We start from the raw sequence: 576,716 nt of genomic DNA, 5'->3' as shown, positions 1-576,716 counted from the left end.
TTATCCTACCTTTTTGGCTTGGTTTCTTCCCAAATTCCTACTATAGTTCATTCTATTTATGTAATACTTATTGTATGATGATTATGGACCTAATTAACAAGTTACTTCCCCATAATAAAGTTTAAGTTAAGTTCGTCTCCAAAGTAGGAACCTTTGGTGACCAAAAGTTTGTCCTTTATTTTTCGCTTGGATTCTTGCCAAATTCCTACTATAGTTCATTCTATTTAAGTAATACTAATTGTGTGATGTTTATGGACCTAATTAACAAGTTACTTTCCGATAATAAAGTTTAACTTAAGTTCGTCTCCAAAGGAGGAACCTTTGGTGACCAAAAGTTTATCCTTCCTTTTTCGCTTGGTTTCTTCCCAAATTCCTACTATAGTTCATTCTATTTACGTAATACTCATTGTATGATGATTATTGACCTAATTAACAAGTTACTTTCCCAAAATAAAGTTTAAGTTAAGTTCGTCTCCAAAGGAGGAACCTTTGGTGACCAAAATTTTATCCATCCTTTTTCGCTTGGTTTCTTGCCAAATTCCTACTATAGTTCATTCTATTTATGTGATACTAATTGTATGATGATTATTGACCTAATTAACAAGTTAGTTCCCGATAATAAAGTTTAACTTAAGTTCGTCTCCAAAGTAGGAACCTTTGGTGACCAAAATTTTATCCTACCTTTTTGGCTTGGTTTCTTCCCAAATTCCTACTATAGTTCATTCTCTTTATGTAATACTCGTTGTATGATGATTATGGACCTAATTAACAAGTTACTTCCCCATAATAAAGTTTAACATAAGTTCGTCTCCAAAGGAGGAACCTTTGGTGACCAAAATTTTATCCTACCTTTTTGGCTTGGTTTCTTCCCAAATTCCTACTATAGTTCATTCTATTTATGTAATACTAATTGTATGATGATTATTGACCTAATTAACAAGTTACTTCCCGATAATAAAGTTTAACTTAAGTTCGTCTCCAAAGTAGGAACCTTTGGTGACCAAAATTTTATCCTACCTTTTTGGCTTGGTTTCTTCCCAAATTCCTACTATAGTTCATTCTATTTATGTAATACTCATTGTATGATGATTATGGACCTAATTAACAAGTTACTTCCCCATAATAAAGTTTAACGTAAGTTCGTCTCCAAAGGAGGAACCTTTGGTGACCAAAATTTTATCTTACCTTTTTGGCTTGGTTTCTTCCCAAATTCCTACTATAGTTCATTCTATTTATGTAATACTCATTGTATGATTATTATGGACCTAATTAACAAGTTACTTCCCCATAATAAAGTTTAAGTTAAGTTCGTCTCCAAAGGAGGAACCTTTGGTGACCAAAAGTTTATTCTTCCTTTTTCACTTGGATTCTTGCCAAATTCCTACTATAGTTCATTCTATTTATGTAATACTAATTGTATGATGATTATGGACCTAATTAACAAGTTACTTCCCGATAATAAAGTTTAACTTAAGTTCGTCTCCAAAGTAGGAACCTTTGGTGACCAAAATTTTATCCTACCTTTTTGGCTTGGATTCTTCCCAAATTCATACTATAGTTCATTCTATTTATGTAATACTAATTGTGTGATGATTATGGACCGAATTAAAAGGTTACTTCCCCATAATAAAGTTTAACGTAAGTTCGTCTCCAAAGGAGGAACCTTTGGTGACCAAAATTTTATCCTACCTTTTTGGCTTGGTTTCTTTCCAAATTCCTACTATAGTTCATTCTATTTATGTAATACTCATTGTATGATGATTATGGACCTAATTAACAAGTTACTTCCCCATAATAAAGTTTAAGTTAAGTTTGTCTCCAAAGGAGGAACCTTTGGTGACCAAAATTTTATCCTTCCTTTTTCGCTTGGTTTCTAGCCAAATTCCTACTATAGTTCCTTCTATTTATGTAATACTCATTGTGTGATGATTATGGACCTAATTAACAAGTTACTTCCCCATAATAAAGTTAAAGTTAAGTCTCCTTTGGAGACCAAAAGTTTATCCTTTATTTTTCCCTTGGATTCTTGCCAAATTCCTACCATAGTTCATTCTATTTAAGTAATACTAATTGTGTGATGTTTATGGACCTAATTAACAAGTTACTTCCCCATAATAAAGTTTAACGTAAGTTCGTCTCCAAAGGAGGAACCTTTGGTGACCAAAATTTTATCCTACCTTTTTGGCTTGGTTTCTTCCCAAATTCCTACTATAGTTCATTCTATTTATGTAATACTCACTGTATGATGATTATGGACCTAATTAACAAGTTACTTCCCCATAATAAAGTTTAAGTTAAGTTCGTCTCCAAAGGAGGAACCTTTGGTGACCAAAAGTTTGTCCTTTATTTTTCGCTTGGATTCTTGCCAAATTCCTACTATAGTTCATTCTATTTAAGTAATACTAATTGTGTGATGTTTATGGACCTAATTAACAAGTTACTTTCCGATAATAAAGTTTAACTTAAGTTCGTCTCCAAAGGAGGAACCTTTGGTGACCAAAAGTTTATCCTTCCTTTTTCGCTTGGATTCTTCCCAAATTCCTACTATAGTTCATTCTATTTACGTAATACTCATTGTATGATGATTATTGACCTAATTAACAAGTTACTTTCCCAAAATAAAGTTTAAGTTAAGTTCGTCTCCAAAGGAGGAACCTTTGGTGACCAAAATTTTATCCATCCTTTTTCGCTTGGTTTCTTGCCAAATTCCTACTATAGTTCATTCTATTTATGTAATACTAATTGTATGATGATTATTGACCTAATTAATAAGTTAGTTCCCGATAATAAAGTTTAACTTAAGTTCGTCTCCAAAGTAGGAACCTTTGGTGACCAAAATTTTATCCTACCTTTTTGGCTTGGTTTCTTCCCAAATTCCTACTATAGTTCATTCTCTTTATGTAATACTCATTGTATGATGATTATGGACCTAATTAACAAGTTACTTCCCCATAATAAAGTTTAAGTTAAGTTTGTCTCCAAAGGAGGAACCTTTGGTGACCAAAATTTTATCCTTCCTTTTTCGCTTGGTTTCTAGCCAAATTCCTACTATAGTTCCTTCTATTTATGTAATACTCATTGTGTGATGATTATGGACCTAATTAACAAGTTACTTCCCCATAATAAAGTTAAAGTTAAGTCTCCTTTGGAGACCAAAAGTTTATCCTTTATTTTTCCCTTGGATTCTTGCCAAATTCCTACCATAGTTCATTCTATTTAAGTAATACTAATTGTGTGATGTTTATGGACCTAATTAACAAGTTACTTCCCCATAATAAAGTTTAACGTAAGTTCGTCTCCAAAGGAGGAACCTTTGGTGACCAAAATTTTATCCTACCTTTTTGGCTTGGTTTCTTCCCAAATTCCTACTATAGTTCATTCTATTTATGTAATACTCACTGTATGATGATTATGGACCTAATTAACAAGTTACTTCCCCATAATAAAGTTTAAGTTAAGTTCGTCTCCAAAGGAGGAACCTTTGGTGACCAAAAGTTTGTCCTTTATTTTTCGCTTGGATTCTTGCCAAATTCCTACTATAGTTCATTCTATTTAAGTAATACTAATTGTGTGATGTTTATGGACCTAATTAACAAGTTACTTTCCGATAATAAAGTTTAACTTAAGTTCGTCTCCAAAGGAGGAACCTTTGGTGACCAAAAGTTTATCCTTCCTTTTTCGCTTGGATTCTTCCCAAATTCCTACTATAGTTCATTCTATTTACGTAATACTCATTGTATGATGATTATTGACCTAATTAACAAGTTACTTTCCCAAAATAAAGTTTAAGTTAAGTTCGTCTCCAAAGGAGGAACCTTTGGTGACCAAAATTTTATCCATCCTTTTTCGCTTGGTTTCTTGCCAAATTCCTACTATAGTTCATTCTATTTATGTAATACTAATTGTATGATGATTATTGACCTAATTAACAAGTTAGTTCCCGATAATAAAGTTTAACTTAAGTTCGTCTCCAAAGTAGGAACCTTTGGTGACCAAAATTTTATCCTACCTTTTTGGCTTGGTTTCTTCCCAAATTCCTACTATAGTTCATTCTCTTTATGTAATACTCATTGTATGATGATTATGGACCTAATTAACAAGTTACTTCCCCATAATAAAGTTTAACATAAGTTCGTCTCCAAAGGAGGAACCTTTGGTGACCAAAATTTTATCCTACCTTTTTGGCTAGGTTTCTTCCCAAATTCCTACTATAGTTCATTCTATTTATGTAATACTAATTGTATGATGATTATTGACCTAATTAACAAGTTACTTCCCGATAATAAAGTTTAACTTAAGTTCGTCTCCAAAGTAGGAACCTTTGGTGACCAAAATTTTATCCTACCTTTTTGGCTTGGTTTCTTCCCAAATTCCTACTATAGTTCATTCTATTTATGTAATACTCATTGTATGATGATTATGGACCTAATTAACAAGTCACTTCCCCATAATAAAGTTTAACGTAAGTTCGTCTCCAAAGGAGGAACCTTTGGTGACCAAAATTTTATCCTACCTTTTTGGCTTGGTTTCTTCCCAAATTCCTACTATAGTTCATTCTATTTATGTAATACTCATTGTATGATGATTATGGACCTAATTAACAAGTTACTTCCCCATAATAAAGTTTAAGTTAAGTTCGTCTCCAAAGGAGGAACCTTTGGTGACCAAAAGTTTGTCCTTTATTTTTCGCTTGGATTCTTGCCAAATTCCTACTATAGTTCATTCTATTTAAGTAATACTAATTGTGTGATGTTTATGGACCTAATTAACAAGTTACTTTCCGATAATAAAGTTTAACTTAAGTTCGTCTCCAAAGGAGGAACCTTTGGTGACCAAAAGTTTATCCTTCCTTTTTCGCTTGGATTCTTCCCAAATTCCTACTATAGTTCATTCTATTTACGTAATACTCATTGTATGATGATTATTGACCTAATTAACAAGTTACTTTCCCAAAATAAAGTTTAAGTTAAGTTCGTCTCCAAAGGAGGAACCTTTGGTGACCAAAATTTTATCCATCCTTTTTCGCTTGGTTTCTTGCCAAATTCCTACTATAGTTCATTCTATTTAAGTAATACTAATTGTATGATGATTATTGACCTAATTAACAAGTTAGTTCCCGATAATAAAGTTTAACTTAAGTTCGTCAACAAAGTAGGAACCTTTGGTGACCAAAATTTTATCCTACCTTTTTGGCTTGGTTTCTTTCCAAATTCCTACTATAGTTCATTCTCTTTATGTAATACTCGTTGTATGATGATTATGGACCTAATTTACAAGTTACTTCCCCATAATAAAGTTTAACATAAGTTCGTCTCCAAAGGAGGAACCTTTGGTAACCAAACTTTTATCCTACCTTTTTGGCTTGGTTTCTTCCCAAATTCCTACTATAGTTCATTCTATTTATGTAATACTAATTGTATGATGATTATTGACCTAATTAACAAGTTACTTCCCGATAATAAAGTTTAACTTAAGTTCGTCTCCAAAGTAGGAACCTTTGGTGACCAAAATTTTATCCTACCTTTTTGGCTTGGTTTCTTCCCAAATTCCTACTATAGTTCATTCTATTTATGTAATACTCATTGTATGATGATTATGGACCTAATTAACAAGTTACTTCCCCATAATAAAGTTTAACGTAAGTTCGTCTCCAAAGGAGGAACCTTTGGTGACCAAAATTTTATCCTACCTTTTTGGCTTGGTTTCTTCCCAAATTCCTACTATAGTTCATTCTATTTATGTAATACTCATTGTATGATTATTATGGACCTAATTAACAAGTTACTTCCCCATAATAAAGTTTAAGTTAAGTTCGTCTCCAAAGGAGGAACCTTTGGTGACCAAAAGTTTATCCTTCCTTTTTCACTTGGATTCTTGCCAAATTCCTACTATAGTTCATTCTATTTATGTAATACTAATTGTATGATGATTATGGACCGAATTAAAAGGTTACTTCCCCATAATAAAGTTTAACGTAAGTTCGTCTCCAAAGGAGGAACCTTTGGTGACCAAAATTTTATCCTACCTTTTTGGCTTGGTTTCTTCCCAAATTCCTACTATAGTTCATTCTATTTATGTAATACTCATTGTATGATGATTATGGACCTAATTAACAAGTTACTTCCCGATAATAAAGTTTAACTTAAGTTCGTCTCCAAAGTAGGAACCTTTGGTGACCAAAATTTTATCCTACCTTTTTGGCTTGGATTCTTCCCAAATTCATACTATAGTTCATTCTATTTATGTAATACTAATTGTATGATGATTATGGACCGAATTAAAAGGTTACTTCCCCATAATAAAGTTTAACGTAAGTTCGTCTCCAAAGGAGGAACCTTTGGTGACCAAAATTTTATCCTACCTTTTTGGTTTGGTTTCTTCCCAAATTCCTACTATAGTTCATTCTATTTATGTAATACTCATTGTATGATGATTATGGACCTAATTAACAAGTTACTTCCCCATAATAAAGTTTAAGTTAAGTTTGTCTCCAAAGGAGGAACCTTTGGTGACCAAAATTTTATCCTTCCTTTTTCGCTTGGTTTCTAGCCAAATTCCTACTATAGTTCCTTCTATTTATGTAATACTCATTGTGTGATGATTATGGACCTAATTAACAAGTTACTTCCCCATAATAAAGTTTAAGTTAAGTCTCCTTTGGAGACCAAAAGTTTATCCTTTATTTTTCCCTTGGATTCTTGCCAGATTCCTACCATAGTTCATTCTATTTAAGTAATACTAATTGTGTGATGTTTATGGACCTAATTAACAAGTTACTTCCCCATAATAAAGTTTAACGTAAGTTCGTCTCCAAAGGAGGAACCTTTGGTGACCAAAATTTTATCCTACCTTTTTGGCTTGGTTTCTTCCCAAATTCCTACTATAGTTCATTCTATTTATGTAATACTCACTGTATGATGATTATGGACCTAATTAACAAGTTACTTCCCCATAATAAAGTTTAAGTTAAGTTCGTCTCCAAAGGAGGAACCTTTGGTGACCAAAAGTTTGTCCTTTATTTTTCGCTTGGATTCTTGCCAAATTCCTACTATAGTTCATTCTATTTAAGTAATACTAATTGTGTGATGTTTATGGACCTAATTAACAAGTTACTTTCCGATAATAAAGTTTAACTTAAGTTCGTCTCCAAAGGAGGAACCTTTGGTGACCAAAAGTTTATCCTTCCTTTTTCGCTTGGATTCTTCCCAAATTCCTACTATAGTTCATTCTATTTACGTAATACTCATTGTATGATGATTATTGACCTAATTAACAAGTTACTTTCCCAAAATAAAGTTTAAGTTAAGTTCGTCTCCAAAGGAGGAACCTTTGGTAACCAAAATTTTATCCATCCTTTTTCGCTTGGTTTCTTGCCAAATTCCTACTATAGTTCATTCTATTTATGTAATACTAATTGTATGATGATTATTGACCTAATTAACAAGTTAGTTCCCGATAATAAAGTTTAACTTAAGTTCGTCTCCAAAGTAGGAACCTTTGGTGACCAAAATTTTATCCTACCTTTTTGGCTTGGTTTCTTCCCGAATTCCTACTATAGTTCATTCTCTTTATGTAATACTCATTGTATGATGATTATGGACCTAATTAACAAGTTACTTCCCCATAATAAAGTTTAACATAAGTTCGTCTCCAAAGGAGGAACCTTTGGTGACCAAAATTTTATCCTACCTTTTTGGCTAGGTTTCTTCCCAAATTCCTACTATAGTTCATTCTATTTATGTAATACTAATTGTATGATGATTATTGATCTAATTAACAAGTTACTTCCCGATAATAAAGTTTAACTTAAGTTCGTCTCCAAAGTAGGAACCTTTGGTGACCAAAATTTTATCCTACCTTTTTGGCTTGGTTTCTTCCCAAATTCCTACTATAGTTCATTCTATTTATGTAATACTCATTGTATGATGATTATGGACCTAATTAACAAGTTACTTCCCCATAATAAAGTTTAACGTAAGTTCGTCTCCAAAGGAGGAACCTTTGGTGACCAAAATTTTATCCTACCTTTTTGGCTTGGTTTCTTCCCAAATTCCTACTATAGTTCATTCTATTTATGTAATACTCATTGTATGATGATTATGGACCTAATTAACAAGTTACTTCCCCATAATAAAGTTTAAGTTAAGTTCGTCTCCAAAGGAGGAACCTTTGGTGACCAAAAGTTTGTCCTTTATTTTTCGCTTGGATTCTTGCCAAATTCCTACTATAGTTCATTCTATTTAAGTAATACTAATTGTGTGATGTTTATGGACCTAATTAACAAGTTACTTTCCGATAATAAAGTTTAACTTAAGTTCGTCTCCAAAGGAGGAACCTTTGGTGACCAAAAGTTTATCCTTCCTTTTTCGCTTGGATTCTTCCCAAATTCCTACTATAGTTCATTCTATTTACGTAATACTCATTGTATGATGATTATTGACCTAATTAACAAGTTACTTTCCCAAAATAAAGTTTAAGTTAAGTTCGTCTCCAAAGGAGGAACCTTTGGTGACCAAAATTTTATCCATCCTTTTTCGCTTGGTTTCTTGCCAAATTCCAACTATAGTTCATTCTATTTATGTGATACTAATTGTATGATGATTATGGACCTAATTAACAAGTTACTTCCCGATAATAAAGTTTAACTTAAGTTCGTCTCCAAAGTAGGAACCTTTGGTGACCAAAATTTTATCCTACCTTTTTGGCTTGGATTCTTCCCAAATTCATACTATAGTTCATTCTATTTATGTAATACTAATTGTATGATGATTATGGACCGAATTAAAAGGTTACTTCCCCATAATAAAGTTTAACGTAAGTTCGTCTCCAAAGGAGGAACCTTTGGTGACCAAAATTTTATCCTACCTTTTTGGTTTGGTTTCTTCCCAAATTCCTACTATAGTTCATTCTATTTATGTAATACTCATTGTATGATGATTATGGACCTAATTAACAAGTTACTTCCCCATAATAAAGTTTAAGTTAAGTTTGTCTCCAAAGGAGGAACCTTTGGTGACCAAAATTTTATCCTTCCTTTTTCGCTTGGTTTCTAGCCAAATTCCTACTATAGTTCCTTCTATTTATGTAATACTCATTGTGTGATGATTATGGACCTAATTAACAAGTTACTTCCCCATAATAAAGTTTAAGTTAAGTCTCCTTTGGAGACCAAAAGTTTATCCTTTATTTTTCCCTTGGATTCTTGCCAGATTCCTACCATAGTTCATTCTATTTAAGTAATACTAATTGTGTGATGTTTATGGACCTAATTAACAAGTTACTTCCCCATAATAAAGTTTAACGTAAGTTCGTCTCCAAAGGAGGAACCTTTGGTGACCAAAATTTTATCCTACCTTTTTGGCTTGGTTTCTTCCCAAATTCCTACTATAGTTCATTCTATTTATGTAATACTCACTGTATGATGATTATGGACCTAATTAACAAGTTACTTCCACATAATAAAGTTTAAGTTAAGTTCGTCTCCAAAGGAGGAACCTTTGGTGACCAAAAGTTTGTCCTTTATTTTTCGCTTGGATTCTTGCCAAATTCCTACTATAGTTCATTCTATTTAAGTAATACTAATTGTGTGATGTTTATGGACCTAATTAACAAGTTACTTTCCGATAATAAAGTTTAACTTAAGTTCGTCTCCAAAGGAGGAACCTTTGGTGACCAAAAGTTTATCCTTCCTTTTTCGCTTGGATTCTTCCCAAATTCCTACTATAGTTCATTCTATTTACGTAATACTCATTGTATGATGATTATTGACCTAATTAACAAGTTACTTTCCCAAAATAAAGTTTAAGTTAAGTTCGTCTCCAAAGGAGGAACCTTTGGTAACCAAAATTTTATCCATCCTTTTTCGCTTGGTTTCTTGCCAAATTCCTACTATAGTTCATTCTATTTATGTAATACTAATTGTATGATGATTATTGACCTAATTAACAAGTTAGTTCCCGATAATAAAGTTTAACTTAAGTTCGTCTCCAAAGTAGGAACCTTTGGTGACCAAAATTTTATCCTACCTTTTTGGCTTGGTTTCTTCCCGAATTCCTACTATAGTTCATTCTCTTTATGTAATACTCATTGTATGATGATTATGGACCTAATTAACAAGTTACTTCCCCATAATAAAGTTTAACATAAGTTCGTCTCCAAAGGAGGAACCTTTGGTGACCAAAATTTTATCCTACCTTTTTGGCTAGGTTTCTTCCCAAATTCCTACTATAGTTCATTCTATTTATGTAATACTAATTGTATGATGATTATTGATCTAATTAACAAGTTACTTCCCGATAATAAAGTTTAACTTAAGTTCGTCTCCAAAGTAGGAACCTTTGGTGACCAAAATTTTATCCTACCTTTTTGGCTTGGTTTCTTCCCAAATTCCTACTATAGTTCATTCTATTTATGTAATACTCATTGTATGATGATTATGGACCTAATTAACAAGTTACTTCCCCATAATAAAGTTTAACGTAAGTTCGTCTCCAAAGGAGGAACCTTTGGTGACCAAAATTTTATCCTACCTTTTTGGCTTGGTTTCTTCCCAAATTCCTACTATAGTTCATTCTATTTATGTAATACTCATTGTATGATGATTATGGACCTAATTAACAAGTTACTTCCCCATAATAAAGTTTAAGTTAAGTTCGTCTCCAAAGGAGGAACCTTTGGTGACCAAAAGTTTGTCCTTTATTTTTCGCTTGGATTCTTGCCAAATTCCTACTATAGTTCATTCTATTTAAGTAATACTAATTGTGTGATGTTTATGGACCTAATTAACAAGTTACTTTCCGATAATAAAGTTTAACTTAAGTTCGTCTCCAAAGGAGGAACCTTTGGTGACCAAAAGTTTATCCTTCCTTTTTCGCTTGGATTCTTCCCAAATTCCTACTATAGTTCATTCTATTTACGTAATACTCATTGTATGATGATTATTGACCTAATTAACAAGTTACTTTCCCAAAATAAAGTTTAAGTTAAGTTCGTCTCCAAAGGAGGAACCTTTGGTGACCAAAATTTTATCCATCCTTTTTCGCTTGGTTTCTTGCCAAATTCCAACTATAGTTCATTCTATTTATGTGATACTAATTGTATGATGATTATGGACCTAATTAACAAGTTACTTCCCGATAATAAAGTTTAACTTAAGTTCGTCTCCAAAGTAGGAACCTTTGGTGACCAAAATTTTATCCTACCTTTTTGGCTTGGATTCTTCCCAAATTCATACTATAGTTCATTCTATTTATGTAATACTAATTGTATGATGATTATGGACCGAATTAAAAGGTTACTTCCCCATAATAAAGTTTAACGTAAGTTCGTCTCCAAAGGAGGAACCTTTGGTGACCAAAATTTTATCCTACCTTTTTGGTTTGGTTTCTTCCCAAATTCCTACTATAGTTCATTCTATTTATGTAATACTCATTGTATGATGATTATGGACCTAATTAACAAGTTACTTCCCCATAATAAAGTTTAAGTTAAGTTTGTCTCCAAAGGAGGAACCTTTGGTGACCAAAATTTTATCCTTCCTTTTTCGCTTGGTTTCTAGCCAAATTCCTACTATAGTTCCTTCTATTTATGTAATACTCATTGTGTGATGATTATGGACCTAATTAACAAGTTACTTCCCCATAATAAAGTTTAAGTTAAGTCTCCTTTGGAGACCAAAAGTTTATCCTTTATTTTTCCCTTGGATTCTTGCCAGATTCCTACCATAGTTCATTCTATTTAAGTAATACTAATTGTGTGATGTTTATGGACCTAATTAACAAGTTACTTCCCCATAATAAAGTTTAACGTAAGTTCGTCTCCAAAGGAGGAACCTTTGGTGACCAAAATTTTATCCTACCTTTTTGGCTTGGTTTCTTCCCAAATTCCTACTATAGTTCATTCTATTTATGTAATACTCACTGTATGATGATTATGGACCTAATTAACAAGTTACTTCCCCATAATAAAGTTTAAGTTAAGTTCGTCTCCAAAGGAGGAACCTTTGGTGACCAAAAGTTTGTCCTTTATTTTTCGCTTGGATTCTTGCCAAATTCCTACTATAGTTCATTCTATTTAAGTAATACTAATTGTGTGATGTTTATGGACCTAATTAACAAGTTACTTTCCGATAATAAAGTTTAACTTAAGTTCGTCTCCAAAGGAGGAACCTTTGGTGACCAAAAGTTTATCCTTCCTTTTTCGCTTGGATTCTTCCCAAATTCCTACTATAGTTCATTCTATTTACGTAATACTCATTGTATGATGATTATTGACCTAATTAACAAGTTACTTTCCCAAAATAAAGTTTAAGTTAAGTTCGTCTCCAAAGGAGGAACCTTTGGTAACCAAAATTTTATCCATCCTTTTTCGCTTGGTTTCTTGCCAAATTCCTACTATAGTTCATTCTATTTATGTAATACTAATTGTATGATGATTATTGACCTAATTAACAAGTTAGTTCCCGATAATAAAGTTTAACTTAAGTTCGTCTCCAAAGTAGGAACCTTTGGTGACCAAAATTTTATCCTACCTTTTTGGCTTGGTTTCTTCCCGAATTCCTACTATAGTTCATTCTCTTTATGTAATACTCATTGTATGATGATTATGGACCTAATTAACAAGTTACTTCCCCATAATAAAGTTTAACATAAGTTCGTCTCCAAAGGAGGAACCTTTGGTGACCAAAATTTTATCCTACCTTTTTGGCTAGGTTTCTTCCCAAATTCCTACTATAGTTCATTCTATTTATGTAATACTAATTGTATGATGATTATTGATCTAATTAACAAGTTACTTCCCGATAATAAAGTTTAACTTAAGTTCGTCTCCAAAGTAGGAACCTTTGGTGACCAAAATTTTATCCTACCTTTTTGGCTTGGTTTCTTCCCAAATTCCTACTATAGTTCATTCTATTTATGTAATACTCATTGTATGATGATTATGGACCTAATTAACAAGTTACTTCCCCATAATAAAGTTTAACGTAAGTTCGTCTCCAAAGGAGGAACCTTTGGTGACCAAAATTTTATCCTACCTTTTTGGCTTGGTTTCTTCCCAAATTCCTACTATAGTTCATTCTATTTATGTAATACTCATTGTATGATGATTATGGACCTAATTAACAAGTTACTTCCCCATAATAAAGTTTAAGTTAAGTTCGTCTCCAAAGGAGGAACCTTTGGTGACCAAAAGTTTGTCCTTTATTTTTCGCTTGGATTCTTGCCAAATTCCTACTATAGTTCATTCTATTTAAGTAATACTAATTGTGTGATGTTTATGGACCTAATTAACAAGTTACTTTCCGATAATAAAGTTTAACTTAAGTTCGTCTCCAAAGGAGGAACCTTTGGTGACCAAAAGTTTATCCTTCCTTTTTCGCTTGGATTCTTCCCAAATTCCTACTATAGTTCATTCTATTTACGTAATACTCATTGTATGATGATTATTGACCTAATTAACAAGTTACTTTCCCAAAATAAAGTTTAAGTTAAGTTCGTCTCCAAAGGAGGAACCTTTGGTGACCAAAATTTTATCCATCCTTTTTCGCTTGGTTTCTTGCCAAATTCCAACTATAGTTCATTCTATTTATGTGATACTAATTGTATGATGATTATTGACCTAATTAACAAGTTAGTTCCCGATAATAAAGTTTAACTTAAGTTCGTCAACAAAGTAGGAACCTTTGGTGACCAAAATTTTATCCTACCTTTTTGGCTTGGTTTCTTCCCAAATTCCTACTATAGTTCATTCTCTTTATGTAATACTCGTTGTATGATGATTATGGACCTAATTAACAAGTTACTTCCCCATAATAAAGTTTAACATAAGTTCGTCTCCAAAGGAGGAACCTTTGGTGACCAAAATTTTATCCTACCTTTTTGGCTTGGTTTCTTCCCAAATTCCTACTATAGTTCATTCTATTTATGTAATACTCATTGTATGATGATTATGGACCTAATTAACAAGTTACTTCCCCATAATAAAGTTTAAGTTAAGTTTGTCTCCAAAGGAGGAACCTTTGGTGACCAAAATTTTATCCTTCCTTTTTCGCTTGGTTTCTAGCCAAATTCCTACTATAGTTCCTTCTATTTATGTAATACTCATTGTGTGATGATTATGGACCTAATTAACAAGTTACTTCCCCATAATAAAGTTTAAGTTAAGTCTCCTTTGGAGACCAAAAGTTTATCCTTTATTTTTCCCTTGGATTCTTGCCAAATTCCTACCATAGTTCATTCTATTTAAGTAATACTAATTGTGTGATGCTTATGGACCTAATTAACAAGTTACTTCCCCATAATAAAGTTTAACGTAAGTTCGTCTCCAAAGGAGGAATCTTTGGTGACCAAAATTTTATCCTACCTTTTTGGCTTGGTTTCTTCCCAAATTCCTACTATAGTTCATTCTATTTATGTAATACTCACTGTATGATGATTATGGACCTAATTAACAAGTTACTTCCCCATAATAAAGTTTAAGTTAAGTTCGTCTCCAAAGGAGGAACCTTTGGTGACCAAAAGTTTGTCCTTTATTTTTCGCTTGGATTCTTGCCAAATTCCTACTATAGTTCATTCTATTTAAGTAATACTAATTGTGTGATGTTTATGGACCTAATTAACAAGTTACTTTCCGATAATAAAGTTTAACTTAAGTTCGTCTCCAAAGGAGGAACCTTTGGTGACCAAAAGTTTATCCTTCCTTTTTCGCTTGGATTCTTCCCAAATTCCTACTATAGTTCATTCTATTTACGTAATACTCATTGTATGATGATTATTGACCTAATTAACAAGTTACTTTCCCAAAATAAAGTTTAAGTTAAGTTCGTCTCCAAAGGAGGAACCTTTGGTAACCAAAATTTTATCCATCCTTTTTCGCTTGGTTTCTTGCCAAATTCCTACTATAGTTCATTCTATTTATGTAATACTAATTGTATGATGATTATCGACCTAATTAACAAGTTAGTTCCCGATAATAAAGTTTAACTTAAGTTCGTCTCCAAAGTAGGAACCTTTGGTGACCAAAATTTTATCCTACCTTTTTGGCTTGGTTTCTTCCCAAATTCCTACTATAGTTCATTCTCTTTATGTAATACTCATTGTATGATGATTATGGACCTAATTAACAAGTTACTTCCCCATAATAAAGTTTAACATAAGTTCGTCTCCAAAGGAGGAACCTTTGGTGACCAAAATTTTATCCTACCTTTTTGGCTAGGTTTCTTCCCAAATTCCTACTATAGTTCATTCTATTTATGTAATACTAATTGTATGATGATTATTGACCTAATTAACAAGTTACTTCCCGATAATAAAGTTTAACTTAAGTTCGTCTCCAAAGTAGGAACCTTTGGTGACCAAAATTTTATCCTACCTTTTTGGCTTGGTTTCTTCCCAAATTCCTACTATAGTTCATTCTATTTATGTAATACTCATTGTATGATGATTATGGACCTAATTAACAAGTTACTTCCCCATAATAAAGTTTAACGTAAGTTCGTCTCCAAAGGAGGAACCTTTGGTGACCAAAATTTTATCCTACCTTTTTGGCTTGGTTTCTTCCCAAATTCCTACTATAGTTCATTCTATTTATGTAATACTCATTGTATGATGATTATGGACCTAATTAACAAGTTACTTCCCCATAATAAAGTTTAAGTTAAGTTCGTCTCCAAAGGAGGAACCTTTGGTGACCAAAATTTTATCCTTCCTTTTTCGCTTGGTTTCTAGCCAAATTCCTACTATAGTTCCTTCTATTTATGTAATACTCATTGTGTGATGATTATGGACCTAATTAACAAGTTACTTCCCCATAATAAAGTTTAAGTTAAGTTCGTCTCCAAAGGAGGAACCTTTGGTGACCAAAAGTTTGTCCTTTATTTTTCGCTTGGATTCTTGCCAAATTCCTACTATAGTTCATTCTATTTAAGTAATACTAATTGTGTGATGTTTATGGACCTAATTAACAAGTTACTTTCCGATAATAAAGTTTAACTTAAGTTCGTCTCCAAAGGAGGAACCTTTGGTGACCAAAAGTTTATCCTTCCTTTTTCGCTTGGATTCTTCCCAAATTCCTACTATAGTTCATTCTATTTACGTAATACTCATTGTATGATGATTATGGACCTAATTAACAACTTACTTTCCCAAAATAAAGTTTAAGTTAAGTTCGTCTCCAAAGGAGGAACCTTTGGTGACCAAAATTTTATCCATCCTTTTTCGCTTGGTTTCTTGCCAAATTCCTACTATAGTTCATTCTATTTATGTGATACTAATTGTATGATGATTATTGACCTAATTAACAAGTTAGTTCCCGATAATAAAGTTTAACTTAAGTTCGTCAACAAAGTAGGAACCTTTGGTGACCAAAATTTTATCCTACCTTTTTGGCTTGGTTTCTTCCCAAATTCCTACTATAGTTCATTCTCTTTATGTAATACTCGTTGTATGATGATTATGGACCTAATTAACAAGTTACTTCCCCATAATAAAGTTTAACATAAGTTCGTCTCCAAAGGAGGAACCTTTGGTGACCAAAATTTTATCCTACCTTTTTGGCTTGGTTTCTTCCCAAATTCCTACTATAGTTCATTCTATTTATGTAATACTCACTGTATGATGATTATGGACCTAATTAACAAGTTACTTCCCCATAATAAAGTTTAAGTTAAGTTCGTCTCCAAAGGAGGAACCTTTGGTGACCAAAAGTTTGTCCTTTATTTTTCGCTTGGATTCTTGCCAAATTCCTACTATAGTTCATTCTGTTTAAGTAATACTAATTGTGTGATGTTTATGGACCTAATTAACAAGTTACTTTCCGATAATAAAGTTTAACTTAAGTTCGTCTCCAAAGGAGGAACCTTTGGTGACCAAAAGTTTATCCTTCCTTTTTCGCTTGGATTCTTCCCAAATTCCTACTATAGTTCATTCTATTTATGTAATACTAATTGTATGATGATTATTGACCTAATTAACAAGTTACTTTCCCAAAATAAAGTTTAAGTTAAGTTCGTCTCCAAAGGAGGAACCTTTGGTAACCAAAATTTTATCCATCCTTTTTCGCTTGGTTTCTTGCCAAATTCCTACTATAGTTCATTCTATTTATGTAATACTAATTGTATGATGATTATTGACCTAATTAACAAGTTAGTTCCCGATAATAAAGTTTAACTTAAGTTCGTCTCCAAAGTAGGAACCTTTGGTGACCAAAATTTTATCCTACCTTTTTGGCTTGGTTTCTTCCCAAATTCCTACTATAGTTCATTCTCTTTATGTAATACTCATTGTATGATGATTATGGACCTAATTAACAAGTTACTTCCCCATAATAAAGTTTAACATAAGTTCGTCTCCAAAGGAGGAACCTTTGGTGACCAAAATTTTATCCTACCTTTTTGGCTAGGTTTCTTCCCAAATTCCTACTATAGTTCATTCTATTTATGTAATACTAATTGTATGATGATTATTGACCTAATTAACAAGTTACTTCCCGATAATAAAGTTTAACTTAAGTTCGTCTCCAAAGTAGGAACCTTTGGTGACCAAAATTTTATCCTACCTTTTTGGCTTGGTTTCTTCCCAAATTCCTACTATAGTTCATTCTATTTATGTAATACTCATTGTATGATGATTATGGACCTAATTAACAAGTTACTTCCCCATAATAAAGTTTAACGTAAGTTCGTCTCCAAAGGAGGAACCTTTGGTGACCAAAATTTTATCCTACCTTTTTGGCTTGGTTTCTTCCCAAATTCCTACTATAGTTCATTCTATTTATGTAATACTCATTGTATGATGATTATGGACCTAATTAACAAGTTACTTCCCCATAATAAAGTTTAACATAAGTTCGTCTCCAAAGGAGGAACCTTTGGTGACCAAAATTTTATCCTACCTTTTTGGCTAGGTTTCTTCCCAAATTCCTACTATAGTTCATTCTATTTATGTAATACTAATTGTATGATGATTATTGACCTAATTAACAAGTTACTTCCCGATAATAAAGTTTAACTTAAGTTCGTCTCCAAAGTAGGAACCTTTGGTGACCAAAATTTTATCCTACCTTTTTGGCTTGGTTTCTTCCCAAATTCTTACTATAGTTCATTCTATTTATGTAATACTCATTGTATGATGATTATGGACCTAATTAACAAGTTACTTCCCCATAATAAAGTTTAACGTAAGTTCGTCTCCAAAGGAGGAACCTTTGGTGACCAAAATTTTATCCTACCTTTTTGGCTTGGTTTCTTCCCAAATTCCTACTATAGTTCATTCTATTTATGTAATACTCATTGTATGATGATTATGGACCTAATTAACAAGTTACTTCCCCATAATAAAGTTTAACTTAAGTTCGTCTCCAAAGTAGGAACCTTTGGTGACCAAAATTTTATCCTACCTTTTTGGCTAGGTTTCTTCCCAAATTCCTACTATAGTTCATTCTATTTATGTAATACTAATTGTATGATGATTATTGACCTAATTAACAAGTTACTTCCCGATAATAAAGTTTAACTTAAGTTCGTCTCCAAAGTAGGAACCTTTGGTGACCAAAATTTTATCCTACCTTTTTGGCTTGGTTTCTTCCCAAATTCCTACTATAGTTCATTCTATTTATGTAATACTCATTGTATGATGATTATGGACCTAATTAACAAGTTACTTCCCCATAATAAAGTTTAAGTTAAGTTCGTCTCCAAAGGAGGAACCTTTGGTGACCAAAATTTTATCCTTCCTTTTTCGCTTGGTTTCTAGCCAAATTCCTACTATAGTTCCTTCTATTTATGTAATACTCATTGTGTGATGATTATGGACCTAATTAACAAGTTACTTCCCCATAATAAAGTTTAAGTTAAGTTCGTCTCCAAAGGAGGAACCTTTGGTGACCAAAAGTTTGTCCTTTATTTTTCGCTTGGATTCTTGCCAAATTCCTACTATAGTTCATTCTATTTAAGTAATACTAATTGTGTGATGTTTATGGACCTAATTAACAAGTTACTTTCTGATAATAAAGTTTAACTTAAGTTCGTCTCCAAAGGAGGAACCTTTGGTGACCAAAAGTTTATCCTTCCTTTTTCGCTTGGATTCTTCCCAAATTCCTACTATAGTTCATTCTATTTACGTAATACTCATTGTATGATGATTATGGACCTAATTAACAACTTACTTTCCCAAAATAAAGTTTAAGTTAAGTTCGTCTCCAAAGGAGGAACCTTTGGTGACCAAAATTTTATCCATCCTTTTTCGCTTGGTTTCTTGCCAAATTCCTACTATAGTTCATTCTATTTATGTGATACTAATTGTATGATGATTATTGACCTAATTAACAAGTTAGTTCCCGATAATAAAGTTTAACTTAAGTTCGTCAACAAAGTAGGAACCTTTGGTGACCAAAATTTTATCCTACCTTTTTGGCTTGGTTTCTTCCCAAATTCCTACTATAGTTCATTCTCTTTATGTAATACTCGTTGTATGATGATTATGGACCTAATTAACAAGTTACTTCCCCATAATAAAGTTTAACATAAGTTCGTCTCCAAAGGAGGAACCTTTGGTGACCAAAATTTTATCCTACCTTTTTGGCTTGGTTTCTTCCCAAATTCCTACTATAGTTCATTCTATTTATGTAATACTCACTGTATGATGATTATGGACCTAATTAACAAGTTACTTCCCCATAATAAAGTTTAAGTTAAGTTCGTCTCCAAAGGAGGAACCTTTGGTGACCAAAAGTTTGTCCTTTATTTTTCGCTTGGATTCTTGCCAAATTCCTACTATAGTTCATTCTGTTTAAGTAATACTAATTGTGTGATGTTTATGGACCTAATTAACAAGTTACTTTCCGATAATAAAGTTTAACTTAAGTTCGTCTCCAAAGGAGGAACCTTTGGTGACCAAAAGTTTATCCTTCCTTTTTCGCTTGGATTCTTCCCAAATTCCTACTATAGTTCATTCTATTTATGTAATACTAATTGTATGATGATTATTGACCTAATTAACAAGTTACTTTCCCAAAATAAAGTTTAAGTTAAGTTCGTCTCCAAAGGAGGAACCTTTGGTAACCAAAATTTTATCCATCCTTTTTCGCTTGGTTTCTTGCCAAATTCCTACTATAGTTCATTCTATTTATGTAATACTAATTGTATGATGATTATTGACCTAATTAACAAGTTAGTTCCCGATAATAAAGTTTAACTTAAGTTCGTCTCCAAAGTAGGAACCTTTGGTGACCAAAATTTTATCCTACCTTTTTGGCTTGGTTTCTTCCCAAATTCCTACTATAGTTCATTCTCTTTATGTAATACTCATTGTATGATGATTATGGACCTAATTAACAAGTTACTTCCCCATAATAAAGTTTAACATAAGTTCGTCTCCAAAGGAGGAACCTTTGGTGACCAAAATTTTATCCTACCTTTTTGGCTAGGTTTCTTCCCAAATTCCTACTATAGTTCATTCTATTTATGTAATACTAATTGTATGATGATTATTGACCTAATTAACAAGTTACTTCCCGATAATAAAGTTTAACTTAAGTTCGTCTCCAAAGTAGGAACCTTTGGTGACCAAAATTTTATCCTACCTTTTTGGCTTGGTTTCTTCCCAAATTCCTACTATAGTTCATTCTATTTATGTAATACTCATTGTATGATGATTATGGACCTAATTAACAAGTTACTTCCCCATAATAAAGTTTAACGTAAGTTCGTCTCCAAAGGAGGAACCTTTGGTGACCAAAATTTTATCCTACCTTTTTGGCTTGGTTTCTTCCCAAATTCCTACTATAGTTCATTCTATTTATGTAATACTCATTGTATGATGATTATGGACCTAATTAACAAGTTACTTCCCCATAATAAAGTTTAACATAAGTTCGTCTCCAAAGGAGGAACCTTTGGTGACCAAAATTTTATCCTACCTTTTTGGCTAGGTTTCTTCCCAAATTCCTACTATAGTTCATTCTATTTATGTAATACTAATTGTATGATGATTATTGACCTAATTAACAAGTTACTTCCCGATAATAAAGTTTAACTTAAGTTCGTCTCCAAAGTAGGAACCTTTGGTGACCAAAATTTTATCCTACCTTTTTGGCTTGGTTTCTTCCCAAATTCTTACTATAGTTCATTCTATTTATGTAATACTCATTGTATGATGATTATGGACCTAATTAACAAGTTACTTCCCCATAATAAAGTTTAACGTAAGTTCGTCTCCAAAGGAGGAACCTTTGGTGACCAAAATTTTATCCTACCTTTTTGGCTTGGTTTCTTCCCAAATTCCTACTATAGTTCATTCTATTTATGTAATACTCATTGTATGATGATTATGGACCTAATTAACAAGTTACTTCCCCATAATAAAGTTTAACGTAAGTTCGTCTCCAAAGGAGGAACCTTTGGTGACCAAAATTTTATCCTACCTTTTTGGCTTGGTTTCTTCCCAAATTCCTACTATAGTTCATTCTATTTATGTAATACTCATTGTATGATGATTATGGACCTAATTAACAAGTTACTTCCCCATAATAAAGTTTAACATAAGTTCGTCTCCAAAGGAGGAACCTTTGGTGACCAAAATTTTATCCTACCTTTTTGGCTAGGTTTCTTCCCAAATTCCTACTATAGTTCATTCTATTTATGTGATACTAATTGTATGATGATTATTGACCTAATTAACAAGTTAGTTCCCGATAATAAAGTTTAACTTAAGTTCGTCTCCAAAGTAGGAACCTTTGGTGACCAAAATTTTATCCTACCTTTTTGGCTTGGTTTCTTCCCAAATTCCTACTATAGTTCATTCTCTTTATGTAATACTCGTTGTATGATGATTATGGACCTAATTAACAAGTTACTTCCCCATAATAATGTTTAACATAAGTTCGTCTCCAAAGGAGGAACCTTTGGTGACCAAAATTTTATCCTACCTTTTTGGCTTGGTTTCTTCCCAAATTCCTACTATAGTTCATTCTATTTATGTAATACTAATTGTATGATGATTATTGACCTAATTAACAAGTTACTTCCCGATAATAAAGTTTAACTTAAGTTCGTCTCCAAAGTAGGAACCTTTGGTGACCAAAATTTTATCCTACCTTTTTGGCTTGGTTTCTTCCCAAATTCCTACTATAGTTCATTCTATTTATGTAATACTCATTGTATGATGATTATGGACCTAATTAACAAGTTACTTCCCCATAATAAAGTTTAACGTAAGTTCGTCTCCAAAGGAGGAACCTTTGGTGACCAAAATTTTATCCTACCTTTTTGGCTTGGTTTCTTCCCAAATTCCTACTATAGTTCATTCTATTTATGTAATACTCATTGTATGATGATTATGGACCTAATTAACAAGTTACTTCCCCATAATAAAGTTTAAGTTAAGTTCGTCTCCAAAGGAGGAACCTTTGGTGACCAAAATTTTATCCTTCCTTTTTCGCTTGGTTTCTAGCCAAATTCCTACTATAGTTCCTTCTATTTATGTAATACTCATTGTGTGATGATTATGGACCTAATTAACAAGTTACTTCCCCATAATAAAGTTTAAGTTAAGTTCGTCTCCAAAGGAGGAACCTTTGGTGACCAAAAGTTTGTCCTTTATTTTTCGCTTGGATTCTTGCCAAATTCCTACTATAGTTCATTCTATTTAAGTAATACTAATTGTGTGATGTTTATGGACCTAATTAACAAGTTACTTTCCGATAATAAAGTTTAACTTAAGTTCGTCTCCAAAGGAGGAACCTTTGGTGACCAAAAGTTTATCCTTCCTTTTTCGCTTGGATTCTTCCCAAATTCCTACTATAGTTCATTCTATTTACGTAATACTCATTGTATGATGATTATGGACCTAATTAACAACTTACTTTCCCAAAATAAAGTTTAAGTTAAGTTCGTCTCCAAAGGAGGAACCTTTGGTGACCAAAATTTTATCCATCCTTTTTCGCTTGGTTTCTTGCCAAATTCCTACTATAGTTCATTCTATTTATGTGATACTAATTGTATGATGATTATTGACCTAATTAACAAGTTAGTTCCCGATAATAAAGTTTAACTTAAGTTCGTCAACAAAGTAGGAACCTTTGGTGACCAAAATTTTATCCTACCTTTTTGGCTTGGTTTCTTCCCAAATTCCTACTATAGTTCATTCTCTTTATGTAATACTCGTTGTATGATGATTATGGACCTAATTAACAAGTTACTTCCCCATAATAAAGTTTAACATAAGTTCGTCTCCAAAGGAGGAACCTTTGGTGACCAAAATTTTATCCTACCTTTTTGGCTTGGTTTCTTCCCAAATTCCTACTATAGTTCATTCTATTTATGTAATACTCACTGTATGATGATTATGGACCTAATTAACAAGTTACTTCCCCATAATAAAGTTTAAGTTAAGTTCGTCTCCAAAGGAGGAACCTTTGGTGACCAAAAGTTTGTCCTTTATTTTTCGCTTGGATTCTTGCCAAATTCCTACTATAGTTCATTCTGTTTAAGTAATACTAATTGTGTGATGTTTATGGACCTAATTAACAAGTTACTTTCCGATAATAAAGTTTAACTTAAGTTCGTCTCCAAAGGAGGAACCTTTGGTGACCAAAAGTTTATCCTTCCTTTTTCGCTTGGATTCTTCCCAAATTCCTACTATAGTTCATTCTATTTATGTAATACTAATTGTATGATGATTATTGACCTAATTAACAAGTTACTTTCCCAAAATAAAGTTTAAGTTAAGTTCGTCTCCAAAGGAGGAACCTTTGGTAACCAAAATTTTATCCATCCTTTTTCGCTTGGTTTCTTGCCAAATTCCTACTATAGTTCATTCTATTTATGTAATACTAATTGTATGATGATTATTGACCTAATTAACAAGTTAGTTCCCGATAATAAAGTTTAACTTAAGTTCGTCTCCAAAGTAGGAACCTTTGGTGACCAAAATTTTATCCTACCTTTTTGGCTTGGTTTCTTCCCAAATTCCTACTATAGTTCATTCTCTTTATGTAATACTAATTGTATGATGATTATGGACCTAATTAACAAGTTACTTCCCCATAATAAAGTTTAACATAAGTTCGTCTCCAAAGGAGGAACCTTTGGTGACCAAAATTTTATCCTACCTTTTTGGCTAGGTTTCTTCCCAAATTCCTACTATAGTTCATTCTATTTATGTAATACTAATTGTATGATGATTATTGACCTAATTAACAAGTTACTTCCCGATAATAAAGTTTAACTTAAGTTCGTCTCCAAAGTAGGAACCTTTGGTGACCAAAATTTTATCCTACCTTTTTGGCTTGGTTTCTTCCCAAATTCCTACTATAGTTCATTCTATTTATGTAATACTCATTGTATGATGATTATGGACCTAATTAACAAGTTACTTCCCCATAATAAAGTTTAACGTAAGTTCGTCTCCAAAGGAGGAACCTTTGGTGACCAAAATTTTATCCTACCTTTTTGGCTTGGTTTCTTCCCAAATTCCTACTATAGTTCATTCTATTTATGTAATACTCATTGTATGATGATTATGGACCTAATTAACAAGTTACTTCCCCATAATAAAGTTTAACATAAGTTCGTCTCCAAAGGAGGAACCTTTGGTGACCAAAATTTTATCCTACCTTTTTGGCTAGGTTTCTTCCCAAATTCCTACTATAGTTCATTCTATTTATGTAATACTAATTGTATGATGATTATTGACCTAATTAACAAGTTACTTCCCGATAATAAAGTTTAACTTAAGTTCGTCTCCAAAGTAGGAACCTTTGGTGACCAAAATTTTATCCTACCTTTTTGGCTTGGTTTCTTCCCAAATTCTTACTATAGTTCATACTATTTATGTAATACTCATTGTATGATGATTATGGACCTAATTAACAAGTTACTTCCCCATAATAAAGTTTAACGTAAGTTCGTCTCCAAAGGAGGAACCTTTGGTGACCAAAATTTTATCCTACCTTTTTGGCTTGGTTTCTTCCCAAATTCCTACTATAGTTCATTCTATTTATGTAATACTCATTGTATGATGATTATGGACCTAATTAACAAGTTACTTCCCCATAATAAAGTTTAAGTTAAGTTCGTCTCCAAAGGAGGAACCTTTGGTGACCAAAAGTTTGTCCTTTATTTTTCGCTTGGATTCTTGCCAAATTCCTACTATAGTTCATTCTATTTAAGTAATACTAATTGTGTGATGTTTATGGACCTAATTAACAAGTTACTTTCCGATAATAAAGTTTAACTTAAGTTCGTCTCCAAAGGAGGAACCTTTGGTGACCAAAAGTTTATCCTTCCTTTTTCGCTTGGATTCTTCCCAAATTCCTACTATAGTTCATTCTATTTACGTAATACTCATTGTATGATGATTATTGACCTAATTAACAAGTTACTTTCCCATAATAAAGTTTAAGTTAAGTTCGTCTCCAAAGGAGGAACCTTTGGTGACCAAAAGTTTGTCCTTTATTTTTCGCTTGGATTCTTGCCAAATTCCTACTATAGTTCATTCTATTTAAGTAATACTAATTGTGTGATGTTTATGGACCTAATTAACAAGTTACTTTCCGATAATAAAGTTTAACTTAAGTTCGTCTCCAAAGGAGGAACCTTTGGTGACCAAAATTTTATCCTACCTTTTTGGCTTGGTTTCTTCCCAAATTCCTACTATAGTTCATTCTCTTTATGTAATACTCATTGTATGATGATTATGGACCTAATTAACAAGTTACTTCCCCATAATAAAGTTTAACATAAGTTCGTCTCCAAAGGAGGAACCTTTGGTGACCAAAATTTTATCCTACCTTTTTGGCTAGGTTTCTTCCCAAATTCCTACTATAGTTCATTCTATTTATGTAATACTAATTGTATGATGATTATTGACCTAATTAACAAGTTACTTCCCGATAATAAAGTTTAACTTAAGTTCGTCTCCAAAGTAGGAACCTTTGGTGACCAAAATTTTATCCTACCTTTTTGGCTTGGTTTCTTCCCAAATTCCTACTATAGTTCATTCTATTTATGTAATACTCATTGTATGATGATTATGGACCTAATTAACAAGTTACTTCCCCATAATAAAGTTTAACGTAAGTTCGTCTCCAAAGGAGGAACCTTTGGTGACCAAAATTTTATCCTACCTTTTTGGCTTGGTTTCTTCCCAAATTCCTACTATAGTTCATTCTATTTATGTAATACTCATTGTATGATGATTATGGACCTAATTAACAAGTTACTTCCCCATAATAAAGTTTAACATAAGTTCGTCTCCAAAGGAGGAACCTTTGGTGACCAAAATTTTATCCTACCTTTTTGGCTAGGTTTCTTCCCAAATTCCTACTATAGTTCATTCTATTTATGTAATACTAATTGTATGATGATTATTGACCTAATTAACAAGTTACTTCCCGATAATAAAGTTTAACTTAAGTTCGTCTCCAAAGTAGGAACCTTTGGTGACCAAAATTTTATCCTACCTTTTTGGCTTGGTTTCTTCCCAAATTCCTACTATAGTTCATTCTATTTATGTAATACTCATTGTATGATGATTATGGACCTAATTAACAAGTTACTTCCCCATAATAAAGTTTAACGTAAGTTCGTCTCCAAAGGAGGAACCTTTGGTGACCAAAATTTTATCCTACCTTTTTGGCTTGGTCTCTTCCCAAATTCCTACTATAGTTCATTCTATTTATGTAATACTCATTGTATGATGATTATGGACCTAATTAACAAGTTACTTCCCCATAATAAAGTTTAAGTTAAGTTCGTCTCCAAAGGAGGAACCTTTGGTGACCAAAAGTTTGTCCTTTATTTTTCGCTTGGATTCTTGCCAAATTCCTACTATAGTTCATTCTATTTAAGTAATACTAATTGTGTGATGTTTATGGACCTAATTAACAAGTTACTTTCCGATAATAAAGTTTAACTTAAGTTCGTCTCCAAAGGAGGAACCTTTGGTGACCAAAAGTTTATCCTTCCTTTTTCGCTTGGATTCTTCCCAAATTCCTACTATAGTTCATTCTATTTATGTGATACTAATTGTATGATGATTATTGACCTAATTAACAAGTTAGTTCCCGATAATAAAGTTTAACTTAAGTTCGTCAACAAAGTAGGAACCTTTGGTGACCAAAATTTTATCCTACCTTTTTGGCTTGGTTTCTTCCCAAATTCCTACTATAGTTCATTCTCTTTATGTAATACTCGTTGTATGATGATTATGGACCTAATTAACAAGTTACTTCCCCATAATAAAGTTTAACATAAGTTCGTCTCCAAAGGAGGAACCTTTGGTGACCAAAATTTTATCCTACCTTTTTGGCTTGGTTTCTTCCCAAATTCCTACTATAGTTCATTCTATTTATGTAATACTCACTGTATGATGATTATGGACCTAATTAACAAGTTACTTCCCCATAATAAAGTTTAAGTTAAGTTCGTCTCCAAAGGAGGAACCTTTGGTGACCAAAAGTTTGTCCTTTATTTTTCGCTTGGATTCTTGCCAAATTCCTACTATAGTTCATTCTATTTAAGTAATACTAATTGTGTGATGTTTATGGACCTAATTAACAAGTTACTTTCCGATAATAAAGTTTAACTTAAGTTCGTCTCCAAAGGAGGAACCTTTGGTGACCAAAAGTTTATCCTTCCTTTTTCGCTTGGATTCTTCCCAAATTCCTACTATAGTTCATTCTATTTACGTAATACTCATTGTATGATGATTATTGACCTAATTAACAAGTTACTTTCCCAAAATAAAGTTTAAGTTAAGTTCGTCTCCAAAGGAGGAACCTTTGGTAACCAAAATTTTATCCATCCTTTTTCGCTTGGTTTCTTGCCAAATTCCTACTATAGTTCATTCTATTTATGTAATACTAATTGTATGATGATTATTGACCTAATTAACAAGTTAGTTCCCGATAATAAAGTTTAACTTAAGTTCGTCTCCAAAGTAGGAACCTTTGGTGACCAAAATTTTATCCTACCTTTTTGGCTTGGTTTCTTCCCAAATTCCTACTATAGTTCATTCTCTTTATGTAATACTCATTGTATGATGATTATGGACCTAATTAACAAGTTACTTCCCCATAATAAAGTTTAACATAAGTTCGTCTCCAAAGGAGGAACCTTTGGTGACCAAAATTTTATCCTACCTTTTTGGCTAGGTTTCTTCCCAAATTCCTACTATAGTTCATTCTATTTATGTAATACTAATTGTATGATGATTATTGACCTAATTAACAAGTTACTTCCCGATAATAAAGTTTAACTTAAGTTCGTCTCCAAAGTAGGAACCTTTGGTGACCAAAATTTTATCCTACCTTTTTGGCTTGGTTTCTTCCCAAATTCCTACTATAGTTCATTCTATTTATGTAATACTCATTGTATGATGATTATGGACCTAATTAACAAGTTACTTCCCCATAATAAAGTTTAACGTAAGTTCGTCTCCAAAGGAGGAACCTTTGGTGACCAAAATTTTATCCTACCTTTTTGGCTTGGTTTCTTCCCAAATTCCTACTATAGTTCATTCTATTTATGTAATACTCATTGTATGATGATTATGGACCTAATTAACAAGTTACTTCCCCATAATAAAGTTTAAGTTAAGTTCGTCTCCAAAGGAGGAACCTTTGGTGACCAAAAGTTTGTCCTTTATTTTTCGCTTGGATTCTTGCCAAATTCCTACTATAGTTCATTCTATTTAAGTAATACTAATTGTGTGATGTTTATGGACGTAATTAACAAGTTACTTTCCGATAATAAAGTTTAACTTAAGTTCGTCTCCAAAGGAGGAACCTTTGGTGACCAAAAGTTTATCCTTCCTTTTTCGCTTGGATTCTTCCCAAATTCCTACTATAGTTCATTCTATTTACGTAATACTCATTGTATGATGATTATTGACCTAATTAACAAGTTACTTTCCCAAAATAAAGTTTAAGTTAAGTTCGTCTCCAAAGGAGGAACCTTTGGTGACCAAAATTTTATCCATCCTTTTTCGCTTGGTTTCTTGCCAAATTCCTACTATAGTTCATTCTATTTATGTGATACTAATTGTATGATGATTATGGACCTAATTAACAAGTTACTTCCCCATAATAAAGTTTAACATAAGTTCGTCTCCAAAGGAGGAACCTTTGGTGACCAAAATTTTATCCTACCTTTTTGGCTAGGTTTCTTCCCAAATTCCTACTATAGTTCATTCTATTTATGTAATACTAATTGTATGATGATTATTGACCTAATTAACAAGTTACTTCCCGATAATAAAGTTTAACTTAAGTTCGTCTCCAAAGTAGGAACCTTTGGTGACCAAAATTTTATCCTACCTTTTTGGCTTGGTTTCTTCCCAAATTCCTACTATAGTTCATTCTATTTATGTAATACTCATTGTATGATGATTATGGACCTAATTAACAAGTTACTTCCCCATAATAAAGTTTAACGTAAGTTCGTCTCCAAAGGAGGAACCTTTGGTGACCAAAATTTTATCCTACCTTTTTGGCTTGGTTTCTTCCCAAATTCCTACTATAGTTCATTCTATTTATGTAATACTCATTGTATGATGATTATGGACCTAATTAACAAGTTACTTCCCCATAATAAAGTTTAAGTTAAGTTCGTCTCCAAAGGAGGAACCTTTGGTGACCAAAAGTTTGTCCTTTATTTTTCGCTTGGATTCTTGCCAAATTCCTACTATAGTTCATTCTATTTAAGTAATACTAATTGTGTGATGTTTATGGACCTAATTAACAAGTTACTTTCCGATAATAAAGTTTAACTTAAGTTCGTCTCCAAAGGAGGAACCTTTGGTGACCAAAAGTTTATCCTTCCTTTTTCGCTTGGATTCTTCCCAAATTCCTACTATAGTTCATTCTATTTACGTAATACTCATTGTATGATGATTATTGACCTAATTAACAAGTTACTTTCCCAATATAAAGTTTAAGTTAAGTTCGTCTCCAAAGGAGGAACCTTTGGTGACCAAAATTTTATCCATCCTTTTTCGCTTGGTTTCTTGCCAAATTCCTACTATAGTTCATTCTATTTATGTGATACTAATTGTATGATGATTATTGACCTAATTAACAAGTTAGTTCCCGATAATAAAGTTTAACTTAAGTTCGTCTCCAAAGTAGGAACCTTTGGTGACCAAAATTTTATCCTACCTTTTTGGCTTGGTTTCTTCCCAAATTCCTACTATAGTTCATTCTCTTTATGTAATACTCGTTGTATGATGATTATGGACCTAATTAACAAGTTACTTCCCCATAATAATGTTTAACATAAGTTCGTCTCCAAAGGAGGAACCTTTGGTGACCAAAATTTTATCCTACCTTTTTGGCTTGGTTTCTTCCCAAATTCCTACTATAGTTCATTCTATTTATGTAATACTCATTGTATGATGATTATGGACCTAATTAACAAGTTACTTCCCCATAATAAAGTTTAACGTAAGTTCGTCTCCAAAGGAGGAACCTTTGGTGACCAAAATTTTATCCTACCTTTTTGGCTTGGTTTCTTCCCAAATTCCTACTATAGTTCATTCTATTTATGTAATACTCATTGTATGATGATTATGGACCTAATTAACAAGTTACTTCCCCATAATAAAGTTTAAGTTAAGTTCGTCTCCAAAGGAGGAACCTTTGGTGACCAAAAGTTTGTCCTTTATTTTTCGCTTGGATTCTTGCCAAATTCCTACTATAGTTCATTCTATTTAAGTAATACTAATTGTGTGATGTTTATGGACCTAATTAACAAGTTACTTTCCGATAATAAAGTTTAACTTAAGTTCGTCTCCAAAGGAGGAACCTTTGGTGACCAAAAGTTTATCCTTCCTTTTTCGCTTGGATTCTTCCCAAATTCCTACTATAGTTCATTCTATTTACGTAATACTCATTGTATGATGATTATTGACCTAATTAACAAGTTACTTTCCCAATATAAAGTTTAAGTTAAGTTCGTCTCCAAAGGAGGAACCTTTGGTGACCAAAATTTTATCCATCCTTTTTCGCTTGGTTTCTTGCCAAATTCCTACTATAGTTCATTCTATTTATGTGATACTAATTGTATGATGATTATTGACCTAATTAACAAGTTAGTTCCCGATAATAAAGTTTAACTTAAGTTCGTCTCCAAAGTAGGAACCTTTGGTGACCAAAATTTTATCCTACCTTTTTGGCTTGGTTTCTTCCCAAATTCCTACTATAGTTCATTCTCTTTATGTAATACTCGTTGTATGATGATTATGGACCTAATTAACAAGTTACTTCCCGATAATAAAGTTTAACTTAAGTTCGTCTCCAAAGTAGGAACCTTTGGTGACCAAAATTTTATCCTACCTTTTTGGCTTGGTTTCTTCCCAAATTCCTACTATAGTTCATTCTATTTATGTAATACTCATTGTATGATGATTATGGACCTAATTAACAAGTTACTTCCCCATAATAAAGTTTAACGTAAGTTCGTCTCCAAAGGAGGAACCTTTGGTGACCAAAATTTTATCCTACCTTTTTGGCTTGGTTTCTTCCCAAATTCCTACTATAGTTCATTCTATTTATGTAATACTCATTGTATGATGATTATGGACCTAATTAACAAGTTACTTCCCCATAATAAAGTTTAAGTTAAGTTCGTCTCCAAAGGAGGAACCTTTGGTGACCAAAAGTTTGTCCTTTATTTTTCGCTTGGATTCTTGCCAAATTCCTACTATAGTTCATTCTATTTAAGTAATACTAATTGTGTGATGTTTATGGACCTAATTAACAAGTTACTTTCCGATAATAAAGTTTAACTTAAGTTCGTCTCCAAAGGAGGAACCTTTGGTGACCAAAAGTTTATCCTTCCTTTTTCGCTTGGATTCTTCCCAAATTCCTACTATAGTTCATTCTATTTACGTAATACTCATTGTATGATGATTATTGACCTAATTAACAAGTTACTTTCCCAATATAAAGTTTAAGTTAAGTTCGTCTCCAAAGGAGGAACCTTTGGTGACCAAAATTTTATCCATCCTTTTTCGCTTGGTTTCTTGCCAAATTCCTACTATAGTTCATTCTATTTATGTGATACTAATTGTATGATGATTATTGACCTAATTAACAAGTTAGTTCCCGATAATAAAGTTTAACTTAAGTTCGTCTCCAAAGTAGGAACCTTTGGTGACCAAAATTTTATCCTACCTTTTTGGCTTGGTTTCTTCCCAAATTCCTACTATAGTTCATTCTCTTTATGTAATACTCGTTGTATGATGATTATGGACCTAATTAACAAGTTACTTCCCCATAATAATGTTTAACATAAGTTCGTCTCCAAAGGAGGAACCTTTGGTGACCAAAATTTTATCCTACCTTTTTGGCTTGGTTTCTTCCCAAATTCCTACTATAGTTCATTCTATTTATGTAATACTCATTGTATGATGATTATGGACCTAATTAACAAGTTACTTCCCCATAATAAAGTTTAACGTAAGTTCGTCTCCAAAGGAGGAACCTTTGGTGACCAAAATTTTATCCTACCTTTTTGGCTTGGTTTCTTCCCAAATTCCTACTATAGTTCATTCTATTTATGTAATACTCATTGTATGATGATTATGGACCTAATTAACAAGTTACTTCCCCATAATAAAGTTTAAGTTAAGTTCGTCTCCAAAGGAGGAACCTTTGGTGACCAAAAGTTTGTCCTTTATTTTTCGCTTGGATTCTTGCCAAATTCCTACTATAGTTCATTCTATTTAAGTAATACTAATTGTGTGATGTTTATGGACCTAATTAACAAGTTACTTTCCGATAATAAAGTTTAACTTAAGTTCGTCTCCAAAGGAGGAACCTTTGGTGACCAAAAGTTTATCCTTCCTTTTTCGCTTGGATTCTTCCCAAATTCCTACTATAGTTCATTCTATTTACGTAATACTCATTGTATGATGATTATTGACCTAATTAACAAGTTACTTTCCCAATATAAAGTTTAAGTTAAGTTCGTCTCCAAAGGAGGAACCTTTGGTGACCAAAATTTTATCCATCCTTTTTCGCTTGGTTTCTTGCCAAATTCCTACTATAGTTCATTCTATTTATGTGATACTAATTGTATGATGATTATTGACCTAATTAACAAGTTAGTTCCCGATAATAAAGTTTAACTTAAGTTCGTCTCCAAAGTAGGAACCTTTGGTGACCAAAATTTTATCCTACCTTTTTGGCTTGGTTTCTTCCCAAATTCCTACTATAGTTCATTCTCTTTATGTAATACTCGTTGTATGATGATTATGGACCTAATTAACAAGTTACTTCCCCATAATAATGTTTAACATAAGTTCGTCTCCAAAGGAGGAACCTTTGGTGACCAAAATTTTATCCTACCTTTTTGGCTTGGTTTCTTCCCAAATTCCTACTATAGTTCATTCTATTTATGTAATACTCATTGTATGATGATTATGGACCTAATTAACAAGTTACTTCCCCATAATAAAGTTTAACGTAAGTTCGTCTCCAAAGGAGGAACCTTTGGTGACCAAAATTTTATCCTACCTTTTTGGCTTGGTTTCTTCCCAAATTCCTACTATAGTTCATTCTATTTATGTAATACTCATTGTATGATGATTATGGACCTAATTAACAAGTTACTTCCCCATAATAAAGTTTAAGTTAAGTTCGTCTCCAAAGGAGGAACCTTTGGTGACCAAAAGTTTGTCCTTTATTTTTCGCTTGGATTCTTGCCAAATTCCTACTATAGTTCATTCTATTTAAGTAATACTAATTGTGTGATGTTTATGGACCTAATTAACAAGTTACTTTCCGATAATAAAGTTTAACTTAAGTTCGTCTCCAAAGGAGGAACCTTTGGTGACCAAAAGTTTATCCTTCCTTTTTCGCTTGGATTCTTCCCAAATTCCTACTATAGTTCATTCTATTTACGTAATACTCATTGTATGATGATTATTGACCTAATTAACAAGTTACTTTCCCAAAATAAAGTTTAAGTTAAGTTCGTCTCCAAAGGAGGAACCTTTGGTGACCAAAATTTTATCCATCCTTTTTCGCTTGGTTTCTTGCCAAATTCCTACTATAGTTCATTCTATTTATGTGATACTAATTGTATGATGATTATGGACCTAATTAACAAGTTACTTCCCCATAATAAAGTTTAACATAAGTTCGTCTCCAAAGGAGGAACCTTTGGTGACCAAAATTTTATCCTACCTTTTTGGCTAGGTTTCTTCCCAAATTCCTACTATAGTTCATTCTATTTATGTAATACTAATTGTATGATGATTATTGACCTAATTAACAAGTTACTTCCCGATAATAAAGTTTAACTTAAGTTCGTCTCCAAAGTAGGAACCTTTGGTGACCAAAATTTTATCCTACCTTTTTGGCTTGGTTTCTTCCCAAATTCCTACTATAGTTCATTCTATTTATGTAATACTCATTGTATGATGATTATGGACCTAATTAACAAGTTACTTCCCCATAATAAAGTTTAACGTAAGTTCGTCTCCAAAGGAGGAACCTTTGGTGACCAAAATTTTATCCTACCTTTTTGGCTTGGTTTCTTCCCAAATTCCTACTATAGTTCATTCTATTTATGTAATACTCATTGTATGATGATTATGGACCTAATTAACAAGTTACTTCCCCATAATAAAGTTTAAGTTAAGTTCGTCTCCAAAGGAGGAACCTTTGGTGACCAAAAGTTTGTCCTTTATTTTTCGCTTGGATTCTTGCCAAATTCCTACTATAGTTCATTCTATTTAAGTAATACTAATTGTGTGATGTTTATGGACCTAATTAACAAGTTACTTTCCGATAATAAAGTTTAACTTAAGTTCGTCTCCAAAGGAGGAACCTTTGGTGACCAAAAGTTTATCCTTCCTTTTTCGCTTGGATTCTTCCCAAATTCCTACTATAGTTCATTCTATTTACGTAATACTCATTGTATGATGATTATTGACCTAATTAACAAGTTACTTTCCCAAAATAAAGTTTAAGTTAAGTTCGTCTCCAAAGGAGGAACCTTTGGTGACCAAAATTTTATCCATCCTTTTTCGCTTGGTTTCTTGCCAAATTCCTACTATAGTTCATTCTATTTATGTGATACTAATTGTATGATGATTATTGACCTAATTAACAAGTTAGTTCCCGATAATAAAGTTTAACTTAAGTTCGTCTCCAAAGTAGGAACCTTTGGTGACCAAAATTTTATCCTACCTTTTTGGCTTGGTTTCTTCCCAAATTCCTACTATAGTTCATTCTCTTTACGTAATACTCATTGTATGATGATTATTGACCTAATTAACAAGTTACTTTCCCAATATAAAGTTTAAGTTAAGTTCGTCTCCAAAGGAGGAACCTTTGGTGACCAAAATTTTATCCATCCTTTTTCGCTTGGTTTCTTGCCAAATTCCTACTATAGTTCATTCTATTTATGTGATACTAATTGTATGATGATTATTGACCTAATTAACAAGTTAGTTCCCGATAATAAAGTTTAACTTAAGTTCGTCTCCAAAGGAGGAACCTTTGGTGACCAAAATTTTATCCTACCTTTTTGGCTTGGTTTCTTCCCAAATTCCTACTATAGTTCATTCTATTTATGTAATACTCATTGTATGATGATTATTGACCTAATTAACAAGTTAGTTCCCGATAATAAAGTTTAACTTAAGTTCGTCTCCAAAGTAGGAACCTTTGGTGACCAAAATTTTATCCTACCTTTTTGGCTTGGTTTCTTCCCAAATTCCTACTATAGTTCATTCTCTTTATGTAATACTCGTTGTATGATGATTATGGACCTAATTAACAAGTTACTTCCCCATAATAATGTTTAACATAAGTTCGTCTCCAAAGGAGGAACCTTTGGTGACCAAAATTTTATCCTACCTTTTTGGCTTGGTTTCTTCCCAAATTCCTACTATAGTTCATTCTATTTATGTAATACTAATTGTATGATGATTATTGACCTAATTAACAAGTTACTTCCCGATAATAAAGTTTAACTTAAGTTCGTCTCCAAAGTAGGAACCTTTGGTGACCAAAATTTTATCCTACCTTTTTGGCTTGGTTTCTTCCCAAATTCCTACTATAGTTCATTCTATTTATGTAATACTCATTGTATGATGATTATGGACCTAATTAACAAGTTACTTCCCCATAATAAAGTTTAACGTAAGTTCGTCTCCAAAGGAGGAACCTTTGGTGGCCAAAATTTTATCCTACCTTTTTGGCTTGGTTTCTTCCCAAATTCCTACTATAGTTCATTCTATTTATGTAATACTCATTGTATGATTATTATGGACCTAATTAACAAGTTACTTCCCCATAATAAAGTTTAAGTTAAGTTCCTCTCCAAAGGAGGAACCTTTGGTGACCAAAAGTTTATCCTTCCTTTTTCACTTGGATTCTTGCCAAATTCCTACTATAGTTCATTCTATTTATGTAATACTAATTGTATGATGATTATGGACCTAATTAACAAGTTACTTCCCGATAATAAAGTTTAACTTAAGTTCGTCTCCAAAGTAGGAACCTTTGGTGACCAAAATTTTATCCTACCTTTTTGGCTTGGATTCTTCCCAAATTCATACTATAGTTCATTCTATTTATGTAATACTAATTGTATGATGATTATGGACCGAATTAAAAGGTTACTTCCCCATAATAAAGTTTAACGTAAGTTCGTCTCCAAAAGGAACCTTTGGTGACCAAAATTTTATCCTACCTTTTTGGCTTGGTTTCTTCCCAAATTCCTACTATAGTTCATTCTATTTATGTAATACTCATTGTATGATGATTATGGACCTAATTAACAAGTTACTTCCCCATAATAAAGTTTAAGTTAAGTTCGTCTCCAAAGGAGGAATCTTTGGTGACCAAAATTTTATCCTTCCTTTTTCGCTTGGTTTCTAGCCAAATTACTACTATAGTTCCTTCTATTTATGTAATACTCATTGTGTGATGATTATGGACCTAATTAACAAGTTACTTCCCCATAATAAAGTTTAACTTAAGTTCGTCTCCAAAGTAGGAACCTTTGGTGACCAAAATTTTATCCTACCTTTTTGGCTTGGTTTCTTCCCAAATTCCTACTATAGTTCATTCTCTTTATGTAATACTCGTTGTATGATGATTATGGACCTAATTAACAAGTTACTTCCCCATAATAATGTTTAACATAAGTTCGTCTCCAAAGGAGGAACCTTTGGTGACCAAAATTTTATCCTACCTTTTTGGCTTGGTTTCTTCCCAAATTCCTACTATAGTTCATTCTATTTATGTAATACTCATTGTATGATGATTATGGACCTAATTAACAAGTTACTTCCCCATAATAAAGTTTAACGTAAGTTCGTCTCCAAAGGAGGAACCTTTGGTGACCAAAATTTTATCCTACCTTTTTGGCTTGGTTTCTTCCCAAATTCCTACTATAGTTCATTCTATTTATGTAATACTCATTGTATGATGATTATGGACCTAATTAACAAGTTACTTCCCCATAATAAAGTTTAAGTTAAGTTCGTCTCCAAAGGAGGAACCTTTGGTGACCAAAAGTTTGTCCTTTATTTTTCGCTTGGATTCTTGCCAAATTCCTACTATAGTTCATTCTATTTAAGTAATACTAATTGTGTGATGTTTATGGACCTAATTAACAAGTTACTTTCCGATAATAAAGTTTAACTTAAGTTCGTCTCCAAAGGAGGAACCTTTGGTGACCAAAAGTTTATCCTTCCTTTTTCGCTTGGATTCTTCCCAAATTCCTACTATAGTTCATTCTATTTACGTAATACTCATTGTATGATGATTATTGACCTAATTAACAAGTTACTTTCCCAAAATAAAGTTTAAGTTAAGTTCGTCTCCAAAGGAGGAACCTTTGGTGACCAAAATTTTATCCATCCTTTTTCGCTTGGTTTCTTGCCAAATTCCTACTATAGTTCATTCTATTTATGTGATACTAATTGTATGATGATTATGGACCTAATTAACAAGTTACTTCCCCATAATAAAGTTTAACATAAGTTCGTCTCCAAAGGAGGAACCTTTGGTGACCAAAATTTTATCCTACCTTTTTGGCTAGGTTTCTTCCCAAATTCCTACTATAGTTCATTCTATTTATGTAATACTAATTGTATGATGATTATTGACCTAATTAACAAGTTACTTCCCGATAATAAAGTTTAACTTAAGTTCGTCTCCAAAGTAGGAACCTTTGGTGACCAAAATTTTATCCTACCTTTTTGGCTTGGTTTCTTCCCAAATTCCTACTATAGTTCATTCTATTTATGTAATACTCATTGTATGATGATTATGGACCTAATTAACAAGTTACTTCCCCATAATAAAGTTTAACGTAAGTTCGTCTCCAAAGGAGGAACCTTTGGTGACCAAAATTTTATCCTACCTTTTTGGCTTGGTTTCTTCCCAAATTCCTACTATAGTTCATTCTATTTATGTAATACTCATTGTATGATGATTATGGACCTAATTAACAAGTTACTTCCCCATAATAAAGTTTAAGTTAAGTTCGTCTCCAAAGGAGGAACCTTTGGTGACCAAAAGTTTGTCCTTTATTTTTCGCTTGGATTCTTGCCAAATTCCTACTATAGTTCATTCTATTTAAGTAATACTAATTGTGTGATGTTTATGGACCTAATTAACAAGTTACTTTCCGATAATAAAGTTTAACTTAAGTTCGTCTCCAAAGGAGGAACCTTTGGTGACCAAAAGTTTATCCTTCCTTTTTCGCTTGGATTCTTCCCAAATTCCTACTATAGTTCATTCTATTTACGTAATACTCATTGTATGATGATTATTGACCTAATTAACAAGTTACTTTCCCAAAATAAAGTTTAAGTTAAGTTCGTCTCCAAAGGAGGAACCTTTGGTGACCAAAATTTTATCCATCCTTTTTCGCTTGGTTTCTTGCCAAATTCCTACTATAGTTCATTCTATTTATGTGATACTAATTGTATGATGATTATTGACCTAATTAACAAGTTAGTTCCCGATAATAAAGTTTAACTTAAGTTCGTCTCCAAAGTAGGAACCTTTGGTGACCAAAATTTTATCCTACCTTTTTGGCTTGGTTTCTTCCCAAATTCCTACTATAGTTCATTCTCTTTACGTAATACTCATTGTATGATGATTATTGACCTAATTAACAAGTTACTTTCCCAATATAAAGTTTAAGTTAAGTTCGTCTCCAAAGGAGGAACCTTTGGTGACCAAAATTTTATCCATCCTTTTTCGCTTGGTTTCTTGCCAAATTCCTACTATAGTTCATTCTATTTATGTGATACTAATTGTATGATGATTATTGACCTAATTAACAAGTTAGTTCCCGATAATAAAGTTTAACTTAAGTTCGTCTCCAAAGGAGGAACCTTTGGTGACCAAAATTTTATCCTACCTTTTTGGCTTGGTTTCTTCCCAAATTCCTACTATAGTTCATTCTATTTATGTAATACTCATTGTATGATGATTATTGACCTAATTAACAAGTTAGTTCCCGATAATAAAGTTTAACTTAAGTTCGTCTCCAAAGTAGGAACCTTTGGTGACCAAAATTTTATCCTACCTTTTTGGCTTGGTTTCTTCCCAAATTCCTACTATAGTTCATTCTCTTTATGTAATACTCGTTGTATGATGATTATGGACCTAATTAACAAGTTACTTCCCCATAATAATGTTTAACATAAGTTCGTCTCCAAAGGAGGAACCTTTGGTGACCAAAATTTTATCCTACCTTTTTGGCTTGGTTTCTTCCCAAATTCCTACTATAGTTCATTCTATTTATGTAATACTAATTGTATGATGATTATTGACCTAATTAACAAGTTACTTCCCGATAATAAAGTTTAACTTAAGTTCGTCTCCAAAGTAGGAACCTTTGGTGACCAAAATTTTATCCTACCTTTTTGGCTTGGTTTCTTCCCAAATTCCTACTATAGTTCATTCTATTTATGTAATACTCATTGTATGATGATTATGGACCTAATTAACAAGTTACTTCCCCATAATAAAGTTTAACGTAAGTTCGTCTCCAAAGGAGGAACCTTTGGTGGCCAAAATTTTATCCTACCTTTTTGGCTTGGTTTCTTCCCAAATTCCTACTATAGTTCATTCTATTTATGTAATACTCATTGTATGATTATTATGGACCTAATTAACAAGTTACTTCCCCATAATAAAGTTTAAGTTAAGTTCCTCTCCAAAGGAGGAACCTTTGGTGACCAAAAGTTTATCCTTCCTTTTTCACTTGGATTCTTGCCAAATTCCTACTATAGTTCATTCTATTTATGTAATACTAATTGTATGATGATTATGGACCTAATTAACAAGTTACTTCCCGATAATAAAGTTTAACTTAAGTTCGTCTCCAAAGTAGGAACCTTTGGTGACCAAAATTTTATCCTACCTTTTTGGCTTGGATTCTTCCCAAATTCATACTATAGTTCATTCTATTTATGTAATACTAATTGTATGATGATTATGGACCGAATTAAAAGGTTACTTCCCCATAATAAAGTTTAACGTAAGTTCGTCTCCAAAAGGAACCTTTGGTGACCAAAATTTTATCCTACCTTTTTGGCTTGGTTTCTTCCCAAATTCCTACTATAGTTCATTCTATTTATGTAATACTCATTGTATGATGATTATGGACCTAATTAACAAGTTACTTCCCCATAATAAAGTTTAAGTTAAGTTCGTCTCCAAAGGAGGAATCTTTGGTGACCAAAATTTTATCCTTCCTTTTTCGCTTGGTTTCTAGCCAAATTACTACTATAGTTCCTTCTATTTATGTAATACTCATTGTGTGATGATTATGGACCTAATTAACAAGTTACTTCCCCATAATAAAGTTTAAGTTAAGTTCGTCTCCAAAGGAGGAACCTTTGGTGACCAAAAGTTTAACCTTTATTTTTCCCTTGGATTCTTGCCAAATTCCTACCATAGTTCATTCTATTTAAGTAATACTAATTGTGTGATGTTTATGGACCTAATTAACAAGTTACTTCCCCATAATAAAGTTTAACGTAAGTTCGTCTCCAAAGGAGGAACCTTTGGTGACCAAAATTTTATCCTACCTTTTTGGCTTGGTTTCTTCCCAAATTCCTACTATAGTTCATTCTATTTATGTAATACTCACTGTATGATGATTATGGACCTAATTAACAAGTTACTTCCCCATAATAAAGTTTAAGTTAAGTTCGTCTCCAAAGGAGGAACCTTTGGTGACCAAAAGTTTGTCCTTTATTTTTCGCTTGGATTCTTGCCAAATTCCTACTATAGTTCATTCTATTTAAGTAATACTAATTGTGTGATGTTTATGGACCTAATTAACAAGTTACTTTCCGATAATAAAGTTTAACTTAAGTTCGTCTCCAAAGGAGGAACCTTTGGTGACCAAAAGTTTATCCTTCCTTTTTCGCTTGGATTCTTCCCAAATTCCTACTATAGTTCATTCTATTTACGTAATACTCATTGTATGATGATTATTGACCTAATTAACAAGTTACTTTCCCAATATAAAGTTTAAGTTAAGTTCGTCTCCAAAGGAGGAACCTTTGGTGACCAAAATTTTATCCATCCTTTTTCGCTTGGTTTCTTGCCAAATTCCTACTATAGTTCATTCTATTTATGTGATACTAATTGTATGATGATTATTGACCTAATTAACAAGTTAGTTCCCGATAATAAAGTTTAACTTAAGTTCGTCTCCAAAGTAGGAACCTTTGGTGACCAAAATTTTATCCTACCTTTTTGGCTTGGTTTCTTCCCAAATTCCTACTATAGTTCATTCTCTTTATGTAATACTCGTTGTATGATGATTATGGACCTAATTAACAAGTTACTTCCCCATAATAATGTTTAACATAAGTTCGTCTCCAAAGGAGGAACCTTTGGTGACCAAAATTTTATCCATCCTTTTTCGCTTGGTTTCTTCCCAAATTCCTACTATAGTTCATTCTATTTATGTGATACTAATTGTATGATGATTATTGACCTAATTAACAAGTTAGTTCCCGATAATAAAGTTTAACTTAAGTTCGTCTCCAAAGTAGGAACCTTTGGTGACCAAAATTTTATCCTACCTTTTTGGCTTGGTTTCTTCCCAAATTCCTACTATAGTTCATTCTCTTTACGTAATACTCATTGTATGATGATTATTGACCTAATTAACAAGTTACTTTCCCAATATAAAGTTTAAGTTAAGTTCGTCTCCAAAGGAGGAACCTTTGGTGACCAAAATTTTATCCATCCTTTTTCGCTTGGTTTCTTGCCAAATTCCTACTATAGTTCATTCTATTTATGTGATACTAATTGTATGATGATTATTGACCTAATTAACAAGTTAGTTCCCGATAATAAAGTTTAACTTAAGTTCGTCTCCAAAGGAGGAACCTTTGGTGACCAAAATTTTATCCTACCTTTTTGGCTTGGTTTCTTCCCAAATTCCTACTATAGTTCATTCTATTTATGTAATACTCATTGTATGATGATTATTGACCTAATTAACAAGTTAGTTCCCGATAATAAAGTTTAACTTAAGTTCGTCTCCAAAGTAGGAACCTTTGGTGACCAAAATTTTATCCTACCTTTTTGGCTTGGTTTCTTCCCAAATTCCTACTATAGTTCATTCTCTTTATGTAATACTCGTTGTATGATGATTATGGACCTAATTAACAAGTTACTTCCCCATAATAATGTTTAACATAAGTTCGTCTCCAAAGGAGGAACCTTTGGTGACCAAAATTTTATCCTACCTTTTTGGCTTGGTTTCTTCCCAAATTCCTACTATAGTTCATTCTATTTATGTAATACTAATTGTATGATGATTATTGACCTAATTAACAAGTTACTTCCCGATAATAAAGTTTAACTTAAGTTCGTCTCCAAAGTAGGAACCTTTGGTGACCAAAATTTTATCCTACCTTTTTGGCTTGGTTTCTTCCCAAATTCCTACTATAGTTCATTCTATTTATGTAATACTCATTGTATGATGATTATGGACCTAATTAACAAGTTACTTCCCCATAATAAAGTTTAACGTAAGTTCGTCTCCAAAGGAGGAACCTTTGGTGGCCAAAATTTTATCCTACCTTTTTGGCTTGGTTTCTTCCCAAATTCCTACTATAGTTCATTCTATTTATGTAATACTCATTGTATGATTATTATGGACCTAATTAACAAGTTACTTCCCCATAATAAAGTTTAAGTTAAGTTCCTCTCCAAAGGAGGAACCTTTGGTGACCAAAAGTTTATCCTTTCTTTTTCACTTGGATTCTTGCCAAATTCCTACTATAGTTCATTCTATTTATGTAATACTAATTGTATGATGATTATGGACCTAATTAACAAGTTACTTCCCGATAATAAAGTTTAACTTAAGTTCGTCTCCAAAGTAGGAACCTTTGGTGACCAAAATTTTATCCTACCTTTTTGGCTTGGATTCTTCCCAAATTCATACTATAGTTCATTCTATTTATGTAATACTAATTGTATGATGATTATGGACCGAATTAAAAGGTTACTTCCCCATAATAAAGTTTAACGTAAGTTCGTCTCCAAAAGGAACCTTTGGTGACCAAAATTTTATCCTACCTTTTTGGCTTGGTTTCTTCCCAAATTCCTACTATAGTTCATTCTATTTATGTAATACTCATTGTATGATGATTATGGACCTAATTAACAAGTTACTTCCCCATAATAAAGTTTAAGTTAAGTTCGTCTCCAAAGGAGGAATCTTTGGTGACCAAAATTTTATCCTTCCTTTTTCGCTTGGTTTCTAGCCAAATTACTACTATAGTTCCTTCTATTTATGTAATACTCATTGTGTGATGATTATGGACCTAATTAACAAGTTACTTCCCCATAATAAAGTTTAAGTTAAGTTCGTCTCCAAAGGAGGAACCTTTGGTGACCAAAAGTTTAACCTTTATTTTTCCCTTGGATTCTTGCCAAATTCCTACCATAGTTCATTCTATTTAAGTAATACTAATTGTGTGATGTTTATGGACCTAATTAACAAGTTACTTCCCCATAATAAAGTTTAACGTAAGTTCGTCTCCAAAGGAGGAACCTTTGGTGACCAAAATTTTATCCTACCTTTTTGGCTTGGTTTCTTCCCAAATTCCTACTATAGTTCATTCTATTTATGTAATACTCACTGTATGATGATTATGGACCTAATTAACAAGTTACTTCCCCATAATAAAGTTTAAGTTAAGTTCGTCTCCAAAGGAGGAACCTTTGGTGACCAAAAGTTTGTCCTTTATTTTTCGCTTGGATTCTTGCCAAATTCCTACTATAGTTCATTCTATTTAAGTAATACTAATTGTGTGATGTTTATGGACCTAATTAACAAGTTACTTTCCGATAATAAAGTTTAACTTAAGTTCGTCTCCAAAGGAGGAACCTTTGGTGACCAAAAGTTTATCCTTCCTTTTTCGCTTGGATTCTTCCCAAATTCCTACTATAGTTCATTCTATTTACGTAATACTCATTGTATGATGATTATTGACCTAATTAACAAGTTACTTTCCCAATATAAAGTTTAAGTTAAGTTCGTCTCCAAAGGAGGAACCTTTGGTGACCAAAATTTTATCCATCCTTTTTCGCTTGGTTTCTTGCCAAATTCCTACTATAGTTCATTCTATTTATGTGATACTAATTGTATGATGATTATTGACCTAATTAACAAGTTAGTTCCCGATAATAAAGTTTAACTTAAGTTCGTCTCCAAAGTAGGAACCTTTGGTGACCAAAATTTTATCCTACCTTTTTGGCTTGGTTTCTTCCCAAATTCCTACTATAGTTCATTCTCTTTATGTAATACTCGTTGTATGATGATTATGGACCTAATTAACAAGTTACTTCCCCATAATAATGTTTAACATAAGTTCGTCTCCAAAGGAGGAACCTTTGGTGACCAAAATTTTATCCTACCTTTTTGGCTTGGTTTCTTCCCAAATTCCTACTATAGTTCATTCTATTTATGTAATACTAATTGTATGATGATTATTGACCTAATTAACAAGTTACTTCCCGATAATAAAGTTTAACTTAAGTTCGTCTCCAAAGTAGGAACCTTTGGTGACCAAAATTTTATCCTACCTTTTTGGCTTGGTTTCTTCCCAAATTCCTACTATAGTTCATTCTATTTATGTAATACTCATTGTATGATGATTATGGACCTAATTAACAAGTTACTTCCCCATAATAAAGTTTAACGTAAGTTCGTCTCCAAAGGAGGAACCTTTGGTGACCAAAATTTTATCCTACCTTTTTGGCTTGGTTTCTTCCCAAATTCCTACTATAGTTCATTCTATTTATGTAATACTCATTGTATGATGATTATGGACCTAATTAACAAGTTACTTCCCCATAATAAAGTTTAAGTTAAGTTCGTCTCCAAAGGAGGAACCTTTGGTGACCAAAAGTTTGTCCTTTATTTTTCGCTTGGATTCTTGCCAAATTCCTACTATAGTTCATTCTATTTAAGTAATACTAATTGTGTGATGTTTATGGACCTAATTAACAAGTTACTTTCCGATAATAAAGTTTAACTTAAGTTCGTCTCCAAAGGAGGAACCTTTGGTGACCAAAAGTTTATCCTTCCTTTTTCGCTTGGATTCTTCCCAAATTCCTACTATAGTTCATTCTATTTACGTAATACTCATTGTATGATGATTATTGACCTAATTAACAAGTTACTTTCCCAAAATAAAGTTTAAGTTAAGTTCGTCTCCAAAGGAGGAACCTTTGGTGACCAAAATTTTATCCATCCTTTTTCGCTTGGTTTCTTGCCAAATTCCTACTATAGTTCATTCTATTTATGTGATACTAATTGTATGATGATTATGGACCTAATTAACAAGTTACTTCCCCATAATAAAGTTTAACATAAGTTCGTCTCCAAAGGAGGAACCTTTGGTGACCAAAATTTTATCCTACCTTTTTGGCTAGGTTTCTTCCCAAATTCCTACTATAGTTCATTCTATTTATGTAATACTAATTGTATGATGATTATTGACCTAATTAACAAGTTACTTCCCGATAATAAAGTTTAACTTAAGTTCGTCTCCAAAGTAGGAACCTTTGGTGACCAAAATTTTATCCTACCTTTTTGGCTTGGTTTCTTCCCAAATTCCTACTATAGTTCATTCTATTTATGTAATACTCATTGTATGATGATTATGGACCTAATTAACAAGTTACTTCCCCATAATAAAGTTTAACGTAAGTTCGTCTCCAAAGGAGGAACCTTTGGTGACCAAAATTTTATCCTACCTTTTTGGCTTGGTTTCTTCCCAAATTCCTACTATAGTTCATTCTATTTATGTAATACTCATTGTATGATTATTATGGACCTAATTAACAAGTTACTTCACCATAATAAAGTTTAAGTTAAGTTCGTCTCCAAAGGAGGAACCTTTGGTGACCAAAAGTTTATCCTTCCTTTTTCACTTGGATTCTTGCCAAATTCCTACTATAGTTCATTCTATTTATGTAATACTAATTGTATGATGATTATGGACCTAATTAACAAGTTACTTTCCGATAATAAAGTTTAACTTAAGTTCGTCTCCAAAGGAGGAACCTTTGGTGACCAAAAGTTTATCCTTCCTTTTTCGCTTGGATTCTTCCCAAATTCCTACTATAGTTCATTCTATTTACGTAATACTCATTGTATGATGATTATTGACCTAATTAACAAGTTACTTTCCCAAAATAAAGTTTAAGTTAAGTTCGTCTCCAAAGGAGGAACCTTTGGTGACCAAAATTTTATCCATCCTTTTTCGCTTGGTTTCTTGCCAAATTCCTACTATAGTTCATTCTATTTATGTGATACTAATTGTATGATGATTATTGACCTAATTAACAAGTTAGTTCCCGATAATAAAGTTTAACTTAAGTTCGTCTCCAAAGTAGGAACCTTTGGTGACCAAAATTTTATCCCACCTTTTTGGCTTGGTTTCTTCCCAAATTCCTACTATAGTTCATTCTCTTTATGTAATACTCGTTGTATGATGATTATGGACCTAATTAACAAGTTACTTCCCCATAATAATGTTTAACATAAGTTCGTCTCCAAAGGAGGAACCTTTGGTGACCAAAATTTTATCCTACCTTTTTGGCTTGGTTTCTTCCCAAATTCCTACTATAGTTCATTCTATTTATGTAATACTAATTGTATGATGATTATTGACCTAATTAACAAGTTACTTCCTGATAATAAAGTTTAACTTAAGTTCGTCTCCAAAGTAGGAACCTTTGGTGACCAAAATTTTATCCTACCTTTTTGGCTTGGTTTCTTCCCAAATTCCTACTATAGTTCATTCTATTTATGTAATACTCATTGTATGATGATTATGGACCTAATTAACAAGTTACTTCCCCATAATAAAGTTTAACGTAAGTTCGTCTCCAAAGGAGGAACCTTTGGTGACCAAAATTTTATCCTACCTTTTTGGCTTGGTTTCTTCCCAAATTCCTACTATAGTTCATTCTATTTATGTAATACTCATTGTATGATTATTATGGACCTAATTAACAAGTTACTTCACCATAATAAAGTTTAAGTTAAGTTCGTCTCCAAAGGAGGAACCTTTGGTGACCAAAAGTTTATCCTTCCTTTTTCACTTGGATTCTTGCCAAATTCCTACTATAGTTCATTCTATTTATGTAATACTAATTGTATGATGATTATGGACCTAATTAACAAGTTACTTCCCGATAATAAAGTTTAACTTAAGTTCGTCTCCAAAGTAGGAACCTTTGGTGACCAAAATTTTATCCTACCTTTTTGGCTTGGATTCTACCCAAATTCATACTATAGTTCATTCTATTTATGTAATACTAATTGTATGATGATTATGGACCGAATTAAAAGGTTACTTCCCCATAATAAAGTTTAACGTAAGTTCGTCTCCAAAGGAGGAACCTTTGGTGACCAAAATTTTATCCTACCTTTTTGGCTTGGTTTCTTCCCAAATTCCTACTATAGTTCATTCTATTTATGTAATACTCATTGTATGATGATTATGGACCTAATTAACAAGTTACTTCCCCATAATAAAGTTTAAGTTAAGTTCGTCTCCAAAGGAGGAATCTTTGATGACCAAAATTTTATCCTTCCTTTTTCGCTTGGTTTCTAGCCAAATTCCTACTATAGTTCCTTCTATTTATGTAATACTCATTGTGTGATGATTATGGACCTAATTAACAAGTTACTTCCCCATAATAAAGTTTAAGTTAAGTTCGTCTCCAAAGGAGGAACCTTTGGTGACCAAAAGTTTAACCTTTATTTTTCCCTTGGATTCTTGCCAAATTCCTACCATAGTTCATTCTATTTAAGTAATACTAATTGTGTGATGTTTATGGACCTAATTAACAAGTTACTTCCCCATAATAAAGTTTAACGTAAGTTCGTCTCCAAAGGAGGAACCTTTGGTGACCAAAATTTTATCCTACCTTTTTGGCTTGGTTTCTTCCCAAATTCCTACTATAGTTTATTCTATTTATGTAATACTCACTGTATGATGATTATGGACCTAATTAACAAGTTACTTCCCCATAATAAAGTTTAAGTTAAGTTCGTCTCCAAAGGAGGAACCTTTGGTGACCAAAAGTTTGTCCTTTATTTTTCGCTTGGATTCTTGCCAAATTCCTACTATAGTTCATTCTATTTAAGTAATACTAATTGTGTGATGTTTATGGACCTAATTAACAAGTTACTTTCCGATAATAAAGTTTAACTTAAGTTCGTCTCCAAAGGAGGAACCTTTGGTGACCAAAAGTTTATCCTTCCTTTTTCGCTTGGATTCTTCCCAAATTCCTACTATAGTTCATTCTATTTACGTAATACTCATTGTATGATGATTATTGACCTAATTAACAAGTTACTTTCCCAATATAAAGTTTAAGTTAAGTTCGTCTCCAAAGGAGGAACCTTTGGTGACCAAAATTTTATCCATCCTTTTTCGCTTGGTTTCTTGCCAAATTCCTACTATAGTTCATTCTATTTATGTGATACTAATTGTATGATGATTATTGACCTAATTAACAAGTTAGTTCCCGATAATAAAGTTTAACTTAAGTTCGTCTCCAAAGTAGGAACCTTTGGTGACCAAAATTTTATCCTACCTTTTTGGCTTGGTTTCTTCCCAAATTCCTACTATAGTTCATTCTCTTTATGTAATACTCGTTGTATGATGATTATGGACCTAATTAACAAGTTACTTCCCCATAATAATGTTTAACATAAGTTCGTCTCCAAAGGAGGAACCTTTGGTGACCAAAATTTTATCCTACCTTTTTGGCTTGGTTTCTTCCCAAATTCCTACTATAGTTCATTCTATTTATGTAATACTAATTGTATGATGATTATTGACCTAATTAACAAGTTACTTCCCGATAATAAAGTTTAACTTAAGTTCGTCTCCAAAGTAGGAACCTTTGGTGACCAAAATTTTATCCTACCTTTTTGGCTTGGTTTCTTCCCAAATTCCTACTATAGTTCATTCTATTTATGTAATACTCATTGTATGATGATTATGGACCTAATTAACAAGTTACTTCCCCATAATAAAGTTTAACGTAAGTTCGTCTCCAAAGGAGGAACCTTTGGTGACCAAAATTTTATCCTACCTTTTTGGCTTGGTTTCTTCCCAAATTCCTACTATAGTTCATTCTATTTATGTAATACTCATTGTATGATTATTATGGACCTAATTAACAAGTTACTTCCCCATAATAAAGTTTAAGTTAAGTTCGTCTCCAAAGGAGGAACCTTTGGTGACCAAAAGTTTATCCTTCCTTTTTCACTTGGATTCTTGCCAAATTCCTACTATAGTTCATTCTATTTATGTAATACTAATTGTATGATGATTATGGACCTAATTAACAAGTTACTTCCCGATAATAAAGTTTAACTTAAGTTCGTCTCCAAAGTAGGAACCTTTGGTGACCAAAATTTTATCCTACCTTTTTGGCTTGGATTCTTCCCAAATTCATACTATAGTTCATTCTATTTATGTAATACTAATTGTATGATGATTATGGGCCGAATTAAAAGGTTACTTCCCCATAATAAAGTTTAACGTAAGTTCGTCTCCAAAAGGAACCTTTGGTGACCAAAATTTTATCCTACCTTTTTGGCTTGGTTTCTTCCCAAATTCCTACTATAGTTCATTCTATTTATGTAATACTCATTGTATGATGATTATGGACCTAATTAACAAGTTACTTCCCCATAATAAAGTTTAAGTTAAGTTCGTCTCCAAAGGAGGAATCTTTGGTGACCAAAATTTTATCCTTCCTTTTTCGCTTGGTTTCTAGCCAAATTCCTACTATAGTTCCTTCTATTTATGTAATACTCATTGTGTGATGATTATGGACCTAATTAACAAGTTACTTCCCCATAATAAAGTTTAAGTTAAGTTCGTCTCCAAAGGAGGAACCTTTGGTGACCAAAAGTTTAACCTTTATTTTTCCCTTGGATTCTTGCCAAATTCCTACCATAGTTCATTCTATTTAAGTAATACTAATTGTGTGATGTTTATGGACCTAATTAACAAGTTACTTCCCCATAATAAAGTTTAACGTAAGTTCGTCTCCAAAGGAGGAACCTTTGGTGACCAAAATTTTATCCTACCTTTTTGGCTTGGTTTCTTCCCAAATTCCTACTATAGTTCATTCTATTTATGTAATACTCACTGTATGATGATTATGGACCTAATTAACAAGTTACTTCCCCATAATAAAGTTTAAGTTAAGTTCGTCTCCAAAGGAGGAACCTTTGGTGACCAAAAGTTTGTCCTTTATTTTTCGCTTGGATTCTTGCCAAATTCCTACTATAGTTCATTCTATTTAAGTAATACTAATTGTGTGATGTTTATGGACCTAATTAACAAGTTACTTTCCGATAATAAAGTTTAACTTAAGTTCGTCTCCAAAGGAGGAACCTTTGGTGACCAAAAGTTTATCCTTCCTTTTTCGCTTGGATTCTTCCCAAATTCCTACTATAGTTCATTCTATTTACGTAATACTCATTGTATGATGATTATTGACCTAATTAACAAGTTACTTTCCCAATTTAAAGTTTAAGTTAAGTTCGTCTCCAAAGGAGGAACCTTTGGTGACCAAAATTTTATCCATCCTTTTTCGCTTGGTTTCTTGCCAAATTCCTACTATAGTTCATTCTATTTATGTGATACTAATTGTATGATGATTATTGACCTAATTAACAAGTTAGTTCCCGATAATAAAGTTTAACTTAAGTTCGTCTCCAAAGTAGGAACCTTTGGTGACCAAAATTTTATCCTACCTTTTTGGCTTGGTTTCTTCCCAAATTCCTACTATAGTTCATTCTCTTTATGTAATACTCGTTGTATGATGATTATGGACCTAATTAACAAGTTACTTCCCCATAATAATGTTTAACATAAGTTCGTCTCCAAAGGAGGAACCTTTGGTGACCAAAATTTTATCCTACCTTTTTGGCTTGGTTTCTTCCCAAATTCCTACTATAGTTCATTCTATTTATGTAATACTAATTGTATGATGATTATTGACCTAATTAACAAGTTACTTCCCGATAATAAAGTTTAACTTAAGTTCGTCTCCAAAGTAGGAACCTTTGGTGACCAAAATTTTATCTTACCTTTTTGGCTTGGTTTCTTCCCAAATTCCTACTATAGTTCATTCTATTTATGTAATACTCATTGTATGATGATTATGGACCTAATTAACAAGTTACTTCCCCATAATAAAGTTTAACGTAAGTTCGTCTCCAAAGGAGGAACCTTTGGTGACCAAAATTTTATCCTACCTTTTTGGCTTGGTTTCTTCCCAAATTCCTACTATAGTTCATTCTATTTATGTAATACTCATTGTATGATTATTATGGACCTAATTAACAAGTTACTTCCCCATAATAAAGTTTAAGTTAAGTTCGTCTCCAAAGGAGGAACCTTTGGTGACCAAAAGTTTATCCTTCCTTTTTCACTTGGATTCTTGCCAAATTCCTACTATAGTTCATTCTATTTATGTAATACTAATTGTATGATGATTATGGACCTAATTAACAAGTTACTTCCCGATAATAAAGTTTAACTTAAGTTCGTCTCCAAAGTAGGAACCTTTGGTGACCAAAATTTTATCCTACCTTTTTGGCTTGGATTCTTTCCAAATTCATACTATAGTTCATTCTATTTATGTAATACTAATTGTATGATGATTATGGACCGAATTAAAAGGTTACTTCCCCATAATAAAGTTTAACGTAAGTTCGTCTCCAAAGGAGGAACCTTTGGTGACCAAAATTTTATCCTACCTTTTTGGCTTGGTTTCTTCCCAAATTCCTACTATAGTTCATTCTATTTATGTAATACTCATTGTATGATGATTATGGACCTAATTAACAAGTTACTTCCCCATAATAAAGTTTAAGTTAAGTTCGTCTCCAAAGTAGGAATCTTTGGTGACCAAAATTTTATCCTTCCTTTTTCGCTTGGTTTCTAGCCAAATTCCTACTATAGTTCCTTCTATTTATGTAATACTCATTGTGTGATGATTATGGACCTAATTAACAAGTTACTTCCCCATAATAAAGTTTAAGTTAAGTTCGTCTCCAAAGGAGGAACCTTTGGTGACCAAAAGTTTAACCTTTATTTTTCCCTTGGATTCTTGCCAAATTCCTACCATAGTTCATTCTATTTAAGTAATACTAATTGTGTGATGTTTATGGACCTAATTAACAAGTTACTTCCCCATAATAAAGTTTAACGTAAGTTCGTCTCCATAGGAGGAACCTTTGGTGACCAAAATTTTATCCTACCTTTTTGGCTTGGTTTCTTCCCAAATTCCTACTATAGTTCATTCTATTTATGTAATACTCACTGTATGATGATTATGGACCTAATTAACAAGTTACTTCCCCATAATAAAGTTTAAGTTAAGTTCGTCTCCAAAGGAGGAACCTTTGGTGACCAAAAGTTTATCCTTCCTTTTTCACTTGGATTCTTGCCAAATTCCTACTATAGTTCATTCTATTTATGTAATACTAATTGTATGATGATTATGGACCTAATTAACAAGTTACTTCCCGATAATAAAGTTTAACTTAAGTTCGTCTCCAAAGTAGGAACCTTTGGTGACCAAAATTTTATCCTACCTTTTTGGCTTGGATTCTTCCCAAATTCATACTATAGTTCATTCTATTTATGTAATACTAATTGTATGATGATTATGGGCCGAATTAAAAGGTTACTTCCCCATAATAAAGTTTAACGTAAGTTCGTCTCCAAAAGGAACCTTTGGTGACCAAAATTTTATCCTACCTTTTTGGCTTGGTTTCTTCCCAAATTCCTACTATAGTTCATTCTATTTATGTAATACTCATTGTATGATGATTATGGACCTAATTAACAAGTTACTTCCCCATAATAAAGTTTAAGTTAAGTTCGTCTCCAAAGGAGGAATCTTTGGTGACCAAAATTTTATCCTTCCTTTTTCGCTTGGTTTCTAGCCAAATTCCTACTATAGTTCCTTCTATTTATGTAATACTCATTGTGTGATGATTATGGACCTAATTAACAAGTTACTTCCCCATAATAAAGTTTAAGTTAAGTTCGTCTCCAAAGGAGGAACCTTTGGTGACCAAAAGTTTAACCTTTATTTTTCCCTTGGATTCTTGCCAAATTCCTACCATAGTTCATTCTATTTAAGTAATACTAATTGTGTGATGTTTATGGACCTAATTAACAAGTTACTTCCCCATAATAAAGTTTAACGTAAGTTCGTCTCCAAAGGAGGAACCTTTGGTGACCAAAATTTTATCCTACCTTTTTGGCTTGGTTTCTTCCCAAATTCCTACTATAGTTCATTCTATTTATGTAATACTCACTGTATGATGATTATGGACCTAATTAACAAGTTACTTCCCCATAATAAAGTTTAAGTTAAGTTCGTCTCCAAAGGAGGAACCTTTGGTGACCAAAAGTTTGTCCTTTATTTTTCGCTTGGATTCTTGCCAAATTCCTACTATAGTTCATTCTATTTAAGTAATACTAATTGTGTGATGTTTATGGACCTAATTAACAAGTTACTTTCCGATAATAAAGTTTAACTTAAGTTCGTCTCCAAAGGAGGAACCTTTGGTGACCAAAAGTTTATCCTTCCTTTTTCGCTTGGATTCTTCCCAAATTCCTACTATAGTTCATTCTATTTACGTAATACTCATTGTATGATGATTATTGACCTAATTAACAAGTTACTTTCCCAATTTAAAGTTTAAGTTAAGTTCGTCTCCAAAGGAGGAACCTTTGGTGACCAAAATTTTATCCATCCTTTTTCGCTTGGTTTCTTGCCAAATTCCTACTATAGTTCATTCTATTTATGTGATACTAATTGTATGATGATTATTGACCTAATTAACAAGTTAGTTCCCGATAATAAAGTTTAACTTAAGTTCGTCTCCAAAGTAGGAACCTTTGGTGACCAAAATTTTATCCTACCTTTTTGGCTTGGTTTCTTCCCAAATTCCTACTATAGTTCATTCTCTTTATGTAATACTCGTTGTATGATGATTATGGACCTAATTAACAAGTTACTTCCCCATAATAATGTTTAACATAAGTTCGTCTCCAAAGGAGGAACCTTTGGTGACCAAAATTTTATCCTACCTTTTTGGCTTGGTTTCTTCCCAAATTCCTACTATAGTTCATTCTATTTATGTAATACTAATTGTATGATGATTATTGACCTAATTAACAAGTTACTTCCCGATAATAAAGTTTAACTTAAGTTCGTCTCCAAAGTAGGAACCTTTGGTGACCAAAATTTTATCTTACCTTTTTGGCTTGGTTTCTTCCCAAATTCCTACTATAGTTCATTCTATTTATGTAATACTCATTGTATGATGATTATGGACCTAATTAACAAGTTACTTCCCCATAATAAAGTTTAACGTAAGTTCGTCTCCAAAGGAGGAACCTTTGGTGACCAAAATTTTATCCTACCTTTTTGGCTTGGTTTCTTCCCAAATTCCTACTATAGTTCATTCTATTTATGTAATACTCATTGTATGATTATTATGGACCTAATTAACAAGTTACTTCCCCATAATAAAGTTTAAGTTAAGTTCGTCTCCAAAGGAGGAACCTTTGGTGACCAAAAGTTTATCCTTCCTTTTTCACTTGGATTCTTGCCAAATTCCTACTATAGTTCATTCTATTTATGTAATACTAATTGTATGATGATTATGGACCTAATTAACAAGTTACTTCCCGATAATAAAGTTTAACTTAAGTTCGTCTCCAAAGTAGGAACCTTTGGTGACCAAAATTTTATCCTACCTTTTTGGCTTGGATTCTTTCCAAATTCATACTATAGTTCATTCTATTTATGTAATACTAATTGTATGATGATTATGGACCGAATTAAAAGGTTACTTCCCCATAATAAAGTTTAACGTAAGTTCGTCTCCAAAGGAGGAACCTTTGGTGACCAAAATTTTATCCTACCTTTTTGGCTTGGTTTCTTCCCAAATTCCTACTATAGTTCATTCTATTTATGTAATACTCATTGTATGATGATTATGGACCTAATTAACAAGTTACTTCCCCATAATAAAGTTTAAGTTAAGTTCGTCTCCAAAGTAGGAATCTTTGGTGACCAAAATTTTATCCTTCCTTTTTCGCTTGGTTTCTAGCCAAATTCCTACTATAGTTCCTTCTATTTATGTAATACTCATTGTGTGATGATTATGGACCTAATTAACAAGTTACTTCCCCATAATAAAGTTTAAGTTAAGTTCGTCTCCAAAGGAGGAACCTTTGGTGACCAAAAGTTTAACCTTTATTTTTCCCTTGGATTCTTGCCAAATTCCTACCATAGTTCATTCTATTTAAGTAATACTAATTGTGTGATGTTTATGGACCTAATTAACAAGTTACTTCCCCATAATAAAGTTTAACGTAAGTTCGTCTCCATAGGAGGAACCTTTGGTGACCAAAATTTTATCCTACCTTTTTGGCTTGGTTTCTTCCCAAATTCCTACTATAGTTCATTCTATTTATGTAATACTCACTGTATGATGATTATGGACCTAATTAACAAGTTACTTCCCCATAATAAAGTTTAAGTTAAGTTCGTCTCCAAAGGAGGAACCTTTGGTGACCAAAAGTTTGTCCTTTATTTTTCGCTTGGATTCTTGCCAAATTCCTACTATAGTTCATTCTATTTAAGTAATACTAATTGTGTGATGTTTATGGACCTAATTAACAAGTTACTTTCCGATAATAAAGTTTAACTTAAGTTCGTCTCCAAAGGAGGAACCTTTGGTGACCAAAAGTTTATCCTTCCTTTTTTGCTTGGATTCTTCCCAAATTCCTACTATAGTTCATTCTATTTACGTAATACTCATTGTATGATGATTATTGACCTAATTAACAAGTTACTTTCCCAATATAAAGTTTAAGTTAAGTTCGTCTCCAAAGGAGGAACCTTTGGTGACCAAAATTTTATCCATCCTTTTTCGCTTGGTTTCTTGCCAAATTCCTACTATAGTTCATTCTATTTATGTGATACTAATTGTATGATGATTATTGACCTAATTAACAAGTTAGTTCCCGATAATAAAGTTTAACTTAAGTTCGTCTCCAAAGTAGGAACCTTTGGTAACCAAAATTTTATCCTACCTTTTTGGCTTGGTTTCTTCCCAAATTCCTACTATAGTTCATTCTCTTTATGTAATACTCGTTGTATGATGATTATGGACCTAATTAACAAGTTACTTCCCCATAATAATGTTTAACATAAGTTCGTCTCCAAAGTAGGAACCTTTGGTGACCAAAATTTTATCCTACCTTTTTGGCTTGGATTCTTTCCAAATTCATACTATAGTTCATTCTATTTATGTAATACTAATTGTATGATGATTATGGACCGAATTAAAAGGTTACTTCCCCATAATAAAGTTTAACGTAAGTTCGTCTCCAAAGGAGGAACCTTTGGTGACCAAAATTTTATCCTACCTTTTTGGCTTGGTTTCTTCCCAAATTCCTACTATAGTTCATTCTATTTATGTAATACTCATTGTATGATGATTATGGACCTAATTAACAAGTTACTTCCCCATAATAAAGTTTAAGTTAAGTTCGTCTCCAAAGTAGGAATCTTTGGTGACCAAAATTTTATCCTTCCTTTTTCGCTTGGTTTCTAGCCAAATTCCTACTATAGTTCCTTCTATTTATGTAATACTCATTGTGTGATGATTATGGACCTAATTAACAAGTTACTTCCCCATAATAAAGTTTAAGTTAAGTTCGTCTCCAAAGGAGGAACCTTTGGTGACCAAAAGTTTAACCTTTATTTTTCCCTTGGATTCTTGCCAAATTCCTACCATAGTTCATTCTATTTAAGTAATACTAATTGTGTGATGTTTATGGACCTAATTAACAAGTTACTTCCCCATAATAAAGTTTAACGTAAGTTCGTCTCCATAGGAGGAACCTTTGGTGACCAAAATTTTATCCTACCTTTTTGGCTTGGTTTCTTCCCAAATTCCTACTATAGTTCATTCTATTTATGTAATACTCACTGTATGATGATTATGGACCTAATTAACAAGTTACTTCCCCATAATAAAGTTTAAGTTAAGTTCGTCTCCAAAGGAGGAACCTTTGGTGACCAAAAGTTTGTCCTTTATTTTTCGCTTGGATTCTTGCCAAATTCCTACTATAGTTCATTCTATTTAAGTAATACTAATTGTGTGATGTTTATGGACCTAATTAACAAGTTACTTTCCGATAATAAAGTTTAACTTAAGTTCGTCTCCAAAGGAGGAACCTTTGGTGACCAAAAGTTTATCCTTCCTTTTTTGCTTGGATTCTTCCCAAATTCCTACTATAGTTCATTCTATTTACGTAATACTCATTGTATGATGATTATTGACCTAATTAACAAGTTACTTTCCCAATATAAAGTTTAAGTTAAGTTCGTCTCCAAAGGAGGAACCTTTGGTGACCAAAATTTTATCCATCCTTTTTCGCTTGGTTTCTTGCCAAATTCCTACTATAGTTCATTCTATTTATGTGATACTAATTGTATGATGATTATTGACCTAATTAACAAGTTAGTTCCCGATAATAAAGTTTAACTTAAGTTCGTCTCCAAAGTAGGAACCTTTGGTAACCAAAATTTTATCCTACCTTTTTGGCTTGGTTTCTTCCCAAATTCCTACTATAGTTCATTCTCTTTATGTAATACTCGTTGTATGATGATTATGGACCTAATTAACAAGTTACTTCCCCATAATAATGTTTAACATAAGTTCGTCTCCAAAGGAGGAACCTTTGGTGACCAAAATTTTATCCTACCTTTTTGGCTTGGTTTCTTCCCAAATTCCTACTATAGTTCATTCTATTTATGTAATACTAATTGTATGATGATTATTGACCTAATTAACAAGTTACTTCCTGATAATAAAGTTTAACTTAAGTTCGTCTCCAAAGTAGGAACCTTTGGTGACCAAAATTTTATCCTACCTTTTTGGCTTGGTTTCTTCCCAAATTCCTACTATAGTTCATTCTATTTATGTAATACTCATTGTATGATGATTATGGACCTAATTAACAAGTTACTTCCCCATAATAAAGTTTAACGTAAGTTCGTCTCCAAAGGAGGAACCTTTGGTGACCAAAATTTTATCCTACCTTTTTGGCTTGGTTTCTTCCCAAATTCCTACTATAGTTCATTCTATTTATGTAATACTCATTGTATGATTATTATGGACCTAATTAACAAGTTACTTCCCCATAATAAAGTTTAAGTTAAGTTCGTCTCCAAAGGAGGAACCTTTGGTGACCAAAAGTTTATCCTTCCTTTTTCACTTGGATTCTTGCCAAATTCCTACTATAGTTCATTCTATTTATGTAATACTAATTGTATGATGATTATGGACCTAATTAACAAGTTACTTCCCGATAATAAAGTTTAACTTAAGTTCGTCTCCAAAGTAGGAACCTTTGGTGACCAAAATTTTATCCTACCTTTTTGGCTTGGATTCTTCCCAAATTCATACTATAGTTCATTCTATTTATGTAATACTAATTGTATGATGATTATGGACCGAATTAAAAGGTTACTTCCCCATAATAAAGTTTAACGTAAGTTCGTCTCCAAAGGAGGAACCTTTGGTGACCAAAATTTTATCCTACCTTTTTGGCTTGGTTTCTTCCCAAATTCCTACTATAGTTCATTCTATTTATGTAATACTAATTGTATGATGATTATTGACCTAATTAACAAGTTACTTCCCGATAATAAAGTTTAACTTAAGTTCGTCTCCAAAGTAGGAACCTTTGGTGACCAAAATTTTATCTTACCTTTTTGGCTTGGTTTCTTCCCAAATTCCTACTATAGTTCATTCTATTTATGTAATACTCATTGTATGATGATTATGGACCTAATTAACAAGTTACTTCCCCATAATAAAGTTTAACGTAAGTTCGTCTCCAAAGGAGGAACCTTTGGTGACCAAAATTTTATCCTACCTTTTTGGCTTGGTTTCTTCCCAAATTCCTACTATAGTTCATTCTATTTATGTAATACTCATTGTATGATTATTATGGACCTAATTAACAAGTTACTTCCCCATAATAAAGTTTAAGTTAAGTTCGTCTCCAAAGGAGGAACCTTTGGTGACCAAAAGTTTATCCTTCCTTTTTCACTTGGATTCTTGCCAAATTCCTACTATAGTTCATTCTATTTATGTAATACTAATTGTATGATGATTATGGACCTAATTAACAAGTTACTTCCCGATAATAAAGTTTAACTTAAGTTCGTCTCCAAAGTAGGAACCTTTGGTGACCAAAATTTTATCCTACCTTTTTGGCTTGGATTCTTTCCAAATTCATACTATAGTTCATTCTATTTATGTAATACTAATTGTATGATGATTATGGACCGAATTAAAAGGTTACTTCCCCATAATAAAGTTTAACGTAAGTTCGTCTCCAAAGGAGGAACCTTTGGTGACCAAAATTTTATCCTACCTTTTTGGCTTGGTTTCTTCCCAAATTCCTACTATAGTTCATTCTATTTATGTAATACTCATTGTATGATGATTATGGACCTAATTAACAAGTTACTTCCCCATAATAAAGTTTAAGTTAAGTTCGTCTCCAAAGTAGGAATCTTTGGTGACCAAAATTTTATCCTTCCTTTTTCGCTTGGTTTCTAGCCAAATTCCTACTATAGTTCCTTCTATTTATGTAATACTCATTGTGTGATGATTATGGACCTAATTAACAAGTTACTTCCCCATAATAAAGTTTAAGTTAAGTTCGTCTCCAAAGGAGGAACCTTTGGTGACCAAAAGTTTAACCTTTATTTTTCCCTTGGATTCTTGCCAAATTCCTACCATAGTTCATTCTATTTAAGTAATACTAATTGTGTGATGTTTATGGACCTAATTAACAAGTTACTTCCCCATAATAAAGTTTAACGTAAGTTCGTCTCCATAGGAGGAACCTTTGGTGACCAAAATTTTATCCTACCTTTTTGGCTTGGTTTCTTCCCAAATTCCTACTATAGTTCATTCTATTTATGTAATACTCACTGTATGATGATTATGGACCTAATTAACAAGTTACTTCCCCATAATAAAGTTTAAGTTAAGTTCGTCTCCAAAGGAGGAACCTTTGGTGACCAAAAGTTTGTCCTTTATTTTTCGCTTGGATTCTTGCCAAATTCCTACTATAGTTCATTCTATTTAAGTAATACTAATTGTGTGATGTTTATGGACCTAATTAACAAGTTACTTTCCGATAATAAAGTTTAACTTAAGTTCGTCTCCAAAGGAGGAACCTTTGGTGACCAAAAGTTTATCCTTCCTTTTTTGCTTGGATTCTTCCCAAATTCCTACTATAGTTCATTCTATTTACGTAATACTCATTGTATGATGATTATTGACCTAATTAACAAGTTACTTTCCCAATATAAAGTTTAAGTTAAGTTCGTCTCCAAAGGAGGAACCTTTGGTGACCAAAATTTTATCCATCCTTTTTCGCTTGGTTTCTTGCCAAATTCCTACTATAGTTCATTCTATTTATGTGATACTAATTGTATGATGATTATTGACCTAATTAACAAGTTAGTTCCCGATAATAAAGTTTAACTTAAGTTCGTCTCCAAAGTAGGAACCTTTGGTAACCAAAATTTTATCCTACCTTTTTGGCTTGGTTTCTTCCCAAATTCCTACTATAGTTCATTCTCTTTATGTAATACTCGTTGTATGATGATTATGGACCTAATTAACAAGTTACTTCCCCATAATAATGTTTAACATAAGTTCGTCTCCAAAGGAGGAACCTTTGGTGACCAAAATTTTATCCTACCTTTTTGGCTTGGTTTCTTCCCAAATTCCTACTATAGTTCATTCTATTTATGTAATACTAATTGTATGATGATTATTGACCTAATTAACAAGTTACTTCCCGATAATAAAGTTTAACTTAAGTTCGTCTCCAAAGTAGGAACCTTTGGTGACCAAAATTTTATCCTACCTTTTTGGCTTGGTTTCTTCCCAAATTCCTACTATAGTTCATTCTATTTATGTAATACTCATTGTATGATGATTATGGACCTAATTAACAAGTTACTTCCCCATAATAAAGTTTAACGTAAGTTCGTCTCCAAAGGAGGAACCTTTGGTGACCAAAATTTTATCCTACCTTTTTGGCTTGGTTTCTTCCCAAATTCCTACTATAGTTCATTCTATTTATGTAATACTCATTGTATGATTATTATGGACCTAATTAACAAGTTACTTCCCCATAATAAAGTTTAAGTTAAGTTCGTCTCCAAAGGAGGAACCTTTGGTGACCAAAAGTTTATCCTTCCTTTTTCACTTGGATTCTTGCCAAATTCCTACTATAGTTCATTCTATTTATGTAATACTAATTGTATGATGATTATGGACCTAATTAACAAGTTACTTCCCGATAATAAAGTTTAACTTAAGTTCGTCTCCAAAGTAGGAACCTTTGGTGACCAAAATTTTATCCTACCTTTTTGGCTTGGATTCTTCCCAAATTCATACTATAGTTCATTCTATTTATGTAATACTAATTGTATGATGATTATGGACCGAATTAAAAGGTTACTTCCCCATAATAAAGTTTAACGTAAGTTCGTCTCCAAAGGAGGAACCTTTGGTGACCAAAATTTTATCCTACCTTTTTGGCTTGGTTTCTTCCCAAATTCCTACTATAGTTCATTCTATTTATGTAATACTCATTGTATGATGATTATGGACCTAATTAACAAGTTACTTCCCCATAATAAAGTTTAAGTTAAGTTCGTCTCCAAAGGAGGAACCTTTGGTGACCAAAATTTTATCCTTCCTTTTTCGCTTGGTTTCTAGCCAAATTCCTACTATAGTTCCTTCTATTTATGTAATACTCATTGTGTGATGATTATGGACCTAATTAACAAGTTACTTCCCCATAATAAAGTTTAAGTTAAGTTCGTCTCCAAAGGAGGAACCTTTGGTGACCAAAAGTTTAACCTTTATTTTTCCCTTGGATTCTTGCCAAATTCCTACCATAGTTCATTCTATTTAAGTAATACTAATTGTGTGATGTTTATGGACCTAATTAACAAGTTACTTCCCCATAATAAAGTTTAACGTAAGTTCGTCTCCAAAGGAGGAACCTTTGGTGACCAAAATTTTATCCTACCTTTTTGGCTTGGTTTCTTCCCAAATTCCTACTATAGTTCATTCTATTTATGTAATACTCACTGTATGATGATTATGGACCTAATTAACAAGTTACTTCCCCATAATAAAGTTTAAGTTAAGTTCGTCTCCAAAGGAGGAACCTTTGGTGACCAAAAGTTTGTCCTTTATTTTTCGCTTGGATTCTTGCCAAATTCCTACTATAGTTCATTCTATTTAAGTAATACTAATTGTGTGATGTTTATGGACCTAATTAACAAGTTACTTTCCGATAATAAAGTTTAACTTAAGTTCGTCTCCAAAGGAGGAACCTTTGGTGACCAAAAGTTTATCCTTCCTTTTTCGCTTGGATTCTTCCCAAATTCCTACTATAGTTCATTCTATTTACGTAATACTCATTGTATGATGATTATTGACCTAATTAACAAGTTACTTTCCCAATATAAAGTTTAAGTTAAGTTCGTCTCCAAAGGAGGAACCTTTGGTGACCAAAATTTTATCCATCCTTTTTCGCTTGGTTTCTTGCCAAATTCCTACTATAGTTCATTCTATTTATGTGATACTAATTGTATGATGATTATTGACCTAATTAACAAGTTAGTTCCCGATAATAAAGTTTAACTTAAGTTCGTCTCCAAAGTAGGAACCTTTGGTGACCAAAATTTTATCCTACCTTTTTGGCTTGGTTTCTTCCCAAATTCCTACTATAGTTCATTCTCTTTATGTAATACTCGTTGTATGATGATTATGGACCTAATTAACAAGTTACTTCCCCATAATAATGTTTAACATAAGTTCGTCTCCAAAGGAGGAACCTTTGGTGACCAAAATTTTATCCTACCTTTTTGGCTTGGTTTCTTCCCAAATTCCTACTATAGTTCATTCTATTTATGTAATACTAATTGTATGATGATTATTGACCTAATTAACAAGTTACTTCCCGATAATAAAGTTTAACTTAAGTTCGTCTCCAAAGTAGGAACCTTTGGTGACCAAAATTTTATCCTACCTTTTTGGCTTGGTTTCTTCCCAAATTCCTACTATAGTTCATTCTATTTATGTAATACTCATTGTATGATGATTATGGACCTAATTAACAAGTTACTTCCCCATAATAAAGTTTAACGTAAGTTCGTCTCCAAAGGAGGAACCTTTGGTGACCAAAATTTTATCCTACCTTTTTGGCTTGGTTTCTTCCCAAATTCCTACTATAGTTCATTCTATTTATGTAATACTCATTGTATGATTATTATGGACCTAATTAACAAGTTACTTCCCCATAATAAAGTTTAAGTTAAGTTCGTCTCCAAAGGAGGAACCTTTGGTGACCAAAATTTTATCCTTCCTTTTTCGCTTGGTTTCTAGCCAAATTCCTACTATAGTTCCTTCTATTTATGTAATACTCATTGTGTGATGATTATGGACCTAATTAACAAGTTACTTCCCCATAATAAAGTTTAAGTTAAGTTCGTCTCCAAAGGAGGAACCTTTGGTGACCAAAAGTTTAACCTTTATTTTTCCCTTGGATTCTTGCCAAATTCCTACCATAGTTCATTCTATTTAAGTAATACTAATTGTGTGATGTTTATGGACCTAATTAACAAGTTACTTCCCCATAATAAAGTTTAACGTAAGTTCGTCTCCAAAGGAGGAACCTTTGGTGACCAAAATTTTATCCTACCTTTTTGGCTTGGTTTCTTCCCAAATTCCTACTATAGTTCATTCTATTTATGTAATACTCACTGTATGATGATTATGGACCTAATTAACAAGTTACTTCCCCATAATAAAGTTTAAGTTAAGTTCGTCTCCAAAGGAGGAACCTTTGGTGACCAAAAGTTTGTCCTTTATTTTTCGCTTGGATTCTTGCCAAATTCCTACTATAGTTCATTCTATTTAAGTAATACTAATTGTGTGATGTTTATGGACCTAATTAACAAGTTACTTTCCGATAATAAAGTTTAACTTAAGTTCGTCTCCAAAGGAGGAACCTTTGGTGACCAAAAGTTTATCCTTCCTTTTTCGCTTGGATTCTTCCCAAATTCCTACTATAGTTCATTCTATTTACGTAATACTCATTGTATGATGATTATTGACCTAATTAACAAGTTACTTTCCCAATATAAAGTTTAAGTTAAGTTCGTCTCCAAAGGAGGAACCTTTGGTGACCAAAATTTTATCCATCCTTTTTCGCTTGGTTTCTTGCCAAATTCCTACTATAGTTCATTCTATTTATGTGATACTAATTGTATGATGATTATTGACCTAATTAACAAGTTAGTTCCCGATAATAAAGTTTAACTTAAGTTCGTCTCCAAAGTAGGAACCTTTGGTGACCAAAATTTTATCCTACCTTTTTGGCTTGGTTTCTTCCCAAATTCCTACTATAGTTCATTCTCTTTATGTAATACTCGTTGTATGATGATTATGGACCTAATTAACAAGTTACTTCCCCATAATAATGTTTAACATAAGTTCGTCTCCAAAGGAGGAACCTTTGGTGACCAAAATTTTATCCTACCTTTTTGGCTTGGTTTCTTCCCAAATTCCTACTATAGTTCATTCTATTTATGTAATACTAATTGTATGATGATTATTGACCTAATTAACAAGTTACTTCCCGATAATAAAGTTTAACTTAAGTTCGTCTCCAAAGTAGGAACCTTTGGTGACCAAAATTTTATCCTACCTTTTTGGCTTGGTTTCTTTCCAAATTCCTACTATAGTTCATTCTATTTATGTAATACTCATTGTATGATGATTATAGACCTAATTAACAAGTTACTTCCCCATAATAAAGTTTAACGTAAGTTCGTCTCCAAAGGAGGAACCTTTGGTGACCAAAATTTTATCCTACCTTTTTGGCTTGGTTTCTTCCCAAATTCCTACTATAGTTCATTCTATTTATGTAATACTCATTGTATGATTATTATGGACCTAATTAACAAGTTACTTCCCCATAATAAAGTTTAAGTTAAGTTCGTCTCCAAAGGAGGAACCTTTGGTGACCAAAAGTTTATCCTTCCTTTTTCACTTGGATTCTTGCCAAATTCCTACTATAGTTCATTCTATTTATGTAATACTAATTGTATGATGATTATGGACCTAATTAACAAGTTACTTCCCGATAATAAAGTTTAACTTAAGTTCGTCTCCAAAGTAGGAACCTTTGGTGACCAAAATTTTATCCTACCTTTTTGGCTTGGATTCTTCCCAAATTCATACTATAGTTCATTCTATTTATGTAATACTAATTGTATGATGATTATGGACCGAATTAAAAGGTTACTTCCCCATAATAAAGTTTAACGTAAGTTCGTCTCCAAAGGAGGAACCTTTGGTGACCAAAATTTTATCCTACCTTTTTGGCTTGGTTTCTTCCCAAATTCCTACTATAGTTCATTCTATTTATGTAATACTCATTGTATGATGATTATGGACCTAATTAACAAGTTACTTCCCCATAATAAAGTTTAAGTTAAGTTCGTCTCCAAAGGAGGAACCTTTGGTGACCAAAATTTTATCCTTCCTTTTTCGCTTGGTTTCTAGCCAAATTCCTACTATAGTTCCTTCTATTTATGTAATACTCATTGTGTGATGATTATGGACCTAATTAACAAGTTACTTCCCCATAATAAAGTTTAAGTTAAGTTCGTCTCCAAAGGAGGAACCTTTGGTGACCAAAAGTTTAACCTTTATTTTTCCCTTGGATTCTTGCCAAATTCCTACCATAGTTCATTCTATTTAAGTAATACTAATTGTGTGATGTTTACGGACCTAATTAACAAGTTACTTCCCCATAATAAAGTTTAACGTAAGTTCGTCTCCAAAGGAGGAACCTTTGGTGACCAAAATTTTATCCTACCTTTTTGGCTTGGTTTCTTCCCAAATTCCTACTATAGTTCATTCTATTTATGTAATACTCACTGTATGATGATTATGGACCTAATTAACAAGTTACTTCCCCATAATAAAGTTTAAGTTAAGTTCGTCTCCAAAGGAGGAACCTTTGGTGACCAAAAGTTTGTCCTTTATTTTTCGCTTGGATTCTTTCCAAATTCCTACTATAGTTCATTCTATTTAAGTAATACTAATTGTGTGATGTTTATGGACCTAATTAACAAGTTACTTTCCGATAATAAAGTTTAACTTAAGTTCGTCTCCAAAGGAGGAACCTTTGGTGACCAAAAGTTTATCCTTCCTTTTTCGCTTGGATTCTTCCCAAATTCCTACTATAGTTCATTCTATTTACGTAATACTCATTGTATGATGATTATTGACCTAATTAACAAGTTGCTTTCCCAAAATAAAGTTTAAGTTAAGTTCGTCTCCAAAGGAGGAACCTTTGGTGACCAAAATTTTATCCATCCTTTTTCGCTTGGTTTCTTGCCAAATTCCTACTATAGTTCATTCTATTTATGTGATACTAATTGTATGATGATTATTGACCTAATTAACAAGTTAGTTCCCGATAATAAAGTTTAACTTAAGTTCGTCTCCAAAGTAGGAACCTTTGGTGACCAAAATTTTATCCTACCTTTTTGGCTTGGTTTCTTCCCAAATTCCTACTATAGTTCATTCTCTTTATGTAATACTCGTTGTATGATGATTATGGACCTAATTAACAAGTTACTTCCCCATAATAAAGTTTAAGATAAGTTCGTCTCCAAAGGAGGAACCTTTGGTGACCAAAATTTTATCCTACCTTTTTGGCTTGGTTTCTTCCCAAATTCCTACTATAGTTCATTCTATTTATGTAATACTAATTGTATGATGATTATCGACCTAATTAACAAGTTACTTCCCGATAATAAAGCTTAACTTAAGTTCGTCTCCAAAGTAGGAACCTTTGGTGACCAAAATTTTATCCTACCTTTTTGGCTTGGTTTCTTCCCAAATTCCTACTATAGTTCATTCTATTTATGTAATACTCATTGTATGATGATTATGGACCTAATTAATAAGTTACTTCCCCATAATAAAGTTTAACGTAAGTTCGTCTCCAAAGGAGGAACCTTTGGTGACCAAAATTTTATCCTACCTTTTTCGCTTGGTTTCTTCCCAAATTCCTACTATAGTTCATTCTATTTATGTAATACTCATTGTATGATTATTATGGACCTAATTAACAAGTTACTTCCCCATAATAAAGTTTAAGTTAAGTTCGTCTCCAAAGGAGGAACCTTTGGTGACCAAAAGTTTATCCTTCCTTTTTCACTTGGATTCTTGCCAAATTCCTACTATAGTTCATTCTATTTATGTAATACTAATTGTATGATGATTATGGACCTAATTAACAAGTTACTTCCCGATAATAAAGTTTAACTTAAGTTCGTCTCCAAAGTAGGAACCTTTGGTGACCAAAATTTTATCCTACCTTTTTGGCTTGGATTCTTCCCAAATTCATACTATAGTTCATTCTATTTATGTAATACTAATTGTATGATGATTATGGACCGAATTAAAAGGTTACTTCCCCATAATAAAGTTTAACGTAAGTTCGTCTCCAAAGGAGGAACCTTTGGTGACCAAAATTTTATCCTACCTTTTTGGCTTGGTTTCTTCCCAAATTCCTACTATAGTTCATTCTATTTATGTAATACTCACTGTATGATGATTATGGACCTAATTAACAAGTTACTTCCCCATAATAAAGTTTAAGTTAAGTTCGTCTCCAAAGGAGGAACCTTTGGTGACCAAAAGTTTGTCCTTTATTTTTCGCTTGGATTCTTGCCAAATTCCTACTATAGTTCATTCTATTTAAGTAATACTAATTGTGTGATGTTTATGGACCTAATTAACAAGTTACTTTCCGATAATAAAGTTTAACTTAAGTTCGTCTCCAAAGGAGGAACCTTTGGTGACCAAAAGTTTATCCTTCCTTTTTCGCTTGGATTCTTCCCAAATTCCTACTATAGTTCATTCTATTTACGTAATACTCATTGTATGATGATTATTGACCTAATTAACAAGTTACTTTCCCAAAATAAAGTTTAAGTTCGTCTCCAAAGGAGGAACCTTTGGTGACCAAAATTTTATCCTACCTTTTTGGCTTGGTTTCTTCCCAAATTCCTACTATAGTTCATTCTATTTATGTAATACTCATTGTATGATGATTATGGACCTAATTAACAAGTTACTTCCCCATAATAAAGTTTAAGTTAAGTTCGTCTCCAAAGGAGGAACCTTTGGTGACCAAAATTTTATCCTTCCTTTTTCGCTTGGTTTCTAGCCAAATTCCTACTATAGTTCCTTCTATTTATGTAATACTCATTGTGTGATGATTATGGACCTAATTAACAAGTTACTTCCCCATAATAAAGTTTAAGTTAAGTTCGTCTCCAAAGGAGGAACCTTTGGTGACCAAAAGTTTAACCTTTATTTTTCCCTTGGATTCTTGCCAAATTCCTACCATAGTTCATTCTATTTAAGTAATACTAATTGTGTGATGTTTACGGACCTAATTAACAAGTTACTTCCCCATAATAAAGTTTAACGTAAGTTCGTCTCCAAAGGAGGAACCTTTGGTGACCAAAATTTTATCCTACCTTTTTGGCTTGGTTTCTTCCCAAATTCCTACTATAGTTCATTCTATTTATGTAATACTCACTGTATGATGATTATGGACCTAATTAACAAGTTACTTCCCCATAATAAAGTTTAAGTTAAGTTCGTCTCCAAAGGAGGAACCTTTGGTGACCAAAAGTTTGTCCTTTATTTTTCGCTTGGATTCTTTCCAAATTCCTACTATAGTTCATTCTATTTAAGTAATACTAATTGTGTGATGTTTATGGACCTAATTAACAAGTTACTTTCCGATAATAAAGTTTAACTTAAGTTCGTCTCCAAAGGAGGAACCTTTGGTGACCAAAAGTTTATCCTTCCTTTTTCGCTTGGATTCTTCCCAAATTCCTACTATAGTTCATTCTATTTACGTAATACTCATTGTATGATGATTATTGACCTAATTAACAAGTTGCTTTCCCAAAATAAAGTTTAAGTTAAGTTCGTCTCCAAAGGAGGAACCTTTGGTGACCAAAATTTTATCCATCCTTTTTCGCTTGGTTTCTTGCCAAATTCCTACTATAGTTCATTCTATTTATGTGATACTAATTGTATGATGATTATTGACCTAATTAACAAGTTAGTTCCCGATAATAAAGTTTAACTTAAGTTCGTCTCCAAAGTAGGAACCTTTGGTGACCAAAATTTTATCCTACCTTTTTGGCTTGGTTTCTTCCCAAATTCCTACTATAGTTCATTCTCTTTATGTAATACTCGTTGTATGATGATTATGGACCTAATTAACAAGTTACTTCCCCATAATAAAGTTTAAGATAAGTTCGTCTCCAAAGGAGGAACCTTTGGTGACCAAAATTTTATCCTACCTTTTTGGCTTGGTTTCTTCCCAAATTCCTACTATAGTTCATTCTATTTATGTAATACTAATTGTATGATGATTATCGACCTAATTAACAAGTTACTTCCCGATAATAAAGCTTAACTTAAGTTCGTCTCCAAAGTAGGAACCTTTGGTGACCAAAATTTTATCCTACCTTTTTGGCTTGGTTTCTTCCCAAATTCCTACTATAGTTCATTCTATTTATGTAATACTCATTGTATGATGATTATGGACCTAATTAATAAGTTACTTCCCCATAATAAAGTTTAACGTAAGTTCGTCTCCAAAGGAGGAACCTTTGGTGACCAAAATTTTATCCTACCTTTTTCGCTTGGTTTCTTCCCAAATTCCTACTATAGTTCATTCTATTTATGTAATACTCATTGTATGATTATTATGGACCTAATTAACAAGTTACTTCCCCATAATAAAGTTTAAGTTAAGTTCGTCTCCAAAGGAGGAACCTTTGGTGACCAAAAGTTTATCCTTCCTTTTTCACTTGGATTCTTGCCAAATTCCTACTATAGTTCATTCTATTTATGTAATACTAATTGTATGATGATTATGGACCTAATTAACAAGTTACTTCCCGATAATAAAGTTTAACTTAAGTTCGTCTCCAAAGTAGGAACCTTTGGTGACCAAAATTTTATCCTACCTTTTTGGCTTGGATTCTTCCCAAATTCATACTATAGTTCATTCTATTTATGTAATACTAATTGTATGATGATTATGGACCGAATTAAAAGGTTACTTCCCCATAATAAAGTTTAACGTAAGTTCGTCTCCAAAGGAGGAACCTTTGGTGACCAAAATTTTATCCTACCTTTTTGGCTTGGTTTCTTCCCAAATTCCTACTATAGTTCATTCTATTTATGTAATACTCACTGTATGATGATTATGGACCTAATTAACAAGTTACTTCCCCATAATAAAGTTTAAGTTAAGTTCGTCTCCAAAGGAGGAACCTTTGGTGACCAAAAGTTTGTCCTTTATTTTTCGCTTGGATTCTTGCCAAATTCCTACTATAGTTCATTCTATTTAAGTAATACTAATTGTGTGATGTTTATGGACCTAATTAACAAGTTACTTTCCGATAATAAAGTTTAACTTAAGTTCGTCTCCAAAGGAGGAACCTTTGGTGACCAAAAGTTTATCCTTCCTTTTTCGCTTGGATTCTTCCCAAATTCCTACTATAGTTCATTCTATTTACGTAATACTCATTGTATGATGATTATTGACCTAATTAACAAGTTACTTTCCCAAAATAAAGTTTAAGTTCGTCTCCAAAGGAGGAACCTTTGGTGACCAAAATTTTATCCTACCTTTTTGGCTTGGTTTCTTCCCAAATTCCTACTATAGTTCATTCTATTTATGTAATACTCATTGTATGATGATTATGGACCTAATTAACAAGTTACTTCCCCATAATAAAGTTTAAGTTAAGTTCGTCTCCAAAGGAGGAACCTTTGGTGACCAAAATTTTATCCTTCCTTTTTCGCTTGGTTTCTAGCCAAATTCCTACTATAGTTCCTTCTATTTATGTAATACTCATTGTGTGATGATTATGGACCTAATTAACAAGTTACTTCCCCATAATAAAGTTTAAGTTAAGTTCGTCTCCAAAGGAGGAACCTTTGGTGACCAAAAGTTTAACCTTTATTTTTCCCTTGGATTCTTGCCAAATTCCTACCATAGTTCATTCTATTTAAGTAATACTAATTGTGTGATGTTTATGGACCTAATTAACAAGTTACTTCCCCATAATAAAGTTTAACGTAAGTTCGTCTCCAAAGGAGGAACCTTTGGTGACCAAAATTTTATCCTACCTTTTTGGCTTGGTTTCTTCCCAAATTCCTACTATAGTTCATTCTATTTATGTAATACTCACTGTATGATGATTATGGACCTAATTAACAAGTTACTTCCCCATAATAAAGTTTAAGTTAAGTTCGTCTCCAAAGGAGGAACCTTTGGTGACCAAAAGTTTGTCCTTTATTTTTCGCTTGGATTCTTTCCAAATTCCTACTATAGTTCATTCTATTTAAGTAATACTAATTGTGTGATGTTTATGGACCTAATTAACAAGTTACTTTCCGATAATAAAGTTTAACTTAAGTTCGTCTCCAAAGGAGGAACCTTTGGTGACCAAAAGTTTATCCTTCCTTTTTCGCTTGGATTCTTCCCAAATTCCTACTATAGTTCATTCTATTTACGTAATACTCATTGTATGATGATTATTGACCTAATTAACAAGTTACTTTCCCAAAATAAAGTTTAAGTTAAGTTCGTCTCCAAAGGAGGAACCTTTGGTGACCAAAATTTTATCCATCCTTTTTCGCTTGGTTTCTTGCCAAATTCCTACTATAGTTCATTCTATTTATGTGATACTAATTGTATGATGATTATTGACCTAATTAACAAGTTAGTTCCCGATAATAAAGTTTAACTTAAGTTCGTCTCCAAAGTAGGAACCTTTGGTGACCAAAATTTTATCCTACCTTTTTGGCTTGGTTTCTTCCCAAATTCCTACTATAGTTCATTCTCTTTATGTAATACTCGTTGTATGATGATTATGGACCTAATTAACAAGTTACTTCCCCATAATAAAGTTTAAGATAAGTTCGTCTCCAAAGGAGGAACCTTTGGTGACCAAAATTTTATCCTACCTTTTTGGCTTGGTTTCTTCCCAAATTCCTACTATAGTTCATTCTATTTATGTAATACTAATTGTATGATGATTATCGACCTAATTAACAAGTTACTTCCCGATAATAAAGTTTAACTTAAGTTCGTCTCCAAAGTAGGAACCTTTGGTGACCAAAATTTTATCCTACCTTTTTGGCTTGGTTTCTTCCCAAATTCCTACTATAGTTCATTCTATTTATGTAATACTCATTGTATGATGATTATGGACCTAATTAATAAGTTACTTCCCCATAATAAAGTTTAACGTAAGTTCGTCTCCAAAGGAGGAACCTTTGGTGACCAAAATTTTATCCTACCTTTTTCGCTTGGTTTCTTCCCAAATTCCTACTATAGTTCATTCTATTTATGTAATACTCATTGTATGATTATTATGGACCTAATTAACAAGTTACTTCCCCATAATAAAGTTTAAGTTAAGTTCGTCTCCAAAGGAGGAACCTTTGGTGACCAAAAGTTTATCCTTCCTTTTTCACTTGGATTCTTGCCAAATTCCTACTATAGTTCATTCTATTTATGTAATACTAATTGTATGATGATTATGGACCTAATTAACAAGTTACTTCCCGATAATAAAGTTTAACTTAAGTTCGTCTCCAAAGTAGGAACCTTTGGTGACCAAAATTTTATCCTACCTTTTTGGCTTGGATTCTTCCCAAATTCATACTATAGTTCATTCTATTTATGTAATACTAATTGTATGATGATTATGGACCGAATTAAAAGGTTACTTCCCCATAATAAAGTTTAACGTAAGTTCGTCTCCAAAGGAGGAACCTTTGGTGACCAAAATTTTATCCTACCTTTTTGGCTTGGTTTCTTCCCAAATTCCTACTATAGTTCATTCTATTTATGTAATACTCACTGTATGATGATTATGGACCTAATTAACAAGTTACTTCCCCATAATAAAGTTTAAGTTAAGTTCGTCTCCAAAGGAGGAACCTTTGGTGACCAAAAGTTTGTCCTTTATTTTTCGCTTGGATTCTTGCCAAATTCCTACTATAGTTCATTCTATTTAAGTAATACTAATTGTGTGATGTTTATGGACCTAATTAACAAGTTACTTTCCGATAATAAAGTTTAACTTAAGTTCGTCTCCAAAGGAGGAACCTTTGGTGACCAAAAGTTTATCCTTCCTTTTTCGCTTGGATTCTTCCCAAATTCCTACTATAGTTCATTCTATTTACGTAATACTCATTGTATGATGATTATTGACCTAATTAACAAGTTACTTTCCCAAAATAAAGTTTAAGTTCGTCTCCAAAGGAGGAACCTTTGGTGACCAAAATTTTATCCTACCTTTTTGGCTTGGTTTCTTCCCAAATTCCTACTATAGTTCATTCTATTTATGTAATACTCATTGTATGATGATTATGGACCTAATTAACAAGTTACTTCCCCATAATAAAGTTTAAGTTAAGTTCGTCTCCAAAGGAGGAACCTTTGGTGACCAAAATTTTATCCTTCCTTTTTCGCTTGGTTTCTAGCCAAATTCCTACTATAGTTCCTTCTATTTATGTAATACTCATTGTGTGATGATTATGGACCTAATTAACAAGTTACTTCCCCATAATAAAGTTTAAGTTAAGTTCGTCTCCAAAGGAGGAACCTTTGGTGACCAAAAGTTTAACCTTTATTTTTCCCTTGGATTCTTGCCAAATTCCTACCATAGTTCATTCTATTTAAGTAATACTAATTGTGTGATGTTTATGGACCTAATTAACAAGTTACTTCCCCATAATAAAGTTTAACGTAAGTTCGTCTCCAAAGGAGGAACCTTTGGTGACCAAAATTTTATCCTACCTTTTTGGCTTGGTTTCTTCCCAAATTCCTACTATAGTTCATTCTATTTATGTAATACTCACTGTATGATGATTATGGACCTAATTAACAAGTTACTTCCCCATAATAAAGTTTAAGTTAAGTTCGTCTCCAAAGGAGGAACCTTTGGTGACCAAAAGTTTGTCCTTTATTTTTCGCTTGGATTCTTGCCAAATTCCTACTATAGTTCATTCTATTTAAGTAATACTAATTGTGTGATGTTTACGGACCTAATTAACAAGTTACTTTCCGATAATAAAGTTTAACTTAAGTTCGTCTCCAAAGGAGGAACCTTTGGTGACCAAAAGTTTATCCTTCCTTTTTCGCTTGGATTCTTCCCAAATTCCTACTATAGTTCATTCTATTTACGTAATACTCATTGTATGATGATTATTGACCTAATTAACAAGTTACTTTCCCAAAATAAAGTTTAAGTTCGTCTCCAAAGGAGGAACCTTTGGTGACCAAAATTTTATCCTACCTTTTTGGCTTGGTTTCTTCCCAAATTCCTACTATAGTTCATTCTATTTATGTAATACTCATTGTATGATGATTATGGACCTAATTAACAAGTTACTTCCCCATAATAAAGTTTAAGTTAAGTTCGTCTCCAAAGGAGGAACCTTTGGTGACCAAAATTTTATCCTTCCTTTTTCGCTTGGTTTCTAGCCAAATTCCTACTATAGTTCCTTCTATTTATGTAATACTCATTGTGTGATGATTATGGACCTAATTAACAAGTTACTTCCCCATAATAAAGTTTAAGTTAAGTTCGTCTCCAAAGGAGGAACCTTTGGTGACCAAAAGTTTAACCTTTATTTTTCCCTTGGATTCTTGCCAAATTCCTACCATAGTTCATTCTATTTAAGTAATACTAATTGTGTGATGTTTATGGACCTAATTAACAAGTTACTTCCCCATAATAAAGTTTAACGTAAGTTCGTCTCCAAAGGAGGAACCTTTGGTGACCAAAATTTTATCCTACCTTTTTGGCTTGGTTTCTTCCCAAATTCCTACTATAGTTCATTCTATTTATGTAATACTCACTGTATGATGATTATGGACCTAATTAACAAGTTACTTCCCCATAATAAAGTTTAAGTTAAGTTCGTCTCCAAAGGAGGAACCTTTGGTGACCAAAAGTTTGTCCTTTATTTTTCGCTTGGATTCTTTCCAAATTCCTACTATAGTTCATTCTATTTAAGTAATACTAATTGTGTGATGTTTATGGACCTAATTAACAAGTTACTTTCCGATAATAAAGTTTAACTTAAGTTCGTCTCCAAAGGAGGAACCTTTGGTGACCAAAAGTTTATCCTTCCTTTTTCGCTTGGATTCTTCCCAAATTCCTACTATAGTTCATTCTATTTACGTAATACTCATTGTATGATGATTATTGACCTAATTAACAAGTTACTTTCCCAAAATAAAGTTTAAGTTAAGTTCGTCTCCAAAGGAGGAACCTTTGGTGACCAAAATTTTATCCATCCTTTTTCGCTTGGTTTCTTGCCAAATTCCTACTATAGTTCATTCTATTTATGTGATACTAATTGTATGATGATTATTGACCTAATTAACAAGTTAGTTCCCGATAATAAAGTTTAACTTAAGTTCGTCTCCAAAGTAGGAACCTTTGGTGACCAAAATTTTATCCTACCTTTTTGGCTTGGTTTCTTCCCAAATTCCTACTATAGTTCATTCTCTTTATGTAATACTCGTTGTATGATGATTATGGACCTAATTAACAAGTTACTTCCCCATAATAAAGTTTAAGATAAGTTCGTCTCCAAAGGAGGAACCTTTGGTGACCAAAATCTTATCCTACCTTTTTGGCTTGGTTTCTTCCCAAATTCCTACTATAGTTCATTCTATTTATGTAATACTAATTGTATGATGATTATCGACCTAATTAACAAGTTACTTCCCGATAATAAAGTTTAACTTAAGTTCGTCTCCAAAGTAGGAACCTTTGGTGACCAAAATTTTATCCTACCTTTTTGGCTTGGTTTCTTCCCAAATTCCTACTATAGTTCATTCTATTTATGTAATACTCATTGTATGATGATTATGGACCTAATTAATAAGTTACTTCCCCATAATAAAGTTTAACGTAAGTTCGTCTCTAAAGGAGGAACCTTTAGTGACCAAAATTTTATCCTACCTTTTTCGCTTGGTTTCTTCCCAAATTCCTACTATAGTTCATTCTATTTATGTAATACTCATTGTATGATTATTATGGACCTAATTAACAAGTTACTTCCCCATAATAAAGTTTAAGTTAAGTTCGTCTCCAAAGGAGGAACCTTTGGTGACCAAAAGTTTATCCTTCCTTTTTCACTTGGATTCTTGCCAAATTCCTACTATAGTTCATTCTATTTATGTAATACTAATTGTATGATGATTATGGACCTAATTAACAAGTTACTTCCCGATAATAAAGTTTAACTTAAGTTCGTCTCCAAAGTAGGAACCTTTGGTGACCAAAATTTTATCCTACCTTTTTGGCTTGGATTCTTCCCAAATTCATACTATAGTTCATTCTATTTATGTAATACTAATTGTATGATGATTATGGACCGAATTAAAAGGTTACTTCCCCATAATAAAGTTTAACGTAAGTTCGTCTCCAAAGGAGGAACCTTTGGTGACCAAAATTTTATCCTACCTTTTTGGCTTGGTTTCTTCCCAAATTCCTACTATAGTTCATTCTATATATGTAATACTAATTGTATGATGATTATCGACCTAATTAACAAGTTACTTCCCGATAATAAAGTTTAACTTAAGTTCGTCTCCAAAGGAGGAACCTTTGGTGACCAAAAGTTTATCCTTCCTTTTTCGCTTGGATTCTTCCCAAATTCCTACTATAGTTCATTCTATTTACGTAATACTCATTGTATGATGATTATTGACCTAATTAACAAGTTACTTTCCCAAAATAAAGTTTAAGTTAAGTTCGTCTCCAAAGGAGGAACCTTTGGTGACCAAAATTTTATCCTACCTTTTTCGCTTGGTTTCTTCCCAAATTCCTACTATAGTTCATTCTATTTATGTAATACTCATTGTATGATTATTATGGACCTAATTAACAAGTTACTTCCCCATAATAAAGTTTAAGTTAAGTTCGTCTCCAAAGGAGGAACCTTTGGTGACCAAAAGTTTATCCTTCCTTTTTCACTTGGATTCTTGCCAAATTCCTACTATAGTTCATTCTATTTATGTAATACTAATTGTATGATGATTATGGACCTAATTAACAAGTTACTTCCCGATAATAAAGTTTAACTTAAGTTCGTCTCCAAAGTAGGAACCTTTGGTGACCAAAATTTTATCCTACCTTTTTGGCTTGGATTCTTCCCAAATTCATACTATAGTTCATTCTATTTATGTAATACTAATTGTATGATGATTATGGACCGAATTAAAAGGTTACTTCCCCATAATAAAGTTTAACGTAAGTTCGTCTCCAAAGGAGGAACCTTTGGTGACCAAAATTTTATCCTACCTTTTTGGCTTGGTTTCTTCCCAAATTCCTACTATAGTTCATTCTATTTATGTAATACTCACTGTATGATGATTATGGACCTAATTAACAAGTTACTTCCCCATAATAAAGTTTAAGTTAAGTTCGTCTCCAAAGGAGGAACCTTTGGTGACCAAAAGTTTGTCCTTTATTTTTCGCTTGGATTCTTGCCAAATTCCTACTATAGTTCATTCTATTTAAGTAATACTAATTGTGTGATGTTTATGGACCTAATTAACAAGTTACTTTCCGATAATAAAGTTTAACTTAAGTTCGTCTCCAAAGGAGGAACCTTTGGTGACCAAAAGTTTATCCTTCCTTTTTCGCTTGGATTCTTCCCAAATTCCTACTATAGTTCATTCTATTTATGTAATACTCATTGTATGATGATTATTGACCTAATTAACAAGTTACTTTCCCAAAATAAAGTTTAAGTTAAGTTCGTCTCCAAAGGAGGAACCTTTGGTGACCAAAATTTTATCCTACCTTTTTGGCTTGGTTTCTTCCCAAATTCCTACTATAGTTCATTCTATTTATGTAATACTCATTGTATGATGATTATGGACCTAATTAACAAGTTACTTCCCCATAATAAAGTTTAAGTTAAGTTCGTCTCCAAAGGAGGAACCTTTGGTGACCAAAATTTTATCCTTCCTTTTTCGCTTGGTTTCTAGCCAAATTCCTACTATAGTTCCTTCTATTTATGTAATACTCATTGTGTGATGATTATGGACCTAATTAACAAGTTACTTCCCCATAATAAAGTTTAAGTTAAGTTCGTCTCCAAAGGAGGAACCTTTGGTGACCAAAAGTTTAACCTTTATTTTTCCCTTGGATTCTTGCCAAATTCCTACCATAGTTCATTCTATTTAAGTAATACTAATTGTGTGATGTTTATGGACCTAATTAACAAGTTACTTCCCCATAATAAAGTTTAACGTAAGTTCGTCTCCAAAGGAGGAACCTTTGGTGACCAAAATTTTATCCTACCTTTTTGGCTTGGTTTCTTCCCAAATTCCTACTATAGTTCATTCTATTTATGTAATACTCACTGTATGATGATTATGGACCTAATTAACAAGTTACTTCCCCATAATAAAGTTTAAGTTAAGTTCGTCTCCAAAGGAGGAACCTTTGGTGACCAAAAGTTTGTCCTTTATTTTTCGCTTGGATTCTTTCCAAATTCCTACTATAGTTCATTCTATTTAAGTAATACTAATTGTGTGATGTTTATGGACCTAATTAACAAGTTACTTTCCGATAATAAAGTTTAACTTAAGTTCGTCTCCAAAGGAGGAACCTTTGGTGACCAAAAGTTTATCCTTCCTTTTTCGCTTGGATTCTTCCCAAATTCCTACTATAGTTCATTCTATTTACGTAATACTCATTGTATGATGATTATTGACCTAATTAACAAGTTACTTTCCCAAAATAAAGTTTAAGTTAAGTTCGTCTCCAAAGGAGGAACCTTTGGTGACCAAAATTTTATCCTACCTTTTTGGCTTGGTTTCTTCCCAAATCCTACTATAGTTCATTCTATTTATGTAATACTCATTGTATGATGATTATGGACCTAATTAACAAGTTACTTCCCCATAATAAAGTTTAAGTTAAGTTCGTCTCCAAAGGAGGAACCTTTGGTGACCAAAATTTTATCCTTCCTTTTTCGCTTGGTTTCTAGCCAAATTCCTACTATAGTTCCTTCTATTTATGTAATACTCATTGTGTGATGATTATGGACCTAATTAACAAGTTACTTCCCCATAATAAAGTTTAAGTTAAGTTCGTCTCCAAAGGAGGAACCTTTGGTGACCAAAAGTTTAACCTTTATTTTTCCCTTGGATTCTTGCCAAATTCCTACCATAGTTCATTCTATTTAAGTAATACTAATTGTGTGATGTTTATGGACCTAATTAACAAGTTACTTCCCCATAATAAAGTTTAACGTAAGTTCGTCTCCAAAGGAGGAACCTTTGGTGACCAAAATTTTATCCTACCTTTTTGGCTTGGTTTCTTCCCAAATTCCTACTATAGTTCATTCTATTTATGTAATACTCACTGTATGATGATTATGGACCTAATTAACAAGTTACTTCCCCATAATAAAGTTTAAGTTAAGTTCGTCTCCAAAGGAGGAACCTTTGGTGACCAAAAGTTTGTCCTTTATTTTTCGCTTGGATTCTTTCCAAATTCCTACTATAGTTCATTCTATTTAAGTAATACTAATTGTGTGATGTTTATGGACCTAATTAACAAGTTACTTTCCGATAATAAAGTTTAACTTAAGTTCGTCTCCAAAGGAGGAACCTTTGGTGACCAAAAGTTTATCCTTCCTTTTTCGCTTGGATTCTTCCCAAATTCCTACTATAGTTCATTCTATTTACGTAATACTCATTGTATGATGATTATTGACCTAATTAACAAGTTACTTTCCCAAAATAAAGTTTAAGTTAAGTTCGTCTCCAAAGGAGGAACCTTTGGTGACCAAAATTTTATCCATCCTTTTTCGCTTGGTTTCTTGCCAAATTCCTACTATAGTTCATTCTATTTATGTGATACTAATTGTATGATGATTATTGACCTAATTAACAAGTTAGTTCCCGATAATAAAGTTTAACTTAAGTTCGTCTCCAAAGTAGGAACCTTTGGTGACCAAAATTTTATCCTACCTTTTTGGCTTGGTTTCTTCCCAAATTCCTACTATAGTTCATTCTCTTTATGTAATACTCGTTGTATGATGATTATGGACCTAATTAACAAGTTACTTCCCCATAATAAAGTTTAAGATAAGTTCGTCTCCAAAGGAGGAACCTTTGGTGACCAAAATTTTATCCTACCTTTTTGGCTTGGTTTCTTCCCAAATTCCAACTATAGTTCATTCTATTTGTGTAATACTAATTGTATGATGATTATCGACCTTATTAACAAGTTACTTCCCGATAATAAAGTTTAACTTAAGTTCGTCTCCAAAGTAGGAACCTTTGGTGACCAAAATTTTATCCTACCTTTTTGGCTTGGTTTCTTCCCAAATTCCTACTATAGTTCATTCTATTTATGTAATACTCATTGTATGATGATTATGGACCTAATTAATAAGTTACTTCCCCATAATAAAGTTTAACGTAAGTTCGTCTCCAAAGGAGGAACCTTTGGTGACCAAAATTTTATCCTACCTTTTTGGCTTGGTTTCTTCCCAAATTCCTACTATAGTTCATTCTATTTATGTAATACTCATTGTATGATTATTATGGACCTAATTAACAAGTTACTTCCCCATAATAAAGTTTAAGTTAAGTTCGTCTCCAAAGGAGGAACCTTTGGTGACCAAAAGTTTATCCTTCCTTTTTCACTTGGATTCTTGCCAAATTCCTACTATAGTTCATTCTATTTATGTAATACTAATTGTATGATGATTATGGACCTAATTAACAAGTTACTTCCCGATAATAAAGTTTAACTTAAGTTCGTCTCCAAAGTAGGAACCTTTGGTGACCAAAATTTTATCCTACCTTTTTGGCTTGGATTCTTCCCAAATTCATACTATAGTTCATTCTATTTATGTAATACTAATTGTATGATGATTATGGACCGAATTAAAAGGTTACTTCCCCATAATAAAGTTTAACGTAAGTTCGTCTCCAAAGGAGGAACCTTTGGTGACCAAAATTTTATCCTACCTTTTTGGCTTGGTTTCTTCCCAAATTCCTACTATAGTTCATTCTATTTATGTAATACTCACTGTATGATGATTATGGACCTAATTAACAAGTTACTTCCCCATAATAAAGTTTAAGTTAAGTTCGTCTCCAAAGGAGGAACCTTTGGTGACCAAAAGTTTGTCCTTTATTTTTCGCTTGGATTCTTGCCAAATTCCTACTATAGTTCATTCTATTTATGTAATACTAATTGTGTGATGTTTATGGACCTAATTAACAAGTTACTTTCCGATAATAAAGTTTAACTTAAGTTCGTCTCCAAAGGAGGAACCTTTGGTGACCAAAAGTTTATCCTTCCTTTTTCGCTTGGATTCTTCCCAAATTCCTACTATAGTTCATTATATTTACGTAATACTCATTGTATGATGATTATTGACCTAATTAGCAAGTTACTTTCCCAAAATAAAGTTTAAGTTAAGTTCGTCTCCAAAGGAGGAACCTTTGGTGACCAAAATTTTATCCATCGTTTTTCGCTTGGTTTCTTGCCAAATTCCTACTATAGTTCATTCTATTTATGTGATACTAATTGTATGATGATTATTGACCTAATTAACAAGTTAGTTCCCGATAATAAAGTTTAACTTAAGTTCGTCTCCAAAGTAGGAACGTTTGGTGACCAAAATTTTATCCTACCTTTTTGGCTTGGTTTCTTCCCAAATTCCTACTATAGTTCATTCTCTTTATGTAATACTCGTTGTATGATGATTATGGACCTAATTAACAAGTTACTTCCCCATAATAAAGTTTAACATAAGTTCGTCTCCAAAGGAGGAACCTTTGGTGACCAAAATTTTATCCTACCTTTTTGGCTTGGTTTCTTCCCAAATTCCTACTATAGTTCATTCTATTTATGTAATACTAATTGTATGATGATTATTGACCTAATTAACAAGTTACTTCCCGATAATAAAGTTTAACTTAAGTTCGTCTCCAAAGTAGGAACCTTTGGTGACCAAAATTTTATCCTACCTTTTTGGCTTGGTTTCTTCCCAAATTCCTACTATAGTTCATTGCTATTTATGTAATACTCATTGTATGATGATTATGGACCTAATTAACAAGTTACTTCCCCATAATAAAGTTTAACGTAAGTTCGTCTCCAAAGGAGGAACCTTTGGTGACCAAAATTTTATCCTACCTTTTTGGCTTGGTTTCTTCCCAAATTCCTACTATAGTTCATTCTATTTATGTAATACTCATTGTATGATTATTATGGACCTAATTAACAAGTTACTTCCCCATAATAAAGTTTAACGTAAGTTCGTCTCCAAAGGAGGAACCTTTGGTGACCAAAATTTTATCCTTCCTTTTTCACTTGGATTCTTGCCAAATTCCTACTATAGTTCATTCTATTTATGTAATACTAATTGTATGATGATTATGGACCTAATTAACAAGTTACTTCCCCATAATAAAGTTTAAGTTAAGTTCGTCTCCAAAGGAGGAACCTTTGGTGACCAAAAGTTTATCCTTTATTTTTCCCTTGGATTCTTGCCAAATTCCTACCATAGTTCATTCTATTTAAGTAATACTAATTGTGTGATGTTTATGGACCTAATTAACAAGTTACTTCCCCATAATAAAGTTTAACGTAAGTTCGTCTCCAAAGAAGGAACCTTTGGTGACCAAAATTTTATCCTACCTTTTTGGCTTGGTTTCTTCCCAAATTCCTACTATAGTTCATTCTATTTATGTAATACTCACTGTATGATGATTATGGACCTAATTAACAAGTTACTTCCCCATAATAAAGTTTAAGTTAAGTTCGTCTCCAAAGGAGGAACCTTTGGTGACCAAAAGTTTGTCCTTTATTTTTCGCTTGGATTCTTGCCAAATTTCTACTATAGTTCATTCTATTTAAGTAATACTAATTGTGTGATGTTTATGGACCTAATTAACAAGTTACTTTCCGATAATAAAGTTTAACTTAAGTTCGTCTCCAAAGGAGGAACCTTTGGTGACCAAAAGTTTATCCTTCCTTTTTCGCTTGGATTCTTCCCAAATTCCTACTATAGTTCATTCTATTTACGTAATACTCATTGTATGATGATTATTGACATAATTAACAAGTTACTTTCCCAAAATAAAGTTTAAGTTAAGTTCGTCTCCAAAGGAGGAACCTTTGGTGACCAAAATTTTATCCATCCTTTTTCGCTTGGTTTCTTGCCAAATTCCTACTATAGTTCATTCTATTTATGTAATACTAATTGTATGATGATTATTGACCTAATTAACAAGTTAGTTCCCGATAATAAAGTTTAACTTAAGTTCGTCTCCAAAGTAGGAACCTTTGGTGACCAAAATTTTATCCTACCTTTTTGGCTTGGTTTCTTCCCAAATTCCTACTATAGTTCATTCTCTTTATGTAATACTCATTGTATGATGATTATGGACCTAATTAACAAGTTACTTCCCCATAATAAAGTTTAACATAAGTTCGTCTCCAAAGGAGGAACCTTTGGTGACCAAAATTTTATCCTACCTTTTTGGCTAGGTTTCTTCCCAAATTCCTACTATAGTTCATTCTATTTATGTAATACTAATTGTATGATGATTATTGACCTAATTAACAAGTTACTTCCCGATAATAAAGTTTAACTTAAGTTCGTCTCCAAAGTAGGAACCTTTGGTGACCAAAATTTTCTCCTACCTTTTTGGCTTGGTTTCTTCCCAAATTCCTACTATAGTTCATTCTATTTATGTAATACTCATTGTATGATGATTATGGACCTAATTAACAAGTTACTTCCCCATAATAAAGTTTAACGTAAGTTCGTCTCCAAAGGAGGAACCTTTGGTGACCAAAATTTTATCCTACCTTTTTGGCTTGGTTTCTTCCCAAATTCCTACTATAGTTCATTCTATTTATGTAATACTCATTGTATGATGATTATGGACCTAATTAACAAGTTACTTCCCCATAATAAAGTTTAAGTTAAGTTCGTCTCCAAAGGAGGAACCTTTGGTGACCAAAAGTTTGTCCTTTATTTTTCGCTTGGATTCTTGCCAAATTCCTACTATAGTTCATTCTATTTATGTAATACTAATTGTGTGATGTTTATGGACCTAATTAACAAGTTACTTTCCGATAATAAAGTTTAACTTAAGTTCGTCTCCAAAGGAGGAACCTTTGGTGACCAAAAGTTTATCCTTCCTTTTTCGCTTGGATTCTTCCCAAATTCCTACTATAGTTCATTATATTTACGTAATACTCATTGTATGATGATTATTGACCTAATTAACAAGTTACTTTCCCAAAATAAAGTTTAAGTTAAGTTCGTCTCCAAAGGAGGAACCTTTGGTGACCAAAATTTTATCCATCGTTTTTCGCTTGGTTTCTTGCCAAATTCCTACTATAGTTCATTCTATTTATGTGATACTAATTGTATGATGATTATTGACCTAATTAACAAGTTAGTTCCCGATAATAAAGTTTAACTTAAGTTCGTCTCCAAAGTAGGAACGTTTGGTGACCAAAATTTTATCCTACCTTTTTGGCTTGGTTTCTTCCCAAATTCCAACTGTTGTTCATTCTCTTTATGTAATACTCGTTGTATGATGATTATGGACCTAATTAACAGGTTACTTCCCCATAATAAAGTTTAACATAAGTTCGTCTCCAAAGGAGGAACCTTTGGTGACCAAAATTTTATCCTACCTTTTTGGCTTGGTTTCTTCCCAAATTCCTACTATAGTTCATTCTATTTATGTAATACTAATTGTATGATGATTATTGACCTAATTAACAAGTTACTTCCCGATAATAAAGTTTAACTTAAGTTCGTCTCCAAAGTAGGAACCTTTGGTGACCAAAATTTTATCCTACCTTTTTGGCTTGGTTTCTTCCCAAATTCCTACTATAGTTCATTGCTATTTATGTAATACTCATTGTATGATGATTATGGACCTAATTAACAAGTTACTTCCCCATAATAAAGTTTAACGTAAGTTCGTCTCCAAAGGAGGAACCTTTGGTGACCAAAATTTTATCCTACCTTTTTGGCTTGGTTTCTTCCCAAATTCCTACTATAGTTCATTCTATTTATGTAATACTCATTGTATGATGATTATGGACCTAATTAACAAGTTACTTCCCCATAATAAAGTTTAACGTAAGTTCGTCTCCAAAGGAGGAACCTTTGGTGACCAAAATTTTATCCTACCTTTTTGGCTTGGTTTCTTCCCAAATTCCTACTATAGTTCATTCTATTTATGTAATACTCATTGTATGATGATTATGGACCTAATTAACAAGTTACTTCCCCATAATAAAGTTTAAGTTAAGTTCGTCTCCAAAGGAGGAACATTTGGTGACCAAAAGTTTGTCCTTTATTTTTCGCTTGGATTCTTGCCAAATTCCTACTATAGTTCATTCTATTTAAGTAATACTAATTGTGTGATGTTTATGGACCTAATTAACAAGTTACTTTCCGATAATAAAGTTTAACTTAAGTTCGTCTCCAAAGGAGGAACCTTTGGTGACCAAAAGTTTATCCTTCCTTTTTCGCTTGGATTCTTCCCAAATTCCTACTATAGTTCATTATATTTACGTAATACTCATTGTATGATGATTATTGACCTAATTAACAAGTTACTTTCCCAAAATAAAGTTTAAGTTAAGTTCGTCTCCAAAGGAGGAACCTTTGGTGACCAAAATTTTATCCATCGTTTTTCGCTTGGTTTCTTGCCAAATTCCTACTATAGTTCATTCTATTTATGTGATACTAATTGTATGATGATTATTGACCTAATTAACAAGTTAGTTCCCGATAATAAAGTTTAACTTAAGTTCGTCTCCAAAGTAGGAACCTTTGGTGACCAAAATTTTATCCTACCTTTTTGGCTTGGTTTCTTCCCAAATTCCTACTATAGTTCATTCTCTTTATGTAATACTCGTTGTATGATGATTATGGACCTAATTAACAAGTTACTTCCCCATAATAAAGTTTAACATAAGTTCGTCTCCAAAGGAGGAACCTTTGGTGACCAAAATTTTATCCTACCTTTTTGGCTTGGTTTCTTCCCAAATTCCTACTATAGTTCATTCTATTTATGTAATACTAATTGTATGATGATTATTGACCTAATTAACAAGTTACTTCCCGATAATAAAGTTTAACTTAAGTTCGTCTCCAAAGTAGGAACCTTTGGTGACCAAAATTTTATCCTACCTTTTTGGCTTGGTTTCTTCCCAAATTCCTACTATAGTTCATTGCTATTTATGTAATACTCATTGTATGATGATTATGGACCTAATTAACAAGTTACTTCCCCATAATAAAGTTTAACGTAAGTTCGTCTCCAAAGGAGGAACCTTTGGTGACCAAAATTTTATCCTACCTTTTTGGCTTGGTTTCTTCCCAAATTCCTACTATAGTTCATTCTATTTATGTAATACTCATTGTATGATGATTATGGACCTAATTAACAAGTTACTTCCCCATAATAAAGTTTAACGTAAGTTCGTCTCCAAAGGAGGAACCTTTGGTGACCAAAATTTTATCCTACCTTTTTGGCTTGGTTTCTTCCCAAATTCCTACTATAGTTCATTCTATTTATGTAATACTCATTGTATGATGATTATGGACCTAATTAACAAGTTACTTCCCCATAATAAATTTTAAGTTAAGTTCGTCTCCAAAGGAGGAACATTTGGTGACCAAAAGTTTGTCCTTTATTTTTCGCTTGGATTCTTGCCAAATTCCTACTATAGTTCATTCTATTTAAGTAATACTAATTGTGTGATGTTTATGGACCTAATTAACAAGTTACTTTCCGATAATAAAGTTTAACTTAAGTTCGTCTCCAAAGGAGGAACCTTTGGTGACCAAAAGTTTATCCTTCCTTTTTCGCTTGGATTCTTCCCAAATTCCTACTATAGTTCATTATATTTACGTAATACTCATTGTATGATGATTATTGACCTAATTAACAAGTTACTTTCCCAAAATAAAGTTTAAGTTAAGTTCGTCTCCAAAGGAGGAACCTTTGGTGACCAAAATTTTATCCATCGTTTTTCGCTTGGTTTCTTGCCAAATTCCTACTATAGTTCATTCTATTTATGTGATACTAATTGTATGATGATTATTGACCTAATTAACAAGTTAGTTCCCGATAATAAAGTTTAACTTAAGTTCGTCTCCAAAGTAGGAACCTTTGGTGACCAAAATTTTATCCTACCTTTTTGGCTTGGTTTCTTCCCAAATTCCTACTATAGTTCATTCTCTTTATGTAATACTCGTTGTATGATGATTATGGACCTAATTAACAAGTTACTTCCCCATAATAAAGTTTAACATAAGTTCGTCTCCAAAGGAGGAACCTTTGGTGACCAAAATTTTATCCATCGTTTTTCGCTTGGTTTCTTGCCAAATTCCTACTATAGTTCATTCTATTTATGTGATACTAATTGTATGATGATTATTGACCTAATTAACAAGTTAGTTCCCGATAATAAAGTTTAACTTAAGTTCGTCTCCAAAGTAGGAACCTTTGGTGACCAAAATTTTATCCTACCTTTTTGGCTTGGTTTCTTCCCAAATTCCTACTATAGTTCATTCTCTTTATGTAATACTCGTTGTATGATGATTATGGACCTAATTAACAAGTTACTTCCCCATAATAAAGTTTAACATAAGTTCGTCTCCAAAGGAGGAACCTTTGGTGACCAAAATTTTATCCTACCTTTTTGGCTTGGTTTCTTCCCAAATTCCTACTATAGTTCATTCTATTTATGTAATACTAATTGTATGATGATTATTGACCTAATTAACAAGTTACTTCCCGATAATAAAGTTTAACTTAAGTTCGTCTCCAAAGTAGGAACCTTTGGTGACCAAAATTTTATCCTACCTTTTTGGCTTGGTTTCTTCCCAAATTCCTACTATAGTTCATTCTATTTATGTAATACTCATTGTATGATGATTATGGACCTAATTAACATGTTACTTCCCCATAATAAAGTTTAACGTAAGTTCGTCTCCAAAGGAGGAACCTTTGGTGACCAAAATTTTATCCTACCTTTTTGGCTTGGTTTCTTCCCAAATTCCTACTATAGTTCATTCTATTTATGTAATACTCATTGTATGATTATTATGGACCTAATTAACAAGTTACTTCCCCATAATAAAGTTTAAGTTAAGTTCGTCTCCAAAGGAGGAACCTTTGGTGACCAAAAGTTTATCCTTCCTTTTTCACTTGGATTGTTGCCAAATTCCTACTATAGTTCATTCTATTTATGTAATACTAATTGTATGATGATTATGGACCTAATTAACAAGTTACTTCCCGATAATAAAGTTTAACTTAAGTTCGTCTCCAAAGTAGGAACCTTTGGTGACCAAAATTTTATCCTACCTTTTTGGCTTGGATTCTTCCCAAATTCATACTATAGTTCATTCTATTTATGTAATACTAATTGTATGATGATTATGGACCGAATTAAAAGGTTACTTCCCCATAATAAAGTTTAACGTAAGTTCGTCTCCAAAGGAGGAACCTTTGGTGACCAAAATTTTATCCTACCTTTTTGGCTTGGTTTCTTCCCAAATTCCTACTATAGTTCATTCTATTTATATAATACTAATTGTATGATGATTATTGACCTAATTAACAAGTTACTTCCCGATAATAAAGTTTAACTTAAGTTCGTCTCCAAAGTAGGAACCTTTGGTGACCAAAATTTTATCCTACCTTTTTGGCTTGGTTTCTTCCCAAATTCCTACTATAGTTCATTGCTATTTATGTAATACTCATTGTATGATGATTATGGACCTAGTTAACAAGTTACTTCCCCATAATAAAGTTTAACGTAAGTTCGTCTCCAAAGGAGGAACCTTTGGTGACCAAAATTTTATCCTACCTTTTTGGCTTGGTTTCTTCCCAAATTCCTACTATAGTTCATTCTATTTATGTAATACTCATTGTATGATGATTATGGACCTAATTAACAAGTTACTTCCCCATAATAAAGTTTAACGTAAGTTCGTCTCCAAAGGAGGAACCTTTGGTGACCAAAATTTTATCCTACCTTTTTGGCTTGGTTTCTTCCCAAATTCCTACTATAGTTCATTCTATTTATGTAATACTCATTGTATGATGATTATGGACCTAATTAACAAGTTACTTCCCCATAATAAAGTTTAAGTTAAGTTCGTCTCCAAAGGAGGAACATTTGGTGACCAAAAGTTTGTCCTTTATTTTTCGCTTGGATTCTTGCCAAATTCCTACTATAGTTCATTCTATTTAAGTAATACTAATTGTGTGATGTTTATGGACCTAATTAACAAGTTACTTTCCGATAATAAAGTTTAACTTAAGTTCGTCTCCAAAGGAGGAACCTTTGGTGACCAAAAGTTTATCCTTCCTTTTTCGCTTGGATTCTTCCCAAATTCCTACTATAGTTCATTATATTTACGTAATACTCATTGTATGATGATTATTGACCTAATTAACAAGTTACTTTCCCAAAATAAAGTTTAAGTTAAGTTCGTCTCCAAAGGAGGAACCTTTGGTGACCAAAATTTTATCCATCGTTTTTCGCTTGGTTTCTTGCCAAACTCCTACTATAGTTCATTCTATTTATGTGATACTAATTGTATGATGATTATTGACCTAATTAACAAGTTAGTTCCCGATAATAAATTTTAACTTAAGTTCGTCTCCAAAGTAGGAACCTTTGGTGACCAAAATTTTATCCTACCTTTTTGGCTTGGTTTCTTCCCAAATTCCTACTATAGTTCATTCTCTTTATGTAATACTCGTTGTATGATGATTATGGACCTAATTAACAAGTTACTTCCCCATAATAAAGTTTAACATAAGTTCGTCTCCAAAGGAGGAACCTTTGGTGACCAAAATTTTATCCTACCTTTTTGGCTTGGTTTCTTCCCAAATTCCTACTATAGTTCATTCTATTTATGTAATACTAATTGTATGATGATTATTGACCTAATTAACAAGTTACTTCCCGATAATAAAGTTTAACTTAAGTTCGTCTCCAAAGTAGGAACCTTTGGTGACCAAAATTTTATCCTACCTTTTTGGCTTGGTTTCTTCCCAAATTCCTACTATAGTTCATTGCTATTTATGTAATACTCATTGTATGATGATTATGGACCTAATTAACAAGTTACTTCCCCATAATAAAGTTTAACGTAAGTTCGTCTCCAAAGGAGGAACCTTTGGTGACCAAAATTTTATCCTACCTTTTTGGCTTGGTTTCTTCCCAAATTCCTACTATAGTTCATTCTATTTATGTAATACTCATTGTATGATTATTATGGACCTAATTAACAAGTTACTTCCCCATAATAAAGTTTAAGTTAAGTTCGTCTCCAAAGGAGGAACCTTTGGTGACCAAAAGTTTATCCTTCCTTTTTCACTTGGATTCTTGCCAAATTCCTACTATAGTTCATTCTATTTATGTAATACTAATTGTATGATGATTATGGACCTAATTAACAAGTTACTTCCCGATAATAAAGTTTAACTTAAGTTCGTCTCCAAAGTAGGAACCTTTGGTGACCAAAATTTTATCCTACCTTTTTGGCTTGGATTCTTCCCAAATTCCTACTATAGTTCATTATATTTACGTAATACTCATTGTATGATGATTATTGACCTAATTAACAAGTTACTTTCCCAAAATAAAGTTTAAGTTAAGTTCGTCTCCAAAGGAGGAACCTTTGGTGACCAAAATTTTATCCATCGTTTTTCGCTTGGTTTCTTGCCAAACTCCTACTATAGTTCATTCTATTTATGTGATACTAATTGTATGATGATTATTGACCTAATTAACAAGTTAGTTCCCGATAATAAATTTTAACTTAAGTTCGTCTCCAAAGTAGGAACCTTTGGTGACCAAAATTTTATCCTACCTTTTTGGCTTGGTTTCTTCCCAAATTCCTACTATAGTTCATTCTCTTTATGTAATACTCGTTGTATGATGATTATGGACCTAATTAACAAGTTACTTCCCCATAATAAAGTTTAACATAAGTTCGTCTCCAAAGGAGGAACCTTTGGTGACCAAAATTTTATCCTACCTTTTTGGCTTGGTTTCTTCCCAAATTCCTACTATAGTTCATTCTATTTATGTAATACTAATTGTATGATGATTATTGACCTAATTAACAAGTTACTTCCCGATAATAAAGTTTAACTTAAGTTCGTCTCCAAAGTAGGAACCTTTGGTGACCAAAATTTTATCCTACCTTTTTGGCTTGGTTTCTTCCCAAATTCCTACTATAGTTCATTGCTATTTATGTAATACTCATTGTATGATGATTATGGACCTAATTAACAAGTTACTTCCCCATAATAAAGTTTAACGTAAGTTCGTCTCCAAAGGAGGAACCTTTGGTGACCAAAATTTTATCCTACCTTTTTGGCTTGGTTTCTTCCCAAATTCCTACTATAGTTCATTCTATTTATGTAATACTCATTGTATGATTATTATGGACCTAATTAACAAGTTACTTCCCCATAATAAAGTTTAAGTTAAGTTCGTCTCCAAAGGAGGAACCTTTGGTGACCAAAAGTTTATCCTTCCTTTTTCACTTGGATTCTTGCCAAATTCCTACTATAGTTCATTCTATTTATGTAATACTAATTGTATGATGATTATGGACCTAATTAACAAGTTACTTCCCGATAATAAAGTTTAACTTAAGTTCGTCTCCAAAGTAGGAACCTTTGGTGACCAAAATTTTATCCTACCTTTTTGGCTTGGATTCTTCCCAAATTCATACTATAGTTCATTCTATTTATGTAATACTAATTGTATGATGATTATGGACCAAATTAAAAGGTTACTTCCCCATAATAAAGTTTAACGTAAGTTCGTCTCCAAAGGAGGAACCTTTGGTGACCTAAATTTTATCCTACCTTTTTGGCTTGGTTTCTTCCCAAATTCCTACTATAGTTCATTCTATTTATGTAATACTCATTGTATGATGATTATGGACCTAATTAACAAGTTACTTCCCCATAATAAAGTTTAAGTTAAGTTCGTCTCCAAAGGAGGAACCTTTGGTGACCAAAATTTTATCCTTCCTTTTTCGCTTGGTTTCTAGCCAAATTCCTACTATAGTTCCTTCTATTTATGTAATACTCATTGTGTGATGATTATGGACCTAATTAACAAGTTACTTCCCCATAATAAAGTTTAAGTTAAGTTCGTCTCCAATGGAGGAACCTTTGGTGACCAAAAGTTTATCCTTTATTTTTCCCTTGGATTCTTGCCAAATTCCTACCATAGTTCATTCTATTTAAGTAATACTAATTGTGTGATGTTTATGGACCTAATTAACAAGTTACTTCCCCATAATAAAGTTTAACGTAAGTTCGTCTCCAAAGGAGGAACCTTTGGTGACCAAAATTTTATCCTACCTTTTTGGCTTGGTTTCTTCCCAAATTCCTACTATAGTTCATTCTATTTATGTAATACTCACTGTATGATGATTATGGACCTAATTAACAAGTTACTTCCCCATAATAAAGTTTAAGTTAAGTTCGTCTCCAAAGGAGGAACCTTTGGTGACCAAAAGTTTGTCCTTTATTTTTCGCTTGGATTCTTGCCAAATTCCTACTATAGTTCATTCTATTTAAGTAATACTAATTGTGTGATGTTTATGGACCTAATTAACAAGTTACTTTCCGATAATAAAGTTTAACTTAAGTTCGTCTCCAAAGGAGGAACCTTTGGTGACCAAAAGTTTATCCTTCCTTTTTCGCTTGGATTCTTCCCAAATTCCTACTATAGTTCATTCTATTTACGTAATACTCATTGTATGATGATTATTGACCTAATTAACAAGTTACTTTCCCAAAATAAAGTTTAAGTTAAGTTCGTCTCCAAAGGAGGAACCTTTGGTGACCAAAATTTTATCCATCCTTTTTCGCTTGGTTTCTTGCCAAATTCCTACTATAGTTCATTCTATTTATGTAATACTAATTGTATGATGATTATTGACCTAATTAACAAGTTACTTCCCGATAATAAAGTTTAACTTAAGTTCGTCTCCAAAGTAGGAACCTTTGGTGACCAAAATTTTATCCTACCTTTTTGGCTTGGTTTCTTCCCAAATTCCTACTATAGTTCATTCTATTTATGTAATACTCATTGTATGATGATTATGGACCTAATTAACAAGTTACTTCCCCATAATAAAGTTTAACGTAAGTTCGTCTCCAAAGGAGGAACCTTTGGTGACCAAAATTTTATCCTACCTTTTTGGCTAGGTTTCTTCCCAAATTCCTACTATAGTTCATTCTATTTATGTAATACTAATTGTATGATGATTATTGACCTAATTAACAAGTTACTTCCCGATAATAAAGTTTAACTTAAGTTCGTCTCCAAAGTAGGAACCTTTGGTGACCAAAATTTTCTCCTACCTTTTTGGCTTGGTTTCTTCCCAAATTCCTACTATAGTTCATTCTATTTATGTAATACTCATTGTATGATGATTATGGACTTAATTAACAAGTTACTTCCCCATAATAAAGTTTAACGTAAGTTCGTCTCCAAAGGAGGAACCTTTGGTGACCAAAATTTTATCCTACCTTTTTGGCTTGGTTTCTTCCCAAATTCCTACTATAGTTCATTCTATTTATGTAATACTCATTGTATGATGATTATGGACCTAATTAACAAGTTACTTCCCCATAATAAAGTTTAAGTTAAGTTCGTCTCCAAAGGAGGAACCTTTGGTGACCAAAAGTTTGTCCTTTATTTTTCGCTTGGATTCTTGCCAAATTCCTACTATAGTTCATTCTATTTAAGTAATACTAATTGTGTGATGTTTATGGACCTAATTAACAAGTTACTTTCCGATAATAAAGTTTAACTTAAGTTCGTCTCCAAAGGAGGAACCTTTGGTGACCAAAAGTTTATCCTTCCTTTTTCGCTTGGATTCTTCCCAAATTCCTACTATAGTTCATTATATTTACGTAATACTCATTGTATGATGATTATTGACCTAATTAACAAGTTACTTTCCCAAAATAAAGTTTAAGTTAAGTTCGTCTCCAAAGGAGGAACCTTTGGTGACCAAAATTTTATCCATCGTTTTTCGCTTGGTTTCTTGCCAAATTCCTACTATAGTTCATTCTATTTATGTGATACTAATTGTATGATGATTATTGACCTAATTAACAAGTTAGTTCCCGATAATAAAGTTTAACTTAAGTTCGTCTCGAAAGTAGGAACCTTTGGTGACCAAAATTTTATCCTACCTTTTTGGCTTGGTTTCTTCCCAAATTCCTACTATAGTTCATTCTCTTTATGTAATACTCGTTGTATGATGATTATGGACCTAATTAACAAGTTACTTCCCCATAATAAAGTTTAACATAAGTTCGTCTCCAAAGGAGGAACCTTTGGTGACCAAAATTTTATCCTACCTTTTTGGCCTGGTTTCTTCCCAAATTCCTACTATAGTTCATTCTATTTATGTAATACTAATTGTATGATGATTATTGACCTAATTAACAAGTTACTTCCCGATAATAAAGTTTAACTTAAGTTCGTCTCCAAAGTAGGAACCTTTGGTGACCAAAATTTTATCCTACTTTTTTGGCTTGGTTTCTTCCCAAATTCCTACTATAGTTCATTCTATTTATGTAATACTCATTGTATGATGATTATGGACCTAATTAACAAGTTACTTCCCCATAATAAAGTTTAACGTAAGTTCGTCTCCAAAGGAGGAACCTTTGGTGACCAAAATTTTATCCTACCTTTTTGGCTTGGTTTCTTCCCAAATTCCTACTATAGTTCATTCTATTTATGTAATACTCATTGTATGATTATTATGGACCTAATTAACAAGTTACTTCCCCATAATAAAGTTTAAGTTAAGTTCATCTCCAAAGGAGGAACCTTTGGTGACCAAAAGTTTATCCTTCCTTTTTCACTTGGATTCTTGCCAAATTCCTACTATAGTTCATTCTATTTATGTAATACTAATTGTATGATGATTATGGACCTAATTAACAAGTTACTTCCCGATAATAAAGTTTAACTTAAGTTCGTCTCCAAAGTAGGAACCTTTGGTGACCAAAATTTTATCCTACCTTTTTGGCTTGGATTCTTCCCAAATTCATACTATAGTTCATTCTATTTATGTAATACTAATTGTATGATGATTATGGACCGAATTAAAAGGTTACTTCCCCATAATAAAGTTTAACGTAAGTTCGTCTCCAAAGGAGGAACCTTTGGTGACCAAAATTTTATCCTACCTTTTTGGCTTGGTTTCTTCCCAAATTCCTACTATAGTTCATTCTATTTATGTAATACTCATTGTATGATGATTATGGACCTAATTAACAAGTTACTTCCCCATAATAAAGTTTAAGTTAAGTTCGTCTCCAAAGGAGGAACCTTTGGTGACCAAAATTTTATCCTTCCTTTTTCGCTTGGTTTCTAGCCAAATTCCTACTATAGTTCCTTCTATTTATGTAATACTCATTGTGTGATGATTATGGACCTAATTAACAAGTTACTTCCCCATAATAAAGTTTAAGTTAAGTTCGTCTCCAAAGGAGGAACCTTTGGTGACCAAAAGTTTATCCTTTATTTTTCCCTTGGATTCTTGCCAAATTCCTACCATAGTTCATTCTATTTAAGTAATACTAATTGTGTGATGTTTATGGACCTAATTAACAAGTTACTTCCCCATAATAAAGTTTAACGTAAGTTCGTCTCCAAAGGAGGAACCTTTGGTGACCAAAATTTTATCCTACCTTTTTGGCTTGGTTTCTTCCCAAATTCCTACTATAGTTCATTCTATTTATGTAATACTCACTGTATGATGATTATGGACCTAATTAACAAGTTACTTCCCCATAATAATGTTTAAGTTAAGTTCGTCTCCAAAGGAGGAACCTTTGGTGACCAAAAGTTTGTCCTTTATTTTTCGCTTGGATTCTTGCCAAATTCCTACTATAGTTCATTCTATTTAAGTAATACTAATTGTGTGATGTTTATGGACCTAATTAACAAGTTACTTTCCGATAATAAAGTTTAACTTAAGTTCGTCTCCAAAGGAGGAACCTTTGGTGACCAAAAGTTTGTCCTTTATTTTTCACTTGGATTCTTGCCAAATTCCTACTATAGTTCATTCTATTTAAGTAATACTAATTGTGTGATGTTTATGGACCTAATTAACAAGTTACTTTCCGATAATAAAGTTTAACTTAAGTTCGTCTCCAAAGGAGGAACCTTTGGTGACCAAAAGTTTATCCTTCCTTTTTCGCTTGGATTCTTCCCAAATTCCTACTATAGTTCATTCTATTTACGTAATACTCATTGTATGATGATTATTGACCTAATTAACAAGTTACTTTCCCAAAATAAAGTTTAAGTTAAGTTCGTCTCCAAAGGAGGAACCTTTGGTGACCAAAATTTTATCCATCCTTTTTCGCTTGGTTTCTTGCCAAATTCCTACTATAGTTCATTCTATTTATGTAATACTAATTGTATGATGATTATTGACCTAATTAACAAGTTACTTCCCGATAATAAAGTTTAACTTAAGTTCGTCTCCAAAGTAGGAACCTTTGGTGACCAAAATTTTATCCTACCTTTTTGGCTTGGTTTCTTCCCAAATTCCTACTATAGTTCATTCTATTTATGTAATACTCATTGTATGATGATTATGGACCTAATTAACAAGTTACTTCCCCATAATAAAGTTTAACGTAAGTTCGTCTCCAAAGGAGGAACCTTTGGTGACCAAAATTTTATCCTACCTTTTTGGCTAGGTTTCTTCCCAAATTCCTACTATAGTTCATTCTATTTATGTAATACTAATTGTATGATGATTATTGACCTAATTAACAAGTTACTTCCCGATAATAAAGTTTAACTTAAGTTCGTCTCCAAAGTAGGAACCTTTGGTGACCAAAATTTTCTCCTACCTTTTTGGCTTGGTTTCTTCCCAAATTCCTACTATAGTTCATTCTATTTATGTAATACTCATTGTATGATGATTATGGACCTAATTAACAAGTTACTTCCCCATAATAAAGTTTAACGTAAGTTCGTCTCCAAAGGAGGAACCTTTGGTGACCAAAATTTTATCCTACCTTTTTGGCTTGGTTTCTTCCCAAATTCCTACTATAGTTCATTCTATTTATGTAATACTCATTGTATGATGATTATGGACCTAATTAACAAGTTACTTCCCCATAATAAAGTTTAAGTTAAGTTCGTCTCCAAAGGAGGAACCTTTGGTGACCAAAAGTTTGTCCTTTATTTTTCGCTTGGATTCTTGCCAAATTCCTACTATAGTTCATTCTATTTAAGTAATACTAATTGTGTGATGTTTATGGACCTAATTAACAAGTTACTTTCCGATAATAAAGTTTAACTTAAGTTCGTCTCCAAAGGAGGAACCTTTGGTGACCAAAAGTTTATCCTTCCTTTTTCGCTTGGATTCTTCCCAAATTCCTACTATAGTTCATTATATTTACGTAATACTCATTGTATGATGATTATTGACCTAATTAACAAGTTACTTTCCCAAAATAAAGTTTAAGTTAAGTTCGTCTCCAAAGGAGGAACCTTTGGTGACCAAAATTTTATCCATCGTTTTTCGCTTGGTTTCTTGCCAAATTCCTACTATAGTTCATTCTATTTATGTGATACTAATTGTATGATGATTATTGACCTAATTAACAAGTTAGTTCCCGATAATAAAGTTTAACTTAAGTTCGTCTCGAAAGTAGGAACCTTTGGTGACCAAAATTTTATCCTACCTTTTTGGCTTGGTTTCTTCCCAAATTCCTACTATAGTTCATTCTCTTTATGTAATACTCGTTGTATGATGATTATGGACCTAATTAACAAGTTACTTCCCCATAATAAAGTTTAACATAAGTTCGTCTCCAAAGGAGGAACCTTTGGTGACCAAAATTTTATCCTACCTTTTTGGCTTGGTTTCTTCCCAAATTCCTACTATAGTTCATTCTCTTTATGTAATACTCGTTGTATGATGATTATGGACCTAATTAACAAGTTACTTCCCCATAATAAAGTTTAACGTAAGTTCGTCTCCAAAGGAGGAACCTTTGGTGACCAAAATTTTATCCTACCTTTTTGGCTTGGTTTCTTCCCAAATTCTTACTATAGTTCATTCTATTTATGTAATACTCATTGTATGATTATTATGGACCTAATTAACAAGTTACTTCCCCATAATAAAGTTTAAGTTAAGTTCGTCTCCAAAGGAGGAACCTTTGGTGACCAAAAGTTTATCCTTCCTTTTTCACTTGGATTCTTGCCAAATTCCTACTATAGTTCATTCTATTTATGTAATACTAATTGTATGATGATTATGGACCTAATTAACAAGTTACTTCCCGATAATAAAGTTTAACTTAAGTTCGTCTCCAAAGTAGGAACCTTTGGTGATCAAAATTTTATCCTACCTTTTTGGCTTGGATTCTTCCCAAATTCATACTATAGTTCATTCTATTTATGTAATACTAATTGTATGATGATTATGGACCGAATTAAAAGGTTACTTCCCCATAATAAAGTTTAACGTAAGTTCGTCTCCAAAGGAGGAACCTTTGGTGACCAAAATTTTATCCTACCTTTTTGGCTTGGTTTCTTCCCAAATTCCTACTATAGTTCATTCTATTTATGTAATACTCATTGTATGATGATTATGGACCTAATTAACAAGTTACTTCCCCATAATAAAGTTTAAGTTAAGTTCGTCTCCAAAGGAGGAACCTTTGGTGACCAAAATTTTATCCTTCCTTTTTCGCTTGGTTTCTAGCCAAATTCCTACTATAGTTCCTTCTATTTATGTAATACTCATTGTGTGATGATTATGGACCTAATTAACAAGTTACTTCCCCATAATAAAGTTTAAGTTAAGTTCGTCTCCAAAGGAGGAACCTTTGGTGACCAAAAGTTTATCCTTTATTTTTCCCTTGGATTCTTGCCAAATTCCTACCATAGTTCATTCTATTTAAGTAATACTAATTGTGTGATGTTTATGGACCTAATTAACAAGTTACTTCCCCATAATAAAGTTTAACGTAAGTTCGTCTCCAAAGGAGGAACCTTTGGTGAGCAAAATTTTATCCTACCTTTTTGGCTTGGTTTCTTCCCAAATTCCTACTATAGTTCATTCTATTTATGTAATACTCACTGTATGATGATTATGGACCTAATTAACAAGTTACTTCCCCATAATAATGTTTAAGTTAAGTTCGTCTCCAAAGGAGGAACCTTTGGTGACCAAAAGTTTGTCCTTTATTTTTCGCTTGGATTCTTGCCAAATTCCTACTATAGTTCATTCTATTTAAGTAATACTAATTGTGTGATGTTTATGGACCTAATTAACAAGTTACTTTCCGATAATAAAGTTTAACTTAAGTTCGTCTCCAAAGGAGGAACCTTTGGTGACCAAAAGTTTATCCTTCCTTTTTCGCTTGGATTCTTCCCAAATTCCTACTATAGTTCATTCTATTTACGTAATACTCATTGTATGATGATTATTGACCTAATTAACAAGTTACTTTCCCAAAATAAAGTTTAAGTTAAGTTCGTCTCCAAAGGAGGAACCTTTGGTGACCAAAATTTTATCCATCCTTTTTCGCTTGGTTTCTTGCCAAATTCCTACTATAGTTCATTCTATTTATGTAATACTAATTGTATGATGATTATTGACCTAATTAACAAGTTACTTCCCGATAATAAAGTTTAACTTAAGTTCGTCTCCAAAGTAGGAACCTTTGGTGACCAAAATTTTATCCTACCTTTTTGGCTTGGTTTCTTCCCAAATTCCTACTATAGTTCATTCTATTTATGTAATACTCATTGTATGATGATTATGGACCTAATTAACAAGTTACTTCCCCATTATAAAGTTTAACGTAAGTTCGTCTCCAAAGGAGGAACCTTTGGTGACCAAAATTTTATCCTACCTTTTTGGCTTGGTTTCTTCCCAAATTCCTACTATAGTTCATTCTATTTATGTAATACTCATTGTATGATGATTATGGACCTAATTAACAAGTTACTTTCCCATAATAAAGTTTAAGTTAAGTTCGTCTCGAAAGGAGGAACCTTTGGTGACCAAAAGTTTGTCCTTTATTTTTCGCTTGGATTCTTGCCAAATTCCTACTATAGTTCATTCTATTTAAGTAATACTAATTGTGTGATGTTTATGGACCTAATTAACAAGTTACTTTCCGATAATAAAGTTTAACTTAAGTTCGTCTCCAAAGGAGGAACCTTTGGTGACCAAAAGTTTATCCTTCCTTTTTCGCTTGGATTCTTCCCAAATTCCTACTATAGTTCATTCTATTTACGTAATACTCATTGTATGATGATTATTGACCTAATTAACAAGTTACTTTCCCAAAATAAAGTTTAAGTTAAGTTCGTCTCCAAAGGAGGAACCTTTGGTGACCAAAATTTTATCCATCCTTTTTCGCTTGGTTTCTTGCCAAATTCCTACTATAGTTCATTCTATTTATGTGATACTAATTGTATGATGATTATTGACCTAATTAACAAGTTAGTTCCCGATAATAAAGTTTAACTTAAGTTCGTCTCCAAAGTAGGAACCTTTGGTGACCAAAATTTTATCCTACCTTTTTGGCTTGGTTTCTTCCCAAATTCCTACTATAGTTCATTCTCTTTATTAAATACTCGTTGTATGATGATTATGGACCTAATTAACAAGTTACTTCCCCATAATAAAGTTTAACATAAGTTCGTCTCCAAAGGAGGAACCTTTGGTGACCAAAATTTTATCCTACCTTTTTGGCTTGGTTTCTTCCAAAATTCCTACTATAGTTCATTCTATTTATGTAATACTAATTGTATGATGATTATTGTCCTAATTAACAAGTTACTTCCCGATAATAAAGTTTAACTTAAGTTCGTCTCCAAAGTAGGAACCTTTGGTGACCAAAATTTTATCCTACCTTTTTGGCTTGGTTTCTTCCCAAATTCCTACTATAGTTCATTCTATTTATGTAATACTCATTGTATGATGATTATGGACCTAATTAACAAGTTACTTCCCCATAATAAAGTTTAACGTAAGTTCGTCTCCAAAGGAGGAACCTTTGGTGACCAAAATTTTATCCTACCTTTTTGGCTTGGTTTCTTCCCAAATTCCTACTATAGTTCATTCTATTTATGTAATACTCATTGTATGATGATTATGGACCTAATTAACAAGTTACTTCCCCATAATAAAGTTTAAGTTAAGTTCGTCTCCAAAGGAGGAACCTTTGGTGACCAAAAGTTTGTCCTTTATTTTTCGCTTGGATTCTTGCCAAATTCCTACTATAGTTCATTCTATTTAAGTAATACTAATTGTGTGATGTTTATGGACCTAATTAACAAGTTACTTTCCGATAATAAAGTTTAACTTAAGTTCGTCTCCAAAGGAGGAACCTTTGGTGACCAAAAGTTTATCCTTCCTTTTTCGCTTGGATTCTTCCCAAATTCCTACTATAGTTCATTATATTTACGTAATACTCATTGTATGATGATTATTGACCTAATTAACAAGTTACTTTCCCAAAATAAAGTTTAAGTTAAGTTCGTCTCCAAAGGAGGAACCTTTGGTGACCAAAATTTTATCCATCGTTTTTCGCTTGGTTTCTTGCCAAATTCCTACTATAGTTCATTCTATTTATGTGATACTAATTGTATGATGATTATTGACCTAATTAACAAGTTAGTTCCCGATAATAAAGTTTAACTTAAGTTCGTCTCGAAAGTAGGAACCTTTGGTGACCAAAATTTTATCCTACCTTTTTGGCTTGGTTTCTTCCCAAATTCCTACTATAGTTCATTCTCTTTATGTAATACTCGTTGTATGATGATTATGGACCTAATTAACAAGTTACTTCCCCATAATAAAGTTTAACATAAGTTCGTCTCCAAAGGAGGAACCTTTGGTGACCAAAATTTTATCCTACCTTTTTGGCTTGGTTTCTTCCCAAATTCCTACTATAGTTCATTCTCTTTATGTAATACTCGTTGTATGATGATTATGGACCTAATTAACAAGTTACTTCCCCATAATAAAGTTTAACGTAAGTTCGTCTCCAAAGGAGGAACCTTTGGTGACCAAAATTTTATCCTACCTTTTTGGCTTGGTTTCTTCCCAAATTCCTACTATAGTTCATTCTATTTATGTAATACTCATTGTATGATTATTATGGACCTAATTAACAAGTTACTTCCCCATAATAAAGTTTAAGTTAAGTTCGTCTCCAAAGGAGGAACCTTTGGTGACCAAAAGTTTATCCTTCCTTTTTCACTTGGATTCTTGCCAAATTCCTACTATAGTTCATTCTATTTATGTAATACTAATTGTATGATGATTATGGACCTAATTAACAAGTTACTTCCCGATAATAAAGTTTAACTTAAGTTCGTCTCCAAAGTAGGAACCTTTGGTGATCAAAATTTTATCCTACCTTTTTGGCTTGGATTCTTCCCAAATTCATACTATAGTTCATTCTATTTATGTAATACTAATTGTATGATGATTATGGACCGAATTAAAAGGTTACTTCCCCATAATAAAGTTTAACGTAAGTTCGTCTCCAAAGGAGGAACCTTTGGTGACCAAAATTTTATCCTACCTTTTTGGCTTGGTTTCTTCCCAAATTCCTACTATAGTTCATTCTATTTATGTAATACTCATTGTATGATGATTATGGACCTAATTAACAAGTTACTTCCCCATAATAAAGTTTAAGTTAAGTTCGTCTCCAAAGGAGGAACCTTTGGTGACCAAAATTTTATCCTTCCTTTTTCGCTTGGTTTCTAGCCAAATTCCTACTATAGTTCCTTCTATTTATGTAATACTCATTGTGTGATGATTATGGACCTAATTAACAAGTTACTTCCCCATAATAAAGTTTAAGTTAAGTTCGTCTCCAAAGGAGGAACCTTTGGTGACCAAAAGTTTATCCTTTATTTTTCCCTTGGATTCTTGCCAAATTCCTACCATAGTTCATTCTATTTAAGTAATACTAATTGTGTGATGTTTATGGACCTAATTAACAAGTTACTTCCCCATAATAAAGTTTAACGTAAGTTCGTCTCCAAAGGAGGAACCTTTGGTGAGCAAAATTTTATCCTACCTTTTTGGCTTGGTTTCTTCCCAAATTCCTACTATAGTTCATTCTATTTATGTAATACTCACTGTATGATGATTATGGACCTAATTAACAAGTTACTTCCCCATAATAATGTTTAAGTTAAGTTCGTCTCCAAAGGAGGAACCTTTGGTGACCAAAAGTTTGTCCTTTATTTTTCGCTTGGATTCTTGCCAAATTCCTACTATAGTTCATTCTATTTAAGTAATACTAATTGTGTGATGTTTATGGACCTAATTAACAAGTTACTTTCCGATAATAAAGTTTAACTTAAGTTCGTCTCCAAAGGAGGAACCTTTGGTGACCAAAAGTTTATCCTTCCTTTTTCGCTTGGATTCTTCCCAAATTCCTACTATAGTTCATTCTATTTACGTAATACTCATTGTATGATGATTATTGACCTAATTAACAAGTTACTTTCCCAAAATAAAGTTTAAGTTAAGTTCGTCTCCAAAGGAGGAACCTTTGGTGACCAAAATTTTATCCATCCTTTTTCGCTTGGTTTCTTGCCAAATTCCTACTATAGTTCATTCTATTTATGTAATACTAATTGTATGATGATTATTGACCTAATTAACAAGTTACTTCCCGATAATAAAGTTTAACTTAAGTTCGTCTCCAAAGTAGGAACCTTTGGTGACCAAAATTTTATCCTACCTTTTTGGCTTGGTTTCTTCCCAAATTCCTACTATAGTTCATTCTATTTATGTAATACTCATTGTATGATGATTATGGACCTAATTAACAAGTTACTTCCCCATTATAAAGTTTAACGTAAGTTCGTCTCCAAAGGAGGAACCTTTGGTGACCAAAATTTTATCCTACCTTTTTGGCTTGGTTTCTTCCCAAATTCCTACTATAGTTCATTCTATTTATGTAATACTCATTGTATGATGATTATGGACCTAATTAACAAGTTACTTTCCCATAATAAAGTTTAAGTTAAGTTCGTCTCGAAAGGAGGAACCTTTGGTGACCAAAAGTTTGTCCTTTATTTTTCGCTTGGATTCTTGCCAAATTCCTACTATAGTTCATTCTATTTAAGTAATACTAATTGTGTGATGTTTATGGACCTAATTAACAAGTTACTTTCCGATAATAAAGTTTAACTTAAGTTCGTCTCCAAAGGAGGAACCTTTGGTGACCAAAAGTTTATCCTTCCTTTTTCGCTTGGATTCTTCCCAAATTCCTACTATAGTTCATTCTATTTACGTAATACTCATTGTATGATGATTATTGACCTAATTAACAAGTTACTTTCCCAAAATAAAGTTTAAGTTAAGTTCGTCTCCAAAGGAGGAACCTTTGGTGACCAAAATTTTATCCATCCTTTTTCGCTTGGTTTCTTGCCAAATTCCTACTATAGTTCATTCTATTTATGTGATACTAATTGTATGATGATTATTGACCTAATTAACAAGTTAGTTCCCGATAATAAAGTTTAACTTAAGTTCGTCTCCAAAGTAGGAACCTTTGGTGACCAAAATTTTATCCTACCTTTTTGGCTTGGTTTCTTCCCAAATTCCTACTATAGTTCATTCTCTTTATTAAATACTCGTTGTATGATGATTATGGACCTAATTAACAAGTTACTTCCCCATAATAAAGTTTAACATAAGTTCGTCTCCAAAGGAGGAACCTTTGGTGACCAAAATTTTATCCTACCTTTTTGGCTTGGTTTCTTCCAAAATTCCTACTATAGTTCATTCTATTTATGTAATACTAATTGTATGATGATTATTGTCCTAATTAACAAGTTACTTCCCGATAATAAAGTTTAACTTAAGTTCGTCTCCAAAGTAGGAACCTTTGGTGACCAAAATTTTATCCTACCTTTTTGGCTTGGTTTCTTCCCAAATTCCTACTATAGTTCATTCTATTTATGTAATACTCATTGTATGATGATTATGGACCTAATTAACAAGTTACTTCCCCATAATAAAGTTTAACGTAAGTTCGTCTCCAAAGGAGGAACCTTTGGTGACCAAAATTTTATCCTACCTTTTTGGCTTGGTTTCTTCCCAAATTCCTACTATAGTTCATTCTATTTATGTAATACTCATTGTATGATTATTATGGACCTAATTAACAAGTTACTTCCCCATAATAAAGTTTAAGTTAAGTTCGTCTCCAAAGGAGGAACCTTTGGTGACCAAAAGTTTATCCTTCCTTTTTCACTTGGATTCTTGCCAAATTCCTACTATAGTTCATTCTATTTATGTAATACTCATTGTATGATGATTATGGACCTAATTAACAAGTTACTTCCCCATAATAAAGTTTAAGTTAAGTTCGTCTCCAAAGGAGGAACCTTTGGTGACCAAAATTTTATCCTTCCTTTTTCGCTTGGTTTCTTGCCAAATTCCTACTATAGTTCCTTCTATTTATGTAATACTCATTGTGTGATGATTATGGACCTAATTAACAAGTTACTTCCCCATAATAAAGTTTAAGTTAAGTTCGTCTCCAAAGGAGGAACCTTTGGTGACCATAAGTTTATCCTTTATTTTTCCCTTGGATTCTTGCCAAATTCCTACCATAGTTCATTCTATTTAAGTAATACTAATTGTGTGATGTTTATGGACCTAATTAACAAGTTACTTCCCCATAATAAAGTTTAACGTAAGTTCGTCTCCAAAGGAGGAACCTTTGGTGACCAAAATTTTATCCTACCTTTTTGTCTTGGTTTCTTCCCAAATTCCTACTATAGTTCATTCTATTTATGTAATACTCACTGTATGATGATTATGGACCTAATTAACAAGTTACTTCCCCATAATAAAGTTTAAGTTAAGTTCGTCTCCAAAGGAGGAACCTTTGGTGACCAAAAGTTTGTCCTTTATTTTTCGCTTGGATTCTTGCCAAATTCCTACTATAGTTCATTCTATTTAAGTAATATTAATTGTGTGATGTTTATGGACCTAATTAACAAGTTACTTTCCGATAATAAAGTTTAACTTAAGTTCGTCTCCAAAGGAGGAACCTTTGGTGACCAAAAGTTTATCCTTCCTTTTTCGCTTGGATTCTTCCCAAATTCCTACTATAGTTCATTCTATTTACGTAATACTCATTGTATGATGATTATTGACCTAATTAACAAGTTACTTTCCCAAAATAAAGTTTAAGTTAAGTTCGTCTCCAAAGGAGGAACCTTTGGTGACCAAAATTTTATCCATCCTTTTTCGCTTGGTTTCTTGCCAAATTCCTACTATAGTTCATTCTATTTATGTAATACTAATTGTATGATGATTATTGACCTAATTAACAAGTTAGTTCCCGATAATAAAGTTTAACTTAAGTTCGTCTCCAAAGTAGGAACCTTTGGTGACCAAAATTTTATCCTACCTTTTTGGCTTGGTTTCTTCCCAAATTCCTACTATAGTTCATTCTCTTTATGTAATACTCATTGTATGATGATTATGGACCTAATTAACAAGTTACTTCCCCATAATAAAGTTTAACATAAGTTCGTCTCCAAAGGAGGAACCTTTGGTGACCAAAATTTTATCCTACCTTTTTGGCTTGGTTTCTTCCCAAATTCCTACTATAGTTCATTCTATTTATGTAATACTAATTGTATGATGATTATTGACCTAATTAACAAGTTACTTCCCGATAATAAAGTTTAACTTAAGTTCGTCTCCAAAGTAGGAACCTTTGGTGACCAAAATTTTATCCTACCTTTTTGGCTTGGTTTCTTCCCAAATTCCTACTATAGTTCATTCTATTTATGTAATACTCATTGTATGATGATTATGGACCTAATTAACAAGTTACTTCCCCATAATAAAGTTTAACATAAGTTCGTCTCCAAAGGAGGAACCTTTGGTGACCAAAATTTTATCCTACCTTTTTGGCTTGGTTTCTTCCAAAATTCCTACTATAGTTCATTCTATTTATGTAATACTAATTGTATGATGATTATTGACCTAATTAACAAGTTACTTCCCGATAATAAAGTTTAACTTAAGTTCGTCTCCAAAGTAGGAACCTTTGGTGACCAAAATTTTATCCTACCTTTTTGGCTTGGTTTCTTCCCAAATTCCTACTATAGTTCATTCTATTTATGTAATACTCATTGTATGATGATTATGGACCTAATTAACAAGTTACTTCCCCATAATAAAGTTTAAGTTAAGTTCGTCTCCAATGGAGGAACCTTTGGTGACCAAAATTTTATCCTTCCTTTTTCGCTTGGTTTCTTGCCAAATTCCTACTATAGTTCCTTCTATTTATGTAATACTCATTGTGTGATGATTATGGACCTAATTAACAAGTTACTTCCCCATAATAAAGTTTAAGTTAAGTTCGTCTCCAAAGGAGGAACCTTTGGTGACCAAAAGTTTATCCTTTATTTTTCCCTTGGATTCTTGCCAAATTCCTACCATAGTTCATTCTATTTAAGTAATACTAATTGTGTCATGTTTATGGACCTAATTAACAAGTTACTTCCCCATAATAAAGTTTAACGTAAGTTCGTCTCCAAAGGAGGAACCTTTGGTGACCAAAATTTTATCCTACCTTTTTGGCTTGGTTTCTTCCCAAATTCCTACTATAGTTCATTCTATTTATGTAATACTCATTGTATGATGATTATGGACCTAATTAACAAGTTACTTCCCCATAATAAAGTTTAACGTAAGTTCGTCTCCAAAGGAGGAACCTTTGGTGACCAAAATTTTATCCTACCTTTTTGGCTTGGTTTCTTCCCAAATTCCTACTATAGTTCATTCTATTTATGTAATACTCATTGTATGATGATTATGGACCTAATTAACAAGTTACTTCCCCATAATAAAGTTTAAGTTAAGTTCGTCTCGAAAGGAGGAACCTTTGGTGACCAAAAGTTTGTCCTTTATTTTTCGCTTGGATTCTTGCCAAATTCCTACTATAGTTCATTCTATTTAAGTAATACTAATTGTGTGATGTTTATGGACCTAATTAACAAGTTACTTTCCGATAATAAAGTTTAACTTAAGTTCGTCTCCAAAGGAGGAACCTTTGGTGACCAAAAGTTTATCCTTCCTTTTTCGCTTGGATTCTTCCCAAATTCCTACTATAGTTCATTCTATTTACGTAATACTCATTGTATGATGATTATTGACCTAATTAACAAGTTACTTTCCCAATATAAAGTTTAAGTTAAGTTCGTCTCCAAAGGAGGAACCTTTGGTGACCAGAATTTTATCCATCCTTTTTCGCTTGGTTTCTTGCCAAATTCCTACTATAGTTCATTCTATTTATGTGATACTAATTGTATGATGATTATTGACCTAATTAACAAGTTAGTTCCCGATAATAAAGTTTAACTTAAGTTCGTCTCCAAAGTAGGAACCTTTGGTGACCAAAATTTTATCCTACCTTTTTGGCTTGGTTTCTTCCCAAATTCCTACTATAGTTCATTCTCTTTATGAAATACTCGTTGTATGATGATTATGGACCTAATTAACAAGTTACTTCCCCATAATAAAGTTTAACATAAGTTCGTCTCCAAAGGAGGAACCTTTGGTGACCAAAATTTTATCCTACCTTTTTGGCTTGGTTTCTTCCAAAATTCCTACTATAGTTCATTCTATTTATGTAATACTAATTGTATGATGATTATTGACCTAATTAACAAGTTACTTCCCGATAATAAAGTTTAACTTAAGTTCGTCTCCAAAGTAGGAACCTTTGGTGACCAAAATTTTATCCTACCTTTTTGGCTTGGTTTCTTCCCAAATTCCTACTATAGTTCATTCTATTTATGTAATACTCATTGTATGATGATTATGGACCTAATTAACAAGTTACTTCCCCATAATAAAGTTTAACGTAAGTTCGTCTCCAAAGGAGGAACCTTTGGTGACCAAAATTTTATCCTACCTTTTTGGCTTGGTTTCTTCCCAAATTCCTACTATAGTTCATTCTATTTATGTAATACTCATTGTATGATTATTATGGACCTAATTAACAAGTTACTTCCCCATAATAAAGTTTAAGTTAAGTTCGTCTCCAAAGGAGGAACCTTTGGTGACCAAAAGTTTATCCTTCCTTTTTCACTTGGATTCTTGCCAAATTCCTACTATAGTTCATTCTATTTATGTAATACTCATTGTATGATGATTATGGACCTAATTAACAAGTTACTTCCCCATAATAAAGTTTAAGTTAAGTTCGTCTCCAAAGGAGGAACCTTTGGTGACCAAAATTTTATCCTTCCTTTTTCGCTTGGTTTCTTGCCAAATTCCTACTATAGTTCCTTCTATTTATGTAATACTCATTGTGTGATGATTATGGACCTAATTAACAAGTTACTTCCCCATAATAAAGTTTAAGTTAAGTTCGTCTCCAAAGGAGGAACCTTTGGTGACCATAAGTTTATCCTTTATTTTTCCCTTGGATTCTTGCCAAATTCCTACCATAGTTCATTCTATTTAAGTAATACTAATTGTGTGATGTTTATGGACCTAATTAACAAGTTACTTCCCCATAATAAAGTTTAACGTAAGTTCGTCTCCAAAGGAGGAACCTTTGGTGACCAAAATTTTATCCTACCTTTTTGGCTTGGTTTCTTCCCAAATTCCTACTATAGTTCATTCTATTTATGTAATACTCACTGTATGATGATTATGGACCTAATTAACAAGTTACTTCCCCATAATAAAGTTTAAGTTAAGTTCGTCTCCAAAGGAGGAACCTTTGGTGACCAAAAGTTTGTCCTTTATTTTTCGCTTGGATTCTTGCCAAATTCCTACTATAGTTCATTCTATTTAAGTAATACTAATTGTGTGATGTTTATGGACCTAATTAACAAGTTACTTTCCGATAATAAAGTTTAACTTAAGTTCGTCTCCAAAGGAGGAACCTTTGGTGACCAAAATTTTATCCATCCTTTTTCGCTTGGTTTCTTGCCAAATTCCTACTATAGTTCATTCTATTTATGTAATACTAATTGTATGATGATTATTGACCTAATTAACAAGTTAGTTCCCGATAATAAAGTTTAACTTAAGTTCGTCTCCAAAGTAGGAACCTTTGGTGACCAAAATTTTATCCTACCTTTTTGGCTTGGTTTCTTCCCAAATTCCTACTATAGTTCATTCTCTTTATGTAATACTCATTGTATGATGATTATGGACCTAATTAACAAGTTACTTCCCCATAATAAAGTTTAACATAAGTTCGTCTCCAAAGGAGGAACCTTTGGTGACCAAAATTTTATCCTACCTTTTTGGCTTGGTTTCTTCCCAAATTCCTACTATAGTTCATTCTATTTATGTAATACTAATTGTATGATGATTATTGACCTAATTAACAAGTTACTTCCCGATAATAAAGTTTAACTTAAGTTCGTCTCCAAAGTAGGAACCTTTGGTGACCAAAATTTTATCCTACCTTTTTGGCTTGGTTTCTTCCCAAATTCCTACTATAGTTCATTCTATTTATGTAATACTCATTGTATGATGATTATGGACCTAATTAACAAGTTACTTCCCCATAATAAAGTTTAACATAAGTTCGTCTCCAAAGGAGGAACCTTTGGTGACCAAAATTTTATCCTACCTTTTTGGCTTGGTTTCTTCCAAAATTCCTACTATAGTTCATTCTATTTATGTAATACTAACTGTATGATGATTATTGACCTAATTAACAAGTTACTTCCCGATAATAAAGTTTAACTTAAGTTCGTCTCCAAAGTAGGAACCTTTGGTGACCAAAATTTTATCCTACCTTTTTGGCTTGGTTTCTTCCCAAATTCCTACTATAGTTCATTCTATTTATGTAATACTCATTGTATGATGATTATGGACCTAATTAACAAGTTACTTCCCCATAATAAAGTTTAACGTAAGTTCGTCTCCAAAGGAGGAACCTTTGGTGACCAAAATTTTATCCTACCTTTTTGGCTTGGTTTCTTCCCAAATTCCTACTATAGTTCATTCTATTTATGTAATACTCATTGTATGATTATTATGGACCTAATTAACAAGTTACTTCCCCATAATAAAGTTTAAGTTAAGTTCGTCTCCAAAGGAGGAACCTTTGGTGACCAAAAGTTTATCCTTCCTTTTTCACTTGGATTCTTGCCAAATTCCTACTATAGTTCATTCTATTTATGTAATACTCATTGTATGATGATTATGGACCTAATTAACAAGTTACTTCCCCATAATAAAGTTTAAGTTAAGTTCGTCTCCAATGGAGGAACCTTTGGTGACCAAAATTTTATCCTTCCTTTTTCGCTTGGTTTCTTGCCAAATTCCTACTATAGTTCCTTCTATTTATGTAATACTCATTGTGTGATGATTATGGACCTAATTAACAAGTTACTTCCCCATAATAAAGTTTAAGTTAAGTTCGTCTCCAAAGGAGGAACCTTTGGTGACCAAAAGTTTATCCTTTATTTTTCCCTTGGATTCTTGCCAAATTCCTACCATAGTTCATTCTATTTAAGTAATACTAATTGTGTCATGTTTATGGACCTAATTAACAAGTTACTTCCCCATAATAAAGTTTAACGTAAGTTCGTCTCCAAAGGAGGAACCTTTGGTGACCAAAATTTTATCCTACCTTTTAGGCTTGGTTTCTTCCCAAATTCCTACTATAGTTCATTCTATTTATGTAATACTCATTGTATGATGATTATGGACCTAATTAACAAGTTACTTCCCCATAATAAAGTTTAACGTAAGTTCGTCTCCAAAGGAGGAACCTTTGGTGACCAAAATTTTATCCTACCTTTTAGGCTTGGTTTCTTCCCAAATTCCTACTATAGTTCATTCTATTTATGTAATACTCATTGTATGATGATTATGGACCTAATTAACAAGTTACTTTCCCAATATAAAGTTTAAGTTAAGTTCGTCTCCAAAGGAGGAACCTTTGGTGACCAGAATTTTATCCATCCTTTTTCGCTTGGTTTCTTGCCAAATTCCTACTATAGTTCATTCTATTTATGTGATACTAATTGTATGTGGATTATTGACCTAATTAACAAGTTAGTTCCCGATAATAAAGTTTAACTTAAGTTCGTCTCCAAAGTAGGAACCTTTGGTGACCAAAATTTTATCCTACCTTTTTGGCTTGGTTTCTTCCCAAATTCCTACTATAGTTCATTCTCTTTATGAAATACTCGTTGTATGATGATTATGGACCTAATTAACAAGTTACTTCCCCATAATAAAGTTTAACATAAGTTCGTCTCCAAAGGAGGAACCTTTGGTGACCAAAATTTTATCCTACCTTTTTGGCTTGGTTTCTTCCAAAATTCCTACTATAGTTCATTCTATTTATGTAATACTAATTGTATGATGATTATTGACCTAATTAACAAGTTACTTCCCGATAATAAAGTTTAACTTAAGTTCGTCTCCAAAGTAGGAACCTTTGGTGACCAAAATTTTATCCTACCTTTTTGGCTTGGTTTCTTCCCAAATTCCTACTATAGTTCATTCTATTTATGTAATACTCATTGTATGATGATTATGGACCTAATTAACAAGTTACTTCCCCATAATAAAGTTTAACGTAAGTTCGTCTCCAAAGGAGGAACCTTTGGTGACCAAAATTTTATCCTACCTTTTTGGCTTGGTTTCTTCCCAAATTCCTACTATAGTTCATTCTATTTATGTAATACTCATTGTATGATTATTATGGACCTAATTAACAAGTTACTTCCCCATAATAAAGTTTAAGTTAAGTTCGTCTCCAAAGGAGGAACCTTTGGTGACCAAAAGTTTATCCTTCCTTTTTCACTTGGATTCTTGCCAAATTCCTACTATAGTTCATTCTATTTATGTAATACTCATTGTATGATGATTATGGACCTAATTAACAAGTTACTTCCCCATAATAAAGTTTAAGTTAAGTTCGTCTCCAAAGGAGGAACCTTTGGTGACCAAAATTTTATCCTTCCTTTTTCGCTTGGTTTCTTGCCAAATTCCTACTATAGTTCCTTCTATTTATGTAATACTCATTGTGTGATGATTATGGACCTAATTAACAAGTTACTTCCCCATAATAAAGTTTAAGTTAAGTTCGTCTCCAAAGGAGGAACCTTTGGTGACCATAAGTTTATCCTTTATTTTTCCCTTGGATTCTTGCCAAATTCCTACCATAGTTCATTCTATTTAAGTAATACTAATTGTGTGATGTTTATGGACCTAATTAACAAGTTACTTCCCCATAATAAAGTTTAACGTAAGTTCGTCTCCAAAGGAGGAACCTTTGGTGACCAAAATTTTATCCTACCTTTTTGGCTTGGTTTCTTCCCAAATTCCTACTATAGTTCATTCTATTTATGTAATACTCACTGTATGATGATTATGGACCTAATTAACAAGTTACTTCCCCATAATAAAGTTTAAGTTAAGTTCGTCTCCAAAGGAGGAACCTTTGGTGACCAAAAGTTTGTCCTTTATTTTTCGCTTGGATTCTTGCCAAATTCCTACTATAGTTCATTCTATTTAAGTAATACTAATTGTGTGATGTTTATGGACCTAATTAACAAGTTACTTTCCGATAATAAAGTTTAACTTAAGTTCGTCTCCAAAGGAGGAACCTTTGGTGACCAAAAGTTTATCCTTCCTTTTTCGCTTGGATTCTTCCCAAATTCCTACTATAGTTCATTCTATTTACGTAATACTCATTGTATGATGATTATTGACCTAATTAACAAGTTACTTTCCCAAAATAAAGTTTAAGTTAAGTTCGTCTCCAAAGGAGGAACCTTTGGTGACCAAAATTTTATCCATTCTTTTTCGCTTGGTTTCTTGCCAAATTCCTACTATAGTTCATTCTATTTATGTAATACTAATTGTATGATGATTATTGACCTAATTAACAAGTTAGTTCCCGATAATAAAGTTTAACTTAAGTTCGTCTCCAAAGTAGGAACCTTTGGTGACCAAAATTTTATCCTACCTTTTTGGCTTGGTTTCTTCCCAAATTCCTACTATAGTTCATTCTCTTTATGTAATACTCATTGTATGATGATTATGGACCTAATTAACAAGTTACTTCCCCATAATAAAGTTTAACATAAGTTCGTCTCCAAAGGAGGAACCTTTGGTGACCAAAATTTTATCCTACCTTTTTGGCTTGGTTTCTTCCCAAATTCCTACTATAGTTCATTCTATTTATGTAATACTAACTGTATGATGATTATTGACCTAATTAACAAGTTACTTCCCGATAATAAAGTTTAACTTAAGTTCGTCTCCAAAGTAGGAACCTTTGGTGACCAAAATTTTATCCTACCTTTTTGGCTTGGTTTCTTCCCAAATTCCTACTATAGTTCATTCTATTTATGTAATACTCATTGTATGATGATTATGGACCTAATTAACAAGTTACTTCCCCATAATAAAGTTTAAGTTAAGTTCGTCTCCAAAGGAGGAACCTTTGGTGACCAAAAGTTTGTCCTTTATTTTTCGCTTGGATTCTTGCCAAATTCCTACTATAGTTCATTCTATTTAAGTAATACTAATTGTGTGATGTTTATGGACCTAATTAACAAGTTACTTTCCGATAATAAAGTTTAACTTAAGTTCGTCTCCAAAGGAGGAACCTTTGGTGACCAAAAGTTTATCCTTCCTTTTTCGCTTGGATTCTTCCCAAATTCCTACTATAGTTCATTCTATTTACGTAATACTCATTGTATGATGATTATTGACCTAATTAACAAGTTACTTTCCCAAAATAAAGTTTAAGTTAAGTTCGTCTCCAAAGGAGGAACCTTTGGTGACCAAAATTTTATCCTACCTTTTTGGCTTGGTTTCTTCCCAAATTCCTACTATAGTTCATTCTATTTATGTAATACTCACTGTATGATGATTATGGACCTAATTAACAAGTTACTTCCCCATAATAAAGTTTAAGTTCGTCTCCAAAGGAGGAACCTTTGGTGACCAAAAGTTTGTCCTTTATTTTTCGCTTGGATTCTTGCCAAATTCCTACTATAGTTCATTCTATTTAAGTAATACTAATTGTGTGATGTTTATGGACCTAATTAACAAGTTACTTTCCGATAATAAAGTTTAACTTAAGTTCGTCTCCAAAGGAGGAACCTTTGGTGACCAAAAGTTTATCCTTCCTTTTTCGCTTGGATTCTTCCCAAATTCCTACTATAGTTCATTCTATTTACGTAATACTCATTGTATGATGATTATTGACCTAATTAACAAGTTACTTTCCCAAAATAAAGTTTAAGTTAAGTTCGTCTCCAAAGGAGGAACCTTTGGTGACCAAAATTTTATCCATCCTTTTTCGCTTGGTTTCTTGCCAAATTCCTACTATAGTTCATTCTATTTATGTAATACTAATTGTATGATGATTATTGACCTAATTAAAAAGTTAGTTCCCGATAATAAAGTTTAACTTAAGTTCGTCTCCAAAGTAGGAACCTTTGGTGACCAAAATTTTATCCTACCTTTTTGGCTTGGTTTCTTCCCAAATTCCTACTATAGTTCATTCTCTTTATGTAATACTCATTGTATGATGATTATGGACCTAATTAACAAGTTACTTCCCCATAATAAAGTTTAACATAAGTTCGTCTCCAAAGGAGGAACCTTTGGTGACCAAAATTTTATCCTACCTTTTTGGCTTGGTTTCTTCCCAAATTCCTACTATAGTTCATTCTATTTATGTAATACTAATTGTATGATGATTATTGACCTAATTAACAAGTTACTTCCCGATAATAAAGTTTAACTTAAGTTCGTCTCCAAAGTAGGAACCTTTGGTGACCAAAATTTTATCCTACCTTTTTGGCTTGGTTTCTTCCCAAATTCCTACTATAGTTCATTCTATTTATGTAATACTCATTGTATGATGATTATGGACCTAATTAACAAGTTACTTCCCCATAATAAAGTTTAACGTAAGTTCGTCTCCAAAGGAGGAACCTTTGGTGACCAAAATTTTATCCTACCTTTTTGGCTTGGTTTCTTCCCAAATTCCTACTATAGTTCATTCTATTTATGTAATACTCATTGTATGATGATTATGGACCTAATTAACAAGTTACTTCCCCATAATAAAGTTTAAGTTAAGTTCGTCTCCAAAGGAGGAACCTTTGGTGACCAAAAGTTTATCCTTCCTTTTTCCCTTGGATTCTTGCCAAATTCCTACTATAGTTCATTCTATTTATGTAATACTAATTGTATGATGATTATGGACCTAATTAACAAGTTACTTCCCGATAATAAAGTTTAACTTAAGTTCGTCTCCAAAGTAGGAACCTTTGGTGACCAAAATTTTATCCTACCTTTTTGGCTTGGTTTCTTCCCAAATTCCTACTATAGTTCATTCTATTTATGTAATACTAATTGTATGATGATTATTGACCTAATTAACAAGTTACTTCCCGATAATAAAGTTTAACTTAAGTTCGTCTCCAAAGTAGGAACCTTTGGTGACCAAAATTTTATCCTACCTTTTTGGCTTGGTTTCTTCCCAAATTCCTACTATAGTTCATTCTATTTATGTAATACTCATTGTATGATGATTATGGACCTAATTAACAAGTTACTTCCCCATAATAAAGTTTAACGTAAGTTCGTCTCCAAAGGAGGAACCTTTGGTGACCAAAATTTTATCCTACCTTTTTGGCTTGGTTTCTTCCCAAATTCCTACTATAGTTCATTCTATTTATGTAATACTCATTGTATGATGATTATGGACCTAATTAACAAGTTACTTCCCCATAATAAAGTTTAAGTTAAGTTCGTCTCCAAAGGAGGAACCTTTGGTGACCAAAAGTTTATCCTTCCTTTTTCCCTTGGATTCTTGCCAAATTCCTACTATAGTTCATTCTATTTATGTAATACTAATTGTATGATGATTATGGACCTAATTAACAAGTTACTTCCCGATAATAAAGTTTAACTTAAGTTCGTCTCCAAAGTAGGAACCTTTGGTGACCAAAATTTTATCCTACCTTTTTGGCTTGGTTTCTTCCCAAATTCATACTATAGTTCATTCTATTTATGTAATACTAATTGTATGATGATTATGGACCGAATTAAAAGGTTACTTCCCCATAATAAAGTTTAACGTAAGTTCGTCTCCAAAGGAGGAACCTTTGGTGACCAAAATTTTATCCTACCTTTTTGGCTTGGTTTCTTCCCAAATTCCTACTATAGTTCATTCTATTTATGTAATACTCATTGTATGATGATTATGGACCTAATTAACAAGTTACTTCCCCATAATAAAGTTTAAGTTAAGTTCGTCTCCAAAGGAGGAACCTTTGGTGACCAAAATTTTATCCTTCCTTTTTCGCTTGGTTTCTTGCCAAATTCCTACTATAGTTCCTTCTATTTATGTAATACTCATTGTGTGATGATTATGGACCTAATTAACAAGTTACTTCCCCATAATAAAGTTTAAGTTAAGTTCGTCTCCAAAGGAGGAACCTTTGGTGACCAAAAGTTTATCCTTTATTTTTCCCTTGGATTCTTGCCAAATTCCTACCATAGTTCATTCTATTTAAGTAATACTAATTGTGTGATGTTTATGGACCTAATTAACAAGTTACTTCCCCATAATAAAGTTTAACGTAAGTTCGTCTCCAAAGGAGGAACCTTTGGCGACCAAAATTTCATCCTACCTTTTTGGCTTGGTTTCTTCCCAAATTCCTACTATAGTTCATTCTATTTTTGTAATACTCATTGTATGATGATTATGGACCTAATTAACAAGTTACTTCCCCATAATAAAGTTTAAGTTAAGTTCGTCTCCAAAGGAGGAACCTTTGGTGACCAAAAGTTTGTCCTTTATTTTTCGCTTGGATTCTTGCCAAATTCCTACTATAGTTCATTCTATTTAAGTAATACTAATTGTGTGATGTTTATGGACCTAATTAACAAGTTACTTTCCGATAATAAAGTTTAACTTAAGTTCGTCTCCAAAGGAGGAACCTTTGGTGACCAAAAGTTTATCCTTCCTTTTTCGCTTGGATTCTTCCCAAATTCCTACTATAGTTCATTCTATTTACGTAATACTCATTGTATGATGATTATTGACCTAATTAACAAGTTACTTTCCCAAAATAAAGTTTAAGTTAAGTTCGTCTCCAAAGGAGGAACCTTTGGTGACCAAAATTTTATCCTACCTTTTTGGCTTGGTTTCTTCCCAAATTCCTACTATAGTTCATTCTATTTATGTAATACTCACTGTATGATGATTATGGACCTAATTAACAAGTTACTTCCCCATAATAAAGTTTAAGTTAAGTTCGTCTCCAAAGGAGGAACCTTTGGTGACCAAAAGTTTGTCCTTTATTTTTCGCTTGGATTCTTGCCAAATTCCTACTATAGTTCATTCTATTTAAGTAATACTAATTGTGCGATGTTTATGGACCTAATTAACAAGTTACTTTCCGATAATAAAGTTTAACTTAAGTTCGTCTCCAAAGGAGGAACCTTTGGTGACCAAAAGTTTATCCTTCCTTTTTCGCTTGGATTCTTCCCAAATTCCTACTATAGTTCATTCTATTTACGTAATACTCATTGTATGATGATTATTGACCAAATTAACAAGTTACTTTCCCAAAATAAAGTTTAAGTTAAGTTCGTCTCCAAAGGAGGAACCTTTGGTGACCAAAATTTTATCCATCCTTTTTCGCTTGGTTTCTTGGCAAATTCCTACTATAGTTCATTCTATTTATGTAATACTAATTGTATGATGATTATTGACCTAATTAACAAGTTAGTTCCCGATAATAAAGTTTAACTTAAGTTCGTCTCCAAAGTAGGAACCTTTGGTGACCAAAATTTTATCCTACCTTTTTGGCTTGGTTTCTTCCCAAATTCCTACTATAGTTCATTCTCTTTATGTAATACTCATTGTATGATGATTATGGACCTAATTAACAAGTTACTTCCCCATAATAAAGTTTAACATAAGTTCGTCTCCAAAGGAGGAACCTTTGGTGACCAAAATTTTATCCTACCTTTTTGGCTTGGTTTCTTCCCAAATTCCTACTATAGTTCATTCTATTTATGTAATACTAATTGTATGATGATTATTGACCTAATTAACAAGTTACTTCCCGATAATAAAGTTTAACTTAAGTTCGTCTCCAAAGTAGGAACCTTTGGTGACCAAAATTTTATCCTACCTTTTTGGCTTGGTTTCTTCCCAAATTCCTACTATAGTTCATTCTATTTATGTAATACTCATTGTATGATGATTATGGACCTAATTAACAAGTTACTTCCCCATAATAAAGTTTAACGTAAGTTCGTCTCCAAAGGAGGAACCTTTGGTGACCAAAATTTTATCCTACCTTTTTGGCTTGGTTTCTTCCCAAATTCCTACTATAGTTCATTCTATTTATGTAATACTCATTGTATGATGATTATGGACCTAATTAACAAGTTACTTCCCCATAATAAAGTTTAAGTTAAGTTCGTCTCCAAAGGAGGAACCTTTGGTGACCAAAAGTTTATCCTTCCTTTTTCCCTTGGATTCTTGCCAAATTCCTACTATAGTTCATTCTATTTATGTAATACTAATTGTATGATGATTATGGACCTAATTAACAAGTTACTTCCCGATAATAAAGTTTAACTTAAGTTCGTCTCCAAAGTAGGAACCTTTGGTGACCAAAATTTTATCCTACCTTTTTGGCTTGGTTTCTTCCCAAATTCATACTATAGTTCATTCTATTTATGTAATACTAATTGTATGATGATTATGGACCGAATTAAAAGGTTACTTCCCCATAATAAAGTTTAACGTAAGTTCGTCTCCAAAGGAGGAACCTTTGGTGACCAAAATTTTATCCTACCTTTTTGGCTTGGTTTCTTCCCAAATTCCTACTATAGTTCATTCTATTTATGTAATACTCATTGTATGATGATTATGGACCTAATTCACAAGTTACTTCCCCATAATAAAGTTTAAGTTAAGTTCGTCTCTAAAGGAGGAACCTTTGGTGACCAAAATTTTATCCTTCCTTTTTCGCTTGGTTTCTTGCCAAATTCCTACTATAGTTCCTTCTATTTATGTAATACTCATTGTGTGATGATTATGGACCTAATTAACAAGTTACTTCCCCATAATAAAGTTTAAGTTAAGTTCGTCTCCAAAGGAGGAACCTTTGGTGACCAAAAGTTTATCCTTTATTTTTCCCTTGGATTCTTGCCAAATTCCTACCATAGTTCATTCTATTTAAGTAATACTAATTGTGTGATGTTTATGGACCTAATTAACAAGTTACTTCCCCATAATAAAGTTTAACGTAAGTTCGTCTCCAAAGGAGGAACCTTTGGCGACCAAAATTTTATCCTACCTTTTTGGCTTGGTTTCTTCCCAAATTCCTACTATAGTTCATTCTATTTTTGTAATACTCATTGTATGATGATTATGGACCTAATTAACAAGTTACTTCCCCATAATAAAGTTTAAGTTAAGTTCGTCTCCAAAGGAGGAACCTTTGGTGACCAAAAGTTTGTCCTTTATTTTTCGCTTGGATTCTTGCCAAATTCCTACTATAGTTCATTCTATTTAAGTAATACTAATTGTGTGATGTTTATGGACCTAATTAACAAGTTACTTTCCGATAATAAAGTTTAACTTAAGTTCGTCTCCAAAGGAGGAACCTTTGGTGACCAAAAGTTTATCCTTCCTTTTTCGCTTGGATTCTTCCCAAATTCCTACTATAGTTCATTCTATTTACGTAATACTCATGGTATGATGATTATTGACCTAATTAACAAGTTACTTTCCCAAAATAAAGTTTAAGTTAAGTTCGTCTCCAAAGGAGGAACCTTTGGTGACCAAAATTTTATCCTACCTTTTTGGCTTGGTTTCTTCCCAAATTCCTACTATAGTTCATTCTATTTATGTAATACTCACTGTATGATGATTATGGACCTAATTAACAAGTTACTTCCCCATAATAAAGTTTAAGTTAAGTTCGTCTCCAAAGGAGGAACCTTTGGTGACCAAAAGTTTGTCCTTTATTTTTCGCTTGGATTCTTGCCAAATTCCTACTATAGTTCATTCTATTTAAGTAATACTAATTGTGCGATGTTTATGGACCTAATTAACAAGTTACTTTCCGATAATAAAGTTTAACTTAAGTTCGTCTCCAAAGGAGGAACCTTTGGTGACCAAAAGTTTATCCTTCCTTTTTCGCTTGGATTCTTCCCAAATTCCTACTATAGTTCATTCTATTTACGTAATACTCATTGTATGATGATTATTGACCTAATTAACAAGTTACTTTCCCAAAATAAAGTTTAAGTTAAGTTCGTCTCCAAAGGAGGAACCTTTGGTGACCAAAATTTTATCCATCCTTTTTCGCTTGGTTTCTTGCCAAATTCCTACTATAGTTCATTCTATTTATGTAATACTAATTGTATGATGATTATTGACCTAATTAACAAGTTAGTTCCCGATAATAAAGTTTAACTTAAGTTCGTCTCCAAAGTAGGAACCTTTGGTGACCAAAATTTTATCCTACCTTTTTGGCTTGGTTTCTTCCCAAATTCCTACTATAGTTCATTCTCTTTATGTAATACTCATTGTATGATGATTATGGACCTAATTAGCAAGTTACTTCCCCATAATAAAGTTTAACATAAGTTCGTCTCCAAAGGAGGAACCTTTGGTGACCAAAATTTTATCTTACCTTTTTGGCTTGGTTTCTTCCCAAATTCCTACTATAGTTCATTCTATTTATGTAATACTAATTGTATGATGATTATTGACCTAATTAACAAGTTACTTCCCGATAATAAAGTTTAACTTAAGTTCGTCTCCAAAGTAGGAACCTTTGGTGACCAAAATTTTATCCTACCTTTTTGGCTTGGTTTCTTCCCAAATTCCTACTATAGTTCATTCTATTTATGTAATACTCATTGTATGATGATTATGGACCTAATTAACAAGTTACTTCCCCATAATAAAGTTTAAGTTAAGTTCGTCTCCAAAGGAGGAACCTTTGGTGACCAAAAGTTTATCCTTCCTTTTTCCCTTGGATTCTTGCCAAATTCCTACTATAGTTCATTCTATTTATGTAATACTAATTGTATGATGATTATGGACCTAATTAACAAGTTACTTCCCGATAATAAAGTTTAACTTAAGTTCGTCTCCAAAGTAGGAACCTTTGGTGACCAAAATTTTATCCTACCTTTTTGGCTTGGTTTCTTCCCAAATTCATACTATAGTTCATTCTATTTATGTAATACTAATTGTATGATGATTATGGACCGAATTAAAAGGTTACTTCCCCATAATAAAGTTTAACGTAAGTTCGTCTCCAAAGGAGGAACCTTTGGTGACCAAAAGTTTATCCTTCCTTTTTCGCTTGGATTCTTCCCAAATTCCTACTATAGTTCATTCTATTTACGTAATACTCATTGTATGATGATTATTGACCTAATTAACAAGTTACTTTCCCAAAATAAAGTTTAAGTTAAGTTCGTCTCCAAAGGAGGAACCTTTGGTGACCAAAATTTTATCCTACCTTTTTGGCTTGGTTTCTTCCCAAATTCCTACTATAGTTCATTCTATTTATGTAATACTCACTGTATGATGATTATGGACCTAATTAACAAGTTACTTCCCCATAATAAAGTTTAAGTTAAGTTCGTCTCCAAAGGAGGAACCTTTGGTGACCAAAAGTTTGTCCTTTATTTTTCGCTTGGATTCTTGCCAAATTCCTACTATAGTTCATTCTATTTAAGTAATACTAATTGTGTGATGTTTATGGACCTAATTAACAAGTTACTTTCCGATAATAAAGTTTAACTTAAGTTCGTCTCCAAAGGAGGAACCTTTGGTGACCAAAAGTTTATCCTTCCTTTTTCGCTTGGATTCTTCCCAAATTCCTACTATAGTTCATTCTATTTACGTAATACTCATTGTATGATGATTATTGACCTAATTAACAAGTTACTTTCCCAAAATAAAGTTTAAGTTAAGTTCGTCTCCAAAGGAGGAACCTTTGGTGACCAAAATTTTATCCTACCTTTTTGGCTTGGTTTCTTCCCAAATTCCTACTATAGTTCATTCTATTTATGTAATACTCACTGTATGATGATTATGGACCTAATTAACAAGTTACTTCCCCATAATAAAGTTTAAGTTAAGTTCGTCTCCAAAGGAGGAACCTTTGGTGACCAAAAGTTTGTCCTTTATTTTTCGCTTGGATTCTTGCCAAATTCCTACTATAGTTCATTCTATTTAAGTAATACTAATTGTGTGATGTTTATGGACCTAATTAACAAGTTACTTGCCGATAATAAAGTTTAACTTAAGTTCGTCTCCAAAGGAAGAACCTTTGGTGACCAAAAGTTTATCCTTCCTTTTTCGCTTGGATTCTTCCCAAATTCCTACTATAGTTCATTCTATTTACGTAATACTCATTGTATGATGATTATTGACCTAATTAACAAGTTACTTTCCCAAAATAAAGTTTAAGTTAAGTTCGTCTCCAAAGGAGGAACCTTTGGTGACCAAAATTTTATCCATCCTTTTTCGCTTGGTTTCTTGCCAAATTCCTACTATAGTTCATTCTATTTATGTAATACTAATTGTATGATGATTATTGACCTAATTAACAAGTTAGTTCCCGATAATAAAGTTTAACTTAAGTTCGTCTCCAAAGTAGGAACCTTTGGTGACCAAAATTTTATCCTACCTTTTTGGCTTGGTTTCTTCCCAAATTCCTACTATAGTTCATTCTCTTTATGTAATACTCATTGTATGATGATTATGGACCTAATTAACAAGTTACTTCCCCATAATAAAGTTTAACATAAGTTCGTCTCCAAAGGAGGAACCTTTGGTGACCAAAATTTTATCCTACCTTTTTGGCTTGGTTTCTTCCCAAATTCCTACTATAGTTCATTCTATTTATGTAATACTAATTGTATGATGATTATTGACCTAATTAACAAGTTACTTCCCGATAATAAAGTTTAACTTAAGTTCGTCTCCAAAGTAGGAACCTTTGGTGACCAAAATTTTATCCTACCTTTTTGGCTTGGTTTCTTCCCAAATTCCTACTATAGTTCATTCTATTTATGTAATACTCATTGTATGATGATTATGGACCTAATTAACAAGTTACTTCCCCATAATAAAGTTTAACGTAAGTTCGTCTCCAAAGGAGGAACATTTGGTGACCAAAATTTTATCCTACCTTTTTGGCTTGGTTTCTTCCCAAATTCCTACTATAGTTCATTCTATTTATGTAATACTCATTGTATGATGATTATGGACCTAATTAACAAGTTACTTCCCCATAATAAAGTTTAAGTTAAGTTCGTCTCCAAAGGAGGAACCTTTGGTGACCAAAATTTTATCCTTCCTTTTTCGCTTGGTTTCTTGCCAAATTCCTACTATAGTTCCTTCTATTTATGTAATACTCATTGTGTGATGATTATGGACCTAATTAACAAGTTACTTCCCCATAATAAAGTTTAAGTTAAGTTCGTCTCCAAAGGAGGAACCTTTGGTGACCAAAAGTTTATCCTTTATTTTTCCCTTGGATTCTTGCCAAATTCCTACCATAGTTCATTCTATTTAAGTAATACTAATTGTGTGATGTTTATGGACCTAATTAACAAGTTAATTCCCCATAATAAAGTTTAACGTAAGTTCGTCTCCAAAGGAGGAACCTTTGGTGACCAAAATTTTATCCTACCTTTTTGGCTTGGTTTCTTCCCAAATTCCTACTATAGTTTATTCTATTTTTGTAATACTCATTGTATGATGATTATGGACCTAATTAACAAGTTACTTCCCCATAATAAAGTTTAAGTTAAGTTCGTCTCCAAAGGAGGAACCTTTGGTGACCAAAAGTTTGTCCTTTATTTTTCGCTTGGATTCTTGCCAAATTCCTACTATAGTTCATTCTATTTAAGTAATACTAATTGTGTGATGTTTATGGACCTAATTAACAAGTTACTTTCCGATAATAAAGTTTAACTTAAGTTCGTCTCCAAAGGAGGAACCTTTGGTGACCAAAATTTTATCCTTCCTTTTTGGCTTGGATTCTTCCCAAATTCCTACTATAGTTCATTCTATTTACGTAATACTCATTGTATGATGATTATTGACCTAATTAACAAGTTACTTTCCCAAAATAAAGTTTAAGTTAAGTTCGTCTCCAAAGGAGGAACCTTTGGTGACCAAAATTTTATCCATCCTTTTTCGCTTGGTTTCTTGCCAAATTCCTACCATAGTTCATTCTATTTATGTAATACTAATTGTATGATGATTATTGACCTAATTAACAAGTTAGTTCCCGATATTAAAGTTTAACTTAAGTTCGTCTCCAAAGTAGGAACCTTTGGTGACCAAAATTTTATCCTACCTTTTTGGCTTGGTTTCTTCCCAAATTCCTACTATAGTTCATTCTATTTATGTAATACTAATTGTATGATGATTATTGACCTAATTAACAAGTTACTTCCCGATAATAAAGTTTAACTTAAGTTCGTCTCCAAAGTAGGAACCTTTGGTGACCAAAATTTTATCCTACCTTTCTGGCTTGGTTTCTTCCCAAATTCCTACTATAGTTCATTCTATTTATGTAATACTCATTGTATGATGATTATGGACCTAATTAACAAGTTACTTCCTCATAATAAAGTTTAACGTAAGTTCGTCTCCAAAGGAGGAACCTTTGGTGACCAAAATTTTATCCTACCTTTTTGGCTTGGTTTCTTTCCAAATTCCTACTATAGTTCATTCTATTTATGTAATACTCATTGTATGATGATTATGGACCTAATTAACAAGTTACTTCTCCATAATAAAGTTTAAGTTAAGTTCGTCTCCAAAGGAGGAACCTTTGGTGACCAAAATTTTATCCATCCTTTTTCGCTTGGTTTCTTGCCAAATTCCTACTATAGTTCATTCTATTTATGTAATACTAATTGTATGATGATTATTGACCTAATTAACAAGTTAGTTCCCGATAATAAAGTTTAACTTAAGTTCGTCTCCAAAGTAGGAACCTTTGGTGACCAAAATTTTATCCTACCTTTTTGGCTTGGTTTCTTCCCAAATTCCTACTATAGTTCATTCTCTTTATGTAATACTCATTGTATGATGATTATGGACCTAATTAACAAGTTACTTCCCCATAATAAAGTTTAACATAAGTTCGTCTCCAAAGGAGGAACCTTTGGTGACCAAAATTTTATCCTACCTTTTTGGCTTGGTTTCTTCCCAAATTCCTACTATAGTTCATTCTATTTTTGTAATACTAATTGTATGATGATTATTGACCTAATTAACAAGTTACTTCCCGATAATAAAGTTTAACTTAAGTTCGTCTCCAAAGTAGGAACCTTTGGTGACCAAAATTTTATCCTACCTTTTTGGCTTGGTTTCTTCCCAAATTCCAACTATAGTTCATTCTATTTATGTAATACTCATTGTATGATGATTATGGACCTAATTAACAAGTTACTTCCCCATAATAAAGTTTAACGTAAGTTCGTCTCCAAAGGAGGAACCTTTGGTGACCAAAATTTTATCCTTCCTTTTTCGCTTGGTTTCTTGCCAAATTCCTACTATAGTTCCTTCTATTTATGTAATACTCATTGTGTGATGATTATGGACCTAATTAACAAGTTACTTCCCCATAATAAAGTTTAAGTTAAGTTCGTCTCCAAAGGAGGAACCTTTGGTGACCAAAAGTTTATCCTTTATTTTTCCCTTGGATTCTTGCCAAATTCCTACCATAGTTCATTCTATTTAAGTAATACTAATTGTGTGATGTTTATGGACCTAATTAACAAGTTACTTCCCCATAATAAAGTTTAACGTAAGTTTGTCTCCAAAGGAGGAACCTTTGGTGACCAAAATTTTATCCTACCTTTTTGGCTTGGTTTCTTCCCAAATTCCTACTATAGTTCATTCTATTTTTGTAATACTCATTGTATGATGATTATGGACCTAATTAACAAGTTACTTCCCCATAATAAAGTTTAAGTTAAGTTCGTCTCCAAAGGAGGAACCTTTGGTGACCAAAAGTTTGTCCTTTATTTTTCGCTTGGATTCTTGCCAAATTCCTACTATAGTTCATTCTATTTAAGTAATACTAATTGTGTGATGTTTATGGACCTAATTAACAAGTTACTTTCCGATAATAAAGTTTAACTTAAGTTCGTCTCCAAAGGAGGAACCTTTGGTGACCAAAAGTTTATCCTTCCTTTTTCGCTTGGATTCTTCCCAAATTCCTACTATAGTTCATTCTATTTACGTAATACTCATTGTATGGTGATTATTGACCTAATTAACAAGTTACTTTCCCAAAATAAAGTTTAAGTTAAGTTCGTCTCCAAAGGAGGAACCTTTGGTGACCAAAATTTTATCCATCCTTTTTCGCTTGGTTTCTTGCCAAATTCCTACCATAGTTCATTCTATTTATGTAATACTAATTGTATGATGATTATTGACCTAATTAACAAGTTAGTTCCCGATATTAAAGTTTAACTTAAGTTCGTCTCCAAAGTAGGAACCTTTGGTGACCAAAATTTTATCCTACCTTTTTGGCTTGGTTTCTTCCCAAATTCCTACTATAGTTCATTCTATTTATGTAATACTAATTGTATGATGATTATTGACCTAATTAACAAGTTACTTCCCGATAATAAAGTTTAACTTAAGTTCGTCTCCAAAGTAGGAACCTTTGGTGACCAAAATTTTATCCTACCTTTCTGGCTTGGTTTCTTCCCAAATTCCTACTATAGTTCATTCTATTTATGTAATACTCATTGTATGATGATTATGGACCTAATTAACAAGTTACTTCCTCATAATAAAGTTTAACGTAAGTTCGTCTCCAAAGGAGGAACCTTTGGTGACCAAAATTTTATCCTACCTTTTTGGCTTGGTTTCTTTCCAAATTCCTACTATAGTTCATTCTATTTATGTAATACTCATTGTATGATGATTATGGACCTAATTAACAAGTTACTTCCCCATAATAAAGTTTAAGTTAAGTTCGTCTCCAAAGGAGGAACCTTTGGTGACCAAAAGTTTATCCTTCCTTTTTCACTTGGATTCTTGCCAAATTCCTACTATAGTTCATTCTATTTATGTAATACTAATTGTATGATGATTATGGACCTAATTAACAAGTTACTTCCCGATAATAAAGTTTAACTTAAGTTCGTCTCCAAAGTAGGAACCTTTGGTGACCAAAATTTTGTCCTACCTTTTTGGCTTGGTTTCTTCCCATATTCATACTATAGTTCATTCTATTTATGTAATACTAATTGTATGATGATTATGGACCGAATTAAAAGGTTGCTTCCCCATAATAAAGTTTAACGTAAGTTCGTCTCCAAAGGAGGAACCTTTGGTGACCAAAATTTTATCCTACCTTTTTGGCTTGGTTTCTTCCCAAATTCCTACTATAGTTCATTCTATTTATGTAATACTCATTGTATGATGATTATGGACCTAATTAACAAGTTACTTCCCCATAATAAAGTTTAAGTTAAGTTCGTCTCCAAAGGAGGAACCTTTGGTGACCAAAATTTTATCCTTCCTTTTTCGCTTGGTTTCTTGCCAAATTCCTACTATAGTTCCTTCTATTTATGTAATACTCATTGTGTGATGATTATGGACCTAATTAACAAGTTACTTCCCCATAATAAAGTTTAAGTTAAGTTCGTCTCCAAAGGAGGAACCTTTGGTGACCAAAATTTTATCCTTCTCTTTTCGCTTGGTTTCTTGCCAAATTCCAACTATAGTTCATTCTATTTATGTAATACTCATTGTGTGATGATTATGGACCTAATTAACAAGTTACTTCCCCAAAATAAAGTTTAAGTTAAGTTCGTCTCCAAAGGAGGAACCTTTGGTGACCAAAAGTTTATCCTTCCTTTTTCGCTTGGATTCTTCCCAAATTCCTACTATAGTTCCTTCTATTTATGTAATACTCATTGTGTGATGATTATGGACCTAATTAACAAGTTACTTCCCCATAATAAAGTTTAAGTTAAGTTCGTCTCCAAAGGAGGAACCTTTGGTGACCAAAAGTTTATCCTTTATTTTTCCCTTGGATTCTTGCCAAATTCCTACCATAGTTCATTCTATTTAAGTAATACTAATTGTGTGATGTTTATGGACCTAATTAACAAGTTACTTCCCCATAATAAAGTTTAACGTAAGTTTGTCTCCAAAGGAGGAACCTTTGGTGACCAAAATTTTATCCTACCTTTTTGGCTTGGTTTCTTCCCAAATTCCTACTATAGTTCATTCTATTTTTGTAATACTCATTGTATGATGATTATGGACCTAATTAACAAGTTACTTCCCCATAATAAAGTTTAAGTTAAGTTCGTCTCCAAAGGAGGAACCTTTGGTGACCAAAAGTTTGTCCTTTATTTTTCGCTTGGATTCTTGCCAAATTCCTACTATAGTTCATTCTATTTAAGTAATACTAATTGTGTGATGTTTATGGACCTAATTAACAAGTTACTTTCCGATAATAAAGTTTAACTTAAGTTCGTCTCCAAAGGAGGAACCTTTGGTGACCAAAAGTTTATCCTTCCTTTTTCGCTTGGATTCTTCCCAAATTCCTACTATAGTTCATTCTATTTACGTAATACTCATTGTATGGTGATTATTGACCTAATTAACAAGTTACTTTCCCAAAATAAAGTTTAAGTTAAGTTCGTCTCCAAAGGAGGAACCTTTGGTGACCAAAATTTTATCCATCCTTTTTCGCTTGGTTTCTTGCCAAATTCCTACCATAGTTCATTCTATTTATGTAATACTAATTGTATGATGATTATTGACCTAATTAACAAGTTAGTTCCCGATATTAAAGTTTAACTTAAGTTCGTCTCCAAAGTAGGAACCTTTGGTGACCAAAATTTTATCCTACCTTTTTGGCTTGGTTTCTTCCCAAATTCCTACTATAGTTCATTCTATTTATGTAATACTAATTGTATGATGATTATTGACCTAATTAACAAGTTACTTCCCGATAATAAAGTTTAACTTAAGTTCGTCTCCAAAGTAGGAACCTTTGGTGACCAAAATTTTATCCTACCTTTCTGGCTTGGTTTCTTCCCAAATTCCTACTATAGTTCATTCTATTTATGTAATACTCATTGTATGATGATTATGGACCTAATTAACAAGTTACTTCCTCATAATAAAGTTTAACGTAAGTTCGTCTCCAAAGGAGGAACCTTTGGTGACCAAAATTTTATCCTACCTTTTTGGCTTGGTTTCTTTCCAAATTCCTACTATAGTTCATTCTATTTATGTAATACTCATTGTATGATGATTATGGACCTAATTAACAAGTTACTTCCCCATAATAAAGTTTAAGTTAAGTTCGTCTCCAAAGGAGGAACCTTTGGTGACCAAAAGTTTATCCTTCCTTTTTCACTTGGATTCTTGCCAAATTCCTACTATAGTTCATTCTATTTATGTAATACTAATTGTATGATGATTATGGACCTAATTAACAAGTTACTTCCCGATAATAAAGTTTAACTTAAGTTCGTCTCCAAAGTAGGAACCTTTGGTGACCAAAATTTTGTCCTACCTTTTTGGCTTGGTTTCTTCCCATATTCATACTATAGTTCATTCTATTTATGTAATACTAATTGTATGATGATTATGGACCGAATTAAAAGGTTGCTTCCCCATAATAAAGTTTAACGTAAGTTCGTCTCCAAAGGAGGAACCTTTGGTGACCAAAATTTTATCCTACCTTTTTGGCTTGGTTTCTTCCCAAATTCCTACTATAGTTCATTCTATTTATGTAATACTCATTGTATGATGATTATGGACCTAATTAACAAGTTACTTCCCCATAATAAAGTTTAAGTTAAGTTCGTCTCCAAAGGAGGAACCTTTGGTGACCAAAATTTTATCCTTCCTTTTTCGCTTGGTTTCTTGCCAAATTCCTACTATAGTTCCTTCTATTTATGTAATACTCATTGTGTGATGATTATGGACCTAATTAACAAGTTACTTCCCCATAATAAAGTTTAAGTTAAGTTCGTCTCCAAAGGAGGAACCTTTGGTGACCAAAATTTTATCCTTCTCTTTTCGCTTGGTTTCTTGCCAAATTCCAACTATAGTTCATTCTATTTATGTAATACTCATTGTGTGATGATTATGGACCTAATTAACAAGTTACTTCCCCAAAATAAAGTTTAAGTTAAGTTCGTCTCCAAAGGAGGAACCTTTGGTGACCAAAAGTTTATCCTTCCTTTTTCGCTTGGATTCTTCCCAAATTCCTACTATAGTTCCTTCTATTTATGTAATACTCATTGTGTGATGATTATGGACCTAATTAACAAGTTACTTCCCCATAATAAAGTTTAAGTTAAGTTCGTCTCCAAAGGAGGAACCTTTGGTGACCAAAAGTTTATCCTTTATTTTTCCCTTGGATTCTTGCCAAATTCCTACCATAGTTCATTCTATTTAAGTAATACTAATTGTGTGATGTTTATGGACCTAATTAACAAGTTACTTCCCCATAATAAAGTTTAACGTAAGTTTGTCTCCAAAGGAGGAACCTTTGGTGACCAAAATTTTATCCTACCTTTTTGGCTTGGTTTCTTCCCAAATTCCTACTATAGTTCATTCTATTTTTGTAATACTCATTGTATGATGATTATGGACCTAATTAACAAGTTACTTCCCCATAATAAAGTTTAAGTTAAGTTCGTCTCCAAAGGAGGAACCTTTGGTGACCAAAAGTTTGTCCTTTATTTTTCGCTTGGATTCTTGCCAAATTCCTACTATAGTTCATTCTATTTAAGTAATACTAATTGTGTGATGTTTATGGACCTAATTAACAAGTTACTTTCCGATAATAAAGTTTAACTTAAGTTCGTCTCCAAAGGAGGAACCTTTGGTGACCAAAAGTTTATCCTTCCTTTTTCGCTTGGATTCTTCCCAAATTCCTACTATAGTTCATTCTATTTACGTAATACTCATTGTATGGTGATTATTGACCTAATTAACAAGTTACTTTCCCAAAATAAAGTTTAAGTTAAGTTCGTCTCCAAAGGAGGAACCTTTGGTGACCAAAATTTTATCCATCCTTTTTCGCTTGGTTTCTTGCCAAATTCCTACCATAGTTCATTCTATTTATGTAATACTAATTGTATGATGATTATTGACCTAATTAACAAGTTAGTTCCCGATATTAAAGTTTAACTTAAGTTCGTCTCCAAAGTAGGAACCTTTGGTGACCAAAATTTTATCCTACCTTTTTGGCTTGGTTTCTTCCCAAATTCCTACTATAGTTCATTCTATTTATGTAATACTAATTGTATGATGATTATTGACCTAATTAACAAGTTACTTCCCGATAATAAAGTTTAACTTAAGTTCGTCTCCAAAGTAGGAACCTTTGGTGACCAAAATTTTATCCTACCTTTCTGGCTTGGTTTCTTCCCAAATTCCTACTATAGTTCATTCTATTTATGTAATACTCATTGTATGATGATTATGGACCTAATTAACAAGTTACTTCCTCATAATAAAGTTTAACGTAAGTTCGTCTCCAAAGGAGGAACCTTTGGTGACCAAAATTTTATCCTACCTTTTTGGCTTGGTTTCTTTCCAAATTCCTACTATAGTTCATTCTATTTATGTAATACTCATTGTATGATGATTATGGACCTAATTAACAAGTTACTTCCCCATAATAAAGTTTAAGTTAAGTTCGTCTCCAAAGGAGGAACCTTTGGTGACCAAAAGTTTATCCTTCCTTTTTCACTTGGATTCTTGCCAAATTCCTACTATAGTTCATTCTATTTATGTAATACTAATTGTATGATGATTATGGACCTAATTAACAAGTTACTTCCCGATAATAAAGTTTAACTTAAGTTCGTCTCCAAAGTAGGAACCTTTGGTGACCAAAATTTTGTCCTACCTTTTTGGCTTGGTTTCTTCCCATATTCATACTATAGTTCATTCTATTTATGTAATACTAATTGTATGATGATTATGGACCGAATTAAAAGGTTGCTTCCCCATAATAAAGTTTAACGTAAGTTCGTCTCCAAAGGAGGAACCTTTGGTGACCAAAATTTTATCCTACCTTTTTGGCTTGGTTTCTTCCCAAATTCCTACTATAGTTCATTCTATTTATGTAATACTCATTGTATGATGATTATGGACCTAATTAACAAGTTACTTCCCCATAATAAAGTTTAAGTTAAGTTCGTCTCCAAAGGAGGAACCTTTGGTGACCAAAATTTTATCCTTCCTTTTTCGCTTGGTTTCTTGCCAAATTCCTACTATAGTTCCTTCTATTTATGTAATACTCATTGTGTGATGATTATGGACCTAATTAACAAGTTACTTCCCCATAATAAAGTTTAAGTTAAGTTCGTCTCCAAAGGAGGAACCTTTGGTGACCAAAATTTTATCCTTCTCTTTTCGCTTGGTTTCTTGCCAAATTCCAACTATAGTTCATTCTATTTATGTAATACTCATTGTGTGATGATTATGGACCTAATTAACAAGTTACTTCCCCAAAATAAAGTTTAAGTTAAGTTCGTCTCCAAAGGAGGAACCTTTGGTGACCAAAAGTTTGTCCTTTATTTTTCGCTTGGATTCTTGCCAAATTCCTACTATAGTTCATTTTATTTAAGTAATACTAATTGTGTGATGTTTATGGACCTAATTAACAAGTTACTTTCCGATAATAAAGTTTAACTTAAGTTCGTCTCCAAAGGAGGAACCTTTGGTGACCAAAAGTTTATCCTTCCTTTTTCGCTTGGATTCTTCCCAAATTCCTACTATAGTTCATTCTATTTACGTAATACTCATTGTATGGTGATTATTGACCTAATTAACAAGTTACTTTCCCAAAATAAAGTTTAAGTTAAGTTCGTCTCCAAAGGAGGAACCTTTGGTGACCAAAATTTTATCCATCCTTTTTTGCTTGGTTTCTTGCCAAATTCCTACTATAGTTCATTCTATTTATGTAATACTAATTGTATGATGATTATTGACCTAATTAACAAGTTAGTTCCCGATAATAAAGTTTAACTTAAGTTCATCTCCAAAGTAGGAACCTTTGGTGACCAAAATTTTATCCTACCTTTTTGGCTTGGTTTCTTCCCAAATTCCTACTATAGTTCATTCTCTTTATGTAATACTCGTTGTATGATGATTATGGACCTAATTAACAAGTTACTTCCCCATAATAAAGTTTAACGTAAGTTCGTCTCCAAAGGAGGAACCTTTGGTGACCAAAATTTTATCCTACCTTTTTGGCTTGGTTTCTTCCCAAATTCCTACTATAGTTCATTATATTTATGTAATACTCGTTGTATGATGATTATGGACCTAATTAACAAGTTACTTCCCCATAATAAAGTTTTAGTTAAGTTCGTCTCCAAAGGAGGAACCTTTGGTGACCAAAATTTTATCCTTCCTTTTTCGCTTGGTTTCTTGCCAAATTCCTACTATAGTTCATTCTATTTATGTAATACTCATTGTGTGATGATTATGGACCTAATTAACAAGTTACTTCCCCAAAATAAAGTTTAAGTTAAGTTCGTCTCCAAAGGAGGAACCTTTGGTGACCAAAAGTTTATCCTTTATTTTTCGCTTGGATTCTTGTCAAATTCCTACTTTAGTTCATTCTATTTAAGTAATACTAATTGTGTGATGTTTATGGACGTAATTAACAAGTTACTTTCCGATAATAAAGTTTAACTTAAGTTCGTCTCCAAAGTAGGAACCTTTGGTGACCAAAAGTTTATCCTTCCTTTTTCGCTTGGATTCTTCCCAAATTCCTACTATAGTTCATTCTATTTACGTAATACTCATTGTATGATAATCATTGACCTAATTACCAAGTTACTTCCCCAAAATAAAGTTTAAGTTAAGTTCGTCTCCAAAGGAGGAACCTTTGGTGACCAAAATTTTATCCTTCCTTTTTCGCTTGGTTTCTTGCCAAATTCCTACTATAGTTCATTCTATTTATGTAATACTCATTGTGTGATGATTATGGACCTAATTAACAAGTTACTTCCCCATAATAAAGTTTAAGTTAAGTTCGTCTCCAAAGGAGGAACCTTTGGTGACCAAAAGTTTATCCTTCCTTTTTCGCTTGGATTCTTGCCAAATTCCTACTATAGTTCATTCTATTTATGTAATACTAATTGTATGATGATTATTGAGCTAATTAACAAGTTACTTCCCGATAATAAAGTTTAACTTAAGTTCGTCTCCAAAGTAGGAACCTTTGGTGATCAAAATTTTATCCTACCTTTTTGGCTTGGTTTCTTCCCATATTCCTACTATAGTTAATTCTATTTATGTAATACTCATTGTATGATGATTATGGACCTAATTAACAAGTTACTTCCCCATAATAAAGTTTAACGTAAGTTCGTCTCCAAAGGAGAAACCTTTGGTGACCAAAATTTTATCCTACCTTTTTGGCTTGGTTTCTTCCCAAATTCCTACTATAGTTCATTCTATTTATGTAATACTCATTGTATGATGATTATGGACCTAATTAACAAGTTACTTCCCCATAATAAAGTTTACGTTAAGTTCGTCTCCAAAGGAGGAACCTTTGGTGACCAAAAGTTTATCATTCCTTTTTCACTTGGATTCTTGCCAAATTCCTACTATAGTTCATTCTATTTATGTAATACTAATTGTATGATGATTATGGACCTAATTAACAAGTTACTTCCCCAAAATAAAGTTTAAGTTAAGTTCGTCTCCAAAGGAGGAACCTTTGGTGACCAAAAGTTTGTCCTTTATTTTTCGCTTGGATTCTTGCCAAATTCCTACTATAGTTCAGTCTATTTAAGTAATACTAATTGTGTGATGTTTATGGACCTAATTAACAAGTTACTTTCCGATAATAAAGTTTAACTTAAGTTCGTCTCCAAAGGAGGAACCTTTGGCGACCAAAAGTTTATCCTTCCTTTTTCGCTTGGATTCTTCCCAAATTCCTACTATAGTTCATTCTATTTACGTAATACTCATTGTATGATGATTATTGACCTAATTAACAAGTTACTTTCCCAAAATAAAGTTTAAGTTAAGTTCGTCTCCAAAGGAGGAACCTTTGGTGACCAAAATTTTATCCATCCTTTTTTGCTTGGTTTCTTGCCAAATTCCTACTATAGTTCATTCTATTTATGTAATACTAATTGTATGATGATTATTGACCTAATTAACAAGTTAGTTCTCGATAATAAAGTTTAACTTAAGTTCATCTCCAAAGTAGGAACCTTTGGTGACCAAAATTTTATCCTACCTTTTTGGCTTGGTTTCTTCCCAAATTCCTACTATAGTTCATTCTCTTTATGTAATACTAGTTGTATGATGATTATGGACCTAATTAACAAGTTACTTCCCCATAATAAAGTTTAACGTAAGTTCGTCTCCAAAGGAGGAACCTTTGGTGACCAAAATTTTATCCTACCTTTTTGGCTTGGTTTCTTCCCAAATTCCTACTATAGTTCATTATATTTATGTAATACTCATTGTATGATGATTATGGACCTAATTAACAACTTACTTCCCCATAATAAAGTTTAAGTTAAGTTCGTCTCCAAAGGAGGAACCTTTGGTGACCAAAATTTTATCCTTCCTTTTTCGCTTGGTTTCTTGCAAAATTCCTACTATAGTTCATTCTATTTATGTAATACTAATTGTGTGATGATTATGGACCTAATTACCAAGTTACTTCCCCAAAATAAAGTTTAAGTTAAGTTCGTCTCCAAAGGAGGAACCTTTGGTGACCAAAAGTTTATCCTTTATTTTTCGCTTGGATTCTTGTCAAATTCCTACTATAGTTCATTCTATTTAAGTAATACTAATTGTGTGATGTTTATGGACCTAATTAACAAGTTACTTTCCGATAATAAAGTTTAACTTAAGTTCGTCTCCAAAGTAGGAACCTTTGGTGACCAAAAGTTTATCCTTCCTTTTTCGCTTGGATTCTTCCCAAATTCCTACTATAGTTCATTCTATTTACGTAATACTCATTGTATGATAATCATTGACCTAATTACCAAGTTACTTCCCCAAAATAAAGTTTAAGTTAAGTTCGTCTCCAAAGGAGGAACCTTTGGTGACCAAAATTTTATCCTTCCTTTTTCGCTTGGTTTCTTGCCAAATTCCTACTATAGTTCATTCTATTTATGTAATACTCATTGTGTGATGATTATGGACCTAATTAACAATTTACTTCCCCATAATAAAGTTTAAGTTAAGTTCGTCTCCAAAGGAGGAACCTTTGGTGACCAAAAGTTTATCCTTCCTTTTTCGCTTGGATTCTTGCCAAATTCCTACTATAGTTCATTCTATTTATGTAATACTAATTGTATGATGATTATTGACCTAATTAACAAGTTACTTCCCGATAATAAAGTTTAACTTAAGTTCGTCTCCAAAGTAGGAACCTTTGGTGACCAAAATTTTATCCTACCTTTTTGGCTTGGTTTCTTCCCAAATTCCTACTATAGTTCATTCTATTTATGTAATACTCATTGTATGATGATTATGGACCTAATTAACAAGTTACTTCCCCATAATAAAGTTTAACGTAAGTTCGTCTCCAAAGGAGGAACCTTTGGTGACCAAAATTTTATCCTACCTTTTTGGCTTGGTTTCTTCCCAAATTCCTACTATAGTTCATTCTATTTATGTAATACTCATTGTATGATGATTATGGACCTAATTAACAAGTTACTTTCCCATAATAAAGTTTACGTTAAGTTCGTCTCCAAAGGAGGAACCTTTGGTGACCAAAAGTTTATCATTCCTTTTTCACTTGGATTCTTGCCAAATTCCTACTATAGTTCATTCTATTTATATAATACTAATTGTATGATGATTATGGACCTAATTAACAAGTTACTTCCCGATAATAAAGTTTAACTTAAGTTCGTCTCCAAAGTAGGAACCTTTGGTGACCAAAATTTTATCCTACCTTTTTGGCTTGGTTTCTTCCCAAATTCATACTATAGTTCATTCTATTTATGTAATACTAATTGTATGATGATTATGGACCGAATTAAAAGGTTACTTCCCCATAATAAAGTTTAACGTAAGTTCGTCTCCAAAGGAGGAACCATTGGTGACCAAACTTTTATCCTACCTTTTTGGCTTGGTTTCTTACCAAATTCCTACTATAGTTCATTCTCTTTATGTAATACTCATTGTATGATGATTATGGACCTAATTAACAAGTTACTTCCCCATAAAAAAGTTTAAGTTAAGTTCGTCTCCAAAGGAGGAACCTTTGGTGACCAAAATTTTATCCTTCCTTTTTCGCTTGGATTCTTGCCAAATTCCTACTATAGTTCATTCTATTTAAGTAATACTAATTGTGTGATGTTTATGGACCTAATTAACAAGTTACTTCCCCATAATAAAGTTTAACGTAAGTTCGTCTCCAAAGGAGGAACCTTTGGTGACCAAAATTTTATCCTACCTTTTTGGCTTGGTTTCTTCCCAAATTCCTACTATAGTTCATTCTATTTATGTAATACTCATTGTATGATGATTATGGACCTAATTAACAAGTTACTTCCCCATAATAAAGTTTAAGTTAAGTTCGTCTCCAAAGGAGGAACCTTTGGTGACCAAAATTTTATCCTTCTCTTTTCGCTTGGTTTCTTGCCAAATTCCAACTATAGTTCATTCTATTTATGTAATACTCATTGTGTGATGATTATGGACCTAATTAACAAGTTACTTCCCCAAAATAAAGTTTAAGTTAAGTTCGTCTCCAAAGGAGGAACCTTTGGTGACCAAAAGTTTGTCCTTTATTTTTCGCTTGGATTCTTGCCAAATTCCTACTATAGTTCATTCTATTTAAGTAATACTAATTGTGTGATGTTTATGGACCTAATTAACAAGTTACTTTCCGATAATAAAGTTTAACTTAAGTTCGTCTCCAAAGGAGGAACCTTTGGTGACCAAAAGTTTATCCTTCCTTTTTCGCTTGGATTCTTCCCAAATTCCTACTATAGTTCATTCTATTTACGTAATACTCATTGTATGATGATTATTGACCTAATTAACGAGTTACTTTCCCAAAATAAAGTTTAAGTTAAGTTCGTCTCCAAAGGAGGAACCTTTGGTGACCAAAATTTTATCCATCCTTTTTTGCTTGGTTTCTTGCCAAATTCCTACTATAGTTCATTCTATTTATGTAATACTAATTGTATGATGATTATTGACCTAATTAACAAGTTAGTTCCCGATAATAAAGTTTAACTTAAGTTCATCTCCAAAGTAGGAACCTTTGGTGACCAAAACTTTATCCTACCTTTTTGGCTTGGTTTCTTCCCAAATTCCTACTATAGTTCATTCTCTTTATGTAATACTTGTTGTATGGTGATTATGGACCTAATTAACAAGTTACTTCCCCATAATAAAGTTTAAGTTAAGTTCGTCTCCAAAGGAGGAACCTTTGGTGACCAAAATTTTATCCTTCCTTTTTCGCTTGGTTTCTTGCCAAATTCCTACTATAGTTCCTTCTATTTATGTAATACTCATTGTGTGATGATTATGGACCTAATTAACAAGTTACTTCCCCATAATAAAGTTTAAGTTAAGTTCGTCTCCAAAGGAGGAACCTTTGGTGACCAAAATTTTATCCTTCCTTTTTCGCTTGGTTTCTTGCCAAATTCCTACTATAGTTCCTTCTATTTATGTAATACTCATTGTGTGATGATTATGGACCTAATTAACAAGTTACTTCCCCATAATAAAGTTTAAGTTAAGTTCGTCTCCAAAGGAGGAACCTTTGGTGACCAAAATTTTATCCTTCCTTTTTCGCTTGGTTTCTTGCCAAATTCCTACTATAGTTCCTTCTATTTATGTAATACTCATTGTGTGATGATTATGGACCTAATTAACAAGTTACTTCCCCATAATAAAGTTTAAGTTAAGTTCGTCTCCAAAGGAGGAACCTTTGGTGACCAAAAGTTTATCCTTTATTTTTCCCTTGGATTCTTGCCAAATTCCTACCATAGTTCATTCTATTTAAGTAATACTAATTGTGTGATGTTTATGGACCTAATTAACAAGTTAATTCCCCATAATAAAGTTTAACGTAAGTTCGTCTCCAAAGGAGGAACCTTTGGTGACCAAAATTTGATCCTACCTTTTTGGCTTGGTTTCTTCCCAAATTCCTACTATAGTTCATTCTATTTTTGTAATACTCATTGTATGATGATTATGGACCTAATTAACAAGTTACTTCCCCATAATAAAGTTTAAGTTAAGTTCGTCTCCAAAGGAGGAACCTTTGGTGACCAAAAGTTTGTCCTTTATTTTTCGCTTGGATTCTTGCCAAATTCCTACTATAGTTCATTCTATTTAAGTAATACTAATTGTGTGATGTTTATGGACCTAATTAACAAGTTACTTTCCGATAATAAAGTTTAACTTAAGTTCGTCTCCAAAGGAGGAACCTTTGGTGACCAAAAGTTTATCCTTCCTTTTTCGCTTGGATTCTTCCCAAATTCCTACTATAGTTCATTCTATTTACGTAATACTCATTGTATGATGATTATTGACCTAATTAACAAGTTACTTTCCCAAAATAAAGTTTAAGTTAAGTTCGTCTCCAAAGGAGGAACCTTTGGTGACCAAAATTTTATCCATCCTTTTTCGCTTGGTTTCTTGCCAAATTCCTACCATAGTTCATTCTATTTATGTAATACTAATTGTATGATGATTATTGACCTAATTAACAAGTTAGTTCCCGATATTAAAGTTTAACGTAAGTTCGTCTCCAAAGTAGGAACCTTTGGTGACCAAAATTTTATCCTACCTTTTTGGCTTGGTTTCTTCCCAAATTCCTACTATAGTTCATTCTATTTATGTAATACTAATTGTATGATGATTATTGACCTAATTAACAAGTTACTTCCCGATAATAAAGTTTAACTTAAGTTCGTCTCCAAAGTAGGAACCTTTGGTGACCAAAATTTTATCCTACCTTTCTGGCTTGGTTTCTTCCCAAATTCCTACTATAGTTCATTCTATTTATGTAATACTCATTGTATGATGATTATGGACCTAATTAACAAGTTACTTCCTCATAATAAAGTTTAACGTAAGTTCGTCTCCAAAGGAGGAACCTTTGGTGACCAAAATTTTATCCTACCTTTTTGGCTTGGTTTCTTTCCAAATTCCTACTATAGTTCATTCTATTTATGTAATACTCATTGTATGATGATTATGGACCTAATTAACAAGTTACTTCTCCATAATAAAGTTTAAGTTAAGTTCGTCTCCAAAGGAGGAACCTTTGGTGACCAAAATTTTATCCATCCTTTTTCGCTTGGTTTCTTGCCAAATTCCTACTATAGTTCATTCTATTTATGTAATACTAATTGTATGATGATTATTGACCTAATTAACAAGTTAGTTCCCGATAATAAAGTTTAACTTAAGTTCGTCTCCAAAGTAGGAACCTTTGGTGACCAAAATTTTATCCTACCTTTTTGGCTTGGTTTCTTCCCAAATTCCTACTATAGTTCATTCTATTTATGTAATACTCATTGTATGATGATTATGGACCTAATTAACAAGTTACTTCCCCATAATAAAGTTTAACATAAGTTCGTCTCCAAAGGAGGAACCTTTGGTGACCAAAATTTTATCCTACCTTTTTGGCTTGGTTTCTTCCCAAATTCCTACTATAGTTCATTCTATTTTTGTAATACTAATTGTATGATGATTATTGACCTAATTAACAAGTTACTTCCCGATAATAAAGTTTAACTTAAGTTCGTCTCCAAAGTAGGAACCTTTGGTGACCAAAATTTTATCCTACCTTTTTGGCTTGGTTTCTTCCCAAATTCCAACTATAGTTCATTCTATTTATGTAATACTCATTGTATGATGATTATGGACCTAATTAACAAGTTACTTCCCCATAATAAAGTTTAACGTAAGTTCGTCTCCAAAGGAGGAACCTTTGGTGACCAAAATTTTATCCTTCCTTTTTCGCTTGGTTTCTTGCCAAATTCCTACTATAGTTCCTTCTATTTATGTAATACTCATTGTGTGATGATTATGGACCTAATTAACAAGTTACTTCCCCATAATAAAGTTTAAGTTAAGTTCGTCTCCAAAGGAGGAACCTTTGGTGACCAAAAGTTTATCCTTTATTTTTCCCTTGGATTCTTGCCAAATTCCTACCATAGTTCATTCTATTTAAGTAATACTAATTGTGTGATGTTTATGGACCTAATTAACAAGTTACTTCCCCATAATAAAGTTTAACGTAAGTTTGTCTCCAAAGGAGGAACCTTTGGTGACCAAAATTTTATCCTACCTTTTTGGCTTGGTTTCTTCCCAAATTCCTACTATAGTTCATTCTATTTTTGTAATTCTCATTGTATGATGATTATGGACCTAATTAACAAGTTACTTCCCCATAATAAAGTTTAAGTTAAGTTCGTCTCCAAAGGAGGAACCTTTGGTGACCAAAAGTTTGTCCTTTATTTTTCGCTTGGATTCTTGCCAAATTCCTACTATAGTTCATTCTATTTAAGTAATACTAATTGTGTGATGTTTATGGACCTAATTAACAAGTTACTTTCCGATAATAAAGTTTAACTTAAGTTCGTCTCCAAAGGAGGAACCTTTGGTGACCAAAAGTTTATCCTTCCTTTTTCGCTTGGATTCTTCCCAAATTCCTACTATAGTTCATTCTATTTACGTAATACTCATTGTATGGTGATTATTGACCTAATTAACAAGTTACTTTCCCAAAATAAAGTTTAAGTTAAGTTCGTCTCCAAAGGAGGAACCTTTGGTGACCAAAATTTTATCCATCCTTTTTCGCTTGGTTTCTTGCCAAATTCCTACCATAGTTCATTCTATTTATGTAATACTAATTGTATGATGATTATTGACCTAATTAACAAGTTAGTTCCCGATATTAAAGTTTAACTTAAGTTCGTCTCCAAAGTAGGAACCTTTGGTGACCAAAATTTTATCCTACCTTTTTGGCTTGGTTTCTTCCCAAATTCCTACTATAGTTCATTCTATTTATGTAATACTAATTGTATGATGATTATTGACCTAATTAACAAGTTACTTCCCGATAATAAAGTTTAACTTAAGTTCGTCTCCAAAGTAGGAACCTTTGGTGACCAAAATTTTATCCTACCTTTCTGGCTTGGTTTCTTCCCAAATTCCTACTATAGTTCATTCTATTTATGTAATACTCATTGTATGATGATTATGGACCTAATTAACAAGTTACTTCCTCATAATAAAGTTTAACGTAAGTTCGTCTCCAAAGGAGGAACCTTTGGTGACCAAAATTTTATCCTACCTTTTTGGCTTGGTTTCTTTCCAAATTCCTACTATAGTTCATTCTATTTATGTAATACTCATTGTATGATGATTATGGACCTAATTAACAAGTTACTTCCCCATAATAAAGTTTAAGTTAAGTTCGTCTCCAAAGGAGGAACCTTTGGTGACCAAAAGTTTATCCTTCCTTTTTCACTTGGATTCTTGCCAAATTCCTACTATAGTTCATTCTATTTATGTAATACTAATTGTATGATGATTATGGACCTAATTAACAAGTTACTTCCCGATAATAAAGTTTAACTTAAGTTCGTCTCCAAAGTAGGAACCTTTGGTGACCAAAATTTTGTCCTACCTTTTTGGCTTGGTTTCTTCCCATATTCATACTATAGTTCATTCTATTTATGTAATACTAATTGTATGATGATTATGGACCGAATTAAAAGGTTACTTCCCCATAATAAAGTTTAACGTAAGTTCGTCTCCAAAGGAGGAACCTTTGGTGACCAAAATTTTATCCTACCTTTTTGGCTTGGTTTCTTCCCAAATTCCTACTATAGTTCATTCTATTTATGTAATACTCATTGTATGATGATTATGGACCTAATTAACAAGTTACTTCCCCATAATAAAGTTTAAGTTAAGTTCGTCTCCAAAGGAGGAACCTTTGGTGACCAAAATTTTATCCTTCCTTTTTCGCTTGGTTTCTTGCCAAATTCCTACTATAGTTCCTTCTATTTATGTAATACTCATTGTGTGATGATTATGGACCTAATTAACAAGTTACTTCCCCATAATAAAGTTTAAGTTAAGTTCGTCTCCAAAGGAGGAACCTTTGGTGACCAAAATTTTATCCTTCTCTTTTCGCTTGGTTTCTTGCCAAATTCCAACTATAGTTCATTCTATTTATGTAATACTCATTGTGTGATGATTATGGACCTAATTAACAAGTTACTTCCCCAAAATAAAGTTTAAGTTAAGTTCGTCTCCAAAGGAGGAACCTTTGGTGACCAAAAGTTTGTCCTTTATTTTTCGCTTGGATTCTTGCCAAATTCCTACTATAGTTCATTCTATTTAAGTAATACTAATTGTGTGATGTTTATGGACCTAATTAACAAGTTACTTTCCGATAATAAAGTTTAACTTAAGTTCGTCTCCAAAGGAGGAACCTTTGGTGACCAAAAGTTTATCCTTCCTTTTTCGCTTGGATTCTTCCCAAATTCCTACTATAGTTCATTCTATTTACGTAATACTCATTGTATGGTGATTATTGACCTAATTAACAAGTTACTTTCCCAAAATAAAGTTTAAGTTAAGTTCGTCTCCAAAGGAGGAACCTTTGGTGACCAAAATTTTATCCATCCTTTTTTGCTTGGTTTCTTGCCAAATTCCTACTATAGTTCATTCTATTTATGTAATACTAATTGTATGATGATTATTGACCTAATTAACAAGTTAGTTCCCGATAATAAAGTTTAACTTAAGTTCATCTCCAAAGTAGGAACCTTTGGTGACCAAAATTTTATCCTACCTTTTTGGCTTGGTTTCTTCCCAAATTCCTACTATAGTTCATTCTCTTTATGTAATACTCGTTGTATGATGATTATGGACCTAATTAACAAGTTACTTCCCCATAATAAAGTTTAACGTAAGTTCGTCTCCAAAGGAGGAACCTTTGGTGACCAAAATTTTATCCTACCTTTTTGGCTTGGTTTCTTCCCAAATTCCTACTATAGTTCATTATATTTATGTAATACTCATTGTATGATGATTATGGACCTAATTAACAAGTTACTTCCCCATAATAAAGTTTTAGTTAAGTTCGTCTCCAAAGGAGGAACCTTTGGTGACCAAAATTTTATCCTTCCTTTTTCGCTTGGTTTCTTGCCAAATTCCTACTATAGTTCATTCTATTTATGTAATACTCATTGTGTGATGATTATGGACCTAATTAACAAGTTACTTCCCCAAAATAAAGTTTAAGTTAAGTTCGTCTCCAAAGGAGGAACCTTTGGTGACCAAAAGTTTATCCTTTATTTTTCGCTTGGATTCTTGTCAAATTCCTACTTTAGTTCATTCTATTTAAGTAATACTAATTGTGTGATGTTTATGGACGTAATTAACAAGTTACTTTCCGATAATAAAGTTTAACTTAAGTTCGTCTCCAAAGTAGGAACCTTTGGTGACCAAAAGTTTATCCTTCCTTTTTCGCTTGGATTCTTCCCAAATTCCTACTATAGTTCATTCTATTTACGTAATACTCATTGTATGATAATCATTGACCTAATTACCAAGTTACTTCCCCAAAATAAAGTTTAAGTTAAGTTCGTCTCCAAAGGAGGAACCTTTGGTGACCAAAATTTTATCCTTCCTTTTTCGCTTGGTTTCTTGCCAAATTCCTACTATAGTTCATTCTATTTATGTAATACTCATTGTGTGATGATTATGGACCTAATTAACAAGTTACTTCCCCATAATAAAGTTTAAGTTAAGTTCGTCTCCAAAGGAGGAACCTTTGGTGACCAAAAGTTTATCCTTCCTTTTTCGCTTGGATTCTTGCCAAATTCCTACTATAGTTCATTCTATTTATGTAATACTAATTGTATGATGATTATTGACCTAATTAACAAGTTACTTCCCGATAATAAAGTTTAACTTAAGTTCGTCTCCAAAGTAGGAACCTTTGGTGATCAAAATTTTATCCTACCTTTTTGGCTTGGTTTCTTCCCATATTCCTACTATAGTTAATTCTATTTATGTAATACTCATTGTATGATGATTATGGACCTAATTAACAAGTTACTTCCCCATAATAAAGTTTAACGTAAGTTCGTCTCCAAAGGAGAAACCTTTGGTGACCAAAATTTTATCCTACCTTTTTGGCTTGGTTTCTTCCCAAATTCCTACTATAGTTCATTCTATTTATGTAATACTCATTGTATGATGATTATGGACCTAATTAACAAGTTACTTCCCCATAATAAAGTTTACGTTAAGTTCGTCTCCAAAGGAGGAACCTTTGGTGACCAAAAGTTTATCATTCCTTTTTCACTTGGATTCTTGCCAAATTCCTACTATAGTTCATTCTATTTATGTAATACTAATTGTATGATGATTATGGACCTAATTAACAAGTTACTTCCCCAAAATAAAGTTTAAGTTAAGTTCGTCTCCAAAGGAGGAACCTTTGGTGACCAAAAGTTTGTCCTTTATTTTTCGCTTGGATTCTTGCCAAATTCCTACTATAGTTCAGTCTATTTAAGTAATACTAATTGTGTGATGTTTATGGACCTAATTAACAAGTTACTTTCCGATAATAAAGTTTAACTTAAGTTCGTCTCCAAAGGAGGAACCTTTGGTGACCAAAAGTTTATCCTTCCTTTTTCGCTTGGATTCTTCCCAAATTCCTACTATAGTTCATTCTATTTACGTAATACTCATTGTATGATGATTATTGACCTAATTAACAAGTTACTTTCCCAAAATAAAGTTTAAGTTAAGTTCGTCTCCAAAGGAGGAACCTTTGGTGACCAAAATTTTATCCATCCTTTTTTGCTTGGTTTCTTGCCAAATTCCTACTATAGTTCATTCTATTTATGTAATACTAATTGTATGATGATTATTGACCTAATTAACAAGTTAGTTCTCGATAATAAAGTTTAACTTAAGTTCATCTCCAAAGTAGGAACCTTTGGTGACCAAAATTTTATCCTACCTTTTTGGCTTGGTTTCTTCCCAAATTCCTACTATAGTTCATTCTCTTTATGTAATACTAGTTGTATGATGATTATGGACCTAATTAACAAGTTACTTCCCCATAATAAAGTTTAACGTAAGTTCGTCTCCAAAGGAGGAACCTTTGGTGACCAAAATTTTATCCTACCTTTTTGGCTTGGTTTCTTCCCAAATTCCTACTATAGTTCATTATATTTATGTAATACTCATTGTATGATGATTATGGACCTAATTAACAAGTTACTTCCCCATAATAAAGTTTAAGTTAAGTTCGTCTCCAAAGGAGGAACCTTTGGTGACCAAAATTTTATCCTTCCTTTTTCGCTTGGTTTCTTGCAAAATTCCTACTATAGTTCATTCTATTTATGTAATACTAATTGTGTGATGATTATGGACCTAATTACCAAGTTACTTCCCCAAAATAAAGTTTAAGTTAAGTTCGTCTCCAAAGGAGGAACCTTTGGTGACCAAAAGTTTATCCTTTATTTTTCGCTTGGATTCTTGTCAAATTCCTACTATAGTTCATTCTATTTAAGTAATACTAATTGTGTGATGTTTATGGACCTAATTAACAAGTTACTTTCCGATAATAAAGTTTAACTTAAGTTCGTCTCCAAAGTAGGAACCTTTGGTGACCAAAAGTTTATCCTTCCTTTTTCGCTTGGATTCTTCCCAAATTCCTACTATAGTTCATTCTATTTACGTAATACTCATTGTATGATAATCATTGACCTAATTACCAAGTTACTTCCCCAAAATAAAGTTTAAGTTAAGTTCGTCTCCAAAGGAGGAACCTTTGGTGACCAAAATTTTATCCTTCCTTTTTCGCTTGGTTTCTTGCCAAATTCCTACTATAGTTCATTCTATTTATGTAATACTCATTGTGTGATGATTATGGACCTAATTAACAAGTTACTTCCCCATAATAAAGTTTAAGTTAAGTTCGTCTCCAAAGGAGGAACCTTTGGTGACCAAAAGTTTATCCTTCCTTTTTCGCTTGGATTCTTGCCAAATTCCTACTATAGTTCATTCTATTTATGTAATACTAATTGTATGATGATTATTGACCTAATTAACAAGTTACTTCCCGATAATAAAGTTTAACTTAAGTTCGTCTCCAAAGTAGGAACCTTTGGTGACCAAAATTTTATCCTACCTTTTTGGCTTGGTTTCTTCCCAAATTCCTACTATAGTTCATTCTATTTATGTAATACTCATTGTATGATGATTATGGACCTAATTAACAAGTTACTTCCCCATAATAAAGTTTAACGTAAGTTCGTCTCCAAAGGAGGAACCTTTGGTGACCAAAATTTTATCCTACCTTTTTGGCTTGGTTTCTTCCCAAATTCCTACTATAGTTCATTCTATTTATGTAATACTCATTGTATGATGATTATGGACCTAATTAACAAGTTACTTTCCCATAATAAAGTTTACGTTAAGTTCGTCTCCAAAGGAGGAACCTTTGGTGACCAAAAGTTTATCATTCCTTTTTCACTTGGATTCTTGCCAAATTCCTACTATAGTTCATTCTATTTATATAATACTAATTGTATGATGATTATGGACCTAATTAACAAGTTACTTCCCGATAATAAAGTTTAACTTAAGTTCGTCTCCAAAGTAGGAACCTTTGGTGACCAAAATTTTATCCTACCTTTTTGGCTTGGTTTCTTCCCAAATTCATACTATAGTTCATTCTATTTATGTAATACTAATTGTATGATGATTATGGACCGAATTAAAAGGTTACTTCCCCATAATAAAGTTTAACGTAAGTTCGTCTCCAAAGGAGGAACCATTGGTGACCAAACTTTTATCCTACCTTTTTGGCTTGGTTTCTTACCAAATTCCTACTATAGTTCATTCTCTTTATGTAATACTCATTGTATGATGATTATGGACCTAATTAACAAGTTACTTCCCCATAAAAAAGTTTAAGTTAAGTTCGTCTCCAAAGGAGGAACCTTTGGTGACCAAAATTTTATCCTTCCTTTTTCGCTTGGATTCTTGCCAAATTCCTACTATAGTTCATTCTATTTAAGTAATACTAATTGTGTGATGTTTATGGACCTAATTAACAAGTTACTTCCCCATAATAAAGTTTAACGTAAGTTCGTCTCCAAAGGAGGAACCTTTGGTGACCAAAATTTTATCCTACCTTTTTGGCTTGGTTTCTTCCCAAATTCCTACTATAGTTCATTCTATTTATGTAATACTCATTGTATGATGATTATGGACCTAATTAACAAGTTACTTCCCCATAATAAAGTTTAAGTTAAGTTCGTCTCCAAAGGAGGAACCTTTGGTGACCAAAATTTTATCCTTCTCTTTTCGCTTGGTTTCTTGCCAAATTCCAACTATAGTTCATTCTATTTATGTAATACTCATTGTGTGATGATTATGGACCTAATTAACAAGTTACTTCCCCATAATAAAGTTTAAGTTAAGTTCGTCTCCAAAGGAGGAACCTTTGGTGACCAAAAGTTTGTCCTTTATTTTTCGCTTGGATTCTTGCCAAATTCCTACTATAGTTCATTCTATTTAAGTAATACTAATTGTGTGATGTTTATGGACCTAATTAACAAGTTACTTTCCGATAATAAAGTTTAACTTAAGTTCGTCTCCAAAGGAGGAACCTTTGGTGACCAAAAGTTTATCCTTCCTTTTTCGCTTGGATTCTTCCCAAATTCCTACTATAGTTCATTCTATTTACGTAATACTCATTGTATGATGATTATTGACCTAATTAACGAGTTACTTTCCCAAAATAAAGTTTAAGTTAAGTTCGTCTCCAAAGGAGGAACCTTTGGTGACCAAAATTTTATCCATCCTTTTTTGCTTGGTTTCTTGCCAAATTCCTACTATAGTTCATTCTATTTATGTAATACTAATTGTATGATGATTATTGACCTAATTAACAAGTTAGTTCCCGATAATAAAGTTTAACTTAAGTTCATCTCCAAAGTAGGAACCTTTGGTGACCAAAACTTTATCCTACCTTTTTGGCTTGGTTTCTTCCCAAATTCCTACTATAGTTCATTCTCTTTATGTAATACTTGTTGTATGGTGATTATGGACCTAATTAACAAGTTACTTCCCCATAATAAAGTTTAACGTAAGTTCGTCTCCAAAGGAGGAACCTTTGGTGACCAAAATTTTATCCTACCTTTTTGGCTTGGTTTCTTCCCAAATTCCTACTATAGTTCATTATATTTATGTAATACTCATTGTATGATGATTATGGACCTAATTAACAAGTTACTTCCCCATAATAAAGTTTAAGTTAAGTTCGTCTCCAAAGGAGGAACCTTTGGTGACCAAAATTTTATCCTTCCTTTTTCGCTTGGTTTCTTGCCAAATTCCTACTATAGTTCCTTCTATTTATGTAATACTCATTGTGTGATGATTATGGACCTAATTAACAAGTTACTTCCCCATATTAAAGTTTAAGTTAAGTTCGTCTCCAAAGGAGGAACCTTTGGTGACCAAAAGTTTATCATTCCTTTTTCACTTGGATTCTTGCCAAATTCCTACTATAGTTCATTCTATTTAAGTAATACTAATTGTGTGATGTTTATGGACCTAATTAACAAGTTACTTCCCCATAATAAAGTTTAACGTAAGTTCGTCTCCAAAGGAGGAACCTTTGGTGACCAAAATTTTATCCTACCTTTTTGGCTTGGTTTCTTCCCAAATTCATACTATAGTTCATTCTATTTATGTAATACTAATTGTATGATGATTATGGACCGAATTAAAAGGTTACTTCCCCATAATAAAGTTTAACGTAAGTTCGTCTCCAAAGGAGGAACCATTGGTGACCAAACTTTTATCCTACCTTTTTGGCTTGGTTTCTTACCAAATTCCTACTATAGTTCATTCTCTTTATGTAATACTCATTGTATGATGATTATGGACCTAATTAACAAGTTACTTCCCCATAAAAAAGTTTAAGTTAAGTTCGTCTCCAAAGGAGGAACCTTTGGTGACCAAAATTTTATCCTTCCTTTTTCGCTTGGATTCTTGCCAAATTCCTACTATAGTTCATTCTATTTAAGTAATACTAATTGTGTGATGTTTATGGACCTAATTAACAAGTTACTTCCCCATAATAAAGTTTAACGTAAGTTCGTCTCCAAAGGAGGAACCTTTGGTGACCAAAATTTTATCCTACCTTTTTGGCTTGGTTTCTTCCCAAATTCCTACTATAGTTCATTCTATTTATGTAATACTCATTGTATGATGATTATGGACCTAATTAACAAGTTACTTCCCCATAATAAAGTTTAAGTTAAGTTCGTCTCCAAAGGAGGAACCTTTGGTGACCAAAATTTTATCCTTCTCTTTTCGCTTGGTTTCTTGCCAAATTCCAACTATAGTTCATTCTATTTATGTAATACTCATTGTGTGATGATTATGGACCTAATTAACAAGTTACTTCCCCAAAATAAAGTTTAAGTTAAGTTCGTCTCCAAAGGAGGAACCTTTGGTGACCAAAAGTTTGTCCTTTATTTTTCGCTTGGATTCTTGCCAAATTCCTACTATAGTTCATTCTATTTAAGTAATACTAATTGTGTGATGTTTATGGACCTAATTAACAAGTTACTTTCCGATAATAAAGTTTAACTTAAGTTCGTCTCCAAAGGAGGAACCTTTGGTGACCAAAAGTTTATCCTTCCTTTTTCGCTTGGATTCTTCCCAAATTCCTACTATAGTTCATTCTATTTACGTAATACTCATTGTATGATGATTATTGACCTAATTAACGAGTTACTTTCCCAAAATAAAGTTTAAGTTAAGTTCGTCTCCAAAGGAGGAACCTTTGGTGACCAAAATTTTATCCATCCTTTTTTGCTTGGTTTCTTGCCAAATTCCTACTATAGTTCATTCTATTTATGTAATACTAATTGTATGATGATTATTGACCTAATTAACAAGTTAGTTCCCGATAATAAAGTTTAACTTAAGTTCATCTCCAAAGTAGGAACCTTTGGTGACCAAAACTTTATCCTACCTTTTTGGCTTGGTTTCTTCCCAAATTCCTACTATAGTTCATTCTCTTTATGTAATACTTGTTGTATGGTGATTATGGACCTAATTAACAAGTTACTTCCCCATAATAAAGTTTAACGTAAGTTCGTCTCCAAAGGAGGAACCTTTGGTGACCAAAATTTTATCCTACCTTTTTGGCTTGGTTTCTTCCCAAATTCCTACTATAGTTCATTCTATTTATGTAATACTCATTGTATGATGATTATGGACCTAATTAACAAGTTACTTCCCAATAATAAAGTTTAAGTTAAGTTCGTCTCCAAAGGAGGAACCTTTGGTGACCAAAATTTTATCCTTCTCTTTTCGCTTGGTTTCTTGCCAAATTCCAACTATAGTTCATTCTATTTATGTAATACTCATTGTGTGATGATTATGGACCTAAGTAACAAGTTACTTCCCCAAAATAAAGTTTAAGTTGAGTTCGTTTCCAAAGGAGGAACCTTTGGTGACCAAAAGTTTGTCCTTTATTTTTCGCTTGGATTCTTGCCAAATTCCTACTATAGTTCATTCTATTTAAGTAATACTAATTGTGTGATGTTTATGGACCTAATTAACAAGTTACTTCCCCATAATAAAGTTTAACGTAAGTTCGTCTCCAAAGGAGGAACCTTTGGTGACCAAAATTTTATCCTACCTTTTTGGCTTGGTTTCTTCCCAAATTCCTACTATAGTTCATTCTATTTATGTAATACTCATTGTATGATGATTATGGACCTAATTAACAAATTACTTCCCCATAATAAAGTTTACGTTAAGTTCGTCTCCAAAGGAGGAACCTTTGGTGACCAAAAGTTTATCATTCCTTTTTCACTTGGATTCTTGCCAAATTCCTACTATAGTTCATTCTATTTATATAATACTAATTGTATGATGATTATGGACCTAATTAACAAGTTACTTCCCGATAATAAAGTTAAACTTAAGTTCGTCTCCAAAGTAGGAACCTTTGGTGACCAAAATTTTATCCTACCTTTTTGGCTTGGTTTCTTCCCAAATTCATACTATAGTTCATTCTATTTATGTAATACTAATTGTATGATGATTATGGACCGAATTAAAAGGTTACTTCCCCATAATAAAGTTTAACGTAAGTTCGTCTCCAAAGGAGGAACCATTGGTGACCAAACTTTTATCCTACCTTTTTGGCTTGGTTTCTTACCAAATTCCTACTATAGTTCATTCTCTTTATGTAATACTCATTGTATGATGATTATGGACCTAATTAACAAGTTACTTCCCCATAAAAAAGTTTAAGTTAAGTTCGTCTCCAAAGGAGGAACCTTTGGTGACCAAAATTTTATCCTTCCTTTTTCGCTTGGATTCTTGCCAAATTCCTACTATAGTTCATTCTATTTAAGTAATACTAATTGTGTGATGTTTATGGACCTAATTAACAAGTTACTTCCCCATAATAAAGTTTAACGTAAGTTCGTCTCCAAAGGAGGAACCTTTGGTGACCAAAATTTTATCCTACCTTTTTGGCTTGGTTTCTTCCCAAATTCCTACTATAGTTCATTCTATTTATGTAATACTCATTGTATGATGATTATGGACCTAATTAACAAGTTACTTCCCCATAATAAAGTTTAAGTTAAGTTCGTCTCCAAAGGAGGAACCTTTGGTGACCAAAAGTTTGTCCTTTATTTTTCGCTTGGATTCTTGCCAAATTCCTACTATAGTTCATTCTATTTAAGTAATACTAATTGTGTGATGTTTATGGACCTAATTAACAAGTTACTTTCCGATAATAAAGTTTAACTTAAGTTCGTCTCCAAAGGAGGAACCTTTGGTGACCAAAAGTTTATCCTTCCTTTTTCGCTTGGATTCTTCCCAAATTCCTACTATAGTTCATTCTATTTACGTAATACTCATTGTATGATGATTATTGACCTAATTAACGAGTTACTTTCCCAAAATAAAGTTTAAGTTAAGTTCGTCTCCAAAGGAGGAACCTTTGGTGACCAAAATTTTATCCATCCTTTTTTGCTTGGTTTCTTGCCAAATTCCTACTATAGTTCATTCTATTTATGTAATACTAATTGTATGATGATTATTGACCTAATTAACAAGTTAGTTCCCGATAATAAAGTTTAACTTAAGTTCATCTCCAAAGTAGGAACCTTTGGTGACCAAAACTTTATCCTACCTTTTTGGCTTGGTTTCTTCCCAAATTCCTACTATAGTTCATTCTCTTTATGTAATACTTGTTGTATGGTGATTATGGACCTAATTAACAAGTTACTTCCCCATAATAAAGTTTAACGTAAGTTCGTCTCCAAAGGAGGAACCTTTGGTGACCAAAATTTTATCCTACCTTTTTGGCTTGGTTTCTTCCCAAATTCCTACTATAGTTCATTATATTTATGTAATACTCATTGTATGATGATTATGGACCTAATTAACAAGTTACTTCCCCATAATAAAGTTTAAGTTAAGTTCGTCTCCAAAGGAGGAACCTTTGGTGACCAAAATTTTATCCTTCCTTTTTCGCTTGGTTTCTTGCCAAATTCCTACTATAGTTCCTTCTATTTATGTAATACTCATTGTGTGATGATTATGGACCTAATTAACAAGTTACTTCCCCATATTAAAGTTTAAGTTAAGTTCGTCTCCAAAGGAGGAACCTTTGGTGACCAAAAGTTTATCATTCCTTTTTCACTTGGATTCTTGCCAAATTCCTACTATAGTTCATTCTATTTAAGTAATACTAATTGTGTGATGTTTATGGACCTAATTAACAAGTTACTTCCCCATAATAAAGTTTAACGTAAGTTCGTCTCCAAAGGAGGAACCTTTGGTGACCAAAATTTTATCCTACCTTTTTGGCTTGGTTTCTTCCCAAATTCCTACTATAGTTCATTCTATTTATGTAATACTCATTGTATGATGATTATGGACCTAATTAACAAGTTACTTCCCAATAATAAAGTTTAAGTTAAGTTCGTCTCCAAAGGAGGAACCTTTGGTGACCAAAATTTTATCCTTCTCTTTTCGCTTGGTTTCTTGCCAAATTCCAACTATAGTTCATTCTATTTATGTAATACTCATTGTGTGATGATTATGGACCTAAGTAACAAGTTACTTCCCCAAAATAAAGTTTAAGTTGAGTTCGTTTCCAAAGGAGGAACCTTTGGTGACCAAAAGTTTGTCCTTTATTTTTCGCTTGGATTCTTGCCAAATTCCTACTATAGTTCATTCTATTTAAGTAATACTAATTGTGTGATGTTTATGGACCTAATTAACAAGTTACTTCCCCATAATAAAGTTTAACGTAAGTTCGTCTCCAAAGGAGGAACCTTTGGTGACCAAAATTTTATCCTACCTTTTTGGCTTGGTTTCTTCCCAAATTCCTACTATAGTTCATTCTATTTATGTAATACTCATTGTATGATGATTATGGACCTAATTAACAAGTTACTTCCCCATAATAAAGTTTACGTTAAGTTCGTCTCCAAAGGAGGAACCTTTGGTGACCAAAAGTTTATCATTCCTTTTTCACTTGGATTCTTGCCAAATTCCTACTATAGTTTATTCTATTTATATAATACTAATTGTATGATGATTATGGGCCTAATTAACAAGTTACTTCCCGATAATAAAGTTAAACTTAAGTTCGTCTCCAAAGTAGGAACCTTTGGTGACCAAAATTTTATCCTACCTTTTTGGCTTGGTTTCTTCCCAAATTCATACTATAGTTCATTCTATTTATGTAATACTAATTGTATGATGATTATGGACCGAATTAAAAGGTTACTTCCCCATAATAAAGTTTAACGTAAGTTCGTCTCCAAAGGAGGAACCATTGGTGACCAAACTTTTATCCTACCTTTTTGGCTTGGTTTCTTACCAAATTCCTACTATAGTTCATTCTCTTTATGTAATACTCATTGTATGATGATTATGGACCTAATTAACAAGTTACTTCCCCATAAAAAAGTTTAAGTTAAGTTCGTCTCCAAAGGAGGAACCTTTGGTGACCAAAATTTTATCCTTCCTTTTTCGCTTGGATTCTTGCCAAATTCCTACTATAGTTCATTCTATTTAAGTAATACTAATTGTGTGATGTTTATGGACCTAATTAACAAGTTACTTCCCCATAATAAAGTTTAACGTAAGTTCGTCTCCAAAGGAGGAACCTTTGGTGACCAAAATTTTATCCTACCTTTTTGGCTTGGTTTCTTCCCAAATTCCTACTATAGTTCATTCTATTTATGTAATACTCATTGTATGATGATTATGGACCTAATTAACAAGTTACTTCCCCATAATAAAGTTTAAGTTAAGTTCGTCTCCAAAGGAGGAACCTTTGGTGACCAAAAGTTTATCCTTCCTTTTTCGCTTGGATTCTTCCCAAATTCCTACTATAGTTCATTCTATTTACGTAATACTCATTGTATGATGATTATTGACCTAATTAACGAGTTACTTTCCCAAAATAAAGTTTAAGTTAAGTTCGTCTCCAAAGGAGGAACCTTTGGTGACCAAAATTTTATCCATCCTTTTTTGCTTGGTTTCTTGCCAAATTCCTACTATAGTTCATTCTATTTATGTAATACTAATTGTATGATGATTATTGACCTAATTAACAAGTTAGTTCCCGATAATAAAGTTTAACTTAAGTTCATCTCCAAAGTAGGAACCTTTGGTGACCAAAATTTTATCCTACCTTTTTGGCTTGGATTCTTCCCAAATTCCTACTATAGTTCATTCTATTTAAGTAATACTAATTGTGTGATGTTTATGGACCTAATTAACAAGTTACTTCCCCATAATAAAGTTTAACGTAAGTTCGTCTCCAAAGGAGGAACCTTTGGTGACCAAAATTTTATCCTACCTTTTTGGCTTGGTTTCTTCCCAAATTCCTACTATAGTTCATTCTATTTATGTAATACTCATTGTATGATGATTATGGACCTAATTAACAAGTTACTTCCCAATAATAAAGTTTAAGTTAAGTTCGTCTCCAAAGGAGGAACCTTTGGTGACCAAAATTTTATCCTTCTCTTTTCGCTTGGTTTCTTGCCAAATTCCAACTATAGTTCATTCTATTTATGTAATACTCATTGTGTGATGATTATGGACCTAAGTAACAAGTTACTTCCCCAAAATAAAGTTTAAGTTGAGTTCGTTTCCAAAGGAGGAACCTTTGGTGACCAAAAGTTTGTCCTTTATTTTTCGCTTGGATTCTTGCCAAATTCCTACTATAGTTCATTCTATTTAAGTAATACTAATTGTGTGATGTTTATGGACCTAATTAACAAGTTACTTCCCCATAATAAAGTTTAACGTAAGTTCGTCTCCAAAGGAGGAACCTTTGGTGACCAAAATTTTATCCTACCTTTTTGGCTTGGTTTCTTCCCAAATTCCTACTATAGTTCATTCTATTTATGTAATACTCATTGTATGATGATTATGGACCTAATTAACAAGTTACTTCCCCATAATAAAGTTTACGTTAAGTTCGTCTCCAAAGGAGGAACCTTTGGTGACCAAAAGTTTATCATTCCTTTTTCACTTGGATTCTTGCCAAATTCCTACTATAGTTTATTCTATTTATATAATACTAATTGTATGATGATTATGGACCTAATTAACAAGTTACTTCCCGATAATAAAGTTAAACTTAAGTTCGTCTCCAAAGTAGGAACCTTTGGTGACCAAAATTTTATCCTACCTTTTTGGCTTGGTTTCTTCCCAAATTCATACTATAGTTCATTCTATTTATGTAATACTAATTGTATGATGATTATGGACCGAATTAAAAGGTTACTTCCCCATAATAAAGTTTAACGTAAGTTCGTCTCCAAAGGAGGAACCATTGGTGACCAAACTTTTATCCTACCTTTTTGGCTTGGTTTCTTACCAAATTCCTACTATAGTTCATTCTCTTTATGTAATACTCATTGTATGATGATTATGGACCTAATTAACAAGTTACTTCCCCATAAAAAAGTTTAAGTTAAGTTCGTCTCCAAAGGAGGAACCTTTGGTGACCAAAATTTTATCCTTCCTTTTTCGCTTGGATTCTTGCCAAATTCCTACTATAGTTCATTCTATTTAAGTAATACTAATTGTGTGATGTTTATGGACCTAATTAACAAGTTACTTCCCCATAATAAAGTTTAACGTAAGTTCGTCTCCAAAGGAGGAACCTTTGGTGACCAAAATTTTATCCTACCTTTTTGGCTTGGTTTCTTCCCAAATTCCTACTATAGTTCATTCTATTTATGTAATACTCATTGTATGATGATTATGGACCTAATTAACAAGTTACTTCCCCATAATAAAGTTTAAGTTAAGTTCGTCTCCAAAGGAGGAACCTTTGGTGACCAAAAGTTTATCCTTCCTTTTTCGCTTGGATTCTTCCCAAATTCCTACTATAGTTCATTCTATTTACGTAATACTCATTGTATGATGATTATTGACCTAATTAACGAGTTACTTTCCCAAAATAAAGTTTAAGTTAAGTTCGTCTCCAAAGGAGGAACCTTTGGTGACCAAAATTTTATCCATCCTTTTTTGCTTGGTTTCTTGCCAAATTCCTACTATAGTTCATTCTATTTATGTAATACTAATTGTATGATGATTATTGACCTAATTAACAAGTTAGTTCCCGATAATAAAGTTTAACTTAAGTTCATCTCCAAAGTAGGAACCTTTGGTGACCAAAATTTTATCCTACCTTTTTGGCTTGGATTCTTCCCAAATTCCTACTATAGTTCATTCTCTTTATGTAATACTTGTTGTATGATGATTATGGACCTAATTAACAAGTTACTTCCCCATAATAAAGTTTAACGTAAGTTCGTCTCCAAAGGAGGAACCTTTGGTGACCAAAATTTTATCCTACCTTTTTGGCTTGGTTTCTTCCCAAATTCCTACTATAGTTCATTATATTTATGTAATACTCATTGTATGATGATTATGGACCTAATTAACAAGTTACTTCCCCATAATAAAGTTTAAGTTAAGTTCGTCTCCAAAGGAGGAACCTTTGGTGACCAAAATTTTATCCTTCCTTTTTCTCTTGGTTTCTTGCCAAATTCCTACTATAGTTCCTTCTATTTATGTAATACTCATTGTGTGATGATTATGGACCTAATTAACAAGTTACTTTCCCATAATAAAGTTTAAGTTAAGTTCGTCTCCAAAGGAGGAACCTTTGGTGACCAAAAGTTTATCCTTTATTTTTCGCTTGGATTCTTGCCAAATTCCTACTATAGTTCATTCTATTTAAGTAATACTAATTGTGTGATGTTTATGGACCTAATTAACAAGTTACTTCCCCATAATAAAGTTTAACGTAAGTTCGTCTCCAAAGGAGGAACCTTTGGTGACCAAAATTTTATCCTACCTTTTTGGCTTGGTTTCTTCCCAAATTCCTACTATAGTTCATTCTATTTATGTAATACTCATTGTATGATGATTATGGACCTAATTAACAAGTTACTTCCCAATAATAAAGTTTAAGTTAAGTTCGTCTCCAAAGGAGGAACCTTTGGTGACCAAAATTTTATCCTTCTCTTTTCGCTTGGTTTCTTGCCAAATTCCAAATATAGTTCATTCTATTTATGTAATACTCATTGTGTGATGATTATGGACCTAATTAACAAGTTACTTCCCCAAAATAAAGTTTAAGTTAAGTTCGTTTCCAAAGGAGGAACCTTTGGTGACCAAAAGTTTGTCCTTTATTTTTCGCTTGGATTCTTGCCAAATTCCTACTATAGTTCATTCTATTTAAGTAATACTAATTGTGTGATGTTTATGGACCTAATCAACAAGTTACTTCCCCATAATAAAGTTTAACGTAAGTTCGTCTCCAAAGGAGGAACCTTTGGTGACCAAAATTTTATCCTACCTTTTTGGCTTGGTTTCTTCCCAAATTCCTACTATAGTTCATTCTATTTATGTAATACTCATTGTATGATGATTATGGACCTAATTAACAAGTTACTTCCCAATAATAAAGTTTAAGTTAAGTTCGTCTCCAAAGGAGGAACCTTTGGTGGCCAAAATTTTATCCTTCTCTTTTCGCTTGGTTTCTTGCCAAATTCCAACTATAGTTCATTCTATTTATGTAATACTCATTGTGTGATGATTATGGACCTAATTAACAAGTTACTTCCCCATATTAAAGTTTAAGTTAAGTTCGTCTCCAAAGGAGGAACCTTTGGTGACCAAAAGTTTATCATTCCTTTTTCACTTGGATTCTTGCCAAATTCCTACTATAGTTCATTCTATTTAAGTAATACTAATTGTGTGATGTTTATGGACCTAATTAACAAGTTACTTCCCCATAATAAAGTTTAACGTAAGTTCGTCTCCAAAGGAGGAACCTTTGGTGACCAAAATTTTATCCTACCTTTTTGGCTTGGTTTCTTCCCAAATTCCTACTATAGTTCATTCTATTTATGTAATACTCATTGTATGATGATTATGGACCTAATTAACAAGTTACTTCCCAATAATAAAGTTTAAGTTAAGTTCGTCTCCAAAGGAGGAACCTTTGGTGACCAAAATTTTATCCTTCTCTTTTCGCTTGGTTTCTTGCCAAATTCCAACTATAGTTCATTCTATTTATGTAATACTCATTGTGTGATGATTATGGACCTAAGTAACAAGTTACTTCCCCAAAATAAAGTTTAAGTTGAGTTCGTTTCCAAAGGAGGAACCTTTGGTGACCAAAAGTTTGTCCTTTATTTTTCGCTTGGATTCTTGCCAAATTCCTACTATAGTTCATTCTATTTAAGTAATACTAATTGTGTGATGTTTATGGACCTAATTAACAAGTTACTTCCCCATAATAAAGTTTAACGTAAGTTCGTCTCCAAAGGAGGAACCTTTGGTGACCAAAATTTTATCCTACCTTTTTGGCTTGGTTTCTTCCCAAATTCCTACTATAGTTCATTCTATTTATGTAATACTCATTGTATGATGATTATGGACCTAATTAACAAGTTACTTCCCCATAATAAAGTTTACGTTAAGTTCGTCTCCAAAGGAGGAACCTTTGGTGACCAAAAGTTTATCATTCCTTTTTCACTTGGATTCTTGCCAAATTCCTACTATAGTTCATTCTATTTATATAATACTAATTGTATGATGATTATGGACCTAATTAACAAGTTACTTCCCGATAATAAAGTTAAACTTAAGTTCGTCTCCAAAGTAGGAACCTTTGGTGACCAAAATTTTATCCTACCTTTTTGGCTTGGTTTCTTCCCAAATTCATACTATAGTTCATTCTATTTATGTAATACTAATTGTATGATGATTATGGACCGAATTAAAAGGTTACTTCCCCATAATAAAGTTTAACGTAAGTTCGTCTCCAAAGGAGGAACCATTGGTGACCAAACTTTTATCCTACCTTTTTGGCTTGGTTTCTTACCAAATTCCTACTATAGTTCATTCTCTTTATGTAATACTCATTGTATGATGATTATGGACCTAATTAACAAGTTACTTCCCCATAAAAAAGTTTAAGTTAAGTTCGTCTCCAAAGGAGGAACCTTTGGTGACCAAAATTTTATCCTTCCTTTTTCGCTTGGATTCTTGCCAAATTCCTACTATAGTTCATTCTATTTAAGTAATACTAATTGTGTGATGTTTATGGACCTAATTAACAAGTTACTTCCCCATAATAAAGTTTAACGTAAGTTCGTCTCCAAAGGAGGAACCTTTGGTGACCAAAATTTTATCCTACCTTTTTGGCTTGGTTTCTTCCCAAATTCCTACTATAGTTCATTCTATTTATGTAATACTCATTGTATGATGATTATGGACCTAATTAACAAGTTACTTCCCCATAATAAAGTTTAAGTTAAGTTCGTCTCCAAAGGAGGAACCTTTGGTGACCAAAAGTTTGTCCTTTATTTTTCGCTTGGATTCTTGCCAAATTCCTACTATAGTTCATTCTATTTAAGTAATACTAATTGTGTGATGTTTATGGACCTAATTAACAAGTTACTTTCCGATAATAAAGTTTAACTTAAGTTCGTCTCCAAAGGAGGAACCTTTGGTGACCAAAAGTTTATCCTTCCTTTTTCGCTTGGATTCTTCCCAAATTCCTACTATAGTTCATTCTATTTACGTAATACTCATTGTATGATGATTATTGACCTAATTAACGAGTTACTTTCCCAAAATAAAGTTTAAGTTAAGTTCGTCTCCAAAGGAGGAACCTTTGGTGACCAAAATTTTATCCATCCTTTTTTGCTTGGTTTCTTGCCAAATTCCTACTATAGTTCATTCTATTTATGTAATACTAATTGTATGATGATTATTGACCTAATTAACAAGTTAGTTCCCGATAATAAAGTTTAACTTAAGTTCATCTCCAAAGTAGGAACCTTTGGTGACCAAAATTTTATCCTACCTTTTTGGCTTGGATTCTTCCCAAATTCCTACTATAGTTCATTCTCTTTATGTAATACTTGTTGTATGATGATTATGGACCTAATTAACAAGTTACTTCCCCATAATAAAGTTTAACGTAAGTTCGTCTCCAAAGGAGGAACCTTTGGTGACCAAAATTTTATCCTACCTTTTTGGCTTGGTTTCTTCCCAAATTCCTACTATAGTTCATTATATTTATGTAATACTCATTGTATGATGATTATGGACCTAATTAACAAGTTACTTCCCCATAATAAAGTTTAAGTTAAGTTCGTCTCCAAAGGAGGAACCTTTGGTGACCAAAATTTTATCCTTCCTTTTTCGCTTGGTTTCTTGCCAAATTCCTACTATAGTTCCTTCTATTTATGTAATACTCATTGTGTGATGATTATGGACCTAATTAACAAGTTACTTCCCCATAATAAAGTTTAAGTTAAGTTCGTCTCCAAAGGAGGAACCTTTGGTGACCAAAAGTTTATCCTTTATTTTTCGCTTGGATTCTTGCCAAATTCCTACTATAGTTCATTCTATTTAAGTAATACTAATTGTGTGATGTTTATGGACCTAATTAACAAGTTACTTCCCCATAATAAAGTTTAACGTAAGTTCGTCTCCAAAGGAGGAACCTTTGGTGACCAAAATTTTATCCTACCTTTTTGGCTTGGTTTCTTCCCAAATTCCTACTATAGTTCATTCTATTTATGTAATACTCATTGTATGATGATTATGGACCTAATTAACAAGTTACTTCCCAATAATAAAGTTTAAGTTAAGTTCGTCTCCAAAGGAGGAACCTTTGGTGACCAAAATTTTATCCTTCTCTTTTCGCTTGGTTTCTTGCCAAATTCCAAATATAGTTCATTCTATTTATGTAATACTCATTGTGTGATGATTATGGACCTAATTAACAAGTTACTTCCCCAAAATAAAGTTTAAGTTAAGTTCGTTTCCAAAGGAGGAACCTTTGGTGACCAAAAGTTTGTCCTTTATTTTTCGCTTGGATTCTTGCCAAATTCCTACTATAGTTCATTCTATTTAAGTAATACTAATTGTGTGATGTTTATGGACCTAATCAACAAGTTACTTCCCCATAATAAAGTTTAACGTAAGTTCGTCTCCAAAGGAGGAACCTTTGGTGACCAAAATTTTATCCTACCTTTTTGGCTTGGTTTCTTCCCAAATTCCTACTATAGTTCATTCTATTTATGTAATACTCATTGTATGATGATTATGGACCTAATTAACAAGTTACTTCCCAATAATAAAGTTTAAGTTAAGTTCGTCTCCAAAGGAGGAACCTTTGGTGGCCAAAATTTTATCCTTCTCTTTTCGCTTGGTTTCTTGCCAAATTCCAACTATAGTTCATTCTATTTATGTAATACTCATTGTGTGATGATTATGGACCTAATTAACAAGTTACTTCCCCAAAATAAAGTTTAAGTTAAGTTCGTTTCCAAAGGAGGAACCTTTGGTGACCAAAAGTTTGTCCTTTATTTTTCGCTTGGATTCTTGCCAAATTCCTACAATAGTTCATTCTATTTAAGTAATACTAATTGTGTGATGATTATGGACCTAATTAACAAGTTACTTTCCGATAATAAAGTTTAACTTAAGTTCGTCTCCAAAGGAGGAACCTTTGGTGACCAAAAGTTTATCCTTCCTTTTTCGCTTGGATTCTTCCCAAATTCCTACTATAGATCATTCTATTTACGTAATACTCATTGTATGATGATTATTGACCTAATTAACAAGTTACTTTCCCAAAATAAAGTTTAAGTTAAGTTCGTCTCCAAAGGAGGAACCTTTGGTGACCAAAATTTTATCCATCCTTTTTTGCTTGGTTTCTTGCCAAATTCCTACTATAGTTCATTCTATTTATGTAATACTAATTGTATGATGATTATTGACCTAATTAACAAGTTAGTTCCCGATAATAAAGTTTAACTTAATTTCATCTCCAAAGTAGGAACCTTTGGTGACCAAAATTTTATCCTACCTTTTTGGCTTGGTTTCTTCCCAAATTCCTACTATAGTTCATTATATTTATGTAATACTCATTGTATGATAATTATGGACCTAATTAACAAGTTACTTCCCCATAATAAAGTTTAAGTTAAGTTCGTCTCCAAAGGAGGAACCTTTGGTCACCAAAATTTTATCCTTCTCTTTTCGCTTGGTTTCTTGCCAAATTCCAACTATAGTTCATTCTATTTATGTAATACTCATTGTGTGATGATTATGGACCTAACTAACAAGTTACTTCCCCAAAATAAAGTTTAAGTTAAGTTCGTCTCCAAAGGAGGAACCTTTGGTGACCAAAAGTTTGTCCTTTATTTTTCGCTTGGATTCTTGCCAAATTCCTACTATAGTTCATTCTATTTAAGTAATACTAATTGTGTGATGTTTATGGACCTAATTAACAAGTTAGTTTCCGATAATAAAGTTTAACTTAAGTTCGTCTCCAAAGGAGGAACCTTTGGTGACCAAAAGTTTATCCTTCCTTTTTCGCTTGGATTCTTCCCAAATTCCTACTATAGTTCATTCTATTTACGTAATACTCATTGTATGATGATTATTGACCTAATTAACGAGTTACTTTCCCAAAATAAAGTTTAAGTTAAGTTCGTCTCCAAAGGAGGAACCTTTGGTGACCAAAATTTTATCCATCCTTTTTTGCTTGGTTTCTTGCCAAATTCCTACTATAGTTCATTCTATTTATGTAATACTAATTGTATGATGATTATTGACCTAATTAACAAGTTAGTTCCCGATAATAAAGTTTAACTTAAGTTCATCTCCAAAGTAGGAACCTTTGGTGACCAAAATTTTATCCTACCTTTTTGGCTTGGTTTCTTCCCAAATTCCTACTATAGTTCATTCTCTTCATGTAATACTTGTTGTATGATGATTATGGACCTAATTAACAAGTTACTTCCCCATAATAAAGTTTAACGTAAGTTCGTCTCCAAAGGAGGAACCTTTGGTGACCAAAATTTTATCCTACCTTTTTGGCTTGGTTTCTTCCCAAATTCCTACTATAGTTCATTATATTTATGTAATACTCATTGTATGATGATGATGGACCTAATTAACAAGTTACTTCCCCATAATAAAGTTTAAGTTAAGTTCGTCTCCAAAGGAGGAACCTTTGGTGACCAAAATTTTATCCTTCCTTTTTCGCTTGGTTTCTTGCCAAATTCCTACTATAGTTCCTTCTATTTATGTAATACTCATTGTGTGATGATTATGGACCTAATTAACAAGTTACTTCCCCATAATAAAGTTTAAGTTAAGTTCGTCTCCAAAGGAGGAACCTTTGGTGACCAAAAGTTTATCCTTTATTTTTCGCTTGGATTCTTGCCAAATTCCTACTATAGTTCATTCTATTTAAGTAATACTAATTGTGTGATGATTATGGACCTAATTAACAAGTTACTTTCCGATAATAAAGTTTAACTTAAGTTCGTCTCCAAAGGAGGAACCTTTGGTGACCAAAAGTTTATCCTTCCTTTTTCGCTTGGATTCTTCCCAAATTCCTACTATAGATCATTCTATTTACGTAATACTCATTGTATGATGATTATTGACCTAATTAACAAGTTACTTTCCCAAAATAAAGTTTAAGTTAAGTTCGTCTCCAAAGGAGGAACCTTTGGTGACCAAAATTTTATCCATCCTTTTTTGCTTGGTTTCTTGCCAAATTCCTACTATAGTTCATTCTATTTATGTAATACTAATTGTATGATGATTATTGACCTAATTAACAAGTTAGTTCCCGATAATAAAGTTTAACTTAATTTCATCTCCAAAGTAGGAACCTTTGGTGACCAAAATTTTATCCTACCTTTTTGGCTTGGTTTCTTCCCAAATTCCTACTATAGTTCATTATATTTATGTAATACTCATTGTATGATAATTATGGACCTAATTAACAAGTTACTTCCCCATAATAAAGTTTAAGTTAAGTTCGTCTCCAAAGGAGGAACCTTTGGTCACCAAAATTTTATCCTTCTCTTTTCGCTTGGTTTCTTGCCAAATTCCAACTATAGTTCATTCTATTTATGTAATACTCATTGTGTGATGATTATGGACCTAACTAACAAGTTACTTCCCCAAAATAAAGTTTAAGTTAAGTTCGTCTCCAAAGGAGGAACCTTTGGTGACCAAAAGTTTGTCCTTTATTTTTCGCTTGGATTCTTGCCAAATTCCTACTATAGTTCATTCTATTTAAGTAATACTAATTGTGTGATGTTTATGGACCTAATTAACAAGTTAGTTTCCGATAATAAAGTTTAACTTAAGTTCGTCTCCAAAGGAGGAACCTTTGGTGACCAAAAGTTTATCCTTCCTTTTTCGCTTGGATTCTTCCCAAATTCCTACTATAGTTCATTCTATTTACGTAATACTCATTGTATGATGATTATTGACCTAATTAACGAGTTACTTTCCCAAAATAAAGTTTAAGTTAAGTTCGTCTCCAAAGGAGGAACCTTTGGTGACCAAAATTTTATCCATCCTTTTTTGCTTGGTTTCTTGCCAAATTCCTACTATAGTTCATTCTATTTATGTAATACTAATTGTATGATGATTATTGACCTAATTAACAAGTTAGTTCCCGATAATAAAGTTTAACTTAAGTTCATCTCCAAAGTAGGAACCTTTGGTGACCAAAATTTTATCCTACCTTTTTGGCTTGGTTTCTTCCCAAATTCCTACTATAGTTCATTCTCTTCATGTAATACTTGTTGTATGATGATTATGGACCTAATTAACAAGTTACTTCCCCATAATAAAGTTTAACGTAAGTTCGTCTCCAAAGGAGGAACCTTTGGTGACCAAAATTTTATCCTACCTTTTTGGCTTGGTTTCTTCCCAAATTCCTACTATAGTTCATTATATTTATGTAATACTCATTGTATGATGATGATGGACCTAATTAACAAGTTACTTCCCCATAATAAAGTTTAAGTTAAGTTCGTCTCCAAAGGAGGAACCTTTGGTGACCAAAATTTTATCCTTCCTTTTTCGCTTGGTTTCTTGCCAAATTCCTACTATAGTTCCTTCTATTTATGTAATACTCATTGTGTGATGATTATGGACCTAATTAACAAGTTACTTCCCCATAATAAAGTTTAAGTTAAGTTCGTCTCCAAAGGAGGAACCTTTGGTGACCAAAAGTTTATCCTTTATTTTTCGCTTGGATTCTTGCCAAATTCCTACTATAGTTCATTCTATTTAAGTAATACTAATTGTGTGATGTTTATGGACCTAATTAACAAGTTACTTCCCCATAATAAAGTTTAACGTAAGTTCGTCTCCAAAGGAGGAACCTTTGGTGACCAAAATTTTATCCTACCTTTTTGGCTTGGTTTCTTCCCAAATTCCTACTATAGTTCATTCTATTTATGTAATACTCATTGTATGATGATTATGGACCTAATTAACAAGTTACTTCCCAATAATAAAGTTTAAGTTAAGTTCGTCTCCAAAGGAGGAACCTTTGGTGACCAAAATTTTATCCTTCTCTTTTCGCTTGGTTTCTTGCCAAATTCCAACTATAGTTCATTCTATTTATGTAATACTCATTGTGTGATGATTATGGACCTAATTAACAAGTTACTTCCCCAAAATAAAGTTTAAGTTAAGTTCGTTTCCAAAGGAGGAACCTTTGGTGACCAAAAGTTTGTCCTTTATTTTTCGCTTGGATTCTTGCCAAATTCCTACTATAGTTCATTCTATTTAAGTAATACTAATTGTGTGATGTTTATGGACCTAATTAACAAGTTACTTCCCCATAATAAAGTTTAACGTAAGTTCGTCTCCAAAGGAGGAACCTTTGGTGACCAAAATTTTATCCTACCTTTTTGGCTTGGTTTCTTCCCAAATTCCTACTATAGTTCATTCTATTTATGTAATACTCATTGTATGATGATTATGGACCTAATTAACAAGTTACTTCCCAATAATAAAGTTTAAGTTAAGTTCGTCTCCAAAGGAGGAACCTTTGGTGACCAAAATTTTATCCTTCTCTTTTCGCTTGGTTTCTTGCCAAATTCCAACTATAGTTCATTCTATTTATGTAATACTCATTGTGTGATGATTATGGACCTAATTAACAAGTTACTTCCCCACAATAAAGTTTAAGTTAAGTTCGTTTCCAAAGGAGGAACCTTTGGTGACCAAAAGTTTGTCCTTTATTTTTCGCTTGGATTCTTGCCAAATTCCTACTATAGTTCATTCTATTTAAGTAATACTAATTGTGTGATGATTATGGACCTAATTAACAAGTTACTTTCCGATAATAAAGTTTAACTTAAGTTCGTCTCCAAAGGAGGAACCTTTGGTGACCAAAAGTTTATCCTTCCTTTTTCGCTTGGATTCTTCCCAAATTCCTACTATAGATCATTCTATTTACGTAATACTCATTGTATGATGATTATTGACCTAATTAACAAGTTACTTTCCCAAAATAAAGTTTAAGTTAAGTTCGTCTCCAAAGGAGGAACCTTTGGTGACCAAAATTTTATCCATCCTTTTTTGCTTGGTTTCTTGCCAAATTCCTACTATAGTTCATTCTATTTATGTAATACTAATTGTATGATGATTATTGACCTAATTAACAAGTTAGTTCCCGATAATAAAGTTTAACTTAATTTCATCTCCAAAGTAGGAAACTTTGGTGACCAAAATTTTATCCTACCTTTTTGGCTTGGTTTCTTCCCAAATTCCTACTATAGTTCATTATATTTATGTAATACTCATTGTATGATAATTATGGACCTAATTAACAATTTACTTCCCCATAATAAAGTTTAAGTTAAGTTCGTCTCCAAAGGAGGAACCTTTGGTCACCAAAATTTTATCCTTCTCTTTTCGCTTGGTTTCTTGCCAAATTCCAACTATAGTTCATTCTATTTATGTAATACTCATTGTGTGATGATTATGGACCTAATTAACAAGTTACTTCCCCAAAATAAAGTTTAAGTTAAGTTCGTCTCCAAAGGAGGAACCTTTGGTGACCAAAAGTTTGTCCTTTATTTTTCGCTTGGATTCTTGCCAAATTCCTACTATAGTTCATTCTATTTAAGTAATACTAATTGTGTGATGTTTATGGACCTAATTAACAAGTTACTTTCCGATAATAAAGTTTAACTTAAGTTCGTCTCCAAAGGAGGAACCTTTGGTGACCAAAAGTTTATCCTTCCTTTTTCGCTTGGATTCTTCCCAAATTCCTACTATAGTTCATTCTATTTACGTAATACTCATTGTATGATGATTATTGACCTAATTAACGAGTTACTTTCCCAAAATAAAGTTTAAGTTAAGTTCGTCTCCAAAGGAGGAACCTTTGGTGACCAAAATTTTATCCATCCTTTTTTGCTTGGTTTCTTGCCAAATTCCTACTATAGTTCATTCTATTTATGTAATACTAATTGTATGATGATTATTGACCTAATTAACAAGTTAGTTCCCGATAATAAAGTTTAACTTAAGTTCATCTCCAAAGTAGGAACCTTTGGTGACCAAAATTTTATCCTACCTTTTTGGCTTGGTTTCTTCCCAAATTCCTACTATAGTTCATTCTCTTTATGTAATACTTGTTGTATGATGATTATGGACCTAATTAACAAGTTACTTCCCCATAATAAAGTTTAACGTAAGTTCGTCTCCAAAGGAGGAACCTTTGGTGACCAAAATTTTATCCTACCTTTTTGGCTTGGTTTCTTCCCAAATTCCTACTATAGTTCATTATATTTATGTAATACTCATTGTATGATGATTATGGACCTAATTAACAAGTTACTTCCCCATAATAAAGTTTAAGTTAAGTTCGTCTCCAAAGGAGGAACCTTTGGTGACCAAAATTTTATCCTTCCTTTTTCGCTTGGTTTCTTGCCAAATTCCTACTATAGTTCCTTCTATTTATGTAATACTCATTGTGTGATGATTATGGACCTAATTAACAAGTTACTTCCCCATAATAAAGTTTAAGTTAAGTTCGTCTCCAAAGGAGGAACCTTTGGTGACCAAAAGTTTATCCTTTATTTTTCGCTTGGATTCTTGCCAAATTCCTACTATAGTTCATTCTATTTAAGTAATACTAATTGTGTGATGTTTATGGACCTAATTAACAAGTTACTTCCCCATAATAAAGTTTAACGTAAGTTCGTCTCCAAAGGAGGAACCTTTGGTGACCAAAATTTTATCCTACCTTTTTGGCTTGGTTTCTTCCCAAATTCCTACTATAGTTCATTCTATTTATGTAATACTCATTGTATGATGATTATGGACCTAATTAACAAGTTACTTCCCAATAATAAAGTTTAAGTTAAGTTCGTCTCCAAAGGAGGAACCTTTGGTGACCAAAATTTTATCCTTCTCTTTTCGCTTGGTTTCTTGCCAAATTCCAACTATAGTTCATTCTATTTATGTAATACTCATTGTGTGATGATTATGGACCTAATTAACAAGTTACTTCCCCAAAATAAAGTTTAAGTTAAGTTCGTTTCCAAAGGAGGAACCTTTGGTGACCAAAAGTTTGTCCTTTATTTTTCGCTTGGATTCTTGCCAAATTCCTACTATAGTTCATTCTATTTAAGTAATACTAATTGTGTGATGTTTATGGACCTAATTAACAAGTTACTTCCCCATAATAAAGTTTAACGTAAGTTCGTCTCCAAAGGAGGAACCTTTGGTGACCAAAATTTTATCCTACCTTTTTGGCTTGGTTTCTTCCCAAATTCCTACTATAGTTCATTCTATTTATGTAATACTCATTGTATGATGATTATGGACCTAATTAACAAGTTACTTCCCAATAATAAAGTTTAAGTTAAGTTCGTCTCCAAAGGAGGAACCTTTGGTGACCAAAATTTTATCCTTCTCTTTTCGCTTGGTTTCTTGCCAAATTCCAACTATAGTTCATTCTATTTATGTAATACTCATTGTGTGATGATTATGGACCTAATTAACAAGTTACTTCCCCAAAATAAAGTTTAAGTTAAGTTCGTTTCCAAAGGAGGAACCTTTGGTGACCAAAAGTTTGTCCTTTATTTTTCGCTTGGATTCTTGCCAAATTCCTACTATAGTTCATTCTATTTAAGTAATACTAATTGTGTGATGATTATGGACCTAATTAACAAGTTACTTTCCGATAATAAAGTTTAACTTAAGTTCGTCTCCAAAGGAGGAACCTTTGGTGACCAAAAGTTTATCCTTCCTTTTTCGCTTGGATTCTTCCCAAATTCCTACTATAGATCATTCTATTTACGTAATACTCATTGTATGATGATTATTGACCTAATTAACAAGTTACTTTCCCAAAATAAAGTTTAAGTTAAGTTCGTCTCCAAAGGAGGAACCTTTGGTGACCAAAATTTTATCCATCCTTTTTTGCTTGGTTTCTTGCCAAATTCCTACTATAGTTCATTCTATTTATGTAATACTAATTGTATGATGATTATTGACCTAATTAACAAGTTAGTTCCCGATAATAAAGTTTAACTTAATTTCATCTCCAAAGTAGGAACCTTTGGTGACCAAAATTTTATCCTACCTTTTTGGCTTGGTTTCTTCCCAAGTTCCTACTATAGTTCATTATATTTATGTAATACTCATTGTATGATAATTATGGACCTAATTAACAAGTTACTTCCCCATAATAAAGTTTAAGTTAAGTTCGTCTCCAAAGGAGGAACCTTTGGTGACCAAAATTTTATCCTTCCTTTTTCGCTAGGTTTCTTGCCAAATTCCTACAATAGTTCATTCTATTTATGTAATACTCATTGTGTGATGATTATGGACCTAATTAACAAGTTACTTCCCCAAAATAAAGTTTAAGTTAAGTTCGTCTCCAAAGGAGGAACCTTTGGTGACCAAAAGTTTATCCTTTATTTTTCGCTTGGATTCTTGCCAAATTCCTACTATAGTTCATTCTATTTAAGTAATACTAATTGTGTGATGTTTATGGACCTAATTAACAAGTTACTTCCCCATAATAAAGTTTAACGTAAGTTCGTCTCCAAAGGAGGAACCTTTGGTGACCAAAATTTTATCCTACCTTTTTGGCTTGGTTTCTTCCCAAATTCCTACTATAGTTCATTCTATTTATGTAATACTCATTGTATGATGATTATGGACCTAATTAACAAGTTACTTCCCCATAATAAAGTTTAAGTTAAGTTCGTCTCCAAAGGAGGAACCTTTGGTCACCAAAATTTTATCCTTCTCTTTTCGCTTGGTTTCTTGCCAAATTCCAACTATAGTTCATTCTATTTATGTAATACTCATTGTGTGATGATTATGGACCTAATTAACAAGTTACTTCCCCAAAATAAAGTTTAAGTTAAGTTCGTCTCCAAAGGAGGAACCTTTGGTGACCAAAAGTTTGTCCTTTATTTTTCGCTTGGATTCTTGCCAAATTCCTACTATAGTTCATTCTATTTAAGTAATACTAATTGTGTGATGTTTATGGACCTAATTAACAAGTTACTTTCCGATAATAAAGTTTAACTTAAGTTCGTCTCCAAAGGAGGAACCTTTGGTGACCAAAAGTTTATCCTTCCTTTTTCGCTTGGATTCTTCCCAAATTCCTACTATAGTTCATTCTATTTACGTAATACTCATTGTATGATGATTATTGACCTAATTAACAATTTACTTTCCCAAAATAAAGTTTAAGTTATGTTCGTCTCCAAAGGAGGAACCTTTGGTGACCAAAATTTTATCCATCCTTTTTTGCTTGGTTTCTTGCCAAATTCCTACTATAGTTCATTCTATTTATGTAATACTAATTGTATGATGATTATTGACCTAATTAACAAGTTAGTTCCCGATAATAAAGTTTAACTTAAGTTCATCTCCAAAGTAGGAACCTTTGGTGACCAAAATTTTATCCTACCTTTTTGGCTTAGTTTCTTCCCAAATTCCTACTATAGTTCATTCTCTTTATGTAATACTTGTTGTATGATGATTATGGACCTAATTAACAAGTTACTTCCCCATAATAAAGTTTAACGTAAGTTCGTCTCCAAAGGAGGAACCTTTGGTGACCAAAATTTTATCCTACCTTTTTGGCTTGGTTTCTTCCCAAATTCCTACTATAGTTCATTATATTTATGTAATACTCATTGTATGATGATTATGGACCTAATTAACAAGTTACTTCCCCATAATAAAGTTTAAGTTAAGTTCGTCTCCAAAGGAGGAACCTTTGGTGACCAAAATTTTATCCTTCCTTTTTCGCTTGGTTTCTTGCCAAATTCCTACTATAGTTCCTTCTATTTATGTAATACTCATTGTGTGATGATTATGGACCTAATTAACAAGTTACTTCCCCATAATAAAGTTTAAGTTAAGTTCGTCTCCAAAGGAGGAACCTTTGGTGACCAAAAGTTTATCCTTTATTTTTCGCTTGGATTCTTGCCAAATTCCTACTATAGTTCATTCTATTTAAGTAATACTAATTGTGTGATGTTTATGGACCTAATTAACAAGTTACTTCCCCATAATAAAGTTTAACGTAAGTTCGTCTCCAAAGGAGGAACCTTTGGTGACCAAAATTTTATCCTACCTTTTTGGCTTGGTTTCTTCCCAAATTCCTACTATAGTTCATTCTATTTATGTAATACTCATTGTATGATGATTATGGACCTAATTAACAAGTTACTTCCCCATTATAAAGTTTAAGTTAAGTTCGTCTCCAAAGGAGGAACCTTTGGTGACCAAAATTTTATCCTTCTCTTTTCGCTTGGATTCTTCCCAAATTCCTACTATAGTTCATTCTATTTACGTAATACTCATTGTATGATGATTATGGACCTAATTAACAAGTTACTTCCCCAAAATAAAGTTTAAGTTAAGTTCGTCTCCAAAGGAGGAACCTTTGGTGACCAAAAGTTTGTCCTTTATTTTTCGCTTGGATTCTTGCCAAATTCCTACTATAGTTCATTCTATTTAAGTAATACTAATTGTGTGATGTTTATGGACCTAATTAACAAGTTACTTTCCGATAATAAAGTTTAACTTAAGTTCGTCTCCAAAGGAGGAACCTTTGGTGACCAAAAGTTTATCCTTCCTTTTTCGCTTGGATTCTTCCCAAATTCCTACTATAGTTCATTCTATTTACGTAATACTCATTGTATGATGATTATTGACCTAATTAACAAGTTACTTTCCCAAAATAAAGTTTAAGTTATGTTCGTCTCCAAAGGAGGAACCTTTGGTGACCAAAATTTTATCCATCCTTTTTTGCTTGGTTTCTTGCCAAATTCCTACTATAGTTCATTCTATTTATGTAATACTAATTGTATGATGATTATTGACCTAATTAACAAGTTAGTTCCCGATAATAAAGTTTAACTTAAGTTCATCTCCAAAGTAGGAACCTTTGGTGACCAAAATTTTATCCTACCTTTTTGGCTTAGTTTCTTCCCAAATTCCTACTATAGTTCATTCTCTTTATGTAATACTTGTTGTATGATGATTATGGACCTAATTAACAAGTTATTTCCCCATAATAAAGTTTAACGTAAGTTCGTCTCCAAAGGAGGAACCTTTGGTGACCAAAATTTTATCCTACCTTTTTGGCTTGGTTTCTTCCCAAATTCCTACTATAGTTCATTATATTTATGTAATACTCATTGTATGATGATTATGGACCTAATTAACAAGTTACTTCCCCATAATAAAGTTTAAGTTAAGTTCGTCTCCAAAGGAGGAACCTTTGGTGACCAAAATTTTATCCTTCCTTTTTCGCTTGGTTTCTTGCCAAATTCCTACTATAGTTCCTTCTATTTATGTAATACTCATTGTGTGATGATTATGGACCTAATTAACAAGTTACTTCCCCATAATAAAGTTTAAGTTAAGTTCGTCTCCAAAGGAGGAACCTTTGGTGACCAAAATTTTATCCTTCCTTTTTCGCTTGGATTCTTGCCAAATTCCTACTATAGTTCATTCTATTTAAGTAATACTAATTGTGTGATGTTTATGGACCTAATTAACAAGTTACTTCCCCATAATAAAGTTTAACGTAAGTTCGTCTCCAAAGGAGGAACCTTTGGTGACCAAAATTTTATCCTACCTTTTTGGCTTGGTTTCTTCCCAAATTCCTACTATAGTTCATTCTATTTATGTAATACTCATTGTATGATGATTATGGACCTAATTAACAAGTTACTTCCCCATAATAAAGTTTAAGTTAAGTTCGTCTCCAAAGGAGGAACCTTTGGTGACCAAAATTTTGTCCTTCTCTTTTCGCTTGGTTTCTTGCCAAATTCCAACTATAGTTCATTCTATTTATGTAATACTCATTGTGTGATGATTATGGACCTAATTAACAAGTTACTTCCCCAAAATAAAGTTTAAGTTAAGTTCGTCTCCAAAGGAGGAACCTTTGGTGACCAAAAGTTTGTCCTTTATTTTTCGCTTGGATTCTTGCCAAATTCCTACTATAGTTCATTCTATTTAAGTAATACTAATTGTGTGATGTTTATGGACTAATTAACAAGTTACTTTCCGATAATAAAGTTTAACTTAAGTTCGTCTCCAAAGGAGGAACCTTTGGTGACCAAAAGTTTATCCTTCCTTTTTCGCTTGGATTCTTCCCAAATTCCTACTATAGTTCATTCTATTTACGTAATACTCATTGTATGATGATTATGGACCTAATTAACAAGTTACTTCCCCATAAAAAAGTTTAAGTTAAGTTCGTCTCCAAAGGAGGAACCTTTGGTGACCAAAATTTTATCCTTCCTTTTTCGCTTGGATTCTTGCCAAATTCCTACTATAGTTCATTCTATTTAAGTAATACTAATTGTGTGATGTTTATGGACCTAATTAACAAGTTACTTCCCCATAATAAAGTTTAACGTAAGTTCGTCTCCAAAGGAGGAACCTTTGGTGACCAAAATTTTATCCTACCTTTTTGGCTTGGTTTCTTCCCAAATTCCTACTATAGTTCATTCTATTTATGTAATACTCATTGTATGATGATTATGGACCTAATTAACAAGTTACTTCCCCATAATAAAGTTTAAGTTAAGTTCGTCTCCAAAGGAGGAACCTTTGGTGACCAAAATTTTATCCTTCTCTTTTCGCTTGGTTTCTTGCCAAATTCGAACTATAGTTCATTCTATTTATGTAATACTCATTGTGTGATGATTATGGACCTAATTAACAAGTTACTTCCCCATAATAAAGTTTAAGTTAAGTTCGTCTCCAAAGGAGGAACCTTTGGTGACCAAAATTTTATCCTTCCTTTTTCGCTTGGTTTCTTGCCAAATTCCTACTATAGTTCCTTCTATTTATGTAATACTCATTGTGTGATGATTATGGACCTAATTAACAAGTTACTTCCCCATAATAAAGTTTAAGTTAAGTTCGTCTCCAAAGGAGGAACCTTTGGTGACCAAAAGTTTATCCTTTATTTTTCGCTTGGATTCTTGCCAAATTCCTACTATAGTTCATTCTATTTAAGTAATACTAATTGTGTGATGTTTATGGACCTAATTAACAAGTTACTTCCCCATAATAAGGTTTAACGTAAGTTCGTCTCCAAAGGAGGAACCTTTGGTGACCAAAATTTTATCCTACCTTTTTGGCTTGGTTTCTTCCCAAATTCCTACTATAGTTCATTCTATTTATGTAATACTCATTGTATGATGATTATGGACCTAATTAACAAGTTACTTCCCAATAATAAAGTTTAAGTTAAGTTCGTCTCCAAAGGAGGAACCTTTGGTGACCAAAATTTTATCCTTCTCTTTTCGCTTGGTTTCTTGCCAAATTCCAACTATAGTTCATTCTATTTATGTAATACTCATTGTGTGATGATTATGGACCTAATTAACAAGTTACTTCCCCAAAATAAAGTTTAAGTTAAGTTCGTTTCCAAAGGAGGAACCTTTGGTGACCAAAAGTTTGTCCTTTATTTTTCGCTTGGATTCTTGCCAAATTCCTACTATAGTTCATTCTATTTAAGTAATACTAATTGTGTGATGTTTATGGACCTAATTAACAAGTTACTTTCCGATAATAAAGTTTAACTTAAGTTCGTCACCAAAGGAGGAACCTTTGGTGACCAAAAGTTTATCCTTCCTTTTTCGCTTGGATTCTTCCCAAATTCCTACTATAGATCATTCTATTTACGTAATACTCATTGTATGATGATTATTGACCTAATTAACAAGTTACTTTCCCAAAATAAAGTTTAAGTTAAGTTCGTCTCCAAAGGAGGAACCTTTGGTGACCAAAATTTTATCCATCCTTTTTTGCTTGGTTTCTTGCCAAATTCCTACTATAGTTCATTCTATTTATGTAATACTCATTGTATGATGATTATTGACCTAATTAACAAGTTACTTTCCCAAAATAAAGTTTAAGTTAAGTTCGTCTCCAAAGGAGGAACCTTTGGTGACCAAAATTTTATCCATCCTTTTTTGCTTGGTTTCTTGCCAAATTCCTACTATAGTTCATTCTATTTATGTAATACTAATTGTATGATGATTATTGACCTAATTAACAAGTTAGTTCCCGATAATAAAGTTTAACTTAAGTTCATCTCCAAAGTAGGAACCTTTGGTGACCAAAATTTTATCCTACCTTTTTGGCTTGGTTTCTTCCCAAATTCCTACTATAGTTCATTCTCTTTATGTAATACTCGTTGTATGATGATTATGGACCTAATTAACAAGTTACTTCCCCATAATAAAGTTTAACGTAAGTTCGTCTCCAAAGGAGGAACCTTTGGTGACCAAAATTTTATCCTACCTTTTTGGCTTAGTTTCTTCCCAAATTCCTACTATAGTTCATTCTCTTTATGTAATACTTGTTGTATGATGATTATGGACCTAATTAACAAGTTACTTCCCCATAATAAAGTTTAACGTAAGTTCGTCTCCAAAGGAGGAACCTTTGGTGACCAAAATTTTATCCTACCTTTTTGGCTTGGTTTCTTCCCAAATTCCTACTATAGTTCATTATATTTATGTAATACTCATTGTATGATGATTATGGACCTAATTAACAAGTTACTTCCCCATAATAAAGTTTAAGTTAAGTTCGTCTCCAAAGGAGGAACCTTTGGTGACCAAAATTTTATCCATCCTTTTTTGCTTGGTTTCTTGCCAAATTCCTACTATAGTTCATTCTATTTAAGTAATACTAATTGTGTGATGTTTATGGACCTAATTAACAAGTTACTTTCCGATAATAAAGTTTAACTTAAGTTCGTCTCCAAAGGAGGAACCTTTGGTGCCCAAAAGTTTATCCTTCCTTTTTCGCTTGGATTCTTCCCAAATTCCTACTATAGATCATTCTATTTACGTAATACTCATTGTATGATGATTATTGACCTAATTAACAAGTTACTTTCCCAAAATAAAGTTTAAGTTAAGTTCGTCTCCAAAGGAGGAACCTTTGGTGACCAAAATTTTATCCATCCTTTTTTGCTTGGTTTCTTGCCAAATTCCTACTATAGTTCATTCTATTTATGTAATACTAATTGTATGATGATTATTGACCTAATTAACAAGTTAGTTCCCGATAATAAAGTTTAACTTAAGTTCATCTCCAAAGTAGGAACCTTTGGTGACCAAAATTTTATCCTACCTTTTTGGCTTGGTTTCTTCCCAAATTCCTACTATAGTTCATTCTCTTTATGTAATACTCGTTGTATGATGATTATGGACCTAATTAACAAGTTACTTCCCCATAATAAAGTTTAACGTAAGTTCCTCTCCAAAGGAGGAACCTTTGGTGACCAAAATTTTATCCTACCTTTTTGGCTTGGTTTCTTCCCAAATTCCTACTATAGTTCATTATATTTATGTAATACTCATTGTATGATGATTATGGACCTAATTAACAAGTTACTTCCCCATAATAAAGTTTAAGTTAAGTTCGTCTCCAAAGGAGGAACCTTTGGTGACCAAAATTTTATCCTTCCTTTTTCGCTTGGTTTCTTGCCAAATTCCTACTATAGTTCCTTCTATTTATGTAATACTCATTGTGTGATGATTATGGACCTAATTAACAAGTTACTTCCCCATAATAAAGTTTAAGTTAAGTTCGTCTCCAAAGGAGGAACCTTTGGTGACCAAAAGTTTATCCTTTATTTTTCGCTTGGATTCTTGCCAAATTCCTACTATAGTTCATTCTATTTAAGTAATACTAATTGTGTGATGTTTATGGACCTAATTAACAAGTTACTTCCCCATAATAAAGTTTAACGTAAGTTCGTCTCCAAAGGAGGAACCTTTGGTGACCAAAATTTTATCCTACCTTTTTGGCTTGGTTTCTTCCCAAATTCCTACTATAGTTTATTCTATTTATGTAATACTCATTGTATGATGATTATGGTCCTAATTAACAAGTTACTTCCCCATAATAAAGTTTAAGTTAAGTTCGTCTCCAAAGGAGGAACCTTTGGTGACCAAAATTTTATCCTTCCTTTTTCGATTGGATTCTTCCCAAATTCCTACTATAGTTCATTCTATTTACGTAATACTCATTGTATGATGATTATGGACCTAATTAACAAGTTACTTCCCCATAATAAAGTTTAAGTTAAGTTCGTCTCCAAAGGAGGAACCTTTGGTGACCAAAAGTTTATCCTTCCTTTTTCGATTGGATTCTTCCCAAATTCCTACTATAGTTCATTCTATTTACGTAATACTCATTGTATGATGATTATGGACCTAATTAACAAGTTACTTCCCCATAATAAAGTTTAAGTTAAGTTCGTCTCCAAAGGAGGAACCTTTGGTGACCAAAATTTTATCCTTCCTTTTTCGCTTGGATTCTTGCCAAATTCCTACTATAGTTCATTCTATTTAAGTAATACTAATTGTGTGATGTTTATGGACCTAATTAACAAGTTACTTCCCCATAATAAAGTTTAACGTAAGTTCGTCTCCAAAGGAGGAACCTTTGGTGACCAAAATTTTATCCTACCTTTTTGGCTTGGTTTCTTCCCAAATTCCTACTATAGTTCATTCTATTTATGTAATACTCATTGTATGATGATTATGGACCTAATTAACAAGTTACTTCCCCATAATAAAGTTTAAGTTAAGTTCGTCTCCAAAGGAGGAACCTTTGGTGACCAAAATTTTATCCTTCTCTTTTCGCTTGGTTTCTGGCCAAATTCCAACTATAGTTCATTCTATTTATGTAATACTCATTGTGTGATGATTATGGACCTAATTAACAAGTTACTTCCCCAAAATAAAGTTTAAGTTAAGTTTGTCTCCAAAGGAGGAACCTTTGGTGACCAAAAGTTTGTCCTTTATTTTTCGCTTGGATTCTTGCCAAATTCCTACTATAGTTCATTCTATTTAAGTAATACTAATTGTGTGATGTTTATGGACCTAATTAACAAGTTACTTTCCGATAATAAAGTTTAACTTAAGTTCGTCTCCAAAGGAGGAACCTTTGGTGACCAAAAGTTTATCCTTCCTTTTTCGCTTGGATTCTTCCCAAATTCCTACTATAGTTCATTCTATTTACGTAATACTCATTGTATGATGATTATTGACCTAATTAACAAGTTACTTTCCCAAAATAAAGTTTAAGTTAAGTTCGTCTCCAAAGGAGGAACCTTTGGTGACCAAAATTTTATCCATCCTTTTTTGCTTGGTTTCTTGCCAAATTCCTACTATAGTTCATTCTATTTATGTAATACTAATTGTATGATGATTATTGACCTAATTAACAAGTTAATTCCCGATAATAAAGTTTAACTTAAGTTCATCTCCAAAGTAGGAACCTTTGGTGACCAAAATTTTATCCTACCTTTTTGGCTTGGTTTCTTCCCAAATTCCTACTATAGTTCATTCTCTTTATGTAATACTTGTTGTATGATGATTATGGACCTAATTAACAAGTTACTTCCCCATAATAAAGTTTAACGTAAGTTCGTCTCCAAAGGAGGAACCTTTGGTGACCAAAATTTTATCCTACCTTTTTGGCTTGGTTTCTTCCCAAATTCCTACTATAGTTCATTATATTTATGTAATACTCATTGTATGATGATTATGGACCTAATTAACAAGTTACTTCCAAATAATAAAGTTTAAGTTAAGTTCGTCTCCAAAGGAGGAACCTTTGGTGACCAAAATTTTATCCTTCCTTTTTCGCTTGGTTTCTTGCCAAATTCCTACTATAGTTCCTTCTATTTATGTAATACTCATTGTGTGATGATTATGGACCTAATTAACAAGTTACTTCCCCAAAATAAAGTTTAAGTTAAGTTCGTCTCCAAAGGAGGAACCTTTGGTGACCAAAAGTTTATCCTTTATTTTTCGCTTGGATTCTTGCCAAATTCCTACTATAGTTCATTCTATTTAAGTAATACTAATTGTGTGATGTTTATGGACCTAATTAACAAGTTACTTCCCCATAATAAAGTTTAACGTAAGTTCGTCTCCAAAGGAGGAACCTTTGGTGACCAAAATTTTATCCTACCTTTTTGGCTTGGTTTCTTCCCAAATTCCTACTATAGTTCATTATATTTATGTAATACTCATTGTATGATGATTATGGACCTAATTAACAAGTTACTTCCAAATAATAAAGTTTAAGTTAAGTTCGTCTCCAAAGGAGGAACCTTTGGTGACCAAAATTTTATCCTTCCTTTTTCGCTTGGTTTCTTGCCAAATTCCTACTATAGTTCCTTCTATTTATGTAATACTCATTGTGTGATGATTATGGACCTAATTAACAAGTTACTTCCCCAAAATAAAGTTTAAGTTAAGTTCGTCTCCAAAGGAGGAACCTTTGGTGACCAAAAGTTTATCCTTTATTTTTCGCTTGGATTCTTGCCAAATTCCTACTATAGTTCATTCTATTTAAGTAATACTAATTGTGTGATGATTATGGACCTAATTAACAAGTTACTTCCCCATAATAAAGTTTAAGTTAAGTTCGTCTCCAAAGGAGGAACCTTTGGTGACCAAAATTTTATCCTTCTCTTTTCGCTTGGTTTCTTGCCAAATTCCAACTATAGTTCATTCTATTTATGTAATACTCATTGTGTGATGATTATGGACCTAATTAACAAGTTACTTCCCCAAAATAAAGTTTAAGTTAAGTTCGTCTCCAAAGGAGGAACCTTTGGTGACCAAAAGTTTGTCCTTTATTTTTCGCTTGGATTCTTGCCAAATTCCTACTATAGTTCATTCTATTTAAGTAATACTAATTGTGTGATGTTTATGGACCTAATTAACAAGTTACTTTCCGATAATAAAGTTTAACTTAAGTTCGTCTCCAAAGGAGGAACCTTTGGTGACCAAAAGTTTATCCTTCCTTTTTCGCTTGGATTCTTCCCAAATTCCTACTATAGATCATTCTATTTACGTAATACTCATTGTATGATGATTATTGACCTAATTAACAAGTTACTTTCCCAAAATAAAGTTTAAGTTAAGTTCGTCTCCAAAGGAGGAACCTTTGGTGACCAAAATTTTATCCATCCTTTTTTGCTTGGTTTCTTGCCAAATTCCTACTATAGTTCATTCTATTTATGTAATACTAATTGTATGATGATTATTGACCTAATTAACAAGTTAGTTCCCGATAATAAAGTTTAACTTAAGTTCATCTCCAAAGTAGGAACCTTTGGTGACCAAAATTTTATCCTACCTTTTTGGCTTGGTTTCTTCCCAAATTCCTACTATAGTTCATTCTCTTTATGTAATACTCGTTGTATGATGATTATGGACCTAATTAACAAGTTACTTCCCCATAATAAAGTTTAACGTAAGTTCGTCTCCAAAGGAGGAACCTTTGGTGACCAAAATTTTATCCTACCTTTTTGGCTTGGTTTCTTCCCAAATTCCTACTATAGTTCATTATATTTATGTAATACTCATTGTATGATGATTATGGACCTAATGAACAAGTTACTTCCCCATAATAAAGTTTAAGTTAAGTTCGTCTCCAAAGGAGGAACCTTTGGTGACCGAAATTTTATCCTTCCTTTTTCGCTTGGTTTCTTGCCAAATTCCTACAATAGTTCATTCTATTTATGTAATACTCATTGTGTGATGATTATGGACCTAATTAACAAGTTACTTCCCCATAATAAAGTTTAAGTTAAGTTCGTCTCCAAAGGAGGAACCTTTGGTGACCAAAAGTTTATCCTTTATTTTTCGCTTGGATTCTTGCCAAATTCCTACTATAGTTCATTCTATTTAAGTAATACTAATTGTGTGATGTTTATGGACCTAATTAACAAGTTACTTTCCGATAATAAAGTTTAACTTAAGTTCGTCTCCAAAGTAGGAACCTTTGGTGACCAAAAGTTTATCCTTCCTTTTTCGCTTGGATTCTTCCCAAATTCCTACTATAGTTCATTCTATTTACGTAATACTCATTGTATGATAATCATTGACCTAATTACCAAGTTACTTCCCCAAAATAAAGTTTATGTTAAGTTCGTCTCCAAAGGAGGAACCTTTGGTGACCAAAATTTTATCCTTCCTTTTTCGCTTGGTTTCTTGCCAAATTCCTACTATAGTTCATTCTATTTATGTAATACTCATTGTGTGATGATTATGGACCTAATTAAGAAGTTACTTCCCCATAATAAAGTTTAAGTTAAGTTCGTCTCCAAAGGAGGAACCTTTGGTGACCAAAAGTTTATCCTTCCTTTTTCGCTTGGATTCTTGCCAAATTCCTACTATAGTTCATTCTATTTATGTAATACTAATTGTATGATGATTATTGACCTAATTAACAAGTTACTTCCCGATAATAAAGTTTAACTTAAGTTCGTCTCCAAAGTAGCAACCTTTGGTGACCAAAATTTTATCCTACCTTTTTGGCTTGGTTTCTTCCCAAATTCCTACTATAGTTCATTCTATTTATGTAATACTCATTGTATGATGATTATGGACCTAATTAACAAGTTACTTCCCCATAATAAAGTTTAAGTTAAGTTCGTCTCCAAAGGAGGAACCTTTGGTGACCAAAATTTTATCCTTCCTTTTTCGCTTGGTTTCTTGCCAAATTCCTACTATAGTTCATTCTATTTATGTAATACTCATTGTGTGATGATTATGGACCTAATTAACAAGTTACTTCCCCAAAATAAAGTTTAAGTTAAGTTCGTCTCCAAAGGAGGAACCTTTGGTGACCAAAAGTTTATCCTTTATTTTTCGCTTGGATTCTTGCCAAATTACTACTATAGTTCATTCTATTTAAGTAATACTAATTGTGTGATGTTTATGGACCTAATTAACAAGTTACTTTCCGATAATAAAGTTTAACTTAAGTTCGTCTCCAAAGTAGGAACCTTTGGTGACCAAAAGTTTATCCTTCCTTTTTCGCTTGGATTCTTCCCAAATTCCTACTATAGTTCATTCTATTTACGTAATACTCATTGTATGATAATCATTGACCTAATTACCAAGTTACTTCCCCAAAATAAAGTTTATGTTAAGTTCGTCTCCAAAGGAGGAACCTTTGGTGACCAAAATTTTATCCTTCCTTTTTCGCTTGGTTTATTGCCAAATTCCTACTATAGTTCATTCTATTTATGTAATACTCATTTTGTGATGATTATGGACCTAATTAACAAGTTACTTCCCCATAATAAAGTTTAAGTTAAGTTCGTCTCCAAAGGAGGAACCTTTGGTGACCAAAAGTTTATCCTTCCTTTTTCGCTTGGATTCTTGCCAAATTCCTACTATAGTTCATTCTATTTATGTAATACTAATTGTATGATGATTATTGACCTAATTAACAAGTTACTTCCCGATAATAAAGTTTAACTTAAGTTCGTCTCCAAAGTAGGAACCTTTGGTGACCAAAATTTTATCCTACCTTTTTGGCTTGGTTTCTTCCCAAATTCCTACTATAGTTCATTCTATTTATGTAATACTCATTGTATGATGATTATGGACCTAATTAACAAGTTACTTCCCCATAATAAAGTTTAAGTTAAGTTCGTCTCCAAAGGAGGAACCTTTGGTGACCAAAATTTTATCCTTCCTTTTTCGCTTGGTTTCTTGCCAAATTCCTACTATAGTTCATTCTATTTATGTAATACTCATTGTGTGATGATTATGGACCTAATTAACAAGTTACTTCCCCAAAATAAAGTTTAAGTTAAGTTCGTCTCCAAAGGAGGAACCTTTGGTAACCAAAAGTTTATCCTTTATTTTTCGCTTGGATTCTTGCGAAATTCCTACTATAGTTCATTCTATTTAAGTAATACTAATTGTGTGATGTTTATGGACCTAATTAACAAGTTACTTTCCGATAATAAAGTTTAACTTAAGTTCGTCTCCAAAGGAGGAACCTTTGGTGACCAAAAGTTTATCCTTCCTTTTTCGCTTGGATTCTTCCCAAATTCCTACTATAGATCATTCTATTTACGTAATACTCATTGTATGATGATTATTGACCTAATTAACAAGTTACTTTCCCAAAATAAAGTTTAAGTTAAGTTCGTCTCCAAAGGAGGAACCTTTGGTGACCAAAATTTTATCCATCCTTTTTTGCTTGGTTTCTTGCCAAATTCCTACTATAGTTCATTCTATTTATGTAATACTAATTGTATGATGATTATTGACCTAATTAACAAGTTAGTTCCCGATAATAAAGTTTAACTTAAGTTCATCTCCAAAGTAGGAACCTTTGGTGACCAAAATTTTATCCTACCTTTTTGGCTTGGTTTCTTCCCAAATTCCTACTATAGTTCATTCTCTTTATGTAATACTCGTTGTATGATGATTATGGACCTAATTAACAAGTTACTTCCCCATAATAAAGTTTAACGTAAGTTCGTCTCCAAAGGAGGAACCTTTGGTGACCAAAATTTTATCCTACCTTTTTGGCTTGGTTTCTTCCCAAATTCCTACTATAGTTCATTCTCTTTATGTAATACTCGTTGTATGATGATTATGGACCTAATTAACAAGTTACTTCCCCATAATAAAGTTTAACGTAAGTTCGTCTCCAAAGGAGGAACCTTTGGTGACCAAAATTTTATCCTACCTTTTTGGCTTGGTTTCTTCCCAAATTCCTACTATAGTTCATTATATTTATGTAATACTCATTGTATGATGATTATGGACCTAATGAACAAGTTACTTCCCCATAATAAAGTTTAAGTTAAGTTCGTCTCCAAAGGAGGAACCTTTGGTGACCGAAATTTTATCCTTCCTTTTTCGCTTGGTTTCTTGCCAAATTCCTACAATAGTTCATTCTATTTATGTAATACTCATTGTGTGATGATTATGGACCTAATTAACAAGTTACTTCCCCATAATAAAGTTTAAGTTAAGTTCGTCTCCAAAGGAGGAACCTTTGGTGACCAAAAGTTTATCCTTTATTTTTCGCTTGGATTCTTGCCAAATTCCTACTATAGTTCATTCTATTTAAGTAATACTAATTGTGTGATGTTTATGGACCTAATTAACAAGTTACTTTCCGATAATAAAGTTTAACTTAAGTTCGTCTCCAAAGTAGGAACCTTTGGTGACCAAAAGTTTATCCTTCCTTTTTCGCTTGGATTCTTCCCAAATTCCTACTATAGTTCATTCTATTTACGTAATACTCATTGTATGATAATCATTGACCTAATTACCAAGTTACTTCCCCAAAATAAAGTTTATGTTAAGTTCGTCTCCAAAGGAGGAACCTTTGGTGACCAAAATTTTATCCTTCCTTTTTCGCTTGGTTTCTTGCCAAATTCCTACTATAGTTCATTCTATTTATGTAATACTCATTGTGTGATGATTATGGACCTAATTAAGAAGTTACTTCCCCATAATAAAGTTTAAGTTAAGTTCGTCTCCAAAGGAGGAACCTTTGGTGACCAAAAGTTTATCCTTCCTTTTTCGCTTGGATTCTTGCCAAATTCCTACTATAGTTCATTCTATTTATGTAATACTAATTGTATGATGATTATTGACCTAATTAACAAGTTACTTCCCGATAATAAAGTTTAACTTAAGTTCGTCTCCAAAGTAGCAACCTTTGGTGACCAAAATTTTATCCTACCTTTTTGGCTTGGTTTCTTCCCAAATTCCTACTATAGTTCATTCTATTTATGTAATACTCATTGTATGATGATTATGGACCTAATTAACAAGTTACTTCCCCATAATAAAGTTTAAGTTAAGTTCGTCTCCAAAGGAGGAACCTTTGGTGACCAAAATTTTATCCTTCCTTTTTCGCTTGGTTTCTTGCCAAATTCCTACTATAGTTCATTCTATTTATGTAATACTCATTGTGTGATGATTATGGACCTAATTAACAAGTTACTTCCCCAAAATAAAGTTTAAGTTAAGTTCGTCTCCAAAGGAGGAACCTTTGGTGACCAAAAGTTTATCCTTTATTTTTCGCTTGGATTCTTGCCAAATTACTACTATAGTTCATTCTATTTAAGTAATACTAATTGTGTGATGTTTATGGACCTAATTAACAAGTTACTTTCCGATAATAAAGTTTAACTTAAGTTCGTCTCCAAAGTAGGAACCTTTGGTGACCAAAAGTTTATCCTTCCTTTTTCGCTTGGATTCTTCCCAAATTCCTACTATAGTTCATTCTATTTACGTAATACTCATTGTATGATAATCATTGACCTAATTACCAAGTTACTTCCCCAAAATAAAGTTTATGTTAAGTTCGTCTCCAAAGGAGGAACCTTTGGTGACCAAAATTTTATCCTTCCTTTTTCGCTTGGTTTATTGCCAAATTCCTACTATAGTTCATTCTATTTATGTAATACTCATTTTGTGATGATTATGGACCTAATTAACAAGTTACTTCCCCATAATAAAGTTTAAGTTAAGTTCGTCTCCAAAGGAGGAACCTTTGGTGACCAAAAGTTTATCCTTCCTTTTTCGCTTGGATTCTTGCCAAATTCCTACTATAGTTCATTCTATTTATGTAATACTAATTGTATGATGATTATTGACCTAATTAACAAGTTACTTCCCGATAATAAAGTTTAACTTAAGTTCGTCTCCAAAGTAGGAACCTTTGGTGACCAAAATTTTATCCTACCTTTTTGGCTTGGTTTCTTCCCAAATTCCTACTATAGTTCATTCTATTTATGTAATACTCATTGTATGATGATTATGGACCTAATTAACAAGTTACTTCCCCATAATAAAGTTTAAGTTAAGTTCGTCTCCAAAGGAGGAACCTTTGGTGACCAAAATTTTATCCTTCCTTTTTCGCTTGGTTTCTTGCCAAATTCCTACTATAGTTCATTCTATTTATGTAATACTCATTGTGTGATGATTATGGACCTAATTAACAAGTTACTTCCCCAAAATAAAGTTTAAGTTAAGTTCGTCTCCAAAGGAGGAACCTTTGGTAACCAAAAGTTTATCCTTTATTTTTCGCTTGGATTCTTGCGAAATTCCTACTATAGTTCATTCTATTTAAGTAATACTAATTGTGTGATGTTTATGGACCTAATTAACAAGTTACTTTCCGATAATAAAGTTTAACTTAAGTTCGTCTCCAAAGGAGGAACCTTTGGTGACCAAAAGTTTATCCTTCCTTTTTCGCTTGGATTCTTCCCAAATTCCTACTATAGATCATTCTATTTACGTAATACTCATTGTATGATGATTATTGACCTAATTAACAAGTTACTTTCCCAAAATAAAGTTTAAGTTAAGTTCGTCTCCAAAGGAGGAACCTTTGGTGACCAAAATTTTATCCATCCTTTTTTGCTTGGTTTCTTGCCAAATTCCTACTATAGTTCATTCTATTTATGTAATACTAATTGTATGATGATTATTGACCTAATTAACAAGTTAGTTCCCGATAATAAAGTTTAACTTAAGTTCATCTCCAAAGTAGGAACCTTTGGTGACCAAAATTTTATCCTACCTTTTTGGCTTGGTTTCTTCCCAAATTCCTACTATAGTTCATTCTCTTTATGTAATACTCGTTGTATGATGATTATGGACCTAATTAACAAGTTACTTCCCCATAATAAAGTTTAACGTAAGTTCGTCTCCAAAGGAGGAACCTTTGGTGACCAAAATTTTATCCTACCTTTTTGGCTTGGTTTCTTCCCAAATTCCTACTATAGTTCATTATATTTATGTAATACTCATTGTATGATGATTATGGACCTAATGAACAAGTTACTTCCCCATAATAAAGTTTAAGTTAAGTTCGTCTCCAAAGGAGGAACCTTTGGTGACCGAAATTTTATCCTTCCTTTTTCGCTTGGTTTCTTGCCAAATTCCTACAATAGTTCATTCTATTTATGTAATACTCATTGTGTGATGATTATGGACCTAATTAACAAGTTACTTCCCCAAAATAAAGTTTAAGTTAAGTTCGTCTCCAAAGGAGGAACCTTTGGTGACCAAAAGTTTATCCTTTATTTTTCGCTTGGATTCTTGCCAAATTACTACTATAGTTCATTCTATTTAAGTAATACTAATTGTGTGATGTTTATGGACCTAATTAACAAGTTACTTTCCGATAATAAAGTTTAACTTAAGTTCGTCTCCAAAGTAGGAACCTTTGGTGACCAAAAGTTTATCCTTCCTTTTTCGCTTGGATTCTTCCCAAATTCCTACTATAGTTCATTCTATTTACGTAATACTCATTGTATGATAATCATTGACCTAATTACCAAGTTACTTCCCCAAAATAAAGTTTATGTTAAGTTCGTCTCCAAAGGAGGAACCTTTGGTGACCAAAATTTTATCCTTCCTTTTTCGCTTGGTTTATTGCCAAATTCCTACTATAGTTCATTCTATTTATGTAATACTCATTTTGTGATGATTATGGACCTAATTAACAAGTTACTTCCCCATAATAAAGTTTAAGTTAAGTTCGTCTCCAAAGGAGGAACCTTTGGTGACCAAAAGTTTATCCTTCCTTTTTCGCTTGGATTCTTGCCAAATTCCTACTATAGTTCATTCTATTTATGTAATACTAATTGTATGATGATTATTGACCTAATTAACAAGTTACTTCCCGATAATAAAGTTTAACTTAAGTTCGTCTCCAAAGTAGCAACCTTTGGTGACCAAAATTTTATCCTACCTTTTTGGCTTGGTTTCTTCCCAAATTCCTACTATAGTTCATTCTATTTATGTAATACTCATTGTATGATGATTATGGACCTAATTAACAAGTTACTTCCCCATAATAAAGTTTAAGTTAAGTTCGTCTCCAAAGGAGGAACCTTTGGTGACCAAAATTTTATCCTTCCTTTTTCGCTTGGTTTCTTGCCAAATTCCTACTATAGTTCATTCTATTTATGTAATACTCATTGTGTGATGATTATGGACCTAATTAACAAGTTACTTCCCCAAAATAAAGTTTAAGTTAAGTTCGTCTCCAAAGGAGGAACCTTTGGTGACCAAAAGTTTATCCTTTGTTTTTCGCTTGGATTCTTGTCAAATTACTACTATAGTTCATTCTATTTAAGTAATACTAATTGTGTGATGTTTATGGACCTAATTAACAAGTTACTTTCCGATAATAAAGTTTAACTTAAGTTCGTCTCCAAAGTAGGAACCTTTGGTGACCAAAAGTTTATCCTTCCTTTTTCGCTTGGATTCTTCCCAAATTCCTACTATAGTTCATTCTATTTACGTAATACTCATTGTATGATAATCATTGACCTAATTACCAAGTTACTTCCCCAAAATAAAGTTTATGTTAAGTTCGTCTCCAAAGGAGGAACCTTTGGTGACCAAAATTTTATCCTTCCTTTTTCGCTTGGTTTATTGCCAAATTCCTACTATAGTTCATTCTATTTATGTAATACTCATTTTGTGATGATTATGGACCTAATTAACAAGTTACTTCCCCATAATAAAGTTTAAGTTAAGTTCGTCTCCAAAGGAGGAACCTTTGGTGACCAAAAGTTTATCCTTCCTTTTTCGCTTGGATTCTTGCCAAATTCCTACTATAGTTCATTCTATTTATGTAATACTAATTGTATGATGATTATTGACCTAATTAACAAGTTACTTCCCGATAATAAAGTTTAACTTAAGTTCGTCTCCAAAGTAGCAACCTTTGGTGACCAAAATTTTATCCTACCTTTTTGGCTTGGTTTCTTCCCAAATTCCTACTATAGTTCATTCTATTTATGTAATACTCATTGTATGATGATTATGGACCTAATTAACAAGTTACTTCCCCATAATAAAGTTTAAGTTAAGTTCGTCTCCAAAGGAGGAACCTTTGGTGACCAAAATTTTATCCTTCCTTTTTCGCTTGGTTTCTTGCCAAATTCCTACTATAGTTCATTCTATTTATGTAATACTCATTGTGTGATGATTATGGACCTAATTAACAAGTTACTTCCCCAAAATAAAGTTTAAGTTAAGTTCGTCTCCAAAGGAGGAACCTTTGGTGACCAAAAGTTTATCCTTTGTTTTTCGCTTGGATTCTTGTCAAATTACTACTATAGTTCATTCTATTTAAGTAATACTAATTGTGTGATGTTTATGGACCTAATTAACAAGTTACTTTCCGATAATAAAGTTTAACTTAAGTTCGTCTCCAAAGTAGGAACCTTTGGTGACCAAAAGTTTATCCTTCCTTTTTCGCTTGGATTCTTCCCAAATTCCTACTATAGTTCATTCTATTTACGTAATACTCATTGTATGATAATCATTGACCTAATTACCAAGTTACTTCCCCAAAATAAAGTTTATGTTAAGTTCGTCTCCAAAGGAGGAACCTTTGGTGACCAAAATTTTATCCTTCCTTTTTCGCTTGGTTTATTGCCAAATTCCTACTATAGTTCATTCTATTTATGTAATACTCATTTTGTGATGATTATGGACCTAATTAACAAGTTACTTCCCCATAATAAAGTTTAAGTTAAGTTCGTCTCCAAAGGAGGAACCTTTGGTGACCAAAAGTTTATCCTTCCTTTTTCGCTTGGATTCTTGCCAAATTCCTACTATAGTTCATTCTATTTATGTAATACTAATTGTATGATGATTATTGACCTAATTAACAAGTTACTTCCCGATAATAAAGTTTAACTTAAGTTCGTCTCCAAAGTAGGAACCTTTGGTGACCAAAATTTTATCCTACCTTTTTGGCTTGGTTTCTTCCCAAATTCCTACTATAGTTCATTCTATTTATGTAATACTCATTGTATGATGATTATGGACCTAATTAACAAGTTACTTCCCCATAATAAAGTTTAAGTTAAGTTCGTCTCCAAAGGAGGAACCTTTGGTGACCAAAATTTTATCCTTCCTTTTTCGCTTGGTTTCTTGCCAAATTTCTACTATAGTTCATTCTATTTATGTAATACTCATTGTGTGATGATTATGGACCTAATTAACAAGTTACTTCCCCAAAATAAAGTTTAAGTTAAGTTCGTCTCCAAAGGAGGAACCTTTGGTAACCAAAAGTTTATCCTTTATTTTTCGCTTGGATTCTTGCGAAATTCCTACTATAGTTCATTCTATTTAAGTAATACTAATTGTGTGATGTTTATGGACCTAATTAACAAGTTACTTTCCGATAATAAAGTTTAACTTAAGTTCGTCTCCAAAGTAAGAACCTTTGGTGACCAAAAGTTTATCCTTCCTTTTTCGCTTGGATTCTTCCCAAATTCCTACTATAGTTCATTCTATTTACGTAATACTCATTGTATGATAATCATTGACCTAATTACCAAGTTACTTCCCCAAAATAAAGTTTATGTTAAGTTCGTCTCCAAAGGAGGAACCTTTGGTGACCAAAATTTTATCCTTCCTTTTTCGCTTGGTTTCTTGCCAAATTCCTACTATAGTTCATTCTATTTATGTAATACTCATTGTGTGATGATTATGGACCTAATTAACAAGTTACTTCCCCATAATAAAGTTTAAGTTAAGTTCGTCTCCAAAGGAGGAACCTTTGGTGACCAAAAGTTTATCCTTCCTTTTTCGCTTGGATTCTTGCCAAATTCCTACTATAGTTCATTCTATTTATGTAATACTAATTGTATGATGATTATTGACCTAATTAACAAGTTACTTCCCGATAATAAAGTTTAACTTAAGTTCGTCTCCAAAGTAGGAACCTTTGGTGACCAAAATTTTATCCTACCTTTTTGGCTTGGTTTCTTCCCAAATTCCTACTATAGTTCATTCTATTTATGTAATACTTATTGTATGATGATTATGGACCTAATTAACAAGTTACTTCCCCATAATAAAGTTTAAGTTAAGTTCGTCTCCAAAGGAGGAACCTTTGGTGACCAAAATTTTATCCTTCCTTTTTCGCTTGGTTTCTTGCCAAATTCCTACTATAGTTCATTCTATTTATGTAATACTCATTGTGTGATGATTATGGACCTAATTAACAAGTTACTTCCCCAAAATAAAGTTTAAGTTAAGTTCGTCTCCAAAGGAGGAACCTTTGGTGACCAAAAGTTTATCCTTTATTTTTCGCTTGGATTCTTGCCAAATTCCTACTATAGTTCATTCTATTTAAGTAATACTAATTGTGTGATGTTTATGGACCTAATTAACAAGTTACTTTCCGATAATAAAGTTTAACTTAAGTTCGTCTCCAAAGTAGGAACCTTTGGTGACCAAAAGTTTATCCTTCCTTTTTCGCTTGGATTCTTCCCAAATTCCTACTATAGTTCATTCTATTTACGTAATACTCATTGTATGATAATCATTGACCTAATTACCAAGTTACTTCCCCAAAATAAAGTTTATGTTAAGTTCGTCTCCAAAGGAGGAACCTTTGGTGACCAAAATTTTATCCTTCCTTTTTCGCTTGGTTTCTTGCCAAATTCCTACTATAGTTCATTCTATTTATGTAATACTCATTGTGTGATGATTATGGACCTAATTAACAAGTTACTTCCCCAAAATAAAGTTTAAGTTAAGTTCGTCTCCAAAGGAGGAACCTTTGGTGACCAAAAGTTTATCCTTTATTTTTCGCTTGGATTCTTGCCAAATTCCTACTATAGTTCATTCTATTTAAGTAATACTAATTGTGTGATGTTTATGGACCTAATTAACAAGTTACTTTCCGATAATAAAGTTTAACTTAAGTTCGTCTCCAAAGTAAGAACCTTTGGTGACCAAAAGTTTATCCTTCCTTTTTCGCTTGGATTCTTCCCAAATTCCTACTATAGTTCATTCTATTTACGTAATACTCATTGTATGATAATCATTGACCTAATTACCAAGTTACTTCCCCAAAATAAAGTTTATGTTAAGTTCGTCTCCAAAGGAGGAACCTTTGGTGACCAAAATTTTATCCTTCCTTTTTCGCTTGGTTTCTTGCCAAATTCCTACTATAGTTCATTCTATTTATGTAATACTCATTGTGTGATGATTATGGACCTAATTAACAAGTTACTTCCCCATAATAAAGTTTAAGTTAAGTTCGTCTCCAAAGGAGGAACCTTTGGTGACCAAAAGTTTATCCTTCCTTTTTCGCTTGGATTCTTGCCAAATTCCTACTATAGTTCATTCTATTTATGTAATACTAATTGTATGATGATTATTGACCTAATTAACAAGTTACTTCCTGATAATAAAGTTTAACTTAAGTTCGTCTCCAAAGTAGGAACCTTTGGTGACCAAAATTTTATCCTACCTTTTTGGCTTGGTTTCTTCCCAAATTCCTACTATAGTTCATTCTATTTATGTAATACTCATTGTATGATGATTATGGACCTAATTAACAAGTTACTTCCCCATAATAAAGTTTAAGTTAGGTTCGTCTCCAAAGGAGGAACCTTTGGTGACCAAAATTTTATCCTTCCTTTTTCGCTTGGTTTCTTGCCAAATTCCTACTATAGTTCATTCTATTTATGTAATACTCATTGTGTGATGATTATGGACCTAATTAACAAGTTACTTCCCCAAAATAAAGTTTAAGTTAAGTTCGTCTCCAAAGGAGGAACCTTTGGTGACCAAAAGTTTATCCTTTATTTTTCGCTTGGATTCTTGCCAAATTCCTACTATAGTTCATTCTATTTAAGTAATACTAATTGTGTGATGTTTATGGACCTAATTAACAAGTTACTTTCCGATAATAAAGTTTAACTTAAGTTCGTCTCCAAAGTAGGAACCTTTGGTGACCAAAAGTTTATCCTTCCTTTTTCGCTTGGATTCTTCCCAAATTCCTACTATAGTTCATTCTATTTATGTAATACTAATTGTATGATGATTATTGACCTAATTAACAAGTTACTTCCCGATAATAAAGTTTAACTTAAGTTCGTCTCCAAAGTAGGAACCTTTGGTGACCAAAATTTTATCCTACCTTTTTGGCTTGGTTTCTTCCCAAATTCCTACTATTGTTCATTCTATTTATGTAATACTCATTGTATGATGATTATGGACCTAATTAACAAGTTACTTCCCCATAATAAAGTTTAAGTTAAGTTCGTCTCCAAAGGAGGAACCTTTGGTGACCAAAATTTTATCCTTCCTTTTTCGCTTGGTTTCTTGCCAAATTCCTACTATAGTTCATTCTATTTATGTAATACTCATTGTGTGATGATTATGGACCTAATTAACAAGTTACTTCCCCAAAATAAAGTTTAAGTTAAGTTCGTCTCCAAAGGAGGAACCTTTGGTGACCAAAAGTTTATCCTTTATTTTTCGCTTGGATTCTTGCCAAATTCCTACTATAGTTCATTCTATTTAAGTAATACTAATTGTGTGATGTTTATGGACCTAATTAACAAGTTACTTTCCGATAATAAAGTTTAACTTAAGTTCGTCTCCAAAGTAGGAACCTTTGGTGACCAAAAGTTTATCCTTCCTTTTTCGCTTGGATTCTTCCCAAATTCCTACTATAGTTCATTCTATTTACGTAATACTCATTGTATGATAATCATTGACCTAATTACCAAGTTACTTCCCCAAAATAAAGTTTATGTTAAGTTCGTCTCCAAAGGAGGAACCTTTGGTGACCAAAATTTTATCCTTCCTTTTTCGCTTGGTTTCTTGCCAAATTCCTACTATAGTTCATTCTATTTATGTAATACTCATTGTGTGATGATTATGGACCTAATTAACAAGTTACTTCCCCATAATAAAGTTTAAGTTAAGTTCGTCTCCAAAGGAGGAACCTTTGGTGACCAAAAGTTTATCCTTCCTTTTTCGCTTGGATTCTTGCCAAATTCCTACTATAGTTCATTCTATTTATGTAATACTAATTGTATGATGATTATTGACCTAATTAACAAGTTACTTCCTGATAATAAAGTTTAACTTAAGTTCGTCTCCAAAGTAGGAACCTTTGGTGACCAAAATTTTATCCTACCTTTTTGGCTTGGTTTCTTCCCAAATTCCTACTATAGTTCATTCTATTTATGTAATACTCATTGTATGATGATTATGGACCTAATTAACAAGTTACTTCCCCATAATAAAGTTTAAGTTAGGTTCGTCTCCAAAGGAGGAACCTTTGGTGACCAAAATTTTATCCTTCCTTTTTCGCTTGGTTTCTTGCCAAATTCCTACTATAGTTCATTCTATTTATGTAATACTCATTGTGTGATGATTATGGACCTAATTAACAAGTTACTTCCCCAAAATAAAGTTTAAGTTAAGTTCGTCTCCAAAGGAGGAACCTTTGGTGACCAAAAGTTTATCCTTTATTTTTCGCTTGGATTCTTGCCAAATTCCTACTATAGTTCATTCTATTTAAGTAATACTAATTGTGTGATGTTTATGGACCTAATTAACAAGTTACTTTCCGATAATAAAGTTTAACTTAAGTTCGTCTCCAAAGTAGGAACCTTTGGTGACCAAAAGTTTATCCTTCCTTTTTCGCTTGGATTCTTCCCAAATTCCTACTATAGTTCATTCTATTTACGTAATACTCATTGTATGATAATCATTGACCTAATTACCAAGTTACTTCCCCAAAATAAAGTTTATGTTAAGTTCGTCTCCAAAGGAGGAACCTTTGGTGACCAAAATTTTATCCTTCCTTTTTCGCTTGGTTTCTTGCCAAATTCCTACTATAGTTCATTCTATTTATGTAATACTCATTGTGTGATGATTATGGACCTAATTAACAAGTTACTTCCCCATAATAAAGTTTAAGTTAAGTTCGTCTCCAAAGGAGGAACCTTTGGTGACCAAAAGTTTATCCTTCCTTTTTCGCTTGGATTCTTGCCAAATTCCTACTATAGTTCATTCTATTTATGTAATACTAATTGTATGATGATTATTGACCTAATTAACAAGTTACTTCCTGATAATAAAGTTTAACTTAAGTTCGTCTCCAAAGTAGGAACCTTTGGTGACCAAAATTTTATCCTACCTTTTTGGCTTGGTTTCTTCCCAAATTCCTACTATAGTTCATTCTATTTATGTAATACTCATTGTATGATGATTATGGACCTAATTAACAAGTTACTTCCCCATAATAAAGTTTAAGTTAGGTTCGTCTCCAAAGGAGGAACCTTTGGTGACCAAAATTTTATCCTTCCTTTTTCGCTTGGTTTCTTGCCAAATTCCTACTATAGTTCATTCTATTTATGTAATACTCATTGTGTGATGATTATGGACCTAATTAACAAGTTACTTCCCCAAAATAAAGTTTAAGTTAAGTTCGTCTCCAAAGGAGGAACCTTTGGTGACCAAAAGTTTATCCTTTATTTTTCGCTTGGATTCTTGCCAAATTCCTACTATAGTTCATTCTATTTAAGTAATACTAATTGTGTGATGTTTATGGACCTAATTAACAAGTTACTTTCCGATAATAAAGTTTAACTTAAGTTCGTCTCCAAAGTAGGAACCTTTGGTGACCAAAAGTTTATCCTTCCTTTTTCGCTTGGATTCTTCCCAAATTCCTACTATAGTTCATTCTATTTACGTAATACTCATTGTATGATGATTATTGACCTAATTAACAAGTTACTTCCCCAAAATAAAGTTTATGTTAAGTTCGTCTCCAAAGGAGGAACCTTTGGTGACCAAAATTTTATCCTTCCTTTTTTGCTTGGTTTCTTGCCAAATTCCTACTATAGTTCATTCTATTTATGTAATACTCATTGTGTGATGATTATGGACCTAATTAACAAGTTACTTCCCCATAATAAAGTTTAAGTTAAGTTCGTCTCCAAAGGAGGAACCTTTGGTGACCAAAAGTTTATCCTTCCTTTTTCGCTTGGATTCTTGCCAAATTCCTACTATAGTTCATTCTATTTATGTAATACTAATTGTATGATGATTATTGACCTAATTAACAAGTTACTTCCCGATAATAAAGTTTAACTTAAGTTCGTCTCCAAAGTAGGAACCTTTGGTGACCAAAATTTTATCCTACCTTTTTGGCTTGGTTTCTTCCCAAATTCCTACTATTGTTCATTCTATTTATGTAATACTCATTGTATGATGATTATGGACCTAATTAACAAGTTACTTCCCCATAATAAAGTTTAAGTTAAGTTCGTCTCCAAAGGAGGAACCTTTGGTGACCAAAATTTTATCCTTCCTTTTTCGCTTGGTTTCTTGCCAAATTCCTACTATAGTTCATTCTATTTATGTAATACTCATTGTGTGATGATTATGGACCTAATTAACAAGTTACTTCCCCAAAATAAAGTTTAAGTTAAGTTCGTCTCCAAAGGAGGAACCTTTGGTGACCAAAAGTTTATCCTTTATTTTTCGCTTGGATTCTTGCCAAATTCCTACTATAGTTCATTCTATTTAAGTAATACTAATTGTGTGATGTTTATGGACCTAATTAACAAGTTACTTTCCGATAATAAAGTTTAACTTAAGTTCGTCTCCAAAGTAGGAACCTTTGGTGACCAAAAGTTTATCCTTCCTTTTTCGCTTGGATTCTTCCCAAATTCCTACTATAGTTCATTCTATTTACGTAATACTCATTGTATGATAATCATTGACCTAATTACCAAGTTACTTCCCCAAAATAAAGTTTATGTTAAGTTCGTCTCCAAAGGAGGAACCTTTGGTGACCAAAATTTTATCCTTCCTTTTTCGCTTGGTTTCTTGCCAAATTCCTACTATAGTTCATTCTATTTATGTAATACTCATTGTGTGATGATTATGGACCTAATTAACAAGTTACTTCCCCATAATAAAGTTTAAGTTAAGTTCGTCTCCAAAGGAGGAACCTTTGGTGACCAAAAGTTTATCCTTCCTTTTTCGCTTGGATTCTTGCCAAATTCCTACTATAGTTCATTCTATTTATGTAATACTAATTGTATGATGATTATTGACCTAATTAACAAGTTACTTCCTGATAATAAAGTTTAACTTAAGTTCGTCTCCAAAGTAGGAACCTTTGGTGACCAAAATTTTATCCTACCTTTTTGGCTTGGTTTCTTCCCAAATTCCTACTATAGTTCATTCTATTTATGTAATACTCATTGTATGATGATTATGGACCTAATTAACAAGTTACTTCCCCATAATAAAGTTTAAGTTAAGTTCGTCTCCAAAGGAGGAACCTTTGGTGACCAAAATTTTATCCTTCCTTTTTCGCTTGGTTTCTTGCCAAATTCCTACTATAGTTCATTCTATTTATGTAATACTCATTGTGTGATGATTATGGACCTAATTAACAAGTTACTTCCCCAAAATAAAGTTTAAGTTAAGTTCGTCTCCAAAGGAGGAACCTTTGGTGACCAAAAGTTTATCCTTTATTTTTCGCTTGGATTCTTGCCAAATTCCTACTATAGTTCATTCTATTTAAGTAATACTAATTGTGTGATGTTTATGGACCTAATTAACAAGTTACTTTCCGATAATAAAGTTTAACTTAAGTTCGTCTCCAAAGTAGGAACCTTTGGTGACCAAAAGTTTATCCTTCCTTTTTCGCTTGGATTCTTCCCAAATTCCTACTATAGTTCATTCTATTTACGTAATACTCATTGTATGATAATCATTGACCTAATTACCAAGTTACTTCCCCAAAATAAAGTTTATGTTAAGTTCGTCTCCAAAGGAGGAACCTTTGGTGACCAAAATTTTATCCTTCCTTTTTCGCTTGGTTTCTTGCCAAATTCCTACTATAGTTCATTCTATTTATGTAATACTCATTGTGTGATGATTATGGACCTAATTAACAAGTTACTTCCCCATAATAAAGTTTAAGTTAAGTTCGTCTCCAAAGGAGGAACCTTTGGTGACCAAAAGTTTATCCTTCCTTTTTCGCTTGGATTCTTGCCAAATTCCTACTATAGTTCATTCTATTTATGTAATACTAATTGTATGATGATTATTGACCTAATTAACAAGTTACTTCCCGATAATAAAGTTTAACTTAAGTTCGTCTCCAAAGTAGGAACCTTTGGTGACCAAAATTTTATCCTACCTTTTTGGCTTGGTTTCTTCCCAAATTCCTACTATAGTTCATTCTATTTATGTAATACTCATTGTATGATGATTATGGACCTAATTAACAAGTTACTTCCCCATAATAAAGTTTAAGTTAAGTTCGTCTCCAAAGGAGGAACCTTTGGTGACCAAAATTTTATCCTTCCTTTTTCGCTTGGTTTCTTGCCAAATTCCTACTATAGTTCATTCTATTTATGTAATACTCATTGTGTGATGATTATGAACCTAATTAACAAGTTACTTCCCCAAAATAAAGTTTAAGTTAAGTTCGTCTCCAAAGGAGGAACCTTTGGTGACCAAAAGTTTATCCTTTATTTTTCGCTTGGATTCTTGCCAAATTCCTACTATAGTTCATTCTATTTAAGTAATACTAATTGTGTGATGTTTATGGACCTAATTAACAAGTTACTTTCCGATAATAAAGTTTAACTTAAGTTCGTCTCCAAAGTAGGAACCTTTGGTGACCAAAAGTTTATCCTTCCTTTTTCGCTTGGATTCTTCCCAAATTCCTACTATAGTTCATTCTATTTATGTAATACTAATTGTATGATGATTATTGACCTAATTAACAAGTTACTTCCCGATAATAAAGTTTAACTTAAGTTCGTCTCCAAAGTAGGAACCTTTGGTGACCAAAATTTTATCCTACCTTTTTGGCTTGGTTTCTTCCTAAATTCCAACTATTGTTCATTCTATTTATGTAATACTCATTGTATGATGATTATGGACCTAATTAACAAGTTACTTCCCCATAATAAAGTTTAAGTTAAGTTCGTCTCCAAAGGAGGAACCTTTGGTGACCAAAATTTTATCCTTCCTTTTTCGCTTGGTTTCTTGCCAAATTCCTACTATAGTTCATTCTATTTATGTAATACTCATTGTGTGATGATTATGGACCTAATTAACAAGTTACTTCCCCAAAATAAAGTTTAAGTTAAGTTCGTCTCCAAAGGAGGAACCTTTGGTGACCAAAAGTTTATCCTTTATTTTTCGCTTGGATTCTTGCCAAATTCCTACTATAGTTCATTCTATTTAAGTAATACTAATTGTGTGATGTTTATGGACCTAATTAACAAGTTACTTTCCGATAATAAAGTTTAACTTAAGTTCGTCTCCAAAGTAGGAACCTTTGGTGACCAAAAGTTTATCCTTCCTTTTTCGCTTGGATTCTTCCCAAATTCGTACTATAGTTCATTCTATTTACGTAATACTCATTGTATGATAATCATTGACCTAATTACCAAGTTACTTCCCCAAAATAAAGTTTATGTTAAGTTCGTCTCCAAAGGAGGAACCTTTGGTGACCAAAATTTTATCCTTCCTTTTTCGCTTGGTTTCTTGCCAAATTCCTACTATAGTTCATTCTATTTATGTAATACTCATTGTGTGATGATTATGGACCTAATTAACAAGTTACTTCCCCATAATAAAGTTTAAGTTAAGTTCGTCTCCAAAGGAGGAACCTTTGGTGACCAAAAGTTTATCCTTCCTTTTTCGCTTGGATTCTTGCCAAATTCCTACTATAGTTCATTCTATTTATGTAATACTAATTGTATGATGATTATTGACCTAATTAACAAGTTACTTCCTGATAATAAAGTTTAACTTAAGTTCGTCTCCAAAGTAGGAACCTTTGGTGACCAAAATTTTATCCTACCTTTTTGGCTTGGTTTCTTCCCAAATTCCTACTATAGTTCATTCTATTTATGTAATACTCATTGTATGATGATTATGGACCTAATTAACAAGTTACTTCCCCATAATAAAGTTTAAGTTAAGTTCGTCTCCAAAGGAGGAACCTTTGGTGACCAAAATTTTATCCTTCCTTTTTCGCTTGGTTTCTTGCCAAATTCCTACTATAGTTCATTCTATTTATGTAATACTCATTGTGTGATGATTATGGACCTAATTAACAAGTTACTTCCCCAAAATAAAGTTTAAGTTAAGTTCGTCTCCAAAGGAGGAACCTTTGGTGACCAAAAGTTTATCCTTTATTTTTCGCTTGGATTCTTGCCAAATTCCTACTATAGTTCATTCTATTTAAGTAATACTAATTGTGTGATGTTTATGGACCTAATTAACAAGTTACTTTCCGATAATAAAGTTTAACTTAAGTTCGTCTCCAAAGTAGGAACCTTTGGTGACCAAAAGTTTATCCTTCCTTTTTCGCTTGGATTCTTCCCAAATTCCTACTATAGTTCATTCTATTTACGTAATACTCATTGTATGATAATCATTGACCTAATTACCAAGTTACTTCCCCAAAATAAAGTTTATGTTAAGTTCGTCTCCAAAGGAGGAACCTTTGGTGACCAAAATTTTATCCTTCCTTTTTCGCTTGGTTTCTTGCCAAATTCCTACTATAGTTCATTCTATTTATGTAATACTCGTTGTGTGATGATTATGGACCTAATTAACAAGTTACTTCCCCATAATAAAGTTTAAGTTAAGTTCGTCTCCAAAGGAGGAACCTTTGGTGACCAAAAGTTTATCCTTCCTTTTTCGCTTGGATTCTTGCCAAATTCCTACTATAGTTCATTCTATTTATGTAATACTAATTGTATGATGATTATTGACCTAATTAACAAGTTACTTCCCCATAATAAAGTTTAAGTTAAGTTCGTCTCCAAAGGAGGAATCTTTGGTGACCAAAATTTTATCCTTCCTTTTTCGCTTGGTTTCTTGCCAAATTCCTACTATAGTTCATTCTATTTATGTAATACTCATTGTGTGATGATTATGGACCTAATTAACAAGTTACTTCCCCAAAATAAAGTTTAAGTTAAGTTCGTCTCCAAAGGAGGAACCTTTGGTGACCAAAAGTTTATCCTTTATTTTTCGCTTGGATTCTTGCCAAATTCCTACTATAGTTCATTCTATTTAAGTAATTCTAATTGTGTGATGTTTATGGACCTAATTAACAAGTTACTTTCCGATAATAAAGTTTAACTTAAGTTCGTCTCCAAAGTAGGAACCTTTGGTGACCAAAAGTTTATCCTTCCTTTTTCGCTTGGATTCTTCCCAAATTCCTACTATAGTTCATTCTATTTATGTAATACTAATTGTATGATGATTATTGACCTAATTAACAAGTTACTTCCCGATAATAAAGTTTAACTTAAGTTCGTCTCCAAAGTAGGAACCTTTGGTGACCAAAATTTTATCCTACCTTTTTGGCTTGGTTTCTTCCTAAATTCCTACTATTGTTCATTCTATTTATGTAATACTCATTGTATGATGATTATGGACCTAATTAACAAGTTACTTCCCCATAATAAAGTTTAAGTTAAGTTCGTCTCCAAAGGAGGAACCTTTGGTGACCAAAATTTTATCCTTCCTTTTTCGCTTGGTTTCTTGCCAAATTCCTACTATAGTTCATTCTATTTATGTAATACTCATTGTGTGATGATTATGGACCTAATTAACAAGTTACTTCCCCAAAATAAAGTTTAAGTTAAGTTCGTCTCCAAAGGAGGAACCTTTGGTGACCAAAAGTTTATCCTTTATTTTTCGCTTGGATTCTTGCCAAATTCCTACTATAGTTCATTCTATTTAAGTAATACTAATTGTGTGATGTTTATGGACCTAATTAACAAGTTACTTTCCGATAATAAAGTTTAACTTAAGTTCGTCTCCAAAGTAGGAACCTTTGGTGACCAAAAGTTTATCCTTCCTTTTTCGCTTGGATTCTTCCCAAATTCGTACTATAGTTCATTCTATTTACGTAATACTCATTGTATGATAATCATTGACCTAATTACCAAGTTACTTCCCCAAAATAAAGTTTATGTTAAGTTCGTCTCCAAAGGAGGAACCTTTGGTGACCAAAATTTTATCCTTCCTTTTTCGCTTGGTTTCTTGCCAAATTCCTACTATAGTTCATTCTATTTATGTAATACTCATTGTGTGATGATTATGGACCTAATTAACAAGTTACTTCCCCATAATAAAGTTTAAGTTAAGTTCGTCTCCAAAGGAGGAACCTTTGGTGACCAAAAGTTTATCCTTCCTTTTTCGCTTGGATTCTTGCCAAATTCCTACTATAGTTCATTCTATTTATGTAATACTAATTGTGTGATGATTATTGACCTAATTAACAAGTTACTTCCTGATAATAAAGTTTAACTTAAGTTCGTCTCCAAAGTAGGAACCTTTGGTGACCAAAATTTTATCCTACCTTTTTGGCTTGGTTTCTTCCCAAATTCCTACTATAGTTCATTCTATTTATGTAATACTCATTGTATGATGATTATGGACCTAATTAACAAGTTACTTCCCCATAATAAAGTTTAAGTTAAGTTCGTCTCCAAAGGAGGAACCTTTGGTGACCAAAATTTTATCCTTCCTTTTTCGCTTGGTTTCTTGCCAAATTCCTACTATAGTTCATTCTATTTATGTAATACTCATTGTGTGATGATTATGGACCTAATTAACAAGTTACTTCCCCAAAATAAAGTTTAAGTTATGTTCGTCTCCAAAGGAGGAACCTTTGGTAACCAAAAGTTTATCCTTTATTTTTCGCTTGGATTCTTGCCAAACTCCTACTATAGTTCATTCTATTTAAGTAATACTAATTGTGTGATGTTTATGGACCTAATTAACAAGTTACTTTCCGATAATAAAGTTTAACTTAAGTTCGTCTCCAAAGTAAGAACCTTTGGTGACCAAAAGTTTATCCTTCCTTTTTCGCTTGGATTCTTCCCAAATTCCTACTATAGTTCATTCTATTTACGTAATACTCATTGTATGATAATCATTGACCTAATTACCAAGTTACTTCCCCAAAATAAAGTTTATGTTAAGTTTGTCTCCAAAGGAGGAACCTTTGGTGACCAAAATTTTATCCTTCCTTTTTCGCTTGGTTTCTTGCCAAATTCCTACTATAGTTCATTCTATTTATGTAATACTCATTGTGTGATGATTATGGACCTAATTAACAAGTTACTTCCCCATAATAAAGTTTAAGTTAAGTTCGTCTCCAAAGGAGGAACCTTTGGTGACCAAAAGTTTATCCTTCCTTTTTCGCTTGGATTCTTGCCAAATTCCTACTATAGTTCATTCTATTTATGTAATACTAATTGTATGATGATTATTGACCTAATTAACAAGTTACTTCCCGATAATAAAGTTTAACTTAAGTTCGTCTCCAAAGTAGGAACCTTTGGTGACCAAAATTTTATCCTACCTTTTTGGCTTGGTTTCTTCCCAAATTCCTACTATAGTTCATTCTATTTATGTAATACTCATTGTATGATGATTATGGACCTAATTAACAAGTTACTTCCCCATAATAAAGTTTAAGTTAAGTTCGTCTCCAAAGGAGGAACCTTTGGTGACCAAAATTTTATCCTTCCTTTTTCGCTTGGTTTCTTGCCAAATTCCTACTATAGTTCATTCTATTTATGTAATACTCATTGTGTGATGATTATGAACCTAATTAACAAGTTACTTCCCCAAAATAAAGTTTAAGTTAAGTTCGTCTCCAAAGGAGGAACCTTTGGTGACCAAAAGTTTATCCTTTATTTTTCGCTTGGATTCTTGCCAAACTCCTACTATAGTTCATTCTATTTAAGTAATACTAATTGTGTGATGTTTATGGACCTAATTAACAAGTTACTTTCCGATAATAAAGTTTAACTTAAGTTCGTCTCCAAAGTAAGAACCTTTGGTGACCAAAAGTTTATCCTTCCTTTTTCGCTTGGATTCTTCCCAAATTCCTACTATAGTTCATTCTATTTACGTAATACTCATTGTATGATAATCGTTGACCTAATTACCAAGTTACTTCCCCAAAATAAAGTTTATGTTAAGTTCGTCTCCAAAGGAGGAACCTTTGGTGACCAAAATTTTATCCTTCCTTTTTCGCTTGGTTTCTTGCCAAATTCCTACTATAGTTCATTCTATTTATGTAATACTCATTGTGTGATGATTATGGACCTAATTAACAAGTTACTTCCCCATAATAAAGTTTAAGTTAAGTTCGTCTCCAAAGGAGGAACCTTTGGTGACCAAAAGTTTATCCTTCCTTTTTCGCTTGGATTCTTGCCAAATTCCTACTATAGTTCATTCTATTTATGTAATACTAATTGTATGATGATTATTGACCTAATTAACAAGTTACTTCCCGATAATAAAGTTTAACTTAAGTTCGTCTCCAAAGTAGGAACCTTTGGTGACCAAAATTTTATCCTACCTTTTTGGCTTGGTTTCTTCCCAAATTCCTACTATAGTTCATTATATTTATGTAATACTCATTGTATGATGATTATGGACCTAATTAACAAGTTACTTCCCCATAATCAAGTTTAAGTTAAGTTCGTCTCCAAAGGAGGAACCTTTGGTGACCAAAATTTTATCCTTCCTTTTTCGCTTGGTTTCTTGCCAAATTCCTACTATAGTTCATTCTATTTATGTAATACTCATTGTGTGATGATTATGAACCTAATTAACAAGTTACTTCCCCAAAATAAAGTTTAAGTTAAGTTCGTCTCCAAAGGAGGAACCTTTGGTGACCAAAAGTTTATCCTTTATTTTTCGCTTGGATTCTTGCCAAATTCCTACTATAGTTCATTCTATTTAAGTAATACTAATTGTGTGATGTTTATGGACCTAATTAACAAGTTACTTTCCGATAATAAAGTTTAACTTAAGTTCGTCTCCAAAGTAGGAACCTTTGGTGACCAAAAGTTTATCCTTCCTTTTTCGCTTGGATTCTTCCCAAATTCCTACTATAGTTCATTCTATTTACGTAATACTCATTGTATGATAATCATTGACCTAATTACCAAGTTACTTCCCCAAAATAAAGTTTATGTTAAGTTCGTCTCCAAAGGAGGAACCTTTGGTGACCAAAATTTTATCCTTCCTTTTTCGCTTGGTTTCTTGCCAAATTCCTACTATAGTTCATTCTATTTATGTAATACTCATTGTGTGATGATTATGGACCTAATTGACAAGTTACTTCCCCATAATAAAGTTTAAGTTAAGTTCGTCTCCAAAGGAGGAACCTTTGGTGACCAAAAGTTTATCCTTCCTTTTTCGCTTGGATTCTTGCCAAATTCCTACTATAGTTCATTCTATTTATGTAATACTAATTGTATGATGATTATTGACCTAATTAACAAGTTACTTCCCGATAATAAAGTTTAACTTAAGTTCGTCTCCAAAGTAGGAACCTTTGGTGACCAAAATTTTATCCTACCTTTTTGGCTTGGTTTCTTCCTAAATTCCTACTATTGTTCATTCTATTTATGTAATACTCATTGTATGATGATTATGGACCTAATTAACAAGTTACTTCCCCATAATAAAGTTTAAGTTAAGTTCGTCTCCAAAGGAGGAACCTTTGGTGACCAAAATTTTATCCTTCCTTTTTCGCTTGGTTTCTTGCCAAATTCCTACTATAGTTCATTCTATTTATGTAATACTCATTGTGTGATGATTATGGACCTAATTAACAAGTTACTTCCCCAAAATAAAGTTTAAGTTAAGTTCGTCTCCAAAGGAGGAACCTTTGGTGACCAAAAGTTTATCCTTTATTTTTCGCTTGGATTCTTGCCAAATTCCTACTATAGTTCATTCTATTTAAGTAATACTAATTGTGTGATGTTTATGGACCTAATTAACAAGTTACTTTCCGATAATAAAGTTTAACTTAAGTTCGTCTCCAAAGTAGGAACCTTTGGTGACCAAAAGTTTATCCTTCCTTTTTCGCTTGGATTCTTCCCAAATTCGTACTATAGTTCATTCTATTTACGTAATACTCATTGTATGATAATCATTGACCTAATTACCAAGTTACTTCCCCAAAATAAAGTTTATGTTAAGTTCGTCTCCAAAGGAGGAACCTTTGGTGACCAAAATTTTATCCTTCCTTTTTCGCTTGGTTTCTTGCCAAATTCCTACTATAGTTCATTCTATTTATGTAATACTCATTGTGTGATGATTATGGACCTAATTAACAAGTTACTTCCCCATAATAAAGTTTAAGTTAAGTTCGTCTCCAAAGGAGGAACCTTTGGTGACCAAAAGTTTATCCTTCCTTTTTCGCTTGGATTCTTGCCAAATTCCTACTATAGTTCATTCTATTTATGTAATACTAATTGTATGATGATTATTGACCTAATTAACAAGTTACTTCCTGATAATAAAGTTTAACTTAAGTTCGTCTCCAAAGTAGGAACCTTTGGTGACCAAAATTTTATCCTACCTTTTTGGCTTGGTTTCTTCCCAAATTCCTACTATAGTTCATTCTATTTATGTAATACTCATTGTATGATGATTATGGACCTAATTAACAAGTTACTTCCCCATAATAAAGTTTAAGTTAAGTTCGTCTCCAAAGGAGGAACCTTTGGTGACCAAAATTTTATCCTTCCTTTTTCGCTTGGTTTCTTGCCAAATTCCTATTATAGTTCATTCTATTTATGTAATACTCATTGTGTGATGATTATGGACCTAATTAACAAGTTACTTCCCCAAAATAAAGTTTAAGTTATGTTCGTCTCCAAAGGAGGAACCTTTGGTAACCAAAAGTTTATCCTTTATTTTTCGCTTGGATTCTTGCCAAACTCCTACTATAGTTCATTCTATTTAAGTAATACTAATTGTGTGATGTTTATGGACCTAATTAACAAGTTACTTTCCGATAATAAAGTTTAACTTAAGTTCGTCTCCAAAGTAAAAACCTTTGGTGACCAAAAGTTTATCCTTCCTTTTTCGCTTGGATTCTTCCCAAATTCCTACTATAGTTCATTCTATTTACGTAATACTCATTGTATGATAATCATTGACCTAATTACCAAGTTACTTCCCCAAAATAAAGTTTATGTTAAGTTCGTCTCCAAAGGAGGAACCTTTGGTGACCAAAATTTTATCCTTCCTTTTTCGCTTGGTTTCTTGCCAAATTCCTACTATAGTTCATTCTATTTATGTAATACTCATTGTGTGATGATTATGGACCTAATTAACAAGTTACTTCCCCATAATAAAGTTTAAGTTAAGTTCGTCTCCAAAGGAGGAACCTTTGGTGACCAAAAGTTTATCCTTCCTTTTTCGCTTGGATTCTTGCCAAATTCCTACTATAGTTCATTCTATTTATGTAATACTAATTGTATGATGATTATTGACCTAATTAACAAGTTACTTCCCGATAATAAAGTTTAACTTAAGTTCGTCTCCAAAGTAGGAACCTTTGGTGACCAAAATTTTATCCTACCTTTTTGGCTTGGTTTCTTCCTAAATTCCTACTATTGTTCATTCTATTTATGTAATACTCATTGTATGATGATTATGGACCTAATTAACAAGTTACTTCCCCATAATAAAGTTTAAGTTAAGTTCGTCTCCAAAGGAGGAACCTTTGGTGACCAAAATTTTATCCTTCCTTTTTCGCTTGGTTTCTTGCCAAATTCCTACTATAGTTCATTCTATTTATGTAATACTCATTGTGTGATGATTATGAACCTAATTAACAAGTTACTTCCCCAAAATAAAGTTTAAGTTAAGTTCGTCTCCAAAGGAGGAACCTTTGGTGACCAAAAGTTTATCCTTTATTTTTCGCTTGGATTCTTGCCAAATTCCTACTATAGTTCATTCTATTTAAGTAATACTAATTGTGTGATGTTTATGGACCTAATTAACAAGTTACTTTCCGATAATAAAGTTTAACTTAAGTTCGTCTCCAAAGTAGGAACCTTTGGTGACCAAAAGTTTATCCTTCCTTTTTCGCTTGGATTCTTCCCAAATTCCTACTATAGTTCATTCTATTTACGTAATACTCATTGTATGATAATCATTGACCTAATTACCAAGTTACTTCCCCAAAATAAAGTTTATGTTAAGTTCGTCTCCAAAGGAGGAACCTTTGGTGACCAAAATTTTATCCTTCCTTTTTCGCTTGGTTTCTTGCCAAATTCCTACTATAGTTCATTCTATTTATGTAATACTCATTGTGTGATGATTATGGACCTAATTGACAAGTTACTTCCCCATAATAAAGTTTAAGTTAAGTTCGTCTCCAAAGGAGGAACCTTTGGTGACCAAAAGTTTATCCTTCCTTTTTCGCTTGGATTCTTGCCAAATTCCTACTATAGTTCATTCTATTTATGTAATACTAATTGTATGATGATTATTGACCTAATTAACAAGTTACTTCCCGATAATAAAGTTTAACTTAAGTTCGTCTCCAAAGTAGGAACCTTTGGTGACCAAAATTTTATCCTACCTTTTTGGCTTGGTTTCTTCCTAAATTCCTACTATTGTTCATTCTATTTATGTAATACTCATTGTATGATGATTATGGACCTAATTAACAAGTTACTTCCCCATAATAAAGTTTAAGTTAAGTTCGTCTCCAAAGGAGGAACCTTTGGTGACCAAAATTTTATCCTTCCTTTTTCGCTTGGTTTCTTGCCAAATTCCTACTATAGTTCATTCTATTTATGTAATACTCATTGTGTGATGATTATGGACCTAATTAACAAGTTACTTCCCCAAAATAAAGTTTAAGTTAAGTTCGTCTCCAAAGGAGGAACCTTTGGTGACCAAAAGTTTATCCTTTATTTTTCGCTTGGATTCTTGCCAAATTCCTACTATAGTTCATTCTATTTAAGTAATACTAATTGTGTGATGTTTATGGACCTAATTAACAAGTTACTTTCCGATAATAAAGTTTAACTTAAGTTCGTCTCCAAAGTAGGAACCTTTGGTGACCAAAAGTTTATCCTTCCTTTTTCGCTTGGATTCTTCCCAAATTCGTACTATAGTTCATTCTATTTACGTAATACTCATTGTATGATAATCATTGACCTAATTACCAAGTTACTTCCCCAAAATAAAGTTTATGTTAAGTTCGTCTCCAAAGGAGGAACCTTTGGTGACCAAAATTTTATCCTTCCTTTTTCGCTTGGTTTCTTGCCAAATTCCTACTATAGTTCATTCTATTTATGTAATACTCATTGTGTGATGATTATGGACCTAATTAACAAGTTACTTCCCCATAATAAAGTTTAAGTTAAGTTCGTCTCCAAAGGAGGAACCTTTGGTGACCAAAAGTTTATCCTTCCTTTTTCGCTTGGATTCTTGCCAAATTCCTACTATAGTTCATTCTATTTATGTAATACTAATTGTATGATGATTATTGACCTAATTAACAAGTTACTTCCTGATAATAAAGTTTAACTTAAGTTCGTCTCCAAAGTAGGAACCTTTGGTGACCAAAATTTTATCCTACCTTTTTGGCTTGGTTTCTTCCCAAATTCCTACTATAGTTCATTCTATTTATGTAATACTCATTGTATGATGATTATGGACCTAATTAACAAGTTACTTCCCCATAATAAAGTTTAAGTTAAGTTCGTCTCCAAAGGAGGAACCTTTGGTGACCAAAATTTTATCCTTCCTTTTTCGCTTGGTTTCTTGCCAAATTCCTATTATAGTTCATTCTATTTATGTAATACTCATTGTGTGATGATTATGGACCTAATTAACAAGTTACTTCCCCAAAATAAAGTTTAAGTTATGTTCGTCTCCAAAGGAGGAACCTTTGGTAACCAAAAGTTTATCCTTTATTTTTCGCTTGGATTCTTGCCAAACTCCTACTATAGTTCATTCTATTTAAGTAATACTAATTGTGTGATGTTTATGGACCTAATTAACAAGTTACTTTCCGATAATAAAGTTTAACTTAAGTTCGTCTCCAAAGTAAAAACCTTTGGTGACCAAAAGTTTATCCTTCCTTTTTCGCTTGGATTCTTCCCAAATTCCTACTATAGTTCATTCTATTTACGTAATACTCATTGTATGATAATCATTGACCTAATTACCAAGTTACTTCCCCAAAATAAAGTTTATGTTAAGTTCGTCTCCAAAGGAGGAACCTTTGGTGACCAAAATTTTATCCTTCCTTTTTCGCTTGGTTTCTTGCCAAATTCCTACTATAGTTCATTCTATTTATGTAATACTCATTGTGTGATGATTATGGACCTAATTAACAAGTTACTTCCCCATAATAAAGTTTAAGTTAAGTTCGTCTCCAAAGGAGGAACCTTTGGTGACCAAAAGTTTATCCTTCCTTTTTCGCTTGGATTCTTGCCAAATTCCTACTATAGTTCATTCTATTTATGTAATACTAATTGTATGATGATTATTGACCTAATTAACAAGTTACTTCCCGATAATAAAGTTTAACTTAAGTTCGTCTCCAAAGTAGGAACCTTTGGTGACCAAAATTTTATCCTACCTTTTTGGCTTGGTTTCTTCCCAAATTCCTACTATAGTTCATTCTATTTATGTAATACTCATTGTATGATGATTATGGACCTAATTAACAAGTTACTTCCCCATAATAAAGTTTAAGTTAAGTTCGTCTCCAAAGGAGGAACCTTTGGTGACCAAAATTTTATCCTTCCTTTTTCGCTTGGTTTCTTGCCAAATTCCTACTATAGTTCATTCTATTTATGTAATACTCATTGTGTGATGATTATGAACCTAATTAACAAGTTACTTCCCCAAAATAAAGTTTAAGTTAAGTTCGTCTCCAAAGGAGGAACCTTTGGTGACCAAAAGTTTATCCTTTATTTTTCGCTTGGATTCTTGCCAAATTCCTACTATAGTTCATTCTATTTAAGTAATACTAATTGTGTGATGTTTATGGACCTAATTAACAAGTTACTTTCCGATAATAAAGTTTAACTTAAGTTCGTCTCCAAAGTAGGAACCTTTGGTGACCAAAAGTTTATCCTTCCTTTTTCGCTTGGATTCTTCCCAAATTCCTACTATAGTTCATTCTATTTACGTAATACTCATTGTATGATAATCATTGACCTAATTACCAAGTTACTTCCCCAAAATAAAGTTTATGTTAAGTTCGTCTCCAAAGGAGGAACCTTTGGTGACCAAAATTTTATCCTTCCTTTTTCGCTTGGTTTCTTGCCAAATTCCTACTATAGTTCATTCTATTTATGTAATACTCATTGTGTGATGATTATGGACCTAATTGACAAGTTACTTCCCCATAATAAAGTTTAAGTTAAGTTCGTCTCCAAAGGAGGAACCTTTGGTGACCAAAAGTTTATCCTTCCTTTTTCGCTTGGATTCTTGCCAAATTCCTACTATAGTTCATTCTATTTATGTAATACTAATTGTATGATGATTATTGACCTAATTAACAAGTTACTTCCCGATAATAAAGTTTAACTTAAGTTCGTCTCCAAAGTAGGAACCTTTGGTGACCAAAATTTTATCCTACCTTTTTGGCTTGGTTTCTTCCCAAATTCCTACTATAGTTCATTCTATTTATGTAATACTCATTGTATGATGATTATGGACCTAATTAACAAGTTACTTCCCCGTAATAAAGTTTAAGTTAAGTTCGTCTCCAAAGGAGGAACCTTTGGTGACCAAAATTTTATCCTTCCTTTTTCGCTTGGTTTCTTGCCAAATTCCTACTATAGTTCATTCTATTTATGTAATACTCATTGTGTGATGATTATGGACCTAATTAACAAGTTACTTCCCCAAAATAAAGTTTAAGTTAAGTTCGTCTCCAAAGGAGGAACCTTTGGTGACCAAAAGTTTATCCTTTATTTTTCGCTTGGATTCTTGCCAAATTCCTACTATAGTTCATTCTATTTAAGTAATACTAATTGTGTGATGTTTATGGACCTAATTAACAAGTTACTTTCCGATAATAAAGTTTAACTTAAGTTCGTCTCCAAAGTAGGAACCTTTGGTGACCAAAAGTTTATCCTTCCTTTTTCGCTTGGATTCTTCCCAAATTCCTACTATAGTTCATTCTATTTACGTAATACTCATTGGATGATAATCATTGACCTAATTACCAAGTTACTTCCCCAAAATAAAGTTTATGTTAAGTTCGTCTCCAAAGGAGGAACCTTTGGTGACCAAAATTTTATCCTTCCTTTTTCGCTTGGTTTCTTGCCAAATTCCTACTATAGTTCATTCTATTTATGTAATACTCATTGTGTGATGATTATGGACCTAATTAACAAGTTACTTCCCCATAATAAAGTTTAAGTTAAGTTCGTCTCCAAAGGAGGAACCTTTGGTGACCAAAAGTTTATCCTTCCTTTTTCGCTTGGATTCTTGCCAAATTCCTACTATAGTTCATTCTATTTATGTAATACTAATTGTATGATGATTATTGACCTAATTAACAAGTTACTTCCCGATAATAAAGTTTAACTTAAGTTCGTCTCCAAAGTAGGAACCTTTGGTGACCAAAATTTTATCCTACCTTTCTGGCTTGGTTTCTTCCCAAATTCCTACTATAGTTCATTCTATTTATGTAATACTCATTGTATGATGATTATGGACCTAATTAACAAGTTACTTCCCCATAATAAAGTTTAAGTTAAGTTCGTCTCCAAAGGAGGAACCTTTGGTGACCAAAATTTTATCCTTCCTTTTTCGCTTGGTTTCTTGCCAAATTCCTACTATAGTTCATTCTATTTATGTAATACTCATTGTGTGATGATTATGGACCTAATTAACAAGTTACTTCCCCAAAATAAAGTTTAAGTTAAGTTCGTCTCCAAAGGAGGAACCTTTGGTGACCAAAAGTTTATCCTTTATTTTTCGCTTGGATTCTTGCCAAATTCCTACTATAGTTCATTCTATTTAAGTAATACTAATTGTGTGATGTTTATGGACCTAATTAACAAGTTACTTTCCGATAATAAAGTTTAACTTAAGTTCGTCTCCAAAGTAAGAACCTTTGGTGACCAAAAGTTTATCCTTCCTTTTTCGCTTGGATTCTTCCCAAATTCCTACTATAGTTCATTCTATTTACGTAATACTCATTGTATGATAATCATTGACCTAATTACCAAGTTACTTCCCCAAAATAAAGTTTATGTTAAGTTCGTCTCCAAAGGAGGAACCTTTGGTGACCAAAATTTTATCCTTCCTTTTTCGCTTGGTTTCTTGCCAAATTCCTACTATAGTTCATTCTATTTATGTAATACTCATTGTGTGATGATTATGGACCTAATTAACAAGTTACTTCCCCAAAATAAAGTTTAAGTTAAGTTCGTCTCCAAAGGAGGAACCTTTGGTAACCAAAAGTTTATCCTTTATTTTTCGCTTGGATTCTTGCCAAACTCCTACTATAGTTCATTCTATTTAAGTAATACTAATTGTGTGATGTTTATGGACCTAATTAACAAGTTACTTTCCGATAATAAAGTTTAACTTAAGTTCGTCTCCAAAGTAAGAACCTTTGGTGACCAAAAGTTTATCCTTCCTTTTTCGCTTGGATTCTTCCCAAATTCCTACTATAGTTCATTACGTAATACTCATTGTATGATAATCATTGACCTAATTACCAAGTTACTTCCCCAAAATAAAGTTTATGTTAAGTTCGTCTCCAAAGGAGGAACCTTTGGTGACCAAAATTTTATCCTTCCTTTTTCGCTTGGTTTCTTGCCAAATTCCTACTATAGTTCATTCTATTTATGTAATACTCATTGTGTGATGATTATGGACCTAATTAACAAGTTACTTCCCCATAATAAAGTTTAAGTTAAGTTCGTCTCCAAAGGAGGAACCTTTGGTGACCAAAAGTTTATCCTTCCTTTTTCGCTTGGATTCTTGCCAAATTCCTACTATAGTTCATTCTATTTATGTAATACTAATTGTATGATGATTATTGACCTAATTAACAAGTTACTTCCCGATAATAAAGTTTAACTTAAGTTCGTCTCCAAAGTAGGAACCTTTGGTGACCAAAATTTTATCCTACCTTTTTGGCTTGGTTTCTTCCCAAATTCCTACTATAGTTCATTCTATTTATGTAATACTCATTGTATGATGATTATGGACCTAATTAACAAGTTACTTCCCCATAATAAAGTTTAAGTTAAGTTCGTCTCCAAAGGAGGAACCTTTGGTGACCAAAATTTTATCCTTCCTTTTTCGCTTGGTTTCTTGCCAAATTCCTACTATAGTTCATTCTATTTATGTAATACTCATTGTGTGATGATTATGGACCTAATTAACAAGTTACTTCCCCAAAATAAAGTTTAAGTTATGTTCGTCTCCAAAGGAGGAACCTTTGGTAACCAAAAGTTTATCCTTTATTTTTCGCTTGGATTCTTGCCAAACTCCTACTATAGTTCATTCTATTTAAGTAATACTAATTGTGTGATGTTTATGGACCTAATTAACAAGTTACTTTCCGATAATAAAGTTTAACTTAAGTTCGTTTCCAAAGTAAGAACCTTTGGTGACCAAAAGTTTATCCTTCCTTTTTCGCTTGGATTCTTCCCAAATTCCTACTATAGTTCATTCTATTTACGTAATACTCATTGTATGATAATCATTGACCTAATTACCAAGTTACTTCCCCAAAATAAAGTTTATGTTAAGTTCGTCTCCAAAGGAGGAACCTTTGGTGACCAAAATTTTATCCTTCCTTTTTCGCTTGGTTTCTTGCCAAATTCCTACTATAGTTCATTCTATTTATGTAATACTCATTGTGTGATGATTATGGACCTAATTAACAAGTTACTTCCCCATAATAAAGTTTAAGTTAAGTTCGTCTCCAAAGGAGGAACCTTTGGTGACCAAAAGTTTATCCTTCCTTTTTCGCTTGGATTCTTGCCAAATTCCTACTATAGTTCATTCTATTTATGTAATACTAATTGTATGATGATTATTGACCTAATTAACAAGTTACTTCGCGATAATAAAGTTTAACTTAAGTTCGTCTCCAAAGTAGGAACCTTTGGTGACCAAAATTTTATCCTACCTTTTTGGCTTGGTTTCTTCCCAAATTCCTACTATAGTTCATTCTATTTATGTAATACTCATTGTATGATGATTATGGACCTAATTAACAAGTTACTTCCCCATAATCAAGTTTAAGTTAAGTTCGTCTCCAAAGGAGGAACCTTTGGTGACCAAAATTTTATCCTTCCTTTTTCGCTTGGTTTCTTGCCAAATTCCTACTATAGTTCATTCTATTTATGTAATACTCATTGTGTGATGATTATGAACCTAATTAACAAGTTACTTCCCCAAAATAAAGTTTAAGTTAAGTTCGTCTCCAAAGGAGGAACCTTTGGTGACCAAAAGTTTATCCTTTATTTTTCGCTTGGATTCTTGCCAAACTCCTACTATAGTTCATTCTATTTAAGTAATACTAATTGTGTGATGTTTATGGACCTAATTAACAAGTTACTTTCCGATAATAAAGTTTAACTTAAGTTCGTCTCCAAAGTAAGAACCTTTGGTGACCAAAAGTTTATCCTTCCTTTTTCGCTTGGATTCTTCCCAAATTCCTACTATAGTTCATTCTATTTACGTAATACTCATTGTATGATAATCATTGACCTAATTACCAAGTTACTTCCCCAAAATAAAGTTTATGTTAAGTTCGTCTCCAAAGGAGGAACCTTTGGTGACCAAAATTTTATCCTTCCTTTTTCGCTTGGTTTCTTGCCAAATTCCTACTATAGTTCATTCTATTTATGTAATACTCATTGTGTGATGATTATGGACCTAATTAACAAGTTACTTCCCCAAAATAAAGTTTAAGTTAAGTTCGTCTCCAAAGGAGGAACCTTTGGTAACCAAAAGTTTATCCTTTATTTTTCGCTTGGATTCTTGCCAAACTCCTACTATAGTTCATTCTATTTAAGTAATACTAATTGTGTGATGTTTATGGACCTAATTAACAAGTTACTTTCCGATAATAAAGTTTAACTTAAGTTCGTCTCCAAAGTAAGAACCTTTGGTGACCAAAAGTTTATCCTTCCTTTTTCGCTTGGATTCTTCCCAAATTCCTACTATAGTTCATTCTATTTACGTAATACTCATTGTATGATAATCATTGACCTAATTACCAAGTTACTTCCCCAAAATAAAGTTTATGTTAAGTTCGTCTCCAAAGGAGGAACCTTTGGTGACCAAAATTTTATCCTTCCTTTTTCGCTTGGTTTCTTGCCAAATTCCTACTATAGTTCATTCTATTTATGTAATACTCATTGTGTGATGATTATGGACCTAATTAACAAGTTACTTCCCCATAATAAAGTTTAAGTTAAGTTCGTCTCCAAAGGAGGAACCTTTGGTGACCAAAAGTTTATCCTTCCTTTTTCGCTTGGATTCTTGCCAAATTCCTACTATAGTTCATTCTATTTATGTAATACTAATTGTATGATGATTATTGACCTAATTAACAAGTTACTTCCCGATAATAAAGTTTAACTTAAGTTCGTCTCCAAAGTAGGAACCTTTGGTGACCAAAATTTTATCCTACCTTTTTGGCTTGGTTTCTTCCCAAATTCCTACTATAGTTCATTCTATTTATGTAATACTCATTGTATGATGATTATGGACCTAATTAACAAGTTACTTCCCCATAATAAAGTTTAAGTTAAGTTCGTCTCCAAAGGAGGAACCTTTGGTGACCAAAATTTTATCCTTCCTTTTTCGCTTGGTTTCTTGCCAAATTCCTACTATAGTTCATTCTATTTATGTAATACTCATTGTGTGATGATGATGGACCTAATTAACAAGTTACTTCCCCAAAATAAAGTTTAAGTTATGTTCGTCTTCAAAGGAGGAACCTTTGGTAACCAAAAGTTTATCCTTTATTTTTCGCTTGGATTCTTGCCAAACTCCTACTATAGTTCATTCTATTTAAGTAATACTAATTGTGTGATGTTTATGGACCTAATTAACAAGTTACTTTCCGATAATAAAGTTTAACTTAAGTTCGTCTCCAAAGTAAGAACCTTTGGTGACCAAAAGTTTATCCTTCCTTTTTCGCTTGGATTCTTCCCAAATTCCTACTATAGTTCATTCTATTTACGTAATACTCATTGTATGATAATCATTGACCTAATTACCAAGTTACTTCCCCAAAATAAAGTTTATGTTAAGTTCGTCTCCAAAGGAGGAACCTTTGGTGACCAAAATTTTATCCTTCCTTTTTCGCTTGGTTTCTTGCCAAATTCCTACTATAGTTCATTCTATTTATGTAATACTCATTGTGTGATGATTATGGACCTAATTAACAAGTTACTTCCCCATAATAAAGTTTAAGTTAAGTTCGTCTCCAAAGGAGGAACCTTTGGTGACCAAAAGTTTATCCTTCCTTTTTCGCTTGGATTCTTGCCAAATTCCTACTATAGTTCATTCTATTTATGTAATACTAATTGTATGATGATTATTGACCTAATTAACAAGTTACTTCCCGATAATAAAGTTTAACTTAAGTTCGTCTCCAAAGTAGGAACCTTTGGTGACCAAAATTTTATCCTACCTTTTTGGCTTGGTTTCTTCCCAAATTCCTACTATAGTTCATTCTATTTATGTAATACTCATTGTATGATGATTATGGACCTAATTAACAAGTTACTTCCCCATAATCAAGTTTAAGTTAAGTTCGTCTCCAAAGGAGGAACCTTTGGTGACCAAAATTTTATCCTTCCTTTTTCGCTTGGTTTCTTGCCAAATTCCTACTATAGTTCATTCTATTTATGTAATACTCATTGTGTGATGATTATGAACCTAATTAACAAGTTACTTTCCGATAATAAAGTTTAACTTAAGTTCGTTTCCAAAGTAAGAACCTTTGGTGACCAAAAGTTTATCCTTCCTTTTTCGCTTGGATTCTTCCCAAATTCCTACTATAGTTCATTCTATTTACGTAATACTCATTGTATGATAATCATTGACCTAATTACCAAGTTACTTCCCCAAAATAAAGTTTATGTTAAGTTCGTCTCCAAAGGAGGAACCTTTGGTGACCAAAATTTTATCCTTCCTTTTTCGCTTGGTTTCTTGCCAAATTCCTACTATAGTTCATTCTATTTATGTAATACTCATTGTGTGATGATTATGGACCTAATTAACAAGTTACTTCCCCATAATAAAGTTTAAGTTAAGTTCGTCTCCAAAGGAGGAACCTTTGGTGACCAAAAGTTTATCCTTCCTTTTTCGCTTGGATTCTTGCCAAATTCCTACTATAGTTCATTCTATTTATGTAATACTAATTGTATGATGATTATTGACCTAATTAACAAGTTACTTCCCGATAATAAAGTTTAACTTAAGTTCGTCTCCAAAGTAGGAACCTTTGGTGACCAAAATTTTATCCTACCTTTTTGGCTTGGTTTCTTCCCAAATTCCTACTATAGTTCATTCTATTTATGTAATACTCATTGTATGATGATTATGGACCTAATTAACAAGTTACTTCCCCATAATCAAGTTTAAGTTAAGTTCGTCTCCAAAGGAGGAACCTTTGGTGACCAAAATTTTATCCTTCCTTTTTCGCTTGGTTTCTTGCCAAATTCCTACTATAGTTCATTCTATTTATGTAATACTCATTGTGTGATGATTATGAACCTAATTAACAAGTTACTTCCCCAAAATAAAGTTTAAGTTAAGTTCGTCTCCAAAGGAGGAACCTTTGGTGACCAAAAGTTTATCCTTTATTTTTCGCTTGGATTCTTGCCAAACTCCTACTATAGTTCATTCTATTTAAGTAATACTAATTGTGTGATGTTTATGGACCTAATTAACAAGTTACTTTCCGATAATAAAGTTTAACTTAAGTTCGTCTCCAAAGTAAGAACCTTTGGTGACCAAAAGTTTATCCTTCCTTTTTCGCTTGGATTCTTCCCAAATTCCTACTATAGTTCATTCTATTTACGTAATACTCATTGTATGATAATCATTGACCTAATTACCAAGTTACTTCCCCAAAATAAAGTTTATGTTAAGTTCGTCTCCAAAGGAGGAACCTTTGGTGACCAAAATTTTATCCTTCCTTTTTCGCTTGGTTTCTTGCCAAATTCCTACTATAGTTCATTCTATTTATGTAATACTCATTGTGTGATGATTATGGACCTAATTAACAAGTTACTTCCCCAAAATAAAGTTTAAGTTAAGTTCGTCTCCAAAGGAGGAACCTTTGGTAACCAAAAGTTTATCCTTTATTTTTCGCTTGGATTCTTGCCAAACTCCTACTATAGTTCATTCTATTTAAGTAATACTAATTGTGTGATGTTTATGGACCTAATTAACAAGTTACTTTCCGATAATAAAGTTTAACTTAAGTTCGTCTCCAAAGTAAGAACCTTTGGTGACCAAAAGTTTATCCTTCCTTTTTCGCTTGGATTCTTCCCAAATTCCTACTATAGTTCATTCTATTTACGTAATACTCATTGTATGATAATCATTGACCTAATTACCAAGTTACTTCCCCAAAATAAAGTTTATGTTAAGTTCGTCTCCAAAGGAGGAACCTTTGGTGACCAAAATTTTATCCTTCCTTTTTCGCTTGGTTTCTTGCCAAATTCCTACTATAGTTCATTCTATTTATGTAATACTCATTGTGTGATGATTATGGACCTAATTAACAAGTTACTTCCCCATAATAAAGTTTAAGTTAAGTTCGTCTCCAAAGGAGGAACCTTTGGTGACCAAAAGTTTATCCTTCCTTTTTCGCTTGGATTCTTGCCAAATTCCTACTATAGTTCATTCTATTTATGTAATACTAATTGTATGATGATTATTGACCTAATTAACAAGTTACTTCCCGATAATAAAGTTTAACTTAAGTTCGTCTCCAAAGTAGGAACCTTTGGTGACCAAAATTTTATCCTACCTTTTTGGCTTGGTTTCTTCCCAAATTCCTACTATAGTTCATTCTATTTATGTAATACTCATTGTATGATGATTATGGACCTAATTAACAAGTTACTTCCCCATAATAAAGTTTAAGTTAAGTTCGTCTCCAAAGGAGGAACCTTTGGTGACCAAAATTTTATCCTTCCTTTTTCGCTTGGTTTCTTGCCAAATTCCTACTATAGTTCATTCTATTTATGTAATACTCATTGTGTGATGATTATGGACCTAATTAACAAGTTACTTCCCCAAAATAAAGTTTAAGTTATGTTCGTCTTCAAAGGAGGAACCTTTGGTAACCAAAAGTTTATCCTTTATTTTTCGCTTGGATTCTTGCCAAACTCCTACTATAGTTCATTCTATTTAAGTAATACTAATTGTGTGATGTTTATGGACCTAATTAACAAGTTACTTTCCGATAATAAAGTTTAACTTAAGTTCGTCTCCAAAGTAAGAACCTTTGGTGACCAAAAGTTTATCCTTCCTTTTTCGCTTGGATTCTTCCCAAATTCCTACTATAGTTCATTCTATTTACGTAATACTCATTGTATGATAATCATTGACCTAATTACCAAGTTACTTCCCCAAAATAAAGTTTATGTTAAGTTCGTCTCCAAAGGAGGAACCTTTGGTGACCAAAATTTTATCCTTCCTTTTTCGCTTGGTTTCTTGCCAAATTCCTACTATAGTTCATTCTATTTATGTAATACTCATTGTGTGATGATTATGGACCTAATTAACAAGTTACTTCCCCATAATAAAGTTTAAGTTAAGTTCGTCTCCAAAGGAGGAACCTTTGGTGACCAAAAGTTTATCCTTCCTTTTTCGCTTGGATTCTTGCCAAATTCCTACTATAGTTCATTCTATTTATGTAATACTAATTGTATGATGATTATTGACCTAATTAACAAGTTACTTCCCGATAATAAAGTTTAACTTAAGTTCGTCTCCAAAGTAGGAACCTTTGGTGACCAAAATTTTATCCTACCTTTTTGGCTTGGTTTCTTCCCAAATTCCTACTATAGTTCATTCTATTTATGTAATACTCATTGTATGATGATTATGGACCTAATTAACAAGTTACTTCCCCATAATCAAGTTTAAGTTAAGTTCGTCTCCAAAGGAGGAACCTTTGGTGACCAAAATTTTATCCTTCCTTTTTCGCTTGGTTTCTTGCCAAATTCCTACTATAGTTCATTCTATTTATGTAATACTCATTGTGTGATGATTATGAACCTAATTAACAAGTTACTTCCCCAAAATAAAGTTTAAGTTAAGTTCGTCTCCAAAGGAGGAACCTTTGGTGACCAAAAGTTTATCCTTTATTTTTCGCTTGGATTCTTGCCAAACTCCTACTATAGTTCATTCTATTTAAGTAATACTAATTGTGTGATGTTTATGGACCTAATTAACAAGTTACTTTCCGATAATAAAGTTTAACTTAAGTTCGTCTCCAAAGTAAGAACCTTTGGTGACCAAAAGTTTATCCTTCCTTTTTCGCTTGGATTCTTCCCAAATTCCTACTATAGTTCATTCTATTTACGTAATACTCATTGTATGATAATCATTGACCTAATTACCAAGTTACTTCCCCAAAATAAAGTTTATGTTAAGTTCGTCTCCAAAGGAGGAACCTTTGGTGACCAAAATTTTATCCTTCCTTTTTCGCTTGGTTTCTTGCCAAATTCCTACTATAGTTCATTCTATTTATGTAATACTCATTGTGTGATGATTATGGACCTAATTAACAAGTTACTTCCCCAAAATAAAGTTTAAGTTAAGTTCGTCTCCAAAGGAGGAACCTTTGGTGACCAAAAGTTTATCCTTTATTTTTCGCTTGGATTCTTGCCAAATTCCTACTATAGTTCATTCTATTTAAGTAATACTAATTGTGTGATGTTTATGGACCTAATTAACAAGTTACTTTCCGATAATAAAGTTTAACTTAAGTTCGTCTCCAAAGGAGGAACCTTTGGTGACCAAAATTTTATCCTTCCTTTTTCGCTTGGTTTCTTGCCAAATTCCTACTATAGTTCATTCTATTTATGTAATACTCATTGTGTGATGATTATGGACCTAATTAACAAGTTACTTCCCCATAATAAAGTTTAAGTTAAGTTCGTCTCCAAAGGAGGAACCTTTGGTGACCAAAAGTTTATCCTTCCTTTTTCGCTTGGATTCTTGCCAAATTCCTACTATAGTTCATTCTATTTATGTAATACTAATTGTATGATGATTATTGACCTAATTAACAAGTTACTTCCCGATAATAAAGTTTAACTTAAGTTCGTCTCCAAAGTAGGAACCTTTGGTGACCAAAATTTTATCCTACCTTTTTGGCTTGGTTTCTTGCCAAATTCCTACTATAGTTCATTCTATTTATGTAATACTCATTGTATGATGATTATGGACCTAATTAACAAGTTACTTCCCCATAATAAAGTTTAAGTTAAGTTCGTCTCCAAAGGAGGAACCTTTGGTGACCAAAATTTTATCCTTCCTTTTTCGCTTGGTTTCTTGCCAAATTCCTACTATAGTTCATTCTATTTATGTAATACTCATTGTGTGATGATTATGGACCTAATTAACAAGTTACTTCCCCAAAATAAAGTTTAAGTTAAGTTCGTCTCCAAAGGAGGAACCTTTGGTGACCAAAAGTTTATCCTTTATTTTTCGCTTGGATTCTTGCCAAATTCCTACTATAGTTCATTCTATTTAAGTAATACTAATTGTGTGATGTTTATGGACCTAATTAACAAGTTACTTTCCGATAATAAAGTTTAACTTAAGTTCGTCTCCAAAGTAAGAACCTTTGGTGACCAAAAGTTTATCCTTCCTTTTTCGCTTGGATTCTTCCCAAATTCCTACTATAGTTCATTCTATTTACGTAATACTCATTGTATGATAATCATTGCCTAATTACCAAGTTACTTCCCCAAAATAAAGTTTATGTTAAGTTCGTCTCCAAAGGAGGAACCTTTGGTGACCAAAATTTTATCCTTCCTTTTTCGCTTGGTTTCTTGCCAAATTCCTACTATAGTTCATTCTATTTATGTAATACTCATTGTGTGATGATTATGGACCTAATTAACAAGTTACTTCCCCAAAATAAAGTTTAAGTTAAGTTCGTCTCCAAAGGAGGAACCTTTGGTAACCAAAAGTTTATCCTTTATTTTTCGCTTGGATTCTTGCCAAACTCCTACTATAGTTCATTCTATTTAAGTAATACTAATTGTGTGATGTTTATGGACCTAATTAACAAGTTACTTTCCGATAATAAAGTTTAACTTAAGTTCGTCTCCAAAGTAAGAACCTTTGGTGACCAAAAGTTTATCCTTCCTTTTTCGCTTGGATTCTTCCCAAATTCCTACTATAGTTCATTCTATTTACGTAATACTCATTGTATGATAATCATTGACCTAATTACCAAGTTACTTCCCCAAAATAAAGTTTATGTTAAGTTCGTCTCCAAAGGAGGAACCTTTGGTGACCAAAATTTTATCCTTCCTTTTTCGCTTGGTTTCTTGCCAAATTCCTACTATAGTTCATTCTATTTATGTAATACTCATTGTGTGATGATTATGGACCTAATTAACAAGTTACTTCCCCATAATAAAGTTTAAGTTAAGTTCGTCTCCAAAGGAGGAACCTTTGGTGACCAAAAGTTTATCCTTCCTTTTTCGCTTGGATTCTTGCCAAATTCCTACTATAGTTCATTCTATTTATGTAATACTAATTGTATGATGATTATTGACCTAATTAACAAGTTAGTTCCCGATAATAAAGTTTAACTTAAGTTCGTCTCCAAAGTAGGAACCTTTGGTGACCAAAATTTTATCCTACCTTTTTGGCTTGGTTTCTTCCCAAATTCCTACTATAGTTTATTCTCTTTATGTAATACTCGTTGTATGATGATTATGGACCTAATTAACAAGTTACTTCCCCATAATAAAGTTTATCGTAAGTTCGTCTCCAAAGGAGGAACCTTTGGTGACCAAAATTTTATCCTACCTTTTTGGCTTGGTTTCTTCCCAAATTCCTACTATAGTTCATTATATTTATGTAATACTCATTGTATGATGATTATGGACCTAATTAACAAGTTACTTCCCCATAATAAAGTTTAAGTTAAGTTCGTCTCCAAAGGAGGAACCTTTGGTGACCAAAATTTTATCCTTCCTTTTTCGCTTGGTTTCTTGCCAAATTCCTACTATAGTTCATTCTATTTATGTAATACTCATTGTGTGATGATTATGGACCTAATTAACAAGTTACTTCCCCAAAATAAAGTTTAAGTTAAGTTCGTCTCCAAAGGAGGAACCTTTGGTGACCAAAAGTTTATCCTTTATTTTTCGCTTGGATTCTTGCCAAATTCCTACTATAGTTCATTCTATTTAAGTAATACTAATTGTGTGATGTTTATGGACCTAATTAACAAGTTATTTCCGATAATAAAGTTTAACTTAAGTTCGTCTCCAAAGTAGGAACCTTTGGTGACCAAAAGTTTACCCTTCCTTTTTCGCTTGGATTCTTCCCAAATTCCTACTATAGTTCATTCTATTTACGTAATACTCATTTTATGATAATCATTGACCTAATTAGCAAGTTACTTCCCCAAAATAAAGTTTTTGTTAAGTTCGTCTCCAAAGGAGGAACCTTTGGTGACCAAAATTTTATCCTTCCTTTTTCGCTTGGTTTCTTGCCAAATTCCTACTATAGTTCATTCTATTTATGTAATACTCATTGTGTGATGATTATGGACCTAATTAACAAGTTACTTCCCCATAATAAAGTTTAAGTTAAGTTCGTCTCCAAAGGAGGAACCTTTGGTGACCAAAAGTTTATCCTTCCTTTTTCGCTTGGATTCTTGCCAAATTCCTACTATAGTTCATTCTATTTATGTAATACTAATTGTATGATGATTATTGACCTAATTAACAAGTTAGTTCCCGATAATAAAGTTTAACTTAAGTTCGTCTCCAAAGTAGGAACCTTTGGTGACCAAAATTTTATCCTACCTTTTTGGCTTGGTTTCTTCCCAAATTCCTACTATAGTTTATTCTCTTTATGTAATACTCGTTGTATGATGATTATGGACCTAATTAACAAGTTACTTCCCCATAATAAAGTTTATCGTAAGTTCGTCTCCAAAGGAGGAACCTTTGGTGACCAAAATTTTATCCTACCTTTTTGGCTTGGTTTCTTCCCAAATTCCTACTATAGTTCATTATATTTATGTAATACTCATTGTATGATGATTATGGACCTAATTAACAAGTTACTTCCCCATAATAAAGTTTAAGTTAAGTTCGTCTCCAAAGGAGGAACCTTTGGTGACCAAAATTTTATCCTTCCTTTTTCGCTTGGTTTCTTGCCAAATTCCTACTATAGTTCATTCTATTTATGTAATACTCATTGTGTGATGATTATGGACCTAATTAACAAGTTACTTCCCCAAAATAAAGTTTAAGTTAAGTTCGTCTCCAAAGGAGGAACCTTTGGTGACCAAAAGTTTATCCTTTATTTTTCGCTTGGATTCTTGCCAAATTCCTACTATAGTTCATTCTATTTAAGTAATACTAATTGTGTGATGTTTATGGACCTAATTAACAAGTTATTTCCGATAATAAAGTTTAACTTAAGTTCGTCTCCAAAGTAGGAACCTTTGGTGACCAAAAGTTTACCCTTCCTTTTTCGCTTGGATTCTTCCCAAATTCCTACTATAGTTCATTCTATTTACGTAATACTCATTTTATGATAATCATTGACCTAATTAGCAAGTTACTTCCCCAAAATAAAGTTTTTGTTAAGTTCGTCTCCAAAGGAGGAACCTTTGGTGACCAAAATTTTATCCTTCCTTTTTCGCTTGGTTTCTTGCCAAATTCCTACTATAGTTCATTCTATTTATGTAATACTCATTGTGTGATGATTATGGACCTAATTAACAAGTTACTTCCCCATAATAAAGTTTAAGTTAAGTTCGTCTCCAAAGGAGGAACCTTTGGTGACCAAAAGTTTATCCTTCCTTTTTCGCTTGGATTCTTGCCAAATTCCTACTATAGTTCATTCTATTTATGTAATACTAATTGTATGATGATTATTGACCTAATTAACAAGTTACTTCCCGATAATAAAGTTTAACTTAAGTTCGTCTCCAAAGTAGGAACCTTTGGTGACCAAAATTTTATCCTACCTTTTTGGCTTGGTTTCTTCCCAAATTCCTACTATAGTTCATTCTATTTATGTAATACTCATTGTATGATGATTATGGACCTAATTAACAAGTTACTTCCCTATAATAAAGTTTAAGTTAAGTTCGTCTCCAAAGGAGGAACCTTTGGTGACCAAAATTTTATCCTTCCTTTTTCGCTTGGTTTCTTGCCAAATTCCTACTATAGTTCATTCTATTTATGTAATACTTATTGTGTGATGATTATGGACCTAATTAACAAGTTACTTCCCCAAAATAAAGTTTAAGTTAAGTTCGTCTCCAAAGGAGGAACCTTTGGTGACCAAAAGTTTATCATTCCTTTTTCACTTGGATTCTTGCCAAATTCCTACTATAGTTCATTCTATTTATGTAATACTAATTGTGTGATGTTTATGGACCTAATTAACAAGTTACTTTCCGATAATAAAGTTTAACTTAAGTTCGTCTCCAAAGTAGGAACCTTTGGTGACCAAAAGTTTATCCTTCCTTTTTCGCTTGGATTCTTCCCAAATTCCTACTATAGTACATTCTATTTACGTAATACTCATTGTATGATAATCATTGACCTAATTACCAAGTTACTTCCCCAAAATAAAGTTTATGTTAAGTTCGTCTCCAAAGGAGGAACCTTTGGTGACCAAAATTTTATCCTTCCTTTTTCGCTTGGTTTCTTGCCAAATTCCTACTATAGTTCATTCTATTTATGTAATACTCATTGTGTGATGATTATGGACCTAATTAACAAGTTACTTCCCCATAATAAAGTTTAAGTTAAGTTCGTCTCCAAAGGAGGAACCTTTGGTGACCAAAAGTTTATCCTTCCTTTTTCGCTTGGATTCTTGCCAAATTCCTACTATAGTTCATTCTATTTATGTAATACTAATTGTATGATGATTATTGACCTAATTAACAAGTTAGTTCCCGATAATAAAGTTTAACTTAAGTTCGTCTCCAAAGTAGGAACCTTTGGTGACCAAAATTTTATCCTACCTTTTTGGCTTGGTTTCTTCCTAAATTCCTACTATAGTTCATTCTATTTATGTAATACTCATTGTATGATGATTATGGACCTAATTAACAAGTTACTTCCCCATAATAAAGTTTAACGTAAGTTCGTCTCCAAAGGAGGAACCGTTGGTGACCAAAATTTTATCCTACCTTTTTGGCTTGGTTTCTTCCCAAATTCCTATTATAGTTCATTCTATTTATGTAATACTCATTGTATGATGATTATGGTCCTAATTAACAAGTTACTTCCCCATAATAAAGTTTAAGTTAAGTTCGTCTCCAAAGGAGGAACCTTTGGTGACCAAAAGTTTATCATTCCTTTTTCACTTGGATTCTTGCCAAATTCCTACTATAGTTCATTCTATTTATGTAATACTAATTGTATGATGATTATGGACCTAATTAACAAGTTACTTCCCGATAATAAAGTTTAACTTAAGTTCGTCTCCAAAGTAGGAACCTTTGGTGACCAAAATTTTATCCTACCTTTTTGGCTTGGTTTCTTCCCAAATTCATACTATAGTTCATTCTATTTATGTAATACTAATTGTATGATGATTATGGACCGAATTAAAAGGTTACTTCCCCATAATAAAGTTTAACGTAAGTTCGTCTCCAAAGGAGGAACCATTGGTGACCAAAATTTTATCCTACCTTTTTGGCTTGGTTTCTTACCAAATTCCTACTATAGTTCATTCTATTTATGTAATACTCATTGTATGATGATTATGGACCTAATTAACAAGTTACTTCCCCATAAAAAAGTTTAAGTTAAGTTCGTCTCCAAAGGAGGAACCTTTGGTGACCAAAATTTTATCCTTCCTTTTTCGCTTGGCTTCTTGCCAAATTCCTACTATAGTTCCTCCTATTTATGTAATACTCATTGTGTGATGATTATGGACCTAATTAACAAGTTACTTCCCCATAATAAAGTTTAAGTTAAGTTCGTCTCCAAAGGAGGAACCTTTGGTGACCAAAAGTTTATCTTTTATTTTTCGCTTGGATTCTTGCCAAATTCCTACTATAGTTCATTCTATTTTAGTAATACTAATTGTGTGATGTTTATGGACCTAATTAACAAGTTACTTCCCCATAATAAAGTTTAACGTAAGTTCGTCTCCAAAGGAGGAACCTTTGGTGACCAAAATTTTATCCTACCTTTTTGGCTTGGTTTCTTCCCAAATTCCTACTATAGTTCATTCTATTTATGTAATACTCATTGTATGATGATTATGGACCTAATTAACAAGTTACTTCCCCATAATAAAGTTTAAGTTAAGTTCGTCTCCAAAGGAGGAACCTTTGGTGACCAAAATTTTATCCTTCCTTTTTCGCTTGGTTTCTTGCCAAATTCCTACTATAGTTCATTCTATTTACGTAATACTCATTGTATGATAATCATTGACCTAATTACCAAGTTACTTCCCCAAAATAAAGTTTATGTTAAGTTCGTCTCCAAAGGAGGAACCTTTGGTGACCAAAATTTTATCCTTCCTTTTTCGCTTGGTTTCTTGCCAAATTCCTACTATAGTTCATTCTATTTATGTAATACTCATTGTATGATGATTATGGACCTAATTAACAAGTTACTTCCCCATAATAAAGTTTAAGTTAAGTTCGTCTCCAAAGGAGGAACCTTTGGTGACCAAAATTGTATCCTTCCTTTTTCGCTTGGTTTCTTGCCAAATTCCTACTATAGTTCATTCTATTTATGTAATACTTATTGTGTGATGATTATGGACCTAATTAACAAGTTACTTCCCCAAAATAAAGTTTAAGTTAAGTTCGTCTCCAAAGGAGGAACCTTTGGTGACCAAAAGTTTGTCCTTTATTTTTCGCTTGGATTCTTGCCAAATTCCTACTATAGTTCATTCTATTTAAGTAATACTAATTGTGTGATGTTTATGGACCTAATTAACAAGTTACTTTCCGATAATAAAGTTTAACTTAAGTTCGTCTCCAAAGGAGGAACCTTTGGTGACCAAAAGTTTATCCTTCCTTTTTCGCTTGGATTCTTCCCAAATTCCTACTATAGTTCATTCTATTTATGTAATACTCATTGTATGATGATTATTGACCTAATTAACAAGTTACTTTCCCAAAATAAAGTTTAAGTTAAGTTCGTCTCCAAAGGAGGAACCTTTGGTGACCAAAATTTTATCCATCCTTTTTCGCTTGGTTTCTTGCCAAATTCCTACTATAGTTCATTCTATTTATGTAATACTAATTGTATGATGATTATTGACCTAATTAACAAGTTAGTTCCCGATAATAAAGTTTAACTTAAGTTCGTCTCCAAAGTAGGAACCTTTGGTGACCAAAATTTTATCCTACCTTCTTGGCTTGGTTTCTTCCAAAATTCCTACTATAGTTCATTCTCTTTATGTAATACTCGTTGAATGATGATTATGGACCTAATTAACAAGTTACTTCCCCATAATAAAGTTTAACATAAGTTCGTCTCTAAAGGAGGAACCTTTGGTGACCAAAATTTTATCCTACCTTTTTGGCTTGGTTTCTTCCCAAATTCCTACTATAGTTAATTCTATTTATGTAATACTAATTGTATGATGATTATTGACCTAATTAACAAGTTACTTCCCGATAATAAAGTTTAACTTAAGTTCGTCTCCAAAGTAGGAACCTTTGGTGACCAAAATTTTATCCTACCTTTTTGGCTTGGTTTCTTCCCAAATTCCTACTATAGTTCATTCTATTTATGTAATACTCATTGTATGATGATTATGGACCTAATTAACAAGTTACTTCCCCATAATAAAGTTTAACGTAAGTTCGTCTCCAAAGGAGGAACCTTTGGTGACCAAAATTTTATCCTACCTTTTTGGCTTGGTTTCTTCCCAAATTCCTACTATAGTTCATTCTATTTACGTAATACTCATTGTATGATAATCATTGACCTAATTAGCAAGTTACTTCCCCAAAATAAAGTTTTTGTTAAGTTCGTCTCCAAAGGAGGAACCTTTGGTGACCAAAATTTTATCCTTCCTTTTTCGCTTGGTTTCTTGCCAAATTCCTACTATAGTTCATTCTATTTATGTAATACTCATTGTGTGATGATTATGGACCTAATTAACAAGTTACTTCCCCATAATAAAGTTTAAGTTAAGTTCGTCTCCAAAGGAGGAACCTTTGGTGACCAAAAGTTTATCCTTCCTTTTTCGCTTGGATTCTTGCCAAATTCCTACTATAGTTCATTCTATTTATGTAATACTAATTGTATGATGATTATTGACCTAATTAACAAGTTACTTCCCGATAATAAAGTTTAACTTAAGTTCGTCTCCAAAGTAGGAACCTTTGGTGACCAAAATTTTATCCTACCTTTTTGGCTTGGTTTCTTCCCAAATTCCTACTATAGTTCATTCTATTTATGTAATACTCATTGTATGATGATTATGGACCTAATTAACAAGTTACTTCCCCATAATAAAGTTTAAGTTAAGTTCGTCTCCAAAGGAGGAACCTTTGGTGACCAAAATTTTATCCTTCCTTTTTCGCTTGGTTTCTTGCCAAATTCCTACTATAGTTCATTCTATTTATGTAATACTTATTGTGTGATGATTATGGACCTAATTAACAAGTTACTTCCCCAAAATAAAGTTTAAGTTAAGTTCGTCTCCAAAGGAGGAACCTTTGGTGACCAAAAGTTTATCATTCCTTTTTCACTTGGATTCTTGCCAAATTCCTACTATAGTTCATTCTATTTATGTAATACTAATTGTGTGATGTTTATGGACCTAATTAACAAGTTACTTTCCGATAATAAAGTTTAACTTAAGTTCGTCTCCAAAGTAGGAACCTTTGGTGACCAAAAGTTTATCCTTCCTTTTTCGCTTGGATTCTTCCCAAATTCCTACTATAGTTCATTCTATTTACGTAATACTCATTGTATGATAATCATTGACCTAATTACCAAGTTACTTCCCCAAAATAAAGTTTATGTTAAGTTCGTCTCCAAAGGAGGAACCTTTGGTGACCAAAATTTTATCCTTCCTTTTTCGCTTGGTTTCTTGCCAAATTCCTACTATAGTTCATTCTATTTATGTAATACTCATTGTGTGATGATTATGGACCTAATTAACAAGTTACTTCCCCATAATAAAGTTTAAGTTAAGTTCGTCTCCAAAGGAGGAACCTTTGGTGACCAAAAGTTTATCCTTCCTTTTTCGCTTGGATTCTTGCCAAATTCCTACTATAGTTCATTCTATTTATGTAATACTAATTGTATGATGATTATTGACCTAATTAACAAGTTAGTTCCCGATAATAAAGTTTAACTTAAGTTCGTCTCCAAAGTAGGAACCTTTGGTGACCAAAATTTTATCCTACCTTTTTGGCTTGGTTTCTTCCCAAATTCCTACTATAGTTCATTCTATTTATGTAATACTCATTGTATGATAATTATGGACCTAATTAACAAGTTACTTCCCCATAATAAAGTTTAACGTAAGTTCGTCTCCAAAGGAGGAACCGTTGGTGACCAAAATTTTATCCTACCTTTTTGGCTTGGTTTCTTCCCAAATTCCTATTATAGTTCATTCTATTTATGTAATACTCATTGTATGATGATTAGGGTCCTAATTAACAAGTTACTTCCCCATAATAAAGTTTAAGTTAAGTTCGTCTCCAAAGGAGGAACCTTTGGTGACCAAAAGTTTATCATTCCTTTTTCACTTGGATTCTTGCCAAATTCCTACTATAGTTCATTCTATTTATGTAATACTAATTGTATGATGATTATGGACCTAATTAACAAGTTACTTCCCGATAATAAAGTTTAACTTAAGTTCGTCTCCAAAGTAGGAACCTTTGGTTACCAAAAGTTTATCCTTCCTTTTTCGCTTGGATTCTTGCCAAATTCCTACTATAGTTCATTCTATTTATGTAATACTAATTGTATGATGATTATTGACCTAATTAACAAGTTACTTCCCGATAATAAAGTTTAACTTAAGTTCGTCTCCAAAGTAGGAACCTTTGGTGACCAAAATTTTATCCTACCTTTTTGGCTTGGTTTCTTCCCAAATTCCTACTATAGTTCATTCTATTTATGTAATACTCATTGTATGATGATTATGGACCTAATTAACAAGTTACTTCCCCATAATAAAGTTTAAGTTAAGTTCGTCTCCAAAGGAGGAACCTTTGGTGACCAAAATTTTATCCTTCCTTTTTCGCTTGGTTTCTTGCCAAATTCCTACTATAGTTCATTCTATTTATGTAATACTTATTGTGTGATGATTATGGACCTAATTAACAAGTTACTTCCCCAAAATAAAGTTTAAGTTAAGTTCGTCTCCAAAGGAGGAACCTTTGGTGACCAAAAGTTTATCATTCCTTTTTCACTTGGATTCTTGCCAAATTCCTACTATAGTTCATTCTATTTATGTAATACTAATTGTGTGATGTTTATGGACCTAATTAACAAGTTACTTTCCGATAATAAAGTTTAACTTAAGTTCGTCTCCAAAGTAGGAACCTTTGGTGACCAAAAGTTTATCCTTCCTTTTTCGCTTGGATTCTTCCCAAATTCCTACTATAGTTCATTCTATTTACGTAATACTCATTGTATGATAATCATTGACCTAATTACCAAGTTACTTCCCCAAAATAAAGTTTATGTTAAGTTCGTCTCCAAAGGAGGAACCTTTGGTGACCAAAATTTTATCCTTCCTTTTTCGCTTGGTTTCTTGCCAAATTCCTACTATAGTTCATTCTATTTATGTAATACTCATTGTGTGATGATTATGGACCTAATTAACAAGTTACTTCCCCATAATAAAGTTTAAGTTAAGTTCGTCTCCAAAGGAGGAACCTTTGGTGACCAAAAGTTTATCCTTCCTTTTTCGCTTGGATTCTTGCCAAATTCCTACTATAGTTCATTCTATTTATGTAATACTAATTGTATGATGATTATTGACCTAATTAACAAGTTAGTTCCCGATAATAAAGTTTAACTTAAGTTCGTCTCCAAAGTAGGAACCTTTGGTGACCAAAATTTTATCCTACCTTTTTGGCTTGGTTTCTTCCCAAATTCCTACTATAGTTCATTCTATTTATGTAATACTCATTGTATGATAATTATGGACCTAATTAACAAGTTACTTCCCCATAATAAAGTTTAACGTAAGTTCGTCTCCAAAGGAGGAACCGTTGGTGACCAAAATTTTATCCTACCTTTTTGGCTTGGTTTCTTCCCAAATTCCTATTATAGTTCATTCTATTTATGTAATACTCATTGTATGATGATTAGGGTCCTAATTAACAAGTTACTTCCCCATAATAAAGTTTAAGTTAAGTTCGTCTCCAAAGGAGGAACCTTTGGTGACCAAAAGTTTATCATTCCTTTTTCACTTGGATTCTTGCCAAATTCCTACTATAGTTCATTCTATTTATGTAATACTAATTGTATGATGATTATGGACCTAATTAACAAGTTACTTCCCGATAATAAAGTTTAACTTAAGTTCGTCTCCAAAGTAGGAACCTTTGGTGACCAAAATTTTATCCTACCTTTTTGGCTTGGTTTCTTCCCAAATTCATACTATAGTTCATTCTATTTATGTAATACTAATTGTATGATGATTATGGACCGAATTAAAAGGTTACTTCCCCATAATAAAGTTTAACGTAAGTTCGTCTCCAAAGGAGGAACCATTGGTGACCAAAATTTTATCCTACCCTTTTGGCTTGGTTTCTTACCAAATTCCTACTATAGTTCATTCTATTTATGTAATACTCATTGTATGATGATTATGGACCTAATTAACAAGTTACTTCCCCATAAAAAAGTTTAAGTTAAGTTCGTCTCCAAAGGAGGAACCTTTGGTGACCAAAATTTTATCCTTCCTTTTTCGCTTGGCTTCTTGCCAAATTCCTACTATAGTTCCTCCTATTTATGTAATACTCATTGTGTGATGATTATGGACCTAATTAACAAGTTACTTCCCCATAATAAAGTTTAAGTTAAGTTCGTCTCCAAAGGAGGAACCTTTGGTGACCAAAAGTTTATCTTTTATTTTTCGCTTGGATTCTTGCCAAATTCCTACTATAGTTCATTCTATTTTAGTAATACTAATTGTGTGATGTTTATGGACCTAATTAACAAGTTACTTCCCCATAATAAAGTTTAACGTAAGTTCGTCTCCAAAGGAGGAACCTTTGGTGACCAAAATTTTATCCTACCTTTTTGGCTTGGTTTCTTCCCAAATTCCTACTATAGTTCATTCTATTTATGTAATACTCATTGTATGATGATTATGGACCTAATTAACAAGTTACTTCCCCATAATAAAGTTTAAGTTAAGTTCGTCTCCAAAGGAGGAACCTTTGGTGACCAAAATTTTATCCTTCCTTTTTCGCTTGGTTTCTTGCCAAATTCCTACTATAGTTAATTCTATTTATGTAATACTAATTGTATGATGATTATTGACCTAATTAACAAGTTACTTCCCGATAATAAAGTTTAACTTAAGTTCGTCTCCAAAGTAGGAACCTTTGGTGACCAAAATTTTATCCTACCTTTTTGGCTTGGTTTCTTCCCAAATTCCTACTATAGTTCATTCTATTTATGTAATACTCATTGTATGATGATTATGGACCTAATTAACAAGTTACTTCCCCATAATAAAGTTTAACGTAAGTTCGTCTCCAAAGGAGGAACCTTTGGTGACCAAAATTTTATCCTACCTTTTTGGCTTGGTTTCTTCCCAAATTCCTACTATAGTTCATTCTATTTACGTAATACTCATTGTATGATAATCATTGACCTAATTAGCAAGTTACTTCCCCAAAATAAAGTTTTTGTTAAGTTCGTCTCCAAAGGAGGAACCTTTGGTGACCAAAATTTTATCCTTCCTTTTTCGCTTGGTTTCTTGCCAAATTCCTACTATAGTTCATTCTATTTATGTAATACTCATTGTGTGATGATTATGGACCTAATTAACAAGTTACTTCCCCATAATAAAGTTTAAGTTAAGTTCGTCTCCAAAGGAGGAACCTTTGGTGACCAAAAGTTTATCCTTCCTTTTTCGCTTGGATTCTTGCCAAATTCCTACTATAGTTCATTCTATTTATGTAATACTAATTGTATGATGATTATTGACCTAATTAACAAGTTACTTCCCGATAATAAAGTTTAACTTAAGTTCGTCTCCAAAGTAGGAACCTTTGGTGACCAAAATTTTATCCTACCTTTTTGGCTTGGTTTCTTCCCAAATTCCTACTATAGTTCATTCTATTTATGTAATACTCATTGTATGATGATTATGGACCTAATTAACAAGTTACTTCCCCATAATAAAGTTTAAGTTAAGTTCGTCTCCAAAGTAGGAACCTTTGGTGACCAAAAGTTTATCCTTCCTTTTTCGCTTGGATTCTTCCCAAATTCCTACTATAGTTCATTCTATTTACGTAATACTCATTGTATGATAATCATTGACCTAATTACCAAGTTACTTCCCCAAAATAAAGTTTATGTTAAGTTCGTCTCCAAAGGAGGAACCTTTGGTGACCAAAATTTTATCCTTCCTTTTTCGCTTGGTTTCTTGCCAAATTCCTACTATAGTTCATTCTATTTATGTAATACTCATTGTGTGATGATTATGGACCTAATTAACAAGTTACTTCCCCATAATAAAGTTTAAGTTAAGTTCGTCTCCAAAGGAGGAACCTTTGGTGACCAAAAGTTTATCCTTCCTTTTTCGCTTGGATTCTTGCCAAATTCCTACTATAGTTCATTCTATTTATGTAATACTAATTGTATGATGATTATTGACCTAATTAACAAGTTAGTTCCCGATAATAAAGTTTAACTTAAGTTCGTCTCCAAAGTAGGAACCTTTGGTGACCAAAATTTTATCCTACCTTTTTGGCTTGGTTTCTTCCCAAATTCCTACTATAGTTCATTCTATTTATGTAATACTCATTGTATGATAATTATGGACCTAATTAACAAGTTACTTCCCCATAATAAAGTTTAACGTAAGTTCGTCTCCAAAGGAGGAACCGTTGGTGACCAAAATTTTATCCTACCTTTTTGGCTTGGTTTCTTCCCAAATTCCTATTATAGTTCATTCTATTTATGTAATACTCATTGTATGATGATTAGGGTCCTAATTAACAAGTTACTTCCCCATAATAAAGTTTAAGTTAAGTTCGTCTCCAAAGGAGGAACCTTTGGTGACCAAAAGTTTATCATTCCTTTTTCACTTGGATTCTTGCCAAATTCCTACTATAGTTCATTCTATTTATGTAATACTAATTGTATGATGATTATGGACCTAATTAACAAGTTACTTCCCGATAATAAAGTTTAACTTAAGTTCGTCTCCAAAGTAGGAACCTTTGGTGACCAAAATTTTATCCTACCTTTTTGGCTTGGTTTCTTCCCAAATTCATACTATAGTTCATTCTATTTATGTAATACTAATTGTATGATGATTATGGACCGAATTAAAAGGTTACTTCCCCATAATAAAGTTTAACGTAAGTTCGTCTCCAAAGGAGGAACCATTGGTGACCAAAATTTTATCCTACCCTTTTGGCTTGGTTTCTTACCAAATTCCTACTATAGTTCATTCTATTTATGTAATACTCATTGTATGATGATTATGGACCTAATTAACAAGTTACTTCCCCATAAAAAAGTTTAAGTTAAGTTCGTCTCCAAAGGAGGAACCTTTGGTGACCAAAATTTTATCCTTCGTTTTTCGCTTGGCTTCTTGCCAAATTCCTACTATAGTTCCTCCTATTTATGTAATACTCATTGTGTGATGATTATGGACCTAATTAACAAGTTACTTCCCCATAATAAAGTTTAAGTTAAGTTCGTCTCCAAAGGAGGAACCTTTGGTGACCAAAAGTTTATCTTTTATTTTTCGCTTGGATTCTTGCCAAATTCCTACTATAGTTCATTCTATTTTAGTAATACTAATTGTGTGATGTTTATGGACCTAATTAACAAGTTACTTCCCCATAATAAAGTTTAACGTAAGTTCGTCTCCAAAGGAGGAACCTTTGGTGACCAAAATTTTATCCTACCTTTTTGGCTTGGTTTCTTCCCAAATTCCTACTATAGTTCATTCTATTTATGTAATACTCATTGTATGATGATTATGGACCTAATTAACAAGTTACTTCCCCATAATAAAGTTTAAGTTAAGTTCGTCTCCAAAGGAGGAACCTTTGGTGACCAAAATTTTATCCTTCCTTTTTCGCTTGGTTTCTTGCCAAATTCCTACTATAGTTAATTCTATTTATGTAATACTAATTGTATGATGATTATTGACCTAATTAACAAGTTACTTCCCGATAATAAAGTTTAACTTAAGTTCGTCTCCAAAGTAGGAACCTTTGGTGACCAAAATTTTATCCTACCTTTTTGGCTTGGTTTCTTCCCAAATTCCTACTATAGTTCATTCTATTTATGTAATACTCATTGTATGATGATTATGGACCTAATTAACAAGTTACTTCCCCATAATAAAGTTTAACGTAAGTTCGTCTCCAAAGGAGGAACCTTTGGTGACCAAAATTTTATCCTACCTTTTTGGCTTGGTTTCTTCCCAAATTCCTACTATAGTTCATTCTATTTACGTAATACTCATTGTATGATAATCATTGACCTAATTAGCAAGTTACTTCCCCAAAATAAAGTTTTTGTTAAGTTCGTCTCCAAAGGAGGAACCTTTGGTGACCAAAATTTTATCCTTCCTTTTTCGCTTGGTTTCTTGCCAAATTCCTACTATAGTTCATTCTATTTATGTAATACTCATTGTGTGATGATTATGGACCTAATTAACAAGTTACTTCCCCATAATAAAGTTTAAGTTAAGTTCGTCTCCAAAGGAGGAACCTTTGGTGACCAAAAGTTTATCCTTCCTTTTTCGCTTGGATTCTTGCCAAATTCCTACTATAGTTCATTCTATTTATGTAATACTAATTGTATGATGATTATTGACCTAATTAACAAGTTACTTCCCGATAATAAAGTTTAACTTAAGTTCGTCTCCAAAGTAGGAACCTTTGGTGACCAAAATTTTATCCTACCTTTTTGGCTTGGTTTCTTCCCAAATTCCTACTATAGTTCATTCTATTTATGTAATACTCATTGTATGATGATTATGGACCTAATTAACAAGTTACTTCCCCATAATAAAGTTTAAGTTAAGTTCGTCTCCAAAGGAGGAACCTTTGGTGACCAAAATTTTATCCTTCCTTTTTCGCTTGGTTTCTTGCCAAATTCCTACTATAGTTCATTCTATTTATGTAATACTTATTGTGTGATGATTATGGACCTAATTAACAAGTTACTTCCCCAAAATAAAGTTTAAGTTAAGTTCGTCTCCAAAGGAGGAACCTTTGGTGACCAAAAGTTTATCATTCCTTTTTCACTTGGATTCTTGCCAAATTCCTACTATAGTTCATTCTATTTATGTAATACTAATTGTGTGATGTTTATGGACCTAATTAACAAGTTACTTTCCGATAATAAAGTTTAACTTAAGTTCGTCTCCAAAGTAGGAACCTTTGGTGACCAAAAGTTTATCCTTCCTTTTTCGCTTGGATTCTTCCCAAATTCCTACTATAGTTCATTCTATTTACGTAATACTCATTGTATGATAATCATTGACCTAATTACCAAGTTACTTCCCCAAAATAAAGTTTATGTTAAGTTCGTCTCCAAAGGAGGAACCTTTGGTGACCAAAATTTTATCCTTCCTTTTTCGCTTGGTTTCTTGCCAAATTCCTACTATAGTTCATTCTATTTATGTAATACTCATTGTGTGATGATTATGGACCTAATTAACAAGTTACTTCCCCATAATAAAGTTTAAGTTAAGTTCGTCTCCAAAGGAGGAACCTTTGGTGACCAAAAGTTTATCCTTCCTTTTTCGCTTGGATTCTTGCCAAATTCCTACTATAGTTCATTCTATTTATGTAATACTAATTGTATGATGATTATTGACCTAATTAACAAGTTAGTTCCCGATAATAAAGTTTAACTTAAGTTCGTCTCCAAAGTAGGAACCTTTGGTGACCAAAATTTTATCCTACCTTTTTGGCTTGGTTTCTTCCCAAATTCCTACTATAGTTCATTCTATTTATGTAATACTCATTGTATGATAATTATGGACCTAATTAACAAGTTACTTCCCCATAATAAAGTTTAACGTAAGTTCGTCTCCAAAGGAGGAACCGTTGGTGACCAAAATTTTATCCTACCTTTTTGGCTTGGTTTCTTCCCAAATTCCTATTATAGTTCATTCTATTTATGTAATACTCATTGTATGATGATTAGGGTCCTAATTAACAAGTTACTTCCCCATAATAAAGTTTAAGTTAAGTTCGTCTCCAAAGGAGGAACCTTTGGTGACCAAAAGTTTATCATTCCTTTTTCACTTGGATTCTTGCCAAATTCCTACTATAGTTCATTCTATTTATGTAATACTAATTGTATGATGATTATGGACCTAATTAACAAGTTACTTCCCGATAATAAAGTTTAACTTAAGTTCGTCTCCAAAGTAGGAACCTTTGGTGACCAAAATTTTATCCTACCTTTTTGGCTTGGTTTCTTCCCAAATTCATACTATAGTTCATTCTATTTATGTAATACTAATTGTATGATGATTATGGACCGAATTAAAAGGTTACTTCCCCATAATAAAGTTTAACGTAAGTTCGTCTCCAAAGGAGGAACCATTGGTGACCAAAATTTTATCCTACCCTTTTGGCTTGGTTTCTTACCAAATTCCTACTATAGTTCATTCTATTTATGTAATACTCATTGTATGATGATTATGGACCTAATTAACAAGTTACTTCCCCATAAAAAAGTTTAAGTTAAGTTCGTCTCCAAAGGAGGAACCTTTGGTGACCAAAATTTTATCCTTCCTTTTTCGCTTGGCTTCTTGCCAAATTCCTACTATAGTTCCTCCTATTTATGTAATACTCATTGTGTGATGATTATGGACCTAATTAACAAGTTACTTCCCCATAATAAAGTTTAAGTTAAGTTCGTCTCCAAAGGAGGAACCTTTGGTGACCAAAAGTTTATCTTTTATTTTTCGCTTGGATTCTTGCCAAATTCCTACTATAGTTCATTCTATTTTAGTAATACTAATTGTGTGATGTTTATGGACCTAATTAACAAGTTACTTCCCCATAATAAAGTTTAACGTAAGTTCGTCTCCAAAGGAGGAACCTTTGGTGACCAAAATTTTATCCTACCTTTTTGGCTTGGTTTCTTCCCAAATTCCTACTATAGTTCATTCTATTTATGTAATACTCATTGTATGATGATTATGGACCTAATTAACAAGTTACTTCCCCATAATAAAGTTTAAGTTAAGTTCGTCTCCAAAGGAGGAACCTTTGGTGACCAAAATTTTATCCTTCCTTTTTCGCTTGGTTTCTTGCCAAATTCCTACTATAGTTCATTCTATTTACGTAATACTCATTGTATGATAATCATTGACCTAATTACCAAGTTACTTCCCCAAAATAAAGTTTATGTTAAGTTTGTCTCCAAAGGAGGAACCTTTGGTGACCAAAATTTTATCCTTCCTTTTTCGCTTGGTTTCTTGCCAAATTCCTACTATAGTTCATTCTATTTATGTAATACTCATTGTGTGATGATTATGGACCTAATTAACAAGTTACTTCCCCATAATAAAGTTTAAGTTAAGTTCGTCTCCAAAGGAGGAACCTTTGGTGACCAAAAGTTTATCCTTCCTTTTTCGCTTGGATTCTTGCCAAATTCCTACTATAGTTCATTCTATTTATGTAATACTAATTGTATGATGATTATTGACCTAATTAACAAGTTAGTTCCCGATAATAAAGTTTAACTTAAGTTCGTCTCCAAAGTAGGAACCTTTGGTGACCAAAATTTTATCCTACCTTTTTGGCTTGGTTTCTTCCCAAATTCCTACTATAGTTCATTCTATTTATGTAATACTCATTGTATGATAATTATGGACCTAATTAACAAGTTACTTCCCCATAATAAAGTTTAACGTAAGTTCGTCTCCAAAGGAGGAACCGTTGGTGACCAAAATTTTATCCTACCTTTTTGGCTTGGTTTCTTCCCAAATTCCTATTATAGTTCATTCTATTTATGTAATACTCATTGTATGATGATTATGGTCCTAATTAACAAGTTACTTCCCCATAATAAAGTTTAAGTTAAGTTCGTCTCCAAAGGAGGAACCTTTGGTGACCAAAAGTTTATCATTCCTTTTTCACTTGGATTCTTGCCAAATTCCTACTATAGTTCATTCTATTTATGTAATACTAATTGTATGATGATTATGGACTTAATTAACAAGTTACTTCCCGATAATAAAGTTTAACTTAAGTTCGTCTCCAAAGTAGGAACCTTTGGTGACCAAAATTTTATCCTACCTTTTTGGCTTGGTTTCTTCCCAAATTCATACTATAGTTCATTCTATTTATGTAATACTAATTGTATGATGATTATGGACCGAATTAAAAGGTTACTTCCCCATAATAAAGTTTAACGTAAGTTCGTCTCCAAAGGAGGAACCATTGGTGACCAAAATTTTATCCTACCTTTTTGGCTTGGTTTCTTACCAAATTCCTACTATAGTTCATTCTATTTATGTAATACTCATTGTATGATGATTATGGACCTAATTAACAAGTTACTTCCCCATAAAAAAGTTTAAGTTAAGTTCGTCTCCAAAGGAGGAACCTTTGGTGACCAAAATTTTATCCTTCCTTTTTCGCTTGGCTTCTTGCCAAATTCCTACTATAGTTCCTCCTATTTATGTAATACTCATTGTGTGATGATTATGGACCTAATTAACAAGTTACTTCCCCATAATAAAGTTTAAGTTAAGTTCGTCTCCAAAGGAGGAACCTTTGGTGACCAAAAGTTTATCTTTTATTTTTCGCTTGGATTCTTGCCAAATTCCTACTATAGTTCATTCTATTTTAGTAATACTAATTGTGTGATGTTTATGGACCTAATTAACAAGTTACTTCCCCATAATAAAGTTTAACGTAAGTTCGTCTCCAAAGGAGGAACCTTTGGTGACCAAAATTTTATCCTACCTTTTTGGCTTGGTTTCTTCCCAAATTCCTACTATAGTTCATTCTATTTATGTAATACTCATTGTATGATGATTATGGACCTAATTAACAAGTTACTTCCCCATAATAAAGTTTAAGTTAAGTTCGTCTCCAAAGGAGGAACCTTTGGTGACCAAAATTTTATCCTTCCTTTTTCGCTTGGTTTCTTGCCAAATTCCTACTATAGTTCATTCTATTTACGTAATACTCATTGTATGATAATCATTGACCTAATTACCAAGTTACTTCCCCAAAATAAAGTTTATGTTAAGTTTGTTTCCAAAGGAGGAACCTTTGGTGACCAAAATTTTATCCTTCCTTTTTCGCTTGGTTTCTTGCCAAATTCCTACTATAGTTCATTCTATTTATGTAATACTCATTGTGTGATGATTATGGACCTAATTAACAAGTTACTTCCCCATAATAAAGTTTAAGTTAAGTTCGTCTCCAAAGGAGGAACCTTTGGTGACCAAAAGTTTATCCTTCCTTTTTCGCTTGGATTCTTGCCAAATTCCTACTATAGTTCATTCTATTTATGTAATACTAATTGTATGATGATTATTGACCTAATTAACAAGTTAGTTCCCGATAATAAAGTTTAACTTAAGTTCGTCTCCAAAGTAGGAACCTTTGGTGACCAAAATTTTATCCTACCTTTTTGGCTTGGTTTCTTCCCAAATTCCTACTATAGTTCATTCTATTTATGTAATACTCATTGTATGATGATTATGGACCTAATTAACAAGTTACTTCCCCATAATAAAGTTTAACGTAAGTTCGTCTCCAAGGGAGGAACCTTTGGTGACCAAAATTTTATCCTACCTTTTTGGCTTGGTTTCTTCCCAAATTCCTATTATAGTTCATTCTATTTATGTAATACTCATTGTATGATGATTATGGACCTAATTAACAAGTTACTTCCCCATAATAAAGTTTAAGTTAAGTTCGTCTCCAAAGGAGGAACCTTTGGTGACCAAAAGTTTATCATTCCTTTTTCACTTGGATTCTTGCCAAATTCCTACTATAGTTCATTCTATTTATGTAATACTAATTGTATGATGATTATGGACCTAACTAACAAGTTACTTCCCGATAATAAAGTTTAACTTAAGTTCGTCTCCAAAGTAGGAACCTTTGGTGACCAAAATTTTATCCTACCTTTTTGGCTTGGTTTCTTCCCAAATTCATACTATAGTTCATTCTATTTATGTAATACTAATTGTATGATGATTATGGACCGAATTAAAAGGTTACTTCCCCATAATAAAGTTTAACGTAAGTTCGTCTCCAAAGGAGGAACCATTGGGGACCAAAATTTTATCCTACCTTTTTGGCTTGGTTTCTTACCAAATTCCTACTATAGTTCATTCTATTTATGTAATACTCATTGTATGATGATTATGGGCCTAATTAACAAGTTACTTCCCCATAAAAAAGTTTAAGTTAAGTTCGTCTCCAAAGGAGGAACCTTTGGTGACCAAAATTTTATCCTTCCTTTTTCGCTTGGCTTCTTGCCAAATTCCTACTATAGTTCCTCCTATTTATGTAATACTCATTGTGTGATGATTATGGACCTAATTAACAAGTTACTTCCCCATAATAAAGTTTAAGTTAAGTTCGTCTCCAAAGGAGGAACCTTTGGTGACCAAAAGTTTATCCTTTATTTTTCGCTTGGATTCTTGCCAAATTCCTACTATAGTTCATTCTATTTAAGTAATACTAATTGTGTGATGTTTATGGACCTAATTAACAAGTTACTTCCCCATAATAAAGTTTAAGTTAAGTTCGTCTCCAAAGGAGGAACCTTTGGTGACCAAAAGTTTATCCTTCCTTTTTCGCTTGGATTCTTGCCAAATTCCTACTATAGTTCATTCTATTTATGTAATACTAATTGTATGATGATTATTGACCTAATTAACAAGTTACTTCCCGATAATAAAGTTTAACTTAAGTTCGTCTCCAAAGTAGGAACCTTTGGTGACCAAAATTTTATCCTACCTTTTTGGCTTGGTTTCTTCCCAAATTCCTACTATAGTTCATTCTATTTATGTAATACTCATTGTATGATGATTATGGACCTAATTAACAAGTTACTTCCCCATAATAAAGTTTAAGTTAAGTTCGTCTCCAAAGGAGGAACCTTTGGTGACCAAAATTTTATCCTTCCTTTTTCGCTTGGTTTCTTGCCAAATTCCTACTATAGTTCATTCTATTTATGTAATACTTATTGTGTGATGATTATGGACCTAATTAACAAGTTACTTCCCCAAAATAAAGTTTAAGTTAAGTTCGTCTCCAAAGGAGGAACCTTTGGTGACCAAAAGTTTATCATTCCTTTTTCACTTGGATTCTTGCCAAATTCCTACTATAGTTCATTCTATTTATGTAATACTAATTGTGTGATGTTTATGGACCTAATTAACAAGTTACTTTCCGATAATAAAGTTTAACTTAAGTTCGTCTCCAAAGTAGGAACCTTTGGTGACCAAAAGTTTATCCTTCCTTTTTCGCTTGGATTCTTCCCAAATTCCTACTATAGTTCATTCTATTTACGTAATACTCATTGTATGATAATCATTGACCTAATTACCAAGTTACTTCCCCAAAATAAAGTTTATGTTAAGTTCGTCTCCAAAGGAGGAACCTTTGGTGACCAAAATTTTATCCTTCCTTTTTCGATTGGTTTCTTGCCAAATTCCTACTATAGTTCATTCTATTTATGTAATACTCATTGTGTGATGATTATGGACCTAATTAACAAGTTACTTCCCCATAATAAAGTTTAAGTTAAGTTCGTCTCCAAAGGAGGAACCTTTGGTGACCAAAAGTTTATCCTTCCTTTTTCGCTTGGATTCTTGCCAAATTCCTACTATAGTTCATTCTATTTATGTAATACTAATTGTATGATGATTATTGACCTAATTAACAAGTTAGTTCCCGATAATAAAGTTTAACTTAAGTTCGTCTCCAAAGTAGGAACCTTTGGTGACCAAAATTTTATCCTACCTTTTTGGCTTGGTTTCTTCCCAAATTCCTACTATAGTTCATTCTATTTATGTAATACTCATTGTATGATAATTATGGACCTAATTAACAAGTTACTTCCCCATAATAAAGTTTAACGTAAGTTCGTCTCCAAAGGAGGAACCGTTGGTGACCAAAATTTTATCCTACCTTTTTGGCTTGGTTTCTTCCCAAATTCCTATTATAGTTCATTCTATTTATGTAATACTCATTGTATGATGATTATGGTCCTAATTAACAAGTTACTTCCCCATAATAAAGTTTAAGTTAAGTTCGTCTCCAAAGGAGGAACCTTTGGTGACCAAAAGTTTATCATTCCTTTTTCACTTGGATTCTTGCCAAATTCCTACTATAGTTCATTCTATTTATGTAATACTAATTGTATGATGATTATGGACCTAATTAACAAGTTACTTCCCGATAATAAAGTTTAACTTAAGTTCGTCTCCAAAGTAGGAACCTTTGGTGACCAAAATTTTATCCTACCTTTTTGGCTTGGTTTCTTCCCAAATTCATACTATAGTTCATTCTATTTATGTAATACTAATTGTATGATGATTATGGACCGAATTAAAAGGTTACTTCCCCATAATAAAGTTTAACGTAAGTTCGTCTCCAAAGGAGGAACCATTGGTGACCAAAATTTTATCCTACCTTTTTGGCTTGGTTTCTTACCAAATTCCTACTATAGTTCATTCTATTTATGTAATACTCATTGTATGATGATTATGGACCTAATTAACAAGTTACTTCCCCATAAAAAAGTTTAAGTTAAGTTCGTCTCCAAAGGAGGAACCTTTGGTGACCAAAATTTTATCCTTCCTTTTTCGCTTGGCTTCTTGCCAAATTCCTACTATAGTTCCTCCTATTTATGTAATACTCATTGTGTGATGATTATGGACCTAATTAACAAGTTACTTCCCCATAATAAATATTAAGTTAAGTTCGTCTCCAAAGGAGGAACCTTTGGTGACCAAAAGTTTATCTTTTATTTTTCGCTTGGATTCTTGCCAAATTCCTACTATAGTTCATTCTATTTTAGTAATACTAATTGTGTGATGTTTATGGACCTAATTAACAAGTTACTTCCCCATAATAAAGTTTAACGTAAGTTCGTCTCCAAAGGAGGAACCTTTGGTGACCAAAATTTTATCCTACCTTTTTGGCTTGGTTTCTTCCCAAATTCCTACTATAGTTCATTCTATTTATGTAATACTCATTGTATGATGATTATGGACCTAATTAACAAGTTACTTCCCCATAATAAAGTTTAAGTTAAGTTCGTCTCCAAAGGAGGAACCTTTGGTGACCAAAATTTTATCCTTCCTTTTTCGCTTGGTTTCTTGCCAAATTCCTACTATAGTTCATTCTATTTACGTAATACTCATTGTATGATAATCATTGACCTAATTACCAAGTTACTTCCCCAAAATAAAGTTTATGTTAAGTTTGTCTCCAAAGGAGGAACCTTTGGTGACCAAAATTTTATCCTTCCTTTTTCGCTTGGTTTCTTGCCAAATTCCTACTATAGTTCATTCTATTTATGTAATACTCATTGTGTGATGATTATGGACCTAATTAACAAGTTACTTCCCCATAATAAAGTTTAAGTTAAGTTCGTCTCCAAAGGAGGAACCTTTGGTGACCAAAAGTTTATCCTTCCTTTTTCGCTTGGATTCTTGCCAAATTCCTACTATAGTTCATTCTATTTATGTAATACTAATTGTATGATGATTATTGACCTAATTAACAAGTTAGTTCCCGATAATAAAGTTTAACTTAAGTTCGTCTCCAAAGTAGGAACCTTTGGTGACCAAAATTTTATCCTACCTTTTTGGCTTGGTTTCTTCCCAAATTCCTACTATAGTTCATTCTATTTATGTAATACTCATTGTATGATGATTATGGACCTAATTAACAAGTTACTTCCCCATAATAAAGTTTAACGTAAGTTCGTCTCCAAGGGAGGAACCTTTGGTGACCAAAATTTTATCCTACCTTTTTGGCTTGGTTTCTTCCCAAATTCCTATTATAGTTCATTCTATTTATGTAATACTCATTGTATGATGATTATGGACCTAATTAACAAGTTACTTCCCCATAATAAAGTTTAAGTTAAGTTCGTCTCCAAAGGAGGAACCTTTGGTGACCAAAAGTTTATCATTCCTTTTTCACTTGGATTCTTGCCAAATTCCTACTATAGTTCATTCTATTTATGTAATACTAATTGTATGATGATTAAGGACCTAACTAACAAGTTACTTCCCGATAATAAAGTTTAACTTAAGTTCGTCTCCAAAGTAGGAACCTTTGGTGACCAAAATTTTATCCTACCTTTTTGGCTTGGTTTCTTCCCAAATTCATACTATAGTTCATTCTATTTATGTAATACTAATTGTATGATGATTATGGACCGAATTAAAAGGTTACTTCCCCATAATAAAGTTTAACGTAAGTTCGTCTCCAAAGGAGGAACCATTGGGGACCAAAATTTTATCCTACCTTTTTGGCTTGGTTTCTTACCAAATTCCTACTATAGTTCATTCTATTTATGTAATACTCATTGTATGATGATTATGGGCCTAATTAACAAGTTACTTCCCCATAAAAAAGTTTAAGTTAAGTTCGTCTCCAAAGGAGGAACCTTTGGTGACCAAAATTTTATCCTTCCTTTTTCGCTTGGCTTCTTGCCAAATTCCTACTATAGTTCCTCCTATTTATGTAATACTCATTGTGTGATGATTATGGACCTAATTAACAAGTTACTTCCCCATAATAAAGTTTAAGTTAAGTTCGTCTCCAAAGGAGGAACCTTTGGTGACCAAAAGTTTATCCTTTATTTTTCGCTTGGATTCTTGCCAAATTCCTACTATAGTTCATTCTATTTAAGTAATACTAATTGTGTGATGTTTATGGACCTAATTAACAAGTTACTTCCCCATAATAAAGTTTAACGTAAGTTCGTCTCCAAAGGAGGAACCTTTGGTGACCAAAATTTTATCCTACCTTTTTGGCTTGGTTTCTTCCCAAATTCCTACTATAGTTCATTCTATTTATGTAATACTCATTGTATGATGATTATGGACCTAATTAACAAGTTACTTCCCCATAATAAAGTTTAAGTTAAGTTCGTCTCCAAAGGAGGAACCTTTGGTGACCAAAATTTTATCCTTCCTTTTTCGCTTGGTTTCTTGCCAAATTCCTACTATAGTTCATTCTATTTATGTAATACTCATTGTGTGATGATTATGGACCTAATTAACAAGTTACTTCCCCAAAATAAAGTTTAAGTTAAGTTCGTCTCCAAAGGAGGAACCTTTGGTGACCAAAAGTTTGTCCTTTATTTTTCGCTTGGATTCTTGCCAAATTCCTACTATAGTTCATTCTATTTAAGTAATACTAATTGTGTGATGTTTATGGACCTAATTAACAAGTTACTTTCCGATAATAAAGTTTAACTTAAGTTCGTCTCCAAAGGAGGAACCTTTGGTGACCAAAAGTTTATCCTTCCTTTTTCGCTTGGATTCTTCCCAAATTCCTACTATAGTTCATTCTATTTATGTAATACTCATTGTATGATGATTATCGACCTAATTAACAAGTTACTTTCCCAAAATAAAGTTTAAGTTAAGTTCGTCTCCAAAGGAGGAACCTTTGGTGACCAAAATTTTATCCATCCTTTTTCGCTTGGTTTCTTGCCAAATTCCTACTATAGTTCATTCTATTTATGTAATACTAATTGTATGATGATTATTGACCTAATTAACAAGTTAGTTCCCGATAATAAAGTTTAACTTAAGTTCGTCTCCAAAGTAGGAACCTTTGGTGACCAAAATTTTATCCTACCTTCTTGGCTTGGTTTCTTCCAAAATTCCTACTATAGTTCATTCTCTTTATGTAATACTCGTTGAATGATGATTATGGACCTAATTAACAAGTTACTTCCCCATAATAAAGTTTAACATAAGTTCGTCTCCAAAGGAGGAACCTTTGGTGACCAAAATTTTATCCTACCTTTTTGGCTTGGTTTCTTCCCAAATTCCTACTATAGTTAATTCTATTTATGTAATACTAATTGTATGATGATTATTGACCTAATTAACAAGTTACTTCCCGATAATAAAGTTTAACTTAAGTTCGTCTCCAAAGTAGGAACCTTTGGTGACCAAAATTTTATCCTACCTTTTTGGCTTGGTTTCTTCCCAAATTCCTACTATAGTTCATTCTATTTATGTAATACTCATTGTATGATGATTATGGACCTAATTAACAAGTTACTTCCCCATAATAAAGTTTAACGTAAGTTCGTCTCCAAAGGAGGAACCTTTGGTGACCAAAATTTTATCCTACCTTTTTGGCTTGGTTTCTTCCCAAATTCCTACTATAGTTCATTCTATTTATGTAATACTCATTGTGTGATGATTATGGACCTAATTAACAAGTTACTTCCCCAAAATAAAGTTTAAGTTAAGTTCGTCTCCAAAGGAGGAACCTTTGGTGACCAAAAGTTTGTCCTTTATTTTTCGCTTGGATTCTTGCCAAATTCCTACTATAGTTCATTCTATTTAAGTAATACTAATTGTGTGATGTTTATGGACCTAATTAACAAGTTACTTTCCGATAATAAAGTTTAACTTAAGTTCGTCTCCAAAGGAGGAACCTTTGGTGACCAAAAGTTTATCCTTCCTTTTTCGCTTGGATTCTTCCCAAATTCCTACTATAGTTCATTCTATTTATGTAATACTCATTGTATGATGATTATTGACCTAATTAACAAGTTACTTTCCCAAAATAAAGTTTAAGTTAAGTTCGTCTCCAAAGGAGGAACCTTTGGTGACCAAAATTTTATCCATCCTTTTTCGCTTGGTTTCTTGCCAAATTCCTACTATAGTTCATTCTATTTATGTAATACTAATTGTATGATGATTATTGACCTAATTAACAAGTTAGTTCCCGATAATAAAGTTTAACTTAAGTTCGTCTCCAAAGTAGGAACCTTTGGTGACCAAAATTTTATCCTACCTTTTTGGCTTGGTTTCTTCCCAAATTCCTACTATAGTTCATTCTCTTTATGTAATACTCGTTGAATGATGATTATGGACCTAATTAACAAGTTACTTCCCCATAATAAAGTTTAACATAAGTTCGTCTCCAAAGGAGGAACCTTTGGTGACCAAAATTTTATCCTACCTTTTTGGCTTGGTTTCTTCCCAAATTCCTACTATAGTTCATTCTATTTATGTAATACTAATTGTATGATGATTATTGACCTAATTAACAAGTTACTTCCCGATAATAAAGTTTAACTTAAGTTCGTCTCCAAAGTAGGAACCTTTGGTGACCAAAATTTTATCCTACCTTTTTGGCTTGGTTTCTTCCCAAATTCCTATTATAGTTCATTCTATTTATGTAATACTCATTGTATGATGATTATGGACCTAATTAACAAGTTACTTCCCCATAATAAAGTTTAACGTAAGTTCGTCTCCAAAGGAGGAACCTTTGGTGACCAAAATTTTATCCTACCTTTTTGGCTTGGTTTCTTCCCAAATTCCTACCATAGTTCATTCTATTTATGTAATACTCATTGTATGATGATTATGGACCTAATTAACAAGTTACTTCCCCATAATAAAGTTTAAGTTAAGTTCGTCTCCAAAGGAGGAACCTTTGGTCACCAAAAGTTTATCCTTCCTTTTTCACTTGGATTCTTGCCAAATTCCTACTATAGTTCATTCTATTTATGTAATACTAATTGTATGATGATTATGGACCTAATTAACAAGTTACTTCCCGATAATAAAGTTTAACTTAAGTTCGTCTCCAAAGTAGGAACCTTTGGTGACCAAAATTTTATCCTACCTTTTTGGCTTGGTTTCTTCCCAAATTCATACTATAGTTCATTCTATTTATGTAAAACTAATTGTATGATGATTATGGACCGAATTAAAAGGTTACTTCCCCATAATAAAGTTTAACGTAAGTTCGTCTCCAAAGGAGGAACCTTTGGTGACCAAAATTTTATCCTACCTTTTTGGCTTGGTTTCTTCCCAAATTCCTACTATAGTTTATTCTATTTATGTAATACTCATTGTATGATGATTATGGACCTAATTAACAAGTTACTTCCCCATAATAAAGTTTAAGTTAAGTTCGTCTCCAAAGGAGGAACCTTTGGTGACCAAAATTTTATCCTTCCTTTTTCGCTTGGTTTCTTGCCAAATTCCTACTATAGTTCCTTCTATTTATGTAATACTCATTGTGTGATGATTATGGACCTAATTAACAAGTTACTTCCCCATAATAAAGTTTAACTTAAGTTCGTCTCCAAAGGAGGAACCTTTGGTGACCAAAATTTTATCCATCCTTTTTCGCTTGGTTTCTTGCCAAATTCATACTATAGTTCATTCTATTTATGTAATACTAATTGTATGATGATTATTGACCTAATTAACAAGTTAGTTCCCGATAATAAAGTTTAACTTAAGTTCGTCTCCAAAGTAGGAACCTTTGGTGACCAAAATTTTATCCTACCTTTTTGGCTTGGTTTCTTCCCAAATTCCTACTATAGTTCATTCTCTTTATGTAATACTCGTTGTATGATGATTATGGACCTAATTAACAAGTTACTTCCCCATAATAAAGTTTAACATAAGTTCGTCTCCAAAGGAGGAACCTTTGGTGACCAAAATTTTATCCTACCTTTTTGGCTTGGTTTCTTCCCAAATTCCTACTATAGTTCATTCTATTTATGTAATACTCATTGTATGATTATTATGGACCTAATTAACAAGTTACTTCCCCATAATAAAGTTTAACGTAAGTTCGTCTCCAAAGGAGGAACCTTTGGTGACCAAAATTTTATCCTACCTTTTTGGCTTGGTTTCTTCCCAAATTCCTACTATAGTTCATTCTATTTATGTAATACTCATTGTATGATGATTATGGACCAAATTAACAAGTTACTTCCCCATAATAAAGTTTAAGTTAAGTTCGTCTCCAAAGGAGGAACCTTTGGTGACCAAAAGTTTATCCTTCCTTTTTCGCTTGGTTTCTTGCCAAATTCCTACTATAGTTCATTCTATTTATGTAATACTCATTGTGTGATTATTATGGACCTAATTAACAAGTTACTTCCCCATAATAAAGTTTAACGTAAGTTCGTCTCCAAAGGAGGAACCTTTGGTGACCAAAATTTTATCCTACCTTTTTGGCTTGGTTTCTTCCCAAATTCATACTATAGTTCATTCTATTTATGTAATACTAATTGTATGATGATTATGGACCGAATCAAAAGGTTACTTCCCCATAATAAAGTTTAACGTAAGTTCGTCTCCAAAGGAGGAACCTTTGGTGACCAAAATATTATCCTATCTTTTTGGCTTGGTTTCTTCCCAAATTCCTACTATAGTTCATTCTATTTATGTAATACTCATTGTATGATGATTATGGACCTAATTAACAAGTTACTTCCCCATAATAAAGTTTAAGTTAAGTTCGTCTCCAAAGGAGGAACCTTTGGTGACCAAAATTTTATCCTTCCTTTTTCGCTTGGTTTCTTGCCAAATTCCTACTATAGTTCCTTCTATTTATGTAATACTCATTGTGTGATGATTATGGACCTAATTAACAAGTTACTTCCCCATAATAAAGTTTAAGTTAAGTTCGTCTCCAAAGGAGGAACCTTTGGTGACCAAAAGTTTATCCTTTATTTTTCGCTTGGATTCTTGCCAAATTCCTACTATAGTTCATTCTATTTAAGTAATACTAATTGTGTGATGTTTATGGACCTAATTAACAAGTTACTTCCCCATAATAAAGTTTAACGTAAGTTCGTCTCCAAAGGAGGAACCTTTGGTGACCAAAATTTTATCCTACCTTTTTGGCTTGGTTTCTTCCCAAATTCCTACTATAGTTCATTCTATTTATGTAATACTCATTGTATGATGATTATGGACCTAATTAACAAGTTACTTCCCCATAATAAAGTTTAAGTTAAGTTCGTCTCCAAAGGAGGAACCTTTGGTGACCAAAATTTTATCCTTCCTTTTTCGCTTGGTTTCTTGCCAAATTCCTAATATAGTTCATTCTATTTATGTAATACTCATTATGTGATGATTATGGACCTAATTAACAAGTTACTTCCCCAAAATAAAGTTTAAGTTAAGTTCGTCTCCAAAGGAGGAACCTTTGGTGACCAAAAGTTTGTCCTTTATTTTTCGCTTGGATTCTTGCCAAATTCCTACTATAGTTCATTCTATTTAAGTAATACTAATTGTGTGATGTTTATGGACCTAATTAACAAGTTACTTTCCGATAATAAAGTTTAACTTAAGTTCGTTTCCAAAGGAGGAACCTTTGGTGACCAAAAGTTTATCCTTCCTTTTTCGCTTGGATTCTTCCCAAATTCCTAATACAGTTCATTCTATTTACGTAATACTCATTGTATGATGATTATTGACCTAATTAACAAGTTACTTTCCCAAAATAAAGTTTAAGTTAAGTTCGTCTCCAAAGGAGGAACCTTTGGTGACCAAAATTTTATCCATCCTTTTTCGCTTGGTTTCTTGCCAAATTCCTACTGTAGTTCATTCTATTTATGTAATACTCATTGTATGATGATTATGGACCTAATTAACAAGTTACTTCCCCATAATAAAGTTTAAGTTAAGTTCGTCTCCAAAGGAGGAACCTTTGGTCACCAAAAGTTTATCCTTCCTTTTTCACTTGGATTCTTGCCAAATTCCTACTATAGTTCATTCTATTTATGTAATACTAATTTTATGATGATTATGGACCTAATTAACAAGTTACTTCCCGATAATAAAGTTTAACTTAAGTTCGTCTCCAAAGTAGGAACCTTTGGTGACCAAAATTTTATCCTACCTTTTTGGCTTGGTTTCTTCCCAAATTCCTACTATAGTTCATTCTCTTTATGTAATACTCGTTGAATGATGATTATGGACCTAATTAACAAGTTACTTCCCCATAATAAAGTTTAACATAAGTTCGTCTCCAAAGGAGGAACCTTTGGTGACCAAAATTTTATCCTACCTTTTTGGCTTGGTTTCTTCCCAAATTCCTACTATAGTTCATTCTATTTATGTAATACTAATTGTATGATGATTATTGACCTAATTAACAAGTTACTTCCCGATAATAAAGTTTAACTTAAGTTCGTCTCCAAAGTAGGAACCTTTGGTGACCAAAATTTTATCCTACCTTTTTGGCTTGGTTTCTTCCCAAATTCCTATTATAGTTCATTCTATTTATGTAATACTCATTGTATAATGATTATGGACCTAATTAACAAGTTACTTCCCCATAATAAAGTTTAACGTAAGTTCGTCTCCAAAGGAGGAACCTTTGGTGACCAAAATTTTATCCTACCTTTTTGGCTTGGTTTCTTCCCAAATTCCTACCATAGTTCATTCTATTTATGTAATACTCATTGTATGATGATTATGGACCTAATTAACAAGTTACTTCCCCATAATAAAGTTTAAGTTAAGTTCGTCTCCAAAGGAGGAACCTTTGGTCACCAAAAGTTTATCCTTCCTTTTTCACTTGGATTCTTGCCAAATTCCTACTATAGTTCATTCTATTTATGTAATACTAATTGTATGATGATTATGGACCTAATTAACAAGTTACTTCCCGATAATAAAGTTTAACTTAAGTTCGTCTCCAAAGTAGGAACCTTTGGTGACCAAAATTTTATCCTACCTTTTTGGCTTGGTTTCTTCCCAAATTCATACTATAGTTCATTCTATTTATGTAAAACTAATTGTATGATGATTATGGACCGAATTAAAAGGTTACTTCCCCATAATAAAGTTTAACGTAAGTTCGTCTCCAAAGGAGGAACCTTTGGTGACCAAAATTTTATCCTACCTTTTTGGCTTGGTTTCTTCCCAAATTCCTACTATAGTTTATTCTATTTATGTAATACTCATTGTATGATGATTATGGACCTAATTAACAAGTTACTTCCCCATAATAAAGTTTAAGTTAAGTTCGTCTCCAAAGGAGGAACCTTTGGTGACCAAAATTTTATCCTTCCTTTTTCGCTTGGTTTCTTGCCAAATTCCTACTATAGTTCCTTCTATTTATGTAATACTCATTGTGTGATGATTATGGACCTAATTAACAAGTTACTTCCCCATAATAAAGTTTAACTTAAGTTCGTCTCCAAAGGAGGAACCTTTGGTGACCAAAATTTTATCCATCCTTTTTCGCTTGGTTTCTTGCCAAATTCATACTATAGTTCATTCTATTTATGTAATACTAATTGTATGATGATTATTGACCTAATTAACAAGTTAGTTCCCGATAATAAAGTTTAACTTAAGTTCGTCTCCAAAGTAGGAACCTTTGGTGACCAAAATTTTATCCTACCTTTTTGGCTTGGTTTCTTCCCAAATTCCTACTATAGTTCATTCTCTTTATGTAATACTCGTTGTATGATGATTATGGACCTAATTAACAAGTTACTTCCCCATAATAAAGTTTAACATAAGTTCGTCTCCAAAGGAGGAACCTTTGGTGACCAAAATTTTATCCTACCTTTTTGGCTTGGTTTCTTCCCAAATTCCTACTATAGTTCATTCTATTTATGTAATACTCATTGTATGATTATTATGGACCTAATTAACAAGTTACTTCCCCATAATAAAGTTTAACGTAAGTTCGTCTCCAAAGGAGGAACCTTTGGTGACCAAAATTTTATCCTACCTTTTTGGCTTGGTTTCTTCCCAAATTCCTACTATAGTTCATTCTATTTATGTAATACTCATTGTATGATGATTATGGACCAAATTAACAAGTTACTTCCCCATAATAAAGTTTAAGTTAAGTTCGTCTCCAAAGGAGGAACCTTTGGTGACCAAAAGTTTATCCTTCCTTTTTCGCTTGGTTTCTTGCCAAATTCCTACTATAGTTCATTCTATTTATGTAATACTCATTGTGTGATTATTATGGACCTAATTAACAAGTTACTTCCCCATAATAAAGTTTAACGTAAGTTCGTCTCCAAAGGAGGAACCTTTGGTGACCAAAATTTTATCCTACCTTTTTGGCTTGGTTTCTTCCCAAATTCATACTATAGTTCATTCTATTTATGTAATACTAATTGTATGATGATTATGGACCGAATCAAAAGGTTACTTCCCCATAATAAAGTTTAACGTAAGTTCGTCTCCAAAGGAGGAACCTTTGGTGACCAAAATATTATCCTATCTTTTTGGCTTGGTTTCTTCCCAAATTCCTACTATAGTTCATTCTATTTATGTAATACTCATTGTATGATGATTATGGACCTAATTAACAAGTTACTTCCCCATAATAAAGTTTAAGTTAAGTTCGTCTCCAAAGGAGGAACCTTTGGCGACCAAAATTTTATCCTTCCTTTTTCGCTTGGTTTCTTGCCAAATTCCTACTATAGTTCCTTCTATTTATGTAATACTCATTGTGTGATGATTATGGACCTAATTAACAAGTTACTTCCCCATAATAAAGTTTAAGTTAAGTTCGTCTCCAAAGGAGGAACCTTTGGTGACCAAAAGTTTATCCTTTATTTTTCGCTTGGTTTCTTGCCAAATTCCTACTATAGTTCATTCTATTTATGTAATACTCATTGTGTGATGATTATGGACCTAATTAACAAGTTACTTCCCGATAATAAAGTTTAACTTAAGTTCGTCTCCAAAGTAGGAACCTTTGGTGACCAAAATTTTATCCTACCTTTTTGGCTTGGTTTCTTCCCAAATTCCTACTATAGTTCATTCTCTTTATGTAATACTCGTTGAATGATGATTATGGACCTAATTAACAAGTTACTTCCCCATAATAAAGTTTAACATAAGTTCGTCTCCAAAGGAGGAACCTTTGGTGACCAAAATTTTATCCTACCTTTTTGGCTTGGTTTCTTCCCAAATTCCTACTATAGTTCATTCTATTTATGTAATACTAATTGTATGATGATTATTGACCTAATTAACAAGTTACTTCCCGATAATAAAGTTTAACTTAAGTTCGTCTCCAAAGTAGGAACCTTTGGTGACCAAAATTTTATCCTACCTTTTTGGCTTGGTTTCTTCCCAAATTCCTACTATAGTTCATTCTATTTATGTAATACTCATTGTATGATTATTATGGACCTAATTAACAAGTTACTTCCCCATAATAAAGTTTAACGTAAGTTCGTCTCCAAAGGAGGAACCTTTGGTGACCAAAATTTTATCCTACCTTTTTGGCTTGGTTTCTTCCCAAATTCCTACTATAGTTCATTCTATTTATGTAATACTCATTGTATGATGATTATGGACCAAATTAACAAGTTACTTCCCCATAATAAAGTTTAAGTTAAGTTCGTCTCCAAAGGAGGAACCTTTGGTGACCAAAAGTTTATCCTTCCTTTTTCGCTTGGTTTCTTGCCAAATTCCTACTATAGTTCATTCTATTTATGTAATACTCATTGTGTGATTATTATGGACCTAATTAACAAGTTACTTCCCCATAATAAAGTTTAACGTAAGTTCGTCTCCAAAGGAGGAACCTTTGGTGACCAAAATTTTATCCTACCTTTTTGGCTTGGTTTCTTCCCAAATTCATACTATAGTTCATTCTATTTATGTAATACTAATTGTATGATGATTATGGACCGAATCAAAAGGTTACTTCCCCATAATAAAGTTTAACGTAAGTTCGTCTCCAAAGGAGGAACCTTTGGTGACCAAAATATTATCCTATCTTTTTGGCTTGGTTTCTTCCCAAATTCCTACTATAGTTCATTCTATTTATGTAATACTCATTGTATGATGATTATGGACCTAATTAACAAGTTACTTCCCCATAATAAAGTTTAAGTTAAGTTCGTCTCCAAAGGAGGAACCTTTGGCGACCAAAATTTTATCCTTCCTTTTTCGCTTGGTTTCTTGCCAAATTCCTACTATAGTTCCTTCTATTTATGTAATACTCATTGTGTGATGATTATGGACCTAATTAACAAGTTACTTCCCCATAATAAAGTTTAAGTTAAGTTCGTCTCCAAAGGAGGAACCTTTGGTGACCAAAAGTTTATCCTTTATTTTTCGCTTGGTTTCTTGCCAAATTCCTACTATAGTTCATTCTATTTATGTAATACTCATTGTGTGATGATTATGGACCTAATTAACAAGTTACTTCCCGATAATAAAGTTTAACTTAAGTTCGTCTCCAAAGTAGGAACCTTTGGTGACCAAAATTTTATCCTACCTTTTTGGCTTGGTTTCTTCCCAAATTCCTACTATAGTTCATTCTCTTTATGTAATACTCGTTGAATGATGATTATGGACCTAATTAACAAGTTACTTCCCCATAATAAAGTTTAACATAAGTTCGTCTCCAAAGGAGGAACCTTTGGTGACCAAAATTTTATCCTACCTTTTTGGCTTGGTTTCTTCCCAAATTCCTACTATAGTTCATTCTATTTATGTAATACTAATTGTATGATGATTATTGACCTAATTAACAAGTTACTTCCCGATAATAAAGTTTAACTTAAGTTCGTCTCCAAAGTAGGAACCTTTGGTGACCAAAATTTTATCCTACCTTTTTGGCTTGGTTTCTTCCCAAATTCCTATTATAGTTCATTCTATTTATGTAATACTCATTGTATAATGATTATGGACCTAATTAACAAGTTACTTCCCCATAATAAAGTTTAACGTAAGTTCGTCTCCAAAGGAGGAACCTTTGGTGACCAAAATTTTATCCTACCTTTTTGGCTTGGTTTCTTCCCAAATTCCTACCATAGTTCATTCTATTTATGTAATACTCATTGTATGATGATTATGGACCTAATTAACAAGTTACTTCCCCATAATAAAGTTTAAGTTAAGTTCGTCTCCAAAGGAGGAACCTTTGGTCACCAAAAGTTTATCCTTCCTTTTTCACTTGGATTCTTGCCAAATTCCTACTATAGTTCATTCTATTTATGTAATACTAATTGTATGATGATTATGGACCTAATTAACAAGTTACTTCCCGATAATAAAGTTTAACTTAAGTTCGTCTCCAAAGTAGGAACCTTTGGTGACCAAAATTTTATCCTACCTTTTTGGCTTGGTTTCTTCCCAAATTCATACTATAGTTCATTCTATTTATGTAAAACTAATTGTATGATGATTATGGACCGAATTAAAAGGTTACTTCCCCATAATAAAGTTTAACGTAAGTTCGTCTCCAAAGGAGGAACCTTTGGTGACCAAAATTTTATCCTACCTTTTTGGCTTGGTTTCTTCCCAAATTCCTACTATAGTTTATTCTATTTATGTAATACTCATTGTATGATGATTATGGACCTAATTAACAAGTTACTTCCCCATAATAAAGTTTAAGTTAAGTTCGTCTCCAAAGGAGGAACCTTTGGTGACCAAAATTTTATCCTTCCTTTTTCGCTTGGTTTCTTGCCAAATTCCTACTATAGTTCCTTCTATTTATGTAATACTCATTGTGTGATGATTATGGACCTAATTAACAAGTTACTTCCCCATAATAAAGTTTAACTTAAGTTCGTCTCCAAAGGAGGAACCTTTGGTGACCAAAATTTTATCCATCCTTTTTCGCTTGGTTTCTTGCCAAATTCATACTATAGTTCATTCTATTTATGTAATACTAATTGTATGATGATTATTGACCTAATTAACAAGTTAGTTCCCGATAATAAAGTTTAACTTAAGTTCGTCTCCAAAGTAGGAACCTTTGGTGACCAAAATTTTATCCTACCTTTTTGGCTTGGTTTCTTCCCAAATTCCTACTATAGTTCATTCTCTTTATGTAATACTCGTTGTATGATGATTATGGACCTAATTAACAAGTTACTTCCCCATAATAAAGTTTAACATAAGTTCGTCTCCAAAGGAGGAACCTTTGGTGACCAAAATTTTATCCTACCTTTTTGGCTCTGTTTCTTCCCAAATTCCTACTATAGTTCATTCTATTTATGTAATACTCATTGTATGATTATTATGGACCTAATTAACAAGTTACTTCCCCATAATAAAGTTTAACGTAAGTTCGTCTCCAAAGGAGGAACCTTTGGTGACCAAAATTTTATCCTACCTTTTTGGCTTGGTTTCTTCCCAAATTCCTACTATAGTTCATTCTATTTATGTAATACTCATTGTATGATGATTATGGACCAAATTAACAAGTTACTTCCCCATAATAAAGTTTAAGTTAAGTTCGTCTCCAAAGGAGGAACCTTTGGTGACCAAAAGTTTATCCTTCCTTTTTCGCTTGGTTTCTTGCCAAATTCCTACTATAGTTCATTCTATTTATGTAATACTCATTGTGTGATTATTATGGACCTAATTAACAAGTTACTTCCCCATAATAAAGTTTAACGTAAGTTCGTCTCCAAAGGAGGAACCTTTGGTGACCAAAATTTTATCCTACCTTTTTGGCTTGGTTTCTTCCCAAATTCATACTATAGTTCATTCTATTTATGTAATACTAATTGTATGATGATTATGGACCGAATCAAAAGGTTACTTCCCCATAATAAAGTTTAACGTAAGTTCGTCTCCAAAGGAGGAACCTTTGGTGACCAAAATATTATCCTATCTTTTTGGCTTGGTTTCTTCCCAAATTCCTACTATAGTTCATTCTATTTATGTAATACTCATTGTATGATGATTATGGACCTAATTAACAAGTTACTTCCCCATAATAAAGTTTAAGTTAAGTTCGTCTCCAAAGGAGGAACCTTTGGCGACCAAAATTTTATCCTTCCTTTTTCGCTTGGTTTCTTGCCAAATTCCTACTATAGTTCCTTCTATTTATGTAATACTCATTGTGTGATGATTATGGACCTAATTAACAAGTTACTTCCCCATAATAAAGTTTAAGTTAAGTTCGTCTCCAAAGGAGGAACCTTTGGTGACCAAAAGTTTATCCTTTATTTTTCGCTTGGATTCATGCCAAATTCCTACTATAGTTCATTCTATTTAAGTAATACTAATTGTGTGATGTTTATGGACCTAATTAACAAGTTACTTCCCCATAATAAAGTTTAACGTAAGTTCGTCTCCAAAGGAGGAACCTTTGGTGACCAAAATTTTATCCTACCTTTTTGGCTTGGTTTCTTCCCAAATTCCTACTATAGTTCATTCTATTTATGTAATACTCATTGTATGATGATTATGGACCTAATTAACAAGTTACTTCCCCATAATAAAGTTTAAGTTAAGTTCGTCTCCAAAGGAGGAACCTTTGGTGACCAAAATTTTATCCTTCCTTTTTCGCTTGGTTTCTTGCCAAATTCCTAATATAGTTCATTCTATTTATGTAATACTCATTATGTGATGATTATGGACCTAATTAACAAGTTACTTCCCCAAAATAAAGTTTAAGTTAAGTTCGTCTCCAAAGGAGGAACCTTTGGTGACCAAAAGTTTGTCCTTTATTTTTCGCTTGGATTCTTGCCAAATTCCTACTATAGTTCATTCTATTTAAGTAATACTAATTGTGTGATGTTTATGGACCTAATTAACAAGTTACTTTCCGATAATAAAGTTTAACTTAAGTTCGTTTCCAAAGGAGGAACCTTTGGTGACCAAAAGTTTATCCTTCCTTTTTCGCTTGGATTCTTCCCAAATTCCTAATACAGTTCATTCTATTTACGTAATACTCATTGTATGATGATTATTGACCTAATTAACAAGTTACTTTCCCAAAATAAAGTTTAAGTTAAGTTCGTCTCCAAAGGAGGAACCTTTGGTGACCAAAATTTTATCCATCCTTTTTCGCTTGGTTTCTTGCCAAATTCCTACTGTAGTTCATTCTATTTATGTAATACTCATTGTATGATGATTATGGACCTAATTAACAAGTTACTTCCCCATAATAAAGTTTAAGTTAAGTTCGTCTCCAAAGGAGGAACCTTTGGTCACCAAAAGTTTATCCTTCCTTTTTCACTTGGATTCTTGCCAAATTCCTACTATAGTTCATTCTATTTATGTAATACTAATTGTATGATGATTATGGACCTAATTAACAAGTTACTTCCCGATAATAAAGTTTAACTTAAGTTCGTCTCCAAAGTAGGAACCTTTGGTGACCAAAATTTTATCCTACCTTTTTGGCTTGGTTTCTTCCCAAATTCATACTATAGTTCATTCTATTTATGTAAAACTAATTGTATGATGATTATGGACCGAATTAAAAGGTTACTTCCCCATAATAAAGTTTAACGTAAGTTCGTCTCCAAAGGAGGAACCTTTGGTGACCAAAATTTTATCCTACCTTTTTGGCTTGGTTTCTTCCCAAATTCCTACTATAGTTCCTTCTATTTATGTAATACTCATTGTGTGATGATTATGGACCTAATTAACAAGTTACTTCCCCATAATAAAGTTTAAGTTAAGTTCGTCTCCAAAGGAGGAACCTTTGGTGACCAAAATTTTATCCTTCCTTTTTCGCTTGGTTTATTGCCAAATTCCTACTATAGTTCCTTCTATTTATGTAATACTCATTGTGTGATGATTATGGACCTAATTAACAAGTTACTTCCCCATAATAAAGTTTAACTTAAGTTCGTCTCCAAAGGAGGAACCTTTGGTGACCAAAATTTTATCCATCCTTTTTCGCTTGGTTTCTTGCCAAATTCATACTATAGTTCATTCTATTTATGTAATACTAATTGTATGATGATTATTGACCTAATTAACAAGTTAGTTCCCGATAATAAAGTTTAACTTAAGTTCGTCTCCAAAGTAGGAACCTTTGGTGACCAAAATTTTATCCTACCTTTTTGGCTTGGTTTCTTCCCAAATTCCTACTATAGTTCATTCTCTTTATGTAATACTCGTTGTATGATGATTATGGACCTAATTAACAAGTTACTTCCCCATAATAAAGTTTAACATAAGTTCGTCTCCAAAGGAGGAACCTTTGGTGACCAAAATTTTATCCTACCTTTTTGGCTTGGTTTCTTCCCAAATTCCTACTATAGTTCATTCTATTTATGTAATACTCATTGTATGATTATTATGGACCTAATTAACAAGTTACTTCCCCATAATAAAGTTTAACGTAAGTTCGTCTCCAAAGGAGGAACCTTTGGTGACCAAAATTTTATCCTACCTTTTTGGCTTGGTTTCTTCCCAAATTCCTACTATAGTTCATTCTATTTATGTAATACTCATTGTATGATGATTATGGACAAAATTAACAAGTTACTTCCCCATAATAAAGTTTAAGTTAAGTTCGTCTCCAAAGGAGGAACCTTTGGTGACCAAAAGTTTATCCTTCCTTTTTCGCTTGGTTTCTTGCCAAATTCCTACTATAGTTCATTCTATTTATGTAATACTCATTGTGTGATTATTATGGACCTAATTAACAAGTTACTTCCCCATAATAAAGTTTAACGTAAGTTCGTCTCCAAAGGAGGAACCTTTGGTGACCAAAATTTTATCCTACCTTTTTGGCTTGGTTTCTTCCCAAATTCATACTATAGTTCATTCTATTTATGAAATACTAATTGTATGATGATTATGGACCGAATCAAAAGGTTACTTCCCCATAATAAAGTTTAACGTAAGTTCGTCTCCAAAGGAGGAACCTTTGGTGACCAAAATATTATCCTATCTTTTTGGCTTGGTTTCTTCCCAAATTCCTACTATAGTTCATTCTATTTATGTAATACTCATTGTATGATGATTATGGACCTAATTAACAAGTTACTTCCCCATAATAAAGTTTAAGTTAAGTTCGTCTCCAAAGGAGGAACCTTTGGTGAACAAAATTTTATCCTTCCTTTTTCGCTTGGTTTCTTGCCAAATTCCTACTATAGTTCCTTCTATTTATGTAATACTCATTGTGTGATGATTATGGACCTAATTAACAAGTTACTTCCCCATAATAAAGTTTAAGTTAAGTTCGTCTCCAAAGGAGGAACCTTTGGTGACCAAAAGTTTATCCTTTATTTTTCGCTTGGATTCTTGCCAAATTCCTACTATAGTTCATTCTATTTAAGTAATACTAATTGTGTGATGTTTATGGACCTAATTAACAAGTTACTTCCCCATAATAAAGTTTAACGTAAGTTCGTCTCCAAAGGAGGAACCTTTGGTGACCAAAATTTTATCCTACCTTTTTGGCTTGGTTTCTTCCCAAATTCCTACTATAGTTCATTCTATTTATGTAATACTCATTGTATGATGATTATGGACCTAATTAACAAGTTACTTCCCCATAATAAAGTTTAAGTTAAGTTCGTCTCCAAAGGAGGAACCTTTGGTGACCAAAATTTTATCCTTCCTTTTTCGCTTGGTTTCTTGCCAAATTCCTAATATAGTTCATTCTATTTATGTAATACTCATTATGTGATGATTATGGACCTAATTAACAAGTTACTTCCCCAAAATAAAGTTTAAGTTAAGTTCGTCTCCAAAGGAGGAACCTTTGGTGACCAAAAGTTTGTCCTTTATTTTTCGCTTGGATTCTTGCCAAATTCCTACTATAGTTCATTCTATTTAAGTAATACTAATTGTGTGATGTTTATGGACCTAATTAACAAGTTACTTTCCGATAATAAAGTTTAACTTAAGTTCGTTTCCAAAGGAGGAACCTTTGGTGACCAAAAGTTTATCCTTCCTTTTTCGCTTGGATTCTTCCCAAATTCCTAATACAGTTCATTCTATTTACGTAATACTCATTGTATGATGATTATTGACCTAATTAACAAGTTACTTTCCCAAAATAAAGTTTAAGTTAAGTTCGTCTCCAAAGGAGGAACCTTTGGTGACCAAAATTTTATCCATCCTTTTTCGCTTGGTTTCTTGCCAAATTCCTACTGTAGTTCATTCTATTTATGTAATACTAATTGTATGATGATTATTGACCTAATTAACAAGTTACTGCCCGATAATAAAGTTTAACTTAAGTTCGTCTCCAAAGTAGGAACCTTTGGTGACCAAAATTTTATCCTACCTTTTTGGCTTGGTTTCTTCCCAAATTCCTACTATAGTTCATTCTCTTTATGTAATACTCGTTGAATGATGATTATGGACCTAATTAACAAGTTACTTCCCCATAATAAAGTTTAACATAAGTTCGTCTCCAAAGGAGGAACCTTTGGTGACCAAAATTTTATCCTACCTTTTTGGCTTGGTTTCTTCCCAAATTCCTACTATAGTTCATTCTATTTATGTAATACTAATTGTATGATGATTATTGACCTAATTAACAAGTTACTTCCCGATAATAAAGTTTAACTTAAGTTCGTCTCCAAAGTAGGAACCTTTGGTGACCAAAATTTTATCCTACCTTTTTGGCTTGGTTTCTTCCCAAATTCCTACTATAGTTCATTCTATTTATGTAATACTCACTGTATGATGATTATGGACCTAATTAACAAGTTACATCCCCATAATAAAGTTTAACGTAAGTTCGTCTCCAAAGGAGGAACCTTTGGTGACCAAAATTTTATCCTACCTTTTTGGCTTGGTTTCTTCCCAAATTCCTACTATAGTTCATTCTATTTATGTAATACTCATTGTATGATGATTATGGACCTAATTAACAAGTTACTTCCCCATAATAAAGTTTAAGTTAAGTTCGTCTCCAAAGGAGGAACCTTTGGTCACCAAAAGTTTATCCTTCCTTTTTCACTTGGATTCTTGCCAAATTCCTACTATAGTTCATTCTATTTATGTAATACTAATTGTATGATTATTATGGACCTAATTAACAAGTTACTTCCCGATAATAAAGTTTAACTTAAGTTCGTCTCCAAAGTAGGAACCTTTGGTGACCAAAATTTTATCCTACCTTTTTGGCTTGGTTTCTTCCCAAATTCATACTATAGTTCATTCTATTTATGTAAAACTAATTGTATGATGATTATGGACCGAATTAAAAGGTTACTTCCCCATAATAAAGTTTAACGTAAGTTCGTCTCCAAAGGAGGAACTTTGGTGACCAAAATTTTATCCTACCTTTTTGGCTTGGTTTCTTCCCAAATTCCTACTATAGTTTATTCTATTTATATAATACTCATTGTATGATGATTATGGACCTAATTAACAAGTTACTTCCCCATAATAAAGTTTAAGTTAAGTTCGTCTCCAAAGGAGGAACCTTTGGTGACCAAAATTTTATCCTTCCTTTTTCGCTTGGTTTCTTGCCAAATTCCTACTATAGTTCCTTCTATTTATGTAATACTCATTGTGTGATGATTATGGACCTAATTAACAAGTTACTTCCCCATAATAAAGTTTAACTTAAGTTCGTCTCCAAAGGAGGAACCTTTGGTGACCAAAAGTTTATCCTTCCTTTTTCGCTTGGATTCTTCCCAAATTCCTACTATAGTTCATTCTATTTACGTAATACTCATTGTATGATGATTATGGACCTAATTAACAAGTTACTTCCCCATAATAAAGTTTAACATAAGTTCGTCTCCAAAGGAGGAACCTTTGGTGACCAAAATTTTATCCTACCTTTTTGGCTTGGTTTCTTCCCAAATTCCTACTATAGTTCATTCTATTTATGTAATACTAATTGTATGATGATTATTGACCTAATTAACAAGTTACTTCCCGATAATAAAGTTTAACTTAAGTTCGTCTCCAAAGTAGGAACCTTTGGTGACCAAAATTTTATCCTACCTTTTTGGCTTGGTTTCTTCCCAAATTCCTACTATAGTTCATTCTATTTATGTAATACTCATTGTATGATGATTATGGACCGAATTAAAAGGTTACTTCCCCATAATAAAGTTTAACGTAAGTTCGTCTCCAAAGGAGGAACCTTTGGTGACCAAAATTTTATCCTACCTTTTTGGCTTGGTTTCTTCCCAAATTCCTACTATAGTTTATTCTATTTATATAATACTCATTGTATGATGATTATGGACCTAATTAACAAGTTACTTCCCCATAATAAAGTTTAAGTTAAGTTCGTCTCCAAAGGAGGAACCTTTGGTGACCAAAATTTTATCCTTCCTTTTTCGCTTGGTTTCTTGCCAAATTCCTACTATAGTTCCTTCTATTTATGTAATACTCATTGTGTGATGATTATGGACCTAATTAACAAGTTACTTCCCCATAATAAAGTTTAACTTAAGTTCGTCTCCAAAGGAGGAACCTTTGGTGACCAAAAGTTTATCCTTCCTTTTTCGCTTGGATTCTTCCCAAATTCCTACTATAGTTCATTCTATTTACGAAATACTCATTGTATGATGATTATTGACCTAATTAACAAGTTACTTTCCCAAAATAAAGTTTAAGTTAAGTTCGTTTCCAAAGGAGGAACCTTTGGTGACCAAAATTTTATCCATCCTTTTTCGCTTGGTTTCTTGCCAAATTCCTACTATAGTTCATTCTATTTATGCAATACTAATTGTATGATGATTATTGACCTAATTAACAAGTTAGTTCCCGATAATAAAGTTTAACTTAAGTTCGTCTCCAAAGTAGGAACCTTTGGTGACCAAAATTTTATCCTACCTTTTTGGCTTGGTTTCTTCCCAAATTCCTACTATAGTTCATTCTCTTTATGTAATACTCGTTGTATGATGATTATGGACCTAATTAACAAGTTACTTCCCCATAATAAAGTTTAACATAAGTTCGTCTCCAAAGGAGGAACCTTTGGTGACCAAAATTTTATCCTACCTTTTTGGCTTGGTTTCTTCCCAAATTCCTACTATAGTTCATTCTATTTATGTAATACTAATTGTATGATGATTATTGACCTAATTAACAAGTTAGTTCCCGATAATAAAGTTTAACTTAAGTTCGTCTCCAAAGTAGGAACCTTTGGTGACCAAAATTTTATCCTACCTTTTTGGCTTGGTTTCTTCCCAAATTCCTACTATAGTTCATTCTCTTTATGTAATACTTGTTGTATGATGATTATGGACCTAATTAACAAGTTACTTCCCCATAATAAAGTTTAACATAAGTTCGTCTCCAAAGGAGGAACCTTTGGTGACCAAAATTTTATCCTACCTTTTTGGCTTGGTTTCCTCCCAAATTCCTACTATAGTTCATTCTATTTATGTAATACTCATTGTATGATTATTATGGACCTAATTAACAAGTTACTTCCCCATAATAAAGTTTAACGTAAGTTCGTCTCCAAAGGAGGAACCTTTGGTGACCAAAATTTTATCCTACCTTTTTGGCTTGGTTTCTTCCCAAATTCCTACTATAGTTCATTCTATTTATGTAATACTCATTGTATGATGATTATGGACCTAATTAACAAGTTACTTCACCATAATAAAGTTTAAGTTAAGTTCGTCTCCAAAGGAGGAACCTTTGGTCACCAAAAGTTTATCCTTCCTTTTTCACTTGGATTCTTGCCAAATTCCTACTATAGTTCATTCTATTTATGTAATACTAATTGTATGATGATTATGGACCTAATTAACAAGTTACTTCCCGATAATAAAGTTTAACTTAAGTTCGTCTCCAAAGTAGGAACCTTTGGTGACCAAAATTTTATCCTACCTTTTTGGCTTGGTTTCTTCCCAAATTCATACTATAGTTCATTCTATTTATGTAAAACTAATTGTATGATGATTATGGACCGAATTAAAAGGTTACTTCCCCATAATAAAGTTTAACGTAAGTTCGTCTCCAAAGGAGGAACCTTTGGTGACCAAAATTTTATCCTACCTTTTTGGCTTGGTTTCTTCCCAAATTCCTACTATAGTTTATTCTATTTATATAATACTCATTGTATGATGATTATGGACCTAATTAACAAGTTACTTCCCCATAATAAAGTTTAAGTTAAGTTCGTCTCCAAAGGAGGAACCTTTGGTGACCAAAATTTTATCCTTCCTTTTTCGCTTGGTTTCTTGCCAAATTCCTACTATAGTTCCTTCTATTTATGTAATACTCATTGTGTGATGATTATGGACCTAATTAACAAGTTACTTCCCCATAATAAAGTTTAACTTAAGTTCGTCTCCAAAGGAGGAACCTTTGGTGACCAAAAGTTTATCCTTCCTTTTTCGCTTGGATTCTTCCCAAATTCCTACTATAGTTCATTCTATTTACGAAATACTCATTGTATGATGATTATTGACCTAATTAACAAGTTACTTTCCCAAAATAAAGTTTAAGTTAAGTTCGTTTCCAAAGGAGGAACCTTTGGTGACCAAAATTTTATCCATCCTTTTTCGCTTGGTTTCTTGCCAAATTCCTACTATAGTTCATTCTATTTATGCAATACTAATTGTATGATGATTATTGACCTAATTAACAAGTTAGTTCCCGATAATAAAGTTTAACTTAAGTTCGTCTCCAAAGTAGGAACCTTTGGTGACCAAAATTTTATCCTACCTTTTTGGCTTGGTTTCTTCCCAAATTCCTACTATAGTTCATTCTCTTTATGTAATACTCGTTGTATGATGATTATGGACCTAATTAACAAGTTACTTCCCCATAATAAAGTTTAACATAAGTTCGTCTCCAAAGGAGGAACCTTTGGTGACCAAAATTTTATCCTACCTTTTTGGCTTGGTTTCTTCCCAAATTCCTACTATAGTTCATTCTATTTATGTAATACTCATTGTATGATTATTATGGACCTAATTAACAAGTTACTTCCCCATAATAAAGTTTAACGTAAGTTCGTCTCCAAAGGAGGAACCTTTGGTGACCAAAATTTTATCCTACCTTTTTGGCTTGGTTTCTTCCCAAATTCCTACTATAGTTCATTCTATTTATGTAATACTCATTGTATGATGATTATGGACCTAATTAACAAGTTACTTCCCCATAATAAAGTTTAAGTTAAGTTCGTCTCCAAAGGAGGAACCTTTGGTCACCAAAAGTTTATCCTTCCTTTTTCACTTGGATTCTTGCCAAATTCCTACTATAGTTCATTCTATTTATGTAATACTAATTGTATGATGATTATGGACCTAATTAACAAGTTACTTCCCGATAATAAAGTTTAACTTAAGTTCGTCTCCAAAGTAGGAACCTTTGGTGACCAAAATTTTATCCTACCTTTTTGGCTTGGTTTCTTCCCAAATTCATACTATAGTTCATTCTATTTATGTAAAACTAATTGTATGATGATTATGGACCGAATTAAAAGGTTACTTCCCCATAATAAAGTTTAACGTAAGTTCGTCTCCAAAGGAGAAACCTTTGGTGACCAAAATTTTATCCTACCTTTTTGGCTTGGTTTCTTCCCAAATTCCTACTATAGTTTATTCTATTTATATAATACTCATTGTATGATGATTATGGACCTAATTAACAAGTTACTTCCCCATAATAAAGTTTAAGTTAAGTTCGTCTCCAAAGGAGGAACCTTTGGTGACCAAACTTTTATCCTTCCTTTTTCGCTTGGTTTCTTGCCAAATTCCTACTATAGTTCCTTCTATTTATGTAATACTCATTGTGTGATGATTATGGACCTAATTAACAAGTTACTTCCCCATAATAAAGTTTAACTTAAGTTCGTCTCCAAAGGAGGAACCTTTGGTGACCAAAAGTTTATCCTTCCTTTTTCGCTTGGATTCTTCCCAAATTCCTACTATAGTTCATTCTATTTACGTAATACTCATTGTATGATGATTATTGACCTAATTAACAAGTTACTTTCCCAAAATAAAGTTTAAGTTAAGTTCGTTTCCAAAGGAGGAACCTTTGGTGACCAAAATTTTATCCATCCTTTTTCGCTTGGTTTCTTGCCAAATTCCTACTATAGTTCATTCTATTTATGTAATACTAATTGTATGATGATTATTGACCTAATTAACAAGTTAGTTCCCGATAATAAAGTTTAACTTTAGTTCGTCTCCAAAGTAGGAACCTTTGGTGACCAAAATTTTATCCTACCTTTTTGGCTTGGTTTCTTCCCAAATTCCTACTATAGTTCATTCTCTTTATGTAATACTCGTTTTATGATGATTATGGACCTAATTAACAAGTTACTTCCCCATAATAAAGTTTAACATAAGTTCGTCTCCAAAGGAGGAACCTTTGGTGACCAAAATTTTATCCTACCTTTTTGGCTTGGTTTCTTCCCAAATTCCTACTATAGTTCATTCTATTTATGTAATACTCATTGTATGATTATTATGGACCTAATTAACAAGTTACTTCCCCATAATAAAGTTTAACGTAAGTTCGTCTCCAAAGGAGGAACCTTTGGTGACCAAAATTTTATCCTACCTTTTTGGCTTGGTTTCTTCCCAAATTCCTACTATAGTTCATTCTATTTATGTAATACTCATTGTATGATGATTATGGACCTAATTAACAAGTTACTTTCCCATAATAAAGTTTAAGTTAAGTTCGTCTCCAAAGGAGGAACCTTTGGTCACCAAAAGTTTATCCTTCCTTTTTCACTTGGATTCTTGCCAAATTCCTACTATAGTTCATTCTATTTATGTAATACTAATTGTATGATGATTATGGACCTAATTAACAAGTTACTTCCCGATAATAAAGTTTAACTTAAGTTCGTCTCCAAAGTAGGAACCTTTGGTGACCAAAATTTTATCCTACCTTTTTGGCTTGGTTTCTTCCCAAATTCATACTATAGTTCATTCTATTTATGTAAAACTAATTGTATGATGATTATGGACCGAATTAAAAGGTTACTTCCCCATAATAAAGTTTAACGTAAGTTCGTCTCCAAAGGAGAAACCTTTGGTGACCAAAATTTTATCCTACCTTTTTGGCTTGGTTTCTTCCCAAATTCCTACTATAGTTTATTCTATTTATATAATACTCATTGTATGATGATTATGGACCTAATTAACAAGTTACTTCCCCATAATAAAGTTTAAGTTAAGTTCGTCTCCAAAGGAGGAACCTTTGGTGACCAAAATTTTATCCTTCCTTTTTCGCTTGGTTTCTTGCCAAATTCATACTATAGTTCCTTCTATTTATGTAATACTCATTGTGTGATGATTATGGACCTAATTAACAAGTTACTTCCCCATAATAAAGTTTAACTTAAGTTCGTCTCCAAAGGAGGAACCTTTGGTGACCAAAAGTTTATCCTTCCTTTTTCGCTTGGATTCTTCCCAAATTCCTACTATAGTTCATTCTATTTACGTAATACTCATTGTATGATGATTATTGACCTAATTAACAAGTTACTTTCCCAAAATAAAGTTTAAGTTAAGTTCGTTTCCAAAGGAGGAACCTTTGGTGACCAAAATTTTATCCATCCTTTTTCGCTTGGTTTCTTGCCAAATTCCTACTATAGTTCATTCTATTTATGTAATACTAATTGTATGATGATTATTGACCTAATTAACAAGTTAGTTCCCGATAATAAAGTTTAACTTAAGTTCGTCTCCAAAGTAGGAACCTTTGGTGACCAAAATTTTATCCTACCTTTTTGGCTTGGTTTCTTCCCAAATTCCTACTATAGTTCATTCTCTTTATGTAATACTCGTTTTATGATGATTATGGACCTAATTAACAAGTTACTTCCCCATAATAAAGTTTAACATAAGTTCGTCTCCAAAGGAGGAACCTTTGGTGACCAAAATTTTATCCTACCTTTTTGGCTTGGTTTCTTCCCAAATTCCTACTATAGTTCATTCTATTTATGTAATACTCATTGTATGATTATTATGGACCTAATTAACAAGTTACTTCCCCATAATAAAGTTTAACGTAAGTTCGTCTCCAAAGGAGGAACCTTTGGTGACCAAAATTTTATCCTACCTTTTTGGCTTGGTTTCTTCCCAAATTCCTACTATAGTTCATTCTATTTATGTAATACTCATTGTATGATGATTATGGACCTAATTAACAAGTTACTTCCCCATAATAAAGTTTAAGTTAAGTTCGTCTCCAAAGGAGGAACCTTTGGTCACCAAAAGTTTATCCTTCCTTTTTCACTTGGATTCTTGCCAAATTCCTACTATAGTTCATTCTATTTATGTAATACTAATTGTATGATGATTATGGACCTAATTAACAAGTTACTTCCCGATAATAAAGTTTAACTTAAGTTCGTCTCCAAAGTAGGAACCTTTGGTGACCAAAATTTTATCCTACCTTTTTGGCTTGGTTTCTTCCCAAATTCATACTATAGTTCATTCTATTTATGTAAAACTAATTGTATGATGATTATGGACCGAATTAAAAGGTTACTTCCCCATAATAAAGTTTAACGTAAGTTCGTCTCCAAAGGAGGAACCTTTGGTGACCAAAATTTTATCCTACCTTTTTGGCTTGGTTTCTTCCCAAATTCCTACTATAGTTTATTCTATTTATATAATACTCATTGTATGATGATTATGGACCTAATTAACAAGTTACTTCCCCATAATAAAGTTTAAGTTAAGTTCGTCTCCAAAGGAGGAACCTTTGGTGACCAAAAGTTTATCCTTCCTTTTTCGCTTGGATTCTTCCCAAATTCCTACTATAGTTCATTCTATTTACGTAATACTCATTGTATGATGATTATTGACCTAATTAACAAGTTACTTTCCCAAAATAAAGTTTAAGTTAAGTTCGTTTCCAAAGGAGGAACCTTTGGTGACCAAAATTTTATCCTACCTTTTTGGCTTGGTTTCTTCCCAAATTCCTACTATAGTTCATTCTATTTATGTAATACTCATTGTATGATGATTATGGACCTAATTAACAAGTTACTTCCCCATAATAAAGTTTAAGTTAAGTTCGTCTCCAAAGGAGGAACCTTTGGTGACCAAAAGTTTATCCTTTATTTTTCGCTTGGATTCTTGCCAAATTCCTACTATAGTTCATTCTATTTAAGTAATACTAATTGTGTGATGTTTATGGACCTAATTAACAAGTTACTTCCCCATAATAAAGTTTAACGTAAGTTCGTCTCCAAAGGAGGAACCTTTGGTGACCAAAATTTTATCCTACCTTTTTGGCTTGGTTTCTTCCCAAATTCCTACTATAGTTCATTCTATTTATGTAATACTCATTGTATGATGATTATGGACCTAATTAACAAGTTACTTCCCCATAATAAAGTTTAAGTTAAGTTCGTCTCCAAAGGAGGAACCTTTGGTGACCAAAATTTTATCCTTCCTTTTTCGCTTGGTTTCTTGCCAAATTCCTAATATAGTTCATTCTATTTATGTAATACTCATTATGTGATGATTATGGACCTAATTAACAAGTTACTTCCCCAAAATAAAGTTTAAGTTAAGTTCGTCTCCAAAAGAGGAACCTTTGGTGACCAAAATTTGTCCTTTATTTTTCGCTTGGATTCTTGCCAAATTCCTACTATAGTTCATTCTATTTAAGTAATACTAATTGTGTGATGTTTATGGACCTAATTAACAAGTTACTTTCCAATAATAAAGTTTAACTTAAGTTCGTCTCCAAAGGAGGAACCTTTGGTGACCAAAAGTTTATCCTTCCTTTTTCGCTTGGATTCTTCCCAAATTCCTACTACAGTTCATTCTATTTACGTAATACTCATTGTATGATGATTATTGACCTAATTAACAAGTTACTTTCCCAAAATAAAGTTTAAGTTAAGTTCGTTTCCAAAGGAGGAACCTTTGGTGACCAAAATTTTATCCATCCTTTTTCGCTTGGTTTCTTGCCAAATTCCTACTATAGTTCATTCTATTTATGTAATACTAATTGTATGATGATTATTGACCTAATTAACAAGTTAGTTCCCGATAATAAAGTTTAACTTAAGTTCGTCTCCAAAGTAGGAACCTTTGGTGACCAAAATTTTATCCTACCTTTTTGGCTTGGTTTCTTCCCAAATTCCTACTATAGTTCGTTCTCTTTATGTAATACTCGTTGTATGATGATTATGGACCTAATTAACAAGTTACTTCCCCATAATAAAGTTTAAGTTAAGTTCGTCTCCAAAGGAGGAACCTTTGGTCACCAAAAGTTTATCCTTCCTTTTTCACTTGGATTCTTGCCAAATTCCTACTATAGTTCATTCTATTTATGTAATACTAATTGTATGATGATTATGGACCTAATTAACAAGTTACTTCCCGATAATAAAGTTTAACTTAAGTTCGTCTCCAAAGTAGGAACCTTTGGTGACCAAAATTTTATCCTACCTTTTTGGCTTGGTTTCTTCCCAAATTCATACTATAGTTCATTCTATTTATGTAAAACTAATTGTATGATGATTATGGACCGAATTAAAAGGTTACTTCCCCATAATAAAGTTTAACGTAAGTTCGTCTCCAAAGGAGGAACCTTTGGTGACCAAAATTTTATCCTACCTTTTTGGCTTGGTTTATTCCCAAATTCCTACTATAGTTTATTCTATTTATATAATACTCATTGTATGATGATTATGGACCTAATTAACAAGTTACTTCCCCATAATAAAGTTTAAGTTAAGTTCGTCTCCAAAGGAGGAACCTTTGGTGACCAAAATTTTATCCTTCCTTTTTCGCTTGGTTTCTTGCCAAATTCCTACTATAGTTCCTTCTATTTATGTAATACTCATTGTGTGATGATTATGGACCTAATTAACAAGTTACTTCCCCATAATAAAGTTTAACTTAAGTTCGTCTCCAAAGGAGGAACCTTTGGTGACCAAAAGTTTATCCTTCCTTTTTCGCTTGGATTCTTCCCAAATTCCTACTATAGTTCATTCTATTTACGTAATACTCATTGTATGATGATTATTGACCTAATTAACAAGTTACTTTCCCAAAATAAAGTTTAAGTTAAGTTCGTTTCCAAAGGAGGAACCTTTGGTGACCAAAATTTTATCCATCCTTTTTCGCTTGGTTTCTTGCCAAATTCCTACTATAGTTCATTCTATTTATGTAATACTAATTGTATGATGATTATTGACCTAATTAACAAGTTAGTTCCCGATAATAAAGTTTAACTTAAGTTCGTCTCCAAAGTAGGAACCTTTGGTGACCAAAATTTTATCCTACCTTTTTGGCTTGGTTTCTTCCCAAATTCCTACTATAGTTCATTCTCTTTATGTAATATTCGTTGTATGATGATTATGGACCTAATTAACAAGTTACTTCCCCATAATAAAGTTTAACATAAGTTCGTCTCCAAAGGAGGAACCTTTGGTGACCAAAATTTTATCCTACCATTTTGGCTTGGTTTCTTCCCAAATTCCTACTATAGTTCATTCTATTTATGTAATACTCATTGTATGATTATTATGGACCTAATTAACAAGTTACTTCCCCATAATAAAGTTTAACGTAAGTTCGTCTCCAAAGGAGGAACCTTTGGTGACCAAAATTTTATCCTACCTTTTTGGCTTGGTTTCTTCCCAAATTCCTACTATAGTTCATTCTATTTATGTAATACTCATTGTATGATGATTATGGACCTAATTAACAAGTTACTTCCCCATAATAAAGTTTAAGTTAAGTTCGTCTCCAAAGGAGGAACCTTTGGTCACCAAAAGTTTATCCTTCCTTTTTCACTTGGATTCTTGCCAAATTCCTACTATAGTTCATTCTATTTATGTAATACTAATTGTATGATGATTATGGACCTAATTAACAAGTTACTTCCCGATAATAAAGTTTAACTTAAGTTCGTCTCCAAAGTAGGAACCTTTGGTGACCAAAATTTTATCCTACCTTTTTGGCTTGGTTTCTTCCCAAATTCATACTATAGTTCATTCTATTTATGTAAAACTAATTGTATGATGATTATGGACCGAATTAAAAGGTTACTTCCCCATAATAAAGTTTAACGTAAGTTCGTCTCCAAAGGAGAAACCTTTGGTGACCAAAATTTTATCCTACCTTTTTGGCTTGGTTTCTTCCCAAATTCCTACTATAGTTTATTCTATTTATATAATACTCATTGTATGATGATTATGGACCTAATTAACAAGTTACTTCCCCATAATAAAGTTTAAGTTAAGTTCGTCTCCAAAGGAGGAACCTTTGGTGACCAAAATTTTATCCTTCCTTTTTCGCTTGGTTTCTTGCCAAATTCCTACTATAGTTCCTTCTATTTATGTAATACTCATTGTGTGATGATTATGGACCTAATTAACAAGTTACTTCCCCATAATAAAGTTTAACTTAAGTTCGTCTCCAAAGGAGGAACCTTTGGTGACCAAAAGTTTATCCTTCCTTTTTCGCTTGGATTCTTCCCAAATTCCTACTATAGTTCATTCTATTTACGTAATACTCATTGTATGATGATTATTGACCTAATTAACAAGTTACTTTCCCAAAATAAAGTTTAAGTTAAGTTCGTTTCCAAAGGAGGAACCTTTGGTGACCAAAATTTTATCCATCCTTTTTCGCTTGGTTTCTTGCCAAATTCCTACTATAGTTCATTCTATTTATGTAATACTAATTGTATGATGATTATTGACCTAATTAACAAGTTAGTTCCCGATAATAAAGTTTAACTTAAGTTCGTCTCCAAAGTAGGAACCTTTGGTGACCAAAATTTTATCCTACCTTTTTGGCTTGGTTTCTTCCCAAATTCCTACTATAGTTCATTCTCTTTATGTAATATTCGTTGTATGATGATTATGGACCTAATTAACAAGTTACTTCCCCATAATAAAGTTTAACATAAGTTCGTCTCCAAAGGAGGAACCTTTGGTGACCAAAATTTTATCCTACCATTTTGGCTTGGTTTCTTCCCAAATTCCTACTATAGTTCATTCTATTTATGTAATACTCATTGTATGATTATTATGGACCTAATTAACAAGTTACTTCCCCATAATAAAGTTTAACGTAAGTTCGTCTCCAAAGGAGGAACCTTTGGTGACCAAAATTTTATCCTACCTTTTTGGCTTGGTTTCTTCCCAAATTCCTACTATAGTTCATTCTATTTATGTAATACTCATTGTATGATGATTATGGACCTAATTAACAAGTTACTTCCCCATAATAAAGTTTAAGTTAAGTTCGTCTCCAAAGGAGGAACCTTTGGTCACCAAAAGTTTATCCTTCCTTTTTCACTTGGATTCTTGCCAAATTCCTACTATAGTTCCTTCTATTTATGTAATACTCATTGTGTGATGATTATGGACCTAATTAACAAGTTACTTCCCCATAATAAAGTTTAACTTAAGTTCGTCTCCAAAGGAGGAACCTTTGGTGACCAAAAGTTTATCCTTCCTTTTTCGCTTGGATTCTTCCCAAATTCCTACTATAGTTCATTCTATTTACGTAATACTCATTGTATGATGATTATTGACCTAATTAACAAGTTACTTTCCCAAAATAAAGTTTAAGTTAAGTTCGTTTCCAAAGGAGGAACCTTTGGTGACCAAAATTTTATCCATCCTTTTTCGCTTGGTTTCTTGCCAAATTCCTACTATAGTTCATTCTATTTATGTAATACTAATTGTATGATGATTATTGACCTAATTAACAAGTTAGTTCCCGATAATAAAGTTTAACTTAAGTTCGTCTCCAAAGTAGGAACCTTTGGTGACCAAAATTTTATCCTACCTTTTTGGCTTGGTTTCTTCCCAAATTCCTACTATAGTTCATTCTCTTTATGTAATATTCGTTGTATGATGATTATGGACCTAATTAACAAGTTACTTCCCCATAATAAAGTTTAACATAAGTTCGTCTCCAAAGGAGGAACCTTTGGTGACCAAAATTTTATCCTACCATTTTGGCTTGGTTTCTTCCCAAATTCCTACTATAGTTCATTCTATTTATGTAATACTCATTGTATGATTATTATGGACCTAATTAACAAGTTACTTCCCCATAATAAAGTTTAACGTAAGTTCGTCTCCAAAGGAGGAACCTTTGGTGACCAAAATTTTATCCTACCTTTTTGGCTTGGTTTCTTCCCAAATTCCTACTATAGTTCATTCTATTTATGTAATACTCATTGTATGATGATTATGGACCTAATTAACAAGTTACTTCCCCATAATAAAGTTTAAGTTAAGTTCGTCTCCAAAGGAGGAACCTTTGGTCACCAAAAGTTTATCCTTCCTTTTTCACTTGGATTCTTGCCAAATTCCTACTATAGTTCATTCTATTTATGTAATACTAATTGTATGATGATTATGGACCTAATTAACAAGTTACTTCCCGATAATAAAGTTTAACTTAAGTTCGTCTCCAAAGTAGGAACCTTTGGTGACCAAAATTTTATCCTACCTTTTTGGCTTGGTTTCTTCCCAAATTCATACTATAGTTCATTCTATTTATGTAAAACTAATTGTATGATGATTATGGACCGAATTAAAAGGTTACTTCCCCATAATAAAGTTTAACGTAAGTTCGTCTCCAAAGGAGAAACCTTTGGTGACCAAAATTTTATCCTACCTTTTTGGCTTGGTTTCTTCCCAAATTCCTACTATAGTTTATTCTATTTATATAATACTCATTGTATGATGATTATGGACCTAATTAACAAGTTACTTCCCCATAATAAAGTTTAAGTTAAGTTCGTCTCCAAAGGAGGAACCTTTGGTGACCAAAATTTTATCCTTCCTTTTTCGCTTGGTTTCTTGCCAAATTCCTACTATAGTTCCTTCTATTTATGTAATACTCATTGTGTGATGATTATGGACCTAATTAACAAGTTACTTCCCCATAATAAAGTTTAACTTAAGTTCGTCTCCAAAGGAGGAACCTTTGGTGACCAAAAGTTTATCCTTCCTTTTTCGCTTGGATTCTTCCCAAATTCCTACTATAGTTCATTCTATTTACGTAATACTCATTGTATGATGATTATTGACCTAATTAACAAGTTACTTTCCCAAAATAAAGTTTAAGTTAAGTTCGTTTCCAAAGGAGGAACCTTTGGTGACCAAAATTTTATCCATCCTTTTTCGCTTGGTTTCTTGCCAAATTCCTACTATAGTTCATTCTATTTATGTAATACTAATTGTATGATGATTATTGACCTAATTAACAAGTTAGTTCCCGATAATAAAGTTTAACTTAAGTTCGTCTCCAAAGTAGGAACCTTTGGTGACCAAAATTTTATCCTACCTTTTTGGCTTGGTTTCTTCCCAAATTCCTACTATAGTTCATTCTCTTTATGTAATATTCGTTGTATGATGATTATGGACCTAATTAACAAGTTACTTCCCCATAATAAAGTTTAACATAAGTTCGTCTCCAAAGGAGGAACCTTTGGTGACCAAAATTTTATCCTACCATTTTGGCTTGGTTTCTTCCCAAATTCCTACTATAGTTCATTCTATTTATGTAATACTCATTGTATGATTATTATGGACCTAATTAACAAGTTACTTCCCCATAATAAAGTTTAACGTAAGTTCGTCTCCAAAGGAGGAACCTTTGGTGACCAAAATTTTATCCTACCTTTTTGGCTTGGTTTCTTCCCAAATTCCTACTATAGTTCATTCTATTTATGTAATACTCATTGTATGATGATTATGGACCTAATTAACAAGTTACTTCCCCATAATAAAGTTTAAGTTAAGTTCGTCTCCAAAGGAGGAACCTTTGGTCACCAAAAGTTTATCCTTCCTTTTTCACTTGGATTCTTGCCAAATTCCTACTATAGTTCATTCTATTTATGTAATACTAATTGTATGATGATTATGGACCTAATTAACAAGTTACTTCCCGATAATAAAGTTTAACTTAAGTTCGTCTCCAAAGTAGGAACCTTTGGTGACCAAAATTTTATCCTACCTTTTTGGCTTGGTTTCTTCCCAAATTCATACTATAGTTCATTCTATTTATGTAAAACTAATTGTATGATGATTATGGACCGAATTAAAAGGTTACTTCCCCATAATAAAGTTTAACGTAAGTTCGTCTCCAAAGGAGAAACCTTTGGTGACCAAAATTTTATCCTACCTTTTTGGCTTGGTTTCTTCCCAAATTCCTACTATAGTTTATTCTATTTATATAATACTCATTGTATGATGATTATGGACCTAATTAACAAGTTACTTCCCCATAATAAAGTTTAAGTTAAGTTCGTCTCCAAAGGAGGAACCTTTGGTGACCAAAATTTTATCCTTCCTTTTTCGCTTGGTTTCTTGCCAAATTCCTACTATAGTTCCTTCTATTTATGTAATACTCATTGTGTGATGATTATGGACCTAATTAACAAGTTACTTCCCCATAATAAAGTTTAACTTAAGTTCGTCTCCAAAGGAGGAACCTTTGGTGACCAAAAGTTTATCCTTCCTTTTTCGCTTGGATTCTTCCCAAATTCCTACTATAGTTCATTCTATTTACGTAATACTCATTGTATGATGATTATTGACCTAATTAACAAGTTACTTTCCCAAAATAAAGTTTAAGTTAAGTTCGTTTCCAAAGGAGGAACCTTTGGTGACCAAAATTTTATCCATCCTTTTTCGCTTGGTTTCTTGCCAAATTCCTACTATAGTTCATTCTATTTATGTAATACTAATTGTATGATGATTATTGACCTAATTAACAAGTTAGTTCCCGATAATAAAGTTTAACTTAAGTTCGTCTCCAAAGTAGGAACCTTTGGTGACCAAAATTTTATCCTACCTTTTTGGCTTGGTTTCTTCCCAAATTCCTACTATAGTTCATTCTCTTTATGTAATACTCGTTTTATGATGATTATGGACCTAATTAACAAGTTACTTCCCCATAATAAAGTTTAACATAAGTTCGTCTCCAAAGGAGGAACCTTTGGTGACCAAAATTTTATCCTACCTTTTTGGCTTGGTTTCTTCCCAAATTCCTACTATAGTTCATTCTATTTATGTAATACTCATTGTATGATTATTATGGACCTAATTAACAAGTTACTTCCCCATAATAAAGTTTAACGTAAGTTCGTCTCCAAAGGAGGAACCTTTGGTGACCAAAATTTTATCCTACCTTTTTGGCTTGGTTTCTTCCCAAATTCCTACTATAGTTCATTCTATTTATGTAATACTCATTGTATGATGATTATGGACCTAATTAACAAGTTACTTCCACATAATAAAGTTTAAGTTAAGTTCGTCTCCAAAGGAGGAACCTTTGGTCACCAAAAGTTTATCCTTCCTTTTTCACTTGGATTCTTGCCAAATTCCTACTATAGTTCATTCTATTTATGTAATACTAATTGTATGATGATTATGGACCTAATTAACAAGTTACTTCCCGATAATAAAGTTTAACTTAAGTTCGTCTCCAAAGTAGGAACCTTTGGTGACCAAAATTTTATCCTACCTTTTTGGCTTGGTTTCTTCCCAAATTCATACTATAGTTCATTCTATTTATGTAAAACTAATTGTATGATGATTATGGACCGAATTAAAAGGTTACTTCCCCATAATAAAGTTTAACGTAAGTTCGTCTCCAAAGGAGGAACCTTTGGTGACCAAAATTTTATCCTACCTTTTTGGCTTGGTTTCTTCCCAAATTCCTACTATAGTTTATTCTATTTATATAATACTCATTGTATGATGATTATGGACCTAATTAACAAGTTACTTCCCCATAATAAAGTTTAAGTTAAGTTCGTCTCCAAAGGAGGAACCTTTGGTGACCAAAATTTTATCCTTCCTTTTTCGCTTGGTTTCTTGCCAAATTCCTACTATAGTTCCTTCTATTTATGTAATACTCATTGTGTGATGATTATGGACCTAATTAACAAGTTACTTCCCCATAATAAAGTTTAACTTAAGTTCGTCTCCAAAGGAGGAGGAACCTTTGGTGACCAAAAGTTTATCCTTCCTTTTTCGCTTGGATTCTTCCCAAATTCCTACTATAGTTCATTCTATTTACGTAATACTCATTGTATGATGATTATTGACCTAATTAACAAGTTACTTTCCCAAAATAAAGTTTAAGTTAAGTTCGTTTCCAAAGGAGGAACCTTTGGTGACCAAAATTTTATCCATCCTTTTTCGCTTGGTTTCTTGCCAAATTCCTACTATAGTTCATTCTATTTATGTAATACTAATTGTATGATGATTATTGACCTAATTAACAAGTTAGTTCCCGATAATAAAGTTTAACTTAAGTTCGTCTCCAAAGTAGGAACCTTTGGTGACCAAAATTTTATCCCACCTTTTTGGCTTGGTTTCTTCCCAAATTCCTACTATAGTTCATTCTCTTTATGTAATACTCGTTGTATGATGATTATGGACCTAATTAACAAGTTACTTCCCCATAATAAAGTTTAACATAAGTTCGTCTCCAAAGGAGGAACCTTTGGTGACCAAAATTTTATCCTACCTTTTTGGCTTGGTTTCTTCCCAAATTCCTACTATAGTTCATTCTATTTATGTAATACTCATTGTATGATTATTATGGACCAAATTAACAAGTTACTTCCCCATAATAAAGTTTAACGTAAGTTCGTCTCCAAAGGAGGAACCTTTGGTGACCAAAATTTTATCCTACCTTTTTGGCTTGGTTTCTTCCCAAATTCCTACTATAGTTCATTCTATTTATGTAATACTCATTGTATGATGATTATGGACCTAATTAACAAGTTACTTCCCCATAATAAAGTTTAAGTTAAGTTCGTCTCCAAAGGAGGAACCTTTGGTGACCAAAAGTTTATCCTTTATTTTTCGCTTGGATTCTTGCCAAATTCCTACTATAGTTCATTCTATTTAAGTAATACTAATTGTGTGATGTTTATGGACCTAATTAACAAGTTACTTCCCCATAATAAAGTTTAACGTAAGTTCGTCTCCAAAGGAGGAACCTTTGGTGACCAAAATTTTATCCTACCTTTTTGGCTTGGTTTCTTCCCAAATTCCAACTATAGTTCATTCTATTTATGTAATACTCATTGTATGATGATTATGGACCTAATTAACAAGTTACTTCCCCATAATAAAGTTTAAGTTAAGTTCGTCTCCAAAGGAGGAACCTTTGGTGACCAAAATTTTATCCTTCCTTTTTCGCTTGGTTTCTTGCCAAATTCCTAATATAGTTCATTCTATTTATGTAATACTCATTTTGTGATGATTATGGACCTAATTAACAAGTTACTTCCCCAAAATAAAGTTTAAGTTAAGTTCGTCTCCAAAAGAGGAACCTTTGGTGACCAAAAGTTTGTCCTTTATTTTTCGCTTGGATTCTTGCCAAATTCCTACTATAGTTCATTCTATTTAAGTAATACTAATTGTGTGATGTTTATGGACCTAATTAACAAGTTACTTTCCGATAATAAAGTTTAACTTAAGTTCGTCTCCAAAGGAGGAACCTTTGGTGACCAAAAGTTTATCCTTCTTTTTTCGCTTGGATTCTTCCCAAATTCCTACTACAGTTCATTCTATTTACGTAATACTCATTGTATGATGATTATTGACCTAATTAACAAGTTACTTTCCCAAAATAAAGTTTAAGTTAAGTTCGTTTCCAAAGGAGGAACCTTTGGTGACCAAAATTTTATCCATCCTTTTTCGCTTGGTTTCTTGCCAAATTCCTACTATAGTTCATTCTATTTATGTAATACTAATTGTATGATGATTATTGACCTAATTAACAAGTTAGTTCCCGATAATAAAGTTTAACTTAAGTTCGTCTCCAAAGTAGGAACCTTTGGTGACCAAAATTTTATCCTACCTTTTTGGCTTGGTTTCTTCCCAAATTCCTACTATAGTTCATTCTCTTTATGTAATACTCGTTGTATGATGATTATGGACCTAATTAACAAGTTACTTCCCCATAATAAAGTTTAACATAAGTTCGTCTCCAAAGGAGGAACCTTTGGTGACCAAAATTTTATCCTACCTTTTTGGCTTGGTTTCTTCCCAAATTCCTACTATAGTTCATTCTATTTATGTAATACTCATTGTATGATTATTATGGACCTAATTAACAAGTTACTTCCCCATAATAAAGTTTAACGTAAGTTCGTCTCCAAAGGAGGAACCTTTGGTGACCAAAATTTTATCCTACCTTTTTGGCTTGGTTTCTTCCCAAATTCCTACTATAGTTCATTCTATTTATGTAATACTCATTGTATGATGATTATGGACCTAATTAACAAGTTACTTCCCCATAATAAAGTTTAAGTTAAGTTCGTCTCCAAAGGAGGAACCTTTGGTCACCAAAAGTTTATCCTTCCTTTTTCACTTGGATTCTTGCCAAATTCCTACTATAGTTCATTCTATTTATGTAATACTAATTGTATGATGATTATGGACCTAATTAACAAGTTACTTCCCGATAATAAAGTTTAACTTAAGTTCGTCTCCAAAGTAGGAACCTTTGGTGACCAAAATTTTATCCTACCTTTTTGGCTTGGTTTCTTCCCAAATTCATACTATAGTTCATTCTATTTATGTAAAACTAATTGTATGATGATTATGGACCGAATTAAAAGGTTACTTCCCCATAATAAAGTTTAACGTAAGTTCGTCTCCAAAGGAGGAACCTTTGGTGACCAAAATTTTATCCTACCTTTTTGGCTTGGTTTCTTCCCAAATTCCTACTATAGTTTATTCTATTTATATAATACTCATTGTATGATGATTATGGACCTAATTAACAAGTTAATTCCCCATAATAAAGTTTAAGTTAAGTTCGTCTCCAAAGGAGGAACCTTTGGTGACCAAAATTTTATCCTTCCTTTTTCGCTTGGTTTCTTGCCAAATTCCTACTATAGTTCCTTCTATTTATGTAATACTCATTGTGTGATGATTATGGACCTAATTAACAAGTTACTTCCCCATAATAAAGTTTAACTTAAGTTCGTCTCCAAAGGAGGAACCTTTGGTGACCAAAAGTTTATCCTTCCTTTTTCGCTTGGATTCTTCCCAAATTCCTACTATAGTTCATTCTATTTACGTAATACTCATTGTATGATGATTATTGACCTAATTAACAAGTTACTTTCCCAAAATAAAGTTTAAGTTAAGTTCGTTTCCAAAGGAGGAACCTTTGGTGACCAAAATTTTATCCATCCTTTTTCGCTTGGTTTCTTGCCAAATTGCTACTATAGTTCATTCTATTTATGTAATACTAATTGTATGATGATTATTGACCTAATTAACAAGTTAGTTCCCGATAATAAAGTTTAACTTAAGTTCGTCTCCAAAGTAGGAACCTTTGGTGACCAAAATTTTATCCTACCTTTTTGGCTTGGTTTCTTCCCAAATTCCTACTATAGTTCATTCTCTTTATGTAATACTCGTTGTATGATGATTATGGACCTAATTAACAAGTTACTTCCCCATAATAAAGTTTAACATAAGTTCGTCTCCAAAGGAGGAACCTTTGGTGACCAAAATTTTATCCTACCTTTTTGGCTTGGTTTCTTCCCAAATTCCTACTATAGTTCATTCTATTTATGTAATACTCATTGTATGATTATTATGGACCTAATTAACAAGTTACTTCCCCATAATAAAGTTTAACGTAAGTTCGTCTCCAAAGGAGGAACCTTTGGTGACCAAAATTTTATCCTACCTTTTTGGCTTGGTTTCTTCCCAAATTCCTACTATAGTTCATTCTATTCATGTAATACTCATTGTATGATGATTATGGACCTAATTAACAAGTTACTTCCCCATAATAAAGTTTAAGTTAAGTTCGTCTCCAAAGGAGGAACCTTTGGTGACCAAAAGTTTATCCTTTATTTTTCGCTTGGATTCTTGCCAAATTCCTACTATAGTTCATTCTATTTAAGTAATACTAATTGTGTGATGTTTATGGACCTAATTAACAAGTTACTTCCCCATAATAAAGTTTAACGTAAGTTCGTCTCCAAAGGAGGAACCTTTGGTGACCAAAATTTTATCCTACCTTTTTGGCTTGGTTTCTTCCCAAATTCCTACTATAGTTCATTCTATTTATGTAATACTCATTGTATGATGATTATGGACGTAATTAACAAGTTACTTCCCCATAATAAAGTTTAAGTTAAGTTCGTCTCCAAAGGAGGAACCTTTGGTGACCAAAATTTTATCCTTCCTTTTTCGCTTGGTTTCTTGCCAAATTCCTAATATAGTTCATTCTATTTATGTAATACTCATTATGTGATGATTATGGACCTAATTAACAAGTTACTTCCCCAAAATAAAGTTTAAGTTAAGTTCGTCTCCAAAAGAGGAACCTTTGGTGACCAAAAGTTTGTCCTTTATTTTTCGCTTGGATTCTTGCCAAATTCCTACTATAGTTCATTCTATTTAAGTAATACTAATTGTGTGATGTTTATGGACCTAATTAACAAGTTACTTTCCGATAATAAAGTTTAACTTAAGTTCGTCTCCAAAGGAGGAACCTTTGGTGACCAAAAGTTTATCCTTCCTTTTTCGCTTGGATTCTTCCCAAATTCCTACTACAGTTCATTCTATTTACGTAATACTCATTGTATGATGATTATTGACCTAATTAACAAGTTACTTTCCCAAAATAAAGTCTAAGTTAAGTTCGTCTCCAAAGGAGGAACCTTTGGTGACCAAAATTTTATCCATCCTTTTTCGCTTGGTTTCTTGCCAAATTCCTACTATAGTTCATTCTATTTATGTAATACTAATTGTATGATGATTATTGACCTAATTAACAAGTTACTTCCCGATAATAAAGTTTAACTTAAGTTCGTCTCCAAAGTAGGAACCTTTGGTGACCAAAATTTTATCCTACCTTTTTGGCTTGGTTTCTTCCCAAATTCCTACTATAGTTCATTCTCTTTATGTAATACTCGTTGTATGATGATTATGGACCTAATTAACAAGTTACTTCCCCATAATAAAGTTTAACATAAGTTCGTCTCCAAAGGAGGAACCTTTGGTGACCAAAATTTTATCCTACCTTTTTGGCTTGGTTTCTTCCCAAATTCCTACTATAGTTCATTCTATTTATGTAATACTCATTGTATGATTATTATGGACCTAATTAACAAGTTACTTCCCCATAATAAAGTTTAACGTAAGTTCGTCTCCAAAGGAGGAACCTTTGGTGACCAAAATTTTATCCTACCTTTTTGGCTTGGTTTCTTCCCAAATTCCTACTATAGTTCATTCTATTTATGTAATACTCATTGTATGATGATTATGGACCTAATTAACAAGTTACTTCCCCATAATAAAGTTTAAGTTAAGTTCGTCTCCAAAGGAGGAACCTTTGGTGACCAAAAGTTTATCCTTCCTTTTTCACTTGGATTCTTGCCAAATTCCTACTATAGTTCATTCTATTTATGTAATACTAATTGTATGATGATTATGGACCGAATCAAAAGGTTACTTCCCCATAATAAAGTTTAACGTAAGTTCGTCTCCAAAGGAGGAACCTTTGGTGACCAAAATATTATCCTATCTTTTTGGCTTGGTTTCTTCCCAAATTCCTACTATAGTTCATTCTATTTATGTAATACTCATTGTATGATGATTATGGACCTAATTAACAAGTTACTTCCCCATAATAATGTTTAAGTTAAGTTCGTCTCCAAAGGAGGAACCTTTGGTGACCAAAATTTTCTCCTTCCTTTTTCGCTTGGTTTCTTGCCAAATTCCTACTATAGTTCCTTCTATTTATGTAATACTCATTGTGTGATGATTATGGACCTAATTAACAAGTTACTTCCCCATAATAAAGTTTAAGTTAAGTTCGTCTCCAAAGGAGGAACCTTTGGTGACCAAAAGTTTATCCTTTATTTTTCGCTTGGATTCTTGCCAAATTCCTACTATAGTTCATTCTATTTAAGTAATACTAATTGTGTGATGTTTATGGACCTAATTAACAAGTTACTTCCCCATAATAAAGTTTAACGTAAGTTCGTCTCCAAAGGAGGAACCTTTGGTGACCAAAATTTTATCCTACCTTTTTGGCTTGGTTTCTTCCCAAATTCCTACTATAGTTCATTCTATTTATGTAATACTCATTGTATGATGATTATGGACCTAATTAACAAGTTACTTCCCCATAATAAAGTTTAAGTTAAGTTCGTCTCCAAAGGATGAACCTTTGGTGACCAAAATTTTATCCTTCCTTTTTCGCTTGGTCTCTTGCCAAATTCCTACTATAGTTCATTCTATTTATGTAATACTCATTATGTGATGATTATGGACCTAATTAACAAGTTACTTCCCCAAAATAAAGTTTAAGTTAAGTTCGTCTCCAAAGGAGGAACCTTTGGTGACCAAAAGTTTGTCCTTTATTTTTCGCTTGGATTCTTGCCAAATTCCTACTATAGTTCATTCTATTTAAGTAATACTAATTGTGTGATGTTTATGGACCTAATTAACAAGTTACTTTCCGATAATAAAGTTTAACTTAAGTTCGTCTCCAAAGGAGGAACCTTTGGTGACCAAAAGTTTATCCTTCCTTTTTCGCTTGGATTCTTCCCAAATTCCTACTACAGTTCATTCTATTTCCGTAATACTCATTGTATGATGATTATTGACCTAATTAACAAGTTACTTTCCCAAAATAAAGTTTAAGTTAAGTTCGTCTCCAAAGGAGGAACCTTTGGTGACCAAAATTTTATCCATCCTTTTTCGCTTGGTTTCTTGCCAAATTCCTACTATAGTTCATTCTATTTATGTAATACTAATTGTATGATGATTATTGACCTAATTAACAAGTTACTTCCCGATAATAAAGTTTAACTTAAGTTCGTCTCCAAAGTAGGAACCTTTGGTGACCAAAATTTTATCCTACCTTTTTGGCTTGGTTTCTTCCCAAATTCCTACTATAGTTCATTCTCTTTATGTAATATTCGTTGTATGATGATTATGGACCTAATTAACAAGTTACTTCCCCATAATAAAGTTTAACGTAAGTTCGTCTCCAAAGGAGGAACCTTTGGTGACCAAAATTTTATCCTACCTTTTTGGCTTGGTTTCTTCCCAAATTCCTACTATAGTTCATTCTATTTATGTAATACTCATTGTATGATTATTATGGACCTAATTAACAAGTTACTTCCCCATAATAAAGTTTAACGTAAGTTCGTCTCCAAAGGAGGAACCTTTGGTGACCAAAATTTTATCCTACCTTTTTGGCTTGGTTTCTTCCCAAATTCCTACTATAGTTCATTCTATTTATGTAATACTCATTGTATGATGATTATGGACCTAATTAACAAGTTACTTCCCCATAATAAAGTTTAAGTTAAGTTCGTCTCCAAAGGAGGAACCTTTGGTGACCAAAAGTTTATCCTTCCTTTTTCACTTGGATTCTTGCCAAATTCCTACTATAGTTCATTCTATTTATGTAATACTAATTGTATGATGATTATGGACCGAATCAAAAGGTTACTTCCCCATAATAAAGTTTAACGTAAGTTCGTCTCCAAAGGAGGAACCTTTGGTGACCAAAATATTATCCTATCTTTTTGGCTTGGTTTCTTCCCAAATTCCTACTATAGTTCATTCTATTTATGTAATACTCATTGTATGATGATTATGGACCTAATTAACAAGTTACTTCCCCATAATAATGTTTAAGTTAAGTTCGTCTCCAAAGGAGGAACCTTTGGTGACCAAAATTTTCTCCTTCCTTTTTCGCTTGGTTTCTTGCCAAATTCCTACTATAGTTCCTTCTATTTATGTAATACTCATTGTGTGATGATTATGGACCTAATTAACAAGTTACTTCCCCATAATAAAGTTTAAGTTAAGTTCGTCTCCAAAGGAGGAACCTTTGGTGACCAAAAGTTTATCCTTTATTTTTCGCTTGGATTCTTGCCAAATTCCTACTATAGTTCATTCTATTTAAGTAATACTAATTGTGTGATGTTTATGGACCTAATTAACAAGTTACTTCCCCATAATAAAGTTTAACGTAAGTTCGTCTCCAAAGGAGGAACCTTTGGTGACCAAAATTTTATCCTACCTTTTTGGCTTGGTTTCTTCCCAAATTCCTACTATAGTTCATTCTATTTATGTAATACTCATTGTATGATGATTATGGACCTAATTAACAAGTTACTTCCCCATAATAAAGTTTAAGTTAAGTTCGTCTCCAAAGGATGAACCTTTGGTGACCAAAATTTTATCCTTCCTTTTTCGCTTGGTCTCTTGCCAAATTCCTACTATAGTTCATTCTATTTATGTAATACTCATTATGTGATGATTATGGACCTAATTAACAAGTTACTTCCCCAAAATAAAGTTTAAGTTAAGTTCGTCTCCAAAGGAGGAACCTTTGGTGACCAAAAGTTTGTCCTTTATTTTTCGCTTGGATTCTTGCCAAATTCCTACTATAGTTCATTCTATTTAAGTAATACTAATTGTGTGATGTTTATGGACCTAATTAACAAGTTACTTTCCGATAATAAAGTTTAACTTAAGTTCGTCTCCAAAGGAGGAACCTTTGGTGACCAAAAGTTTATCCTTTATTTTTCGCTTGGATTCTTGCCAAATTCCTACTATAGTTCATTCTATTTAAGTAATACTAATTGTGTGATGTTTATGGACCTAATTAACAAGTTACTTCCCCATAATAAAGTTTAACGTAAGTTCGTCTCCAAAGGAGGAACCTTTGGTGACCAAAATTTTATCCTACCTTTTTGGCTTGGTTTCTTCCCAAATTCCTACTATAGTTCATTCTATTTATGTAATACTCATTGTATGATGATTATGGACCAAATTAACAAGTTACTTCCCCATAATAAAGTTTAAGTTAAGTTCGTCTCCAAAGGAGGAACCTTTGGTGACCAAAATTTTAACCTTCCTTTTTCGCTTGGTTTCTTGCCAAATTCCTACTATAGTTCATTCTATTTATGTAATACTCATTGTGTGATGATTATGGACCTAATTAACAAGTTACTTCCCCAAAATAAAGTTTAAGTTAAGTTCGTCTCCAAAGGAGGAACCTTTGGTGACCAAAAGTTTATCCTTTATTTTTCGCTTGGATTCTTGCCAAATTCCTACTATAGTTCATTCTATTTAAGTAATACTAATTGTGTGATGTTTATGGACCTAATTAACAAGTTACTTTCCGATAATAAAGTTTAACTTAAGTTCGTCTCCAAAGTAGGAACCTTTGGTGACCAAAAGTTTATCCTTCCTTTTTCGCTTGGATTCTTCCCAAATTCCTACTATAGTTCATTCTATTTACGTAATACTCATTGTATGATTATCATTGACCTAATTACCAAGTTACTTCCCCAAAATAAAGTTTAAGTTAAGTTCGTCTCCAAAGGAGGAACCTTTGGTGACCAAAATTTTATCCTTCCTTTTTCGCTTGGTTTCTTGCCAAATTCCTACTATAGTTCATTCTATTTATGTAATACTCATTGTGTGATGATTATGGACCTAATTAACAATTTACTTCCCCATAATAAAGTTTAAGTTAAGTTCGTCTCCAAAGGAGGAACCTTTGGTGACCAAAAGTTTATCCTTCGTTTTTAGCTTGGATTCTTGCCAAATTCCTACTATAGTTCATTCTATTTATGTAATACTAATTGTATGATGATTATTGACCTAATTAACAAGTTAGTTCCCGATAATAAAGTTTAACTTAAGTTCGTCTCCAAAGTAGGAACCTTTGGTAACCAAAATTTTATCCTACCTTTTTGGCTTGGTTTCTTCCCAAATTCCTACTATAGTTCATTCTATTTATGTAATACTCATTGTATGATGATTATGGACCTAATTAAAAGGTTACTTCCCCATAATAAAGTTTAACATAAGTTCGTCTCCAAAGAAGGAACCTTTGGTAACCAAAATTTTATCCTACCTTTTTGGCTTTGTTTCTTACCAAATTCCTACTATAGTTCATTCTATTTTTGTAATACTCATTGTATGATGATTATGGACCTAATTAACAAGTTACTTCCCCATGAAAAAGTTTAAGTTAACTTCGTCTCCAAAGGAGGAACCTTTGGTAACCAAAATTTTATCCTTCCTTTTTCGCTTGGTTTCTTGCCAAATTCCTACTATAGTTCATTCTATTTATATAATATTCATTGTGTGATGATTATGGACCTAATTAACAAGTTACTTGCCCATAATAAAGTTTAAGTTAAGTTCGTCTCCAAAGGAGGAACCTTTGGGGACCAAAAGTTTATCCTTCCTTTTTCGCTTGGATTCTTGCCAAATTCCTACTATAGTTCATTCTATTTATGTAATACTAATTGTGTGATGTTTATGGACCTAATTAACAAGTTACTTTCCGATAATAAAACTTAAGTTCGTCTCCAAAGTAGGAACCTTTGGTGACCAAAATTTTATCCTACCTTTTTGGCTTGGTTTCTTCCCAAATTCATACTATAGTTCATTCTATTTATGTAATACTAATTGTATGATGATTATGGACCTAATTAAAAGGTTACTTCCCCATAATAAAGTTTAACGTAAGTTCGTCTCCAAAGGAGGAACCTTTGGTGACCAAAATTTTATCCTACCTTTTTGGCTTGGTTTCTTCCCAAATTCCTACTATAGTTCATTCTATTTATGTAATACTCATTGTATGATGATTATGGACCTAATTAACAAGTTACTTCCCCATAATAAAGTTTAAGTTAAGTTCGACTCCAAAGGAGGAACCTTTGGTGACCAAAAGTTTATCCTTCCTTTTTCACTTGGATTCTTGCCAAATTCCTACTATAGTTCATTCTATTTATGAAATACTAATTGTGTGATGTTTATGGACCTAATTAACAAGTTACTTCCCCATAATAAACTTTAACGTAAGTTCGTCTCCAAAGGAGGAACCTTTGGTGACCAAAATTTAATCCTAGCTTTTTTGCTTGGTTTCTTTCCAAATTCCTACTATAGTTCATTCTATTTATCTAATACTCATTGTATGATGATTATGGACCTAATTAACAAGTTACTTCCCCATAATAAAGTTTAAGTTAAGTTCGTCTCCAAAGGAGGAACCTTTGGTGACCAAAATTTTATCCTTCCTTTTTCGCTTGGTTTCTTGCCAAATTCCTACTATAGTTCATTCTATTTATGTAATACTCATTGTGTGATGATTATGGACCTAATTAACAAGTTACTTCCCCATAATAAAGTTTAAGTTAAGTTCGTCTCCAAAGGAGGAACGAAAAGTTTACCCTTCCTTTTGCGCTTCGATTCTTGCCAAATTCCTACTATAGTTCATTCTATTTATGTAATAATAATTGTGTGATGTTTATGGACCTAATTAACAAGTTACTTTCCGATAATGGAGTTTAACTTAAGTTCGTCTCCAAAGTAGGAACCTTTGGTGACCAAAATTTTATCCTACCTTTTTGGCTTGGTTTCTTCCCAAATTCCTACTATAGTTCATTCTATTTATGTAATACTCATTGTATGATGATTATGGACCTAATTAACAAGTTACTTCCCCATAATAAAGTTTAACGTAAGTTCGTCTCCAAAGGAGGAACCTTTGGTGACCAAAATTTTATCCTACCTTTTTGGCTTGGTTTCTTCCCAAATTCCTACTATAGTTCATTCTATTTATGTAATACTCATTGTATGATGATTATGGACCTAATTAACAAGTTACTTCCCCAAAATAAAGTTTAAGTTAAGTTCGTCTCCAAAGGAGGAACCTTTGGTGACCAAAATTTTATCCTTCCTTTTTCGCTTGGTTTCTTGCCAAATTCCTACTATAGTTCATTCTATTTATGTAATACTCATTGTATGATGATTATGGACCGAATTAACAAGTTACTTCCCCATAATAAAGTTTAAGTTAAGTTCGTCTCCAAAGGAGGAACCTTTGGTGACCAAAAGTTTATCCTTCCTTTTTCACTTGGATTCTTGCCAAATTCCTACTATAGTTCATTATATTTATGTAATAATAATTGTGTGATGTTTATGGACCTAATTAACAAGTTACTTTCTGATAATGAAGTTTAACTTAAGTTCGTCTCCAAAGTAGGAACCTTTGGTGACCAAAATTTTATCCTACCTTTTTGGCTTGGTTTCTTCCCAAATTCCTACTATAGTTCATTCTATTTATGTAATACTCATTGTATGATGATTATGGACCAAATTAACAAGTTACTTCCCCATAATAAAGTTTAACGTAAGGTTGTCTCCAAAGGAGGAACCTTTGGTGACCAAAAGTTTATCCTTCCTTTTTCGCTTGGATTCTTCCCAAATTCCTACTATAGTTCATTCTATTTACGTAATACTCATTGTATGATGATTATGGACCTTATTAACAAGATACTTCCCCATAATAAAGTTTAACGTAAGTTCGTCTCCAAAGGAGGAACCTTTGGTGACCAAAATTTTATCCTACCTTTTTGGCTTGGTTTCTTCCCAAATTCCAACTATAGTTCATTCTATTTATGTAATACTCATTGTATGATGATTATGGACCTAATTAACAAGTTACTTCCCCAAAATAAAGTTTAAGTTAAGTTCGTCTCCAAAGGAGGAACCTTTGTTGACCAAAATTTTATCCTTCCTTTTTGGCTTGGTTTCTTCCCAAATTCCTACTATAGTTCATTCTATTTATGTAATACTCATTGTATGATGATTGTGGACCAAATTAACAAGTTACTTCCCCATAATAAAGTTTAAGTTAAGTTCGTCTCCAAAGGAGGAACCTTTGGTGACCAAAATTTTAACCTTCCTTTTTCGCTTGGTTTCTTGCCAAATTCCTACTATAGTTCATTCTATTTATGTAATACTCATTGTGTGATGATTATGGACCTAATTAACAAGTTACTTCCCCAAAATAAACTTTAAGTTAAGTTCGTCTCCAAAGGAGGAACCTTTGGTGACCAAAAGTTTATCCTTTATTTTTCGCTTGGATTCTTGCCAAATTCCTACTATAGTTCATTCTATTTAAGTAATACTAATTGTGTGATGTTTATGGACCTAATTAACAAGTTACTTTCCGATAATAAAGTTTAACTTAAGTTCGTCTCCAAAGTAGGAACCTTTGGTGACCAAAAGTTTATCCTTCCTTTTTCGCTCGGATTCTTCCCAAATTCCTACTATAGTTCATTCTATTTACGTAATACTCATTGTGTGATGATTATGGACCTAATTAACAAGTTACTTCCCCATAATAAAGTTTAAGTTAAGTTCGTCTCCAAAGGAGGAACCTTTGGTGACCAAAATTTTATCCTTCCTTTTTCGCTTGGTTTCTTGCCAAATTCCTACTATAGTTCATTCTATTTATGTAATACTCATTGTGTGATGATTATGGACCTAATTAACAAGTTACTTCCCCATAATAAAGTTTAAGTTAAGTTCGTCTCCAAAGGAGGAACGAAAAGTTTACCCTTCCTTTTGCGCTTCGATTCTTGCCAAATTCCTACTATAGTTCATTCTATTTATGTAATAATAATTGTGTGATGTTTATGGACCTAATTAACAAGTTACTTTCCGATAATGGAGTTTAACTTAAGTTCGTCTCCAAAGTAGGAACCTTTGGTGACCAAAATTTTATCCTACCTTTTTGGCTTGGTTTCTTCCCAAATTCCTACTATAGTTCATTCTATTTATGTAATACTCATTGTATGATGATTATGGACCTAATTAACAAGTTACTTCCCCATAATAAAGTTTAACGTAAGTTCGTCTCCAAAGGAGGAACCTTTGGTGACCAAAATTTTATCCTACCTTTTTGGCTTGGTTTCTTCCCAAATTCCTACTATAGTTCATTCTATTTATGTAATACTCATTGTATGATGATTATGGACCTAATTAACAAGTTACTTCCCCAAAATAAAGTTTAAGTTAAGTTCGTCTCCAAAGGAGGAACCTTTGGTGACCAAAATTTTATCCTTCCTTTTTCGCTTGGTTTCTTGCCAAATTCCTACTATAGTTCATTCTATTTATGTAATACTCATTGTATGATGATTATGGACCGAATTAACAAGTTACTTCCCCATAATAAAGTTTAAGTTAAGTTCGTCTCCAAAGGAGGAACCTTTGGTGACCAAAAGTTTATCCTTCCTTTTTCACTTGGATTCTTGCCAAATTCCTACTATAGTTCATTATATTTATGTAATAATAATTGTGTGATGTTTATGGACCTAATTAACAAGTTACTTTCTGATAATGAAGTTTAACTTAAGTTCGTCTCCAAAGTAGGAACCTTTGGTGACCAAAATTTTATCCTACCTTTTTGGCTTGGTTTCTTCCCAAATTCCTACTATAGTTCATTCTATTTATGTAATACTCATTGTATGATGATTATGGACCAAATTAACAAGTTACTTCCCCATAATAAAGTTTAACGTAAGGTTGTCTCCAAAGGAGGAACCTTTGGTGACCAAAAGTTTATCCTTCCTTTTTCGCTTGGATTCTTCCCAAATTCCTACTATAGTTCATTCTATTTACGTAATACTCATTGTATGATGATTATGGACCTTATTAACAAGATACTTCCCCATAATAAAGTTTAACGTAAGTTCGTCTCCAAAGGAGGAACCTTTGGTGACCAAAATTTTATCCTACCTTTTTGGCTTGGTTTCTTCCCAAATTCCAACTATAGTTCATTCTATTTATGTAATACTCATTGTATGATGATTATGGACCTAATTAACAAGTTACTTCCCCAAAATAAAGTTTAAGTTAAGTTCGTCTCCAAAGGAGGAACCTTTGTTGACCAAAATTTTATCCTTCCTTTTTGGCTTGGTTTCTTCCCAAATTCCTACTATAGTTCATTCTATTTATGTAATACTCATTGTATGATGATTGTGGACCAAATTAACAAGTTACTTCCCCATAATAAAGTTTAAGTTAAGTTCGTCTCCAAAGGAGGAACCTTTGGTGACCAAAATTTTAACCTTCCTTTTTCGCTTGGTTTCTTGCCAAATTCCTACTATAGTTCATTCTATTTATGTAATACTCATTGTGTGATGATTATGGACCTAATTAACAAGTTACTTCCCCAAAATAAACTTTAAGTTAAGTTCGTCTCCAAAGGAGGAACCTTTGGTGACCAAAAGTTTATCCTTTATTTTTCGCTTGGATTCTTGCCAAATTCCTACTATAGTTCATTCTATTTAAGTAATACTAATTGTGTGATGTTTATGGACCTAATTAACAAGTTACTTTCCGATAATAAAGTTTAACTTAAGTTCGTCTCCAAAGTAGGAACCTTTGGTGACCAAAAGTTTATCCTTCCTTTTTCGCTTGGATTCTTCCCAAATTCCTACTATAGTTCATTCTATTTACGTAATACTCATTGTGTGATGATTATGGACCTAATTAACAAGTTACTTCCCCATAATAAAGTTTAAGTTAAGTTCGTCTCCAAAGGAGGAACCTTTGGTGACCAAAAGTTTATCCTTCCTTTTTAGCTCGGATTCTTGCCAAATTCCTACTATAGTTCATTCTATTTATGTAATACTAATTGTATGATGATTATTGACCTAATTAACAAGTTAGTTCCCGATAATAAAGTTTAACTTAAGTTCGTCTCCAAAGTAGGAACCTTTGGTAACCAAAATTTTATCCTACCTTTTTGGCTTGGTTTCTTCCCAAATTCCTACTATAGTTCATTCTATTTATGTAATACTCATTGTATGATGATTATGGACCTAATTAAAAGGTTACTTCCCCATAATAAAGTTTAACATAAGTTCGTCTCCAAAGAAGGAACCTTTGGTGACCAAAATTTTATCCTACCTTTTTGGCTTTGTTTCTTACCAAATTTCTACTATAGTTCATTCTATTTTTGTAATACTCATTGTATGATGATTATGGACCTAATTAACAAGTTACTTCCCCATGAAAAAGTTTAAGTTAACTTCGTCTCCAAAGGAGGAACCTTTGGTAACCAAAATTTTATCCTTCCTTTTTCGCTTGGTTTCTTGCCAAATTCCTACTATAGTTCATTCTATTTATATAATATTCATTGTGTGATGATTATGGACCTAATTAACAAGTTACTTGCCCATAATAAAGTTTAAGTTAAGTTCGTCTCCAAAGGAGGAACCTTTGGGGACCAAAAGTTTATCCTTCCTTTTTCGCTTGGATTCTTGCCAAATTCCTACTATAGTTCATTCTATTTATGTAATACTAATTGTGTGATGTTTATGGACCTAATTAACAAGTTACTTTCCGATAATAAAACTTAAGTTCGTCTCCAAAGTCGGAACCTTTGGTGACCAAAATTTTATCCTACCTTTTTGGCTTGGTTTCTTCCCAAATTCATACTATAGTTCATTCTATTTATGTAATACTAATTGTATGATGATTATGGACCTAATTAAAAGGTTACTTCCCCATAATAAAGTTTAACGTAAGTTCGTCTCCAAAGGAGGAACCTTTGGTGACCAAAATTTTATCCTACCTTTTTGGCTTGGTTTCTTCCCAAATTCCTACTATAGTTCATTCTATTTATGTAATACTCATTGTATGATGATTATGGACCTAATTAACAAGTTACTTCCCCATAATAAAGTTTAAGTTAAGTTCGTCTCCAAAGGAGGAACCTTTGGTGACCAAAAGTTTATCCTTCCTTTTTCACTTGGATTCTTGCCAAATTCCTACTATAGTTCATTCTATTTATGAAATACTAATTGTGTGATGTTTATGGACCTAATTAACAAGTTACTTCCCCATAATAAACTTTAACGTAAGTTCGTCTCCAAAGGAGGAACCTTTGGTGACCAAAATTTAATCCTACCTTTTTGGCTTGGTTTCTTTCCAAATTCCTACTATAGTTCATTCTATTTATCTAATACTCATTGTATGATGATTATGGACCTAATTAACAAGTTACTTCCCCATAATAAAGTTTAAGTTAAGTTCGTCTCCAAAGGAGGAACCTTTGGTGACCAAAATTTTATCCTTCCTTTTTCGCTTGGTTTCTTGCCAAATTCCTACTATAGTTCATTCTATTTATGTAATACTCATTGTGTGATGATTATGGACCTAATTAACAAGTTACTTCCCCATAATAAAGTTTAAGTTAAGTTCGTCTCCAAAGGAGGAACGAAAAGTTTACCCTTCCTTTTGCGCTTCGATTCTTGCCAAATTCCTACTATAGTTCATTCTATTTATGTAATAATAATTGTGTGATGTTTATGGACCTAATTAACAAGTTACTTTCCGATAATGGAGTTTAACTTAAGTTCGTCTCCAAAGTAGGAACCTTTGGTGACCAAAATTTTATCCTACCTTTTTGGCTTGGTTTCTTCCCAAATTCCTACTATAGTTCATTCTATTTATGTAATAATCATTGTATGATGATTATGGACCTAATTAACAAGTTACTTCCCCATAATAAAGTTTAACGTAAGGTTGTCTCCAAAGGAGGAACCTTTGGTGACCAAAAGTTTATCCTTCCTTTTTCGCTTGGATTCTTCCCAAATTCCTACTATAGTTCATTCTATTTACGTAATACTCATTGTATGATGATTATGGACCTTATTAACAAGATACTTCCCCATAATAAAGTTTAACGTAAGTTCGTCTCCAAAGGAGGAACCTTTGGTGACCAAAATTTTATCCTACCTTTTTGGCTTGGTTTCTTCCCAAATTCCTACTATAGTTCATTCTATTTATGTAATACTCATTGTATGATGATTATGGACCTAATTAACAAGTTACTTCCCCAAAATAAAGTTTAAGTTAAGTTCGTCTCCAAAGGAGGAACCTTTGGTGACCAAAATTTTATCCTTCCTTTTTTGCTTGGTTTCTTGCCAAATTCCTACTATAGTTCATTCTATTTATGTAATACTCATTGTGTGATGATTATGGACCTAATTAACAAGTTACTTCCCCATAATAAAGTTTAAGTTAAGTTCGTCTCCAGAGGAGGAACCTTTGGTGACCAAAAGTTTATCCTTCCGTTTTAGCTTGGATTCTTGCCAAATTCCTACTATAGTTCATTCTATTTATGAAATACTAATTGTGTGATGTTTATGGACCTAATTAACAAGTTACTTCCCCATAATAAACTTTAACGTAAGTTCGTCTCCAAAGGAGGAACCTTTGGTGACCAAAATTTAATCCTACCTTTTTGGCTTGGTTTCTTTCCAAATTCCTACTATAGTTCATTCTATTTATCTAATACTCATTGTATGATGATTATGGACCTAATTAACAAGTTACTTCCCCATAATAAAGTTTAAGTTAAGTTCGTCTCCAAAGGAGGAACCTTTGGTGACCAAAATTTTATCCTTCCTTTTTCGCTTGGTTTCTTGCCAAATTCCTACTATAGTTCATTCTATTTATGTAATACTCATTGTGTGATGATTATGGACCTAATTAACAAGTTACTTCCCCATAATAAAGTTTAAGTTAAGTTCGTCTCCAAAGGAGGAACGAAAAGTTTACCCTTCCTTTTGCGCTTCGATTCTTGCCAAATTCCTACTATAGTTCATTCTATTTATGTAATAATAATTGTGTGATGTTTATGGACCTAATTAACAAGTTACTTTCCGATAATGGAGTTTAACTTAAGTTCGTCTCCAAAGTAGGAACCTTTGGTGACCAAAATTTTATCCTACCTTTTTGGCTTGGTTTCTTCCCAAATTCCTACTATAGTTCATTCTATTTATGTAATACTCATTGTATGATGATTATGGACCTAATTAACAAGTTACTTCCCCATAATAAAGTTTAACGTAAGGTTGTCTCCAAAGGAGGAACCTTTGGTGACCAAAAGTTTATCCTTCCTTTTTCGCTTGGATTCTTCCCAAATTCCTACTATAGTTCATTCTATTTACGTAATACTCATTGTATGATGATTATGGACCTTATTAACAAGATACTTCCCCATAATAAAGTTTAACGTAAGTTCGTCTCCAAAGGAGGAACCTTTGGTGACCAAAATTTTATCCTACCTTTTTGGCTTGGTTTCTTCCCAAATTCCTACTATAGTTCATTCTATTTATGTAATACTCATTGTATGATGATTATGGACCTAATTAACAAGTTACTTCCCCAAAATAAAGTTTAAGTTAAGTTCGTCTCCAATGGAGGAACCTTTGGTGACCAAAATTTTATCCTTCCTTTTTTGCTTGGTTTCTTGCCAAATTCCTACTATAGTTCATTCTATTTATGTAATACTCATTTTGTGATGATTATGGACCTAATTAACAAGTTACTTCCCCATAATAAAGTTTAAGTTAAGTTCGTCTCCAGAGGAGGAACCTTTGGTGACCAAAAGTTTATCCTTCCGTTTTAGCTTGGATTCTTGCCAAATTCCTACTATAGTTCATTCTATTTATGTAATACTAATTGTATGATGATTATTGACCTAATTAACAAGTTAGTTCCCGATAATAAAGTTTAACTTAAGTTCGTCTCCAAAGTAGGAACCTTTGGTAACCAAAATTTTATCCTACCTTTTTGGCTTGGTTTCTTCCCAAATTCCTACTATAGTTCATTCTATTTATGTAATACTCATTGTATGATGATTATGGACCTAATTAAAAGGTTACTTCCCCATAATAAAGTTTAACGTAAGTTCGTCTCCAAAGAAGGAAGCTTTGGTGACCAAAATTTTATCCTACCTTTTTCACTTGGATTCTTGCCAAATTCCTACTATAGTTCATTCTATTTATGTAATAATAATTGTGTGATGTTTATGGACCTAATTAACAAGTTACTTTCTGATAATGAAGTTTAACTTAAGTTCGTCTCCAAAGTAGGAACCTTTGGTGACCAAAATTTTATCCTACCTTTTTGGCTTGGTTTCTTCCCAAATTCCTACTATAGTTCATTCTATTTATGTAATACTCATTGTATGATGATTATGGACCAAATTAACAAGTTACTTCCCCATAATAAAGTTTAACGTAAGGTTGTCTCCAAAGGAGGAACCTTTGGTGACCAAAAGTTTATCCTTCCTTTTTCGCTTGGATTCTTCCCAAATTCCTACTATAGTTCATTCTATTTACGTAATACTCATTGTATGATGATTATGGACCTTATTAACAAGATACTTCCCCATAATAAAGTTTAACGTAAGTTCGTCTCCAAAGGAGGAACCTTTGGTGACCAAAATTTTATCCTTCCTTTTTCACTTGGATTCTTGCCAAATTCCTACTATAGTTCATTCTATTTATGAAATACTAATTGTGTGATGTTTATGGACCTAATTAACAAGTTACTTCCCCATAATAAACTTTAACGTAAGTTCGTCTCCAAAGGAGGAACCTTTGGTGACCAAAATTTAATCCTACCTTTTTGGCTTGGTTTCTTTCCAAATTCCTACTATAGTTCATTCTATTTATCTAATACTCATTGTATGATGATTATGGACCTAATTAACAAGTTACTTCCCCATAATAAAGTTTAAGTTAAGTTCGTCTCCAAAGGAGGAACCTTTGGTGACCAAAATTTTATCCTTCCTTTTTCGCTTGGTTTCTTGCCAAATTCCTACTATAGTTCATTCTATTTATGTAATACTCATTGTGTGATGATTATGGACCTAATTAACAAGTTACTTCCCCATAATAAAGTTTAAGTTAAGTTCGTCTCCAAAGGAGGAACGAAAAGTTTACCCTTCCTTTTGCGCTTCGATTCTTGCCAAATTCCTACTATAGTTCATTCTATTTATGTAATAATAATTGTGTGATGTTTATGGACCTAATTAACAAGTTACTTTCCGATAATGGAGTTTAACTTAAGTTCGTCTCCAAAGTAGGAACCTTTGGTGACCAAAATTTTATCCTACCTTTTTGGCTTGGTTTCTTCCCAAATTCCTACTATAGTTCATTCTATTTATGTAATACTCATTGTATGATGATTATGGACCTAATTAACAAGTTACTTCCCCATAATAAAGTTTAACGTAAGGTTGTCTCCAAAGGAGGAACCTTTGGTGACCAAAAGTTTATCCTTCCTTTTTCGCTTGGATTCTTCCCAAATTCCTACTATAGTTCATTCTATTTACGTAATACTCATTGTATGATGATTATGGACCTTATTAACAAGATACTTCCCCATAATAAAGTTTAACGTAAGTTCGTCTCCAAAGGAGGAACCTTTGGTGACCAAAATTTTATCCTACCTTTTTGGCTTGGTTTCTTCCCAAATTCCTACTATAGTTCATTCTATTTATGTAATACTCATTGTATGATGATTATGGACCTAATTAACAAGTTACTTCCCCAAAATAAAGTTTAAGTTAAGTTCGTCTCCAAAGGAGGAACCTTTGGTGACCAAAATTTTATCCTTCCTTTTTTGCTTGGTTTCTTGCCAAATTCCTACTATAGTTCATTCTATTTATGTAATACTCATTGTGTGATGATTATGGACCTAATTAACAAGTTACTTCCCCATAATAAAGTTTAAGTTAAGTTCGTCTCCAGAGGAGGAACCTTTGGTGACCAAAAGTTTATCCTTCCGTTTTAGCTTGGATTCTTGCCAAATTCCTACTATAGTTCATTCTATTTATGTAATACTAATTGTATGATGATTATTGACCTAATTAACAAGTTAGTTCCCGATAATAAAGTTTAACTTAAGTTCGTCTCCAAAGTAGGAACCTTTGGTAACCAAAATTTTATCCTACCTTTTTGGCTTGGTTTCTTCCCAAATTCCTACTATAGTTCATTCTATTTATGTAATACTCATTGTATGATGATTATGGACCTAATTAAAAGGTTACTTCCCCATAATAAAGTTTAACGTAAGTTCGTCTCCAAAGAAGGAAGCTTTGGTGACCAAAATTTTATCCTACCTTTTTCACTTGGATTCTTGCCAAATTCCTACTATAGTTCATTCTATTTATGTAATAATAATTGTGTGATGTTTATGGACCTAATTAACAAGTTACTTTCTGATAATGAAGTTTAACTTAAGTTCGTCTCCAAAGTAGGAACCTTTGGTGACCAAAATTTTATCCTACCTTTTTGGCTTGGTTTCTTCCCAAATTCCTACTATAGTTCATTCTATTTATGTAATACTCATTGTATGATGATTATGGACCAAATTAACAAGTTACTTCCCCATAATAAAGTTTAACGTAAGGTTGTCTCCAAAGGAGGAACCTTTGGTGACCAAAAGTTTATCCTTCCTTTTTCGCTTGGATTCTTCCCAAATTCCTACTATAGTTCATTCTATTTACGTAATACTCATTGTATGATGATTATGGACCTTATTAACAAGATACTTCCCCATAATAAAGTTTAACGTAAGTTCGTCTCCAAAGGAGGAACCTTTGGTGACCAAATTTTTATCCTACCTTTTTGGCTTGGTTTCTTCCCAAATTCCTACTATAGTTCATTCTATTTATGTAATACTCATTGTATGATGATTATGGACCTAATTAACAAGTTACTTCCCCAAAATAAAGTTTAAGTTAAGTTCGTCTCCAAAGGAGGAACCTTTGGTGACCAAAATTTTATCCTTCCTTTTTTGCTTGGTTTCTTGCCAAATTCCTACTATAGTTCATTCTATTTATGTAATACTCATTGTGTGATGATTATGGACCTAATTAACAAGTTACTTCCCCATAATAAAGTTTAAGTTAAGTTCGTCTCCAGAGGAGGAACCTTTGGTGACCAAAAGTTTATCCTTCCGTTTTAGCTTGGATTCTTGCCAAATTCCTACTATAGTTCATTCTATTTATGTAATACTAATTGTATGATGATTATTGACCTAATTAACAAGTTAGTTCCCGATAATAAAGTTTAACTTAAGTTCGTCTCCAAAGTAGGAACCTTTGGTAACCAAAATTTTATCCTACCTTTTTGGCTTGGTTTCTTCCCAAATTCCTACTATAGTTCATTCTATTTATGTAATACTCATTGTATGATGATTATGGACCTAATTAAAAGGTTACTTCCCCATAATAAAGTTTAACGTAAGTTCGTCTCCAAAGAAGGAAGCTTTGGTGACCAAAATTTTATCCTACCTTTTTGGCTTGGTTTATTACCAAATTCCTACTATAGTTCATTCTATTTTTGTAATACTCATTGTATGATGATTATGGACCTAATTAACAAGTTACTTCCCCATAAAAAAGTTTAAGTTAACTTCGTCTCCAAAGGAGGAACCTTTGGTAACCAAAATTTTATCCTTCCTTTTTCGCTTGGTTTCTTGCCAAATTCCTACTATAGTTCATTCTATTTATGTAATACTCATTGTGTGATGATTATGGACCTAATTAACAAGTTACTTCCCCATAATAAAGTTTAAGTTAAGTTCGTCTCCAAAGGAGGAACCTTTGGTGACCAAAAGTTTATCCTTCCTTTTTAGCTTGGATTCTTGCCAAATTCCTACTATAGTTCATTCTATTTATGTAATACTAATTGTATGATGATTATTGACCTAATTAACAAGTTAGTTCCCGATAATAAAGTTTAACTTAAGTTCGTCTCCAAAGTAGGAACCTTTGGTAACCAAAATTTTATCCTACCTTTTCGGCTTGGTTTCTTCCCAAATTCCTACTATAGTTCATTCTATTTATGTAATACTCATTGTATGATGATTATGGACCTAATTAAAAGGTTATTTCCCCATAATAAAGTTTAACGTAAGTTCGTCTCCAAAGGAGGAACCTTTGGTGACCAAAATTTTATCCTACCTTTTTGGCTTGGTTTCTTCCCAAATTCCTACTATAGTTCATTCTATTTATGTAATACTCATTGTATGATGATTATGGACCTAATTAACAAGTTACTTCCCCAAAATAAAGTTTAAGTTAAGTTCGTCTCCAAAGGAGGAACCTTTGGTGACCAAAATTTTATCCTTCCTTTTTCGCTTGGTTTCTTGCCAAATTCCTACTATAGTTCATTCTATTTATGTAATACTCATTGTATGATGATTATGGACCTAATTAACAAGTTACTTCCCCATAATAAAGTTTAAGTTAAGTTCGTCTCCAAAGGAGGAACCTTTGGTGACCAAAAGTATATCCTTCCTTTTTCACTTGGATTCTTGCCAAATTCCTACTATAGTTCATTCTATTTATGTAATAATAATTGTGTGATGTTTATGGACCTAATTAACAAGTTACTTTCCGATAATGAAGTTTAACTTAAGTTCGTCTCCAAAGTAGGAACCTTTGGTGACCAAAATTTTATCCTACCTTTTTGGCTTGGTTTCTTCCCAAATTCCTACTATAGTTCATTCTATTTATGTAATACTCATTGTATGATGATTATGGACCAAATTAACAAGTTACTTCCCCATAATAAAGTTTAACGTAAGGTTGTCTCCAAAGGAGGAACCTTTGGTGACCAAAAGTTTATCCTTCCTTTTTCGCTTGGATTCTTCCCAAATTCCTACTATAGTTCATTCTATTTACGTAATACTCATTGTATGATGATTATGGACCTTATTAACAAGTTACTTCCCCATAATAAAGTTTAACGTAAGTTCGTCTCCAAAGGAGGAACCTTTGGTGACCAAAATTTTATCCTACCTTTTTGGCTTGGTTTCTTCCCAAATTCCTACTATAGTTCATTCTATTTATGTAATACTCATTGTATGATGATTATGGACCTAATTAACAAGTTACTTCCCCAAAATAAAGTTTAAGTTAAGTTCGTCTCCAAAGGAGGAACCTTTGGTGACCAAAATTTTATCCTTCCTTTTTCGCTTGGTTTCTTGCCAAATTCCTACTATAGTTCATTCTATTTATGTAATACTCATTGTGTGATGATTATGGACCTAATTAACAAGTTACTTCCCCATAATAAAGTTTAAGTTAAGTTCATCTCCAGAGGAGGAACCTTTGGTGACCAAAAGTTTGTCCTTCCGTTTTAGCTTGGATTCTTCCCAAATTCCTACTATAGTTCATTCTATTTATGTAATACTAATTGTATGATGATTATTGACCTAATTAACAAGTTAGTTCCCGATAATAAAGTTTAACTTAAGTTCGTCTCCAAAGTAGGAACCTTTGGTAACCAAAATTTTATCCTACCTTTTCGGCTTGGTTTCTTCCCAAATTCCTACTATAGTTCATTCTATTTATGTAATACTCATTGTGTGATGATTATGGACCTAATTAACAAGTTACTTCCCCATAATAAAGTTTAAGTTAAGTTCGTCTCCAAAGGAGGAACCTTTGGTGACCAAAAGTTTATCCTTCCTTTTTAGCTTGGATTCTTGCCAAATTCCTACTATAGTTCATTCTATTTATGTAATACTAATTGTATGATGATTATTGACCTAATTAACAAGTTAGTTCCCGATAATAAAGTTTAACTTAAGTTCGTCTCCAAAGTAGGAACCTTTGGTAACCAAAATTTTATCCTACCTTTTCGGCTTGGTTTCTTCCCAAATTCCTACTATAGTTCATTCTATTTATGTAATACTCATTGTATGATGATTATGGACCTAATTAAAAGGTTATTTCCCCATAATAAAGTTTAACGTAAGTTCGTCTCCAAAGGAGGAACCTTTGGTGACCAAAATTTTATCCTACCTTTTTGGCTTGGTTTCTTCCCAAATTCCTACTATAGTTCATTCTATTTATGTAATACTCATTGTATGATGATTATGGACCTAATTAACAAGTTACTTCCCCAAAATAAAGTTTAAGTTAAGTTCGTCTCCAAAGGAGGAACCTTTGGTGACCAAAATTTTATCCTTCCTTTTTCGCTTGGTTTCTTGCCAAATTCCTACTATAGTTCATTCTATTTATGTAATACTCATTGTATGATGATTATGGACCTAATTAACAAGTTACTTCCCCATAATAAAGTTTAAGTTAAGTTCGTCTCCAAAGGAGGAACCTTTGGTGACCAAAAGTATATCCTTCCTTTTTCACTTGGATTCTTGCCAAATTCCTACTATAGTTCATTCTATTTATGTAATAATAATTGTGTGATGTTTATGGACCTAATTAACAAGTTACTTTCCGATAATGAAGTTTAACTTAAGTTCGTCTCCAAAGTAGGAACCTTTGGTGACCAAAATTTTATCCTACCTTTTTGGCTTGGTTTCTTCCCAAATTCCTACTATAGTTCATTCTATTTATGTAATACTCATTGTATGATGATTATGGACCAAATTAACAAGTTACTTCCCCATAATAAAGTTTAACGTAAGGTTGTCTCCAAAGGAGGAACCTTTGGTGACCAAAAGTTTATCCTTCCTTTTTCGCTTGGATTCTTCCCAAATTCCTACTATAGTTCATTCTATTTACGTAATACTCATTGTATGATGATTATGGACCTTATTAACAAGTTACTTCCCCATAATAAAGTTTAACGTAAGTTCGTCTCCAAAGGAGGAACCTTTGGTGACCAAAATTTTATCCTACCTTTTTGGCTTGGTTTCTTCCCAAATTCCTACTATAGTTCATTCTATTTATGTAATACTCATTGTATGATGATTATGGACCTAATTAACAAGTTACTTCTCCAAAATAAAGTTTAAGTTAAGTTCGTCTCCAAAGGAGGAACCTTTGGTGACCAAAATTTTATCCTTCCTTTTTCGCTTGGTTTCTTGCCAAATTCCTACTATAGTTCATTCTATTTATGTAATACTCATTGTGTGATGATTATGGACCTAATTAACAAGTTACTTCCCCATAATAAAGTTTAAGTTAAGTTCATCTCCAGAGGAGGAACCTTTGGTGACCAAAAGTTTGTCCTTCCGTTTTAGCTTGGATTCTTCCCAAATTCCTACTATAGTTCATTCTATTTATGTAATACTAATTGTATGATGATTATTGACCTAATTAACAAGTTAGTTCCCGATAATAAAGTTTAACTTAAGTTCGTCTCCAAAGTAGGAACCTTTGGTAACCAAAATTTTATCCTACCTTTTTGGCTTGGTTTCTTCCCAAATTCCTACTATAGTTCATTCTATTTATGTAATACTCATTTTATGATGATTATGGACCTAATTAAAAGGTTACTTCCCCATAATAAAGTTTAACGTAAGCTCGTCTCCAAAGAAGGAACCTTTGGTGACCAAAATTTTATCCTACCTTTTTGGCTTGGTTTATTACCAAATTCCTACTATAGTTCATTCTATTTTTGTAATACTCATTGTATGATGATTATGGACCTAATTAACAAGTTACTTCCCCATAAAAAAGTTTAAGTTAACTTCGTCTCCAAAGGAGGAACCTTTGGTAACCTAAATTTTATGCTTCCTTTTTCGCTTGGTTTCTTGCCAAATTCCTACTATAGTTCATTCTATTTATGTAATACTCATTGTGTGATGATTATGGACCTAATTAACAAGTTACTTCCCCATAATAAAGTTTAAGTTAAGTTCGTCTCCAAAGGAGGAACCTTTGGTGACCAAAAGTTTATCCTTCCTTTTTAGCTTGGATTCTTGCCAAATTCCTACTATAGTTCATTCTATTTATGTAATACTAATTGTATGATGATTATTGACCTAATTAACAAGTTAGTTCCCGATAATAAAGTTTAACTTAAGTTCGTCTCCAAAGTAGGAACCTTTGGTAACCAAAATTTTATCCTACCTTTTCGGCTTGGTTTCTTCCCAAATTCCTACTATAGTTCATTCTATTTATGTAATACTCATTGTATGATGATTATGGACCTAATTAAAAGGTTACTTCCCCATAATAAAGTTTAACGTAAGTTCGTCTCCAAAGGAGGAACCTTTGGTGACCAAAATTTTATCCTACCTTTTTGGCTTGGTTTCTTCCCAAATTCCTACTATAGTTCATTCTATTTATGTAATACTCATTGTATGATGATTATGGACCTAATTAACAAGTTACTTCCCCAAAATAAAGTTTAAGTTAAGTTCGTCTCCAAAGGAGGAACCTTTGGTGACCAAAATTTTATCCTTCCTTTTTCGCTTGGTTTCTTGCCAAATTCCTACTATAGTTCATTCTATTTATGTAATACTCATTGTATGATGATTATGGACCTAATTAACAAGTTACTTCCCCATAATAAAGTTTAAGTTAAGTTCGTCTCCAAAGGAGGAACCTTTGGTGACCAAAAGTATATCCTTCCTTTTTCACTTGGATTCTTGCCAAATTCCTACTATAGTTCATTCTATTTATGTAATAATAATTGTGTGATGTTTATGGACCTAATTAACAAGTTACTTTCCGATAATGAAGTTTAACTTAAGTTCGTCTCCAAAGTAGGAACCTTTGGTGACCAAAATTTTATCCTACCTTTTTGGCTTGGTTTCTTCCCAAATTCCTACTATAGTTCATTCTATTTATGTAATACTCATTGTATGATGATTATGGACCAAATTAACAAGTTACTTCCCCATAATAAAGTTTAACGTAAGGTTGTCTCCAAAGGAGGAACCTTTGGTGACCAAAAGTTTATCCTTCCTTTTTCGCTTGGATTCTTCCCAAATTCCTACTATAGTTCATTCTATTTACGTAATACTCATTGTATGATGATTATGGACCTTATTAACAAGTTACTTCCCCATAATAAAGTTTAACGTAAGTTCGTCTCCAAAGGAGGAACCTTTGGTGACCAAAATTTTATCCTACCTTTTTGGCTTGGTTTCTTCCCAAATTCCTACTATAGTTCATTCTATTTATGTAATACTCATTGTATGATGATTATGGACCTAATTAACAAGTTACTTCCCCAAAATAAAGTTTAAGTTAAGTTCGTCTCCAAAGGAGGAACCTTTGGTGACCAAAATTTTATCCTTCCTTTTTCGCTTGGTTTCTTGCCAAATTCCTACTATAGTTCATTCTATTTATGTAATACTCATTGTGTGATGATTATGGACCTAATTAACAAGTTACTTCCCCATAATAAAGTTTAAGTTAAGTTCATCTCCAGAGGAGGAACCTTTGGTGACCAGAAGTTTGTCCTTCCGTTTTAGCTAGGATTCTTCCCAAATTCCTACTATAGTTCATTCTATTTATGTAATACTAATTGTATGATGATTATTGACCTAATTAACAAGTTAGTTCCCGATAATAAAGTTTAACTTAAGTTCGTCTCCAAAGTAGGAACCTTTGGTAACCAAAATTTTATCCTACCTTTTTGGCTTGGTTTCTTCCCAAATTCCTACTATAGTTCATTCTATTTATGTAATACTCATTGTATGATGATTATGGACCTAATTAACAAGTTACTTCCCCAAAATAAAGTTTAAGTTAAGTTCGTCTCCAAAGGAGGAACCTTTGGTGACCAAAATTTTATCCTTCCTTTTTCGCTTGGTTTCTTGCCAAATTCCTACTATAGTTCATTCTATTTATGTAATACTCATTGTATGATGATTATGGACCTAATTAACAAGTTACTTCCCCATAATAAAGTTTAAGTTAAGTTCGTCTCCAAAGGAAGAACCTTTGGTGACCAAAAGTATATCCTTCCTTTTTCACTTGGATTCTTGCCAAATTCCTACTATAGTTCATTCTATTTATGTAATAATAATTGTGTGATGTTTATGGACCTAATTAACAAGTTACTTTCCGATAATGAAGTTTAACTTAAGTTCGTCTCCAAAGTAGGAACCTTTGGTGACCAAAATTTTATCCTACCTTTTTGGCTTGGTTTCTTCCCAAATTCCTACTATAGTTCATTCTATTTATGTAATACTCATTGTATGATGATTATGGACCAAATTAACAAGTTACTTCCCCATAATAAAGTTTAACGTAAGGTTGTCTCCAAAGGAGGAACCTTTGGTGACCAAAAGTTTATCCTTCCTTTTTCGCTTGGATTCTTCCCAAATTCCTACTATAGTTCATTCTATTTACGTAATACTCATTGTATGATGATTATGGACCTTATTAACAAGTTACTTCCCCATAATAAAGTTTAACGTAAGTTCGTCTCCAAAGGAGGAACCTTTGGTGACCAAAATTTTATCCTACCTTTTTGGCTTGGTTTCTTCCCAAATTCCTACTATAGTTCATTCTATTTATGTAATACTCATTGTATGATGATTATGGACCTAATTAACAAGTTACTTCCCCAAAATAAAGTTTAAGTTAAGTTCGTCTCCAAAGGAGGAACCTTTGGTGACCAAAATTTTATCCTTCCTTTTTCGCTTGGTTTCTTGCCAAATTCCTACTATAGTTCATTCTATTTATGTAATACTCATTGTGTGATGATTATGGACCTAATTAACAAGTTACTTCCCCATAATAAAGTTTAAGTTAAGTTCATCTCCAGAGGAGGAACCTTTGGTGACCAAAAGTTTGTCCTTCCGTTTTAGCTTGGATTCTTCCCAAATTGCTACTATAGTTCATTCTATTTATGTAATACTAATTGTATGATGATTATTGACCTAATTAACAAGTTAGGTCCCGATAATAAAGTTTAACTTAAGTTCGTCTCCAAAGTAGGAACCTTTGGTAACCAAAATTTTATCCTACCTTTTTGGCTTGGTTTCTTCCCAAATTCCTACTATAGTTCATTCTATTTATGTAATACTCATTGTATGATGATTATGGACCAAATTAACAAGTTACTTCCCCATAATAAAGTTTAACGTAAGGTTGTCTCCAAAGGAGGAACCTTTGGTGACCAAAAGTTTATCCTTCCTTTTTCGCTTGGATTCTTCCCAAATTCCTACTATAGTTCATTCTATTTACGTAATACTCATTGTATGATGATTATGGACCTTATTAACAACTTACTTCCCCATAATAAAGTTTAACGTAAGTTCGTCTCCAAAGGAGGAACCTTTGGTGACCAAAATTTTATCCTACCTTTTTGGCTTGGTTTCTTCCCAAATTCCTACTATAGTTCATTCTATTTATGTAATACTCATTGTATGATGATTATGGACCTAATTAACAAGTTACTTCCCCAAAATAAAGTTTAAGTTAAGTTCGTCTCCAAAGGAGGAACCTTTGGTGACCAAAATTTTATCCTTCCTTTTTCGCTTGGTTTCTTGCCAAATTCCTACTATAGTTCATTCTATTTATGTAATACTCATTGTGTGATGATTATGGACCTAATTAACAAGTTACTTCCCCATAATAAAGTTTAAGTTAAGTTCATCTCCAGAGGAGGAACCTTTGGTGACCAGAAGTTTGTCCTTCCGTTTTAGCTAGGATTCTTCCCAAATTCCTACTATAGTTCATTCTATTTATGTAATACTAATTGTATGATGATTATTGACCTAATTAACAAGTTAGTTCCCGATAATAAAGTTTAACTTAAGTTCGTCTCCAAAGTAGGAACCTTTGGTAACCAAAATTTTATCCTACCTTTTTGGCTTGGTTTCTTCCCAAATTCCTACTATAGTTCATTCTATTTATGTAATACTCATTGTATGATGATTATGGACCTAATTAACAAGTTACTTCCCCAAAATAAAGTTTAAGTTAAGTTCGTCTCCAAAGGAGGAACCTTTGGTGACCAAAATTTTATCCTTCCTTTTTCGCTTGGTTTCTTGCCAAATTCCTACTATAGTTCATTCTATTTATGTAATACTCATTGTATGATGATTATGGACCTAATTAACAAGTTACTTCCCCATAATAAAGTTTAAGTTAAGTTCGTCTCCAAAGGAGGAACCTTTGGTGACCAAAAGTATATCCTTCCTTTTTCACTTGGATTCTTGCCAAATTCCTACTATAGTTCATTCTATTTATGTAATAATAATTGTGTGATGTTTATGGACCTAATTAACAAGTTACTTTCCGATAATGAAGTTTAACTTAAGTTCGTCTCCAAAGTAGGAACCTTTGGTGACCAAAATTTTATCCTACCTTTTTGGCTTGGTTTCTTCCCAAATTCCTACTATAGTTCATTCTATTTATGTAATACTCATTGTATGATGATTATGGACCAAATTAACAAGTTACTTCCCCATAATAAAGTTTAACGTAAGGTTGTCTCCAAAGGAGGAACCTTTGGTGACCAAAAGTTTATCCTTCCTTTTTCGCTTGGATTCTTCCCAAATTCCTACTATAGTTCATTCTATTTACGTAATACTCATTGTATGATGATTATGGACCTTATTAACAAGTTACTTCCCCATAATAAAGTTTAACGTAAGTTCGTCTCCAAAGGAGGAACCTTTGGTGACCAAAATTTTATCCTACCTTTTTGGCTTGGTTTCTTCCCAAATTCCTACTATAGTTCATTCTATTTATGTAATACTCATTGTATGATGATTATGGACCTAATTAACAAGTTACTTCCCCAAAATAAAGTTTAAGTTAAGTTCGTCTCCAAAGGAGGAACCTTTGGTGACCAAAATTTTATCCTTCCTTTTTCGCTTGGTTTCTTGCCAAATTCCTACTATAGTTCATTCTATTTATGTAATACTCATTGTGTGATGATTATGGACCTAATTAACAAGTTACTTCCCCATAATAAAGTTTAAGTTAAGTTCATCTCCAGAGGAGGAACCTTTGGTGACCAGAAGTTTGTCCTTCCGTTTTAGCTAGGATTCTTCCCAAATTCCTACTATAGTTCATTCTATTTATGTAATACTAATTGTATGATGATTATTGACCTAATTAACAAGTTAGTTCCCGATAATAAAGTTTAACTTAAGTTCGTCTCCAAAGTAGGAACCTTTGGTAACCAAAATTTTATCCTACCTTTTTGGCTTGGTTTCTTCCCAAATTCCTACTATAGTTCATTCTATTTATGTAATACTCATTGTATGATGATTATGGACCTAATTAACAAGTTACTTCCCCAAAATAAAGTTTAAGTTAAGTTCGTCTCCAAAGGAGGAACCTTTGGTGACTAAAATTTTATCCTTCCTTTTTCGCTTGGTTTCTTGCCAAATTCCTACTATAGTTCATTCTATTTATGTAATACTCATTGTATGATGATTATGGACCTAATTAACAAGTTACTTCCCCATAATAAAGTTTAAGTTAAGTTCGTCTCCAAAGGAGGAACCTTTGGTGACCAAAAGTATATCCTTCCTTTTTCACTTGGATTCTTGCCAAATTCCTACTATAGTTCATTCTATTTATGTAATAATAATTGTGTGATGTTTATGGACCTAATTAACAAGTTACTTTCCGATAATGAAGTTTAACTTAAGTTCGTCTCCAAAGTAGGAACCTTTGGTGACCAAAATTTTATCCTACCTTTTTGGCTTGGTTTCTTCCCAAATTCCTACTATAGTTCATTCTATTTATGTAATACTCATTGTATGATGATTATGGACCAAATTAACAAGTTACTTCCCCATAATAAAGTTTAACGTAAGGTTGTCTCCAAAGGAGGAACCTTTGGTGACCAAAATTTTATCCTACCTTTTTGGCTTGGTTTCTTCCCAAATTCCTACTATAGTTCATTCTATTTATGTAATACTCATTGTATGATGATTATGGACCTAATTAACAAGTTACTTCCCCAAAATAAAGTTTAAGTTAAGTTCGTCTCCAAAGGAGGAACCTTTGGTGACCAAAATTTTATCCTTCCTTTTTCGCTTGGTTTCTTGCCAAATTCCTACTATAGTTCATTCTATTTATGTAATACTCATTGTGTGATGATTATGGACCTAATTAACAAGTTACTTCCCCATAATAAAGTTTAAGTTAAGTTCATCTCCAGAGGAGGAACCTTTGGTGACCAGAAGTTTGTCCTTCCGTTTTAGCTAGGATTCTTCCCAAATTCCTACTATAGTTCATTCTATTTATGTAATACTAATTGTATGATGATTATTGACCTAATTAACAAGTTAGTTCCCGATAATAAAGTTTAACTTAAGTTCGTCTCCAAAGTAGGAACCTTTGGTAACCAAAATTTTATCCTACCTTTTTGGCTTGGTTTCTTCCCAAATTCCTACTATAGTTCATTCTATTTATGTAATACTCATTGTATGATGATTATGGACCTAATTAAAAGGTTACTTCCCCATAATAAAGTTTAACGTAAGTTCGTCTCCAAAGAAGGAACCTTTGGTGACCAAAATTTTATCCTACCTTTTTGGCTTGGTTTATTACCAAATTCCTACTATAGTTCATTCTATTTTTGTAATACTCATTGTATGATGATTATGGACCTAATTAACAAGTTACTTCCCCATAAAAAAGTTTAAGTTAACTTCGTCTCCAAAGGAGGAACCTTTGGTAACCAAAATTTTATCCTTCCTTTTTCGCTTGGTTTCTTGCCAAATTCCTACTATAGTTCATTCTATTTATGTAATACTCATTGTGTGATGATTATGGACCTAATTAACAAGTTACTTCCCCATAATAAAGTTTAAGTTAAGTTCGTCTCCAAAGGAGGAACCTTTGGTGACCAAAAGTTTATCCTTCCTTTTTAGCTTGGATTCTTGCCAAATTCCTACTATAGTTCATTCTATTTATGTAATACTAATTGTATGATGATTATTGACCTAATTAACAAGTTAGTTCCCGATAATAAAGTTTAACTTAAGTTCGTCTCCAAAGTAGGAACCTTTGGTAACCAAAATTTTATCCTACCTTTTCGGCTTGGTTTCTTCCCAAATTCCTACTATAGTTCATTCTATTTATGTAATACTCATTGTATGATGATTATGGACCTAATTAAAAGGTTACTTCCCCATAATAAAGTTTAACGTAAGTTCGTCTCCAAAGGAGGAACCTTTGGTGACCAAAATTTTATCCTACCTTTTTGGCTTGGTTTCTTCCCAAATTCCTACTATAGTTCATTCTATTTATGTAATACTCATTGTATGATGATTATGGACCTAATTAACAAGTTACTTCCCCAAAATAAAGTTTAAGTTAAGTTCGTCTCCAAAGGAGGAACCTTTGGTGACCAAAATTGTATCCTTCCTTTTTCGCTTGGTTTCTTGCCAAATTCCTACTATAGTTCATTCTATTTATGTAATACTCATTGTATGATGATTATGGACCTAATTAACAAGTTACTTCCCCATAATAAAGTTTAAGTTAAGTTCGTCTCCAAAGGAGGAACCTTTGGTGACCAAAAGTATATCCTTCCTTTTTCACTTGGATTCTTGCCAAATTCCTACTATAGTTCATTCTATTTATGTAATAATAATTGTGTGATGTTTATGGACCTAATTAACAAGTTACTTTCCGATAATGAAGTTTAACTTAAGTTCGTCTCCAAAGTAGGAACCTTTGGTGACCAAAATTTTATCCTACCTTTTTGGCTTGGTTTCTTCCCAAATTCCTACTATAGTTCATTCTATTTATGTAATACTCATTGTATGATGATTATGGACCAAATTAACAAGTTACTTCCCCATAATAAAGTTTAACGTAAGGTTGTCTCCAAAGGAGGAACCTTTGGTGACCAAAATTTTATCCTACCTTTTTGGCTTGGTTTCTTCCCAAATTCCTACTATAGTTCATTCTATTTATGTAATACTCATTGTATGATGATTATGGACCTAATTAACAAGTTACTTCCCCAAAATAAAGTTTAAGTTAAGTTCGTCTCCAAAGGAGGAACCTTTGGTGACCAAAATTTTATCCTTCCTTTTTCGCTTGGTTTCTTGCCAAATTCCTACTATAGTTCATTCTATTTATGTAATACTCATTGTGTGATGATTATGGACCTAATTAACAAGTTACTTCCCCATAATAAAGTTTAAGTTAAGTTCATCTCCAGAGGAGGAACCTTTGGTGACCAGAAGTTTGTCCTTCCGTTTTAGCTAGGATTCTTCCCAAATTCCTACTATAGTTCATTCTATTTATGTAATACTAATTGTATGATGATTATTGACCTAATTAACAAGTTAGTTCCCGATAATAAAGTTTAACTTAAGTTCGTCTCCAAAGTAGGAACCTTTGGTAACCAAAATTTTATCCTACCTTTTTGGCTTGGTTTCTTCCCAAATTCCTACTATAGTTCATTCTATTTATGTAATACTCATTGTATGATGATTATGGACCTAATTAAAAGGTTACTTCCCCATAATAAAGTTTAACGTAAGTTCGTCTCCAAAGAAGGAACCTTTGGTGACCAAAATTTTATCCTACCTTTTTGGCTTGGTTTATTACCAAATTCCTACTATAGTTCATTCTATTTTTGTAATACTCATTGTATGATGATTATGGACCTAATTAACAAGTTACTTCCCCATAAAAAAGTTTAAGTTAACTTCGTCTCCAAAGGAGGAACCTTTGGTAACCAAAATTTTATCCTTCCTTTTTCGCTTGGTTTCTTGCCAAATTCCTACTATAGTTCATTCTATTTATGTAATACTCATTGTGTGATGATTATGGACCTAATTAACAAGTTACTTCCCCATAATAAAGTTTAAGTTAAGTTCGTCTCCAAAGGAGGAACCTTTGGTGACCAAAAGTTTATCCTTCCTTTTTAGCTTGGATTCTTGCCAAATTCCTACTATAGTTCATTCTATTTATGTAATACTAATTGTATGATGATTATTGACCTAATTAACAAGTTAGTTCCCGATAATAAAGTTTAACTTAAGTTCGTCTCCAAAGTAGGAACCTTTGGTAACCAAAATTTTATCCTACCTTTTCGGCTTGGTTTCTTCCCAAATTCCTACTATAGTTCATTCTATTTATGTAATACTCATTGTATGATGATTATGGACCTAATTAAAAGGTTACTTCCCCATAATAAAGTTTAACGTAAGTTCGTCTCCAAAGGAGGAACCTTTGGTGACCAAAATTTTATCCTACCTTTTTGGCTTGGTTTCTTCCCAAATTCCTACTATAGTTCATTCTATTTATGTAATACTCATTGTATGATGATTATGGACCTAATTAACAAGTTACTTCCCCAAAATAAAGTTTAAGTTAAGTTCGTCTCCAAAGGAGGAACCTTTGGTGACCAAAATTTTATCCTTCCTTTTTCGCTTGGTTTCTTGCCAAATTCCTACTATAGTTCATTCTATTTATGTAATACTCATTGTATGATGATTATGGACCTAATTAACAAGTTACTTCCCCATAATAAAGTTTAAGTTAAGTTCGTCTCCAAAGGAGGAACCTTTGGTGACCAAAAGTATATCCTTCCTTTTTCACTTGGATTCTTGCCAAATTCCTACTATAGTTCATTCTATTTATGTAATAATAATTGTGTGATGTTTATGGACCTAATTAACAAGTTACTTTCCGATAATGAAGTTTAACTTAAGTTCGTCTCCAAAGTAGGAACCTTTGGTGACCAAAATTTTATCCTACCTTTTTGGCTTGGTTTCTTCCCAAATTCCTACTATAGTTCATTCTATTTATGTAATACTCATTGTATGATGATTATGGACCAAATTAACAAGTTACTTCCCCATAATAAAGTTTAACGTAAGGTTGTCTCCAAAGGAGGAACCTTTGGTGACCAAAAGTTTATCCTTCCTTTTTCGCTTGGATTCTTCCCAAATTCCTACTATAGTTCATTCTATTTACGTAATACTCATTGTATGATGATTATGGACCTTATTAACAAGTTACTTCCCCATAATAAAGTTTAACGTAAGTTCGTCTCCAAAGGAGGAACCTTTGGTGACCAAAATTTTATCCTACCTTTTTGGCTTGGTTTCTTCCCAAATTCCTACTATAGTTCATTCTATTTATGTAATACTCATTGTATGATGATTATGGACCTAATTAACAAGTTACTTCCCCAAAATAAAGTTTAAGTTAAGTTCGTCTCCAAAGGAGGAACCTTTGGTGACCAAAATTTTATCCTTCCTTTTTCGCTTGGTTTCTTGCCAAATTCCTACTATAGTTCATTCTATTTATGTAATACTCATTGTGTGATGATTATGGACCTAATTAACAAGTTACTTCCCCATAATAAAGTTTAAGTTAAGTTCATCTCCAGAGGAGGAACCTTTGGTGACCAGAAGTTTGTCCTTCCGTTTTAGCTAGGATTCTTCCCAAATTCCTACTATAGTTCATTCTATTTATGTAATACTAATTGTATGATGATTATTGACCTAATTAACAAGTTAGTTCCCGATAATAAAGTTTAACTTAAGTTCGTCTCCAAAGTAGGAACCTTTGGTAACCAAAATTTTATCCTACCTTTTTGGCTTGGTTTCTTCCCAAATTCCTACTATAGTTCATTCTATTTATGTAATACTCATTGTATGATGATTATGGACCTAATTAAAAGGTTACTTCCCCATAATAAAGTTTAACGTAAGTTCGTCTCCAAAGAAGGAACCTTTGGTGACCAAAATTTTATCCTACCTTTTTGGCTTGGTTTATTACCAAATTCCTACTATAGTTCATTCTATTTTTGTAATACTCATTGTATGATGATTATGGACCTAATTAACAAGTTACTTCCCCATAAAAAAGTTTAAGTTAACTTCGTCTCCAAAGGAGGAACCTTTGGTAACCAAAATTTTATCCTTCCTTTTTCGCTTGGTTTCTTGCCAAGTTCCTACTATAGTTCATTCTATTTATGTAATACTCATTGTGTGATGATTATGGACCTAATTAACAAGTTACTTCCCCATAATAAAGTTTAAGTTAAGTTCGTCTCCAAAGGAGGAACCTTTGGTGACCAAAAGTTTATCCTTCCTTTTTAGCTTGGATTCTTGCCAAATTCCTACTATAGTTCATTCTATTTATGTAATACTAATTGTATGATGATTATTGACCTAATTAACAAGTTAGTTCCCGATAATAAAGTTTAACTTAAGTTCGTCTCCAAAGTAGGAACCTTTGGTAACCAAAATTTTATCCTACCTTTTCGGCTTGGTTTCTTCCCAAATTCCTACTATAGTTCATTCTATTTATGTAATACTCATTGTATGATGATTATGGACCTAATTAAAAGGTTACTTCCCCATAATAAAGTTTAACGTAAGTTCGTCTCCAAAGAAGGAACCTTTGGTGACCAAAATTTTATCCTACCTTTTTGGCTTTGTTTCTTACCAAATTCCTACTATAGTTCATTCTATTTTTGTAATACTCATTGTATGATGATTATGGACCTAATTAACAAGTTACTTCCCCATAAAAAAGTTTAAGTTAACTTCGTCTCCAAAGGAGGAACCTTTGGTAACCAAAATTTTATCCTTCCTTTTTCGCTCGGTTTCTTGCCAAATTCCTACTATAGTTCATTCTATTTATATAATACTCATTGTGTGATGATTATGGACCTAATTAACAAGTTACTTCCCCATAATAAAGTTTAAGTTAAGTTCGTCTCCAAAGGAGGAACCTTTGGGGACCAAAAGTTTATCCTTCCTTTTTCGCTTGGATTCTTGCCAAATTCCGACTATAGTTCATTCTATTTATGTAATACTAATTGTGTGATGTTTATGGACCTAGTTAACAAGTTACTTTCCGATAATAAAACTTAAGTTCGTCTCCAAAGTAGGAACCTTTGGTGACCACAATTTTATCCTACCTTTTTCGCTTGGTTTCTTCCCAAATTCATACTATAGTTCATTCTATTTATGTAATACTAATTGTATGATGATTATGGACCTAATTAAAAGGTTACTTCCCCATAATAAAGTTTAACGTAAGTTCGTCTCCAAAGGAGGAACCTTTGGTGACCAAAATTTTATCCTACCTTTTTGGCTTGGTTTCTTCCCAAATTCCTACTATAGTTTATTCTATTTATGTAATACTCATTGTATGATGATTATGGACCTAATTAACAAGTTACTTCCCCATAATAAAGTTTAACGTAAGTTCGTCTCCAAAGGAGGAACCTTTGGTGACCAAAATTTTATCCTACCTTTTTGGCTTGGTTTCTTCCCAAATTCCTACTATAGTTCATTCTATTTATGTAATACTCATTGTATGATGATTATGGACCTAATTAACAAGTTACTTCCCCATAATAAAGTTTAAGTTAAGTTCGTCTCCAAAGGAGGAACCTTTGGGGACCAAAAGTATATCCTTCCTTTTTCACTTGGATTCTTGCCAAATTCCTACTATAGTTCATTCTATTTATGTAATAATAATTGTGTGATGTTTATGGACCTAATTAACAAGTTACTTTCCGATAATGAAGTTTAACTTAAGTTCGTCTCCAAAGTAGGAACCTTTGGTGAGCAAAATTTTATCCTACCTTTTTGGCTTGGTTTCTTCCCAAATTCCTACTATAGTTCATTCTATTTATGTAATACTCATTGTATGATGATTATGGACCAAATTAACAAGTTACTTCCCCATAATAAAGTTTAACGTAAGGTTGTCTCCAAAGGAGGAACCTTTGGTGACCAAAAGTTTATCCTTCCTTTTTCGCTTGGATTCTTCCCAAATTCCTACTATAGTTCATTCTATTTACGTAATACTCATTGTATGATGATTATGGACCTTATTAACAAGTTACTTCCCCATAATAAAGTTTAACGTAAGTTCGTCTCCAAAGGAGGAACCTTTGGTGACCAAAATTTTATCCTACCTTTTTGGCTTGGTTTCTTCCCAAATTCCTACTATAGTTCATTCTATTTATGTAATACTCATTGTGTGATGATTATGGAAATAATTAACAAGTTACTTCCCCATAATAAAGTTTAAGTTAAGTTCATCTCCAGAGGAGGAACCTTTGGTGACCAAAAGTTTGTCCTTCCGTTTTAGCTAGGATTCTTCCCAAATTCCTACTATAGTTCATTCTATTTATGTAATACTAATTGTATGATGATTATTGACCTAATTAACAAGTTAGTTCCCGATAATAAAGTTTAACTTAAGTTCGTCTCCAAAGTAGGAACCTTTGGTAACCAAAATTTTATCCTACCTTTTTGGCTTGGTTTCTTCCCAAATTCCTACTATAGTTCATTCTATTTATGTAATACTCATTGTATGATGATTATGGACCTAATTAAAAGGTTACTTCCCCATAATAAAGTTTAACGTAAGTTCGTCTCCAAAGAAGGAACCTTTGGTGACCAAAATTTTATCCTACCTTTTTGGCTTGGTTTATTACCAAATTCCTACTATAGTTCATTCTATTTTTGTAATACTCATTGTATGATGATTATGGACCTAATTAACAAGTTACTTCCCCATAAAAAAGTTTAAGTTAACTTCGTCTCCAAAGGAGGAACCTTTGGTAACCAAAATTTTATCCTTCCTTTTTCGCTTGGTTTCTTGCCAAGTTCCTACTATAGTTCATTCTATTTATGTAATACTCATTGTGTGATGATTATGGACCTAATTAACAAGTTACTTCCCCATAATAAAGTTTAAGTTAAGTTCGTCTCCAAAGGAGGAACCTTTGGTGACCAAAAGTTTATCCTTCCTTTTTAGCTTGGATTCTTGCCAAATTCCTACTATAGTTCATTCTATTTATGTAATACTAATTGTATGATGATTATTGACCTAATTAACAAGTTAGTTCCCGATAATAAAGTTTAACTTAAGTTCGTCTCCAAAGTAGGAACCTTTGGTAACCAAAATTTTATCCTACCTTTTCGGCTTGGTTTCTTCCCAAATTCCTACTATAGTTCATTCTATTTATGTAATACTCATTGTATGATGATTATGGACCTAATTAAAAGGTTACTTCCCCATAATAAAGTTTAACGTAAGTTCGTCTCCAAAGAAGGAACCTTTGGTGACCAAAATTTTATCCTACCTTTTTGGCTTTGTTTCTTACCAAATTCCTACTATAGTTCATTCTATTTTTGTAATACTCATTGTATGATGATTATGGACCTAATTAACAAGTTACTTCCCCATAAAAAAGTTTAAGTTAACTTCGTCTCCAAAGGAGGAACCTTTGGTAACCAAAATTTTATCCTTCCTTTTTCGCTCGGTTTCTTGCCAAATTCCTACTATAGTTCATTCTATTTATATAATACTCATTGTGTGATGATTATGGACCTAATTAACAAGTTACTTCCCCATAATAAAGTTTAAGTTAAGTTCGTCTCCAAAGGAGGAACCTTTGGGGACCAAAAGTTTATCCTTCCTTTTTCGCTTGGATTCTTGCCAAATTCCGACTATAGTTCATTCTATTTATGTAATACTAATTGTGTGATGTTTATGGACCTAGTTAACAAGTTACTTTCCGATAATAAAACATAAGTTCGTCTCCAAAGTAGGAACCTTTGGTGACCAAAATTTTATCCTACCTTTTTGGCTTGGTTTCTTCCCAAATTCATACTATAGTTCATTCTATTTATGTAATACTAATTGTATGATGATTATGGACCTAATTAAAAGGTTACTTCCCCATAATAAAGTTTAACGTAAGTTCGTCTCCAAAGGAGGAACCTTTGGTGACCAAAATTTTATCCTACCTTTTTGGCTTGGTTTCTTCCCAAATTCCTACTATAGTTTATTCTATTTATGTAATACTCATTGTATGATGATTATGGACCTAATTAACAAGTTACTTCCCCATAATAAAGTTTAACGTAAGTTCGTCTCCAAAGGAGGAAGCTTTGGTGACCAAAATTTTATCCTACCTTTTTGGCTTGGTTTCTTCCCAAATTCCTACTATAGTTCATTCTATTTATGTAATACTCATTGTATGATGATTATGGACCTAATTAACAAGTTACTTCCCCAAAATAAAGTTTAAGTTAAGTTCGTCTCCAAAGGAGGAACCTTTGGTGACCAAAATTTTATCCTTCCTTTTTCGCTTGGTTTCTTGCCAAATTCCTACTATAGTTCATTCTATTTATGTAATACTCATTGTATGATGATTATGGACCTAATTAACAAGTTACTTCCCCATAATAAAGTTTAAGTTAAGTTCGTCTCCAAAGGAGGAACCTTTGGTGACCAAAAGTTTATCCTTCCTTTTTCACTTGGATTCTTGCCAAATTCCTACTATAGTTCATTCTATTTATGTAATAATAATTGTGTGATGTTTATGGACCTAATTAACAAGTTACTTTCCGATAATGAAGTTTAACTTAAGTTCGTCTCCAAAGTAGGAACCTTTGGTGACCAAAATTTTATCCTACCTTTTTGGCTTGGTTTCTTCCCAAATTCCTACTATAGTTCATTCTATTTATGTAATACTCATTGTATGATGATTATGGACCAAATTAACAAGTTACTTCCCCATAATAAAGTTTAACGTAAGGTTGTCTCCAAAGGAGGAACCTTTGGTGACCAAAAGTTTATCCTTCCTTTTTCGCTTGGATTCTTCCCAAATTCCTACTATAGTTCATTCTATTTATGTAATACTCATTGTATGATGATTATGGACCTAATTAACAAGTTACTTCCCCATAATAAAGTTTAAGTTAAGTTCGTCTCCAAAGGAGGAACCTTTGGTGACCAAAAGTTTATCCTTCCTTTTTCACTTGGATTCTTGCCAAATTCCTACTATAGTTCATTCTATTTATGTAATAATAATTGTGTGATGTTTATGGACCTAATTAACAAGTTACTTTCCGATAATGAAGTTTAACTTAAGTTCGTCTCCAAAGTAGGAACCTTTGGTGACCAAAATTTTATCCTACCTTTTTGGCTTGGTTTCTTCCCAAATTCCTACTATAGTTCATTCTATTTATGTAATACTCATTGTATGATGATTATGGACCAAATTAACAAGTTACTTCCCCATAATAAAGTTTAACGTAAGGTTGTCTCCAAAGGAGGAACCTTTGGTGACCAAAAGTTTATCCTTCCTTTTTCGCTTGGATTCTTCCCAAATTCCTACTATAGTTCATTCTATTTATGTAATACTCATTGTATGATGATTATGGACCTAATTAACAAGTTACTTCCCCATAATAAAGTTTAAGTTAAGTTCGTCTCCAAAGGAGGAACCTTTGGGGACCAAAAGTATATCCTTCCTTTTTCACTTGGATTCTTGCCAAATTCCTACTATAGTTCATTCTATTTATGTAATAATAATTGTGTGATGTTTATGGACCTAATTAACAAGTTACTTTCCGATAATGAAGTTTAACTTAAGTTCGTCTCCAAAGTAGGAACCTTTGGTGACCAAAATTTTATCCTACCTTTTTGGCTTGGTTTCTTCCCAAATTCCTACTATAGTTCATTCTATTTCTGTAATACTCATTGTATGATGATTATGGACCAAATTAACAAGTTACTTCCCCATAATAAAGTTTAACGTAAGGTTGTCTCCAAAGGAGGAACCTTTGGTGACCAAAAGTTTATCCTTCCTTTTTCGCTTGGATTCTTCCCAAATTCCTACTATAGTTCATTCTATTTACGTAATACTCATTGTATGATGATTATGGACCTTATTAACAAGTTACTTCCCCATAATAAAGTTTAACGTAAGTTCGTCTCCAAAGGAGGAACCTTTGGTGACCAAAATTTTATCCTACCTTTTTGGCTTGGTTTCTTCCCAAATTCCTACTATAGTTCATTCTATTTATGTAATACTCATTGTATGATGATTATGGACCTAATTAACAAGTTACTTCCCCAAAATAAAGTTTAAGTTAAGTTCGTCTCCAAAGGAGGAACCTTTGGTGACCAAAATTTTATCCTTCCTTTTTCGCTTGGTTTCTTGCCAAATTCCTACTATAGTTCATTCTATTTATGTAATACTCATTGTGTGATGATTATGGAAATAATTAACAAGTTACTTCCCCATAATAAAGTTTAAGTTAAGTTCATCTCCAGAGGAGGAACCTTTGGTGACCAAAAGTTTGTCCTTCCGTTTTAGCTAGGATTCTTCCCAAATTCCTACTATAGTTCATTCTATTTATGTAATACTAATTGTATGATGATTATTGACCTAATTAACAAGTTAGTTCCCGATAATAAAGTTTAACTTAAGTTCGTCTCCAAAGTAGGAACCTTTGGTAACCAAAATTTTATCCTACCTTTTTGGCTTGGTTTCTTCCCAAATTCCTACTATAGTTCATTCTATTTATGTAATACTCATTGTATGATGATTATGGACCTAATTAAAAGGTTACTTCCCCATAATAAAGTTTAACGTAAGTTCGTCTCCAAAGAAGGAACCTTTGGTGACCAAAATTTTATCCTACCTTTTTGGCTTGGTTTATTACCAAATTCCTACTATAGTTCATTCTATTTTTGTAATACTCATTGTATGATGATTATGGACCTAATTAACAAGTTACTTCCCCATAAAAAAGTTTAAGTTAACTTCGTCTCCAAAGGAGGAACCTTTGGTAACCAAAATTTTATCCTTCCTTTTTCGCTTGGTTTCTTGCCAAGTTCCTACTATAGTTCATTCTATTTATGTAATACTCATTGTGTGATGATTATGGACCTAATTAACAAGTTACTTCCCCATAATAAAGTTTAAGTTAAGTTCGTCTCCAAAGGAGGAACCTTTGGTGACCAAAAGTTTATCCTTCCTTTTTAGCTTGGATTCTTGCCAAATTCCTACTATAGTTCATTCTATTTATGTAATACTAATTGTATGATGATTATTGACCTAATTAACAAGTTAGTTCCCGATAATAAAGTTTAACTTAAGTTCGTCTCCAAAGTAGGAACCTTTGGTAACCAAAATTTTATCCTACCTTTTCGGCTTGGTTTCTTCCCAAATTCCTACTATAGTTCATTCTATTTATGTAATACTCATTGTATGATGATTATGGACCTAATTAAAAGGTTACTTCCCCATAATAAAGTTTAACGTAAGTTCGTCTCCAAAGAAGGAACCTTTGGTGACCAAAATTTTATCCTACCTTTTTGGCTTTGTTTCTTACCAAATTCCTACTATAGTTCATTCTATTTTTGTAATACTCATTGTATGATGATTATGGACCTAATTAACAAGTTACTTCCCCATAAAAAAGTTTAAGTTAACTTCGTCTCCAAAGGAGGAACCTTTGGTAACCAAAATTTTATCCTTCCTTTTTCGCTCGGTTTCTTGCCAAATTCCTACTATAGTTCATTCTATTTATATAATACTCATTGTGTGATGATTATGGACCTAATTAACAAGTTACTTCCCCATAATAAAGTTTAAGTTAAGTTCGTCTCCAAAGGAGGAACCTTTGGGGACCAAAAGTTTATCCTTCCTTTTTCGCTTGGATTCTTGCCAAATTCCGACTATAGTTCATTCTATTTATGTAATACTAATTGTGTGATGTTTATGGACCTAGTTAACAAGTTACTTTCCGATAATAAAACTTAAGTTCGTCTCCAAAGTAGGAACCTTTGGTGACCAAAATTTTATCCTACCTTTTTGGCTTGGTTTCTTCCCAAATTCATACTATAGTTCATTCTATTTATGTAATACTAATTGTATGATGATTATGGACCTAATTAAAAGGTTACTTCCCCATAATAAAGTTTAACGTAAGTTCGTCTCCAAAGGAGGAACCTTTGGTGACCAAAATTTTATCCTACCTTTTTGGCTTGGTTTCTTCCCAAATTCCTACTATAGTTTATTCTATTTATGTAATACTCATTGTATGATGATTATGGACCTAATTAACAAGTTACTTCCCCATAATAAAGTTTAACGTAAGTTCGTCTCCAAAGGAGGAACCTTTGGTGACCAAAATTTTATCCTACCTTTTTGGCTTGGTTTCTTCCCAAATTCCTACTATAGTTCATTCTATTTATGTAATACTCATTGTATGATGATTATGGACCTAATTAACAAGTTACTTCCCCAAAATAAAGTTTAAGTTAAGTTCGTCTCCAAAGGAGGAACCTTTGGTGACCAAAATTTTATCCTTCCTTTTTCGCTTGGTTTCTTGCCAAATTCCTACTATAGTTCATTCTATTTATGTAATACTCATTGTATGATGATTATGGACCTAATTAACAAGTTACTTCCCCATAATAAAGTTTAAGTTAAGTTCGTCTCCAAAGGAGGAACCTTTGCTGACCAAAAGTTTATCCTTCCTTTTTCACTTGGATTCTTGCCAAATTCCTACTATAGTTCATTCTATTTATGTAATAATAATTGTGTGATGTTTATGGACCTAATTAACAAGTTACTTTCCGATAATGAAGTTTAACTTAAGTTCGTCTCCAAAGTAGGAACCTTTGGTGACCAAAATTTTATCCTACCTTTTTGGCTTGGTTTCTTCCCAAATTCCTACTATAGTTCATTCTATTTATGTAATACTCATTGTATGATGATTATGGACCAAATTAACAAGTTACTTCCCCATAATAAAGTTTAACGTAAGGTTGTCTCCAAAGGAGGAACCTTTGGTGACCAAAAGTTTATCCTTCCTTTTTCGCTTGGATTCTTCCCAAATTCCTACTATAGTTCATTCTATTTACGTAATACTCATTGTATGATGATTATGGACCTTATTAACAAGCTACTTCCCCATAATAAAGTTTAACGTAAGTTCGTCTCCAAAGGAGGAACCTTTGGTGACCAAAATTTTATCCTACCTTTTTGGCTTGGTTTCTTCCCAAATTCCTACTATAGTTCATTCTATTTATGTAATACTCATTGTATGATGATTATGGACCTAATTAACAAGTTACTTCCCCAAAATAAAGTTTAAGTTAAGTTCGTCTCCAAAGGAGGAACCTTTGGTGACCAAAATTTTATCCTTCCTTTTTCGCTTGGTTTCTTGCCAAATTCCTACTATAGTTCATTCTATTTATGTAATACTCATTGTGTGATGATTATGGACCTAATTAACAAGTTACTTCCCCATAATAAAGTTTAAGTTAAGTTCGTCTCCAGAGGAGGAACCTTTGGTGACCAAAAGTTTATCCTTCCGTTTTAGCTTGGATTCTTGCCAAATTCCTACTATAGTTCATTCTATTTATGTAATACTAATTGTATGATGATTAGTGACCTAATTAACAAGTTAGTTCCCGATAATAAAGTTTAACTTAAGTTCGTCTCCAAAGTAGGAACCTTTGGTAACCAAAATTTTATCCTACCTTTTTGGCTTGGTTTCTTCCCAAATTCCTACTATAGTTCATTCTATTTATGTAATACTCACTGTATGATGATTATGGACCTAATTAAAAGGTTACTTCCCCATAATAAAGTTTAACGTAAGTTCGTCTCCAAAGAAGGAACCTTTGGTGACCAAAATTTTATCCTACCTTTTTGGCTTGGTTTATTACCAAATTCCTACTATAGTTCATTCTATTTTTGTAATACTCATTGTATGATGATTATGGACCTAATTAACAAGTTACTTCCCCAAAATAAAGTTTAAGTTAAGTTCGTCTCCAAAGGAGGAACCTTTGGTGACCAAAATTTTATCCTTCCTTTTTCGCTTGGTTTCTTGCCAAATTCCTACTATAGTTCATTCTATTTATGTAATACTCATTGTGTGATGATTATGGACCTAATTAACAAGTTACTTCCCCATAATAAAGTTTAAGTTAAGTTCATCTCCAGAGGAGGAACCTTTGGTGACCAAAAGTTTGTCCTTCCGTTTTAGCTTGGATTCTTCCCAAATTCCTACTATAGTTCATTCTATTTATGTAATACTAATTGTATGATGATTATTGACCTAATTAACAAGTTAGTTCCCGATAATAAAGTTTAACTTAAGTTCGTCTCCAAAGTAGGAACCTTTGGTAACCAAAATTTTATCCTACCTTTTTGGCTTGGTTTCTTCCCAAATTCCTACTATAGTTCATTCTATTTATGTAATACTCATTGTATGATGATTATGGACCTAATTAAAAGGTTACTTCCCCATAATAAAGTTTAACGTAAGTTCGTCTCCAAAGAAGGAACCTTTGGTGACCAAAATTTTATCCTACCTTTTTGGCTTGGTTTATTACCAAATTCCTACTATAGTTCATTCTATTTTTGTAATACTCATTGTATGATGATTATGGACCTAATTAACAAGTTACTTCCCCATAAAAAAGTTTAAGTTAACTTCGTCTCCAAAGGAGGAACCTTTGGTAACCAAAATTTTATCCTTCCTTTTTCGCTTGGTTTCTTGCCAAGTTCCTACTATAGTTCATTCTATTTATGTAATACTCATTGTGTGATGATTATGGACCTAATTAACAAGTTACTTCCCCATAATAAAATTTAAGTTAAGTTCGTCTCCAAAGGAGGAACCTTTGGTGACCAAAAGTTTGTCCTTCCGTTTTAGCTTGGATTCTTCCCAAATTCCTACTATAGTTCATTCTATTTATGTAATACTAATTGTATGATGATTATTGACCTAATTAACAAGTTAGTTCCCGATAATAAAGTTTAACTTAAGTTCGTCTCCAAAGTAGGAACCTTTGGTAACCAAAATTTTATCCTACCTTTTCGGCTTGGTTTCTTCCCAAATTCCTACTATAGTTCATTCTATTTATGTAATACTCATTGTATGATGATTATGGACCTAATTAAAAGGTTACTTCCCCATAATAAAGTTTAACGTAAGTTCGTCTCCAAAGAAGGAACCTTTGGTGACCAAAATTTTATCCTACCTTTTTGGCTTTGTTTCTTACCAAATTCCTACTATAGTTCATTCTATTTTTGTAATACTCATTGTATGATGATTATGGACCTAATTAACAAGTTACTTCCCCATAAAAAAGTTTAAGTTAACTTCGTCTCCAAAGGAGGAACCTTTGGTAACCAAAATTTTATCCTTCCTTTTTCGCTCGGTTTCTTGCCAAATTCCTACTATAGTTCATTCTATTTATATAATACTCATTGTGTGATGATTATGGACCTAATTAACAAGTTACTTCCCCATAATAAAGTTTAAGTTAAGTTCGTCTCCAAAGGAGGAACCTTTGGGGACCAAAAGTTTATCCTTCCTTTTTCGCTTGGATTCTTGCCAAATTCGGACTATAGTTCATTCTATTTATGTAATACTAATTGTGTGATGTTTATGGACCTAGTTAACAAGTTACTTTCCGATAATAAAACTTAAGTTCGTCTCCAAAGTAGGAACCTTTGGTGACCAAAATTTTATCCTACCTTTTTGGCTTGGTTTCTTCCCAAATTCATACTATAGTTCATTCTATTTATGTAATACTAATTGTATGATGATTATGGACCTAATTAAAAGGTTACTTCCCCATAATAAAGTTTAACGTAAGTTCGTCTCCAAAGGAGGAACCTTTGGTGACCAAAATTTTATCCTACCTTTTTGGCTTGGTTTCTTCCCAAATTCCTACTATAGTTTATTCTATTTATGTAATACTCATTGTATGATGATTATGGACCTAATTAACAAGTTACTTCCCCATAATAAAGTTTAACGTAAGTTCGTCTCCAAAGGAGGAACCTTTGGTGACCAAAATTTTATCCTACCTTTTTGGCTTGGTTTCTTCCCAAATTCCTACTATAGTTCATTATATTTATGTAATACTCATTGTATGATGATTATGGACCTAATTAACAAGTTACTTCCCCAAAATAAAGTTTAAGTTAAGTTCGTCTCCCAAGGAGGAACCTTTGGTGACCAAAATTTTATCCTTCCTTTTTCGCTTGGTTTCTTGCCAAATTCCTACTATAGTTCATTCTATTTATGTAATACTCATTGTATGATGATTATGGACCTAATTAACAAGTTACTTCCCCATAATAAAGTTTAAGTTAAGTTCGTCTCCAAAGGAGGAACCTTTGGTGACCAAAAGTTTATCCTTCCTTTTTCACTTGGATTCTTGCCAAATTCCTACTATAGTTCATTCTATTTATGTAATAATAATTGTGTGATGTTTATGGACCTAATTAACAAGTTACTTTCCGATAATGAAGTTTAACTTAAGTTCGTCTCCAAAGTAGGAACCTTTGGTGACCAAAATTTTATCCTACCTTTTTGGCTTGGTTTCTTCCCAAATTCCTACTATAGTTCATTCTATTTATGTAATACTCATTGTATGATGATTATGGACCAAATTAACAAGTTACTTCCCCATAATAAAGTTTAACGTAAGGTTGTCTCCAAAGGAGGAACCTTTGGTGACCAAAAGTTTATCCTTCCTTTTTCGCTTGGATTCTTCCCAAATTCCTACTATAGTTCATTCTATTTACGTAATACTCATTGTATGATGATTATGGACCTTATTAACAAGTTACTTCCCCATAATAAAGTTTAACGTAAGTTCGTCTCCAAAGGAGGAACCTTTGGTGACCAAAATTTTATCCTACCTTTTTGGCTTGGTTTCTTCCCAAATTCCTACTATAGTTCATTCTATTTATGTAATACTCATTGTATGATGATTATGGACCTAATTAACAAGTTACTTCCCCAAAATAAAGTTTAAGTTAAGTTCGTCTCCAAAGGAGGAACCTTTGGTGACCAAAATTTTATCCTTCCTTTTTCGCTTGGTTTCTTGCCAAATTCCTACTATAGTTCATTCTATTTATGTAATACTCATTGTATGATGATTATGGACCTAATTAACAAGTTACTTCCCCATAATAAAGTTTAAGTTAAGTTCGTCTCCAAAGGAGGAACCTTTGGTGACCAAAAGTTTATCCTTCCTTTTTCACTTGGATTCTTGCCAAATTCCTACTATAGTTCATTCTATTTATGTAATAATAATTGTGTGATGTTTATGGACCTAATTAACAAGTTACTTTCCGATAATGAAGTTTAACTTAAGTTCGTCTCCAAAGTAGGAACCTTTGGTGACCAAAATTTTATCCTACCTTTTTGGCTTGGTTTCTTCCCAAATTCCTACTATAGTTCATTCTATTTATGTAATACTCATTGTATGATGATTATGGACCAAATTAACAAGTTACTTCCCCATAATAAAGTTTAACGTAAGGTTGTCTCCAAAGGAGGAACCTTTGGTGACCAAAAGTTTATCCTTCCTTTTTCGCTTGGATTCTTCCCAAATTCCTACTATAGTTCATTCTATTTACGTAATACTCATTGTATGATGATTATGGACCTTATTAACAAGTTACTTCCCCATAATAAAGTTTAACGTAAGTTCGTCTCCAAAGGAGGAACCTTTGGTGACCAAAATTTTATCCTACCTTTTTGGCTTGGTTTCTTCCCAAATTCCTACTATAGTTCATTCTATTTATGTAATACTCATTGTATGATGATTATGGACCTAATTAACAAGTTACTTCCCCAAAATAAAGTTTAAGTTAAGTTCGTCTCCAAAGGAGGAACCTTTGGTGACCAAAATTTTATCCTTCCTTTTTCGCTTGGTTTCTTGCCAAATTCCTACTATAGTTCATTCTATTTATGTAATACTCATTGTGTGATGATTATGGACCTAATTAACAAGTTACTTCCCCATAATAAAGTTTAAGTTAAGTTCGTCTCCAGAGGAGGAACCTTTGGTGACCAAAAGTTTATCCTTCCGTTTTAGCTTGGATTCTTGCCAAATTCCTACTATAGTTCATTCTATTTATGTAATACGAATTGTATGATGATTAGTGACCTAATTAACAAGTTAGTTCCCGATAATAAAGTTTAACTTAAGTTCGTCTCCAAAGTAGGAACCTTTGGTAACCAAAATTTTATCCTACCTTTTTGGCTTGGTTTCTTCCCAAATTCCTACTATAGTTCATTCTATTTATGTAATACTCACTGTATGATGATTATGGACCTAATTAAAAGGTTACTTCCCCATAATAAAGTTTAACTTAAGTTCGTCTCCAAAGAAGGAACCTTTGGTGACCAAAATTTTATCCTACCTTTTTGGCTTGGTTTATTACCAAATTCCTACTATAGTTCATTCTATTTTTGTAATACCCATTGTATGATGATTATGGACCTAATTAACAAGTTACTTCCCCATAAAAAAGTTTAAGTTAACTTCTTCTCCAAAGGAGGAACCTTTGGTAACCAAAATTTTATCCTTTCTTTTTCGCTTGGTTTCTTGCCAAATTCCTACTATAGTTCATTCTATTTATGTAATACTCATTGTTTGATGATTATGGACCTAATTAACAAGTTACTTCCCCATAATAAAGTTTAAGTTAAGTTCGTCTCCAAAGGAGGAACCTTTGGTGACCAAAAGTTTATCCTTCCTTTTTAGCTTGGATTCTTGCCAAATTCCTACTATAGTTCATTCTATTTATGTAATACTAATTGTACGATGATTATTGACCTAATTAACAAGTTAGTTCCCGATAATAAAGTTTAACTTAAGTTCGACTCCAAAGTAGGAACCTTTGGTAACCAAAATTTTATCCTACCTTTTTGGCTTGGTTTCTTCCCAAATTCCTACTATAGTTCATTCTATTTATGTAATACTCATTGTATGATGATTATGGACCTAATTAAAAGGTTACTTCCCCATAATAAAGTTTAACGTAAGTTCGTCTCCAAAGAAGGAACCTTTGGTGACCAAAATTTTATCCTACCTTTTTGGCTTTGTTTCTTACCAAATTCCTACTATAGTTCATTCTATTTTTGTAATACTCATTGTATGATGATTATGGACCTAATTAACAAGTTACTTCCCCATAAAAAAGTTTAAGTTAACTTCGTCTCCAAAGGAGGAACCTTTGGTAACCAAAATTTTATCCTTCCTTTTTTGCTCGGTTTCTTGCCAAATTCCTACTATAGTTCATTCTATTTATATAATACTCATTGTGTGATGATTATGGACCTAATTAACAAGTTACTTCCCCATAATAAAGTTTAAGTTAAGTTCGTCTCCAACGGAGGAACCTTTGGGGACCAAAAGTTTATCCTTCCTTTTTCGCTTGGATTCTTGCCAAATTCCTACTATAGTTCATTCTATTTATGTAATACTAATTGTGTGATGTTTATGGACCTAATTAACAAGTTACTTTCCGATAATAAAACTTAAGTTCGTCTCCAAAGTAGGAACCTTTGGTGACCAAAATTTTATCCTACCTTTTTGGCTTGGTTTCTTCCCAAATTCATACTATAGTTCATTCTATTTATGTAATACTAATTGTATGATGATTATGGACCTAATTAAAAGGTTACTTCCCCATAATAAAGTTTAACGTAAGTTCGTCTCCAAAGGAGGAACCTTTGGTGACCAAAATTTTATCCTACCTTTTTGGCTTGGTTTCTTCCCAAATTCCTACTATAGTTCATTCTATTTATGTAATACTCATTGTATGATGATTATGGACCTAATTAACAAGTTACTTCCCCATAATAAAGTTTAAGTTAAGTTCGTCTCCAAAGGAGGAACCTTTGGTGACCAAAAGTTTATCCTTCCTTTTTCACTTGGATTCTTACCAAATTCCTACTATAGTTCATTCTATTTATGTAATACTAATTGTGTGATGTTTATGGACCTAATTAACAAGTTACTTCCCCATAATAAAGTTTAATGTAAGTTCGTCTCCAAAGGAGGAACCTTTGGTGACCAAAAGTTTATCCTTCCTTTTTCACTTGGATTCTTGCCAAATTCCTACTATAGTTCATTCTATTTATGTAATACTAATTGTGTGATGTTTATGGACCTAATTAACAAGTTACTTTCCGATAATGAAGTTTAACTTAAGTTCGTCTCCAAAGTAGGAACCTTTGGTAACCAAAATTTTATCCTACCTTTTTGGCTTGGTTTCTTCCCAAATTCCTACTATAGTTCATTCTATTTATGTAATACTCATTGTATGATGATTATGGACCTAATTAAAAGGTTACTTAATGTAAGTTCGTCTCCAAAGGAGGAACCTTTGGTGACCAAAATTTTATCCTACCTTTTTGGCTTGGATTCTTTCCAAATGCATACTATAGTTTATTCTATTTATGTAATACTCATTATATGATGATTATGGACCTAATTAACAAGGTACTTACCCATAATAAAGTTTAAAGTAAGTTCGTCTCCAAAGGAGGAACCTTTGGTGACCAAAATTTTATCCTACCTTCTTGGCTTGGATTCTTGCCAATTTCCTACTATAGTTCATTCTATTTACGTAATACTCATTGTATGATGATTATGGACCTAATTAACAACTTACTTCCCCATAATAAAGTTTAACGTAAGTTCGTCTCCAAAGGAGGAACCTTTGGTGACCAAAATTTTATCCTACCTTTTTGGCTTGGATTCTTTCCGAATGCATACTATAGTTCATTCTATTTATTTAATGCTCATTGTATGATGATTATGGACCTAATTAACAAGTTACTTCCCCATAATAAAGTTTAACTTAAGTTCGTCTCCAAATGAGGAACCTTTGGTGACCAAAATTTTATCCTACCGTTTTGGCTTGGATTCTTTCCAAATGCATACTATAGTTCATCCTATTTATGTAATACTCATTGTATGATGATTATGGACCTAATTAACAAGTTACTTCCCCATAATAAAGTTTAAAGTAAGTTCGTCTCCAAAGGAGGAACCTTTGGTGACCAAAATTTTATCCTACCTTTTTGGCTTGGATTCTTTCCAAATGCATACTTTAGTTCATTCTATTTATGTTATACTCATTGTATGATGATTATGGACCTAATTAACAAGTTACTTCCCCATAATAAATTTTAACTTAAGTTCGTCTCCAAAGGAGGAACCTTTGGTGATCAAAATTTTATGCTACCTTTTTGGCTAGATTTCTTGCCAATTTCCTACTATAGTTCATTCTATTTACGTAATACTCATTGTATGATGATTATGGACCTAATTAACAACTTACTTCCCCATAATAAAGTTTAACGTAAGTTCGTCTCCAAAGGAGGAACCTTTGGTGACCAAAATTTTATCCTACCTTTTTGGCTTGGATTCTTTCCAAATGCATACTATAGTTTATTCTATTTATGTAATACTCATTATATGATGATTATGGACCTAATTAACAAGGTACTTACCCATAATAAAGTTTAAAGTAAGTTCGTCTCCAAAGGAGGAACCTTTGGTGAACAAAATTTTATCCTACCTTCTTGGCTTGGATTCTTGCCAATTTCCTACTATAGTTCATTCTATTTACGTAATACTCATTGTATGATGATTATGGACCTAATTAACAACTTACTTCCCCATAATAAAGTTTAACGTAAGTTCGTCTCCAAAGGAGGAACCTTTGGTGACCAAAATTTTATCCTACCTTTTTGGCTTGGATTCTTTCCGAATGCATACTATAGTTCATTCTATTTATTTAATGCTCATTGTATGATGATTATGGACCTAATTAACAAGTTACTTCCCCATAATAAAGTTTAACTTAAGTTCGTCTCCAAAGGAGGAACCTTTGGTGACCAAAATTTTATCCTACCGTTTTGGCTTGGATTCTTTCCAAATGCATACTATAGTTCATCCTATTTATGTAATACTCATTGTATGATGATTATGGACCTAATTAACAAGTTACTTCCCCATAATAAAGTTTAAAGTAAGTTCGTCTCCAAAGGAGGAACCTTTGGTGACCAAAATTTTATCCTACCTTTTTGGCTTGGATTCTTTCCAAATGCATACTTTAGTTCATTCTATTTATGTAATACTCATTGTATGATGATTATGGACCTAATTAAAAGGTTACTTAATGTAAGTTCGTCTCCAAAGGAGGAACCTTTGGTGACCAAAATTTTATCCTACCTTTTTGGCTTGGATTCTTTCCAAATGCATACTATAGTTTATTCTATTTATGTAATACTCATTATATGATGATTATGGACCTAATTAACAAGGTACTTACCCATAATAAAGTTTAAAGTAAGTTCGTCTCCAAAGGAGGAACCTTTGGTGACCAAAATTTTATCCTACCTTCTTGGCTTGGATTCTTGCCAATTTCCTACTATAGTTCATTCTATTTACGTAATACTCATTGTATGATGATTATGGACCTAATTAACAACTTACTTCCCCATAATAAAGTTTAACGTAAGTTCGTCTCCAAAGGAGGAACCTTTGGTGACCAAAATTTTATCCTACCTTTTTGGCTTGGATTCTTTCCGAATGCATACTATAGTTCATTCTATTTATTTAATGCTCATTGTATGATGATTATGGACCTAATTAACAAGTTACTTCCCCATAATAAAGTTTAACTTAAGTTCGTCTCCAAATGAGGAACCTTTGGTGACCAAAATTTTATCCTACCGTTTTGGCTTGGATTCTTTCCAAATGCATACTATAGTTCATCCTATTTATGTAATATTCATTGTATGATGATTATGGACCTAATTAACAAGTTACTTCCCCATAATAAAGTTTAAAGTAAGTTCGTCTCCAAAGGAGGAACCTTTGGTGACCAAAATTTTATCCTACCTTTTTGGCTTGGATTCTTTCCAAATGCATACTTTAGTTCATTCTATTTATGTTATACTCATTGTATGATGATTATGGACCTAATTAACAAGTTACTTCCCCATAATAAATTTTAACTTAAGTTCGTCTCCAAAGGAGGAACCTTTGGTGATCAAAATTTTATGCTACCTTTTTGGCTAGATTTCTTGCCAATTTCCTACTATAGTTCATTCTATTTACGTAATACTCATTGTATGATGATTATGGACCTAATTAACAACTTACTTCCCATAATAAAGTTTAACGTAAGTTCGTCTCCAAAGGAGGAACCTTTGGTGACCAAAATTTTATCCTACCTTTTTGGCTTGGATTCTTTCCAAATGCATACTATAGTTTATTCTATTTATGTAATACTCATTATATGATGATTATGGACCTAATTAACAAGGTACTTACCCATAATAAAGTTTAAAGTAAGTTCGTCTCCAAAGGAGGAACCTTTGGTGACCAAAATTTTATCCTACCTTCTTGGCTTGGATTCTTGCCAATTTCCTACTATAGTTCATTCTATTTACGTAATACTCATTGTATGATGATTATGGACCTAATTAACAACTTACTTCCCCATAATAAAGTTTAACGTAAGTTCGTCTCCAAAGGAGGAACCTTTGGTGACCAAAATTTTATCCTACCTTTTTGGCTTGGATTCTTTCCGAATGCATACTATAGTTCATTCTATTTATTTAATGCTCATTGTATGATGATTATGGACCTAATTAACAAGTTACTTCCCCATAATAAAGTTTAACTTAAGTTCGTCTCCAAAGGAGGAACCTTTGGTGACCAAAATTTTATCCTACCGTTTTGGCTTGGATTCTTTCCAAATGCATACTATAGTTCATCCTATTTATGTAATACTCATTGTATGATGATTATGGACCTAATTAACAAGTTACTTCCCCATAATAAAGTTTAAAGTAAGTTCGTCTCCAAAGGAGGAACCTTTGGTGACCAAAATTTTATCCTACCTTTTTGGCTTGGATTCTTTCCAAATGCATACTTTAGTTCATTCTATTTATGTAATACTCATTGTATGATGATTATGGACCTAATTAAAAGGTTACTTCCCCATAATAAAGTTTAACGTAAGTTCGTCTCCAAAGAAGGAACCTTTGGTGACCAAAATTTATCCTACCTTTTTGGCTTGGTTTATTACCAAATTCCTACTATAGTTCATTCTATTTTTGTAATACTCATTGTATGATGATTATGGACCTAATTAACAAGTTACTTCCCCATAAAAAAGTTTAAGTTAACTTCGTCTCCAAAGGAGGAACCTTTGGTAACCAAAATTTTATCCTTCCTTTTTCGCTTGGTTTCTTGCCAAGTTCCTACTATAGTTCATTCTATTTATGTAATACTCATTGTGTGATGATTATGAACCTAATTAACAAGTTACTTCCCCATAATAAAGTTTAAGTTAAGTTCGTCTCCAAAGGAGGAACCTTTGGTGACCAAAAGTTTATCCTTCCTTTTTAGCTTGGATTCTTGCCAAATTCCTACTATAGTTCATTCTATTTATGTAATACTAATTGTATGATGATTATTGACCTAATTAACAAGTTAGTTCCCGATAATAAAGATTAACTTAAGTTCGTCTCCAAAGTAGGAACCTTTGGTAACCAAAATTTTATCCTACCTTTTCGGCTTGGTTTCTTCCCAAATTCCTACTATAGTTCATTCTATTTATGTAATACTCATTGTATGATGATTATGGACCTAATTAAAAGGTTACTTCCCCATAATAAAGTTTAACGTAAGTTCGTCTCCAAAGCAGGAACCTTTGGTGACCAAAATTTTATCCTACCTTTTTGGCTTTGTTTCTTACCAAATTCCTACTATAGTTCAATCTATTTTTGTAATACTCATTGTATGATGATTATGGACCTAATTAACAAGTTACTTCCCCATAAAAAAGTTTAAGTTAACTTCGTCTCCAAAGGAGGAACCTTTGGTAACCAAAATTTTATCCTTCCTTTTTCGCTCGGTTTCTTGCCAAATTCCTACTATAGTTCATTCTATTTATGTAATACTCATTGTGTGATGATTATGGACCTAATTAACAAGTTACTTCCCCATAATAAAGTTTAAGTTAAGTTCGTCTCCAAAGGAGGAACCTTTGGGGACCAAAAGTTTATCCTTCCTTTTTCGCTTGGATTCTTGCCAAATTCCGACTATAGTTCATTCTATTTATGTAATACTAATTGTGTGATGTTTATGGACCTAGTTAACAAGTTACTTTCCGATAATAAAACTTAAGTTCGTCTCCAAAGTAGGAACCTTTGGTGACCAAAATTTTATCCTACCTTTTTGGCTTGGTTTCTTCCCAAATTCATACTATAGTTCATTCTATTTATGTAATACTAATTGTATGATGATTATGGACCTAATTAAAAGGTTACTTCCCCATAATAAAGTTTAACGTAAGTTCGTCTCCAAAGGAGGAACCTTTGGTGACCAAAATTTTATCCTACCTTTTTGGCTTGGTTTCTTCCCAAATTCCTACTATAGTTCATTCTATTTATGTAATACTCATTGTATGATGATTATGGACCTAATTAACAAGTTACTTCCCCATAATAAAGTTTAACGTAAGTTCGTCTCCAAAGGAGGAACCTTTGGTGACCAAAATTTTATCCTACCTTTTTGGCTTGGTTTCTTCCCAAATTCCTACTATAGTTCATTCTATTTATGTAATACTCATTGTATGATGATTATGGACCTAATTAACAAGTTACTTCCCCAAAATAAAGTTTAAGTTAAGTTCGTCTCCAAAGGAGGAACCTTTGGTAACCAAAATTTTATCCTTCCTCTTTCGCTTGGTTTCTTGCCAAATTCCTACTATAGTTCATTCTATTTATGTAATACTCATTGTATGATGATTATGGACCTAATTAACAAGTTACTTCCCCATAATAAAGTTTAAGTTAAGTTCGTCTCCAAAGGAGGAACCTTTGGTGACCAAAAGTTTATTCTTCCTTTTTCACTTGGATTCTTGCCAAATTCCTACTATAGTTCATTCTATTTATGTAATAATAATTGTGTGATGTTTATGGACCTAATTAACAAGTTACTTTCCGATAATGAAGTTTAACTTAAGTTCGTCTCCAAAGTAGGAACCTTTGGTGACCAAAATTTTATCCTACCTTTTTGGCTAGGTTTCTTCCCAAATTCCTACTATAGTTCATTCTATTTATGTAATACTCATTGTATGATGATTATGGACCAAATTAACAAGTTACTTCCCCATAATAAAGTTTAACGTAAGGTTGTCTCCAAAGGAGGAACCTTTGGTGACCAAAAGTTTATCCTTCCTTTTTCGCTTGGATTCTTCCCAAATTCCTACTATAGTTCATTCTATTTACGTAATACTCATTGTATGATGATTATGGACCTTATTAACAAGTTACTTCCCCATAATAAAGTTTAACGTAAGTTCGTCTCCAAAGGAGGAACCTTTGGTGACCAAAATTTTATCCTACCTTTTTGGCTTGGTTTCTTCCCAAATTCCTACTATAGTTCATTCTATTTATGTAATACTCATTGTATGATGATTATGGACCTAATTAACAAGTTACTTCCCCAAAATAAAGTTTAAGTTAAGTTCGTCTCCAAAGGAGGAACCTTTGGTGACCAAAATTTTATCCTTCCTTTTTCGCTTGGTTTCTTGCCAAATTCCTACTATAGTTCATTCTATTTATGTAATACTCATTGTGTGATGATTATGGACCTAATTAACAAGTTACTTCCCCATAATAAAGTTTAAGTTAAGTTCGTCTCCAGAGGAGGAACCTTTGGTGACCAAAAGTTTATCCTTCCGTTTTAGCTTGGATTCTTGCCAAATTCCTACTATAGTTCATTCTATTTATGTAATACTAATTGTATGATGATTATTGACCTAATTAACAAGTTAGTTCCCGATAATAAAGTTTAACTTAAGTTCGTCTCCAAAGTAGGAACCTTTGGTAACCAAAATTTTATCCTACCTTTTTGGCTTGGTTTCTTCCCAAATTCCTACTATAGTTCATTCTATTTATGTAATACTCACTGTATGATGATTATGGACCTAATTAAAAGGTTACTTCCCCATAATAAAGTTTAACGTAAGTTCGTCTCCAAAGAAGGAACCTTTGGTGACCAAAATTTTATCCTACCTTTTTGGCTTGGTTTATTACCAAATTCCTACTATAGTTTATTCTATTTTTGTAATACTCATTGTATGATGATTATGGACCTAATTAACAAGTTACTTCCCCATAATAAAGTTTAAGTTAAGTTCGTCTCCAAAGGAGGAACCTTTGGGGACCAAAAGTTTATCCTTCCTTTTTCGCTTGGATTCTTGCCAAATTCCGACTGTAGTTCATTCTATTTATGTAATACTAATTGTGTGATGTTTATGGACCTAGTTAACAAGTTACTTTCCGATAATAAAACTTAAGTTCGTCTCCAAAGTAGGAACCTTTGGTGACCAAAATTTTATCCTACCTTTTTGGCTTGGTTTCTTCCCAAATTCATACTATAGTTCATTCTATTTATGTAATACTAATTGTATGATGATTATGGACCTAATTAAAAGGTTACTTCCCCATAATAAAGTTTAACGTAAGTTCGTCTCCAAAGGAGGAACCTTTGGTGACCAAAATTTTATCCTACCTTTTTGGCTTGGTTTCTTCCCAAATTCCTACTATAGTTCATTCTATTTATGTAATACTCATTGTATGATGATTATGGACCTAATTAACAAGTTACTTCCCCATAATAAAGTTTAACGTAAGTTCGTCTCCAAAGGAGGAACCTTTGGTGACCAAAATTTTATCCTACCTTTTTGGCTTGGTTTCTTCCCAAATTCCTACTATAGTTCATTCTATTTATGTAATACTCATTGTATGATGATTATGGACCTAATTAACAAGTTACTTCCCCAAAATAAAGTTTAAGTTAAGTTCGTCTCCAAAGGAGGAACCTTTGGTAACCAAAATTTTATCCTTCCTCTTTCGCTTGGTTTCTTGCCAAATTCCTACTATAGTTCATTCTATTTATATAATACTCATTGTATGATGATTATGGACCTAATTAACAAGTTACTTCCCCATAATAAAGTTTAAGTTAAGTTCGTCTCCATAGGAGGAACCTTTGGTGACCAAAAGTTTATTCTTCCTTTTTCACTTGGATTCTTGCCAAATTCCTACTATAGTTCATTCTATTTATGTAATAATAATTGTGTGATGTTTATGGACCTAATTAACAAGTTACTTTCCGATAATGAAGTTTAACTTAAGTTCGTCTCCAAAGTAGGAACCTTTGGTGACCAAAATTTTATCCTACCTTTTTGGCTAGGTTTCTTCCCAAATTCCTACTATAGTTCATTCTATTTATGTAATACTCATTGTATGATGATTATGGACCAAATTAACAAGTTACTTCCCCATAATAAAGTTTAACGTAAGGTTGTCTCCAAAGGAGGAACCTTTGGTGACCAAAAGTTTATCCTTCCTTTTTCGCTTGGATTCTTCCCAAATTCCTACTATAGTTCATTCTATTTACGTAATACTCATTGTATGATGATTATGGACCTTATTAACAAGTTACTTCCCCATAATAAAGTTTAACGTAAGTTCGTCTCCAAAGGAGGAACCTTTGGTGACCAAAATTTTATCCTACCTTTTTGGCTTGGTTTCTTCCCAAATTCCTACTATAGTTCATTCTATTTATGTAATACTCATTGTATGATGATTATGGACCTAATTAACAAGTTACTTCCCCAAAATAAAGTTTAAGTTAAGTTCGTCTCCAAAGGAGGAACCTTTGGTGACCAAAATTTTATCCTTCCTTTTTCGCTTGGTTTCTTGCCAAATTCCTACTATAGTTCATTCTATTTATGTAATACTCATTGTGTGATGATTATGGACCTAATTAACAAGTTACTTCCCCATAATAAAGTTTAAGTTAAGTTCGTCTCCAGAGGAGGAACCTTTGGTGACCAAAAGTTTATCCTTCCGTTTTAGCTTGGATTCTTGCCAAATTCCTACTATAGTTCATTCTATTTATGTAATACTAATTGTATGATGATTATTGACCTAATTAACAAGTTAGTTCCCGATAATAAAGTTTAACTTAAGTTCGTCTCCAAAGTAGGAACCTTTGGTAACCAAAATTTTATCCTACCTTTTTGGCTTGGTTTCTTCCCAAATTCCTACTATAGTTCATTCTATTTATGTAATACTCACTGTATGATGATTATGGACCTAATTAAAAGGTTACTTCCCCATAATAAAGTTTAACGTAAGTTCGTCTCCAAAGAAGGAACCTTTGGTGACCAAAATTTTATCCTACCTTTTTGGCTTGGTTTATTACCAAATTCCTACTATAGTTTATTCTATTTTTGTAATACTCATTGTATGATGATTATGGACCTAATTAACAAGTTACTTCCCCATAAAAAAGTTTAAGTTAACTTCGTCTCCAAAGGAGGAACCTTTGGTAACCTAAATTTTATCCTTCCTTTTTCGCTTGGTTTCTTGCCAAATTCGTACTATAGTTCATTCTATTTATGTAATACTCATTGTGTGATGATTATGGACCTAATTAACAAGTTACTTCCCCATAATAAAGTTTAAGTTAAGTTCGTCTCCAAAGGAGGAACCTTTGGTGACCAAAAGTTTATCCTTCCTTTTTCGCTTGGTTTCTTGCCAAATTCCTACTATAGTTCATTCTATTTATGTAATACTAATTGTACGATGATTATTGACCTAATTAACAAGTTAGTTCCCGATAATAAAGTTTAACTTAAGTTCGTCTCCAAAGTAGGAACCTTTGGTAACCAAAATTTTATCCTACCTTTTTGGCTTGGTTTCTTCCCAAATTCATACTATAGTTCATTCTATTTATGTAATACTAATTGTATGATGATTATGGACCTAATTAAAAGGTTACTTCCCCATAATAAAGTTTAACGTAAGTTCGTCTCCAAAGGAGGAACCTTTGGTGACCAAAATTTTATCCTACCTTTTTGGCTTGGTTTCTTCCCAAATTCCTACTATAGTTCATTCTATTTATGTAATACTCATTGTATGATGATTATGGACCTAATTAACAAGTTACTTCCCCATAATAAAGTTTAACGTAAGTTCGTCTCCAAAGGAGGAACCTTTGGTGACCAAAATTTTATCCTACCTTTTTGGCTTGGTTTCTTCCCAAATTCCTACTATAGTTCATTCTATTTATGTAATACTCATTGTATGATGATTATGGACCTAATTAACAAGTTACTTCCCCAAAATAAAGTTTAAGTTAAGTTCGTCTCCAAGGGAGGAACCTTTGGTAACCAAAATTTTATCCTTCCTTTTTCGCTTGGTTTCATGCCAAATTCCTACTATAGTTCATTCTATTTATGTAATACTCATTGTATGATGATTATGGACCTAATTAACAAGTTACTTCCCCATAATAAAGTTTAAGTTAAGTTCGTCTCCAAAGGAGGAACCTTTGGTGACCAAAAGTTTATTCTTCCGTTTTCACTTGGATTCTTGCCAAATTCCTACTATAGTTCATTCTATTTATGTAATAATAATTGTGTGATGTTTATGGACCTAATTAACAAGTTACTTTCCGATAATGAAGTTTAACTTAAGTTCGTCTCCAAAGTAGGAACCTTTGGTGACCAAAATTTTATCCTACCTTTTTGGCTAGGTTTCTTCCCAAATTCCTACTATAGTTCATTCTATTTATGTAATACTCATTGTATGATGATTATGGACCAAATTAACAAGTTACTTCCCCATAATAAAGTTTAACGTAAGGTTGTCTCCAAAGGAGGAACCTTTGGTGACCAAAAGTTTATCCTTCCTTTTTCGCTTGGATTCTTCCCAAATTCCTACTATAGTTCATTCTATTTACGTAATACTCATTGTATGATGATTATGGACCTTATTAACAAGTTACTTCCCCATAATAAAGTTTAACGTAAGTTCGTCTCCAAAGGAGGAACCTTTGGTGACCAAAATTTTATCCTACCTTTTTGGCTTGGTTTCTTCCCAAATTCCTACTATAGTTCATTCTATTTATGTAATACTCATTGTATGATGATTATGGACCTAATTAACAAGTTACTTCCCCAAAATAAAGTTTAAGTTAAGTTCGTCTCCAAAGGAGGAACCTTTGGTGACCAAAATTTTATCCTTCCTTTTTCGCTTGGTTTCTTGCCAAATTCCTACTATAGTTCATTCTATTTATGTAATACTCATTGTGTGATGATTATGGACCTAATTAACAAGTTACTTCCCCATAATAAAGTTTAAGTTAAGTTCGTCTCCAGAGGAGGAACCTTTGGTGACCAAAAGTTTATCCTTCCGTTTTAGCTTGGATTCTTGCCAAATTCCTACTATAGTTCATTCTATTTATGTAATACTAATTGTATGATGATTATTGACCTAATTAACAAGTTAGTTCCCGATAATAAAGTTTAACTTAAGTTCGTCTCCAAAGTAGGAACCTTTGGTAACCAAAATTTTATCCTACCTTTTTGGCTTGGTTTCTTCCCAAATTCCTACTATAGTTAATTCTATTTATGTAATACTCATTGTATGATGATTATGGACCTAATTAAAAGGTTACTTCCCCATAATAAAGTTTAACGTAAGTTCGTCTCCAAAGAAGGAACCTTTGGTGACCAAAATTTTATCCTACCTTTTTGGCATTGTTTCTTACCAAATTCCTACTATAGTTCATTCTATTTTTGTAATACTCATTGTATGATGATTATGGACCTAATTAACAAGTTACTTCCCCATAAAAAAGTTTAAGTTAACTTCGTCTCCAAAGGAGGAACCTTTGGTAACCAAAATTTTATCCTTCCTTTTTCGCTCGGTTTCTTGCCAAATTCCTACTATAGTTCATTCTATTTATATAATACTCATTGTGTGATGATTATGGACCTAATTAACAAGTTACTTCCCCAAAATAAAGTTTAAGTTAAGTTCGTCTCCAAAGGAGGAACCTTTGGTAACCAAAATTTTATCCTTCCTCTTTCGCTTGGTTTCTTGCCAAATTCCTACTATAGTTCATTCTATTTATGTAATACTCATTGTATGATGATTATGGACCTAATTAACAAGTTACTTCCCCATAATAAAGTTTAAGTTAAGTTCGTCTCCAAAGGAGGAACCTTTGGTGACCAAAAGTTTATTCTTCCTTTTTCACTTGGATTCTTGCCAAATTCCTACTATAGTTCATTCTATTTATGTAATAATAATTGTGTGATGTTTATGGACCTAATTAACAAGTTACTTTCCGATAATGAAGTTTAACTTAAGTTCGTCTCCAAAGTAGGAACCTTTGGTGACCAAAATTTTATCCTACCTTTTTGGCTAGGTTTCTTCCCAAATTCCTACTATAGTTCATTCTATTTATGTAATACTCATTGTATGATGATTATGGACCAAATTAACAAGTTACTTCCCCATAATAAAGTTTAACGTAAGGTTGTCTCCAAAGGAGGAACCTTTGGTGACCAAAAGTTTATCCTTCCTTTTTCGCTTGGATTCTTCCCAAATTCCTACTATAGTTCATTCTATTTACGTAATACTCATTGTATGATGATTATGGACCTTATTAACAAGTTACTTCCCCATAATAAAGTTTAACGTAAGTTCGTCTCCAAAGGAGGAACCTTTGGTGACCAAAATTTTATCCTACCTTTTTGGCTTGGTTTCTTCCCAAATTCCTACTATAGTTCATTCTATTTATGTAATACTCATTGTATGATGATTATGGACCTAATTAACAAGTTACTTCCCCAAAATAAAGTTTAAGTTAAGTTCGTCTCCAAAGGAGGAACCTTTGGTGACCAAAATTTTATCCTTCCTTTTTCGCTTGGTTTCTTGCCAAATTCCTACTATAGTTCATTCTATTTATGTAATACTCATTGTGTGATGATTATGGACCTAATTAACAAGTTACTTCCCCATAATAAAGTTTAAGTTAAGTTCGTCTCCAGAGGAGGAACCTTTGGTGACCAAAAGTTTATCCTTCCGTTTTAGCTTGGATTCTTGCCAAATTCCTACTATAGTTCATTCTATTTATGTAATACTAATTGTATGATGATTATTGACCTAATTAACAAGTTAGTTCCCGATAATAAAGTTTAACTTAAGTTCGTCTCCAAAGTAGGAACCTTTGGTAACCAAAATTTTATCCTACCTTTTTGGCTTGGTTTCTTCCCAAATTCCTACTATAGTTCATTCTATTTATGTAATACTCACTGTATGATGATTATGGACCTAATTAAAAGGTTACTTCCCCATAATAAAGTTTAACGTAAGTTCGTCTCCAAAGAAGGAACCTTTGGTGACCAAAATTTTATCCTACCTTTTTGGCTTGGTTTATTACCAAATTCCTACTATAGTTTATTCTATTTTTGTAATACTCATTGTATGATGATTATGGACCTAATTAACAAGTTACTTCCCCATAATAAAGTTTAAGTTAAGTTCGTCTCCAAAGGAGGAACCTTTGGGGACCAAAAGTTTATCCTTCCTTTTTCGCTTGGATTCTTGCCAAATTCCGACTGTAGTTCATTCTATTTATGTAATACTAATTGTGTGATGTTTATGGACCTAGTTAACAAGTTACTTTCCGATAATAAAACTTAAGTTCGTCTCCAAAGTAGGAACCTTTGGTGACCAAAATTTTATCCTACCTTTTTGGCTTGGTTTCTTCCCAAATTCATACTATAGTTCATTCTATTTATGTAATACTAATTGTATGATGATTATGGACCTAATTAAAAGGTTACTTCCCCATAATAAAGTTTAACGTAAGTTCGTCTCCAAAGGAGGAACCTTTGGTGACCAAAATTTTATCCTACCTTTTTGGCTTGGTTTCTTCCCAAATTCCTACTATAGTTCATTCTATTTATGTAATACTCATTGTATGATGATTATGGACCTAATTAACAAGTTACTTCCCCATAATAAAGTTTAACGTAAGTTCGTCTCCAAAGGAGGAACCTTTGGTGACCAAAATTTTATCCTACCTTTTTGGCTTGGTTTCTTCCCAAATTCCTACTATAGTTCATTCTATTTATGTAATACTCATTGTATGATGATTATGGACCTAATTAACAAGTTACTTCCCCAAAATAAAGTTTAAGTTAAGTTCGTCTCCAAAGGAGGAACCTTTGGTAACCAAAATTTTATCCTTCCTCTTTCGCTTGGTTTCTTGCCAAATTCCTACTATAGTTCATTCTATTTATATAATACTCATTGTATGATGATTATGGACCTAATTAACAAGTTACTTCCCCATAATAAAGTTTAAGTTAAGTTCGTCTCCATAGGAGGAACCTTTGGTGACCAAAAGTTTATTCTTCCTTTTTCACTTGGATTCTTGCCAAATTCCTACTATAGTTCATTCTATTTATGTAATAATAATTGTGTGATGTTTATGGACCTAATTAACAAGTTACTTTCCGATAATGAAGTTTAACTTAAGTTCGTCTCCAAAGTAGGAACCTTTGGTGACCAAAATTTTATCCTACCTTTTTGGCTAGGTTTCTTCCCAAATTCCTACTATAGTTCATTCTATTTATGTAATACTCATTGTATGATGATTATGGACCAAATTAACAAGTTACTTCCCCATAATAAAGTTTAACGTAAGGTTGTCTCCAAAGGAGGAACCTTTGGTGACCAAAAGTTTATCCTTCCTTTTTCGCTTGGATTCTTCCCAAATTCCTACTATAGTTCATTCTATTTACGTAATACTCATTGTATGATGATTATGGACCTTATTAACAAGTTACTTCCCCATAATAAAGTTTAACGTAAGTTCGTCTCCAAAGGAGGAACCTTTGGTGACCAAAATTTTATCCTACCTTTTTGGCTTGGTTTCTTCCCAAATTCCTACTATAGTTCATTCTATTTATGTAATACTCATTGTATGATGATTATGGACCTAATTAACAAGTTACTTCCCCAAAATAAAGTTTAAGTTAAGTTCGTCTCCAAAGGAGGAACCTTTGGTGACCAAAATTTTATCCTTCCTTTTTCGCTTGGTTTCTTGCCAAATTCCTACTATAGTTCATTCTATTTATGTAATACTCATTGTGTGATGATTATGGACCTAATTAACAAGTTACTTCCCCATAATAAAGTTTAAGTTAAGTTCGTCTCCAGAGGAGGAACCTTTGGTGACCAAAAGTTTATCCTTCCGTTTTAGCTTGGATTCTTGCCAAATTCCTACTATAGTTCATTCTATTTATGTAATACTAATTGTATGATGATTATTGACCTAATTAACAAGTTAGTTCCCGATAATAAAGTTTAACTTAAGTTCGTCTCCAAAGTAGGAACCTTTGGTAACCAAAATTTTATCCTACCTTTTTGGCTTGGTTTCTTCCCAAATTCCTACTATAGTTCATTCTATTTATGTAATACTCACTGTATGATGATTATGGACCTAATTAAAAGGTTACTTCCCCATAATAAAGTTTAACGTAAGTTCGTCTCCAAAGAAGGAACCTTTGGTGACCAAAATTTTATCCTACCTTTTTGGCTTGGTTTATTACCAAATTCCTACTATAGTTTATTCTATTTTTGTAATACTCATTGTATGATGATTATGGACCTAATTAACAAGTTACTTCCCCATAAAAAAGTTTAAGTTAACTTCGTCTCCAAAGGAGGAACCTTTGGTAACCTAAATTTTATCCTTCCTTTTTCGCTTGGTTTCTTGCCAAATTCGTACTATAGTTCATTCTATTTATGTAATACTCATTGTGTGATGATTATGGACCTAATTAACAAGTTACTTCCCCATAATAAAGTTTAAGTTAAGTTCGTCTCCAAAGGAGGAACCTTTGGTGACCAAAAGTTTATCCTTCCTTTTTCGCTTGGTTTCTTGCCAAATTCCTACTATAGTTCATTCTATTTATGTAATACTAATTGTACGATGATTATTGACCTAATTAACAAGTTAGTTCCCGATAATAAAGTTTAACTTAAGTTCGTCTCCAAAGTAGGAACCTTTGGTAACCAAAATTTTATCCTACCTTTTTGGCTTGGTTTCTTCCCAAATTCATACTATAGTTCATTCTATTTATGTAATACTAATTGTATGATGATTATGGACCTAATTAAAAGGTTACTTCCCCATAATAAAGTTTAACGTAAGTTCGTCTCCAAAGGAGGAACCTTTGGTGACCAAAATTTTATCCTACCTTTTTGGCTTGGTTTCTTCCCAAATTCCTACTATAGTTCATTCTATTTATGTAATACTCATTGTATGATGATTATGGACCTAATTAACAAGTTACTTCCCCATAATAAAGTTTAACGTAAGTTCGTCTCCAAAGGAGGAACCTTTGGTGACCAAAATTTTATCCTACCTTTTTGGCTTGGTTTCTTCCCAAATTCCTACTATAGTTCATTCTATTTATGTAATACTCATTGTATGATGATTATGGACCTAATTAACAAGTTACTTCCCCAAAATAAAGTTTAAGTTAAGTTCGTCTCCAAGGGAGGAACCTTTGGTAACCAAAATTTTATCCTTCCTTTTTCGCTTGGTTTCATGCCAAATTCCTACTATAGTTCATTCTATTTATGTAATACTCATTGTATGATGATTATGGACCTAATTAACAAGTTACTTCCCCATAATAAAGTTTAAGTTAAGTTCGTCTCCAAAGGAGGAACCTTTGGTGACCAAAAGTTTATTCTTCCGTTTTCACTTGGATTCTTGCCAAATTCCTACTATAGTTCATTCTATTTATGTAATAATAATTGTGTGATGTTTATGGACCTAATTAACAAGTTACTTTCCGATAATGAAGTTTAACTTAAGTTCGTCTCCAAAGTAGGAACCTTTGGTGACCAAAATTTTATCCTACCTTTTTGGCTAGGTTTCTTCCCAAATTCCTACTATAGTTCATTCTATTTATGTAATACTCATTGTATGATGATTATGGACCAAATTAACAAGTTACTTCCCCATAATAAAGTTTAACGTAAGGTTGTCTCCAAAGGAGGAACCTTTGGTGACCAAAAGTTTATCCTTCCTTTTTCGCTTGGATTCTTCCCAAATTCCTACTATAGTTCATTCTATTTACGTAATACTCATTGTATGATGATTATGGACCTTATTAACAAGTTACTTCCCCATAATAAAGTTTAACGTAAGTTCGTCTCCAAAGGAGGAACCTTTGGTGACCAAAATTTTATCCTACCTTTTTGGCTTGGTTTCTTCCCAAATTCCTACTATAGTTCATTCTATTTATGTAATACTCATTGTATGATGATTATGGACCTAATTAACAAGTTACTTCCCCAAAATAAAGTTTAAGTTAAGTTCGTCTCCAAAGGAGGAACCTTTGGTGACCAAAATTTTATCCTTCCTTTTTCGCTTGGTTTCTTGCCAAATTCCTACTATAGTTCATTCTATTTATGTAATACTCATTGTGTGATGATTATGGACCTAATTAACAAGTTACTTCCCCATAATAAAGTTTAAGTTAAGTTCGTCTCCAGAGGAGGAACCTTTGGTGACCAAAAGTTTATCCTTCCGTTTTAGCTTGGATTCTTGCCAAATTCCTACTATAGTTCATTCTATTTATGTAATACTAATTGTATGATGATTATTGACCTAATTAACAAGTTAGTTCCCGATAATAAAGTTTAACTTAAGTTCGTCTCCAAAGTAGGAACCTTTGGTAACCAAAATTTTATCCTACCTTTTTGGCTTGGTTTCTTCCCAAATTCCTACTATAGTTAATTCTATTTATGTAATACTCATTGTATGATGATTATGGACCTAATTAAAAGGTTACTTCCCCATAATAAAGTTTAACGTAAGTTCGTCTCCAAAGAAGGAACCTTTGGTGACCAAAATTTTATCCTACCTTTTTGGCATTGTTTCTTACCAAATTCCTACTATAGTTCATTCTATTTTTGTAATACTCATTGTATGATGATTATGGACCTAATTAACAAGTTACTTCCCCATAAAAAAGTTTAAGTTAACTTCGTCTCCAAAGGAGGAACCTTTGGTAACCAAAATTTTATCCTTCCTTTTTCGCTCGGTTTCTTGCCAAATTCCTACTATAGTTCATTCTATTTATATAATACTCATTGTGTGATGATTATGGACCTAATTAACAAGTTACTTCCCCATAATAAAGTTTAAGTTAAGTTCGTCTCCAAAGGAGGAACCTTTGGGGACCAAAAGTTTATCCTTCCTTTTTCGCTTGGATTCTTGCCAAATTCCGACTATAGTTCATTCTATTTATGTAATACTAATTGTGTGATGTTTATGGACCTAGTTAACAAGTTACTTTCCGATAATAAAACTTAAGTTCGTCTCCAAAGTAGGAACCTTTGGTGACCAAAATTTTATCCTACCTTTTTGGCTTGGTTTCTTCCCAAATTCATACTATAGTTCATTCTATTTATGTAATACTAATTGTATGATGATTATGGACCTAATTAAAAGGTTACTTCCCCATAATAAAGTTTAACGTAAGTTCGTCTCCAAAGGAGGAACCTTTGGTGACCAAAATTTTATCCTACCTTTTTGGCTTGGTTTCTTTCCAAATTCCTACTATAGTTCATTCTATTTATGTAATACTCATTGTATGATGATTATGGACCTAATTAACAAGTTACTTCCCCATAATAAAGTTTAACGTAAGTTCGTCTCCAAAGGAGGAACCTTTGGTGACCAAAATTTTATCCTACCTTTTTGGCTTGGTTTCTTCCCAAATTCCTACTATAGTTCATTCTATTTATGTAATACTCATTGTATGATGATTATGGACCTAATTAACAAGTTACTTCCCCAAAATAAAGTTTAAGTTAAGTTCGTCTCCAAAGGAGGAACCTTTGGTAACCAAAATTTTATCCTTCCTTTTTCGCTTGGTTTCTTGCCAAATTCCTACTATAGTTCATTCTATTTATGTAATACTCATTGTATGATGATTATGGACCTAATTAACAAGTTACTTCCCCATAATAAAGTTTAAGTTAAGTTCGTCTCCAAAGGAGGAACCTTTGGTGACCAAAAGTTTATTCTTCCTTTTTCACTTGGATTCTTGCCAAATTCCTACTATAGTTCATTCTATTTATGTAATAATAATTGTGTGATGTTTATGGACCTAATTAACAAGTTACTTTCCGATAATGAAGTTTAACTTAAGTTCGTCTCCAAAGTAGGAACCTTTGGTGACCAAAATTTTATCCTACCTTTTTGGCTAGGTTTCTTCCCAAATTCCTACTATAGTTCATTCTATTTATGTAATACTCATTGTATGATGATTATGGACCAAATTAACAAGTTACTTCCCCATAATAAAGTTTAACGTAAGGTTGTCTCCAAAGGAGGAACCTTTGGTGACCAAAAGTTTATCCTTACTTTTTCGCTTGGATTCTTCCCAAATTCCTACTATAGTTCATTCTATTTACGTAATACTCATTGTATGATGATTATGGACCTTATTAACAAGTTACTTCCCCATAATAAAGTTTAACGTAAGTTCGTCTCCAAAGGAGGAACCTTTGGTGACCAAAATTTTATCCTACCTTTTTGGCTTGGTTTCTTCCCAAATTCCTACTATAGTTCATTCTATTTATGTAATACTCATTGTATGATGATTATGGACCTAATTAACAAGTTACTTCCCCAAAATAAAGTTTAAGTTAAGTTCGTCTCCAAAGGAGGAACCTTTGGTGACCAAAATTTTATCCTTCCTTTTTCGCTTGGTTTCTTGCCAAATTCCTACTATAGTTCATTCTATTTATGTAATACTCATTGTGTGATGATTATGGACCTAATTAACAAGTTACTTCCCCATAATAAAGTTTAAGTTAAGTTCGTCTCCAGAGGAGGAACCTTTGGTGACCAAAAGTTTATCCTTCCGTTTTAGCTTGGATTCTTGCCAAATTCCTACTATAGTTCATGCTATTTATGTAATACTAATTGTATGATGATTATTGACCTAATTAACAAGTTAGTTCCCGATAATAAAGTTTAACTTAAGTTCGTCTCCAAAGTAGGAACCTTTGGTAACCAAAATTTTATCCTACCTTTTTGGCTTGGTTTCTTCCCAAATTCCTACTATAGTTCATTCTATTTATGTAATACTCACTGTATGATGATTATGGACCTAATTAAAAGGTTACTTCCCCATAATAAAGTTTAACGTAAGTTCGTCTCCAAAGAAGGAACCTTTGGTGACCAAAATTTTATCCTACCTTTTTGGCTTGGTTTATTACCAAATTCCTACTATAGTTTATTCTATTTTTGTAATACTCATTGTATGATGATTATGGACCTAATTAACAAGTTACTTCCCCATAAAAAAGTTTAAGTTAACTTCGTCTCCAAAGGAGGAACCTTTGGTAACCTAAATTTTATCCTTCCTTTTTCGCTTGGTTTCTTGCCAAATTCCTACTATAGTTCATTCTATTTATGTAATACTCATTGTGTGATGATTATGGACCTAATTAACAAGTTACTTCCCCATAATAAAGTTTAAGTTAAGTTCGTCTCCAAAGGAGGAACCTTTGGTGACCAAAAGTTTATCCTTCCTTTTTAGCTTGGATTCTTGCCAAATTCCTACTGTAGTTCATTCTATTTATGTAATACTAATTGTACGATGATTATTGACCTAATTAACAAGTTAGTTCCCGATAATAAAGTTTAACTTAAGTTCGTCTCCAAAGTAGGAACCTTTGGTAACCAAAATTTTATCCTACCTTTTTGGCTTGGTTTCTTCCCAAATTCCTACTATAGTTCATTCTATTTATGTAATACTCATTGTATGATGATTATGGACCTAATTAAAAGGTTACTTCCCCATAATAAAGTTTAACGTAAGTTCGTCTCCAAAGAAGGAACCTTTGGTGACCAAAATTTTATCCTACCTTTTTGGCTTTGTTTCTTACCAAATTCCTACTATAGTTCATTCTATTTTTGTAATACTCATTGTATGATGATTATGGACCTAATTAACAAGTTACTTCCCCATAAAAAAGTTTAAGTTAACTTCGTCTCCAAAGGAGGAACCTTTGGTAACCAAAATTTTATCCTTCCTTTTTCGCTCGGTTTCTTGCCAAATTCCTACTATAGTTCATTCTATTTATATAATACTCATTGTGTGATGATTATGGACCTAATTAACAAGTTACTTCCCCATAATAAAGTTTAAGTTAAGTTCGTCTCCAAAGGAGGAACCTTTGGGGACCAAAAGTTTATCCTTCCTTTTTCGCTTGGATTCTTGCCAAATTCCTACTATAGTTCATTCTATTTATGTAATACTAATTGTGTGATGTTTATGGACCTAATTAACAAGTTACTTTCCGATAATAAAACTTAAGTTCGTCTCCAAAGTAGGAACCTTTGGTGACCAAAATTTTATCCTACCTTTTTGGCTTGGCTTCTTCCCAAATTCCTACTATAGTTCATTCTATTTATGTAATACTCATTGTATGATGATTATGGACCTAATTAACAAGTTACTTCCCCATAATAAAGTTTAAGTTAAGTTCGTCTCCAAAGGAGGAACCTTTGGTGACCAAAAGTTTATCCTTCCTTTTTCACTTGGATTCTTGCCAAATTCCTACTATAGTTCATTCTATTTATGTAATACTAATTGTGTGATGTTTATGGACCTAATTAACAAGTTACTTCCCCATAATAAAGTTTAACGTAAGTTCGTCTCCAAAGGAGGAACCTTTGGTGACCAAAATTTTATCCTACCTTTTTGGCTTGGTTTCTTCCCAAATTCCTACTATAGTTCATTCTATTTATGTAATACTCATTGTATGATGATTATGGACCTAATTAAAAGGTTACTTAATGTAAGTTCGTCTCCAAAGGAGGAACCTTTGGTGACCAAAATTTTATCCTACCTTTTTGGCTTGGATTCTTTCCAAATGCATACTATAGTTTATTCTATTTATGTAATACTCATTATATGATGATTATGGACCTAATTAACAAGGTACTTACCCATAATAAAGTTTAAAGTAAGTTCGTCTCCAAAGGAGGAACCTTTGCTGACCAAAATTTTATCCTACCTTCTTGGCTTGGATTCTTGCCAATTTCCTACTATAGTTCATTCTATTTACGTAATACTCATTGTATGATGATTATGGACCTAATTAACAACTTACTTCCCCATAATAAAGTTTAACGTAAGTTCGTCTCCAAAGGAGGAACCTTTGGTGACCAAAATTTTATCCTACCTTTTTGGCTTGGATTCTTTCCGAATGCATACTATTGTTCATCCTATTTATTTAATGCTCATTGTATGATGATTATGGACCTAATTAACAAGTTACTTCCCCATAATAAAGTTTAACTTAAGTTCGTGTCCAAAGGAGGAACCTTTGGTGACCAAAATTTTATCCTACCGTTTTGGCTTGGATTCTTTCCAAATGCATACTATAGTTCATCCTATTTATGTAATACTCATTGTATGATGATTATGGACCTAATTAACAAGTTACTTCCCCATAATAAAGTTTAAAGTAAGTTCGTCTCCAAAGGAGGAACCTTTGGTGACCAAAATTTTATCCTACCTTTTTGGCTTGGATTCTTTCCAAATGCATACTTTAGTTCATTCTATTTATGTAATACTCATTGTATGATGATTATGGACCTAATTAACAAGTTACTTCCCCATAATAAATTTTAACTTAAGTTCGTCTCCAAAGGAGGAACCTTTGGTGATCAAAATTTTATGCTACCTTTTTGGCTAGATTTCTTGCCAATTTCCTACTATAGTTCATTCTATTTACGTAATATTCATTGTATGATGATTATGGACCTAATTAACAACTTACTTCCCCATAATAAAGTTTAACGTAAGTTCGTCTCCAAAGGAGGAACCTTTGGTGACCAAAATTTTATCCTACCTTTTTGGCTTGGATTCTTTCCAAATGCATACTATAGTTTATTCTATTTATGTAATACTCATTATATGATGATTATGGACCTAATTAACAAGGTACTTACCCATAATAAAGTTTAAAGTAAGTTCGTCTCCAAAGGAGGAACCTTTGGTGACCAAAATTTTATCCTACCTTCTTGGCTTGGATTCTTGCCAATTTCCTACTATAGTTCATTCTATTTACGTAATACTCATTGTATGATGATTATGGACCTAATTAACAACTTACTTCCCCATAATAAAGTTTAACGTAAGTTCGTCTCCAAAGGAGGAACATTTGGTGACCAAAATTTTATCCTACCTTTTTGGCTTGGATTCTTTCCGAATGCATACTATAGTTCATTCTATTTATTTAATGCTCATTGTATGATGATTATGGACCTAATTAACAAGTTACTTCCCCATAATAAAGTTTAACGTAAGTTCGTCTCCAAAGGAGGAACCTTTGCTGACCAAAATTTTATCCTACCGTTTTGGCTTGGATTCTTTCCAAATGCATACTATAGTTCATCCTATTTATGTAATACTCATTGTATGATGATTATGGACCTAATTAACAAGTTACTTCCCCATAATAAAGTTTAAAGTAAGTTCGTCTCCAAAGGAGGAACCTTTGGTGACCAAAATTTTATCCTACCTTTTTGGCTTGGATTCTTTCCAAATGCATACTTTAGTTCATTCTATTTATGTAATACTCATTGTATGATGATTCTGGACCTAATTAACAAGTTACTTCCCCATAATAAAGTTTAACTTAAGTTCGTCTCCAAAGGAGGAACCTTTGGTGACCAAAATTTTATCCTACCTTTTTGGCTTGGATTCTTGCCAATTTCCTACTATAGTTCATTCTATTTACGTAATACTCATTGTATGATGATTATGGACCTAATTAACAACTTACTTCCCCATAATAAAGTTTAACGTAAGTTCGTCTCCAAAGGAGGAACCTTTGGTGACCAAAATTTTATCCTACCTTTTTGGCTTGGATTCTTTCCAAATGCATACTATAGTTTATTCTATTTATGTAATACTCATTATATGATGATTATGGACCTAATTAACAAGGTACTTACCCATAATAAAGTTTAAAGTAAGTTCGTCTCCAAAGGAGGAACCTTTGGTGACCAAAATTTTATCCTACCTTCTTGGCTTGGATTCTTGCCAATTTCCTACTATAGTTCATTCTATTTACGTAATACTCATTGTATGATGATTATGGACCTAATTAACAACTTACTTCCCCATAATAAAGTTTAACGTAAGTTCGTCTCCAAAGGAGGAACCTTTGGTGACCAAAATTTTATCCTACCTTTTTGGCTTGGATTCTTTCCGAATGCATACTATAGTTCATTCTATTTATTTAATGCTCATTGTATGATGATTATGGACCTAATTAACAAGTTACTTCCCCATAATAAAGTTTAACTTAAGTTCGTCTCCAAAGGAGGAACCTTTGGTGACCAAAATTTTATCCTACCGTTTTGGCTTGGATTCTTTCCAAATGCATACTATAGTTCATCCTATTTATGTAATACTCATTGTATGATGATTATGGACCTAATTAACAAGTTACTTCCCCATAATAAAGTTTAAAGTAAGTTCGTCTCCAAAGGAGGAACCTTTGGTGACCAAAATTTTATCCTACCTTTTTGGCTTGGATTCTTTCCAAATGCATACTTTAGTTCATTCTATTTATGTAATACTCATTGTATGATGATTCTGGACCTAATTAACAAGTTACTTCCCCATAATAAAGTTTAACTTAAGTTCGTCTCCAAAGGAGGAACCTTTGGTGACCAAAATTTTATCCTACCTTTTTGGCTTGGATTCTTACCAATTTCCTACTATAGTTCATTCTATTTACGTAATACTCATTGTATGATGATTATGGACCTAATTAACAACTTACTTCCCCATAATAAAGTTTAACGTAAGTTCGTCTCCAAAGGAGGAACCTTTGGTGACCAAAATTTTATCCTACCTTTTTGGCTTGGATTCTTTCCAAATGCATACTATAGTTTATTCTATTTATGTAATACTCATTATATGATGATTATGGACCTAATTAACAAGGTACTTACCCATAATAAAGTTTAAAGTAAGTTCGTCTCCAAAGGAGGAACCTTTGGTGACCAAAATTTTATCCTACCTTCTTGGCTTGGATTCTTGCCAATTTCCTACTATAGTTCATTCTATTTACGTAATACTCATTGTATGATGATTATGGACCTAATTAACAACTTACTTCCCCATAATAAAGTTTAACGTAAGTTCGTCTCCAAAGGAGGAACATTTGGTGACCAAAATTTTATCCTACCTTTTTGGCTTGGATTCTTTCCGAATGCATACTATAGTTCATTCTATTTATTTAATGCTCATTGTATGATGATTATGGACCTAATTAACAAGTTACTTCCCCATAATAAAGTTTAACGTAAGTTCGTCTCCAAAGGAGGAACCTTTGCTGACCAAAATTTTATCCTACCGTTTTGGCTTGGATTCTTTCCAAATGCATACTATAGTTCATCCTATTTATGTAATACTCATTGTATGATGATTATGGACCTAATTAACAAGTTACTTCCCCATAATAAAGTTTAAAGTAAGTTCGTCTCCAAAGGAGGAACCTTTAGTGACCAAAATTTTATCCTACCTCTTTGGCTTGGATTCTTTCCAAATGCATACTTTAGTTCATTCTATTTATGTAATACTCATTGTATGATGATTCTGGACCTAATTAACAAGTTACTTCCCCATAATAAAGTTTAACTTAAGTTCGTCTCCAAAGGAGGAACCTTTGGTGACCAAAATTTTATCCTACCTTTTTGGCTTGGATTCTTGCCAATTTCCTACTATAGTTCATTCTATTTACGTAATACTCATTGTATGATGATTATGGACCTAATTAACAACTTACTTCCCCATAATAAAGTTTAACGTAAGTTCGTCTCCAAAGGAGGAACCTTTGGTGACCAAAATTTTATCCTACCTTTTTGGCTTGGATTCTTTCCAAATGCATACTATAGTTTATTCTATTTATGTAATACTCATTATATGATGATTATGGACCTAATTAACAAGGTACTTACCCATAATAAAGTTTAAAGTAAGTTCGTCTCCAAAGGAGGAACCTTTGGTGACCAAAATTTTATCCTACCTTCTTGGCTTGGATTCTTGCCAATTTCCTACTATAGTTCATTCTATTTACGTAATACTCATTGTATGATGATTATGGACCTAATTAACAACTTACTTCCCCATAATAAAGTTTAACGTAAGTTCGTCTCCAAAGGAGGAACCTTTGGTGACCAAAATTTTATCCTACCTTTTTGGCTTGGATTCTTTCCGAATGCATACTATAGTTCATTCTATTTATTTAATGCTCATTGTATGATGATTATGGACCTAATTAACAAGTTACTTCCCCATAATAAAGTTTAACTTAAGTTCGTCTCCAAAGGAGGAACCTTTGGTGACCAAAATTTTATCCTACCGTTTTGGCTTGGATTCTTTCCAAATGCATACTATAGTTCATCCTATTTATGTAATACTCATTGTATGATGATTATGGACCTAATTAACAAGTTACTTCCCCATAATAAAGTTTAAAGTAAGTTCGTCTCCAAAGGAGGAACCTTTGGTGACCAAAATTTTATCCTACCTTTTTGGCTTGGATTCTTTCCAAATGCATACTTTAGTTCATTCTATTTATGTAATACTCATTGTATGATGATTCTGGACCTAATTAACAAGTTACTTCCCCATAATAAAGTTTAACTTAAGTTCGTCTCCAAAGGAGGAACCTTTGGTGACCAAAATTTTATCCTACCTTTTTGGCTTGGATTCTTACCAATTTCCTACTATAGTTCATTCTATTTACGTAATACTCATTGTATGATGATTATGGACCTAATTAACAACTTACATCCCCATAATAAAGTTTAACGTAAGTTCGTCTCCAAAGGAGGAACCTTTGGTGACCAAAATTTTATCCTACCTTTTTGGCTTGGATTCTTTCCAAATGCATACTATAGTTTATTCTATTTATGTAATACTCATTATATGATGATTATGGACCTAATTAACAAGGTACTTACCCATAATAAAGTTTAAAGTAAGTTCGTCTCCAAAGGAGGAACCTTTGGTGACCAAAATTTTATCCTACCTTCTTGGCTTGGATTCTTGCCAATTTCCTACTATAGTTCATTCTATTTACGTAATACTCATTGTATGATGATTAAGGACCTAATTAACAACTTACTTCCCCATAATAAAGTTTAACGTAAGTTCGTCTCCAAAGGAGGAACCTTTGGTGACCAAAATTTTATCCTACCTTTTTGGCTTGGATACTTTCCAAATGCATACTATAGTTCATTCGATTTATGTAATACTCATTGTATGATGATTATGGACCTAATTAACAAGTTGCTTCCCCATAATAAAGTTTAACTTAAGTTCGTCTCCAAAGGAGGAACCTTTGGTGATCAAAATCTTATCCTACCTTTTTGGCTTAGATTCTTTCCAAATGCATACTATAGTTCATTCTATTTATGTAATACTCATTGTATGATGATTATGGACCTAATTAACAAGTTACTTCCCTATAATAAATTTTAACTTAAGTTCGTCTCCAAAGGAGGAACCTTTGGTGATCAAAATTTTATCCTACCTTTTTGGCTAGATTTCTTGCCAATTTCCTACTATAGTTCATTCTATTTACGTAATACTCATTGTATGATGATTATGGACCTAATTAACAACTTACTTCCCCATAATAAAGTTTAACGTAAGTTCGTCTCCAAAGGAGGAACCTTTGGTGACCAAAATTTTATCCTACCTTTTTGGCTTGGATTCTTTCCAAATGCATACTATAGTTTATTCTATTTATGTAATACTCATTATATGATGATTATGGACCTAATTAACAAGGTACTTACCCATAATAAAGTTTAAAGTAAGTTCGTCTCCAAAGGAGGAACCTTTGGTGACCAAAATTTTATCCTACCTTCTTGGCTTGGATTCTTGCCAATTTCCTACTATAGTTCATTCTATTTACGTAATACTCATTATATGATGATTATGGACCTAATTAACAACTTACTTCCCCATAATAAAGTTTAACGTAAGTTCGTCTCCAAAGGAGGAACCTTTGGTGACCAAAATTTTATCCTACCTTTTTGGCTTGGATTCTTTCCGAATGCATACTATAGTTCATTCTATTTATTTAATGCTCATTGTATGATGATTATGGACCTAATTAACAAGTTACTTCCCCATAATAAAGTTTAACTTAAGTTCGTCTCCAAAGGAGGAACCTTTGGTGACCAAAATTTTATCCTACCGTTTTGGCTTGGATTCTTTCGAAATGCATACTATAGTTCATCCTATTTATGTAATACTCATTGTATGATGATTATGGACCTAATTAACAAGTTACTTCCCCATAATAAAGTTTAAAGTAAGTTCGTCTCCAAAGGAGGAACCTTTGGTGACCAAAATTTTATCCTACCTTTTTGGCTTGGATTCTTTCCAAATGCATACTATAGTTCATTCTATTTACGTAATACTCATTGTATGATGATTATGGACCTAATTAACAACTTACTTCCCCATAATAAAGTTTAACGTAAGTTCGTCTCCAAAGGAGGAACCTTTGGTGACCAAAATTTTATCCTACCTTTTTGGCTTGGATACTTTCCAAATGCATACTATAGTTCATTCGATTTATGTAATACTCATTGTATGATGATTATGGACCTAATTAACAAGTTACTTCCCCATAATAAAGTTTAACTTAAGTTCGTCTCCAAAGGAGGAACCTTTGGTGATCAAAATCTTATCCTACCTTTTTGGCTTAGATTCTTTCCAAATGCATACTATAGTTCATTCTATTTATGTAATACTCATTGTATGATGATTATGGACCTAATTAACAAGTTACTTCCCCATAATAAATTTTAACTTAAGTTCGTCTCCAAAAGAGGAACCTTTGGTGATCAAAATTTTATCCTACCTTTTTGGCTAGATTTCTTGCCAATTTCCTACTATAGTTCATTCTATTTACGTAATACTCATTGTATGATGATTATGGACCTAATTAACAACTTACTTCCCCATAATAAAGTTTAACGTAAGTTCGTCTCCAAAGGAGGAACCTTTGGTGACCAAAATTTTATCCTACCTTTTTGGCTTGGATTCTTTCCAAATGCATACTATAGTTTATTCTATTTATGTAATACTCATTATATGATGATTATGGACCTAATTAACAACTTACTTCCCCATAATAAAGTTTAACGTAAGTTCGTCTCCAAAGGAGGAACCTTTGGTGACCAAAATTTTATCCTACCTTTTTGGCTTGGATTCTTTCCGAATGCATACTATAGTTCATTCTATTTATTTAATGCTCATTGTATGATGATTATGGACCTAATTAACAAGTTACTTCCCCATAATAAAGTTTAACTTAAGTTCGTCTCCAAAGGAGGAACCTTTGGTGACCAAAATTTTATCCTACCGTTTTGGCTTGGATTCTTTCGAAATGCATACTATAGTTCATCCTATTTATGTAATACTCATTGTATGATGATTATGGACCTAATTAACAAGTTACTTCCCCATAATAAAGTTTAAAGTAAGTTCGTCTCCAAAGGAGGAACCTTTGGTGACCAAAATTTTATCCTACCTTTTTGGCTTGGATTCTTTCCAAATGCATACTTTAGTTCATTCTATTTATGTAATACTCATTGTATGATGATTCTGGACCTAATTAACAAGTTACTTCCCCATAATAAAGTTTAACTTAAGTTCGTCTCCAAAGGAGGAACCTTTGGTGACCAAAATTTTATCCTACCTTTTTGGCTTGGATTCTTACCAATTTCCTACTATAGTTCATTCTATTTACGTAATACTCATTGTATGATGATTATGGACCTAATTAACAACTTACTTCCCCATAATAAAGTTTAACGTAAGTTCGTCTCCAAAGGAGGAACCTTTGGTGACCAAAATTTTATCCTACCTTTTTGGCTTGGATTCTTTCCAAATGCATACTATAGTTTATTCTATTTATGTAATACTCATTATATGATGATTATGGACCTAATTAACAAGGTACTTACCCATAATAAAGTTTAAAGTAAGTTCGTCTCCAAAGGAGGAACCTTTGGTGACCAAAATTTTATCCTACCTTCTTGGCTTGGATTCTTGCCAATTTCCTACTATAGTTCATTCTATTTACGTAATACTCATTGTATGATGATTATGGACCTAATTAACAACTTACTTCCCCATAATAAAGTTTAACGTAAGTTCGTCTCCAAAGGAGGAACCTTTGGTGACCAAAATTTTATCCTACCTTTTTGGCTTGGATACTTTCCAAATGCATACTATAGTTCATTCGATTTATGTAATACTCATTGTATGATGATTATGGACCTAATTAACAAGTTACTTCCCCATAATAAAGTTTAACTTAAGTTCGTCTCCAAAGGAGGAACCTTTGGTGATCAAAATCTTATCCTACCTTTTTGGCTTAGATTCTTTCCAAATGCATACTATAGTTCATTCTATTTATGTAATACTCATTGTATGATGATTATGGACCTAATTAACAAGTTACTTCCCCATAATAAATTTTAACTTAAGTTCGTCTCCAAAGGAGGAACCTTTGGTGACCAAAATTTTATCCTACCTTCTTGGCTTGGATTCTTGCCAATTTCCTACTATAGTTCATTCTATTTACGTAATACTCATTGTATGATGATTATGGACCTAATTAACAAGTTACTTCCCTATAATAAATTTTAACTTAAGTTCGTCTCCAAAGGAGGAACCTTTGGTGATCAAAATTTTATCCTACCTTTTTGGCTAGATTTCTTGCCAATTTCCTACTATAGTTCATTCTATTTACGTAATACTCATTGTATGATGATTATGGACCTAATTAACAACTTACTTCCCCATAATAAAGTTTAACGTAAGTTCGTCTCCAAAGGAGGAACCTTTGGTGACCAAAATTTTATCCTACCTTTTTGGCTTGGATTCTTTCCAAATGCATACTATAGTTTATTCTATTTATGTAATACTCATTATATGATGATTATGGACCTAATTAACAAGGTACTTACCCATAATAAAGTTTAAAGTAAGTTCGTCTCCAAAGGAGGAACCTTTGGTGACCAAAATTTTATCCTACCTTCTTGGCTTGGATTCTTGCCAATTTCCTACTATAGTTCATTCTATTTACGTAATACTCATTATATGATGATTATGGACCTAATTAACAACTTACTTCCCCATAATAAAGTTTAACGTAAGTTCGTCTCCAAAGGAGGAACCTTTGGTGACCAAAATTTTATCCTACCTTTTTGGCTTGGATTCTTTCCGAATGCATACTATAGTTCATTCTATTTATTTAATGCTCATTGTATGATGATTATGGACCTAATTAACAAGTTACTTCCCCATAATAAAGTTTAACTTAAGTTCGTCTCCAAAGGAGGAACCTTTGGTGACCAAAATTTTATCCTACCGTTTTGGCTTGGATTCTTTCGAAATGCATACTATAGTTCATCCTATTTATGTAATACTCATTGTATGATGATTATGGACCTAATTAACAAGTTACTTCCCCATAATAAAGTTTAAAGTAAGTTCGTCTCCAAAGGAGGAACCTTTGGTGACCAAAATTTTATCCTACCTTTTTGGCTTGGATTCTTTCCAAATGCATACTATAGTTCATTCTATTTACGTAATACTCATTGTATGATGATTATGGACCTAATTAACAACTTACTTCCCCATAATAAAGTTTAACGTAAGTTCGTCTCCAAAGGAGGAACCTTTGGTGACCAAAATTTTATCCTACCTTTTTGGCTTGGATACTTTCCAAATGCATACTATAGTTCATTCGATTTATGTAATACTCATTGTATGATGATTATGGACCTAATTAACAAGTTACTTCCCCATAATAAAGTTTAACTTAAGTTCGTCTCCAAAGGAGGAACCTTTGGTGATCAAAATCTTATCCTACCTTTTTGGCTTAGATTCTTTCCAAATGCATACTATAGTTCATTCTATTTATGTAATACTCATTGTATGATGATTATGGACCTAATTAACAAGTTACTTCCCCATAATAAATTTTAACTTAAGTTCGTCTCCAAAAGAGGAACCTTTGGTGATCAAAATTTTATCCTACCTTTTTGGCTAGATTTCTTGCCAATTTCCTACTATAGTTCATTCTATTTACGTAATACTCATTGTATGATGATTATGGACCTAATTAACAACTTACTTCCCCATAATAAAGTTTAACGTAAGTTCGTCTCCAAAGGAGGAACCTTTGGTGACCAAAATTTTATCCTACCTTTTTGGCTTGGATTCTTTCCAAATGCATACTATAGTTTATTCTATTTATGTAATACTCATTATATGATGATTATGGACCTAATTAACAACTTACTTCCCCATAATAAAGTTTAACGTAAGTTCGTCTCCAAAGGAGGAACCTTTGGTGACCAAAATTTTATCCTACCTTTTTGGCTTGGATTCTTTCCGAATGCATACTATAGTTCATTCTATTTATTTAATGCTCATTGTATGATGATTATGGACCTAATTAACAAGTTACTTCCCCATAATAAAGTTTAACTTAAGTTCGTCTCCAAAGGAGGAACCTTTGGTGACCAAAATTTTATCCTACCGTTTTGGCTTGGATTCTTTCGAAATGCATACTATAGTTCATCCTATTTATGTAATACTCATTGTATGATGATTATGGACCTAATTAACAAGTTACTTCCCCATAATAAAGTTTAAAGTAAGTTCGTCTCCAAAGGAGGAACCTTTGGTGACCAAAATTTTATCCTACCTTTTTGGCTTGGATTCTTTCCAAATGCATACTTTAGTTCATTCTATTTATGTAATACTCATTGTATGATGATTCTGGACCTAATTAACAAGTTACTTCCCCATAATAAAGTTTAACTTAAGTTCGTCTCCAAAGGAGGAACCTTTGGTGACCAAAATTTTATCCTACCTTTTTGGCTTGGATTCTTACCAATTTCCTACTATAGTTCATTCTATTTACGTAATACTCATTGTATGATGATTATGGACCTAATTAACAACTTACTTCCCCATAATAAAGTTTAACGTAAGTTCGTCTCCAAAGGAGGAACCTTTGGTGACCAAAATTTTATCCTACCTTTTTGGCTTGGATTCTTTCCAAATGCATACTATAGTTTATTCTATTTATGTAATACTCATTATATGATGATTATGGACCTAATTAACAAGGTACTTACCCATAATAAAGTTTAAAGTAAGTTCGTCTCCAAAGGAGGAACCTTTGGTGACCAAAATTTTATCCTACCTTCTTGGCTTGGATTCTTGCCAATTTCCTACTATAGTTCATTCTATTTACGTAATACTCATTGTATGATGATTATGGACCTAATTAACAACTTACTTCCCCATAATAAAGTTTAACGTAAGTTCGTCTCCAAAGGAGGAACCTTTGGTGACCAAAATTTTATCCTACCTTTTTGGCTTGGATACTTTCCAAATGCATACTATAGTTCATTCGATTTATGTAATACTCATTGTATGATGATTATGGACCTAATTAACAAGTTACTTCCCCATAATAAAGTTTAACTTAAGTTCGTCTCCAAAGGAGGAACCTTTGGTGATCAAAATCTTATCCTACCTTTTTGGCTTAGATTCTTTCCAAATGCATACTATAGTTCATTCTATTTATGTAATACTCATTGTATGATGATTATGGACCTAATTAACAAGTTACTTCCCCATAATAAATTTTAACTTAAGTTCGTCTCCAAAGGAGGAACCTTTGGTGATCAAAATTTTATCCTACCTTTTTGGCTAGATTTCTTGCCAATTTCCTACTATAGTTCATTCTATTTACGTAATACTCATTGTATGATGATTATGGACCTAATTAACAACTTACTTCCCCATAATAAAGTTTAACGTAAGTTCGTCTCCAAAGGAGGAACCTTTGGTGACCAAAATTTTATCCTACCTTTTTGGCTTGGATTCTTTCCAAATGCATACTATAGTTTATTCTATTTATGTAATACTCATTATATGATGATTATGGACCTAATTAACAAGGTACTTACCCATAATAAAGTTTAAAGTAAGTTCGTCTCCAAAGGAGGAACCTTTGGTGACCAAAATTTTATCCTACCTTCTTGGGTTGGATTCTTGCCAATTTCCTACTATAGTTCATTCTATTTACGTAATACTCATTGTATGATGATTATGGACCTAATTAACAACTTACTTCCCCATAATAAAGTTTAACGTAAGTTCGTCTCCAAAGGAGGAACCTTTGGTGACCAAAATTTTATCCTACCTTTTTGGCTTGGATTCTTTCCGAATGCATACTATAGTTCATTCTATTTATTTAATGCTCATTGTATGATGATTATGGACCTAATTAACAAGTTACTTCCCCATAATAAAGTTTAACTTAAGTTCGTCTCCAAAGGAGGAACCTTTGGTGACCAAAATTTTATCCTACCGTTTTGGCTTGGATTCTTTCGAAATGCATACTATAGTTCATCCTATTTATGTAATACTCATTGTATGATGATTATGGACCTAATTAACAAGTTACTTCCCCATAATAAAGTTTAAAGTAAGTTCGTCTCCAAAGGAGGAACCTTTGGTGACCAAAATTTTATCCTACCTTTTTGGCTTGGATTCTTTCCAAATGCATACTTTAGTTCATTCTATTTATGTAATACTCATTGTATGATGATTCTGGACCTAATTAACAAGTTACTTCCCCATAATAAAGTTTAACTTAAGTTCGTCTCCAAAGGAGGAACCTTTGGTGACCAAAATTTTATCCTACCTTTTTGGCTTGGATTCTTACCAATTTCCTACTATAGTTCATTCTATTTACGTAATACTCATTGTATGATGATTATGGACCTAATTAACAACTTACTTCCCCATAATAAAGTTTAACGTAAGTTCGTCTCCAAAGGAGGAACCTTTGGTGACCAAACTTTTATCCTACCTTTTTGGCTTGGATTCTTTCCAAATGCATACTATAGTTTATTCTATTTATGTAATACTCATTATATGATGATTATGGACCTAATTAACAAGGTACTTACCCATAATAAAGTTTAAAGTAAGTTCGTCTCCAAAGGAGGAACCTTTGGTGACCAAAATTTTATCCTACCTTCTTGGCTTGGATTCTTGCCAATTTCCTACTATAGTTCATTCTATTTACGTAATACTCATTGTATGATGATTATGGACCTAATTAACAACTTACTTCCCCATAATAAAGTTTAACGTAAGTTCGTCTCCAAAGGAGGAACCTTTGGTGACCAAAATTTTATCCTACCTTTTTGGCTTGGATACTTTCCAAATGCATACTATAGTTCATTCGATTTATGTAATACTCATTGTATGATGATTATGGACCTAATTAACAAGTTACTTCCCCATAATAAAGTTTAACTTAAGTTCGTCTCCAAAGGAGGAACCTTTGGTGATCAAAATCTTATCCTACCTTTTTGGCTTAGATTCTTTCCAAATGCATACTATAGTTCATTCTATTTATGTAATACTCATTGTATGATGATTATGGACCTAATTAACAAGTTACTTCCCCATAATAAATTTTAACTTAAGTTCGTCTCCAAAGGAGGAACCTTTGGTGATCAAAATTTTATCCTACCTTTTTGGCTAGATTTCTTGCCAATTTCCTACTATAGTTCATTCTATTTACGTAATACTCATTGTATGATGATTATGGACCTAATTAACAACTTACTTCCCCATAATAAAGTTTAACGTAAGTTCGTCTCCAAAGGAGGAACCTTTGGTGACCAAAATTTTATCCTACCTTTTTGGCTTGGATTCTTTCCAAATGCATACTATAGTTTATTCTATTTATGTAATACTCATTATATGATGATTATGGACCTAATTAACAACTTACTTCCCCATAATAAAGTTTAACGTAAGTTCGTCTCCAAAGGAGGAACCTTTGGTGACCAAAATTTTATCCTACCTTTTTGGCTTGGATTCTTTCCGAATGCATACTATAGTTCATTCTATTTATTTAATGCTCATTGTATGATGATTATGGACCTAATTAACAAGTTACTTCCCCATAATAAAGTTTAACTTAAGTTCGTCTCCAAAGGAGGAACCTTTGGTGACCAAAATTTTATCCTACCGTTTTGGCTTGGATTCTTTCGAAATGCATACTATAGTTCATCCTATTTATGTAATACTCATTGTATGATGATTATGGACCTAATTAACAAGTTACTTCCCCATAATAAAGTTTAAAGTAAGTTCGTCTCCAAAGGAGGAACCTTTGGTGACCAAAATTTTATCCTACCTTTTTGGCTTGGATTCTTTCCAAATGCATACTTTAGTTCATTCTATTTATGTAATACTCATTGTATGATGATTCTGGACCTAATTAACAAGTTACTTCCCCATAATAAAGTTTAACTTAAGTTCGTCTCCAAAGGAGGAACCTTTGGTGACCAAAATTTTATCCTACCTTTTTGGCTTGGATTCTTACCAATTTCCTACTATAGTTCATTCTATTTACGTAATACTCATTGTATGATGATTATGGACCTAATTAACAACTTACTTCCCCATAATAAAGTTTAACGTAAGTTCGTCTCCAAAGGAGGAACCTTTGGTGACCAAAATTTTATCCTACCTTTTTGGCTTGGATTCTTTCCAAATGCATACTATAGTTTATTCTATTTATGTAATACTCATTATATGATGATTATGGACCTAATTAACAAGGTACTTACCCATAATAAAGTTTAAAGTAAGTTCGTCTCCAAAGGAGGAACCTTTGGTGACCAAAATTTTATCCTACCTTCTTGGCTTGGATTCTTGCCAATTTCCTACTATAGTTCATTCTATTTACGTAATACTCATTGTATGATGATTATGGACCTAATTAACAACTTACTTCCCCATAATAAAGTTTAACGTAAGTTCGTCTCCAAAGGAGGAACCTTTGGTGACCAAAATTTTATCCTACCTTTTTGGCTTGGATTCTTTCCGAATGCATACTATAGTTCATTCTATTTATTTAATGCTCATTGTATGATGATTATGGACCTAATTAACAAGTTACTTCCCCATAATAAAGTTTAACTTAAGTTCGTCTCCAAAGGAGGAACCTTTGGTGACCAAAATTTTATCCTACCGTTTTGGCTTGGATTCTTTCGAAATGCATACTATAGTTCATCCTATTTATGTAATACTCATTGTATGATGATTATGGACCTAATTAACAAGTTACTTCCCCATAATAAAGTTTAAAGTAAGTTCGTCTCCAAAGGAGGAACCTTTGGTGACCAAAATTTTATCCTACCTTTTTGGCTTGGATTCTTTCCAAATGCATACTTTAGTTCATTCTATTTATGTAATACTCATTGTATGATGATTCTGGACCTAATTAACAAGTTACTTCCCCATAATAAAGTTTAACTTAAGTTCGTCTCCAAAGGAGGAACCTTTGGTGACCAAAATTTTATCCTACCTTTTTGGCTTGGATTCTTACCAATTTCCTACTATAGTTCATTCTATTTACGTAATACTCATTGTATGATGATTATGGACCTAATTAACAACTTACTTCCCCATAATAAAGTTTAACGTAAGTTCGTCTCCAAAGGAGGAACCTTTGGTGACCAAAATTTTATCCTACCTTTTTGGCTTGGATTCTTTCCAAATGCATACTATAGTTTATTCTATTTATGTAATACTCATTATATGATGATTATGGACCTAATTAACAAGGTACTTACCCATAATAAAGTTTAAAGTAAGTTCGTCTCCAAAGGAGGAACCTTTGGTGACCAAAATTTTATCCTACCTTCTTGGCTTGGATTCTTGCCAATTTCCTACTATAGTTCATTCTATTTACGTAATACTCATTGTATGATGATTATGGACCTAATTAACAACTTACTTCCCCATAATAAAGTTTAACGTAAGTTCGTCTCCAAAGGAGGAACCTTTGGTGACCAAAATTTTATCCTACCTTTTTGGCTTGGATACTTTCCAAATGCATACTATAGTTCATTCGATTTATGTAATACTCATTGTATGATGATTATGGACCTAATTAACAAGTTACTTCCCCATAATAAAGTTTAACTTAAGTTCGTCTCCAAAGGAGGAACCTTTGGTGATCAAAATCTTATCCTACCTTTTTGGCTTAGATTCTTTCCAAATGCATACTATAGTTCATTCTATTTATGTAATACTCATTGTATGATGATTATGGACCTAATTAACAAGTTACTTCCCCATAATAAATTTTAACTTAAGTTCGTCTCCAAAGGAGGAACCTTTGGTGATCAAAATTTTATCCTACCTTTTTGGCTAGATTTCTTGCCAATTTCCTACTATAGTTCATTCTATTTACGTAATACTCATTGTATGATGATTATGGACCTAATTAACAACTTACTTCCCCATAATAAAGTTTAACGTAAGTTCGTCTCCAAAGGAGGAACCTTTGGTGACCAAAATTTTATCCTACCTTTTTGGCTTGGATTCTTTCCAAATGCATACTATAGTTTATTCTATTTATGTAATACTCATTATATGATGATTATGGACCTAATTAACAACTTACTTCCCCATAATAAAGTTTAACGTAAGTTCGTCTCCAAAGGAGGAACCTTTGGTGACCAAAATTTTATCCTACCTTTTTGGCTTGGATTCTTTCCGAATGCATACTATAGTTCATTCTATTTATTTAATGCTCATTGTATGATGATTATGGACCTAATTAACAAGTTACTTCCCCATAATAAAGTTTAACTTAAGTTCGTCTCCAAAGGAGGAACCTTTGGTGACCAAAATTTTATCCTACCGTTTTGGCTTGGATTCTTTCGAAATGCATACTATAGTTCATCCTATTTATGTAATACTCATTGTATGATGATTATGGACCTAATTAACAAGTTACTTCCCCATAATAAAGTTTAAAGTAAGTTCGTCTCCAAAGGAGGAACCTTTGGTGACCAAAATTTTATCCTACCTTTTTGGCTTGGATTCTTTCCAAATGCATACTTTAGTTCATTCTATTTATGTAATACTCATTGTATGATGATTCTGGACCTAATTAACAAGTTACTTCCCCATAATAAAGTTTAACTTAAGTTCGTCTCCAAAGGAGGAACCTTTGGTGACCAAAATTTTATCCTACCTTTTTGGCTTGGATTCTTACCAATTTCCTACTATAGTTCATTCTATTTACGTAATACTCATTGTATGATGATTATGGACCTAATTAACAACTTACTTCCCCATAATAAAGTTTAACGTAAGTTCGTCTCCAAAGGAGGAACCTTTGGTGACCAAAATTTTATCCTACCTTTTTGGCTTGTATTCTTACCAAATGCATACTATAGTTTATTCTATTTATGTAATACTCATTATATGATGATTATGGACCTAATTAACAAGGTACTTACCCATAATAAAGTTTAAAGTAAGTTCGTCTCCAAAGGAGGAACCTTTGGTGACCAAAATTTTATCCTACCTTCTTGGCTTGGATTCTTGCCAATTTCCTACTATAGTTCATTCTATTTACGTAATACTCATTGTATGATGATTATGGACCTAATTAACAACTTACTTCCCCATAATAAAGTTTAACGTAAGTTCGTCTCCAAAGGAGGAACCTTTGGTGACCAAAATTTTATCCTACCTTTTTGGCTTGGATACTTTCCAAATGCATACTATAGTTCATTCGATTTATGTAATACTCATTGTATGATGATTATGGACCTAATTAACAAGTTACTTCCCCATAATAAAGTTTAACTTAAGTTCGTCTCCAAAGGAGGAACCTTTGGTGATCAAAATCTTATCCTACCTTTTTGGCTTAGATTCTTTCCAAATGCATACTATAGTTCATTCTATTTATGTAATACTCATTGTATGATGATTATGGACCTAATTAACAAGTTACTTCCCCATAATAAATTTTAACTTAAGTTCGTCTCCAAAGGAGGAACCTTTGGTGATCAAAATTTTATCCTACCTTTTTGGCTAGATTTCTTGCCAATTTCCTACTATAGTTCATTCTATTTACGTAATACTCATTGTATGATGATTATGGACCTAATTAACAACTTACTTCCCCATAATAAAGTTTAACGTAAGTTCGTCTCCAAAGGAGGAACCTTTGGTGACCAAAATTTTATCCTACCTTTTTGGCTTGGATTCTTTCCAAATGCATACTATAGTTTATTCTATTTATGTAATACTCATTATATGATGATTATGGACCTAATTAACAAGGTACTTACCCATAATAAAGTTTAAAGTAAGTTCGTCTCCAAAGGAGGAACCTTTGGTGACCAAAATTTTATCCTACCTTCTTGGCTTGGATTCTTGCCAATTTCCTACTATAGTTCATTCTATTTACGTAATACTCATTGTATGATGATTATGGACCTAATTAACAACTTACTTCCCCATAATAAAGTTTAACGTAAGTTCGTCTCCAAAGGAGGAACCTTTGGTGACCAAAATTTTATCCTACCTTTTTGGCTTGGATTCTTTCCGAATGCATACTATAGTTCATTCTATTTATTTAATGCTATGATTATGGACCTAATTAACAAGTTACTTCCCCATAATAAAGTTTAACTTAAGTTCGTCTCCAAAGGAGGAACCTTTGATGACCAAAATTTTATCCTACCGTTTTGGCTTGGATTCTTTCGAAATGCATACTATAGTTCATCCTATTTATGTAATACTCATTGTATGATGATTATGGACCTAATTAACAAGTTACTTCCCCATAATAAAGTTTAAAGTAAGTTCGTCTCCAAAGGAGGAACCTTTGGTGACCAAAATTTTATCCTACCTTTTTGGCTTGGATTCTTTCCAAATGCATACTATAGTTCATTCTATTTACGTAATACTCATTGTATGATGATTATGGACCTAATTAACAACTTACTTCCCCATAATAAAGTTTAACGTAAGTTCGTCTCCAAAGGAGGAACCTTTGGTGACCAAAATTTTATCCTACCTTTTTGGCTTGGATACTTTCCAAATGCATACTATAGTTCATTCGATTTATGTAATACTCATTGTATGATGATTATGGACCTAATTAACAAGTTACTTCCCCATAATAAAGTTTAACTTAAGTTCGTCTCCAAAGGAGGAACCTTTGGTGATCAAAATCTTATCCTACCTTTTTGGCTTAGATTCTTTCCAAATGCATACTATAGTTCATTCTATTTATGTAATACTCATTGTATGATGATTATGGACCTAATTAACAAGTTACTTCCCCATAATAAATTTTAACTTAAGTTCGTCTCCAAAGGAGGAACCTTTGGTGATCAAAATTTTATCCTACCTTTTTGGCTAGATTTCTTGCCAATTTCCTACTATAGTTCATTCTATTTACGTAATACTCATTGTATGATGATTATGGACCTAATTAACAACTTACTTCCCCATAATAAAGTTTAACGTAAGTTCGTCTCCAAAGGAGGAACCTTTGGTGACCAAAATTTTATCCTACCTTTTTGGCTTGGATTCTTTCCAAATGCATACTATAGTTTATTCTATTTATGTAATACTCATTATATGATGATTATGGACCTAATTAACAACTTACTTCCCCATAATAAAGTTTAACGTAAGTTCGTCTCCAAAGGAGGAACCTTTGGTGACCAAAATTTTATCCTACCTTTTTGGCTTGGATTCTTTCCGAATGCATACTATAGTTCATTCTATTTATTTAATGCTCATTGTATGATGATTATGGACCTAATTAACAAGTTACTTCCCCATAATAAAGTTTAACTTAAGTTCGTCTCCAAAGGAGGAACCTTTGGTGACCAAAATTTTATCCTACCGTTTTGGCTTGGATTCTTTCGAAATGCATACTATAGTTCATCCTATTTATGTAATACTCATTGTATGATGATTATGGACCTAATTAACAAGTTACTTCCCCATAATAAAGTTTAAAGTAAGTTCGTCTCCAAAGGAGGAACCTTTGGTGACCAAAATTTTATCCTACCTTTTTGGCTTGGATTCTTTCCAAATGCATACTTTAGTTCATTCTATTTATGTAATACTCATTGTATGATGATTCTGGACCTAATTAACAAGTTACTTCCCCATAATAAAGTTTAACTTAAGTTCGTCTCCAAAGGAGGAACCTTTGGTGACCAAAATTTTATCCTACCTTTTTGGCTTGGATTCTTACCAATTTCCTACTATAGTTCATTCTATTTACGTAATACTCATTGTATGATGATTATGGACCTAATTAACAACTTACTTCCCCATAATAAAGTTTAACGTAAGTTCGTCTCCAAAGGAGGAACCTTTGGTGACCAAAATTTTATCCTACCTTTTTGGCTTGGATTCTTTCCAAATGCATACTATAGTTTATTCTATTTATGTAATACTCATTATATGATGATTATGGACCTAATTAACAAGGTACTTACCCATAATAAAGTTTAAAGTAAGTTCGTCTCCAAAGGAGGAACCTTTGGTGACCAAAATTTTATCCTACCTTCTTGGCTTGGATTCTTGCCAATTTCCTACTATAGTTCATTCTATTTACGTAATACTCATTGTATGATGATTATGGACCTAATTAACAACTTACTTCCCCATAATAAAGTTTAACGTAAGTTCGTCTCCAAAGGAGGAACCTTTGGTGACCAAAATTTTATCCTACCTTTTTGGCTTGGATACTTTCCAAATGCATACTATAGTTCATTCGATTTATGTAATACTCATTGTATGATGATTATGGACCTAATTAACAAGTTACTTCCCCATAATAAAGTTTAACTTAAGTTCGTCTCCAAAGGAGGAACCTTTGGTGATCAAAATCTTATCCTACCTTTTTGGCTTAGATTCTTTCCAAATGCATACTATAGTTCATTCTATTTATGTAATACTCATTGTATGATGATTATGGACCTAATTAACAAGTTACTTCCCCATAATAAATTTTAACTTAAGTTCGTCTCCAAAGGAGGAACCTTTGGTGATCAAAATTTTATCCTACCTTTTTGGCTAGATTTCTTGCCAATTTCCTACTATAGTTCATTCTATTTACGTAATACTCATTGTATGATGATTATGGACCTAATTAACAACTTACTTCCCCATAATAAAGTTTAACGTAAGTTCGTCTCCAAAGGAGGAACCTTTGGTGACCAAAATTTTATCCTACCTTTTTGGCTTGGATTCTTTCCAAATGCATACTATAGTTTATTCTATTTATGTAATACTCATTATATGATGATTATGGACCTAATTAACAAGGTACTTACCCATAATAAAGTTTAAAGTAAGTTCGTCTCCAAAGGAGGAACCTTTGGTGACCAAAATTTTATCCTACCTTCTTGGCTTGGATTCTTGCCAATTTCCTACTATAGTTCATTCTATTTACGTAATACTCATTGTATGATGATTATGGACCTAATTAACAACTTACTTCCCCATAATAAAGTTTAACGTAAGTTCGTCTCCAAAGGAGGAACCTTTGGTGACCAAAATTTTATCCTACCTTTTTGGCTTGGATTCTTTCCGAATGCATACTATAGTTCATTCTATTTATTTAATGCTCATTGTATGATGATTATGGACCTAATTAACAAGTTACTTCCCCATAATAAAGTTTAACTTAAGTTCGTCTCTAAAGGAGGAACCTTTGGTGACCAAAATTTTATCCTACCGTTTTGGCTTGGATTCTTTCGAAATGCATACTATAGTTCATCCTATTTATGTAATACTCATTGTATGATGATTATGGACCTAATTAACAAGTTACTTCCCCATAATAAAGTTTAAAGTAAGTTCGTCTCCAAAGGAGGAACCTTTGGTGACCAAAATTTTATCCTACCTTTTTGGCTTGGATTCTTTCCAAATGCATACTTTAGTTCATTCTATTTATGTAATACTCATTGTATGATGATTCTGGACCTAATTAACAAGTTACTTCCCCATAATAAAGTTTAACTTAAGTTCGTCTCCAAAGGAGGAACCTTTGGTGACCAAAATTTTATCCTACCTTTTTGGCTTGGATTCTTACCAATTTCCTACTATAGTTCATTCTATTTACGTAATACTCATTGTATGATGATTATGGACCTAATTAACAACTTACTTCCCCATAATAAAGTTTAACGTAAGTTCGTCTCCAAAGGAGGAACCTTTGGTGACCAAAATTTTATCCTACCTTTTTGGCTTGGATACTTTCCAAATGCATACTATAGTTCATTCGATTTATGTAATACTCATTGTATGATGATTATGGACCTAATTAACAAGTTACTTCCCCATAATAAAGTTTAACTTAAGTTCGTCTCCAAAGGAGGAACCTTTGGTGATCAAAATCTTATCCTACCTTTTTGGCTTAGATTCTTTCCAAATGCATACTATAGTTCATTCTATTTATGTAATACTCATTGTATGATGATTATGGACCTAATTAACAAGGTACTTACCCATAATAAATTTTAACTTAAGTTCGTCTCCAAAGGAGGAACCTTTGGTGATCAAAATTTTATCCTACCTTTTTGGCTAGATTTCTTGCCAATTTCCTACTATAGTTTATTCTATTTACGTAATACTCATTGTATGATGATTATGGACCTAATTAACAACTTACTTCCCCATAATAAAGTTTAACGTAAGTTCGTCTCCAAAGGAGGAACCTTTGGTGACCAAAATTTTATCCTACCTTTTTGGCTTGGATTCTTTCCAAATGCATACTATAGTTTATTCTATTTATGTAATACTCATTATATGATGATTATGGACCTAATTAACAAGGTACTTACCCATAATAAAGTTTAAAGTAAGTTCGTCTCCAAAGGAGGAACCTTTGGTGACCAAAATTTTATCCTACCTTTTTGGCTTGGATTCTTTCCAAATGCATACTATAGTTCATCCTATTTATGTAATACTCATTGTATGATGATTATGGACCTAATTAACAACTTACTTCCCCATAATAAAGTTTAAAGTAAGTTCGTCTCCAAAGGAGGAACCTTTGGTGACCAAAATTTTATCCTACCTTTTTGGCTTGGATTCTTTCCAAATGCATACTTTAGTTCATTCTATTTATGTAATACTCATTGTATGATGATTCTGGACCTAATTAACAAGTTACTTCCCCATAATAAAGTTTAACTTAAGTTCGTCTCCAAAGGAGGAACCTTTGGTGACCAAAGTTTTATCCTACCTTTTTGGCTTGGATTCTTGCCAATTTCCTACTATAGTTCATTCTATTTACGTAATACTCATTGTATGATGATCATGGACCTAATTAACAACTTACTTCCCCATAATAAAGTTTAACGTAAGTTCGTCTCCAAAGGAGGAACCTTTGGTGACCAAAATTTTATCCTACCTTTTTGGCTTGGATTCTTTCCAAATGCATACTATAGTTTATTCTATTTATGTAATACTCATTATATGATGATTTTGGACCTAATTAACAAGGTACTTACCCATAATAAAGTTTAAAGTAAGTTCGTCTCCAAAGGAGGAACCTTTGGTGACCAAAATTTTATCCTACCTTCTTGGCTTGGATTCTTGCCAATTTCCTACTATAGTTCATTCTATTTACGTAATACTCATTGTATGATGATTATGGACCTAATTAACAACTTACTTCCCCATAATAAAGTTTAACGTAAGTTCGTCTCCAAAGGAGGAACCTTTGGTGACCAAAATTTTATCCTACCTTTTTGGCTTGGATACTTTCCAAATGCATACTATAGTTCATTCGATTTATGTAATACTCATTGTATGATGATTATGGACCTAATTAACAAGTTACTTCCCCATAATAAAGTTTAACTTAAGTTCGTCTCCAAAGGAGGAACCTTTGGTGATCAATATCTTATCCTACCTTTTTGGCTTAGATTCTTTCCAAATGCATACTATAGTTCATTCTATTTATGTAATACTCATTGTATGATGATTATGGACCTAATTAACAAGTTACTTCCCCATAATAAATTTTAACTTAAGTTCGTCTCCAAAGGAGGAACCTTTGGTGATCAAAATTTTATCCTACCTTTTTGGCTAGATTTCTTGCCAATTTCCTACTATAGTTCATTCTATTTACGTAATACTCATTGTATGATGATTATGGACCTAATTAACAACTTACTTCCCCATAATAAAGTTTAACGTAAGTTCGTCTCCAAAGGAGGAACCTTTGGTGACCAAAATTTTATCCTACCTTTTTGGCTTGGATTCTTTCCAAATGCATACTATAGTTTATTCTATTTATGTAATACTCATTATATGATGATTATGGACCTAATTAACAAGGTACTTACCCATAATAAAGTTTAAAGTAAGTTCGTCTCCAAAGGAGGAATCTTTGGTGACCAAAATTTTATCCTACCTTCTTGGCTTGGATTCTTGCCAATTTCCTACTATAGTTCATTCTATTTACGTAATACTCATTATATGATGATTATGGACCTAATTAACAACTTACTTCCCCATAATAAAGTTTAACGTAAGTTCGTCTCCAAAGGAGGAACCTTTGGTGACCAAAATTTTATCCTACCTTTTTGGCTTAGATACTTTCCAAATGCATACTATAGTTCATTCGATTTATGTAATACTCATTGTATGATGATTATGGACCTAATTAACAAGTTACTTCCCCATAATAAAGTTTAACTTAAGTTCGTCTCCAAAGGAGGAACCTTTGGTGATCAAAATCTTATCCTACCTTTTTGGCTTAGATTCTTTCCAAATGCATACTATAGTTCATTCTATTTATGTAATACTCATTGTATGATGATTATGGACCTAATTAACAAGTTACTTCCCCATAATAAATTTTAACTTAAGTTCGTCTCCAAAGGAGGAACCTTTGGTGATCAAAATTTTATCCTACCTTTTTGGCTAGATTTCTTGCCAATTTCCTACTATAGTTTATTCTATTTACGTAATACTCATTGTATGATGATTATGGACCTAATTAACAACTTACTTCCCCATAATAAAGTTTAACGTAAGTTCGTCTCCAAAGGAGGAACCTTTGGTGACCAAAATTTTATCCTACCTTTTTGGCTTGGATTCTTTCCAAATGCATACTATAGTTTATTCTATTTATGTAATACTCATTATATGATGATTATGGACCTAATTAACAAGGTACTTACCCATAATAAAGTTTAAAGTAAGTTCGTCTCCAAAGGAGGAACCTTTGGTAACCAAAATTTTATCCTACCTTTTTGGCTTGGATTCTTTCCAAATGCATACTATAGTTCATCCTATTTATGTAATACTCATTGTATGATGATTATGGACCTAATTAACAACTTACTTCCCCATAATAAAGTTTAAAGTAAGTTCGTCTCCAAAGGAGGAACCTTTGGTGACCAAAATTTTATCCTACCTTTTTGGCTTGGATTCTTTCCAAATGCATACTTTAGTTCATTCTATTTATGTAATACTCATTGTATGATGATTCTGGACCTAATTAACAAGTTACTTCCCCATAATAAAGTTTAACTTAAGTTCGTCTCCAAAGGAGGAACCTTTGGTGACCAAAATTTTATCCTACCTTTTTGGCTTGGATTCTTGCCAATTTCCTACTATAGTTCATTCTATTTACGTAATACTCATTGTATGATGATCATGGACCTAATTAACAACTTACTTCCCCATAATAAAGTTTAACGTAAGTTCGTCTCCAAAGGAGGAACCTTTGGTGACCAAAATTTTATCCTACCTTTTTGGCTTGGATTCTTTCCAAATGCATACTATAGTTTATTCTATTTATGTAATACTCATTATATGATGATTTTGGACCTAATTAACAAGGTACTTACCCATAATAAAGTTTAAAGTAAGTTCGTCTCCAAAGGAGGAACCTTTGGTGACCAAAATTTTATCCTACCTTCTTGGCTTGGATTCTTGCCAATTTCCTACTATAGTTCATTCTATTTACGTAATACTCATTGTATGATGATTATGGACCTAATTAACAACTTACTTCCCCATAATAAAGTTTAACGTAAGTTCGTCTCCAAAGGAGGAACCTTTGGTGACCAAAATTTTATCCTACCTTTTTGGCTTGGATACTTTCCAAATGCATACTATAGTTCATTCGATTTATGTAATACTCATTGTATGATGATTATGGACCTAATTAACAAGTTACTTCCCCATAATAAAGTTTAACTTAAGTTCGTCTCCAAAGGAGGAACCTTTGGTGATCAATATCTTATCCTACCTTTTTGGCTTAGATTCTTTCCAAATGCATACTATAGTTCATTCTATTTATGTAATACTCATTGTATGATGATTATGGACCTAATTAACAAGTTACTTCCCCATAATAAATTTTAACTTAAGTTCGTCTCCAAAGGAGGAACCTTTGGTGATCAAAATTTTATCCTACCTTTTTGGCTAGATTTCTTGCCAATTTCCTACTATAGTTCATTCTATTTACGTAATACTCATTGTATGATGATTATGGACCTAATTAACAACTTACTTCCCCATAATAAAGTTTAACGTAAGTTCGTCTCCAAAGGAGGTACCTTTGGTGACCAAAATTTTATCCTACCTTTTTGGCTTGGATTCTTTCCAAATGCATACTATAGTTTATTCTATTTATGTAATACTCATTATATGATGATTATGGACCTAATTAACAAGGTACTTACCCATAATAAAGTTTAAAGTAAGTTCGTCTCCAAAGGAGGAATCTTTGGTGACCAAAATTTTATCCTACCTTCTTGGCTTGGATTCTTGCCAATTTCCTACTATAGTTCATTCTATTTACGTAATACTCATTATATGATGATTATGGACCTAATTAACAACTTACTTCCCCATAATAAAGTTTAACGTAAGTTCGTCTCCAAAGGAGGAACCTTTGGTGACCAAAATTTTATCCTACCTTTTTGGCTTGGATTCTTTCCGAATGCATACTATAGTTCATTCTATTTATTTAATGCTCATTGTATGATGATTATGGACCTAATTAACAAGTTACTTCCCCATAATAAAGTTTAACTTAAGTTCGTCTCCAAAGGAGGAACCTTTGGTGACCAAAATTTTATCCTACCGTTTTGGCTTGGATTCTTTCCAAATGCATACTTTAGTTCATTCTATTTATGTAATACTCATTGTATGATGATTCTGGACCTAATTAACAAGTTACTTCCCCATAATAAAGTTTAACTTAAGTTCGTCTCCAAAGGAGGAACCTTTGGCGACCAAAATTTTATCCTACCTTTTTGGCTTGGATTCTTGCCAATTTCCTACTATAGTTCATTCTATTTACGTAATACTCATTGTATGATGATTATGGACCTAATTAACAACTTACTTCCCCATAATAAAGTTTAACGTAAGTTTGTCTCCAAAGGAGGAACCTTTGGTGACCAAAATTTTATCCTACCTTTTTGGCTTGGATTCTTTTCAAATGCATACTATAGTTTATTCTATTTATGTAATACTCATTATATGATGATTATGGACCTAATTAACAAGGTACTTACCCATAATAAAGTTTAAAGTAAGTTCGTCTCCAAAGGAGGAACCTTTGGTGACCAAAATTTTATCCTACCTTCTTGGCTTGGATTCTTGCCAATTTCCTACTATAGTTCATTCTATTTACGTAATACTCATTGTATGATGATTATGGACCTAATTAACAACTTACTTCCCCATAATAAAGTTTAACGTAAGTTCGTCTCCAAAGGAGGAACCTTTGGTGACCAAAATTTTATCCTACCTTTTTGGCTTGGATTCTTTCCGAATGCATACTATAGTTCATTCTATTTATTTAATGCTCATTGTATGATGATTATGGACCTAATTAACAAGTTACTTCCCCATAATAAAGTTTAACTTAAGTTCGTCTCCAAAGGAGGAACCTTTGGTGACCAAAATTTTATCCTACCGTTTTGGCTTGGATTCTTTCCAAATGCATACTTTAGTTCATTCTATTTATGTAATACTCATTGTATGATGATTCTGGACCTAATTAACAAGTTACTTCCCCATAATAAAGTTTAACTTAAGTTCGTCTCCAAATGAGGAACCTTTGGCGACCAAAATTTTATCCTACCTTTTTGGCTTGGATTCTTGCCAATTTCCTACTATAGTTCATTCTATTTACGTAATACTCATTGTATGATGATTATGGACCTAATTAACAACTTACTTCCCCACAATAAAGTTTAACGTAAGTTCGTCTCCAAAGGAGGAACCTTTGGTGACCAAAATTTTATCCTACCTTTTTGGCTTGGATTCTTTCCAAATGCATACTATAGTTTATTCTATTTATGTAATACTCATTATATGATGATTATGGACCTAATTAACAAGGTACTTACCCATAATAAAGTTTAAAGTAAGTTCGTCTCCAAAGGAGGAACCTTTGGTGACCAAAATTTTATCCTACCTTCTTGGCTTGGATTCTTGCCAATTTCCTACTATAGTTCATTCTATTTACGTAATACTCATTGTATGATGATTATGGACCTAATTAACAACTTACTTTCCCATAATAAAGTTTAACGTAAGTTCGTCTCCAAAGGAGGAACCTTTGGTGACCAAAATTTTATCCTACCTTTTTGGCTTGCATACTTTCCAAATGCATACTATAGTTCATTCGATTTATGTAATACTCATTGTATGATGATTATGGACCTAATTAACAAGTTACTTCCCCATAATAAAGTTTAACTTAAGTTCGTCTCCAAAGGAGGAACCTTTGGTGATCAAAATCTTATCCTACCTTTTTGGCTTAGATTCTTTCCAAATGCATACTATAGTTCATTCTATTTATGTAATACTCATTGTATGATGATTATGGACCTAATTAACAAGTTACTTCCCCATAATAAATTTTAACTTAAGTTCGTCTCCAAAGGAGGAACCTTTGGTGATCAAAATTTTATCCTACCTTTTTGGCTAGATTTCTTGCCAATTTCCTACTATAGTTCATTCTATTTACGTAATACTCATTGTATGATGATTATGGACCTAATTAACAACTTACTTCCCCATAATAAAGTTTAACTTAAGTTCGTCTCCAAAGGAGGAACCTTTGGTGACCAAAATTTTATCCTACCTTTTTGGCTTGGATTCTTTCCAAATGCATACTATAGTTTATTCTATTTATGTAATACTCATTATATGATGATTATGGACCTAATTAACAAGGTACTTACCCATAATAAAGTTTAAAGTAAGTTCGTCTCCAAAGGAGGAACCTTTGGTGACCAAAATTTTATCCTACCTTCTTGGCTTGGATTCTTGCCAATTTCCTACTATAGTTCATTCTATTTACGTAATACTCATTGTATGATGATTATGGACCTAATTAACAAGTTACTTCCCCATAATAAAGTTTAACTTAAGTTCGTCTCCAAAGGAGGAACCTTTGGTGACCAAAATTTTATCCTACCGTTTTGGCTTGGAATCTTTCCAAATGCATACTATAGTTCATCCTATTTATGTAATACTCATTGTATGATGATTATGGACCTAATTAACAAGTTACTTCCCCATAATAAAGTTTAAAGTAAGTTCGTCTCCAAAGGAGGAACCTTTGGTGACCAAAATTTTATCCTACCTTTTTGGCTTGGATTCTTTTCAAATGCATACTTTAGTTCATTCTATTTATGTAATACTCATTGTATGATGATTCTGGACCTAATTAACAAGTTACTTCCCCATAATAAAGTTTAACTTAAGTTCGTCTCCAAAGGAGGAACCTTTGGTGACCAAAATTTTATCCTACCTTTTTGGCTTGGATTCTTGCCAATTTCCTACTATAGTTCATTCTATTTACGTAATACTCATTGTATGATGATTATGGACCTAATTAACAACTTACTTCCCCATAATAAAGTTTAACGTAAGTTCGTCTCCAAAGGAGGAACCTTTGGTGACCAAAATTTTATCCTACCTTTTTGGCTTGGATTCTTTCCAAATGCATACTATAGTTTATTCTATTTATGTAATACTCATTATATGATGATTATGGACCTAATTAACAAGGTACTTACCCATAATAAAGTTTAAAGTAAGTTCGTCTCCAAAGGAGGAATCTTTGGTGACCAAAATTTTATCCTACCTTCTTGGCTTGGATTCTTGCCAATTTCCTACTATAGTTCATTCTATTTACGTAATACTCATTATATGATGATTATGGACCTAATTAACAACTTACTTCCCCATAATAAAGTTTAACGTAAGTTCGTCTCCAAAGGAGGAACCTTTGGTGACCAAAATTTTATCCTACCTTTTTGGCTTGGATTCTTTCCGAATGCATACTATAGTTCATTCTATTTATTTAATGCTCATTGTATGATGATTATGGACCTAATTAACAAGTTACTTCCCCATAATAAAGTTTAACTTAAGTTCGTCTCCAAAGGAGGAACCTTTGGTGACCAAAATTTTATCCTACCGTTTTGGCTTGGATTCTTTCCAAATGCATACTTTAGTTCATTCTATTTATGTAATACTCATTGTATGATGATTCTGGACCTAATTAACAAGTTACTTCCCCATAATAAAGTTTAACTTAAGTTCGTCTCCAAAGGAGGAACCTTTGGCGACCAAAATTTTATCCTACCTTTTTGGCTTGGATTCTTGCCAATTTCCTACTATAGTTCATTCTATTTACGTAATACTCATTGTATGATGATTATGGACCTAATTAACAACTTACTTCCCCATAATAAAGTTTAACGTAAGTTTGTCTCCAAAGGAGGAACCTTTGGTGACCAAAATTTTATCCTACCTTTTTGGCTTGGATTCTTTCCAAATGCATACTATAGTTTATTCTATTTATGTAATACTCATTATATGATGATTATGGACCTAATTAACAAGGTACTTACCCATAATAAAGTTTAAAGTAAGTTCGTCTCCAAAGGAGGAACCTTTGGTGACCAAAATTTTATCCTACCTTCTTGGCTTGGATTCTTGCCAATTTCCTACTATAGTTCATTCTATTTACGTAATACTCATTGTATGATGATTATGGACCTAATTAACAACTTACTTCCCCATAATAAAGTTTAACGTAAGTTCGTCTCCAAAGGAGGAACCTTTGGTGACCAAAATTTTATCCTACCTTTTTGGCTTGGATTCTTTCCGAATGCATACTATAGTTCATTCTATTTATTTAATGCTCATTGTATGATGATTATGGACCTAATTAACAAGTTACTTCCCCATAATAAAGTTTAACTTAAGTTCGTCTCCAAAGGAGGAACCTTTGGTGACCAAAATTTTATCCTACCGTTTTGGCTTGGATTCTTTCCAAATGCATACTTTAGTTCATTCTATTTATGTAATACTCATTGTATGATGATTCTGGACCTAATTAACAAGTTACTTCCCCATAATAAAGTTTAACTTAAGTTCGTCTCCAAATGAGGAACCTTTGGCGACCAAAATTTTATCCTACCTTTTTGGCTTGGATTCTTGCCAAATGCATACTTTAGTTCATTCTATTTATGTAATACTCATTGTATGATGATTCTGGACCTAATTAACAAGTTACTTCCCCATAATAAAGTTTAACTTAAGTTCGTCTCCAAAGGAGGAACCTTTGGCGACCAAAATTTTATCCTACCTTTTTGGCTTGGATTCTTTCCAAATGCATACTTTAGTTCATTCTATTTATGTAATACTCATTGTATGATGATTCTGGACCTAATTAACAAGTTACTTCCCCATAATAAAGTTTAAAGTAAGTTCGTCTCCAAAGGAGGAACCTTTGGTGACCAAAATTTTATCCTACCTTTTTGGCTTGGATTCTTTCCAAATGCATACTTTAGTTCATTCTATTTATGTAATACTCATTGTATGATGATTCTGGACCTAATTAACAAGTTACTTCCCCATAATAAAGTTTAACTTAAGTTCGTCTCCAAAGGAGGAACCTTTGGCGACCAAAATTTTATCCTACCTTTTTGGCTTGGATTCTTGCCAATTTCCTACTATAGTTCATTCTATTTACGTAATACTCATTGTATGATGATTATGGACCTAATTAACAACTTACTTCCCCATAATAAAGTTTAACGTAAGTTCGTCTCCAAAGGAGGAACCTTTGATGACCAAAATTTTATCCTACCTTTTTGGCTTGGATTCTTTCCGAATGCATACTATAGTTCATTCTATTTATTTAATGCTCATTGTATGATGATTATGGACCTAATTAACAAGTTACTTCCCCATAATAAAGTTTAACTTAAGTTCGTCTCCAAAGGAGGAACCTTTGGTGACCAAAATTTTATCCTACCGTTTTGGCTTGGATTCTTTCCAAATGCATACTATAGTTCATCCTATTTATGTAATACTCATTGTATGATGATTATGGACCTAATTAACAAGTTACTTCCCCATAATAAATTTTAACTTAAGTTCGTCTCCAAAGGAGGAACCTTTGGTGATCAAAATTTTATCCTACCTTTTTGGCTAGATTTCTTGCCAATTTCCTACTATAGTTCATTCTATTTACGTAATACTCATTGTATGATGATTATGGACCTAATTAACAACTTACTTCCCCATAATAAAGTTTAACTTAAGTTCGTCTCCAAAGGAGGAACCTTTGGTGACCAAAATTTTATCCTACCTTTTTGGCTTGGATTCTTTCCGAATGCATACTATAGTTCATTCTATTTATTTAATGCTCATTGTATGATGATTATGGACCTAATTAACAAGTTACTTCCCCATAATAAAGTTTAACTTAAGTTCGTCTCCAAAGGAGGAACCTTTGGTGACCAAAATTTTATCCTACCTTTTTGGCTTGGATTCTTTCCAAATGCATACTTTAGTTCATTCTATTTATGTAATACTCATTGTATGATGATTCTGGACCTAATTAACAAGTTACTTCCCCATAATAAAGTTTAAAGTAAGTTCGTCTCCAAAGGAGGAACCTTTGGTGACCAAAATTTTATCCTACCTTTTTGGCTTGGATTCTTTCCAAATGCATACTTTAGTTCATTCTATTTATGTAATACTCATTGTATGATGATTCTGGACCTAATTAACAAGTTACTTCCCCATAATAAAGTTTAACTTAAGTTCGTCTCCAAAGGAGGAACCTTTGGTGACCAAAATTTTATCCTACCTTCTTGGCTTGGATTCTTGCCAATTTCCTACTATAGTTCATTCTATTTACGTAATACTCATTGTATGATGATTATGGACCTAACTAACAACTTACTTCCCCATAATAAAGTTTAACGTAAGTTCGTCTCCAAAGGAGGAACCTTTGGTGACCAAAATTTTATCCTACCTTTTTGGCTTGGATACTTTCCAAATGCATACTATAGTTCATTCTATTTATGTAATACTCATTGTATGATGATTATGGACCTAATTAACAAGTTACTTCCCCATAATAAAGTTTAACTTAAGTTCGTCTCCAAAGGAGGAACCTTTGGTGATCAAAATCTTATCCTACCTTTTTGGCTTAGATTCTTTCCAAATGCATACTATAGTTCATTCTATTTATGTAATACTCATTGTATGATGATTATGGACCTAATTAACAAGTTACTTCCCCATAATAAATTTTAACTTAAGTTCGTCTCCAAAGGAGGAACCTTTGGTGATCAAAATTTTATCCTACCTTTTTGGCTAGATTTCTTGCCAAATTCCTACTATAGTTCATTCTATTTATGTAGTACTCATTGTATGATGATTATGGACCTAATTAACAAGTTACTTCCCCATAATAAAGTTTAACGTAAGTTCGTCTCCAAAGGAGGAACCTTTGGTGACCAAAATTTTATCCTACCTTTTTGGCTTGGATTCTTTCCAAATGCATACTATAGTTTATTCTATTTATGTAATACTCATTATATGATGATTATGGACCTAATTAACAAGGTACTTACCCATAATAAAGTTTAAAGTAAGTTCGTCTCCAAAGGAGGAACCTTTGGTGACCAAAATTTTATCCTACCTTCTTGGCTTGGATTCTTGCCAATTTCCTACTATAGTTCATTCTATTTACGTAATACTCATTGTATGATGATTATGGACCTAATTAACAACTTACTTCCCCATAATAAAGTTTAACGTAAGTTCGTCTCCAAAGGAGGAACCTTTGGTGACCAAAATCTTATCCTACCTTTTTGGCTTAGATTCTTTCCAAATGCATACTATAGTTCATTCTATTTATGTAAAACTCATTGTATGATGATTATGGACCTAATTAACAAGTTACTTCCCCATAATAAATTTTAACTTAAGTTCGTCTCCAAAGGAGGAACCTTTGGTGACCAAAATTTTATCCTACCTTTTTGGCTTGGATTCTTTCCAAATGCATACTTTAGTTCATTCTATTTATGTAATACTCATTGTATGATGATTCTGGACCTAATTAACAAGTTACTTCCCCATAATAAAGTTTAACTTAAGTTCGTCTCCAAAGGAGGAACCTTTGGTGACCAAAATTTTATCCTACCTTCTTGGCTTGGATTCTTGCCAATTTCCTACTATAGTTCATTCTATTTACGTAATACTCATTGTATGATGATTATGGACCTAACTAACAACTTACTTCCCCATAATAAAGTTTAACGTAAGTTCGTCTCCAAAGGAGGAACCTTTGGTGACCAAAATTTTATCCTACCTTTTTGGCTTGGATACTTTCCAAATGCATACTATAGTTCATTCTATTTATGTAATACTCATTGTATGATGATTATGGACCTAATTAACAAGTTACTTCCCCATAATAAAGTTTAACTTAAGTTCGTCTCCAAAGGAGGAACCTTTGGTGATCAAAATCTTATCCTACCTTTTTGGCTTAGATTCTTTCCAAATGCATACTATAGTTCATTCTATTTATGTAATACTCATTGTATGATGATTATGGACCTAATTAACAAGTTACTTCCCCATAATAAATTTTAACTTAAGTTCGTCTCCAAAGGAGGAACCTTTGGTGATCAAAATTTTATCCTACCTTTTTGGCTAGATTTCTTGCCAAATTCCTACTATAGTTCATTCTATTTATGTAGTACTCATTGTATGATGATTATGGACCTAATTAACAAGTTACTTCCCCATAATAAAGTTTAACGTAAGTTCGTCTCCAAAGGAGGAACCTTTGGTGACCAAAATTTTATCCTACCTTTTTGGCTTGGATTCTTTCCAAATGCATACTATAGTTTATTCTATTTATGTAATACTCATTATATGATGATTATGGACCTAATTAACAAGGTACTTACCCATAATAAAGTTTAAAGTAAGTTCGTCTCCAAAGGAGGAACCTTTGGTGACCAAAATTTTATCCTACCTTCTTGGCTTGGATTCTTGCCAATTTCCTACTATAGTTCATTCTATTTACGTAATACTCATTGTATGATGATTATGGACCTAATTAACAACTTACTTCCCCATAATAAAGTTTAACGTAAGTTCGTCTCCAAAGGAGGAACCTTTGGTGACCAAAATCTTATCCTACCTTTTTGGCTTAGATTCTTTCCAAATGCATACTATAGTTCATTCTATTTATGTAAAACTCATTGTATGATGATTATGGACCTAATTAACAAGTTACTTCCCCATAATAAATTTTAACTTAAGTTCGTCTCCAAAGGAGGAACCTTTGGTGATCAAAATTTTATCCTACCTTTTTGGCTAGATTTCTTGCCAATTTCCTACTATAGTTCATTCTATTTACGTAATACTCATTGTATGATGATTATGGACCTAATTAACAACTTACTTCCCCATAATAAAGTTTAACTTAAGTTCGTCTCCAAAGGAGGAACCTTTGGTGACCAAAATTTTATCCTACCTTTTTGGCTTGGATTCTTTCCGAATGCATACTATAGTTCATTCTATTTATTGAATGCTCATTGTATGATGATTATGGACCTAATTAACAAGTTACTTCCCCATAATAAAGTTTAACTTAAGTTCGTCTCCAAAGGAGGAACCTTTGGTGACCAAAATTTTATCCTACCGTTTTGGCTTGGATTCTTTCCAAATGCATACTATAGTTCATCCTATTTATGTAATACTCATTGTATGATGATTATGGACCTAATTAACAAGTTACTTCCCCATAATAAAGTTTAAAGTAAGTTCGTCTCCAAAGGAGGAACCTTTGGTGACCAAAATTTTATCCTACCTTTTTGGCTTGGATTCTCTCCAAATGCATACTTTAGTTCATTCTATTTATGTAATACTCATTGTATGATGATTCTGGACCTAATTAACAAGTTACTTCCCCATAATAAAGTTTAACTTAAGTTCGTCTCCAAAGGAGGAACCTTTGGTGACCAAAATTTTATCCTACCTTTTTGGCTTGGATTCTTGCCAATTTCCTACTATAGTTCATTCTATTTACGTAATACTCATTGTATGATGATTATGGACCTAATTAACAACTTACTTCCCCATAATAAAGTTTAATGTAAGTTCGTCTCCAAAGGAGGAACCTTTGGTGACCAAAATTTTATCCTACCTTTTTGGCTTGGATTCTTTCCAAATGCATACTATAGTTTATTCTATTTATGTAATACTCATTATATGATGATTATGGACCTAATTAACAAGGTACTTACCCATAATAAAGTTTAAAGTAAGTTCGTCTCCAAAGGAGGAACCTTTGGTGACCAAAATTTTATCCTACCTTTTTGGCTTGGATTATTTCCAAATGCATACTTTAGTTCATTCTATTTATGTAATACTCATTGTATGATGATTCTGGACCTAATTAACAAGTTACTTCCCCATAATAAAGTTTAAAGTAAGTTCGTCTCCAAAGGAGGAACCTTTGGTGACCAAAATTTTATCCTACCTTTTTGGCTTGGATTCTTTCCAAATGCATACTTTAGTTCATTCTATTTATGTAATACTCATTGTATGATGATTCTGGACCTAATTAACAAGTTACTTCCCCATAATAAAGTTTAACTTAAGTTCGTCTCCAAAGGAGGAACCTTTGGTGACCAAAATTTTATCCTACCTTCTTGGCTTGGATTCTTGCCAATTTCCTACTATAGTTCATTCTATTTACGTAATACTCATTGTATGATGATTATGGACCTAATTAACAACTTACTTCCCCATAATAAAGTTTAACGTAAGTTCGTCTCCAAAGGAGGAACCTTTGGTGACCAAAATTTTATCCTACCTTTTTGGCTTGGATACTTTCCAAATGCATACTATAGTTCATTCTATTTATGTAATACTCATTGTATGATGATTATGGACCTAATTAACAAGTTACTTCCCCATAATAAAGTTTAACTTAAGTTCGTCTCCAAAGGAGGAACCTTTGGTGATCAAAATCTTATCCTACCTTTTTGGCTTAGATTCTTTCCAAATGCATACTATAGTTCATTCTATTTATGTAATACTCATTGTATGATGATTATGGACCTAATTAACAAGTTACTTCCCCATAATAAATTTTAACTTAAGTTCGTCTCCAAAGGAGGAACCTTTGGTGATCAAAATTTTATCCTACCTTTTTGGCAAGATTTCTTGCCAAATTCCTACTATAGTTCATTCTATTTATGTAGTACTCATTGTATGATGATTATGGACCTAATTAACAAGTTACTTCCCCATAATAAAGTTTAACGTAAGTTCGTCTCCAAAGGAGGAACCTTTGGTGACCAAAATTTTATCCTACCGTTTTGGCTTGGATTCTTTCCAAATGCATACTATAGTTCATGCTATTTATGTAATACTCATTGTATGATGATTATGGACCTAATTAACAAGTTACTTCCCCATAATAAATTTTAACTTAAGTTCGTCTCCAAAGGAGGAACCTTTGGTGATCAAAATTTTATCCTACCTTTTTGGCTAGATTTCTTGCCAAATTCCTACTATAGTTCATTCTATTTATGTAGTACTCATTGTATGATGATTATGGACCTAATTAACAAGTTACTTCCCCATAATAAAGTTTAACGTAAGTTCGTCTCCAAAGGAGGAACCTTTGGTGACCAAAATTTTATCCTACCTTTTTGGCTTGGATTCTTTCCAAATGCATACTATAGTTTATTCTATTTATGTAATACTCATTATATGATGATTATGGACCTAATTAACAAGGTACTTACCCATAATAAAGTTTAAAGTAAGTTCGTCTCCAAAGGAGGAACCTTTGGTGACCAAAATTTTATCCTACCTTCTTGGCTTGGATTCTTGCCAATTTCCTACTATAGTTCATTCTATTTACGTAATACTCATTGTATGATGATTATGGACCTAATTAACAACTTACTTCCCCATAATAAAGTTTAACGTAAGTTCGTCTCCAAAGGAGGAACCTTTGGTGACCAAAATTTTATCCTACCTTTTTGGCTTGCATACTTTCCAAATGCATACTATAGTTCATTCGATTTATGTAATACTCATTGTATGATGATTATGGACCTAATTAACAAGTTACTTCCCCATAATAAAGTTTAACTTAAGTTCGTCTCCAAAGGAGGAACCTTTGGTGATCAAAATCTTATCCTACCTTTTTGGCTTAGATTCTTTCAAAATGCATACTATAGTTCATTCTATTTATGTAAAACTCATTGTATGATGATTATGGACCTAATTAACAAGTTACTTCCCCATAATAAATTTTAACTTAAGTTCGTCTCCAAAGGAGGAACCTTTGGTGATCAAAATTTTATCCTACCTTTTTGGCTAGATTTCTTGCCAATTTCCTACTATAGTTCATTCTATTTACGTAATACTCATTGTATGATGATTATGGACCTAATTAACAACTTACTTCCCCATAATAAAGTTTAACTTAAGTTCGTCTCCAAAGGAGGAACCTTTGGTGACCAAAATTTTATCCTACCTTTTTGGCTTGGATTCTTTCCGAATGCATACTATAGTTCATTCTATTTATTGAATGCTCATTGTATGATGATTATGGACCTAATTAACAAGTTACTTCCCCATAATAAAGTTTAACTTAAGTTCGTCTCCAAAGGAGGAACCTTTGGTGACCAAAATTTTATCCTACCGTTTTGGCTTGGATTCTTTCCAAATGCATACTATAGTTCATCCTATTTATGTAATACTCATTGTATGATGATTATGGACCTAATTAACAAGTTACTTCCCCATAATAAAGTTTAAAGTAAGTTCGTCTCCAAAGGAGGAACCTTTGGTGACCAAAATTTTATCCTACCTTTTTGGCTTGGATTCTCTCCAAATGCATACTTTAGTTCATTCTATTTATGTAATACTCATTGTATGATGATTCTGGACCTAATTAACAAGTTACTTCCCCATAATAAAGTTTAACTTAAGTTCGTCTCCAAAGGAGGAACCTTTGGTGACCAAAATTTTATCCTACCTTTTTGGCTTGGATTCTTGCCAATTTCCTACTATAGTTCATTCTATTTACGTAATACTCATTGTATGATGATTATGGACCTAATTAACAACTTACTTCCCCATAATAAAGTTTAATGTAAGTTCGTCTCCAAAGGAGGAACCTTTGGTGACCAAAATTTTATCCTACCTTTTTGGCTTGGATTCTTTCCAAATGCATACTATAGTTTATTCTATTTATGTAATACTCATTATATGATGATTATGGACCTAATTAACAAGGTACTTACCCATAATAAAGTTTAAAGTAAGTTCGTCTCCAAAGGAGGAACCTTTGGTGACCAAAATTTTATCCTACCTTTTTGGCTTGGATTATTTCCAAATGCATACTTTAGTTCATTCTATTTATGTAATACTCATTGTATGATGATTCTGGACCTAATTAACAAGTTACTTCCCCATAATAAAGTTTAAAGTAAGTTCGTCTCCAAAGGAGGAACCTTTGGTGACCAAAATTTTATCCTACCTTTTTGGCTTGGATTCTTTCCAAATGCATACTTTAGTTCATTCTATTTATGTAATACTCATTGTATGATGATTCTGGACCTAATTAACAAGTTACTTCCCCATAATAAAGTTTAACTTAAGTTCGTCTCCAAAGGAGGAACCTTTGGTGACCAAAATTTTATCCTACCTTCTTGGCTTGGATTCTTGCCAATTTCCTACTATAGTTCATTCTATTTACGTAATACTCATTGTATGATGATTATGGACCTAATTAACAACTTACTTCCCCATAATAAAGTTTAACGTAAGTTCGTCTCCAAAGGAGGAACCTTTGGTGACCAAAATTTTATCCTACCTTTTTGGCTTGGATACTTTCCAAATGCATACTATAGTTCATTCTATTTATGTAATACTCATTGTATGATGATTATGGACCTAATTAACAAGTTACTTCCCCATAATAAAGTTTAACTTAAGTTCGTCTCCAAAGGAGGAACCTTTGGTGATCAAAATCTTATCCTACCTTTTTGGCTTAGATTCTTTCCAAATGCATACTATAGTTCATTCTATTTATGTAATACTCATTGTATGATGATTATGGACCTAATTAACAAGTTACTTCCCCATAATAAATTTTAACTTAAGTTCGTCTCCAAAGGAGGAACCTTTGGTGATCAAAATTTTATCCTACCTTTTTGGCAAGATTTCTTGCCAAATTCCTACTATAGTTCATTCTATTTATGTAGTACTCATTGTATGATGATTATGGACCTAATTAACAAGTTACTTCCCCATAATAAAGTTTAACGTAAGTTCGTCTCCAAAGGAGGAACCTTTGGTGACCAAAATTTTATCCTACCGTTTTGGCTTGGATTCTTTCCAAATGCATACTATAGTTCATGCTATTTATGTAATACTCATTGTATGATGATTATGGACCTAATTAACAAGTTACTTCCCCATAATAAATTTTAACTTAAGTTCGTCTCCAAAGGAGGAACCTTTGGTGATCAAAATTTTATCCTACCTTTTTGGCTAGATTTCTTGCCAAATTCCTACTATAGTTCATTCTATTTATGTAGTACTCATTGTATGATGATTATGGACCTAATTAACAAGTTACTTCCCCATAATAAAGTTTAACGTAAGTTCGTCTCCAAAGGAGGAACCTTTGGTGACCAAAATTTTATCCTACCTTTTTGGCTTGGATTCTTTCCAAATGCATACTATAGTTTATTCTATTTATGTAATACTCATTATATGATGATTATGGACCTAATTAACAAGGTACTTACCCATAATAAAGTTTAAAGTAAGTTCGTCTCCAAAGGAGGAACCTTTGGTGACCAAAATTTTATCCTACCTTCTTGGCTTGGATTCTTGCCAATTTCCTACTATAGTTCATTCTATTTACGTAATACTCATTGTATGATGATTATGGACCTAATTAACAACTTACTTCCCCATAATAAAGTTTAACGTAAGTTCGTCTCCAAAGGAGGAACCTTTGGTGACCAAAATTTTATCCTACCTTTTTGGCTTGCATACTTTCCAAATGCATACTATAGTTCATTCGATTTATGTAATACTCATTGTATGATGATTATGGACCTAATTAACAAGTTACTTCCCCATAATAAAGTTTAACTTAAGTTCGTCTCCAAAGGAGGAACCTTTGGTGATCAAAATCTTATCCTACCTTTTTGGCTTAGATTCTTTCAAAATGCATACTATAGTTCATTCTATTTATGTAAAACTCATTGTATGATGATTATGGACCTAATTAACAAGTTACTTCCCCATAATAAATTTTAACTTAAGTTCGTCTCCAAAGGAGGAACCTTTGGTGATCAAAATTTTATCCTACCTTTTTGGCTAGATTTCTTGCCAATTTCCTACTATAGTTCATTCTATTTACGTAATACTCATTGTATGATGATTATGGACCTAATTAACAACTTACTTCCCCATAATAAAGTTTAACTTAAGTTCGTCTCCAAAGGAGGAACCTTTGGTGACCAAAATTTTATCCTACCTTTTTGGCTTGGATTCTTTCCGAATGCATACTATAGTTCATTCTATTTATTGAATGCTCATTGTATGATGATTATGGACCTAATTAACAAGTTACTTCCCCATAATAAAGTTTAACTTAAGTTCGTCTCCAAAGGAGGAACCTTTGGTGACCAAAATTTTATCCTACCGTTTTGGCTTGGATTCTTTCCAAATGCATACTATAGTTCATCCTATTTATGTAATACTCATTGTATGATGATTATGGACCTAATTAACAAGTTACTTCCCCATAATAAAGTTTAAAGTAAGTTCGTCTCCAAAGGAGGAACCTTTGGTGACCAAAATTTTATCCTACCTTTTTGGCTTGGATTCTTTCCAAATGCATACTTTAGTTCATTCTATTTATGTAATACTCATTGTATGATGATTCTGGACCTAATTAACAAGTTACTTCCCCATAATAAAGTTTAACTTAAGTTCGTCTCCAAAGGAGGAACCTTTGGTGACCAAAATTTTATCCTACCTTTTTGGCTTGGATTCTTGCCAATTTCCTACTATAGTTCATTCTATTTACGTAATACTCATTGTATGATGATTATGGACCTAATTAACAACTTACTTCCCCATAATAAAGTTTAATGTAAGTTCGTCTCCAAAGGAGGAACCTTTGGTGACCAAAATTTTATCCTACCTTTTTGGCTTGGATTCTTTCCAAATGCATACTATAGTTTATTCTATTTATGTAATACTCATTATATGATGATTATGGACCTAATTAACAAGGTACTTACCCATAATAAAGTTTAAAGTAAGTTCGTCTCCAAAGGAGGAACCTTTGGTGACCAAAAGTTTATCCTACCTTTTTGGCTTGGATTATTTCCAAATGCATACTTTAGTTCATTCTATTTATGTAATACTCATTGTATGATGATTCTGGACCTAATTAACAAGTTACTTCCCCATAATAAAGTTTAAAGTAAGTTCGTCTCCAAAGGAGGAACCTTTGGTGACCAAAATTTTATCCTACCTTTTTGGCTTGGATTCTTTCCAAATGCATACTTTAGTTCATTCTATTTATGTAATACTCATTGTATGATGATTCTGGACCTAATTAACAAGTTACTTCCCCATAATAAAGTTTAACTTAAGTTCGTCTCCAAAGGAGGAACCTTTGGTGACCAAAATTTTATCCTACCTTCTTGGCTTGGATTCTTGCCAATTTCCTACTATAGTTCATTCTATTTACGTAATACTCATTGTATGATGATTATGGACCTAATTAACAACTTACTTCCCCATAATAAAGTTTAACGTAAGTTCGTCTCCAAAGGAGGAACCTTTGGTGACCAAAATTTTATCCTACCTTTTTGGCTTGGATACTTTCCAAATGCATACTATAGTTCATTCTATTTATGTAATACTCATTGTATGATGATTATGGACCTAATTAACAAGTTACTTCCCCATAATAAAGTTTAACTTAAGTTCGTCTCCAAAGGAGGAACCTTTGGTGATCAAAATCTTATCCTACCTTTTTGGCTTAGATTCTTTCCAAATGCATACTATAGTTCATTCTATTTATGTAATACTCATTGTATGATGATTATGGACCTAATTAACAAGTTACTTCCCCATAATAAATTTTAACTTAAGTTCGTCTCCAAAGGAGGAACCTTTGGTGATCAAAATTTTATCCTACCTTTTTGGCAAGATTTCTTGCCAAATTCCTACTATAGTTCATTCTATTTATGTAGTACTCATTGTATGATGATTATGGACCTAATTAACAAGTTACTTCCCCATAATAAAGTTTAACGTAAGTTCGTCTCCAAAGGAGGAACCTTTGGTGATCAAAATCTTATCCTACCTTTTTGGCTTAGATTCTTTCCAAATGCATACTATAGTTCATTCTATTTATGTAATACTCATTGTATGATGATTATGGACCTAATTAACAAGTTACTTCCCCATAATAAAGTTTAACGTAAGTTCGTCTCCAAAGGAGGAACCTTTGGTGACCAAAATTTTATCCTACCGTTTTGGCTTGGATTCTTTCCAAATGCATACTATAGTTCATGCTATTTATGTAATACTCATTGTATGATGATTATGGACCTAATTAACAAGTTACTTCCCCATAATAAAGTTTAAAGTAAGTTCGTCTCCAAAGGAGGAACCTTTGGTGACCAAAATTTTATCCTACCTTTTTGGCTTGGATTCTTTCCAAATGCATACTTTAGTTCATTCTATTTATGTAATACTCATTGTATGATGATTCTGGACCTAATTAACAAGTTACTTCCCCATAATAAAGTTTAACTTAAGTTCGTCTCCAAAGGAGGAACCTTTGGTGACCAAAATTTTATCCTACCTTTTTGGCTTGGATTCTTGCCAATTTCCTACTATAGTTCATTCTATTTACGTAATACTCATTGTATGATGATTATGGACCTAATTAACAACTTACTTCCCAATAATAAAGTTTAAAGTAAGTTCGTCTCCAAAGGAGGAACCTTTGGTGACCAAAATTTTATCCTACCTTTTTGGCTTGGATTCTTTCCAAATGCATACTTTAGTTCATTCTATTTATGTAATACTCATTGTATGATGATTCTGGACCTAATTAACAAGGTACTTACCCATAATAAAGTTTAAAGTAAGTTCGTCTCCAAAGGAGGAACCTTTGATGACCAAAATTTTATCCTACCTTTTTGGCTTGGATTCTTTCCAAATGCATACTTTAGTTCATTCTATTTATGTAATACTCATTGTATGATGATTCTGGACCTAATTAACAAGTTACTTCCCCATAATAAAGTTTAAAGTAAGTTCGTCTCCAAAGGAGGAACCTTTGGTGACCAAAATTTTATCCTACCTTTTTGGCTTGGATTCTTTCCAAATGCATACTTTAGTTCATTCTATTTATGTAATACTCATTGTATGATGATTCTGGACCTAATTAACAAGTTACTTCCCCATAATAAAGTTTAACTTAAGTTCGTCTCCAAAGGAGGAACCTTTGGTGACCAAAATTTTATCCTACCTTCTTGGCTTGGATTCTTGCCAATTTCCTACTATAGTTCATTCTATTTACGTAATACTCATTGTATGATGATTATGGACCTAACTAACAACTTACTTCCCCATAATAAAGTTTAACGTAAGTTCGTCTCCAAAGGAGGAACCTTTGGTGACCAAAATTTTATCCTACCTTTTCTGCTTGGATACTTTCCAAATGCATACTATAGTTCATTCTATTTATGTAATACTCATTGTATGATGATTATGGACCTAATTAACAAGTTACTTCCCCATAATAAAGTTTAACTTAAGTTCGTCTCCAAAGGAGGAACCTTTGGTGATCAAAATCTTATCCTACCTTTTTGGCTTAGATTCTTTCCAAATGCATACTATAGTTCATTCTATTTATGTAATACTCATTGTATGATGATTATGGACCTAATTAACAAGTTACTTCCCCATAATAAATTTTAACTTAAGTTCGTCTCCAAAGGAGGAACCTTTGGTGATCAAAATTTTATCCTACCTTTTTGGCTAGATTTCTTGCCAAATTCCTACTATAGTTCATTCTATTTACGTAATACTCATTGTATGATGATTATGGACCTAACTAACAACTTACTTCCCCATAATAAAGTTTAACGTAAGTTCGTCTCCAAAGGAGGAACCTTTGGTGACCAAAATTTTATCCTACCTTTTCTGCTTGGATACTTTCCAAATGCATACTATAGTTCATTCTATTTATGTAATACTCATTGTATGATGATTATGGACCTAATTAACAAGTTACTTCCCCATAATAAAGTTTAACTTAAGTTCGTCTCCAAAGGAGGAACCTTTGGTGATCAAAATCTTATCCTACCTTTTTGGCTTAGATTCTTTCCAAATGCATACTATAGTTCATTCTATTTATGTAATACTCATTGTATGATGATTATGGACCTAATTAACAAGTTACTTCCCCATAATAAATTTTAACTTAAGTTCGTCTCCAAAGGAGGAACCTTTGGTGATCAAAATTTTATCCTACCTTTTTGGCTAGATTTCTTGCCAAATTCCTACTATAGTTCATTCTATTTATGTAGTACTCATTGTATGATGATTATGGACCTAATTAACAAGTTACTTCCCCATAATAAAGTTTAACGTAAGTTCGTCTCCAAAGGAGGAACCTTTGGTGACCAAAATTTTATCCTACCTTTTTGGCTTGGATTCTTTCCAAATGCATACTATAGTTTATTCTATTTATGTAATACTCATTATATGATGATTATGGACCTAATTAACAAGGTACTTACCCATAATAAAGTTTAAAGTAAGTTCGTCTCCAAAGGAGGAACCTTTGGTGACCAAAATTTTATCCTACCTTCTTGGCTTGGATTCTTGCCAATTTCCTACTATAGTTCATTCTATTTACGTAATACTCATTGTATGATGATTATGGACCTAATTAACAAGTTACTTCCCCATAATAAAGTTTAAGTTAAGTTCGTCTCCAAAGGAGGAACCTTTGGTGACCAAAAGTTTATCCTTCCTTTTTCGCTTGGATTCTTGCCAAATTCCTACTATAGTTCATTCTATTTATGTAATACTAATTGTATGATGATTATTGACCTAATTAACAAGTTACTTCCCGATAATAAAGTTTAACTTAAGTTCGTCTCCAAAGGAGGAACCTTTGGTGACCAAAATTTTATCCATCCTTTTTCGCTTGGTTTCTTGCCAAATTCCTACTATAGTTCATTCTATTTATGTAATACTAATTGTATGATGATTATTGACCTAATTAACAAGTTAGTTCAGGATAATAAAGTTTAACTTAAGTTCGTCTCCAAAGTAGGAACCTTTGGTGACCAAAATTTTATCCTATGATGAGGGCATAATTGTCCATGACACAAGTGCTTCAATTCAAGGGCTAGGAGGACCAATGACAAGGGCAAGGGCCAAGAAAGCTAAGGAGGCGCTAAATCAATTGGTGGCAAAAGTCTTGGAGTTCAAACCTACACTAGGAAGCATGGAGGGTAGAATGGTCATGTGCATCAAACCATTGGAGGAGGGGTGGGGCGCATCTCTTGCTGCCCATTTTATTTAGTTGTTTTTATTATGTTGTAATAAAAAGGTGTAAGGGATCAATTTTGACCCAAAAACACTAAGTTGCTTATTTTGTGTGTTTAATCCATTTTAAAGCTTCCAAAGCTTTAAATGGAACGTTTTGTGTGTTTATTTTATGCAAAGAAGTGCTGAAGACAAAAGAAAGACAAGGCATTAAAGATCATTTAATCTGAAGGAGGAATGGTGCAAGAATTGAAAAGGAACCAGACAAGATATCAATGAGACAATGAAGGCACTTCATTTCAGCATAGGAAACCATCATCATCATCAAAATCACGTCCAGCCACCCTCATTCATTGATTTGTTTTGTAACCATTTCTTGTATTCATGTTAATTTACTTCAGCCATAGGAAATAATGATAGATTAATTTGGCTGAAGGAATCTTAAGAGTTATTTGCCTTTTTCTTTGTAATTCAGCAAGTGTCCCTCCTACCTATATATAGGACACGAAAATTGAATAAAAAAAGAAGTTGAATTTTGTTAAAAAAAGTGAGTAATTGCTCTTTAGGTTCTGGATTGGACCTTGTATTGATCATATCAAGAATCCTTTCTTGTGGTGATTATCATTTCCATAGACTTATCATTTTCTAGGATTAGAAAGTGTGGCGTCCCTAAACTCTCCATTCCATTTCTTGTTTGAATCCACAAATCTGCCTAAACACCAATTGAAACCCAAAATTCACGTTTTCAATTCAAACACTTGTCAAAATTAACCCCAATTACATAATTTTCGTATTCCTTTTGCACATCTTTTCATTCACAATATTTTCAGTCTATTTCTTGTGTTTCTTTGTCTATATTTAATCTTTCAGCAAGCAACTTTTATCAATTTATAGCTAAAAGTCAAATATGAACAATGTTCACAAAATAGTGTTCATCATCCTACCTTTTTGGCTTGGTTTCTTCCCAAATTCCTACTATAGTTCATTCTCTTTATGTAATACTCGTTGTATGATGATTATGGACCTAATTAACAAGTTACTTCCCCATAATAAAGTTTAACGTAAGTTCGTCTCCAAAGGAGGAACCTTTGGTGACCAAAATTTTATCCTACCTTTTTGGCTTGGTTTCTTCCCAAATTCCTACTATAGTTCATTCTCTTTATGTAATACTCGTTGTATGATGATTATGGACCTAATTAACAAGTTACTTCCCCATAATAAAGTTTAACGTAAGTTCGTCTCCAAAGGAGGAACCTTTGGTGACCAAAATTTTATCCTACCTTTTTGGCTTGGTTTCTTCCCAAATTCCTACTATAGTTCATTCTATTTATGTAATACTCATTGTATGATGATAATGGACCTAATTAACAAGTTACTTCCCCATAATAAAGTTTAAGTTAAGTTCGTCTCCAAAGGAGGAACCTTTGGTGACCAAAATTTTATCCTTCCTTTTTCGCTTGGTTGCTTGCCAAATTCCTACTATAGTTCATTCTATTTATGTAATACTCATTGTGTGATGATTATGGACCTAATTAACAAGTTACTTCCCCAAAATAAAGTTTAAGTTAAGTTCGTCTCCAAAGGAGGAACCATTGGTGACCAAAAGTTTATCCTTTATTTTTCGCTTGGATTCTTGCCAAATTCCTACTATAGTTCATTCTATTTAAGTAATACTAATTGTGTGATGTTTATGGACCTAATTAACAAGTTACTTTCCGATAATAAAGTTTAACTTAAGTTCGTCTCCAAAGTAGGAACCTTTGGTGACCAAAAGTTTATCCTTCCTTTTTCGCTTGGATTCTTCCCAAATTCCTACTATAGTTCATTCTATTTACGTAATACTCATTGAATGATAATCATTGACCTAATTACCAAGTTACTTCCCCAAAATAAAGTTTAAGTTAAGTTCGTCTCCAAAGGAGGAACCTTTGGTGACCAAAATTTTATCCTTCCTTTTTCGCTTGGTTTCTTGCCAAATTCCTACTATAGTCATTCTATTTATGTAATACTCATTGTGTGATGATTATGGACCTAATTAACAAGTTACTTCCCCATAATAAAGTTTAAGTTAAGTTCGTCTCCAAAGGAGGAACCTTTGGTGACCAAAAGTTTATCCTTCCTTTTTCGCTTGGATTCTTGCCAAATTCCTACTATAGTTCATTCTATTTATGTAATACTAATTGTGTGATGTTTATGGACCTAATTAACAAGTTACTTTCCGATAATAAAGTTTAACTTATGTTCGTCTCCAAAGTAGGAACCTTTGGTGACCAAAAGTTTATCCTTCCTTTTTCGCTTGGATTCTTCCCAAATTCCTACTATAGTTCATTCTATTTACATAATACTCATTGTATGATAATCATTGACCTAATTACCAAGTTACTTCCCGAAAATAAAGTTTAAGTTAAGTTCGTCTCCAAAGGAGGAACCTTTGGTGACCAAAATTTTATCCTTCCTTTTTCGCTTGGTTTCTTGCCAAATTCCTACTATAGTTCATTCTATTTATGTAATACTCATTGTGTGATGATTATGGACCTAATTAACAAGTTACTTCCCCATAATAAAGTTTAAGTTAAGTTCGTCTCCAAAGGAGGAACCTTTGGTGACCAAAAGTTTATCCTTCCTTTTTCGCTTGGATTCTTGCCAAATTCCTACTATAGTTCATTCTATTTATGTAATACTAATTGTATGATGATTATTGACCTAATTAACAAGTTACTTCCCGATAATAAAGTTTAACTTAAGTTCGTCTCCAAAGGAGGAACCTTTGGTGACCAAAATTTTATCCATCTTTTTTCGCTTGGTTTCTTGCCAAATTCCTACTATAGTTCATTCTATTTATGTAATACTAATTGTATGATGATTATTGACCTAATTAACAAGTTAGTTCAGGATAATAAAGTTTAACTTAAGTTCGTCTCCAAAGTAGGAACCTTTGGTGACCAAAATTTTATCCTACCTTTTTGGCTTGGTTTCTTCCCAAATTCCTACTATAGTTCATTCTCTTTATGTAATACTCGTTGTATGATGATTATGGACCTAATTAACAAGTTACTTCCCCATAATAAAGTTTAACGTAAGTTCGTCTCCAAAGGAGGAACATTTGGTGACCAAAATTTTATCCTACCTTTTTGGCTTGGTTTCTTCCCAAATTCCTACTATAGTTCATTCTCTTTATGTAATACTCGTTGTATGATGATTATGGACCTAATTAACAAGTTACTTCCCCATAATAAAGTTTAACGTAAGTTCGTCTCCAAAGGAGGAACCTTTGGTGACCAAAATTTTATCCTACCTTTTTGGCTTGGTTTCTTCCCAAATTCCTACTATAGTTCATTCTATTTATGTAATACTCATTGTATGATGATTATGGACCTAATTAACAAGTTACTTCCCCATAATAAAGTTTAAGTTAAGTTCGTCTCCAAAGGAGGAACCTTTGGTGACCAAAATTTTATCCTTCCTTTTTCGCTTGGTTGCTTGCCAAATTCCTACTATAGTTCATTCTATTTATGTAATACTCATTGTGTGATGATTATGGACCTAATTAACAAGTTACTTCCCCAAAATAAAGTTTAAGTTAAGTTCGTCTCCAAAGGAGGAACCATTGGTGACCAAAAGTTTTTCCTTTATTTTTCGCTTGGATTCTTGCCAAATTCCTACTATAGTTCATTCTATTTAAGTAATACTAATTGTGTGATGTTTATGGACCTAATTAACAAGTTACTTTCCGATAATAAAGTTTAACTTAAGTTCGTCTCCAAAGTAGGAACCTTTGGTGACCAAAAGTTTATCCTTCCTTTTTCGCTTGGATTCTTCCCAAATTCCTACTATAGTTCATTCTATTTACGTAATACTCATTGTATGATAATCATTGACCTAATTACCAAGTTACTTCCCCAAAATAAAGTTTAAGTTAAGTTCGTCTCCAAAGGAGGAACCTTTGGTGACCAAAATTTTATCCTTCCTTTTTCGCTTGGTTTCTTGCCAAATTCCTACTATAGTCATTCTATTTATGTAATACTCATTGTGTGATGATTATGGACCTAATTAACAAGTTACTTCCCCATAATAAAGTTTAAGTTAAGTTCGTCTCCAAAGGAGGAACCTTTGGTGACCAAAAGTTTATCCTTCCTTTTTCGCTTGGATTCTTGCCAAATTCCTACTATAGTTCATTCTATTTATGTAATACTAATTGTATGATGATTATTGACCTAATTAACAAGTTACTTCCCGATAATAAAGTTTAACTTAAGTTCGTTTCCAAAGTAGGAACCTTTGGTGACCAAAATTTTATCCTACCGTTTTGGCTTGGTTTCTTCCCAAATTCCTACTATAGTTCATTCTATTTATGTAATACTCATTGTATGATGTTTATGGACCTAATTAACAAGTTACTTTCCGATAATAAAGTTTAACTTATGTTCGTCTCCAAAGTAGGAACCTTTGGTGACCAAAAGTTTATCCTTCCTTTTTCGCTTGGATTCTTCCCAAATTCCTACTATAGTTCATTCTATTTACATAATACTCATTGTATGATAATCATTGACCTAATTACCAAGTTACTTCCCGAAAATAAAGTTTAAGTTAAGTTCGTCTCCAAAGGAGGAACCTTTGGTGACCAAAATTTTATCCTTCCTTTTTCGCTTGGTTTCTTGCCAAATTCCTACTATAGTTCATTCTATTTATGTAATACTCATTGTGTGATGATTATGGACCTAATTAACAAGTTACTTCCCCATAATAAAGTTTAAGTTAAGTTCGTCTCCAAAGGAGGAACCTTTGGTGACCAAAAGTTTATCCTTCCTTTTTCGCTTGGATTCTTGCCAAATTCCTACTATAGTTCATTCTATTTATGTAATACTAATTGTATGATGATTATTGACCTAATTAACAAGTTACTTCCCGATAATAAAGTTTAACTTAAGTTCGTCTCCAAAGGAGGAACCTTTGGTGACCAAAATTTTATCCATCTTTTTTCGCTTGGTTTCTTGCCAAATTCCTACTATAGTTCATTCTATTTATGTAATACTAATTGTATGATGATTATTGACCTAATTAACAAGTTAGTTCAGGATAATAAAGTTTAACTTAAGTTCGTCTCCAAAGTAGGAACCTTTGGTGACCAAAATTTTATCCTACCTTTTTGGCTTGGTTTCTTCCCAAATTCCTACTATAGTTCATTCTCTTTATGTAATACTCGTTGTATGATGATTATGGACCTAATTAACAAGTTACTTCCCCATAATAAAGTTTAACGTAAGTTCGTCTCCAAAGGAGGAACCTTTGGTGACCAAAATTTTATCCTACCTTTTTGGCTTGGTTTCTTCCCAAATTCCTAATATAGTTCATTCTCTTTATGTAATACTCGTTGTATGATGATTATGGACCTAATTAACAAGTTACTTCCCCATAATAAAGTTTAACGTAAGTTCGTCTCCAAAGGAGGAACCTTTGGTGACCAAAATTTTATCCTACCTTTTTGGCTTGGTTTCTTCCCAAATTCCTACTATAGTTCATTCTATTTATGTAATACTCATTGTATGATGATTATGGACCTAATTAACAAGTTACTTCCCCATAATAAAGTTTAAGTTAAGTTCGTCTCCAAAGGAGGAACCTTTGGTGACCAAAATTTTATCCTTCCTTTTTCGCTTGGTTGCTTGCCAAATTCCTACTATAGTTCATTCTATTTATGTAATACTCATTGTGTGATGATTATGGACCTAATTAACAAGTTACTTCCCCAAAATAAAGTTTAAGTTAAGTTCGTCTCCAAAGGAGGAACCATTGGTGACCAAAAGTTTTTCCTTTATTTTTCGCTTGGATTCTTGCCAAATTCCTACTATAGTTCATTCTATTTAAGTAATACTAATTGTGTGATGTTTATGGACCTAATTAACAAGTTACTTTCCGATAATAAAGTTTAACTTAAGTTCGTCTCCAAAGTAGGAACCTTTGGTGACCAAAAGTTTATCCTTCCTTTTTCGCTTGGATTCTTCCCAAATTCCTACTATAGTTCATTCTATTTACGTAATACTCATTGTATGATAATCATTGACCTAATTACCAAGTTACTTCCCCAAAATAAAGTTTAAGTTAAGTTCGTCTCCAAAGGAGGAACCTTTGGTGACCAAAATTTTATCCTTCCTTTTTCGCTTGGTTTCTTGCCAAATTCCTACTATAGTCATTCTATTTATGTAATACTCATTGTGTGATGATTATGGACCTAATTAACAAGTTACTTCCCCATAATAAAGTTTAAGTTAAGTTCGTCTCCAAAGGAGGAACCTTTGGTGACCAAAAGTTTATCCTTCCTTTTTCGCTTGGATTCTTGCCAAATTCCTACTATAGTTCATTCTATTTATGTAATACTAATTGTATGATGATTATTGACCTAATTAACAAGTTACTTCCCGATAATAAAGTTTAACTTAAGTTCGTTTCCAAAGTAGGAACCTTTGGTGACCAAAATTTTATCCTACCTTTTTGGCTTGGTTTCTTCCCAAATTCCTACTATAGTTCATTCTATTTATGTAATACTCATTGTATGATGTTTATGGACCTAATTAACAAGTTACTTTCCGATAATAAAGTTTAACTTATGTTCGTCTCCAAAGTAGGAACCTTTGGTGACCAAAAGTTTATCCTTCCTTTTTCGCTTGGATTCTTCCCAAATTCCTACTATAGTTCATTCTATTTACATAATACTCATTGTATGATAATCATTGACCTAATTACCAAGTTACTTCCCGAAAATAAAGTTTAAGTTAAGTTCGTCTCCAAAGGAGGAACCTTTGGTGACCAAAATTTTATCCTTCCTTTTTCGCTTGGTTTCTTGCCAAATTCCTACTATAGTTCATTCTATTTATGTAATACTCATTGTGTGATGATTATGGACCTAATTAACAAGTTACTTCCCCATAATAAAGTTTAAGTTAAGTTCGTCTCCAAAGGAGGAACCTTTGGTGACCAAAAGTTTATCCTTCCTTTTTCGCTTGGATTCTTGCCAAATTGCTACTATAGTTCATTCTATTTATGTAATACTAATTGTATGATGATTATTGACCTAATTAACAAGTTACTTCCCGATAATAAAGTTTAACTTTAGTTCGTCTCCAAAGGAGGAACCTTTGGTGACCAAAATTTTATCCATCCTTTTTCGCTTGGTTTCTTGCCAAATTCCTACTACAGTTCATTCTATTTATGTAATACTAATTGTATGATGATTATTGACCTAATCAACAAGTTAGTTCAGGATAATAAAGTTTAACTTAAGTTCGTCTCCAAAGTAGGAACCTTTGGTGACCAAAATTTTATCCTACCTTTTTGGCTTGGTTTCTTCCCAAATTCCTACTATAGTTCATTCTATTTATGTAATACTCATTGTATGATGTTTATGGACCTAATTAACAAGTTACTTTCCGATAATAAAGTTTAACTTAAGTTCGTCTCCAAAGTAGGAACCTTTGGTGACCAAAAGTTTATCCTTCCTTTTTCGCTTGGATTCTTCCCAAATTCCTACTATAGTTCATTCTATTTACATAATACTCATTGTATGATAATCATTGACCTAATTACCATGTTACTTCCCGAAAATAAAGTTTAAGTTAAGTTCGTCTCCAAAGGAGGAACCTTTGGTGACCAAAATTTTATCCTTCCTTTTTCGCTTGGTTTCTTGCCAAATTCCTACTATAGTTCATTCTATTTATGTAATACTCATTGTGTGATGATTATGGACCTAATTAACAAGTTACTTCCCCATAATAAAGTTTAAGTTAAGTTCGTCTCCAAAGGAGGAACCTTTGGTGACCAAAAGTTTATCCTTCCTTTTTCGCTTGGATTCTTGCCAAATTCCTACTATAGTTCATTCTATTTATGTAATACTAATTGTATGATGATTATTGACCTAATTAACAAGTTACTTCCCGATAATAAAGTTTAACTTAAGTTCGTCTCCAAAGGAGGAACCTTTGGTGACCAAAATTTTATCCATCCTTTTTCGCTTGGTTTCTTGCCAAATTCCTACTATAGTTCATTCTATTTATGTAATACTAATTGTATGATGATTATTGACCTAATTAACAAGTTAGTTCAGGATAATAAAGTTTAACTTAAGTTCGTCTCCAAAGTAGGAACCTTTGGTGACCAAAATTTTATCCTACCTTTTTGGCTTGGTTTCTTCCCAAATTCCTACTATAGTTCATTCTCTTTATGTAATACTCGCTGTATGATGATTATGGACCTAATTAACAAGTTACTTCCCCATAATAAAGTTTAACGTAAGTTCGTCTCCAAAGGAGGAACCTCTTTGGTGACCAAAATTTTATCCTACCTTTTTGGCTTGGTTTCTTCCCAAATTCCTACTATAGTTCATTCTATTTATGTAATACTCATTGTATGATGATTATGGACCTAATTAACAAGTTACTTCCCCATAATAAAGTTTAAGTTAAGTTCGTCTCCAAAGGAGGAACCATTGGTGACCAAAATTTTATCCTTCCTTTTTCGCTTGGTTGCTTGCCAAATTCCTACTATAGTTCATTCTATTTATGTAATACTCATTGTGTGATGATTATGGACCTAATTAACAAGTTACTTCCCCAAAATAAAGTTTAAGTTAAGTTCGTCTCCAAAGGAGGAACCATTGGTGACCAAAAGTTTATCCTTTATTTTTCGCTTGGATTCTTGCCAAATTCCTACTATAGTTCATTCTATTTAAGTAATACTAATTGTGTGATGTTTATGGACCTAATTAACAAGTTACTTTCCGATAATAAAGTTTAACTTAAGTTCGTCTCCAAAGTAGGAACCTTTGGTGACCAAAAGTTTATCCTTCCTTTTTCGCTTGGATTCTTCCCAAATTCCTACTATAGTTCATTCTATTTATGTAATACTAATTGTATGATGATTATTGACCTAATTAACAAGTTACTTCCCGATAATAAAGTTTAACTTAAGTTCGTTTCCAAAGTAGGAACCTTTGGTGACCAAAATTTTATCCTACCTTTTTGGCTTGGTTTCTTCCCAAATTCCTACTATAGTTCATTCTATTTATGTAATACTCATTGTATGATGTTTATGGACCTAATTAACAAGTTACTTTCCGATAATAAAGTTTAACTTATGTTCGTCTCCAAAGTAGGAACCTTTGGTGACCAAAAGTTTATCCTTCCTTTTTCGCTTGGATTCTTCCCAAATTCCTACTATAGTTCATTCTATTTACATAATACTCATTGTATGATAATCATTGACCTAATTACCAAGTTACTTCCCGAAAATAAAGTTTAAGTTAAGTTCGTCTCCAAAGGAGGAACCTTTGGTGACCAAAATTTTATCCTTCCTTTTTCGCTTGGTTTCTTGCCAAATTCCTACTATAGTTCATTCTATTTATGTAATACTCATTGTGTGATGATTATGGACCTAATTAACAAGTTACTTCCCCATAATAAAGTTTAAGTTAAGTTCGTCTCCAAAGGAGGAACCTTTGGTGACCAAAAGTTTATCCTTCCTTTTTCGCTTGGATTCTTGCCAAATTCCTACTATAGTTCATTCTATTTATGTAATACTAATTGTATGATGATTATTGACCTAATTAACAAGTTACTTCCCGATAATAAAGTTTAACTTAAGTTCGTCTCCAAAGGAGGAACCTTTGGTGACCAAAATTTTATCCATCCTTTTTCGCTTGGTTTCTTGCCAAATTCCTACTACAGTTCATTCTATTTATGTAATACTAATTGTATGATGATTATTGACCTAATCAACAAGTTAGTTCAGGATAATAAAGTTTAACTTAAGTTCGTCTCCAAAGTAGGAACCTTTGGTGACCAAAATTTTATCCTACCTTTTTGGCTTGGTTTCTTCCCAAATTCCTACTATAGTTCATTCTATTTATGTAATACTCATTGTATGATGTTTATGGACCTAATTAACAAGTTACTTTCCGATAATAAAGTTTAACTTAAGTTCGTCTCCAAAGTAGGAACCTTTGGTGACCAAAAGTTTATCCTTCCTTTTTCGCTTGGATTCTTCCCAAATTCCTACTATAGTTCATTCTATTTACATAATACTCATTGTATGATAATCATTGACCTAATTACCAAGTTACTTCCCGAAAATAAAGTTTAAGTTAAGTTCGTCTCCAAAGGAGGAACCTTTGGTGACCAAAATTTTATCCTTCCTTTTTCGCTTGGTTTCTTGCCAAATTCCTACTATAGTTCATTCTATTTATGTAATACTCATTGTGTGATGATTATGGACCTAATTAACAAGTTACTTCCCCATAATAAAGTTTAAGTTAAGTTCGTCTCCAAAGGAGGAACCTTTGGTGACCAAAAGTTTATCCTTCCTTTTTCGCTTGGATTCTTGCCAAATTCCTACTATAGTTCATTCTATTTATGTAATACTAATTGTATGATGATTATTGACCTAATTAACAAGTTACTTCCCGATAATAAAGTTTAACTTAAGTTCGTCTCCAAAGGAGGAACCTTTGGTGACCAAAATTTTATCCATCCTTTTTCGCTTGGTTTCTTGCCAAATTCCTACTATAGTTCATTCTATTTATGTAATACTAATTGTATGATGATTATTGACCTAATTAACAAGTTACTTCCCGATAATAAAGTTTAACTTAAGTTCGTTTCCAAAGTAGGAACCTTTGGTGACCAAAATTTTATCCTACCTTTTTGGCTTGGTGTCTTCCCAAATTCCTACTATAGTTCATTCTATTTATGTAATACTCATTGTATGATGTTTATGGACCTAATTAACAAGTTACTTTCCGATAATAAAGTTTAACTTATGTTCGTCTCCAAAGTAGGAACCTTTGGTGACCAAAAGTTTATCCTTCCTTTTTCGCTTGGATTCTTCCCAAATTCCTACTATAGTTCATTCTATTTACATAATACTCATTGTATGATAATCATTGACCTAATTACCAAGTTACTTCCCGAAAATAAAGTTTAAGTTAAGTTCGTCTCCAAAGGAGGAGCCTTTGGTGACCAAAATTTTATCCTTCCTTTTTCGCTTGGTTTCTTGCCAAATTCCTACTATAGTTCATTCTATTTATGTAATACTCATTGTGTGATGATTATGGACCTAATTAACAAGTTACTTCCCCATAATAAAGTTTAAGTTAAGTTTGTCTCCAAAGGAGGAACCTTTGGTGACCAAAAGTTTATCCTTCCTTTTTCGCTTGGATTCTTGCCAAATTCCTACTATAGTTCATTCTATTTATGTAATACTATTTGTATGATGATTATTGACCTAATTAACAAGTTACTTCCCGATAATAAAGTTTAACTTAAGTTCGTCTCCAAAGGAGGAACCTTTGGTGACCAAAATTTTATCCATCCTTTTTCGCTTGGTTTCTTGCCAAATTCCTACTATAGTTCATTCTATTTATGTAATACTAATTGTATGATGATTATTGACCTAATTAACAAGTTAGTTCAGGATAATAAAGTTTAACTTAAGTTCGTCTCCAAAGTAGGAACCTTTGGTGACCAAAATTTTATCCTACCTTTTTGGCTTGGTTTCTTCCCAAATTCCTACTATAGTTCATTCTCTTTATGTAATACTCGCTGTATGATGATTATGGACCTAATTAACAAGTTACTTCCCCATAATAAAGTTTAACGTAAGTTCGTCTCCAAAGGAGGAACCTTTGGTGACCAAAATTTTATCCTACCTTTTTGGCTTGGTTTCTTCCCAAATTCCTACTATAGTTCATTCTATTTATGTAATACTCATTGTATGATGATTATGGACCTAATTAACAAGTTACTTCCCCATAATAAAGTTTAAGTTAAGTTCGTCTCCAAAGGAGGAACCTTTGGTGACCAAAATTTTATCCTTCCTTTTTCGCTTGGTTGCTTGCCAAATTCCTACTATAGTTCATTCTATTTATGTAATACTCATTGTGTGATGATTATGGACCTAATTAACAAGTTACTTCCCCAAAATAAAGTTTAAGTTAAGTTCGTCTCCAAAGGAGGAACCATTGGTGACCAAAAGTTTATCCTTTATTTTTCGCTTGGATTCTTGCCAAATTCCTACTATAGTTCATTCTATTTACGTAATACTCATTGTATGATAATCATTGACCTAATTACCAAGTTACTTCCCCAAAATAAAGTTTAAGTTAAGTTCGTCTCCAAAGGAGGAACCTTTGGTGACCAAAATTTTATCCTTCCTTTTTCGCTTGGTTTCTTGCCAAATTCCTACTATAGTCATTCTATTTATGTAATACTCATTGTGTGATGATTATGGACCTAATTAACAAGTTACTTCCCCATAATAAAGTTTAAGTTAAGTTCGTCTCCAAAGGAGGAACCTTTGGTGACCAAAAGTTTATCCTTCCTTTTTCGCTTGGATTCTTGCCAAATTCCTACTATAGTTCATTCTATTTATGTAATACTAATTGTATGATGATTATTGACCTAATTAACAAGTTACTTCCCGATAATAAAGTTTAACTTAAGTTCGTTTCCAAAGTAGGAACCTTTGGTGACCAAAATTTTATCCTACCTTTTTGGCTTGGTTTCTTCCCAAATTCCTACTATAGTTCATTCTATTTATGTAATACTCATTGTATGATGTTTATGGACCTAATTAACAAGTTACTTTCCGATAATAAAGTTTAACTTATGTTCGTCTCCAAAGTAGGAACCTTTGGTGACCAAAAGTTTATCCTTCCTTTTTCGCTTGGATTCTTCCCAAATTCCTACTATAGTTCATTCTATTTACATAATACTCATTGTATGATAATCATTGACCTAATTACCTAGTTACTTCCCGAAAATAAAGTTTAAGTTAAGTTCGTCTCCAAAGGAGGAACCTTTGGTGACCAAAATTTTATCCTTCCTTTTTCGCTTGGTTTCTTGCCAAATTCCTACTATAGTTCATTCTATTTATGTAATACTCATTGTATGATGTTTATGGACCTAATTAACAAGTTACTTTCCGATAATAAAGTTTAACTTATGTTCGTCTCCAAAGTAGGAACCTTTGGTGACCAAAAGTTTATCCTTCCTTTTTCGCTTGGATTCTTCCCAAATTCCTACTATAGTTCATTCTATTTACATAATACTCATTGTATGATAATCATTGACCTAATTACCAAGTTACTTCCCGAAAATAAAGTTTAAGTTAAGTTCGTCTCCAAAGGAGGAACCTTTGGTGACCAAAATTTTATCCTTCCTTTTTCGCTTGGTTTCTTGCCAAATTCCTACTATAGTTCATTCTATTTATGTAATACTCATTGTGTGATGATTATGGACCTAATTAACAAGTTACTTCCCCATAATAAAGTTTAAGTTAAGTTCGTCTCCAAAGGAGGAACCTTTGGTGACCAAAAGTTTATCCTTCCTTTTTCGCTTGGATTCTTGCCAAATTCCTACTATAGTTCATTCTATTTATGTAATACTAATTGTATGATGATTATTGACCTAATTAACAAGTTACTTCCCGATAATAAAGTTTAACTTAAGTTCGTCTCCAAAGGAGGAACCTTTGGTGACCAAAATTTTATCCATCCTTTTTCGCTTGGTTTCTTGCCAAATTCCTACTACAGTTCATTCTATTTATGTAATACTAATTGTATGATGATTATTGACCTAATCAACAAGTTAGTTCAGGATAATAAAGTTTAACTTAAGTTCGTCTCCAAAGTAGGAACCTTTGGTGACCAAAATTTTATCTTACCTTTTTGGCTTGGTTTCTTCCCAAATTCCTACTATAGTTCATTCTATTTATGTAATACTCATTGTATGATGTTTATGGACCTAATTAACAAGTTACTTTCCGATAATAAAGTTTAACTTAAGTTCGTCTCCAAAGTAGGAACCTTTGGTGACCAAAAGTTTATCCTTCCTTTTTCGCTTGGATTCTTCCCAAATTCCTACTATAGTTCATTCTATTTACATAATACTCATTGTATGATAATCATTGACCTAATTACCAAGTTACTTCCCGAAAATAAAGTTTAAGTTAAGTTCGTCTCCAAAGGAGGAACCTTTGGTGACCAAAATTTTATCCTTCCTTTTTCGCTTGGTTTCTTGCCAAATTCCTACTATAGTTCATTCTATTTATGTAATACTCATTGTGTGATGATTATGGACCTAATTAACAAGTTACTTCCCCATAATAAAGTTTAAGTTAAGTTCGTCTCCAAAGGAGGAACCTTTGGTGACCAAAAGTTTATCCTTCCTTTTTCGCTTGGATTCTTGCCAAATTCCTACTATAGTTCATTCTATTTATGTAATACTAATTGTATGATGATTATTGACCTAATTAACAAGTTACTTCCCGATAATAAAGTTTAACTTAAGTTCGTCTCCAAAGGAGGAACCTTTGGTGACCAAAATTTTATCCATCCTTTTTCGCTTGGTTTCTTGCCAAATTCCTACTATAGTTCATTCTATTTATGTAATACTAATTGTATGATGATTATTGACCTAATTAACAAGTTACTTCCCGATAATAAAGTTTAACTTAAGTTCGTTTCCAAAGTAGGAACCTTTGGTGACCAAAATTTTATCCTACCTTTTTGGCTTGGTTTCTTCCCAAATTCCTACTATAGTTCATTCTATTTATGTAATACTCATTGTATGATGTTTATGGACCTAATTAACAAGTTACTTTCCGATAATAAAGTTTAACTTATGTTCGTCTCCAAAGTAGGAACCTTTGGTGACCAAAAGTTTATCCTTCCTTTTTCGCTTGGATTCTTCCCAAATTCCTACTATAGTTCATTCTATTTACATAATACTCATTGTATGATAATCATTGACCTAATTACCAAGTTACTTCCCGAAAATAAAGTTTAAGTTAAGTTCGTCTCCAAAGGAGGAGCCTTTGGTGACCAAAATTTTATCCTTCCTTTTTCGCTTGGTTTCTTGCCAAATTCCTACTATAGTTCATTCTATTTATGTAATACTCATTGTGTGATGATTATGGACCTAATTAACAAGTTACTTCCCCATAATAAAGTTTAAGTTAAGTTTGTCTCCAAAGGAGGAACCTTTGGTGACCAAAAGTTTATCCTTCCTTTTTCGCTTGGATTCTTGCCAAATTCCTACTATAGTTCATTCTATTTATGTAATACTATTTGTATGATGATTATTGACCTAATTAACAAGTTACTTCCCGATAATAAAGTTTAACTTAAGTTCGTTTCCAAAGTAGGAACCTTTGGTGACCAAAATTTTATCCTACCTTTTTGGCTTGGTTTCTTCCCAAATTCCTACTATAGTTCATTCTATTTATGTAATACTCATTGTATGATGTTTATGGACCTAATTAACAAGTTACTTTCCGATAATAAAGTTTAACTTATGTTCGTCTCCAAAGTAGGAACCTTTGGTGACCAAAAGTTTATCCTTCCTTTTTCGCTTGGATTCTTCCCAAATTCCTACTATAGTTCATTCTATTTACATAATACTCATTGTATGATAATCATTGACCTAATTACCAAGTTACTTCCCGAAAATAAAGTTTAAGTTAAGTTCGTCTCCAAAGGAGGAGCCTTTGGTGACCAAAATTTTATCCTTCCTTTTTCGCTTGGTTTCTTGCCAAATTCCTACTATAGTTCATTCTATTTATGTAATACTCATTGTGTGATGATTATGGACCTAATTAACAAGTTACTTCCCCATAATAAAGTTTAAGTTAAGTTTGTCTCCAAAGGAGGAACCTTTGGTGACCAAAAGTTTATCCTTCCTTTTTCGCTTGGATTCTTGCCAAATTCCTACTATAGTTCATTCTATTTATGTAATACTATTTGTATGATGATTATTGACCTAATTAACAAGTTACTTCCCGATAATAAAGTTTAACTTAAGTTCGTCTCCAAAGGAGGAACCTTTGGTGACCAAAATTTTATCCATCCTTTTTCGCTTGGTTTCTTGCCAAATTCCTACTATAGTTCATTCTATTTATGTAATACTAATTGTATGATGATTATTGACCTAATTAACAAGTTAGTTCAGGATAATAAAGTTTAACTTAAGTTCGTCTCCAAAGTAGGAACCTTTGGTGACCAAAATTTTATCCTACCTTTTTGGCTTGGTTTCTTCCCAAATTCCTACTATAGTTCATTCTCTTTATGTAATACTCGCTGTATGATGATTATGGACCTAATTAACAAGTTACTTCCCCATAATAAAGTTTAACGTAAGTTCGTCTCCAAAGGAGGAACCTTTGGTGACCAAAATTTTATCCTACCTTTTTGGCTTGGTTTCTTCCCAAATTCCTACTATAGTTCATTCTATTTATGTAATACTCATTGTATGATGATTATGGACCTAATTAACAAGTTACTTCCCCATAATAAAGTTTAAGTTAAGTTCGTCTCCAAAGGAGGAACCTTTGGTGACCAAAATTTTATCCTTCCTTTTTCGCTTGGTTGCTTGCCAAATTCCTACTATAGTTCATTCTATTTATGTAATACTCATTGTGTGATGATTATGGACCTAATTAACAAGTTACTTCCCCAAAATAAAGTTTAAGTTAAGTTCGTCTCCAAAGGAGGAACCATTGGTGACCAAAAGTTTATCCTTTATTTTTCGCTTGGATTCTTGCCAAATTCCTACTATAGTTCATTCTATTTACGTAATACTCATTGTATGATAATCATTGACCTAATTACCAAGTTACTTCCCCAAAATAAAGTTTAAGTTAAGTTCGTCTCCAAAGGAGGAACCTTTGGTGACCAAAATTTTATCCTTCCTTTTTCGCTTGGTTTCTTGCCAAATTCCTACTATAGTCATTCTATTTATGTAATACTCATTGTGTGATGATTATGGACCTAATTAACAAGTTACTTCCCCATAATAAAGTTTAAGTTAAGTTCGTCTCCAAAGGAGGAACCTTTGGTGACCAAAAGTTTATCCTTCCTTTTTCGCTTGGATTCTTGCCAAATTCCTACTATAGTTCATTCTATTTATGTAATACTAATTGTATGATGATTATTGACCTAATTAACAAGTTACTTCCCGATAATAAAGTTTAACTTAAGTTCGTTTCCAAAGTAGGAACCTTTGGTGACCAAAATTTTATCCTACCTTTTTGGCTTGGTTTCTTCCCAAATTCCTACTATAGTTCATTCTATTTATGTAATACTCATTGTATGATGTTTATGGACCTAATTAACAAGTTACTTTCCGATAATAAAGTTTAACTTATGTTCGTCTCCAAAGTAGGAACCTTTGGTGACCAAAAGTTTATCCTTCCTTTTTCGCTTGGATTCTTCCCAAATTCCTACTATAGTTCATTCTATTTACATAATACTCATTGTATGATAATCATTGACCTAATTACCTAGTTACTTCCCGAAAATAAAGTTTAAGTTAAGTTCGTCTCCAAAGGAGGAACCTTTGGTGACCAAAATTTTATCCTTCCTTTTTCGCTTGGTTTCTTGCCAAATTCCTACTATAGTTCATTCTATTTATGTAATACTCATTGTATGATGTTTATGGACCTAATTAACAAGTTACTTTCCGATAATAAAGTTTAACTTATGTTCGTCTCCAAAGTAGGAACCTTTGGTGACCAAAAGTTTATCCTTCCTTTTTCGCTTGGATTCTTCCCAAATTCCTACTATAGTTCATTCTATTTACATAATACTCATTGTATGATAATCATTGACCTAATTACCAAGTTACTTCCCGAAAATAAAGTTTAAGTTAAGTTCGTCTCCAAAGGAGGAACCTTTGGTGACCAAAATTTTATCCTTCCTTTTTCGCTTGGTTTCTTGCCAAATTCCTACTATAGTTCATTCTATTTATGTAATACTCATTGTGTGATGATTATGGACCTAATTAACAAGTTACTTCCCCATAATAAAGTTTAAGTTAAGTTCGTCTCCAAAGGAGGAACCTTTGGTGACCAAAAGTTTATCCTTCCTTTTTCGCTTGGATTCTTGCCAAATTCCTACTATAGTTCATTCTATTTATGTAATACTAATTGTATGATGATTATTGACCTAATTAACAAGTTACTTCCCGATAATAAAGTTTAACTTAAGTTCGTCTCCAAAGGAGGAACCTTTGGTGACCAAAATTTTATCCATCCTTTTTCGCTTGGTTTCTTGCCAAATTCCTACTACAGTTCATTCTATTTATGTAATACTAATTGTATGATGATTATTGACCTAATCAACAAGTTAGTTCAGGATAATAAAGTTTAACTTAAGTTCGTCTCCAAAGTAGGAACCTTTGGTGACCAAAATTTTATCCTACCTTTTTGGCTTGGTTTCTTCCCAAATTCCTACTATAGTTCATTCTATTTATGTAATACTCATTGTATGATGTTTATGGACCTAATTAACAAGTTACTTTCCGATAATAAAGTTTAACTTAAGTTCGTCTCCAAAGTAGGAACCTTTGGTGACCAAAAGTTTATCCTTCCTTTTTGGCTTGGATTCTTCCCAAATTCCTACTATAGTTCATTCTATTTACATAATACTCATTGTATGATAATCATTGACCTAATTACCAAGTTACTTCCCGAAAATAAAGTTTAAGTTAAGTTCGTCTCCAAAGGAGGAACCTTTGGTGACCAAAATTTTATCCTTCCTTTTTCGCTTGGTTTCTTGCCAAATTCCTACTATAGTTCATTCTATTTATGTAATACTCATTGTGTGATGATTATGGACCTAATTAACAAGTTACTTCCCCATAATAAAGTTTAAGTTAAGTTCGTCTCCAAAGGAGGAACCTTTGGTGACCAAAAGTTTATCCTTCCTTTTTCGCTTGGATTCTTGCCAAATTCCTACTATAGTTCATTCTATTTACGTAATACTAATTGTATGATGATTATTGACCTAATTAACAAGTTACTTCCCGATAATAAAGTTTAACTTAAGTTCGTTTCCAAAGTAGGAACCTTTGGTGACCAAAATTTTATCCTACCTTTTTGGCTTGGTTTCTTCCCAAATTCCTACTATAGTTCATTCTATTTATGTAATACTCATTGTATGATGTTTATGGACCTAATTAACAAGTTACTTTCCGATAATAAAGTTTAACTTATGTTCGTCTCCAAAGTAGGAACCTTTGGTGACCAAAAGTTTATCCTTCCTTTTTCGCTTGGATTCTTCCCAAATTCCTACTATAGTTCATTCTATTTACATAATACTCATTGTATGATAATCATTGACCTAATTACCAAGTTACTTCCCGAAAATAAAGTTTAAGTTAAGTTCGTCTCCAAAGGAGGAACCTTTGGTGACCAAAATTTTATCCTTCCTTTTTCGCTTGGTTTCTTGCCAAATTCCTACTATAGTTCATTCTATTTATGTAATACTCATTGTGTGATGATTATGGACCTAATTAACAAGTTACTTCCCCATAATAAAGTTTAAGTTAAGTTCGTCTCCAAAGGAGGAACCTTTGGTGACCAAAAGTTTATCCTTCCTTTTTCGCTTGGATTCTTGCCAAATTCCTACTATAGTTCATTCTATTTATGTAATACTAATTGTATGATGATTATTGACCTAATTAACAAGTTACTTCCCGATAATAAAGTTTAACTTAAGTTCGTCTCCAAAGGAGGAACCTTTGGTGACCAAAATTTTATCCATATTTTTTCGCTTGGTTTCTTGCCAAATTCCTACTATAGTTCATTCTATTTATGTAATACTAATTGTATGATGATTATTGACCTAATTAACAAGTTAGTTCAGGATAATAAAGTTTAACTTAAGTTCGTCTCCAAAGTAGGAACCTTTGGTGACCAAAATTTTATCCTACCTTTTTGGCTTGGTTTCTTCCCAAATTCCTACTATAGTTCATTCTCTTTATGTAATACTCGTTGTATGATGATTATGGACCTAATTAACAAGTTACTTCCCCATAATAAAGTTTAACGTAAGTTCGTCTCCAAAGGAGGAACCTTTGGTGACCAAAATTTTATCCTACCTTTTTGGCTTGGTTTCTTCCCAAATTCCTACTATAGTTCATTCTCTTTATGTAATACTCGTTGTATGATGATTATGGACCTAATTAACAAGTTACTTCCCCATAATAAAGTTTAAGTTAAGTTCGTCTCCAAAGGAGGAACCTTTGGTGACCAAAATTTTATCCTTCCTTTTTCGCTTGGTTGCTTGCCAAATTCCTACTATAGTTCATTCTATTTATGTAATACTCATTGTGTGATGATTATGGACCTAATTAACAAGTTACTTCCCCAAAATAAAGTTTAAGTTAAGTTCGTCTCCAAAGGAGGAACCATTGGTGACCAAAAGTTTTTCCTTTATTTTTCGCTTGGATTCTTGCCAAATTCCTACTATAGTTCATTCTATTTAAGTAATACTAATTGTGTGATGTTTATGGACCTAATTAACAAGTTACTTTCCGATAATAAAGTTTAACTTAAGTTCGTCTCCAAAGTAGGAACCTTTGGTGACCAAAAGTTTATCCTTCCTTTTTCGCTTGGATTCTTCCCAAATTCCTACTATAGTTCATTCTATTTACGTAATACTCATTGTATGATAATCATTGACCTAATTACCAAGTTACTTCCCCAAAATAAAGTTTAAGTTAAGTTCGTCTCCAAAGGAGGAACCTTTGGTGACCAAAATTTTATCCTTCCTTTTTCGCTTGGTTTCTTGCCAAATTCCTACTATAGTCATTCTATTTATGTAATACTCATTGTGTGATGATTATGGACCTAATTAACAAGTTACTTCCCCATAATAAAGTTTAAGTTAAGTTCGTCTCCAAAGGAGGAACCTTTGGTGACCAAAAGTTTATCCTTCCTTTTTCGCTTGGATTCTTGCCAAATTCCTACTATAGTTCATTCTATTTATGTAATACTAATTGTATGATGATTATTGACCTAATTAACAAGTTACTTCCCGATAATAAAGTTTAACTTAAGTTCGTTTCCAAAGTAGGAACCTTTGGTGACCAAAATTTTATCCTACCTTTTTGGCTTGGTTTCTTCCCAAATTCCTACTATAGTTCATTCTATTTATGTAATACTCATTGTATGATGTTTATGGACCTAATTAACAAGTTACTTTCCGATAATAAAGTTTAACTTATGTTCGTCTCCAAAGTAGGAACCTTTGGTGACCAAAAGTTTATCCTTCCTTTTTCGCTTGGATTCTTCCCAAATTCCTACTATAGTTCATTCTATTTACATAATACTCATTGTATGATAATCATTGACCTAATTACCAAGTTACTTCCCGAAAATAAAGTTTAAGTTAAGTTCGTCTCCAAAGGAGGAACCTTTGGTGACCAAAATTTTATCCTTCCTTTTTCGCTTGGTTTCTTGCCAAATTCCTACTATAGTTCATTCTATTTATGTAATACTCATTGTGTGATGATTATGGACCTAATTAACAAGTTACTTCCCCATAATAAAGTTTAAGTTAAGTTCGTCTCCAAAGGAGGAACCTTTGGTGACCAAAAGTTTATCCTTCCTTTTTCGCTTGGATTCTTGCCAAATTCCTACTATAGTTCATTCTATTTATGTAATACTAATTGTATGATGATTATTGACCTAATTAACAAGTTACTTTCCGATAATAAAGTTTAACTTAAGTTCGTCTCCAAAGTAGGAACCTTTGGTGACCAAAAGTTTATCCTTCCTTTTTCGCTTGGATTCTTCCCAAATTCCTACTATAGTTCATTCTATTTACATAATACTCATTGTATGATAATCATTGACCTAATTACCAAGTTACTTCCCGAAAATAAAGTTTAAGTTAAGTTCGTCTCCAAAGGAGGAACCTTTGGTGACCAAAATTTTATCCTTCCTTTTTCGCTTGGTTTCTTGCCAAATTCCTACTATAGTTCATTCTATTTATGTAATACTCATTGTGTGATGATTATGGACCTAATTAACAAGTTACTTCCCCATAATAAAGTTTAAGTTAAGTTCGTCTCCAAAGGAGGAACCTTTGGTGACCAAAAGTTTATCCTTCCTTTTTCGCTTGGATTCTTGCCAAATTCCTACTATAGTTCATTCTATTTATGTAATACTAATTGTATGATGATTATTGACCTAATTAACAAGTTACTTTCCGATAATAAAGTTTAACTTAAGTTCGTCTCCAAAGTAGGAACCTTTGGTGACCAAAAGTTTATCCTTCCTTTTTCGCTTGGATTCTTCCCAAATTCCTACTATAGTTCATTCTATTTACATAATACTCATTGTATGATAATCATTGACCTAATTACCAAGTTACTTCCCGAAAATAAAGTTTAAGTTAAGTTCGTCTCCAAAGGAGGAACCTTTGGTGACAAAAATTTTATCCTTCCTTTTTCGCTTGGTTTCTTGCCAAATTCCTACTATAGTTCATTCTATTTATGTAATACTCATTGTGTGATGATTATGGACCTAATTAACAAGTTACTTCCCCATAATAAAGTTTAAGTTAAGTTCGTCTCCAAAGGAGGAACCTTTGGTGACCAAAAGTTTATCCTTCCTTTTTCGCTTGGATTCTTGCCAAATTCCTACTATAGTTCATTCCATTTATGTAATACTAATTGTATGATGATTATTGACCTAATTAACAAGTTACTTCCCGATAATAAAGTTTAACTTAAGTTCGTCTCCAAAGGAGGAACCTTTGGTGACCAAAATTTTATCCATCTTTTTTCGCTTGGTTTCTTGCCAAATTCCTACTATAGTTCATTCTATTTATGTAATACTAATTGTATGATGATTATTGACCTAATTAACAAGTTAGTTCAGGATAATAAAGTTTAACTTAAGTTCGTCTCCAAAGTAGGAACCTTTGGTGACCAAAATTTTATCCTACCTTTTTGGCTTGGTTTCTTCCCAAATTCCTACTATAGTTCATTCTCTTTATGTAATACTCGTTGTATGATGATTATGGACCTAATTAACAAGTTACTTCCCCATAATAAAGTTTAACGTAAGTTCGTCTCCAAAGGAGGAACCTTTGGTGACCAAAATTTTATCCTACCTTTTTGGCTTGGTTTCTTCCCAAATTCCTACTATAGTTCATTCTCTTTATGTAATACTCGTTGTATGATGATTATGGACCTAATTAACAAGTTACTTCCCCATAATAAAGTTTAAGTTAAGTTCGTCTCCAAAGGAGGAACCTTTGGTGACCAAAATTTTATCCTACCTTTTTCGCTTGGTTGCTTGCCAAATTCCTACTATAGTTCATTATATTTATGTAATACTCATTGTGTGATGATTATGGACCTAATTAACAAGTTACTTCCCCAAAATAAAGTTTAAGTTAAGTTCGTCTCCAAAGGAGGAACCATTGGTGACCAAAAGTTTTTCCTTTATTTTTCGCTTGGATTCTTGCCAAATTCCTACTATAGTTCATTCTATTTAAGTAATACTAATTGTGTGATGTTTATGGACCTAATTAACAAGTTACTTTCCGATAATAAAGTTTAACTTAAGTTCGTCTCCAAAGTAGGAACCTTTGGTGACCAAAAGTTTATCCTTCCTTTTTCGCTTGGATTCTTCCCAAATTCCTACTATAGTTCATTCTATTTACGTAATACTCATTGTATGATAATCATTGACCTAATTACCAAGTTACTTCCCCAAAATAAAGTTTAAGTTAAGTTCGTCTCCAAAGGAGGAACCTTTGGTGACCAAAATTTTATCCTTCCTTTTTCGCTTGGTTTCTTGCCAAATTCCTACTATAGTCATTCTATTTATGTAATACTCATTGTGTGATGATTATGGACCTAATTAACAAGTTACTTCCCCATAATAAAGTTTAAGTTAAGTTCGTCTCCAAAGGAGGAACCTTTGGTGACCAAAAGTTTATCCTTCCTTTTTCGCTTGGATTCTTGCCAAATTCCTACTATAGTTCATTCTATTTATGTAATACTAATTGTATGATGATTATTGACCTAATTAACAAGTTACTTCCCGATAATAAAGTTTAACTTAAGTTCGTTTCCAAAGTAGGAACCTTTGGTGACCAAAATTTTATCCTACCTTTTTGGCTTGGTTTCTTCCCAAATTCCTACTATAGTTCATTCTATTTATGTAATACTCATTGTATGATGTTTATGGACCTAATTAACAAGTTACTTTCCGATAATAAAGTTTAACTTATGTTCGTCTCCAAAGTAGGAACCTTTGGTGACCAAAAGTTTATCCTTCCTTTTTCGCTTGGATTCTTCCCAAATTCCTACTATAGTTCATTCTATTTACATAATACTCATTGTATGATAATCATTGACCTAATTACCAAGTTACTTCCCGAAAATAAAGTTTAAGTTAAGTTCGTCTCCAAAGGAGGAACCTTTGGTGACCAAAATTTTATCCTTCCTTTTTCGCTTGGTTTCTTGCCAAATTCCTACTATAGTTCATTCTATTTATGTAATACTCATTGTGTGATGATTATGGACCTAATTAACAAGTTACTTCCCCATAATAAAGTTTAAGTTAAGTTCGTCTCCAAAGGAGGAACCTTTGGTGACCAAAAGTTTATCCTTCCTTTTTCGCTTGGATTCTTGCCAAATTCCTACTATAGTTCATTCTATTTATGTAATACTAATTGTATGATGATTATTGACCTAATTAACAAGTTACTTCCCGATAATAAAGTTTAACTTAAGTTCGTCTCCAAAGGAGGAACCTTTGGTGACGAAAATTTTATCCATCCTTTTTCGCTTGGTTTCTTGCCAAATTCCTACTATAGTTCATTCTATTTATGTAATACTAATTGTATGATGATTATTGACCTAATTAACAAGTTAGTTCAGGATAATAAAGTTTAACTTAAGTTCGTCTCCAAAGTAGGAACCTTTGGTGACCAAAATTTTATCCTACCTTTTTGGCTTGGTTTCTTCCCAAATTCCTACTATAGTTCATTCTCTTTATGTAATACTCGTTGTATGATGATTATGGACCTAATTAACAAGTTACTTCCCCATAATAAAGTTTAACGTAAGTTCGTCTCCAAAGGAGGAACCTTTGGTGACCAAAATTTTATCCTACCTTTTTGGCTTGGTTTCTTCCCAAATTCCTACTATAGTTCATTCTCTTTATGTAATACTCGTTGTATGATAATTATGGACCTAATTAACAAGTTACTTCCCCATAATAAAGTTTAACGTAAGTTCGTCTCCAAAGGAGGAACCTTTGGTGACCAAAATTTTATCCTACCTTTTTGGCTTGGTTTCTTCCCAAATTCCTACTATAGTTCATTCTATTTATGTAATACTCATTGTATGATGATTATGGACCTAATTAACAAGTTACTTCCCCATAATAAAGTTTAAGTTAAGTTCGTCTCCAAAGGAGGAACCTTTGGTGACCAAAATTTTATCCTTCCTTTTTCGCTTGGTTGCTTGCCAAATTCCTACTATAGTTCATTCTATTTATGTAATACTCATTGTGTGATGATTATGGACCTAATTAACAAGTTACTTCCCCAAAATAAAGTTTAAGTTAAGTTCGTCTCCAAAGGAGGAACCATTGGTGACCAAAAGTTTATCCTTTATTTTTCGCTTGGATTCTTGCCAAATTCCTACTATAGTTCATTCTATTTAAGTAATACTAATTGTGTGATGTTTATGGACCTAATTAACAAGTTACTTTCCGATAATAAAGTTTAACTTAAGTTCGTCTCCAAAGGAGGAACCTTTGGTGACCAAAATTTTATCCATCCTTTTTCGCTTGGTTTCTTGCCAAATTCCTACTATAGTTCATTCTATTTATGTAATACTAATTGTATGATGATTATTGACCTAATTAACAAGTTACTTCCCGATAATAAAGTTTAACTTAAGTTCGTTTCCAAAGTAGGAACCTTTGGTGACCAAAATTTTATCCTACCTTTTTGGCTTGGTTTCTTCCCAAATTCCTACTATAGTTCATTCTATTTATGTAATACTCATTGTATGATGTTTATGGACCTAATTAACAAGTTACTTTCCGATAATAAAGTTTAACTTATGTTCGTCTCCAAAGTAGGAACCTTTGGTGACCAAAAGTTTATCCTTCCTTTTTCGCTTGGATTCTTCCCAAATTCCTACTATAGTTCATTCTATTTACATAATACTCATTGTATGATAATCATTGACCTAATTACCAAGTTACTTCCCGAAAATAAAGTTTAAGTTAAGTTCGTCTCCAAAGGAGGAACCTTTGGTGACCAAAATTTTATCCTTCCTTTTTCGCTTGGTTTCTTGCCAAATTCCTACTATAGTTCATTCTATTTATGTAATACTCATTGTGTGATGATTATGGACCTAATTAACAAGTTACTTCCCCATAATAAAGTTTAAGTTAAGTTCGTCTCCAAAGGAGGAACCTTTGGTGACCAAAAGTTTTTCCTTTATTTTTCGCTTGGATTCTTGCCAAATTCCTACTATAGTTCATTCTATTTAAGTAATACTAATTGTGTAATGTTTATGGACCTAATTAACAAGTTACTTTCCGATAATAAAGTTTAACTTAAGTTCGTCTCCAAAGTAGGAACCTTTGGTGACCAAAATTTTATCCTACCTTTTTGGCTTGGTTTCTTCCCAAATTCCTACTATAGTTCATTCTCTTTATGTAATACTCGTTGTATGATGATTATGGACCTAATTAACAAGTTACTTCCCCATAATAAAGTTTAACGTAAGTTCGTCTCCAAAGGAGGAACCTTTGGTGACCAAAATTTTATCCTACCTTTTTGGCTTGGTTTCTTCCCAAATTCCTACTATAGTTCATTCTCTTTATGTAATACTCGTTGTATGATGATTATGGACCTAATTAACAAGTTACTTCCCCATAATAAAGTTTAACGTAAGTTCGTCTCCAAAGGAGGAACCTTTGGTGACCAAAATTTTATCCTACCTTTTTGGCTTGGTTTCTTCCCAAATTCCTACTATAGTTCATTCTATTTATGTAATACTCATTGTATGATGATTATGGACCTAATTAACAAGTTACTTCCCCATAATAAAGTTTAAGTTAAGTTCGTCTCCAAAGGAGGAACCTTTGGTGACCAAAATTTTATCCTTCCTTTTTCGCTTGGTTGCTTGCCAAATTCCTACTATAGTTCATTCTATTTATGTAATACTCATTGTGTGATGATTATGGACCTAATTAACAAGTTACTTCCCCAAAATAAAGTTTAAGTTAAGTTCGTCTCCAAAGGAGGAACCATTGGTGACCAAAAGTTTATCCTTTATTTTTCGCTTGGATTCTTGCCAAATTCCTACTATAGTTCATTCTATTTAAGTAATACTAATTGTGTGATGTTTATGGACCTAATTAACAAGTTACTTTCCGATAATAAAGTTTAACTTAAGTTCGTCTCCAAAGTAGGAACCTTTGGTGACCAAAAGTTTATCCTTCCTTTTTCGCTTGGATTCTTCCCAAATTCCTACTATAGTTCATTCTATTTACGTAATACTCATTGTATGATAATCATTGACCTAATTACCAAGTTACTTCCCCAAAATAAAGTTTAAGTTAAGTTCGTCTCAAAAGGAGGAACCTTTGGTGACCAAAATTTTATCCTTCCTTTTTCGCTTGGTTTCTTGCCAAATTCCAACTATAGTCATTCTATTTATGTAATACTCATTGTGTGATGATTATGGACCTAATTAACAAGTTACTTCCCCATAATAAAGTTTAAGTTAAGTTCGTCTCCAAAGGAGGAACCTTTGGTGACCAAAAGTTTATCCTTCCTTTTTCGCTTGGATTCTTGCCAAATTCCTACTATAGTTCATTCTATTTATGTAATACTAATTGTATGATGATTATTGACCTAATTAACAAGTTACTTCCCGATAATAAAGTTTAACTTAAGTTCGTTTCCAAAGTAGGAACCTTTGGTGACCAAAATTTTATCTTACCTTTTTGGCTTGGTTTCTTCCCAAATTCCTACTATAGTTCATTCTATTTATGTAACACTCATTGTATGATGTTTATGGACCTAATTAACAAGTTACTTTCCGATAATAAAGTTTAACTTATGTTCGTCTCCAAAGTAGGAACCTTTGGTGACCAAAAGTTTATCCTTCCTTTTTCGCTTGGATTCTTCCCAAATTCCTACTATAGTTCATTCTATTTACATAATACTCATTGTATGATAATCATTGACCTAATTACCAAGTTACTTCCCGAAAATAAAGTTTAAGTTAAGTTCGTCTCCAAAGGAGGAACCTTTGGTGACCAAAATTTTATCCTTCCTTTTTCGCTTGGTTTCTTGCCAAATTCCTACTATAGTTCATTCTATTTATGTAATACTCATTGTGTGATGATTATGGACCTAATTAACAAGTTCCTTCCCCATAATAAAGTTTAAGTTAAGTTCGTCTCCAAAGGAGGAACCTTTGGTGACCAAAAGTTTATCCTTCCTTTTTCGCTTGGATTCTTGCCAAATTCCTACTATAGTTCATTCTATTTATGTAATACTAATTGTATGATGATTATTGACCTAATTAACAAGTTACTTCCCGATAATAAAGTTTAACTTAAGTTCGTCTCCAAAGGAGGAACCTTTGGTGACCAAAATTTTATCCATCCTTTTTCGCTTGGTTTCTTGCCAAATTCCTACTACAGTTCATTCTATTTATGTAATACTAATTGTATGATGATTATTGACCTAATCAACAAGTTAGTTCAGGATAATAAAGTTTAACTTAAGTTCGTCTCCAAAGTAGGAACCTTTGGTGACCAAAATTTTATCCTACCTTTTTGGCTTGGTTTCTTCCCAAATTCCTACTATAGTTCATTCTATTTATGTAATACTCATTGTATGATGTTTATGGACCTAATTAACAAGTTACTTTCCGATAATAAAGTTTAACTTAAGTTCGTCTCCAAAGTAGGAACCTTTGGTGACCAAAAGTTTATCCTTCCTTTTTCGCTTGGATTCTTCCCAAATTCCTACTATAGTTCATTCTATTTACCTAATACTCATTGTATGATAATCATTGACCTAATTACCAAGTTACTTCCCGAAAATAAAGTTTAAGTTAAGTTCGTCTCCAAAGGAGGAACCTTTGGTGACCAAAATTTTATCCTTCCTTTTTCGCTTGGTTTCTTGCCAAATTCCTACTATAGTTCATTCTATTTATGTAATACTCATTGTGTGATGATTATGGACCTAATTAACAAGTTACTTCCCCATAATAAAGTTTAAGTTAAGTTCGTCTCCAAAGGAGGAACCTTTGGTGACCAAATGTTTATCCTTCCTTTTTCGCTTGGATTCTTGCCAAATTCCTACTATAGTTCATTCTATTTATGTAATACTAATTGTATGATGATTATTGACCTAATTAACAAGTTACTTCCCGATAATAAAGTTTAACTTTAGTTCGTCTCCAAAGGAGGAACCTTTGGTGACCAAAATTTTATCCATCCTTTTTCGCTTGGTTTCTTGCCAAATTCCTACTACAGTTCATTCTATTTATGTAATACTAATTGTATGATGATTATTGACCTAATCAACAAGTTAGTTCAGGATAATAAAGTTTAACTTAAGTTCGTCTCCAAAGTAGGAACCTTTGGTGACCAAAATTTTATCCTACCTTTTTGGCTTGGTTTCTTCCCAAATTCCTACTATAGTTCATTCTATTTATGTAATACTCATTGTATGATGTTTATGGACCTAATTAACAAGTTACTTTCCGATAATAAAGTTTAACTTAAGTTCGTCTCCAAAGTAGGAACCTTTGGTGACCAAAAGTTTATCCTTCCTTTTTCGCTTGGATTCTTCCCAAATTCCTACTATAGTTCATTCTATTTACATAATACTCATTGTATGATAATCATTGACCTAATTACCATGTTACTTCCCGAAAATAAAGTTTAAGTTAAGTTCGTCTCCAAAGGAGGAACCTTTGGTGACCAAAATTTTATCCTTCCTTTTTCGCTTGGTTTCTTGCCAAATTCCTACTATAGTTCATTCTATTTATGTAATACTCATTGTGTGATGATTATGGACTTAATTAACAAGTTACTTCCCCATAATAAAGTTTAAGTTAAGTTCGTCTCCAAAGGAGGAACCTTTGGTGACCAAAAGTTTATCCTTCCTTTTTCGCTTGGATTCTTGCCAAATTCCTACTATAGTTCATTCTATTTATGTAATACTAATTGTATGATGATTATTGACCTAATTAACAAGTTACTTCCCGATAATAAAGTTTAACTTAAGTTCGTCTCCAAAGGAGGAACCTTTGGTGACCAAAATTTTATCCATCCTTTTTCGCTTGGTTTCTTGCCAAATTCCTACTATAGTTCATTCTATTTATGTAATACTAATTGTATGATGATTATTGACCTAATTAACAAGTTAGTTCAGGATAATAAAGTTTAACTTAAGTTCGTCTCCAAAGTAGGAACCTTTGGTGACAAAAATTTTATCCTACCTTTTTGGCTTGGTTTCTTCCCAAATTCCTACTATAGTTCATTCTCTTTATGTAATACTCGCTGTATGATGATTATGGACCTAATTAACAAGTTACTTCCCCATAATAAAGTTTAACGTAAGTTCGTCTCCAAAGGAGGAACCTTTGGTGACCAAAATTTTATCCTACCTTTTTGGCTTGGTTTCTTCCCAAATTCCTACTATAGTTCATTCTATTTATGTAATACTCATTGTATGATGATTATGGACCTAATTAACAAGTTACTTCCCCATAATAAAGTTTAAGTTAAGTTCGTCTCCAAAGGAGGAACCATTGGTGACCAAAATTTTATCCTTCCTTTTTCGCTTGGTTGCTTGCCAAATTCCTACTATAGTTCATTCTATTTATGTAATACTCATTGTGTGATGATTATGGACCTAATTAACAAGTTACTTCCCCAAAATAAAGTTTAAGTTAAGTTCGTCTCCAAAGGAGGAACCATTGGTGACCAAAAGTTTATCCTTTATTTTTCGCTTGGATTCTTGCCAAATTCCTACTATAGTTCATTCTATTTAAGTAATACTAATTGTGTGATGTTTATGGACCTAATTAACAAGTTACTTTCCGATAATAAAGTTTAACTTAAGTTCGTCTCCAAAGTAGGAACCTTTGGTGACCAAAAGTTTATCCTTCCTTTTTCGCTTGGATTCTTCCCAAATTCCTACTATAGTTCATTCTATTTACGTAATACTCATTGTATGATAATCATTCACCTAATTACCAAGTTACTTCCCCAAAATAAAGTTTAAGTTAAGTTCGTCTCCAAAGGAGGAACCTTTGGTGACCAAAATTTTATCCTTCCTTTTTCGCTTGGTTTCTTGCCAAATTCCTACTACAGTCATTCTATTTATGTAATACTCATTGTGTGATGATTATGGACCTAATTAACAAGTTACTTCCCCATAATAAAGTTTAAGTTAAGTTCGTCTCCAAAGGAGGAACCTTTGGTGACCAAAAGTTTATCCTTCCTTTTTCGCTTGGATTCTTGCCAAATTCCTACTATAGTTCATTCTATTTATGTAATACTAATTGTATGATGATTATTGACCTAATTAACAAGTTACTTCCCGATAATAAAGTTTAACTTAAGTTCGTTTCCAAAGTAGGAACCTTTGGTGACCAAAATTTTATCCTACCTTTTTGGCTTGGTTTCTTCCCAAATTCCTACTATAGTTCATTCTATTTATGTAATACTCATTGTATGATGTTTATGGACCTAATTAACAAGTTACTTTCCGATAATAAAGTTTAACTTATGTTCGTCTCCAAAGTAGGAACCTTTGGTGACCAAAAGTTTATCCTTCCTTTTTCGCTTGGATTCTTCCCAAATTCCTACTATAGTTCATTCTATTTACATAATACTCATTGTATGATAATCATTGACCTAATTACCAAGTTACTTCCCGAAAATAAAGTTTAAGTTAAGTTCGTCTCCAAAGGAGGAACCTTTGGTGACCAAAATTTTATCCTTCCTTTTTCGCTTGGTTTCTTGCCAAATTCCTACTATAGTTCATTCTATTTATGTAATACTCATTGTGTGATGATTATGGACCTAATTAACAAGTTACTTCCCCATAATAAAGTTTAAGTTAAGTTCGTCTCCAAAGGAGGAACCTTTGGTGACCAAAAGTTTATCCTTCCTTTTTCGCTTGGATTCTTGCCAAATTCCTACTATAGTTCATTCTATTTATGTAATACTAATTGTATGATGATTATTGACCTAATTAACAAGTTACTTCCCGATAATAAAGTTTAACTTAAGTTCGTCTCCAAAGGAGGAACCTTTGGTGACCAAAATTTTATCCATCCTTTTTCGCTTGGTTTCTTGCCAAATTCCTACTACAGTTCATTCTATTTATGTAATACTAATTGTCTGATGATTATTGACCTAATCAACAAGTTAGTTCAGGATAATAAAGTTTAACTTAAGTTCGTCTCCAAAGTAGGAACCTTTGGTGACCAAAATTTTATCCTACCTTTTTGGCTTGGTTTCTTCCCAAATTCCTACTATAGTTCATTCTATTTATGTAATACTCATTGTATGATGTTTATGGACCTAATTAACAAGTTACTTTCCGATAATAAAGTTTAACTTAAGTTCGTCTCCAAAGTAGGAACCTTTGGTGACCAAAAGTTTATCCTTCCTTTTTCGCTTGGATTCTTCCCAAATTCCTACTATAGTTCATTCTATTTACATAATACTCATTGTATGATAATCATTGACCTAATTACCAAGTTACTTCCCGAAAATAAAGTTTAAGTTAAGTTCGTCTCCAAAGGAGGAACCTTTGGTGACCAAAATTTTATCCTTCCTTTTTCGCTTGGTTTCTTGCCAAATTCCTACTATAGTTCATTCTATTTATGTAATACTCATTGTGTGATGATTATGGACCTAATTAACAAGTTACTTCCCCATAATAAAGTTTAAGTTAAGTTCGTCTCCAAAGGAGGAACCTTTGGTGACCAAAAGTTTATCCTTCCTTTTTCGCTTGGATTCTTGCCAAATTCCTACTATAGTTCATTCTATTTATGTAATACTAATTGTATGATGATTATTGACCTAATTAACAAGTTACTTCCCGATAATAAAGTTTAACTTAAGTTCGTCTCCAAAGGAGGAACCTTTGGTGACCAAAATTTTATCCATCCTTTTTCGCTTGGTTTCTTGCCAAATTCCTACTATAGTTCATTCTATTTATGTAATACTAATTGTATGATGATTATTGACCTAATTAACAAGTTACTTCCCGATAATAAAGTTTAACTTAAGTTCGTTTCCAAAGTAGGAACCTTTGGTGACCAAAATTTTATCCTACCTTTTTGGCTTGGTTTCTTCCCAAATTCCTACTATAGTTCATTCTATTTATGTAATACTCATTGTATGATGTTTATGGACCTAATTAACAAGTTACTTTCCGATAATAAAGTTTAACTTATGTTCGTCTCCAAAGTAGGAACCTTTGGTGACCAAAAGTTTATCCTTCCTTTTTCGCTTGGATTCTTCCCAAATTCCTACTATAGTTCATTCTATTTACATAATACTCATTGTATGATAATCATTGACCTAATTACCAAGTTACTTCCCGAAAATAAAGTTTAAGTTAAGTTCGTCTCCAAAGGAGGAGCCTTTGGTGACCAAAATTTTATCCTTCCTTTTTCGCTTGGTTTCTTGCCAAATTCCTACTATAGTTCATTCTATTTATGTAATACTCATTGTGTGATGATTATGGACCTAATTAACAAGTTACTTCCCCATAATAAAGTTTAAGTTAAGTTTGTCTCCAAAGGAGGAACCTTTGGTGACCAAAAGTTTATCCTTCCTTTTTCGCTTGGATTCTTGCCAAATTCCTACTATAGTTCATTCTATTTATGTAATACTATTTGTATGATGATTATTGACCTAATTAACAAGTTACTTCCCGATAATAAAGTTTAAGTTAAGTTCGTCTCCAAAGGAGGAACCTTTGGTGACCAAATGTTTATCCTTCCTTTTTCGCTTGGATTCTTGCCAAATTCCTACTATAGTTCATTCTATTTATGTAATACTAATTGTATGATGATTATTGACCTAATTAACAAGTTACTTCCCGATAATAAAGTTTAACTTTAGTTCGTCTCCAAAGGAGGAACCTTTGGTGACCAAAATTTTATCCATCCTTTTTCGCTTGGTTTCTTGCCAAATTCCTACTACAGTTCATTCTATTTATGTAATACTAATTGTATGATGATTATTGACCTAATCAACAAGTTAGTTCAGGATAATAAAGTTTAACTTAAGTTCGTCTCCAAAGTAGGAACCTTTGGTGACCAAAATTTTATCCTACCTTTTTGGCTTGGTTTCTTCCCAAATTCCTACTATAGTTCATTCTATTTATGTAATACTCATTGTATGATGTTTATGGACCTAATTAACAAGTTACTTTCCGATAATAAAGTTTAACTTAAGTTCGTCTCCAAAGTAGGAACCTTTGGTGACCAAAAGTTTATCCTTCCTTTTTCGCTTGGATTCTTCCCAAATTCCTACTATAGTTCATTCTATTTACATAATACTCATTGTATGATAATCATTGACCTAATTACCATGTTACTTCCCGAAAATAAAGTTTAAGTTAAGTTCGTCTCCAAAGGAGGAACCTTTGGTGACCAAAATTTTATCCTTCCTTTTTCGCTTGGTTTCTTGCCAAATTCCTACTATAGTTCATTCTATTTATGTAATACTCATTGTGTGATGATTATGGACCTAATTAACAAGTTACTTCCCCATAATAAAGTTTAAGTTAAGTTCGTCTCCAAAGGAGGAACCTTTGGTGACCAAAAGTTTATCCTTCCTTTTTCGCTTGGATTCTTGCCAAATTCCTACTATAGTTCATTCTATTTATGTAATACTAATTGTATGATGATTATTGACCTAATTAACAAGTTACTTCCCGATAATAAAGTTTAACTTAAGTTCGTCTCCAAAGGAGGAACCTTTGGTGACCAAAATTTTATCCATCCTTTTTCGCTTGGTTTCTTGCCAAATTCCTACTATAGTTCATTCTATTTATGTAATACTAATTGTATGATGATTATTGACCTAATTAACAAGTTAGTTCAGGATAATAAAGTTTAACTTAAGTTCGTCTCCAAAGTAGGAACCTTTGGTGACAAAAATTTTATCCTACCTTTTTGGCTTGGTTTCTTCCCAAATTCCTACTATAGTTCATTCTCTTTATGTAATACTCGCTGTATGATGATTATGGACCTAATTAACAAGTTACTTCCCCATAATAAAGTTTAACGTAAGTTCGTCTCCAAAGGAGGAACCTTTGGTGACCAAAATTTTATCCTACCTTTTTGGCTTGGTTTCTTCCCAAATTCCTACTATAGTTCATTCTATTTATGTAATACTCATTGTATGATGATTATGGACCTAATTAACAAGTTACTTCCCCATAATAAAGTTTAAGTTAAGTTCGTCTCCAAAGGAGGAACCATTGGTGACCAAAATTTTATCCTTCCTTTTTCGCTTGGTTGCTTGCCAAATTCCTACTATAGTTCATTCTATTTATGTAATACTCATTGTGTGATGATTATGGACCTAATTAACAAGTTACTTCCCCAAAATAAAGTTTAAGTTAAGTTCGTCTCCAAAGGAGGAACCATTGGTGACCAAAAGTTTATCCTTTATTTTTCGCTTGGATTCTTGCCAAATTCCTACTATAGTTCATTCTATTTAAGTAATACTAATTGTGTGATGTTTATGGACCTAATTAACAAGTTACTTTCCGATAATAAAGTTTAACTTAAGTTCGTCTCCAAAGTAGGAACCTTTGGTGACCAAAAGTTTATCCTTCCTTTTTCGCTTGGATTCTTCCCAAATTCCTACTATAGTTCATTCTATTTACGTAATACTCATTGTATGATAATCATTCACCTAATTACCAAGTTACTTCCCCAAAATAAAGTTTAAGTTAAGTTCGTCTCCAAAGGAGGAACCTTTGGTGACCAAAATTTTATCCTTCCTTTTTCGCTTGGTTTCTTGCCAAATTCCTACTACAGTCATTCTATTTATGTAATACTCATTGTGTGATGATTATGGACCTAATTAACAAGTTACTTCCCCATAATAAAGTTTAAGTTAAGTTCGTCTCCAAAGGAGGAACCTTTGGTGACCAAAAGTTTATCCTTCCTTTTTCGCTTGGATTCTTCCCAAATTCCTACTATAGTTCATTCTATTTACATAATACTCATTGTATGATAATCATTGACCTAATTACCAAGTTACTTCCCGAAAATAAAGTTTAAGTTAAGTTCGTCTCCAAAGGAGGAGCCTTTGGTGACCAAAATTTTATCCTTCCTTTTTCGCTTGGTTTCTTGCCAAATTCCTACTATAGTTCATTCTATTTATGTAATACTCATTGTGTGATGATTATGGACCTAATTAACAAGTTACTTCCCCATAATAAAGTTTAAGTTAAGTTCGTCTCCAAAGGAGGAACCTTTGGTGACCAAAAGTTTATCCTTCCTTTTTCGCTTGGATTCTTGCCAAATTCCTACTATAGTTCATTCTATTTATGTAATACTAATTGTATGATGATTATTGACCTAATTAACAAGTTACTTCCCGATAATAAAGTTTAACTTAAGTTCGTCTCCAAAGGAGGAACCTTTGGTGACCAAAATTTTATCCATCCTTTTTCGCTTGGTTTCTTGCCAAATTCCTACTATAGTTCATTCTATTTATGTAATACTAATTGTATGATGATTATTGACCTAATTAACAAGTTACTTCCCGATAATAAAGTTTAACTTAAGTTCGTTTCCAAAGTAGGAACCTTTGGTGACCAAAATTTTATCCTACCTTTTTGGCTTGGTTTCTTCCCAAATTCCTACTATAGTTCATTCTATTTATGTAATACTCATTGTATGATGTTTATGGACCTAATTAACAAGTTACTTTCCGATAATAAAGTTTAACTTATGTTCGTCTCCAAAGTAGGAACCTTTGGTGACCAAAAGTTTATCCTTCCTTTTTCGCTTGGATTCTTCCCAAATTCCTACTATAGTTCATTCTATTTACATAATACTCATTGTATGATAATCATTGACCTAATTACCAAGTTACTTCCCGAAAATAAAGTTTAAGTTAAGTTCGTCTCCAAAGGAGGAGCCTTTGGTGACCAAAATTTTATCCTTCCTTTTTCGCTTGGTTTCTTGCCAAATTCCTACTATAGTTCATTCTATTTATGTAATACTCATTGTGTGATGATTATGGACCTAATTAACAAGTTACTTCCCCATAATAAAGTTTAAGTTAAGTTTGTCTCCAAAGGAGGAACCTTTGGTGACCAAAAGTTTATCCTTCCTTTTTCGCTTGGATTCTTGCCAAATTCCTACTATAGTTCATTCTATTTATGTAATACTATTTGTATGATGATTATTGACCTAATTAACAAGTTACTTCCCGATAATAAAGTTTAAGTTAAGTTCGTCTCCAAAGGAGGAACCTTTGGTGACCAAATGTTTATCCTTCCTTTTTCGCTTGGATTCTTGCCAAATTCCTACTATAGTTCATTCTATTTATGTAATACTAATTGTATGATGATTATTGACCTAATTAACAAGTTACTTCCCGATAATAAAGTTTAACTTTAGTTCGTCTCCAAAGGAGGAACCTTTGGTGACCAAAATTTTATCCATCCTTTTTCGCTTGGTTTCTTGCCAAATTCCTACTACAGTTCATTCTATTTATGTAATACTAATTGTATGATGATTATTGACCTAATCAACAAGTTAGTTCAGGATAATAAAGTTTAACTTAAGTTCGTCTCCAAAGTAGGAACCTTTGGTGACCAAAATTTTATCCTACCTTTTTGGCTTGGTTTCTTCCCAAATTCCTACTATAGTTCATTCTATTTATGTAATACTCATTGTATGATGTTTATGGACCTAATTAACAAGTTACTTTCCGATAATAAAGTTTAACTTAAGTTCGTCTCCAAAGTAGGAACCTTTGGTGACCAAAAGTTTATCCTTCCTTTTTCGCTTGGATTCTTCCCAAATTCCTACTATAGTTCATTCTATTTACATAATACTCATTGTATGATAATCATTGACCTAATTACCATGTTACTTCCCGAAAATAAAGTTTAAGTTAAGTTCGTCTCCAAAGGAGGAACCTTTGGTGACCAAAATTTTATCCTTCCTTTTTCGCTTGGTTTCTTGCCAAATTCCTACTATAGTTCATTCTATTTATGTAATACTCATTGTGTGATGATTATGGACCTAATTAACAAGTTACTTCCCCATAATAAAGTTTAAGTTAAGTTCGTCTCCAAAGGAGGAACCTTTGGTGACCAAAAGTTTATCCTTCCTTTTTCGCTTGGATTCTTGCCAAATTCCTACTATAGTTCATTCTATTTATGTAATACTAATTGTATGATGATTATTGACCTAATTAACAAGTTACTTCCCGATAATAAAGTTTAACTTAAGTTCGTCTCCAAAGGAGGAACCTTTGGTGACCAAAATTTTATCCATCCTTTTTCGCTTGGTTTCTTGCCAAATTCCTACTATAGTTCATTCTATTTATGTAATACTAATTGTATGATGATTATTGACCTAATTAACAAGTTAGTTCAGGATAATAAAGTTTAACTTAAGTTCGTCTCCAAAGTAGGAACCTTTGGTGACAAAAATTTTATCCTACCTTTTTGGCTTGGTTTCTTCCCAAATTCCTACTATAGTTCATTCTCTTTATGTAATACTCGCTGTATGATGATTATGGACCTAATTAACAAGTTACTTCCCCATAATAAAGTTTAACGTAAGTTCGTCTCCAAAGGAGGAACCTTTGGTGACCAAAATTTTATCCTACCTTTTTGGCTTGGTTTCTTCCCAAATTCCTACTATAGTTCATTCTATTTATGTAATACTCATTGTATGATGATTATGGACCTAATTAACAAGTTACTTCCCCATAATAAAGTTTAAGTTAAGTTCGTCTCCAAAGGAGGAACCATTGGTGACCAAAATTTTATCCTTCCTTTTTCGCTTGGTTGCTTGCCAAATTCCTACTATAGTTCATTCTATTTATGTAATACTCATTGTGTGATGATTATGGACCTAATTAACAAGTTACTTCCCCAAAATAAAGTTTAAGTTAAGTTCGTCTCCAAAGGAGGAACCATTGGTGACCAAAAGTTTATCCTTTATTTTTCGCTTGGATTCTTGCCAAATTCCTACTATAGTTCATTCTATTTAAGTAATACTAATTGTGTGATGTTTATGGACCTAATTAACAAGTTACTTTCCGATAATAAAGTTTAACTTAAGTTCGTCTCCAAAGTAGGAACCTTTGGTGACCAAAAGTTTATCCTTCCTTTTTCGCTTGGATTCTTCCCAAATTCCTACTATAGTTCATTCTATTTACGTAATACTCATTGTATGATAATCATTCACCTAATTACCAAGTTACTTCCCCAAAATAAAGTTTAAGTTAAGTTCGTCTCCAAAGGAGGAACCTTTGGTGACCAAAATTTTATCCTTCCTTTTTCGCTTGGTTTCTTGCCAAATTCCTACTACAGTCATTCTATTTATGTAATACTCATTGTGTGATGATTATGGACCTAATTAACAAGTTACTTCCCCATAATAAAGTTTAAGTTAAGTTCGTCTCCAAAGGAGGAACCTTTGGTGACCAAAAGTTTATCCTTCCTTTTTCGCTTGGATTCTTGCCAAATTCCTACTATAGTTCATTCTATTTATGTAATACTAATTGTATGATGATTATTGACCTAATTAACAAGTTACTTCCCGATAATAAAGTTTAACTTAAGTTCGTTTCCAAAGTAGGAACCTTTGGTGACCAAAATTTTATCCTACCTTTTTGGCTTGGTTTCTTCCCAAATTCCTACTATAGTTCATTCTATTTATGTAATACTCATTGTATGATGTTTATGGACCTAATTAACAAGTTACTTTCCGATAATAAAGTTTAACTTATGTTCGTCTCCAAAGTAGGAACCTTTGGTGACCAAAAGTTTATCCTTCCTTTTTCGCTTGGATTCTTCCCAAATTCCTACTATAGTTCATTCTATTTACATAATACTCATTGTATGATAATCATTGACCTAATTACCAAGTTACTTCCCGAAAATAAAGTTTAAGTTAAGTTCGTCTCCAAAGGAGGAACCTTTGGTGACCAAAATTTTATCCTTCCTTTTTCGCTTGGTTTCTTGCCAAATTCCTACTATAGTTCATTCTATTTATGTAATACTCATTGTGTGATGATTATGGACCTAATTAACAAGTTACTTCCCCATAATAAAGTTTAAGTTAAGTTCGTCTCCAAAGGAGGAACCTTTGGTGACCAAAAGTTTATCCTTCCTTTTTCGCTTGGTTTCTTGCCAAATTCCTACTATAGTTCATTCTATTTATGTAATACTCATTGTGTGATGATTATGGACCTAATTAACAAGTTACTTCCCGATAATAAAGTTTAACTTAAGTTCGTCTCCAAAGGAGGAACCTTTGGTGACCAAAATTTTATCCATCCTTTTTCGCTTGGTTTCTTGCCAAATTCCTACTACAGTTCATTCTATTTATGTAATACTAATTGTCTGATGATTATTGACCTAATCAACAAGTTAGTTCAGGATAATAAAGTTTAACTTAAGTTCGTCTCCAAAGTAGGAACCTTTGGTGACCAAAATTTTATCCTACCTTTTTGGCTTGGTTTCTTCCCAAATTCCTACTATAGTTCATTCTATTTATGTAATACTCATTGTATGATGTTTATGGACCTAATTAACAAGTTACTTTCCGATAATAAAGTTTAACTTAAGTTCGTCTCCAAAGTAGGAACCTTTGGTGACCAAAAGTTTATCCTTCCTTTTTCGCTTGGATTCTTCCCAAATTCCTACTATAGTTCATTCTATTTACATAATACTCATTGTATGATAATCATTGACCTAATTACCAAGTTACTTCCCGAAAATAAAGTTTAAGTTAAGTTCGTCTCCAAAGGAGGAACCTTTGGTGACCAAAATTTTATCCTTCCTTTTTCGCTTGGTTTCTTGCCAAATTCCTACTATAGTTCATTCTATTTATGTAATACTCATTGTGTGATGATTATGGACCTAATTAACAAGTTACTTCCCCATAATAAAGTTTAAGTTAAGTTCGTCTCCAAAGGAGGAACCTTTGGTGACCAAAAGTTTATCCTTCCTTTTTCGCTTGGATTCTTGCCAAATTCCTACTATAGTTCATTCTATTTATGTAATACTAATTGTATGATGATTATTGACCTAATTAACAAGTTACTTCCCGATAATAAAGTTTAACTTAAGTTCGTCTCCAAAGGAGGAACCTTTGGTGACCAAAATTTTATCCATCCTTTTTCGCTTGGTTTCTTGCCAAATTCCTACTATAGTTCATTCTATTTATGTAATACTAATTGTATGATGATTATTGACCTAATTAACAAGTTACTTCCCGATAATAAAGTTTAACTTAAGTTCGTTTCCAAAGTAGGAACCTTTGGTGACCAAAATTTTATCCTACCTTTTTGGCTTGGTTTCTTCCCAAATTCCTACTATAGTTCATTCTATTTATGTAATACTCATTGTATGATGTTTATGGACCTAATTAACAAGTTACTTTCCGATAATAAAGTTTAACTTATGTTCGTCTCCAAAGTAGGAACCTTTGGTGACCAAAAGTTTATCCTTCCTTTTTCGCTTGGATTCTTCCCAAATTCCTACTATAGTTCATTCTATTTACATAATACTCATTGTATGATAATCATTGACCTAATTACCAAGTTACTTCCCGAAAATAAAGTTTAAGTTAAGTTCGTCTCCAAAGGAGGAGCCTTTGGTGACCAAAATTTTATCCTTCCTTTTTCGCTTGGTTTCTTGCCAAATTCCTACTATAGTTCATTCTATTTATGTAATACTCATTGTGTGATGATTATGGACCTAATTAACAAGTTACTTCCCCATAATAAAGTTTAAGTTAAGTTTGTCTCCAAAGGAGGAACCTTTGGTGACCAAAAGTTTATCCTTCCTTTTTCGCTTGGATTCTTGCCAAATTCCTACTATAGTTCATTCTATTTATGTAATACTATTTGTATGATGATTATTGACCTAATTAACAAGTTACTTCCCGATAATAAAGTTTAACTTAAGTTCGTCTCCAAAGGAGGAACCTTTGGTGACCAAAATTTTATCCATCCTTTTTCGCTTGGTTTCTTGCCAAATTCCTACTATAGTTCATTCTATTTATGTAATACTAATTGTATGAAGATTATTGACCTAATTAACAAGTTAGTTCAGGATAATAAAGTTTAACTTAAGTTCGTCTCCAAAGTAGGAACCTTTGGTGACCAAAATTTTATCCTACCTTTTTGGCTTGGTTTCTTCCCAAATTCCTACTATAGTTCATTCTCTTTATGTAATACTCGCTGTATGATGATTATGGACCTAATTAACAAGTTACTTCCCCATAATAAAGTTTAACGTAAGTTCGTCTCCAAAGGAGGAACCTTTGGTGACCAAAATTTTATCCTACCTTTTTGGCTTGGTTTCTTCCCAAATTCCTACTATAGTTCATTCTATTTATGTAATACTCATTGTATGATGATTATGGACCTAATTAACAAGTTACTTCCCCATAATAAAGTTTAAGTTAAGTTCGTCTCCAAAGGAGGAACCTTTGGTGACCAAAATTTTATCCTTCCTTTTTCGCTTGGTTGCTTGCCAAATTCCTACTATAGTTCATTCTATTTATGTAATACTCATTGTGTGATGATTATGGACCTAATTAACAAGTTACTTCCCCAAAATAAAGTTTAAGTTAAGTTCGTCTCCAAAGGAGGAACCATTGGTGACCAAAAGTTTATCCTTTATTTTTCGCTTGGATTCTTGCCAAATTCCTACTATAGTTCATTCTATTTACGTAATACTCATTGTATGATAATCATTGACCTAATTACCAAGTTACTTCCCCAAAATAAAGTTTAAGTTAAGTTCGTCTCCAAAGGAGGAACCTTTGGTGACCAAAATTTTATCCTTCCTTTTTCGCTTGGTTTCTTGCCAAATTCCTACTATAGTCATTCTATTTATGTAATACTCATTGTGTGATGATTATGGACCTAATTAACAAGTTACTTCCCCATAATAAAGTTTAAGTTAAGTTCGTCTCCAAAGGAGGAACCTTTGGTGACCAAAAGTTTATCCTTCCTTTTTCGCTTGGATTCTTGCCAAATTCCTACTATAGTTCATTCTATTTATGTAATACTAATTGTATGATGATTATTGACCTAATTAACAAGTTACTTCCCGATAATAAAGTTTAACTTAAGTTCGTTTCCAAAGTAGGAACCTTTGGTGACCAAAATTTTATCCTACCTTTTTGGCTTGGTTTCTTCCCAAATTCCTACTATACTTCATTCTATTTATGTAATACTCATTGTATGATGTTTATGGACCTAATTAACAAGTTACTTTCCGATAATAAAGTTTAACTTATGTTCGTCTCCAAAGTAGGAACCTTTGGTGACCAAAAGTTTATCCTTCCTTTTTCGCTTGGATTCTTCCCAAATTCCTACTATAGTTCATTCTATTTACATAATACTCATTGTATGATAGTCATTGACCTAATTACCAAGTTACTTCCCGAAAATAAAGTTTAAGTTAAGTTCGTCTCCAAAGGAGGAACCTTTGGTGACCAAAATTTTATCCATCCTTTTTCGCTTGGTTTCTTGCCAAATTCCTACTACAGTTCATTCTATTTATGTAATACTAATTGTATGATGATTATTGACCTAATCAACAAGTTAGTTCAGGATAATAAAGTTTAACTTAAGTTCGTCTCCAAAGTAGGAACCTTTGGTGACCAAAATTTTATCCTACCTTTTTGGCTTGGTTTCTTCCCAAATTCCTACTATAGTTCATTCTATTTATGTAATACTCATTGTATGATGTTTATGGACCTAATTAACAAGTTACTTTCCGATAATAAAGTTTAACTTAAGTTCGTCTCCAAAGTAGGAACCTTTGGTGACCAAAAGTTTATCCTTCCTTTTTCGCTTGGATTCTTCCCAAATTCCTACTATAGTTCATTCTATTTACATAATACTCATTGTATGATAATCATTGACCTAATTACCAAGTTACTTCCCGAAAATAAAGTTTAAGTTAAGTTCGTCTCCAAAGGAGGAACCTTTGGTGACCAAAATTTTATCCTTCCTTTTTCGCTTGGTTTCTTGCCAAATTCCTACTATAGTTCATTCTATTTATGTAATACTCATTGTGTGATGATTATGGACCTAATTAACAAGTTACTTCCCCATAATAAAGTTTAAGTTAAGTTCGTCTCCAAAGGAGGAACCTATGGTGACCAAAAGTTTATCCTTCCTTTTTCGCTTGGATTCTTGCCAAATTCCTACTATAGTTCATTCTATTTATGTAATACTAATTGTATGATGATTATTGACCTAATTAACAAGTTACTTCCCGATAATAAAGTTTAACTTAAGTTCGTCTCCAAAGGAGGAACCTTTGGTGACCAAAATTTTATCCATCCTTTTTCGCTTGGTTTCTTGCCAAATTCCTACTATAGTTCATTCTATTTATGTAATACTAATTGTATGATGATTATTGACCTAATTAACAAGTTACTTCCCGATAATAAAGTTTAACTTAACTTCGTTTCCAAAGTAGGAACCTTTGGTGACCAAAATTTTATCCTACCTTTTTGGCTTGGTTTCTTCCCAAATTCCTACTATAGTTCATTCTATTTATGTAATACTCATTGTATGATGTTTATGGACCTAATTAACAAGTTACTTTCCGATAATAAAGTTTAACTTATGTTCGTCTCCAAAGTAGGAACCTTTGGTGACCAAAAGTTTATCCTTCCTTTTTCGCTTGGATTCTTCCCAAATTCCTACTATAGTTCATTCTATTTACATAATACTCATTGTATGATAATCATTGACCTAATTACCAAGTTACTTCCCGAAAATAAAGTTTAAGTTAAGTTCGTCTCCAAAGGAGGAGCCTTTGGTGACCAAAATTTTATCCTTCCTTTTTCGCTTGGTTTCTTGCCAAATTCCTACTATAGTTCATTCTATTTATGTAATACTCATTGTGTGATGATTATGGACCTAATTAACAAGTTACTTCCCCATAATAAAGTTTAAGTTAAGTTTGTCTCCAAAGGAGGAACCTTTGGTGACCAAAAGTTTATCCTTCCTTTTTCGCTTGGTTTCTTGCCAAATTCCTACTATAGTTCATTCTATTTATGTAATACTCATTGTGTGATGATTATGGACCTAATTAACAAGTTACTTCCCCATAATAAAGTTTAAGTTAAGTTTGTCTCCAAAGGAGGAACCTTTGGTGACCAAAATTTTATCCTACCTTTTTGGCTTGGTTTCTTCCCAAATTCCTACTATAGTTCATTCTATTTATGTAATACTCATTGTATGATGTTTATGGACCTAATTAACAAGTTACTTTCCGATAATAAAGTTTAACTTATGTTCGTCTCCAAAGTAGGAACCTTTGGTGACCAAAAGTTTATCCTTCCTTTTTCGCTTGGATTCTTCCCAAATTCCTACTATAGTTCATTCTATTTACATAATACTCATTGTATGATAATCATTGACCTAATTACCAAGTTACTTCCCGAAAATAAAGTTTAAGTTAAGTTCGTCTCCAAAGGAGGAGCCTTTGGTGACCAAAATTTTATCCTTCCTTTTTCGCTTGGTTTCTTCCCAAATTCCTACTATAGTTCATTCTATTTATGTAATACTCATTGTATGATGTTTATGGACCTAATTAACAAGTTACTTTCCGATAATAAAGTTTAACTTATGTTCGTCTCCAAAGTAGGAACCTTTGGTGACCAAAAGTTTATCCTTCCTTTTTCGCTTGGATTCTTGCCAAATTCCTACTATAGTTCATTCTATTTATGTAATACTCATTGTGTGATGATTATGGACCTAATTAACAAGTTACTTCCCCATAATAAAGTTTAAGTTAAGTTCGTCTCCAAAGGAGGAACCTTTGGTGACCAAAAGTTTATCCTTCCTTTTTCGCTTGGATTCTTGCCAAATTCCTACTATAGTTCATTCTATTTATGTAATACTAATTGTATGATGATTATTGACCTAATTAACAAGTTACTTCCCGATAATAAAGTTTAACTTAAGTTCGTCTCCAAAGGAGGAACCTTTGGTGACCAAAATTTTATCCATCCTTTTTCGCTTGGTTTCTTGCCAAATTCCTACTACAGTTCATTCTATTTATGTAATACTAATTGTATGATGATTATTGACCTAATCAACAAGTTAGTTCAGGATAATAAAGTTTAACTTAAGTTCGTCTCCAAAGTAGGAACCTTTGGTGACCAAAATTTTATCCTACCTTTTTGGCTTGGTTTCTTCCCAAATTCCTACTATAGTTCATTCTATTTATGTAATACTCATTGTATGATGTTTATGGACCTAATTAACAAGTTACTTTCCGATAATAAAGTTTAACTTAAGTTCGTCTCCAAAGTAGGAACCTTTGGTGACCAAAAGTTTATCCTTCCTTTTTGGCTTGGATTCTTCCCAAATTCCTACTATAGTTCATTCTATTTACATAATACTCATTGTATGATAATCATTGACCTAATTACCAAGTTACTTCCCGAAAATAAAGTTTAAGTTAAGTTCGTCTCCAAAGGAGGAACCTTTGGTGACCAAAATTTTATCCTTCCTTTTTCGCTTGGTTTCTTGCCAAATTCCTACTATAGTTCATTCTATTTATGTAATACTCATTGTGTGATGATTATGGACCTAATTAACAAGTTACTTCCCCATAATAAAGTTTAAGTTAAGTTTGTCTCCAAAGGAGGAACCTTTGGTGACCAAAAGTTTATCCTTCCTTTTTCGCTTGGATTCTTGCCAAATTCCTACTATAGTTCATTCTATTTATGTAATACTATTTGTATGATGATTATTGACCTAATTAACAAGTTACTTCCCGATAATAAAGTTTAACTTAAGTTCGTCTCCAAAGGAGGAACCTTTGGTGACCAAAAGTTTATCCTTTATTTTTCGCTTGGATTCTTGCCAAATTCCTACTATAGTTCATTCTATTTACGTAATACTCATTGTATGATAATCATTGACCTAATTACCAAGTTACTTCCCCAAAATAAAGTTTAAGTTAAGTTCGACTCCAAAGGAGGAACCTTTGGTGACCAAAAGTTTATCCTTCCTTTTTCGCTTGGATTCTTGCCAAATTCCTACTATAGTTCATTCTATTTATGTAATACTAATTGTATGATGATTATTGACCTAATTAACAAGTTACTTCCCGATAATAAAGTTTAACTTAAGTTCGTTTCCAAAGTAGGAACCTTTGGTGACCAAAATTTTATCCTACCTTTTTGGCTTGGTTTCTTCCCAAATTCCTACTATAGTTCATTCTATTTATGTAATACTCATTGTATGATGTTTATGGACCTAATTAACAAGTTACTTTCCGATAATAAAGTTTAACTTATGTTCGTCTCCAAAGTAGGAACCTTTGGTGACCAAAAGTTTATCCTTCCTTTTTCGCTTGGATTCTTCCCAAATTCCTACTATAGTTCATTCTATTTACATAATACTCATTGTATGATAATCATTGACCTAATTACCAAGTTACTTCCCGAAAATAAAGTTTAAGTTAAGTTCGTCTCCAAAGGAGGAACCTTTGGTGACCAAAATTTTATCCTTCCTTTTTCGCTTGGTTTCTTGCCAAATTCCTACTATAGTTCATTCTATTTATGTAATACTCATTGTGTGATGATTATGGACCTAATTAACAAGTTACTTCCCCATAATAAAGTTTAAGTTAAGTTCGTCTCCAAAGGAGGAACCTTTGGTGACCAAAAGTTTATCCTTCCTTTTTCGCTTGGATTCTTGCCAAATTCCTACTATAGTTCATTCTATTTATGTAATACTAATTGTATGATGATTATTGACCTAATTAACAAGTTACTTCCCGATAATAAAGTTTAACTTAAGTTCGTCTCCAAAGGAGGAACCTTTGGTGACCAAAATTTTATCCATCCTTTTTCGCTTGGTTTCTTGCCAAATTCCTACTACAGTTCATTCTATTTATGTAATACTAATTGTATGATGATTATTGACCTAATCAACAAGTTAGTTCAGGATAATAAAGTTTAACTTAAGTTCGTCTCCAAAGTAGGAACCTTTGGTGACCAAAATTTTATCCTACCTTTTTGGCTTGGTTTCTTCCCAAATTCCTACTATAGTTCATTCTATTTATGTAATACTCATTGTATGATGTTTATGGACCTAATTAACAAGTTACTTTCCGATAATAAAGTTTAACTTAAGTTCGTCTCCAAAGTAGGAACCTTTGGTGACCAAAAGTTTATCCTTCCTTTTTGGCTTGGATTCTTCCCAAATTCCTACTATAGTTCATTCTATTTACATAATACTCATTGTATGATAATCATTGACCTAATTACCAAGTTACTTCCCGAAAATAAAGTTTAAGTTAAGTTCGTCTCCAAAGGAGGAACCTTTGGTGACCAAAATTTTATCCTTCCTTTTTCGCTTGGTTTCTTGCCAAATTCCTACTATAGTTCATTCTATTTATGTAATACTCATTGTGTGATGATTATGGACCTAATTAACAAGTTACTTCCCCATAATAAAGTTTAAGTTAAGTTCGTCTCCAAAGGAGGAACCTTTGGTGACCAAAAGTTTATCCTTCCTTTTTCGCTTGGATTCTTGCCAAATTCCTACTATAGTTCATTCTATTTACGTAATACTAATTGTATGATGATTATTGACCTAATTAACAAGTTACTTCCTGATAATAAAGTTTAACTTAAGTTCGTCTCCGAAGGAGGAACCTTTGGTGACCAAAATTTTATCCATCCTTTTTCGCTTGGTTTCTTGCCAAATTCCTACTATAGTTCATTCTATTTATGTAATACTAATTGTATGATGATTATTGACCTAATTAACAAGTTACTTCCCGATAATAAAGTTTAACTTAAGTTCGTTTCCAAAGTAGGAACCTTTGGTGACCAAAATTTTATCCTACCTTTTTGGCTTGGTTTCTTCCCAAATTCCTACTATAGTTCATTCTATTTATGTAATACTCATTGTATGATGTTTATGGACCTAATTAACAAGTTACTTTCCGATAATAAAGTTTAACTTATGTTCGTCTCCAAAGTAGGAACCTTTGGTGACCAAAAGTTTATCCTTCCTTTTTCGCTTGGATTCTTCCCAAATTCCTACTATAGTTCATTCTATTTACATAATACTCATTGTATGATAATCATTGACCTAATTACCAAGTTACTTCCCGAAAATAAAGTTTAAGTTAAGTTCGTCTCCAAAGGAGGAACCTTTGGTGACCAAAATTTTATCCTTCCTTTTTCGCTTGGTTTCTTGCCAAATTCCTACTATAGTTCATTCTATTTATGTAATACTCATTGTGTGATGATTATGGACCTAATTAACAAGTTACTTCCCCATAATAAAGTTTAAGTTAAGTTCGTCTCCAAAGGAGGAACCTTTGGTGACCAAAAGTTTATCCTTCCTTTTTCGCTTGGATTCTTGCCAAATTCCTACTATAGTTCATTCTATTTATGTAATACTAATTGTATGATGATTATTGACCTAATTAACAAGTTACTTCCCGATAATAAAGTTTAACTTAAGTTCGTCTCCAAAGGAGGAACCTTTGGTGACCAAAATTTTATCCATCCTTTTTCGCTTGGTTTCTTGCCAAATTCCTACTATAGTTCATTCTATTTATGTAATACTAATTGTATGATGATTATTGACCTAATTAACAAGTTACTTCCCGATAATAAAGTTTAACTTAAGTTCGTTTCCAAAGTAGGAACCTTTGGTGACCAAAATTTTATCCTACCTTTTTGGCTTGGTTTCTTCCCAAATTCCTACTATAGTTCATTCTATTTATGTAATACTCATTGTATGATGTTTATGGACCTAATTAACAAGTTACTTTCCGATAATAAAGTTTAACTTATGTTCGTCTCCAAAGTAGGAACCTTTGGTGACCAAAAGTTTATCCTTCCTTTTTCGCTTGGATTCTTCCCAAATTCCTACTATAGTTCATTCTATTTACATAATACTCATTGTATGATAATCATTGACCTAATTACCAAGTTACTTCCCGAAAATAAAGTTTAAGTTAAGTTCGTCTCCAAAGGAGGAACCATTGGTGACCAAAATTTTATCCTTCCTTTTTCGCTTGGTTGCTTGCCAAATTCCTACCATAGTTCATTCTATTTATGTAATACTCATTGTGTGATGATTATGGACCTAATTAACAAGTTACTTCCCCAAAATAAAGTTTAAGTTAAGTTTGTCTCCAAAGGAGGAACCATTGGTGACCAAAAGTTTATCCTTTATTTTTCGCTTGGATTCTTGCCAAATTCCTACTATAGTTCATTCTATTTAAGTAATACTAATTGTGTGATGTTATGGACCTAATTAACAAGTTACTTTCCGATAATAAAGTTTAACTTAAGTTCGTCTCCAAAGTAGGAACCTTTGGTGACCAAAAGTTTATCCTTCCTTTTTCGCTTGGATTCTTCCCAAATTCCTACTATAGTTCATTCTATTTACATAATACTCATTGTATGATAATCATTGACCTAATTACCAAGTTACTTCCCGAAAATAAAGTTTAAGTTAAGTTCGTCTCCAAAGGAGGAACCTTTGGTGACCAAAAGTTTATCCTTCCTTTTTGGCTTGGATTCTTCCCAAATTCCTACTATAGTTCATTCTATTTACATAATACTCATTGTATGATAATCATTGACCTAATTACCAAGTTACTTCCCGAAAATAAAGTTTAAGTTAAGTTCGTCTCCAAAGGAGGAACCTTTGGTGACCAAAATTTTATCCTTCCTTTTTCGCTTGGTTTCTTGCCAAATTCCTACTATAGTTCATTCTATTTATGTAATACTCATTGTGTGATGATTATGGACCTAATTAACAAGTTACTTCCCCATAATAAAGTTTAAGTTAAGTTCGTCTCCAAAGGAGGAACCTTTGGTGACCAAAAGTTTATCCTTCCTTTTTCGCTTGGATTCTTGCCAAATTCCTACTATAGTTCATTCTATTTACGTAATACTAATTGTATGATGATTATTGACCTAATTAACAAGTTACTTCCTGATAATAAAGTTTAACTTAAGTTCGTCTCCGAAGGAGGAACCTTTGGTGACCAAAATTTTATCCATCCTTTTTCGCTTGGTTTCTTGCCAAATTCCTACTATAGTTCATTCTATTTATGTAATACTAATTGTATGATGATTATTGACCTAATTAACAAGTTACTTCCCGATAATAAAGTTTAACTTAAGTTCGTTTCCAAAGTAGGAACCTTTGGTGACCAAAATTTTATCCTACCTTTTTGGCTTGGTTTCTTCCCAAATTCCTACTATAGTTCATTCTATTTATGTAATACTCATTTTATGATGTTTATGGACCTAATTAACAAGTTACTTTCCGATAATAAAGTTTAACTTATGTTCGTCTCCAAAGTAGGAACCTTTGGTGACCAAAAGTTTATCCTTCCTTTTTCGCTTGGATTCTTCCCAAATTCCTACTATAGTTCATTCTATTTACATAATACTCATTGTATGATAATCATTGACCTAATTACCAAGTTACTTCCCGAAAATAAAGTTTAAGTTAAGTTCGTCTCCAAAGGAGGAACCTTTGGTGACCAAAATTTTATCCTTCCTTTTTCGCTTGGTTTCTTGCCAAATTCCTACTATAGTTCATTCTATTTATGTAATACTCATTGTGTGATGATTATGGACCTAATTAACAAGTTACTTCCCCATAATAAAGTTTAAGTTAAGTTCGTCTCCAAAGGAGGAACCTTTGGTGACCAAAAGTTTATCCTTCCTTTTTCGCTTGGATTCTTGCCAAATTCCTACTATAGTTCATTCTATTTATGTAATACTAATTGTATGATGATTATTGACCTAATTAACAAGTTACTTCCCGATAATAAAGTTTAACTTAAGTTCGTCTCCAAAGGAGGAACCTTTGGTGACCAAAATTTTATCCATCCTTTTTCGCTTGGTTTCTTGCCAAATTCCTACTATAGTTCATTCTATTTATGTAATACTAATTGTATGATGATTATTGACCTAATTAACAAGTTACTTCCCGATAATAAAGTTTAACTTAAGTTCGTTTCCAAAGTAGGAACCTTTGGTGACCAAAATTTTATCCTACCTTTTTGGCTTGGTTTCTTCCCAAATTCCTACTATAGTTCATTCTATTTATGTAATACTCATTGTATGATGTTTATGGACCTAATTAACAAGTTACTTTCCGATAATAAAGTTTAACTTATGTTCGTCTCCAAAGTAGGAACCTTTGGTGACCAAAAGTTTATCCTTCCTTTTTCGCTTGGATTCTTCCCAAATTCCTACTATAGTTCATTCTATTTACATAATACTCATTGTATGATAATCATTGACCTAATTACCAAGTTACTTCCCGAAAATAAAGTTTAAGTTAAGTTCGTCTCCAAAGGAGGAACCATTGGTGACCAAAATTTTATCCTTCCTTTTTCGCTTGGTTGCTTGCCAAATTCCTACCATAGTTCATTCTATTTATGTAATACTCATTGTGTGATGATTATGGACCTAATTAACAAGTTACTTCCCCAAAATAAAGTTTAAGTTAAGTTCGTCTCCAAAGGAGGAACCATTGGTGACCAAAAGTTTATCCTTTATTTTTCGCTTGGATTCTTGCCAAATTCCTACTATAGTTCATTCTATTTAAGTAATACTAATTGTGTGATGTTATGGACCTAATTAACAAGTTACTTTCCGATAATAAAGTTTAACTTAAGTTCGTCTCCAAAGTAGGAACCTTTGGTGACCAAAAGTTTATCCTTCCTTTTTCGCTTGGATTCTTCCCTAATTCCTACTATAGTTCATTCTATTTACATAATACTCATTGTATGATAATCATTGACCTAATTACCAAGTTACTTCCCGAAAATAAAGTTTAAGTTAAGTTCGTCTCCAAAGGAGGAACCTTTGGTGACCAAAATTTTATCCTTCCTTTTTCGCTTGGTTTCTTGCCAAATTCCTACTATAGTTCATTCTATTTATGTAATACTCATTGTGTGATGATTATGGACCTAATTAACAAGTTACTTCCCCATAATAAAGTTTAAGTTAAGTTCGTCTCCAAAGGAGGAACCTTTGGTGACCAAAAGTTTATCCTTCCTTTTTCGCTTGGATTCTTGCCAAATTCCTACTATAGTTCATTCTATTTACGTAATACTAATTGTATGATGATTATTGACCTAATTAACAAGTTACTTCCCGAAAATAAAGTTTAACTTAAGTTCGTCTCCGAAGGAGGAACCTTTGGTGACCAAAATTTTATCCATCCTTTTTCGCTTGGTTTCTTGCCAAATTCCTACTATAGTTCATTCTATTTATGTAATACTAATTGTATGATGATTATTGACCTAATTAACAAGTTACTTCCCGATAATAAAGTTTAACTTAAGTTCGTTTCCAAAGTAGGAACCTTTGGTGACCAAAATTTTATCCTACCTTTTTGGCTTGGTTTCTTCCCAAATTCCTACTATAGTTCATTCTATTTATGTAATACTCATTGTATGATGTTTATGGACCTAATTAACAAGTTACTTTCCGATAATAAAGTTTAACTTATGTTCGTCTCCAAAGTAGGAACCTTTGGTGACCAAAAGTTTATCCTTCCTTTTTCGCTTGGATTCTTCCCAAATTCCTACTATAGTTCATTCTAGTTACATAATACTCATTGTATGATAATCATTGACCTAATTACCAAGTTACTTCCCGAAAATAAAGTTTAAGTTAAGTTCGTCTCCAAAGGAGGAACCTTTGGTGACCAAAATTTTATCCTTCCTTTTTCGCTTGGTTTCTTGCCAAATTCCTACTATAGTTCATTCTATTTATGTAATACTCATTGTGTGATGATTATGGACCTAATTAACAAGTTACTTCCCCATAATAAAGTTTAAGTTAAGTTCGTCTCCAAAGGAGGAACCTTTGGTGACCAAAAGTTTACCCTTCCTTTTTCGCTTGGATTCTTGCCAAATTCCTACTATAGTTCATTCTATTTATGTAATACTAATTGTATGATGATTATTGACCTAATTAACAAGTTACTTCCCGATAATAAAGTTTAACTTAAGTTCGTCTCCAAAGGAGGAACCTTTGGTGACCAAAATTTTATCCATCCTTTTTCGCTTGGTTTCTTGCCAAATTCCTACTATAGTTCATTCTATTTATGTAATACTAATTGTATGATGATTATTGACCTAATTAACAAGTTACTTCCCGATAATAAAGTTTAACTTAAGTTCGTTTCCAAAGTAGGAACCTTTGGTGACCAAAATTTTATCCTACCTTTTTGGCTTGGTTTCTTCCCAAATTCCTACTATAGTTCATTCTATTTATGTAATACTCATTGTATGATGTTTATGGACCTAATTAACAAGTTACTTTCCGATAATAAAGTTTAACTTATGTTCGTCTCCAAAGTAGGAACCTTTGGTGACCAAAAGTTTATCCTTCCTTTTTCGCTTGGATTCTTCCGAAATTCCTACTATAGTTCATTCTATTTACATAATACTCATTGTATGATAATCATTGACCTAATTACCAAGTTACTTCCCGAAAATAAAGTTTAAGTTAAGTTCGTCTCCAAAGGAGGAACCATTGGTGACCAAAATTTTATCCTTTATTTTTCGCTTGGATTCTTGCCAAATTCCTACTATAGTTCATTCTATTTACGTAATACTAATTGTATGATGATTATTGACCTAATTAACAAGTTACTTCCCGATAATAAAGTTTAACTTAAGTTCGTCTCCGAAGGAGGAACCTTTGGTGACCAAAATTTTATCCATCCTTTTTCGCTTGGTTTCTTGCCAAATTCCTACTATAGTTCATTCTATTTATGTAATACTAATTGTATGATGATTATTGACCTAATTAACAAGTTACTTCCCGATAATAAAGTTTAACTTAAGTTCGTCTCCGAAGGAGGAACCTTTGGTGACCAAAATTTTATCCATCCTTTTTCGCTTGGTTTCTTGCCAAATTCCTACTATAGTTCATTCTATTTATGTAATACTAATTGTATGATGATTATTGACCTAATTAACAAGTTACTTCCCGATAATAAAGTTTAACTTAAGTTCGTTTCCAAAGTAGGAACCTTTGGTGACCAAAATTTTATCCTACCTTTTTGGCTTGGTTTCTTCCCAAATTCCTACTATAGTTCATTCTATTTATGTAATACTCATTGTATGATGTTTATGGACCTAATTAACAAGTTACTTTCCGATAATAAAGTTTAACTTATGTTCGTCTCCATAGTAGGAACCTTTGGTGACCAAAAGTTTATCCTTCCTTTTTCGCTTGGATTCTTCCCAAATTCCTACTATAGTTCATTCTATTTACATAATACTCATTGTATGATAATCATTGACCTAATTACCAAGTTACTTCCCGAAAATAAAGTTTAAGTTAAGTTCGTCTCCAAAGGAGGAACCTTTGGTGACCAAAATTTTATCCTTCCTTTTTCGCTTGGTTTCTTGCCAAATTCCTACTATAGTTCATTCTATTTATGTAATACTCATTGTGTGATGATTATGGACCTAATTAACAAGTTACTTCCCCATAATAAAGTTTAAGTTAAGTTCGTCTCCAAAGGAGGAACCTTTGGTGACCAAAAGTTTACCCTTCCTTTTTCGCTTGGATTCTTGCCAAATTCCTACAATAGTTCATTCTATTTATGTAATACTAATTGTATGATGATTATTGACCTAATTAACAAGTTACTTCCCGATAATAAAGTTTAACTTAAGTTCGTCTCCAAAGGAGGAACCTTTGGTGACCAAAATTTTATCCATCCTTTTTCGCTTGGTTTCTTGCCAAATTCCTACTATAGTTCATTCTATTTATGTAATACTAATTGTATGATGATTATTGACCTAATTAACAAGTTACTTCCCGATAATAAAGTTTAACTTAAGTTCGTTTCCAAAGTAGGAACCTTTGGTGACCAAAATTTTATCCTACCTTTTTGGCTTGGTTTCTTCCCAAATTCCTACTATAGTTCATTCTATTTATGTAATACTCATTGTATGATGTTTATGGACCTAATTAACAAGTTACTTTCCGATAATAAAGTTTAACTTATGTTCGTCTCCAAAGTAGGAACCTTTGGTGACCAAAAGTTTATCCTTCCTTTTTCGCTTGGATTCTTCCCAAATTCCTACTATAGTTCATTCTATTTACATAATACTCATTGTATGATAATCATTGACCTAATTACCAAGTTACTTCCCGAAAATAAAGTTTGAGTTAAGTTCGTCTCCAAAGGAGGAACCATTGGTGACCAAAATTTTATCCTTCCTTTTTCGCTTGGTTGCTTGCCAAATTCCTACTATAGTTCATTCTATTTATGTAATACTCATTGTGTGATGATTATGGACCTAATTAACAAGTTACTTCCCCAAAATAAAGTTTAAGTTAAGTTCGTCTCCAAAGGAGGAACCATTGGTGACCAAAAGTTTATCCTTTATTTTTCGCTTGGATTCTTGCCAAATTCCTACTATAGTTCATTCTATTTACGTAATACTAATTGTATGATGATTATTGACCTAATTAACAAGTTACTTCCCGATAATAAAGTTTAACTTAAGTTCATCTCCGAAGGAGGAACCTTTGGTGACCAAAATTTTATCCATCCTTTTTCGCTTGGTTTCTTGCCAAATTCCTACTATAGTTCATTCTATTTATGTAATACTAATTGTATGATGATTATTGACCTAATTAACAAGTTACTTCCCGATAATAAAGTTTAACTTAAGTTCGTTTCCAAAGTAGGAACCTTTGGTGACCAAAATTTTATCCTACCTTTTTGGCTTGGTTTCTTCCCAAATTCCTACTATAGTTCATTCTATTTATGTAATACTCATTGTATGATGTTTATGGACCTAATTAACAAGTTACTTTCCGATAATAAAGTTTAACTTATGTTCGTCTCCATAGTAGGAACCTTTGGTGACCAAAAGTTTATCCTTCCTTTTTCGCTTGGATTCTTCCCAAATTCCTACTATAGTTCATTCTATTTACATAATACTCATTGTATGATAATCATTGACCTAATTACCAAGTTACTTCCCGAAAATAAAGTTTAAGTTAAGTTCGTCTCCAAAGGAGGAACCTTTGGTGACCAAAATTTTATCCTTCCTTTTTCGCTTGGTTTCTTGCCAAATTCCTACTATAGTTCATTCTATTTATGTAATACTCATTGTGTGATGATTATGGACCTAATTAACAAGTTACTTCCCCATAATAAAGTTTAAGTTAAGTTCGTCTCCAAAGGAGGAACCTTTGGTGACCAAAAGTTTACCCTTCCTTTTTCGCTTGGATTCTTGCCAAATTCCTACAATAGTTCATTCTATTTATGTAATACTAATTGTATGATGATTATTGACCTAATTAACAAGTTACTTCCCGATAATAAAGTTTAACTTAAGTTCGTCTCCAAAGGAGGAACCTTTGGTGACCAAAATTTTATCCATCCTTTTTCGCTTGGTTTCTTGCCAAATTCCTACTATAGTTCATTCTATTTATGTAATACTAATTGTATGATGATTATTGACCTAATTAACAAGTTACTTCCCGATAATAAAGTTTAACTTAAGTTCGTTTCCAAAGTAGGAACCTTTGGTGACCAAAATTTTATCCTACCTTTTTGGCTTGGTTTCTTCCCAAATTCCTACTATAGTTCATTCTATTTATGTAATACTCATTGTATGATGTTTATGGACCTAATTAACAAGTTACTTTCCGATAATAAAGTTTAACTTATGTTCGTCTCCAAAGTAGGAACCTTTGGTGACCAAAAGTTTATCCTTCCTTTTTCGCTTGGATTCTTCCGAAATTCCTACTATAGTTCATTCTATTTACATAATACTCATTGTATGATAATCATTGACCTAATTACCAAGTTACTTCCCGAAAATAAAGTTTAAGTTAAGTTCGTCTCCAAAGGAGGAACCATTGGTGACCAAAATTTTATCCTTCCTTTTTCGCTTGGTTGCTTGCCAAATTCCTACTATAGTTCATTCTATTTATGTAATACTCATTGTGTGATGATTATGGACCTAATTAACAAGTTACTTCCCCAAAATAAAGTTTAAGTTAAGTTCGTCTCCAAAGGAGGAACCATTGGTGACCAAAAGTTTATCCTTTATTTTTCGCTTGGATTCTTGCCAAATTCCTACTATAGTTCATTCTATTTACGTAATACTAATTGTATGATGATTATTGACCTAATTAACAAGTTACTTCCCGATAATAAAGTTTAACTTAAGTTCGTCTCCGAAGGAGGAACCTTTGGTGACCAAAATTTTATCCATCCTTTTTCGCTTGGTTTCTTGCCAAATTCCTACTATAGTTCATTCTATTTATGTAATACTAATTGTATGATGATTATTGACCTAATTAACAAGTTACTTCCCGATAATAAAGTTTAACTTAAGTTCGTTTCCAAAGTAGGAACCTTTGGTGACCAAAATTTTATCCTACCTTTTTGGCTTGGTTTCTTCCCAAATTCCTACTATAGTTCATTCTATTTATGTAATACTCATTGTATGATGTTTATGGACCTAATTAACAAGTTACTTTCCGATAATAAAGTTTAACTTATGTTCGTCTCCATAGTAGGAACCTTTGGTGACCAAAAGTTTATCCTTCCTTTTTCGCTTGGATTCTTCCCAAATTCCTACTATAGTTCATTCTATTTACATAATACTCATTGTATGATAATCATTGACCTAATTACCAAGTTACTTCCCGAAAATAAAGTTTAAGTTAAGTTCGTCTCCAAAGGAGGAACCTTTGGTGACCAAAATTTTATCCTTCCTTTTTCGCTTGGTTTCTTGCCAAATTCCTACTATAGTTCATTCTATTTATGTAATACTCATTGTGTGATGATTATGGACCTAATTAACAAGTTACTTCCCCATAATAAAGTTTAAGTTAAGTTCGTCTCCAAAGGAGGAACCTTTGGTGACCAAAAGTTTACCCTTCCTTTTTCGCTTGGATTCTTGCCAAATTCCTACAATAGTTCATTCTATTTATGTAATACTAATTGTATGATGATTATTGACCTAATTAACAAGTTACTTCCCGATAATAAAGTTTAACTTAAGTTCGTCTCCAAAGGAGGAACCTTTGGTGACCAAAATTTTATCCATCCTTTTTCGCTTGGTTTCTTGCCAAATTCCTACTATAGTTCATTCTATTTATGTAATACTAATTGTATGATGATTATTGACCTAATTAACAAGTTACTTCCCGATAATAAAGTTTAACTTAAGTTCGTTTCCAAAGTAGGAACCTTTGGTGACCAAAATTTTATCCTACCTTTTTGGCTTGGTTTCTTCCCAAATTCCTACTATAGTTCATTCTATTTATGTAATACTCATTGTATGATGTTTATGGACCTAATTAACAAGTTACTTTCCGATAATAAAGTTTAACTTATGTTCGTCTCCAAAGTAGGAACCTTTGGTGACCAAAAGTTTATCCTTCCTTTTTCGCTTGGATTCTTCCCAAATTCCTACTATAGTTCATTCTATTTACATAATACTCATTGTATGATAATCATTGACCTAATTACCAAGTTACTTCCCGAAAATAAAGTTTGAGTTAAGTTCGTCTCCAAAGGAGGAACCATTGGTGACCAAAATTTTATCCTTCCTTTTTCGCTTGGTTGCTTGCCAAATTCCTACTATAGTTCATTCTATTTATGTAATACTCATTGTGTGATGATTATGGACCTAATTAACAAGTTACTTCCCCAAAATAAAGTTTAAGTTAAGTTCGTCTCCAAAGGAGGAACCATTGGTGACCAAAAGTTTATCCTTTATTTTTCGCTTGGATTCTTGCCAAATTCCTACTATAGTTCATTCTATTTACGTAATACTAATTGTATGATGATTATTGACCTAATTAACAAGTTACTTCCCGATAATAAAGTTTAACTTAAGTTCATCTCCGAAGGAGGAACCTTTGGTGACCAAAATTTTATCCATCCTTTTTCGCTTGGTTTCTTGCCAAATTCCTACTATAGTTCATTCTATTTATGTAATACTAATTGTATGATGATTATTGACCTAATTAACAAGTTACTTCCCGATAATAAAGTTTAACTTAAGTTCGTTTCCAAAGTAGGAACCTTTGGTGACCAAAATTTTATCCTACCTTTTTGGCTTGGTTTCTTCCCAAATTCCTACTATAGTTCATTCTATTTATGTAATACTCATTGTATGATGTTTATGGACCTAATTAACAAGTTACTTTCCGATAATAAAGTTTAACTTATGTTCGTCTCCATAGTAGGAACCTTTGGTGACCAAAAGTTTATCCTTCCTTTTTCGCTTGGATTCTTCCCAAATTCCTACTATAGTTCATTCTATTTACATAATACTCATTGTATGATAATCATTGACCTAATTACCAAGTTACTTCCCGAAAATAAAGTTTAAGTTAAGTTCGTCTCCAAAGGAGGAACCTTTGGTGACCAAAATTTTATCCTTCCTTTTTCGCTTGGTTTCTTGCCAAATTCCTACTATAGTTCATTCTATTTATGTAATACTCATTGTGTGATGATTATGGACCTAATTAACAAGTTACTTCCCCATAATAAAGTTTAAGTTAAGTTCGTCTCCAAAGGAGGAACCTTTGGTGACCAAAAGTTTACCCTTCCTTTTTCGCTTGGATTCTTGCCAAATTCCTACAATAGTTCATTCTATTTATGTAATACTAATTGTATGATGATTATTGACCTAATTAACAAGTTACTTCCCGATAATAAAGTTTAACTTAAGTTCGTCTCCAAAGGAGGAACCTTTGGTGACCAAAATTTTATCCATCCTTTTTCGCTTGGTTTCTTGCCAAATTCCTACTATAGTTCATTCTATTTATGTAATACTAATTGTATGATGATTATTGACCTAATTAACAAGTTACTTCCCGATAATAAAGTTTAACTTAAGTTCGTTTCCAAAGTAGGAACCTTTGGTGACCAAAATTTTATCCTACCTTTTTGGCTTGGTTTCTTCCCAAATTCCTACTATAGTTCATTCTATTTATGTAATACTCATTGTATGATGTTTATGGACCTAATTAACAAGTTACTTTCCGATAATAAAGTTTAACTTATGTTCGTCTCCAAAGTAGGAACCTTTGGTGACCAAAAGTTTATCCTTCCTTTTTCGCTTGGATTCTTCCCAAATTCCTACTATAGTTCATTCTATTTACATAATACTCATTGTATGATAATCATTGACCTAATTACCAAGTTACTTCCCGAAAATAAAGTTTGAGTTAAGTTCGTCTCCAAAGGAGGAACCATTGGTGACCAAAATTTTATCCTTCCTTTTTCGCTTGGTTGCTTGCCAAATTCCTACTATAGTTCATTCTATTTATGTAATACTCATTGTGTGATGATTATGGACCTAATTAACAAGTTACTTCCCCAAAATAAAGTTTAAGTTAAGTTCGTCTCCAAAGGAGGAACCATTGGTGACCAAAAGTTTATCCTTTATTTTTCGCTTGGATTCTTGCCAAATTCCTACTATAGTTCATTCTATTTACGTAATACTAATTGTATGATGATTATTGACCTAATTAACAAGTTACTTCCCGATAATAAAGTTTAACTTAAGTTCATCTCCGAAGGAGGAACCTTTGGTGACCAAAATTTTATCCATCCTTTTTCGCTTGGTTTCTTGCCAAATTCCTACTATAGTTCATTCTATTTATGTAATACTAATTGTATGATGATTATTGACCTAATTAACAAGTTACTTCCCGATAATAAAGTTTAACTTAAGTTCGTTTCCAAAGTAGGAACCTTTGGTGACCAAAATTTTATCCTACCTTTTTGGCTTGGTTTCTTCCCAAATTCCTACTATAGTTCATTCTATTTATGTAATACTCATTGTATGATGTTTATGGACCTAATTAACAAGTTACTTTCCGATAATAAAGTTTAACTTATGTTCGTCTCCATAGTAGGAACCTTTGGTGACCAAAAGTTTATCCTTCCTTTTTCGCTTGGATTCTTCCCAAATTCCTACTATAGTTCATTCTATTTACATAATACTCATTGTATGATAATCATTGACCTAATTACCAAGTTACTTCCCGAAAATAAAGTTTAAGTTAAGTTCGTCTCCAAAGGAGGAACCTTTGGTGACCAAAATTTTATCCTTCCTTTTTCGCTTGGTTTCTTGCCAAATTCCTACTATAGTTCATTCTATTTATGTAATACTCATTGTGTGATGATTATGGACCTAATTAACAAGTTACTTCCCCATAATAAAGTTTAAGTTAAGTTCGTCTCCAAAGGAGGAACCTTTGGTGACCAAAAGTTTACCCTTCCTTTTTCGCTTGGATTCTTGCCAAATTCCTACAATAGTTCATTCTATTTATGTAATACTAATTGTATGATGATTATTGACCTAATTAACAAGTTACTTCCCGATAATAAAGTTTAACTTAAGTTCGTCTCCAAAGGAGGAACCTTTGGTGACCAAAATTTTATCCATCCTTTTTCGCTTGGTTTCTTGCCAAATTCCTACTATAGTTCATTCTATTTATGTAATACTAATTGTATGAAGATTATTGACCTAATTAACAAGTTACTTCCCGATAATAAAGTTTAACTTAAGTTCGTTTCCAAAGTAGGAACCTTTGGTGACCAAAATTTTATCCTACCTTTTTGGCTTGGTTTCTTCCCAAATTCCTACTATAGTTCATTCTATTTATGTAATACTCATTGTGTGATGTTTATGGACCTAATTAACAAGTTACTTTCCGATAATAAAGTTTAACTTATGTTCGTCTCCAAAGTAGGAACCTTTGGTGACCAAAAGTTTATCCTTCCTTTTTCGCTTGGATTCTTCCCAAATTCCTACTATAGTTCATTCTATTTACATAATACTCATTGTATGATAATCATTGACCTAATTACCAAGTTACTTCCCGAAAATAAAGTTTAAGTTAAGTTCGTCTCCAAAGGAGGAACCATTGGTGACCAAAATTATATCCTTCCTTTTTCGCTTGGTTGCTTGCCAAATTCCTACTATAGTTCATTCTATTTATGTAATACTCATTGTGTGATGATTATGGACCTAATTAACAAGTTACTTCCCCAAAATAAAGTTTAAGTTAAGTTCGTCTCCAAAGGAGGAACCATTGGTGACCAAAAGTTTATCCTTTATTTTTCGCTTGGATTCTTGCCAAATTCCTACTATAGTTCATTCTATTTAAGTAATACAAATTGTGTGATGTTATGGACCTAATTAACAAGTTACTTTCCGATAATAAAGTTTAACTTAAGTTCGTCTCCAAAGTAGGAACCTTTGGTGACCAAAAGTTTATCCTTCCTTTTTCGCTTGGATTCTTCCCAAATTCCTACTATAGTTCATTCTATTTACATAATACTCATTGTATGATAATCATTGACCTAATTACCAAGTTACTTCCCGAAAATAAAGTTTAAGTTAAGTTCGTCTCCAAAGGAGGAACCTTTGGTGACCAAAATTTTATCCTTCCTTTTTCGCTTGGTTTCTTGCCAAATTCCTACTATAGTTCATTCTATTTATGTAATACTCATTGTGTGATGATTATGGACCTAATTAACAAGTTACTTCCCCATAATAAAGTTTAAGTTAAGTTCGTCTCCAAAGGAGGAACCTTTGGTGACCAAAAGTTTATCCTTCCTTTTTCGCTTGGATTCTTGCCAAATTCCTACTATAGTTCATTCTATTTACGTAATACTAATTGTATGATGATTATTGACCTAATTAACAAGTTACTTCCCGATAATAAAGTTTAACTTAAGTTCGTCTCCGAAGGAGGAACCTTTGGTGACCAAAATTTTATCCATCCTTTTTCGCTTGGTTTCTTGCCAAATTCCTACTATAGTTCATTCTATTTATGTAATACTAATTGTATGATGATTATTGACCTAATTAACAAGTTACTTCCCGATAATAAAGTTTAACTTAAGTTCGTTTCCAAAGTAGGAACCTTTGGTGACCAAAATTTTATCCTACCTTTTTGGCTTGGTTTCTTCCCAAATTCCTACTATAGTTCATTCTATTTATGTAATACTCATTGTATGATGTTTATGGACCTAATTAACAAGTTACTTTCCGATAATAAAGTTTAACTTATGTTCGTCTCCAAAGTAGGAACCTTTGGTGACCAAAAGTTTATCCTTCCTTTTTCGCTTGGATTCTTCCCAAATTCCTACTATAGTTCATTCTATTTACATAATACTCATTGTATGATAATCATTGACCTAATTACCAAGTTACTTCCCGAAAATAAAGTTTAAGTTAAGTTCGTCTCCAAAGGAGGAACCTTTGGTGACCAAAATTTTATCCTTCCTTTTTCGCTTGGTTTCTTGCCAAATTCCTACTATAGTTCATTCTATTTATGTAATACTCATTGTGTGATGATTATGGACCTAATTAACAAGTTACTTCCCCATAATAAAGTTTAAGTTAAGTTCGTCTCCAAAGGAGGAACCTTTGGTGACCAAAAGTTTATCCTTCCTTTTTCGCTTGGATTCTTGCCAAATTCCTACTATAGTTCATTCTATTTACGTAATACTAATTGTATGATGATTATTGACCTAATTAACAAGTTACTTCCCGATAATAAAGTTTAACTTAAGTTCGTCTCCGAAGGAGGAACCTTTGGTGACCAAAATTTTATCCATCCTTTTTCGCTTGGTTTCTTGCCAAATTCCTACTATAGTTCATTCTATTTATGTAATACTAATTGTATGATGATTATTGACCTAATTAACAAGTTACTTCCCGATAATAAAGTTTAACTTAAGTTCGTTTCCAAAGTAGGAACCTTTGGTGACCAAAATTTTATCCTACCTTTTTGGCTTGGTTTCTTCCCAAATTCCTACTATAGTTCATTCTATTTATGTAATACTCATTGTATGATGTTTATGGACCTAATTAACAAGTTACTTTCCGATAATAAAGTTTAACTTATGTTCGTCTCCAAAGTAGGAACCTTTGGTGACCAAAAGTTTATCCTTCCTTTTTCGCTTGGATTCTTCCCAAATTCCTACTATAGTTCATTCTATTTACATAATACTCATTGTATGATAATCATTGACCTAATTACCAAGTTACTTCCCGAAAATAAAGTTTAAGTTAAGTTCGTCTCCAAAGGAGGAACCTTTGGTGACCAAAATTTTATCCTTCCTTTTTCGCTTGGTTTCTTGCCAAATTCCTACTATAGTTCATTCTATTTATGTAATACTCATTGTGTGATGATTATGGACCTAATTACCAAGTTACTTCCCCATAATAAAGTTTAAGTTAAGTTCGTCTCCAAAGGAGGAACCTTTGGTGACCAAAATTTTATCCTTCCTTTTTCGCTTGGTTTCTTGCCAAATTCCTACTATAGTTCATTCTATTTATGTAATACTCATTGTGTGATGATTATGGACCTAATTAACAAGTTACTTCCCCATAATAAAGTTTAAGTTAAGTTCGTCTCCAAAGGAGGAACCTTTGGTGACCAAAAGTTTATCCTTACTTTTTCGCTTGGATTCTTGCCAAATTCCTACTATAGTTCATTCTATTTACGTAATACTAATTGTATGATGATTATTGACCTAATTAACAAGTTACTTCCCGATAATAAAGTTTAACTTAAGTTCGTCTCCGAAGGAGGAACCTTTGGTGACCAAAATTTTATCCATCCTTTTTCGCTTGGTTTCTTGCCAAATTCCTACTATAGTTCATTCTATTTATGTAATACTAATTGTATGATGATTATTGACCTAATTAACAAGTTACTTCCCGATAATAAAGTTTAACTTAAGTTCGTTTCCAAAGTAGGAACCTTTGGTGACCAAAATTTTATCCTACCTTTTTGGCTTGGTTTCTTCCCAAATTCCTACTATAGTTCATTCTATTTATGTAATACTCATTGTATGATGTTTATGGACCTAATTAACAAGTTACTTTCCGATAATAAAGTTTAACTTATGTTCGTCTCCAAAGTAGGAACCTTTGGTGACCAAAAGTTTATCCTTCCTTTTTCGCTTGGATTCTTCCCAAATTCCTACTATAGTTCATTCTATTTACATAATACTCATTGTATGATAATCATTGACCTAATTACCAAGTTACTTCCCGAAAATAAAGTTTAAGTTAAGTTCGTCTCCAAAGGAGGAACCTTTGGTGACCAAAATTTTATCCTTCCTTTTTCGCTTGGTTTCTTGCCAAATTCCTACTATAGTTCATTCTATTTATGTAATACTCATTGTGTGATGATTATGGACCTAATTAACAAGTTACTTCCCCATAATAAAGTTTAAGTTAAGTTCGTCTCCAAAGGAGGAACCTTTGGTGACCAAAAGTTTATCCTTCCTTTTTCGCTTGGATTCTTGCCAAATTCCTACTATAGTTCATTCTATTTATGTAATACTAATTGTATGATGATTATTGACCTAACTAACAAGTTACTTCCCGATAATAAAGTTTAACTTAAGTTCGTCTCCAAAGGAGGAACCTTTGGTGACCAAAATTTTATCCATCCTTTTTCGCTTGGTTTCTTGCCAAATTCCTACTATAGTTCATTCTATTTATGTAATACTAATTGTATGATGATTATTCACCTAATTAACAAGTTACTTCCCGATAATAAAGTTTAACTTAAGTTCGTCTCCAAAGGAGGAACCTTTGGTGACCAAAATTTTATCCATCCTTTTTCGCTTGGTTTCTTGCCAAATTCCTACTACAGTTCATTCTATTTATGTAATACTAATTGTATGATGATTATTGACCTAATCAACAAGTTAGTTCAGGATAATAAAGTTTAACTTAAGTTCGTCTCCAAAGTAGGAACCTTTGGTGACCAAAATTTTATCCTACCTTTTTGGCTTGGTTTCTTCCCAAATTCCTACTATAGTTCATTCTATTTATGTAATACTCATTGTATGATGTTTATGGACCTAATTAACAAGTTACTTTCCGATAATAAAGTTTAACTTAAGTTCGTCTCCAAAGTAGGAACCTTTGGTGACCAAAAGTTTATCCTTCCTTTTTCGCTTGGATTCTTCCCAAATTCCTACTATAGTTCATTCTATTTACATAATACTCATTGTATGATAATCATTGAATTAATTACCAAGTTACTTCCCGAAAATAAAGTTTAAGTTAAGTTCGTCTCCAAAGGAGGAACCTTTGGTGACCAAAATTTTATCCTTCCTTTTTCGCTTGGTTTCTTGCCAAATTCCTACTATAGTTCATTCTATTTATGTAATACTCATTGTGTGATGATTATGGACCTAATTAACAAGTTACTTCCCCATAATAAAGTTTAAGTTAAGTTCGTCTCCAAAGGAGGAACCTTTGGTGACCAAAAGTTTATCCTTCCTTTTTCGCTTGGATTCTTGCCAAATTCCTACTATAGTTCATTCTATTTATGTAATACTAATTGTATGATGATTATTGACCTAATTAACAAGTTACTTCCCGATAATAAAGTTTAACTTAAGTTCGTCTCCAAAGGAGGAACCTTTGGTGACCAAAATTTTATCCATCCTTTTTCGCTTGGTTTCTTGCCAAATTCCTACTATAGTTCATTCTATTTATGTAATACTAATTGTATGATGATTATTGACCTAATTAACAAGTTACTTCCCGATAATAAAGTTTAACTAAAGTTCGTTTCCAAAGTAGGAACCTTTGGTGACCAAAATTTTATCCTACCTTTTTGGCTTGGTTTCTTCCCAAATTCCTACTATAGTTCATTCTATTTATGTAATACTCATTGTATGATGTTTATGGACCTAATTAACAAGTTACTTTCCGATAATAAAGTTTAACTTATGTTCGTCTCCAAAGTAGGAACCTTTGGTGACCAAAAGTTTATCCTTCCTTTTTCGCTTGGATTCTTCCCAAATTCCTACTATAGTTCATTCTATTTACATAATACTCATTGTATGATAATCATTGACCTAATTACCAAGTTACTTCCCGAAAATAAAGTTTAAGTTAAGTTCGTCTCCAAAGGAGGAGCCTTTGGTGACCAAAATTTTATCCTTCCTTTTTCGCTTGGTTTCTTGCCAAATTCCTACTATAGTTCATTCTATTTATGTAATACTCATTGTGTGATGATTATGGACCTAATTAACAAGTTACTTCCCCATAATAAAGTTTAAGTTAAGTTTGTCTCCAAAGGAGGAACCTTTGGTGACCAAAAGTTTATCCTTCCTTTTTCGCTTGGATTCTTGCCAAATTCCTACTATAGTTCATTCTATTTATGTAATACTAATTGTATGATGATTATTGACCTAATTAACAAGTTACTTCCCGATAATAAAGTTTAACTTAAGTTCGTCTCCAAAGGAGGAACCTTTGGTGACCAAAATTTTATCCATCCTTTTTCGCTTGGTTTCTTGCCAAATTCCTACTATAGTTCATTCTATTTATGTAATACTAATTGTATGATGATTATTGACCTAATTAACAAGTTAGTTCATGATAATAAAGTTTAACTTAAGTTCGTCTCCAAAGTAGGAACCTTTGGTGACCAAAATTTTATCCTACCTTTTTGGCTTGGTTTCTTCCCAAATTCCTACTATAGTTCATTCTCTTTATGTAATACTCGCTGTATGATGATTATGGACCTAATTAACAAGTTACTTCCCCATAATAAAGTTTAACGTAAGTTCGTCTCCAAAGGAGGAACCTTTGGTGACCAAAATTTTATCCTACCTTTTTGGCTTGGTTTCTTCCCAAATTCCTACTATAGTTCATTCTATTTATGTAATACTCATTGTATGATGATTATGGACCTAATTAACAAGTTACTTCCCCATAATAAAGTTTAAGTTAAGTTCGTCTCCAAAGGAGGAACCTTTGGTGACCAAAATTTTATCCTTCCTTTTTCGCTTGGTTGCTTGCCAAATTCCTACTATAGTTCATTCTATTTATGTAATACTCATTGTGTGATGATTATGGACCTAATTAACAAGTTACTTCCCCAAAATAAAGTTTAAGTTAAGTTCGTCTCCAAAGGAGGAACCATTGGTGACCAAAAGTTTATCCTTTATTTTTCGCTTGGATTCTTGCCAAATTCCTACTATAGTTCATTCTATTTAAGTAATACTAATTGTGTGATGTTTATGGACCTAATTAACAAGTTACTTTCCGATAATAAAGTTTAACTTAAGTTCGTCTCCAAAGTAGGAACCTTTGGTGACCAAAAGTTTATCCTTCCTTTTTCGCTTGGATTCTTCCCAAATTCCTACTATAGTTCATTCTATTTACGTAATACTCATTGTATGATAATCATTGACCTAATTACCAAGTTACTTCCCCAAAATAAAGTTTAAGTTAAGTTCGTCTCCAAAGGAGGAACCTTTGGTGACCAAAATTTTATCCTTCCTTTTTCGCTTGGTTTCTTGCCAAATTCCTACTATAGTCATTCTATTTATGTAATACTCATTGTGTGATGATTATGGACCTAATTAACAAGTTACTTCCCCATAATAAAGTTTAAGTTAAGTTCGTCTCCAAAGGAGGAACCTTTGGTGACCAAAAGTTTATCCTTCCTTTTTCGCTTGGATTCTTGCCAAATTCCTACTATAGTTCATTCTATTTATGTAATACTAATTGTATGATGATTATTGACCTAATTAACAAGTTACTTCCCGATAATAAAGTTTAACTTAAGTTCGTTTCCAAAGTAGGAACCTTTGGTGACCAAAATTTTATCCTACCTTTTTGGCTTGGTTTCTTCCCAAATTCCTACTATAGTTCATTCTATTTATGTAATACTCATTGTATGATGTTTATGGACCTAATTAACAAGTTACTTTCCGATAATAAAGTTTAACTTATGTTCGTCTCCAAAGTAGGAACCTTTGGTGACCAAAAGTTTATCCTTCCTTTTTCGCTTGGATTCTTCCCAAATTCCTACTATAGTTCATTCTATTTACATAATACTCATTGTATGATAATCATTGACCTAATTACCAAGTTACTTCCCGAAAATAAAGTTTAAGTTAAGTTCGTCTCCAAAGGAGGAACCTTTGGTGACCAAAATTTTATCCTTCCTTTTTCGCTTGGTTTCTTGCCAAATTCCTACTATAGTTCATTCTATTTATGTAATACTCATTGTGTGATGATTATGGACCTAATTAACAAGTTACTTCCCCATAATAAAGTTTAAGTTAAGTTCGTCTCCAAAGGAGGAACCTTTGGTGACCAAAAGTTTATCCTTCCTTTTTCGCTTGGATTCTTGCCAAATTCCTACTATAGTTCATTCTATTTATGTAATACTAATTGTATGATAATTATTGACCTAATTAACAAGTTACTTCCCGATAATAAAGTTTAACTTAAGTTCGTCTCCAAAGGAGGAACCTTTGGTGACCAAAATTTTATCCATCCTTTTTCGCTTGGTTTCTTGCCAAATTCCTACTACAGTTCATTCTATTTATGTAATACTAATTGTATGATGATTATTGACCTAATCAACAAGTTAGTTCAGGATAATAAAGTTTAACTTAAGTTCGTCTCCAAAGTAGGAACCTTTGGTGACCAAAATTTTATCCTACCTTTTTGGCTTGGTTTCTTCCCAAATTCCTACTATAGTTCATTCTATTTATGTAATACTCATTGTATGATGTTTATGGACCTAATTAACAAGTTACTTTCCGATAATAAAGTTTAACTTAAGTTCGTCTCCAAAGTAGGAACCTTTGGTGACCAAAAGTTTATCCTTCCTTTTTCGCTTGGATTCTTCCCAAATTCCTACTATAGTTCATTCTATTTACATAATACTCATTGTATGATAATCATTGACCTAATTACCAAGTTACTTCCCGAAAATAAAGTTTAAGTTAAGTTCGTCTCCAAAGGAGGAACCTTTGGTGACCAAAATTTTATCCTTCCATTTTCGCTTGGTTTCTTGCCAAATTCCTACTATAGTTCATTCTATTTATGTAATACTCATTGTGTGATGATTATGGACCTAATTAACAAGTTACTTCCCCATAATAAAGTTTAAGTTAAGTTCGTCTCCAAAGGAGGAACCTTTGGTGACCAAAAGTTTATCCTTCCTTTTTCGCTTGGATTCTTGCCAAATTCCTACTATAGTTCATTCTATTTACGTAATACTAATTGTATGATGATTATTGACCTAATTAACAAGTTACTTCCCGATAATAAAGTTTAACTTAAGTTCGTCTCCAAAGGAGGAACCTTTGGTGACCAAAATTTTATCCTTCCTTTTTCGCTTGGTTTCTTGCCAAATTCCTACTATAGTTCATTCTATTTATGTAATACTCATTGTGTGATGATTATGGACCTAATTAACAAGTTACTTCCCCATAATAAAGTTTAAGTTAAGTTCGTCTCCAAAGGAGGAACCTTTGGTGACCAAAAGTTTATCCTTCCTTTTTCGCTTGGATTCTTGCCAAATTCCTACTATAGTTCATTCTATTTATGTAATACTAATTGTATGATGATTATTGACCTAATTAACAAGTTACTTCCCGATAATAAAGTTTAACTTAAGTTCGTCTCCAAAGGAGGAACCTTTGGTGACCAAAATTTTATCCATCCTTTTTCGCTTGGTTTCTTGCCAAATTCCTACTATAGTTCATTCTATTTATGTAATACTAATTGTATGATGATTATTGACCTAATTAACAAGTTACTTCCCGATAATAAAGTTTAACTTAAGTTCGTTTCCAAAGTAGGAACCTTTGGTGACCAAAATTTTATCCTACCTTTTTGGCTTGGTTTCTTCCCAAATTCCTACTATAGTTCATTCTATTTATGTAATACTCATTGTATGATGTTTATGGACCTAATTAACAAGTTACTTTCCGATAATAAAGTTTAACTTATGTTCGTCTCCAAAGTAGGAACCTTTGGTGACCAAAAGTTTATCCTTCCGTTTTCGCTTGGATTCTTCCCAAATTCCTACTATAGTTCATTCTATTTACATAATACTCATTGTATGATAATCATTGACCTAATTACCAAGTTACTTCCCGAAAATAAAGTTTAAGTTAAGTTCGTCTCCAAAGGAGGAACCATTGGTGACCAAAATTTTATCCTTCCTTTTTCGCTTGGTTGCTTGCCAAATTCCTACTATAGTTCATTCTATTTATGTAATACTCATTGTGTGATGATTATGGACCTAATTAACAAGTTACTTCCCCAAAATAAAGTTTAAGTTAAGTTCGTCTCCAAAGGAGGAACCATTGGTGACCAAAAGTTTATCCTTTATTTTTCGCTTGGATTCTTGCCAAATTCCTACTATAGTTCATTCTATTTAAGTAATACTAATTGTGTGATGTTTATGGACCTAATTAACAAGTTACTTTCCGATAATAAAGTTTAACTTAAGTTCGTCTCCAAAGTAGGAACCTTTGGTGACCAAAAGTTTATCCTTCCTTTTTCGCTTGGATTCTTCCCAAATTCCTACTATAGTTCATTCTATTTACGTAATACTCATTGTATGATAATCATTGACCTAATTACCAAGTTACTTCCCCAAAATAAAGTTTAAGTTAAGTTCGTCTCCAAAGGAGGAACCTTTGGTGACCAAAATTTTATCCTTCCTTTTTCGCTTGGTTTCTTGCCAAATTCCTACTATAGTTCATTCTATTTATGTAATACTCATTGTGTGATGATTATGGACCTAATTAACAAGTTACTTCCCCATAATAAAGTTTAAGTTAAGTTCGTCTCCAAAGGAGGAACCTTTGGTGACCAAAAGTTTATCCTTCCTTTTTCGCTTGGATTCTTGCCAAATTCCTACTATAGTTCATTCTATTTACGTAATACTAATTGTATGATGATTATTGACCTAATTAACAAGTTACTTCCCGATAATAAAGTTTAACTTAAGTTCGTCTCCGAAGGAGGAACCTTTGGTGACCAAAATTTTATCCATCCTTTTTCGCTTGGTTTCTTGCCAAATTCCTACTATAGTTCATTCTATTTATGTAATACTAATTGTATGATGATTATTGACCTAATTAACAAGTTACTTCCCGATAATAAAGTTTAACTTAAGTTCGTTTCCAAAGTAGGAACCTTTGGTGACCAAAATTTTATCCTACCTTTTTGGCTTGGTTTCTTCCCAAATTCCTACTATAGTTCATTCTATTTATGTAATACTCATTGTATGATGTTTATGGACCTAATTAACAAGTTACTTTCCGATAATAAAGTTTAACTTATGTTCGTCTCCAAAGTAGGAACCTTTGGTGACCAAAAGTTTATCCTTCCTTTTTCGCTTGGATTCTTCCCAAATTCCTACTATAGTTCATTCTATTTACATAATACTCATTGTATGATAATCATTGACCTAATTACCAAGTTACTTCCCGAAAATAAAGTTTAAGTTAAGTTCGTCTCCAAAGGAGGAACCTTTGGTGACCAAAATTTTATCCTTCCTTTTTCGCTTGGTTTCTTGCCAAATTCCTACTATAGTTCATTCTATTTATGTAATACTCATTGTGTGATGATTATGGACCTAATTAACAAGTTACTTCCCCATAATAAAGTTTAAGTTAAGTTCGTCTCCAAAGGAGGAACCTTTGGTGACCAAAAGTTTATCCTTCCTTTTTCGCTTGGATTCTTGCCAAATTCCTACTATAGTTCATTCTATTTATGTAATACTAATTGTATGATGATTATTGACCTAATTAACAAGTTACTTCCCGATAATAAAGTTTAACTTAAGTTCGTCTCCAAAGGAGGAACCTTTGGTGACCAAAATTTTATCCATCCTTTTTCGCTTGGTTTCTTGCCAAATTCCTACTATAGTTCATTCTATTTATGTAATACTAATTGTATGATGATTATTGACCTAATTAACAAGTTACTTCCCGATAATAAAGTTTAACTTAAGTTCGTTTCCAAAGTAGGAACCTTTGGTGACCAAAATTTTATCCTACCTTTTTGGCTTGGTTTCTTCCCAAATTCCTACTATAGTTCATTCTATTTATGTAATACTCATTGTATGATGTTTATGGACCTAATTAACAAGTTACTTTCCGATAATAAAGTTTAACTTATGTTCGTCTCCAAAGTAGGAACCTTTGGTGACCAAAAGTTTATCCTTCCTTTTTCGCTTGGATTCTTCCCAAATTCCTACTATAGTTCATTCTATTTACATAATACTCATTGTATGATAATCATTGACCTAATTACCAAGTTACTTCCCGAAAATAAAGTTTAAGTTAAGTTCGTCTCCAAAGGAGGAACCATTGGTGACCAAAATTTTATCCTTCCTTTTTCGCTTGGTTGCTTGCCAAATTCCTACTATAGTTCATTCTATTTATGTAATACTCATTGTGTGATGATTATGGACCTAATTAACAAGTTACTTCCCCAAAATAAAGTTTAAGTTAAGTTCGTCTCCAAAGGAGGAACCATTGGTGACCAAAAGTTTATCCTTTATTTTTCGCTTGGATTCTTGCCAAATTCCTACTATAGTTCATTCTATTTAAGTAATACTAATTGTGTGATGTTTATGGACCTAATTAACAAGTTACTTTCCGATAATAAAGTTTAACTTAAGTTCGTCTCCAAAGTAGGAACCTTTGGTGACCAAAAGTTTATCCTTCCTTTTTCGCTTGGATTCTTCCCAAATTCCTACTATAGTTCATTCTATTTACGTAATACTCATTGTATGATAATCATTGACCTAATTACCAAGTTACTTCCCCAAAATAAAGTTTAAGTTAAGTTCGTCTCAAAAGGAGGAACCTTTGGTGACCAAAATTTTATCCTTCCTTTTTCGCTTGGTTTCTTGCCAAATTCCTACTATAGTCATTCTATTTATGTAATACTCATTGTGTGATGATTATGGACCTAATTAACAAGTTACTTCCCCATAATAAAGTTTAAGTTAAGTTCGTCTCCAAAGGAGGAACCTTTGGTGACCAAAAGTTTATCCTTCCTTTTTCGCTTGGTTTCTTGCCAAATTCCTACTATAGTTCATTCTATTTATGTAATACTAATTGTATGATGATTATTGACCTAATTAACAAGTTACTTCCCGATAATAAAGTTTAACTTAAGTTCGTCTCCAAAGGAGGAACCTTTGGTGACCAAAATTATATCCATCCTTTTTCGCTTGGTTTCTTGCCAAATTCCTACTACAGTTCATTCTATTTATGTAATACTAATTGTATGATGATTATTGACCTAATCAACAAGTTAGTTCAGGATAATAAAGTTTAACTTAAGTTCGTCTCCAAAGTAGGAACCTTTGGTGACCAAAAGTTTATCCTTCCTTTTTCGCTTGGATTCTTCCCAAATTCCTACTATAGTTCATTCTATTTACATAATACTCATTGTATGATAATCATTGACCTAATTACCAAGTTACTTCCCAAAAATAAAGTTTAAGTTAAGTTCGTCTCCAAAGGAGGAACCTTTGGTGACCAAAATTTTATCCTTCCTTTTTCGCTTGGTTTCTTGCCAAATTCCTACTATAGTTCATTCTATTTATGTAATACTCATTGTGTGATGATTATGGACATAACTAACAAGTTACTTCCCCATAATAAAGTTTAAGTTAAGTTCGTCTCCAAAGGAGGAACCTTTGGTGACCAAAAGTTTATCCTTCCTTTTTCGCTTGGATTTTTGCCAAATTCCTACTATAGTTCATTCTATTTATGTAATACTAATTGTATGATGATTATTGACCTAATTAACAAGTTACTTCCCGATAATAAAGTTTAACTTAAGTTCGTCTCCAAAGGAGGAACCTTTGGTGACCAAAATTTTATCCATCCTTTTTCGCTTGGTTTCTTGCCAAATTCCTACTATAGTTCATTCTATTTATGTAATACTAATTGTTTGATGATTATTGACCTAATTAACAAGTTAGTTCAGGATAATAAAGTTTAACTTAAGTTCGTCTCCAAAGTAGGAACCTTTGGTGACCAAAATTTTATCCTACCTTTTTGGCTTGGTTTCTTCCCAAATTCCTACTATAGTTCATTCTCTTTATGTAATACTCGTTGTATGATGATTATGGACCTAATTAACAAGTTACTTCCCCATAATAAAGTTTAACGTAAGTTCGTCTCCAAAGGAGGAACCTTTGGTGACCAAAATTTTATCCTATCTTTTTGGCTTGGTTTCTTCCCAAATTCCTACTATAGTTCATTCTATTTATGTAATACTCATTGTATGATGATTATGGACCTAATTAACAAGTTACTTCCCCATAATAAAGTTTAAGTTAAGTTCGTCTCCAAAGGAGGAACCTTTGGTGACCAAAATTTTATCCTTCCTTTTTCGCTTGGTTGCTTGCCAAATTCCTACTATAGTTCATTCTATTTATGTAATACTCATTGTGTGATGATTATGGACCTAATTAACAAGTTACTTCCCCAAAATAAAGTTTAAGTTAAGTTCGTCTCCAAAGGAGGAACCATTGGTGACCAAAAGTTTATCCTTTATTTTTCGCTTGGATTCTTGCCAAATTCCTACTATAGTTCATTCTATTTAAGTAATACAAATTGTGTGATGTTATGGACCTAATTAACAAGTTACTTTCCGATAATAAAGTTTAACTTAAGTTCGTCTCCAAAGTAGGAACCTTTGGTGACCAAAAGTTTATCCTTCCTTTTTCGCTTGGATTCTTCCCAAATTCCTACTATAGTTCATTCTATTTACATAATACTCATTGTATGATAATCATTGACCTAATTACCAAGTTACTTCCCGAAAATAAAGTTTAAGTTAAGTTCGTCTCCAAAGGAGGAACCTTTGGTGACCAAAATTTTATCCTTCCTTTTTCGCTTGGTTTCTTGCCAAATTCCTACTATAGTTCATTCTATTTATGTAATACTCATTGTGTGATGATTATGGACCTAATTAACAAGTTACTTCCCCATAATAAAGTTTAAGTTAAGTTCGTCTCCAAAGGAGGAACCTTTGGTGACCAAAAGTTTATCCTTCCTTTTTCGCTTGGATTCTTGCCAAATTCCTACTATAGTTCATTCTATTTACGTAATACTAATTGTATGATGATTATTGACCTAATTAACAAGTTACTTCCCGATAATAAAGTTTAACTTAAGTTCGTCTCCGAAGGAGGAACCTTTGGTGACCAAAATTTTATCCATCCTTTTTCGCTTGGTTTCTTGCCAAATTCCTACTATAGTTCATTCTATTTATGTAATACTAATTGTATGATGATTATTGACCTAATTAACAAGTTACTTCCCGATAATAAAGTTTAACTTAAGTTCGTTTCCAAAGTAGGAACCTTTGGTGACCAAAATTTTATCCTACCTTTTTGGCTTGGTTTCTTCCCAAATTCCTACTATAGTTCATTCTATTTATGTAATACTCATTGTATGATGTTTATGGACCTAATTAACAAGTTACTTTCCGATAATAAAGTTTAACTTATGTTCGTCTCCAAAGTAGGAACCTTTGGTGACCAAAAGTTTATCCTTCCTTTTTCGCTTGGATTCTTCCCAAATTCCTACTATAGTTCATTCTATTTACATAATACTCATTGTATGATAATCATTGACCTAATTACCAAGTTACTTCCCGAAAATAAAGTTTAAGTTAAGTTCGTCTCCAAAGGAGGAACCTTTGGTGACCAAAATTTTATCCTTCCTTTTTCGCTTGGTTTCTTGCCAAATTCCTACTATAGTTCATTCTATTTATGTAATACTCATTGTGTGATGATTATGGACCTAATTACCAAGTTACTTCCCCATAATAAAGTTTAAGTTAAGTTCGTCTCCAAAGGAGGAACCTTTGGTGACCAAAATTTTATCCTTCCTTTTTCGCTTGGTTTCTTGCCAAATTCCTACTATAGTTCATTCTATTTATGTAATACTCATTGTGTGATGATTATGGACCTAATTAACAAGTTACTTCCCCATAATAAAGTTTAAGTTAAGTTCGTCTCCAAAGGAGGAACCTTTGGTGACCAAAAGTTTATCCTTACTTTTTCGCTTGGATTCTTGCCAAATTCCTACTATAGTTCATTCTATTTACGTAATACTAATTGTATGATGATTATTGACCTAATTAACAAGTTACTTCCCGATAATAAAGTTTAACTTAAGTTCGTCTCCGAAGGAGGAACCTTTGGTGACCAAAATTTTATCCATCCTTTTTCGCTTGGTTTCTTGCCAAATTCCTACTATAGTTCATTCTATTTATGTAATACTAATTGTATGATGATTATTGACCTAATTAACAAGTTACTTCCCGATAATAAAGTTTAACTTAAGTTCGTTTCCAAAGTAGGAACCTTTGGTGACCAAAATTTTATCCTACCTTTTTGGCTTGGTTTCTTCCCAAATTCCTACTATAGTTCATTCTATTTATGTAATACTCATTGTATGATGTTTATGGACCTAATTAACAAGTTACTTTCCGATAATAAAGTTTAACTTATGTTCGTCTCCAAAGTAGGAACCTTTGGTGACCAAAAGTTTATCCTTCCTTTTTCGCTTGGATTCTTCCCAAATTCCTACTATAGTTCATTCTATTTACATAATACTCATTGTATGATAATCATTGACCTAATTACCAAGTTACTTCCCGAAAATAAAGTTTAAGTTAAGTTCGTCTCCAAAGGAGGAACCTTTGGTGACCAAAATTTTATCCTTCCTTTTTCGCTTGGTTTCTTGCCAAATTCCTACTATAGTTCATTCTATTTATGTAATACTCATTGTGTGATGATTATGGACCTAATTAACAAGTTACTTCCCCATAATAAAGTTTAAGTTAAGTTCGTCTCCAAAGGAGGAACCTTTGGTGACCAAAAGTTTATCCTTCCTTTTTCGCTTGGATTCTTGCCAAATTCCTACTATAGTTCATTCTATTTATGTAATACTAATTGTATGATGATTATTGACCTAACTAACAAGTTACTTCCCGATAATAAAGTTTAACTTAAGTTCGTCTCCAAAGGAGGAACCTTTGGTGACCAAAATTTTATCCATCCTTTTTCGCTTGGTTTCTTGCCAAATTCCTACTATAGTTCATTCTATTTATGTAATACTAATTGTATGATGATTATTCACCTAATTAACAAGTTACTTCCCGATAATAAAGTTTAACTTAAGTTCGTCTCCAAAGGAGGAACCTTTGGTGACCAAAATTTTATCCATCCTTTTTCGCTTGGTTTCTTGCCAAATTCCTACTACAGTTCATTCTATTTATGTAATACTAATTGTATGATGATTATTGACCTAATCAACAAGTTAGTTCAGGATAATAAAGTTTAACTTAAGTTCGTCTCCAAAGTAGGAACCTTTGGTGACCAAAATTTTATCCTACCTTTTTGGCTTGGTTTCTTCCCAAATTCCTACTATAGTTCATTCTATTTATGTAATACTCATTGTATGATGTTTATGGACCTAATTAACAAGTTACTTTCCGATAATAAAGTTTAACTTAAGTTCGTCTCCAAAGTAGGAACCTTTGGTGACCAAAAGTTTATCCTTCCTTTTTCGCTTGGATTCTTCCCAAATTCCTACTATAGTTCATTCTATTTACATAATACTCATTGTATGATAATCATTGAATTAATTACCAAGTTACTTCCCGAAAATAAAGTTTAAGTTAAGTTCGTCTCCAAAGGAGGAACCTTTGGTGACCAAAATTTTATCCTTCCTTTTTCGCTTGGTTTCTTGCCAAATTCCTACTATAGTTCATTCTATTTATGTAATACTCATTGTGTGATGATTATGGACCTAATTAACAAGTTACTTCCCCATAATAAAGTTTAAGTTAAGTTCGTCTCCAAAGGAGGAACCTTTGGTGACCAAAAGTTTATCCTTCCTTTTTCGCTTGGATTCTTGCCAAATTCCTACTATAGTTCATTCTATTTATGTAATACTAATTGTATGATGATTATTGACCTAATTAACAAGTTACTTCCCGATAATAAAGTTTAACTTAAGTTCGTCTCCAAAGGAGGAACCTTTGGTGACCAAAATTTTATCCATCCTTTTTCGCTTGGTTTCTTGCCAAATTCCTACTATAGTTCATTCTATTTATGTAATACTAATTGTATGATGATTATTGACCTAATTAACAAGTTACTTCCCGATAATAAAGTTTAACTAAAGTTCGTTTCCAAAGTAGGAACCTTTGGTGACCAAAATTTTATCCTACCTTTTTGGCTTGGTTTCTTCCCAAATTCCTACTATAGTTCATTCTATTTATGTAATACTCATTGTATGATGTTTATGGACCTAATTAACAAGTTACTTTCCGATAATAAAGTTTAACTTATGTTCGTCTCCAAAGTAGGAACCTTTGGTGACCAAAAGTTTATCCTTCCTTTTTCGCTTGGATTCTTCCCAAATTCCTACTATAGTTCATTCTATTTACATAATACTCATTGTATGATAATCATTGACCTAATTACCAAGTTACTTCCCGAAAATAAAGTTTAAGTTAAGTTCGTCTCCAAAGGAGGAGCCTTTGGTGACCAAAATTTTATCCTTCCTTTTTCGCTTGGTTTCTTGCCAAATTCCTACTATAGTTCATTCTATTTATGTAATACTCATTGTGTGATGATTATGGACCTAATTAACAAGTTACTTCCCCATAATAAAGTTTAAGTTAAGTTTGTCTCCAAAGGAGGAACCTTTGGTGACCAAAAGTTTATCCTTCCTTTTTCGCTTGGATTCTTGCCAAATTCCTACTATAGTTCATTCTATTTATGTAATACTAATTGTATGATGATTATTGACCTAATTAACAAGTTACTTCCCGATAATAAAGTTTAACTTAAGTTCGTCTCCAAAGGAGGAACCTTTGGTGACCAAAATTTTATCCATCCTTTTTCGCTTGGTTTCTTGCCAAATTCCTACTATAGTTCATTCTATTTATGTAATACTAATTGTATGATGATTATTGACCTAATTAACAAGTTAGTTCATGATAATAAAGTTTAACTTAAGTTCGTCTCCAAAGTAGGAACCTTTGGTGACCAAAATTTTATCCTACCTTTTTGGCTTGGTTTCTTCCCAAATTCCTACTATAGTTCATTCTCTTTATGTAATACTCGCTGTATGATGATTATGGACCTAATTAACAAGTTACTTCCCCATAATAAAGTTTAACGTAAGTTCGTCTCCAAAGGAGGAACCTTTGGTGACCAAAATTTTATCCTACCTTTTTGGCTTGGTTTCTTCCCAAATTCCTACTATAGTTCATTCTATTTATGTAATACTCATTGTATGATGATTATGGACCTAATTAACAAGTTACTTCCCCATAATAAAGTTTAAGTTAAGTTCGTCTCCAAAGGAGGAACCTTTGGTGACCAAAATTTTATCCTTCCTTTTTCGCTTGGTTGCTTGCCAAATTCCTACTATAGTTCATTCTATTTATGTAATACTCATTGTGTGATGATTATGGACCTAATTAACAAGTTACTTCCCCAAAATAAAGTTTAAGTTAAGTTCGTCTCCAAAGGAGGAACCATTGGTGACCAAAAGTTTATCCTTTATTTTTCGCTTGGATTCTTGCCAAATTCCTACTATAGTTCATTCTATTTAAGTAATACTAATTGTGTGATGTTTATGGACCTAATTAACAAGTTACTTTCCGATAATAAAGTTTAACTTAAGTTCGTCTCCAAAGTAGGAACCTTTGGTGACCAAAAGTTTATCCTTCCTTTTTCGCTTGGATTCTTCCCAAATTCCTACTATAGTTCATTCTATTTACGTAATACTCATTGTATGATAATCATTGACCTAATTACCAAGTTACTTCCCCAAAATAAAGTTTAAGTTAAGTTCGTCTCCAAAGGAGGAACCTTTGGTGACCAAAATTTTATCCTTCCTTTTTCGCTTGGTTTCTTGCCAAATTCCTACTATAGTCATTCTATTTATGTAATACTCATTGTGTGATGATTATGGACCTAATTAACAAGTTACTTCCCCATAATAAAGTTTAAGTTAAGTTCGTCTCCAAAGGAGGAACCTTTGGTGACCAAAAGTTTATCCTTCCTTTTTCGCTTGGATTCTTGCCAAATTCCTACTATAGTTCATTCTATTTATGTAATACTAATTGTATGATGATTATTGACCTAATTAACAAGTTACTTCCCGATAATAAAGTTTAACTTAAGTTCGTTTCCAAAGTAGGAACCTTTGGTGACCAAAATTTTATCCTACCTTTTTGGCTTGGTTTCTTCCCAAATTCCTACTATAGTTCATTCTATTTATGTAATACTCATTGTATGATGTTTATGGACCTAATTAACAAGTTACTTTCCGATAATAAAGTTTAACTTATGTTCGTCTCCAAAGTAGGAACCTTTGGTGACCAAAAGTTTATCCTTCCTTTTTCGCTTGGATTCTTCCCAAATTCCTACTATAGTTCATTCTATTTACATAATACTCATTGTATGATAATCATTGACCTAATTACCAAGTTACTTCCCGAAAATAAAGTTTAAGTTAAGTTCGTCTCCAAAGGAGGAACCTTTGGTGACCAAAATTTTATCCTTCCTTTTTCGCTTGGTTTCTTGCCAAATTCCTACTATAGTTCATTCTATTTATGTAATACTCATTGTGTGATGATTATGGACCTAATTAACAAGTTACTTCCCCATAATAAAGTTTAAGTTAAGTTCGTCTCCAAAGGAGGAACCTTTGGTGACCAAAAGTTTATCCTTCCTTTTTCGCTTGGATTCTTGCCAAATTCCTACTATAGTTCATTCTATTTATGTAATACTAATTGTATGATAATTATTGACCTAATTAACAAGTTACTTCCCGATAATAAAGTTTAACTTAAGTTCGTCTCCAAAGGAGGAACCTTTGGTGACCAAAATTTTATCCATCCTTTTTCGCTTGGTTTCTTGCCAAATTCCTACTACAGTTCATTCTATTTATGTAATACTAATTGTATGATGATTATTGACCTAATCAACAAGTTAGTTCAGGATAATAAAGTTTAACTTAAGTTCGTCTCCAAAGTAGGAACCTTTGGTGACCAAAATTTTATCCTACCTTTTTGGCTTGGTTTCTTCCCAAATTCCTACTATAGTTCATTCTATTTATGTAATACTCATTGTATGATGTTTATGGACCTAATTAACAAGTTACTTTCCGATAATAAAGTTTAACTTAAGTTCGTCTCCAAAGTAGGAACCTTTGGTGACCAAAAGTTTATCCTTCCTTTTTCGCTTGGATTCTTCCCAAATTCCTACTATAGTTCATTCTATTTACATAATACTCATTGTATGATAATCATTGACCTAATTACCAAGTTACTTCCCGAAAATAAAGTTTAAGTTAAGTTCGTCTCCAAAGGAGGAACCTTTGGTGACCAAAATTTTATCCTTCCATTTTCGCTTGGTTTCTTGCCAAATTCCTACTATAGTTCATTCTATTTATGTAATACTCATTGTGTGATGATTATGGACCTAATTAACAAGTTACTTCCCCATAATAAAGTTTAAGTTAAGTTCGTCTCCAAAGGAGGAACCTTTGGTGACCAAAAGTTTATCCTTCCTTTTTCGCTTGGATTCTTGCCAAATTCCTACTATAGTTCATTCTATTTACGTAATACTAATTGTATGATGATTATTGACCTAATTAACAAGTTACTTCCCGATAATAAAGTTTAACTTAAGTTCGTCTCCAAAGGAGGAACCTTTGGTGACCAAAATTTTATCCTTCCTTTTTCGCTTGGTTTCTTGCCAAATTCCTACTATAGTTCATTCTATTTATGTAATACTCATTGTGTGATGATTATGGACCTAATTAACAAGTTACTTCCCCATAATAAAGTTTAAGTTAAGTTCGTCTCCAAAGGAGGAACCTTTGGTGACCAAAAGTTTATCCTTCCTTTTTCGCTTGGATTCTTGCCAAATTCCTACTATAGTTCATTCTATTTATGTAATACTAATTGTATGATGATTATTGACCTAATTAACAAGTTACTTCCCGATAATAAAGTTTAACTTAAGTTCGTCTCCAAAGGAGGAACCTTTGGTGACCAAAATTTTATCCATCCTTTTTCGCTTGGTTTCTTGCCAAATTCCTACTATAGTTCATTCTATTTATGTAATACTAATTGTATGATGATTATTGACCTAATTAACAAGTTACTTCCCGATAATAAAGTTTAACTTAAGTTCGTTTCCAAAGTAGGAACCTTTGGTGACCAAAATTTTATCCTACCTTTTTGGCTTGGTTTCTTCCCAAATTCCTACTATAGTTCATTCTATTTATGTAATACTCATTGTATGATGTTTATGGACCTAATTAACAAGTTACTTTCCGATAATAAAGTTTAACTTATGTTCGTCTCCAAAGTAGGAACCTTTGGTGACCAAAAGTTTATCCTTCCGTTTTCGCTTGGATTCTTCCCAAATTCCTACTATAGTTCATTCTATTTACATAATACTCATTGTATGATAATCATTGACCTAATTACCAAGTTACTTCCCGAAAATAAAGTTTAAGTTAAGTTCGTCTCCAAAGGAGGAACCATTGGTGACCAAAATTTTATCCTTCCTTTTTCGCTTGGTTGCTTGCCAAATTCCTACTATAGTTCATTCTATTTATGTAATACTCATTGTGTGATGATTATGGACCTAATTAACAAGTTACTTCCCCAAAATAAAGTTTAAGTTAAGTTCGTCTCCAAAGGAGGAACCATTGGTGACCAAAAGTTTATCCTTTATTTTTCGCTTGGATTCTTGCCAAATTCCTACTATAGTTCATTCTATTTAAGTAATACTAATTGTGTGATGTTTATGGACCTAATTAACAAGTTACTTTCCGATAATAAAGTTTAACTTAAGTTCGTCTCCAAAGTAGGAACCTTTGGTGACCAAAAGTTTATCCTTCCTTTTTCGCTTGGATTCTTCCCAAATTCCTACTATAGTTCATTCTATTTACGTAATACTCATTGTATGATAATCATTGACCTAATTACCAAGTTACTTCCCCAAAATAAAGTTTAAGTTAAGTTCGTCTCCAAAGGAGGAACCTTTGGTGACCAAAATTTTATCCTTCCTTTTTCGCTTGGTTTCTTGCCAAATTCCTACTATAGTTCATTCTATTTATGTAATACTCATTGTGTGATGATTATGGACCTAATTAACAAGTTACTTCCCCATAATAAAGTTTAAGTTAAGTTCGTCTCCAAAGGAGGAACCTTTGGTGACCAAAAGTTTATCCTTCCTTTTTCGCTTGGATTCTTGCCAAATTCCTACTATAGTTCATTCTATTTACGTAATACTAATTGTATGATGATTATTGACCTAATTAACAAGTTACTTCCCGATAATAAAGTTTAACTTAAGTTCGTCTCCGAAGGAGGAACCTTTGGTGACCAAAATTTTATCCATCCTTTTTCGCTTGGTTTCTTGCCAAATTCCTACTATAGTTCATTCTATTTATGTAATACTAATTGTATGATGATTATTGACCTAATTAACAAGTTACTTCCCGATAATAAAGTTTAACTTAAGTTCGTTTCCAAAGTAGGAACCTTTGGTGACCAAAATTTTATCCTACCTTTTTGGCTTGGTTTCTTCCCAAATTCCTACTATAGTTCATTCTATTTATGTAATACTCATTGTATGATGTTTATGGACCTAATTAACAAGTTACTTTCCGATAATAAAGTTTAACTTATGTTCGTCTCCAAAGTAGGAACCTTTGGTGACCAAAAGTTTATCCTTCCTTTTTCGCTTGGATTCTTCCCAAATTCCTACTATAGTTCATTCTATTTACATAATACTCATTGTATGATAATCATTGACCTAATTACCAAGTTACTTCCCGAAAATAAAGTTTAAGTTAAGTTCGTCTCCAAAGGAGGAACCTTTGGTGACCAAAATTTTATCCTTCCTTTTTCGCTTGGTTTCTTGCCAAATTCCTACTATAGTTCATTCTATTTATGTAATACTCATTGTGTGATGATTATGGACCTAATTAACAAGTTACTTCCCCATAATAAAGTTTAAGTTAAGTTCGTCTCCAAAGGAGGAACCTTTGGTGACCAAAAGTTTATCCTTCCTTTTTCGCTTGGATTCTTGCCAAATTCCTACTATAGTTCATTCTATTTATGTAATACTAATTGTATGATGATTATTGACCTAATTAACAAGTTACTTCCCGATAATAAAGTTTAACTTAAGTTCGTCTCCAAAGGAGGAACCTTTGGTGACCAAAATTTTATCCATCCTTTTTCGCTTGGTTTCTTGCCAAATTCCTACTATAGTTCATTCTATTTATGTAATACTAATTGTATGATGATTATTGACCTAATTAACAAGTTACTTCCCGATAATAAAGTTTAACTTAAGTTCGTTTCCAAAGTAGGAACCTTTGGTGACCAAAATTTTATCCTACCTTTTTGGCTTGGTTTCTTCCCAAATTCCTACTATAGTTCATTCTATTTATGTAATACTCATTGTATGATGTTTATGGACCTAATTAACAAGTTACTTTCCGATAATAAAGTTTAACTTATGTTCGTCTCCAAAGTAGGAACCTTTGGTGACCAAAAGTTTATCCTTCCTTTTTCGCTTGGATTCTTCCCAAATTCCTACTATAGTTCATTCTATTTACATAATACTCATTGTATGATAATCATTGACCTAATTACCAAGTTACTTCCCGAAAATAAAGTTTAAGTTAAGTTCGTCTCCAAAGGAGGAACCATTGGTGACCAAAATTTTATCCTTCCTTTTTCGCTTGGTTGCTTGCCAAATTCCTACTATAGTTCATTCTATTTATGTAATACTCATTGTGTGATGATTATGGACCTAATTAACAAGTTACTTCCCCAAAATAAAGTTTAAGTTAAGTTCGTCTCCAAAGGAGGAACCATTGGTGACCAAAAGTTTATCCTTTATTTTTCGCTTGGATTCTTGCCAAATTCCTACTATAGTTCATTCTATTTAAGTAATACTAATTGTGTGATGTTTATGGACCTAATTAACAAGTTACTTTCCGATAATAAAGTTTAACTTAAGTTCGTCTCCAAAGTAGGAACCTTTGGTGACCAAAAGTTTATCCTTCCTTTTTCGCTTGGATTCTTCCCAAATTCCTACTATAGTTCATTCTATTTACGTAATACTCATTGTATGATAATCATTGACCTAATTACCAAGTTACTTCCCCAAAATAAAGTTTAAGTTAAGTTCGTCTCAAAAGGAGGAACCTTTGGTGACCAAAATTTTATCCTTCCTTTTTCGCTTGGTTTCTTGCCAAATTCCTACTATAGTCATTCTATTTATGTAATACTCATTGTGTGATGATTATGGACCTAATTAACAAGTTACTTCCCCATAATAAAGTTTAAGTTAAGTTCGTCTCCAAAGGAGGAACCTTTGGTGACCAAAAGTTTATCCTTCCTTTTTCGCTTGGTTTCTTGCCAAATTCCTACTATAGTTCATTCTATTTATGTAATACTAATTGTATGATGATTATTGACCTAATTAACAAGTTACTTCCCGATAATAAAGTTTAACTTAAGTTCGTCTCCAAAGGAGGAACCTTTGGTGACCAAAATTATATCCATCCTTTTTCGCTTGGTTTCTTGCCAAATTCCTACTACAGTTCATTCTATTTATGTAATACTAATTGTATGATGATTATTGACCTAATCAACAAGTTAGTTCAGGATAATAAAGTTTAACTTAAGTTCGTCTCCAAAGTAGGAACCTTTGGTGACCAAAAGTTTATCCTTCCTTTTTCGCTTGGATTCTTCCCAAATTCCTACTATAGTTCATTCTATTTACATAATACTCATTGTATGATAATCATTGACCTAATTACCAAGTTACTTCCCAAAAATAAAGTTTAAGTTAAGTTCGTCTCCAAAGGAGGAACCTTTGGTGACCAAAATTTTATCCTTCCTTTTTCGCTTGGTTTCTTGCCAAATTCCTACTATAGTTCATTCTATTTATGTAATACTCATTGTGTGATGATTATGGACATAACTAACAAGTTACTTCCCCATAATAAAGTTTAAGTTAAGTTCGTCTCCAAAGGAGGAACCTTTGGTGACCAAAAGTTTATCCTTCCTTTTTCGCTTGGATTTTTGCCAAATTCCTACTATAGTTCATTCTATTTATGTAATACTAATTGTATGATGATTATTGACCTAATTAACAAGTTACTTCCCGATAATAAAGTTTAACTTAAGTTCGTCTCCAAAGGAGGAACCTTTGGTGACCAAAATTTTATCCATCCTTTTTCGCTTGGTTTCTTGCCAAATTCCTACTATAGTTCATTCTATTTATGTAATACTAATTGTTTGATGATTATTGACCTAATTAACAAGTTAGTTCAGGATAATAAAGTTTAACTTAAGTTCGTCTCCAAAGTAGGAACCTTTGGTGACCAAAATTTTATCCTACCTTTTTGGCTTGGTTTCTTCCCAAATTCCTACTATAGTTCATTCTCTTTATGTAATACTCGTTGTATGATGATTATGGACCTAATTAACAAGTTACTTCCCCATAATAAAGTTTAACGTAAGTTCGTCTCCAAAGGAGGAACCTTTGGTGACCAAAATTTTATCCTATCTTTTTGGCTTGGTTTCTTCCCAAATTCCTACTATAGTTCATTCTATTTATGTAATACTCATTGTATGATGATTATGGACCTAATTAACAAGTTACTTCCCCATAATAAAGTTTAAGTTAAGTTCGTCTCCAAAGGAGGAACCTTTGGTGACCAAAATTTTATCCTTCCTTTTTCGCTTGGTTGCTTGCCAAATTCCTACTATAGTTCATTCTATTTATGTAATACTCATTGTGTGATGATTATGGACCTAATTAACAAGTTACTTCCCCAAAATAAAGTTTAAGTTAAGTTCGTCTCCAAAGGAGGAACCATTGGTGACCAAAAGTTTATCCTTTATTTTTCGCTTGGATTCTTGCCAAATTCCTACTATAGTTCATTCTATTTAAGTAATACTAATTGTGTAATGTTTATGGACCTAATTAACAAGTTACTTCCCGATAATAAAGTTTAACTTAAGTTCGTTTCCAAAGTAGGAACCTTTGGTGACCAAAATTTTATCCTACCTTTTTGGCTTGGTTTCTTCCCAAATTCCTACTATAGTTCATTCTATTTATGTAATACTCATTGTATGATGTTTATGGACCTAATTAACAAGTTACTTTCCGATAATAAAGTTTAACTTATGTTCGTCTCCAAAGTAGGAACCTTTGGTGACCAAAAGTTTATCCTTCCTTTTTCGCTTGGATTCTTCCCAAATTCCTACTATAGTTCATTCTATTTACCTAATACTCATTGTATGATAATCATTGACCTAATTACCAAGTTACTTCCCGAAAATAAAGTTTAAGTTAAGTTCGTCTCCAAAGGAGGAACCTTTGGTGACCAAAATTTTATCCTTCCTTTTTCGCTTGGTTTCTTGCCAAATTCCTACTATAGTTCATTCTATTTATGTAATACTCATTGTGTGATGATTATGGACCTAATTAACAAGTTACTTCCCCATAAGAAAGTTTAAGTTAAGTTCGTCTCCAAAGGAGGAACCTTTGGTGACCAAAAGTTTATCCTTCCTTTTTCGCTTGGATTCTTGCCAAATTCCTACTATAGTTCATTCTATTTATGTAATACTAATTGTATGATGATTATTGACCTAATTAACAAGTTACTTCCCGATAATAAAGTTTAACTTAAGTTCGTCTCCAAAGGAGGAACCTTTGGTGACCAAAATTTTATCCATCCTTTTTCGCTTGGTTTCTTGCCAAATTCCTACTACAGTTCATTCTATTTATGTAATACTAATTGTATGATGATTATTGACCTAATCAACAAGTTAGTTCAGGATAATAAAGTTTAACTTAAGTTCGTCTCCAAAGTAGGAACCTTTGGTGACCAAAATTTTATCCTACCTTTTTGGCTTGGTTTCTTCCCAAATTCCTACTATAGTTCATTCTCTTTATGTAATACTCGTTGTATGATGATTATGGACCTAACTAACAAGTTACTTCCCCATAATAAAGTTTAACGTAAGTTCGTCTCCAAAGGAGGAACCTTTGGTGACCAAAATTTTATCCTACCTTTTTGGCTTGGTTTCTTCCCAAATTCCTACTATAGTTCATTCTATTTATGTAATACTCATTGTATTATGAGTATGGACCTAATTAACAAGTTACTTCCCCATAATAAAGTTTAAGTTAAGTTCGTCTCCAAAGGAGGAACCTTTGGTGACCAAAATTTTATCCTTCCTTTTTCGCTTGGTTGCTTGCCAAATTCCTACTATAGTTCATTCTATTTATGTAATACTCATTGTGTGATGATTATGGACCTAATTAACAAGTTACTTCCCCAAAATAAAGTTTAAGTTAAGTTCGTCTCCAAAGGAGGAACCTTTGGTGACCAAAAGTTTATCCTTTATTTTTCGCTTGGATTCTTGCCAAATTCCTACTATAGTTCATTCTATTTAAGTAATACTAATTGTGTGATGTTTATGGACCTAATTAACAAGTTACTTTCCGATAATAAAGTTTAACTTAAGTTCGTCTCCAAAGTAGGAACCTTTGGTGACCAAAAGTTTATCCTTCCTTTTTCGCTTGGATTCTTCCCAAATTCCTACTATAGTTCATTCTATTTACGTAATACTCATTGTATGATGTTTATGGACCTAATTAACAAGTTACTTCCCCAAAATAAAGTTTAAGTTAAGTTCGTCTCCAAAGGAGGAACCTTTGGTGACCAAAAGTTTATCCTTTATTTTTCGCTTGGATTCTTGCCAAATTCCTACTATAGTTCATTCTATTTAAGTAATACTAATTGTGTGATGATTATTGACCTAATTAACAAGTTACTTCCCCATAATAAAGTTTAAGTTAAGTTCGTCTCCAAAGGAGGAACCTTTGGTGACCAAAATTTTATCCTTCCTTTTTCGCTTGGTTGCTTGCCAAATTCCTACTATAGTTCATTCTATTTATGTAATACTCATTGTGTGATGATTATGGACCTAATTAACAAGTTACTTCCCCAAAATAAAGTTTAAGTTAAGTTCGTCTCCAAAGGAGGAACCATTGGTGACCAAAAGTTTATCCTTCCTTTTTCGCTTGGATTCTTCCCAAATTCCTATTATAGTTCATTCTATTTACATAATACTCATTGTATGATAATCATTGACCTAATTACCAAGTTACTTCCCGATAATAAAGTTTAAGTTAAGTTCGTCTCCAAAGGAGGAACCTTTGGTGACCAAAATTTTATCCTTCCTTTTTCGCTTGGTTTCTTGCCAAATTCCTACTATAGTTCATTCTATTTATGTAATACTCATTGTGTGATGATTATGGATCTAATTAACAAGTTACTTCCCCATAATAAAGTTTAAGTTAAGTTCGTCTCCAAAGGAGGAACCTTTGGTGACCAAAAGTTTATCCTTCCTTTTTCGCTTGGATTCTTGCCAAATTCCTACTATAGTTCATTCTGTTTATGTAATACTAATTGTATGATGATTATTGACCTAATTAACAAGTTACTTCCCGATAATAAAGTTTAACTTAAGTTCGTCTCCAAAGGAGGAACCTTTGGTGACCAAAATTTTATCCTTCCTTTTTCGCTTGGTTTCTTGGCAAATTCCTACTATAGTCATTCTATTTATGTAATACTCATTGTGTGATGATTATGGACCTAATTAACAAGTTACTTCCCCATAATAAAGTTTAAGTTAAGTTCGTCTCCAAAGGAGGAACCTTTGGTGACCAAAAGTTTATCCTTCCTTTTTCGCTTGGATTCTTGCCAAATTCCTACTATAGTTCATTCTATTTATGTAATACTAATTGTATGATGATTATTGACCTAATTAACAAGTTACTTCCCGATAATAAAGTTTAACTTAAGTTCGTCTCCAAAGGAGGAACCTTTGGTGACCAAAATTTTATCCATCCTTTTTCGCTTGGTTTCTTGCCAAATTCCTACTACAGTTCATTCTATTTATGTAATACTAATTGTATGATGATTATTGACCTAATCAACAAGTTAGTTCAGGATAATAAAGTTTAACTTAAGTTCGTCTCCAAAGTAGGAACCTTTGGTGACCAAAAGTTTATCCTTCCTTTTTCGCTTGGATTCTTCCCAAATTCCTACTATAGTTCATTCTATTTACATAATACTCATTGTATGATAATCATTGACCTAATTACCAAGTTACTTCCCGAAAATAAAGTTTAAGTTAAGTTCGTCTCCAAAGGAGGAACCTTTGGTGACCAAAATTTTATCCTTCCTTTTTCGCTTGGTTTCTTGCCAAATTCCTACTATAGTTCATTCTATTTATGTAATACTCATTGTGTGATGATTATGGATCTAATTAACAAGTTACTTCCCCATAATAAAGTTTAAGTTAAGTTCGTCTCCAAAGGAGGAACCTTTGGTGACCAAAAGTTTATCCTTCCTTTTTCGCTTGGATTCTTGCCAAATTCCTACTATAGTTCATTCTGTTTATGTAATACTAATTGTATGATGATTATTGACCTAATTAACAAGTTACTTCCCGATAATAAAGTTTAACTTAAGTTCGTCTCCAAAGGAGGAACCTTTGGTGACCAAAATTTTATCCTTCCTTTTTCGCTTGGTTTCTTGCCAAATTCCTACTATAGTCATTCTATTTATGTAATACTCATTGTGTGATGATTATGGACCTAATTAACAAGTTACTTCCCCATAATAAAGTTTAAGTTAAGTTCGTCTCCAAAGGAGGAACCTTTGGTGACCAAAAGTTTATCCTTCCTTTTTCGCTTGGATTCTTGCCAAATTCCTACTATAGTTCATTCTATTTATGTAATACTAATTGTATGATGATTATTGACCTAATTAACAAGTTACTTCCCGATAATAAAGTTTAACTTAAGTTCGTCTCCAAAGGAGGAACCTTTGGTGACCAAAATTTTATCCATCCTTTTTCGCTTGGTTTCTTGCCAAATTCCTACTACAGTTCATTCTATTTATGTAATACTAATTGTATGATGATTATTGACCTAATCAACAAGTTAGTTCAGGATAATAAAGTTTAACTTAAGTTCGTCTCCAAAGTAGGAACCTTTGGTGACCAAAAGTTTATCCTTCCTTTTTCGCTTGGATTCTTCCCAAATTCCTACTATAGTTCATTCTATTTACATAATACTCATTGTATGATAATCATTGACCTAATTACCAAGTTACTTCCCGAAAATAAAGTTTAAGTTAAGTTCGTCTCCAAAGGAGGAACCTTTGGTGACCAAAATTTTATCCTTCCTTTTTCGCTTGGTTTCTTGCCAAATTCCTACTATAGTTCATTCTATTTATGTAATACTCATTGTGTGATGATTATGGACCTAATTAACAAGTTACTTCCCCATAATAAAGTTTAAGTTAAGTTCGTCTCCAAAGGAGGAACCTTTGGTGACCAAAAGTTTATCCTTCCTTTTTCGCTTGGATTCTTGCCAAATTCCTACTATAGTTCATTCTATTTATGTAATACTAATTGTATGATGATTATTGACCTAATTAACAAGTTACTTCCCGATAATAAAGTTTAACTTAAGTTCGTCTCCAAAGGAGGAACCTTTGGTGACCAAAATTTTATCCATCCTTTTTCGCTTGGTTTCTTGCCAAATTCCTACTACAGTTCATTCTATTTATGTAATACTAATTGTATGATGATTATTGACCTAATCAACAAGTTAGTTCAGGATAATAAAGTTTAACTTAAGTTCGTCTCCAAAGTAGGAACCTTTGGTGACCAAAATTTTATCCTACCTTTTTGGCTTGGTTTCTTCCCAAATTCCTACTATAGTTCATTCTCTTTATGTAATACTCGTTGTATGATGATTATGGACCTAATTAACAAGTTACTTCCCCATAATAAAGTTTAACGTAAGTTCGTCTCCAAAGGAGGAACCTTTGGTGACCAAAATTTTATCCTACCTTTTTGGCTTGGTTTCTTCCCAAATTCCTACTATAGTTCATTCTATTTATGTAATACTCATTGTATGATGATTATGGACCTAATTAACAAGTTACTTCCCCATAATAAAGTTTAAGTTAAGTTCGTCTCCAAAGGAGGAACCTTTGGTGACCAAAATTTTATCCTTCCTTTTTCGCTTGGTTGCTTGCCAAATTCCTACTATAGTTCATTCTATTTATGTAATACTCATTGTGTGATGATTATGGACCTAATTAACAAGTTACTTCCCCAAAATAAAGTTTAAGTTAAGTTCGTCTCCAAAGGAGGAACCTTTGGTGACCAAAAGTTTATCCTTTATTTTTCGCTTGGATTCTTGCCAAATTCCTACTATAGTTCATTCTATTTAAGTAATACTAATTGTGTGATGTTTATGGACCTAATTAACAAGTTACTTTCCGATAATAAAGTTTAACTTAAGTTCGTCTCCAAAGTAGGAACCTTTGGTGACCAAAAGTTTGTCCTTCCTTTTTCGCTTGGATTCTTCCCAAATTCCTACTATAGTTCATTCTATTTACGTAATACTCATTGTATGATAATCATTGACCTAATTACCAAGTTACTTCCCCAAAATAAAGTTTAAGTTAAGTTCGTCTCCAAAGGAGGAACCTTTGGTGACCAAAATTTTATCCTTCCTTTTTCGCTTGGATTCTTGCCAAATTCCTACTATAGTTCATTCTATTTATGTAATACTAATTGTATGATGATTATTGACCTAATTAACAAGTTACTTCCCGATAATAAAGTTTAACTTAAGTTCGTCTCCAAAGTAGGAACCTTTGGTGACCAAAATTTTATCCTACCTTTTTGGCTTGGTTTCTTCCCAAATTCCTACTATAGTTCATTCTATTTATGTAATACTCATTGTATGATGTTTATGGACCTAATTAACAAGTTACTTTCCGATAATAAAGTTTAACTTATGTTCGTCTCCAAAGTAGGAACCTTTGGTGACCAAAAGTTTATCCTTCCTTTTTCGCTTGGATTCTTCCCAAATTCCTATTATAGTTCATTCTATTTACATAATACTCATTGTATGATAATCATTGACCTAATTACCAAGTTACTTCCCGAAAATAAAGTTTAAGTTAAGTTCGTCTCCAAAGGAGGAACCTTTGGTGACCAAAATTTTATCCTTCCTTTTTCGCTTGGTTTCTTGCCAAATTCCTACTATAGTTCATTCTATTTATGTAATACTCATTGTGTGATGATTATGGACCTAATTAACAAGTTACTTCCCCATAATAAAGTTTAAGTTAAGTTCGTCTCCAAAGGAGGAACCTTTGGTGACCAAAAGTTTATCCTTCCTTTTTCGCTTGGATTCTTGCCAAATTCCTACTATAGTTCATTTTGTTTATGTAATACTAATTGTATGATGATTATTGACCTAATTAACAAGTTACTTCCCGATAATAAAGTTTAACTTAAGTTCGTCTCCAAAGGAGGAACCTTTGGTGACCAAAATTTTATCCATCCTTTTTCGCTTGGTTTCTTGCCAAATTCCTACTATAGTTCATTCTATATATGTAATACTAATTGTATGATGATTATTGACCTAATCAACAAGTTAGTTCAGGATAATAAAGTTTAACTTAAGTTCGTCTCCAAAGTAGGAACCTTTGGTGACCAAAATTTTATCCTACCTTTTTGGCTTGGTTTCTTCCCAAATTCCTACTATAGTTCATTCTCTTTATGTAATACTCGTTGTATGATGATTATGGACCTAATTAACAAGTTACTTCCCCATAATAAAGTTTAAGTTAAGTTCGTCTCCAAAGGAGGAACCTTTGGTGACCAAAATTTTATCCTTTCTTTTTCGCTTGGTTGCTTGCCAAATTCCTACTATAGTTCATTCTATTTATGTAATACTCATTGTGTGATGATTATGGACCTAATTAACAAGTTACTTCCCCAAAATAAAGTTTAAGTTAAGTTCGTCTCCAAAGGAGGAACCTTTGGTGACCAAAAGTTTATCCTTTATTTTTCGCTTGGATTCTTTCCAAATGCATACTATAGTTCATCCTATATATGTAATACTCATTGTATGATGATTATGGACCTAATTAACAAGTTACTTCCCCATAATAAAGTTTAAAGTAAGTTCGTCTCCAAAGGAGGAACCTTTGGTGACCAAAATTTTATCCTACCTTTTTGGCTTGGATTCTTTCCAAATGCATACTTTAGTTCATTCTATTTATGTAATACTCATTGTATGATGATTGTGGACCTAATTAACTAGTTAATTCCCCATAATAAAGTTTAACTTAAGTTCGTCTCCAAAGGAGGAACCTTTGGTGACCAAAATTTTATCCTACCTTTTTGGCTTGGATTCTTGCCAATTTCCTACTATAGTTCATTCTATTTATGTAATACTCATTGTGTGATGATTATGGACCTAATTAACAAGTTACTTCCCCATAATAAAGTTTAAGTTAAGTTCGTCTCCAAAGGAGGAACCTTTGGTGACCAAAAGTTTATCCTTCCTTTTTCGCTTGGATTCTTGCCAAATTCCTACTATAGTTCATTCTGTTTATGTAATACTAATTGTATGATGATTATTGACCTAATTAACAAGTTACTTCCCGATAATAATGTTTAACTTAAGTTCGTCTCCAAAGGAGGAACCTTTGGTGACCAAAATTTTATCCATCCTTTTTGGCTTGGATTCTTTCCGAATGCATACTATAGTTCATTCTATTTATTTAATGCTCATTGTATGATGATTACGGACCTAATTACCAAGTTACTTCCCCATAATAAAGTTTAACTTAAGTTCGTCTCCAAAGGAGGAACCTTTGGTGATCAAAATTTTATCCTACCTTTTTGGCTTGGATTCTTTCCAAATGCATACTATAGTTCATTCTATTAATGTAATACTCATTGTATGACGATTATGGACCTAATTAACAAGTTACATCCCCATAATGAAGTTTAACTTAAGTTCTTCTCCAAAGGAGGAACCTTTGGTGATCAAAATTTTATCCTACCTTTTTGGCTAGATTTCTTGCCAAATTCCTAATATAGTTCATTCTATTTACGTAATACTCATTGTATGATGATTATGGACCTAATTAACAAGTTACTTCCCCATAATAAAGTTTAACGTAAGTTCGTCTCCAAAGGAGGAACCTTTGGTGACCAAAATTTTATCCTACCTTTTTGGCTTGGATTCTTTCCGAATGCATACTATAGTTCATTCTATTTATTTAATACTCATTGTATGATGATTATGGACCTAATTACCAAGTTACTTCCCCATAATAAAGTTTAACTTAAGTTCGTCTCCAAAGGAGGAACCTTTGGTGATCAAAATTTTATCCTACCTTTTTGGCTTGGTATCTTCCCAAATTCCTACTATAGTTCATTCTATTTATCTAATACTCATTGTATGATGATTATGGACCTAATTAACAAGTTACTTCCCCATAATAAAGTTTAAGTTAAGTTCGTCTCCAAAGGAGGAACCTTTGGTGACCAAAATTTTATCCTTCCTTTTTCGCTTGGTTGCTTGCCAAATTCCTACTATAGTTCATTCTATTTATGTAATACTCATTGTGTGATGATTATGGACCTAATTAACAAGTTACTTCCCCAAAATAAAGTTTAAGTTAAGTTCGTCTCCAAAGGAGGAACCTTTGGTGACCAAAAGTTTATCCTTTATTTTTCGCTTGGATTCTTTCCAAATGCATACTATAGTTCATCCTATATATGTAATACTCATTGTATGATGATTATGGACCTAATTAACAAGTTACTTCCCCATAATAAAGTTTAAAGTAAGTTCGTCTCCAAAGGAGGAACCTTTGGTGACCAAAATTTTATCCTACCTTTTTGGCTTGGATTCTTTCCAAATGCATACTTTAGTTCATTCTATTTATGTAATACTCATTGTATGATGATTGTGGACCTAATTAACTAGTTAATTCCCCATAATAAAGTTTAACTTAAGTTCGTCTCCAAAGGAGGAAACTTTGGTGACCAAAATTTTATCCTACCTTTTTGGCTTGGATTCTTGCCAATTTCCTACTATAGTTCATTCTATTTATGTAATACTCATTGTGTGATGATTATGGACCTAATTAACAAGTTACTTCCCCATAATAAAGTTTAAGTTAAGTTCGTCTCCAAAGGAGGAACCTTTGGTGACCAAAAGTTTATCCTTCCTTTTTCGCTTGGATTCTTGCCAAATTCCTACTATAGTTCATTCTGTTTATGTAATACTAATTGTATGATGATTATTGACCTAATTAACAAGTTACTTCCCGATAATAAAGTTTAACTTAAGTTCGTCTCCATAGGAGGAACCTTTGGTGACCAAAATTTTATCCATCCTTTTTGGCTTGGATTCTTTCCGAATGCATACTATAGTTCATTCTATTTATTTAATGCTCATTGTATGATGATTACGGACCTAATTACCAAGTTACTTCCCCATAATAAAGTTTAACTTAAGTTCGTCTCCAAAGGAGGAACCTTTGGTGATCAAAATTTTATCCTACCTTTTTGGCTTGGTATCTTCCCAAATTCCTACTATAGTTCATTCTATTTATCTAATACTCATTGTATGATGATTATGGACCTAATTAACAAGTTACTTCCCCATAATAAAGTTTAAGTTAAGTTCGTCTCCAAAGGAGGAACCTTTGGTGACCATAATTTTATCCTTCCTTTTTCGCTTGGTTGCTTGCCAAATTCCTACTATAGTTCATTCTATTTATGTAATACTCATTGTGTGATGATTATGGACCTAATTAACAAGTTACTTCCCCAAAATAAAGTTTAAGTTAAGTTCGTCTCCAAAGGAGGAACCTTTGGTGACCAAAAGTTTATCCTTTATTTTTCGCTTGGATTCTTTCCAAATGCATACTATAGTTCATCCTATATATGTAATACTCATTGTATGATGATTATGGACCTAATTAACAAGTTACTTCCCCATAATAAAGTTTAAAGTAAGTTCGTCTCCAAAGGAGGAACCTTTGGTGACCAAAATTTTATCCTACCTTTTTGGCTTGGATTCTTTCCAAATGCATACTTTAGTTCATTCTATTTATGTAATACTCATTGTATGATGATTGTGGACCTAATTAACTAGTTAATTCCCCATAATAAAGTTTAACTTAAGTTCGTCTCCAAAGGAGGAACCTTTGGTGACCAAAATTTTATCCTACCTTTTTGGCTTGGATTCTAGCCAATTTCCTACTATAGTTCATTCTATTTATGTAATACTCATTGTGTGATGATTATGGACCTAAATAACAAGTTACTTCCCCATAATAAAGTTTAAGTTAAGTTCGTCTCCAAAGGAGGAACCTTTGGTGACCAAAAGTTTATCCTTCCTTTTTCGCTTGGATTCTTGCCAAATTCCTACTATAGTTCATTCTGTTTATGTAATACTAATTGTATGATGATTATTGACCTAATTAACAAGTTACTTCCCGATAATAAAGTTTAACTTAAGTTCGTCTCCAAAGGAGGAACCTTTGGTGACCAAAAGTTTATCCTTCCTTTTTCGCTTGGATTCTTGCCAAATTCCTACTATAGTTCATTCTGTTTATGTAATACTAATTGTATGATGATTATTGACCTAAAGTTTAACTTAAGTTCGTCTCCAAAGGAGGAACCTTTGGTGACCAAAATTTTATCCATCCTTTTTGGCTTGGATTCTTTCCGAATGCATACTATAGTTCATTCTATTTATTTAATGCTCATTGTATGATGATTACGGACCTAATTACCAAGTTACTTCCCCATAATAAAGTTTAACTTAAGTTCGTCTCCAAAGGAGGAACCTTTGGTGATCAAAATTTTATCCTACCTTTTTGGCTTGGATTCTTTCCAAATGCATACTATAGTTCATTCTATTAATGTAATACTCATTGTATGACGATTATGGACCTAATTAACAAGTTACATCCCCATAATGAAGTTTAACTTAAGTTCTTCTCCAAAGGAGGAACCTTTGGTGATCAAAATTTTATCCTACCTTTTTGGCTAGATTTCTTGCCAAATTCCTAATATAGTTCATTCTATTTACGTAATACTCATTGTATGATGATTATGGACCTAATTAACAAGTTACTTCCCCATAATAAAGTTTAACGTAAGTTCGTCTCCAAAGGAGGAACCTTTGGTGACCAAAATTTTATCCTACCTTTTTGGCTTGGATTCTTTCCGAATGCATACTATAGTTCATTCTATTTATTTAATACTCATTGTATGATGATTATGGACCTAATTACCAAGTTACTTCCCCATAATAAAGTTTAACTTAAGTTCGTCTCCAAAGGAGGAACCTTTGGTGATCAAAATTTTATCCTACCTTTTTGGCTTGGTATCTTCCCAAATTCCTACTATAGTTCATTCTATTTATCTAATACTCATTGTATGATGATTATGGACCTAATTAACAAGTTACTTCCCCATAATAAAGTTTAAGTTAAGTTCGTCTCGAAAGGAGGAACCTTTGGTGACCAAAATTTTATCCTTCCTTTTTCGCTTGGTTGCTTGCCAAATTCCTACTATAGTTCATTCTATTTATGTAATACTCATTGTGTGATGATTATGGACCTAATTAACAAGTTACTTCCCCAAAATAAAGTTTAAGTTAAGTTCGTCTCCAAAGGAGGAACCTTTGGTGACCAAAAGTTTATCCTTTATTTTTCGCTTGGATTCTTTCCAAATGCATACTATAGTTCATCCTATATATGTAATACTCATTGTATGATGATTATGGACCTAATTAACAAGTTACTTCCCCATAATAAAGTTTAAAGTAAGTTCGTCTCCAAAGGAGGAACCTTTGGTGACCAAAATTTTATCCTACCTTTTTGGCTTGGATTCTTTCCAAATGCATACTTTAGTTCATTCTATTTATGTAATACTCATTGTATGATGATTGTGGACCTAATTAACTAGTTAATTCCCCATAATAAAGTTTAACTTAAGTTCGTCTCCAAAGGAGGAACCTTTGGTGACCAAAATTTTATCCTACCTTTTTGGCTTGGATTCTTGCCAATTTCCTACTATAGTTCATTCTATTTATGTAATACTCATTGTGTGATGATTATGGACCTAATTAACAAGTTACTTCCCCATAATAAAGTTTAAGTTAAGTTCGTCTCCAAAGGAGGAACCTTTGGTGACCAAAAGTTTATCCTTCCTTTTTCGCTTGGATTCTTGCCAAATTCCTACTATAGTTCATTCTGTTTATGTAATACTAATTGTATGATGATTATTGACCTAATTAACAAGTTACTTCCCGATAATAAAGTTTAACTTAAGTTCGTCTCCATAGGAGGAATCTTTGGTGACCAAAATTTTATCCATCCTTTTTGGCTTGGATTCTTTCCGAATGCATACTATAGTTCATTCTATTTATTTAATGCTCATTGTATGATGATTACGGACCTAATTACCAAGTTACTTCCCCATAATAAAGTTTAACTTAAGTTCGTCTCCAAAGGAGGAACCTTTGGTGATCAAAATTTTATCCTACCTTTTTGGCTTGGTATCTTCCCAAATTCCTACTATAGTTCATTCTATTTATCTAATACTCATTGTATGATGATTATGGACCTAATTAACAAGTTACTTCCCCATAATAAAGTTTAAGTTAAGTTCGTCTCGAAAGGAGGAACCTTTGGTGACCAAAATTTTATCCTTCCTTTTTCGCTTGGTTGCTTGCCAAATTCCTACTATAGTTCATTCTATTTATGTAATACTCATTGTGTGATGATTATGGACCTAATTAACAAGTTACTTCCCCAAAATAAAGTTTAAGTTAAGTTCGTCTCCAAAGGAGGAACCTTTGGTGACCAAAAGTTTATCCTTTATTTTTCGCTTGGATTCTTTCCAAATGCATACTATAGTTCATCCTATATATGTAATACTCATTGTATGATGATTATGGACCTAATTAACAAGTTACTTCCCCATAATAAAGTTTAAAGTAAGTTCGTCTCCAAAGGAGGAACCTTTGGTGACCAAAATTTTATCCTACCTTTTTGGCTTGGATTCTTTCCAAATGCATACTTTAGTTCATTCTATTTATGTAATACTCATTGTATGATGATTGTGGACCTAATTAACTAGTTAATTCCCCATAATAAAGTTTAACTTAAGTTCGTCTCCAAAGGAGGAACCTTTGGTGACCAAAATTTTATCCTACCTTTTTGGCTTGGATTCTTGCCAATTTCCTACTATAGTTCATTCTATTTATGTAATACTCATTGTGTGATGATTATGGACCTAATTAACAAGTTACTTCCCCATAATAAAGTTTAAGTTAAGTTCGTCTCCAAAGGAGGAACCTTTGGTGACCAAAAGTTTATCCTTCCTTTTTCGCTTGGATTCTTGCCAAATTCCTACTATAGTTCATTCTGTTTATGTAATACTAATTGTATGATGATTATTGACCTAATTAACAAGTTACTTCCCGATAATAAAGTTTAACTTAAGTTCGTCTCCATAGGAGGAATCTTTGGTGACCAAAATTTTATCCATCCTTTTTGGCTTGGATTCTTTCCGAATGCATACTATAGTTCATTCTATTTATTTAATGCTCATTGTATGATGATTACGGACCTAATTACCAAGTTACTTCCCCATAATAAAGTTTAACTTAAGTTCGTCTCCAAAGGAGGAACCTTTGGTGATCAAAATTTTATCCTACCTTTTTGGCTTGGTATCTTCCCAAATTCCTACTATAGTTCATTCTATTTATCTAATACTCATTGTCTGATGATTATGGACCTAATTAACAAGTTACTTCCCCATAATAAAGTTTAAGTTAAGTTCGTCTCCAAAGGAGGAACCTTTGGTGACCAAAATTTTATCCTTCCTTTTTCGCTTGGTTGCTTGCCAAATTCCTACTATAGTTCATTCTATTTATGTAATACTCATTGTGTGATGATTATGGACCTAATTAACAAGTTACTTCCCCAAAATAAAGTTTAAGTTAAGTTCGTCTCCAAAGGAGGAACCTTTGGTGACCAAAAGTTTATCCTTTATTTTTCGCTTGGATTCTTTCCAAATGCATACTATAGTTCATCCTATATATGTAATACTCATTGTATGATGATTATGGACCTAATTAACAAGTTACTTCCCCATAATAAAGTTTAAAGTAAGTTCGTCTCCAAAGGAGGAACCTTTGGTGACCAAAATTTTATCCTACCTTTTTGGCTTGGATTCTTTCCAAATGCATACTTTAGTTCATTCTATTTATGTAATACTCATTGTATGATGATTGTGGACCTAATTAACTAGTTAATTCCCCATAATAAAGTTTAACTTAAGTTCGTCTCCAAAGGAGGAACCTTTGGTGACCAAAATTTTATCCTACCTTTTTGGCTTGGATTCTAGCCAATTTCCTACTATAGTTCATTCTATTTATGTAATACTCATTGTGTGATGATTATGGACCTAATTAACAAGTTACTTCCCCATAATAAAGTTTAAGTTAAGTTCGTCTCCAAAGGAGGAACCTTTGGTGACCAAAAGTTTATCCTTCCTTTTTCGCTTGGATTCTTGCCAAATTCCTACTATAGTTCATTCTGTTTATGTAATACTAATTGTATGATGATTATTGACCTAATTAACAAGTTACTTCCCGATAATAAAGTTTAACTTAAGTTCGTCTCCAAAGAAGGAACCTTTGGTGACCAAAATTTTATCCATCCTTTTTGGCTTGGATTCTTTCCGAATGCATACTATAGTTCATTCTATTTATTTAATGCTCATTGTATGATGATTACGGACCTAATTACCAAGTTACTTCCCCATAATAAAGTTTAACTTAAGTTCGTCTCCAAAGGAGGAACCTTTGGTGATCAAAATTTTATCCTACCTTTTTGGCTTGGATTCTTTCCAAATGCATACTATAGTTCATTCTATTAATGTAATACTCATTGTATGACGATTATGGACCTAATTAACAAGTTACATCCCCATAATGAAGTTTAACTTAAGTTCTTCTCCAAAGGAGGAACCTTTGGTGATCAAAATTTTATCCTACCTTTTTGGCTAGATTTCTTGCCAAATTCCTAATATAGTTCATTCTATTTACGTAATACTCATTGTATGATGATTATGGACCTAATTAACAAGTTACTTCCCCATAATAAAGTTTAACGTAAGTTCGTCTCCAAAGGAGGAACCTTTGGTGACCAAAATTTTATCCTACCTTTTTGGCTTGGATTCTTTCCGAATGCATACTATAGTTCATTCTATTTATTTAATACTCATTGTATGATGATTATGGACCTAATTACCAAGTTACTTCCCCATAATAAAGTTTAACTTAAGTTCGTCTCCAAAGGAGGAACCTTTGGTGATCAAAATTTTATCCTACCTTTTTGGCTAGATTTCTTTCCAAATTCCTAATATAGTTCATTCTATTTACGTAATACTCATTGTATGATGATTATGGACCTAATTAACAAGTTACTTCCCCATAATAAAGTTTAACGTAAGTTCGTCTCCAAAGGAGGAACCTTTGGTGACCAAAATTTTATCCTACCTTTTTGGCTTGGATTCTTTCCGAATGCATACTATAGTTCATTCTATTTATTTAATACTCATTGTATGATGATTATGGACCTAATTACCAAGTTACTTCCCCATAATAAAGATTAACTTAAGTTCGTCTCCAAAGGAGGAACCTTTGGTGATCAAAATTTTATCCTACCTTTTTGGCTAGATTTCTTGCCAAATTCTTAATATAGTTCATTCTATTTACGTAATACTCATTGTATGATGATTATGGACCTAATTAACAAGTTACTTCCCCATAATAAAGTTTAACGTAAGTTCGTCTCCAAAGGAGGAACCTTTGGTGACCAAAATTTTATCCTACCTTTTTGGCTTGGATTCTTTCCGAATGCATACTATAGTTCATTCTATTTATTTAATACTCATTGTATGATGATTATGGACCTAATTAACAAGTTACTTCCCCATAATAAAGTTTAACGTAAGTTCGTCTCCAAAGGAGGAACCTTTGGTGACCAAAATTTTATCCTACCTTTTTGGCTTGGATTCTTTCCGAATGCATACTATAGTTCATTCTATTTATTTAATACTCATTGTATGATGATTATGGACCTAATTACCAAGTTACTTCCCCATAATAAAGTTTAACGTAAGTTCGTCTCCAAAGGAGGAACCTTTGGTGACCAAAATTTTATCCTACCTTTTTGGCTTGGTATCTTCCCAAATTCCTACTATAGTTCATTCTATTTATCTAATACTCATTGTATGATGATTATGGACCTAATTAACAAGTTACTTCCCCATAATAAAGTTTAAGTTAAGTTCGTCTCCAAAGGAGGAACCTTTGGTGACCAAAATTTTATCCTTCCTTTTTCGCTTGGTTGCTTGCCAAATTCCTACTATAGTTCATTCTATTTATGTAATACTCATTGTGTGATGATTATGGACCTAATTAACAAGTTACTTCCCCAAAATAAAGTTTAAGTTAAGTTCGTCTCCAAAGGAGGAACCTTTGGTGACCAAAAGTTTATCCTTTATTTTTCGCTTGGATTCTTTCCAAATGCATACTATAGTTCATCCTATATATGTAATACTCATTGTATGATGATTATGGACCTAATTAACAAGTTACTTCCCCATAATAAAGTTTAAAGTAAGTTCGTCTCCAAAGGAGGAACCTTTGGTGACCAAAATTTTATCCTACCTTTTTGGCTTGGATTCTTTCCAAATGCATACTTTAGTTCATTCTATTTATGTAATACTCATTGTATGATGATTATGGACCTAATTAACAAGTTACTTCCCCATAATAAAGTTTAAGTTAAGTTCGTCTCCAAAGGAGGAACCTTTGGTGACCAAAATTTTATCCTTCCTTTTTCGCTTGGTTGCTTGCCAAATTCCTACTATAGTTCATTCTATTTATGTAATACTCATTGTGTGATGATTATGGACCTAATTAACAAGTTACTTCCCCAAAATAAAGTTTAAGTTAAGTTCGTCTCCAAAGGAGGAACCTTTGGTGACCAAAAGTTTATCCTTTATTTTTCGCTTGGATTCTTTCCAAATGCATACTATAGTTCATCCTATATATGTAATACTCATTGTATGATGATTATGGACCTAATTAACAAGTTACTTCCCCATAATAAAGTTTAAAGTAAGTTCGTCTCCAAAGGAGGAACCTTTGGTGACCAAAATTTTATCCTACCTTTTTGGCTTGGATTCTTTCCAAATGCATACTTTAGTTCATTCTATTTATGTAATACTCATTGTATGATGATTGTGGACCTAATTAACTAGTTAATTCCCCATAATAAAGTTTAACTTAAGTTCGTCTCCAAAGGAGGAACCTTTGGTGACCAAAATTTTATCCTACCTTTTTGGCTTGGATTCTTGCCAATTTCCTACTATAGTTCATTCTATTTATGTAATACTCATTGTGTGATGATTATGGACCTAATTAACAAGTTACTTCCCCATAATAAAGTTTAAGTTAAGTTCGTCTCCAAAGGAGGAACCTTTGGTGACCAAAAGTTTATCCTTCCTTTTTCGCTTGGATTCTTGCCAAATTCCTACTATAGTTCATTCTGTTTATGTAATACTAATTGTATGATGATTATTGACCTAATTAACAAGTTACTTCCCGATAATAAAGTTTAACTTAAGTTCGTCTCCAAAGGAGGAACCTTTGGTGACCAAAATTTTATCCATCCTTTTTGGCTTGGATTCTTTCCGAATGCATACTATAGTTCATTCTATTTATTTAATGCTCATTGTATGATGATTACGGACCTAATTACCAAGTTACTTCCCCATAATAAAGTTTAACTTAAGTTCGTCTCCAAAGGAGGAACCTTTGGTGATCAAAATTTTATCCTACCTTTTTGGCTTGGATTCTTTCCAAATGCATACTATAGTTCATTCTATTAATGTAATACTCATTGTATGACGATTATGGACCTAATTAACAAGTTACATCCCCATAATGAAGTTTAACTTAAGTTCTTCTCTAAAGGAGGAACCTTTGGTGATCAAAATTTTATCCTACCTTTTTGGCTAGATTTCTTGCCAAATTCCTAATATAGTTCATTCTATTTACGTAATACTCATTGTATGATGATTATGGACCTAATTAACAAGTTACTTCCCCATAATAAAGTTTAACGTAAGTTCGTCTCCAAAGGAGGAACCTTTGGTGACCAAAATTTTATCCTACCTTTTTGGCTTGGATTCTTTCCGAATGCATACTATAGTTCATTCTATTTATTTAATACTCATTGTATGATGATTATGGACCTAATTACCAAGTTACTTCCCCATAATAAAGTTTAACTTAAGTTCGTCTCCAAAGGAGGAACCTTTGGTGATCAAAATTTTATCCTACCTTTTTGGCTAGATTTCTTTCCAAATTCCTAATATAGTTCATTCTATTTACGTAATACTCATTGTATGATGATTATGGACCTAATTAACAAGTTACTTCCCCATAATAAAGTTTAACGTAAGTTCGTCTCCAAAGGAGGAACCTTTGGTGACCAAAATTTTATCCTACCTTTTTGGCTTGGATTCTTTCCGAATGCATACTATAGTTCATTCTATTTATTTAATACTCATTGTATGATGATTATGGACCTAATTACCAAGTTACTTCCCCATAATAAAGTTTAACTTAAGTTCGTCTCCAAAGGAGGAACCTTTGGTGATCAAAATTTTATCCTACCTTTTTGGCTAGATTTCTTGCCAAATTCTTAATATAGTTCATTCTATTTACGTAATACTCATTGTATGATGATTATGGACCTAATTAACAAGTTACTTCCCCATAATAAAGTTTAACGTAAGTTCGTCTCCAAAGGAGGAACCTTTGGTGACCAAAATTTTATCCTACCTTTTTGGCTTGGATTCTTTCCGAATGCATACTATAGTTCATTCTATTTATTTAATACTCATTGTATGACGATTATGGACCTAATTAACAAGTTACTTCCCCATAATAAAGTTTAACGTAAGTTCGTCTCCAAAGGAGGAACCTTTGGTGACCAAAATTTTATCCTACCTTTTTGGCTTGGATTCTTTCCGAATGCATACTATAGTTCATTCTATTTATTTAATACTCATTGTATGATGATTATGGACCTAATTACCAAGTTACTTCCCCATAATAAAGTTTAACGTAAGTTCGTCTCCAAAGGAGGAACCTTTGGTGACCAAAATTTTATCCTACCTTTTTGGCTTGGTATCTTCCCAAATTCCTACTATAGTTCATTCTATTTATCTAATACTCATTGTATGATGATTATGGACCTAATTAACAAGTTACTTCCCCATAATAAAGTTTAAGTTAAGTTCGTCTCCAAAGGAGGAACCTTTGGTGACCAAAATTTTATCCTTCCTTTTTCGCTTGGTTGCTTGCCAAATTCCTACTATAGTTCATTCTATTTATGTAATACTCATTGTGTGATGATTATGGACCTAATTAACAAGTTACTTCCCCAAAATAAAGTTTAAGTTAAGTTCGTCTCCAAAGGAGGAACCTTTGGTGACCAAAAGTTTATCCTTTATTTTTCGCTTGGATTCTTTCCAAATGCATACTATAGTTCATCCTATATATGTAATACTCATTGTATGATGATTATGGACCTAATTAACAAGTTACTTCCCCATAATAAAGTTTAAAGTAAGTTCGTCTCCAAAGGAGGAACCTTTGGTGACCAAAATTTTATCCTACCTTTTTGGCTTGGATTCTTTCCAAATGCATACTTTAGTTCATTCTATTTATGTAATACTCATTGTATGATGATTGTGGACCTAATTAACTAGTTAATTCCCCATAATAAAGTTTAACGTAAGTTCGTCTCCAAAGGAGGAATCTTTGGTGACCAAAATTTTATCCTACCTTTTTGGCTTGGATTCTTTCCGAATGCATACTATAGTTCATTCTATTTATTTAATACTCATTGTATGATGATTATGGACCTAATTACCAAGTTACTTCCCCATAATAAAGTTTAACTTAAGTTCGTCTCCAAAGGAGGAACCTTTGGTGATCAAAATTTTATCCTACCTTTTTGGCTAGATTTCTTGCCAAATTCTTAATATAGTTCATTCTATTTACGTAATACTCATTGTATGATGATTATGGACCTAATTAACAAGTTACTTCCCCATAATAAAGTTTAACGTAAGTTCGTCTCCAAAGGAGGAACCTTTGGTGACCAAAATTTTATCCTACCTTTTTGGCTTGGATTCTTTCCGAATGCATACTATAGTTCATTCTATTTATTTAATACTCATTGTATGACGATTATGGACCTAATTAACAAGTTACTTCCCCATAATAAAGTTTAACGTAAGTTCGTCTCCAAAGGAGGAACCTTTGGTGACCAAAATTTTATCCTACCTTTTTGGCTTGGATTCTTTCCGAATGCATACTATAGTTCATTCTATTTATTTAATACTCATTGTATGATGATTATGGACCTAATTACCAAGTTACTTCCCCATAATAAAGTTTAACGTAAGTTCGTCTCCAAAGGAGGAACCTTTGGTGACCAAAATTTTATCCTACCTTTTTGGCTTGGTATCTTCCCAAATTCCTACTATAGTTCATTCTATTTATCTAATACTCATTGTATGATGATTATGGACCTAATTAACAAGTTACTTCCCCATAATAAAGTTTAAGTTAAGTTCGTCTCCAAAGGAGGAACCTTTGGTGACCAAAATTTTATCCTTCCTTTTTCGCTTGGTTGCTTGCCAAATTCCTACTATAGTTCATTCTATTTATGTAATACTCATTGTGTGATGATTATGGACCTAATTAACAAGTTACTTCCCCAAAATAAAGTTTAAGTTAAGTTCGTCTCCAAAGGAGGAACCTTTGGTGACCAAAAGTTTATCCTTTATTTTTCGCTTGGATTCTTTCCAAATGCATACTATAGTTCATCCTATATATGTAATACTCATTGTATGATGATTATGGACCTAATTAACAAGTTACTTCCCCATAATAAAGTTTAAAGTAAGTTCGTCTCCAAAGGAGGAACCTTTGGTGACCAAAATTTTATCCTACCTTTTTGGCTTGGATTCTTTCCAAATGCATACTTTAGTTCATTCTATTTATGTAATACTCATTGTATGATGATTGTGGACCTAATTAACTAGTTAATTCCCCATAATAAAGTTTAACTTAAGTTCGTCTCCAAAGGAGGAACCTTTGGTGACCAAAATTTTATCCTACCTTTTTGGCTTGGATTCTTGCCAATTTCCTACTATAGTTCATTCTATTTATGTAATACTCATTGTGTGATGATTATGGACCTAATTAACAAGTTACTTCCCCATAATAAAGTTTAAGTTAAGTTCGTCTCCAAAGGAGGAACCTTTGGTGACCTAAAGTTTATCCTTCCTTTTTCGCTTGGATTCTTGCCAAATTCCTACTATAGTTCATTCTGTTTATGTAATACTAATTGTATGATGATTATTGACCTAATTAACAAGTTACTTCCCGATAATAAAGTTTAACTTAAGTTCGTCTCCAAAGGAGGAACCTTTGGTGACCAAAATTTTATCCATCCTTTTTCGCTTGGTTTCTTGCCAAATTCCTACTATAGTTCATTCTATTTATGTAATACTAATTGTATGATGATTATTGACCTAATCAACAAGTTAGTTCAGGATAATAAAGTTTAACTTAAGTTCGTCTCCAAAGTAGGAACCTTTGGTGACCAAAATTTTATCCCACCTTTTTGGCTTGGTTTCTTCCCAAATTCCTACTATAGTTCATTCTCTTTATGTAATACTTGTTTTATGATGATTATGGACCTAATTAACAAGTTACTTCCCCATAATAAAGTTTAACGTAAGTTCGTCTCCAAAGGAGGAACCTTTGGTGACCAAAATTTTATCCTACCTTTTTGGCTTGGTATCTTCCCAAATTCCTACTATAGTTCATTCTATTTATCTAATACTCATTGTATGATGATTATGGACCTAATTAACAAGTTACTTCCCCATAATAAAGTTTAAGTTAAGTTCGTCTCCAAAGGAGGAACCTTTGGTGACCAAAATTTTATCCTTCCTTTTTCGCTTGGTTGCTTGCCAAATTCCTACTATAGTTCATTCTATTTATGTAATACTCATTGTGTGATGATTATGGACCTAATTAACAAGTTACTTCCCCAAAATAAAGTTTAAGTTAAGTTCGTCTCCAAAGGAGGAACCTTTGGTGACCAAAAGTTTATCCTTTATTTTTCGCTTGGATTCTTTCCAAATGCATACTATAGTTCATCCTATATATGTAATACTCATTGTATGATGATTATGGACCTAATTAACAAGTTACTTCCCCATAATAAAGTTTAAAGTAAGTTCGTCTCCAAAGGAGGAACCTTTGGTGACCAAAATTTTATCCTACCTTTTTGGCTTGGATTCTTTCCAAATGCATACTTTAGTTCATTCTATTTATGTAATACTCATTGTATGATGATTGTGGACCTAATTAACTAGTTAATTCCCCATAATAAAGTTTAACTTAAGTTCGTCTCCAAAGGAGGAACCTTTGGTGACCAAAATTTTATCCTACCTTTTTGGCTTGGATTCTTGCCAATTTCCTACTATAGTTCATTCTATTTACGTAATACTCATTGTATGATGATTATGGACCTAATTAACAACTTGCTTCCCCATAATAAAGTTTAAAGTAAGTTCGTCTCCAAAGGAGGAACCTTTGGTGACCAAAATTTTATCCTACCTTCTTGGCTTGGATTCTTGCCAATTTCCTACTATAGTTCATTCTATTTACGTAATACTCATTGTATGATGATTATGGACCTAATTAACAACTTACTTCCCCATAATAAAGTTTAACGTAAGTTCGTCTCCAAAGGAGGAACCTTTGGTGACCAAAATTTTATCCTACCTTTTTGGCTTGGATACTTTCCAAATGCATACTATAGTTCATTCTATTTATGTAATACTCATTGTATGATGATTATGAACCTAATTAACAAGTTACTTCCCCATAATAAAGTTTAACGTAAGTTCGTCTCCAAAGGAGGAACCTTTGGTGACCAAAATTTTATCCTACCTTTTTGGCTTGGATTCTTTCCGAATGCATACTATAGTTCATTCTATTTATTTAATGCTCATTGTATGATGATTACGGACCTAATTACCAAGTTACTTCCCCATAATAAAGTTTAACTTAAGTTCGTCTCCAAAGGAGGAACCTTTGGTGATCAAAATTTTATCCTACCTTTTTGGCTTGGATTCTTTCCAAATGCATACTATAGTTCATTCTATTAATGTAATACTCATTGTATGACGATTATGGACCTAATTAACAAGTTACATCCCCATAATGAAGTTTAACTTAAGTTCTTCTCCAAAGGAGGAACCTTTGGTGATCAAAATTTTATCCTACCTTTTTGGCTAGATTTCTTGCCAAATTCCTAATATAGTTCATTCTATTTACGTAATACTCATTGTATGATGATTATGGACCTAATTAACAAGTTACTTCCCCATAATAAAGTTTAACGTAAGTTCGTCTCCAAAGGAGGAACCTTTGGTGACCAAAATTTTATCCTACCTTTTTGGCTTGGATTCTTTCCGAATGCATACTATAGTTCATTCTATTTATTTAATACTCATTGTATGATGATTATGGACCTAATTACCAAGTTACTTCCCCATAATAAAGTTTAACTTAAGTTCGTCTCCAAAGGAGGAACCTTTGGTGATCAAAATTTTATCCTACCTTTTTGGCTAGATTTCTTTCCAAATTCCTACTATAGTTCATTCTATTTATGTAATACTCATTGTATGATGATTATGGACCTAATTAACAAGTTACTTCCCCATAATAAAGTTTAACGTAAGTTCGTCTCCAAAGGAGGAACCTTTGGTGACCAAAATTTTATCCTACCTTCTTGGCTTGGATTCTTGCCAATTTCCAACTATAGTTCATTCTATTTACGTAATACTCATTGTATGATGATTATGGACCTAATTAACAACTTACTTCCCCATAATAAAGTTTAACGTAAGTTCGTCTCCAAAGGAGGAACCTTTGGTGACCAAAATTTTATCCTACCTTTTTGGCTTGGATACTTTCCAAATGCATACTATAGTTCATTCTATTTATGTAATACTCATTGTATGATGATTATGGACCTAATTAACAAGTTACTTCCCCATAATAAAGTTTAACTTATGTTCGTCTCCAAAGGAGGAACCTTTGGTGATCAAAATTTTATCCTACCTTTTTGGCTAGATTTCTTGCCAAATTTCTACTATAGTTCATTCTATTTACGTAATAGTCATTGTATGATGATTATGGGCCTAATTAACAAGTTACTTCCCCATAATAAAGTTTAACGTAAGTTGGTCTCCAAAGGAGGAACCTTTGGTGACCAAAATTTTATCCTACCTTTTTGGCTTGGATTCTTTCCGAATGCATACTATAGTTCATTCTATTTATTTAATGCTCATTGTATGATGATTATGGACCTAATTAACAAGTTACTTCCCCATAATAAAGTTTAACTTAAGTTCGTCTCCAAAGGAGGAACCTTTGGTGACCAAAATTTTATCCCACCGTTTTGGCTTGGATTCTTTCCAAATGCATACTATAGTTCATCCTATTTATGTAATACTCATTGTATGATGATTATGGACCTAATTAACAAGTTACTTCCCCATAATAAAGTTTAAAGTAAGTTCGTCTCCAAAGGAGGAACCTTTGGTGACCAAAATTTTATCCTACCTTTTTGGCTTGGATTCTTTCCAAATGCATACTTTAGTTCATTCTATTTATGTAATACTCATTGTATGATGATTGTGGGCCTAATTAACAAGTTACTTCCCCATAATAAAGTTTAACTTAAGTTCGTCTCCAAAGGAGGAACCTTTGGTGACCAAAATTTTATCCTACCTTTTTGGCTTGGATTCTTGCCAATTTCCTACTATAGTTCATTCTATTTACGTAATACTCATTGTATGATGATTATGGACCTAATTAACAACTTACTTCCCCATAATAAAGTTTAACGTAAGTTCGTCTCCAAAGGAGGAACCTTTGGTGACCAAAATTTTATCCTACCTTTTTGGCTTGGATTCTTTCCAAATGCATACTATAGTTTATTCTATTTATGTAATACTCATTATATGATGATTATGGACCTAATTAACAAGGTACTTACCCATAATAAAGTTTAAAGTAAGTTCGTCTCCAAAGGAGGAACCTTTGGTGACCAAAATTTTATCCTACCTTCTTGGCTTGGATTCTTGCCAATTTCCTACTATAGTTCATTCTATTTACGTAATACTCATTGTATGATGATTATGGACCTAATTAACAACTTGCTTCCCCATAATAAAGTTTAAAGTAAGTTCGTCTCCAAAGGAGGAACCTTTGGTGACCAAAATTTTATCCTACCTTCTTGGCTTGGATTCTTGCCAATTTCCTACCATAGTTCATTCTATTTACGTAATACTCATTGTATGATGATTATGGACCTAATTAACAACTTACTTCCCCATAATAAAGTTTAACGTAAGTTCGTCTCCAAAGGAGGAACCTTTGGTGACCAAAATTTTATCCTGCCTTTTTGGCTTGGATACTTTCCAAATGCATACTATAGTTCATTCTATTTATGTAATACTCATTGTATGATGATTATGGACCTAATTAACAAGTTACTTCCCCATAATAAAGTTTAACGTAAGTTCGTCTCCAAAGGAGGAACCTTTGGTGACCAAAATTTTATCCTACCTTTTTGGCTTGGATTCTTTCCAAATGCATACTATAGTTTATTCTATTTATGTAATACTCATTATATGATGATTATGGACCTAATTAACAAGGTACTTACCCATAATAAAGTTTAAAGTAAGTTCGTCTCCAAAGGAGGAACCTTTGGTGACCAAAATTTTATCCTACCTTCTTGGCTTGGATTCTTGCCAATTTCCTACTATAGTTCATTCTATTTACGTAATACTCATTGTATGATGATTATGGACCTAATTAACAACTTGCTTCCCCATAATAAAGTTTAAAGTAAGTTCGTCTCCAAAGGAGGAACCTTTGGTGACCAAAATTTTATCCTACCTTCTTGGCTTGGATTCTTGCCAATTTCCTACCATAGTTCATTCTATTTACGTAATACTCATTGTATGATGATTATGGACCTAATTAACAACTTACTTCCCCATAATAAAGTTTAACGTAAGTTCGTCTCCAAAGGAGGAACCTTTGGTGACCAAAATTTTATCCTGCCTTTTTGGCTTGGATACTTTCCAAATGCATACTATAGTTCATTCTATTTATGTAATACTCATTGTATGATGATTATGGACCTAATTAACAAGTTACTTCCCCATAATAAAGTTTAACGTAAGTTCGTCTCCAAAGGAGGAACCTTTGGTGACCAAAATTTTATCCTACCTTTTTGGCTTGGATTCTTTCCGAATGCATACTATAGTTCATTCTATTTATTTAATGCTCATTGTATGATGATTATGGACCTAATTACCAAGTTACTTCCCCATAATAAAGTTTAACTTAAGTTCGTCTCCAAAGGAGGAACCTTTGGTGATCAAAATTTTATCCTACCTTTTTGGCTTGGATTCTTTCCAAATGCATACTATAGTTCATTCTATTAATGTAATACTCATTGTATGACGATTATGGACCTAATTAACAAGTTACATCCCCATAATGAAGTTTAACTTAAGTTCTTCTCCAAAGGAGGAACCTTTGGTGATCAAAATTTTATCCTACCTTTTTGGCTAGATTTCTTGCCAAATTCCTAATATAGTTCATTCTATTTACGTAATACTCATTGTATGATGATTATGGACCTAATTAACAAGTTACTTCCCCATAATAAAGTTTAACGTAAGTTCGTCTCCAAAGGAGGAACCTTTGGTGACCAAAATTTTATCCTACCTTTTTGGCTTGGATTCTTTCCGAATGCATACTATAGTTCATTCTATTTATTTAAAACTCATTGTATGATGATTATGGACCTAATTACCAAGTTACTTCCCCATAATAAAGTTTAACTTAAGTTCGTCTCCAAAGGAGGAACCTTTGGTGATCAAAATTTTATACTACCTTTTTGGCTAGATTTCTTTCCAAATTCCTACTATAGTTCATTCTATTTATGTAATACTCATTGTATGATGATTATGGACCTAATTAACAAGTTACTTCCCCATAATAAAGTTTAACGTAAGTTCGTCTCCAAAGGAGGAACCTTTGGTGACCAAAATTTTATCCTACCTTCTTGGCTTGGATTCTTGCCAATTTCCTACTATAGTTCATTCTATTTACGTAATACTCATTGTATGATGATTATGGACCTAATTAACAACTTACTTCCCCATAATAAAGTTTAACGTAAGTTCGTCTCCAAAGGAGGAACCTTTGGTGACCAAAATTTTATCCTACCTTTTTGGCTTGGATTCTTTCCGAATGCATACTATAGTTCATTCTATTTATTTAATGCTCATTGTATGATGATTATGGACCTAATTAACAAGTTACTTCCCCATAATAAAGTTTAACTTAAGTTCGTCTCCAAAGGAGGAACCTTTGGTGACCAAAATTTTATCCTACCGTTTTGGCTTGGATTCTTTCCAAATGCATACTATAGTTCATCCTATTTATGTAATACTCATTGTATGATGATTATGGACCTAATTAACAAGTTACTTCCCCATAATAAAGTTTAAAGTAAGTTCGTCTCCAAAGGAGGAACCTTTGGTGACCAAAATTTTATCCTACCTTTTTGGCTTGGATTCTTTCCAAATGCATACTTTAGTTCATTCTATTTATGTAATACTCATTGTATGATGATTGTGGATCTAATTAACAAGTTACTTCCCCATAATAAAGTTTAACTTAAGTTCGTCTCCAAAGGAGGAACCTTTGGTGACCAAAATTTTATCCTACCTTTTTGGCTTGGATTCTTGCCAATTTCCTACTATAGTTCATTCTATTTACGTAATACTCATTGTATGATGATTATGGACCTAATTAACAACTTACTTCCCCATAATAAAGTTTAACGTAAGTTCGTCTCCAAAGGAGGAACCTTTGGTGACCAAAATTTTATCCTACCTTTTTGGCTTGGATTCTTTCCAAATGCATACTATAGTTTATTCTATTTATGTAATACTCATTATATGATGATTATGGACCTAATTAACAAGGTACTTACCCATAATAAAGTTTAAAGTAAGTTCGTCTCCAAAGGAGGAACCTTTGGTGACCAAAATTTTATCCTACCTTCTTGGCTTGGATTCTTGCCAATTTCCTACTATAGTTCATTCTATTTACGTAATACTCATTGTATGATGATTATGGACCTAATTAACAACTTGCTTCCCCATAATAAAGTTTAAAGTAAGTTCGTCTCCAAAGGAGGAACCTTTGGTGACCAAAATTTTATCCTACCTTCTTGGCTTGGATTCTTGCCAATTTCCTACTATAGTTCATTCTATTTACGTAATACTCATTGTATGATGATTATGGACCTAATTAACAAGTTACTTCCCCATAATAAAGTTTAACGTAAGTTCGTCTCCAAAGGAGGAACCTTTGGTGACCAAAATTTTATCCTACCTTTTTGGCTTGGATTCTTTCCAAATGCATACTATAGTTCATTCTATTAATGTAATACTCATTGTATGACGATTATGGACCTAATTAACAAGTTACATCCCCATAATGAAGTTTAACTTAAGTTCTTCTCCAAAGGAGGAACCTTTGGTGATCAAAATTTTATCCTACCTTTTTGGCTAGATTTCTTGCCAAATTCCTAATATAGTTCATTCTATTTACGTAATACTCATTGTATGATGATTATGGACCTAATTAACAAGTTACTTCCCCATAATAAAGTTTAACGTAAGTTCGTCTCCAAAGGAGGAACCTTTGGTGACCAAAATTTTATCCTACCTTTTTGGCTTGGATTCTTTCCGAATGCATACTATAGTTCATTCTATTTATTTAATACTCATTGTATGATGATTATGGACCTAATTAACAAGTTACTTCCCCATAATAAAGTTTAACTTAAGTTCGTCTCCAAAGGAGGAACCTTTGGTGACCAAAATTTTATCCTACCGTTTTGGCTTGGATTCTTTCCAAATGCATACTATAGTTCATCCTATTTATGTAATACTCATTGTATGATGATTATGGACCTAATTAACAAGTTACTTCCCCATAATAAAGTTTAAAGTAAGTTCGTCTCCAAAGGAGGAACCTTTGGTGACCAAAATTTTATCCTACCTTTTTGGCTTGGATTCTTTCCAAATGCATACTTTAGTTCATTCTATTTATGTAATACTCATTGTATGATGATTGTGGACCTAATTAACAAGTTACTTCCCCATAATAAAGTTTAACTTAAGTTCGTCTCCAAAGGAGGAACCTTTGGTGACCAAAATTTTATCCTACCTTTTTGGCTTGGATTCTTGCCAATTTCCTACTATAGTTCATTCTATTTACGTAATACTCATTGTATGATGATTATGGACCTAATTAACAACTTACTTCCCCATAATAAAGTTTAACGTAAGTTCGTCTCCAAAGGAGGAACCTTTGGTGACCAAAATTTTATCCTACCTTTTTGGCTTGGATTCTTTCCAAATGCATACTATAGTTTATTCTATTTATGTAATACTCATTATATGATGATTATGGACCTAATTAACAAGGTACTTACCCATAATAAAGTTTAAAGTAAGTTCGTCTCCAAAGGAGGAACCTTTGGTGACCAAAATTTTATCCTACCTTCTTGGCTTGGATTCTTGCCAATTTCCTACTATAGTTCATTCTATTTACGTAATACTCATTGTATGATGATTATGGACCTAATTAACAACTTGCTTCCCCATAATAAAGTTTAAAGTAAGTTCGTCTCCAAAGGAGGAACCTTTGGTGACCAAAATTTTATCCTACCTTCTTGGCTTGGATTCTTGCCAATTTCCTACCATAGTTCATTCTATTTACGTAATACTCATTGTATGATGATTATGGACCTAATTAACAACTTACTTCCCCATAATAAAGTTTAACGTAAGTTCGTCTCCAAAGGAGGAACCTTTGGTGACCAAAATTTTATCCTGCCTTTTTGGCTTGGATACTTTCCAAATGCATACTATAGTTCATTCTATTTATGTAATACTCATTGTATGATGATTATGGACCTAATTAACAAGTTACTTCCCCATAATAAAGTTTAACGTAAGTTCGTCTCCAAAGGAGGAACCTTTGGTGACCAAAATTTTATCCTACCTTTTTGGCTTGGATTCTTTCCGAATGCATACTATAGTTCATTCTATTTATTTAATGCTCATTGTATGATGATTATGGACCTAATTACCAAGTTACTTCCCCATAATAAAGTTTAACTTAAGTTCGTCTCCAAAGGAGGAACCTTTGGTGATCAAAATTTTATCCTACCTTTTTGGCTTGGATTCTTTCCAAATGCATACTATAGTTCATTCTATTAATGTAATACTCATTGTATGACGATTATGGACCTAATTTACAAGTTACATCCCCATAATGAAGTTTAACTTAAGTTCTTCTCCAAAGGAGGAACCTTTGGTGATCAAAATTTTATCCTACCTTTTTGGCTAGATTTCTTGCCAAATTCCTAATATAGTTCATTCTATTTACGTAATACTCATTGTATGATGATTATGGACCTAATTAACAAGTTACTTCCCCATAATAAAGTTTAACGTAAGTTCGTCTCCAAAGGAGGAACCTTTGGTGACCAAAATTTTATCCTACCTTTTTGGCTTGGATTCTTTCCGAATGCATACTATAGTTCATTCTATTTATTTAAAACTCATTGTATGATGATTATGGACCTAATTACCAAGTTACTTCCCCATAATAAAGTTTAACTTAAGTTCGTCTCCAAAGGAGGAACCTTTGGTGATCAAAATTTTATACTACCTTTTTGGCTAGATTTCTTTCCAAATTCCTACTATAGTTCATTCTATTTATGTAATACTCATTGTATGATGATTATGGACCTAATTAACAAGTTACTTCCCCATAATAAAGTTTAACGTAAGTTCGTCTCCAAAGGAGGAACCTTTGGTGACCAAAATTTTATCCTACCTTCTTGGCTTGGATTCTTGCCAATTTCCTACTATAGTTCATTCTATTTACGTAATACTCATTGTATGATGATTATGGACCTAATTAACAACTTACTTCCCCATAATAAAGTTTAACGTAAGTTCGTCTCCAAAGGAGGAACCTTTGGTGACCAAAATTTTATCCTACCTTTTTGGCTTGGATACTTTCCAAATGCATACTATAGTTCATTCTATTTATGTAATACTCATTGTATGATGATTATGGACCTAATTAACAAGTTACTTCCCCATAATAAAGTTTAACTTATGTTCGTCTCCAAAGGAGGAACCTTTGGTGATCAAAATTTTATCCTACCTTTTTGGCTAGATTTCTTGCCAAATTTCTACTATAGTTCATTCTATTTACGTAATAGTCATTGTATGATGATTATGGGCCTAATTAACAACTTACTTCCCCATAATAAAGTTTAACGTAAGTTCGTCTCCAAAGGAGGAACCTTTGGTGACCAAAATTTTATCCTACCTTTTTGGCTTGGATACTTTCCAAATGCATACTATAGTTCATTCTATTTATGTAATACTCATTGTATGATGATTATGGACCTAATTAACAAGTTACTTCCCCATAATAAAGTTTAACTTAAGTTCGTCTCCAAAGGAGGAACCTTTGGTGACCAAAATTTTATCCTACCGTTTTGGCTTGGATTCTTTCCAAATGCATACTATAGTTCATCCTATTTATGTAATACTCATTGTATGATGATTATGGACCTAATTAACAAGTTACTTCCCCATAATAAAGTTTAAAGTAAGTTCGTCTCCAAAGGAGGAACCTTTGGTGACCAAAATTTTATCCTACCTTTTTGGCTTGGATTCTTTCCAAATGCATACTTTAGTTCATTCTATTTATGTAATACTCATTGTATGATGATTGTGGACCTAATTAACAAGTTACTTCCCCATAATAAAGTTTAACTTAAGTTCGTCTCCAAAGGAGGAACCTTTGGTGACCAAAATTTTATCCTACCTTTTTGGCTTGGATTCTTGCCAATTTCCTACTATAGTTCATTCTATTTACGTAATACTCATTGTATGATGATTATGGACCTAATTAACAACTTACTTCCCCATAATAAAGTTTAACGTAAGTTCGTCTCCAAAGGAGGAACCTTTGGTGACCAAAATTTTATCCTACCTTTTTGGCTTGGATTCTTTCCAAATGCATACTATAGTTTATTCTATTTATGTAATACTCATTATATGATGATTATGGACCTAATTAACAAGGTACTTACCCATAATAAAGTTTAAAGTAAGTTCGTCTCCAAAGGAGGAACCTTTGGTGACCAAAATTTTATCCTACCTTCTTGGCTTGGATTCTTGCCAATTTCCTACTATAGTTCATTCTATTTACGTAATACTCATTGTATGATGATTATGGACCTAATTAACAACTTGCTTCCCCATAATAAAGTTTAAAGTAAGTTCGTCTCCAAAGGAGGAACCTTTGGTGACCAAAATTTTATCCTACCTTCTTGGCTTGGATTCTTGCCAATTTCCTACCATAGTTCATTCTATTTACGTAATACTCATTGTATGATGATTATGGACCTAATTAACAACTTACTTCCCCATAATAAAGTTTAACGTAAGTTCGTCTCCAAAGGAGGAACCTTTGGTGACCAAAATTTTATCCTGCCTTTTTGGCTTGGATACTTTCCAAATGCATACTATAGTTCATTCTATTTATGTAATACTCATTGTATGATGATTATGGACCTAATTAACAAGTTACTTCCCCATAATAAAGTTTAACGTAAGTTCGTCTCCAAAGGAGGAACCTTTGGTGACCAAAATTTTATCCTACCTTTTTGGCTTGGATTCTTTCCGAATGCATACTATAGTTCATTCTATTTATTTAATGCTCATTGTATGATGATTATGGACCTAATTACCAAGTTACTTCCCCATAATAAAGTTTAACTTAAGTTCGTCTCCAAAGGAGGAACCTTTGGTGATCAAAATTTTATCCTACCTTTTTGGCTTGGATTCTTTCCAAATGCATACTATAGTTCATTCTATTAATGTAATACTCATTGTATGACGATTATGGACCTAATTTACATGTTACATCCCCATAATGAAGTTTAACTTAAGTTCTTCTCCAAAGGAGGAACCTTTGGTGATCAAAATTTTATCCTACCTTTTTGGCTAGATTTCTTGCCAAATTCCTAATATAGTTCATTCTATTTACGTAATACTCATTGTATGATGATTATGGACCTAATTAACAAGTTACTTCCCCATAATAAAGTTTAACGTAAGTTCGTCTCCAAAGGAGGAACCTTTGGTGACCAAAATTTTATCCTACCTTTTTGGCTTGGATTCTTTCCGAATGCATACTATAGTTCATTCTATTTATTTAAAACTCATTGTATGATGATTATGGACCTAATTACCAAGTTACTTCCCCATAATAAAGTTTAACTTAAGTTCGTCTCCAAAGGAGGAACCTTTGGTGATCAAAATTTTATACTACCTTTTTGGCTAGATTTCTTTCCAAATTCCTACTATAGTTCATTCTATTTATGTAATACTCATTGTATGATGATTATGGACCTAATTAACAAGTTACTTCCCCATAATAAAGTTTAACGTAAGTTCGTCTCCAAAGGAGGAACCTTTGGTGACCAAAATTTTATCCTACCTTCTTGGCTTGGATTCTTGCCAATTTCCTACTATAGTTCATTCTATTTACGTAATACTCATTGTATGATGATTATGGACCTAATTAACAACTTACTTCCCCATAATAAAGTTTAACGTAAGTTCGTCTCCAAAGGAGGAACCTTTGGTGACCAAAATTTTATCCTACCTTTTTGGCTTGGATACTTTCCAAATGCATACTATAGTTCATTCTATTTATGTAATACTCATTGTATGATGATTATGGACCTAATTAACAAGTTACTTCCCCATAATAAAGTTTAACTTATGTTCGTCTCCAAAGGAGGAACCTTTGGTGATCAAAATTTTATCCTACCTTTTTGGCTAGATTTCTTGCCAAATTTCTACTATAGTTCATTCTATTTACGTAATAGTCATTGTATGATGATTATGGGCCTAATTAACAAGTTACTTCCCCATAATAAAGTTTAACGTAAGTTCGTCTCCAAAGGAGGAACCTTTGGTGACCAAAATTTTATCCTACCTTTTTGGCTTGGATACTTTCCAAATGCATACTATAGTTCATTCTATTTATGTAATACTCATTGTATGATGATTATGGACCTAATTAACAAGTTACTTCCCCATAATAAAGTTTAACTTATGTTCGTCTCCAAAGGAGGAACCTTTGGTGATCAAAATTTTATCCTACCTTTTTGGCTAGATTTCTTGCCAAATTTCTACTATAGTTCATTCTATTTACGTAATAGTCATTGTATGATGATTATGGGCCTAATTAACAAGTTACTTCCCCATAATAAAGTTTAACGTAAGTTCGTCTCCAAAGGAGGAACCTTTGGTGACCAAAATTTTATCCTACCTTTTTGGCTTGGATTCTTTCCGAATGCATACTATAGTTCATTCTATTTATGTAATACTCATTGTATGATGATTATGGACCTAATTAACAAGTTACTTCCCCATAATAAAGTTTAACTTATGTTCGTCTCCAAAGGAGGAACCTTTGGTGATCAAAATTTTATCCTACCTTTTTGGCTAGATTTCTTGCCAAATTTCTACTATAGTTCATTCTATTTACGTAATAGTCATTGTATGATGATTATGGGCCTAATTAACAAGTTACTTCCCCATAATAAAGTTTAACGTAAGTTCGTCTCCAAAGGAGGAACCTTTGGTGACCAAAATTTTACCCTACCTTTTTGGCTTGGATTCTTTCCAAATGCATACTATAGTTCATCCTATTTATGTAATACTCATTGTATGATGATTATGGACCTAATTAACAAGTTACTTCCCCATAATAAAGTTTAAAGTAAGTTCGTCTCCAAAGGAGGAACCTTTGGTGACCAAAATTTTATCCTACCTTTTTGGCTTGGATTCTTTCCAAATGCATACTTTAGTTCATTCTATTTATGTAATACTCATTGTATGATGATTGTGGATCTAATTAACAAGTTACTTCCCCATAATAAAGTTTAACTTAAGTTCGTCTCCAAAGGAGGAACATTTGGTGACCAAAATTTTATCCTACCTTTTTGGCTTGGATTCTTGCCAATTTCCTACTATAGTTCATTCTATTTACGTAATACTCATTGTATGATGATTATGGACCTAATTAACAACTTACTTCCCCATAATAAAGTTTAACGTAAGTTCGTCTCCAAAGGAGGAACCTTTGGTGACCAAAATTTTATCCTACCTTCTTGGCTTGGATTCTTGCCAATTTCCTACTATAGTTCATTCTATTTACGTAATACTCATTGTATGATGATTATGGACCTAATTAACAAGTTACTTCCCCATAATAAAGTTTAACGTAAGTTCGTCTCCAAAGGAGGAACCTTTGGTGACCAAAATTTTATCCTACCTTTTTGGCTTGGATTCTTTCCAAATGCATACTATAGTTCATTCTATTAATGTAATACTCATTGTATGACGATTATGGACCTAATTAACAAGTTACATCCCCATAATGAAGTTTAACTTAAGTTCTTCTCCAAAGGAGGAACCTTTGGTGATCAAAATTTTATCCTACCTTTTTGGCTAGATTTCTTGCCAAATTCCTAATATAGTTCATTCTATTTACGTAATACTCATCGTATGATGATTATGGACCTAATTAACAAGTTACTTCCCCATAATAAAGTTTAACGTAAGTTCGTCTCCAAAGGAGGAACCTTTGGTGACCAAAATTTTATCCTACCTTTTTGGCTTGGATTCTTTCCGAATGCATACTATAGTTCATTCTATTTATTTAATACTCATTGTATGATGATTATGGACCTAATTAACAAGTTACTTCCCCATAATAAAGTTTAACTTAAGTTCGTCTCCAAAGGAGGAACCTTTGGTGACCAAAATTTTATCCTACCGTTTTGGCTTGGATTCTTTCCAAATGCATACTATAGTTCATCCTATTTATGTAATACTCATTGTATGATGATTATGGACCTAATTAACAAGTTACTTCCCCATAATAAAGTTTAAAGTAAGTTCGTCTCCAAAGGAGGAACCTTTGGTGACCAAAATTTTATCCTACCTTTTTGGCTTGGATTCTTTCCAAATGCATACTTTAGTTCATTCTATTTATGTAATACTCATTGTATGATGATTGTGGATCTAATTAACAAGTTACTTCCCCATAATAAAGTTTAACTTAAGTTCGTCTCCAAAGGAGGAACCTTTGGTGACCAAAATTTTATCCTACCTTTTTGGCTTGGATTCTTGCAAATTTCCTACTATAGTTCATTCTATTTACGTAATACTCATTGTATGATGATTATGGACCTAATTAACAACTTACTTCCCCATAATAAAGTTTAACGTAAGTTCGTCTCCAAAGGAGGAACCTTTGGTGACCAAAATTTTATCCTACCTTTTTGGCTTGGATACTTTCCAAATGCATACTATAGTTCATTCTATTTATGTAATACTCATTGTATGATGATTATGGACCTAATTAACAAGTTACTTCCCCATAATAAAGTTTAACTTATGTTCGTCTCCAAAGGAGGAACCTTTGGTGATCAAAATTTTATCCTACCTTTTTGGCTAGATTTCTTGCCAAATTTCTACTATAGTTCATTCTATTTACGTAATAGTCATTGTATGATGATTATGGGCCTAATTAACAAGTTACTTCCCCATAATAAAGTTTAACGTAAGTTCGTCTCCAAAGGAGGAACCTTTGGTGACCAAAATTTTATCCTACCTTTTTGGCTTGGATTCTTTCCGAATGCATACTATAGTTCATTCTATTTATTTAATGCTCATTGTATGATGATTATGGACCTAATTAACAAGTTACTTCCCCATAATAAAGTTTAACTTAAGTTCGTCTCCAAAGGAGGAACCTTTGGTGACCAAAATTTTATCCTACCGTTTTGGCTTGGATTCTTTCCAAATGCATACTATAGTTCATCCTATTTATGTAATACTCATTGTATGATGATTATGGACCTAATTAACAAGTTACTTCCCCATAATAAAGTTTAAAGTAAGTTCGTCTCCAAAGGAGGAACCTTTGGTGACCAAAATTTTATCCTACCTTTTTGGCTTGGATTCTTTCCAAATGCATACTTTAGTTCATTCTATTTATGTAATACTCATTGTATGATGATTGTGGATCTAATTAACAAGTTACTTCCCCATAATAAAGTTTAACTTAAGTTCGTCTCCAAAGGAGGAACCTTTGGTGACCAAAATTTTATCCTACCTTTTTGGCTTGGATTCTTGCCAATTTCCTACTATAGTTCATTCTATTTACGTAATACTCATTGTATGATGATTATGGACCTAATTAACAACTTACTTCCCCATAATAAAGTTTAACGTAAGTTCGTCTCCAAAGGAGGAACCTTTGGTGACCAAAATTTTATCCTACCTTTTTGGCTTGGATTCTTTCCAAATGCATACTATAGTTTGTTCTATTTATGTAATACTCATTATATGATGATTATGGACCTAATTAACAAGGTACTTACCCATAATAAAGTTTAAAGTAAGTTCGTCTCCAAAGGAGGAACCTTTGGTGACCAAAATTTTATCCTACCTTCTTGGCTTGGATTCTTGCCAATTTCCTACTATAGTTCATTCTATTTACGTAATACTCATTGTATGATGATTATGGACCTAATTAACAACTTGCTTCCCCATAATAAAGTTTAAAGTAAGTTCGTCTCCAAAGGAGGAACCTTTGGTGACCAAAATTTTATCCTACCTTCTTGGCTTGGATTCTTGCCAATTTCCTACTATAGTTCATTCTATTTACGTAATACTCATTGTATGATGATTATGGACCTAATTAACAAGTTACTTCCCCATAATAAAGTTTAACGTAAGTTCGTCTCCAAAGGAGGAACCTTTGGTGACCAAAATTTTATCCTACCTTTTTGGCTTGGATTCTTTCCGAATGCATACTATAGTTCATTCTATTTATTTAATGCTCATTGTATGATGATTATGGACCTAATTACCAAGTTACTTCCCGATAATAAAGTTTAACTTATGTTCGTCTCCAAAGGAGGAACCTTTGGTGATCAAAATTTTATCCTACCTTTTTGGCTTGGATTCTTTCCAAATGCATACTATAGTTCATTCTATTAATGTAATACTCATTGTATGACGATTATGGACCTAATTAACAAGTTACATCCCCATAATGAAGTTTAACTTAAGTTCTTCTCCAAAGGAGGAACCTTTGGTGATCAAAATTTTATCCTACCTTTTTGGCTAGATTTCTTGCCAAATTCCTAATATAGTTCATTCTATTTACGTAATACTCATTGTATGATGATTATGGACCTAATTAACAAGTTACTTCCCCATAATAAAGTTTAACGTAAGTTCGTCTCCAAAGGAGGAACCTTTGGTGACCAAAATTTTATCCTACCTTTTTGGCTTGGATTCTTTCCAAATGCATACTATAGTTTATTCTATTTATGTAATACTCATTATATGATGATTATGGACCTAATTAACAAGGTACTTACCCATAATAAAGTTTAATGTAAGTTCGTCTGCAAAGGAGGAACCTTTGGTGACCAAAATTTTATCCTACCTTCTTGGCTTGGATTCTTTCCAAATGCATACTATAGTTCATCCTATTTATGTAATACTCATTGTATGATGATTATGGACCTAATTAACAAGTTACTTCCCCATAATAAAGTTTAAAGTAAGTTCGTCTCCAAAGGAGGAACCTTTGGTGACCAAAATTTTATCCTACCTTTTTGGCTTGGATTCTTTCCAAATGCATACTTTAGTTCATTCTATTTATGTAATACTCATTGTATGATGATTGTGGATCTAATTAACAAGTTACTTCCCCATAATAAAGTTTAACTTAAGTTCGTCTCCAAAGGAGGAACCTTTGGTGACCAAAATTTTATCCTACCTTTTTGGCTTGGATTCTTGCAAATTTCCTACTATAGTTCATTCTATTTACGTAATACTCATTGTATGATGATTATGGACCTAATTAACAACTTACTTCCCCATAATAAAGTTTAACGTAAGTTCGTCTCCAAAGGAGGAACCTTTGGTGACCAAAATTTTATCCTACCTTTTTGGCTTGGATACTTTCCAAATGCATACTATAGTTCATTCTATTTATGTAATACTCATTGTATGATGATTATGGACCTAATTAACAAGTTACTTCCCCATAATAAAGTTTAACTTATGTTCGTCTCCAAAGGAGGAACCTTTGGTGATCAAAATTTTATCCTACCTTTTTGGCTAGATTTCTTGCCAAATTTCTACTATAGTTCATTCTATTTACGTAATAGTCATTGTATGATGATTATGGGCCTAATTAACAAGTTACTTCCCCATAATAAAGTTTAACGTAAGTTCGTCTCCAAAGGAGGAACCTTTGGTGACCAAAATTTTATCCTACCTTTTTGGCTTGGATTCTTTCCGAATGCATACTATAGTTCATTCTATTTATTTAATGCTCATTGTATGATGATTATGGACCTAATTAACAAGTTACTTCCCCATAATAAAGTTTAACTTAAGTTCGTCTCCAAAGGAGGAACCTTTGGTGACCAAAATTTTATCCTACCGTTTTGGCTTGGATTCTTTCCAAATGCATACTATAGTTCATCCTATTTATGTAATACTCATTGTATGATGATTATGGACCTAATTAACAAGTTACTTCCCCATAATAAAGTTTAAAGTAAGTTCGTCTCCAAAGGAGGAACCTTTGGTGACCAAAATTTTATCCTACCTTTTTGGCTTGGATTCTTTCCAAATGCATACTTTAGTTCATTCTATTTATGTAATACTCATTGTATGATGATTGTGGATCTAATTAACAAGTTACTTCCCCATAATAAAGTTTAACTTAAGTTCGTCTCCAAAGGAGGAACCTTTGGTGACCAAAATTTTATCCTACCTTTTTGGCTTGGATTCTTGCCAATTTCCTACTATAGTTCATTCTATTTACGTAATACTCATTGTATGATGATTATGGACCTAATTAACAACTTACTTCCCCATAATAAAGTTTAACGTAAGTTCGTCTCCAAAGGAGGAACCTTTGGTGACCAAAATTTTATCCTACCTTTTTGGCTTGGATTCTTTCCAAATGCATACTATAGTTTATTCTATTTATGTAATACTCATTATATGATGATTATGGACCTAATTAACAAGGTACTTACCCATAATAAAGTTTAAAGTAAGTTCGTCTCCAAAGGAGGAACCTTTGGTGACCAAAATTTTATCCTACCTTCTTGGCTTGGATTCTTGCCAATTTCCTACTATAGTTCATTCTATTTACGTAATACTCATTGTATGATGATTATGGACCTAATTAACAACTTGCTTCCCCATAATAAAGTTTAAAGTAAGTTCGTCTCCAAAGGAGGAACCTTTGGTGACCAAAATTTTATCCTACCTTCTTGGCTTGGATTCTTGCCAATTTCCTACTATAGTTCATTCTATTTACGTAATACTCATTGTATGATGATTATGGACCTAATTAACAAGTTACTTCCCCATAATAAAGTTTAACGTAAGTTCGTCTCCAAAGGAGGAACCTTTGGTGACCAAAATTTTATCCTACCTTTTTGGCTTGGATTCTTTCCGAATGCATACTATAGTTCATTCTATTTATTTAATGCTCATTGTATGATGATTATGGACCTAATTACCAAGTTACTTCCCGATAATAAAGTTTAACTTATGTTCGTCTCCAAAGGAGGAACCTTTGGTGATCAAAATTTTATCCTACCTTTTTGGCTTGGATTCTTTCCAAATGCATACTATAGTTCATTCTATTAATGTAATACTCATTGTATGACGATTATGGACCTAATTAACAAGTTACATCCCCATAATGAAGTTTAACTTAAGTTCTTCTCCAAAGGAGGAACCTTTGGTGATCAAAATTTTATCCTACCTTTTTGGCTAGATTTCTTGCCAAATTCCTAATATAGTTCATTCTATTTACGTAATACTCATTGTATGATGATTATGGACCTAATTAACAAGTTACTTCCCCATAATAAAGTTTAACGTAAGTTCGTCTCCAAAGGAGGAACCTTTGGTGACCAAAATTTTATCCTACCTTTTTGGCTTGGATTCTTTCCGAATGCATACTATAGTTCATTCTATTTATTTAATACTCATTGTATGATGATTATGGACCTAATTAACAAGTTACTTCCCCATAATAAAGTTTAACTTAAGTTCGTCTCCAAAGGAGGAACCTTTGGTGACCAAAATTTTATCCTACCGTTTTGGCTTGGATTCTTTCCAAATGCATACTATAGTTCATCCTATTTATGTAATACTCATTGTATGATGATTATGGACCTAATTAACAAGTTACTTCCCCATAATAAAGTTTAAAGTAAGTTCGTCTCCAAAGGAGGAACCTTTGGTGACCAAAATTTTATCCTACCTTTTTGGCTTGGATTCTTTCCAAATGCATACTTTAGTTCATTCTATTTATGTAATACTCATTGTATGATGATTGTGGATCTAATTAACAAGTTACTTCCCCATAATAAAGTTTAACTTAAGTTCGTCTCCAAAGGAGGAACCTTTGGTGACCAAAATTTTATCCTACCTTTTTGGCTTGGATTCTTGCCAATTTCCTACTATAGTTCATTCTATTTACGTAATACTCATTGTATGATGATTATGGACCTAATTAACAACTTACTTCCCCATAATAAAGTTTAACGTAAGTTCGTCTCCAAAGGAGGAACCTTTGGTGACCAAAATTTTATCCTACCTTTTTGGCTTGGATTCTTTCCAAATGCATACTATAGTTTATTCTATTTATGTAATACTCATTATATGATGATTATGGACCTAATTAACAAGGTACTTACCCATAATAAAGTTTAATGTAAGTTCGTCTGCAAAGGAGGAACCTTTGGTGACCAAAATTTTATCCTACCTTCTTGGCTTGGATTCTTGCCAATTTCCTACTATAGTTCATTCTATTTACGTAATACTCATTGTATGATGATTATGGACCTAATTAACAACTTGCTTCCCCATAATAAAGTTTAAAGTAAGTTCGTCTCCAAAGGAGGAACCTTTGGTGACCAAAATTTTATCCTACCTTCTTGGCTTGGATTCTTGCCAATTTCCTACTATAGTTCATTCTATTTACGTAATACTCATTGTATGATGATTATGGACCTAATTAACAACTTACTTCCCCATAATAAAGTTTAACGTAAGTTCGTCTCCAAAGGAGGAACCTTTGGTGACCAAAATTTTATCCTGCCTTTTTGGCTTGGATACTTTCCAAATGCATACTATAGTTCATTCTATTTATGTAATACTCATTGTATGATGATTATGGACCTAATTAACAAGTTACTTCCCCATAATAAAGTTTAACGTAAGTTCGTCTCCAAAGGAGGAACCTTTGGTGACCAAAATTTTATCCTACCTTTTTGGCTTGGATTCTTTCCGAATGCATACTATAGTTCATTCTATTTATTTAATGCTCATTGTATGATGATTATGGACCTAATTACCAAGTTACTTCCCCATAATAAAGTTTAACTTAAGTTCGTCTCCAAAGGAGGAACCTTTGGTGATCAAAATTTTATCCTACCTTTTTGGCTTGGATTCTTTCCAAATGCATACTATAGTTCATTCTATTAATGTAATACTCATTGTATGACGATTATGGACCTAATTAACAAGTTACATCCCCATAATGAAGTTTAACTTAAGTTCTTCTCCAAAGGAGGAACCTTTGGTGATCAAAATTTTATCCTACCTTTTTGGCTAGATTTCTTGCCAAATTCCTAATATAGTTCATTCTATTTACGTAATACTCATTGTATGATGATTATGGACCTAATTAACAAGTTACTTCCCCATAATAAAGTTTAACGTAAGTTCGTCTCCAAAGGAGGAACCTTTGGTGACCAAAATTTTATCCTACCTTTTTGGCTTGGATTCTTTCCGAATGCATACTATAGTTCATTCTATTTATTTAATACTCATTGTATGATGATTATGGACCTAATTACCAAGTTACTTCCCCATAATAAAGTTTAACTTAAGTTCGTCTCCAAAGGAGGAACCTTTGGTGATCAAAATTTTATCCTACCTTTTTGGCTAGATTTCTTTCCAAATTCCTACTATAGTTCATTCTATTTACGTAATACTCATTGTATGATGATTATGGACCTAATTAACAAGTTACTTCCCCATAACAAAGTCTAACGTAAGTTCGTCTCCAAAGGAGAAACCTTTGGTGACCAAAATTTTATCCTACCTTCTTGGCTTGGATTCTTGCCAATTTCCTACTATAGTTCATTCTATTTACGTAATACTCATTGTATGATGATTATGGACCTAATTAACAACTTACTTCCCCATAATAAAGTTTAACGTAAGTTCGTCTCCAAAGGAGGAACCTTTGGTGACCAAAATTTTATCCTACCTTTTTGGCTTGGATACTTTCCAAATGCATACTATAGTTCATTCTATTTATGTAATACTCATTGTATGATGATTATGGACCTAATTAACAAGTTACTTCCCCATAATAAAGTTTAACTTATGTTCGTCTCCAAAGGAGGAACCTTTGGTGATCAAAATTTTATCCTACCTTTTTGGCTAGATTTCTTGCCAAATTTCTACTATAGTTCATTCTATTTACGTAATAGTCATTGTATGATGATTATGGGCCTAATTAACAAGTTACTTCCCCATAATAAAGTTTAACTTAAGTTCGTCTCCAAAGGAGGAACCTTTGGTGACCAAAATTTTATCCTACCGTTTTGGCTTGGATTCTTTCCAAATGCATACTATAGTTCATCCTATTTATGTAATACTCATTGTATGATGATTATGGACCTAATTAACAAGTTACTTCCCCATAATAAAGTTTAAAGTAAGTTCGTCTCCAAAGGAGGAACCTTTGGTGACCAAAATTTTATCCTACCTTTTTGGCTTGGATTCTTTCCAAATGCATACTTTAGTTCATTCTATTTATGTAATACTCATTGTATGATGATTGTGGACCTAATTAACAAGTTACTTCCCCATAATAAAGTTTAACTTAAGTTCGTCTCCAAAGGAGGAACCTTTGGTGACCAAAATTTTATCCTACCTTTTTGGCTTGGATTCTTGCCAATTTCCTACTATAGTTCATTCTATTTACGTAATACTCATTGTATGATGATTATGGACCTAATTAACAACTTACTTCCCCATAATAAAGTTTAACGTAAGTTCGTCTCCAAAGGAGGAACCTTTGGTGACCAAAATTTTATCCTACCTTTTTGGCTTGGATACTTTCCAAATGCATACTATAGTTCATTCTATTTATGTAATACTCATTGTATGATGATTATGGACCTAATTAACAAGTTACTTCCCCATAATAAAGTTTAACTTATGTTCGTCTCCAAAGGAGGAACCTTTGGTGATCAAAATTTTATCCTACCTTTTTGGCTAGATTTCTTGCCAAATTTCTACTATAGTTCATTCTATTTACGTAATAGTCATTGTATGATGATTATGGGCCTAATTAACAAGTTACTTCCCCATAATAAAGTTTAACGTAAGTTCGTCTCCAAAGGAGGAACCTTTGGTGACCAAAATTTTATCCTACCTTTTTGGCTTGGATTCTTTCCGAATGCATACTATAGTTCATTCTATTTATTTAATGCTCATTGTATGATGATTATGGACCTAATTAACAAGTTACTTCCCCATAATAAAGTTTAACTTAAGTTCGTCTCCAAAGGAGGAACCTTTGGTGACCAAAATTTTATCCTACCGTTTTGGCTTGGATTCTTTCCAAATGCATACTATAGTTCATCCTATTTATGTAATACTCATTGTATGATGATTATGGACCTAATTAACAAGTTACTTCCCCATAATAAAGTTTAAAGTAAGTTCGTCTCCAAAGGAGGAACCTTTGGTGACCAAAATTTTATCCTACCTTTTTGGCTTGGATTCTTTCCAAATGCATACTTTAGTTCATTCTATTTATGTAATACTCATTGTATGATGATTGTGGACCTAATTAACAAGTTACTTCCCCATAATAAAGTTTAACTTAAGTTCGTCTCCAAAGGAGGAACCTTTGGTGACCAAAATTTTATCCTACCTTTTTGGCTTGGATTCTTGCCAATTTCCTACTATAGTTCATTCTATTTACGTAACACTCATTGTATGATGATTATGGACCTAATTAACAACTTACTTCCCCATAATAAAGTTTAACGTAAGTTCGTCTCCAAAGGAGGAGCCTTTGGTGACCAAAATTTTATCCTACCTTTTTGGCTTGGATTCTTTCCAAATGCATACTATAGTTTATTCTATTTATGTAATACTCATTATATGATGATTATGGACCTAATTAACAAGGTACTTACCCATAATAAAGTTTAAAGTAAGTTCGTCTCCAAAGGAGGAACCTTTGGTGACCAAAATTTTATCCTACCTTCTTGGCTTGGATTCTTGCCAATTTCCTACTATAGTTCATTCTATTTATGTAATACTCATTGTATGATGATTATGGACCTAATTAACAACTTACTTCCCCATAATAAAGTTTAACGTAAGTTCGTCTCCAAAGGAGGAACCTTTGGTGACCAAAATTTTATCCTACCTTTTTGGCTTGGATTCTTTCCAAATGCATACTATAGTTTATTCTATTTATGTAATACTCATTATATGATGATTATGGACCTAATTAACAAGGTACTTACCCATAATAAAGTTTAAAGTAAGTTCGTCTCCAAAGGAGGCACCTTTGGTGACCAAAATTTTATCCTACCTTCTTGGCTTGGATTCTTGCCAATTTCCTACTATAGTTCATTCTATTTACGTAATACTCATTGTATGATGATTATGGACCTAATTAACAACTTGCTTCCCCATAATAAAGTTTAAAGTAAGTTCGTCTCCAAAGGAGGAACCTTTGGTGACCAAAATTTTATCCTACCTTCTTGGCTTGGATTCTTGCCAATTTCCTACTATAGTTCATTCTATTTACGTAATAGTCATTGTATGATGATTATGGGCCTAATTAACAAGTTACTTCCCCATAATAAAGTTTAACGTAAGTTCGTCTCCAAAGGAGGAACCTTTGGTGACCAAAATTTTATCCTACCTTTTTGGCTTGGATTCTTTCCGAATGCATACTATAGTTCATTCTATTTATTTAATGCTCATTGTATGATGATTATGGACCTAATTAACAAGTTACTTCCCCATAATAAAGTTTAACTTAAGTTCGTCTCCAAAGGAGGAACCTTTGGTGACCAAAATTTTATCCTACCGTTTTGGCTTGGATTCTTTCCAAATGCATACTATAGTTCATCCTATTTATGTAATACTCATTGTATGATGATTATGGACCTAATTAACAAGTTACTTCCCCATAATAAAGTTTAAAGTAAGTTCGTCTCCAAAGGAGGAACCTTTGGTGACCAAAATTTTATCCTACCTTTTTGGCTTGGATTCTTTCCAAATGCATACTTTAGTTCATTCTATTTATGTAATACTCATTGTATGATGATTGTGGACCTAATTAACAAGTTACTTCCCCATAATAAAGTTTAACTTAAGTTCGTCTCCAAAGGAGGAACCTTTGGTGACCAAAATTTTATCCTACCTTTTTGGCTTGGATTCTTGCCAATTTCCTACTATAGTTCATTCTATTTACGTAACACTCATTGTATGATGATTATGGACCTAATTAACAACTTACTTCCCCATAATAAAGTTTAACGTAAGTTCGTCTCCAAAGGAGGAGCCTTTGGTGACCAAAATTTTATCCTACCTTTTTGGCTTGGATTCTTTCCAAATGCATACTATAGTTTATTCTATTTATGTAATACTCATTATATGATGATTATGGACCTAATTAACAAGGTACTTACCCATAATAAAGTTTAAAGTAAGTTCGTCTCCAAAGGAGGAACCTTTGGTGACCAAAATTTTATCCTACCTTCTTGGCTTGGATTCTTGCCAATTTCCTACTATAGTTCATTCTATTTACGTAATACTCATTGTATGATGATTATGGACCTAATTAACAACTTACTTCCCCATAATAAAGTTTAACGTAAGTTCGTCTCCAAAGGAGGAACCTTTGGTGACCAAAATTTTATCCTACCTTTTTGGCTTGGATTCTTTCCAAATGCATACTATAGTTTATTCTATTTATGTAATACTCATTATATGATGATTATGGACCTAATTAACAAGGTACTTACCCATAATAAAGTTTAAAGTAAGTTCGTCTCCAAAGGAGGCACCTTTGGTGACCAAAATTTTATCCTACCTTCTTGGCTTGGATTCTTGCCAATTTCCTACTATAGTTCATTCTATTTACGTAATACTCATTGTATGATGATTATGGACCTAATTAACAACTTGCTTCCCCATAATAAAGTTTAAAGTAAGTTCGTCTCCAAAGGAGGAACCTTTGGTGACCAAAATTTTATCCTACCTTCTTGGCTTGGATTCTTGCCAATTTCCTACTATAGTTCATTCTATTTACGTAATACTCATTGTATGATGATTATGGACCTAATTAACAACTTACTTCCCCATAATAAAGTTTAACGTAAGTTCGTCTCCAAAGGAGGAACCTTTGGTGACCAAAATTTTATCCTGCCTTTTTGGCTTGGATACTTTCCAAATGCATACTATAGTTCATTCTATTTATGTAATACTCATTGTATGATGATTATGGACCTAATTAACAAGTTACTTCCCCATAATAAAGTTTAACTTAAGTTCGTCTCCAAAGGAGGAACCTTTGGTGACCAAAATTTTATCCTACTGTTTTGGCTTGGATTCTTTCCAAATGCATACTATAGTTCATCCTATTTATGTAATACTCATTGTATGATGATTATGGACCTAATTAACAAGTTACTTCCCCATAATAAAGTTTAAAGTAAGTTCGTCTCCAAAGGAGGAACCTTTGGTGACCAAAATTTTATCCTACCTTTTTGGCTTGGATTCTTTCCAAATGCATACTTTAGTTCATTCTATTTATGTAATACTCATTGTATGATGATTGTGGACCTAATTAACAAGTTACTTCCCCATAATAAAGTTTAACTTAAGTTCGTCTCCAAAGGAGGAACCTTTGGTGACCAAAATTTTATCCTACCTTTTTGGCTTGGATTCTTGCCAATTTCCTACTATAGTTCATTCTATTTACGTAATACTCATTGTATGATGATTATGGACCTAATTAACAACTTACTTCCCCATAATAAAGTTTAACGTAAGTTCGTCTCCAAAGGAGGAGCCTTTGGTGACCAAAATTTTATCCTACCTTTTTGGCTTGGATTCTTTCCAAATGCATACTATAGTTTATTCTATTTATGTAATACTCATTATATGATGATTATGGACCTAATTAACAAGGTACTTACCCATAATAAAGTTTAAAGTAAGTTCGTCTCCAAAGGAGGAACCTTTGGTGACCAAAATTTTATCCTACCTTCTTGGCTTGGATTCTTGCCAATTTCCTACTATAGTTCATTCTATTTACGTAATACTCATTGTATGATGATTATGGACCTAATTAACAACTTGCTTCCCCATAATAAAGTTTAAAGTAAGTTCGTCTCCAAAGGAGGAACCTTTGGTGACCAAAATTTTATCCTACCTTCTTGGCTTGGATTCTTGCCAATTTCCTACTATAGTTCATTCTATTTACGTAATACTCATTGTATGATGATTATGGACCTAATTAACAACTTACTTCCCCATAATAAAGTTTAACGTAAGTTCGTCTCCAAAGGAGGAACCTTTGGTGACCAAAATTTTATCCTGCCTTTTTGGCTTGGATACTTTCCAAATGCATACTATAGTTCATTCTATTTATGTAATACTCATTGTATGATGATTATGGACCTAATTAACAAGTTACTTCCTCATAATAAAGTTTAACTTAAGTTCGTCTCCAAAGGAGGAACCTTTGGTGACCAAAATTTTATCCTACCGTTTTGGCTTGGATTCTTTCCAAATGCATACTATAGTTCATCCTATTTATGTAATACTCATTGTATGATGATTATGGACCTAATTAACAAGTTACTTCCCCATAATAAAGTTTAAAGTAAGTTCGTCTCCAAAGGAGGAACCTTTTGTGACCAAAATTTTATCCTACCTTTTTGGCTTGGATTCTTTCCAAATGCATACTTTAGTTCATTCTATTTATGTAATACTCATTGTATGATGATTGTGGACCTAATTAACAAGTTACTTCCCCATAATAAAGTTTAACTTAACTTCGTCTCCAAAGGAGGAACCTTTGGTGACCAAAATTTTATCCTACCTTTTTGGCTTGGATTCTTGCCAATTTCCTACTATAGTTCATTCTATTTACGTAATACTCATTGTATGATGATTATGGACCTAATTAACAACTTACTTCCCCATAATAAAGTTTAACGTAAGTTCGTCTCCAAAGGAGGAGCCTTTGGTGACCAAAATTTTATCCTACCTTTTTGGCTTGGATTCTTTCCAAATGCATACTATAGTTTATTCTATTTATGTAATACTCATTATATGATGATTATGGACCTAATTAACAAGGTACTTACCCATAATAAAGTTTAAAGTAAGTTCGTCTCCAAAGGAGGAACCTTTGGTGACCAAAATTTTATCCTACCTTCTTGGCTTGGATTCTTGCCAATTTCCTACTATAGTTCATTCTATTTACGTAATACTCATTGTATGATGATTATGGACCTAATTAACAACTTGCTTCCCCATAATAAAGTTTAAAGTAAGTTCGTCTCCAAAGGAGGAACCTTTGGTGACCAAAATTTTATCCTACCTTCTTGGCTTGGATTCTTGCCAATTTCCTGCTATAGTTCATTCTATTTACGTAATACTCATTGTATGATGATTATTGACCTAATCAACAAGTTAGTTCAGGATAATAAAGTTTAACTTAAGTTCGTCTCCAAAGGAGGAACCTTTGGTGACCAAAATTTTATCCTGCCTTTTTGGCTTGGATACTTTCCAAATGCATACTATAGTTCATTCTATTTATGTAATACTCATTGTATGATGATTATGGACCTAATTAACAAGTTACTTCCCCATAATAAAGTTTAACGTAAGTTCGTCTCCAAAGGAGGAACCTTTGGTGACCAAAATTTTATCCTACCTTTTTGGCTTGGATTCTTTCCAAATGCATACTATAGTTTATTCTATTTATGTAATACTCATTATATGATGATTATGGACCTAATTAACAAGGTACTTACCCATAATAAAGTTTAAAGTAAGTTCGTCTCCAAAGGAGGAACCTTTGGTGACCAAAATTTTATCCTACCTTCTTGGCTTGGATTCTTGCCAATTTCCTACTATAGTTCATTCTATTTACGTAATACTCATTGTATGATGATTATGGACCTAATTAACAACTTGCTTCCCCATAATAAAGTTTAAAGTAAGTTCGTCTCCAAAGGAGGAACCTTTGGTGACCAAAATTTTATCCTACCTTCTTGGCTTGGATTCTTGCCAATTTCCTACTATAGTTCATTCTATTTACGTAATACTCATTGTATGATGATTATGGACCTAATTAACAACTTACTTCCCCATAATAAAGTTTAACGTAAGTTCGTCTCCAAAGGAGGAACCTTTGGTGACCAAAATTTTATCCTGCCTTTTTGGCTTGGATACTTTCCAAATGCATACTATAGTTCATTCTATTTATGTAATACTCATTGTATGATGATTATGGACCTAATTAACAAGTTACTTCCCCATAATAAAGTTTAACTTAAGTTCGTCTCCAAAGGAGGAACCTTTGGTGACCAAAATTTTATCCTACCGTTTTGGCTTGGATTCTTTCCAAATGCATACTATAGTTCATCCTATTTATGTAATACTCATTGTATGATGATTATGGACCTAATTAACAAGTTACTTCCCCATAATAAAGTTTAAAGTAAGTTCGTCTCCAAAGGAGGAACCTTTGGTGACCAAAATTTTATCCTACCTTTTTGGCTTGGATTCTTTCCAAATGCATACTTTAGTTCATTCTATTTATGTAATACTCATTGTATGATGATTGTGGACCTAATTAACAAGTTACTTCCCCATAATAAAGTTTAACTTAAGTTCGTCTCCAAAGGAGGAACCTTTGGTGACCAAAATTTTATCCTACCTTTTTGGCTTGGATTCTTGCCAATTTCCTACTATAGTTCATTCTATTTACGTAATACTCATTGTATGATGATTATGGACCTAATTAACAACTTACTTCCCCATAATAAAGTTTAACGTAAGTTCGTCTCCAAAGGAGGAGCCTTTGGTGACCAAAATTTTATCCTACCTTTTTGGCTTGGATTCCTTCCAAATGCATACTATAGTTTATTCTATTTATGTAATACTCATTATATGATGATTATGGACCTAATTAACAAGGTACTTACCCATAATAAAGTTTAAAGTAAGTTCGTCTCCAAAGGAGGAACCTTTGGTGACCAAAATTTTATCCTACCTTCTTGGCTTGGATTCTTGCCAATTTCCTACTATAGTTCATTCTATTTACGTAATACTCATTGTATGATGATTATGGACCTAATTAACAACTTGCTTCCCCATAATAAAGTTTAAAGTAAGTTCGTCTCCAAAGGAGGAACCTTTGGTGACCAAAATTTTATCCTACCTTCTTGGCTTGGATTCTTGCCAATTTCCTGCTATAGTTCATTCTATTTACGTAATACTCATTGTATGATGATTATTGACCTAATCAACAAGTTAGTTCAGGATAATAAAGTTTAACTTAAGTTCGTCTCCAAAGGAGGAACCTTTGGTGACCAAAATTTTATCCTGCCTTTTTGGCTTGGATACTTTCCAAATGCATACTATAGTTCATTCTATTTATGTAATACTCATTGTATGATGATTATGGACCTAATTAACAAGTTACTTCCCCATAATAAAGTTTAACGTAAGTTCGTCTCCAAAGGAGGAACCTTTGGTGACCAAAATTTTATCCTACCTTTTTGGCTTGGATTCTTTCCAAATGCATACTATAGTTTATTCTATTTATGTAATACTCATTATATGATGATTATGGACCTAATTAACAAGGTACTTACCCATAATAAAGTTTAAAGTAAGTTCGTCTCCAAAGGAGGAACCTTTGGTGACCAAAATTTTATCCTACCTTCTTGGCTTGGATTCTTGCCAATTTCCTACTATAGTTCATTCTATTTACGTAATACTCATTGTATGATGATTATGGACCTAATTAACAACTTGCTTCCCCATAATAAAGTTTAAAGTAAGTTCGTCTCCAAAGGAGGAACCTTTGGTGACCAAAATTTTATCCTACCTTCTTGGCTTGGATTCTTGCCAATTTCCTACTATAGTTCATTCTATTTACGTAATACTCATTGTATGATGATTATGGACCTAATTAACAACTTACTTCCCCATAATAAAGTTTAACGTAAGTTCGTCTCCAAAGGAGGAACCTTTGGTGACCAAAATTTTATCCTGCCTTTTTGGCTTGGATACTTTCCAAATGCATACTATAGTTCATTCTATTTATGTAATACTCATTGTATGATGATTATGGACCTAATTAACAAGTTACTTCCCCATAATAAAGTTTAACTTAAGTTCGTCTCCAAAGGAGGAACCTTTGGTGACCAAAATTTTATCCTACCGTTTTGGCTTGGATTCTTTCCAAATGCATACTATAGTTCATCCTATTTATGTAATACTCATTGTATGATGATTATGGACCTAATTAACAAGTTACTTCCCCATAATAAAGTTTAAAGTAAGTTCGTCTCCAAAGGAGGAACCTTTGGTGACCAAAATTTTATCCTACCTTTTTGGCTTGGATTCTTTCCAAATGCATACTTTAGTTCATTCTATTTATGTAATACTCATTGTATGATGATTGTGGACCTAATTAACAAGTTACTTCCCCATAATAAAGTTTAACTTAAGTTCGTCTCCAAAGGAGGAACCTTTGGTGACCAAAATTTTATCCTACCTTTTTGGCTTGGATTCTTGCCAATTTCCTACTATAGTTCATTCTATTTACGTAATACTCATTGTATGATGATTATGGACCTAATTAACAACTTACTTCCCCATAATAAAGTTTAACGTAAGTTCGTCTCCAAAGGAGGAGCCTTTGGTGACCAAAATTTTATCCTACCTTTTTGGCTTGGATTCTTTCCAAATGCATACTATAGTTTATTCTATTTATGTAATACTCATTATATGATGATTATGGACCTAATTAACAAGGTACTTACCCATAATAAAGTTTAAAGTAAGTTCGTCTCCAAAGGAGGAACCTTTGGTGACCAAAATTTTATCCTACCTTCTTGGCTTGGATTCTTGCCAATTTCCTACTATAGTTCATTCTATTTACGTAATACTCATTGTATGATGATTATGGACCTAATTAACAACTTGCTTCCCCATAATAAAGTTTAAAGTAAGTTCGTCTCCAAAGGAGGAACCTTTGGTGACCAAAATTTTATCCTACCTTCTTGGCTTGGATTCTTGCCAATTTCCTACTATAGTTCATTCTATTTACGTAATACTCATTGTATGATGATTATGGACCTAATTAACAACTTACTTCCCCATAATAAAGTTTAACGTAAGTTCGTCTCCAAAGGAGGAACCTTTGGTGACCAAAATTTTATCCTGCCTTTTTGGCTTGGATACTTTCCAAATGCATACTATAGTTCATTCTATTTATGTAATACTCATTGTATGATGATTATGGACCTAATTAACAAGTTACTTCCCCATAATAAAGTTTAACTTAAGTTCGTCTCCAAAGGAGGAACCTTTGGTGACCAAAATTTTATCCTACCGTTTTGGCTTGGATTCTTTCCAAATGCATACTATAGTTCATCCTATTTATGTAATACTCATTGTATGATGATTATGGACCTAATTAACAAGTTACTTCCCCATAATAAAGTTTAAAGTAAGTTCGTCTCCAAAGGAGGAACCTTTGGTGACCAAAATTTTATCCTACCTTTTTGGCTTGGATTCTTTCCAAATGCATACTTTAGTTCATTCTATTTATGTAATACTCATTGTATGATGATTGTGGACCTAATTAACAAGTTACTTCCCCATAATAAAGTTTAACTTAAGTTCGTCTCCAAAGGAGGAACCTTTGGTGACCAAAATTTTATCCTACCTTTTTGGCTTGGATTCTTGCCAATTTCCTACTATAGTTCATTCTATTTACGTAATACTCATTGTATGATGATTATGGACCTAATTAACAACTTACTTCCCCATAATAAAGTTTAACGTAAGTTCGTCTCCAAAGGAGGAGCCTTTGGTGACCAAAATTTTATCCTACCTTTTTGGCTTGGATTCTTTCCAAATGCATACTATAGTTTATTCTATTTATGTAATACTCATTATATGATGATTATGGACCTAATTAACAAGGTACTTACCCATAATAAAGTTTAAAGTAAGTTCGTCTCCAAAGGAGGAACCTTTGGTGACCAAAATTTTATCCTACCTTCTTGGCTTGGATTCTTGCCAATTTCCTACTATAGTTCATTCTATTTACGTAATACTCATTGTATGATGATTATGGACCTAATTAACAACTTGCTTCCCCATAATAAAGTTTAAAGTAAGTTCGTCTCCAAAGGAGGAACCTTTGGTGACCAAAATTTTATCCTACCTTCTTGGCTTGGATTCTTGCCAATTTCCTGCTATAGTTCATTCTATTTACGTAATACTCATTGTATGATGATTATTGACCTAATCAACAAGTTAGTTCAGGATAATAAAGTTTAACTTAAGTTCGTCTCCAAAGGAGGAACCTTTGGTGACCAAAATTTTATCCTGCCTTTTTGGCTTGGATACTTTCCAAATGCATACTATAGTTCATTCTATTTATGTAATACTCATTGTATGATGATTATGGACCTAATTAACAAGTTACTTCCCCATAATAAAGTTTAACGTAAGTTCGTCTCCAAAGGAGGAACCTTTGGTGACCAAAATTTTATCCTACCTTTTTGGCTTGGATTCTTTCCGAATGCATACTATAGTTCATTCTATTTATTTAATGCTCATTGTATGATGATTATGGACCTAATTACCAAGTTACTTCCCCATAATAAAGTTTAACTTAAGTTCGTCTCCAAAGGAGGAACCTTTGGTGATCAAAATTTTATCCTACCTTTTTGGCTTGGATTCTTTCCAAATGCATACTATAGTTCATTCTATTAATGTAATACTCATTGTATGACGATTATGGACCTAATTAACAAGTTACATCCCCATAATGAAGTTTAACTTAAGTTCTTCTCCAAAGGAGGAACCTTTGGTGATCAAAATTTTATCCTACCTTTTTGGCTAGATTTCTTGCCAAATTCCTAATATAGTTCATTCTATTTACGTAATACTCATTGTATGATGATTATGGACCTAATTAACAAGTTACTTCCCCATAATAAAGTTTAACGTAAGTTCGTCTCCAAAGGAGGAACCTTTGGTGACCAAAATTTTATCCTACCTTTTTGGCTTGGATTCTTTCCGAATGCATACTATAGTTCATTCTATTTATGTAATACTCATTATATGATGATTATGGACCTAATTAACAAGGTACTTACCCATAATAAAGTTTAAAGTAAGTTCGTCTCCAAAGGAGGAACCTTTGGTGACCAAAATTTTATCCTACCTTCTTGGCTTGGATTCTTGCCAATTTCCTACTATAGTTCATTCTATTTACGTAATACTCATTGTATGATGATTATGGACCTAATTAACAACTTGCTTCCCCATAATAAAGTTTAAAGTAAGTTCGTCTCCAAAGGAGGAACCTTTGGTGACCAAAATTTTATCCTACCTTCTTGGCTTGGATTCTTGCCAATTTCCTACTATAGTTCATTCTATTTACGTAATACTCATTGTATGATGATTATGGACCTAATTAACAACTTACTTCCCCATAATAAAGTTTAACGTAAGTTCGTCTCCAAAGGAGGAACCTTTGGTGACCAAAATTTTATCCTGCCTTTTTGGCTTGGATACTTTCCAAATGCATACTATAGTTCATTCTATTTATGTAATACTCATTGTATGATGATTATGGACCTAATTAACAAGTTACTTCCCCATAATAAAGTTTAACTTAAGTTCGTCTCCAAAGGAGGAACCTTTGGTGACCAAAATTTTATCCTACCGTTTTGGCTTGGATTCTTTCCAAATGCATACTATAGTTCATCCTATTTATGTAATACTCATTGTATGATGATTATGGACCTAATTAACAAGTTACTTCCCCATAATAAAGTTTAAAGTAAGTTCGTCTCCAAAGGAGGAACCTTTGGTGACCAAAATTTTATCCTACCTTTTTGGCTTGGATTCTTTCCAAATGCATACTTTAGTTCATTCTATTTATGTAATACTCATTGTATGATGATTGTGGACCTAATTAACAAGTTACTTCCCCATAATAAAGTTTAACTTAAGTTCGTCTCCAAAGGAGGAACCTTTGGTGACCAAAATTTTATCCTACCTTTTTGGCTTGGATTCTTGCCAATTTCCTACTATAGTTCATTCTATTTACGTAATACTCATTGTATGATGATTATGGACCTAATTAACAACTTACTTCCCCATAATAAAGTTTAACGTAAGTTCGTCTCCAAAGGAGGAGCCTTTGGTGACCAAAATTTTATCCTACCTTTTTGGCTTGGATTCTTTCCAAATGCATACTATAGTTTATTCTATTTATGTAATACTCATTATATGATGATTATGGACCTAATTAACAAGGTACTTACCCATAATAAAGTTTAAAGTAAGTTCGTCTCCAAAGGAGGAACCTTTGGTGACCAAAATTTTATCCTACCTTCTTGGCTTGGATTCTTGCCAATTTCCTACTATAGTTCATTCTATTTACGTAATACTCATTGTATGATGATTATGGACCTAATTAACAACTTGCTTCCCCATAATAAAGTTTAAAGTAAGTTCGTCTCCAAAGGAGGAACCTTTGGTGACCAAAATTTTATCCTACCTTCTTGGCTTGGATTCTTGCCAATTTCCTGCTATAGTTCATTCTATTTACGTAATACTCATTGTATGATGATTATTGACCTAATCAACAAGTTAGTTCAGGATAATAAAGTTTAACTTAAGTTCGTCTCCAAAGGAGGAACCTTTGGTGACCAAAATTTTATCCTGCCTTTTTGGCTTGGATACTTTCCAAATGCATACTATAGTTCATTCTATTTATGTAATACTCATTGTATGATGATTATGGACCTAATTAACAAGTTACTTCCCCATAATAAAGTTTAACGTAAGTTCGTCTCCAAAGGAGGAACCTTTGGTGACCAAAATTTTATCCTACCTTTTTGGCTTGGATTCTTTCCGAATGCATACTATAGTTCATTCTATTTATTTAATGCTCATTGTATGATGATTATGGACCTAATTACCAAGTTACTTCCCCATAATAAAGTTTAACTTAAGTTCGTCTCCAAAGGAGGAACCTTTGGTGATCAAAATTTTATCCTACCTTTTTGGCTTGGATTCTTTCCAAATGCATACTATAGTTCATTCTATTAATGTAATACTCATTGTATGACGATTATGGACCTAATTAACAAGTTACATCCCCATAATGAAGTTTAACTTAAGTTCTTCTCCAAAGGAGGAACCTTTGGTGATCAAAATTTTATCCTACCTTTTTGGCTAGATTTCTTGCCAAATTCCTAATATAGTTCATTCTATTTACGTAATACTCATTGTATGATGATTATGGACCTAATTAACAAGTTACTTCCCCATAATAAAGTTTAACGTAAGTTCGTCTCCAAAGGAGGAACCTTTGGTGACCAAAATTTTATCCTACCTTTTTGGCTTGGATTCTTTCCGAATGCATACTATAGTTCATTCTATTTATTTAATACTCATTGTATGATGATTATGGACCTAATTACCAAGTTACTTCCCCTTAATAAAGTTTAACTTAAGTTCGTCTCCAAAGGAGGAACCTTTGGTGATCAAAATTTTATCCTACCTTTTTGGCTAGATTTCTTTCCAAATTCCTACTATAGTTCATTCTATTTACGTAATACTCATTGTATGATGATTATGGACCTAATTAACAAGTTACTTCCCCATAATAAAGTTTAACGTAAGTTCGTCTCCAAAGGAGGAACCTTTGGTAACCAAAATTTTATCCTACCTTCTTGGCTTGGATTCTTGCCAATTTCCTACTATAGTTCATTCTATTTACGTAATACTCATTGTATGATGATTATGGACCTAATTAACAACTTGCTTCCCCATAATAAAGTTTAAAGTAAGTTCGTCTCCAAAGGAGGAACCTTTGGTGACCAAAATTTTATCCTACCTTCTTGGCTTGGATTCTTGCCAATTTCCTGCTATAGTTCATTCTATTTACGTAATACTCATTGTATGATGATTATTGACCTAATCAACAAGTTAGTTCAGGATAATAAAGTTTAACTTAAGTTCGTCTCCAAAGGAGGAACCTTTGGTGACCAAAATTTTATCCTGCCTTTTTGGCTTGGATAGTTTCCAAATGCATACTATAGTTCATTCTATTTATGTAATACTCATTGTATGATGATTATGGACCTAATTAACAAGTTACTTCCCCATAATAAAGTTTAACGTAAGTTCGTCTCCAAAGGAGGAACCTTTGGTGACCAAAATTTTATCCTACCTTTTTGGCTTGGATTCTTTCCGAATGCATACTATAGTTCATTCTATTTATTTAATACTCATTGTATGATGATTATGGACCTAATTACCAAGTTACTTCCCCTTAATAAAGTTTAACTTAAGTTCGTCTCCAAAGGAGGAACCTTTGGTGATCAAAATTTTATCCTACCTTTTTGGCTAGATTTCTTTCCAAATTCCTACTATAGTTCATTCTATTTACGTAATACTCATTGTATGATGATTATGGACCTAATTAACAAGTTACTTCCCCATAATAAAGTTTAACGTAAGTTCGTCTCCAAAGGAGGAACCTTTGGTAACCAAAATTTTATCCTACCTTCTTGGCTTGGATTCTTGCCAATTTCCTACTATAGTTCATTCTATTTACGTAATACTCATTGTATGATGATTATGGACCTAATTAACAACTTGCTTCCCCATAATAAAGTTTAAAGTAAGTTCGTCTCCAAAGGAGGAACCTTTGGTGACCAAAATTTTATCCTACCTTCTTGGCTTGGATTCTTGCCAATTTCCTGCTATAGTTCATTCTATTTACGTAATACTCATTGTATGATGATTATTGACCTAATCAACAAGTTAGTTCAGGATAATAAAGTTTAACTTAAGTTCGTCTCCAAAGGAGGAACCTTTGGTGACCAAAATTTTATCCTGCCTTTTTGGCTTGGATAGTTTCCAAATGCATACTATAGTTCATTCTATTTATGTAATACTCATTGTATGATGATTATGGACCTAATTAACAAGTTACTTCCCCATAATAAAGTTTAACGTAAGTTCGTCTCCAAAGGAGGAACCTTTGGTGACCAAAATTTTATCCTACCTTTTTGGCTTGGATTCTTTCCGAATGCATACTATAGTTCATTCTATTTATTTAATGCTCATTGTATGATGATTATGGACCTAATTACCAAGTTACTTCCCCATAATAAAGTTTAACTTAAGTTCGTCTCCAAAGGAGGAACCTTTGGTGATCAAAATTTTATCCTACCTTTTTGGCTTGGATTCTTTCCAAATGCATACTATAGTTCATTCTATTAATGTAATACTCATTGTATGACGATTATGGACCTAATTAACAAGTTACATCCCCATAATGAAGTTTAACTTAAGTTCTTCTCCAAAGGAGGAACCTTTGGTGATCAAAATTTTATCCTACCTTTTTGGCTAGATTTCTTGCCAAATTCCTAATATAGTTCATTCTATTTACGTAATACTCATTGTATGATGATTATGGACCTAATTAACAAGTTACTTCCCCATAATAAAGTTTAACGTAAGTTCGTCTCCAAAGGAGGAACCTTTGGTGACCAAAATTTTATCCTACCTTTTTGGCTTGGATTCTTTCCGAATGCATACTATAGTTCATTCTATTTATTTAATACTCATTGTATGATGATTATGGACCTAATTACCAAGTTACTTCCCCTTAATAAAGTTTAACTTAAGTTCGTCTCCAAAGGAGGAACCTTTGGTGATCAAAATTTTATCCTACCTTTTTGGCTAGATTTCTTGCCAAATTCCTAATATAGTTCATTCTATTTACGTAATACTCATTGTATGATGATTATGGACCTAATTAACAAGTTACTTCCCCATAATAAAGTTTAACGTAAGTTCGTCTCCAAAGGAGGAACCTTTGGTGACCAAAATTTTATCCTACCTTTTTGGCTTGGATTCTTTCCGAATGCATACTATAGTTCATTCTATTTATTTAATACTCATTGTATGATGATTATGGACCTAATTACCAAGTTACTTCCCCATAATAAAGTTTAACGTAAGTTCGTCTCCAAAGGAGGAACCTTTGGTGACCAAAATTTTATCCTACCTTTTTGGCTTGGATACTTTCCAAATGCATACTATAGTTCATTTTATTTATGTAATACTCATTGTATGATGATTATGGACCTAATTAACAAGTTACTTCCCCATAATAAAGTTTAACTTATGTTCGTCTCCAAAGGAGGAACCTTTGGTGATCAAAATTTTATCCTACCTTTTTGGCTAGATTTCTTGCCAAATTTCTACTATAGTTCATTCTATTTACGTAATAGTCATTGTATGATGATTATGATCCTAATTAACAAGTTACTTCCCCATAATAAAGTTTAACGTAAGTTCGTCTCCAAAGGAGGAACCTTTGGTGACCAAAATTTTATCCTACCTTTTTGGCTTGGATTCTTTCCGAATGCATACTATAGTTCATTCTATTTATTTAATGCTCATTGTATGATGATTATGGACCTAATTACCAAGTTACTTCCCCATAATAAAGTTTAACTTAAGTTCGTCTCCAAAGGAGGAACCTTTGGTGATCAAAATTTTATCCTACCTTTTTGGCTTGGATTCTTTCCAAATGCATACTATAGTTCATTCTATTAATGTAATACTCATTGTATGACGATTATGGACCTAATTAACAAGTTACATCCCCATAATGAAGTTTAACTTAAGTTCTTCTCCAAAGGAGGAACCTTTGGTGATCAAAATTTTATCCTACCTTTTTGGCTAGATTTCTTGCCAAATTCCTAATATAGTTCATTCTATTTACGTAATACTCATTGTATGATGATTATGGACCTAATTAACAAGTTACTTCCCCATAATAAAGTTTAACGTAAGTTCGTCTCCAAAGGAGGAACCTTTGGTGACCAAAATTTTATCCTACCTTTTTGGCTTGGATTCTTTCCGAATGCATACTATAGTTCATTCTATGTATTTAATACTCATTGTATGATGATTATGGACCTAATTACCAAGTTACTTCCCCTTAATAAAGTTTAACTTAAGTTCGTCTCCAAAGGAGGAACCTTTGGTGATCAAAATTTTATCCTACCTTTTTGGCTAGATTTCTTTCCAAATTCCTACTATAGTTCATTCTATTTACGTAATACTCATTGTATGATGATTATGGACCTAATTAACAAGTTACTTCCCCATAATAAAGTTTAACGTAAGTTCGTCTCCAAAGGAGGAACCTTTGGTAACCAAAATTTTATCCTACCATCTTGGCTTGGATTCTTGCCAATTTCCTACTATAGTTCATTCTATTTACGTAATACTCATTGTATGATGATTATGGACCTAATTAACAACTTACTTCCCCATAATAAAGTTTAACGTAAGTTCGTCTCCAAAGGAGGAACCTTTGGTGACCAAAATTTTATCCTACCTTTTTGGCCTGGATACTTTCCAAATGCATACTATAGTTCATTCTATTTATGTAATACTCATTGTATGATGATTATGGACCTAATTAACAAGTTACTTCCCCATAATAAAGTTTAACTTATGTTCGTCTCCAAAGGAGGAACCTTTGGTGATCAAAATTTTATCCTACCTTTTTGGCTAGATTTCTTTCCAAATTCCTACTATAGTTCATTCTATTTACGTAATACTCATTGTATGATGATTATGGACCTAATTAACAAGTTACTTCCCCATAATAAAGTTTAACGTAAGTTCGTCTCCAAAGGAGGAACCTTTGGTAACCAAAATTTTATCCTACCTTCTTGGCTTGGATTCTTGCCAATTTCCTACTATAGTTCATTCTATTTACGTAATACTCATTGTATGATGATTATGGACCTAATTAACAACTTACTTCCCCATAATAAAGTTTAACGTAAGTTCGTCTCCAAAGGAGGAACCTTTGGTGACCAAAATTTTATCCTACCTTTTTGGCTTGGATACTTTCCAAATGCATACTATAGTTCATTCTATTTATGTAATACTCATTGTATGATGATTATGGACCTAATTAACAAGTTACTTCCCCATAATAAAGTTTAACTTATGTTCGTCTCCAAAGGAGGAACCTTTGGTGATCAAAATTTTATCCTACCTTTTTGGCTAGATTTCTTGCCAAATTTCTACTATAGTTCATTCTATTTACGTAATAGTCATTGTATGATGATTATGATCCTAATTAACAAGTTACTTCCCCATAATAAAGTTTAACGTAAGTTCGTCTCCAAAGGAGGAACCTTTGGTGACCAAAATTTTATCCTACCTTTTTGGCTTGGATTCTTTCCGAATGCATACTATAGTTCATTCTATTTATTTAATGCTCATTGTATGATGATTATGGACCTAATTACCAAGTTACTTCCCCATAATAAAGTTTAACTTAAGTTCGTCTCCAAAGGAGGAACCTTTGGTGATCAAAATTTTATCCTACCTTTTTGGCTTGGATTCTTTCCAAATGCATACTATAGTTCATTCTATTAATGTAATACTCATTGTATGACGATTATGGACCTAATTAACAAGTTACATCCCCATAATGAAGTTTAACTTAAGTTCTTCTCCAAAGGAGGAACCTTTGGTGATCAAAATTTTATCCTACCTTTTTGGCTAGATTTCTTGCCAAATTCCTAATATAGTTCATTCTATTTACGTAATACTCATTGTATGATGATTATGGACCTAATTAACAAGTTACTTCCCCATAATAAAGTTTAACGTAAGTTCGTCTCCAAAGGAGGAACCTTTGGTGACCAAAATTTTATCCTACCTTTTTGGCTTGGATTCTTTCCGAATGCATACTATAGTTCATTCTATGTATTTAATACTCATTGTATGATGATTATGGACCTAATTACCAAGTTACTTCCCCTTAATAAAGTTTAACTTAAGTTCGTCTCCAAAGGAGGAACCTTTGGTGATCAAAATTTTATCCTACCTTTTTGGCTAGATTTCTTTCCAAATTCCTACTATAGTTCATTCTATTTACGTAATACTCATTGTATGATGATTATGGACCTAATTAACAAGTTACTTCCCCATAATAAAGTTTAACGTAAGTTCGTCTCCAAAGGAGGAACCTTTGGTAACCAAAATTTTATCCTACCATCTTGGCTTGGATTCTTGCCAATTTCCTACTATAGTTCATTCTATTTACGTAATACTCATTGTATGATGATTATGGACCTAATTAACAACTTACTTCCCCATAATAAAGTTTAACGTAAGTTCGTCTCCAAAGGAGGAACCTTTGGTGACCAAAATTTTATCCTACCTTTTTGGCCTGGATACTTTCCAAATGCATACTATAGTTCATTCTATTTATGTAATACTCATTGTATGATGATTATGGACCTAATTAACAAGTTACTTCCCCATAATAAAGTTTAACTTATGTTCGTCTCCAAAGGAGGAACCTTTGGTGATCAAAATTTTATCCTACCTTTTTGGCTAGATTTCTTTCCAAATTCCTACTATAGTTCATTCTATTTACGTAATACTCATTGTATGATGATTATGGACCTAATTAACAAGTTACTTCCCCATAATAAAGTTTAACGTAAGTTCGTCTCCAAAGGAGGAACCTTTGGTAACCAAAATTTTATCCTACCTTCTTGGCTTGGATTCTTGCCAATTTCCTACTATAGTTCATTCTATTTACGTAATACTCATTGTATGATGATTATGGACCTAATTAACAACTTACTTCCCCATAATAAAGTTTAACGTAAGTTCGTCTCCAAAGGAGGAACCTTTGGTGACCAAAATTTTATCCTACCTTTTTGGCTTGGATACTTTCCAAATGCATACTATAGTTCATTCTATTTATGTAATACTCATTGTATGATGATTATGGACCTAATTAACAAGTTACTTCCCCATAATAAAGTTTAACTTATGTTCGTCTCCAAAGGAGGAACCTTTGGTGATCAAAATTTTATCCTACCTTTTTGGCTAGATTTCTTGCCAAATTTCTACTATAGTTCATTCTATTTACGTAATAGTCATTGTATGATGATTATGGGCCTAATTAACAAGTTACTTCCCCATAATAAAGTTTAACGTAAGTTCGTCTCCAAAGGAGGAACCTTTGGTGACCAAAATTTTATCCTACCTTTTTGGCTTGGATTCTTTCCGAATGCATACTATAGTTCATTCTATTTATTTAATGCTCATTGTATGATGATTATGGACCTAATTACCAAGTTACTTCCCCATAATAAAGTTTAACTTAAGTTCGTCTCCAAAGGAGGAACCTTTGGTGATCAAAATTTTATCCTACCTTTTTGGCTTGGATTCTTTCCAAATGCATACTATAGTTCATTCTATTAATGTAATACTCATTGTATGACGATTATGGACCTAATTAACAAGTTACATCCCCATAATGAAGTTTAACTTAAGTTCTTCTCCAAAAGAGGAACCTTTGGTGATCAAAATTTTATCCTACCTTTTTGGCTAGATTTCTTGCCAAATTCCTAATATAGTTCATTCTATTTACGTAATACTCATTGTATGATGATTATGGACCTAATTAACAAGTTACTTCCCCATAATAAAGTTTAACGTAAGTTCGTCTCCAAAGGAGGAACCTTTGGTGACCAAAATTTTATCCTACCTTTTTGGCTTGGATTCTTTCCGAATGCATACTATAGTTCATTCTATGTATTTAATACTCATTGTATGATGATTATGGACCTAATTACCAAGTTACTTCCCCTTAATAAAGTTTAACTTAAGTTCGTCTCCAAAGGAGGAACCTTTGGTGATCAAAATTTTATCCTACCTTTTTGGCTAGATTTCTTTCCAAATTCCTACTATAGTTCATTCTATTTACGTAATACTCATTGTATGATGATTATGGACCTAATTAACAAGTTACTTCCCCATAATAAAGTTTAACGTAAGTTCGTCTCCAAAGGAGGAACCTTTGGTAACCAAAATTTTATCCTACCTTCTTGGCTTGGATTCTTGCCAATTTCCTACTATAGTTCATTCTATTTACGTAATACTCATTGTATGATGATTATGGACCTAATTAACAACTTACTTCCCCATAATAAAGTTTAACGTAAGTTCGTCTCCAAAGGAGGAACCTTTGGTGACCAAAATTTTATCCTACCTTTTTGGCTTGGATACTTTCCAAATGCATACTATAGTTCATTCTATTTATGTAATACTCATTGTATGATGATTATGGACCTAATTAACAAGTTACTTCCCCATAATAAAGTTTAACTTATGTTCGTCTCCAAAGGAGGAACCTTTGGTGATCAAAATTTTATCCTACCTTTTTAGCTAGATTTCTTGCCAAATTTCTACTATAGTTCATTCTATTTACGTAATAGTCATTGTATGATGATTATGGGCCTAATTAACAAGTTACTTCCCCATAATAAAGTTTAACGTAAGTTCGTCTCCAAAGGAGGAACCTTTGGTGACCAAAATTTTATCCTACCTTTTTGGCTTGGATTCTTTCCGAATGCATATTATAGTTCATTCTATTTATTTAATGCTCATTGTATGATGATTATGGACCTAATTAACAAGTTACTTCCCCATAATAAAGTTTAACTTAAGTTCGTCTCCAAAGGAGGAACCTTTGGTGATCAAAATTTTATCCTACCTTTATGGCTTGGATTCTTTCCAAATGCATACTATAGTTCATTCTATTAATGTAATACTCATTGTATGACGATTATGGACCTAATTAACAAGTTACATCCCCATAATAAAGTTTAACGTAAGTTCGTCTCCAAAGGAGGAACCTTTGGTGACCAAAATTTTATCCTACCTTTTTGGCTTGGATTCTTTCCGAATGCATACTATAGTTCATTCTATTTATTTAATGCTCATTGTATGATGATTATGGACCTAATTACCAAGTTACTTCCCCATAATAAAGTTTAACTTAAGTTCGTCTCCAAAGGAGGAACCTTTGGTGATCAAAATTTTATCCTACCTTTTTGGCTTGGATTCTTTCCAAATGCATACTATAGTTCATTCTATTAATGTAATACTCATTGTATGACGATTATGGACCTAATTAACAAGTTACATCCCCATAATGAAGTTTAACTTAAGTTCTTCTCCAAAGGAGGAACCTTTGGTGATCAAAATTTTATCCTACCTTTTTGGCTAGATTTCTTGCCAAATTCCTAATATAGTTCATTCTATTTACGTAATACTCATTGTATGATGATTATGGACCTAATTAACAAGTTACTTCCCCATAATAAAGTTTAACGTAAGTTCGTCTCCAAAGGAGGAACCTTTGGTGACCAAAATTTTATCCTACCTTTTTGGCTTGGATTCTTTCCGAATGCATACTATAGTTCATTCTATTTATTTAATACTCATTGTATGATGATTATGGACCTAATTACCAAGTTACTTCCCCTTAATAAAGTTTAACTTAAGTTCGTCTCCAAAGGAGGAACCTTTGGTGATCAAAATTTTATCCTACCTTTTTGGCTAGATTTCTTTCCAAATTCCTACTATAGTTCATTCTATTTACGTAATACTCATTGTATGATGATTATGGACCTAATTAACAAGTTACTTCCCCATAATAAAGTTTAACGTAAGTTCGTCTCCAAAGGAGGAACCTTTGGTAACCAAAATTTTATCGTACCTTCTTGGCTTGGATTCTTGCCAATTTCCTACTATAGTTCATTCTATTTACGTAATACTCATTGTATGATGATTATGGACCTAATTAACAACTTACTTCCCCATAATAAAGTTTAACGTAAGTTCGTCTCCAAAGGAGGAACCTTTGGTGACCAAAATTTTATCCTACCTTTTTGGCTTGGATACTTTCCAAATGCATACTATAGTTCATTCTATTTATGTAATACTCATTGTATGATGATTATGGACCTAATTAACAAGTTACTTCCCCATAATAAAGTTTAACGTAAGTTCGTCTCCAAAGGAGGAACCTTTGGTGACCAAAATTTTATCCTACCTTTTTGGCTTGGATTCTTTCCGAATGCATACTATAGTTCATTCTATTTATTTAATGCTCATTGTATGATGATTATGGACCTAATTAACAAGTTACTTCCCCATAATAAAGTTTAACTTAAGTTCGTCTCCAAAGGAGGAACCTTTGGTGACCAAAATTTTATCCTACCGTTTTGGCTTGGATTCTTTCCAAATGCATACTATAGTTCATCCTATTTATGTAATACTTATTGTATGATGATTATGGACCTAATTAACAAGTTACTTCCCCATAATAAAGTTTAAAGTAAGTTCGTCTCCAAAGGAGGAACCTTTGGTGACCAAAATTTTATCCTACCTTTTTGGCTTGGATTCTTTCCAAATGCATACTTTAGTTCATTTTATTTATGTAATACTCATTGTATGATGATTGTGGACCTAATTAACAAGTTACTTCCCCATAATAAAGTTTAACTTAAGTTCGTCTCCAAAGGAGGAACCTTTGGTGACCAAAATTTTATCCTACCTTTTTGGCTTGGATTCTTGCCAATTTCCTACTATAGTTCATTCTATTTACGTAATACTCATTGTATGATGATTATGGACCTAATTAACAACTTACTTCCCCATAATAAAGTTTAACGTAAGTTCGTCTCCAAAGGAGGAACCTTTGGTGACCAAAATTTTATCCTACCTTTTTGGCTTGGATACTTTCCAAATGCATACTATAGTTCATTCTATTTATGTAATACTCATTGTATGATGATTATGGACCTAATTAACAAGTTACTTCCCCATAATAAAGTTTAACTTATGTTCGTCTCCAAAGGAGGAACCTTTGGTGATCAAAATTTTATCCTACCTTTTTGGCTAGATTTCTTGCCAAATTTCTACTATAGTTCATTCTATTTACGTAATAGTCATTGTATGATGATTATGGGCCTAATTAACAAGTTACTTCCCCATAATAAAGTTTAACGTAAGTTCGTCTCCAAAGGAGGAACCTTTGGTGACCAAAATTTTATCCTACCTTTTTGGCTTGGATTCTTTCCGAATGCATACTATAGTTCATTCTATTTATTTAATGCTCATTGTATGATGATTATGGACCTAATTAACAAGTTACTTCCCCATAATAAAGTTTAACTTAAGTTCGTCTCCAAAGGAGGAACCTTTGGTGACCAAAATTTTATCCTACCGTTTTGGCTTGGATTCTTTCCAAATGCATACTATAGTTCATCCTATTTATGTAATACTCATTGTATGATGATTATGGACCTAATTAACAAGTTACTTCCCCATAATAAAGTTTAAAGCAAGTTCGTCTCCAAAGGAGGAACCTTTGGTGACCAAAATTTTATCCTACCTTTTTGGCTTGGATTCTTTCCAAATGCATACTTTAGTTCATTCTATTTATGTAATACTCATTGTATGATGATTGTGGACCTAATTAACAAGTTACTTCCCCATAATAAAGTTTAACTTAAGTTCGTCTCCAAAGGAGGAACCTTTGGTGACCAAAATTTTATCCTACCTTTTTGGCTTGGATTCTTGCCAATTTCCTACTATAGTTCATTCTATTTACGTAATACTCATTGTATGATGATTATGGACCTAATTAACAACTTACTTCCCCATAATAAAGTTTAACGTAAGTTCGTCTCCAAAGGAGGAACCTTTGGTGACCAAAATTTTATCCTACCTTTTTGGCTTGGATTCTTTCCAAATGCATACTATAGTTTATTCTATTTATGTAATACTCATTATATGATGATTATGGACCTAATTAACAAGGTACTTACCCATAATAAAGTTTAAAGTAAGTTCGTCTCCAAAGGAGGAACCTTTGGTGACCAAAATTTTATCCTACCTTCTTGGCTTGGATTCTTGCCAATTTCCTACTATAGTTCATTCTATTTACGTAATACTCATTGTATGATGATTATGGACCTAATTAACAACTTGCTTCCCCATAATAAAGTTTAAAGTAAGTTCGTCTCCAAAGGAGGAACCTTTGGTGACCAAAATTTTATCCTACCTTCTTGGCTTGGATTCTTGCCAATTTCCTACTATAGTTCATTCTATTTACGTAATACTCATTGTATGATGATTATGGACCTAATTAACAACTTACTTCCCCATAATAAAGTTTAACGTAAGTTCGTCTCCAAAGGAGGAACCTTTGGTGACCAAAATTTTATCCTGCCTTTTTGGCTTGGATACTTTCCAAATGCATACTATAGTTCATTCTATTTATGTAATACTCATTGTATGATGATTATGGACCTAATTAACAAGTTACTTCCCCATAATAAAGTTTAACTTAAGTTCGTCTCCAAAGGAGGAACCTTTGGTGACCAAAATTTTATCCTACCGTTTTGGCTTGGATTCTTTCCAAATGCATACTATAGTTCATCCTATTTATGTAATACTCATTGTATGATGATTATGGACCTAATTAACAAGTTACTTCCCCATAATAAAGTTTAAAGTAAGTTCGTCTCCAAAGGAGGAACCTTTGGTGACCAAAATTTTATCCTACCTTTTTGGCTTGGATTCTTTCCAAATGCATACTTTAGTTCATTCTATTTATGTAATACTCATTGTATGATGATTGTGGACCTAATTAACAAGTTACTTCCCCATAATAAAGTTTAACTTAAGTTCGTCTCCAAAGGAGGAACCTTTGGTGACCAAAATTTTATCCTACCTTTTTGGCTTGGATTCTTGCCAATTTCCTACTATAGTTCATTCTATTTACGTAATACTCATTGTATGATGATTATGGACCTAATTAACAACTTACTTCCCCATAATAAAGTTTAACGTAAGTTCGTCTCCAAAGGAGGAGCCTTTGGTGACCAAAATTTTATCCTACCTTTTTGGCTTGGATTCTTTCCAAATGCATACTATAGTTTATTCTATTTATGTAATACTCATTATATGATAATTATGGACCTAATTAACAAGGTACTTACCCATAATAAAGTTTAAAGTAAGTTCGTCTCCAAAGGAGGAACCTTTGGTGACCAAAATTTTATCCTACCTTCTTGGCTTGGATTCTTGCCAATTTCCTACTATAGTTCATTCTATTTACGTAATACTCATTGTATGATGATTATGGACCTAATTAACAACTTGCTTCCCCATAATAAAGTTTAAAGTAAGTTCGTCTCCAAAGGAGGAACCTTTGGTGACCAAAATTTTATCCTTCCTTCTTGGCTTGGATTCTTGCCAATTTCCTACTATAGTTCATTCTATTTACGTAATACTCATTGTATGATGATTATGGACCTAATTAACAACTTACTTCCCCATAATAAAGTTTAACGTAAGTTCGTCTCCAAAGGAGGAACCTTTGGTGACCAAAATTTTATCCTACCTTTTTGGCTAGATTTCTTGCCAAATTCCTAATATAGTTCATTCTATTTACGTAATACTCATTGTATGATGATTATGGACCTAATTAACAAGTTACTTCCCCATAATAAAGTTTAACGTAAGTTCGTCTCCAAAGGAGGAACCTTTGGTGACCAAAATTTTATCCTACCTTTTTGGCTTGGATTCTTTCCGAATGCATACTATAGTTCATTCTATGTATTTAATACTCATTGTATGATGATTATGGACCTAATTACCAAGTTACTTCCCCTTAATAAAGTTTAACTTAAGTTCGTCTCCAAAGGAGGAACCTTTGGTGATCAAAATTTTATCCTACCTTTTTGGCTAGATTTCTTTCCAAATTCCTACTATAGTTCATTCTATTTACGTAATACTCATTGTATGATGATTATGGACCTAATTAACAACTTACTTCCCCATAATAAAGTTTAACGTAAGTTCGTCTCCAAAGGAGGAACCTTTGGTGACCAAAATTTTATCCTACCTTTTTGGCTTGGATACTTTCCAAATGCATACTATAGTTCATTCTATTTATGTAATACTCATTGTATGATGATTATGGACCTAATTAACAAGTTACTTCCCCATAATAAAGTTTAACTTATGTTCGTCTCCAAAGGAGGAACCTTTGGTGATCAAAATTTTATCCTACCTTTTTGGCTAGATTTCTTGCCAAATTTCTACTATAGTTCATTCTATTTACGTAATAGTCATTGTATGATGATTATGGGCCTAATTAACAAGTTACTTCCCCATAATAAAGTTTAACGTAAGTTCGTCTCCAAAGGAGGAACCTTTGGTGACCAAAATTTTATCCTACCTTTTTGGCTTGGATTCTTTCCGAATGCATACTATAGTTCATTCTATTTATTTAATGCTCATTGTATGATGATTATGGACCTAATTACCAAGTTACTTCCCCATAATAAAGTTTAACTTAAGTTCGTCTCCAAAGGAGGAACCTTTGGTGATCAAAATTTTATCCTACCTTTTTGGCTTGGATTCTTTCCAAATGCATACTATAGTTCATTCTATTAATGTAATACTCATTGTATGACGATTATGGACCTAATTAACAAGTTACATCCCCATAATGAAGTTTAACTTAAGTTCTTCTCCAAAGGAGGAACCTTTGGTGATCAAAATTTTATCCTACCTTTTTGGCTAGATTTCTTGCCAAATTCCTAATATAGTTCATTCTATTTACGTAATACTCATTGTATGATGATTATGGACCTAATTAACAAGTTACTTCCCCATAATAAAGTTTAACGTAAGTTCGTCTCCAAAGGAGGAACCTTTGGTGACCAAAATTTTATCCTACCTTTTTGGCTTGGATTCTTTCCGAATGCATACTATAGTTCATTCTATGTATTTAATACTCATTGTATGATGATTATGGACCTAATTACCAAGTTACTTCCCCTTAATAAAGTTTAACTTAAGTTCGTCTCCAAAGGAGGAACCTTTGGTGATCAAAATTTTATCCTACCTTTTTGGCTAGATTTCTTTCCAAATTCCTACTATAGTTCATTCTATTTACGTAATACTCATTGTATGATGATTATGGACCTAATTAACAAGTTACTTCCCCATAATAAAGTTTAACGTAAGTTCGTCTCCAAAGGAGGAACCTTTGGTAACCAAAATTTTATCCTACCTTCTTGGCTTGGATTCTTGCCAATATCCTACTATAGTTCATTCTATTTACGTAATACTCATTGTATGATGATTATGGACCTAATTAACAACTTACTTCCCCATAATAAAGTTTAACGTAAGTTCGTCTCCAAAGGAGGAACCTTTGGTGACCAAAATTTTATCCTACCTTTTTGGCTTGGATACTTTCCAAATGCATACTATAGTTCATTCTATTTATGTAATACTCATTGTATGATGATTATGGACCTAATTAACAAGTTACTTCCCCATAATAAAGTTTAACTTATGTTCGTCTCCAAAGGAGGAACCTTTGGTGATCAAAATTTTATCCTACCTTTTTGGCTAGATTTCTTTCCAAATTCCTACTATAATTCATTCTATTTACGTAATACTCATTGTATGATGATTATGATCCTAATTAACAAGTTACTTCCCCATAATAAAGTTTAACGTAAGTTCGTCTCCAAAGGAGGAACCTTTGGTGACCAAAATTTTATCCTACCTTTTTGGCTTGGATTCTTTCCGAATGCATACTATAGTTCATTCTATTTATTTAATGCTCATTGTATGATGATTATGGACCTAATTAACAAGTTACTTCCCCATAATAAAGTTTAACTTAAGTTCGTCTCCAAAGGAGGAACCTTTGGTGATCAAAATTTTATCCTACCTTTATGGCTTGGATTCTTTCCAAATGCATACTATAGTTCATTCTATTAATGTAATACTCATTGTATGATGATTATGGACCTAATTAACAAGTTACTTCCCCATAATAAAGTTTAACGTAAGTTCGTCTCCAAAGGAGGAACCTTTGGTGACCAAAATTTTATCCTACCTTTTTGGCTTGGATTCTTTCCGAATGCATACTATAGTTCATTCTATTTATTTAATGCTCATTGTATGATGATTATGGACCTAATTACCAAGTTACTTCCCCATAATAAAGTTTAACTTAAGTTCGTCTCCAAAGGAGGAACCTTTGGTGATCAAAATTTTATCCTACCTTTTTGGCTTGGATTCTTTCCAAATGCATACTATAGTTCATTCTATTAATGTAATACTCATTGTATGACGATTATGGACCTAATTAACAAGTTACATCCCCATAATGAAGTTTAACTTAAGTTCTTCTCCAAAGGAGGAACCTTTGGTGATCAAAATTTTATCCTACCTTTTTGGCTAGATTTCTTGCCAAATTCCTAATATAGTTCATTCTATTTACGTAATACTCATTGTATGATGATTATGGACCTAATTAACAAGTTACTTCCCCATAATAAAGTTTAACGTAAGTTCGTCTCCAAAGGAGGAACCTTTGGTGACCAAAATTTTATCCTACCTTTTTGGCTTGGATTCTTTCCGAATGCATACTATAGTTCATTCTATTTATTTAATACTCATTGTATGATGATTATGGACCTAATTACCAAGTTACTTCCCCTTAATAAAGTTTAACTTAAGTTCGTCTCCAAAGGAGGAACCTTTGGTGATCAAAATTTTATCCTACCTTTTTGGCTAGATTTCTTTCCAAATTCCTACTATAGTTCATTCTATTTACGTAATACTCATTGTATGATGATTATGGACCTAATTAACAAGTTACTTCCCCATAATAAAGTTTAACGTAAGTTCGTCTCCAAAGGAGGAACCTTTGGTAACCAAAATTTTATCCTACCTTCTTGGCTTGGATTCTTGCCAATTTCCTACTATAGTTCATTCTATTTACGTAATACTCATTGTATGATGATTATGGACCTAATTAACAACTTACTTCCCCATAATAAAGTTTAACGTAAGTTCGTCTCCAAAGGAGGAACCTTTGGTGACCAAAATTTTATCCTACCTTTTTGGCTTGGATACTTTCCAAATGCATATTATAGTTCATTCTATTTATGTAATACTCATTGTATGATGATTATGGACCTAATTAACAAGTTACTTCCCCATAATAAAGTTTAACTTATGTTCGTCTCCAAAGGAGGAACCTTTGGTGATCAAAATTTTATCCTACCTTTTTGGCTAGATTTCTTGCCAAATTTCTACTATAGTTCATTCTATTTACGTAATAGTCATTGTATGATGATTATGATCCTAATTAACAAGTTACTTCCCCATAATAAAGTTTAACGTAAGTTCGTCTCCAAAGGAGGAACCTTTGGTGACCAAAATTTTATCCTACCTTTTTGGCTTGGATTCTTTCCGAATGCATACTATAGTTCATTCTATTTATTTAATGCTCATTGTATGATGATTATGGACCTAATTACCAAGTTACTTCCCCATAATAAAGTTTAACTTAAGTTCGTCTCCAAAGGAGGAACCTTTGGTGATCAAAATTTTATCCTACCTTTTTGGCTTGGATTCTTTCCAAATGCATACTATAGTTCATTCTATTAATGTAATACTCATTGTATGACGATTATGGACCTAATTAACAAGTTACATCCCCATAATGAAGTTTAACTTAAGTTCTTCTCCAAAGGAGGAACCTTTGGTGATCAAAATTTTATCCTACCTTTTTGGCTAGATTTCTTGCCAAATTCCTAATATAGTTCATTCTATTTACGTAATACTCATTGTATGATGATTATGGACCTAATTAACAAGTTACTTCCCCATAATAAAGTTTAACGTAAGTTCGTCTCCAAAGGAGGAACCTTTGGTGACCAAAATTTTATCCTACCTTTTTGGCTTGGATTCTTTCCGAATGCATACTATAGTTCATTCTATGTATTTAATACTCATTGTATGATGATTATGGACCTAATTACCAAGTTACTTCCCCTTAATAAAGTTTAACTTAAGTTCGTCTCCAAAGGAGGAACCTTTGGTGATCAAAATTTTATCCTACCTTTTTGGCTAGATTTCTTTCCAAATTCCTACTATAGTTCATTCTATTTACGTAATACTCATTGTATGATGATTATGGACCTAATTAACAAGTTACTTTCCCATAATAAAGTTTAACGTAAGTTCGTCTCCAAAGGAGGAACCTTTGGTAACCAAAATTTTATCCTACCTTCTTGGCTTGGATTCTTGCCAATTTCCTACTATAGTTCATTCTATTTACGTAATACTCATTGTATGATGATTATGGACCTAATTAACAACTTACTTCCCCATAATAAAGTTTAACATAAGTTCGTCTCCAAAGGAGGAACCTTTGGTGACCAAAATTTTATCCTACCTTTTTGGCTTGGATACTTTCCAAATGCATACTATAGTTCATTCTATTTATGTAATACTCATTGTATGATGATTATGGACCTAATTAACAAGTTACTTCCCCATAATAAAGTTTAACTTATGTTCGTCTCCAAAGGAGGAACCTTTGGTGATCAAAATTTTATCCTACCTTTTTGGCTAGATTTCTTGCCAAATTTCTACTATAGTTCATTCTATTTACGTAATAGTCATTGTATGATGATTATGATCCTAATTAACAAGTTACTTCCCCATAATAAAGTTTAACGTAAGTTCGTCTCCACAGGAGGAACCTTTGGTGACCAAAATTTTATCCTACCTTTTTGGCTTGGATTCTTTCCGAATGCATACTATAGTTCATTCTATTTATTTAATGCTCATTGTATGATGATTATGGACCTAATTACCAAGTTACTTCCCCATAATAAAGTTTAACTTAAGTTCGTCTCCAAAGGAGGAACCTTTGGTGATCAAAATTTTATCCTACCTTTTTGGCTTGGATTCTTTCCAAATGCATACTATAGTTCATTCTATTAATGTAATACTCATTGTATGACGATTATGGACCTAATTAACAAGTTACATCCCCATAATGAAGTTTAACTTAAGTTCTTCTCCAAAGGAGGAACCTTTGGTGATCAAAATTTTATCCTACCTTTTTGGCTAGATTTCTTGCCAAATTCCTAATATAGTTCATTCTATTTACGTAATACTCATTGTATGATGATTATGGACCTAATTAACAAGTTACTTCCCCATAATAAAGTTTAACGTAAGTTCGTCTCCAAAGGAGGAACCTTTGGTGACCAAAATTTTATCCTACCTTTTTGGCTTGGATTCTTTCCGAATGCATACTATAGTTCATTCTATGTATTTAATACTCATTGTATGATGATTATGGACCTAATTACCAAGTTACTTCCCCTTAATAAAGTTTAACTTAAGTTCGTCTCCAAAGGAGGAACCTTTGGTGATCAAAATTTTATCCTACCTTTTTGGCTTGGATTCTTTCCGAATGCATACTATAGTTCATTCTATGTATTTAATACTCATTGTATGATGATTATGGACCTAATTACCAAGTTACTTCCCCATAATAAAGTTTAACGTAAGTTCGTCTCCAAAGGAGGAACCTTTGGTGACCAAAATTTTATCCTACCTTTTTGGCTTGGATTCTTTCCGAATGCATACTATAGTTCATTCTATTTATTTAATGCTCATTGTATGATGATTATGGACCTAATTACCAAGTTACTTCCCCATAATAAAGTTTAACTTAAGTTCGTCTCCAAAGGAGGAACCTTTGGTGATCAAAATTTTATCCTACCTTTTTGGCTTGGATTCTTTCCAAATGCATACTATAGTTCATTCTATTAATGTAATACTCATTGTATGACGATTATGGACCTAATTAACAAGTTACATCCCCATAATGAAGTTTAACTTAAGTTCTTCTCCAAAGGAGGAACCTTTGGTGATCAAAATTTTATCCTACCTTTTTGGCTAGATTTCTTGCCAAATTCCTAATATAGTTCATTCTATTTACGTAATACTCATTGTATGATGATTATGGACCTAATTAACAAGTTACTTCCCCATAATAAAGTTTAACGTAAGTTCGTCTCCAAAGGAGGAACCTTTGGTGACCAAAATTTTATCCTACCTTTTTGGCTTGGATTCTTTCCGAATGCATACTATAGTTCATTCTATGTATTTAATACTCATTGTATGATGATTATGGACCTAATTACCAAGTTACTTCCCCTTAATAAAGTTTAACTTAAGTTCGTCTCCAAAGGAGGAACCTTTGGTGATCAAAATTTTATCCTACCTTTTTGGCTAGATTTCTTTCCAAATTCCTACTATAGTTCATTCTATTTACGTAATACTCATTGTATGATGATTATGGACCTAATTAACAAGTTACTTTCCCATAATAAAGTTTAACGTAAGTTCGTCTCCAAAGGAGGAACCTTTGGTAACCAAAATTTTATCCTACCTTCTTGGCTTGGATTCTTGCCAATTTCCTACTATAGTTCATTCTATTTACGTAATACTCATTGTATGATGATTATGGACCTAATTAACAACTTACTTCCCCATAATAAAGTTTAACGTAAGTTCGTCTCCAAAGGAGGAACCTTTGGTGACCAAAATTTTATCCTACCTTTTTGGCTTGGATACTTTCCAAATGCATACTATAGTTCATTCTATTTATGTAATACTCATTGTATGATGATTATGGACCTAATTAACAAGTTACTTCCCCATAATAAAGTTTAACTTATGTTCGTCTCCAAAGGAGGAACCTTTGGTGATCAAAATTTTATCCTACCTTTTTGGCTAGATTTCTTGCCA

The sequence above is a fragment of the Medicago sativa genome, chromosome 4, assembly GCF_051527215.1.
Source record: "Medicago sativa cultivar Bolivia chromosome 4, Bolivia_mono, whole genome shotgun sequence".
NCBI lineage: Eukaryota > Viridiplantae > Streptophyta > Magnoliopsida > Fabales > Fabaceae > Medicago > Medicago sativa.
The sequence above is the reverse complement of the archived record's forward strand: the minus strand, read 5'-3'. Positions refer to the sequence as shown.